This window comes from Dasypus novemcinctus, chromosome 10 (assembly GCF_030445035.2).
Source record: "Dasypus novemcinctus isolate mDasNov1 chromosome 10, mDasNov1.1.hap2, whole genome shotgun sequence".
In the NCBI taxonomy this organism is placed as follows: Eukaryota; Metazoa; Chordata; class Mammalia; order Cingulata; family Dasypodidae; genus Dasypus; species Dasypus novemcinctus.
In genome coordinates, this window is record NC_080682.1 from 76,645,236 (window position 1) to 77,221,951 (window position 576,716).

Genomic DNA, 576,716 nt, shown 5'->3' on the forward strand with positions numbered 1-576,716 from the left:
AGACATCCCCATCTTAGTAAATGGCAACTTGATTAGTCCTTGGGCCAAAGACCTGAGTTGTCTTTTACCTTTTTTCCTCTCTTTGTCAAATAGATCACCAAAAACTCTGGCTCTACCTCCACAACATATCCAATATTGAACCATTTACCACCTCTTTTACTCACACCCTAGTCCAAATCACTCTTTACTATAAAAACTTGTTTCCACCCCTACGTCCCTGCCTGCACCCAATTTCTTTATACTGCACATCCAGAGTGATCTAAATGTAAGTCAGATCATGTCCCATATGCTCAAAAGCCACCTGTGGCTTTCCATCTCTTTTTTTTTTTAAAGATTTTTATCTCTCTTCCCTTCCCCCCTTCCCCTCGTTGTCTGCTCTCTATCCATTTGCTGGGTGTTCTTTTTGGGTTTTTTTAGATTTATTTCTCTCCCCTCCCCCCCCCACCCCAGTTGTCTGTTCTCTGTGTCTATTTGCTGCATCTTTTTTGTCTGCTTCTGTTGTCGGCGTCACGGGAATCTGTGTTTCTTTATGTTGTGTCATCTTGTGTCAGCTCTCGGTGTGTGCAGCGCCATTCCTGGGCAGGCTACACTTTCGCGCTGGGCGGCTCTCCTTACAGGGTGCTCACCTTGCACGTGGGGCTCCTCGACACGGGGGCATCCCCGCGTGGCAAGGCACTCCTTGCGTGCATCAGCACTGAGTGTGGGCCAGCTCCACACAGGTCAAGGAGGCCCGGGGTTTGAACCGCGGACCTCCCATGTGGTAGACGGACACCCTAGCCACTGGGCCAAGTCCGCTGCCTGCTGTGTGTTCTGTGTCCACTTGCATTCTTGTCAGCCACACCGAGAATCTGTCTCTCTTTCTTGTGTCATCTTGCTATGTCAGCTCTGTGTGTGTGTGGCACTGCTCCCTGGCAGGCTGCACTTTTTTCGCGCTGGGCAGCTCTCCTTACAGGGTGCACTCCTTGGTGGGGCTCCCCTACGAGGGGGAGAGCCCTGCGTGTCATGGCACTCCTTGCGTGCATCAGCACTGCGTGTGGGCCAGCTCACCACACAGGTCAGAAGGCCTTGGGTTTGAACCCGACCTCCCATGTGATAGGTGGATGCTGTATCCATTGAGCCAAATCCACTTCCCTCCATCTCATTTAGAATGAAATCTAAAATCCTTACCTCACATTATAAGGGAGTGTTAGGATCCTGGCAGGAAAGAGATGACACATGCAAACTGCTTTCAGAGAGCTTATGAAAGGAACTCTTTAATATGTGGGCAGGGTTTAGGAAAGTCCCAAGAAATAATGTGCACAGTACGCTAGTGCTAGCGACCATGAGCAGGGTTTGAGTATTAGACATTAACCACCCCTAGGCCTAAAGGTGGCAGGGGGAACCCCGAGCTGCGAGCCACCCAGCAGGAGCTGTGGCTTTCAGTAAAGGGACACAGCCAACCTGCCAAGACTCCTCATTCTCTGATTTTTTGCTGGTGTACTCCATTGGCCAAATTTCAAAGGGAGTTTGCTAATTTGGTCCATAAAGTTCAGCGTTGCAGGCCGCAGAACAGGTTGGAGAGTGGATCCTTAGAGACAAATGGAAGGTATCCAATAAAGGGCTTCTGTGATCTGGCCTTCTCTAGCTCCCTCCCTGCTTCCATCTGCTGCCACTCTTTCCAGCCACCTTACCCTTACTGTTTCACAAACACTGTTTGTGCTAGTTCTTCTGCCTAGAAAGCTCTTCCCCAAGGTGTTCACATGGCTCACTTTCATTTAGGGTCACCTTCCCAGGAAGTGCTCCCTAACCACCTGTTTTAGTTTCCTAGGCTGCTTAAGCAAATACCAGGAAATGGGTTGGGTTAAACAGTGGGAATTTATGTGCTCACAATTTCGAGGCTAAAAAAAGAAAGTTCAAATCACAGTGATGCTTTCTTCCCAAAGACTGGTGTTCTGGGGCTAGCTGGTAGGGATCTTTGGTCCTTAGCTTGTCACATGGCAAGGCACATGGCAGCCTTTCCTGGCCTCTTTCTTCTCTTCTGGGTTCTCTTGAATTTCAGCTGCTTCTGTGACTTCCTCTGATTTTCACTTCCTTATAAAGGACTCCAGTAATAGGATTAAGAGTGAAATTCAGAGAAAGTCAGTGAGGTGGGCCACGCCTTAACTGAAGTAGCCTCATCAAAAGGTCCTACTTACGATGGGTTCATGTCCACAAGGGTGGATTAAATTTAAGAACATATCTTTCTGGGGTACGTACAGTTTCAAACTCCCACACCTCTCTGTTTAAAAAAAAACACCTTCCCACCCAGCACCATCCCTGTCTCCTCTGTTTTCCTGTAGAGTATTTATTGCCACTTGACACTTTTAATGGTTTATTGCCTTCCAATTTTCAGATAATAAGTAAATCCCATGAGGGCAGAGACCTTGCTTTGTTCACTGCTGTATGTACCTCTAGTACTTAAAAATAGTATCTGACACTAGTAGTTACTTGGTGAATATCTGCTAAATGTGCATAAGAGAAGAATTTTTTTTTAATGAGGCAAATGAAAGTTATTTGGATTTTTTTTTTTTTAATTTTTTTATTTTTTATTGACTTTGTAATAATATTACATTAAAAATATATATGTGAGGTCCCATTCAACCCCCCCCCCCCCACCCCCCCCTCTCCCCCCCCCCCCCAACAACACTCGTTCCCATCATCATGACACATCCATTGGATTTGGTAAGTACATCTTTGGGCACCTCTGCACCTCATATACATTGGTTCACATCATGGCCCATACTCTCCTCTATTCCATCATGTAGGCCCTGTGAGGATTTACAATGTCCGGTGATTACCTCTGAAGCACCATCCAGGGCAGCTCCATGTCCCTAAGACGCCTCCACCTCTCATCTCTTCCTGCCTTTCCCCATACCCTTTGTCCATTATGTCCACTTTTCCCAATCCAATGCCACCTCTTCTATGTGGACACTGGATTGGTTGTGTCCATTGCACCTTTATGTCAAGAGGAGGCTCAGATTCCACCTGGATGCTGGATGCAATCCTCCCATTTTCAGTTGTAATCACTCTAGGCTCCATGGTGTGATGGTTGTCCTTCTTCACCTCCATCTTAGCTGAGTGTGGTAAGTCCAATAAATCAGATTGTAGGTGCTGGAGTCTGTTGAGGCTCAGGATCTGGCTATCACATTGTCAGTCCAGAGATTCAAATCCCCTAAATATATCTTAAACCCCAACATTAACTGCACCTCCAGCACATTAGCATGAAAGTCTTATGAAGGGAGATCCCATCTGAGTCCAGATTCATCACACATAAACACCATTTCCAAAGAGGGGCCATCTGCCCTGGTAGTTAACCCCATCGGCCATGACCATAACTCCCATGGGTCTCTTTAGCCCTCAAAGGAACCAATATCTGGGGGTTGTATCTGCTTTATCTGTCTCTCTGACTCTGCTCAGTTGTGCATGAGGGCAAACCTTCTGCCAGCCTCCAGACTCTTTTTTAGAAACTCGTAGCCATATAAACTCATTTCTCCTTTCCATTTCCCCCTTACTTTAGGTCAAACAGCATTTTAAAGTCATGGTATTTTATGTAGACATGGATATTCTGCTGATCCGCATTGAACCTTCCATATAAGGTCATTTTCCAGTTGCATCATCAGTTGGTAGTTGATAGTGGTCCCTCGTTGCCAGGGAGGCTCATCCCCGGGTGTCATGTCCCACGCTGGGGGGAAGGCATTGCATTTACATGCTGAGTTTGGCTTCGAGACTGGCCACATTTGAGTAACATGAAGGCTGACAGAAGGGAATTCCCAGGCACAAATATTTGGATTTTTTTGTTACAACAGTTTTAAATTGCAATTAAGAGAAAACCTGAATATGGGAAGCAGATTTAGCTCAACGGATAGAATGTCCGCCTATCACATGGGAGGTCCAGGGTTCAAACCCAGGGCCTCCTTGACCCGTGTGGAGCTGGCCCATGTGTAGTGCTGATGCGCAAGGAGTGCCGCGCCATGCAGGGGTGTCCCCCGCGTAGGGGTGTCCCCTGCGTGGGGGAGCCCCATGCGCAAGGAGTGCGCCCCGTAAGGAGAGCTGCCCAGCGTGAAAGAAAGTGCAGCCTGCCCAGGAATGGCACTGCCCACACTTCCCCTGCCGCTGATAACAACAGAAGCAGACAAAGAAACAAGACGCAGCAAATAGACACAGAGAACAGACAACAGGGGGAGAGGGGGGAATTAAATAAATAAATAAATCTTAAAAAAAAAAATAGAGTTCTCTTAAGCTTGGGGACAAGAATTGGCTTTTTCAGGCATCCCAGGTTCATGGGCAGTCACACTGCTTCTTACTGTATTATCTGATACTGTGGCTACAAACACAATGAAGATGTGTAGCCATAGCTGGGGAATGATAAATTCCAAAATCAGGACAGTGGTACCTCTCCAGAGGGAGGGGGACTGGGCAGGCTTATACAGGGACTTTCAACTGTGTAACGTTTCATTTCATATGCTAGATGGAACCAAACTTTTGGTTTTAACTGCTGGGTAGTATTTCATCATCTGTCTATTGGGTCTAACAGGGAGCCCTATTGCACAAGATTGTGGTGAGGAAGAAAGAGATAGAAGAGGAGGAACTACTTAGAAAAGTAGAAAGCGTATCTCTGTGTGGGGATTGTCCTTTCTGGTTCTGGCAGTCAGGGGTGAGTCTGAAGGGAAGCCAGGCTGGGGGAGTCAAGAGTTGGGAGAAGCTTCTGTGAGAATGTGTACTTTTCCACTCAGGCCTTGACCAAACAGGCTGAAGTTGGGGGTTCCTGCATTGCCTTGGTGCTCATAGGGGATGCCTTGGTGCTAGGCCTGGAGTGTTGTAATTAACAGAGAAGAGAACTTGAGGCTGGAGACCATCTAGGGTGGAGGTATAGGGTGGTCTTTCTCATACTGGGAGTCCTTCTTTGCCAGCAGCTGCTCGTCCAGTCCTGGGCAGGGGCACCTCAGGCTTCTCTGGTATCCTCTCAACACAGTGAATCAGCGTTGGCCCTCACAACCCATCCACATTGCTCCTGAGGCAAGACTGGTCTTGATGAATACTGATTAGGTACCTTGGAGGGGCATTACCTACCCCTGCCCTATATTTCCCCATCTGACCTGTTGCAGTGTCCAAAACCCCACCACTGGAAAGCCACATACATTTCCTAGAGGACCTAGCATGGTATCTGGCACAGTATTTGAAAGTTTACACTTGAGAACTTTATTAAGAGATTCACAGAGCTTCAAAGGGCATGACTGTTTCTAGGAAACTGTAAAGTCCTGTACTAACCAGAGTGTCATTATGTAGATCACTAGCTCCTATGATTTATGATCAGGGAGTTATGGATTACAAACCATTTCATCTCCATAATCTCATTTGCGTCTTAGAGCAAGGTTGTGTTGCAGAAATTATTAAACTTTTCTTCAGTTTCCTCTTTTATAAAATGGATGTAAAGTCCTTGCCCAAGAGTGAAATAGCTAGACAGGCAGAAACAGCCTGGGGGAAAATGTTCTAGGGTTTAGAACACCAGGGGAAGGCGGGACACCGCCCAGCAGAGAGAGGGGCACAGGAAAAGACTCTTGATAGAAAGACTGTGAGTAGAAGCTGCAGCTGCAGCCACGAGTGCCCCTCGTGCACCTACAGCAGACAGTTGAATTCTCTGGCCTCAGGCCTAAGGCTACAGAGGAAGAGGGACACAGGGATCCACCTCCCCAGGAAAGGGGAGAAGAGGTACACAGCCTCAGGCTGGTTAAACTTTTGGCCCTCAGATGTGGTCTGTTGTGTCTCACAAGCACTGCAGGGCCGGTGGTGAGGCTGGGCCATTGTTTGTCTTGGGAGCCGGCAGGAGACTAAAGAGATCAGATGCTCTCAGTTACCCTCCCTGCTGACTGGGCTGGTTGTTGAGGACACAGAGGGGAGGAGAATCATTTCCTACCTAGGAAAAGGAAGGGGGTCGCCAGCAAAGTTGGAGAACATCGTCAGAGAAAGTTTGAATTGCAAGGCTTACAGCCTCCGGGCAGGATCCTCTCACACTGATCAGGTCTGGGTTGTAGCAGGCACCTTCTAACAGCATTACCTGAGAAGGTTGCCAAAGAGCACCATCTGCTGGCAGACTGAGGAAGTGCATGTGAGGAAATTAAGCGAAGCTTTTTACAGCCTTATTTTTTAAAGATTTATTTATTTATTCCCCTCTCCCTCCCCCCCCCCCCCCGCAGCTGTCTACTCTCTGTGTCCATTCACTGCACACTCTTCTGTGACCGCTTCTATCCTTACCAGCGGCACCAGGTGCGTCATCTTGTAGTGTCAGCTCTCCGTGTGTGCGGCACCATTCCTGGGCAGGCTGCACTTTCTTTCACACTGGGTGACTCTCCTTCCAGGGCATACTCCTTGTGCGTGGGGCTCCCCTCCATGGGGGACACCCCTGCGTGGCAGGGCACTCCTTGTGTGCATCAGCACTGCGTGTGGGCCACACGGGTCAAGGAGACCTGGGGTTTGAGCCGCGGACCTCCCATGTGGTAGGCAGACACCCTAACCACTGGGCCAAGTCCGCTTCCCTTTTTCACAGCCTTTTCAGCCTCTCTCCCCAAGGCCCTTGGAAGAAGGTCTGCAACCCATTACTGGGTCCATGGCCCAGATTTGAGCAAATAACAGGAACAATCCTAAAGACACAGCAGGTTGAACCAAGAATCAAAAACAGCAGTAACAGACACTTGTCACTAAATCCCTACAAAACAGAGAGAAATTGAGGATCAGAGTAAATGCAGGATAATCAGATGCCTAGACATCAGCAAAAAATTACAAGCCATACTAAGAAAATGGAAGTAATGGTACAAGCAAAGGAGTATGTCAAAGTCCCAGACGAGACACAGGATTTGAGACAACTAATCAATGAGATTCTTACAAATTCTCAAAATCAAATTAATAAGTTGAAAGACAATATGGCAAAAGAGATCAAGGACATCAAGATGATACTGAGTGAGCACAAAGAATTTGAAAACCTGAAGAGAAAGGTAAGAGAGCTTATGAGAATAGATGAGATAAAAAACATATTAGAGGCCCTGCGCCAGGTACACTGGTGGTGGGTGCCGTGGTGGAGAAGCTTCCGGGTCAGCTCATCTCAAACTTCTTTGCCAAGCACAAGAGAACCGGAGCCCGAGAAAAAGGTGGCGAGAGAGGTCCCTGCTGGGTGCCCTTTGCTGGCACTGCCCCCACTGCTGTCAGTGCGGTGGAGCAGATGCCATACGAACAGCAAGATGCGCTCTGCAGAAGGCCCGAGGGAGCCCGTCCAGGCCAGGGGGACCCCAGGAGCACGGGGCATCAGCCAGAACTGTCCATGTAGCACTAGTCAGCAGTGGCTGCTGTGGAGCAGCATTCAGTTTGTTTAAAGATTATGTTTAAAGATTTAAAATTGTGCAATGTATTAATAACTGCTTTTATACCTAAATGTATTCTGCATGGAGTATACTGGCCCCAAGGTGTAAAGCTTTAAGTCATTTATATTAAATGTTTAATCTCTGCTGAATTTCAGTGCAAAAACAACAACAACAACAACAACAAAAAAAAAAAAAAAGGAGAAAGAAGGAAAAGAGCATATGTATTTGTACAAAAAGTTTTTAAAGTTATACTAACTTATATTTTCTATTTCTGCCAGGCGTGGACTGCTCTGCCAGGCACTTGCATGGTTATTGGTTATGCCAAACGCACAGTCACCCACATCTAGTCACTGACAAAAGGACATGCATTTTCATAGCTGACCCTGGGGGAGAGGGTGGCTCACCAGCTGTAGCTACCATATCAACCTGTCTAACTTGCAGTCTCTCTGCTTTTGCTGTCTCTCTTATAATTTTTAAACTTGAAGACAAATCTGTTAAGACAAACAAACAAACAAAAACAAAAAAAGGTCCTGGGCCATCTGTGCACTACCGTGGCTCCTCTTACATTGGGTTATAAATAAAAAGGCCAATAAATGCTGAAAACAAAACAAAACATTAGAGGCATAAAACAGTAGACACAAAATGAAGAAAGAATAAATGATACAGAAGACAGAATAGCTGAAAGTGAATAGAGAAAAGAACAGAGAGAGAGAAGAATGGAAAAATTTGAGCAGGGGCACAGGGAGTTGGATGATAATACAAAGTGCAACAATATGTGTTTCATGGGAGTTCCAGAAGGAGAAGAGAAGGTTAAAGTGGTGGAATGAATATTTGAGGAAATAACTGAAAATTTCCCAGCTCTCAGGAAAGAAATGAATTTACATGTCCAAGAAGCAAAGCATACCCCAATCAGAATAAATTCAAATAGACCTATGCCAAGACACATACTACTCAAAATGTCAAACACCAAAGATAAAGAGAAAATTCTGAGAGTAGCAAGGGAAAGGCAAGCCATTACAAACAAGGTACATGCAGTAAGACTTAGTGTTTCTCAGAAATCATGGAAGCAAGAAGACTGGAAAGAGAAAAATTGCCAGCTGAGAATTTTTTATCCAGCAAAATTGTCCTTCAAGTATGAAGGTGAGTTTAAAATATTCACAAATAAACAGAAACTAAGAGAGTTCATTAAAAAAAAAAAAGCACCTTTGTAGAAGTATTAGAGGGAGGCTTAAAGCCTGAAAGAAAAAGACAGGAGATATAGAGGCTTGGAGAAGAGTGTTGAAAGCAAAAATAGCAGAAATGGTAACCAAAACAGTGAAAAGATGAAAATAAGATATGACATATTATATGACATATGAAAACCAAAGAATAAAATGGTGAAAGTAAATAATGCATTTTACAGTAATATTGAATGTGAATGGATTAAACTCCCCAATCATCCATAAGCAAGCAGATGTGGCTCAAGTAATTGGACTCCCGCCTACCACAGGAGGTCCCTGGTTTGGTTCCCAGTGCCTCCTGGAGAAGATAGGTAGGACAGCGAGCTGACATGATGAGCAGGTATGGTGAGCTGATGCAACAAGATGATGCAACAAAGGAGACACAAAGAGGACAGACAATGAGAGACACAACAAAAACAGGGAGCTGAGGTGGCTCAGGCGATTGAGTGCCTCTCTCCCACATGGGAGGTCCCAGGTTCAGTTACCAGTACCTCCTAAAGAGAAGATGAGCAGACACAGCACATAGCGAATAGACATGGAGAACAGACAGTGAGTACAGACAGGGCAGAGATAAATAAAATAAATCTTAAAAAAATATATAGGCTGACAAAATGGATTAAAAGAACAAGCCATCCATATATTGTCTGCAAGAGACTTAGCTTAGACCCAGGGATACAAACCAGCTGAAAGTGAAAGGTTGGAAAAAGATAACTCCACACAAACAGTAACTAAAAAAGAGCAGGGCTAGCTATTCTAATTTGGCCAAAACAGACTTCAAAATGCAAAATAGTTATAAGAGAAACAGATTGCCATTATATATTAATAAGAGGGACAGTCTACCAGGAAGAAATGTCATAAATGTCTATGCACTTAACCATGTCACCCCAAAATATGTGAGGCAAACTCTGGCAAAAATGAAGGGAGAAATAGACATCTCTTTAATAATAGTTGGAGACTCCAACAGACCAACTCACATCATTAGATAGAATAACTAAACAGAATATCAACAAGGAAACAGAGGACTTAACAATATGATAAACGAACTAGACCTAACAGACATATACAGAACGTTGCACCCCATATCAGTGGGTTCTACATTCTTCTCAAGTGCTCATGGATCTTTCTCCAGGATAGACCACATATTAGGTCACAAGGCAGGTCTCAATAAATATGAAAAGATTGAAATTATACAAAGCACCTTCTCAGATCATAATGAAATCAAACTGGAAATCAATTATAGACTAGAACTATAGATATTCTCAGTTGTGTGGAAGCTAAACAGCACACTCCTAAACAATCAGTGGGTCAGAGAAGAAATTGAAGTTAGTAAATCTATTGAGATGAATGAAAACAAGAACACAACATAACAAAACTTATGGGATACAGCAAAGGTAGTGCTGAGAGGGAAATTTATAGCCCTAAATGCCTATATTAAAAAAGAAAGACCTAAAATCAAAGATCTAACTGAACAACTGGAGAAACTAGAAAAAGAACAGCAAACCATTCCCAACGCAAGCAGAAGGAAAGAAATAATAAAGATAATAAAGATTAGAGCAGAAATAAGTGAAACTGAGAACATAAAAATAAAATAAATCCAAAAGCTGGTTCTTTGAGAAGATCAATAAAATTGACAAACTCTTAGCTAGACTAATAAAAAAGAAAAGACAGAAGTTGCAAATAAAAAAGAAACAAAAGGGGGAAAGTTATGACTGACCTCACAGAAATAAAAAGGATCATAAGAGGATGTTATGAAAAACTGTACATCAACAAACAAGACAACCCAGATGAAATGGACACATTCCTAGAAATGTACAAGTAATCTAAACTGACTCTATGAAAAATACAAGAACTTAACAAACCAATCACATTTAAAGAGATCAAATCGGTTATCAAAAATCTCCCAACAAAGAAAAGTCAAGGACCAGATGACTTCACAGGTGAGTTCTACCAAGCATTTGGAGAAGAATTAACACCAATCCAGTTTAAACTCTTCCAAAAAATTGAAGAGAAGGGAAAATTGCCCAACCTATTTTATGAATGGGGAGAAGGGGAATTACCCAACCCTAATATCAAAGCCAGATAAAGATACTACAAGAAAAGAAAATTACAAACCAATCTCTCTAATGAACATAGATGCAAAAATTCTCAACAGCATACTTGCAAATAGAAGCCAATAGCCTATCAAAAGAGTTATACACTACAACCAAGTGGGATTTATTCCTAGTATGCAAGGGTGGTTCAATATAAGAAAATCAACTAATGTAATTGTATTAGTCAGCCAGAGGGGTGCTGATGTAAAGTACCAGAATTCTGTTGGCTTTTATAAAGGGTATTTATTTGGGGTAGAGGCTTATAGTTACAAAGCCCTAAAGAGTTCAATTCAAGGTACCATAAGAGGTTCTTTCTCACCAAATGTCTGTTGCCACATGTCGAAGCAAGATGGCTGCCGATATCTATGAAGGACAGCCTTCCTCTTTCCTCTTAAGGCTCTAAGGGCCCAGCTTCTTCCATCCTCAGCTGTGGGCTGGAGGGCTCAGCTGCTCTGTTCTCTTCACAGGGTCAGCTATAAACTCTCAGATGAATGCCTCATCTCTCTTCCTGGAGCTGCAGGATCAAAGCTGACAAGTTCTCTCCTCTTCCATGTCTATGGAGCTCTCAACTGACTCTAATACCACCAAAAGGGATCATGCTCAAGAGGAAGAGACCAGTTTACAAACATAGTATCTCTTTTTCTGGAATTCACAAATAATATTAAACTGCCACAGTATACACCAAATTAACAAGTTGAAGGAAAAAAACCACAGGATCATCTTGATCGATGCAGAAAAGGTATTCAACAAAATCCAGCATCCTTTCTTGATAAAAACACCTGGAAAAGATAGGAATAGAAGGAAAGCACTTTAATATGATAAAGGGCATATATGAAAAATCCGTAGCAAACATTGTACTCAATGGAGAAAGTTTGAAAGCTTTCCCTCTAAGATCAAGAACAAGACAAGGATGCCCACTGTCACCACTGTTATTCATTATTGTGCTAGTTCTAGCTAGAGCAATTAGACAAGAAAAAAAAGTAATCTAAATAGGAAAAGAGGAAGTGAAACTCTCACTATTTACAGATGACATGATCCTATATTTAGAAAGTCCTAAAATGTCTATGACAAAGCTATCTGAGCTAATAAATGAGTTCAACAAAGTGGCAGGATACAAGATCAACATTCAAAAATCAGTAATGTTTCTGTACACTAGTATTGAACATTCTGGGGAGGAAATCTGAAAAAAATTCCATTTACAATAGCAACAAAAAAACCTCAAATACTGTTGCCGCCTTTCTCCGCCCCTCCTCCCCTTTCAGCCCCCGCTGTCCTTCCCGCCAGTCCCGCCCTTATTGCCAACCTACAATCTGCCCTCTTCCCCATTAACTGCTTATGGCAGACCACCACAGATCTGCCTGCCTGCCTCAGCCTATCTACAACCGCCCCGTAGCCTGCCCTCCCTTCATCACACTCCTCCCTCGACCCAACCCTATATAACTGAGTGTACTTCCGCAATAAAGCAGACCTGTTCTTGCGCTCAAGCGGTCTCCGTGGTTTTTCCTTAACCGCGCGTCCCCCACGCCTGGAGAACCGGTACTCCCTCTTGGGGCACCCCCCGCCGGTGGTTCGGCAGGAGCAAGCCCCCCCGACTCTTGGGCCTGAGCGAGGACGAAACCCTCTCGCTCAGCTACAAAATACCTAGGAGTCAATGTAACCAAAGAAATTTAGGACCTACATTCAGAAAACTACAAAACAATGCTAAAAGAAATCAAAGAAGACCTAAACAAATGGAAAGACATTCCTTGTTCATAGATTGGAAGACTAAATATTGTGAAGATGTCAATTCTGCCCACGCTTATGTATAGATTCAATGCAATAACAATCAAAAATTTTAACAGCCTACATTATAGAAATAGAAAAGATAATAACCAAATTTATTTGGAAGAGAAAGTGTACCCAAATAGCCAAAAGCATTCTAAAAAAGAAGAGCAATGTGGGAGGACTTTCACTGTCTGACCTTAAAACATACTACAAAGCTATAGTGGTCAAAACAGCATGGTATTGGCATAAAGACAGAAATATCAATCAGTGAAATAGAATTGAAAGTCCAGAAATAAACCCTCACTTTTATGACTACATGTTTGTTTTTTAAAAATTTATTTATTTTTCTTTTTATCCCTCCTCCCCCAGATGGTTCTCTGGTCTGTCTGCTCATTGTTTCCTTGCTTCTCCAGGAGGCATCAGGAACTGAACTCAGGACAAGAGGCAAGTGCCCAACAGCCTGAGCCCATCCACTGCAGGCTCTGGCATCTGCTGGCCCATGGCATTTGCTTGTTGTGGCAGGAGCAGTGTCTAGCTTATTGTGGTGGCGTCTAATTCATTGTGACAGTGTCTAGCTTGTTGCGGCAGGGGCGGTGTCTGCTCATGTTCTTTTAGGAGGCACTGGGACCCGAACCCAGGACCTCCCATGTGGTAGGCAGGTGCCCAACTGGTCAAGTCACATCCGCTTCCCACCAAATGTTTTTTGACAAACTTACCAAGTTCATATTTTATTTTGTTAAAGATTTATTTTATTTATTTCTCTACCCTCTGCCCCCTTGACTGCTCCTTGTCTATTCACTGTGTGTTCTACGTCTACTTGCATTATCTGGTGGTACTGGGAAACCGTGTCTCTTTTTCGTTGTGTCATCTTGCTGCGTCAGCTCTCCGTGTGTGTGATGCCACTCCTGGGCAGGCTCCACTTTTTTCATGTGGGGCAGCTCTCCTCATGGGGTACACTCCCTTTGCATGGGGCACCCCTGCATGGGATGGCACTCATTGTACACAACAGCAATGCACATGGGCCAGCTCACCAACACGGGTCAGGAGGCCCTGGGGACCAAACCCTGGACCCTGCATATGGTAGATGGACGCTCTATCAGTTGAGCCACATCCACTTCCCTACCAAGTCCATGTTAATGGGACAAAACAGTCTCTTCAACAAATGGTGCTGGGAGAACTGGATATCTAAAACCAAAAGAATGAAAGAGGACCTCTATCTCACTCCCTATACAAGAATCAACTCAAAATGGATCAAAGACCTAAATATAAAATTTTGCCAGGACCATAAAACTACTAGACGTAAAAGTAGGGAGACATCTGAAAGACCTTCTGGTAGATGGTGGTTTCTTGGAACTTACACCCAAAGCATGCACAACAAAAGGAAAAATAGATAAATGGGACCTCCTCAAAATTAAACACTTTTGCACCTCAAAGGATTTTGTCAAAAGGGTGAAAAGGTAGCTGACTCAATGGAAGAAAATATTTGGAAATCACATATCTGATATATCTATGATATATAAAGAGGTGTTACACTCAACAATAAAAAGCCAAATGATCTGATTAAAAAATGGGTAACAAATACCTTGCATGGTGCCTCCCCATGTGAGTTATTGGCTAGGTTGGTCACTGACCCCTGAAACAATAAAGGTACCTACTACATCTCTGGTTGTGCTCCTGAAGTCAATGGAGAGTACATTATAGTTTCAAACTCCTACAGCAGCCGGCAATGGCTCGATATGACCCAATGTGCAATGGACATTGCCTCTAGATTGGCTCTGTTTCATAGTGCTGAAGAGCACCACACACCAGGCCTGTAAAATACTGGAGCCTTACCTTCCTGGTTTCTCTCGAGGATCAACAGCACTGCAGCATGCTGGCTGTGTGAAGGGCATATATACCAAGTGGAGCAACAATTACTAGAGTGATGTAAGTAGAACTTAAACACAATTGGCATTATAACCTGCTCCCATGGAGAGAAAACATGTATGGTATTGCAAACCTGGAGCTTAGATCTATTAATTGCACTCAGAGGAACTTGTGCATTGATTACTATTAAGTACTGTACCTATATGCCTGGTGAATATAATCTTTTCTATTGTAGATCATATACAGAGAGATATTGAGCATGTTAAAAGTACTGGTAATTCATTTTCTAAGTATTTAATGAATGTGCCTATAATATAAAAGAATGGCTTAAGTACTGTCTTTGTTTTGTTTGCCATATGCTTGTCTTGTTGCCTATGCTGTCTTTGTAAGTTTATGTCTAGGGCAGTACCTCTCCCTACCTCTGCTAGCTGTCCGAAGCATAACCTACCGCTATGGGAACTGGGGTTGGCAGTTTATACCCAAACCCAGCAGGTCAACCACAATCTTTCCCTAGAGTTAACAAACAGCATAAAGGAACTCAAGGAAGAATACTGTTTCCCATCAACTTTGGGAGGATGCAGCCTCTGAAGGCACCTGGCTTTTCTTACTCTCATAGTCTAGTATGCAATGGCTGGTCCCGTTTTTGGGCCTGCTCGCCACCATCCTCTTTGCTCTTTCAGTGGGACCATGTATCTTTAAAATTCTAATTATTTCTTACAGAATCAACACTTTATTTTGTTATGCAGGAATTTCATCCAGTTCCAACATGGTGCCAGACCCGTCTTCCCTCAACCACAATAGAATAGCCAGAGAGGTTTATGCCCTGTCATGCAGGGACTAACTAGCAGGAAGTAACTACAAAAGAATGACCATCGCCCCTCAGCACCCTGTTAAGAATAAGGGTGTGAACTATATGAGGGGGGAATTGAGGCAGGTTAATATAATGAAAGGGGAAGGTGGCTGGCCCAGAAGACGGCATGGCCATGAGACCCTGCCAAGACCTTGACCTCGACCTTGAGGTCCCAGTTGGGACTCTCTCTGGGACTGAGGGCAGGCCCTGGATATTCCAAACAGGCCTTACCACTGGCCCCCACTATTAGTGGAGTAACTAATAACAGTTGGGGCCCCTTCCCTTAGCATTAGCAAGAGGAGGGATAACTAATAGTTTAAAAGGTGACCATTCAAGTCAAAACTCGCTCTCTGCCTAGAGGAGCATGCACCAAATCTCAGTGCGTATTTCTGAGTTTATCTCCCGTTTCTCAGCAAGTTCTGTTCTTTCCCATTTCCCAATAAATTCATTTTACTGGCCTAAAAAAAAAAAATGGGCAAAAGACTTGAATAGACATTTGTCCAAAGAAGAAATACAAATGGTGAAAAAAACACATGAAAAAATATTCAACATCACTAGCGATTAGGGAAATGGAAACCAAAGCTACAATGAGATAGCATTTCACACCTATCAGAATGGCCACTTTTGAAAAGACTGAAAACTACAAGTTTTGAGGAGGATATGGAGAGATAAGAATACTTATTCACTGTTGGTAAGAATGTAGAATGGAATAGCCACTGTGAAGGACTGTTCCTAAAGAAGTTGAATAAAGATTTCCCATGTGACCCTTCAATATGACTACTGGGTATATACCCAGAAGAACTGAGAGCAGTGACTTGAATAGACATCTGTACACAGATATTCCTAGCAGCATTATTCACAGTTGCAAAAAGATGGAAACAACCCAGGTGTCCATTGACTGATGAATGGATAAACTCTGCTGTATACACATGATGGAATATTATGCAGTTTTAAGAAGGAATGAAGTTGTGAAGGATATGACAGTATCAATGAAACTGGAGGACATTACGTTGAGTGAAGCAAGCAAGACACAAAAGGACAAATACAGAATGATTCTGCTATTATGAACTAAATATACTATATAAATTCATGGAGTTAATAACTAGAATATGGGCCACCAGAAAATAGAATGAGTTTAGAGAATGGAAACCTGAGGGTTAACTTGCTCAGAATTGGGAAAGAGGTTGTGTGTTAATCTTTGGAGATGAAGAGAAAGGTGAAAGCACAACATAATGTTTATAAGTAGCAGTGCTATTCTATGTGTATGACAGTGGTTAACAGGAAAGACTAAGGTCATGTATATTACTAAAAAGCTAAAAATGTAACATGCAACTGTATAGCATAGTAAAACCTCATGTGAAATATGAATATGGATATTTCATATATGACTTTTCATTTGAAACTGAACAAATGTTATGTTACTGTTATAAGATGTTAATATTAGCCAAAAAAATACCCACAAAAACATGCTAAGTGAAAGAAACCAGACACAAAGTACTGTATATTGTATGATTCAATTTTTTAAATCTTTATTTATCTTTTTTAACGTTACATTAAAAAAATATGAGGTCTCCATGTGCCCCCCACCCCCCTCATCCCACTCCTCCCATAACAACAACCTCCTCCATCATCATGGGACATTCAATGCACTTGGTGAATACATCTCTGAACACTGCTGCACCACATGTTCAATAGTCTACATTAAAGTTTACACTCTCCTCCAGTCCACCCAGTGGGCCATGGGAAGACATACAATGTCCAGTAACTGTCACTGCAGTACCACCCAGGACAACTCCAAGTCCTGAAAATGCCCCCACATCACATCTCTTCTTCCCATTCCCTACCCCCAGCAGCCACCATGGCCACTTTCTCTACACCAATGCCACATTTTCTTCGATTACTAATCACAATAGTTCCTGAATAGAATATCAGTAAGTCCACTCTAATCCATACTCTATTCCTCCATCCTGTGGACCCTGGAATGGTTGTGTCCACTCCACATCTATATCAAGAAGGGACTTAGATTCCACATGGATGATGGAGGCAATTCTCCTGCTTTCAGTTGTAGGCACTCTTGGCTCTCTGGTGTGGTGATTCAATTTATATAAAATGTAAATATAAATTAATTTATAAAGTGATTATGTGGGGGAAAAACGTCCTTGCCCAGGGTCACATGGCTCATATGAGGCATCACAGAGCTGGGCACTAGCCTTTAGAAACAGAAAAGCTCACTTCTTCCCACTTCCTCAAAGCAGCACGGAGTGTGACACCCTCAACCCTTTCAATGGACTGCATCCAGGGCAGAGTTCTCCAGCCTCTGAAAGCAAGATGAAGAATGGATGGGGATGGGAAAGGGAAGGAGTAACAGTCAGCCCGGGTGAGTATGAGTGTGTGCTTGAGCTGGTGGTGCACAGCAGCAGGATCACCGAGGAAGCTGAACTGAGATTATGGGGCGTGGTCAGGGAGATACACAGGTGTATGAAACATAGATTTCCTCCACCCCCAGGGAAAGGGCCCAGGTAGGAAGCCTGGGAATAACAGAGTCAGGAATGGAACCCAGGTCTGCCAGTGTCAAGCTGTTTTCTCGATCCTATCGTACTGATCCACACGCCTGCTCTGTGACCCTGGGCAAATCTCATTGCCAGGATGATCCTTATCTGGAAAATGAGCTTAGATCAGGTAGGCTCAAAGCCCCTGCTGGCTATGTCATGTTAAGTCCCAGAAGCAGGCCAAACAGTCAAGTCTCAAGCACCTCCACAAGAAAAGTCCTGGGGCAGGGAGGATGAGTTTTTCTAATTTTTTCTGGGACACTTGCCCAAAGCCTGGATTCTCTTACATCCTGAAAGATTATTTTCTAGCTTTGTATTTGAAAAATCAGGTATGTCCATGGTTGTCTTCTTGGGCTCTGTCCACCCTGTCCATTTATTCATTCATCAACATTCTCCAAACACAATGGCTCTGGCCCCTCTCCTCTCCTCTCTCATCTGACAATTCATCCAACCAACCAACAATCAATTGTTACTGAGCTCCAACCATGTATCAGGTGCCATTTTAGGCACTGGGTCACTGCAGTGAGCAAATGAGACATAGTCCCTACCTTCATAGTGCCTCCAGGGTTTTTCATTTTTGTTTGTTTGTTTTTGGTTATTGTTTGTTTTTTTCAGGAGGCACCAGGAACTGAACCCAGGATCTCCCATGTGGGAGGCAGGCACTCAACTGCTCAAGCTTCCCCTCCAGGGTTATGAGGAGATATTCACCAGATAATCACCAAACAAATATAGGATTCCACCTGTAACAAGGGCTGCAAAGGAGACATACCTGGTACTATGAGAGTCTAGGTGGGGGAAGTGGACTTGGCCCAATGGATAGGGCATCCGCCTACCACATGGGAGGTCCGTGGTTCAAACCCACTGCCTCCTTGACCCGTGTGGAGCTGGCCCATGTGCACTGCTGATGCGCACAAGGAGTGCCATGCCATGCAGGGGTGTCCCCCGCATAGGGGAGCCCCACGCGCAAAGGAGTGTGCCCCGTAAGGAGAGCCACCCAGCACGAAAGAAAGTGCAGCCTGCCCAGGAATGGCGCCGCACACACAGAGAGCTGACGCAGCAAGATGACGCAACAAAAAGAAATACAAATTCCAGGTGCCACTGATAAGGATAGAAGTGGTCACAGAAGAACACACAGTGAATGGACACAGCAGACAACTGGGGATGGGGTAAGGGGAGAGGAATTAAAAAAAAAAAGTGTAGGGTGGAAAGGAGGTAGGAGGTAGAGTTGGAGGGGTCTCACCTAAGGAGGCAGGGAAGGCTTCCTTGAAGAAGTGACTCTTGAACTGTGATCTGAAGAGTATGGAGGAGTGAGGTAGTGGCGGGAGAGGAGTGCATTACAGGCACAGGACACAGCCTTGTGGCAGAAGGGACCGTGGTGAGGACGGTGAAGGCCCAGGGAGGCTGAGGAGGAGCAGGGGAGGGAGGTTGGAGAGGCTGGCAGGAGCCAGACCCACAGCACTCTGTAGACCTTGTAAAGGAATCGTCTTTTCTTTAAAGCAATAGGGAACAGTTGAAGAGTTTTAATCGGGGGAGGTGACTTGATCAGCTTTACACTTTGAAAATATCTTAGCAGCTGTGTGAGCATGGGTAAGGGTGCAGTGGAAGGCGAACCGGACCCAGTGAACACAGGAGACCAGTGAGGAGGCTGTGACTGGGGTCCACAGGGCAGAGGACTTCCTTGGACTAGGGTGTCAGGATGGAGAAGGAGAAGAGTGGACAAATTAGAGAAATAATTAGAAAGAGCATTTGTCAAGACTTAGAGTTGGGTTGAATCGGGGGAGCGAGAAGCAGCAATGAAGGGTGATTCCCAGGGCTCTGCTGTGGACAAAAGGAAAGATGGTGGTTTAACCACCAAGGGAACACTGAGGGAGAGCAGGCTTGGGCAGTACATTATGAGCTCATTTTTGGAAATGCTCAGTTCAAAATGTCTTTAAGATATCCAAATAGAGATATCAAATAATAATAATAGCTAACATTTATTGAACACTTACATGTGCCAGGTCTTGTACTAGTGCTTTTTAAGTAGAAGCTCATTTAATCCTCACAGCTATTGCATTGGCATCTCCATTTTTCAGAGGAAGAAACTGATGCACAAAAAGGTAAAGTAGATAGGTAGTTGCACCTGCAAATCTAAAGTTCAGAAGATCCGAGCTGGAGATATAAAGACATCAGGGAGGACTAGAAACCGAAGCCATGGTTGAATGAAATTGCCTATGGATGGAAGAGTCCAGCATTTTTCTTTCTTTTCCCCCACCCCACCTCTCACTGGGCTTCACTTAGACCTGCCTTCCTAGACTGAGCAGTAAAAGGTAACCTGGAACTACTTGGATGCAGTAGATTGTAGTTTTCAAAGATGGCCCCAGCAAAATTTCCTGTCTCGCTTGTCTTCTTAGAGCCTTAGCACTGTAATCAAGAGGAGTTATCTAACTCTGCTCCCCTTCAATCTGGGCAGACTTGTGACTGGCTTGCGACTAGTAGAATTCAGCAGAAGAGACACTTCAGAACTTCCAAAGCTAGGTCTGGAAGGCCTTGTGAGCGGCAACACTCATGTGTGGTGTCCTAAGCTGCCAGGTGAGAAGATCAACCCTGCCACCTCGTGGAGAAGCCATGGGTAGGTGCTCTGGAAAGCAGCCACAGTTGAGGCCCCAGACAGCAGCCAGGACCACACAGCAGACCTGTGAGTGCAGATACCTCCACACGATTCCAACCCCCAACCACTGATTCACTCCCAGCCATTGCCTCTTTCCAGCTCAGGCTCCAGGTATTCTGGAGCGAGACAAACCATCCCTGCTTTGCCCTATTTGAATTCTTTACCTACAGAATCTGGGAACATAATAAAATGGTTGTTTTAAACCACTAAGTTTTGGGTAGTTTGTTTTGCAGCAATAGTAACCGGAGCATTTTACTGAGGAGGGGAGGCTGTGTTCCCACAGCTTCCTGGCTGCTGGACGAGTAGGGTGATGGCTTTCACCTGCCCTTCCCCACTTACCAACACTCCCAGGCCATACTCTTTCAGTTCTCATTTCATCTTATCCTATATTAGACTCACGAGTGTCTGTGTCTGTCTGCCCGACTGGACTGGACTGTGAGCTTCTGCAGGAGGAGGGTGGCAGAGACAGCCTTGGTTGCCTCGTATTCTGTGCCCAGCACAGAGCTTTTCCCAGAAGAGACTCAGTAAGTGCTTGCAGGATACATGTCTGCCAGCTGGCCTGACTCTTTTTTCTGGTTAGACTTGCCAGGAGTGGGGATCTCACACGTTGTATTAGGCAGTCAAAGGGGTGCTGATGCAAAATACCAGAAATCTGCTGGGGATTATAAAAGGTCTTTATTTGGGGTAGGAGCCTACAGATACCAGGCCATAAGCATAAGTCACTTCCCTCACCAAAGTCTATTTTCACGTGTTGTAGCAAGATGGCTGCCAATGTCTGTGAGTGTTTGGGCTTCCTGGGTTCCTCTGGGCTCAGCTCCTGTTTTCTCTTCAAGGTCAGCTGTAGACTATGAGGCTCTCTAGGCTTTGCCTCTCTCCACAAGGTCAGCTGTAGACTATCAGGCGAACGGCTCTGTCTCTTTCTTTCCCCAGGGCTCCAGCATCAAACTCCAACATTAAGAACCTGCAACTCTGTCCTTTGCCATGCCTTTTACCTGTGAGTCCCCATCCACCAAGGGGTGGGGACTCAACGCCATAATAGTGTGACCCAATCAAAGCCCTAATCATAACTCAATCATGCCCAGGTACAGATCAGATTACAGACACAACCCAATATATATTTTTGGAATTCATAACCATATCAAACTGCTATACACATCTTCCAAGGGAATTGGGGAGCCAGAAGAAGCTCTTGCTGACTGCCTCACACAGCACACAGAGATGTATGATTTGACTGAAAACAATTTTTCTGAAAGCATTCTTGTGAAAACATTTTGATTAAAACAATGATTTGATTGAAAATGAATATTCCATGGTCACTATTTTTTTCCTATAGCGTTGACCATTTTTATGATTCATGAGGCCATTTTGATGCAACCAAAGAGAGACAAGGGGAGAGTCAAGGTGAAGAGTGACAGAGACCAGGAAATGAGGTGGTGCAATTGATGGGGAACCTCTCTTCCCATCAGAGGTCTCCAGGATCGAATCCCGGTAAATCCTAGAGGAGAGAAAATGAGAAGACAACAGACAGCAAAAACAGCAGCGGGGGAGGGGGGAAAAGAAATAAATAAATCTGAAAAAAAATTCTATTGTAAATATTTGCCCTCAACCCCCTTTCCCCCACCCCAGCTCACAATTGTGTGAGCTCCCACGTAGCATTGCCTCAGTGGGGACAGGGATCTTCAAAGACACTTCGGGTCAGACTTAGGGTTATGGAGATCCCAGCGCTGAGCCACAGGGTCCAGGGGGAGCCAGTGTCCTCTGGGTGCCAAGATCCCCTGGGCCCAGCCCAGCCCAAGGGCGTGAAGACGCCTAGTGGGGAGAGGCAGGCCCTGGAGAGGAGGGGCCCAGGGCACCCGCCCTCGAGCCACCAGGGAGCCCCAGCAGAGGGCAGCAAGAACCTGGCTCCAGGCTTCCACCGAGAGCAATTTAAGTCCCTTCTCCAGTGAGAGGCACTGGGGGTGGGGGAAGGCTTTGCCAACTGTTTAAATCAGGTCTGGAGGAGGGGAGTGGGTAAGGGTACTCTAGGTTTGTATTGGGGTGGCCTGTACAAAGCTGAGGAGGCAGGAATTAGTAAATCAAACTGTTCCTGGAGTGGGGGTGGAATGCAAACTCTGGAGGCAGGGTCTGGGTCTGTTTTGTGTGTATATCTATATCATTTTAGAATAGTGCCTAGCTTACAGTATATATTAAATTAATATTTGTTGATCGAATGCACAACTGGGGATACCATTCATGGGGAGGGAGGGAAGGAGAGAGGAAGGGAAGAGGATGGAGGAAGTTTAAGTGGAAGACAAAAAAGGAAAGGATTTTTTTCTTATTGAGCACCTACTACATGTGGGCACTATACTAAGCTTTTTAAATTCATTTCTTTCTCTTTTGAAAAATTTATGTTTTAATTGGAAAGTAGTAGTACATGTTAAGATTAAAAAATTTAAAACTGCCTCTAAAAATAAGTCTCATTCTCATAGTAGAACCTCAAACCTTTCCAAAGGCTAACAATGTTTCTTGCATATTTTTTCAGAAATTGCATATTCATGTGCAAAAATATACATGCTTATATAACATACTGCTTTGCTTTTTGGGTGTTTTGATTTGTTTTATTTCATTTAGCAACATATCTGGAAGCCTACATCTTTTTGAATGCTTCATCCATTGTATGGATATACATATATTTTTGCATTAATTCTCCAAGTGAGTATTTATGGGTTATTTTTGGCTTTCTGTCACTTGAAATCTTTTGCTGCAGTTGAGGACCTCTTTACTTTATAAATTTCAATCAAAGCTGAAAATTCCAGATACTCTACAGAGGGTATGGGCATGTGTGGTGAGTTGAATTGTGCCTTCTCCTCTAAAAGACATGTCTAAGTCCTAAACGCTGGAATATGCGAAGGTGCCCTTATTTGGAAAAACAGGCTTTGCAGATGTAATTAAGTTAAGTATCTCAGGGTGAATACCCAAATTCCAATGACTGGTGTCCTTATAAGATAAAGGCGGGGAGTAGATGTGGCTCAAGCAGTTGCGCGCTTGCTTCCCACATGAGAGGTCCCAGGTTTGGTTCCCGGGGCTTCCTAAAAACAAAGCAAAACAAACAAACAAACAAAGAACCAAACAACAAGGAAACAAACAAACAAACAAACAAAAACCCAACTCAAGGGAGCCGATGTGGCTCAGTGGTTGAGCGCTGGCTTCCCACATAGGAGGTCCCAGGTTCCATCCCCGGCCCCAGTAACTTTAAAAAAAAGCAGCCTTATAAGATAAAGGAGAGGAAGGCTTGAGACATGAATGCCCAAAGGGAGACACCATGTGATTGGAGTGGTGCATCTACAAGCCAAAGAACGCCAAGGATTGCTGGAGCCCCAGAAGCTAGGTGAGGGGCAGGCAACGGCTACTTTCTCATAACCTCCAAAAGGAACCAGTCCTGGTGACACCTTGATTTTGGGACTTCTGGCCTCCAGTGCTATGAGAAAATAAATTTCTTTTGTTTTAAGCCACCAAGTTTGTGACAACTTACAGCGGCCTTAAGAAACTAAGATAGCATGTGACCTACTTGACCAATCAGGGGCTTCTGCCTGGACTGCGCACTGGGGTAGGAGCAGTGCGGGCAGCGAGCTGTGGCAGCACCATGCCGGGAGGGAGGCTCCCGAGAGGGGATTCTGGTGGTGGTGTGACCTTCCGTTGCTCCTCCCCGATTCACAAGCCTGGTTCTCCAGCTTTCCTGAGGATTTTATGAAGTATCCCCAAATTCCTTTGTTTAATCTAGCCAGAGTCCTGCTACCCTTGCAGACGTGGAGAGTTAGGCTTGCCTTCAGACACCCTGATCCAGCCACCTGACTGCCTTTCACTGTTCATGCGGAGACCTTCCGGCAATACCCAGGGCTCTGCCACTGTGCCTTGCTCAGGCTATCTGGAACCACATGCATGCTAGCTCAGGTGGGAAACCTTGCTAACATCCCTGCCAAGAGACCCCCTACCGCTGGAGGTAATGAAAGCTCACTGCCTCTGACGATGGCTCCTGCCTCGTGGACAGCACGGGTCCTCAGGTGCTGGTTAACAGCGAGTAGCGCTGCTTGCACCCGGCAGGGCCCACTCCCTAGTTCAGCCCTCTGCAGCCCCACAGAATGGGTCATTCTAGCAGCAGGCTCTTCTTGGTGCCCTAACTCCCGATGGGGGCACCCGTGGGCCCGGTGCCAGCTATGCCTAGCAGGCAACTAAACAAGCAGCTTGTGCCCTGCCCTGAGTTCACCTGGGGGTCATCTTCCTCTGTGGCTTTTCTCTGAACCTCCTCACTCTAAACATATTCTCTTTTAACCAGCACTTCTCAAAGGATGACTGGGGACCAGGTGATTAAACAGAATCACCTGGCGAGGAAGTAACTTATTAAAAATGCAAAATCTTATGCTGGGTAATTCTGATGCCCATTGAACTTTGAGAAGCACTGGCCCAATCCACACAATTGCTGTAAAGTGTGTCCATACATTCTGTGGATATGTTGGAAAACAATAATTAGAACTTGAAGACTGCATTCTGAGGAAGGTTTGCGGATGGCCTGGGAAATGGCACTAGGTGAATGTCTCTGAGTACTCTGGATAGGAGAATGTCCTGCACCAGCCCGGAGCTGGACAGCAATATTTTAGTGCTTCCTCAGTCTGAAATTCCTCTACAATGTGTCAGATGGGTGGGTTTTGTTTATAGGTATTTCTCTGGGAGTTTGGGATGCTGACTGAGGCTGGCTGGTGATACGGTAATTGCTGGGGGTGGGAAATGGAGGAGAAGCAACAATGGACTATAAGGTAGCCTGCTAAGAAGTGTAAGGGGGCTCTTTTAAACACTTCCATTCATACACCATACAACCTATCCCAAGTGTACAATCGGTGGTTCACATTATAATCACAGAGTTGTGCACTCATCACTATTTTTAGAAACCCCATACTCCTAACAGCCCCCCATTACTGACACTTAGCAATTTGGTATGGTACCTTTATTACAATTGATGAAAGAAAATTACAAAATTATTGTTAACTATAGCCCACAGTTTACATTAGTTGTATTTTCCCCATATACTATACCTTTTAATAGTCACATACATTTGTTCTAGTTCATGGAAGAATATTCTTATACTTGTACTATTAACCACACTCGTTATCAACAGGATTCACTATGCTCTACAGTCCCATGTTTTATCCTCTAGCTTTCCTTCTAGTGACATACATGGCCCTCAACTTCCCCATTCAATCATAATCATACCCATAATTCAGGACTGTTAATTACACTCACAATAATGTGCTACCATCACCTCTACCTCAAAAAAATCACTCCAAAAGCCATTAAAGGGTCCGAACAAGGCAGGCATCATGCTGGATATGGGGGCAAGGGAAAGGGGGCCTTGGTGGCCAAGACCAGAGTATCAGAGGTGAAGCAGGGTGAGGCGGATGTGCCAACAGGGGGTGGCTCAGTTGGGGTGTTGGAACCCAAGTGGGCTAAGGAGGGACCCAAACAAGAGCCCCACGTGGGGAAAGGAGGGCCTCCATGGGGTAGGTGCAGTGGCCCAGCACAGAGTGTTGGAGCAAGGATGGAATGAGGCTTCAGTGCTGGGAAGTTGTGTGTGTGCGGGGGAACAGTGGTGGTCTGCCCTAAGCTATCAGGCCGAGTAAGGTGAGGAGGGCATCTGTGCAGGGAGGGAACCCCAGTAGAAGACTGGCTACATAGAGGGGAGTGAATAAATGAGAACATATGTTAAGGATCATGGGAGCTCATTTTTTTACTATTGGAGAAGGAAGGTAGCTGTGATGTTGGATAAGAATTAGAGGTATTGGCTGAACTTGCAGTTTTCAATATTTACTTAAATATCGACATGTAGGTATATGTTGAAATAAGTACAGATGTAAATGTGTAGAGATGTGGGTATATACATTCATATATTTCACAACTCTGTCCACTGAGAGGGTCTGGGAGCAGCAAACCTAAGAGCAATGAGCATACTTAGAATGCAAATCTTGGTTTCTATATACCATTCTCCAATGAAAGGAACCCAGCCTTAGTGGAGAAATGGCAGGTAGGGTCAGAAAAGTATAAGATGAAGCTGGAGCATTTTAATGTGCCAGAATGTAAGAGAATACTCAAAGAATGATGGGGACATTTCAGGACTCACACTGGTCAAATCTGGGATAATCTGTGCATCAAAAGAAATAATGCTGGGAAGTGGATTTGGCTCAATGGATAGAGCATCCACCTACCACATGGGAGGTTCAAGTTCAAACCCAGGGCCTCCTGACCCATGTGGTGAAGCTGGCCCATGTGCAGTGCTGATACGCACAGAGTGCTGTGCCACACAGGGGTGTCCCCTGCATAGGGGAGCCCCACGTGCAAGGAGTGCGTTCCATAAGGAGAGCTGCCCAGCATGAAAAAAGTGCAGCCTGTCCAGGAGTGGGGCTGCACACACAGAGAGCTGACGCAGCAAGAAGATGCAACAAAAAAGAGACACAGATTTCTGGTGCCACTGACAATAATACAAGTGGACACAGAAGAACACATAGTGAATGGACACAGAGAGCAGACAAACGGGGGGGAGGGGGGAATAAATAAAAAATAAATCTTTAAAAATAAATAAATAAATAAATAATGCTGGTAACACATTATGACCTGTTGAATAAAATAGGAATCCATAAGTAGGTTAAAAATGAATAGATAAATTGAACATCTGATGAGGAATGGAATATTTACATAACTTCAAAGTATCTCCTCACATAATTCTTATTAATTACAAAGGGAAAATGAGTAGCTTCACAGAAACCACTTTAATTAAGTGATAAAAATGAACATCAGCAATAACAGGATAGATTGAAATCATGCAATGCCTGATAAGATATGAGAAGAATACATCATTTAAGTGATATTTTTGCCAAAGATGCATAACTTAAGTCTAATCACAAGGAAACATCAGACAAACCTAAAATGAGAGGCATTTCACAAAACAACTGGCCTATAATCTTTTTTTTAAAGATTTATTTTATTTATCTCCTCTCATTGTTTGCACTTGCTGTGTACTCTCGGTGTCTGCTCATCTTCTTGTTTCAGGAGGTATTAGGGGAAAGCGGACTTGGCCCAGTGGTTAGGGCGTCCGTCTACGACATGGGAGGTCCATGGTTCAAACCCCGGACCTCCTTGACCCGTGTGCAGCTGGCCCACGCGCAGTGCTGATGCGCGCAAGGAGTGCCGTGCCATGCAGGGGTGTCCCCCGCGTAGGGGAACCCCACACGCAAGGAGAGCCGCCCAGGAATGGTGCCGCCCACAACGAGAGCTGACACAACAAGATGACACAACAAAAAGAAACACAGATTCTGACAACAACAGAAGCGGACAAAGAAGAAGACACAGAAAATAGACACAGAGAACAGACAACCGGGGTGGGGGGCGGGGGGGGGGGGGAGGGGAGAGAAATAAATAAATAAATCTTTAAAAGACTGTGCTGGGTATTTTATGTGCAAGTCCCTGCTCCCCAGTGCCTATCCTAGAGCAGCTCTTTTCTTCTGAAACTTAAAGGGCTCACCTCTCCATATGTGAGAATTCTTGAGGGTACAGACTAAGGCATGCACGATTGAAGCTCTAGGATTTTTCAGTGTCTACTGCCAACAGATATTTTTAAAAATAGGGGAAGTTAAGTGGTATGCCCAAGGTCACAGTTGCTTTCACCATCCTATGCTGCCTCCTTGATAGTCAAGAAGACTCTTTTACAGGAAGAATAATGAACTAGTAGGTGCCTGGAAGCTGAAATTCTTGGGCACATGGTTGGTTGACGAATCATATCTTTGAATATGAACTATTTTGCATTCAAGTAGATGTTTTAGTGTCATGTACATTAGAAGAACTATCTAGTATAAAATAAAGTCCTTCAACAGGGTAGATCAAGCTCTGGCCACAAAGCACCTTTTAGCACAGGTGATAGTGATGTGTTTCAAGATAATTAGGTTTGAAATGGCCCTAAACAGGTGTTAAGACAGATGGGTTTGCACTAGGACTAGGTTGTTGGGCACTCCTGAGGCTCCATCCTGGGCCCAGGCAGGGGAGGTAGGGGCTGGTGCTTCATCATTCTACCTGGGGAACTGAGGTCAGTTTTTACTACTTGGCTTAGTTTGCTGCTCACACATTTGGCTCCATCCCTGCCCCAGGCAGGGGAGGAAGGGGTGTGAAGTTTCATCAGTCCTTCTGGGGAGTTACAGATGGTCTTGGTCTGCACAGCTTGGATTACTGCCCATAGCTGTGGTTTCATCCCTACTCCTGGCAGGGGAGAAAGATGGGAGAAGACTCATGAGTTGCTGGGGCAATGCAACCAGCTTGGCCTCAGTGACTTTCAGTACCAACTACATCCTCAGCTCCTCCTATGTAACCAGAAAGGGAGAAAGGGCAAGAAACAGATGAAAAAAAATCAGACTGGCTAAACACAAACCACTATAAAGTTCCAAATTAAGTTGAACCAAGTATCAAAGAAGGGCTGTAGCACAAAGCCAATCAAATAGAAAGCCCCAGACTAAAGAGTGAAACTGGACCCAGAATAAATACATCTAGTAAACCAGATGCCAAGACACTAATCAGAATGTCTAATGCCAAAGATAAAGAATCCTGAGAGCAGCAAGAAAAAAAGTGATGTGTCACATACAAGGGATGCCAATAAGGCTAAGTGCTAATTTCTCATCAGAAATCATGCAGGCAAGAAGGCAGTGGTATGATATATTTAAGATACTGCAAGAGAAAAACTGCCAGCCAATAATCTTATATCTGGCAAGATTGTCTTTTTAAAATGAGGGCAAATTTAGAATATTCTCAGATAAACAGAAACTGAGAGAGTTTGTAACCAAGAGACCAGCTTGGAAGACATACAAAAGGGAGTGCTACAGCCTGAAAAAATAAGACAGGATAGAGATGCTTGGAAGAGAGTCTAGAAATGAAGATTATAGCAATAAAATTAACTAAAAATGTAAAAAGAGTGATCAAAATAATATATGACAGATAAAACCCAGAGGTCAAAAGGGGTGAAGTAAGAACTGCCTTTGTATTTATTTCTGCATTTATTTCTCCATGGAATGTTAATGGTTTAAAGTCCCCAATCAAAAGACACAGATTGGCAGAATGGACATGAAAATATGAGTCATCTATATACTGTCTACAAGACTGAAAGTGAAAAGCTGGAAAAAGATATCCACACATGCAGTAACAAAAATAAAACAAAACAAAACAAACAAAACACAAACAAACAAAAAAACTGGAATAGCTTTACTTATATCAGCTGAAATGGACTTTATTTATTATTATTTTCTTTAGATGGTATTGGGGATTGAAACTGGGACCTCATGCATGCAAAGCAGGTGCCCAACCACTGAGCTACACGCACTCCACAAAATAGACTTTAAAAGAAAAGCTGTTATCAGAAACAAGATAGAATATTATATATTAATTAAAGGGTGATTCACCAGGAAGAAATAACAATCATAAATGCACATGCACCTAACCAGGATGTCCCAAATTACAGAAGGCAAACTCTGGCAAAACTGAAAGGAGAATTAGATATCTCTATAACAATAGTTGGAGACACTAATACATCACTCTCATCACTGAATATATCATCTGGGCAGAAGATCAATAAACAGAGAGCTTGAAAAATATGATAAATGGTTTTTTTTTTTTTTTTAAAGATTTATTTATTTATTTATTTCCCCCCCTCCCCTGGTTGTCTATTCTCTGTGTCTATTTGCTGCGTCTTGTTTCTTTGTCCGCCTCTGTTGTCGTCAGCGGCACGGGAAGTGTGGCGGCGCCATTCCCGGGCAGGCTGCACTTTCTTTTGCGCTGGGCGGCTCTCCTTACGGGGTGCACTCCTTGCGCGTGGGGCTGCCCTACGCGGGGACACCCCTGCGTGGCATGGCACTCCTTGCACGCATCAGCACTGCGCATGGGCCAGCTCCACACGGGTCAAGGAGGCCCGGGGTTTGAACCGCGGACCTCCCATGTGGTAGACGGATGCCCTAACCACTGGGCCAAGTCCATTTCCCTGATAAATGGTTTAAACCTAATAGACATATACAGAATATTGTACCCCAAAAGAGCAGGATATATATTCTTCTCAAGTACTCATGGATCTTTCTCCAGAATAAACATTTTTTGAATCACAAAGCAGATCTCAATAAATTAAAAGACTGAAATTATTCAAAGTACTTTTTCTGATCATAATGGAATAGAGCTGGAAATCAGCAAAAGGCAGAAAAGGGGGAAACTCATATATATGGAGATTAAACAACACATTCTTAAATAATCAGTGAGTCAAAGAAGAAATTGTGAGAGAAATCAATAAACATTTTGGGACAAATGAAAATGAGAATACAACATATCAAAACCTATGGGATGCAGCCAAGGCAGTGCTAAGAGGGAAATTTATAGCCTTCGATGATAACGTTATAAAGAAAGAACTAAAATAATGACCTAACTACACAGCTGAAGAAAATAGAAAAAACAAACAGCAAACTATTCCCAAAACAAGCAGAAGGAATGAAATAACAAAGATCAGAGCAAAAATAAATGAAATTTTAAAAAAAGATTTATTTATTTATTCCCTCCTCTTCATGTTGTCTCCTCTCTTTGTCCATTTGCTGTCTGTTCTTCTGTGTCTCCTTGTCTTCTCTTTAGGCAGCACTGGGAACTGATCCTGGGACCTTCCAGTGTGGAAGAGAGGTGCTCAATCTCTTGCACCACCTCAGCTCCCTAGTCTCCTGTGTCTCTTATTGTCTCCCCTGTGCTCTTTTTTGTTGCATCATCTTGCTGCACCAGCTATCCACTCAGGTCAGCTTGCTGCATGGGCCAGCACTACACTTGGGCCAGCTTGCCATGTGGACCAGCACTCCATGTGGGCTAGCTCTCCACTTGGGCCAACTTGCTGTGTGGGCCAGCTTGCCTTCACCAGGAGGTCCCAGGAATCAAACCCTGGACCTCACATATGGTAAATGGGAGCCTAATTGCTTGAGCCACATCCACTTCCCAGATGAAATTGAGAACAAAAAAAAAGAGAGAGAGAATTAACAAAACCATAAGTTGGTTCTTCAAGAAGATTAACAAAATTGACAAACCCTTAGCTGTCTTTTCTTGATAAAAATACTTCAGAAGATAGGAATTGAAGGAAACTTTCTCAGCATGATAAAGGGCATATATGAAAAACCCACAGCTAACATTGTACTCAAAGGTAAAAGACTGAATGCTTTACCACTGAGATCAGGAAAAAGACAAGGATACCCACAGTTACCACTGTTGTTCAATATAGTGTTAGAGGTTCTAGCTAGAGCAATAAGGCAAGAAAAAAAATAGAAGGCATCCAAGTTGGGAAGGAAGAAGTAAAACTTTTGCTATTTGCAAATAATAAGATCCTATACCTAGAAAGTCCTGAAAAATTTACAACAAAGTTAACAGAGCTAATAAACAAGTTCAGCAGAGTGGCAGGATTCAAATTAACACTCAATCAGTAGTGTTTCTGTATACTAGTGAGCCATTTGAGGAGCAAGTCAGGAAAAAATGCCATTTACAATAGCAACTAAAAGAATCAAATATTCAGGAATAAATTCAACCAAGGATGTTAAGCATTTGTATTCAGAAAACTACAATGCTTTCCTAAAAGAAATCAAAGGAGACCTAAATAAATGGAAGAGCATTTCGTGTTCATGGATTGGAAGGCTAAATATCATTAAGATATCAATTCTACCCAAATTGATATGCAATCCTGATAAAAATTCCAACAACCATTTTCAAAGAAATGGAAAAGCCAACTATCAAATTTATTTGGAGGTGAAGGGGCCCTGAATACCAGAAACACCTTAAAAAGGAAGAATGAAGTTGGAGGACCCTCACCTCCAGACTTTAAATGTTACCTAGCTACAGTGGTAAAAACAGCATGCTATGTGCAAAAAAACAGACCTCTAGACCAATGGAATCAAACTCATGGTTCAGAAATGACCCTCACATCTTTGACAAGGCTATTAAGCCCAACCTTCTGGGGCAGAACAGTTTCTTCAACAAATGGCGCTGGGAGAACTGGATAGCCATTACGGCAGATTGGTATTGTTTATGAATTCCAAAAGTAGATATTGGATTGTGTTTGTAAACTGGTCTGTTCCTCTGGGAATTCTATTTGATTACTTAATTAAATTTTGCTGTCTGTATCCATTCTCTGTGTCATTTTCTGTGTCTATTTCTCTTTTTGTCTTCTCTTCTCATTTTCTGCTTTAGGATTCACTGGGATTCAATTTGATCTTGGGAACCTCTGATGTGGAAAGAGGTTCCCTGTCACTTGTGCCACCTCAGTTCCTGGTTTCTTTTGCATCTTGCCTTGACTCTCCCCTTTGTCTCTCTTTTGTTGTGTCATCATCTTGCTGTGTGACTTGCTGCACAGGCACTGGCTTGCTGCGCAGGCACGCCTTTACCAGGAGGCCCCAGGGATCGAACCTGGGTCCTCCCACATGGTAGATGGAAGCCCAATCACTTGAGCCATATCCACTTCTATCATTTCACATTGTATTAGATTCAGAGGTTTTGCTTTTACTTTATTAAATCAAGATTAGGGTTTTTATTTGACCATGTCATTAGGGCAACTACAGTTCTCCCTGCCCCCCCCCCCCCCGTGGGCTATATAAATGGATGCTCAGTCAAAGACAGGGTAGTAAATACATGGAGAAGGAGAACACAGAGAGTTTAGTTTTGTATGCTTGAGCCTGGAGGAGAGAGCTGAGCTGTTCACCTGATAGTTTGTAGCTGAAGAGACCAGAACCCTGAACAGCTGAAAAAGCCTGGAAAGGAACAAGCTCTGGGGAGAAAGATGAGCCTTATGCTAGCCTACAACTGAAGTCAGAAGAAGCTGAGCCCATGGAGCCTTAAGAGAAAGGAGAAGGTTGACCCTCGTAGAGATATCCGCAGCTATCTTGCTCCAATACATAATAACAGATGTTGGTGAGTGAAGTAACTTGCTCTTTATGGCCTTGTGACTTTAAGCTTCTACTCAAATAAATATCCTTTATAAAGGCCAAGAGATTTCTGGTATTTTGCATCAGTACCATTTCGACTAATACAGCCATACCCAAAAGAAAGAAAGAGGACCTCTACCTCATACCTTATACAAAAATTAACTCAAAATGGATCAAAGACCTAAATATAAAAGCTAGAACCATAAACCTCCTAGAAGAAAATGTAGGGAAATATCTTTAAGACCTGGTGGCAGGTGCTGGATTCTTAAACCTTATACCAAAAGCATAAGCAATGAAAGAAAAAATGGATAAATAGGACTACCTCAAACTTAAACAATTTTATGATTCAAAGGACTTTGTCAACAAGGTAAAAAGGCAAACTATTCAATGGAGAAATGTATTGGGAACCACATATATGATAAGGGTTTGATTTTCATGCTATATATAGAGATCATACATCTCAACAATAAAAGAGCAAGCAATCCAATTTTAAAATGGGCAAAAGACTTAAATAGACATTTCTCCAAAGGTGAAATCAAGTGGTGAAAAAGCACATGAAAAAAATGTTCAATATCACTAGCTATTAGGGAAATGCCAATCAAAACTACAATGAAAATCATCTCACAACTAATAGAATGGCCATTATTTAAAAAAACAAAACAGAAAAGGACAAGTGCTAGAGAGGATATGGAGAAACAGGAACACTCCTTCACTGTTGGTGGGAATGTAGAATGAATGGTGCAGCCTGTGTGGAAGACAGTTTGGCAATTCCTCAGGAAGCTAAATATAGAACTGCTGTATGATCTGGCCATCCATCTTCTAGGGATATATCCAGAAGAACTGAAAAAAGTGACACAAACAAACATTTGCTCAGTGATCTTCATAGCAGCATTATTCACAATTGCCAAAAGTTGGAAAAACCCAAGTGTCCATAAACTGACGAATGGATAAACAAAATGTGTTATATACATATGATGGAATACTATGCTGCTGTTAGAAAAAACTGAAATTGGGACGCATATGATAACATGGATGAGCCTTGAAGACATTATGCTGAGTGAAATAAGACAGACATTTAAAAGGACAAATATTGTATAGGCTCACTAATATAAATTAAATATGAAGAATAAACACTTAGAGTTAAAATCTAGAGTATAGGTTACTAGGAGATAGGATGAGGGCTGAGAAGGGGTGCTGATGCTTAATGTGTGTAGAATTTTTAATTAGCTTGACTGTGAAAGTGTGGAAATGGATAGAGTTGGTGGTAGTACGTTATAGTAAGTATAACTAATGGCTGAAAGAGGTAGTCTAGGGATGTAAATGTCAATTGAAAGAAAGCTTGAGAATAACCTAGGGACTGAATAACATAGTGAACCCAGAGATGGATGAGGATTGTGATTAACAGTACAAATACAAGAATGGTCTATGAACTAGAGCAAATGTATGTCACTATAAAAGGTGTTAAGAATATGGAGATGCATGGAAAAAATACAATTAATGTAACTTACGGACAATAGTTATCAGCAATATTGTAATAGTCCTACATCAATGCCAAAAAAGGGACTGTATTAGTAATGGAGGGTTGGTATGGAAAAAATGTACCAAATATATGCTATAGACCACCATTAGTTGTAATAGTCTGAGGGTGTTCTTTCATAATCTGTAACAAATGTTCCACAGCAATGTAAGGTGTTGGTGGAGGGCTGCTCTATGGGAATTCTGCACATTATGCATGATTGTTTTGCAAGTTCACAACTTTTCATATATATATGAAAAGACGGTTTTGGGTCTAGGCTATAGCATGTAACTAGTCACATGATCTTAGGCAATTCACTTACTGTCTCTGGGCCTCAATTCCCTCCTCTCAAAATGAGGATGAGAACTCTTGCCTCATCCCCCTCCTAGGATGCTATGATTAGAAAAGAGGAAAAAGCACACAAACTTTCTTATGTTTTAAACCCATTATAAATCCCAACCCCTCAGAACTATCTATATATTACTAATTGTACTCAGGCAAGGGTCAGGTAAAACTTAAAAAAGGTGTGTGTGTGGGGGGACTCATTACATTGTTTTTATTAACCACAAAATTCCTTGATCAGGCAATGGGCTGACAAAAATTCACATTTTGTTTTGATGAGCTGCAGAAGATATGATTCAGAATGGAACTGATACCACATATTTGTACCTAAACTCAAATGCTACTTAAGATACACAATTGGCCAGTAAGCACATAAAAAGATGCTTAACATTAATAGTCATTAAGGATATACAAATAAAAAACACAGTGAGATACCACTTATATCCACTAGCATGGCTGTTATTTAAAAAATGGAAAATAATAAATATTGGGGAGGATGTGGAGACATTGGAACCCTTGTGCATTGCGGATGGGGATGTAAAATAGTGTAACCACTGTGGAAAGCAGTTTGGCAGTTTCTCAAAAAGTTAAACGTAGATTTCCATATGATCTGGCAATTCTACTCCTGGGTATATGCCCAAAAGAATTGAAAACGGCCTCAAACAGATACTTATACATCAGTGTTCATAACAGTATTATACACAATAGCCAAAGGATGGAAATGAACCAAATGTCCATCAACAGATGAATGGATAAACAAAATGTGGTGTATCTATACAGTGAAATAATTTTTGCCATAAAAAGAATGAAGCACTGATAATGCTACAAGACGGGTAGACCTTGAAAGCATTATGCTAAGTGAAAGAAGCCAGACACAAAAGGGCAGTTATTACATGATTCCACTTATATGAAATATCTAGAATAAGCAAACTCACAAAGACAGAAAATAGATTAGAGATTATCAGGGGCCAGAGGGAGGGGGAATGGGGAGTTAGTGCTTAATTTAGGGTACAGATTTTCTGTTTGGGGTGATAAAAAAGTTTTGTTAATGGATGGTGGCAATAGCACAATACTGTAAATGTCACTGAATTGTTCACTTAAAAATGGTTAATCTGGAAACATTTATGTTATATATATATTTTTTACAATTTAAATAAATGCTTTTTCTTAGCCAGTAGAGTCCCTTTCCTTTATTGTATGGAATGAGAAATGTGAAAAAGAATTTTCTAAGGTCTGACTCCTTAGAATTTATAGCAGTGGGTCTTCACCTTGGCTCTACATTAGAATCACCTGGGGAGATTTTAAATAATTCCAATGCCACCCAACACCAATTATATTGCTTAGGATAGGGGCCAGACATTTTTTTTAAAGCTCCCCAGGTAATTCTAATGGGCAGGAAGGTTATAGGTACATGACAGAGTGATATGAAGAAGCTAGAACACTATTACCCCCCCACCCCTGAGATGGCTCTCTTGTCTGCTCATTGTTTTTGCTTGTTGTCTGCTCATTATCCCTGCTTGCCATTTTTGCTTATTGGCTGCTTGTTGTCTGACTGCTTTTGCTTTAGGAGCCAGAGGGAACTGAACCCAGGACCTCTCTTGCTGCTTGTTGTTGGCCCACTGTCTTGCTCATTGTTCCCACTCAATGTCTGCCTGTCTTCTCTAGGAAGCACTGGGAACCAAACCTGGGACCTCATGTGGGAGGTGGGTACCCAATTGCTTGGGCCACATCTGCTCCCTAGAACAATTGGGACAATTTCTATTGTCCCAATAGAAATATGATTGAACCACAAAGATGAGCCACCATTAGTAACTTTAAATTTTCTAGTAGCCACAATTTTAACTATACATATATAGTTAAATATATATATATATATATTTTTACATTATGGTTTATATTTTGGACCATATTAAGAATATACTTTACTTAACCCAGTGTATTAGTCAGGGTTTGCTAGGGAAACAATCAACAAGAGACATCTACCAATAGTATGTGATTTTGTAAGAGTCTCTCACGTGACTGTGGGGATGCACAAGTCCAGGTTCCACAGGGAGGCTGCAACCAAGGGTTCTGATGAAAGTTCAGTGAAGGTTCTTGACAAGTTCTGGGAGATGCTGGCTGTCCAAAGATGAGCTGGGAAATTCTCACTCAATGCTGGAATCACTTCCCCTTTTAAAGCATTCAACTGATTGGTTAAGTGTCACTCATTGCTGATGGCAATCTGTCTGATTAACGCAATTATAACCAGCTATCTATGATTTACCATTGCAGTAAAGTCAATGGTGACTAAAGTCCATAAATGCCCTTGTACTACAATTAGCCCAGTGCTTGCTTGACCAAACAACTGGGCACAATTACCTGGCCAAGCTGACACATTAGCCTAACCATCATACCCAGTATATCCAAAATATTATTTCAGCACATGACCAATATGAAAGTTACAAATGAGATATTTGACATTTTTATACTACATCTTTAAAATCTAGTATGTTTTTATACTTAGAACACATTAATTTACACTAGCCATAATTCAAGTACTCAGTCGTCATATGTGACTAATGGCTGTTTTGGGTAGTGCATAGCTAGAATATACAATAAGAACATTTTAAAAAATAGACTTTTTTTTTTAGCAGTTTTAGGCTTACAGAAAAACTGCAGAAAGTACAGAGAGTTCCCATACCACCAGTTTCTCCAATTATATCATCTTGCATTAGTATGGTACATTTTTTACAGTTGATGAACCAATATTGATACATTATTATTAAGTAGAGTCCATAATTTTACATTAGGGTGTTCACTCTTTGAATTGCATAGTTCTATAGGTTTTGACAAATGCATTCTGTATCTATTCACCATTACAGTATCATATAGAATAGTTTCACTGCCCTAAAAATGCCCTGCATTCCACCTGTCATCCCTTCATCCCTCCTCCTGATCTCCTGACAATCACTGATCTTTTTACTATCTCTATAGTCTTACCTCTTCCAGAGTGTCATATAGTTGGAATCAGAATGTATAGCTTTTTCAGACTGACTTCTTTCACTTAGCATATGCATTTAAGGTTGCTCCATGTCTTTCTGTAGCTTGGGAGTTCATTTCTTTTTATGAACACTACTCTATCGTCTGGATGTAGCACAGATTGTTTATCCATTCACCTATAGGACATCTTGGTTGCTTCCAATTTTTGGCAATTATGAATAAAGCTGCGGACACATTCACAGGCAGGTTTTTGTGTGGACTTAAGTTTTCAACTCATTTGAGTAACTACCTAGGAGTGTGATTGCTGGATCACATGGCAAGCTTAAGTTTAGGTTTGTAAGAAACTGCCAGACTGTCTTCCACAGTAGTTGTATGATTTTGCATTCCCACCAGCAATGAATGCGAGATCCTATTGCTCCATATCCTTTCCAGCATTTGGTGTAGTCAGTGTTTTGGATTTCAGTCATTCCAATAGATGTGTAGTGGCACCTCATTTTAATTTGCAATTCTCTTATTACGTAAAATGCTGAGCAGCTTTTTATATGCTTGTTTGCCAGCGTATATCTTTTTTGGGGGGAAGTGTATGTTCAGATCTTTTGCCCATTTTGTAATCAGGTTCTTTGTTTTCTTACTGTTGAGGTTTAAGAGTTCTTTGTGGACTTTCTTCCTCCCTCCTCTCCCTCCCTTCGTTCACCTGGCCTCCTCTCTGCTCCTCTGCCCCACCAGCCCATGTGGCTGCCTTCCCTATAGGATGTCTGCCTGACCTCCCAGCTCTCCTTGCAGGCTGATGCGGTCTGTGCTGTGGTGACCGCAGTGCAGGAGCAGAACCTGGCCAAGAGATCAGTGTGTAGCCCTTGTCCTGCGGCTCGGCCCAGCTCAGGCTGCACAGCACCAGCCTCATGAACTACCTCTGCATGGTAGAATTGGAAGGTCTCACCAGTCACTCTGAACAAAACAGCAAAGACCAGAGGTCCAACTAGGCCCTGAAAATCTTACAGTTCACGAAGAATGGCTTTTGGCAGTCTAACCCTTCTCCAACCTCCGAAAAGGCTGAGGAAACAAGGCATAAGTTGCAGCAGAAAAGAGACACATTGAACAGCTTTATGACTATCAGGGTGGCTGAACAAGGGAACATATTACTGGGTCTGAAGAATTATCATCCTGATCTTATCATCAGCATCAGCATCACCATCATCATCATCACCATGGTCATAGCAGCTTTCATTATTAAGTATGTACCGCAGGCCATATACCATGGGTTAAGTTCATCACATGTATTTGCTCATTTAACTCTACAATGTAGGTACTTTTTATTAACCTCCATTTTACAAATGAGGAAACAAGCTCAAGGGAATTAACTGACTTATCCTTGAACAATTAATAATGGCAGAGTTGTATTTGGACCCAAATATGTCAAATTCTAAAGCACAAGTGCTTAGCCAATAAGACAACTTATGCCTCAGAATCACCTTGGTAATCTGTTGAAAATGAAGGTTTTTAGGTTCCACCCCAGAAGAGTCTGAGTGAGTCAGCCTAGGGTGAGGCCCAGGAACCGAGGCCTCCAGCAAACATCCAAGGAGATTGCGAAGGACCCTGCTGCATGACAGAGGCCCCATTGCACCTGGCGCCCGCGCCTGAGGCTCCGAGCCCGCCCTTCTTACAAGGGCCAGTGGAGTTCTTCCTAGGAGGACAGCGGTCATGCTGGGCTACAGGACAAGCCACTCTTATGGGAAGACAACAAGGTAAAAGAGTCCCAGACAGAGAGTGAGGAAGCCTGACCCTGGGCCGGGGCTGTCTGATCTTCAGGCAAAGCCAACGGTTACCATTTTTTATAACTCTCAAGTGGGGGCAGGGCTAGGCAGGCAGCCAGAGACTACAGGGTGGAGTCGGAAAAAAATCATTCTTCTATCATTTAACAGTTCACTTATTGAGCACATACTATGTGTATGTGCTGGGCACGGGGGAAACAAAGCTGAAAAAGGCCCTGCACTGAGAGCTCACAGCCTGGCAACAAGACTGATGCAGAAAAGCAAAAGTGCTCTCTGGGGTTATTAAACTCAAGCATGCCCTCAGACCCATAGTTCCCTGGGAAGGTGAAGCTACCAACCTTTAGAGCATTGCCAGGCAGGCTTTCCCCTGAGCTCCAATGTTGTTGGGGGATGTGAATTGAAGGACAGTCATTCATTCTTCCAAGAAACATTTGTTGAGTGGTGACTGTGCCAGGCTCTCTTCCAGGCAGCGGGATCTGCACGTTAAGAAAATAGTCAATGCCGGCTTTTGTGGGGCTCTATTCTGGTAGGGGGCAGGCAAGAGGCAAACAAATGCCTAGATAACATAATGTAAGTGGGGATAAGGACTATGAGGAAAAACAAAACAGGGTGAGTAAATAGAAATTGTGTGGAGAATAACAGTGGAGGAGCAATAATTAGGAGAACCTAAGGCTCATTCCCAGCCCCAGGGCCCCTCCAGAGGAAGCCCAATCCCAGGCTTTGAAAAACTCACCTGGCCCTCAGTTCTCCCTAGAAAGAGCCCACTTCCAGCACCCCTTCCATCAAGCAGCCCCTGGGGTGGCTGAGTTGGCTGTTTGGCCTGATCCTGCCCTTCACGTGCACAATGCTGATTAGGCCCAAAGGACCTCTTCACCTTACTCTGTCTTTCCAGCAGCTGCCGCTCAGGCTGACTTTGGAGTCCTTAGTCCATCGCCAATCAGCAGCACCCATCCTCCAGCCTCCATCCCCGTCTCCCCCAAGGGATTCTGCTCGGGGGCATCCTAAACAGCTGGGCTGCTGCTCCTCTATTGGCTGCAAAGGTTGTCGCCATAGGGCAGGGCTTCTCAAATGTCAGTGTACATAAAAATGGGCAATGTGCTTGTTTTAAAATGTGAATCCCCAGGCCCCTCCTCTACAAATTCCGATTCAGGAAATCTGCATATTTTTAACAAGCACCCAGATAGGTAACAACACAGGTGGTCCACACACTACCCTTTGAGAAAAACTGCCCTAGAAGAGTGTCAGTGAACTGCAGCCTCTACGTATAGAACTTCTTCTTGACCCACTACAGAAGTGATCAGAGGTGCTGGTGTTTTTGACCTTCAGTTTCCCTATGGGACACACACTCCATTTGGACTTATAAAGTAGATTGTAATAATCCTCTTTATTACTCATATTTCTCTAACAACAACAAAAAAGAGTTCTTTGTATATTTTGGATACACGTGTTTTTTCAAGTATGGTCTTAGAAATAATTTCTCCCAGTCTGTGCCTTACCTTTTCATTCTTTTAACAATATCTTTCACAGAGCAGACATTTTAAATTCCAAATCTGGGCATCATCAAGGCGATGGCTTCTTCCTGGAGACTGACTATCTGCAATCCTTGGCTACTCTGCCACATAGCAGATATTTAAAATGAAAGTTCAACTTAACATTTTTTTCTTAATGATCATGCTTTTGATGTTGTATCTAAAAATGTCATTGGCAAACCCAGGGTCACCTATATTTTCCCCTATGTTATCTTTGAGAAGTTTTACAGTTTTTCATTTTACACTGAAGTCTATGATCCATTTTGAGTTAATTTCTCTGAAAGCTGTAAGATCTGCATCTAGATTCTTTCTTCGTTTGTTTGTGGCTGTCCAATTCAGCACCGTTTGTTGAAAAGTTCATCTTTTCTCCATTGAATTGCCTGTGCTCCTTTGCCAAAGACAAGGTGACTGTATTTGCGTGGGTTTATTTCTAGGCTCTCTATTCTCTTCCATTGATCTATTTGTCTAGTCTTTCGCCAATACCACACTCTCTTGATCACTGTAGCTTTAAAGTAAGTCTTTTTTTTTTTTTCTCAAAGATTTTATTTATTTCTCTCCCCTTCCCTGCCCCCCACCCCGGTTGTCTGTTCTCTGTGTCTATTTGCTGCGTCTTCTTTGTCACTTCTGTTGTTGTCAGCGGCACGGGAATCTGTGTTTCTTTTTTTGTTCCGTCATCTTGTTGTGTCAGTTCTCCATGTATGCGGTGCCATTCCTGGGCAGGCTGCACTTTCTTTTGCGCTGGGAGGCTCTCCTTACGGGGTGCACTCATTGCGCATGGGGCTCCCCTACGTAGGGGATACCCCTGCATGGCACGGCACTCCTTGCGTGCATCAGCACTGTGTATGGGCCAGCTCCACACGGTTCAAGGAGGCCCGGGGTTTGAATTGCGGACCTCCCATGTGGTAGACATACGCCCTAACCACTGGGCCAAGTCCGCCGCCCTAAAGTAAGTCTTGAAGTTGGTGAGTGTCAGTCTTCTGACTTTATTCTTTTAGTTTTTCAATATAGACACTTTTGCTAATAATTTAAAGGATTACGTTACTAGCAATTGCAAAAATTTCTTAATCTTACAAAGAAACTAGAGTGTATACCTTGTTTTTATTCCTTCTTTTACCTTTACATGTTTAAATTTTTAAAAAGGTGTCATACCATTCAATATCTCTCAGTGGAGGCTCTGTGTTTTCATCACATAGGTTCTGCACATACATATTTTACATATTTTTCACTAGGATTATCTCTAAGTTGTTTATATTATAATATTTGCTACTATAATAATGGGAAAAGAGTCCAATAACTGAGCTACTGATTGTTCTATTATCTTGTTCTGGAATTCCCTTAAAGAGTTTGGGGTTGTTCTCTACTTTTTAAGGCACAATATCATATTATCTGTGAAAAAAGATAATTTAATTTCCTCCTGTTTTAGATTCCTAGGCTACTTAAAGCAGGTACCATGAAATGGATTGGGTTAGCCAATGGGAATTTACTGTCTTATTGTTTGAAGCCAGGAAAATGTCCAAAGCATTTTTGGACATTTTCTGTTCCTCTCAGTCCAGCCTGCCAGTGGTTCCATTCACTCATATCTTGAAAAAAACCTTTTTAGTTTTGTATGTAGTACACAGAGGTCCAAATGATCAGACAAAAGAACTTTCCACAAATCCTTCCTGGATAACTGCATTTCCACTCCTGACTTGCACTGACATGGCTGACTGAGTCCACGTTCAGTTAAACCCTCACATGGAGCACTGTTTTCAGGGGACTTACTATCCCTTAGCTTTGAATTTTCCAAACCATCAATTTCTGGTTTCTTTGTGCCCAGGAGTTCAGTTCTCAGCTTATCCCTTTCCTCTTACATTTTGCTATGAGCTACAAGGAGAAATCAGGCTGCACTTTCCACATTGAGCTTGGAAATCTCCTCAGCTAACTGTCCAAATTCATTGCTCTCAAATTCTGCTTTCCATCTGACATCGGAACTCTATTTTGCCAAGTTCTCTGTCACTTTAAAACAAGGATCACCTTTTTTCCAGTTTCCAGCAACACATTTATAACTTGTCTAAGACCGCATCAGAAGTACCTTTAGCATCCATATTTCTACCAGCAGTCTCTTCAAAACAATCTAGGTCTTTTCCATTAAGCACCTCACAACTCTTCCAGCCTTTACCCATTACCCAATTCCAAAGTTGTTTCCACATTGCAGCAGTCACTCTCCTGGTATCAAAATCTGTTTTAGTTTCCAAGGCTGCTCAAAGTAGATACCATGAAATGGGTTGGCTTAAACAATGCGAATTATTAGCGTACAGTTTAAGGCCAGGAAAATGTCCAAAGCAAGGTATCATCAATGCCATGCTTTCTTCCTTAAGGCTGACTGCTGGTGATCCTGGACTCCTCTGCCACATGGCAAGGCACGCAGGGGGCGTCTGCTGGTCTTTCCCTTCTCTTTCAGCTCCTTGCTTCCTGTGGCTTTTCCTGTTTTTTGTTTTCATTCCATCTATAAAAGATTCTAAATAGGATTGAAACCTACCCTGAATGAGGTGAGTCACAGCTTAACTGAAGTAGCCTCATCAAAAGGTCCTACCTATGAAGAGTTTACACCACAAAAATGGATTAGCCTTTTTTTAGGAGTTATCAGGGATTGAACGCAGGACCTCTGCATGGGAAGAAGGTTCTCAACCACTGCGCTATATCTACTGCCCTGGATAAGCTTTTGTTTGTTTGTTTTGCACTTTATTTTTTTCTTCTCTTCCCTCTCTCCCACCCTGCTGTTTTTGCTGCCTGTGTCCATTCACTGTGTGATCTTCTGTATCTATTTCTCTTTTTGTCTTCTCTTCTCATCTTTCTCCTCTAGGATTCATCGGGATTCGATCCTGGGGACCTCTGATGTGGAGACAGGTTCCATGTCAATTGCTCCACCTTAGTTCCTGGTCTCTGCTGTGCTTCACCTTGACTCTCCCCTTCATCTCTCTTTTGTTGCATTATCATCTTGCTTTGTGACTCACTTGCGCAGGCACTGGCTCACTGCGGGGGCACTTGGCTTGCTGCACAGGCACTCAGCTCACCATGTGGGCACTGGCTCACCACATGGGCACTCACACGGGCACTCAGCTCACTGCGCAGGCACTGGCTCACCACACGGGCCCTGGTTCACCATGTGGCACTCACATGGGCACTCGGCTCGGCTCACCACACAGGCACTTGGTTCGCCCTGCAGGCATTCACATGGGCACTTGGCTCACTACGTGGGCACTTGGCTCACCACATGGGCACTGGCTTGCCAGGCAGGCATGCTTTCTCTTCTTCTTTTTCACCAAGAGGCCCCAGGGATTGAACTGGAGTCTTCCCATATGATAGATGGAGGCCTTATCACTTGAGCCACATCCGCATCCCTGGATAAGCTTTAAGAACATGATTTTCTGGGGGTACCTACAGCTTCAAACCACCATACCTCCCCATAGTTAAATCTTTTATTCCTGTTTCATGTCTTACTATATTGGTTAGAACTTCTAAAACATTAAATAATAGGTGTGCTGATTACTAGTTTTTAAAAATGAGAATGTTTTAACATTGCATTGTTAAAGAATGTGTAAGTCTGAGACACTCTCAAAAGACATTGGTTTATTTGCAATTTTTTAACATATTTTTTTTAACTTTCTATTTTGAAATAATTACAGATTCTCAGGAAGTTGCAAAGGTAGAACAGAAAGGTCCTGGGTACCCTCATCCAGTTCCCCCAATGGTTACATCTTATGTAACTACAATATGAAAACCAGGACATTGATATTGGGATAATACGTGTGTATAGTGCTGTCATCTTATCACATGTATAGATTTGTGTGACCACCACTGCAATCAGGATACAGAACTGTTCCATCACCATGAAGAGCTCCCTCATACTATTCCTTTACAGCCACACCCAACCCTCCTCCCACCATTCCTAACTCCTAACAACCACTAATCTGTTCTCCATTGATATAATATTTTTATTTCAATAATGTTATGTAAATGGAATCACAATACATGACCTTTTGGTTCCACTCAGCATAATGTCTTGAGATCCATCCAAGTTGTTGCATGTATCAATAGTTGGTTCCTTTTTATTGTCAAGTAACATTCCATAGTATGGATGTCCCACAGTTTGTTGAACCATTTACCTATTGTAGGACATTTTGTTCATTCCAGTTTTGGGCTATTAAAATAAAGCTACTACAAATAATCATGTATAGGCTTTTGTGTGGATTTACATTTTCATTTCTCTGGGATAAATGGTCAGGAGTACAGTTGCTGGGTCATATGGTATGTGTATGTTTAGTTTTAAAAGAAACTTTCAAACTGTTTTCCAGAGTGGTTGTACCAGTTCATATTCCCACTAACAATGTATGAGGGATAGAGTTTCTCTGCACACTCATTAGTATTTTATATTGTTGTGATTTTTTATTTTAACTTCTAACAATTTTTTAAATGAGTGGTGGGCATTGGGTTTTACAAAATATATTTTTTGGCATTGAGATAAGGTCACTGTATCTCTTATCATAGTATTTATTGAAGAATTGTATTATATTATCTGATAATCGCCTGTTAGTTTTCATCCACAGTGACTGTCTGTAAGTCTTTAAAAGTGTTGATAGGTACAAAAGTAACAGATATATAGAATTTGTTTAGTGAAGCTTCATTCTTGTTGTGTCATCTTGTTACATTAGCTCACTGCACCTGCCAGTCGTGAGAGTTCACTGTTTTGCTTGTCTTCTTTAGGAGGCACAGGGAACTTCTTTTCCCTGCTTTTGCTGTGTCTCCCATTATGCTCTTTTCTTTTTGTGTCTCACTGTGTCAGCTTGCTGGGCCTGCCCGTTGCAGCAGCTCACTGTCCTCTTTAGGAGGCACCAGGATCCAAACCAGTGACCTCTCATGTGGTAGGTGGGAGCCCATTCACCAGAGCCACATCTGCTGCCCGTTTCTTGTGTTTTAATCTAGGAACTGTATCTTTTATTAACAATAGCACAGCATATTCACAGTTCTGCATCTTGCGTTTTCACTTAATATTTTAGAGACCATTCTATATCAGTAGAGGTCTATCTCATTTTCAAACAGCTGCATAGCATTCCATTGTAGGAATATGTCACAATTTAACTTATTTGTTTCTTTGGATAGACATTTAGGTTGTTTCCAGTCTTTTGTAATTGTTGACAACATTGCAGTGAATACTTTAGTACACCACCAGTCTTGTGCCTTGTGTGAGCACTAATATAGGCTAAAGTCCTGGTAATGGAATTACTAGGTCAAAAGTATATGCATTACATTCTGATCTCTCTTGCCAAATTGCCCATCAAAGGGGTTGAACCATTTTATGGTTCCACCGACAATGAACAAGAATGCCTTTCTCTATAATACATATCTTGGCCAATCTGATATTCAAAAAAAAAAAGTATCTTTCTTAATTTTAATGTGCATTTCTCCTATTTTATGAGATGGTTGAGTATTTTTTCATTGGTTTAAAGGACATTTGTATTCCTTCTCTGTGAACTATGTGTTCATGTCTTTTGCCCATTTATTGCATTATTTTAAATTAATGTTTAACAATACAAACATGACTTTCTTCATGTCGTTTGCTCAAGAACTTCCTCAGAGGCAAGAGGTTCCTTCAGACAGTGTTCAGGGTGCTACACAACCACACCTAGCTCTCTCTTCTAACTCATACCTGCCCCCTTCCCCAATACCACTGTCTGTGCCCAGGGAAGGGTACCTCCATGGTTTCCTCAACACTGGGCACCCTCCCACAAATATGTTTGCTTTCCTATTCCTCCCCTCTGGGGTGCTCTCTTTCAGGTTAAACCTGACCCATGCTTCAGAACCAAGCTTAATTCCACCTTGTCCAGGAGACTTTCTGAATAACTAGTTCCCACACTGTATACCATCTCATTTTCATGTCAGCCTGGGAGTCTGGGCCTGACACTTGTCCAGAGCCAGCTTCCTGTTCTGTCCATGCTCAGTGGGCTGGGGTGCCTGACTGTGGAGTGTGTTTCATTCACTCATTTGGCACTTATTGAATGCATATGTGAGCCAGACACTATTCTAGGCCCTGTGCCAGGAGCTGGGGATATGCCAGTGTATGAGACAGACAAGCCTCTCCTGTCATCCAGCTGACATTTTAGTGTGTGGGTGGGGGTGGGGACAACTAATGCACAACAAACAAACAAGACAATAAACAAACACACCCAAGTGAGAATGCCAATTAAGTGAAAATAAGTAATGAAACAGAAAACGAAAGGAGGGGAAGACTCCTTTGAACAGAATGGTCAGGCAAGGGCTCCCCGGGAGACCGAGGTGAGAGCAGAGACCTGAATAGAAGGTGCCAGCTGTGTAAAGAGCCTTGCAGAGCCCTACTGGAGGCCCCACCTGGCTGGCCCCTCTTCCAAAGATGGTCGAGGTACAGCTCAGCGCCCCCAGCAGCCCTTCTTTCTCTTACTTGGACAAGGTTAACGGTGGAAGCCTGCGATCCCTGACACTGCAGGTGTGTGGGGGAGAGGGGGTAAAGTCACCTTCCTGCTTCAGATCCCAGCTGCAAACTTAGGAAAACGCCCATAGCCCACCCGAGCGGATCACGTGGCCCCGGTGCGCGGGTGCAGCCAGCAGGAATAGAGCCACCCACCAGGTGCGAGGGCCGAAGTAAGCACTTTACACCACTGTTACCTGAGTCAGTCTACGCAACGGTTCCATGTAGTAGTAGTGAATAACTTTGTTTTACCGAGGAAGAAACTGAGGCCCGGAGTACGGTAGTGACCTCTTTACGGTTCTAGGGTTCAGAGATAAGTACAGTTCCCGGCGGAGGGAAATTCTGCGGTGGGGGCTCGGGAGGGGTTTACTGGGGCACGCGGGGCGCGCGCCGTTCCCAAAGTTTTTCCGGCCCTGCCGCGGGACCCCAGGATGCCCCGACGGCGCCACCCTCCCCCCCCCCACCCCGCCCGGGCCTCGGGGGCAAAGGGGCGCGCGGCGGGCGCGCCCGGGCCTGCGGGCTGGGGGCGGGGAAGGCGCGGGGACAAAGGCCGCGGCCGCCGCGCTCCGGCCGTCCCGTGCGGCCGCGCACTCTTGGGGCCCGGCGGGGACTCCGGGCGCCGGGAGCTCGCCGCGCGCTCGCGCCCGGGGGAGCCCGCGCGGCGATGGAGCGCCCCGGGGAGCGGCAGGGGCCCGCGCCCGCGCCGCCGCCGCCGCCCCCTCTTCCCCGCCCCCCGGCGGCCGCGGCGGCTCCGCGCTCGGCGAACATGGCGGCGGCGGCGGGACGGGACACTCTACCTGAGCCCTGGTCCTACGGCGTGTGCCGGGACGGCCGCGTCTTCTTCATCAAGTACGGCGCCGCGACGCGGGGCTGCGGGCGGGGCGGGGGCGGCGTGCGGGCGTCCCTCGGGCGAGCGCGACGCTAACAGGTGCACCTCTCTCCCCGCAGCGACCAGCTCCGCCGCACGACCTGGCTGCACCCGCGCACCGGGGAGCCCGTCAACTCGGGCCACATGATCCGCTCAGGTGGGCCCCGGGCCGGCCGGGGTGGGGGGCGCGTTGGGGGGCAGCGCGCCGCCGCGCCCAAGTTTGACCCGACTTTTCTCGCGTTCCCGCAGACCTGCCGCGCGGCTGGGAGGAGGGCTTCACGGAGGAGGGCGCCAGCTACTTCATCGAGTGAGTGAGCGGCGCCGCCGCGCCGGGGCCTGGGGGGCTCGCCGCGTCCGCACCTGTGCGGCGGCGGGTCGGGGCGGCTTCGCGCCGGGCGCCCCCTGCCGCTCCCTCTTCCCCGCGGGGACCCGGGCGAGTTGGCGCGCTGAGCGCCGCGGGCGCACTCGTGCGGTGTTTTTGTGTGCCGGGGTTGTGTGGCGGGAGAAGGCGGGGTGGAGCCCGCATCTCCGCGGCGGACGAGGGCGGGGGTCGCGGGCGCCGGACCGGAATCCGGCCGGCCCGCTGCTGGGGCAGGGGCTGCACGCTCCGAGCTCTGGACCTCGCTGGCCGGCGGGATCCGGGGGCTGAGGGGTAGGGGCCGCACACGCCTTCCCGCCCGGGTCTCGGGCTGCGCGGAGAGGCTCGAGTGCGTGTCGGGACCGGGATGGGGCAGGGGTGAGAGAGTAGAACAAGGAGTTCGGCTCAGGATCCCGGGCCTGAGGGGGGCGACGAAGGGAATCTTGCTTGGGGAGGCCTTCCCCTTTGGCCTTGTTCTCTCGGACTGCGGGGAAGAGTCGGAGCCGTTCCGCACCCTCCTCCCCCCCACCTCAGCGCAGGATGGGGCGGTGAGGCAGGGGTGGGGAGGGACGCCGATCAACCAGTAAAATCCCTCCAACACTCTCTAGCCGGTGCCGAACTGCACATTTACTCCTGCCTGAGCTAGTTTAGCGGAGTTTTTAGGCAAAAACCCTGGAGCATTGCCCCACTGGCTAGGTTAGCACGCCAGATCTGGGTGTGTAGAAATTAGATCGAGGGCATTAAGTTCAAGCGCCGTCCACACTCTAACACTACTAGTGTTTTTCACTTCTCACTCCAGGGCACGCACCTGTGTTACAGCTTGCGTTCTCAGCCAGCTGGCTTGTGAGCTCCACAAGGGCAGAAACTGCTTTTGATCCTTTGCCCCAGTGCCTGGCACAGAGCGGGCACTCGGTAAATGTTTGTTCACGGAATGAATGAACCAGTCAAAGGTCTGAAGGGTGGTCTGACTAGTACTGGGAGTACTTTAAGGGAGTGCAAGTCAGAATTCCTTTTTCACCAACTTGAAAACAAACACACATTGCTAGGAAGTAGTGGAGCAGCAGATTCGAAGCTGGGATCTTCACAGACAATCCTGGAAACCTTAGAGCCTCCCTTGCTGGTTTGAACTCTTGCAGGAGCCCCCCACTAGTTGGTTGATTGAAATACTGATGGATGAGGTGCCTGGGGCCCAGCTGTGTTGTGAAGGGCAGGTGGGGGAGTTGGCTGAGACAGACCCCTCTGTTAGTGGCCTCATAATTGGGTCAACTGATATTTATTAAACTCCCCCTATGTGCCAGCATCATTGCTCTAGAAGTTGGGACTACAGAAGTGAACAAGACAGACCACGGAGCTTGCAATCTAATTGTGTGTGGGGTGCAAATAATTAAGTAAATAAACAATGTTACCTACATGGAGCAAATTTAAATAAGGTGAATTGATATCAAGTGACTAGTAGCTTGGAATTGGGAGATCAGGGATGGTTTTTCTGTGTATGTGACATTTAAGCTAAAATTTGTAGGACACTATTGATGAGGAAGTAAAGCATCACCAGGATGAGGGAATAGCCAGTGCAAGTGCCTAAGGCGTGAAAAAGCCTCATGTTCAAGGGGTGGAAAGGCCAGTGTGGGTGGAATGCCGTGAACAAGGGAGCGGTGGTCTAAGAGAGGTAGAGGTAGGAAGAGATAATGATGTAAGGCTTTGGGAGCTAAGGAAAGGAGCTTTTAAACTTTGTTCTAGGCCCAGAAAGAAGTCACTGGAGGCTTTTAAGTAGAGGCATGGTATGATTTGATTTCTCTTTTAAAAAGATCACAATACCTTCTGCAAAGAGAATGGATTGTAGGCAGACACCTGTCAGGAGGTAGGAGAGCAGTTGGAGGCAAGTTTGGTGGAGGGTTGACTGAGGATGGTAGCACTAGAGATGGGGCAAAATGGTCAGATCCAGGTTGCATTTAGGAAGTAGAATCTGCAGACCTTCCTGATGGATTGGATATGGTCTGTGAGGGAGTCAAGGATGATTCCTAGGTTGGGGGGATGAGCAGGTTTGAGGTAGGGGAGAATCAAGAACTCTCATTTTGCCCTGTTACATTTGAGATGTACGTATATTTAATAGTGAGCATGGGGGAGAGAGGACTGAAGGGGGTATTATAGATTGGGTGAAATCGCCTTGGAAGGAAGTGTAGACAGAAAAGAGAAGATAGCCTAGGCCTTGGGATATAGCAGTGCTTAGAAGTTGGGAAAAGAGGCAGATCCAGCAAAGGAGACCAAGAAGATTGGAAGGTGGGAAAAAACTCAAGAGAATGAATGGACACAGAAGCTTAAAGGGCAGAGCTTGACTGGAGTAGGTGAAAGAGAAAATATGCAGAGAGCAAGTGGAGTCAGGATATATAGGCAGATCTTTCAAGTAGTTTTGCTGGAAAATGGAGTTGAAATGTTAGCGGGTAACTGGAGAGTGATGTGGCTTTAAGGGGTGTCTTTTGTTTATATGTTTTAGTGGGAGATTCTAGGGCCTGTTTTTGTTGTGATGAGAATGATCCATTAGAGAGGGAGAAATGGATGATGCAGGAAAGAGATGAGAGAGACAGTTGCTGGAGTTGAGATCCTGAGGAGGTGAGAGGGATGAGATCCAGAGCATAAGTCTCTGATGGTCTCAGACACGAGAAGGGCACTTTTGACAGGAAGGAAGGCTGTGAACCTGCTTCAGTGCAAGGAGGTCAGTAGATGTCGTGAGGGGGGGAGTGTTCCCAGAAAATGGTTTCTCTATTTTCCATCAAGTGTTATACTAGGTAAAGCCTTGATCTGGGCTGCTGTGGGAGTGTGTAGACTTCAAGCCACAGTCTCAGCCTTCCACCCTTTTTCTCTTGCTGATTCTTCTATGACAACTCTGTTTGTAAAGTCCCTGGTGATTAATAAGCCCTACCCCCTAGGGCCTCACTGAAACCTCCCAGGCCTGGGGGAAAGCAGTGTGTGACAGCATCCCCTGCCTCTGAGGCAGGCTATGTGGGGAGCGGGATCCCTTGTGGTAGCTGATTATATTTCCTACCTTCTTTTGTGACAGTTTCTTGAGAGACTAACATTCTCCCTCTCAATGTTTTGCTCCAGTTTGCTTTCTCAGATTTGCTATAAGCATTTTAAAAAAAATTTGCTGTGAACATTTTTGAATATTTGAGATTGACATTCCCTCCCCTCCCCTCCCCTCCCCTCCCCTCCCCTCCCCTCCCCTCCCCTCCCCTCCTCTGATATGGCTCCTTAAGTTTAGAGGGACAAAGGATTGTCATGGCTAATTTTTTCCCCTCGTTGATCTATGGGCAGGAAGGTTGTGTGAAGTTTGCAAGATGCATCAGTTTCTCCTGGTATTTAGACTATATTTACATAGGAAGCAGGTACTCAACCAGTGAGCTACATCTGCTCCCCAATGAGAGTTTGTTTTTTGTTTTGTTTTGCTTTGTTTTTAGGAGGTACCAGGGACTAAACATGGGATCTCATATATGCAAAGCAGGTGCTCAACCATGCGAGCACCCTAGAATATGTTTTTTTTCCTTTTTAAAAAGTATAATTCTAAAATTTTTTAAAGAGATACTGCTATTATAGAAATATTACATAAAAAATATAGAGGATTCCCATATGCCCTTCTCCCTACCCCTCCCACATTTTCTAACATTAGCAACATCCTTCATTAGTGTGGTACATTTGTTACAATTTATGAACACATTTTGGAGCTTTGTCACTAAGCATAGACTATAGTTTACATTGTAGTTTAGACTCTTTCCCGCACGATTTTGTAAGTTTTGACAAGATGTATAATGGTCTGTATCCATCATTACAATGTCATTCAAGACTATTCCCAAGTCCCAAAAATGCCCCATATTATACCTGCTTTTCCCTTTCCCTGCCCTCAGAACTTCTAGTAGCCACTGCCTCCACATCAATAATAAAATTTCTTCCATTGCTAGAATAATAATAAGTCTTTAGTAGAATAACAGTAAGTCTACTTTAGTCTGTAGTTCATTCCCAAATCCTGAGCATTCTGGGATGGTGATGTCCACTCCACCCCTAATCGAAAGGGGGCTTAGATCCCATGAGGCAGATGGATGGGACTGTTCTGCTTGCAGTTGCAGACTTTCCCTGTTCCTTGAAATGGTCATTGTCCATTATCATCTCCTTGTTAGTTGTCCTGGGCAATGAACTGAAGAGCAGGTACTGCAACTCTGCTGAGTAGAATATGTTTTAATACTCTCCAGAGTCCGTTTCTTGAAGCCTAAAATCTTGAGCTACAGCAAGTGGGTTTTATTTGATTTCTGTACTTTTGGTTCAATTTTGGATTAATGAGTGACAAAACCTATGGGTCGACACTTGGTTCTCCCAATTCTAGACTAGGTGATGCCAACATTTCCTTTTAGAGGGCTTTTTGTTTGCTAGGACTTCTCTAATTTCCCCTGAGTCCTTTAGCCACATAGCAGGAGATAATAGTAATTATAGTAATAGTGTCATTAGTAGTAGCAACAATTATATAATAGCCTAATTGTCTCAGAATGCAGGGGCTGTTATGACAAATACCACACCGTGGTATTGGCTCACAGTTTTGGGGACTAGAAGTCCAAAATCAAGGTCTTGGTAAGGCTATGCTTTCTCCAAAGTCTGTATTTTTCTGGTGATGGCGTGGTAGTCTCTCTGTCTGGCTTTTCCTACTTCAAATTTCTGATTTTTACTTGTGTCCAATTTCCTTTGCTTATAAGGACTTCAGTCATATGGATTGAGGCCCACCCTGATTCAGTCTGGCTGCATCTAAATAGGCAGGTGTATTAGCCAAAAGAGATGCTGATGCAAAGTACCAGAAATCTATTGGCTTTTTTTTTTTTTTTTAAGATTTATTATTTATTTATTTATCCCCCTCTCCCCCCAGTTGTCTGCTGTCTGTGTCCATTCACTGTGTGTTCTCCTTACCAGCGGCACCGGGAATCTGTGTTTCTTTTTGTTGTGTCATCTTGTTGTGTCAGCTCTCTGTGTGAGGCACCATTCTTGGGCAGGCTGCACTTTCTTTCACGCTGGGCAGCTCTCCTTACGGGGCGCACTCCTTGTGCATGGGGCTCCCCTATGCAGGGGACACCCCTGCATGGCACGGCACTCCTTGTGTGCATTAGCATTGTGCATGGGCCAGCTCCCCATGGGTCAAGGAGGCCCAGGGTTTGAACCGTGGACCTCCCATGTGGTAGATGGACACCCTATCCATTGGGCCAAGTCCACTTTTATAAAGGGTATTTATTTGGGGTAGAAGCTTGTAATCATAAGGCCATAAAGAGTAAGTTACTTCCCTCACCAAAGTCTGTTGCCCCATGTTGATACAAGATGGTGGACGATGTCTGTGAGGGTTCAGCCTTCCTTCTTCCTCTTAAGGCTCCGTGGTCCCAGCTTCTTCCAATCTCAGCTGTAGACTGGGATGAGTCTTATCTCTTTCTTCCTGGGGCTTTCTTCCCGGGGCTCGTTTCTTTCTGGGCTCAGTTGCTCTGGTCTTGTCACAAGGTCAGCTGTAGACAGTCAGGCTCATCTCGGTTCCCCGGGCCACAGGATTCTCTGTGTATCTTCTTTGTGTATTTACTTCTCTTCTGCTGAGTAAGTGTGTGTGTGTGTGTGTGTGTGTATATGTGTGTATATATATATATATAAATCCCACAAAAGGGAAGGGGGGCAGGAACTCAAACCAAGTCACCCTAATGACCCTAATCTTAACATAATTTAATCAAAGTCATCTCAGAGGAATCTAATACAATCAAAGGGTATCACTCCCAGAGGAACAGACCAGTTTACAAACATAATCTATATCTCCTTTTTGGAATTCATAAATAATATCAAACTGCCACAGCGGGGGAGTGAGCAGCTGAGAACCTGTCTGGGGAGGCAGGGAGTCAGGACTGGGCACGAGCTGAAGCTCCAAGTCCCCTTCAGAAGGGTCACTCTTCTGAAGGAAATGCTAGGCGTTTAGGGTGTGTGCTTTTGTGTTTAGCAAACCCATCTTTCATTCTGAAGTTCCAGGGAGAAAGGAGGAGTTGGAGAGTGAAGGCTGAACTGGTGTGTGAGAATGTCCAGGTAGGGATGCAAACTGGCCTTAGGAACCAAGCCTAGAAGGTCCTTCAGGAAAGCTATCGGATCCGGATCACCCAGGAAGCTGTCCTCTTGAGGTTCAATTACACTGTCACCCAAGGCCTCCCCAAGAGGTCCGTCTTATCTGCCATGTTTCCCTCCCCAGACAAATGTCAAGCTTGATGTTAGTGACATTGGTCTTGTTGAGTCTCAGCCTGTTGGTTCATTTATTTGTCCTCTTTCTTTACCAAGGTGTGGCTGGGAACAACAGTCTTACAAACTTTATTTCTAACCAGAAGGTAACCGTCCCACAAAGGATTTCTGGGAAACCAGCTTACATAGATATAAAACAAATTCTGAGAACTTTCGTTGTTGAAGATTAAGAAAAGGTTCTCTCTCCCAGCTTGGCAAGGTTTGGCATAACCCCACACTTTCCGTTTCATTTCCTGGTTGTTTTATCATGGGTGAAAGCTGGCAGGTTCATGGATTTAAATGTTAGTTTCCATACGAAAGGGTAGGAGTTGAGTTGTGTAGAAAGCTGAGGGAAGGATTAAGAGCTGTAATTTGTACTATGGTCTCAGAACCGTGATGGAAAAGGTTTGTGAAAACCACCTTAAGAAAAACAGTTGCAAGTTGCTCCACAAGCTTTTCACTCACAGCAGGAGTGTGTGTTAGAGAGTAGACGATGCTTGCTGGTGGGAAAGCACCCCTGGTTTGTGGTGCCGTGTGCCTGAAGAGGCTGCGTGTAAATCAACGATGTTCCTTTTTTTTTTTTTTTTTAAGCCAACAGATTATAGTCTTTGGTTTTTTGTTTTGTTTTTGTTTGTTTGCACATTTTTTTTTAGGTATCAGAGTCACGGCTTGAACCCGGGACCTCATGTGGGAAACCGGCGCTCAGCCACAAGCTACATTGGCTCCCCAATGGTGTTCTTTCCATTCTCTTTTGTTTTCTATGAGATTAAAATTTGGGCTGTCTAAATTGATGACTTTGGAAATGGAAGATTATTTAAGAGAGCACTTCATGATATGGAATATTTGGTGATTTTATGGGCTGCCTCTTCAGAGGAACGCATGGGTTTAAATCGTTTTTCTTAGTGTAAGATAGCCACATCTCAGTAAACTGGCATGGTGTCTTAAGTAAACACAGGCAGAGGGGAAAACCGGAGGAATGTGGTTTCATTTGCCTGCTGTTTTTAAGTGGCTGTCAAAACATTTACTCTTTATTTTTCTGAAATGAGGAGTTTTTTGTGTTAATATCGTGTTGTTTACAGAATGCTTCATAAACATCATCTGGCTTGAGCCTCACAGTTATAATTTTTAGTGGAGAAATTTGGGCTCAGAGGGGTACAAAAATTTCCCTAAAGTAAATGCTCTATTATTTCAGCCTTTTCAGTGTTCAAGCAAGAGGCATGGACATGTTGTTCCCTCAGACCAGAACTTTTCGGACTTTCCACCCGTGTTATATTATAGTAATAGAAGAAAGTAAAGGCCAACTCACCTGGGAGACGGGGTTGCAGAAAATGGCATCTAAAATATTGGTTCTAACCAAAAATTCATGAAGACTTTACTCTAAATTTAATTTATTATAAAATCTCTTCCCATTAAGATTAATACTTTTTTTAAAAAAGATGTATTTTATTTATTTACTTCTCCCCACGCACTCATTGTTTGCACTTGCTGTGTCTGTTCGTCTTCCTTGTTTCCTTAGGAGGAACCGGGACCGAACTCAGGACCGCTGATGTGGAAAGGAAGCACTTAATCGCTTGAGCCACCTCTACTCCTTGCTTTGTTGTGTCTCTCATTATGTTTTCCTCATGTCTCTTGTTGCGTCATCTTGTTGCATCAGCTCACTGAGACTGCCTGTCATGCCAGCTTGCTGTCTTCTTTAGGAGCCACCGGGAACTGAACCAAGGACCTCCCATGTGGTAGGCAGGAGCCCAATTGCTTGAGCCACATCCACTTCCCGAGATTAACACGTTAGAAAGATGCAGCATGTTTCTTGTTTGACTTTGTGTTTTTCTAACTAGGAACCTATATGCGAGGGATATGACTTCCCACATTCAGCATTAGGTGGCAGGAAAGCATGGAGAGACCGCTGAGTGGCCTTCCAGCCTCTCTGGGCCTGATGTGTCCAAAGTGGGATGTACAACAGGCCCTGAGGTTAACAATACCTGCAGCCTTTGTGACCTCGGATCATCTCTTGCTTGGGCTGAGTTGTGCCAGCCTACCTCGCTCTGGCTTCCAGCCTACTCACGTTTACCTGGATGCTGGCCAGGACAGCAAGATTGGTTTTTCTTGAAGCTCATAGCAAAGCCGGGCAGCTTCCTCATGCAGAAGGTGCGTAGAGGTTGTGTGTGGGGTGGTAGCACGTGTAAGGAGGCAGTGGCTAAGCACGTGGGCTTGGAGTCAGACTACCTAAGTTCCAGCACCACCACTTGCAACCCCCTGGCCCTGTGAGTTACCTGCTCTCTTTAAGCCTAGCTTCCTCACCAGTGAGATGAGGATCAGTGTGAGGGTTGCGTGAGTAAATTGATGGAAAGGGTGTAGCACAGTGCCTGGCTCACAGTTAATGCACCCATAGGTGAGCTCCTGTTGCGTCCACATAGCCATGAGGGGCAGGTGGAGACCTGAACTCAGAGTCCTAAACACATTTGGCTGCCCTTGAACTGGGGTTGCTTGGGTCGGGAGTGTACAGACTGCAGGCTCAACTCAGAAATTGCTTTGGACCAATAAAAACTGCTTGACCACTATGGTTATTAAAAAAAATCTTTATTCTCGGGAAATACACACTGAAGTATTTGGGAATAAAGGGAATCAACTTGCTCTTAAATGGTCATTCCCCCGCCCCCCAAATTGTGTGAGTTTGTGAGAGTGTGTTGGGGTAGGGCATGGATGATAGAGCAAGTGGGGCAAAATGTTAATGGGCCAATCTGAGTGAGGGATATATGGTTGTTCTTTGTAGTATTCGTATTCTTGTAGCTTTTCTGAAGTGTGAAGTTATTTCCAAATAAAAAGTTAATTAAAACAATAGCAACACTGTATAACCTTGTTCATCAGGAGGGCTATGCTGTCTCAAGGCCATAGATAACCTAGCCCAGGCTGCAGTGACTGGGGACGGAGAGCCCAGGGTAATGAGGTGAGAAAACTGCCCCTCGTTTGCCCGCAGCACCTCTTTCTGGGCATTTCGAGCGCTGCACAGATGTCTGCTCCTTAATCTGGGCAGCCACCTGGGTATCAGCTCTGACCACTGAAAAAACTTACTGCCTGGGGCATGCCAGGTCACAGGGGTCAGTAAGGCTAATCTTTGTGGTGCTTCATAGTTGAAAAATACATTCATTCTTTTTGAGGCAGATCTTTTTTTTTTTTTTTTTTTGAGGTACCGGGGCTGGGGATTGAACTCCAGGCCTCGTATGTGGGAAGCCAGTGCTCAACCACTGAGCCACATCAACTCCCCTTTGTTGTTTTTTTGTTTTAGGAGGCACTAGGGACTCAACCTGGGACCTCTCATGTGGGAAGCAGGTGCTCAACCACTTGAGCCACATCTGCTCCCCTGGAGGCAAATTTTTTTTATTGTCCCTGTTTTCCAGATAAGGCATTTGAGGCTGTGGAGGATGGTTAGAACGTTTGTCTAAGGCCTGAGCATGGGGGGGTGGGTAGCTGGGACTTAAACCTGACTCTTCTTAGCTCTAAATTCCTTGCTGTTTCTACTATGGTATCCTGATTTCCTTTACCACTCCCTCTGTCCTGCATGCTCCATGGAGGGCCCCAAACTGGTCACCTGTGCATTCCCTGATGACCCCAGAGGCAGCAACCCCCTTGGGCCACTCTCAGAGAGGGTGGAAGGGCAATAGGTGGGGAAGATGATCCCCAGGCAGCCGGAGCTCGTCCCCCTGCCCACACCCCAGCTGTCAGCTGACCTCAGCTTAGGGGCTCATGAGCCTCTTAAGCCTGCTTAGAGCCAGGATTTCTCTTTCAGGTTCTGCCAGAAGAGCATGTCCAATGAAATGGCAAATGTTCTCCGGGTTTTCCAGGGCGTTCTTGCCAAGACAGAACCCTCAGCCTTTAAGGTCTGACAGCTTGGAGTTAGCATACGTCTCTTCCCAGGGCTGCTGGCTCCTTGGAATGTACTCTGCAGTGTAGGTGGGTGGGCAGTGTGCTCGTGGGGATGAGGTGCCTCCCAGCCCTGTATGCGGGCCCCTGGCAGAGCAGCCTCCTGCGTTCCCTCCACCGGGTGAAGGCGGGTGGACTGTTCCCTTTCCAGGAGGAGTGGAGCCAGTGCAGTGGTTTAGGTTAATGCAGTAACCTCCCCACTTGCAAACTGAGCTGACCATACGTGTCCTCAGGTGGAACCAACTGGCCACTTGGTAAGTGGCGACCGCCTTGTTGGAGGAACAGCTTAAGTAGAGGCAGCATGGCTTTTGCACAGGGATTTATCCATTCAGTCACCAGATCCTAATTAAGCATCTACTATATGGAAGTCTCCACCCTGGGTGCTGTGGAGAGAAGTAGCACTCACTGTCTCTGCCTTCCAGCAGTTCCCAGTCCAGGGGAGGGAGGAGAGGGACACTGGGCAGTTTTAGTATGAGTGACTGGGGCGGGAGTCCTGAAGGGAGGGGCCCTAGGGTTAGGAGAGCTTCAGAGGTTGAGTGGGAGGAAGTCCAGGCAGCTGTGGAGCAGGATAGTGTGTAGCAGGAGAGGCCAGAGGGTACTGGAGGACCTGCAAGGAACCGGGGGACTGAGATGAGGGTCAGAGTTTGTATGTGTGTAGGTGTGCTGTGAGATGGTGTGGGGGAGCGGTCTGGGTCTGAAGAGGCTGGTGTTGAGTAGAGGAGCAGGGACGGGCTCTGAATCAAATCCTTCACTAGCCTTGGACTGAGCAGAGCGGTGTGATCAGAGTTACCACCCCAGGGGTGCCCCCAGGGTTTGTCTTGGGTGCCACGGCTTGGTGGTTACAAACGTGAATTCTAGAGACTGATGGCAGCTTAAGAGTGCTTGGGCAGTTCACTTAAACCTCTCTCTGTCTGAGTTTCTTCATCTGTAAAATGGGGCAATAACAACATCTCCCTATGTAGAACAGTGTCTGGCAAATTGTACCTGCTCCAGAGGAATGAACTGTTATCACTGCTACTATAAAGGAAGCCCCTTCCTAAGATGACATGTGTCACACTCAGCAGAGGAGCTGTGGTTTATTCTCTTTGGGGAAATCTCCTCAGATCAGGATAGCTAGAGGGAGAATTGTGCTTTCTTGTTGAGACTTGTCTTGAAAAGCAAGCTGGGCACTAAGTGGTTGGTACTAAATATCAAAGAAATGGTTTCTCATCTTCAGAACCCCATGGAGCTGTGTCCAACCAGAGCGAAAATGAAGAGCCTTCTTGTATGTATGATGGACACATTTTCCAAATGGGCGTGTTTGATTTTCCACTTACCGTCTATTCCCCACTCCCACTCCCAGTGGAGTGGGTTCCCAGATGTTAGCTTTAGAGTTTACACTGTCTGGCAAGGCATATGTATTGGAGGCAAAAGTTCTGGGACTCATATTAGGGAGCTCTACGAGGTACAAAGTGTCCACATTAGCCAGATGCTGACTCAGTGCCTCTAGGGGGTGGGACTGGGAATGAGCATTTCTTATAAGCTTCCAGAATCTTATGGATGCTCAAAGTGGGAATATCTCTGGGCTTCAGGGTCCCCATCTATAAAATGAAGATAATAGCACTTTCCTCCCTAGTGTTATTTGAGAGGGAAACAAAAGCCAGCGTGAAGCTCATAGCACATAGTATCTGGCACATAGTAGGTGCTCAGGCATTGTGAGTCCCTTTCATTTGATGGAGCATCATATGTCAAAATAGGTTGGATAGGGAAGCAGATGTGGCTTAAGTGATTGGGCTCCCCCCTACCGCACGGGAGGTCCCTGGTTTGGTTCCCAGTGCCTCCTGAAGAAGACAGTGAGCTGGTGCGATGGGCAGGTGCGGTGAGCTGACACATCAGGATGACACAACAAAGAGACATGAGGAAAACGTAATGAGAGACACAGCAAAGCAGGGAGCGGAGGTGACTCAATGGATTAAGTGCCTCCCTCCCATATCGGAGTTCCTGGGTTTGTTCCCAGTGCCTCCTAAGGAAACAAGTAAGATGAACAGACACAGCAAGTACAAACAACGAGTGGGTAGGGAGAAATAAATAAGTCTTAGAAAACAAATACCTTGGATTAAGCTGGGCAAAAGACATTGAGGAGGTATCAATAAGGTACAATGTCATTAATGCCCACTCCACTACCCAGGTACCACCTGGGGAGCGAGGGTCCCTGCTCAGCTCTGGTTTCCTCCGTGGAGGCTGGGAATGTGCCACCTTCATTTCTGCCTGAGTGATGCAGTCAGTCCCTGAGGGAGGGTAGAGGGGCTTTTCTTGTGGGTGACCCCTGTACTTAGACTGTGTCTTCCCCCTGGGGGATGGCTGGTAGCTCTACTCATCAGCACCCACACCTATTAGAGATTCTCCTGGGGGCAAGGGAGGGACTGGGGTGATGGACTGTTTTGAGCGAGTGATATCCTCGGAGAAGGCAAGCAGGCCTCAGTTAAACTGAGACATAGAAATGCTTGCTCTCTGTTGCAGAATAAATGTGTCTGTCCCAGCAGTCATTGGGGGAGATGGTGGGGTAGGGGCAAGATTGTGACTTGGTGCCATGAACAGCCCGTCAGCTTCCTGGGGACAGTGTCGGGCACAGAGCTGGTGCTTAGCAGATAGGTGTGGTTGGTTGATTGGACATTGGCATGACCCTCCCGAAACTGGCAGACCGATGAGGGACAGGCAACTGGAGTTTGGAGCGAAGTGATTTATAAGAAAGGAGCCGAGGAGTGACAGATTATTTCCTTCCCTGCCCAAAAAAGTGTTCTGAAAGATTTTTTTCTCAACACGTTTTGACCTGGGATTCAAAAAAAAATATATAGACAGATGAATGTCGTGAATCTAAATGTCTGTAATCACTGTACCCATTAAATGCAGTTCTAAGTGCAATTGTTGGCACCTGAAATTACTTCCATTTACTGAAGCTTTGAATACTTAACATTTTTTTAGCTTTGGTGTGTGGGAGGGAGCTGGAGAGAGCTCAGTGGGCCTCTGCTTTGAATTTTTCCCAGTCCTTCTCACCTGAGAATGTGTGGACAGGATTATGTGTTTGGCACCAGATGATTTCTAAAACTCAGGGGGATATTAGTTCTTTTGGGGAGAGGAAAGTAATTGACTTCCTATTCTATGAATAGATATTTAAATTAGAAACCAAAGTATACTCTTTTTATTTAAAACGCTTCACCACCTGAAGGGTCCAGGTGATTTAAAGTGTAATAATGGTGTCATGGGGTGATCTTGGCTGGGCCTTTCAAAACTGCTTTTTGGGAAGGGAAGGTGGTGCTCATTGCCTCCTTGAGTGAGCGGGAAGGTTTGAGCATTTCTTCTTTTTCTTTAAGAACTAAATTGGATTTTGCGTGGCTCTGGGGTGCTGGTAAGCTGAGTGCTAGGGCAGAAGGGCTGACCCCCTGAGAAGCTCGTTGCTTTTGTTGAGTCCTTATTTATTTTAGAAATGCTTATCTAGTGCTTCCTGTGTGCAGTCACTATTCTAAGGGCGTCACAGACCCACACTGTGAATTTCACAAGTGAGCACACAGGTGTTAGGTGGCAGAGGGAGCAGGACCCCAGCGGTCCTTGATCAGGGTCCTCAAGGTCTCTGCGACCTGCTTAGCGAAGTGGAAAGAATATTTTGAAAATAAACACCTCTTCCTAGTAGAAGGGTTTGGCATATTGGGGAGAGTTAGTGTCAAAACCTTACTCGGGTGCTTTTCTGTAGCCTCCAGGTTTCCTGCTCAAGGTCCTCATTCCTGGACATTCCAGGTGGGAGGGGGGGAAGGTAGGCTTTGGGTGACAGGGAGAGGGTGGCTGCTCTAGCCAACCACCCAGAAACTAGCCTTGCTGGTGTGATGTGGGAAAAGAGCCGACCTGGCCGGGGACCTGGCTGATGTCTCCAGGGCAGAGAGCTTCTCTGAGATTCAACTTTTAAGTAGCGTTGAGCATTCTGTGGCTCAGGAGACTTGGCCTTCTTGACTTCATTCCTGAAGGAATGTTGGTTGATAAGGTTTCCCTGGCTCTCCCATTCCTGTACGTTTGGGAGCTTTCTGGAGCTGGATGTGGCCTCAGCTCACTTCCCCCCAAGGCTGTAGGGAGCCGCACGGTGACCCCTCCGGTTGGGAGTCCTGCTTGCCTGGGGTGTTACCAGCTGTCCTGGGTGGAGGGGCCACTTCCCTGACAGGCTTCTCACTGGATTCATACAGTTCAGCTGCTCCACTCCAAACTTTAGACGAGGCAGCTGTAGAGTAGCTGGAGGCACACAAGCTTGGAGCCAGATCTGTGGCTTTAGAACTTGGACACGTTAGTCTGTAAAATGGAGCAGATGCTGGTATCTTCCCTGCTGGTCTTTTGCCAGCAATGAAATGAGATATACATGTAAAGTACATAGTTCCAAGAACATAGTATGGGCCCAGTACATTTTAGCAATTATTTCTAACACTAAATTTTTTGTCTTATCCCTGTACACCAGTACAAACATATTTAATCAATTCCTTGACTTATATCCTGCAGGGACTCTTGTCGTCTGGCATATGCCAAGGATATCTGTATATTTTGTCCAACTAGCTCAGATTCTCAGCTATGGGGATTTTCTAATAGAAGCATTGAACATCCTGATGGGTTCCAAAGGGTTACAAATGTCCAGCTTTACTTTCTCTCTTTCTTTTTTTTAAAGCAGACCTCCACTAATTTAGATTTATTTTATTTTATTTTTATTTTTATTTATTCCCCACCCCCCTTGCAGCTTGCTTGCTATCTGCTCTCTCTGTCCATTTGCTGTGCATTCTTCTGTGTCTCCTTGTCTCCCTTTGCTGTGTTATCTTGCTGTGCCAGCTCTCGGTGGGTGTGGGCCATCAGCTCTCCTTGGGCACAGGCCAGCTTGCCTTCACAAGGAGGCTCCGGGACGCAAACCCAGGGTCTCCCATATGGTAGACGGGAGCCCAATCGATTGAGCCACAGCCACTTCCCTACTTGCTCTTTTTAACCACAGATGTACCCTATTTATGACCTTGGCTGTTATGACTTTGGCTGTTAGAGCATATGGGTTTGGGCATTTTGAATACAGTTGCACCAAAAGTCATGTCTGATCCAAGCCCTGGTTTTCTTCCCCTGGGCAAGGGTGATAATGGAGGAATGGAGAAGGGAGGTTGGATTCAGCTCAGTGTCTCTTTATCCATTTTTTTCTTGTACCTAGCACCATATTTGTTATGCTTTGGGGGATATCAGGGAGCCTAGTATGCTGGCAGGCAAGATGTCCACACAGCTGTTCAGGTGATAGGATGGTCAGGTGGTGCATGATTAAGTGTCAGGATAAGTGATGCAGGTGCAGCAAGAGAGGAGCCTCTTGGAGGGAATAATTCAGGGCTATGAGTCAGGGAAAACTTGTGGGGTGTGTATTGTGAGCTGGGATTGGGCAGGGAAGAGAGTTCATCATTCAGGGGTTCCTTCATTTAGCTGACTTTTACTGAACACTTGGTGTGTGCCACGCTGGCTGGGTTGGGTTCTATGGATACAAAATGAGTAAAGCAGAGTAGAGAAGACTGTATTGAGAAGCAAAATGGTCAAGAGGTTAGCCCTGGCTCAGACTTGCCTGGGTTTGAATCCCAGCCCTGCTACTTTCTAGCTTGTGGCATTGTCCTGAGCAAGTTGTGTAATCTGAGGCCTCAGTTTCCTCATCTGTAAAATGGGGGTGATAATACTTATTGCCAAGACGATTAAATGAATTAATATAAAGTACTCAGAATCATCTTGAATAAGAAGTACTATATTTGTGTTGGCTATTAATATCACCAGACTGTTGGGTTCATGAGGGCAGCATTTTGCCAGTGGTGTTCACTGCTATGTTGCTGGCTCCCAGAAAATATCTGACACATAGTAGGCATTCAGTTAATAAATATTTAAAATGCGTCAAAGCACCATTGATATTCTCAAGTTGCCCAGGAGCCTGTGCTCTGGCGGGACACAGACATGTAGACCACTAGAAGATACTGAAACCTGGGGGCTGTGGGGCACACAGTAGGTGTGGCAGGGAAGGCTTCCAGGGGGTGGGTGTGGGGGCAAGAGCCCGAGCTGGGCTGCGAAGGACAAGCATGGGCTTGTTGGGTAACAAAGGGGGGTTTGGGTGTTCCAGGGAGAGGAAGCAGTCCAGGCAATGCTGTGTGAGAGCGTGCCATGTTCCAGGACAAGGGAGAGGAGGCTGTGGACTGGGCCCCTGGGGAGATGGGGCTTATCCTGAAAGCGGTGCAAGTCCAGGGAAGGGCTTAAGCAGAGGTGGGGCTAGAGCCCCACCAGATTGTAACAGGAAGGTAGGATATGCTGGGAATGGGGGGTGCGATGGCATGGTAGTCATTTCCCAAGACTTCGCAGGGGTGGGGCTGGAGGAAATAGGCTGGAGCCTTTGACCCTGCCTGGCAGGTGAGAGGGCGTGGCTTCCAAACCAGAAGGCAGGTGACCCACTCCATGGCCGGGCAACACTCCTGCCTTGAAATAGGAAGGGGTGGAGATAAAGAGTGGGTGGTGTGGGTGTCGAAGGGGGCCGAGTACACCCTGACCCCTGGATGTGCAGGAGCCGCCTCCTGGTCACGCCCTCTTTGACCTTCTGAGGGGCACCGCTGGGCGCTTCCGCGCTGTCCTCGCCTCGTCCTTCCTCACGGCTCTGTGGATCTACAGAAGTCCTTCCACCTGGTGCCTGGGCCCCCTGCAAAGACCTTGTGCTGCCTGCCCCAGTGCTTTTAGGGGAAGGGTGTGGGGCCTGTGAGAGCTGCTGACTTTTCTCAGAAGTAAGACAAAGAAGATGGATTCGAGTCAGTGAAACCTGTGTATGTGTTGGCTCCAACTGAAGAACACTTTGAGGAAAAATAATCTCTTTTTTAAAAAATAATCTTTATTTTTAGACTTTTGCTCTCCACAATTTACCATAATTCCTCATAGACTTAATTATCTGACTGAGGTTAACACCCTCACCCCCCCTTGTTTGCCATCCCCTACTCCCCAACTTCCTTAAATCCCACCTGGAGATAGGAGAAAAGAGGGAAAATGGGGAAGGCGTTCACTTTTCTCTTAGGCTTGCCGCCTCCTTTTCCTTGGGGCTGTCCTGATTTCTCTGAGCGAGGCTTTGGGACTCATTTCTATGGCTGATCATTTATATGCAGGATCTGCCTCAGGTCCTTGTGCAGGACTTTTAAACTTTAACTGAGGTTGTGGGTATGACGGAAACTGAAAACCACGCTTGCCAGCGTGTGACGCAGAACTAACACCGCCGCACCCGGCGTGTCCTTCTGGTCTGCAACTCGGTGTCCGGGGAGATCCCGGAAACAATAGCAGCAACAGAGGCTCGGGTTTGTTTCTCTGACCACGTAGCTCCCACTTTTCCTGTGCTCACTGTGTGCCAGGCTACACTGCTCACTGGCTCTTCCCAAGGGCCCTGTGAGGTGGGTGCCGCCAGCAGGGAGCGCCACCGGCACTGCAAGAGAGGCCTCTCCACAGCCGGTGCCCTGGAGCCCGAGCCCACCTTCCACACTGCCTGGGACTTCCCAGGGGTGGGGCGCTGGGCCTCACAGGGAGGGGGAGTGTGGGCGGGGTCTTCACGTGCCTCAGCAGCTCCCCAGCCCCACCTGGGTGCCCTCCCATGGCGGGCAGGTGGGAAAGGTGGATGGAGCTGGGGGGAGAGATGAGGTAATGGCACAAAGGAGGATTCTTAAGGATCAGATCAAACATCACGGAGAGGTCTCCAGGGGTTGTGGAGGCACTTTTCTGAGCCCACCTCTTTTCACACATTATTTGCTTTAATCTTCACAGTGGCCCTAGGAGGTGTTATTATCCCTTTTATAGATAAGGAAGCAGAGGCCCAGGGAGGCTGTTAAGTTCAAGGTCCCACAGCTAGGAAATGGTGAATGTATTCTGATCCCATGCCTGTGGTCAGCTTTTACAAAGCATCGCACGTGTATTAATTCACCTTCACCTCCCAAGAACCCAATGAGGGCTATATTTGGATCTCATTTACATATATGGAACTGAGCCCCAGACTCAAATGACTTTCCCAGAGCCACAGAGGAGACAGTAGAGCTGAAACTTGACCCCTGATCACCACACTGCCTCACCCGACTTCCTTGCCAAGGAGTTCCTTCTTGCACCTTAACAAGCTAGGATCACAGTTTGTCCCTGAGCCTCCCCGCCCTTCTGAGGCTGGGAAGGGGGTGAGCAGGAAGGGAGGAGGCCCCCCCCCTCACCTGAGGGCCTCTCCACCTCCCTTCACACAGTCACATGGCTTCCTGCCTGTCACTCTGCAGGGATGCGGCGTCCACACTTGCAGGCCCAGGCTGAGCTCAGGGGACTAGATGCAGCGGGTCCTTAGGTCTGTTCAGTAGGAGCAGCTGGTAGTACCCAGGACTGCCTGGTATCAGGCATATTTCCAGGGAACTGTAAGAATCCCCTTAGCTCTACTTTGTAACATATCCAGAATCAGACTGCTCTCAGGAACCCCACTGGTAGCACCCTAGTATCTGTCACCCGGACTACTGCAGTACTCCCCTAACCAGTCCCTGTGCTGCTCCCATATGGCAGCCAGAGGACTTGCTTTACAGTGAAAGTTGGGTCATGCCACACCCATCTCAAACCGTGGCCCACATGGCCTTGTGTTATCTGGCCCCACCCCACCCCATTGCCTATAGACCTCATTTCTTCCTGCTTTCCCATTTGCTCGGCTCCGGTCCCTTGGCTCCTTGCTGTTCCTCAAACATGTGAAACACAACCAGCTTTCGGGCCTTTGTACTTGCTGCTCTCTCTGTCCAGAATTCTTTTCTTCAGCTATTCCTATGGCTTGCTCCTCCCTCACTTTCTTCAGCATCACCTTTTTGGGGTGACCTTTTCATGACTCTTCTCCCCGTTGTATTCTATTCTCTTAATCTTACATTGTTTCTCTTTAGCGTGATCAACCTAACCACATATATTTGATTTGTTTATTAGTTTCCCTGTGAAGATGAACCAGATCTGTTTTTGTTCACGGCTGTACTTCTGTTACCTAGAACAGAGCTTGGAACAAGAAGGTTGAATGAATTTGGTAAATGGTTAGGTGAACACTGCGATGTTCCCTCACTGAGACTGCCTAAGCAGCAAGTCAGCCACTGAGAGATGCCTCCCTACATCTGGGGGAAGCTGCAGCCTGGGGGCCCCAGGGCAGAGGGAGGGGCCTGGGTTTTTCTGGCTCAGGTCCAGGGATCACACAGTGTCCTTTTTTCCCCCTTGCTGCTTCTAGTCTCCCCTTCTGGGGAATTATCTGAAAATATACATTTCTATCATGCCTTCTACTGTGACCATGGTGAATTAAAATGATTGGCCTACAGCTGACCGTCAGGGGTATCTGAGTGCCCGTTGAGTTCTCAGAGCCATAGAGATATTCACCATGGCCAGAGGAGATGCCATCCAAGCTCGAGGGTATTCCTGTAGACCTAGAGTTGAGCCATGCCCAGGACAACAATGCAATGCGGGCTCCTGGGTGTAATAGAACAGAAGGCAAGAAACTAATGTGAATGAACACGTGTTGTGTGTAGCACGAGGCCACAGTGTTTATGTAGTTATCTCACTTAACCATATTATCATCTGGAGGTTGATGATCATGTCCCCATTTGATGGGCTGGGGAAACTAAGGCTTGGAGAAACAAATTACCCATATTTAATTGATGGAACTTGGAGATTTTTTGACTCCAGAGCCTTAGGAACAACTGAAAAAGGCTCTAAAGAGGAAAACAGGAGAGCAGATGTAGTTCAAGTGGTTGAGTGCCTGCTTTCCATGTACGAGGTCCCAGGTTCAATCCCTGGTACCTCCTAAAAACAAACAGGGGAGTGCATGTGACTCAAGTGGCTGAGTGCCTGCCTCCCACACGTGAGGTCCTGCATTCGGTACCTCCTGAAAACAAACAAACAAAAAACAAAACAAAAAAAATCCCTAGCAAAACAGAAGAAAAAACCAACTCAAGGATGCCAGTGTGGCTCTGGTTGAACACCGGCTTCCCACATATGAGGTCCCGGGTTCAATCCGAGCCCTGGTACCTCAATACAAAACAAAACCAACAAACCAATGAAAACACCAACTCTCATTGGGAAGTAGATGTAGCCCAGTGGTTGAGCACCTATTTCCCATGTATAAGGTCCTGGGTTCAATTCCTGGTACCTCCTAAGGAATAAAAAAAAAAGGAAAACACAGCCAGCCTGGTGATATTTGGGTTGCTGGAACAGTGTGGCATCAGGCAGCGGTGCAGATGGGAAGACACGAGTGCTGTGTCAGGTGTGGTTTGGGTGGTGTGGATAGGGACTGCTGAGTAAGAATAGGTGTGTCTTTCTTTTCCTAATATTAATTACCTGGTAACAGAGAAGGTGTTTTAATGAATCCCTAGAGAGCTGGGGCTGGAGAAACCCTGGCCTCAACCTTCCCCCAGCAGGCCTTTGCTATCTTGGGGTCACCAGAGACCATTTCAGCCTACATTCACCTTACATGTACACACAGCCCAGCCTGGCACCAGGAACAGCGCAGAACAAATGTCACGAGTCTTGGAAGAAGGCAGGATATTGCTATGTCTTGGGTAGGGGAAGACCCCTAGGAAAGAATTGGGGACTGTGAGATAGGCCTCCCTGTTGGGAGGTAGTGGGGGGTGGGGTGAGTGAGGATAGTGCTGGTATGATTCAGTACTACAGGCTGTTGTGAAATAAATGCTTCTTGCTACCCAATCCCATGCTGGTAGGATTGGAGCTGCTGAGAGAGGACAAATACTGTCTTCTTAAAGTCTATTTAATAAACTTGTTCATATAATCATTCACTCATCAGCATTTTATAAGTTCCTACTCTATGCAGGTGGCACTGTGACAGGGTCTGCAACTGCAAAGACAAGATGTCTTCAAGGAATTTATAGTCTAGTGTGGGGAGACAGACGAGCCAAAGATGATAATACAGTGTGTTGAGGGCTAGGGGACAAGAAAACAGAGTGGGGCTCCAACATGGAATTAAGGACACACGGCTTTGGGTTGTCAGACTCGGGTTCGAATCTCATCCCAACCAAAACAATTAACCAGGCTTGGACCTTGGGCCAGTCTTGGTTTGAGGTAGGTGTTTGCATATTTTGTTTCACTTATTCCTCAACTTAGCCTGGGGAGGTAAACTTTTCACCCCTTTCGTAGCAGAGGAAATTGAAACTCCAGATGACTTATTTGCCCAGAGTCAATAAATAAGTGGCAGCATTAAGGAGTCCAACCCAGTCAGATTCCAAAGTTCCTACACTTCCTGTACTGCCCAGCTGAGGAAGAGGAGTTTCATCCATGCCCCTGCATAGCCAGAGCCCTCTGGGATACGTGGCTTTGGTACAAAGGGGTGTACTGACCAAGAGCTCCAGAGGAGTCAGCAGGCTGGCATGGCTCCTCAGGAGCATTCTTGTTTTAGGCTGACTAATCGAAGTACAGTGCTCATTACAAGGGACGTGAGGGTGCTGTTGGCATATGGAGGCCCATTCTGGGTTCAATCTTTAAAAAGGACCGTAACCAATCTGGAATCTTTTTTAGGGGGTGATAGTGATGGGGTATTAGAAACCTTGTCTCCTGAGGAACAGCTAAAGGAATTGGGGGTATCTTATGTTGGGGAGAGGAGACCCACAGATGAGGGCTGTCATATAGAAGATTCTTTTTCTCTGGGAAAGGTAGAGGGAAACAGGTTTTGGCTTTAGGTTTATAATGGAGTCTTCTGAAATATCTCTGTATGGAGTGAGTTTATTGTCACCAGAGGTAATCAAGCCTGGGATGGGAAGAGTGGAGAGTTTGGAGTAAATGCTTTCAGCCATTCCTCTGCCTGAATCCCTGTCTCTGGCTGTTCTGGGTTTGGCTTCGTGGGGGTTCCTGAGAAGAGGATTTAGATTTCTTTCCCTGTTTGAGTTCGCTAAAGGCTGCCGATGCAGTTCACCAGGAATGGGTTGGCTTTTACAATGGGAATTTTTTTAGGTTAAAAGCTTACAGTTCTGAGGGAGCTGATGTGGCTCAGTTGTTGAGCACTGGTTTCTTGTATATGAGGTCCGGGGATCACTCCCTGGCTCCAGTACCTGATAAAAAAATTGAAAGAAAAAAAAAAGCTTATAGTTCTGAGGCTGTGAAAACGTCCACATCAAGACATCACCAGAGATGCTGTGTCCCCTGGTTGACCGCAGGCGATCCTGAACTCCTGCCATGGTGGCAAGGCACGTTGGTGGCCCTGCCTGTCTACCTGAGCCCAGCCGTGGGCAATCGGGCACGTGGTGGTGTCCGTTAGTCTCTCCCCTCCCCTCTGGGCCTCATTTCTTCAGCTTCTTGCTCTCCGTGGGCCTTCTCTCTCAGCCTCGGGCAGGGGACAGGGCTCTGTGCTCTGCTGCTTCCAGCCTCTGGCCTCTGGAACCTCTCTTCTGTCTCTGCAGCTTTTTCCCTGTGTCTGAAGCTATTTAGTCCTCCATTTATAAAGGATGCCAGTGAGAGGATTAAGACCCATCCTGTGTTCCTCAATCTAATCAAAGGTCCTTAGCTGAAGCGAGCTAATAAAAATGATCTAATCAAAGATCCCTTAACTGACTAATCAAAAGGTCCCATCTGCAATGGGTTTATAGGCATAGGAATGGGTTCACTTTAAGAATAGGATTTTCTGGGGTCCACAAGAGACTCAAGCCAGTACACCCCTCAAGTGCAGATCTCCTCAGCAGACTCCACAGCCATTTGTGCCTGGGGTGTGTGGTAGGGGCGCCACAGGCTTGGAATCAGAATTAGAAGACCTGAGTTTGAACCCTGACTTAGCTCTTTAAGGCTGTGTGACCTTGGGCAAGGCTTTTGTCCTGTCCCTGAAATGGGCTCATAGCAGCGCCTCCTCTGCAGGACCCCGTGAGAACTGAATGGGAAGTGAGTAAGAAAGCACTCTGTCAAGAAGAGAGAGCATAAAACACTGATTATTAGCAGGCACTGTTGTGGCCACTAGATGCATAATCAACTTCAAAGAGGCTGGAACAACGTCTAGGAAACTTTACCCAGTGATGGTTGAGAACCAAACCTGTGAGGTGCTAGATGCTTTAGAGAATTAAATGGGTTCTGACTCCAAAATATTTTGTGGTAATGTGAGTTCCTGCCTTCAAGGCCATTTGGTTGGAGGAGGCCGAAGGGGAGACTGGGGCAAGTGTTGAGAAGGGAGGAATCCAATAAGCCTTCCTGGAGGAAGGGACATTTGAGTTGGATGAAACTTGTCAAAAATGTCAATAAGCAGGGAAGGTGGCAGAGGGTTCAGTAGAAGCAAGGCTGGAGGGGTGCACGGGCATGTGTGTGGTAGAAATGGCAAGGAAGGAGAAAATAAAATCCTGGGATGTGGAGGTAAGGCTGTTGCCCACCAGCCCTGAGAGTCCTCCTAACTGTAGAGCCTGCAGCTCTTTGGCGGCTGAAGGAGATCCAGGTTTACTGCAGCGTTTGCTGGTGAAACTGAGGTCATAAAAGGGGCTGGGCAGTTTTACATTCTCTTCATTTCTCCGATGAAGGTGAGGCCAGAGATGTGAAGGGGATTTCCTAAAGTCCTGCAGCCCATGTGGGATGAGCTGAGGTCAGAACCAAGGCCCCACACCTCTGGGGGCTGCTTTCACTGTGCCCTGCAGGTAAGCCCCTGTTCTTTCTGTCTAGAAGCCACCTTTCCTGGTTTTGCCTCCCAGCAGGCAATTAAGAAGGAAGAGGAGGAAGGAGCGTAAGTTCTATTTACCAAAGGGGCTGGCTGAGCAGGTCTCCTATCCAAGGCTGGAGTCTAGGCCAAAGTCAGCCTTGGCTGACTCCTGGTGGGTAGAAATGGGCAGTGTCAGGCCTGCGGGGTCTTTTGCTTAAAGGTGACCACTGGTGGGGACTGAGGTTTCCCAAGTCATCGCCCCTGAGAGCAAGTAGGCTGAAAAGATTATAGCCCACACATTCTTTCTCAGGAGATTAAGGCCATAGGAGGTTATGTGATACACAGGAGGCTGTAGGAGGCCTGTAAATTTCCCATTTGGGGCAATTAATTTGATGGATTGAAAAACAGCTCAGCACTTCCTCTCCCCTGTCCCTGGGGTGGGCTGGACTGGGCAGTCAGACTGGCTAGAGAAAATGCCTGAGAATGCCCTCATATCCCTCACTGCCTGCATGGGCCCCCTTGTTAAAAGCTTCCATGGGCAGTGGCTGGGCCTGCCTTCTTTCCTGGTACAAGGATGAACACGCAGTAGGTGCATTATAACGCTGTGCAGACCTGGTACTTACCTGATTGGACCCTTTCCAGGATGCTGTTGGGGTGGGCTGGGGGTGGAGGGGAACATGACGGCAGCTCTGGTTAGGTGGGAAGCTGAGCCCCGGGGGTGAGCAACCTGCCCAAGGTCACTTAGGCCGTGGGTGACAGGTGAGACTCCAGCCAGGTCTCTCTATTCCTGGACCAGGGCATCTTCTCCCCTTCTTGGTGTGTTCAAGGTGAAAGAGAAAAAAGTAGTGAGGGGTTTTTCTGGTTTCTCTCCCTTGACTTCCTCCTTGCCCTTGCTTTGTTGTTTGTGCAGGTGTGACATGGTTCTGCCAGCATCTCTCCTGGGCCATTTCCCAGGATTGCCATGAAGGCTTTTATGGGCTGCATTTCTCACTTGTGCTCATAAGTGTGTGTGTTTTCATCTTGGATGTTTCTCTTCTGCAGTGGCGCCCGGCACCTGTGATTGGTAAAGGGTTTTGGCACCTTGCCTCTCATGCCCACTGGAGGCCCTGCCCTCACCAGCTCACACCTGCACTGGTGCAGCTGGTACTGCCAGGTTGCCCCATCTCAGGTCCTGTCTTCCTCTGGGTCCTGGAGACCTCATTTTAACATGCCTTCCGAGGTGTTCCTGGAACACTGTGTGTGGCCTGCATCCTGGGCGATCACAGCACTCCCCTTGGCCTAAGGCCCTCCAGGAGCGTCATGGTGCTTGTAGCACCCCTACAAACCGCACTTTCTTACGTCTGTGTCTTTGCTTTTGCAGGATGCTCCCTTTCCATCCCGATAAATCCTGTGCACCCTTCAAGACACAGACTTATCTCAGGGAAGCCTTCCTTGACCACCACGGCTTGGTGACATCCCTTCATGGGTGCATTCATTCATGTATTCATTCATTCAACAAAGATGTAAAAGAGAAGCTTTTCTGAGTCTAACTCTAGTGTAAATGCTAGGGAGTGCAGCAGTGAACAGAACGGTGCCCATGCTCAGGAGCCTGCACCCTAGCATCCTTTCGCCACATGCCGCGTTGGCGCCCGCGGGCAGGTCACGATTTATTCCCTCAGCACAGTGTCTGGCACAGAAAGCCCTAAAAGTTAGTGTTGAATGACTGAACGAGCCAGCTTCCCACCCTCCTTTCCCCTTCGGCCCCCATCTCAGTGAGACTGCCTGGCCGCTGGTGTGCAGCCTCCCCGCCCCCAGAGCGCTCTCTTCCCCTTCGACTGCTGGCTCCGTCGGAGCTGCTCACATGTCAGTACTGCGTCATATTACACCTTTTTGTGTCTACATCTTCTGTCTCTCTCACCTATTGTGAATTCCTTCAAGGCAGGGTCCATTTCTAGTTCAGTTTTGTGTACCCGGAATTTCTGCCCAACATGTGAAGCAGTGTATAAAGAAATCAAAATATGAGAACCGACCAGCTGCCTAGAGGAGGGTTGATTTATTCACAAGTGTCTGGTGGGCATCTGCTCTGTGCTGGCCCCAGGCCAAGTGCTGGGCATTCTTCGATGAGTAGGAAGAGCATCTGCTTGGAGGAACTCAGAAGGAAGAACATGCAGAAAGAGGGTGAGGAGGAGCTCAGTCCACTGGTACCTTATAGTGTCAGGTGCCCAGATCTTTCCTTTGGGTCAAAGAAGATTCCGCAGAGCTGAGAGGGGTGTCAGGCTGTGATTTCAATCCCATTTCTGTCCCATGACAGCTGTGTGACCTTGGACAAGTGAATCAACTTTTCTGAGCTTTGGTTTTCTCATCTGAAATAAGGGATTAATAAGAACACTTGAATGTTTATTGAATTTCTACTCTGTACAAGGCATTGCTCTAGATGCTGGGGATGGGATAGGGAACAAAATTGACAGAAGTCTCTGCCCTCGTGGAGCTTACATTTTAGTGAGCGAGAAAGGCAACAGGCACCAGGATTAAAATATTTCATATAAGAAGATGATAAGGGCTACGGAGAAAAATAAGCAGGGAAAAGATATAGAAGAGCTAGAGAAGTGGGTGGAGTGGGTGACAGGATGATCAGAGAGGGCCTCTCTGTGGAGATGACCTTTGAGTAGAGTGATCAAACCATGTAGACATTTGGGGACAGAACACTTTATGAAGAGGAGCAGCACATGCGAAAGCCTGAGGCTGGAATGTACTTGGCTTGTTCAAGGAACGGCAAGGAAGCCGTGGAGGCCGCATGGAAGTAGGAGGTGAGATCCGAGGGATGAGTATAGGGGGAGCAATTTGCAGGCTTTTGAAAGGACTTTGGCTTTCACCCTAAGTGAGATGGGAATCCACTGGGGGGCTTTTAACAGAGGACTGATGTAATCAGCCTTTTGCTTTAGAAGGATAATTCTGGTTGTTGTGCAGAGAATCCATGGGTCCAAGCAATGTATGTAGCACATTTAGCACAGTGCCTGGCCTGCAATAAACCTTCGTTAAATGGTAGTTTTGTTCTTTAACAGTAGATTATTTTAGGTTGACCTGATGTCTGCCAGTCTTGGTCCAGGCCCTCATCCCATTCCCTCTGCCATCTCAAGAGTTACAGTGTCCAGGATGCTTTCTCCCTGAGGAAGAGAGTGATGGGACTTGGATGCGGGAACGAGGACGGGGACAATGCTCAGTTCCTAGGTGTCTACTCAGAAGCCATGGGAGGCATGGCAGTGGTGGTGGTGGTGACCGTGGTGATGCCTCCTGGGGTGGCTGTGGCACGGGAGGGGAGGCAGGCGAGTCTTAACATCTTCAGACCAAGAGGGGAGCTCCACCTGGAGGTCAGACCTGACCGCAGCCACATGGCCCACCCCAGGTAACGCCGGGCCAGCTGCTGGTGGAACGCCTCAGTTCTCCATCTCCGCTGCTGCCTTTCTGGTTGTCTGTGATTCCCAGGAGAGTCTGCTCTGCTCTGACTTCCCCACTGTCTTTAGTTCTGAAATAAAGGGAGTCAGCTGTAGTCCCCTCCTCCTCCCCTGCCCACCTCTATTAGGGAAAATTTACTAAATTCCCAAGAGGCACTTCAGGCCTTGCTCTGTTCCTCAGAGGGCTCTACTGGTTGGGAAGAGTACCTGGCGCTTGAGTGGGGTCTTGAAGGGTGATGAGTTAGCCAGGTCAAGAAGGGAAGAAAGGTCTCGAGGAAGACGGGAAGGCAGTGTCTGAAACAGAACTCTAGGTGGTTCAGTATTGCCAGAGCAATAGGGAGTATGTGCGAGTGTGTGATTGTGTGTGTGTGTGTGAGAGAGAGTGTGTAGGGGGACAGCAAGGGAGGTGAAGCCTGGCAGTTGCCCTGCCAAGGATCGTGGATGGTCTGTTTCCCAGGAGAATGTGTTTTAAAAACTGGTTGGTTTGGGAGCCCAGGTTTCCTAGGTTTCACGTTCCCCTCGAAGTGAGGAATGGGTGAACAGCACTAACACCCCTTCCCGCTCTGCTCTGAGGTAACTGATTAAAGCTGTCCTTGGGACTTCCACAGAGCCGAGCAGGGACAAGTCAGCACCGTGAATGCACCCGTCACCCTGGATGTTCTGTTTTGGGGCTCAGCACTAGGCGAGCTTGTGTCCAGGCCCTGCTGCTGGAGCCCCCCTTCCCTGGGCTGGGGTGGCGGCCGGGGTGCTGCAGGCAGGGCCAGCCAGCTGGCCGCAGCTTGCCTCCACCCCAGGGTTGGCTGGACACGCAGACCTGTCTCCACCCTGCAGGGTTTCTGATTTATGCGGGGAGTCCGCATTAATAGCGGCCTGGGCTCTGAGCCCTGGGCCAAAGCATTCCAAGCTCTGTGGGCATAAAGGTTTTCTAAAGGGGCCTGGGTCTCTTCCAGGGCTTTTCAGTTTGTCTTTATGCCCCACGTGGACAGCTACTTGTATCTGATTTTGTGTGTTCCCCAAAGTACTTTCCCAGCGTCCTGGAGGAGGCCTGGCTCTTGCAGCCTCACTGGATCATTGGGAATCCACCGGCAGACCCGCCCCACACTGCTCACATGTGGTGTGTCCTCCTACCACCGTCTGTCCTTCCCCAGAGTCTTGGATGCTGAAGGGCCAAGGGTGGAGTGGGCCTTTTTGTTTTGTTTTTAAATAGGGGCGACGTGGGTAAACAGAACGGCATTTCTGGTGCTGTCGGGGAGGGCCAAGACCCCACATTCCGGCTCCATGACGACAGCCCGTTGCGTTGCCGCTTGCTGGGCTGTGGGCAGCGCGGTTTAGAGGGAGACAATGGGGGCTCTGTGGAAAGGCTGCTGGGCTGCGGCAGAATGCATTTTAATTGAACATTTTCCACCCTGAAATCTGTAGGGATGTGGTGGCTCACTTCTCCTCATTCGTTTACTTTCTCTTTGCAGCTCAAGAGCCAAGTTGTTGGAGCTCTCTTTCCCCCTCTTCTCTCCAATATTAACAGCTTCTTGGGGGGGAAGTGCTGTCCTCAGCCTGGGGGTGATTTGCACTTGGCTGACTTAGTAATGGTGAGAGAGGGGCTGGGGGTGCTGAGGTGGCTGAAGACATACCTGCAGCCTGGTCTGGGCATGTGTAGGGCCAGGGGCAGCGTGTGCTTTAGGCAACTCTCCCCGTGGAGACCAGGACTGAGCCAGCACTGGCTCTGAGGCAGACCACCTGGGTTGAATCTCAGTGATGACAGGGCTTATATTCTCTGCGCCTCAGTTTCCTTATCTGCAAAATGGGGATAATAATGCGCCTAATTCATAGTGTTGTTGTGAGCATTAAATGAATTTAAAATATGTAAAGTGGTTAGGACAGTGCCTGGCACATGGTAAGCACACAGTAAGTGCATTTATTATTAAATCATGTCATTATATTATGTCCTAATTGTCAACAACATTTTATTTCCTTTTCATGGGTCCCAGCTGTGACTGCAAGAGGTACAGAGCAACATTCTTTCTAAAATATGAATCTGATTTTGTTACTCCCGGGCTCAGAAAGCCTCAATGGGTCTCCACTGACCTCTCCACAAAAGGAGAAAAGAATTTATGTTTATCGAGAGCCAGCTACATGCTAAGTGCCAGGTACTTGATGTACCTCTGCTCATTTAGATTAAGTCAAAGAGTCTAGCATGATGTGTAAGACCCTTCATCAACTGGCCCTAACTTCCTGTCTTTTCTCCTCCACCCCTAAAACCAAACCCAACCAAAACACAGAACTCCACCTTAAAGAACAGTTTTTCTTTGAACTTGCCATCAGCTTTCATCCTCCATGCCTTTGTGTGTGTTGTCCTTTGCCAGGAATGTCTGTGGGTGGGCGCTGTGGATCCCGGCAAACAGACCAGCCCAGGGGTGTGTTGGGGAGCCCTAGGCACTACCCCTGTGGATCTAGCCTGGGTGAGCTCCCACTTATCAGGCTCCATGTGGCCCAGAACCAGGAGGCTCCTCACAGAGGAAGGCTCCAGCCCTGAATCCTGTTTCCACCACTAACTCTACGACCCTAGGCACATACTAACAGCACCTGTCTCATAGGCTGGTTATAAGGAGTTAACCCACATAAAGCATTTAGAAAGAACAGGCTGACATACTGTGAGCATTTGACAGATGGTAGCTGTTCTTGCTATTGCTATTCTTACCAAAGGTCTGATGTAGGATTTTTCTGTTTGGTGTGTCTTCCTCCCTAGGCTTAACACTGGACTGATTTCCTTTGGGGAAAATAAGAATTTAAGAGGTGTGGTAGATCAGGGAGGTCTGAGCAGGTGTCCCTTTGTCCTGCCTGGCATTCTGTGGCTGTTGGCCTTTACTATGGGTCAGGGCCATTTTTTTCCTCCCTCCAGTCTGTTTGTGGCAGGGACCCCTTGCTTCCCAGGCACTCCCTGGTGTGGCCAGTCCCTGTGGTGCCAGTTAGATACAGGCACACGGTCATCTCACAAGATGCAGAGAACCAGCCTGTGTACATGAACCTACCCGCTTGTGGGTGGGCTTGTCTGGTAACGAATGGGCCACTTGCTGCCTAAACCAGAAGTATTCGTGGACCAAAGAGAGTTGCTCTGACTTGAGATTAGCCAGATAAACCAATTTCTGCACAAGAAGGAAATATGTTGTTTTTTCACCTTGCTGATTTTATAGGGCCAAGTTCACAAAAAATGAGTATCTTGTAAGTACTTCTCATTGAACACAATGAAAATGGTGGCCTTAGAAAGAATAAAGGGGAAAAGAGTGGAAAGTTTGAATATTAAGGAGCTACCGTGATATATGGTTCATACTCTTTCAGTTCTTTGATTATTGGGCTTAGTGGTCAGTAGAGTGGAGGCATTGTCCTGGTTCTGTAATAACTGAATAGATGACCTTGTGCAGGTCATGCCTTAGGTTTCATGTCTGTAAAATGAAAATAATGGCTTAGCTTTGCTTGGCTCCAAGAGTTGTTTTCAGGAGTTATAGATGATTCATTCTTGATATCTAAGGCTGGCTAGATTATGGGCCCTTCCCTCCTGGAACCCAGAGTTGAGGGTGGAGAGGAGGGAGTGACTGAATGGACATTATGAACATTTCATTCTGGCAATTGCTTTCTTAGGGGCACATAGAAGGTACTTTGAGACTGACCTCTGGGAGGTCAGGGGATGCTTCCCACAAGAGGTGATGATGTTGGAGTGAACATAGATCAGAAGTGTGGCTCAAGTTAGAGGGCAGCATCTGTGGAAATGTGTGTGAAAGTGGGTTGTGGGACAAGTGTGGGAAAGGCTGCCCTGTGGGTCAGGCTGGAGGCTGGCTAAGGATTGGGCTTTGCTTGAAGCAAAGTTGGGAGTGGGGGCAGAATGAATTGGGGTATGGGAATGCAGGATCTCATTCTGGTGGCTTCATGGAGGGAGACCTGGCTAGTGGCAAAGGACTTACTGGAAAACTCCATGAGTCTAAGTGAGTGATGATGCAGGCCTGAACTGAGGCAGAGGTAGGGGCACCAAGGAAAAGAAGAGGCACATTTGTATTTGTATGCATTTATATGTATGCTTTATGAAAGGATAGAACTCTATACATATGCACATTGCATAATTTCATTGTTTACTGAGATAATCAAAAGTACAGATGCACAGCAATTCCGCTGCTATGATTCCATCCTTTCAAGTTATACAAATTATACAAATTTTAAAGGTACATGTGCAAGGATGTTCATCACATCTTTGCTTATAGTGCTAAGAAATTGAGAAGAGACTGACTGTCCATTAGTTAGGAAATGGTCACCTAAGTTATGAAGTCTTGGAGCCATTAAAAATGATGCTGCACCTGATCAAGATAGTGTAGTGACATACTTCAGGGATCTGTTCCCCCAAAGAAGCTTTGAATAACCAGCAAGAACCATCTTTCTAAAAGCTTCAGAAAACAGTTAAAGAATTGCAGGAACAGGGTGAGTGCTGAATCAAGAAAAAGACCTCTTAAAAGTGGTAGGATCTCAAGTGCCTTGGCTAGTTCCTCCCCGACCCCTTACCAGCTCAAGGAGGAGCTGGCCCATGCTCCCAGTGAGGGTCCCCGGTCTAGGTTCAGAGAGAGGAGATGATTCTCATGTACTTGCTAGGAGCATGTATGTCTGGTCCAATCTGTCTGATGGTGGCCTGAGGAACTTACTATTCCAGAAGTTGCCTTGCATGCAGAAGGCAGCTCACAGAACTCTCCTAAAGAATGCTCTAGGAGAGCAGTCAAGTTGTGGTACCTGGGATAAGAGACGGCTGGCTGTAGGGCATAAATGTAGTGTCTGGGACCATGAAGAAACTATTTGCTAAGGATAAGGGGACTTCTGTAACCATGTAAATGGGGGAAATTCTTAGGACCACGTGGGCAAGGTGAGATGCATATGTCTCCAGAAGGTGCAGGGAGGACCCATGTTTGGCCTGGAGTTATTTTCATACAACTCATTGTGTGGATAAGCCCTGAAAGAGAGCAGTTGCACAGGTCAATCTGCAAAAACTGGAAAAGGTGTTTTCTTTTTATCCTTTTCTTTTTGCTGTTAACTCCAGACCTTCAAGGAAAACTCAGTCACTACACTAGTTGGTTACAGCTTAAGAAACAGTGCTGCGGAGTCTAAATTTCATTGGCAACTTTAACATATCCAGGCCTTCAACAAATGTTATAAACCATATAGAGAAACAGGAAGTGATATCCCAGGCAAAGAGGATTAAAGCATTAGAAACTGTCAATGACTGGGACTTATCAGACAAAGACTTAAAAATGGTCCTAAATATGCTCAAAGAACTAAAGAAAAACATGTTAAAAAAACTAAAGGAAATCAGAAAAACTGTAGATGATCACAAAGAGAATATCAACAGAAAGATGGAAATTATGAAAAGGAACCAAAGCTGAACACCACAGTAACAGAAATTAAAAATTCTTTAGAGGGGTTCAGCAACAGATTGGAGCTGGTGGAAGAAAGAATCAGTGAACTTGAAGATAAGACAATGGAAATGATTCCATCTGAGGAATAGAAAGGAGAAGAATGAAGAAATGTGAACAGATCCTGAGGAACATGTGGAACAATGTACACCATGCGTGTACCAATATACACCATGTGGGAGTCCCAGAAGGAAAGAAAGAAAGAAAGGGGCAGAGAGAATATTCAAGGAAGTAATGGCTGAAAATGCCCCAAATTTAATGAAAAAACAAGAATATGCACATCCAAGATGCTCAATAAACTCCAAACAGGATGAACCTAAATAGGTCCATGCCGTGGCACATTATATTCAAACTATTGAACACCAAAGATAAAGAAATTATTCTGAAATCCTTAAGAAAGAATCAACGTGTTACGTGCAAGAGAGCCTGAAGAAGTTTAAGTGCTGATTTCTTATCAGAAACTGTTGAGCAAGAAGGCAGTAGGACATAATTAAAGTGCTGAAAGCAAAAAAAATTGCCACTCAAGAATTCTATATATGGCAAAACCATCTTTCAAAAATGAGGGAGAAATGAAGACATTCCTGGATAAACAAAAGCTGAGGGAGTTTATCACCATTAGATCAACTGTAGAGGAGATGCTAAACAGAGTTCTGCAAGTTGAATGGAAAAGACAATAAATGATAGATTGAAGCTGCATGTAGAAATAAAGACCATGGTGAGAGTAATGACATGGGTAAATATAAATGCCAGTATGATTGTATTTTTGATTTATAAATCCATCTTTTACTTCCTACAGGATCTAAAGGCAAATATATAAAATATAAAGATAAATCAGTGGTGTGGACTCATAATGTATAGATGTGTAATTTGTGGCAACAACTATGTAAAGACGGGGTGTTGAGGGCTGTAGGAACATATAGTACATACTATTGATGTTAAGATGGTATCAAAGCAAACAAAATTACAATAGATTTGTTAAATTTAAGCCCTATGGTAACTACAAAGAAATATCAGAATATGCAAACTCACAGAGACAGAAAATAGAGTACAGGTTGCTAGGGGCAGGCAACAGGTGGAATGGAGAGTTAATGCATAACGGGTATAGGGTTTTTGTTTGGGGGGGTGGGAAAGTTTTAGTGATGGAAGGTGGCAAGGGCACTGCATTATTGTGAATGTGATTAATCCCATTGAATAGTACGCTTGGGAGTAGTTGAAATGGAACGGTTTATATCGTATATCTGTTACCACACTTAAAAAGAAAAAAAGAGTAAAGAGACAATTACAATTAAATGCAATACATGATCCTGGATGGGATCTAGCAAGGGAAGAGAAGGCTGAAAGGGACATTACTGGAACATATGGAAAAATTGGAATATAGACTGTAAGCTATAATCAGTGTCAAATTTCTTGAAATTGATAACTGCACTTAAGGTGGTTACTTAAGTGAGTATCCAAGTTCTTAGGAAATGTGCAAGGCAGTATTAAGTGTTCAAGGAACACAATGTATACAGACTACACTGAAGTGCTTAGAAAATGGATTGATAGAATGATATGGCAAATGTGCCATAGGGGTAAATTTGATGGGTCTGGATAACGGGGATAACAAGTATGTTGGAGTTCTCTGTATGGGGTTTGCATTATTTTTAAAAGCTGCCTTGTAACTTTGAACATATTTCAAAATAGATTTGAAAGAAATGATGCTGCCAGTCTGTTTTACTTTTTTTAAAAAATAGATTTATTTATTTCTCTCCCCTTTCCTCCCACTCCGGTTGTCTGTTCTCTGTGTCTATTTGCTGCATCTTCTTTGTCCACTTCTGTTGTTGTCAGTGGCACAGGAATCTGTGTTTCATTTTGTTGTGCCATCTTGTTGTGTCAGCTCTCTGTGTGAGCGGTGCCATTCCTGGGCAGGCTGCACTTTCTTTCGCGCTGGGCGGCTCTCCTTACGGGGTGCACTCCTTGCGCGTGGGGCTCCCCTACATGGGGGACACGTCCCCTGCGTGGCAGGGCACTCCTTGTGCACATCAGCACTGTGCATGGGCCAGCTCCACACGGGTCAAGGAGGCCCAGGGTTTGAACCACGGACCTCCCATGTGGTAGACGGACTCCCTAACCACTGGGCCAAGTCTGCCGCCAGTCTGTTTTTCTAAACACATAGACATACGTATATCAAATGAGACCTACATACATCAAAGGAGAGAAGAGAAGCACATATATGCAGCTTCCAGCCTGCTATCCCTTTGCCATTGTTCTCCCCCATTCCAAAACCTGCCAGAGTTGGGTATGTGCTCAGGCCCTGCTAGACCTCTGTGCAAGACTTTCTGTCTTATATTACTTCATAACTGTTTTGTGTCTGGGTCTCTGCGAACAAGGACCGTGCCTTGTTCTTGCCTCTCTTGCTTCCTTCAGGCAGTGGGAGTAGGTGGCTGCTAATGACTACAGAATTTAATTGAGGGATGTGAACAGAGGCCTTGTTTTCAGCTTGGAGTGATATTAAGCTGTAGGCTGACTCTCCCTCTTACAAACAGAAACAGTGTGTCTGCCTCTAAAGAGGCTTTTAAATGGAAGGTGTGTTAACAAAGACCTCTTCCAGAGACCTCCCTGCTTGGGGGTGCAGGTGTAAATTCAGGCTTTGTTTTCTCTGCCTTAGGGAGGATTCAGGCAGCCAGCTGGAGGTGAGGGGAGAGGAGGTGCACCTGTGGTCCAGCCGGTTTTCATGCACAGCCTCTGAGCCAGGGTGGTTTTGTTGGGGCTGCAGAGAGATGAGGGGAAAACTGCCTACATCACCTAGGTGCTGGGCACCTTACGTTATCCTCTTTTATTCTCACAACTTCCTGAAGATGTAGGAGGTTCTCTACCTCATTTTACAGATGTTATATTACTTGCCTTGGGTTGCCCAGCTAGGAATTGGTAGAGCCTGGCTTTGACTGTAGGTCTGTCTGCCCTCAGCCTGTGCACGTTGCTCTAGCTGCCAGGGACCCTGGAGCAAGGGCTGGACCGTGGTCTAGGGAAGTAGTTATTGTTGCCCCTGCCCAGAGGGGTTTGGCCTCGTGGTAATGGGTGAGGAGTGGGAGTTATTCAGCCAGGAATTTATTTCATACCAATTGTGTATGCAGCACGATGCTAGACACTGAGGATCCAGAGGAGAGACCAGGCTGACAAAGTCCCTGTCCATCCAGCCATCAGGTTGCAGTCCCACATCCCTATCTGGAGAGATCCAGCAGGGGGTGGTGAACGGTGAATGGAGGAGGAGAAGCTCTGAAGAGGAGCAGCCGGTGGAAGTGAGGTGGGCTGCAAAGGTTAGGTCAACGGGGCAGGAGAAGAGGAGGGAAGAGGGTTTGAGCATGGTGTAGAGATGGCGGGTCTGGGCAGACATGGGTGTTCTTAAAGGTGAGGAGTGGGAGCTGGCTTGGGGAGGGAAGAGGCTAGTTGGTTGGGAAACTTTGGACATTGGACTGAGGCATTTTGCTTGGTTCTTGGGGCGATATGGAACGGATTGGGGGTAGTTTTAGCGTGATTAATCTGTCCACGGTATAAATGAGGTTTTGAAGGGAGAGAGTGGGAGTTGCCCCACCTCTCCAGGTTTACCCACCTACAAGGAGAGTGGTGGGAGGAGTAGGGCTGCCCCTGATGGGGGAAGATCTCAGGTCTTCTTTTACTTTGATGAGGGGATGGTCATGACGGTAGGAAGAAGCAGATGACTCTGTTCTGTGTGTCCCGGAGTATAACCACATGCTGCCGGGTGCTCGCCCTAAAGAATGATTGGCACTCATGCATACACTCATCTAATAATAATAATAATTATTTTTAAAGATTTTACTTATTTACTTTCCCCCTCCCCCTATTGTCTGCTCTGTGTGTCCATTTGCTGTGTGTTCTTCTGTGTCTCCTTGTATTCTCATTAGGCAGCTCTGAGAACTGATCCTGGGACCTTCCAGAGTGGGAGAGAGGCGATCATTCTCTTGCACCACTTCAGCTCCCTGGCCTGCTGTGTCTCTTATTATCTCTCCTCTGTGTCTCTTTTTGTTGTGTCATCTTGCTGTGCCAGCTCTCTGCATGGGCCAGCACTCCTGCACAGGGCAGCACTCCACGTGGGCCAGCATTCTGCATGGGCCAGCTTGCCACACCGGCCAGCTTGCCTTCACCTGGAGGCCCTGGGTATCAAACCCTGGACCTCCTATATGATAGACGGGAGCCTAATTGCTTGAGCCACATCCGCTTCCCAATCCAGTAATTATTTATTGAGTGCTGCCACAGCACCCAAGTTAGGCAGAGAGTGGTGAGCAAGACAGACATGATCCCCACCTTGGCTTTGAAAGTAAATGTCATAAGAGGAAACAAGAGGAGAAGAAGAATGTCTTAGCTGCTCTAAGAGAATTTTTCCAATTTGCTTCATAGCCTGGTTGTTTCATCAGAGTGAAAGCCTCGCTTCTCACCACAGAGATGAGATTGTGTAGAGGAAGGTCCCAGGCAGAGCTTGCGTAAGAGGGGTGGGGATTTGGGACACGCTTTAGTTTACACGTAAGTGACATGGGGCTTCACGGAAGTGGGGAGATATTCCCTCAAGCCGTACAGTGCATCCATGCACATATCTTGGCTTCTTGCCACCAGCCTGGCCTTTGCCTCAGGTACTGAAGAAGGCCTGTGCACCAGCCCTCAGCGCTGAACCAGGACTGAGCCACCAGGGCTGGAGGGAGGCCGTCAGTGAGCACAGCTGGCTGCAACAGGCAGGCTGTGCCCCAGCAGTGTGCGTGCTGAGTGTTTGAATGGAACAGGTCCTAGAATAGAGGCATACAAAATGCTTTGCTAGGCTAGAGGAGGACATGATTTGGGCTGTAAGCTTTAAAGAAAAGGTGACAAAATCAGAACTGCATGCCCAGGATTTTTATTATTTATTTATTTATTTTTAAGGAGGTGTGGGGGATTCAACCCGGGACCTTGTGAGGCGGGCACTCAACCATCAAGCTATATCTATTCTGCCCAAGGATTTTTCTAAGTTACTCTTTGTATTATAAAGTTATCCATCTTCATTGTTGTAAGTTTAGACAATATAGACAAGCAAAAAGAAGAAAATAAAAATTCCTTGTAATCCCATCACCCAGAAGTAATCACTATTAACATATTGTTGTATATCTCTATATATCTATGTATATGTGTGTGTTTTAACAAAAATGGGATACCACAGTATATACCACCTTGCATTTTTTCACTTAATTTTATATTGGAAAACTTTTCTGTCATTAACATTTATATCATCAGTTTTCATGTCTGCATAATATTTCATTATATGGTATATCATTATTTACCTAACCAATAATGGATAATAATTTTTTTGTTTGCTTTCCAAAAAAGGAGTCTGTGTTGTGGTAGCTATTTAGAAAATAAATACATGCTTTTCCCAAGTGAGAAAACCCACCTTCACAAGGTTACATATTGTGTGGTCCCATTTATGTAGCATTCTTGAAATGACAAAATTATGGTGATGGAGGACAGATCAGTGGATGCAGGTGTAGGGATGGAGTGGGGAGGTGATATATTTCTTTCGAGGGATGAAACTGTTAGGTGCCCTGATTGTGGTTGTGGATCCATGAATGTGGACATGACAAAATTTCATACAGCTACAGAGACACAGTTGAGTGCATGTACAAACTGGTGAAATTTCAGTGAGGTTTGTAGTTTCGTTAGTAGCATGATAATGCCAGTTTTCTGGTTTTATTCATTGTACTATGGTTATTTAAGCTGGGTGATGGGTATACAAGAATTGTCTGACCTATTTTTCTAACTTTTTATGTGAGTCTAAAATTATTTTGAAATTAAAAATTTAAAAACAAATACATGGGGAAGCGGATGTGGCTCAACTGATAGAGCGTCCGCCTACCATATGGAAGGTCCAGGGTTCGATACCCAGGGCCTCCTGACCCGTATGATGAGCTAGCCCATGTGCAGAGCTGCCATGCAAGGAATGCTGTGCCATGCAGGGGCGCACCTGCCTGGGGGTGCCCTATATGCAAGGAGTGCGCCCTGCAAGGCGAGCTGCCCCGCATGAAAAAAAGCACAGCCTGCCCAGGAGTGGTGCCGCACGGACAGAGCTGATGTAGCAAGATGATGCAACAAAAAAAGAGATGCGGTTTCCTCGTACCTCCAAGGGTGCGAGTGGACACAGAGAACAGACAAGGGGCGGGGGAGCAGGGAAGGGGAGAGAAATAAATAAAATCATTAAAAAACAACAACAACAAATGCATGCTTGTTGAGTAGCATTCAAACAGGAAAAGTGTGTGATGGTAAAGAGGGAATATTTGGGTAGCCCTTTGAGTAGTGGAAAGCAGGAGAGGGGTCATTCCAGGCTAAAGACATGACGGGGTCTGACGTCCAGCAGGAGTATCTTGAGATGAGAGATGTTTGAGAGTGAGGAAGACTGTGCTGGCCCCAAGGGAAGCGGGAGATGAGGCAGGAGGAGGGAGTCACCTGGGCTGAGCACAGCCTTGCCTGCGTGATTCCCACGGTGAGTGGGGAGCAAAATTCAGGAGAAAGATATGGGCTTAATAAGGAGAGCACAGAATGCTGGCATGGAAGAGCATGGACTTTGGAAGCAGAAAGTGGGCTCTGGTGCAGACCCCACCATTTGGTTGCTGTGAGACCCTCGCTGAGCCTCAGATCCTGCACCCGTGAGAGGGACTGAGGAGCACCAAGGCCACGGGGTCATCGGGGGGGAGGGGGGGTACACAGGGCCTGGCGTGGGAGTTTGCATTCCCCTTTGTGCATGCACGGGATGGATGATTCCCGTTAGTCCAGTGGTTCTGCACCCTGCTTGGCATTAGGACCATCTGGTGTGCTGTCAACACAGTTGATGGCCAGACCTTACCCCATGCCAAACGAATTAGAATCTCAGAGGTTGGGCCTCAACTTCATTTTTTCAAAAACACTGCAGGGAAGGTGGATGTACCTCAAACCCTTGGGCACCTGCCTACCACATGGGAGGTCCTGGATTCTGGTCTGGTGCCTGCAGCAGATGCAGCCTCCACCGCACTGAGCTTAGAAACTGCCTCCGCCCCAAAAAGCTTAGACGCCACCTCCCAGCAGGTGCCGCAGCAAGCAGATATGGCACAGGCTCTTGGGCACTCCTCTCTCGTGTGGGAGGTCCTGGGTTTGGTTCCCAGTGCCTTCTGGAGAGGCGAGCAAACAAAGAGCAGATAGATAAGAGAACCATCTTGGGGAGAGGGTAGATAAAAAATAAATCTTGGGAAGTGGACTTGGCCCAGTCATTAGGGCGTCCGTCTACCACATGGGAGGTCCGCGGTTCAAACCCCGGGCCTCCTTGACCTGTGCGGAGCTGACCCATGCACAGTGCTGATGCGTGCAAGGAATGCCGTGCCACACAGGGGTATCCCCCACGTAGGGGAGCCCCATGCGCAAGGAGTGCGCCCCATAAGGAGAGCTGCCCTGCGCGAAAGAAAGTTCAGCCTGCCCAGGAATGGCGCCGCACACACAGAGAGCTGACACAACAAGATGATACAACAAAAGGAAACATGGATTCCCATGCCTCTGACAACAACAGAAGCGGACAAAGAAGAACACGCAGCAAATAGACACAGAAAACAGACAACTGGGGTGGGAAGGGGGAAGGGGAGACAAATTAAAAAAAAAAAAAACTTCTTAAAAAAAAATCTTAGGGAAATGGATGTGGCTCAAGTGATAGAGCTTCCGCCTGCCAAATGGGAGGACCCAGGTTCGATGCCTGGGACCTCCTGGTGAAAAAGAAGAAGAGAAAGTGTGCCTGTGTGGTGAGCCAGTGCCCCTGCAAGTGAGTCATGCAGCAAGATTATGAGACAAAGGGGAGAGTCAAGGTGAAGCCCAGCAGAAACCAGGAACTGAGGTGGTGAAATTGGCAGGGAACCTCTCTCCACATCAGAGCTCCCCAGGGTCAAATCCCTCCGAATCCTAGAAGAGAAAGATGAGAAGAAAAGATGAAAAAGAGAAATAGATACAGAAGATCACATAGTGAATAGACACAGACAGCAGAAACAGCAGGGCAGAGGTGGGGGAGGGGAAAATAAAGAAATCTAAAAAAAAAAAAATCTTAAAAAAAAAACACACCAGAAAACACCCCAGGCAATTTTAATGTGCAGCCAGGGTTCAGCACCATGTGGCTGGATCCTGAACTCCTTCATTTGGCTCTTACCCCATGACTCAGCATGGTGGATGGCATTTAAGAGGGGCACAGAGAGAAACATCTCTCCTCACCTCCCTGGCTGCCATCAGGGAAGAGTCTCAGTAGCAGCATGTTGGTGTGAAGGGGTGTGGAAGGTGGTTGGTCGGGGCTCTCTGCTATCTTCCCTGCTGATGTCTGTATGATGGTGGCTCTTTAATTGGGGTTCTGACCCCCACAGCTCTTCTTTATCTTTTGCCAGACATGATCCGTAATTTTGAAAATCACAGTTGATGGTTTACAGTAGCACAATCCTGGCCCATCCAGTGGGAGGAAGGGACTAGAAAGCTGTAAGAGCTGATTTGGGCATGGCAAGTATCTGGGGCATCAGAAGGAGACCATAATATTCCTTACATATCCATGGTGCTTTTTAGGTCGCTACGGTGCTTTTAGACATGGGCGGGCAGGCCAGACAGTCTTATTCCTATTTATAGTTTGGGAAACAGAGGCTTTAAGAGAATATGACTTGAATTTGATTTATAAAAGGAGTGAGGCTGAGTCAAACTTCTCTTTTGACTGCTAGTCCACTTTCTTTCCAAAAAGCCAGCCAGGTCCATGGATTCGCTAGAAGTGTTTATCCCTGATTGGGGGAACCCTTTGTTTTCTAGCAAGATGGACTGTTACAGCCCAGAACGTTTCTAGTTTGTTTTGTTATGTGTGTTTTTTTTTTCTTTCTTCCTAACTTGAAAAGCATTTCCCTCTTCTTTTAAAAATTAATTTTATTTAAAAAATTCCTAAATTTATACTCTATACCAATCAAGCAACAACTTATCCTTCCACCCTTCCCCTATACCCTGGTAACCTCTAATTTACTGTCTGTCTCTATGAATTTGTTTCATGTAAGTGGAATCATATACTGTTTGTCTTTATGTGCCTTGCTTATTGCACTCAGCATGTTTTCAAGATTCATCCACATTGTAGCATGACTCAACCTCATTCCTCTTTATGGCTGAGTATTACATTGTGATTATGTACCTCATTTCATTTGTCTGTCTATTGATGGACACTTAGGTTGTTTTCACCTTTTGGCTATTGTGAATGATACTGCTATGAACATTTGTATACAGGTATCTCAGGCCCTGTTTTCAGTGTTTTGGGGGGCTAGGGTGAGGCTATATACCTAGGAGTGGAACTGCCAGGTCATATGATACTTCTGTATTTAACTTTTTGAGTAACCACCATACTGCTTTCCACAATGATTGCACCATTTTATGTTCCCAAGGTTTGTAGCTTTTTAGGCATTTGTGAAATTCCAGCTACTGAGTGACAACACATGTGTAATTTTATTATGTTAATGCAGATTTTGATGGTGTTTCAAAAAAAAGGAGACATGATTTCAAAATATGTCTGTATGTGCATGTTTATACTGATGATGCTTCATATCTCTCTCTCCAGCTCTGGCATCTGCTGGGTTTCAAAGAAACATTTCAAATGCCTGGAATACTCTATTAAACTTGGCTATCTCACTGCAACCTGAAACTAATAGTAATAGTAATAGTGGTCATAATAATAGCTAGCATTTATTGAGTGTATCCTGCAATGTGGCACTTGGGACTCATAAGGAAGTTCAAAGGGTTGCTGAAGAGATTAAATATTTCTATCTCAGAAACCAAACCAAAGATGCCTTCTAATCATCAGTTAAAATAATCGCAGTATCCCCATCCAGTGGATTACTGTGCATCTATTTTAATGTTCTGTAAAATGTTAACTAATGACATGGAAAAAAATTGCCTGTACATTAGTAGATAAATGGGTTGGCATATAGGAGGTGTCCAATGGATGTTTAAATCCATACATTTTACGGGTGATATTCCTTCTCATTTTATTGATGAGGAAACTAACTTGCCCAAAGATTATGCAAAATTTTTGATCTGATTTTTTTTTTAACTTAAGAATCCAGTGTTTCCTTGCTAAACTTATCTCTTTCAGTCTATTAAAAAAAAAAACAGAGAAAGACATTCTGTAATCAAGGGCTGTTATGTTCAGAGCAGAAAAGAAAGGTGATAACCATATTACTTTGTTTACATAGCTCCTTACAATTGTTAAAGCACTTTAAAACATGTTTAACTTTTTTCCCCTGATTTTAGGAAGAGTAAATATTGATTGTATAATTAGAAAATTAGAAAAAAGCCCAAATAAAAAATATTTATAATCGCTCATGGATAATCACTATTATTAACATTTTTGTATGTTTCTTCCTGGTCTTTTTTTATTGCAAATATTTATTTTATAAATTTGGAATCATATTGTTCATGTGGGATTTAAAAATTTTATTGTGGTATATATATAACACAAAATTTGCCATTTTAACTGTTTTTAAGTATACAATTCAGTGGTATTAATTACATTTACAATGTTGTGCTACCTTCACTGCCATCAGTTACCAAACTCCTCTTCACTCAAAACAGAAACTCTGCCTAGTAAGCCATAATTCCCTCCCCCATCTCTCCAGACCCTGATAACCTCTAAACTACTTTCTGTCTCTATGAATATACGTATTCTAGATATTTCATATAAGTAGGATCATACAGTATTTGTCTTTTTTGTACTGACTTATTCACTTAGCATAATGCTTTCAAGGTTCATCCATGTTGTAGCATGCATCGGTACTACATTCCCTTTTATGGTCAAATAATAATTCCATTGCATGTATATACCACATTTTAAAAATTGTTTACATTTTAATTATATATATATCAATATTAAAAAATTTACTATAGGAATTGGTTTATGAAACCACAGGTATTGGCAAATCCAATTTCCATAGGGCAGGCTAGGCCAGGCCTCAAGTCGGAAACTCTTATGAGGGTGACGCTGCCCGGCTGAAGTAGAGGCAGGCGTTCTTCCTGGCTTCTGAAATCCTCAGTTCTCACTTTTAAGACTTCCTGCTGATTGGATGAGCTGAGGGCAGTCTACTATAGAGGAATCAGCCATTGATGCAATCAACTGACTAATTTAAATCTATCTCTGAAATACCCTCACAGTAATAATCAGGCCATTGCTCACTTGACCAAACAACTGGATAACATAACCTAGCCAGATTGGCACATGATATTAACCATCACAGTACATATTAATTTTGGGTATAATTAAATAATAGAAAAAAGCAGATTTTGTGTTCAGTTGGATGAGTTTTGACAATTGTGTAATCACCAAAAAAAAAAAAAAAAAATGTATAGAAGGTTTGTTACCTCAGAAAATTCTCATTTCCCCTTCTGGTAACTCCTTCCCCAAGACAATTACCTTCTGATTTCTATCATTATTGCCTTTTCTGCTTCCTATCATTAGAATCATACAGAATGTACTCTAACTTCTTTAGCTTAATATCATGTTTGTAGGAATAGTTATTTCTTTTATTTAAAAAGTTTTCATTGGAGAAGTAGGTTTACAGAAAAATCATGCAGAAAATAGATGGCTCATTCCCTTCCCCCTTATTAACATCTTGCATTTGTGTGATAGTTTTGTGACAAGTAATGAAGGAAGATAATTATAATTATACTATTAAATATAGTCCACAGTACATTAAGGTTCACTGTGTTGTATAATCCTATGATTTTTTAAAAATTTTATTCTAGTAACATATATACAACCTAAAATTTCCCTTTAAACCATATTCAAATATATAATTCAGAATCTTGTGTTACCATCACCACCCTCTATTGCCGGAACTTTTCCATCACTTCAGCCATCAGCTCTGAACCAATTAAGCATTAACTTCATATTCCCTACCCCCATCAGGGCCCCTGGTAACCTATATTTTAATATCTGACTCTATAAATTTGCTTATTATAATTATTTCATAACAGATTATACTATATTTGCCCTTTTGTGTCTGGCTTATTTCACTCAAAATGATGCCTTCAGGGTCCATCCATGTGGTTGCATGTATCAGAACTTCATTCCTTTTTATGACTGAGTAATTGTCCATTGTGAGTATACACCACATTTACTTATCCATTCATCGAGGACACTGAGTGGTGTCAACCTTTTGGCTACTATGAATAATGCTGCTTTGAACATTGTTACACAAGTATCTGTTTGAGTCCCTGCTTTCAATTCTTTTGAGTATATACTTAAGCAGCAGGATTACCAGGTTATATGGTATAATTCTGTTACTTTTCGAGGAACTACTGGATTGTTTTCCACAGTGGCTGTGCCATTTTACATTCCTACCAATAATGTATGAGGGTTCCAATTTCACTGCATTCTTGACAACATGTTATTTTCCATTAAAAAAAAAAATAGTCGTCCTACTGGGTCTGGAATAGTATTTTATTAGGGTTTAGATTTGCATTTCCTAAATGAACTAATGATGTTGAGCATCTTTTCATGTGCTTATTGTCAATGTGCATATCTTCTTTTGAATAATATCTATTCAAGTCCTTTGCCCATTTTTAAATTGGATTGTCTTTTTGTTGTTGAATTATAGGAGTTTTGGTTATCGTGTATATGATTCACAAATATTTTCTTCCATTCTGTAGGTTGTCTTTTCATTTTCTTGATAACAACCTTTGCACATAAATGTTTTGTTTTGATGAAGTGCTATTTATTTTTTCTTTTCTTTCTTTTTATTTGTTTTGGATACCTGGGCTGGTGATTGAACCTGCAACCTCATAAGTGGGAGGGCAGTGCTCAACCACTGAGCCACATTGGCCACCTTATGTTGGCTCGCTCATCTGTTTGTTCATTGTTTGCTCATTGGTTTGCTCACTGTCTTGCTCGTTTCTTTAGGAGGAATTGGGAGCCAATCCTGGTACCTCCCATGTGGGAGGCGGGTGCTTAATTGCTTGAGCCACATCCACTCCCCTATTTTTTCTTTTGTTGCTTGTGCTTTTTGTGTCATATCTAAGAATACATTGCCAAATCCATGGTCACAAAGATTTTTCCATTTTTTCCAACGAGTTTTATGGGTTTTAGTGCTTGTATTTAGGTCTTTGATTCATTTCGAGTTAATTTTTGTATAAGGTGTAAGGTAGAGATCCATTTCCTTTTTCTTTTCTTCTCATGTGGGTTATCTAGTTTTCCCAGTACCATTTGTTGAAGGTATTCTTTCCCCGTTGAATGCACTTGGCACCCTTTTTGAAAATCAATTGGCCATAGATGTGTGAATTTATTTCTGGACTCCCAATTCTATTCCATTGATCTATTTGCTTATCCTTAGTTCAGTACCACACTGTTTGGATTACTTTAGCTTTGTAGTAAGTTTGACCTTCAACTTTGTTCATTTTCAAGATTGTTTTGGCTACTTGGGGCCACTTGCAAATCTATGTGAAAAATTTTTTGTATTATGAAGTCTTTAACATTTTTTTGTTGTGGTAGCATATATATATATGTATTTATGTGAAAACATAAAACTTGCCATTTTAACCATTTTTAAGAGTACAATTCAGGGGCATTAATTACATTTATAATGTCATACAATCAACACCATCCATTACAAAAACTTTATCGCCCTAAACAGAAAGTCTGTACCCATTAAGCATTCCCATTCCCATTCCTCATTCCACCCCAGCCCAGTCCCTGGTAACCGCTAACCTACTTTCTCTCTCTATGAATATACCTATTCTACATACTTCATATAAGTGGAATTTTACAGTATTTTTCCTTTTGTGTCTAGTTTATTTCACTTAGCATAATGTTTTCTAGATTCATCCATGTTGTAGTCTGTCTCAGAACTTCTTCCTTTTTATGGCTAAGTAATATTCCATTGTATGTATGTACCACACTTTGTTTATCCATTCAATTATTGATGGACACTTGGGTTGTTTCCACCTTTTGGCTGTTGTGAATAATGCCACTATGTACATACAGTTCTGATTCTTGCTTTTTACACTAATGTGTTATAGATATTTTTCATATCATATTAATTTTTCTTCTACAACATGGTTTCCAGTGGCTGTATAGTATCTAGTTTTTATGGTTGGTTCTCAATTGTTGGACAATAGCTTGTTTTCAATTTTTCATTATTATGAATGATGCTATTATAAATATTGTCTTTACAAACATTTCTAGTTGTTTCTTCAGGATAAATTCTTAGGCAGTTTATTGGTGAGTCCCAGGATATCAGTATCTGATAGTGTACTCTCCATTTACATTTTATCTTTTGATCCTTAAAGTCATACTGTGAAGCTGGTAGGGGAGGGATTACTATCTCCATTGTACAGGCTGGAAGCTAAGGCTTATACAAGTTGCAGTTTGCTCAAAATGAGAACCTAATTTGGGATGAGACAGGGAATTGCTTTAATCCAGAGAGTCTGAGGGAATGGAGAAGGAGATTGGTTCAGGTTCATTGGCTTTGTTGTGTTATCATACCTCCCAGAAACTCCCTTCTCTGCTTGCCTCTGCCCTCTGTCCCCATATAGAACAAGTCTTCTCCCTTTGAGTATTTGAAGAGTCTCCCATGTGGCTTTAAGTGTTCCTTTTTCCTACTTAAATCATCCTTGTTCTCCCATGAAACATGGTTTTTAGTTTACTCACTGTCCTTGACACCACTCTGGGCACTTCTACTTTATCAGTGATTAAAGTGTATTAGTCAACAATTCAGACTGGAAGTGACAGAAATCCAATTCAAACTACCTTAAACTGACAAGGAAATATGTTCACTCAAGTAACTAGAAATTCCAAGACTAGATCTGACCTGGCTTTGGCACCATTGGGCCCTAGTAATCACAGGACATTTTGAGGGCTCTGCTGTTTCTTCAACTTTCAACTCTGCTGAACCCCTTGACAAGGAAGAGAGATGTTCCCTCTCCTAGAGCAATATGTCACCTTTCAGGAAAGATCCCGATTGGACCTGCTTGGATCATGGACTCACCCCTCAGGTGGGGTGTGGTGACTGACAGTGACAACAGACAACGTGGGGAAGGTATAGCCCTCTCAGATGAAGGGATGCATGTAAGCAATGCATGCTCACTATATTGTGTGATATGTAGACTCGAACACATTGTGCCAGGTGGTGTACGGCCAGCTCAGAAAAGAGTGGGGCCATCACCTCTTTTTCCCAACATTATACTTCTGTGAATGTAACCTAAACCTAAATGTCATATAATCTTATCACATTAGGTGCTTCTGTCTCTCCCTCCTGTACTGCTTTTGCTGGAGATTCTGGGCTCATATTTAGTTCTTTAAGCTTATCCCTGTTAGATTTTATATAACTGTATTGGGTGCAGAGAAACAGTCTGTTGACATATTGTAGCCCTAATTCTGTCATCTGGCTTCCTGATTCTCCCTCCCAACTCAGTGCACTCTGCAGTCAGGTAAGAGGATGTGACTGACAGTTAGTGATGGAAGGGATGGGAAGAAGAGACAAGAGAAGATGGTGAGACAGCTCCAAGCAGTCAGCTCATCAGAAGGTCAGAATCTTCTCCTGAACTTCCACTTCCACCTAGAAATTCCTACAGTTCCTTTTGATGGCCAACGAGGTCAGCATTCTGGATCATGGTATGTCAAAGGTCACAGGAAGGGCAGTAGGCAGTCTGCTTTTCTAATAAGGCCTCAAGTAGAATTAACTGGAAGAAGAAAGGATCCAGGATAGACATTAGGAACTTCTTGGCAGAGGTGGGTATGGGAGGCATAGTAGGGAAAGCTCTGGTGGGTCCATTTCTGGAGACTGTCAGGCACTAGCAAGTTCCTGAGTAGTCTGCAATGGTGTAGGATGGCAGGCAGGGGATTAGAAGTCCCTCTGAGCCTTGCTGAGGTTGTAGGTCAGTCGTGCCAGCCTCTGCATTTGGGTGTTCTTAAGTAGGGAGGGAGGCCATGAGTGTGCTGGGGTGGCTTTTGACCTCTGTTGCTCTATTAAAGACTCCAAACCATTGCTCACCTGTGAAAACAGTTTTCTTCCTTTGCAAGCAGGAAACACAAAGCAGCCCTCCAGAGGGGGTGGTGGGCACGCGGCCGTTTTGGCAGTATGTTGCATAAATTTGGTGCTGGCATGAGGTGAAACACTCCAGAGGGCCTGGTAGAAACAGAGTTGTATGGCAGCATCCAGAGGACCCTGGAGAACTGGGCAGTGGGGCAGCCTTGCCTTGGAAGGCTCTGGGTCTGCAGACAGTGGCCGGGAGGACGCCTGCTCCCAGGTCCTAGCTTGCTCATAAATTGAGCAGAAGCAAGACTGGAGAACAGGCTCTTGTGCGTGGCCCAGTGTTGCTGATGGAAGCCTCCTGTGTGCTGTGTGTGTTGTTGTATGCAGATCTGAGCAGGTTCCCTTGCAGGTGTTGGAGGAGAGGGAGCTAGATCTCTGCTGATGAACATTAGGGGTATGTGGAGGCCTCTTCCTTCAAGGTGGGTTTGTCAAACCCCTTGATGCCCATCATCCCTTTAACACCCCACAACTCCCTGTGGGTAGAGTTCAGTAGCTTTCTCTTCTCTCTGCACCAGATCCTGGTTAGACTTTTGGTTTTAGCTTGGGCTGACTGGGCACTCTCTTTTCCTTCTCTCTCTTTCTTCTTCCTTCTCTCCCCCAATCCTCCTTCCTTTCCTCCCTCTTCCTCTCCTCCTCTCCCCCTCTCTGCTTTTCATATTTTCTGTTTCCTATATGCCCAGAATCCCCATTCTACTCCAAGGGAGTTTACAGGAAGGATAGAGAGGAAATGACTTCCTCATATTCAGATGGGCCCTTTTTGCTTGGCAGTAGGTCCAAAGAACAACCTAGGTCCAAGGCTAAGGTTAGTCAATGGGGGGGGGTAAGGGTGAGACAGTAATCTAACAAGCCTGTGTGTCTAATGGGGGTGTCTAAATTGCTCTGGTACCTGGAGGGCATAAGACAAGTCCTTGTCTGGCACTCATTCTGGGCTCCTGGCCTGTCACACTGAAGGGGGCAGGTTTGAAGAGCACCTCTGTGTTGGAGAAGGGGACTAATGGGGGGAGGCGAGGCAGACGTGAAAGCTTTCCTGGATTTTCAGGGTAGCAGTGAGGTCCAGGACTGCCTGGCAGGAGGTGACTTGTGCCCAAGCTGTAGGGTCCTGAGGGCAGCTCACTGTCTGGGGGAGAGTGGAGCTCACTGCTTGGGGGAAGGGGGGTTTACTACTAGTTGAGGTTTGAGGTTTGCCCTAATGGAATGTTCCCTGGATTGTTCTGGGGAAATTACATTTTAATGGGAATGCTCTTTTCTAAACTTTAACTAGCAAAGCCACAGAAGTGTTTGCCGGTTAATAATGTACTTGGTGAGTTGTTGAGCTGAAGTTTAACAGCCAATTTAAAAAACAAGGTAGGAAAATTTTAAAATAGGACATCGAGAGCATGTGTGTCCCAGAATGATTTCAGCATTTTTGTTGGAATAAGCGATTTTGTGCTGACCAGGAAGGTTTGAATGCCCCTGTATCATTGGTGGCCTTTCTGGGAGGCCCTGATGCTTGGCACCCTATTCCTGAAAATAATTTAATGTGCAGCCCATTTGTGGTGAACCAGGAAGCCGTTCTACTACTTTGTGCAGCCACAAAACCGGGGCAGCTCTTCGTGGGAGGTACATCACAGTAAGGAGAAAAAGGGAGCCCAAATTCTGCGCGCAGGTAGCTGCTCAGGCTCACGCCAGCAATAAAACCCTCCTGACCAGAGCAAGGGTGGGGCCCACTGAAGGCAGAAAAGCAGGGAGTGGAGTTTCTGCCCCGTATCTGAGATGACAAAGTCCTTCTGCAGTTTGCTTTGGAAAAGAGACGAGGTTTTAAAAAAAACCCTCTGAATGGAAAATTTAGGGAAACTGAAACAAAGGCTCCTCTTGGATTCTGGGTGGTGTGTGTTACTGCAAGAGCTTGGTACCTTTTGTTAGAGGCCCTGGATCTCAGTCAGGCCCTCTCTAGCTTAAGCTCCCAATTTCACTGTCGCACGCAGGCTAGTGAATCCAGCTGCCCCTGCCCCTTGCTTGCTTGGCCCCCTGTGCCCTGGTGAGCTTGTGGCTCACAAGGTGCCACAGAAGTGCGCTCCCCAAAGGTGACCAACTCCTACTGGTGTCCTTCAGGGTGGCTGACACTTGTGGATGCTCAGTGGATGATTGTGGAATGCATGGGATGGTTACATAGCACTGTGTGCAGCGTGAACACACACGCGCGTGCGCCTCTGGTCCTGCGTCTGACCCTGCCTCATCTGGCTCCGTCCAGTGTTCCTTTCTCATGCCTCTTATACACGCTCTTGGCTGGTATATGCCAGCCAGGCACTGCACTAGGTGCTTTCACATAGACCATCTCATTTACCCCTCGCCCCATGGAGTAGGTGCTCATATTGTTATCAGTGCCATTTTATAGACATTTTATAGCTTAGAAAATTGAGGCCAAGAGAGATAAACTAACTTGCCAAGGTGACACCACTGCTCAGACATGGGTATCCCTGATTCCAGAAATGAACTCTTAACCTCCATGCTACAGACCTCCCTTTTCTGGGCTTTGAGCTGGCACGGGATGGGTGCCTCTGGGAAGAAGAACATGCCCACTCTCTCCTCCTTCCTGACTCTCTCTACAGGCAGCTGTCTCCCACTTGCCCCAGGAGTAGGAGCACCCTAAAGGTGCATTGGTAATACAGAAGTGTCAGGCACTGAGGGGATAGGATGGTGGATTTTATGAGCTTATTACTGTTGTTAGTAAATAAGGCAAAAACAGCAACAAATGAGGGATTTGTCTAAAATCAGGATCTTCAAACTTTTTTGATCATGCATATTCCATTTAAAAGAAGCATGCACCCCAATATATATACGCTCATTTATGAATTATATGCACAGACTGCTCTACTAATGTACAGATAAGGCACACATATTTAATAGAATGATACCAAAATAAATATGAGTAAGTCGTCTGATATTTTCTTGGTGAACTGCTGTGGGTCCTCTTGAGCCTTCCAGGGTGGAGCATGCCCCCCTGTAAAGGCCCCTGATCTCCCTCTCTTTATCTGATAAATGTTCTGCTATGGTAGCCCAGTGCCCTGGGAGAGAAGGCACCGCCTGACTGGGTCCTCCATTTTTAGGAGCCCCAATGTTCAGAAGCAGGCAGGCCCTGCCCTCCTAGCCCTCGTGTTTTTTTGCTGGGAGTGTTACCAACTTGGCTGAAACCAAGGGTGAAACTCTCCTAACAGCCCTTCATGGTTATCCTGTGTTCCTTGGTCAGCCCAGAAGCTTGTTGACACCCTAGGGTGCAGGGCTTGGGTGTAGCTCAAGAAGGAAGCAAGGGGAGGGGGAATAGGGCTTGAGGTGGAGGGACAGGCAGGTTAATTCTTCTGTCCCAATGTGGTGCAGCTGCCAGTCGGACGCCAGGCTGTCCTATCCCTATGGGCACCTGCTGCCAGGCACAAGGGCTGCTAGAATGAGACACCTGTGGCCACACCCTGGAATTGACCTGCTGTGCACATACCTCTTCAGGCGCCTCCCGGGGGAAACGGTCATCAAGATTTAGGCCACGAAGTAGGGCCACTTGTGCCCTTCCTTGTCCCTTCTCCCCCGTCAGCTGATAGCAGCTGTGGTACTGCAGCCCAGCACCCTGTGACCGAGGGCATGCCTCTCTGGACATTCTATTGTCAGGGCTCACTGACTTTCAGAAGCAGGTAATGATTTTTCTGCAGGTGTTGGAATCATGAAGTAGGGCAGTCAGGTTTCTTTGGAGTTAAATTTAGGGCTTAGAATCCAGAGGTAGCTGGCAGAAGCTGTATTTAACTCCTATCCCACCACCAAAAAAGAAAAAAAAAGTCCTAAATTAAGCCCGATACAAAGAACCTGAGGATACCTCAACCAAACTGGAACACATACCTCTAAAAATAAAAGATGCTGAAACCTGGAAAATACCAAGTATGGCCACTTGGTCCTGTGCGCGCGTCTCTGCCTTTCTATTTTTGCCACCCCCATCCCAGCACTGGGGCTCCACAGGGACGGCACAGCCCTCCTTTAGGAGGACGGTACTGTGCACAAGACACTGGCTGTCGTGATTCATGGCCCTGGAGCAGGGAGTGGGGAGGCTGCCTATGTTACAGATGGGGCGGCTGAAGCTGAGAGAGGCCGTGCTGACAGCCCCGGGGGTGGCTGCTCCCGCCGTGTGACCCCTCTCTCTGGGTGTGGGCTCAGTCCTGGCTTCTCTGGGGAGGGACAAGTACGCAGTTGCTTCTCTTGTGCCTTTAACTCAGAAACCCCCTCAGTGCCACCTGGTTCCCAAGGGCCAATGGCCAAGCCCCACATCCCGGCCTTGTGATATTTCTAGTTGCCCCTGAGCATGGGGCAGACTGTGGTGCATGAGAGAGTCTCAGAAACGGAGTGCCCGTGGCCACAGGCAGAACCTGAGTGTGCAGGGAGAGGGGACTGACGGTCGTTGGAGGGAGAAGGTCACCTCAGCTGACAGATTTGAGCGCCTACTGTTTTGGGCCTGTATCTCCAAGGGTCCTTTTGGGGATGGTCTTACAACAACCCCACAAGGTGGGTCCAGTTGTCATGTCCATTTACAGATTAGAAAATTGAAATTAAGTAGCATATCCGTTTAGAGATGAGAAAACTGAGATTAAGCCAGCAAGAGGTAAATATGGGAGTTTGAACGTGGGCAGTCTCCAGAGCCTGTGAACTTAGCTCCATGTATGTCGGTCATTTCTGCCAAAGCCAGAATGCCGGGGCAGGCAGCGTTCAGGTGCAGGGCCCTGCTGCTGCCCCTCACTGCCTCCAGTTTTGGGGAAAAGTCAGAATAGAAGTGGCCCTACTTTTTTTCCCATTTATTCCCCTTCTGGAGTGGGGGTGATGTCAGCCTGACTTTGTCATGCGGTCTTGTACTTTATAGCTGGTGCATCTTATTTTTTAAAATAGAGCAATTGTAGGTAAATAATGCAAAAAGTAAATAATAATTGTAGGAAAATAATGCAGAAAATATAGAGTTCTCATATTAACTCTTCCTCCCCATATTTTCCCTGTTCTTAACATTTTACATTAGTGGGTTACCTTTGTTACAACTGATGAACTAATATTATTATATTTATATTATTAACTATAATCCATAGTTTACATTAGGATTCACTCTTTGTGTTGTATAGATCTATGGTTTTTTAAAAATTTATTCTGGTAACATATATACAACATAAAATATCCCATTTTAACTACTCTCAAGTATATAATTCAGTGGTGTTAATTACATCCGCAATGCTGCGCCACCATGTGTACCCGGAGCATTGTGGTTGGGCCCACCAAGAACATATTTATCAAGCACCTATTATGTGCCAGATCCTTAGAGAGGTCCTTTACTCATATTATCGCCCAACAGCCCCTGAGGTAGGTATTAATTTCCCCAATTTATAGGTAAGAAAACTGAGACTCAGAGAGGTGAACAACCTGCCCAAGTTGAAAGCTAGTTAGTGGCAGAGCCCCAATTTGATCTCAGGAGCCTCTGCCCAAAAATCTGTGATCTTTTTCCTCTCTTCCAGGAGGGTGCAGTGGGGCTGCTGTGACTGCAATCCCCACCCCCACCCCCCACCCCCACACACACACTCCTGGCTCTGCCAAAATCCTATCTCCAGCTCAGAAGCTGGCAGGGTAGGTTGGAGGGACCACATTGAAATAATATAAGCCCTCTTCCAGGGAGTATGCAGGGACAGAGGTGGTGCGGGGCTCCTGTCTGCATCATCTGTGTCCTGCAGACCCTAAACCTGGGAAGAAGAGAAGAATAAGAGCTCAGGATGCCCCGCTGGGCGTGGCTGGGGGCAGGTGCAAACAGGAGAGCCTCTTTTCTGGGCCACTTCTCCGGTTGCCTGTAGCCCGTAACTGTAAACTCTCCGGAGCCCTCTGCTGCCTGGTAGGAAGCCGGGGGAGGCTCATTGCCTTTGAGGGGCCAGGGCAGGTGTGAGAAGCAGGTGGTTTCCCCCTCTGAAATGGTTCTCCGATGAGCCGAGTGGAGCCTGGAGTCAGGATCACCTCAAGGTGCTGGGGAGACCTTTTGCAGCCCTGCCTGGCTGAGTGGCCGAGGTTCTGCCATTTCTTCAGGAGCCTGGGTCATCCTTGTGAGTGGCGGAGAAACCATCTGGCGATGAGGGTAATTTGGGAACCTCACTGAGGATATTTGGCTGAACGACCTGACTTTTCTAAAACTTGAGGGCGTTTGGTTTTGGGCTTTGGAAAAAGCTGTAGCCAGAAAATGATGTTCAGGCTCTTCAGCCAGAAACCTCTGTCCCCCCCTTAACCCTTGGACACAAACTGCGGTGACTTTCCTGGGAGAGAGGAAGGGAGAGCTGCTGGGCTGGGTCTGTTCTAGGGGAGAACAGACAGGGGGTGGTGGGTGGGATGGGGGCTGAGGGGATGGCAGGAAGCCTGGAGCTTGAAGACAGGTTGGGTTCAAGGGGCTGGCGGGTTACCGGAGGGAGAGCTTCCTGCCCGCCCCGGGCCAGCCCCCTGGGTGCCTCGGTGTCCCTGCTGTAAGTTGGGAGTGAAGTCCCCTCGGTGTTTCCGCCCTGAGCTCTGGGAGGCCTCAGCGGGAGGTGTAGCTGTTACACGGTCGTTGTTGTTATTTATTATTTAAGGGCCTCTTCTGCGGCTGAGCAGGGCTGTGGGTGGAGTCTCACCTTGGGCTGCCTGCCCGTCCCCTTTGTCCTCTGGACCCTGCTGTTACCTGTCTGTACTCAGCACCTATGCTTGCGAGGACCCTGCCGTGCTGCGGGAAGGCTGTGTGCCGCCCTCCTCCCTCCCACCACGGCCTAGGCCTGCTCTCCCTCCCACAGCGCCGGGCACCCAGGACTCGGCAAACAGTTGAACACGTGTAGGGGGGCTTTGGAATCTAGATCTTCGGTGGCTTTCATCTCATTCCTGTTTCCTGGCCTGGCTCGGACTCGTGTGTCCCCCACGCCCCCTGCTCTGGGCTCCAGATACTTGGGGACAGTGGCCAGTGTCCTGGCCCTTGGGGCTCTGACCTGGCTGGCTGCGGGAGCAAGGGGCCTCCAATCTGTACATTCTGGGCTACGCATGGCCCAGAGTGGACAGATAAGCTGCTCACGGCGGGGGGCACGGCTGCGTGTGTGTGATCATGACAGAGGGGTCTGAGGGATGTGGTGTGCTGGAACACCTGCCTCAGTGGGAGGCAGGGCCCGGGCCTGCATTACCCTTCTTGTCCTGCAGAGGGCCCCGTGGGGGCAGCTCTGAACCCACCTGCATCACCTCTGGCCCCAGGTGCGGTCCTGCCTGGCCGCCTCCAGCCAGGAGCCAGGCTTAATGGTAGAGTTGGAGCCAGGAGCCAGGAACCGCACACCAATAAAGAAGTGTTTTCCTTCTCGGGGGCGTTAATTAACACAGATTAGATTTCATCTGAGTGGGCCTTTTGTTGCAGGAGCCTTTCTAATCAAAGTGGTTTCAATATACCGTGGTTTCACCGAGCCCATTCAGGTTCATTACCTGGCTGTTCAGACCTGATGTTATTTCTTATGACCCCACTGAGTCCGGTTTTTCAAACTTGATTTACTTCTGTCCTGGCATCTCCCTCAGATGTCACCTTCATCGATTTCCAAGCCTGGAAAAAGATAATCCAAGCGTGTAGACATGTTTTCTTGGCTCTGTGACTTTTATTAAACATTTACAAACATGTTTTCTTCAGTTTCCTGAGGTAACCTGGCTCAGACAAGATGGGCTTTGAATTATTTTTCCAGTTGATATGTTTATCAATATTCTCATTAATAAGTATGGAGGGAGACTGGAAATGAGTCAGTCAGTGGTGGCAGTGGGAAGCCGGCTGCAAGTGTGAAGGGGCCCTGTGCCTGGAGTCTGGTCACCGGGTAGAGGGACATGGCGTTTCCCGGCTTTGGCAGGGGTTTGGGTAGCCTCCCCTCCCCAGCCCGGGCACTCCCATTCTTGAAATGGGTGCTCCTTGTGCTTCTGGGTGAGAGCTTTCATAGTTTTTCCCTTTCCAATATTTTTCCTCTGCTGAGAGAAACAATGCATGTTTATGTGAGTAAGGAATTAGCAAGGAAGAAAATAAGTCACCCATAATCCTACTACCCCAATATCACCATAGGTAATATCTGAGCATATTTCTTCTAGAGATTTTGGGTTGTTTAAAAATATTTTTGAAGTTTTGCATTCTCCCTGTATAAAAGAGTGTATATCCTGCACTCACAAACTGGTTATTTTTTTCTTATTATACAAATAATGCACATTTGATTATAGAAAATGTAGAAAATACAGAGAAAATATACAAAGATGAAAAGTAAAAATTGCACTTAATAATTCCTCCATCCTGAGATAACCACTCTTTGAGACTGCGTGTGTGGTTGTACCACCAGCCCTACTTTTCTCATGCATGTATGCACATTTTCCCTCATCACAATCTGGCATTATGCCTATATAGACTACCACCCCATAAATGTGTCATGACATTAGGTTTTCCTCCAAGACATGATTTTTTTTTTAAAGGAGATCCTGGAGATTGAACCTGGGACCTCATACATGCAAAATAGGCACTCATACACTGAGCTACCCCCACTCCCTGCAAGACATGATTTTTAATGACTGCAGGGTATGCTTTTATGGATCCATCTGAACAGGTCCTGAGTCTTTAGCAAGAAGTCCCACCATCATGGAGCAGGGATTTTGTCATATGGATTTTCCATAAATTAACCTATCCCTTGTTTTAGACACTGAGATAGTTTCCAGTTTTTATAATGCCTGTAAAGCAGTAATGTATTTGAACATCTCTGTGCCTAAACCTCTTTCTATATTTCAAATTAGGAAGAACGTGTATGCTTGAATATCCCCATGTAATTTAGTTTGAAAGTGGTTGTGAAGTGGGCTCTTTTTTTGGGGTCCATTGGAATAAAAAACTCTTGCCCCTAACCTCTAACTAACCTTGCTGTTTTGAAGGTCTTATCTCTTCCATTAGAGCAATTCTTTAGTAAGAATGACTAATGCCTAAAATCATGGAAGGTGATTATACCTCACATTTCTTGTATGTAGCACTTAAACCTGCTGGGTCAGTTGGGATTGTCTGGCCTGTCTTTACCGAATCCTTCTGGTCAAGGGCATAACTTTTGTAGAGAGTGGTTAAACCACTTTAGATTGAGTTGATGGGGCTTATCTGCCAGAGACGTCTGGTAAGTGTGACTTGGTGTTTCCTGCCTCTTATCCAGGTACAGGAAACATCAAAGTGAGGCTGGCTGAGTTGCCCTTTGTAGACAAACGTGGATTTAGGACACAGCCAAGAGGATGCCTTCTGGAGAGGCTTCAGACCTGCAAAATCCATGACTGCCAGAATTTTCCTTTATTTCTGTCATTGACCTGGATTATGTGTTTTTATTAAATACAAGCTACCTTTGAGTCTTATTGTGGCATTGAGGGCATGGGGTCATTGACATGTTGTCAGCTGGTTCTGTGGCTAGAGAGAGCCTGCATCAGAGAACCAGGTGATGGGAGGAACGTTGAGCTGAGGTCTCATCTTTGCTGTGCCGTTAATTAGCTGCGTGACTTTGGGCAAGGCAGTTCTCTCTGGGCACCCAGTATCTATACTCTAAGTGGGTGTTAACTTGCCGTGGGGGTTACTGCCCTCTTCAGAATGGCAAATGCTAGGCCATCGTTGAGGACTCTTCCCTCCAAGCCTAGCACAATGCCTGCTGCAGAGTACGCATTCAGCATGCACATGTGTGCACACATACGCACACACATGTACACACTCCTCTGACCTGCTTCATTCTGACAATAGACTATGCCTGATTGCCTCATCCGTGTGAGAGGCACCAAAGGAACATATTTTTACAAACTAGATCACTGGGTGTGGTCCTCACCGCTTCCCACCCCTTCCCTCCACGTGGCTATGTGTGGTCTCTAGAATCTCCACTTTTCTAATGACTGGCTCTTTAGCCATGTTGAGCAAGGACATACTGAGCAAGTATGCTATCCTCAAACCTGCCTTCATTTAAGATAACTGAGAGCAGTCCTTAAGATCAAAATCCCATCTTCCCCCTACCCTCAATCCTGAGCCTTCTGAAGGTAGTCTTTACAGTTCTCCTCTTAGGTTCTACTGTTGCTGAATAGGTCTGTAGCCCTGAAGTTGTCAGTCCCAAATTTGGGGGAGTTTCTTCTTGGATTGGTTGCCATTTGCAGAGTGGTAATTTCCTCCCTGGTCCTCTCCCCACTAGCTCAAATCCAGGAACTACTCCCTGACGTATCATTATGCCTCCCCACCACATGGCCTCCCTTCTTTCGACTTTAATTTATCAGAAAGTGGATATCTATCTTCTTACTTGACATGAGAAAATAGGGGCTCATTGGAGCTGGTTGGAGGACTTTGACTCTTAGAAGAAATTTGAAGACCTTCCCTTCACATTCTAAAACTTCCTCTCCCCATATGTTATCTCTCAGAGGGGCTCAGAGGGGAGGTGACCTGCTCACAGACCCTGCTTTGCCCTTTGAGTCGGAGGCTTCACAGTTGGTTTAGTGCAGGGGTTCTTAACCAGGGGTCCCCAAGGGGTTCCATGGAAAAAAGATTTCAGGGGGTCCATGAGCTTGAATTGAAAAATATTATCTTTATTTTCTCAGACCTCTAATGCTGAATGTCATAAAACTATCTGCCACTATGTTCTGAGAAGGGGTCCTTGGTTTTCACCTGACTGGCAAAGGGATCTGTGGAACAAAAATCGTTAAGAACCCTTGGTTTAGTGGGTCAACTTCGCTTTCTTGGCCTTTGGCCTTTCTGATTGCTCTGGGTGCTAGGTGTTCTCCCAACGTAGGTGTTTTGTTTCAGCCCAGGTGGCTTGGTGAAGCTCTGGGTGAGACCATTTGAGTCCAAGTGTGTTCCTTGCTTTGTCTTCCCAAGTGGCTCCCTCTGGTGGGCACTCATGTTCAGCACCGGTTGGAAAAAACAACTTAGAACTCCATTTGGTTAATGATTTTCTTTATACTTCATTGATTCTGAGCTTGAATGTATACCTTATTTCCTCAATTAGTCTGTAAACAACTGACTTATTCAGTTAATGCAAACAGTGGCTGAACCTCTCCTGCATGCTAGGCTTTGTACTAGAGGCTGGGTAATCAAAGAGGAGTAAGTCATGGCCCATCAAGATGCCCCACCCGTTCTGTTCAGAGTTTTCATCTGGGATGATGAAAAAGAGTTGGTAATGGATGGCGGGAATGGTAGCACAACATTGTAAATATAACTAATGCCACTGAATTGTACATTTAAAAACAGTGAGCTTTATGTATATATAAATATACATATGTTATCACAATATGTATCATCTTATCACAATAAAATTATTGAAAAAAAGATACCCTGGACCAAAGGCAACAGTCAGTTAGATAAAAATCAAAATGTGACGAATGTCCTCACTGGGGCTTTGTACGGAATGCTACAGGAGCACAGATGAGGGGCAGTCCATTCCACGGGACAGAGAAGAAGGGACCTTGGTTTACTAAGAAGCGACATTTGAAATGAGTCTGCAGGACAGAAGGAAGTTGCCATATGGGGGGTGGGAGTAGGGCCTGCTGCCCGGCGTCCTCCCTTCCTCGGCAAGTCCCTCCTGGCAGTGTGCTGTAGCCTAGCCTCCGCGGTTTCTTGGTTTAGATTTTCTTCATATTCTCTGGAGTGCCTAGTGTACTGCTTTGTATACAACGGTTTGGGAAGTATTTGAGTAAATAAATCTGGTAAGTAAGAGAAGTAAAAATCATGCTGACATTTGAAGATACTGACTTTCCAATGAAACAGTGTATATGAAAGTAAAGTAAGGGTAACTATAGTTAAGATATTCATATTTATCTGGACTCAGATGGGATCTCCCTTCATAAGACTTTCATGCTAATGTGCTGGAGGTGCAGTTAATGTTGGGGTTTAAGATATATTTAGGGGATTTGAATCTCTGGACTGACAATGTGATAGCCAGATCCTGAGCCTCAACAGACTCCAGCACCTACAATCTGATTTATTGGACTTACCACACTCAGCTAAGATGGAGGTGAAGAAGGACAACCACCACACCATGGAGCCTAGAGTGATTACAACTGAAAATGGGAGGATTGCATCCAGCATCCAGGTGGAATCTGAGCCTCCTCTTGACATAAAGGTGCAATGGACACAACCAATCCAGTGTCCACATAGAAGAGGTGGCATTGGATTGGGAAAAGTGGACATAATGGACAAAGGGTATGGGGAAAGGCAGGAAGAGATGAGAGGTGGAGGCGTCTTCGGGACATGGAGCTGCCCTGGATGGTGCTTCAGAGGTAATCACCGGACATTGTAAATCCTCACAGGGCCTACATGATGGAATAGAGGAGAGTATGGGCCATGATGTGAACCAATGTATATGAGGTGCAGAGGTGCCCAAAGATGTACTTACCAAATCCAATGGATGTGTCATGATGATGGGAACGAGTGTTGTTGGGGGGGGGGAGAGGGGGGGTGGGGGGTGGGGTTGAATGGGACCTCACATATATATTTTTAATGTAATATTATTACAAAGTCAATAAAAAATAAAAAAATTAATAAAAAAAAAAAAAAAAAAAAAGATATTCATATTTAACTCTCTTGTTAGCTGTTTTGTTTCCTTCCAAAGAAATTTTTTGGAGGATTTCTGTGACCTTTCAAATACTATAGCAACTTACATTATTAATTTATTATTATTGCTATTATTATTATTCTGTGCTTCAATAGTGTTGAATAAGAGAACATTTATGGCAATGTTTTAATTTTATTTAATGATTTTTTAATAATTGCTTAACAGAATAGGGCCATAAATCCTACAAATCCCTCTTCACTTGAGTTTCCTCCAAATTTATGTTAAGTTTGCTTCCCACCCAGTAAAGCCCTAAATGCCCCCTCTGGCTCCCCAACTTAGTTTAACTTCCTGTTTGTCCACTGGTCAGTTTCTGAACTTTATATATGTTTCTGTTTGATGAGTGAACTTTCTAATTATGATAAAGGCCAAATTATTCTTTTATATACCTGGTGCAATTTGTCATATTCCCATCTTATCAGTTTGTTGAGTGGGAGGGTGAAGAAATATATAAAACACCTCTAAATCTGCTTTGCATTCTTTCACAGAGTAAAAAATAAACTTTCCATTCATTTGAACAACAAAAACACAAATTAGAAAAACATCTTCCTTTCCAATCAACCAGGTAAATTTATTACTGTTAGCAGTTAGCTTAAGTTTGTGACCTTAAATGTAGTACTACTTATTCAAAAGTTAATAGTTAATAAAAAAAAAAGAAAAAAAATCCGTCTATAAAGATCACTAATATAAACTTTTCATTATAAGTTCTGTATTTTTTCAGAGCAAAAATATATATAGGAAAAAAATGAAATATTTTAAAAATAATTATTTTGTCGGAGAAGTTTTTTTGTCAGAGAAAAATCATGCAGAAAATAGAGTTCCCATATGTCCCCTCTCCATGATTAACACTTTGCATTGGTGTGGTAACCTTTGTAATAATTGTGCTATTTACTAAAGTTCGTAGTTTACATTAGGGTTCACTGTGTTGTACAAATATATGGTTTTGTTTTCTTTTAAAAATTCTGTTCTAGTAGCATATATATAACCTAAAATTTTGCCTTTTAACCACATACATATACATAATTCAGGGGTATAAATTACATTCACAATGTTGTGCTGCCATCATCGCCATCCATTACCAAAATCTTTTCCATCACTGTAACCAGAAACTCTGTACCATTCGCTACTCACAACCTAGCCCTTGGTAACCTATATTCAAGACGCTGACTTCATGAGTTTGCTTATTCTAATTATTTAATTTCAGTGAGATCATACAATATTTGTCCTTTTGTGTCTAGCTTATTTCAGATTCAACCATGTCGTTGCATTTATCAGAACTTCATTACTTTTTTTTTAACAAATTAGTTTTATTGATACGTATTAGTAAAGTGTACAATTCATCCAAAATGTACGCACAGTGGTATTTGGTATAATCACATAGTTGTGCATTCATCACTTCAATCATTATTAGAGTATTTTCATTATTTCAATAATAAATATAATAAACATAAGACAGACAAACAAGGAAAATCTTCGCCTCTCAATCTTTCTCTCTCTGTTTCCCCTGCTGTAAATCGCTGCTATTTCTGACTATTCTTGCACATTTATTTATTTATTTATTAAGCAATTTTATTGATATATATTCACATACCACACGATCTATCTAAAGGGTATAATCAATGACTTATAGTGTAATCACAATTTGTGCATTCATCATTATAAAAAATTTTAGAATTATTTCATTACTCCAAGAAGAAAAACTCCACATCCCTTAGAATGCCTTCCCTATCCCTACATTATCACTAATCAGATTTCATCTTTATAAATTGATTTATATTTTATATAAATATATATTTATATAAATTTATATTTTATATAAATTATATAAAATTTATATAAATATATAAATATATTATATATAGTATAAATATTTATATTTTATATAAATGTATGTGTAACATATGATATGTTCCACAGTATATTTAGTTCGTAGTAGTGCAGTCATACAGTATTTGTCCCTTTGTGTCTGGCTTGTTTCACTCAACATAATGTCCTCCAGGTTCATCCATGTTGTCTTATACTTTACGACTTCATTTCTTCTTACAGCTGCAAAATATTCTATTGTGTGAATGCATCGCAGTTTGTCTATCCATTCATTGATTAATAGACACCTGGATTTTTTCTAAGTTTTGACAATCGTGAATAATCCCACTATGTGCAGCTGTCCATTCATGTCACTGCTCTCAGTTCTTCTGGGTATATACCCAGTAGTGGTATTGCAGGGTCATGTGACAAGTCTATATTCAGCTTCTTTAGGAACTGCCAAATAGTCCTCCACAGTGGCTGTACCATTCTGCATTCCCACCAACAGTGGATAAGTGTTCCTATCTCTCCACATCCTCTCCAACACTTGTAGTTCTCTGTCTTTTTAATAGTGGCCATTTGGAAGGTGTGATATCCCATTTTAATTTTGATTTGCATTTCCCTGCATTAGTGATGTTGAACATTTTTTATGTGTTTTTTAAAATTTTTTTGGCCATTTGTATTTCTTCTTTGGACAAATGTCTGTTCAAGTCTTTTGCCCATTTTTTAAATTGGGTTAATTGTCTTTTTATTGTTGAGTTGTAACATCTCTGTATATATCATGGATATAAAACCCTTATCAGACATGTGATGTCCAACAGTTTTCTCCCATTGAGTTGGCTGCCTTTTCACCCTTTTGACAAAGTCCTGTGAGGTGCAAAAGTGTTTAATTTTGAAGCAATCCCATTTATCTCATTTTTCTTTGGTTGTGTGTACTTTGGGTGTAAGATCCAAGAAACCACAACCTACCACGAGGTCTTTCAGATGTTTCTCTACATTTTCTTCTAGTAGTTTTATGGTCCTGGCTTTTATATTTAGGTCTTTGATCCATTTTAAGTTGATTCTTGTGTAGGGAATGAAATAGGGGTCCTCTTTCATTTTTTTGGCTATGTATATCCAGTACCCCCAGCACCATTTGTTGAAGACACTTTTGTCCCATTACCATGGACTTGGTAGTGTTTGTCAAAAACCAGTTGACTGTAGAGGTGAGGGTTTATTTCTGGACTTTCAATTCTATTCCATTGATCGATGTGTCTTTTTGCTAGTACCATGCTGTTTTGACCACTATAGCTTTATAATATATTTCAGAACTTCATTACTTTTTATACAACTGAATAATAGTTCATTGTATGTATATACAATACTAAGTTTGTACATTCATTTGTTGATGGACACTTGGATTGCTTCCATCTATCGACAATTGTGAATTATCTGCTATGAACGTTAGTGTGCAAATATCTGTTTGTGTTCTTGATTTCTTTTGGATATATACCTAGTAGTGGGATTGCTGGGTCAAATGATAATTCTATATTTAGCTTTACTTAGCTTTCTGAGGGACCACCAAATTGTTTTCCTCAGCACTTGCACCATTTTTCATTCCAAAGAACAAATGTTCCTATTTCTCCACACCCTCTTCAAAATTTGTTTCCTTTTTAAAATTAGTTTCATTTTTTTAATTGTAAACTTAATTTAAATTTTTAAAAAAGGATAGGTGGTTGTGAAATGATATCTCATTGTGGTTTTTATCTGCATTTCCCTAATGGTTAGAGATGTTGAGCATCTTTTCATGTGCTTTTTGGCCATTTGCATACCTACTTTGGAGACACTTCAAGACTTTTGTCCATTTTTAAATTGGGTTGCTTGTCCTGTTGAGTTGTAGGATTTCTTTCCATTCTGGATATTAAATCTTTATCAGATATGTGGTTTCCAATTATTTTCTCCCATTCTGTAGGTTGTCTTTTTACTTTTGTGATGAAATCCTTTGCACAAAAGGTACTTCTACTTTGGTGAAGTTTCATTGATCTACTTTTTCTTTTGTTTCTTCTGCTTTTGGTATAATGCCCAAGAAACCATTGCCTAACACAAAATCCTGAAGATGCTTTCCAATATTTTCTTCTAGGAGTTCGATAGTCCTGGATCTTATATTTAGGTCTTTGATCCATTTTAAGTTAATTTTTATATATTACATAAGGTAGGGGTCCACCTTCCTCCTTTTGCATATGGATAGTCAGTCAGTGTTGCTAGCACCATTTGTTGAAGAAACTATTCTATCTCCATTGAGTAAAAATGGTAGTTTTTCAAAAATCAGTTGGCATACATGTGAGAGTTTATTTCTGAACTTTCAGTTTGATTCCATTGGTCTTTAAATCTGTCCTTTTGCCATTATCATGCTGTTCTGGCCACTGTAGCTTTGTAGTAAGTTTTCAAATTGATAAGGTGAGTCAACTTTTTCTCTTTTAAAGATATTTTTGGCTATTTGGGCCCTTTACTCTTCCATATAAATTTGATAATTGGCTTTTCCATTTTTGCAAATAAAGCTGTTGGAATTTTGATTGAGATTGTGTTGAATTTGAAAATTGCTTTGGGTAAAATTTACATCTTAGCAATACTTAGTCTTCTAATTCATAAACATGGAATGTCCTCCCTTTTATTTAGGTGGTCTTTGATTTCTTTTAGCAATGTTTTGTAGATTTCCATTTACAAGTTCAATCTAACATCCTTGGTTAGATTTATTCCTAGATATTTGATTCTTTAGTTCCTGTTGTAAATGGAATTTTTTTTCTTGATTTCTTCTTCAGATTGATTGTTCATTACTAGTTGTGACAGTTCGAGATTATTTATGAAAAATTCCAAAAAGAGAAAGGTTATGTTTGTAAACTAATCTATTCCTCTGTGTATGCTATCTTTTGATTGCATTAAATCAACTGAGGTTTCTTCTGATTAGATTAAGCTTGTTTAGGGCTTTATTTATTAATTTAGCAGTTTTGTTGAGATATATTTATATACTATATGATCTATCCAAGGTATATAATCAATGAGTTTTAGTATAATCACAATGTTGTGCATTCATCACCATAAACTATTTTAGAATTTTTTTAATTGAAAAAATTAAAAAAATTTTAAACAATTTTATTGATACATATTAATTAACCACATAGTTGTGCATTCATCACTTCAATCATTATTAAAGCATTTTCATTATTTCAATAATAATAATAAATAAAAAACAAACAACCAAGCAAGAAAATAACTCACCTTTCTATCTCTCTGTTTCCTGTGCTGTACATAGCTCCTATTTCTGGGTATTCTTGTGCAGTTATTTATTGGTTGAGATATATTAACATACCATATGATCAATCTAAAGTATATAATCAGTGGCTTTTTTTTTTTAGCTTTTAAAAAGTCCTTTATTGTAAAATTGTAAAATAAGTAGAAAAATAGATTTAAAGGAAATCACAAATTTTAAATGATAGTGCATGACCAGGCTAGATTTAATATAATCAATTATTTTAAAAAAATAGCATAGCAACAGACATTTATAAATGTAAATAGTAATTCAAATATAATAAAAATTAATTCTAACATCCAAATTTTATATTACAGCTCTGTTGGACATAATAATCTCTAAGAAAGAAAGAAATTATTGGTTTAGTTATTTACTTTCCGTTTAGGCCATAATTATTTCTAGATAATCAAATTTCTATTTTGGAATTCTTCACATCTTATTGTCCTTTTGGCTTCTTTGTCACTCTGTCCTTCACCCTCCTGGGAGTTGTGTAGCACTGTCCTGGTCTGCTGACTCCCAAAGCAGGTCCTTCAGACAGCTTTTGGCTCTATCTCCATTGTTTTTGTGAGAGTATTCAGCTCTCCTATTAGGTTGTCGCCATTGTCCCACAATTCATAATTTTTTTGATTCAACCACATCAGTAAGGGGTGACTCGGGTTAAGTCCCTGCCCCTTTGCTGGGTCTGATATGAATGGACACTCACTCAAGAAGACACACATAGGAGAGAACTTTTCATTTTGATCCTGCCATGTGACAGAAAGCAGAAGGTTCAAACAGCTAAATCCCTGGGGAGAGATGGACCATTTGCCTGATAGCTTACAGCTGACCTTTGGAAGAGAGTTCAGACTGATAAAGGAAGGCTTGAGAGACAAGATGTATGCCAGCCTGCAGCTGAGATTGGGAAAAAGCTGGGCCCCCAGATCCTCTAGAGGAAGAGGAAGTCCAGAGGGAAGCCTGAAACCTGGCAGAGATCACATGCCATCTTGCTTCAACATGTGGCAGCTGACTTTAGTGAGAAAGTACCTTTTAGGGTACCTTAAGTTGGACTTTCCATGGCCTTGGAATTGTAAGCTTTTACCCCCCAATAAATACCGTTTATAAAAGCCAACAGGTTTATGGTACTCTGCATCAGTACACCTTTGGCAGACTGATACACTAGTGTATAAACACTACTGATTTTTGCATGTTGATCTTGTACCATACCACTTGACTGAATTAATTTTTTTTTTTTAATTTTTTAATTTTTTATTGACTTTGTAATAATATTACATTAAAAATATATATGTGAGGTCCCATTCAACCCCCCCCCCCACCCCCCCTCTCCCCCCCCCCAACAACACTCGTTCCCATCATCATGACACATCCATTGGATTTGGTAAGTACATCTTTGGGCACCTCTGCACCTCATATACATTGGTTCACATCATGGCCCATACTCTCCTCTATTCCATCATGTAGGCCCTGTGAGGATTTACAATGTCCGGTGATTACCTCTGAAGCACCATCCAGGGCAGCTCCATGTCCCGAAGACGCCTCCACCTCTCATCTCTTCCTGCCTTTCCCCATACCCTTTGTCCATTATGTCCACTTTTCCCAATCCAATGCCACCTCTTCTATGTGGACACTGGATTGGTTGTGTCCATTGCACCTTTATGTCAAGAGGAGGCTCAGATTCCACCTGGATGCTGGATGCAATCCTCCCATTTTCAGTTGTAATCACTCTAGGCTCCATGGTGTGGTGGTTGTCCTTCTTCACCTCCATCTTAGCTGAGTGTGGTAAGTCCAATAAATCAGATTGTAGGTGCTGGAGTCTGTTGAGGCTCAGGATCTGGCTATCACATTGTCAGTCCAGAGATTGACTGAATTAATTTATCAGCTGTAATAGCTTTGTGAGTTTTCCAGGATTTTTCTATCTTCACAATCATTTTTGCCTGCAAATAGAGAAAATATTACTTTCCTTCCAATTTGGATGCCTTTTATTTCTTTTTTCTTGTCTAATTGTTCTGGCTAGAACTTTCAGGACAATGTTGAATAACAGTATTGGCAGGGAGCATCTTTGTCTTTCTGTTCTTCGAGGGAAGCTTTGAGTCTTTCACTATTGAGTATGATGATAGCTATGGATTTCTCATACATGCTCTTTATCGTGTTGAGGAAATTTCCTTCTATTTCTAATTTTTTAAGTGTTTTTATCCAGAAAGGATGTACAGGATTTTGTCAAATGCCTTTTCTGCATCAAATTAGATAACCATATAGTTTTTTTCCTTCATTCTGTTAATGTGTTGAATTATATTAACTGAATTTCTTATGTTGACCCACTCTTGCATACCTGGGATAAAACCCACTGGATCGTGGTGTATGATTCTATTTTTTTTATCCCCCCCTGCCACTTGCGGCTTTTTTTTTTTCCTCACTGTCTGCTTTCTGTGTCCATTTGCTGTATGTTCTTCTGTGTGTGTATTTTATTTTTATTTATTTATCCCCCCCACCCCTTGCAGCTTGCTTGCTGTCTGCTCTCCGTGACCATTCACTGCTCATTCTTCTGCATTTTTGCTTGTCTCCCTTTTGTTGCATCACCTTGCTGAGTCTGCTCTCCACGGCACTTGGGGGCTGGCGGTTCTCTGCAGCATGTGGGCAAGCCTGCCTTCACAGGGATGCCCTGGGACGTGAACCCAGGGCCTCCCATATGGTAGATGGAAGCCCAACTGATTGAGCCACAGCCACTTCCCAGTGTATGATTCTTTTAATGTGCTGTTGAATTCAGTTTACTACTATTATGTTGAAGATTTTTGCATCTAAATTAATGGGGGTTATTGGTCTGTAATTTTTCTTCTTGTTTTATCTTTATCTGTGGCATTAGGTAATGTTAGCTCATAATGAGTTAGAAAGTGTTCCTTCCTCAAGTTTTTGGAAGAATTTGAGCAGGATTGGTATTAATTCTTCTTGGAATGTTTGGTAAACTTGACTAGTGATGCCATCTTGTCCTGGGATTCTCATTGTTGAGAGATTTTTTATTATGATTCAGTCTCTTGTTATGGTCTGTTGAAATTGTCTATTTCTTCTTGAGACAGTATAGGTCATTTGTGTGTTTCTAGGAACTTGTTCATGTCATTTAAGCTATCCAATTTTTTGTTGTAGAGTTATTCATACCAAGCGCTCATAATCCTTTTTGTTTTTATGGGATCAGTAGTAATGTCTACTGTTTTATATTTGATTTTAGTTATTTGTTCCTTCTCTCTCTCTCTTTTTTTTGTCAGTCCAGCGTAAGGTTTGTAGGTGTTATTGATCTTCATTGATTCTTTCTATTTTATTCTTTTTATTTTTTCTGTTGTTTTTTAAATTCTCTATTTCATTTCTCTCTCCTCTAATCTTTATTTCCTTCTTTTTGCTCACTTTGGATTTTGTTTGCTCTTATTTTCTAGATCCTGCAGTTGTGAGGTTTCTGATTTGAAATCTTTCTTTTTTTAACATAAGCATGTAGACCTCTAAATTTTCCTCTCCGCACTACCTTTGCTGCATCCCGTATGGTGGGTAGGTTCTATGTTAATTTTCACTCACTTCAAGGTAGTTCCTCATTTTCTTTGTGATTTCTTCTTTGACCCACTGATTGTTTAAGAGTGTGTTAAGTTCCACATATTTATGAATTTTCCAGTTCTTCCTCTTTTACTGAATTCTAGCTTTAATCCATTGTGGTCAGAGAAGACACAGTGTATGATTTTTTAGTGTACTGAGACTTTTTTTGTGACATTATATATAGTCTATCTGGAGAATGATCTGCTTGCACTAGAAAGGATTATATTCTGTTGTTGAGGACATTTTCTTTAGCATACCAAAGAAATACAATTGTATTGATATTTATAATTACCATTATGGTTACCTTTACTAGGGGTCTTTATTTCCTTATGCTGCTTCTATTTACTGCCTTGTGTCCTTTCAGTCTGAAGAACTCCCTATCATTGCTTATATGGCACATTTAGTGGTGACAAACTCCCTTGGCTTTTATTTATCTAGGAACATCTTAATCTTTCCCTCATTTTTGAAAGCAGTCTTACTGGATACAAAATTCTGGATTAGAAAACATTTTCTTTCAGCGTTTTAAGTATTTCTCTACCAATACCTTCTTGTCTTCATGGTTTCTGATGAAAAATCAGCACTTAATCTTATCAAGACTACCTTCTACATAACCCATTGCTTTTCTCTTGCAGCTGTCAGAACTCTCTCCTCATCTTTAGTATTTGACAATTTGATCACTATGTGTCTGGGCATGGTTCTTTTTGAGTTTATCCTCTTTGGGGTTTATTGGGATTCTTGAATGTGCTTGATGTCCTTTATTAAATATGGGAAGTTTTCTGCCATTCTGTCTTTGAATATTCCTTCTACCTTTTCTCTTTTCACCCCCTAGAACTCCCATTATGCATACATTGGTATGTTTGATGGTGTCACACCATTGTCTTAGGCTTTGTTTGCTTTTTAATTTTTTTCTTTCTCTTCTTCAGCCTGAATCATTTTAATTGTCTTGTCTTAGAGTTCACTGATCCTTTCTTCTGCCAGCTCCAGTCTGCTGTTGAAACCCTCTAGGGAATTCTTCATTTCAGTTTATGATTTTCAACACAAATATTTCTGTTCCTTTTTAAAATTTCTATCTCTTTTTTGAGATTCTTACATTGTTCATGCATTGTTTTCCTGATATCCTTTATTTCTTTCACTGTGTTTTCTTTTATCTCCCTGAGCATATTGAGGAGCATATTTGTAAAGTCTGGTATGGCCAATGTCTGCATTTGTCCATTGATAGTTTCTGGATTTTTGTCTAGTTCCTTTGAATGGGTCATCATTTCCTGTTTTTTGTTTGTTTGTTTGTTTGTCTTTGCATCTTTTGTTGCACACTGTATATTTTAAAGTGTTACCTCTGAGATTTAGTCTCTGAGTTGTGTGTTCCTTAAGTTTATATCTAGATAATGATATGACAGAGAATCCTTGAGTGCCAAGAACTAACAAAAACAAACCAAGGCAAAAACACATTTCACGGTCTTTGCAAATTAGTTTTGTGTTAACTGGCGCTCTCCTTTAGAATTTAGCTCTCTTACCAAGAAGATCAGTCCAAGGAAAATGTGAAGGGCAGGTTCTTCTCTGTTTTATCTGAGCCTGTCTCTTGTCCTGGGGTTGTGCTTGCTTGTGGTCTTAGGAATTCCCACGATTACAGGAATTTGAATTCTCTCTCTACTCCCTATGAGACAGACTTTCTTCCCTCCCCAGGTATTCTATTATAGCACTCAAAGGAGGTCATACTTTTCCCCCAGGCACTTTGACTTGTTTCTTATACTGCTTTAGTATGAAAGCTTCTTCTGCTTGCAGGGCAATCCAGTAGATTGGCATTGACATACAGACTCCCCTGTATTTTAATCGGGGTTACTGTGCTCCTTCTGGAACAAGACCATGAGCTCACAGGGGGAATGTAGCCTGACTTCACACCCCACTGGGGAGGTGATAGGGAATAAGGTCCAGCAACGGCGTCATGTTCCTCTCCGACTGTTTTTTTACCCCAGAGGAAAATTCCCTGTTTTTCAACTACTGTTCAGTGTATAATAACCACCCTTCACTTCTAGACTTAGTGCTTTATTTAATTTTGATATGGCCTGGGGCAACCAGGACACTATCGAACATTCACCCTTTGCTCCAGGGTTTATTTGTTTATGTTTTTGTTTTAACTTATATATCGTTACCTTTTTAATATACTTTTTTTTTTTAAAGATACTTAGATTACACAAATATTACCTAAAAAATATGGGGGATTCCTATATGCCCCGCTCCCTACCCCTCCCACATTTTCCCACATTAAATACATCCTTCATTAATGTGGTACATTTGTTACAACTGATGAACACATTTTGGAGCATTACTACTAAACATGGATTATAGTTTACATTGTAGTTGACACTCTCTTCCACACAATTTTGTAAGTTATGACAAGATATATAATGGCCTATTCTGTCATTGCAATGTCATTCAGGACAATTTCCAAGTCCCAAAAATGCCCCCATATTAAACCTGTTTTTCCTTCACCCTCCCCTCCGAACCTCCAATGGCCACTGCCTCCACATCAATGATAACAGTTCTTCCATTCCTAGAATCACAGTAAGTCTACAGTAGAATAACAGTAAGTCTACTCTAGTCCATCGTTCATTCCCTGATTCTGAGGATTCTGGAATGTGATGCCCATTCCTCCTCTAACTGAGAGGGGGCTTAGATCCCATGGGGCAAATGGATGGGCCTGTCTTGCTTGCAGTTGCCGACTCTCTCTGTTCCTTGAGATGGGTGTTTTCCATCATCATCTCCTTGTTAGTTGTCCTGGGTGAGTCTAATGAACTGGTGAGTAGATATTGCAACGCTGTTGAGCTTCAGGGCCCAATTGGCACATGGAAAACCCAGAGATTTGAGTCTCTTTGACATACACCTATCAACTCTAGTACTAACTATAGGTTCAAATAGAAGGGGCAGAAAAGCCATGTGTAGGGAAACCACAACTGAGTCCAACTTTGTCACACGGGGGAGCATAAATTCCAAAGTAGGACCTACTGGCAGGGCACCAAACTCCTGCCTATGGTGTCTAGATATCCCCAGAGCCCTCAGGAGTCTTGCTATTTGGGGCAATATTTACTTTGGCAGTCAGTGAGATCCTGCTGAGAAGTGCATAAGCTTAACCTCTAGAATGACCTCCTGACTCACTTTGTTTTTGTTTTTGGCTTGAAAAATAGGAATTTATTTTTCATTTTTTAAATATTTTAAATAAAAAAATTTTTTCCTTCTTTATATTTTTTTAAATGTTACATTAAAAAAATATGAGGTCCCATATACCCCTCACCCCCCTCACCCCACTCCTCCCACGTCAACAACCTCTTTCATCATAGTGGCACATTCATTGCATTTGGTGAATACATTTTGGAGCACTGCTGCACCACATGGATATGGTTTACATTGTAGTTTACACTCTCCCCCAGTCCACCCAGTGGGCCATGGCAGGACATGCAATGTCCAGCATCTGTCCCTGCAGTACCACCTAGGACAACTCCAAGTCCTGAAAATGCCCCCACATCATATCTCTTCTTCCATCTCTCTACCCTCAGCAGCTACCGTGGCTGCTTTCTCCACATCAGTGCTACAATTTCTTCCATTACTAATCACAGTAGTTCCGTAGTAGAATATCAGTAAGTCCACTCTAATCCATACTGTATTCCTCCAGCCTGTGTACTCTGGGATGGTTATTCCTGACTCACTTTGAAGTCTCTTAGCCATATAAACTCATTTGTCTTCACACTTTCCCCCTTTTGCTCAAGGTCTTTTTCCAGTTGCATTGCTAATTGGTGCTTGGTAGTAATCCCTTGTTGCCAGGGAGGTTTATCCCTGGGTGTTATGTCCATGCTGGGGTGGGGTAGGGTAGGGAGAGGGGAAAGTAATGCATTTATATGCTGAGTTTGACTTAGAGAGAGGCCACATTTGAGCAACAAGGTGACCCCCAGAAGGCAACTCTTCGGTACCCTTTAATACTAGGCTAAGTTTCAATTTTAAAACTAAAGGTTCAACTCAGATCAGCAGAATATCTCAGCCTACATATTGGATCAAGTGTAAAAAACTGCTTTTTGACCTTGAATAAAAGGGGGAAATGGCAAAGACAAGTGAGTTTACATGGCTAAGAGTCTTCCAAAAAGAGTCGGGAGGTCATCAGAAGGGTCGCGCTTATGCATACCTCAGCAGGACCCGAGAGAGAGCCAAAGTAGATAAAGCCCTAGGTGTTGGTTCTCCTGAAGGCTATGGAGGTCCACAGGGTATATGGTCGTGGCAGATGGATTTGGAGTTCTGTGCCATGTCAGAGGGCCCTATTTTGGAATTTGTGCTCCTGAGTGTGATGGAGCTGGACTCAGATGTGACCTTTTTACACGTGCCTCTTCTTCACTTTTACTGAACCTGTGGTTGGTGCTGGGGTTGGTGCATACTCAGGGGACTTGAATCTCTAGACTGCCCATGTACCAGCTGGGCCCTAAGCCTCAGCAGAGTTGTTACTCCTACTCTCTGGTTCATTGGACTTACCCAGGTCAGCTAACAGGGAGGTGAAAATGGTCAACCACCACACCAGGGAATCAAGAGTGCCTACAACAGCAAGCAGAGGAACTGCATCCATCATCCACGTGGAACCTAAGCCCCCTCTTGATCTAGAGGTGGAGTGGACATCACCATCCCAGGGTCCACAGAATGGTGGAATAAAATATGGATTAGAGTGGACTTACTGATATTCTACTATAATATTATTGTGACTAGTAATAGAAGAAATTGTAGCACTGAGGTGGAGAAAGTGACCACAGTGGTTGCTGAGGGCAGGGAGAGGGAAGAAGAGATATGATGTGGGGGCATTTTTGGGACTTTGAGTTGTCCTAAATGATATTGCAGGGTCAAATGCTGTACTTTATATATCCTGCCATAAACTACTGAATGTACTGGGGGAGATTGTGAACTACAGGGTGAACTATTATCTATGTGGTGTAGCAGTGCTTCAAAATGTGTTCGCCGAGGGTGATGAGTGTGCCACAATGATGGAGGAGGTTGTTGGTGTGGGAAGACTGGAGTGGGGGTATACAGGAACCTCTTATATTTTTTAATGTAACTTTTTTGTGTGTGATGTATGTATCTTCAAAAAACAATTTACAAAAATGATGGGGTGGGGGGTGGGGAGTGGGGTATATGGGAACTTCTTATGTTTTTTGTGTTTTTTAATGTAACATTCTTTGTGATCTATTAACTTTAATCTTAAAAGTGTAAAAAAACAAAAACAAAATTAAAAGTTCATAAGTACAGTCGTCACTATCAAGGGCCTTTTAATGATTCATCCTTTTTCACTGGTCACTGTCCTTGTACTTAGGGGATTCTTGCTTTCCCATTAGAGAATGTGGCAGAGCTCCCAGGATGGGAATTCAGCATTCTTTTGGTTATTGTGTGAGTCTCCACCCACTGTGAAAATACCCCGTGAACACTTGACCACATTCATATACCTTATAGTTATGCCTCAGGTGAACCTCCATCCATGCATCCCCCATCACTGACACCCTGCACCAATGGTCCTCCCCTGTTGCAGTTGTAACCCTTCTGTGATCCAAAACTTCTTCAGAAGTGAAGCCAACAAAATAACCAAATACAATGAATAAGAAAATGAAATAATGACTTTTTAAAATTACAGATAAAATAGAAAAAATTTTAAAAATTTGAAATGATAATAAAAATTTTTTTTAAAAAATTGACATTATGTATTTCATCACTGTAAGATCTGTTGTCTTATACGTACAGTGGCATTTTCTTCCATTTATTCCCCCAGTGTCTTATTTTTTTCATTTTGTCTTCAAAGGAGATTTAGATTACAGAAAAGACACTTACAAAATACAGGTAATTCTTATATACCCAACATCCTCCTCTTTTTCCCCTTTTCCCCTATTAATAACATTTTACATGTGGATGGTACGTTTGTTGCAATTGATATTCAAATATTGAAACATTGCTGCTAACCATGGTCAGTGATTTACTTTATGGTTTACATTTTGGATCATACACTTTTATAAATTTCGATGAAATTTAATATGGTCTGTATCCATCATTGCAAGATCATGTAGAACACTTCTATTGCCCCCAAAATGCCCCATGTTCCATCTATTCTATTCCTCCCTCCCCCTCCCCTTGGGACTCACAGTAACAATCAAGATTAAATCATTGAAAGACAAGATTCATAGTTACTTACAGCAACATTGAGGTCTTGACATACTAGCCTGTCCTCCCTTATTAGGCTCTGCTTATGCACTTAAATTTTTTTTTTTTTTAGAGCAAGAGGAAAAGGCCCCCCCCCCTTTTTTTTTAAAGATTTATTTATTTATTTAACTCCCCCCTCCCCCTGTTGCCTGTTCTCTGTGTCTATTTGCTGCTTCTTGTTTCTTTGTCCGCTTCTGTTGTCGTCAGCAGCATGGGAAGTGTGGGCGGCGCCATCCCTGGGCAGGCTGCACTTTCTTTCGCGGGGCGCACTCCTTGCGCGTGGGGCTCCCCTATGCGGGGGACACCCCTGCGTGGCATCAGCACTGCGCATGGGCCAGCTCCACACGGGTCAAGGAGGCCCGGGGTTTGAACCGCGGACCTCCCATGTGGTAGACGGACGCCCTAACCACTGGGCCAAGTCCATTTCCCTGCTTATGCACTTAAGAGACTCCTCCTCTTTCTGAGAACATAGCAGGACTGCCCAAGATGGAAGTTATCAATACCTTCCAGTTTATTGTGTGGGTCTCCACCTACTGATACTACACGCTGTGACAAGATGAACACTATACACTCCCTTGAAGCCTGCCCCAAGTGTACCCTGTTATGCATGCTTCCTACATCCAACATCCTAAACCAGTAACCCTCCCCTGCCATATTTGCCAAAAGAACATTCCCAACCTTGTAGTTTCAACCACATACCCACACATCACAAAGTTCACCTGCTCCTTTCCCCATTCCTACCCCAGTTCCACGGACAGTCCAACCCACCCTCCCCACCCTACCCCCCTGACAAACCAGCACTGCCCAACCCAATAGCGTCACTGCACCACTGTCATGCCCACCCATTGTACAGTTACACCTTTTTTACCTTATCATAGATTTTGCCCATTTGGTCATTGACTTACAGCTTTCTTCTCCCTTTATGTGTCCTGTAAACCTATCATCCAGACTGCTTTATTAGAGAAGTTGTGAGCTTATAAAACAATCATGCGTAATGTGCAGAATTCCCACACATCACTCCTCCACCAATACCTTACATTGTTGTGGAACATTTGTTATAGATTATGAAAGAACATCATCAGACTATTACCACTAACTATTGTCTGTAGCTTACATTTGATATATTTTTTCCATACACCTCCTTCTCCTACTGTTTTTAAAACTGCATTTTCTTGATTTGGCTGTTGGCCAGTTGCTGCAACACTGTTTTTGGAATTGAGGAAGATGGCTCTGCCAGTTTTTGTTTTAGCTATAGCAAATATCACGTTCTTTTTTTAAGAGAAGTTGTAGCTTTATGGGACAATCATGCAGAAAATACAGAGTTCCCATCTCTGCCAGTTTTTGTTGGTTGTTTAAAGGTTCTATGGCAGTATATCTTACACTGTCATCTTGGTCAACTGGAAGCCCATAAAATGAAATCTTTTTTTTTTTTTTTTGAGGTACTAGGACTGGGAATTGAACCAGGGACCTCGTGTGTGGGAAGCTGTCACTCAACCACTAACCAGATCGGCTCCTCTGAGTTGGTTTTTCATTTTTCTGCTTGTTGTTGTTTTTTGTTGTTGTTGTTACTATTTTTAACAGGCACCGGGAACCAAATCCAGGACCTCCCATGTGGGAAGCTGGGGCTCAACTTCTTGATCCACATCTGCTCCCAAAATGAAATCTGTGTATAAAACATCTGGTCCATGGTTGTAGCTTTCTTACTCTTCTGAAAAGCCCTGGTCCTCACCATTTGTCTAGCTTAAAATTAGGATGGTTTACATAATTGTTACTTGTTCAATTTTCTTTTTTGCACAAAATCGTCAGATCTTAAGGTTTCTTATGGAATACAGTCACCCTAGCACTTCCAAAAGAACTTTCCTATAATCTTTTTTTGTTTTCTTCATATTCATTTAATCTTATACTTATTTAATCATTCAACCAATACAAGGCATTTTGCTGGTTACTGTGAAGAAGACTAAGGTTTAAGAATGGTATGTGAGAATATAGAATCCAGTTTGCATATACTGTTCCCTCTGCCTGGAATGCCTTTTGTTTTTCCAGTCTTGTGCATCTGGCAACTTAATCCTTAGCCTTTAAGGCACAGCTCATACCTCACTACTCCCATGAAGCTTTCCCTGACCTTCCTGTGCTGTTCAAGACAGTGGTTCTCCAACCTCGGGCTGTAGATCTCTGGAAGGACCTCACAATTATTGCAGTGGATAAGTAAATTCATATGGCAACTAAAGGTTGTCTGCAGACTAAATAAATAATATATTATTTGTCAAAAATATTTTTCAAATGTATGTTGATGTCAACATGAAAAATACACTTAAAATCCATTTAGGGAGAGGATGTGGCTCAAGTGATTGACCACCTGCTTCTCACATGGGAGGTCCCAGGTTTCGTTCCTGGTGCTTCCTAAAAACAAAATCAAACAACAAGCAAACAAACAAAAAGGCCAATTCAGGGAAGCCGATGTGGCTCACTGGTTCTGTGCCAGCTTCCCACATAAAGGTCCTATGTTCAAACCCTGGTCCTAGTACCTAAAAAAAAATCCACTTAAATGTATGTAAATCATTAAAAAGCTTTATTTGTGAAACATAGTAGCTTTTTAAAAAATTTTTTAAAGATTTATTTATTTATTTAATTCCACCCCCCCACACCCGGTTGTCTGTTCTCTGTGTCTATTTGCTGTGTCTTGTTTCTTTGTCCGCTTCTGTTGTCGTCAGCGGCATGGGAAGTGTGTGTGGTGCCATTCCTGGGCAGCCTGCACTTTCTTTCGCACTGGGCGGCTCTCCTTACAGGCGCACTCCTTGTGCGTGGGGCTCCCCTACGCAGGGGACACCCCTGCATGGCAGGGCACTCCTTGCGCGCATCAGCACTGCACATGGGTCAGCTCCACACGGGTCGAGGAGACCCGGGGTTTGAACCACGGACCTCCCATGTGATAGACGGACGCCCTAACCACTGGGCCAAAGTCCATTTCCCCCATAGTAGCTTTTTGTCTTTTTAAAAATAAATACTAAGGAGCAGATGTAGCTCAGTGGTTTGAGCACCTACTTTTCATGTATGAGATCCTTTTTTTTTTTTTTTAAAGATTTATTTTTTATTTTTATTTAATTCCCCTCCCCTCCCCCGGTTGTCTGTTTTCTGTGTCTTTTTGCTGCGTCTTGTTTCTTGTTTCTTTGTCCGCTTCTGTTGTCGTCAGCGGCATGGGAAGTGTGGGCGGCGCCATTCCTGGGCAGGCTGCTCCCTCCTTCGCGCTGGGCGGCTCTCCTTATGGGTGCACTCCTTGCGTGTGGGGCTCCCCTACGCGGGGGACACCCTGCGTGGCGCGGCACTCCTTGCGCGCATCAGCACTGTGCATGGGCCAGCTCCACACGGGTCAAGGAGGCCTGGGGCTTGAACCGCGGGCCGTATGAGATCCTTAAGACTCTAACCATTATGAAGGGGGTCTGTGAATTTTTTAGAGTTAAAAATGGCTATTCCTACTTGTATCAGTTAGAGTTATGTTTAGCTGCACATGATAGAAAATCTGACATAATTATGACTAGAACAGATTTGTTTTTCCTTCAGAGTCCAGAGACAGTCATCCCAGGACTTTCAGGTTGGCCTCACAAATTCTTCTGGGCCTCAAGCACTCTATATTTTGCTGCTCTGACATTCTTGGCTCATGGCTTCCAACTCAAAGCTGGAGTTTGTGTTCCAGCCATTATGTCTGCATTCCAGGCAACAGGAGTGGGCTAATGCCACCCCCAACCCCTCCACTGCACACCAACACAAACATATGCCTTTAGGAGGACCTCTGAAAATCCCATATAGTACTTGTACTTATATTTCATTCATTAGAACTTATTCATATGGCCTCTCTTAGTTTCATGGAATATGTCTGTACTCTGGGTTACCATGTGCCCATCTAAAATTTGGTGGTTCTGTGGCTGAAAAGGAAGAGGAATACAGATTCTGGGGGAAATGCCTGTGTCTACTTTGGGTCAGGCTGGGCACCATGGATATCATGCATTAGCATTTAGTAGTGCACAGAGCTATTTAAGACCACAGCCCAGGTGCTGGACCGTAGTTTCCTCTGAATTTACTTGCTCTATCTCAAAGGGATAGAAATTGAAGATAAATGGAAACACAGACATGCTTGTATTTAGATAAGTATACATCTTTATCAGCATATTACAGCTTTGTCCTTTTTGAGCTCCAACTATATGTTTCCTCTCTTTAAAATCTGCATCTGTGGACCAGTTCTTCCAAGAAGCATTTCCTGATTAAAGCTGACGAGTTACTAACCCAGAAATGTCTCCAACCTTCTCCTTTCCCATATGCTTCTCCACCCCCCCGCCCCCCGCTTGTGGCTTTTTGCTTGTTGTCTGCTTTCTGTGTCCAATCGCTGCATGCTCTTCTGTGTTTTTGCTTGTCTCCCTTTTTGCTGTGTCACCTTGCTGAGTCGGCTCTCCATGGCACTTGAGGGCCAGGCGGCTCTCCACGGTGCTTGCAGGCAAGCCTGCCTTCACGAGGCGGTCCCGGGACGCGAACCCACGGCCTCCCATTTGGGAGATGGGAGCTCAATTGATTGAGCCGCAGCCACCTCCCCCACATGCTTTTTTAAAAAATTGCCTTTACCTATTTAAATTTTAATTTGCATAGCTTACCTAGATGATAGCAGGAACCAGTGGATAAAATCTTGGGTTAGGATCATGACTGCCTGGATTTGTTTCTGCATTCTGTTACTTATCATCTCTGAGCCTCTATTTTTGCCCTATAGAGGGACTAAGGAAAGTATCTATCCCATCAGGTAAGGATTGAGCATTCCAGGGAAACCAGAGCTTGATGCATGGTAAAAATTGAGTAAATGCCAGCAGCCATTATTATTGTCTTCATCATCCTCATCATCATACGTCCCCTCTGAGACTAGGCATGTCTGGTAGAGTGTACTCTGACACTCCTATTCAAGAAACACACATTCCCTGTACTAAGCAGGGGAGGTGAAGAGCCAAGTCAAACTGTACCAGTGCTTCCACTTTCTAGCTGTGTGATTTGGGATGGGATGCTTAATACTTCTGAGCTTCAGTTTTTTTCATCTTCGAATTTTTAATGATAATGACCAACTTTATAAAGTTGTGAGGATTAAATGAGATGATGCTGATAAATTCTCAGCATAGTGCCTGGCTCATAGCAAACATTCAGTAAAAGTTGTTAAAAGAAATAATAAAAGGATCCTGGGAATAGAAATAAGACCCATCCCCTGTCTCAGGGAGCTCAGTTTGGGGGGAGGGGGGCAGGCATGTGATAGATGATTTCTACACTGTGCGATGAGTGCTGAAACAGAAGGATTATCTGAGTGTTGTCGGAGCATGGAGGAGGGAGTGGTTGGAGAGGTGACAATGAGCTGGGACTTACAGGCCTGGGAACCTGAGTTAAGGAAAGAGGCCCCTTGCATCCCAGGTCTTGGGGGCCCAGGCCTTTGTGTCCTTTTCAAGATTCCAGGGAATTCTGATGGAGAGGCATTTTGGAACTATCAGCCCAATCACTTTACACTTGCACCCAGAGATTCGAGGCATGGGAATTCCTCAGCTGGGATGTTTGTTTATTTTTTAAAATAATTTCAAACTCCTGCAACAGTTGCAGAAATAGTACAAACTCCATACAGAACAACATACCCCCAAGCACCTCCCCAGCTACCCTTTGCCCACCCTTCTTTCCTTTCTTCCTCCCATCTGTCCATCTATTTTCTGAACATTTGAGAGCAAGTTGCCCACATCATACTCCTTGAGCACATAAGACTTCCATGTACATTTCCTACAACAAGGGTAGTCACTTGTTGTAGTCACCTTAAGTGCAGTTATTAAGTTCAAGAAATTTAGCATTGATATTAGAGCTTATATACTATATTTTAATTTTTTTCTGATATCTCCTTTGTGCCTTTCTCCTCCAGTCTTAGAGCCCACCCAGTATCATGTATTGTATTTAATTGTGATTATCTATTTCTGTTCTTTCTTTTTTGTTTAAAGTTGTAGAACATATATAAATCTCTCCATTCCAACCCCTCTCAGCATACCATTCAGTGGGATTAATCACATCCACAATAGTGTAGTGCCCTTGCCACCATCCATTACTTGAAAACTTTCCCTTCACCCCAAACAGAACCCCATGCTCATTCTGCATTATTTACTCATTGCTACTGCCACGCCCCCCGCATCCCTGCTAACTGTACTCTGCTTTCTGTCTCTAAGTTTGCATATTCTCTGATATTTTCTTTGTGGTGACCATGGGGCTTCAATTTAACATCCTAAATCTATAACAATCTTGTTTTATTTGATACCAAGTTAACTTCAATAGCATATATAAGCTATTTCTTTAACACTCTCCCCCACCTTTATGTAATTCTTGTCACAAATTGCATATTCATACATGATAAGTCCAAAACCATTGATTTATTATTACATTTGAGGCATTTGCCTTTTAGATCCTGTAGGAAATGAAAAGTGAAGTAACAAATCAAAGCTAGGTTAGTACTAGTATTTATATTTACCCATGCCATTATCTTTAGTTATTCATGCGGCTTCAGTCAATTGTCCAGTGTCCTTTCCTTTCAACCTGCAGAACTCCCTTTAGCATTTTGTACAGTGCTGGTCTAGTGTTAATGAAGTCCCTCAGCTTTTGTTTATCTAGGAATGTCCTAATGCCACCCTCATTTTTTTCTCATTTACAAATAACAATGAATACCCTATTACTATATGAAGATGTAGTAGGAGCCTAGTGCTTGGCTTTGTTTTAAGATGTAGAAGAAGCTGCTTAATATGCCAGGTGAATGTCTGGATTCCCACAGAGGGAGTACAGCATGTTGAGGACTTTTTCTTGAATGGTGTCAGCTTGCTCAGAAGGACAGTAATCATCTAGGCTTGACCTTGCAATTGTTACAAGAGTAGGTTTCGGTAACCTTTTCAGTAAATAATAGTCAGACTGAGTCAGATACTCAGTTTCTTGTTCTGTGCTGATATGGTGAGGAAGTGCTGAATAATCACAGGTAAGACCAGCCTGGTGAACCATTTCATAGTTTGGCACCTCTATTCATTTTTGCAAACTCTGTACAAGTAACTCCATTCCAGGGATCGAAGCCCATCTCCATACAGTATCTTCATCATCACCATCACACAGATCAGTACAGGTAGCTTCTAAATCTTCTAGTTGATAAATTCAAGTATCAATACAGTCTACCAAATCTTCCTCTGTTAGGTTGACATCAGGCTTTTAAAATTGTATAGCCCTTGCAAGAATTTGTATTCCTCCTGAATGAACATTACTTTTAAGGGATTCTTGACTGAAAAAAAATCTAAGTTAAATATCTAAAACAAATATATGTCCTTTTTTTCAAAATTTCCAGAATTTCCTCAGTACCAGCTCTAGTATGGCATTCCTGACTTTCAAAAGAATTTGAAAATGATGGTTCTAGACAAGTTTGACCACTACTCTGTGTCACCGTGTCCTTTTCCAGAACTTCTGAATAAGAATCACAGTTAGTAGAGACCATGTTTTCCACATCTTCCAGTGTTGCTTTGGCTTCTGAGCAGAAGACACTGCATTATTTTCTTGACTGATATAGAGTTTATAAGGCTTTACCATAATTATATCCAATTGTAAAAGTTTTTGGCTCTCTAGCTGGTCTTTAGAAAAATAAAGACCATCATTAGGAAGTAATGATCTGTACTTGTAACCCTGATTGTTGTGGTAGAAGTGTCTTGCCTTCTAAAAAGTGATGTTTGCCCTTCCTGATCTGCCGAGCTCACATGGGATGATATCATGACATGAGAAAAATGGCCAGCATAAACTGCAGGCATAATCCAATTCTCAATACTTAATTCTCCAAAGAGTGTTTCCTTGTCAAACATAGTGTCTGCTAGCACAGTCACAGGAATAAGGTGGTCATGATATGAATTAAAATGCACAAAACTTTTATTACTGGCAGGAAGATGCTTGCAGCCAGTGGCCCCGTATATAAAAGGCAGAGCTTCCTGATGACCCTCCACCACCCACACAGGAGCTCGGGGTAGCGTTGCAGGCAAGCGCGCACCCCCATAGAGTTGCTATGTTTTTGCTGCTGTCAGTGTTCCAGAGGTACCTGGCAAGGACCTCGAGAGCCCGAGCTGCGCCCACCACCAACCTCCCTGGCAGAAGCATGAACTCACCTGGTTCCACCCTTTTTTTTTTTTTTGGTCTTTATTTATTTTTTAATGTTACATTAAAAAAATATGAGGTCCCCATATACCCCCCACCCCCTAACCCCACTCCTCCCATAACAACAACCCCCTCCATCATCATGGGACATTCATTGCACTTGGTGAATACATTTCTGAGCACTGCTGCACCACACGGTCAATTTTTTTCTTAAGTGTTAGAAATTTATGGCATACGTAATAGCAGATCTCAAATATAAGGACTGTTTCATTCTGAACCACCAGCAACCAAATTAATTTTAATCTTGTGAGTTCATCTATCATTTTTCTGATTTCCTTTGTTCTTTGAACACGTTTTCCTTGAGCTCTTTGAGTATTTTTAGGACCATTTTTAAAGTCTTTGTTTTGTATGTCCCAGATCTGAGCCTCCTTGTTGATGATTTCTAACGCTTTTGTCTTCTCCTTTACCTGGGCCACTCCTTCCTGTTCCTTTGTATATTTTGTAAACTTCTCTTGAAACCTGAACATTTTGGTATTTGGTGTGTTACCACTGGGATTTAGAATCCAAGGTGTCTATTCCATAAGGTTTTATTCAGCTAGTTTTATGACAGAGCTTTCCTTGAATACCAAGAGCTAAATTAAAAAAAAAACAACACCTTTCCAAGTCTTGCAGATTGACTTGTGTAAGTATTCTCCTTCTGAGCTAATGGTACGAATGTTTGGAGAATAGCTTCAGGCCAAAGTGTAGGGGCCTCCTGATCCTTTCTGTACTTATGCCTTGTTTTGGGCATGCACATGTGGCCCTTGGAATTCTCTTGTTTATGTTATTCCAAATGCTCCCTCTTTAAAAAACAAAAATGCCCCCTCTTCCCTAGGAAACAGTTTCATCATAGTTCAAGCTCTGTACTGTAGGTCCTAGAGCCAGCAATCCCTTATCCCAGGTAGCACAACTTGACTGCTCTCCCAGTGTTCTGTAGGAGAGCTCTGTGTGTTACCTGGACACACGGGGCAAATTGTGGGACAGCAAATCTCTCAGGCCACTGCCAGACAGATTGGGCCAGGTTTACATGCTCCCAATGTATGTATGCATGAGGCTTACTCTGACCTCTTGAACTCAGATCAGGGATCTGCACTGGGAGTGCAGACTGGCTGTGCCCCAAGCCAGTGAGGGGGTGAGAGAGGGGCCAGCCAGGGCACCACAAGAGCCTACTGCTATTATGTAGCCTTTCTCTTAAATCAGTGGTCCTCCAGTTACTGCAATCCTTTAACTGTTTTCTGGAGCTTTTAGAAAGTTGTTTCTGCCAGTTCTTACTAGTTGTTCAGTGCTGCTGCGGGGGAACCGAGCCCTAAAGTGTCTCATTCTGCAATCTTGATTGGGGTGGGTGGGATGGGGTTTTTTAAACTTGAGAATGACTCTTCCCTCCTCCACTTTGATCAGTAGAAAGGGAAATACCTCACAGAGCAGAGAGCTGGCTGAGGGAATGTCCCCCCAGGTCTTCTGTGTATGGTGGGTGTGTGTTGCCAGGGCCAGAGTCTAACAGAGTACTCATTAAGACCCAGAGCAAGTTTGGGCCTGTCAGTTGTGAGTACTTTTATGCTGTTTTCTGCAGAGATTTCACTTCAAAACCCGGAGCCTCAAATGTCTTGATTAACTAGTCTAATTAGGCACTGATGTTGGGCTTTGTGGGCAGGTTTGTGCCATCCTCCGGGCATCCTGGTTCAGTGAACCTCTTGGGAGACCCTTAAAGTGAAATTCTTTGAATACATCAAAACAGTAAGCTCAAACAAAAATCCCAATGATTCCCAAACCTAAAAATACTCAGTGTTCAGTTTCAAAAATTTTCTACCCCCTCATTGTAAGTCTGTTAAAATCTTGCCTTTTGTATGAAGAAGGGTTTCACACGTTAATGGGGAGGTCTCAGGGTTGGGAGCTCTGGCACCTGGGGGTGTCCAGTCCCCCTTGGGGCTGGTTATCCAATGACTAGCTTGTGTGGGAGAAGGTCCTGGGGGAAAGCCTGGAGGCCTGAGCCTCAGGCTGATCGCACATGGACTCCTGGCACACCTCCCTGGCTCCCAGGCAGACCTCGCCCACCCTTCGGGCTCTAGCAGAATGAGGGTGGAACATGGGTGGCACTACAGAGGGCCCCTTCTGTCCCCATGAGGAGAACTTGGGAAAGTGAGGAATTTCCCTACATCTAGGCTTTGGCTCCCCGCTGAGGAGGTGGAGGAAACCAGGTGGAGGCAATCTAGCTGGTTCGTGTCTGTGGCTCTGTCATGAGCAGACTGGGATTGCAAGGCAAGGAGTGTTTTTTTTCCCTTAAAAACAAAACCAAAAGCACCAGTGACCTAAATGAAGAAGCGAAGCAAAGCTGTCCTTTAAGGGCAGAGAGTGGTTGCCTTTTGTCTCTGCGGCGTTTAATTGCTATGTCAGATCTGCTCTCTGTAGGGCCTCCTAACTGGCCCCCTGGCCACTTGTCGCAGCAGCCCCTCACCTCCAGAGATGTCCAGATACTAGTGATTCAAGTTTTTATCCTGTGCTCTGCTTAGAAAGCTTATGAAGCCTCCATTTACCCAACCAATAAAGGTCAGTTATCTAGACCTCTCTCCCCTCCTGTCAGGAATGAATCCATCAATCCATCCACCCATCCACCCACCCATCCACCCACCCATCCACCCACCCATCCACCCACCCACCCATCCATCCATCCATCCAGCCAGCCAGCCAGCCAGCCAGCCAGCCAGCCATCCATCTATCCATCCATCCAACACTTAGCAAGCACTACAGCTTTGTGAAGTTCCTGGGTTCAAAGGTAGTCAATTAGAGGGGCAAGCTTTGGGAGGCTGTGAGCTAACAGAGGAGGAACACCTGTGTAAAGAATAGGCAGGCTCTGTTAAAGGTCACCCGCACTGTTTTTGTTTGTTTGTTTGTTTTTATATGCTTTTTAATTTTTATTTTTAAAAAGATACTTAGATTACAAAAATGTTACCTAAAAATAGGGCAGGAAGCGGACTTGGCCCGGTGGTTAGGGTGTCCATCTACCACATGCGAGGTACGCGGTTCAAACCCCGGGCCTCCTTGACCCATGTGGAGCTGGCCCACGCGCAGTGCTGATGCGCGCAAGGAGTGCCCTGCCACGCAGGGGTGCACCCCGCTTAGGGGAGCCCCACGTGCAAGGAGTGCGCCCGGTAAGGAGGGCTGCCCAGTGCGAAAGAAAGTGCAGCCTGCCCAGGAATGGCGCCACTCACACGGAGAGCTGACACAACAAGATGACACAACAAAAAGAAAACACAGATTCTTGTGCCGCTGACACAACAGCGGCACAACAACAGAAGCGGACAAAGAAGATGCAGCAAATAGACACAGAGAACAGACAAACGGGGGATTGGGAAGGGGAGAGAAATAAATAAAATAAATAAATCTTTAAAAAAATATATAGGGGATTCCCATATGCCCTACTCCCTATCCTCCCAATTTTTCCACATTAACAACATCCTTCAACAGTGTAGTACATCCCCCACTGTTTTTAAGGTCGGAACACAGTTGGTGCTAGAAAGAAGCCTGGTAATTTTTAATATTAGGAAGGATAATAATAATTAAGCTTTTGAATTATACAGACCTACTTCACATCAAACTTTATTAAAAGTATTAATTCTACTGAGCCCCATCTTCCTCATCTGTAAATTAGTGTATGGGATAATAATAGCACCAATTTCCTAGGGTTATTGTTAAGGATCAAATAAGATCCTATATATATGCAGAACATAGAAAATGCTCAATAAATATTGACCATTGCAATTATTATAGAAATCAGAGAAGAGGTCTCTAAAAATGCAGTGAATAATATTTCTAACACTTGGCTCAGCATGACTTTAAAAAGTCTTGTAAAATCGTTGTAACATGCCTTAGTATAAGTGGAAGGAATAACACCAACTGTTCCATTCAGTAAAAGAATTGTTTTCTTAAGTGTGGGTTTTTGCACATTGGATTTTCTTGGGGGACAGGGGTGCATTCTAATACTTGAGAGTGGCTTGGTGCAGTCATTCCCAAAGAAAGACAACATCAGAATCACCTGGGAAATGTTTTAAAAATACAGATCCCAGGGTCCCCCCCTCCCCACAGGAGTCTGTTTTAAGTAAGTGCCCCCAGCCAATTCTGCCCTGCAGCTCAGTTTGGGAAGCCCAGCAGAACACAGGACTCGGAGGCCAAAGCTCTGGGCTTTTGGTGCTGACTCTGTCTCGCTGGGCTGTCTCAGGCTGGCCCCGGAGGCACTCAGAGTCTCAGAGTCCTTAGGCCTAAGTATGTGATGAGGTAATGAGGGTGAGAACCTCATGGTGGGCCCCATTAAGGTAAGGGATTATCATTTGTTTTATTCATGATAATAATGCCTTCTCCTGAGCGCCATCCTTTCCCCCAGTGAATTAATATGGCACACATTTATCTTTTAAGCCTGCGGTTGGTTCTGACAGGATTTAATGTTGCCAAATAAGGAGCAAGAACCTATGATTTTTGCCTAATAGCAAATTCTTGCTCTTATAAAAGCCTCTTTACTTGGAACCCGTGTGTGGTGGTTTGTAGCTGTGTACCCCAGAAAAACTTGTTCATAAACTTAATCCATTCCTGTGGATGAGGACCCTTTGAAAATTAGATCTCTTCAGGATGTTACTTTAGTAACGGTGGGGCCCAAATGAGCCAGGCTGGGCTTTAATCCAGATTACTGGAGTCCTTTACAAACAGGATGAAAGGCAAACACAAAGCCAGAGGGAGCAGCCAAAATGGAAAGACAGGGGAACCGGAAGAGAAGGGAGAGGCCAGGAGCAGCCACCATGTGCATTGCCGTGTGACGGAGGAGCCCAGGACCAAGGATCTCTGGCAGGCAGCCCCAGAATGCCAGTCTTTGGGAGGAAAGCATCTCCTTGATGACACCTTGGTTTGGACTTCTCCTCACCTCAAAACCGTGAGGCAATACATTTTCATTGTTTAAGCCAACTCATCACATGGATTTGCTTTAGCAACATGACAACTGAAACACCTAGATTCCAAGCTCTGATCTGCCTGCACGCTTTTCTGTATCAAGAGGAGGGAGAGGTTTTTGTTCCAGACGTTTGTGATTGGAACTTGAAAGCTTTAGGCCTGTGCTGTCTACGAGCCACATGTGGCTATTGAGCATTAGAAATTTGGATAGTCTGGGTTGAGATGTGCTGTGAATATGAAATACAGCTCAGATTTTGAAAACTTAATAGTGAAAATAGAATGTAAAATATCTCAATAATTTTTATATTGATTACATGTTGAACTGATAGTATTTTGAGTATGTTGAGTTAAACAAAATGTATTATTAAATTAATCTCACCTGTTTCTTTTCACTTTTTTTTGGTACTATAGCTACTAGAAAATTTAAAATTAGATATGTGAGTCTCATTTTTGATGTGACATCGCTGCTTTAGGTTTCAAGTCAGTCTTGGAGGTCAGGTTTAAAAGCTAACAGTATTTCCCATGTTTGTAAATTCAAAAGATGGCTTTGCATTTGAAATGGACATCCAGGACAGTTATTGAGAATCATTTAATTTGACTTTGAGTATTTATTTGCAGTATTGTTTATTATCGCTAGCACTTTTTTTGGGGGGAGGATTTTGTGAAATTTGGTCTAAAGGGCATTTTTGTGCTGTATATACTATTTTAGAGAGTCTTGTAACATCTTTGGGCAGGGCAAAAGAAAATTGCCTAAGTGGAGAAATCGCTTTGCTTAGATTAAATTTTTATTGCAGATCTGCAAAGCCTGATGACAGCAGTTTACAGTGGACACTGCAATTCATTTTTAAACTGTGGGCTTGGGATCAAATGACTCTGAAACCCCAAAGAAAGAACTGCTCACTCTTCTTCCTTATTAGTTTTGTTCTCTCCCTGGCCCTCTGCTCCTTCACTCCCCTCCGCTGATGTTGTTTCAAGATTGCAGTGTGTGAAACCCAGCAAGACACTGACATGGCAGAGTTGAGAAGAACAGTTTCAGCTCTTCAGCTATGGAGAAATGAGCACTGTCCTGAAATTTTCTCCTAAATAGCAGCACTCCTGGGAGTTCAGAGCAGTTTCCTCATCTCTAAAGAGACAATGCTGAATGCCCTCAAGTCTACCTCGCAGAGGGATTGTAAAGAGCAAAGGAGAAATAATTGATAGTAAAAGCCCAGCTGAGGATCACGTTCCCTGCCATTAACTGTTTGTTGGGCAGTCTCCTTTGTAGGCCTCAGGTCTTTTTCCTCCTCAGTATTTTTCCTATTATAAACAAAGGGAACAGATAGATCAGGTACAGTTGAAAGAAGCTGTATCATTTATTGTTTAAGAGCACAGAGTCTAACTCCCAGCTTGAATTCCTGCTCTGCTCTCTACTAGCTATGTGATCTTGGGAAAGCCACTTGAACTCTCTATGCCTTAGTTTCCTCCTCTGTAAAATGGGTATAATAATAGACCTGTTGTGAGGGTTAATTGGGATGATGTGTGTAGGTCCTTAGAACAGTGTTGGAACATAGTAACTGCTCTATAAGTGTTTGATTCATTCAGTCAGCAATATTTGTTGAGAACCTTCTTTGTGCCAGAAGCTGTTCTAAGCACTGAACAAGGGGTATGGTAGTGAACAAAGCAGCAAATCGCCCTTCAATAGAGGGACTTGGAGTGGGGGAGACAGACAAACAGGCCAATACTGGGTACAGTGTTATATGGTGGAAAGTGCTATGGGGAGGGAGGTAGAGACTGCAGGGGAGGGCTGTTCCTGTATATTCCTGGTTGGTGGAGCAGTCTGAGCAGAGGAAATGACAAGTGGCAGGGTGGCCTTAGGCAGGAATGGGCTCGGGGTGCTTGTGAACAGCAAGGAGGCCAAGGTGCTTGGAGCAGAGCGGGTGAGAGGCTGGTGGGAGGAGATGAATGTGTGTGTGAGTTGGGCTGTGGGGGGAGAACAGTATAAGGACCTTAGCTTTTACTTTGAATAGATGGGGAGCCCCTGCAGGCTTGGAAACAGAGCACTGAAGTGATCTGACCAAGTTTTAACAGAAGCTCTAGCTTCTGTCTTGAGACTAGCAGGTAGATGTGGGGACAAGATCAGAAGCAGGGAACCTGCAGGAGGCTGTGAAATAATCTAGTGAAATGATCGATTGGGTCAGGGTGAGCTGAAGGTGACAGAAAGAGATTGAATTCAAGTATGTTTGTTCATTATGTTTATTAGTGTTTTGTACTTCACACGAAGTGCTGCTTTATTTTTTATATGGGCTTTGACATAGATTCTATTTTTGTAAAAGGGTTCTACTACTGAAAAATATACAAATACAAAAATTTGGGTTTTCCTCCTAGCTCACGTATCTCTTCATTGTATGACCTTGGACAAATTATGTCAATTCTCTGAGGCTTCATTTCTTCATGTATTAAAAAATTATAGTAATGTATTGCTCAAAGAATAGTGTGAAAATTAAATGTGATAAGGATTAAATGCGATAATGCCTATGAAACTCTTCACATGTGCTTTACTCACAGTAAGAGCTCCATAAATGTTACCTAGTTCTAGAGATTCCATGAGCAATTAATTCTAAATTAGAAGTTCTCCAGGCCAGTGGAAAGGGAATTTGAATCATGGGCTCTGATGGTACCCATCTTCATAGCTGTAATGCCTTGAAAATCACCTTCTTTTTCAGAGAAAGACAATAGAAATCCAAACTGTCAGTGAAGCTGCCCAAAGATGCAGTAGGTTACCTTGAGAGGTAGTGAGAGCCTTGTCGTTGGGAGTGTCCAAGCTGCATGACCAGTTCACAGGAATATTGTCAAGAGATGGGTCTCAGGCTCATGGCTTTGAAGATAGCTTCCTGCCCTGAGCTTACAAAGCCTCTGTTTGGGCATCACCCTTTATCCTACTAGGTGAGGAAATCCTAGGGAGAGGCATCAGATCACCTGAGCACCCTGGGGCACCCATTTCTGAAAGGTACTTGGGAACCTCAGAGTCTTGCTGCCCCAGCCAGCTGGGTTTGGCTGCTTATTTTGACACTGCCTCTAACGCTTCTCTCTTGAAGCATCTGTTTGCGTAGTTATTTTGTGGAGGCAGTTTCTAGGGTTCAGCTGGAGAGAAATGTATTGGTTACTCCTTCACCTAAGGGTTTCTGCAGTGAGCATCTAGGTGGGTCTTGGGGCACACTTGGTCTTAAACTCCCCTCCCTGGGTGTGGATGAGGTTAAATGAGTTGGCCAAGCAGCTAGCAGAGAATGTCTCTGCTTGGACCACTCAGCCAGCCCTCAAAAAGCCACAGCCAGGCTTTAAATTTTTTTAAAAATTTATTTCATTATTATTTTTTTTCAGAGGAGTTGTAGGTTTATACAACCAGTTTTTAATTTTGTTCTTAACTGCCCCTGCAGCTTCGTTTGCTACTCCACACTGCCTTATGGAGAGTACAAAAGCAAAGGCTCACAGAGCAGTTGTAGCTCAGTCGCTGAGTGCCTGCTTTGCATGCAAGAGGTCCTGGGTTCGACCCCCAGAAGGTACCCTAAAAAAAACAAACAAAAAACAGCAAAGGCACTATGTTTGTTGGCTTCATTTGCTTTGTGAGCGAATCATTTCCTGAGCATCTAGTGGTACAAAGTACCTGCTAGCCACCAGAGGGAGAAAGAGGAGAAATGAAGCACTACTTTTCCCTCGCCCAGAAGAAACATGCTGTCCAGTTCTTCCATCCCTCAAAGTTCCTGCTGTGTGCCAGGCACTGTGCAGAGGCGGGAGAGACAGGGTGAGTGGTCCTTCTCCCCTGGATGTTAGCCCAGCAGGGAAGACTGACATTGAATGAGTCCTTTTAAGAGTCATTTAAGTGTATTATAAAGGGGAGACACTCACACAGTCACTGGGGCCTGGCCCCCAGTGTTCCTGGCTTTGACTTGGCAAACCTGGGACCATTCTCTGACATCCTGGTTTGGATCTCCTGGGTTTCTGACTCACTTCCTGGCGCAATGTCTGGGTCTCATCAGATCCTGGGCATTGGGACTGCAGCTGCCTTTGTCCCCTCACCCTGGTCAGTTACTGTGCCTGGGTACCATGGGGGGATATCCCCAGCCCCTTTGCCCTGTATGTATCTTGCATCTTTAATGATTTTCATAGCTAAGTAGGAGTCCTCTCATCATAGAAGGAAGGCCTGCTGGATTGAGGAGTATTGGGGGTATGTGTTACCAAACTAATTTATTTGAAGGAATACAAAGAGAAAGAAAAAGTAAAAAACAAACTGTGACTTTGAATGATCTGCTTTATGAGTGACTTTTAGACTGTGTGTGGGGTTTTAAACTTGGAATTTGTGAACGCCCTATATAGTGCTCCCTAAATGTCAGCCTTCCTGTATCACCACTGTATATGCTACATGGCCATGCAGTATTTTTCTTTAAATTCACTCACTTTTTAAAAGCTCTTCTTTATTCTTAGGTGTTTCTGGACTCTATTCTGATTACTATTCTACTGTAAATTGACTTACTTTTTTAAAAAATCAAATAAGGTAATTTTAAGAGATTAATAATTTCATATAATTTTTAAATTATTTTATCTTCATAGCTCTTATTTTTGTTACATACAACTATTTATGTATGTTTTTTCAAATGTTTGAGTCACTTTGCCATCTCAGGAACCCTCAGGTATTTGTTCCACTCTTAGGAAGACTCTGCTTAAATTCTTCCAGGAAGTCCTAAGACAATGTCCAATATTGTGTTTATGTATTTTTTCCTGGGAATGACAGTCTAAATCTGTATCAAGTAAAGATGGCCAGAACCAAAAAAGGGAAAAAGCCAAATTTTGTGTTTCTAGAATTATGTCTGATTATCATTTTCAAATATTTTACCTCCTCAGGAAAAGTTACATTTTTCTGCAAGAAATTGATTTTTCATTCTCAAAACAGTCTATTTTATTTTACTTTTTTGATGTACCAGAGCCAGAGATTGAACCTAGGACCTCATATGTGGGAAGCTGGCATTCAACCACTGAGTCACATTGGCTCCCCTGAATTGGTTTTTCCATTTGTTTGCTTATTTTTTGTTTGTTTGTTTTGTTTTGTTTTAAGGAGGCACCAGACACTGAACCCAGGACCTCCCATGTGGGAAGCAGGCCCTCAACTGCTTGAGTCCCATCCAGTTATGTATTTTTTCCTGGGAATGACAGTCTAAATCTTTATCAAGTAAAGATGGCCAGAACCGAAAAAGGGAAAAAGCCAAATTTTGTGTTTCTAGAATTATGTCTGATTATCATTTTCAAATATTTTACCTCCTCAGGAAAAGTTACATTTTTCTGCAAGAAATTGATTTTTCATTCTCAAAACAGTCTATTTTATTTTACTTTTTTGATGTACCAGAGCCAGAGATTGAACCTAGGACCTCATATGTGGGAAGCTGGCATTCAACCACTGAGCCACATTGGCTCCCCTGAATTGGTTTTTCCATTTGTTTGCTTATTTTTTGTTTGTTTGTTTTGTTTTGTTTTAAGGAGGCACCAGACACTGAACCCAGGACCTCCCATGTGGGAAGCAGGCCCTCAACTGCTTGAGTCCCATCCAGTCCCTATTTTTTAATGAGGTACAGATGGCCTGCAAATTGAAAACATGGGAACTGGCACTCCCACATATCCCCCTTGCCTCTATTTTGTTTCAACATTCAACATGTGAACATTAACTCACCGTAGGAGGGTAGCCATTTTCTGATGCAAAAATTGTGACATATGATCTGATGAAGGGTTTTTAGGTAGGTATATATGTGTATACATATATACATACATATGTATATAGCATATCTTCTGAAAGTGTAGAAGGAAAACCTCAGTTATATATGTAATGAATTGCCTTTATTAGAAGAGTAAACTTGCAAAGAAAGGGGAGGGGGACAACTATCCCAGAAAGTCCAGAACTTAAGTTCATTGTAAATATAGGTCAGCAAGTATTTCAGTGAAAATTGAGCTAAAGGAAAGCTGCTGGTTAGGGCAGAAATATAACGTGATCAAGTGGTTCTGGACAAAAAGCACTGTTGTGCTAGATCACATAAATCACAAGGAACATACTGCTTAAATAAGAGTCTAAAAGTAGATCAAGCCATATCTTTTTTCTGCCTCTAGGTTAACTCACCAGGCAGGGACACAAAGGGTACCCTGTTGACTCTTTCCAGCTCAGCACTTAGCCTTAGGAAGAGTATCACTAGGTCTCTATTTGAATCCTGCTCCTCCCACAGATCCATGAACACTAGATACAATGATAAATTAGAAATAGGAATTTGGAATCAGGACTAGAGAAAATATAAGTCAGAGGAAAAAGGCAAACCAAGGGGGCTGGAAGGATATAAATATGCAGGATTAAGGGTTTGCATTATTGCTGGGCTTTTGCACTTGACTTGGAGCTCCCTTGCAGCCCAAACAAAAAGGAAAGAGAAGGTTTTCTGGATCTTACTGAACAGTCTCAGTGAGGGTGTATTGACAAGGTCCTCATCACTTTTCTTTATTTTGTTAATTCCTCCTTGTCCTGCAGTTCTCAGTGCAGTCTCCTCAAACTGGGCCACTTTTCATCATTTTTTAGGTGGCTAAAGTACAGATGGCCATGTAACTCTCCTTTGTAGCGCTTATCACAGAAGCACATTTCCATCTACTTGTGTGATTAGTCTGAAAGCCTGTCTTCTCCATTAGACTATAAACTAATGAGGCCAGGGCCATATTGTCTTCCCACACCATATTGTCTTCCCGTGCCATGCACGACCACAACACACTGTTAATATTTATTTGAACAAACAAATGAAAGCAAAGCATCCACGAGTTTTGTGTCACTGAAAATTGAGGGCCTTTCAAGGGTACAAACTGTCTTTTATCTAGAGAGCTTGACTGCCAGTGTGCTCAAGACCTTCAAGTTCATTTTATATGCTGTATCCTTCAGAGATAACTAACAGTAAATATAACAACTCCAGTGTATTGTGCATCTGCTGTAAGTCCAATATCGCTTTGTAAATCTTGCCTCTAATCCGCACAGATGAGGAAAATTGGGACCTCAGTGGAGGGAAACAGCTTGCCCAAGGTCACATAGCTGGTAAGAGTCAGAATGTAGGTCTGTCTGACTTCAAAGTGTATGCTTTTTCCTTTTTGCCTGCTGTGCCTGAACCTGAGCCACAAGTACCCATGTAGTTACAGGTTTTTGGCAATTTGACCAGCACAGCAAGGGTATTTCTGGCACAAGCTGTTGCTCCTTTCTGACAGCTGCTGCATTCCAATCCCTCTCGAGTTTGGAAAAAGAAAGCACACACCTGGGGTTGGCAAAGGCAGTCTCAGAACTCATTTTCCCTGGTCTTTGCACACAGTCAATGTGTTTATTGCTCTTGTCACACTGCCTCCTGAAGTGCAAGCACATTAAAGTTGAATACTGTTTTCATAAAAGCCACTGGGGAGAAAGGTAGAGAAGAGGCACAATTTGGGTGTCTCAAGGAATAATTGGATTTGCCCATTGATTGGGAGAGTGGAGGTGGGAAATGACAACCTGCTATAAATGTGCATTTGATTCCAAACTAGTCAGGCAAGTATTTTTAATTACTTTGTGTCTGTCATCATTATTTTAATATAGACCTAATTTTTAGAATGGGGTTCATTATAGGAAAACTTTATCCAGCATGGTTGGCAAATGGGATGTTCTGATGGCTCAGTGTTGCCACCTACTGTATACACTTGGATTGTCAATCTTCAAAGAATTAGAAGGTAATAAAACACATTTCAAACTGCAACAATGTATAATTTGATCTGTCTGTTCTTTCACCAGGTTGCAAGATCTCAGGGTGAGCATTATAAGTATCTGTCATCACTGTATGCACAAAGAGTACCTAAATACTGGTTCTAGTGACTTCTAGTGATAAAAAAAAATAGTAGAGAAAAATACTATTTTTCCTTTGCTCCCTTGAGAATGAGCCTCCTCAAAACTGTTTGCTGTCTATACATGGATATCTGGATACTTGCTTCGTTTTGTGTTTATGTTAGAGAGAATCTGTGAGGAAGGCACTTAAGATGATGTTTATGAATGTGATGAGGCCCTTGATTCTGTCTTTGGCCCACTAGTCTCAGTAAGGATTTTGGCCCATGGCAGTGATTTAGAAAACTTAATAATTTTTAGGTCTTTAAAGTTGTGCTCCCAGGCTCCTGGCTACTTCACATTCTAAAAGCTTGTTTCTGCATTTGGACAGACACCTGAGAATAACGTGTGCACTGACATGCCTTTACCTCCCCATGTGAAAGAGGATTGACAGATTCCAGCTTTGTTTGTAGATGTAGTTAGGTTGAGTGTTATTCTGATTTCCCTGCAGTGGCTCTGACAAGTCTTATTTGGAAGATGAAGTGGTACAGTTATTGAACTGGCATCTTGTTGCTCCTGGTTTGAATGGCAAGAGCCACAAAATCACCATAGACATGGAATACATGAGATTTCACCTGCTTTTTGCATAATTTATTATTTAGGCAATAGGACAGAAAAATCTGAAAAAATGCATGTGCTAGTAATTACTAGACTATCTTTTTTTAAAAGAAACTTAAAGAGATTATATTTTCAAAGTGTTTTTGAAACACTAATGCCCACAATACACGACATTTATTGATTACATGGATCTTGAAAGTTTAATATCCAAAAATGTCAAGACTATTACTATTTGTCTGTTTGGTTATTTCTTTATCCTGTTCCATAGTAGATTTGAGGCAGCTTATGGGAGAAGGTATAAAATGTGAATAAAAAATAAAACAGTTAGGACCAGGGAGAGTATAAATTATATTAGATTAAGCCTAAGGAAACAAGGAGAATGAGAACAGCCTGGTACTATTTTTGTTAAGCTAAAAGGCCATTTCATTGGACAAGTTGATATAGCCATTTTTTTTTAAAGCTACTTGGAAGCCACACTTGGTTTTGGAAAGCTCTGTGTAAACATAGGCTGCTTCATGTTCCTGACATTTTAGCTGAACTTTAAAAGTTGTCTTATTTTTTTTTTCTCCCAACCTCTACCTGACCTCTAGTTTATACCCACTTCCTGTGGGCCACGGAGGCCTCAATATTGAAAGTATTTTATCGAGCGAGGTTGGGATTTTTCTGGAAGTGCTATAACCTGGACGCCAGCTGGGCGTTGGGGAAGCCTGAATAGGGGAGGCTTATTTTGGGAACCCTTTCATTATCATAGCTCTCAGGACCCCGTGAGTGGTTCCAGGCTTCACACTTGGATGATCCCCGCTGATAGGAGGACCAAAAAAGGTAGCGTTGACGTGGAAGAGGGGTGCAGAAGTCCTCTTCTTACAAGCCAGCAGGATGCCTGATAACCTTCCATCTACAGCTCCTATTTCCAACCTCTCCTCCTGGGCCAGGGCACTTTATGCTAGAGGTCATCTTGAAAGAATGCTGCTGAGATAGGCCCTCAGGAAGCTGGTGCAGAGTGCGGGGCTGGGCCCAAGGCCTTACGGGTCCACTGAGGGTGGGCTGGGCAAGGTGCTCTTAGCTTCCGAGCAGCGTTCCTCCAGTTGTAACTGTGCCGAGATGTGGCTCTGCCCTTGCTTGTCACAACCAAGCAGAGGTCCTTAGCGGGGACATCCATGCCCCCCACCTACCCAGTGGGGAGTGATAGTGGGCTCCCAGCCCCACCTTACCCCTGAGTGGAGACGCCCACAACTCACTGCCTGCATGGCTTGTCCACTTCAGTGTCTCATTGATGTCTCATATCTGTCATGTCCAAACCAGAGTGCTTGATTAATTTAACGCCCCTTTGATTTGTTTCTCCCTTAGGCTAAAACATCTGAAGAAATAACGCTGCCCTCCACCCATTTGCTCTGACCAAAAGCCTGGGAGATGTCTGCTTTTCTTTTCCTTTACCCTGTCTCAAATACCACCTGTAAGTCCTGTTGACCAAACTGCCAAGACATTTTGTAAAGCTGAACCCCTCTCAGCCTTTTCACTCTGCCACCTTGGCCAACCCCATCATCTCACCTACACTCCTGCAGTGGACTCTACCCCAGTCTCCCTACTTGTTCCCACTTATTTTCAAAAGCACTGTAGTCAAAACTGTCTGGGTTTGCATAGTGGATCCCCCACCTACGGAAAGTGATAGGCAATTACGTAATCTCCCTATGCCTGGGTTTTTTCATTTGTAAAATAGGGATAATAATAGTACTTATATCACAAAGTTTTCATGAAGATTAAAGAAAACATACATGTAGAAGTCTTAGGACAGGTCAGAGCACTTAGTTAAGCACTAAATAGATATTCGATTTTTAAAAAATTGCTCCCCAACCCCTCAGGCTATTCTCCATATAACAGCTAGAGGAGTCTTTTTTAAAGAGCAAATCAGATCATTTCTCTTTCTTCTTTAATCCCTTTTACAGCTTCCTATTGCATTTGGAAAAGAATCCACATTCCCACCAGTTATTGCAAGGCCCTACGTAACCTTGCTACCTGTCCCTAGTCTCATCTTTGACTATTTTCTTCCCTGGTCACCGAGTTCCAGTCTCCCTGCCTGTCTTCCTTCTCAGGAACACACTTAGTTTGATTTTGTGCCTAGAATGCTCTTTGCCTATATCTTAGCTTAAATGCCTTTGCCTAGAGAGGCCTTTCCTGACCCCCATTCACCCACCTCCAATATCACTGCATCATTTTTCTTTACAGGATACATCAAAACCTGAAATTATTTTTTTACTTGTTTATTATCTATAGTTCTCTCCCTCTGTCCCTTTTGTCACCACAGTATCTCCTGTGCCTATAATGCTGACATGTAGAAAGTCCTAATAAAATATTTATCAATTCAATGAATACACTATCCACTATTTAGCATCTACTCTGTGCCATCCCCTTACACACATTGTTATTCAATCCTCATAATAATACTGCAGGGATAGGTATTTTTATCCCATTTTAGAGTTGAAGGTATAATGGCTCAAAAAGAAAAATAATGTATCCAAGGCCGCCCAGCTAGTAAGTAAGTGAGTCTGGATTTGAACTCCCATCTGTCTGATGCCATGGAGCTTTTAGGTGATAACACTGATGAATTGAGAGAGTTCAGACCGGCTTTATGCGCACAAGACAAGACTATATTGGTGTCAATAGTATACCTCCTCTTACAACTTAACAGTTTTAGAGTACTTCCTGTGTGCTACGTGCTTCTTTTACTTGTATTTTCCTTTTTCTGGCATTCTTCATTGTGCCCTATTTTTATTGTAATTTTGGTGGGATTACCCAAGAGATACCAATTGCATCCCATTCAGTTTCAATTATGAATTGATTCAATCCTAAATGTGTGACACTTGCTAGAAGACAGAGATAGGCAGGTGTGTTAGGCCCTCTTGCCCTAACTTTTAGCTTGGAATTTCTCAAAGCGTGGACTTCTGACCACAAGCAGCCAGAACACCTATTCTGGGGTTACCCTAAACCTTTGGCATGAGATTCCTGGGGGTGGACCCCTGGAATTGGCATTTTAAACAATTACCTGAGGTAATTCTGATTAAAATGGAAGCATGAGGATCACTGGTCACCAACATGTGTCCTAGCCAATCAGGTGGTTTGTGGGTTTTTTTTAAATTAAAAAATGTATAAAGCTATATATTTATTTATTAGTTTCATCAAAACTCTAATTTGGGTGATATCTTCATTTCCCAGCTACTAAAACAAATACCATGCAATGGGTTGCTTAAACAACAGGGATTTATCGGCTCACAGTTTTGAGGCTAGGAGAATTCAAAAATCAAGGCATGAGGCTCTGCCTTCTCCCTGAAGACTTTGACGTTCGATGCCAGCTGCTGGTAAGCCTTCGTTTTCCTGGCACATGGTGATGTTCTTTCCTTTCTCTTCCAGGTTCTGTGACTTCTAGCTTCTTACTTCTTCATGTGACTTTCTCTCCTAAAGCCTCTAGTAATAGGATTATGGCCCAACCTCATTCAGCTGGGCCTCGTGTTAACTAAAAAAATAACATCTTCAAAAGGTCCTGTTTACAATGGGGTCACACCCACAGGAATGGTTTAAGATTGGAAACATGTTTTGGGGGGAACATCATTCAACCTACCACAAATGGCTTTGGTTTGTGCACATGGAGCAAATAGGCTCCCCCCCCCCCCCCCCGCCCCCAGCCAATTTTTGTGACCCTTATGTCTCAAGTGACAGGGCCAAATTGTCTTCCTTGGTCAATGTTTCCTGCTTAGGTAAGGCAGGTGCCTCATTTCCGCCCCTGAACTGTTGCCTGGCTGTGAAGGCCTTAACTGCTCTCAAGGGAGCTGAGGGAGTTAGTTGTACAAGGAAGGACCTTCCGATACATTTGGTCCAGTTAGGTTATTTTTTAAAACCAGGTTTGTTATTGTTACTTCCTTCCCAGAAACAATTCTGGAATAATAAAAATTCCCAGCCCTTAATGTCTGTGCTTTCCTTCCCTCTTCACACTACAAACAAAGGCCCTTGTTTTAATAGACAGAGTAACAGTAAAATTAGCTTTATTAGACTCTAGGTGGATTTAAAATGTAACCTAATGGCAGCTCTGTCTGACTTGGAAGTCATGCATTTTCTTTTGTGCAGAGAACGCAGGTAGTTGCAATGCCTGGTACCCAGTAGGGGAGTAAATGATTATTGAATTAAAGGGGTCAAGTAATACAAGCATCCCTCATCCTGCCCCGGTGGCTTTTGCCCATTGTGTTTTGAGAAACATGGTCCAAAACTTGGAGTTTTAATCCTCCTGCCTCCTGTCTTTGACTTAAGAGTACCTGATTTATGCCACAAGAGAAGGTCAGCACAGTTATCTTTCCTACCTCAGCTCCCCTATCTGGTCGGTGAGATATTGAAGTTATTAGAAATCTCAAAAAGTGAGGCATATGGCAATTTAACAGCCTTGTACCAAAGGACCCACAACTAGCCAGCTCCCTTCTCCCCCCGGAAGTCTCAGCATATACTTTCATTAAATAATAATAACTTATACTGGGGTCGTGCTGTTTGCTTTACATCTACTCCCCTAAAAAGGAAACTAGGGCCTTTATTAGGCCATTTAACAGATGGAGAAACTAGGTACAGATTCTCCAACCAGTTCCCAACTGAGCTGAGTCTAATTTATGACCTACTCTGGTCCTTGCCATTTTGATTGGTGGCACTGCCAGGTCTGGGAGAAGCAGGCTGAAAAGTTTTGGGTCCTTAAGACCAACGATGTATGCCTTACGTGTACCCAGTTCGTCAAGAACCCAGAATATGTATGCGGAGGCTCCAGTGGGTGGGGGCCAGATCCATTAGCAGATGGTCATGGCTGCTTCACTTCAGACCCTTTAGTCTAAGCTTCTAAGCATTATTATAAGCACAGCCCAGGAGGTAAATGTAAAAATAATTTTCTTGCCAGTTTTTCCTGCGTGGTATCCTAGCGACAATGTACTGCTTGTCCTCGGGTGTAGGGGCACTGACTGGGGCAATATCAGAGCTTGCAGAAGGGAAGGAAATGAAGGTCATGAATAGAGTCACCCTTTTGAAAGTCAAGACATAGGTTCTATTTTATTTTGTCTTTTGGAAAAATTTTAGCCCAGTTATTTTTAAAAGCTGCATTTTATTTTCTCATTGTCAAAGTAATGTATGCTTATTGTAGACAACTTTGAAAACACAAAATTCTTATGAAATAAATAAAAATCAGCCATAATTCTGCCATTGGTAACATTTTGATAAATATCCTTCTAGTAGCCTTTTTTTCTTAACTTCCATACAATGGTTAAGTTCTAAAGTCCAAGTGGAAGATTTTTAAAAAATTGCTCATAAAGTCAAAATCACCCTAAACTGCCCTGGACAGTAATTTTTATGCACACTAAAGTTTGAAAACTATTGAGTGAGACTCAAGGAAAGAACAATTGAAAAATCTATAGAAAATGAATAGTCTGGAGGTGTGGGAGATGCAAGGGAAATCTACTCAGCCTTTGAGATTACTGTCAAATTCCTAATGGTGACTAGATGGAATAGATGGTGATAGAGAATTGAACTGGCTTTCTGCCTGCCTAAAAGATTTATTCCATTCTGGGTTTTTTTTGTTTTTGTTTTTTTTAAGGGGGTACTGGAGATTGAACCCAGGACTTCATACATGAGAAGTAGGCACTCAAACCACTGAGCTATACCGGCTCCCCCCATTTTGTTTTAATATTAATCTTCTCTAACTTTAATATGGGTCAATAGATTTACTTGTTATTAGGATGACATACCATAGTGGCATCCTGTTTTGCTCCAGGGGAAGGTTCTGAGTTACTCAGGGTCTTAGTTTGCCAGAGCTTCTACCACAAATACTGCACATGGGTAGGCTCAAACAATGGGAATTTGTTGGTTTACAGTTAAGGTTTAAAATCAAGATATCAGTGAGGCTTGCTTTCCCCCCAAAGACTGTTGTGTTCTGGTGCTGGCTGCTGGCAATCCTTGGGGTTCCCTGGCTTATATCTGTTTCCCATCATATGGTGATGCCCTTCCTTTCTAGCTTCTGTGACTTCAGGGTTCTCCCTATAAGATAAGGCCTCCAGTAACTCAGATTAAGACCTACCCTCATTGAGTTGGGACACTCCTTAACTAAAACTAACATCTTCAGGAGGTCTTATTTTTAATGGGTGCACACCCACAGGAATGCACATTAAGAACATGTCTATGTTGGGCTATATAATTCAGTCTACCACACCTAGGAAGTAATATGAACATGGTGCAACTCCACCAGAGATGCTTACTCCCCACGCCTCTCATAGCACTCAATACATACTTAAATACTATTGGGACCTTTTGTTTTACCCAACAGTAAATATTCCATATATCATTTTAAAAATATACAGTTTTTTATTTAAAAAAATGCCTTCATATATCATTTTTTAACAAATCCATTTTGTTAAATCCATCCAAAGTGTTCAATCAGTGGTGTTTGGTATAATCACATAGTTGTGCGTTTATCACTTCAATCATTTTTAGAGTATTTTCATTATTCCAATAATAAAAACAAACAAAAAACTTATTGCCTCTCAGTCTTTCTGTGCTTTCCCTGCCAAACATAGCTGCTATTCTGTTTCTGTCTAACTAGTTTATTTGTATTTATATTTTGTACAGTCTTATACATGCAATATGACCCATATTCATATTTTACAAATGGGATTTTACTATTATACAGTCCCATGTTACATTTTTTAACTTTCCTTTTAGTAATATACATGTCCTTAGACTTTCTCTTTCAATCACTGTCATACCCATATAATAATAGTTCTGCTAGTTATAACCACTATGATATGATTTCACCATTTCTCTTCATTTCCAAAGATTTATAGTCTTTTCACCAATTCTGCACAGATTAACCCTCAGCTTTCCTTTCTCTACCCTCATTCTATTTTCTGGTGACCTGTATTCTAATTATTAACTCCATGAGTTTACACAGTATATCTAGTTCATAATAGCTCAATTATACAGCATTCGTCCTTTCGTGTCTGGTTTGCTTCACTCAACAGAATGTCCTCCAGGTTCATCCATGTTGTCATATGCTTCACTACTTCATTTCTTCTTACTGCTGTATAATATTCCATGTGTGTATACACCACAATTTATCCATTCTTCAGCTGATGGACACCTGGGTTGTTTGCAACTTTTGGCAAGCATGAATAACACTTCTATGAACATCGGTGCGCAGATCTGCCACACCCAGGAAGAAAAATGAACATGGTGCAACTCTACTGGAGATGCTCACTCTCCACTCCCCCAATACACACACTTATACAAATGGTAACTTTTGTTTTACTCATCAGTAATATTCCACATATCATTTTTTTAATATGCAAATTTTTATTTTTAAAAATGCCTTCATATATCATTTTTAAAGGTACATTTTTAAATGGTACATTTTAAAGATGTACCATGGGTTATTAGCCCACTTCATGTTGCACATTTAGATTAGTTTTTTCCAATTATTTGCTGTTATAAAAATGATGAGATGAACATCCTTGTGGATAAATCTTTGTGCCCATCCACAATTACGTTTTATGGATAAATTCTTAGATGTGGAATTGATGATGGAAAAGATATGAATATTTTTAAGGCTTTTAATTCATATTGCCAGATGTCCCCAGAAATATTGTATGCTCCCTACAAAGTGTTTATTTTCCAGCACTCCTGGAAATAATCATTCGAAAGAATCTTCCACAGCATGCCTGTTTGTTTGTTTGTTTTGATGCCCCAGGGCTCCTGTTCATTTGCCTGGCCAATTTATCTGGGAAAGAATAATAGAAAGGAGGCTAGAGATAGTGAGTGCTGGTGTGACAGGAAGGGGGACAGATAAAGGAGAAGGGTGAGTTTGAAGGTCATTTCTTTATTTCTGCCCTCAAGCCATTTTCTGCAGACATACAGAATATAGCTTAATATTTAAATGGCAGAGGTAATTTGAAAAAGCATATTCAATATTATAATTTTTGGTTGGGAAGGTGAGTTGATGTCTTATTATCATAGATGCTACAAAACAGGAGTGACGTGTTTATCCAAAAGGGAGCATGGGGAAAAAAATAAAGGATAAAGATTGTCATAATCCATGCCCTTATTTTAGATGGAGAAATTATAATCCAGAGAGGGGAGGTGATGTTTGTAGAATCACAAAGTAAAGTGATACTGGAGCTGGAGCCAGAAGAGGAGGCTCTCAACTCCCTGTCCAATACGCTTTTGTGGAGGTGGGACAGCCAGGAGCAGGGGAGATGAGAAAATAGACATGAGACTTTTTGGACAACCAGACTATCTTCCAGGGCCTGGAACCAGCCCATGCCCCTCCTGCTCAAGGCCCGGGTGTCCCCGGCCTGGTCCATCACCTCTTGATGATCTGCCCTGTGCAGAGGAGCACACTTATACTTGAACCACCAGGATCTGTGCCTGAACTCCCCCACTCCACCCCTTCACCCCTGCCCTGGGCAATGTCTCACCTTCATGCCTCAGAACCTCAAATGTCACTTCCTCAGGGAAGCCTTTCTTGACTGCCAAGATTGTTTAGGGCTCCCTGTGTGTATTCTGACGGTGCCTCTTACTTTTAATACCCTAGTAACAGTTGCATTACTTTGTTCCGTATTTGATTAATATCTCTCTCCCTGACTAGATTATAAGCCCTGTCAATATAGGAACTTTGTTCATCTTCTATTTCCTGCTCTTGGCACATTCTAAGCCTTAATTAATGTTTGCATATTTGGCTGGATGCTAATGAAGGAACTGGAAGTGTGTGTGGGCTGCTGGGCTGGGCTGTTTCTTATTGACTGCAGAGCCAGGCGATCAGTCCCATATTGCCAAGGGCGTTTAGAGAAAAGAGAAAGCAAGGAGCCACTGTCGAGGGTGACAGTGAGGAGACAAGCCAGAGGCGTGGTCTGCTTCCTTGGGTGCTTGATTTTGTCTTCAGCACCACATCCAACCAAACATTCATTCCTGGCTTGGCAGAATCAGTCCGTGCAATTTAGTAAGAGTCGTTAGAGAGGAGCCTCATCCAGTCATTCTGGAGAAGAGAATTCAAGGTCAGGGGTCCTTGGCAGAAAGGGGTAGCAGCCCGGGTAGCCTGCAGCCCGATCTTCGCAGTCAGTGGACACTTGCAGCAACAGCTATAAGGCCTGCGGGTGGCAGGGCGCGGGAGCAGCGCCGCTGTGAGGCGGCAGGTCCTGCCCCTCCGGGTTCTCTCCCCGCTCCTCCCTCTCCCTACCCCCTCTCGCACGCTGCATCCTCTGCATGGAGAGGACTGTGCCGCGCTCCGACGCACCGTCCTGGCGGATCAGAGGCACCTGGGGCGCGCTCTGGGCCGCCGGGGTCCGCCGTCTGGCGCTGAGCCACGTGCTTTGGTCCGCGCTGATGTCAAGTGGGTGTGGGCTCGTCGGGAAGGGCCAGGCGAGGACAAGGAGGGCGCGCGATGCGCCACGGGCGAGCTGAGGCCCCGGCGCGCTCCGCCGCTCAGCACCGCTGACCAGTGTCCGGCCGGGGCTCACCGAGCGAGCGCATGGATCCGCGGCGCTGCCAGCTCCGGGACGCCTGCCCTGCCGCCCCGGGGGTTTGGCGGCGGCCGCTGCAGGGAGCCTGCAGGTGTGTGCGCGCGCCGTAACTTTCGAGGGGCTGCAGGCTGGCGGGTCGGCAGGGTACAGGGTGCATGGGCTGCATTTGGGGGTGATTTTGTGTCTGGATACGGGCGTGACGGGAGCCGGTCCTTCCCCGGCTGGCCATCGGCGTGGGAGCCGCAGCTTGCCCCTGGAGTTTCGGCTAGAGAATTCATTGAGCCGGCGCGGGGCTCTGGGTTACTCATCGGAAAGGGCGCCGAGGGAACAGCCTTGTTTTAAGAATCGGGGCTCCAAGTACAGCCTGCGTTCATGGTAACAGGATTATCTCCTCAGCAGACAGCACGGCTTCCCGAAATCGGCAGTGGTTGGGGCCCCACGGCCCGGGAGGCGTGCGGGCCGCGGGGGCAGCGGTCGGTCGGGGGAGGGGCGCGGGGAGGTGGGCAGAGGCCACCTCGCTGCACGTAAGACCCGCGCGGGGGCTCCTGCCCTCCTCGCCCTCCGTGCGGGGGCTCCTGCCCTCCTCGCCCTCCGTGCGGGGGCTCCTGCCCTCCTCGTCCTCCCGGAGCCTCCCACCCACACTTGCCCGGAGCCGGCTCAGGGAGACGCAGGGGTCAGCTTTTCGCCTGTGACGGGTCTGGTTTCAGACACACCTTCCCGGAGGAATGCGGAGGCTTTGTTCCGGGCGCAGGTCCCTGCCCCGAGCCCTGAAGCCTGCAGGCTTGGGGCCGGTGGGGCTCCCGGGCCATTACTCTTCTTCTTTCGTGGCAACGTGGTTAGCTCCCTGGTGAGGAACTTAATTATTCATGTGTCTAGGCTAGAGAGAGGAAATCTGGAAATGAGCTTGGTGGGCTACAGGGTTTTTACCCCTTTCCTTTTTGGCTTTGGAAATCGAGGTTGAAGGTTTTCTGAGGTTGGGGGCATTCTCACTGTGCCTGGCACTTCGCGGAGGAGGTCCCTTTTCCCTTGGGACACCTTGTCTCTTCTGGGAGGGCAGAAAGGGAGCATCCCTCAGGTTTTATCTACTTTTGAACCAGCCTGTGCTTTTCTTCCATTGCCTTTGGAAAGCAACCTCACTCCCACTCTGCCTCCCGGCGACTAACTGGTGAAGCTTCGGGAACAGGTCTTTGAGACTTGAGTCCTTTCAGTGGACAGTCAGAAGCATATGGAGAAGAAAAAAAAAACATAAAACGCTGCCCTGTCTTAGCCCCAGTGCCTGAAAACTCAACACAAAAGCTCAACAAGTGCCGTCCGCTGTCTTTTTCAGTGACTAGTCTGTAGGCCAAGGGCTGGGAGGCACACGGAGGTCCAGGGGGGACCTGCTGAGGGCTGAGGGAGGCTCCTTCAGGCAGTTTCGGTTTCCCTTGCCCACGGTCAGAGCAGCAGGGGATTCTGACTGGGAGTCACAAGGCGCACTCTGTTTGTGCTGGGGTCTTTCTGGGCTGGGCACTAAAGATGGGAATGGAAGGGCCCAGGCCTCAGATGGAGGGCTGTGGGTGACGCTGGGCTTTGGGAGGGTGGGGTGGGTGGGGCTGGTTGGACGCAGCCTCCTGAGATTTTGTTCCCTCTGGGCCCTGAGGAGAACTCCTGTCCTACTACTTCACGATGCTTTAGAGACCTGGGAATGCCTTGTCTCTTTGCCAGATTAGGATAGAGGACTCAGTCTTATAAACCGAAGGGTTGAAGGATCCAGTAGAGTTGTGATGAGAGGGAAAATAAGTGTGTTTTGGAATTTGACCTGGGCTTCTGGAGGAAGAGGAGTGTGCAGGCTCTGCTGCCCTTACGGGGAAGAGGGAGGAGTGTGGGGCGGAGTATTTTCACTCAGCTGTGGGCTGCGCCGAGAGGTTCTCGGAGACCCGCTGTAGCGGTGCCCCACACTCCTCTGTCCGCTTCCTCAGTGACTTGGCGTGCTGGGTTCACCTGCCTCCTGCTCTGGTCTTCATGGGCTGGACTGCTCTGATGGCTGCCCAGACCACATAAACCCCATGTCACCCCAGCTTTCCAGGGAGAAAATGCATAAAGCAAGGCTTGGCTTCAGAGAGGCTGCTGGCCTTGACACCCTGGGCTATTGGGAAAAAGGGGCTCCTACCAGAGTTGGTGGTATGTACACTTAGTGGTAGCCCTTTCCTCAACACACTGCTTTTGAAGTGTTGCCTTTAACAGTGCCCCAGAGTAAAACAAGTGCTGGCATTCTGTAAGAGGGTTTGGAAATGGTCCTGATTGCAGACCAGTTTTTTTTCTATTATGGGAAGTCTGCCCAAGGCTGCTATCTAATGTCTACTCACCTCCCTGCCTGCTGGTCATGGTGAATGTTCATTGATGATGGTCTGGCTGCTGCCTGGGAAAGCTGCTCTTTTCTGTGAGAAGTAGGTGATGGTGTGAAGAGTAGGTGGGATCTCTGGGAAACTGGACTGAGTGGTGTCAGGGCAGTGGGGGACATGGGGCAGTTGTCAGAGAGGATGTGGGATTGTGAGGTGAGCTGGAGGAGGTCGGGTCACTCTGATTGTGGGGTTAAAGGCTTGTTTGGAGGTTTCCCCATGTCCTGTTCCTAATGCCTGTGCTGGGCAGGCTGTGGGGAGTCCAGCTCCAGCTGAGGCCTCTGGCCTGGGGCCCGAATCCCCCCGTAAACTGGGAAAGAGGCACCTGTCCCTTTGTACCAGCTCCTCGGCTTGTCTTCTCCCCTCTTAAAAGAGGCACAGGGGTTGGTAGTGCTTGTTACTGTGCTCCTCGGTAGCTGCTGTGGCAGGCAGGCTCTTTCTGCTTCAGGTGGTAGAAGAAAGTACCTAGGCTAAGAGAGGCGTGTTCTGAAGGTCTATTCTGAATCACATCAGGAGGAGAAATAGAGTAAGAAACCTGGCAGCCTTTGCAGTCTTGGTTTACAAAAGCAAAAAGTTCTTCCCAGGGATTTATACTGTCTTTGAAGGGAAGGGTGGCTAGTATTGTAAGCCTATACCGTCTGGGTACCCGGGAGTGAGAGGAGGGCGAGTGCGGGGTTTATTGAGACAGATGATAAATGGCACTTTTTCTGGGGACTTGGATTCAGACTCAGCCTGTGCCACTTGCTAGCTTTGAATCCTCTGGTTTCCATGAGTCTCCGTTTCCTTGCCTGATAGATAAGGATAAGGATACCTCCCCTCACCCGCACCCAAGACAATTGGGAGGATTATAGGAGATGTTTGTAAAGGATTTAAAAAGTGCTTGTTAATTGGCAGCTATTATTTTTTATTAATTAGGGTAGCTAGAGTATTTTTGAAGCAGCAAAGAAAATTGTCTTATGTAGAAAATACAAATGTCAGAATTTGCTCCTAGGGCCAGATGTGAGGACATCCTGAAAGGGTTCCCACTGACTTTCACATCAAACCTGTTTTCCAGCCTCAGAATATTCAGAGGCCTTGGAAACCTGTGGATCCCTGGCAGCAGGCATGGAGCACAGTGGAGCTGGAAAGGTGACGGGCTCAAACGCCTGCTAAGGCAGCCCTCTCAGGTCCAGCCAGGATGATGAAATATGTGCTAAGAGGAACTGGATGGTTGACACTTTTTAGCTGCGTGACTCTAGATAAGTCTTTATTCCTTTGAGCCAGTCCTGTGAGAATAATAAAACCTATCTAACAAAGTTGTTCTTATCAAATGGGATAATATATGCAAAACTCTCATGTAGAATACAAATAATTATTGATAGCTATGTACTAGACACTGTTCTAAATGCTTTCATGTATCATTTCATTTAATTCTCACAACTTATGATAGGGTAAATTATTGTCCACATTTTATAGGTGGGGAAGCTGAGTTGATAGGAATTGTAATTGTTACCATTGGATTCATGCATCTGAAGACCTCTGTCTCCCAGAATAGGAACAACCCAAAGTTTCTCCAAATACATTTGCGTGCTGTGTTGCCTTTCCTCCATTGACGTTTTCTCATGGTCTCAGGCTGAGTCTGGCTATATATAAGTTAGTAGAATGCACAAAGGAGCGCCTTATTTTTTTATTTTTTATTTTTAAAGATTTATTTATTTATTTAATTTGCCCCCCTCCCCTGGTTGTCTGTTCTTGGTGTCTATTTGCTGCGTCTTGTTTCTTTGTCCGCTTCTGTTGTCGTCAGCGGCACGGGAAGTGTGGGCGGCGCCATTCCTGGGCAGGCTGCTCTTTCTTTTCACGCTGGGCGGCTTTCCTCACGGGCGCACTCCTTGCGCGTGGGGCTCCCCCACGGGGGGACACCCTTGCGTGGCACGGCACTCCTTGCGCGCATCAGCACTGCGCATGGCCAGCTCCACACGGGTCAAGGAGGCCCGGGGTTTGAACCGCGGACCTCCCATATGGTAGACGGACGCCCTAACCACTGGGCCAAAGTCCGTTTCCCAAAGGGGCGCCTTATTGACTAGCTTGTTCTCTTGGTGCCCCTCTCTTGTCCTCTTTGCCACCTGATCCGTAGACCCTGTGGGGCAAATGAACACAGCACCTTTTTGGCTATGACCTTAAATGTCACTTGCATGGGACTGTAACCCTCTTGCACTCACCCTGCCTCGGGGTGTCTTTTAAGAATGATGCTGTTAGTTCGATTTGTGTAACTCGGTTTAGACAGGAAACGTTTGGTCTACAGCTGACCATTGGGCTCAGTTTTCAAGGTCTCATCTTTCTCTCTGATGGTTCTGGTTAGCTGTTTTACCTCCTTCCCTCTGCTCCAAATGATCTGTCAGTGAGCAACAAGGTCTGTAGTTTTAAATGTGTTACAAACAAACACAACAACAACAAAAAAGGAAGGAGAAAAGAAAACACCCTGAAAGTAAGAACTCACAGCTGGTGGTGTTTCAAATATGGGTGGTACTTGTTAACAGAAACTTATGGTCACAGCCCCAAATTTATTCTCATTACTTTTGTAGTATGTTTACAAGAAAAAGATTGCAGCATTTTGGGTTTTCCTTTTTATGACCAGAACAATATTTGTGAGGGTGTGACACAGATAAAGGAATAAAGGTCTGGTTTGGAATGAAAATTAAAAAGCTGCTAGTGAGGCTCAAGGCATACTCAGGAGATTCCAGGCTCTTGTTAGAGGAGCCATGGTTTCACTGCACCAGCCTGGGCACAGCAGCCTAGTAATATCAGAGTGGGTGTATTCCCATCATTTTATTTTATTTTATTTTTTTAAAGATTTATTTCTCCCTCCCCACCCCCTTGTTGTTTGCACTTACTGTGTCTGTTGTCTTCCTTGTTTCTTTAGGAGGCACAGGGAACTGAACCTGGGTCCTCCGATGTGGGAGGGAAGTGTCTAATTGCTTGAGCCACCTCCCTTCCCTGCTTTGTTGTGTCTCTCATTACGTTTTTTCTTCTTTTGTCTCTTGTTACACCATCTCATTGCATCAGCTTGCCACGGCTGCCCATTGTACCAACTCACTGTCTTATTTGTCTTCTTTAGGAGGCATCAGGGGCCTCTGCTCTCAGGTTGTTGTGTCTCTCATGGTTTTTCCTTCTATTGTCTCTTTTTTTTCTCTTCCCCTCCCCCACTCCTGCCCTGCTGTTTTTGCTGTCTGTGTTCATTCACTATGTGATCTCCTGTATCTATTTCTCTTTTTGTTTTTTCTTCTCATCTTTCTCCTCTAGGATTCACTGGGATTCGATCCTGGGGACCTGTGGAGAGAGGTTCCCTGTCAATTGCACCACCTGAGTTCCTGGTCTCTGCTGCGCTTCACCTTGACTCTCACCTTCGTCTCTCTTTTGTCGCATCATCATCTTGCTGTGTGACTCACTTGCGTGGGCACTGGCTCACTGCGTGGATACTTGGCTCACCACATGGGCACTTGGCTTGCCACGTGGGTACTGGCTTACCATGCAGGCACTTGGCTCACCATGCAGGCACTCGGCTCACAGCGTGGGCACTCTTTTGCCATACGAGCACTGGCTCACCGTGCAGGCACTCACCTGGGCACTTGGCTCACCATGCGGGCACTCGGCTTGCCATGTGGGCACTTGCATGGGCACTCAGCTCACCACGTGTGCACTTGGCTTACCTCACAGGCACCCATGTGGGCACTCAGTTCACCGTGTGGGCACTCCGCTTGCCACGTGGGCACTTGGCTCACTGTGTGGGCACTTGGCTTGCCATGTGGGCACTGGCTTGCCATGCAGGCATGCCTTCTCTTCTTCTTTTTCACCAGGAGGCCCCAGGGATCGAACCCAGGTCCTCCCATATGATAGGTGGAAGCCTTATCACTTGAGCGACATCTGTTTCCCATTCTTTTGTCTCTTGTTGCATCATCTTGTTGTGCCAGCTCATGCCTGCCCATCTGGCCAGCTCACTGTCTTCTTTAGGAGGCACCGGGAACTAAACCACGGATGTCCCATGTGGTAGATGGGAGTGCAGTTGCTTGAGCCACATCTGCTTCCCTCCCATCATTTTACTGGAAATTGAAGTGATTTGTCCATATCACATAGCCTCTTATGTAATGATGGAGACTAGACCTCCACATTCTGACTTTCTGACTTAGAGGCCAGCAGCCTTATTTATCTTTGTAATAATTTTAATATTCCTATTATGGAAAACTCAGAATATTAGAAAAGAAGAAAGAAGGGGGAAATCAGTGACCCAAACACTAAAGATAGTTACTGTTTCCATTTTAGTGGATTTCTAAGACTTTGTTAGAAAGAGGGAGCATTTGTTTTTATTTATAAATCTCTGGACATGTCCAGATCCCTGTCTTGAAGCAGGCATTCTTTCTGTAGGTTTTGATTTCCTACCAATTCAGGTTAAGCCCTTTAATATATGTGAAACACTAACAGGCACTGTGGGTGTTGGGGAGAGGAAGATGAGCACATTCCTGCCTTTAGAAAGTTTGTAATGAAGTGGGAGAGGCAGACGTGTAGTTGACCTGTTAGTGCAAGGCATAAGAGTAATAGCAAATGTCTCTTGTACCAGTACTGTTCCATGCACTTTGTACAAGCTATTCCCACCCACAGAGCCTTGGGAAGGTGGTATCACCCCTTTCATGATTGTGGAGCTAAGAGGTTAAATGGCTTGCCTAAGGTAATAAAACTAACCCCCACCCAAGCTGAGAGGCAAATCCAGGCTGTCCCATTACAATAACCCTGTGTCCTCTCTTAGGAAAAACTGCTGATATAATAAATGTCATAAAAGAGAAGCTCAAAGTCAGAGTCTTTTGAGATGAGGGAAGGTATGTGGCATGTACCTCTTTGTCATTCTCTCTCATACCCTTTTCTCTGTTTTCAGAGGAATGCTTAGGAATGCTTATATTGAGTAGTGTTAAGACCTCTTTTAAATTCCCTGCTTGGATTCTTTTTCTTATTTTGTCCATTTGATAATAGGTCTCATAATATCAGAAGTGGAAGTGATTTCAGGGAAGGGAAGTGATGTGGGCATGGAGAGCACTTTGTGGTCGAGCCAGGACCAGACAAGTTTTTACCCCAGGGTTTCCCCAAAGTGTGACATGATATGAGTTAGTACAGTGTATTAATGTTGGTGTAATTTTTTTCCTGTGTTTGAAGAAAATATAGTTAGAATATCAAACGCATTACTATGTAGCTATTATTGCTTAGGATGTGACTAAAGACAAAATGGGACTATTTGAAGGAAAAAAAGGAGTACAGGTTGTACGTGGCTGGGGCAGAAATCACAGAAGCAGTGTGTAGACAACATGTGGATAACAGGGAACAGTGCATTTATATCAATTTGTCTTCTCTGAGAGGATTAGCATGCCCTGCCTGCTATATTCTTTCAGGAGTTAGGAAGAAGGGTGCTAACCCCTGGTGAGAATGTACTTCCGGCTAGGCATTTTACCTGTGGATTCTGTGTAGTTGAGAAAGCTCAGAGAGGTTGATGAGCAAGCTCATGGTCACTCTAGGATAGATGGAAGAGACAGTTCAGATCCTAACTTGGGCTCCTTCCATTGCCCCTCATAGCCACCTGGCATTGCCCGAGGTGGGCAAGCCCTGGATCAACCTACCCCTCTCCTCTGGGGTTCTGATTCCTGTTGGGACCTGACACCTTCTTTTTCAGGTACTCAGGTGGGAATGAATATAGTTGGGTTGCTAGGTTGCTGCTGTAGCCTGCTAATTTAAGGCTCGATTTTGATAGAATTTCAAAGAATGTGCTGTCAGTACTTATCAAATCTGACGCATGCTGATAAGTGATAGAACCCTTATCCTGATGCCATTTGGCAACTGTTCATATTGTGATGATGCTGTGTGGATATGTGAATTATGAGCTCCAGGAAGTAGACTATGCCTGTCAGTCTTTCTAAAGGTCGATTACCAGATAAGTGTAGAGAGTGATTCATCTACCCATATTTTCAGAGTTCAGAGAATCAATTAGTGAGAATTTACCCAGGATGGAGGTAGAGAGGTGAAAGTGTGGGCTGCTTCCACGTTAGCTGAATAAACTGAGACTGGCTGGTTCCAAAAGTGCTCTTTGCAGGTTGTGTAGAGAGCAGTAGTGATTTTCAGGACTCCCTACCAGGTATAGTGTGGTTGGGAGATTTGGGCCCTTCCTAAGCCAGCCAAGAAGGTTCTCCATCCTTGGTTTAGGACTATATGGAGAATGGCATCTTGCACAAGGCAAACAACTACTGTGCATCTGCCATGCATTAGGTGAGTGATAGTGTGGTAAGCTGAACAATGGTTCCCCAAAGATGTCCATTTCCTAATCCCCAAAGCCTATAAGTATGTTACCTTCCACGGTAAGGAACTTTGCAGATGTGATTAAGTTAAGGATCTTGTAGCAGGGGAGATGATTCTGGATAATTTGGGCGGGTCCAGTGTAATCAGAAGAATCTTGATAAGAGGGAGGCTGAAGGGTCAGAGTGAAGAGAAGGGAATGTGATGATGTTAGCAGAGGTTGAGGAGCCATGAGGGAAGGAATGTGGGTAGCCCCTAGAAGGTGGAAGAGGCATGTGAATGGATTCTCCCCAGAGCCTCCAGAAGGAGCCCAGCCCTGCTGACACCTTGGTTTTAGTCCAGTGAAACTGATTTCAGACTTCTGACCTCCAGAAACGTACGATAATAAATTTACATTGTTTTAAGCCACTAAATTTGTAGAACTTGTTACAGCAGCAATAGGAAACTAATACAGATAGGTACTGAGGATAAAACAGTGATTATAGTACAGTCCCTGCTTTCAGGTGACTTGTAGTTTAGTGGGAAAGCAGGCAAGTAAGCAGCCAAATTTTGATAACAGTGGTGGGCACCCTGTTAGGGCTAAAAGTCGAGGTTCCTGTGGGATTTAAACTAAGCCTGGGGAGATAGAGAAGGCTTTCTGGACAAGCTAACACGTGAGGTGCAACTGGAGGATGAGTTGGAGTTGGGGGATGAAAAGGGAGCAGGGAAGAGCATATATGGCAAAGAGAAAAGCTTGTGCAAAGTCATTATCTGGACATGAGTTGGAATCTTCTGGCCAAGCCTTGCCAGCGAGAAAACTGGCTCCATCTTCGCTGATGTTTTCAGACTACAGCTTTGTGGGCCTTTGGACTAAGTGGGGAGGTAGATGGACGGGTCTTCCTGCTACCTCTTCAGCTCGTGTGACAATAGATCCAAGTGTCCCAGGCATTGTTTGAGGCTCTTTTTTTTTTTTTAAAACATACTTTTTAATTTTTTTAAAAGATACTTAGATTACATAAATGTTACATAAAAAATATAGAGGATACCCATATATCCTGCTCCCTACCCCTCCCACATTTTTCCACATTAACAACATCCTTCATTAGTGTGTACGTTTGTTAAAATTGGTGAACACATTGGAGCATTGCCACTAAGCATGGATTATAGTTTACATTGTAGTTTACACTCTCTCCTGCACAATTTTGTAAGTTATGGCAATATATATACTGGCCTGTATCTGGCATTGTAATGTCATTTGGGACAATTCCCAAGTCCCAAAAATGCCCTCTATTACATCTATTTTTCCTTCTCCCTCCCATCAGAACCTCTAGTGGCCACTGTATTCTAGGCTCTTTTATCCCATTTGTCCTTCAAACAACTGCCTAAGGTAGCTACTGTTGTCTTCATGCCCCAATTGAGGGAAATGAGATTTCAGTTAAGTAGTGGGGCAGAGAGCCCCAGAGCCCACGTTCTGAGTATGTTCTTCTGTGGCAGAAAGATCTCTAGGCCAGAAATCAGGAGATCTGAGCTCTTGTCCTAGCTCTGCTTCTTACTGATCTTAGAACAGGTCAACCAACTTTTCAACCTCAGTCTTCCTATCTATAAAATGGGATGAGAGACTAGTCTGCTTGAGATGTTTTAAGCAAAAAGGAGAATCTAAAGGAATGTGTTTTTGCTGTGAACTATAGGAGTCTCTCCAAAGTTTTGTACGCCTCCAGAGAAGGCCTCCTTAGTGAACATCATCTTGCTGTACTTAGCACATCCTTAATAGTCAGTGAGACAGGTAGAGGAATTTGACCACAGTGGATCATGGGTACTGTCATGGGTAATGGTGTACATAGAAAAGAAACAGTGACGTGTCCTATCTTAGGGTTATTGAGGGTTGAGGTTTAATTCTAGAAGGGAGAGGTGTGGTCTGCAGTGTTCTCTGCAAAGACACTGATGCTGGAGGAGACTATGGAGAAAACCTCTGCTGACTTGGAGTCAGGCAACCAGCATTTAGTCCCAGCCCTGCTACTTACTATCTATGTGATTTGAGGCAAGTTCACTTGACTCCTGGAGCCTCAATTTCTTATGTATAAAACAGGAATAATGAGTACTACCTTGCAAAGATATGTGAAAGTATCCTGCCAAGTTCCTGGCATACAGTAAACGTTCAGTAAATAGTGGTTGAGACTAAATCTGGCAGCTCAATACTCTTCAGGGTTAATCCAGTAAATTCTAATTCTTCGCAGAATTCCACATTTCTCCCTTGCCTTTCAGACTCATTTAGGCACATTGTAATTGAGTGTGAAGGGAGGGTCTAGCCTATACAATAAGAGCCCCATTAATCTTTGGGGGGAAGACCCTGCTTCCCAACAGGAAATGGTGATGCGTGGTATTCAGGTGGCTACAGTGGGTACCCTGGGCTATTTCGGAAGTGAGAACATGTTTGTCTTGCCAAGTACAAGATTTAGTGTCACCATTTTGCTTTTTGAGAATCATGGCCATGCAGATGAAGTAGATTTATGGTGCTAAGGTACATCAGGAAACAGACTTTTTTTTTTTAAGATTTATATTTTCTTTCCCCTTCCCCCCATTGTCTGCTCTCTGTGTCCATTCGCTGTGTGTTCTTCTGTGTCTGCTTGCATTCTTGTCATGTGGCACTGGGAAACTGTCGCTTTTATTTTGTTGTTGTTGCGTCGTTTTGTTTTGTCAGCTCTTCATGTGTGCAGCGCCACTCCTGGGCAGGCTGTGCTTTTTTTGTGCGGGGCAGCTCTCCATGAGGGGTGCACTCCTTGTGCGTGGGGCTTTCCTATGTGGGGGACACCCCTGTGTTGCACGGCATTCCTTGCGTGCAGCGGCACTGTGTGTGGGCCAGCTCACCACACTGGGAGGAGGCCCTGGGTTTGAACCCCGAACCTCCCAAGTGTTAGGTGGATGTTCTTATCAGTTGAGCCACAACCGCTTCCCCAGAATTTTTTTTTTTAAGATTTATTTATTTATTTATTTATCTCCCCTCCCCGCCTCCCCGCCGACCCCAGTTGTCTGTGCTCTGTGTCTATTTGCTGTGTGTTCTTCTTTGTTCACTTCTGTTGTTGTCAGCGGCACGGGAATCTGTGTTTCTTTTTGTTGTGTCATCTTGCTGTGTCAGCTCTCCATGTGTGGTGCCATTTCTGGGCAGGCTGCACTTTCTTTCGCACTGGGCGGCTCTCCTTACGGGGCGCACTCCTTGTGCGTGGGGCTCCCCTACGCGGGGAACACCCCTGCGTGGCATGGCACTCCTTGCGTGCATCAGCACTGCACATGGGCCAGCTGCACACGGGTCAAGGAGGCCCGGGGTTTGAACCGCGAACCTCCCATGTGGTAGACGGATGCCCTAACCACTGGGCCAAGTCCACTTCCCTAGAATTTTTTTAAAATGTCTATATTCTATTAAGATAATGCACTTATTAGAAAAACCACTTTTACTTCTACACTCACAGATGATTACTGCTAACATTTTTGTGTATTTCCCTCCATACTTTTTTTTTTGAGGTAGCAGGTTGGCGGGAGGGAATTGAACCTGGGACATCAACCATGGAGCCACATCACTTCCCTGTATTTTTCTCATTTGGTTTTTTGTTTGTTTGTTTGATTTCTTTTTCTTTTCTGGAGGGACAAGGGGCTGAACCCAGGACTTTCCATGTGGGAGGCAGGCACTCGACTGCTTGAGCCATATCCGTTCCCCCTCTCTACTTTTTTGAGATGCACATATAAATTCTTTTTTTCTTCAGAAACACAGTTGATGTGCTTTATTCACATAATGTTTTATCATGTGCATTCCTCAGATCAAGTATTCCTTAATAATCCATGCTGTGTGTGCCATGTGTGCCATACCTTTCTTAATCATTCCCCATTCAGGTGTTAGGCATTTAGATTGTTTCTGCTTTCCCCCCAAAGTACATAAAAATATTTAACCATATTTATGAATAATTTCTTATATTCCTGGAAATGAAATTCTTAGGTTGAATGTAAGGACATTTAAAAGTACGTATTGGGCATGATCTATAAATCCAAAACTTCTCTGATGAAAAAAGGGTGCATATTGGTAGGGATGAGCAGTCTGTTCGCTTTACCTTGTATTTTGAAAAGTGACAAAGCTCGTAGGCCGCTGGGGGCCAACCTGGGTGAGGTCCTGCCGCAGACCGTTGTGCACACAGAAGGCTGCCTGCCTGCAGCTCCCTTCCTGGCAGACAGTACAATCAGCCTCTTGTAGCTCCCCGGTGAAATTTAAGTAATGGGTCAGCCTTTCCAGTACTTCCCTCTCTGTCAGGAAGTTTGTCTGTGAATCTAACCTACATCTCATCTGCTGCGTTTTAAATCTCCACCTGCTGCCAGTTCCCCTCAGTGGACGGGAGCTGTGCACCATTCGCAGGCAGCCTGCTTCCCTCTCTCCCCATGCCCTGACCACTGCGGCTCGGGCCACCAGCCTTATGTTACCCTGGAGGAAACTAGAGGGTCTCTGGCTACTGCTGTCGCGCCTGGGAGGGCGGTCCCTGCATCGAGTTGCTGCTGATAACTCCAGGTAGGGTTTCCAGACCTGAGCAAGCCCGTGCCTCTCCCGTGCCCTCTGCGGAACTCGTAGGGGCCATTAGCATTCAGAGTGGTGCTCGCGTATTGACACTGCGGGTCTATCAGATTCGTTTTCTGGGGGGAAAATAGTCACTGGAGCAGGAATTAATTGTGTTTCAGTCCCAAGTGCAGTGGCCAAGTGTGTGATGAAGGAGGGTGGCCAGGCAGGGATGGGCATCTGAGTGCATTCTGGTAATGGGAAAACCGGCTGTCAGTGTGAGAGGGTGGGATTCCACCGTGGGCCTCCTTGGCATCAAACGGCAGCTGTGCCCTCTGCTTGAACAGCCTTGGCCACCTTTCTTAGCCTGTGTCCTTTCTTGGGAGCTGACGGCTTTATTATGGGGCAGGAGAATATTAATTTGGAAGGGAAATGAATATAGTTGCAACTTCACGGGCAGCGAGAGGCCTCTTGTGCCGCTCAGGCATTTTGAGCTGGCTGGCACGTGTCCAGCGGGGTGGAGCAAGTCACACAGGAGACAGGCTGGGAATTGAGTCCTTGCAGCACCTGTGGGAGTATCTGAGTACAGCTGGAAACCCAGAGCAGCCTGGAGCTGCTCTGGCCCAGCCCCAGCCCCACTGACCTCTTCCAGTGCCTTCTCTCCCCTCCATTTCAGCACCAGGAGATCCTGCCTTAGTATTACTGTTTCACACTCCCTGTTTTACCTCCTCAGAAACTCTACATGCTTAAGATGAAATGCCTGGTTTCCTACTTTGCTGCATACTTCTGTACCTGATTTGGTGCTGGTGCTTCAACTGAAATGAAACCAGCATTTTCTGAGGCAAAATGCAGCAGTTTTATGCTCTTAGTAAAGAAGTTCATTTTCTGCTCTTCAGCTCCCATTTAAAATGTCAGCTTGTTTTTCTTCCTTTTGAAGAGCGGAAGCTTTTACTTCTGCCTCCCTTCATTGTCATCCCAAATCCACTTTGGTGCTGAATGTCACTGGTACTTTCAGCTTACCAAGTTGGAGCTTCTCTGTAAGACCATAGCCCAGAGAGTGCCTGGCTGTGCCTTAGAATCACTTGTGCATCTTTTAAAAACTATAGATGCCTGGAATCCAACTCCAGAGATTCTGTTTTATTTGGTCTGTGTGGGGGCTCAGGCCTCATTATTTTAAAAACACTCCGCAGGTGATTCTAATGTTTAGCAATTCAGATTCAGTGAGATGTGCTTGCCATATCCAATCAGCAGTTTCCCTCTATGGGAAGGTATGTAATAGATTCCTGTGCTATCTGCAGTAGTACGTCACTCTCCATCCTTTTTGGAGGCAGAAAGGTAATATGATAAATGAGAGGATTGTATCAGGCATTTCACGTGTGGTACTGACTTGATGGGAAGCCCCTGTAGATATACCTAGCACCCATTTCTGTTACCACATGTGCTCTGGCTAGGTCACTCTGCCTTGTAATTAAGCAGGTGACTTGGACAGGATAAGGATGCTGTAGTTAAGGTTAAAAATAAAATAAAAGGACGAAACAGATTCTGAATCTGTTTATATGTAGTTTCATTTGCTAGAGCCTCACATTTCCTCACATTTTGGGAGCATGGTAAAATGAGGGGTAGGGAAGAGCTAGGAATGGATGGCAGAGGATTGGTTTTCAGTTTGAGCCTAGAGAGCAGACAGGTGAAGTAGCCTGCAGCGAATGTGCAGCCCTTTGTGGCTGGGTTGCTCCTTGTAGGCTAAGATCCCTAAAGCCTCACTTCTGCCAGTTTCCTCTTGAATGTTGCAGACACCTCTTCCCAGAGGAGTTAATGAGTGACTGAATTATTGCCATGCGTGAATGAGCCCCTTTGCTATGTGTGTTTGTCTCTGTCAATCCTGGTGGGTTCCTTTGTGCATTTGGGTTGGTCTCCGTCCATCCTGGTGTTTTCCTTTTCATGATTCAAGAATGGGCATGCTCCTCGTTGGCTAGCTCATTCAACATGGTGTCCTGAGTCCTGCCACCGTCTGCCATGCTCTTCATGTTTGATCCATGAGCAGCCTCTCAGACCCACTGGATGCCAGTAGCACTCTCTAGTTGTGACAATCAAAAATGTCTCTAGGCATTGCCAAGTGTCCCCTGGGGGACAGAATCACATGGTTCAGGACTACTTTTCTAGCAGGAGAAGCTGTTTTTCAGGGATGTTGCCTAATGACATCCTACAATGTTTACTTTTGTGTATGGGGACTTCACTTTTAATATTTGCATTCCTGGCTTCGACCCAGCTTGGCTAATGGGTTGGATTGCACACATAAATGAAGTGATGCTGAATATAAGCCTTCTCTTCATCTGTGTTTTGGCCTGCGGAGGGAAGGCATAAACAAGCTTGGAAAAACCACGGAATTTGGACTCCATTCTGTGGTTTGCCTGCCAGACCAGGACTTCCTAGCTGGGTGATTTTGGGCAAGTTGCTTAACCTTCTTGAGCCCCTTTCCTTATCTGATTATGAGCAAAAGGGATGTTTGTTGTGAATGAGAATTTGTTGTGAATGTGGAAATGTTTGTAAAACATTACTCATTAAGTGGCAATGAGAAGATTCAGGTCTAATTACCAGCACTTGAGGTTTTCTCAAATTCAAAAATGTGGAACTCAGCACAGTATTTCTAGACTTGTATTTGGCCAAGTATATTACCTTTGTCATCTTTCAGCCCATAAAGTTAATCTTCCCCTCTCTCGCTTTAAATTTAATCTCCCTCTTCTGGGTGGCCATTGGGATACTTCCTTTGGGCTGTTGTCCCCCCACTAGGTTATGACTTCTGACTGGCAAGAACCAGTTTTTGGTGAGGTGTCTCGAGAGCTGTCAAATATTTTATAAAAATTGAAACCGTTGACACCTGCTTTTCCCTCATTACCAGCACTTGGAGAGGTGTATGGTGATTTGTGCATAATCTGGGGTTAAAAAGTCTGTGAGCTCTTTGGCAGAGGGCCAGTGCTTCATTTTGCAGAAGAGGACACTGACGCTTGAGAGGAAACATGACAGGTCTCCCAGTGACCTAGTGGCAGAAGTGAGATTAGTCCTGGGCTTTCCAGGTGCGCAGGCTCTCGGTGTAGTCCTGAAGCGAGTTCAGGCTGCCATCTTGGATGGTGAGAGGGAAGAGGGCAGGCTCTGCTGGCACAGGGTGCTATTGCTGCTTTCTCTTATCTGCTGCTTTGGAGGTCTCATGAAATCTCCTTCTGCTCAATAATTTGTGGGTGGAAATTCACCAGAAGACACATAATACATGGTGTGATCTTCTCTGACTCTTATAGCAGGACATCTTGAAGAGAAAAGGTGTGGACATGAAGGATCTCCAGTTTCTATGTGAACCTACAGAAGAGAAGATGACTGAAACTGAGGCTCCCTTTATTTCTTCAATAGCCTCAGATACTCTCCCAATATTATATGTTCTTATATGATCATCAGAATTTCTTTTTAATATTCCTCTCCCCTCCCAGGTCTCTGTCTCTGCTCATTTTCTTTAGGAGGTACTGGGCACCAAACCCAGGACCTCTCAATGAGGAGGCAGGTGTCCAACTGCTTGAACCACATCCACACACTGCATGTTGCATCTGTTCGTTGTGTCTGCTCGTGTCTTTAGGAGCTACCGGCATCTGAACCCAGAACCTCCCATTGGGAGGCGGGCACCCAACTGTTTGAGCCACATCCACTACCTGATCATCACTATTGTTTTTTTTTTTAATTGACTTTGTAATAAAATTACATTAAAAATATATATATGAGGTCCCATTCAACCCCACCCCCCCACCCCACCTCTCCCCCCCCCCAGCAACACTCGTTCCCATCATCATGACACATCCATTGCATTTGGTAAGTACATCTTTGGGCACCTCTGCACCTCATGGTCAATGGTCCACATCATGGCCCATAACTATTGTTTTTTTTAATTAAAGATTTATTTTAGCAAAGCAGATACGAGTCAAGTGATTGGGTTCCCACCTACCACTCCTGGTGAAGGCAAGCTGGCCCGTGCAGCGAGTTGGCCCACATGGAGTGCTGGCACAGCAAGATGACACAACATAAAAGAGACACAGAGGAGAGACAATAATAGACGCAGCAGACCAAGGAGCTGAGGTGGCACAAGAGATTGAGTGCCTTTCTCCCACTCCAAAAGGTTCCTAGTGCCTCCTAAGAGAAGGCAAGCAGACAAAGAAGAATACATAGCAAATGGATGAAAACAGTGAGTGCAAAGCAATGAGGGGATAGGAGAGAAATAAATCTTTTTTTTTAAAAAAAAAGATTAACCCTCCCTTTTTTAAAATTTTTTAAATTTATTTTTACTTATTTATTTCTCTCCCCTTCCCTTCCCCTTCCCCCCCAGTTGTCTGCTCTCTGTGTCCATTCACTGTGTGTTCTTCTGTGACCACTTCTATCCTTATCAAGGGCACTGGAAATCTGTGTTTCTTTTTGTTGCATCATCTTGTTGTGTCAGCTCTCTGTGTGTGCGGCACCATTTGTGGACAGGCTGCACTTTCTTTCACACTGGGCGGCTCTCCTTACGGGGTGCACTCCTTGTGCGTGGGGCTCCCCTATGCGGGGGACACCCCTGTGTGGCATGGCACTCCTTGTGCGCATCAGCACTGCACATAGGCCAGCTCCATACAGGTCAAGGAGGCCCGCGGTTTGAACCGCGGACTTCCCATGTGGTAGGCGGATGCCCTATCCACTGGGCCAAGTCTGCTTCCCAACCCCTCCCTTGTTGTTTGCACTCGCTGTCTGTTCTCTGTGTGCTCTCTCTGTCTGCTCCTTGTCTTTTTAGGAGGCACAGGGAAGTGAACCTGGGACCTCCCATGTGATAGGTGGGCGCCCAACTGCTTGAGCCACATCTACCTCCCTGATCATCACTGTTGACATCAGTTCTTAGTGTTATTAATGATTACTGTTTATTGAGTGCTTCCTATGTTCCTATGCATGTGAAGTATTTAGTATAATGCACATCTCATTTAATTCACCCACAACTCTGCAAAGAAGGCCCTATAACTATATCTGTTTTGTAAATGAAGAAGCAAATTCAGTAACTTACTCGAGGTCACAGAGTAGGAGGAAGAGCTGAGATTCAAACCCTTCTCTCCGATCTTGAATCCTAAGGCGGCTTCTTCCAGGTCTGTAGATACTGGAGTGGTGTCTTCCCGGGAGTGGTTACTGTAGACCCCACCTTCCTGCTCCTCCTCTCCCACCTGATTGCCTTTCTGGCCCCCGGGCACTTCCTCTGAGGCTGACTCCAGGAGGCGGGAGAGTCCACCCTCAGATCCCACAACCCTTAGAGACTGAGGCCTGGGTTTTGGCTGCACAGTTCTTTGACCTTCTGGAGCCTCCTGGACCTTCTGGAGCCTTGTCTTCCTTAGCTTGGAAGCGGAGGTGACAGTTTTGATTTTATTTTATTAAGTGAAATACTTCTGTTGAGTGTTTTGTAAACTTTGAATTTAGATGGGGTAGGAGACTAATGATTACTCAGGGATTATTCCTTCACTCTCCTGATTACTGGAGAGGATGGGAGTAGGGAATGTTCAGGGGAGTAAAAATACAGAGACAATTTAAAACAGAAAAGGCAAACCAATCTCCCTTGCTAGTGATTTCACCATGCAGTACAGTGACAGCGGCACTGTTAGGTGAGTTTCTGCTCCCCCATCCTCTAAGGAAATGCTCACAGGCTCAGGGACCAGGGGTTCTGGCAGGGCCCACGGAAGGCCTCATACTGCTTTGCAGCAAAGAAGGCAGCTTGGGGGTAGGGCAGGTCTCTTAAAGGGAAATTGCCTAATAAATACTTTAGGTTATGGTGACCTTGAGGAAAGCATGGAATTTATAAAATAATTTTTTTCATCATAAAAGTACTATAACTACATTTGGATAATAAAGAAGAGGGGGGAAACACCCATATTAATTGCATCTTAATGTATTTTATTCTGGATTTTTGGGGGGAAGTGGGAGAATAAAATTTTTAATTTATTTTAAATATGTATGTATAATATGGTATAAAATGGCCTGGGTACAAAGCAGTGAGAAATAATTCTTTTTACAGAACTTACTTTTTTCTCCCAGAACTTTTAATCATATTGTACATATGATTTTGGCTTTCTCAGTTAAAATTACTTCATGTTCATATGTCTAAACAACATTTCTTATTCCCATTTTATTTATTTATTTTTTTAAAAAAAAGATTTATTTATTTATTTAATTTCCCCCCCTCCCCTGGTTGTCTGTTCTTGGTGTCTATTTGCTGCGTCTTGTTTCTTTGTCCGCTTCTGTTGTCGTCAGTGGCACGGGAAGTGTGGGCGGCGCCATTCCTGGGCAGGCTGCTCTTTCTTTTCACGCTGGGCGGCTTTCCTCACGGGCGCACTCCTTGCGCGTGGGGCTCCCCCACGCAGGGGACACCCTTGCGTGGCAGGGCACTCCTTGCACGCATCAGCGCTGCGCATGGGCCAGCTCCACACGGGTCAAGGAGGCCCGGGGTTTGAACCGCGGACCTCCCATATGGTAGACGGACGCCCTAACCACTGGGCCAAAGTCCGTTTCCTCTTATTCCCATTTTAAAAGTTTTAAAAAAATTTTTAAGCAGTATGTTCAAGATATTCGTGGATTTTAAAAATTGTTAATGGAGAGCAATATACTAAAATAGTAACAATGATGGCATAGTATGGGTGGATTTTTATTTTTATCTTTTATGCTTTATTTTCTGAATTTTCTTCAATGAACAGGAATATTCAGAGGAGCATGCAGAAGAATTATTAATCATGATCTTAGAATTAACATTTTGGCCTATTTTTTCTTCAGTATTCGTTCTTTGCATTTTATAAACATAGTTGAGATTATAGTTTATGTACAACTTGGGTTGTACTTGGTTTTCTTTTCACATAAGCATTTATTAAGCTAAGATTCTTTATAAACATTGTTTTTAATGACTATATAATACTCTATCAAATAGATATACCATATTTTACTTAGACATTCCCTTTTAGTTGGACAATTAGGTAATTTCCAATTTTTCACTGTTAGAATAATGTTATGATGAACAATTTAGGAAATATAGCATTTAGAAGTGTTAACCCTGGGAAAAACAGTCTGTGTTTCTGGGTACACAGCAGGCACTCAGCAATTGCTTGTGCTTAGTGAATGAGTGGACATGAGCGAAGGAGTATTTTTCTGTAAATGATTTCAATAAATCACAATATGAAAAAATAAAGACTGTTTTAAAGCAATGGATGCCTGGCAAGGAGGACCCCAAAATGGACTGCAGAATCTAAATCTGTCACACTCAGAGAGCTTCATGGTTTTAGAGTTCTGCAGTTTAGGCCATGATAGATTCCGGGAGAAGATAGCAAATTGCAGAATTGTACAGCAGGAATGTACAGCTTGCTCTACCTTTGTACCATGTTGAAGAATCAAGTGACAGCAATACTTTTCCAGTCTCTGAAGGAAGATAAGAAGGATAAAAACCTCAAGTACTGTTTGTTGTCTGACTGTGTGCTGCCCCTAAACAGCTGCTGAAAACAAATCAATTTTTCTTGGCCTGGTTCTCTCTTTCAGAATTCAATGGGAAAATAGAATTTCTCTGAAAAATGTCTTGTCTTTATTTCTGCCTGGCGCACTCTGTAATTTGGACTTTGTCAGAACAGCCTGTCTTTATTTTGAATTTGGAACCATTGGCTCCCCTTTTCTTTCTGCTGTGAGCTATTTATATGCTAAAAGAGGCATAAGTGGAGGCCTTTTCACCTTCTCACTCATGGCTTCAAGAAATAAAGGAAAGCAGCATTCTCTAGAATCTGTAATCCCTGAGTATCGGTAACAAAGAAATGAAAAATATTCTAACATAGACATGTATGTAGTGGTAGTAGATAATGGATAGGCAATGAGACCCTCGGCTATAGGGAGCTACGTTCTGTTCCTCAGCCTCTTCTAGGACCCTCTTGGGAAGGGGTTCTCCTCATTCACCTAGCTGAGCATACATCACAAACAAGCTCTGCCTGTCCATTTACATTCATTCATTAGTACATTCTACTTGGTTCTCATCAGTTACTGATCCCCTAATGTATCTCATGTAGTATGTAAGGCAATAGAGATACAGCAGTGATAAAGACCTAGTTCTTTACTGTTTCAGACAGGATTCAATGACAGTAATAAGAAACTTTTCTAGCTCTTCTAAACAGAAATAGATTTAATACAGGGAATTAGGTGCTTAAATCATTATTGAAGGGTGGAGGAGCAGGCTCCATACTCGTCCCAGACAGTGACCCCTAGAACAAGACAAAGCATGGTCCATTAGTGACAGTTTTCTTTTTCCTTCTTTTTCCCTTCTTTTTCTGACCTCCCTTTACTCCCTTCCCAGCTTCTCTGTCCCATATCTTGGTGACTTTGACACTTTCCTTACTGGAAGAACTATTTCAAAGAATTCATGGATTGTCAAGTGTTAATTGTCAAGTCTGTGTTGACAATAATAGCTATTACCTGGACCATTTAATGTGTACCCAGATGTGTACTAAATCCTTTACATGCCTTGTCTCAATTCTTTACATTTTTGATTAGGTAGGTAGTATTTTTAGTGCCACATTACAGATAAGGAACCTGAAGATAATAAAAATTAAGTGACCTGCCCAAGGCTGCTTAGTTCAGTTAATAAGAGGTAACTTTTGAATTCAGGTTTGTGTCCCTATCCAGAGGCACTTGCATTTTAAAAGAAAACTGAAAACTGGGCCACAGAAGATAAACAGATAGCCAATAAGCACATGAAAAGATGTTCAATATCATTAGCCATTAAGGAAATGCAGATTAAAATCATAATGAGATACCACTTTGCACACTAGGATGTCTACAATTAAAAAGACATAATAGGGAAGCAGATGTGGCTAAAGCAATTGAGCTCCCACCTACCACATGGGAGGTGCCTGGTTCGGTTCTCAGTGCCTCCTAAAGAAGTCAATGAGTTGGCGCGATGGGCAGGCATGGCAAGCTGATCAACAAGAGACACAAGAAGAAAGACATAATGATAGACACAACAAGGCAGGGAATGGAGGTCTCTCAAGTGATTAGGTGCCTCCCTCCCATGTTTGAACTCCTGGGTTCTGTTCCCAGTGCCTCATAAAGAAACAAGGAAGAGAGAAGCAGATGTGGCTCAACTGATAGAGCATCTGCCTGCCATATGGAGGGTCCAGGGTTTGATACCCAGGACCTCCTAACCCATGCGGTAAGCTGGCCCACGTGCAAGGAATGCCGTGCCATGCAGGGATGCCCCACACACAAGGAGTTTGCCCTGTGAGGAGACCCGCCCCTGCATGAAAAAAGTGCAGCCCACCCAGGAGTGGCACTGCACACATGGAGAGCTGATGCAGCAACATGATGTAACAAGAAAGAGATGTAGTTTCTTGGTGCCGCCTAACAATACAAGCAGATGCAGAAGAACGCACAGCAAATGGACACAGAGAGATAACAGGGGGAAGGGGAGATAAATAAATAGATAATAAATCTTAAAGAAAGCACACACAAGGAAGATGAACAGATACCACAAGTGCAAACAATGAGGGGGTGGGGAGAAATAAATAAATCTTTAAAAAAAACACAATAAATGCCTGTGATGGTATAGAGACATTGGAACCCTCATGCATTGTTGATGAGAATATAAAATGGTGCAAAACAGTCTGGCAGTTCCTCGAATAGTTAAACATAAGTCAACCACATGACTCATCTATTCCACTCCTAGGTATATACCCAAGAAAAACAAAAAGTATGTCCACCCAAAAACTTGTACAGGAATATTCATAGCAGCATTATTCATAGTAGCCCCAGGGTGGAAACAACATAAATGAACATCAGCTGATGAATGGTTAATAAAATGTGATGTTTCTATACAATGGAATATTATTCAGCCATAAGGCAGAATGAGGAAAACGGACTTTGGCCCAGTGGTTAGGGCGTCCGTCTACCATATGGGAGGTCCGCGGTTCAAACCCCGGGCCTCCTTGACCCGTGTGGAGCTGGCCATGTGCAGCGCTGATGCGCGCAAGGAGTGCCCTGCCACGCAAGGGTGTCCCCGCGTGGGGAAGCCCCACGTGCAAGGAGTGCGCCCGTGAGGAAAGCCGCCCAGCGTGAAAGGAGAGTGCAGCCTGCCCAGGAATGGCGCCGCCCACACTTCCCGTGCCGCTGACGACAACAGAAGCGGACAAAGAAACAAGACACAAAGAAACAAGACGCAGCAAATAGACACCAAGAACAGACAACCAGGGGAGGGGGGGAAATTAAATAAATAAATAAATCTTTAAAAAAAAAAAAAAGACAGAATGAAGTACTTGAAAATATTTAGGTAAAAGAAGCCAGTCACAAAGATGAAATATTGCATGAACTCTTTTATGTGAAATGTCCAAAATAGGCAAATCTAGAGAGAGAGAAAGTAAATGAGAGATTGCCTAAGGCTGGAGGGGTCTTAAACTCTTGGCTTATATTAGTTTGTCCTAACTATAATCAACTGAAAAAATAAATTTAATTTAGTGCAAAATTAAATATTTAGTTCCCAATTGATTGGTGGGACTAGATGTGATTTATTTTTTTCTCGATTGTCTACTTTTCTAGCTTTTTTCATTTTTCTCTAAGGGATATATATTACTTTTTATAAGTAGTGAAACAAAAATAAACTGTTTAATAAAATATTTGTTCCATTGGGTTATGCAAAAAGAGTGTCATGACTTCTACATGTTGTGCTACTTGAGCTAGTTTTTGAATTTCTGTCCTAGAAGAAAGGTTTTTTGGGGAAAAAAGTGAGTCATATCACCAGTGTTTGTCCATGAACTGAGCTGGTGTCAGAATGCAGCCCTTCCCTGAAGTCCAAAGTCCTTTTCTTTCCACCTCTCATTTCTTGTCTGTTGAGTCAATCTAAGGACCCCTAAGTTGTTAGTGACCACACTTTTTTTTTTTTTAAAGATTTATTTTTATTTATTTAATTCCCCTCCCCTCCCCCAGTTGTCTGTTTTCTGTGTCTTTTTGCTGCGTCTTGTTTCTTTGTCCGCTTCGGTTGTCGTCAGCAGCACGGGAAGTGTGGGCGGTGCCATTCCTCGGCAGGCTGCTCCCTCCTTCGCGCTGGGCGGCTCTCCTTATGGGTGCACTCCTTGCGTGTGGGGCTCCCCTACGCGGGGGACACCCCTGTGGGGCACGGCACTCCTTGCGCGCATCAGCACTGCGCATGGGCCAGCTCCACACGGGTCAAGGAGGCCCGGGGCTTGAACCGCGGGCCTCCCATGTGGTAGACGGACGCCCTAACCACTGGGCCAAAGTCCGTTTCCCAGTGACCACACTTTTATGCACAACTCTATTTGCAAGGAAAGATGATCTTGAGGGGTGATGGGTAATATTGTCAAATTGAATAAGAGTAAAAGGAAGCAATGTAGTGGGAGAGTCTAGACCTTTAGGTAATTTGCTCCATTTTATTGTCTGAGTATAATTGCTTATGTCAGCATTTGATAGCCTACAGGTAACCCAGTAAAACACTTCATGAAGTTACAAGGTCTTAACAGAATGAGAAGTCATTAAAGGTCCCCTCCATTCTGCCTGAGCTAAGTAAGGGCTGGCTGGACCATGCATATGTTTTGTTTTGTTTTTAAAGGACTTATGGAACAGTGAAATGAAATTTATTGAGCTCTAACTGTATGTTTGAGGGCAGACTTTGCTGTCGTGAAATCAGAATAAAGCTGAGGATTTATAGCTCCTGACAGGGTTAAATGTGGAGAATTCTTTTCCCATTACAGATTAAGTTGGCAACTTGGAGCGTGACCTGGATTTCTTGGGCTGGAAGGTGGCAAGCTCTGGGGCCTCCAGCCCTTCATGTTTATTGTGTGCATGTGCGTTTGTCTGGAAATAAGATCCAGGTGCCCATCCAGGGACTGTGTGGAGGAGGCAGGGGCGGGTGAGGGGAGGAGCAGCTCTACTAGGTGCTTGCTCTTCACGCCCAGAGCTTGCCAATAGCGTTCTGCACACACCTGGCCCCTGGGCTCTCTGTCTCCCCGATGACGGCTGGGCCTGGGAGCAGCTCACAAGTGTGGTAGGCGGAGGAAGCCTGAGAGCAAGTTACAGCTCTTCACTTCACCACTATGGGGTCTGTGACTTTGGGGAAATCACGCATCCTCTTTAAGGTTTTCTTAATCTTTAATAGACATAAGACTACCACTTTACGTGTTCATGGTGAATAGTAAATAAAAATCATATGGAAAGCGCAAGCACAGTGCCTGAGACATACTAGGCCTTTGATAAAGACCGTTACCTCTTTTCAATCTACTTTTCTTCTTCCCTAGCTTTATTCTTACATTGGGTTGGCAGCGAAAGCCTCCTGTTTTTCTTCCACCCTTAATCAGGGGTCCACCCCCCTATTTCTGTGCTAAATTTTAGTCTATGTTGAACATATTTCCCCAAGGTAAAATCCACTGAAACAAAAAAAATAGTTTGCTCTAAAATAGCACTGCTTGTCCAATAGAACTTTCTGTGATGATGGAAATGTTTTTGGCTATTTTCTTTTGCTCTTCCATTTAGGTTTTAAGATCAATTTGAGAAGTTCCACAGAAAATCCTGTAGGATCTTGACTGTATCACATTGAATTTATTGCTTAATTTGGGGAAGAATCAACATTTTTACAATATAGCTCTCCTTTCATTTAGGCCTTTAAAAATGATTTTCAATAAACCCATATATATATATTTTTCCCGTCAGAGTCCATTCAGAGCAAAGTGGCCAGCATAGGTATGGGTTTTAGAATATCTGTTGGGTGGCCACAAGGTGTGTGAACTAGAGATCAGAGTCTAGAAACAAGGAGGCCAGCGAGGAGACTTGGAATAAACTAGGTGAGAGGAGGAAAGCCTGGGCAGAGGACTGTGCAGAGGGAGAGGAGCCATGTCCTAGGCAGAGTGGACAGGGCAAAATCAGGCAAAGTAGTGCTAATCCTTGTTTTATTATTGGTAGTTCACTATAGGCCAGGCGAGGTGCTAGGCAGTTTACGGTCACCATTGCTTTTCTTCACAGCACCCCAAAGTAAGCATCATTACTTCTGTCCTCCAGATGAGGAAACAAAATCTCAGTGGTTAAGTCACTGCCCACAGTCACACAGGTGAGCAAAGCAGGTGTTCAATCTAGAGCTGTTCATGCCTAAGGGCCACTGAATACTCACATCTAATCTGGGGTTGCCTCTGAGTTTATTGAAAGTGCTTTACGGAAACATATCAGACCTTTTGAATTTTATGACGGAAATAAAAATGACTAGAATCCTGTCCTCAATCATAGCCAGAGAATTAAATTGGAATGTTTACCTGGTTTTATAATGTTTGATAAAGGATCCAGACGACACGTCTGAATTTATGAGATCTATAAAATTTGAGTTGTTGAGAAGGCGGGAGGGCGGGTTTTGGGGATGTAGGGATGGATCATGTGATAATGTGGAAAGCAGCAGAAATATTTTTGAATTCTGAAAGTGTTCCTGGTAATGTATTTCTGGATAACATTTTGTTGATGTTTTTCTTCCATGGGTCAGAAAAAAAAATGAATGGCCTTAATTAAAATTTCTATTGTCTTTGCCACAGAGGAAGGAAGCCTTTCGATGGTTGTCATGGTGATGTCTGAATGACACTGTGGAAGTGGGTAGTGACTGCCACTGAGAGCCCTGAAATGAGCGTTTATCACTTTCCTTTCCCCCTGAGAGGCTTGCAAAACCAAACTACGCCTTTCCTTAATCGCCTTTATAATTTGCACTTGAGCCAACTGTGTCTGTGCAAGGGAATGCGCTCCACTGTAGCCATGGTTAGAGTCGTTGAGTCTGAAATCCCAGTACTAATTGCTTGGTGTTCCTGAAGCAAAATGGTATATGTGAGGTGCTCCTGAAAACTCTCAGAAAGTAATTAGGAACTACCAGCCTTTCATGTGGCTCAGCGGGACAGCTGGCAAGGCCTCCTGCCCCTCCTTCCCAGGCACTCAGATGTCTCACCTAATACACCTTCTCTGCGGGGTGGCCCTTTCAGAGTGGCATGTACTTAATGCATGACTACCTTAGATGATGTCACTTACTACTAATCCTATCCGGTCAGCACACTGCAGCAATTATGCTGAATGCAGGTAGAGTGCAACTGTTTCTGACAGTAAAGCCAATCTCTTTTGCTGGCTCTGGAGTTTTTATTTGTTTGTTTGAGGTGTTTTTTTTTGAGGTACTGGAAATTGAATCCAGGACCTCATACTTCAGCAGCAGGTGCTCAACCCTGAGCTACATCCACTCCCCAATGAGAGTTGGTTTTTTTGTTTGTTTTGTTTTTAGGAGGTACCAGGGATTGAAGACAGGACCTCATACGTGGGAAGCAGGCACTCAACCACTTGATCTGCTCCCCTGACTTTGGAGTTTCTGTGCAGTATGGTTGGGGTGTTGGAAAGGGAATGGCAGAAGAATGGAACTGTGCAGTTTGGGTAATGTGTATGGTTTTTCTGAGCTTTGTCTGCCTGAGATTACCCCCAACTTTGAAGAACACAGGTCAATGACACTCCTTCCCTGTGGTACCGGGTATCTGGGTAATGTGGATGGGATTTTCAGAGCTCTGTCTGCATGCGAAGCTACCCTCAAGCTTGAAAAAGACAGGACAACTCCCCACCCCACCCACCCCCAAAAAAATCCCACATGAAACTGTGTTTCTATACCACAACCTGTCATGTAGAGTGATGTGCGATAAAGCACAAAGATTTAGCCATCGGGAGAACCTGGTTAAGTCTTGGCTCTACCCCCTCTCAGCCATGTGACCTGAGTGAGAGACTTTTCTTCTCTTAGCTTTGGCTTCCTCTGCTGAAAAACGGTAATGGTGACAGTAACTACCTCTCCAGGTCATTATGACAGCAGCTACCTCTCCAGCATCTTTGAGATGGTGCTTTGTAAGCTGTAAGTGTGCTTTGTAAACTATAAGGGCTTTATAGGCTATACATTTTCTCTCTCTTTCTTTTTTATTTTTATTTTTTTAGGTGGTAGTGGGGTTTGAACCCCACATGTATGGGAACTCATACATGCAAAGCAGGTGCTCAGCCACTGAACTATACCCACTTGCCTTTTAGCCATACATTTTAATTCACTGGATATTCATTAAGCTTATATTGTATGCTTGCCTCTGTGCTAGAGAATTGGAGTTGTCAGAGAGGCAGGGCAAGCACAACAACAGTCCGAATAAGATGATAAATGCTATAATCCCAGGGCATAAAGCAGGTATTTAACTCAGCCTGGGGTTGGGGAAGGCCTGTAGGAGGAGACCTTTGTGCTGAATCTTGAAGGACAGATGGAAATTAGCTGGAGAGAGACAGGGACACAGTCTTCAAGAGAGGAAAATAATGTGTACCAAGGCACTGAGGCACCCCTGGAACCTGGGATGCTCATGTGGAGAACGGTAAGCCATGAGGCAGGGACAGATAAAGGGTATTGTTATCTTTACCATGATCAGGAATTTAGCTTTTATTGAGAAGGTGAGGAGAGCCATTGGATGATTTTAAGACGGAGTGATATGATTTATAGGTTTAGAGATATTACAGGTAGCTGTGTGGAGAATTACTGAAATTGAATTGGGAATGGGTGGGGGGTGTGTGCAGAGATAGTATGACTACATTAGAGGCTATTGCAGTCATCCCAATAAGAGTGGTTTGGGGATGGAGAGAAAGGACTGGATTGGAGATGTAAGAAGTAGAGTTGACTAGTGTTGGTGAGTGATAGGGAAAGGGGAAATGGTGGGATAACTTCCAATGTCTTCTAAATGGTGGTACTTGCTGTTGGCATTTTGGGTGGGACAGATGTATTGGTCAGCCAAAGGGGTGCTCGTGCGAAGTGCCAAATTTCTGTTGACTTTTAAAAAGGGTATTTATTTGGGGTAAAAGCTTACAGTTACAAGGCCCTAATGAATCCTACTCAAGGTTGATTTCTCACCAAAGTCAGTTGTTACATGTTGAAGCAAGATGATTGCTGATCTCTGCCTGGTCTCTCCTTTTCCTCTAGGCTTCCAGTCCTCTCCCTCTCCTGCTTAGGGCTTTCTTTCAGGGCTTCCTGTATCAGTCTTGCTGTCTTCACGAGGTTACTTCCTTACCAAACTCTGTTGCCACGTGTTGAAGCAAGTTGGTGGGTGACATCTGCAAGGCTTCAGCCTCCCTCTTCCCTCATAAGGCTCCATGGGGCCATCTTCTTCCAATCTTAGCTGTAGGCTGGCATCGGGCTCATCTTTCTTTCCAGGGCTCATTTCTTTCTGGACTCAGTTGTTTTGGTCTCTTCACAAGGTCAGCTGTAGACTATCAGGCTCATCTCTCTTCCGGGGGGGCCTCTGTATCTATCTCTTCCTCTGTGTATCTACTTCTGTGTGTCTCCTTGCCTGAGGGTCTAGTTTATATAGCCTGCAAAGGGGGTGGGTATTCAAACTGAGTTGCCTTCATGACTCTTGAAACAAATCTCTAATCTTGATTCAATCAAGTTGGCTTAAAATCTTTGAATTTAACACAAGCAAAGGATATCACACCCAGAGGACTGACCAGTTTGCAAACACAATCTCTCTTTTTGGAATTCATAAGGAATCTCAACCTGCCATAACAGATTTTCATTGTGCAGGACAGTAGTGTTTAGCACTCTGCCTCTAGTCATTGTGACAACAGAGATGTCACCTCCGTATTTCTAAAAGTCCCTGGTTGAAAACCACTGAATAGCAATGACCTCACCAAAAATGGGAAATAAAAGAGGAGGACAGGGGTGGGAAGACGAGTTCCGTTTTGAACTTCTTGACTTAATGGTGCCTATGGGTCATCTTAGTAGAAGTGTCCTGTAGGCAGTTGGATATAGGAATCAAAGGAGTGTACAGAACTGAAATAATGTTTTAGGAGTCATAGCCATGGCAAGGAATGAGCTTCCCCAGGAAGGATATTTAGCATAAGAAGGGGTAGCAGGAGACAGAATGTTGGGTCCATCATGTGTCTTGTTTGACCTTATGAGCTGGGGACATCTAATGGCACAATAATGTCATTTCACAGGGAAGAGAAATGGAAGCTTGGTGAGGGCAAATGACTTTTCCAAGTTTCTCTTCTAATCAATTTTGGGCAAATTTTTTTCCTTGAGTCAGCCAGTGTCCAGATGAGACTGGGAGAGAAGTGGATTTTGCCCTTTTAGTTCAGGGCTTTTGTTTTTGTCTTGCTTTGTGATCAGTTGGACCAAGGGTCTCAACGATGGGGCAGTCATTAACACTGCCTCACCTTGGGTTCAAAGCCTTTGTGCATTAGAAAGGAGATCTCTCGTGGTGTGCTTTTTTTCCCCTGCGATGGCAGATTTTTCCTTGGCACTCTCTGTGTTCTTGGTTCACTGATTAATAGACACTTGAGGAATTGCAGGGAGGCATTTAGCATGCATCAGATACCATCACTAGCAGAGAAAGTAATTCACTGAGCTCTCTGCCGCCCGCATCCCTCCCCGCCGACACAGTTTGACGTTAGGGAATTGAGTCTGTATCTAGAAAAGTGCAGTTTAAATGTGTGATTCAGAGTCAGTGATGTGCAGCTGTCGCCAGAGTAAGGGGTACTGGTGAGACATGGATGGTACAAAGACAAGGATGTTTTGCACCCCCATTTTCTTTACATTACTCTCTTCCATGTTAAAGACCACCAGCAAGTTCTGGGCGCTGACCTGCAAGTTTCCCAGTCAGCACCCTGAGTGCTGGGGCCTCAGATGGGGATGTGGAGGGCCCATGATTTATCTTCAGAGGAAGGAACCCTAATGAGAATAGCTTCCCTTAAACCCTTTCTCTGTACCCAAGTTCTCTTCTTGTCTTGAAAATATGAAGAGCCATGTTGTCTTCTTGGAGAATAGGCCAACCTTTGGCTCCAGCTATGGAGAGAAAGAGCCTGGATCTGAATCCTGGCTCTGCCCTACCTAGCTGTATAATCATGGCCAAATCTTTTAATTCCTCTGAGTTTCAGCTTCTCATTTGTAAAATGGAGATAATAGTGTCTAGCTCTTATGATTGTAATAAGGTGTTAGATATATTGTAGGCCTGCAGGATGAATATGTTACAATACAATATAATACAACTGGATAAAACACAATACAATGCAGTGCAATACAATACAACCTAGTGCTCACTGAAGTCACTGTTATTGATAGCTCCCTTTTATCTTAAGTGGCTCTTAACATTAAAAAACTAAATAAAGACAAAAAAAAAAGTGGCTCTTGATCCGCTTTCCCTTCCCTGTATCTTGGGGTGTCTGCAGGAGAAGTCTAGCACATTGGTTTGGCAGACCCTCAGTTTAGGGATGTGGGCCGCTGGTAGGTTTTCTTTAGGCAGATGGGACCCCGATAAGAACAGCTGTCCTTATTGCCAGGGACTGTTCAGAAGGTAATTTACAAAGGGGGCACTGAGGCCCGGGCGGCCGTGCCAGTGCAGAGCTGTCACGGGGGCCCGTTAATAGTTCTGGCTTCAAACCCACATTCTTCCCACTTTACTTTGCTGCATCTCCCTTGCCCCCCACCGGTCCTGCCTTGTCCCACACAAAACAAAAATCAAAAGTTAAAGAAAGTAATACTAGAATAAAGCCAGGAAATTTGGCGGGACTCGCCTTGGACTCAGTGGTTTGCTCACTGGAAACTCCCGAGAACTCAGGGTCAGGCGCCTTCTTCCTGCTGTGATCCTCCAGCTCCCTTCCAGAATGGGCATCACCAGGAAATTGAAACGGAAACTGGGCTAGGGGCAGGGTGGGTTTGGTAATCTTGGCTTTCGCCAGTTCTCTACAAGCGAGGTAGGTGGAGAAACCTTCCCAGAAGGGACGTCTGCAGGCCTCTCCCCAGCCCTTCCCCACCAGTGCCTCAGGCCCTGGCAGCCCCCTCCCTGCAACCAGGCGGAGTTTTGGGCTCTGGAACCCCTTGGCTCTGTTAACCCCGGGGCGGGAAGAAGCTTAGAGAGGGCAGTTGGGAAACAGGAGGCCTGGCATTGCTGGAGGCCCCGGCCTGGAGGAGAAGGGCCGGGGGTAACCCGATTCTGTCAGGACCACAGCCACAGGGGAGCAGCCCCGGGCACCGCCCCCTGGAATGTGGCCCGGCTGCTTCACCTCTCTCACCCCACCTCAGCTTTTTCCTTTCCAAAACAAAGACCTTGTGCTTCCATTCCTCGTGCTTGTCCCCTGAGCTCTGAGCACTGCGAGGCTTCAGATTTGTGTGCTGATACCTTACAGCACCAGTTTAGGGACTAAATCACTAAAGGTCACACTTTATGTGGGTCATTCTAAGCTCGCCACCCGTGAGTGAGCTCATTCGGCTTGGCCTGTTCTTGGTTTCCCCTGGCCGTTCCTGCTCCAACCTTGCAGGGGCATGGGGCAAGTTACTAGCTGTGTCCTTGTGACGGGCACTGGAGAGTTACCTCTCCCCTGCCACCGCTTTCTCAGCCCAGCAGTGTGGAGGTGACACAGGGAGAGGAGGAATCCAGTAAGGTCCAATTGTAAAGCAGCACCAGCATGCCGGAGCTGCAAGAGCTCCCTGTGCTCATCTTCTCCAGCCTTTGCCCCTTTTACAGATGAGGAGACTGGGGTCCAGAGAGAGAGAGAGAGTGGCCTGTGTCCTTTACTTGCCTGATATTATTTCTTTGAACAAATTAAATACCCAAGGTACAGCATACAGAGGAGACTTCATGAGGAAGGGAGGAGACTGTGGCTTTGGCCTTGGATTCCAATGGGGATCCTAAATCCTTCTGAAATATATGGCTTTGGACCAATGACTTAACCTCTCTTAAGCCTTAGTTCCTTAAGATGATAATACCTCCTGGTGTTGAAGTGACCATTAAGATAATATATGCAAACAGTTCAAGCAGTTACTCACAATAGTAGGCATTCAGGAAATCAGGGCTGTTAACTTTTTTTTTTTTTAATAAGGTATGCTTTCTTTTTTTTTTTTTTTTAAGATTTTATTTATTTCTCTCCCCTCCCCACCCACCCCGGTTGTCTGTTCTCTGTGTCTTATTTGCTGCTTTTTTTCTTTTGTCCACTTCTGTTTTTGTCAGCGGCACAGGAATCTGTGTTTCTTTTTGTTGCGTCATCTTGTTGTGTCAGCTCTCCGTGTGTGCGGCACCATTCCTGGACAGGCTGCACTTTCTTTCATGCTGAGTGGCTCTTCTTATGGGGTGCACTCCTTGCGCATGGGGCTTCCCTACGCGGGGAACACCCCTGCGTGGCAGGGCACTCCTTGCGCGCATCAGCACTGCACGCGGGCCAGCTCCACACAGTCAAGGAGGCCTGGGGTTTGAACCTCAGACCTCCCATGTGGTAGACACGCCCTAACCACTGGGCCAAGTCCGTTTCCCAGGTCTGTTAACTTTTAATGCAATCCCAGTGGTTTGCAAATGGATCCTGGCTATATTGGTCTTTTAAGCTGTGTATCTGTAAGAAAAGCCTTGACATTGAGTATAAGTGGGTATTCTCAGTCTCAATGCAAGCTTCCTGTGAGCAGGGGCTTAAAGAACCTAGAAAAGCATCACCTGTGGGGCCATGACCACCTGTTCTTGCTTCTAGGTCCCTGGGTTCTCAGTTATAGCTCTATACAGGGCCTTGTTTCTCTGTTTTTCCACCATAGACATCTCTTAATGCTCTGGGTCTATGCATCCTACCCAAGTGTTGCAGAAATCTCTTGACTCACAGAATTGGTAAGTGGTGTGTTGCATGGATTATAGATTCACAGAGTTGGAGAGGAGTATAAAGTCATCTTGGCAGTCAGGACCTGGTGTTTGTATTCTTTCATTAGCACCATCTTTGCCAGATGTTTTTCTGTCTAGGACTGAAAACTTCCACCAACAGGTACAGCCAGCCAGTCTGATGTTCAGAGGCCACAGTGACACCGTTGATACGCAATTCCTTGAAAAATATGCCTCCCAGCAACTCCATCCATTGATCCTAGTTCAACCGTCATGGACCTCAGGGAACAAATTGAAATACTCTTTCCCACAATAGCCCTTTAGAGTTGAACACAGTGGTCATGTGTCCTAGTCTTCCCAAGTCATGCAGCAACAATTCCTTTGATGATGTCATTTTGTCCTTTTTAAGCCTTTCAGCCCTGGCCTACCCCAGATGTCCTCAGCTTTTTACTCTGGTTTGCAGGTGTGGTTCCCAGAAGTGGACACAATATTTGGGTGATCATTGCAAAATAGAAGGACTTTTTGCATCATTGTTTTGGGTGGTATCCTGCTATTAAGTGAGTTCCGAGGTCCCAGTGGCCTTGTCATGGCTGCTGGCTCATTAGGATTGTAGTAAATTAAAGCCTCTAAGATTGGACTATTATACACCACTCAAATGTAGACCAGTGATAATGGATTTTTATGCATGCTCTTTTTACTGAACGCAAGGTTCCCAGCTCTAAAATATACTTCTCATGTTTGCTGGTGGGAATTAGTTACTGGAAGATAGATTCTGTTTAAGGCAGGACATTAATTTTAAAACAATGTATGATCTATTTTTTCTTAATCAGGAAAAAAATTGTTTTCAGAAACCTATTGTTAATTTATGGTTCAGTAATTACTATGACCTCCAGCAATTCTCTTAACCTTCTCAGGCCTCAGTTTCCTCATCTGCAAAACAAAGAGATTGGATGAGTTGTGCTCTGAGTCATTTTCTGCTCTGATATTGATATTGTGATTTCTGGATGGGAAGGGTTACTCTTTGATAAAATAGGTTTCAAGTTGGTTAATAAACTTACTTTGAATTTACAATTCAAGACAGATTTCATATGGATATCTGAAAAATTCTGTCCTTTTGTACACCTTTAACAGAATATAGAGGCTAAGCTGTTACAAACCCCCTCCCTCTTCTTGATGACTCACCTATCAGGTATAAGACATTATGTGATTATTGTCTGGTTGGCTTTCACATATTTGCTAAATGAACAAATAGATTTATGTCACATCATGTTGGGGACAAGTTATGCAATATCATTCAGGTCTGATAATGTAGTAATTATGAACTTTTAAAAATTCCTCCTGAATGCCTAGCTTAAGTAATATTTAAAAAGACAGTGGCAACTTTTTGCAGGTGCTTTCAGGGACAGTTGCCTTATCTGTGCCATGGGGGGCTGTCCAGGTCTGGACTCCAGGCTTGTGTTCTAAACATCACAGTAGATCTCAGAAGGTCTGAGATCTTGTCCCAGTGGCACCTGATTGGATGCTTTTCTGTTTCAGGATCCCTGCCTCCTGTCAGTGGCCCTTTTTGGCTCTGTTGGGGGCTGCATCCCTTGGTATCTCATGTTTCCTGCTGGCTGGCTTGGGGCTTACCTGTTCAGTGGACCAGTCAGGAAAGGCTAAGGACTCTCCATTCTCTGTTAGCAGTTGTATAGATTCTTCTAAGATTCAATCTACAGCAGAGTTGCAACACCTAACTCTCCGGTGTGTTGGATTTACCCAGGTCAGCTAACAGGGAGGTGAAGATGGTCAAACACCACACCAGGGAACCAGGAGTGCCTACAACTGCAAGCAGGAGAATCGCACCGATCAGCCATGTGGGATCTAAGCCCCCTCTCGATTTAGAGGTCGAGTGGACATCACCATCCCAGGGTCCACAGGATGGAGGAATAAAATATGGATTAGAGTGGACTTACTGGTATTCTACTATCGACCTTATTGAGACTTAGTAATGGAAGAAACTGTAGCATTGATGTGGAGAATGTGGCCACAGTAGTTGCTGAGGGCAGGGAGAAAGAAGAAATGTGATTTGGGGGCATTTTCGGGACTTGGAGTTGTCCTGAATGATATTGCAGGGACAGATGCTGGACATTATATATCCTGCCATAACCACTGAATGGACTGGGGGAGAGTGTAAACTGTAATCCATGCAGTGCAGCAGTGCTCTGAAATGTATTCACCAAATGCAATGAATGTGCCACAATGATGAAAGAGGTTGTTAAAGTGGGAGGAGTGTGTGTGTGTGGGGGGTAGGGTATATGGGAACCTCTTATATATATATATATATATATTTTTTTTTTATCCCCCTCTTTGTGGCTTTTTGTGTGCTGTTTGCTCTCTGTGTCCATTCACTGTGCGTTCTTCTGTGTCTGTATTTTATTTTTATTTATTTCCCCTCCCCCACTTGCGGCTTACTTGCTCTCTGCTCTCTGTGTCTGTTGCTGCGCACTTCTGCGTTTTTTGCTTGTCTTCCTTTTTGTTGTGTCACCTTGCTGAATTGGCTCTCCGTGGCGCTTGTGGGCCGGGCAACTCTCTGCAGCAAGCAGGCGAGCTTGCCTTCACAAAGAGGCCCCAGGATGCAAACTGTGGGCCTCCCATATGGTAGACAGGAGCCCAATCGATTGAGCCACAGCTGCTTCCCCCTCTTATATTTTTTAATGTAACATTTTTTGTGATCTATGTATCTTTAAAAAAAAAAGACAAAAAATTTTTTAAAATTAAAAGATTCAGTCTATCCAAAGTGTACAATCAATGGCTTTTAGTATAATCACAGTGCTGTGTATTCATCACCACAAAAAATTTTAGAACAACTTTTCATTACTCCAGAACTTAGTGGTCACCTCTCAATGCCTCTGTCCTTCCCCGGCCCTACATAACCACTAATCTAATTTCATTTTATAAATTGATTTATATTTACATTGTATAAATGAAATCATACAATATGTAGTACTCTGTGTCTGTTTTTTTCATTAGCATGTTGATTTTTTTTGCCTATAATATCATCTTGTAACATTAACATATATTTCTTCAGTTCAAAGAAAAACAGTATTACTGTATGTGCAGTATTACCCATATTCATATTTCACATGAGGTTTTACTGTGCTATCCAGTCCCAGGTTACATTTTTCAGCTTTCCTTCTAGTAATACATATGACCATAGAACGTCCCTTCAACCACTTATATCCATATAATAGTACTGCTAGTTACAAGTACTATGTTGTGCTTTCACCTTTTCTATTCATTTCCAAAGATTAACAGACAACCTTTTTACCAATTCTGCATAGGTTAACCCTCAGTTTTCCATTTTCTAACCTCACTCTATTTTCGGTTACCCATATTCTAATTATTAACCCTATGAGTTTGTACGAGATATTTAGTTCATAATAGCACAGTCATACAGTATTCATCCTTTTGTGTCTGGCGTGCTTCACTCAACGTAATGTCCTCCAAGTTCATCCATGTTGTTATATGCTTTAAAAGTTCATTTCTTCTTATAGCTGCAAAATATTCCATCGTGTGAATATACACAATTTACCCATTCATTCATCAGTTGATGAACACCTGGTTGCTTCCAACTTTTGGCAGTTAATAATGCTGATGTAAACATCACTGTGCAGATGTCTGTTTGTGTCACTGCTCTCAGTTCTCCTGGGTATATACCCAGTAGTAGTATTGCCAGGTCACGTGGCAGATCTATATTCAACTTCCTTAGGAACTGCCAAATAGTCCCCCATAGTGGCTGTATCATTCTACATTCCCATCAGCAGTGAATAAGTGTTCCTATCTCTCCACATCCTGTCCAACTCTTGTAGTTTTCTATCTTTTTAATAGTGACCATTCTAATAGATGTGAAATGATTATCTCACTGTAGCTTTGATTTGCATTTCCCTAATCACTAGTAATGTTGAATATTTCACCATTCATATTTCTTCTTTGGACAAATGTCTATTTAAGTCTTTTGTCCATTTTTTAATTGAGTCATTTGTATTTTTTTTTTCCTAATCAATTATCTTGGTACATAAGCATAAATCCATCCAAAGTGCACAATCAAAGGTATCCAGTGTAATCACATAAGTGTGCATTCATCACTTCAGTCATTCTTAGAGCATTTTCATTTTTCCAATAATAATAATAAAGAAAACTCATCACCTCTTAGTCTCCCTATGCTTCCCCTGCTGTACATAGCTACTATTCTTTTTCCTTCTCTCTAGTATACTTGTATTTATATTTTGTAAAAATTCTATAAATGCAATATCACCCATATTTGTGTTTTACATGAGGTTTTACTGTCATATACCCTGTTAGTTTTTAGTTTTCCTTCTAGTAATATAAATTACCTTAGACTTTCCCTTTAAATCACTACAGTAGCACTGTTATTTACAAACTCCATGATATGCTTTAACCATTTCTATTCATTTGTAAAAATTCACAAATGTTTTCACCAATTCTGCAGAGATTAAGCCTCAGCTTTCCATTCTCTACTCTCTTTTTATTTTCTTGTGACTCATATTCTAATTAGTAAGTCTGTGAGTTTACACAATATATTTAGTTCATAATAGCTCAGTCATATAGTATTTGTTCTTTTGTGACCGGCTTACTTCATTCAACATTACTTCACTCAACATAATGTCTTGCAGGTTCATCCATGTTGTCATATGCTTCACGACTTCATTTCTTTTTTTTAAATTTATCTCCCCCTACCCCCTCATTATCTGCACTTGCTGTGTCTGTTCATCTTTGTTTCTTTAGGAGGCACTGGAAACCGAACCCAGGACCTATGATATGGGAGGGAGCTGCCTAATCGCTTAAGCCACCTCCATTCTCTCCTTTTTGGGTCTCTTATGTTTTCCTCTTATGTCTCTTGTTGTGTCATCTTGTGTCATCTTGCCATGCCTGCCTGTCATGCCAGCTCGCTGTCTTCATTAGGAGGTACTGGGAACCGAACCACAGACCTTCCATGTGGTAGGTGAAGCCCAGTCGCCTGAGCCACATCTGCTTCCGTCTTGATGTTCTTTACTTCTTTAGCCATATTGTCTTTCAACTCATTATTTTGAGTTTGGAAATTTGTGTTCATCTTGGTGATTAGTTGTCTCAAATCCTGTAACTCTTCTGGGGCTTTGATATGTTCCTTTTTGGGGCCATTTCTTCCATTTTCTTTGTATGGTTTTGTAATTTTTTGCTGCTGTCTAGGCATCTGATTAGTACGGTAAATTTACTCAAATGTTCAATTTCTTTCTCTTTTGTAGGGATTTAGTGGCAGGAGGCTGTGTGTTACTGCTGTTCTTTTATTCTTGGTTTAACCTGATCTGGTCTTTAGGATTGTCCTTGTTAGTTGCTCAAATCTGTGCCCTGGACCCAGTAATGGATTGTAGACCTGCTTCCAAGGACCTTGGGGAGGGAGGCTGTAAAGGCCGAGAAAAGCCTCTCTTATTCACTTTTAGTTTCCTCACATGCGCCTTCTTGGTCCGCAGGCAGAAGATGCTCGGCAGCCCTCTCTGTTCAAAGCCTTGTTGCTGTGTGTTCACTGCAGCACTGACAGTGCAGTTTTACAGAGCATCCTGCCTGAGGCTATTCAGAGCCTCACAATTCAGACTTTCTCAGAGGCTGTTCTCCAACATTTACTGACAGGCCCCTCCCTTATTCCTGGGTAGGAAATAATTCCACTCTGCTCTATATCCTTATCAAGCAGTTCCGGTCAATAGGGAGGGTGATTGAGAGGGTCAGATCTCTTTAGTCCTGTGCCAGCTCCCAAGGCAAACAATGGCATTGACCCACCGGGCCTGGAAGTGCTTGGGAGACACAGCAGACCAAATTTGGTGGCCAAAAGTTGAATCAGCCTTAGACTGTGTCCCTCTCTCTTCCATTTTCTGGGACGGTATCCCTGTGGCCTCCTTTGTCTGTAGCTGCCTGGCCTGAGGCCTGAGGATTCAAAATTGTCTGCTCATAGGTTGGGAGAGGGGCATGGGTGAGTGCAGTTACAACTTCTACTCACAGTCTTTCCATCGAGATCTTTACCCCTGTGCCTCTCTCTCTTTAGTGTGGTGTCCAGCCTTCCCCTGGTGACCTAAACACTAGAATTTTTTTTTTTTCAGGCTGTTTCTGCCTGCCCTCTAGTTATTAATATTTTTCTGGTAGAGAAGAGAGTCCCATGTCTTTCTTTTTTTTTTTTTTTTTAAGATTTACTTTTATTTATTTCTCTCCCCTTACCGCTTCCCCCCAGGTTGTCTGCTCTCTGTGTCCATTCACTGTGCATCCTTCTGTGACCACTTCTATCCTTATCAGCAGCACCAGGAATCTGTTTCTTTTCGTTGCGTCATCTTGCTGCATCAGTTCTCCGTGTGTGCAGCACCTTTCCGGGGCTGGCTGCACTTTTTTTCGTGCTGGGCGGCTCTCCTTGTGGGGCGCACTCCTTGTGGGGCGCACTCCTTGCGCGTGGGACTCCCCTACACGGGGGACACCCCTGCGTGGCACGGCACTCCTTGCGCACATCAGCACTGTGCATGGGCCAGCTCCACACGGGTCAAGGAGGCCCAGGGTTCGAACCGCGAACCTCCCATGTGGTAGGCAGACGCCCTATCCATTGGGCCAAGTCCGCTTCCCCCATGTCTTTCTAATCTACCATCTTCCAGAAGTCCCCTAAGGTTTTAAGAGGTGAAATTTCTGGCCTATTTTTTCCATTTTCCCCTCATTCTTACTCTTATCCAGGAAATCTTTATTCGTTTTTAAAAAAATTATTCTTTCTAAAAGGAAGATCTCTAGAATCAGTGGTATTTGTACAAGACAGGGGTTACAAACTCAAACGTCTACAGAGGATTAGCAGACAACAAAAAAGCAGCCTCTGTTTATGCCCTCCAATTTGGTTTTGAAATATTTGGCCCTATCCATTTATCTTTTTTTTCCCCAATTCTGGTCATGATATGGGTACAGAGAAATTTCACGACTCTAAGAAAAGTAGAAATGCAAGTGTGATGGTAAATGGCACCAGATGTTCATCTTCAATACTGGGAAGCAGTGGGGAGTGGTAGGAACTGTGAACTGGTAGGGTCATTCCACTTCTAATGGGGGCCCAGTGTTGCCAAAGTTTTGCTTTTCCAAGATGAAATTTTATGTGAAATTTTACCATTTTTAAACTTTGGCTTAATTTTTTTAAAAGCTGTGTAAGTCGAATAAAACTCATTTGTGGGACAAAGTGATTTCCAGCTCATCAACTTGAAACCTCTGATATATATTTGAGCCGTTGGTATAAGGAGTGGACTCCTGGGTCATCTCACACACTGAGGGCTGGTCTGGGCTCATATGGGGGTCCAAGGGAGCTGTGGTTGGAGGGGACTGCATATGTTTATCCTTGTGGGTGGACAAGGAGAATGGGTCCAAGAAATACAGAGTAAATGCAAGTTACAGAATAATATGTACAGTTTTATTCAATTTATGTAAATTATTCCTAAAAAGATATGTATGCATAAATTTTTCCATGCATAAAAATTTCATCATACAGAAAAAAATAACAGCCCACGGATGATACACAAGAAATTGATAAAGGTACTTGTCTCTGGGATTGTAACCAAATTGGGGGCAGGAAAGGGAGCTTCTGCTTTTTAGTTTATACCCTTCTGTAACATGTATTTAAATAACTTGACAAGTGAAATGGGAAGAGTTGTTGGGAAAGACAATTGCCATATGAGAAGTAAAAGCCTTCAGTGAGGAGTGTATTGAGGAAGATAGAAACAGGTGTGCTCAGGAAAGACTTCTTGGAAGAGAAGGAGGGTTTTAGTTTGCAACAGGGCTATCAGTGCAAAGTACCAGAAATGGGTTGTCTTTTATAAAGGAGATTTATTTGGGATAAAAGCTTATAATTCCAAGACTGCGAAATAGCCAACTTAAGGCACTGTCAGAGGTGCTATCTCACCAAAGTCAGCTGCCACGTGTTGAAGCAAGACGGCCTCAGCTCTCTGCCGAGCTTTGAGCTTAGCTGAGGACAACCAGGCACAGGGCTTGTCTCTCTCTGGGCCTCTTCTATCGGTCCTGGCTGTTCTGCGCTCTTCCTGAGTTGAGCTGTAAGCTACCAGGCAGAGAGCAGGGCTTGTTTCCTCTTGAGCTGCTCCGTGGGCCACGTTTGGGGTTTTGTGCTTAAGCAGCCCTGTAGTTCTCTCTCTTTCGTGGCAGGATCAAACACGGTGGCTTCCTTTTCCTGTATCTGTCTAGCTCTCTCTGTGTCTCCACTTTTATCAGACCCCGCAGGAGGGTGGAGACTCAACATGATCATGTCCCATGGACATAGTCCAGTCAGGAGGCCAAAAGCTATCGTATTAAATAATCTAATCAAAGGTTCTTCAACCGAATTTATTGTAATCAAAGGGTATCACACCTGCAGGAATACATTAGTTTAAAAATATAAACTTTCTCTTTTTGGGATTCATGAAATAACCTGAAACTTATTTCAGGTCGCAGGAGGCCTTCAAAGTTGGACAGAATTCTTTAGGGATGGTGATGGCACCTGCAAAGGCCCTGGGGTAGAAGAGATAGGCTGACTTGAAGGCTGGTAAGGGTATAGGGAAGTGGTGAGAGATAAGGAGGTTCTAGGCAGTGAGGAGCCAGGGAGGGTATGTGGACAGGTGATAGAATGAGAGCCATGCTGTATCATGATTAATCTGGCAACAAGGACAAGGGAGTTTGAAGGCAGGGCCACTCACATGGCCCCTTCTGGCTCCCAGGTATCTGTCACTGATCCATGCTAGGGTGTTGCCTGATGAACAAGGGTTATATCTATATTCTTTTCTTTTTTTATAAGATTTATTTTTTTATTCCCCCCCCCCCCAGTTGTCTGCTCTCTGTGTCCATTAGCTGTGTGTTCTTCTGTGACCACTTCTGTCCTTAGCAGCGGCACCGTATCTATACTCTTGGTGAATAAGCTCATGGAACGTTTCTTCCCTCCATTCATGAGAGTGTGGGCCTCTGGATGCTTGCCGACCTCTGCTGCCGCCCGATGTGGTTCCTGTGTCTCTGAAGCTGGCAAGTGTGTCTCCCCAGACACTTTGGTAAAGCACCTGGCCATCGACTGAAATGTAGCTACAAAGACAAACCCACACTTTGGAGTCAGGCAATCTGGTTTGAATTCTGACTGTGCCACTACTAGTTGTTTGGCACTTGATGTCTTCAGCCCTTGATTTCCTCATTTGCAAAATGAGGATACTACTACTTACCCTCTAGGGTTGTTGTGCCTAACCAGTTTGATACTTAGCAAGTAGGAATGCCCTGCTTTCCCTCTCTTATAGTGTTTACTCTGATTTGTAGTTATATGTATCTGTTTATGACAGTATCAGTCTATTTTATTGGATTGTAGGCATCTATTGGGTGGGAGTGATGGTAGTCTAATCTTGTTTTCCCCAAAGTATAGTGCAAACAAAGCACATAGTAGGGCTACGGGGATGTTGGCTGAATTCAATCTGATTGTAACACCTCATGTAGTCTTTGCAGTATTTTACTTGTGATGGATTAGGATGTATCCATATGCTAGGGTCTCTCCCCTCCCTCTTGTCAAGCCCAGTGCCCTTGCAAAGATAACCTGTCAGGATGCCTCATGAGCCATTCATGCTCTGTGGCAGATGCATATTTTATGGAGTTTAGTGCTAATATAATTTGGGGGCCCTTCTTTAAAAAATATATAAAATTACAGAAAGCATTTAAGCACATGGTAGGGCCCTTTCTGGGGCGCTGAAGAGGCTTGTGAAAGTGAGGGGTCCTCAATTTTGAGTTTTGGTAATGTTACAGTAAATCGTCTTTGCATTCAAAGATGTATAGAACATTAACTACAGGCAGTGTTAGGAGTTAGAAAAGATATGGAGATTTTTAATAGGGAAAAAAATGAGGGTGGGTGGGTAATAGATACAGGTTTAAGTAAAACTGTTATCCCAGGTGACCTTAACAGAATCCCTCGTATTGTTAATTTTTTTCATTCAACAAATATTGATCGAGCATCTACTATGTGACAGGCACTGTGTTGGGAACTTAGGTGTGAAACAAGAAATCCTTGACCCTGCAGAGCTTATATGCAAGTGGTAAACTGCACGTGTGGACCTTCTTGCCTGTCTGAGGATATGGCAGTAAAGAGGATGACTTTGGTGCCTTAGTTTCCCTTTCTAACCCCTTTTCCCTTCTTTCTTAGGCTTGCTCTGGGAAGAAAGCTACCTGGTTAACTGTATTCTGAGAGAGCCTTAATCATCACAATCAGTGATGAAAGAATCATAGGTTGTTAGCAGGGAGGGTATAGTGGTTACAGGTACAGTGGTTTGTAACTGCTGAACCCTTCCCTGCCCTAGCAGGTGTGAAATGTTGATTCTCCACCACAGGCTCTGCTCCAGGGCCAATTTCAGCCATGATGTGGCTGGAAAAAACAGAATGGACAATTCATTCTGACTCCAGAGCTAGTAGGTGTGGGTGTTTCTTATGTCCTGGTTCTGGGCTCCGCGGTGTCAAAGAAAAGCAGAACTGGGTCCTGGAAACACCAAGTGCCTGCCTAGTAAGTATTTGCTCTCAGCCTATGCTCCCCTTGGTTGCAGCAGGGCAGTGACTCAGAGCAGGAATTATGTTCATGCTAGATTTTGTGTGGGGAGTGGAGAGGGAGGAGGGAGGAGAATGAATGAGCAGGGGCAAGTGGCTGCTGGATTTGTAACACCTTGTGCGGCAGCTGTTCAAGAACTGAAACAGAGCAGGAAGGCAGGGAGCAGGGAGGCAGGCTTCACCTCTGCAGGTGGCTGGTTCTCTCCCTACCTGTCTGACCTGAACCAGCTTTCCTTAAGGCTACAGCTGGGAATACACAGTCTCAGACATGGAGCTCAAGGACAGAGTGAGTGTGTCTTCTGCCTTTTCCAGCAACAACAAGAGAGCAGGTTAGTCCTGTACTGGTTTCACGGGGATTTAATTTGCTGCAATGTATTCTGATTCATGAAAGTCAAGAAATGACTTAGGACTGAGAGAAAGGGAGTTTTTGATGGTTGGGAGCACCTGCAGTTACAAAAAAAAATAATCCAATTTAATTAGAAATAAATAGGACAAAAGTATCATTAACTACACTCCATCAAATGTTGTTACAAAGGATATCCTGTTGGCAAGTGAGATCAGGGAATACAACTGTTCTGCCTTTGCTCTTTGTGTTTTCAGTTATGAGTAGTGTTTTTAAGGTTCAGTTTGTAGCTCCACAGAAGACATTAATTTGCAATGAACTAGAAGATACCTAAATCATCACCTGGTCCAACCTTCTCATTTTACAGCTGAGGGACCTGAGCTATTTTAAGAGCATGAAACAGAAGCATAAAACTGGGTGTTCTCTGAGGTTGAAAATGTTTCCTGTGAAGTTTTTAAACTTCCAAAGAATGAAGGCCCTGGCTCCCTGCAGCCATGGGGAGGTGGTTTTTCATGGGCTGCTCTTTCTGAACCATGGGGCTCGTCCTTATGAGGGTACAAAACTGCCCCTGAAGGAAGGCATCTATTGATATTAAACCACTTTGCCTGGTAGGTGAATTCTTTAAATAGAAGTTTAAGCAGGATGCTGAGTGTTGTGCCTTAACTCAAAAGAAAAAAATGTGTTCTTGAGCTTCTACCCTGTGGCGGGCTATTAACACTGAAATTTGCTATGTGGAAGAGGCAAAACAGCTCCAGTCTATGACAGTGGCATTTTAGAGCTAGCAAAAGAAAAGTATGACAGCAGCTGAAGGTTGAGTGTCTACCATAGGCAGGCATGTTATCAGCATTCTTCCTAAGAACCTTGAAGGGTTGGTATTATCTTCTCTTTTTACAGATAGGAAAGCAAGACTCAGAAAGGTCACTAACTCATTCAAGGTCGCCCTGCCTGTGTGTGCACGGCAGAGCTGGTATTTGGACTCTCATCTGTTTGGGGTTCATGCTCTGTAGACCGCATGTTGCCTCTCCAGATGGAGAGTCCAGACCCCTCCTTTTACACATAAGGAAACTGAGGCCTTGAGAGGTTAAGTAGCTACTCAAGGGATGGAGCTCATTGGTAGTAACAAAACTCTACCTCAGCTCCTATTACATTGTTTTTCTGCCAACTTCCTTTTAAAAAAATTGGGGGGAGGGGGAGTGTGTATCTCCTTTTATGCCATCCAGATTTGATTCCTTCTTGGATCAGGAGTTTGCCTTTAATTTTTTCATGGTTTTTGAGATCCTGTGAAGTCAAAATTAAAACTTCCTATTAACCAGTAGCAATCCTAAATATTGGGGGTCCATGTGGGTACCCAGGAAGAAGACAGGTTTCAGTGCAGGTTTCAGGGTCAGAAGAGGTACTTTACTAAACAAATTGGCCACTGAGTGGATTTGAGAACGTCTGGGTAGCCTAATGAAATGTAGCGCTTTTCACATCATGGTGGATGACTTTTGTCTGTTGAATCCAGGGTTTGGAAAGGACAGATTTCTTCTTTGCAAGGTATGGACACTTTAAGCTCACTCAGTAAATTTTGTGTCTCCATCATGTCCAGCTCTGTCTCTGCCAGGCTCTGCCCCTTTTGGCATCTGTACATGGGTAGAGCAGTTACTGGCTGACCCTTCTGGCGGTGGGTTTGGTTGGATTTCAGTGTTGCTGCCTGGTTTGACGTGTGAATGTAAGTCAGATGTGGGCAGTTCAGGAGTGGGAATGCCCCTCGCTTTGGTCAGCCCCTTGGTCCCCAGGGCTGGTGAAGTCTCCCAGCCTGGGTGTAGGCTCCCTCAGGGTCTGCAGGCCCCAGCTTCCCCCACTCTCTGAGGGCTCTATGATGCATTGTACCTCCTAAAAAAAAAAAGGTAAGAAAGCAAGATGGGTTCTGCACGGTCTTTCCCCGAGAGCAATGAGATTCAGGTGTGTTCATGCTCAGGCTGTTGATTTAAAGGAGATCAAGGCAGCGGACTTGGCCCAGTGGTTAGGGCGTGCATCTACCACATGGGAGGTCTGCGGTTCAAACCCCGGGCCTCCCTGACCCATGTGGAGCTGACCCACGCGCAGCGCTGATGCACGCAAGGAGTGCCCTGCCACGCAGGGGTGTCCCTAGCGTAGGGGAGCCCCACGCGCAAGGAGTGCACCCCGTAAGAGAGCCATGCAGCACGAAAGAAAGTGCAACCTGCCCAGGAACGGCGCCGCACACATGGAGAGCTGACACAACAAGATGACACAACGAAAAGAGACACACAGATTCCTGTGCCGCTGACAACAACAGAAGCGGACAAAGAAGATGCAGCAAATAGACACAGAGAACAGACCCCCGGGGTGGAGGGTAGAGAAATAAATAAATAAATCTTTTAAAAAAATAAAATAAAGGAGTTCAAGTGCCTACTCCATGGATATTACTATTTCTGTGCTATAGGAGATAGATGAGAAATAAGTGAATGACTACTCTGAACCCTCCAGGAACTTGAGGATCTTATTGGGGTTGGGTAGAGTGGAGAACAAACACACATGAAATAAGTAGAGCAACACAAGAGAGTGTGTAATCAGTCTCCAAATTGTAGGTTTCCTACAAAATATTCTCGCAGTTCATATAAAGGAGATACATGAGAGGTTTGTATTTTCCTTTTGTGTGTTTTTAATCATTCGGTTATGTCCTCTTGGGTATTTGAGTCTCTCTGTTGAGTTTTATTAATATTAACCCTCCTTTGTAAGGATGGCGGGAAGTTGCCAGGAAGGGCAAATTTCTCCAAATTATATTGTAGGTAGTTGGGGTAGAGCCAAGGATGAAGTGTTCTCGCTTGTTGGTGTCTCATTCTTCCTTCTTCTGGCAGTAAGAGTAGAAGCCAACAGCCTTCTGACAGCTGATGGCCCTTAACTTCTTGTCTCTTTGTTATCTGAGTCCAGACTTCTAACTAGCTCATTTGGAGTCATGGTCTCAGTTTAAGGTAGGAGGCTTCTTAGTCTTTTCTCTTAATTTATTCTGCAAATATTTTTTGAGCACTTAATGTGTGCCATGCACTATTTTTGTCTGATAATGCAGTGAAAAGGGAGGCAAGGTCCTTGCTCTCATGAAATCTACATGCTAGTCAGAGACTGATAATAGACAAATACATAAATAAGAAAAATAACTTATAAGTAAAATAGAGTGATATGGCATGAAGTCACTGGGGACCTGCTTTGGTGAGTGGTTGGAAAGGGCTCTGAAATGGTGATAATTTAGTTGCTATCTGAATGTCAAGGAACCAACTTATGAGAATACAAGGGAAGGAGCGTCGAGGCTGAGAGCACAGAGGTAAAAAGCATGTTAAGTAGGAAGGAGCTTGGTTGAGCTTAAGGTGTGTGCCCTTGTAGGGAAGGGGATGGGTGGTACAAGATGAAGATGGAGCTAGGCAGGGGCCAAGACATCTAGGGTCTTATAAGCCAAGGTAAGGAGTTTGAATTCTACTCTGTTTAATGTGGAGATGTCGGAGGGTTTAAAGGAATGTGATGTGGTCTAAATTACGTTTTTTAAAAGATCCGTCAAGCCTCCAGTGAAGAGAATGGGTGGTAGGGAAGAAAGGGAAGAAGCAGTAAGAGCAATTAGGAGGTTGTTGCAGTTTTATCCAGTCACTGATGACTAAGATGTTGGCTGTAGACATGGAGAGAAGTAGATTAATGCAGGTTGGGTTTTGTAGGTAGAGGCAACAGGACTTAATAATATGTTTTATGCAGAGGTTAATGGAAAGAAAGGAATAGAAGATGACTCCAAGGATTTTGGATAATGATGCTGTTAATGGATATAGGGAAGCCAGGAGGACTACCACATTTTTTGGAAGCGGGTTCATTCTACTTTTATCCTGTTAAATTTTAGATGCTTGTTAGTCATTGCCATGGTCAAAGCATAGTCAGGTTCAGCAATAGTAATTGAGTACCTGCTGTATGCCAGTTACCACACAGATCTCTTTCATAAATGTTCTCTCATTTTATCCTTACAGCAACCTTTTGGAGGGATATTATTATTCCCTTTTGAGGTTCAGAGAGTTGAAGTGGCTTATTCTGGTTTGAACTCAGATCTTCTGGCTCCAGGGCTCTGGGCTGGCTTGTCACTCAGAGCGAATGTTGAACAAGGATTGATAGTGCTGTCTTGTTGGTTTTCACTTGGAGAGAGGATGGGAATGGTGTGTTGGCTCATTGAGACCCATTCCCCATACTCTGAAAGAAGGGCCTGTCAGAGTAATGCCCTGTATAGTGAGCTGTTATAAATCTTGACATTTTAAAGTAGTACAAGCTCAAAAGACCATTGAAGTAAGAGTCACGGCCCTCTTAGGAAACATTTTATTAACAACTTTGAGACTTTGCCCCAAACAAGCAGGATTGTAAAGTATTAACTAAGTAAAATAAAGCAGAAGATGCTTAAGAAAAGTTGAGGGAGTGTGGAGATGCCATACCAACTCTTGACTGCTACTTCTTTACTACCCAAATGAGAACTGAAGAAGTGGCAATTTCTTGTGTTCTTGGAGCATTCTTAGGTTACTCAGAATCCTTGGTTTTCTGGAGACACTGGGATTTAGAATAGATAGTCCAGTGCTTTATCAAGCCTGGAGGCAGTGCTGAATGTGGCTTCAGGGTCAATGTTCTGGGGTCGCTTCAAGGAGCCACAAGGTGCAGAATGGCAAATGCTGCTTCACATACCAATGAGAAGTGCCTGATGGAGGCCCTCAGCAGGCTTTTAAGCCACAATTTTTTATTACTTTTAAAGTCTTTTTACTCTTCCTTATGGCATAAGCCAGTTAAGAGCTCATGCTGAGGGAGCAGATTTGTCACATTCTCAGCACACTAATCCGACCACTTCAGAATCCCGGATTTATCAGGGTGCTCTGACCTCCTGCATTGAGTAATACTTGGACTTCTTGCCACACTAAAAAAAAAATTGCCTGCTAAGTAATTGGAACCTTACTGTCTAATCAACCAGAGTCACTGCTCACGTAGTCAAAATCTGTATGAATAGAAAGTTAATCTTGAGAAAAATGTGCAAGAAATGAATGGTAGGACTCATTTACGTTTCAGCTAGCCCTGTCCGTGGTTGCCAGTGGGATCTTTCTTGTATTGTGCCCAAATACATCTCCAGTTTCTCTGGTCCTCACTTTATTCTCTTATCCAAGTCTCTTGTGTGCTCTCAGGCTTCTTTAGGACTAACTAAGTCCTTCCCAGCCCTGGCTTGTGAGGACATGTCTGTTTACGTGGATGGTTTCCAGTGGCCCACCTTCGTGGGGTTCTTCCTACTCTGTCACCATCCATCCGTGTTCCTTGGTCCTTTCCCAGGTGAGACTGGCTGCCATTCAACTTCGAGGGGGGTGCTCCTGGGAGGAAGGCAGGAGGATGACAACAAAGAATAGGCTGTGTTTTACTTCATTTTCAAAATTACTTTCTTAGTCACCTGAAGAGAAACAGAAGCCCGTGTATGGAAGAGAGTTTCTGTGCTCTCTTGAAGCCAGCCACCTGGCTTCCAGCCAGGACATCTCTGCACCACCGAGGAGCAAGGTGGCAATTCAGGTTTAAGAACAGGTATTTCAGGGTATGTGTTTGTGCCTGCTAAAGGCTTCTTTAGATAGGGTGATAGGACATGAAATTCTTCATGGGTTTTATAATCAGGAAATAGAGAAGGTTGGAGCTTCTCCAAGGGATTTCTGAGCTGAGGGGTGGGGAATAGCAAGTAGAGCCTGAGGACTTTGCATTTTCCAGATAGTTTTGGGGTTCTAGAAGTAAAATAGATGGCCTTTGTTTAGTGAGTGTTTAGTGAGTCTGGAAAAGTGGGAAGAGCTTAGAAGGGTAGTCATTGGGAACTATTTGGAAAAGGCTTTGGAGCACAGGAATTGACTGTGGTTGTGGGAAAATCCTCTCCCCTCACTCTCCTCACTTGTAGTCTAGTGTGATGTTACATAAAACCTACCTTACTGAATATTTGGGAAGATCAAATGAAAAAGCACAGGGACCTAACTCATATTCTTTTGCTTAAAGAGTGTTGAGCCAAAAGCTCTGCTAATAGCAAGCCTGTGTGTTTGATCAGATAAATACAATTTTAAGACCTTGGTATTCAGGCAGTACTCGTCTGGTTCATCTTTTTTCTCAATGTATGGATCTTTTTTTTCTTTCTTTCTTTCTTTTTAAATAGCTACTCACAACCCAGAGCCTTGGTCTTCTTATCTGTAACATGAGGATAAAAATATCTGCTTAGCCTACTTCAGTGGACAATGGGTCAACTAAGATGATGAGCAGGACTCCACTTCCAGCTTCATGTAAATGCTGGAGGTAGTGATGATGCTGTGGCTGGTAACTCCCTTTTGGCAGACAGTGCAGTATCCGTATTAGGGAAGAGAGGTTGGGGACCTACCTCTAAGTCTGATCAAATAGCAGCTAATTTTTGTCCACATTTTAAAAGTATCTTTTTTTCTAATGTTAGAGGGCAAAATTCATTTTAGTGCCTACACCTTCCAGCTCTGAATTCATTTGCCCAGGACTCTGGACTGATTTAAGCTTGGGGGTGAGGGCCACAGGAGTTGCTATTAAGTTTGCAAGGTGTCAGTGAAGTGCCTGCTGGATATTGCTTTAGGCATAGAAGATTGGCTCTTGGCCCTCAACTACCAGAGATCCACCAAGATGACCTTGTGGCTGGACCAAAGACTGACTGGGGACTATTTGAGGGCCACACAAGCACTTTCATTCAGACCTTTGGCCTTGGGCAAATGGGGAAGAAGGAGGGAGGGAGGGTAGTGGCCAGATAGCACTGTTTCTCTGAAAGCTTTAGGGCTTTCTCATCATGACCAGGAAGTTACCAACTAAACAGACTCATAAGGGAAAAGGGAACAGTAGATTATCATACAAAGAATTTAGAAATAGAAGACCTGGCTTCATATCCCAGTCTTATCGCATCTTACCAAAGTTATCCTGAGCAAGTCACTTAACCTTTCTGAGCCACATTTCCTCACTCATAAAACGGAAGTTGATGATGGTAATAGCTGGGAAGTATAAGAAAATGCTTTGTAGACTGTAACATACTTTAGAGGTAATAGTGGTTAGTGTTGTTGTTGCTTTATTGTTATGTTCTTTATGAACAGTGCATTTTTTTTCCTTAAGTGGGAATGAAGCAAGTCCAGAAAGAGGGCTTAGATTATAGTTTGTGTTTTTTCAAATTCTCTGGTAAATAGAGATGATTCTAGAAGAACCTGGGTGTAACTACAGTCTAACCTTTAGATGTGGTGCAAGGTACTGAAACAGTTGTTATGGGGACCTGCTTCTCTTCCTTCTCTTGATACTTACGTCTTACCTATTTTTTTTTTGGGACGACCAGGCTCCTGCCTGCCAGATGAGGTCATAGGATTGCAAGGGCTCATCTGGGACCAGGAGCTGGGAATTCAGAGGCTGGCTATGGTTGGGAGGAATGAAGGTGTTGTGCAGGTGGTGCACAGCTGCAGGACCCAGAAAGCAGCCGAGCCATCATGCTCCTCCAGCTTCATGTTTGGCTTGTTAAGATTCAGGCTGCTCTAAATCTCAGTAACTAGCTTATCCCAGATCCCAGAGTACAGAGTGCTCTGACCAGGCCACAGGAGCAGAGTAAGAAAAAAAATGTTTGTAAGCCTAGAGATTTTTTCTTCTTTAACCTTTCTGTAATGCTGTTTTAGACCTAATAATCTCTAGAGAGACTCAATGCTCAATTTGAAGATGGGGCTAATATCTTAACACTACCAGACAGAGGTGATCTCTTGACTCTGAGAGTGAACACATCTTAAATGTCTGTATTAGCAGCCTTCAAAAATGTCTATACTTTTTGATTCAGTAATTTTATCTCTGGGGCTTTACCCAAAGAAATTATTTGAATTGCAGAAGAACCCTATACTCGATGATGTATCAATTACAATATTAGGAGGCGGGGCACCTAAAATACCCAAAGTTAGAGAAATGTAAACCTATCTAGAATGTAAGCACTGTAAAGGTAAGGACATTTTTGTTAACTACCATATCCCCAGCACTTTAAGCAAATCTGGGACACAGATGTCCAGTAAACATTTTTTTGAAAGGTTATGTGAAGAAAAAGTTTTATTTATATGATTATTGTCCAGCTATTTCAAATGAAGATGTCTTAAAGACATAGAAAATTTCCTGTTAGTAGGTAGTAAAATAAATAGGATATATGTTTTATATACAGTATAATCACTTTTTTAAAAAAAAAAAAGTAGGAAAAAAAAAGCTTAGAAGGAGAACATACCCAGATATAGCTCCAGATGGTGAGATCATGGGTGACTTTTTTTCTTTCTATAGTTTCTAAAATTTCTAAAATGATCATGTATTAATTTTGTTACCAGGAAAAATTTTAAATAAAGAGTATTCTTTTATTTGTGGAGCAAATCAGCAGCCTCTAGAGCCAGCTGCCCCAGAATCAATTCCTCCCTTTTTAAAAAGCGAGGCAGCCTTTGTCGATACACAAGACACCTACACATTTTGTTTGTGTCTGTCAGCTTAGCATGGAAGCTAGTCCTCCTAACTTCAGGGTGACAGAAACTCCACAGTGTTGAAATTGTACAGGACACGTTGCAGAGTCATGCCCGTACATTTATATCCCGTCAATGAAATGAAATGACAATTCGTAGTAGGGAGAGTAATTTTAAGAAGATAGAATTTTCTGGGTGGGTGGTTAATTCTTAGAATTCCTTCCTTGGTTCACATTGTTGAAAGCTGTTGAAAGTGCTGCCTGTTTTCTTTCATTCTTGTTTTAGCTTGTGCCATCTTAAACTAATTTTTGGTCCACCTCTCAGTTTGTTGAAGTAAGTACTTCATGGAATGTCTCTAAGATGGAGTGTCTTCTTGGAGCCAAAACTTCCATAGAATTAAAATCCCTGGACAATCCAGTGGTTTTAGCACAGTGAGCTCTACCAGCACTGACTATGACCTGTCAGCCTCTATATTCTCTCCTGATGGCAGAGTTTTTCAAGTTGAATATGCTGTGAAGTTTGTGGAAAATAGTAGTAAAGCTACTGGAATCAGATGTAAAGAGGGTGTTGTCTTCGGGGTAGGAAAAATGAGTCCTTTCTAAACTTTATGAAGAAGGTTCCAACAAATGACTTTTTGTGTTGAATGGCATGTTGGAATGGCAGTAGCAGGTTTGTTGGCAGATGCTCATTCTTTGGCAGACAAAGCAAGAGAAGATTTCAACTTTAGATCTAACTTTAGCTATAACATTCCACTGAAACATTTTGCAGATAGAGTGGCCATGTATGTTCATGCTTATTCACTCTGGTGCTGTTAGACCTTTTGGATGCAGCTTCATGTTAGGGTCTTAAAGTGTAAATGACGGTGCACAACTCTACATGATTGATCCATTGCATGTTTCATATGGTTATTGGGGCTGTGCTGTTGGTAAAGCCAGGCAAACTGCAAAGACAGAATTGAAAAGCTTCAGATGAAATAAATGACCTGCTGTGATGTTGTTAAAGAAGTTGCAAAAATAATTTACATAGTACATGATGAAGTTAAAGATACTGTTTGAACTAGAGCTCAGTTGGGTTGGTGAATTAACTAAAGGAAGACACGAAATTGTTCCAAAAAGATATAAGGGAAGAGCAGAGAAATATGCTAAGGAATCTTTGAAGGAAGATGATGAATCTGATGATGATAATATGTAACATTTACATCTGCTTCTGTTTTAAATTTCTACTACAATCCCATGTAAACTAGTTAACCCTATGGATTATTATATACCCAATAACAAATTTTCATTAAATTTTTGTCTTAGGGGAAAAAAATCCCTGCCTCTTTGGTGGGCTTTGTCACCTGAGCTGGAAGTTCTTGGTTTTTAAATGCATCTGAGTTCTGACAGACAAGTGTGTTTTAGAGAAAAAAGACCCCACTTTCTTATCCTGGTTGGAATCTTTGATGATTAGGGGTCCCCAAACATTACTGACCTGTCATTGTGTCTGTAATCCCTTCCATTATATGCCCTCTCATTCATCACTTCTCTTTCCCTCTCTCCCTTTAGCCATAATCAGCAGACCACAGCGTTTAGGCATCCTGTGACTGGGCAGTTTTCTCCAGAAAATAGTGAATTCATTCTTCAGGAAGAGTAAGTACTTATATTTGTTCTCCTCATTCAGGCAGAGTTATGGAACTTAAGGGCATTTGCTGAAAGAGAAACTTGCTGGACTATTTTCTTTCTCAGAGAGAGGGGCTAGAGTGGGTTTGATTAAAAATGAAATGCAAGATTGTTTTCAACCTTCAGACTTCTTTCAGTGGAAAGATATGTATGAATAGAGATGATATTGGGATTTGCTGTGACTAGTATTGTCAGAGCCTCTCAAAAACTCTAGGACCCAAATATACCTGGTTTACTGAAGTGTCATCTAACACACTAGCTGTGCTCTGAGAGGACCCACTCATCTGGTGTAAAAATCCCTTAAATATAGCCTCAGCCAGAGCTAAACGAGACTCTCCAGTAAGAGTCAAAAGCCAGGGTGTAGAAAGACCTGGGTTTGGGAGACCTGTCCCTGACCATTTTGAATTCTTTTTGTTTGCTTTCCCTAACACAGGAACCTTCCTACTCTTCAGCCCTATTTCACCAGGGCCTCTGTGGTTCACAGAGCCAGGTTCTACTACCCAGAGCTTGTCTACTTAAAACTGCATATATCACCCAAGCGTCCGTGTTCTTCTTCACACTCCCCAACCCCCCCAAAAGGCAGTGAAACGTATGTTCCCTTCCCTTCATCTGAGATATTTCTGTTTGGAGAACAGCATTTCCGTTTAAGAGGCTAATAAAGGGACATTGGCCTTGAGCTTTTTTGTTTTCTTGTTTTTCCAAATCATTTTCCTCTGTTCAGTCACCTAGACCAAATATAATCTTTAATTTTAGACATTTATGTTTTACAGCACTTCCCTCCCCTAATACTTATGCCCTTATACTTTTTATTATGGAAATTTTTGAACATATGCGAAAGTAAGGAGGGATGGTAATGAATCTAATGTGCTCATCATCCACCTTCAACAATTTTTAAGACTTACATAATTTTGTTTCCTCTATACTCTTTCCCCTCCCTGGATTATTATGAAGCAAATTCCAAACATATTTCATCTCTATTGTGTTTTCACCTTAGAATCATTATCCTACAGAGCTCTCAAAGCTAGAAGTCTAAAATTAAGATAATTTTAAATGTTCATTGCATGTTTACTTTATGCCAGGTAGTGTGCTGAGGGCTTTACTGCATATCACATTTAATACAATAATCCCAATCGGTAGACCATCGTCACCTTTTCTTATTTATTTATTTACTTATTTATATTTTTACTTTAAAAACAGTGTTTTGTGGTAACATAAATAGAACATAACATCTCCCATTTTAACCACTTTCAAGTATACAACTCAGTGTGTTAATTCACAATATGCTACCATAACCACCATCCACTACCAACACTTTTCCATCATCCCAAACAGAAACTCTGTACCCATTAAACACTAACTCCCAATTCCCCACTGCACCCCTGCCTCTGGTACCCTGTAATCATCATCACCTTTAGGAGATGAAGAAGTAAAGTCACTTGCCCAATGCCACACAGCTGGAAGGAGAAGAACCAAGATATCAGCCCAAGTTAACCAGACTAGAAGGTCTGTACTCCTCAGAGTGGTGTTTACTTAATTCAGCTCCAACCTCTACCTTAGTCTGAGGCTGCTTGCTAAATAATTTCGGTGTTCATGGTCCATGGACTATGATGGCCAGACTCTGGGATTTGGGGTTCTGACTTTGGAAGCATTAGTACTGTTAAAGAGAGAGTGTATGGAAGGTAAAGATCATCTTGTCTCCTCGACTGAGAAAGAACTGCTGTGTAAAGATGGAGCTGGAATGTGGATTCCCCAGATTCCAGTGGATTCCCCAGATTCCAGCTTGGAATGAGTTTGATGATAGAATCCTAAAGGTCAGAAGCTTGTGGGTTCCATCTCTTTCCATTAAGCGTTCTGGAGATAATGTGCTTTGTGCCCTTCTGCGCTATTTAAGATCTGGGTAGAGACCCCATTACAACACTTACCTGGGGACGTTACCATCTTCAGTAATAGCTGCTAGAATGTCTTCGTCCATTTCCACTCATTCTTTTTTTTAAAAAGGTTTTAATTTTATTTTATTTTTAATTCTTTTTTTTAAAGTTAATAGATCACACAAAACATTACATTAAAAAACATATGAGGTTCCCATATACCCCACTCCCCACCCCCCATCATTTTTTAATTGTATTTGTGTTTGAAGATACATAGATCCCAAAAAATGTTACATTAAAAAAATATAAGAGGTTCCCATATACCCCTCACCCCACTCCTCCCACATCAACAACCTCTTTCATCTTTGTGGCACATTCAGTGCATTTGGTGAATACATTTTGGAGCACTGCTGCACTGCATGGATTATAGTTTACATTGTAGTTTACACTCTCCCCCAGTCCATTCAGTGGGTTATGGCAGGATATATAATGTCCAGCATCTGTCCCTGCAATATCATTTAGGATAACTCCAAGTCCCGAAAATCCTCCCACTTCACATCTCTTCTTCTCTTTCCCTGCCCTCAGCAACTACTGTGGTCACTTTCTCCACACCAGTGCTACAATTTCTTCTATTACTAGTCACAGTAGTTCTATAGTAGAATACCAGTAAGTCCACTCTAATCCATATTTTATTCCTCCATCCTGGGGACCCTGGGATGGTGATGCCCACTCCACCTCTATATCGAGAGGGGGCTTAGATTCCACATGGATGATGGATGCAGTTCTCCTGCTTGCAGTTGGGCACTCTTGGTTCCATGGTGTGGTGGTTGACCATCTTCACCTCCCTGTTAGTTGACCTAGGTAAGTCCAACAAACCAGAGAGTAGGAGTTACAAATCTGCTGAGCCTCAGGTCCCAGCTGGCACATGGCCAGTCCAGAAATTCAAATCTTCTGAGTATGCACCAACCCTAGCACCAACCACAGGTTCAGTAAAAGTGACAGAAGAGGCATGTGTAGAGAGGCACATCTGAATCCAACTCCATCACAGGAACACAAATTCCAAAGTGGGGCCCACTGACATGGCACTGAACTCCAGAGCCATCAAAGTAGATACAACCCCATTTCCTCTCATTCTTAACAGAAGACTTCATCTCTTTCAGAAAGGATAGCCTCTTGTATCCTATCAAAAGCTCTCAATTCCTTCTAGTTCTAAGCAAAAGTTGTACCTTCTTTTCAAGAGTAACTTCTTCCCACTAGATTCCATTTCCCAGAGGTCAGAGAGGGTGCTTGAGACATTCCTTGACCCCCAAGATAGGCAGGAGGTGCATCAGGCATTGAGATTTAGGGAGGAGGCTTATGAGCTTATGTGACCGTTCCTGCTTTTATCCATTAAACAAGAATTAATCCCTTTGAACCGTTTAAGGTCTGTGCTGTACTCTGCAGTTACGGCAGCAAACAAGGCAAATGTGGTCCTGTCCTCACGGAACTTTTGTTGAGTAGGGAAGATAGATAAGTAAGCAAGAGAGCTCAAATGTGATATTTGTTTATGACAGAAGAAACATAGGGTTCAATGAGAGTTGATAAGAGGATGACTCTAACCTGGTTTAGGACCCACAGAAAGCCTCTCCATCCCTGAAAGGGATGCTGTTTAAATTGAGACCTGTCTATTCAGGGGTGCAGGCTGGGCAAAGAGCTAGAGGAGAGAGAGGGTAGAGCATAGGGGATATGCACCAATTCAGTTAGAGTGGCGATATTTGGAGATTAAATTGACAGGGCTTGATAATTGACTGTGAAGGGGGTGAAGAGGGAAGACTCTTTTTGAAGCATCTGGCCCTGAACTGGAGGAAGGGGAAGGATTTAGATAAGGGAAGATCAGTATGTGTGTACACGTGTGTGGGAGTCATTCACAGCTAGGGTAGGTGTGACCAGCTCTGGTGGGTCAGAGGGCAAGAAGCCTGACCAGTGGTAGAGGTTTGTGAAGGGGAATGTGGAGATAAAGTTGGAGAGGGAGGCTACAGCCAATTATCTAAATTGCTTCCTGTGCTTAACTCCTTGGGGGAGCATTGGAGTGTAAGTGAGGCATGATTTCCCCCCATAGAAAATATTTTATTTTTTAGTGTGGAAATGAATGAGGTTCCTGTTTTGTTCCTTTAGAGGAGCTTATTTTTGTCCTGTATCATTATGTGGTGAGAATAAAAGGCCGAGAAGACCATTTGTGTCTTTAGAGATCAGCTCTCAGGTAGAAAAAGGAAAACTGGCTTTTCTTTTCTTTTCCTTCTCCAAAGAAGATCTGTTAGAGTAAAACACTGGAGAGTTATAACTGACTTTTCTTGCCAGAGCCTCCAGCTCCAGCTTTTGGTAGCCAGTCCTCCGGGAGCTGCGGTTCTCACAGTGTGGTCTCTGAACCAGCATCACCTGGGAACTTGTTAAACATGCAAATTCCTGGGCCTCACCCCAGACCTTCTGTTAGAGATTATGCAGGGAGGGCCCAGCAATCTGTGTTTTGCAAAGCCCTCTGGGTGATTTGATGCTGGCAGAGTTTGAGAACCATTGATTTAGACAACTTGCTGTTCCCATCCCTCCTAAGATACTCTCAAATTCTGCTCACCCTACTGTCTCCTCCAGATACCCATCATTCTTTGGGCTGCAGTGACAACCTTAGGTATATTTTAGTCACATAACCTTGGGTTTCCTCTTCTGCCTTTGGGATTGCCATAAGAGCCCATCTCCATGTAGATAGACCCACACTATGCCATGTTATAATCAAACTGTCAAATGCCAACGATAAAGAGAGAGTTCTGAAAGCCACAAGAGAGAAGCAAGTGTCACATAGAAGGGGGCTTCAGTAAGCTTAAGCTTGAAACCAGACTCTGTGGATAAAAAGGCTGATTTCTCATTGGAAACTGTGGAGGCAAGAAGGCAGTGGGAAGACATTTAAAGTGCTGAAAGCAAAAAATTTCCCAGCCAAGAATTCTGTATCTGACAAAACTGTCATTCAGAAACGAGGGAGAGATTAAGACATTCCTGGATAAACAAAAGCTGAGTCACTGCTAGTCCTAGTCCAGCCCAACAAGAAGTGCTAAAGGAGTTCTGAAGGTTGAAAGGAAAGGACGCTAAACAATTCACTGAAGCTACAGGAAAAACTAAAGATCTCTGGTAAAGATAATGACATGGATAAATATAAATACGTTACTATTGTATTCTTGATGTTACTTCACTTTTTATTTCCTACATTATCTAAAAGACAAATACATCAAATGTAATGATAAATCAATGGTTTTCAGCTCATGAATAAAGGTGGGGAACAGAGGGGTGTAGGAACATAGTTTGTGCATACTATTGAATTTAAGTTGGTATCAAAACAAACAAGATAGCTGTAGATTTAGAATGTTAAACTGAAGCCTCATGGTCACCACAAAGAAAATATCTCTCTGGGCAAACACAGAGAGACAGAGATGGGGGCAGTGGCAACGATTAATTAATATGAGTGTAGGGTTTCTATTTGGCGTGAAGGGAAAGTTCTAGTAAAGGCTCAGAGGACATTATTAGGACAAAAGAAAAAATTAGAATATAGGATGTAAGCTTTATATCAATGTTAAGTGTTTTGAGCTTGATACTTGCACTTTAGGTAATTAAAAGGGAATATCGGGAAGTGGACTTGGCTCAACAGATAGAGCGTCCGCCTACCACATGGGAGGTCCAGGGTTCAAACCCAGGGCCTCCTTGACCTGTGTGAGGCTGGTCCACATGCAGTGCTGATGCGTGCAAGGAGTGCCATGCCACTTAGGGGTGTCCCCCGTGTAGGGGAGCCCCATGCGTAAGGAATGGGCACCGTAAGGAGAGCCACCCAGCGCGAAAGAAAGTGCAGCCTGCCCAGGAGTGGCGCTGCACACATGGAGAGCTGATGCAGCAAGTTGACCCAACAAAAATAAGAGACAGATTCCCGGGCCACTGACAAGAATAGAAGTAGACACAGAAGAACGCACAGTAAATGGACACAGAGAGCAGACAACTGGGGGTAGGGGGTGGGGCGGGAAGAGGGGAGAGAAGTAAATTTTAAAAATTAATCCTTAAAAAAATATATATATATATATGTATGTATATCAAAAATTTTTTTAAAAAGTGAATATCCTTGTTTGTAGGAAAGGTACATAGAAGTATTATGTATTCAAGGAGTATAATGTGTACAACCTGTGCTCAGATGTTCTGAAGATAGAAAAATAGAAATAACGATAGGGAAGGACATAGGAAGGGAGGAAGGGAGGAAGGGAGTGAGGAAGGAAAGGAGGGAGGGAGGAAGGAAGGTAGGAAAAAGGTGGCAAAATGTTAAAGTTGATGGATATGGATATGTAGGGGTAGGGGTGGGGATATGTTGGAATTCTGTATGGGATGTGTATTATTTTTCCAATTGTCCTGTAAGTTTGAAGTTATTTGAAAGTAAAAAGTTTTTTAAAAGTACAATGTATAGGAAAAGGGGAAGAAGTTTCTGGTATAGCATGGTCTTACTTTACTCATTTTATACAAATTTATGAAGCAATTAGGATGTATCTTAGTTTCCCAGCTTTGATCACAAATACCATGAAATGGGTTGGTTTAAACAATGGAAATTTATTGGCTCACAGTTTTGAGGCTAAGACAAGTCCAAGATCGAGGAGTGAGCAAACCAATGCTTTCTTCATGAAGACTGTGTCATATAATGTGGGGCTGGGTGCCAGCCATCTTTGGGTCCTTGGCTTTTCTGTCACTTGGCAGTGCACATGGCGGTGGCATCTTTCTCTTCCAGGTTCAGTTGACTTCCAGTTTCCTCTCCTCCCTGTGACTTTCTCCCTGTGGCCTTCTCTGAAGGCCTCTGGGAATAGGATTAAGACTCCTCCTGATTCTGTTGGCCACACCTTAACTAAAAATAACATCTTTGAAAGGTCTATTTACAATGGATTCACACCCACAGGAATGCGTTAAGATTAAGAACATGTTTTTTCTGGGGTAGTAATTCAGCATGCCTGGCACCAAACACTGTGATCTGGATACTAAATTCAAAGAGGGATGTTAAGGAATTGAGATTCTTCTGAGGAGGGTGACCCTGATGGTGAGAAGTCTGGCTGGAAACCCTGTCTTGTGACCCTTCATGCGTAGTCTGCAGGATATAAGATGAAGGTGGATGTGGTGAAAGTCTTCAACAAGGGCTGGCATGATTGCCATGTAGCTGAGAAAAGCAGGAGTCACATCAATGGCTAGAAGTTATAGGCAGGCAAATTTCAAATTAAGCAATCCATAATTTTCTGTAAAGGAGACTTTCCAGCATACCTTGTTTTGGAGAGCTAGAATTTCGTCTTTAGCATTAAAGGCAGTAGTCTATCTACTAGAATAAGAGTTGGCATTTTCCATTAATAATAATTTTTATTATTCTAAATAGCAGTTAGAACACTCACAATGTGCCAGGTACTTTTCTAAGGGTTTTATATTTATTACTTTAGTTTTACAATCATCCTATGAGGAAAGTAGCATTATCATGGATACCGAGGCACAGAATCTTGTCAAAGGTCACACAGCTAGTCAGTGTGGAAAGCCAGGATTCAAATCCAGCAAGTCTATGCCAGCTACTGTGCCTCTAATCACTACGCTATATTGCCTCTCACTTCACTGGTCATCAAAGGATAATGCCCTTCCTTGACTGTATTCAAATGTTAATGTGCTGACTGAGTGGTTTACAGGTATGTAGAGATTTTAATTGTAATTGTATTTGCAGTAATGAAATTCAGCCTGTAATAACCTGATACTTGCTTGAAAGATGCCAGGGTCTTTTCTCCAGAAATTATTCTCAAGTCTTTTATTACAGGGCCTAATTTCCATTTACTGGATCATTTGTGCTTTTCTTCCTAAGCTTCTTCCATGATTCTCAGTGACTTCTTGTATTATGATCTTTTGTGCATAAAGGGCCACATACCAGGATCCTCCTAGAGCAGGGGTTCTTCACCTTTTTTGTTCCACGAACCCCTTTGCCAGTCAGGTGAAAACCACGGACCCCTTACTAAGTCCACACTATACTGTGTTTTACTTAATAAACACATCACACCCGCACCAACACGTTCCCATAAGAATAATGTTTTTCTGAATCTCACTTCAAGCTCATGGACCCCTTGTTAAGAACCCCTGTCCTAGAGCACTAACCTTTGGGATCAGGAACCTCTAGGACTGTAGTTGTGGTGTTTGGCACACAGGAGCGTTTCTCTTCAGTGCTTCACTGCCTGGGAAGCTGCTGGCCCACCTCTGCAGCTCTTGGGGAAGAGGAACGAAGCGTTCTTGGGTTGGTAATTCTGGCAGCCGACTGACAGCAGACTGTGTGCCCCGATCCCCAGGCTCTGTCAAGCATTTGATGTTGAGGTGAAGCCCAAGGCTGAGAGAGTGTATGGTCTTTGGAAGTTCAGAAGCTTGCTGTTGCACCAAGAAGCCAGCTGCAAAGCTCCCAGGATTGCCTTGGAGTTTCTAACCTGTTCCTACCATTGGGGTCTGAGCAGCCCTCAGTTTTCTCACTGGATTGTTTGTAAAAGGAACACATTGCCTGGAATGTTTTGAGTGGTGGTAGGAGTATACCACTTAAAATTATTTTATCTTGCTTAGGTAAGAATTTCCTTACTGCCCTTTGACCTCTTTGCTAAAGGGGTTCACCTTGCAAGTTGCAGGGCAGAACTTTCCTAAGGCATGTGCTGATTGTGAGCCTGCAGGTAGTATGTCGTCTGTTGCTAGGAGACGGCTGTCTCCCATGCCTGCAGTCTGAAGTTGGTTAAAGCTCCCAGTAAGAGACTTAGAGCACAGGGAGGTACTAAAACTCTAAGCTCCATGAAGAAGTCTGTCCTGTTGCTCCTCTGCTGATCACTGGGCTGTAAAGCTGATGTTTTGCTGTTTGTGGCTGATAGAGCCAGCACCTTATTCTCTAGAGACTGGCAGACTTGGTCTAGCTCCGCCTGTTGCATTTGGTCTAGCTCCGCCTGTTGCATTTGGTTGCCATGGCAGCAGAAAAAATGGGGAAACATGGAAACACCTGGCAAGCAGATGCAGAAACTTGATGGTTCAGGTTTCCTCCCTGGACTAGGAGATGCCGCCTGTGACAGTCGCAGGTAGGGAAGCGATGGTGATGATGCCCTAAGTTCATTCAAACACCTGGGCGTTTACTTGGCTTTTGATTTGATGTTTCTGAAGGGGCACTGGCGTTGGGAAAACGCAGTCTTCGCCACACAGCAACTGCGTCTTTGGCTCTGTCTGTGCTGGGTGAAAACGCTGCAGTAGTGGCTTTGCTGCATGTGGAAGGGAAGTTCCTTTTTCCTGTGGCTTCCCTTCTTGTCCTTTTCGTTTACCTGCCCCTAGTCTGGGAAGTGCTCAGTTCTCTCTTAGAAAATTCCATTTAGAAGCAGAAAGAAGGCCTGCTTGGTAAGCTAGGAGGAACAGATAGAGAGGAAGAGGGTTTGTCACAGGCTCGGATTAGAATTGTGGCATTTCAGAAACAGCTCCTCAGAGAGGGAAGGAACCGTAGACGTCAAGGCCTGGTTCTCCTGCACAGACAGCAGAAGGCACTGGCCCAGGGTTGCACAGCTCTGACGTAGATGGGTTGAAAGCCTGAGACTGGCTCAGGTTGGTTGTTGTTATTGTTGTTTCATACCAGGTGAAGGCTGCCTTTTGGGCTGGCTTCCAGCTCCCTGGTGGAGCGAGGTGGGGTGGGGTGAGGAGCTGGAGCCTGTGTTTAAGAGAGGATAGAGGGGGGAGGTGAAGGAACACAGAAAGCCATAGTTGAATCAGTTACTGAATGAAAACCCGTGTCAGACAGCCTCCCCCAGGGTGCTGCGAGTTTACAGGGCGCGTTGGCGGCCTGTCTGTGTGTGTCTCTTTCTGGGAAGAGGGAGTGTGGAGGTGTCTGCTTGTTTGGGACAATAACTTCCTTTTTTTTCTTGCTTCTCGTTGTATGTTGCTTTTTCCAAGCCCTTTAGGTGGTGTGTGTAAGCCCCTTAAAAACGCACCAATATCTGTGGTTATGCCCTCGGTACCCCTTCTCTCTAGCTCAATACTATTAGCTCTGTGTAGAATCCTTGAGGATAAAGGATGAATTTGGGGGCTATTTTTCCAGAAATTAATGGAATGCAGGTGTCATTCAATGATGTCCTCTCAATGAAAGATCCCTACTGCCCTACCATAGCTCTGACTCTTGACATTATTGTTCTACTGGGGAAAGAGTAGGAACTAAATCCCCCAGTCACAGGGTTACTACACCTTAAAGAAGTTCTGTATAAGGGTTTTTGTGGGTTCGGTTATAGAAAAGATTGTTGCTTAGAAGTTAATTTTTGGTATCTTGAGGTTTTTGGAGGGAAGAGCCTTAGAAATAAAAATAAAATGTAGTTGGGGTTTACATTTTGGAGTCGCCATTGGTAGCAGTATCCAATAATGTTTTTCATTTAGTGCCATGCTTCAGGGTTTCCAAAGTGCTCATTCAATCCACTCAGCTACCTTGTAAGACTGGAAGGTGGTTTTAACTTCATTTTGCAAAAGAGGAAACTGAAGCCCAGGGAAGTGATGTGACTTGTGGATGAGTCACTAAGTTGCAGAGCTTTGCTTTAGACCCAGTTTTTCTGGGCTATCGCTCTTCCCACCACCCAGGACCCTCTTAATTTGGGGATTGGTCTTGGGGCTAAGAGCAGAAGCCTGCTTCAGTCAGACCTTGGGATTTGCCATGGGATGGCAAAGCCCAGGTTTTGGAGTTGAGCTCCTATTTTGGGCAAGTCATCATCTCTCAAGAGTCTCAGTTTCCTATATCCATAAAATGGAAGATGGTAAAACTAATTTTGCAGGGCTAAGTGAGAAAGTGTAGGCAAAGTGCCTGGCATGTAGGTGCTCGACAGGTATAGCCCAGTCCCTCAGCTTGCTTGACCTTGTCATCAGGGAGAGATACCAGGCCCTAAGGTTTGGTGGTGCTTGTCTTGGTGACCTATCTATTGTGACAGTGACAGGGTAGGGAAAAGTTTTGCTGTGATGCCACTTCTTCTGTTCCAGTTCACACTGTTGACTGAGAAGGCAGCCAAACCTCACCTAAATTCAAACCCAACATGAAAAAATGGCTGCCAAAATTATAACTTCTCTTTCTTACTACATCTGCTGGTGTACTCGTTTGATCTTGGATATGCAAGAAGCAGAAGCAGCTTCTTTTATCAGTGGGGGAATGAATGGATGGACAGAGTGACTTCTTGCCCAGGTTCATCTGACATCTTTGACAATGTTCAGAGTGGAATCAAGGTCTTGAGCTTTGAGTCCCTCTCCTACTGGGCTTTTCCAGACTGATTTCATCTAGTACTAAGCTCTTCTGGTCATTTCAGATGAGAAGGAGTTGAGTTAAAATTCTCGCTCACTGATTTGAAGTTCAGCCCACACCCCTCCAGCAAAATAATCAGCATTCATGTAGCACAAGTCAAGGAAAGAAGGGTCTTTGTTCAGATCATCCCACTGTACTTTGGGAATCCAGATGGCACAGAAACCTGGCAAGCAGGCATTTTAAGTGAATATATTTTATTTAACGGCACCAAGAGTCTGCTTTCCCGTAGAGTGTGCAGATTTTTGGTCTCTTCTCCCAGGATCCATGTGACTCATGTACCTCAGGGCATCCTGTGGCTTTGGAGAACTGAACCACCTTTCACAGTTGCTCAGCTTTGGGGCACAAGCTCTTCTGGGGGGGGGGGGAATGGTTGTTCCCTCAAACCTCTAATGAGAACACATTTCGACTGGAATTAAGAGCAAATCAGCATCTGCCCCACTAGCTTCTTCAATGGAAAACATACCTGTAAGATGTAATAGAAGGAAATGTTCCACAGTGGACGTGAGTGATGTCCTTCTCAGTATGTTGTGTTAGGAGGCTACACACACACTCCATCGATGTTCCCATTGCTCAAAATGTTATGGTAAATGGCCCCCAGGAATTTCCATTGGAGCCAGTTTTTCGGCTTTTTCATCCCAAGTGAGAAAATTATTTTTGAGACTCTTTTCATATGCCATCTTTGGATACCAAAAGGAGCCCCCAACCAAGCATCACCACGTTCCTTTTTTTTTTTTTTTTTTTGTTCTTTAACTAGTTGTAATTTCAGAAAATTTTAGTTATTTCCAAAACCCATACTCACCCTGGAGGAATAAGAGAACATTACCCACAGTGAGGAGATTCAGGGAGCCTCTCTGAAGGCAGATTTTGTTACATGGCCACGTGGGTAGCTGGATGTGCCTGTTTCTTTCAAACTTTGCCAGATAGTGGTCTTTTATTGCTTGAGCTGGAAGTCCAGTTCACCAGGTCTGATGGTGAAGACAGTTTTTTGTAGAGACAACAGGGTCCCCTCTCTGGGGTATGTTTAGTTTGGAAATTAGTCATCATTCCTAAAAAGCCAGCTTTCTGTGGGTGTGACTGAGCAGTGATGGAGTTGTCTTCATTTGTTTCCTCTTCCTCCTCCTCCTCCCCTATCCATCACTGTCTCTCCCTCAAGTCCAGTGCTAGGGCCACTTTGAGCTGGCTTCTTAGGTGGTGGTGGTCTCTTCCTCCCTCACCCACCCACGGCTGCAGGACAGTTATCTTTCTTCCCACGTTTTGGGCTGGGAGGAGCTCCCCAGCCAGTTAGCATCCCAGAAGCTGGTGTGGGGAGGTGATGTGGGGTTAGAATACAGTAGCGGTGATTAGCACCCAGGATCGTAATGTAAAGAAATGGCAAGGGTAGCCCTCTATTCTGGTCTTTTTTTCTTTTCGTTCCTATGTTTTTGCTTTTAATTTTTATTCTAGTAACATATATGACCTAAAATGTCCCCTTTTAATCACACACATATAACTCAGTACTCCTAATTACATTCAGTGTTGTACTACCATCACCACTACCCATTACCAAAACTTTACATTCAACCCAAATAGAAATTCTGTACAATTTAAGCATTAACTAGATAGTCTTTTGTTTATCCTACAGAGGGAGAATGGCATATAGTCGATAGAGTGCGATACCATTTAATTTTAAATGGTGATTAATGGGGGAAATATTTCTATTGCAATAATTTTTTTAAATCAAGATAAAAGTCATAAACACAGTATAATATCACAATTATGTGAAAACATAAAAGCAACTCCCCCCTCAGAAAACAAACAAAATGCCAGATATATAAAAAGAGTGGAAATAAATATACCAACTGTTAAAAATGCTTTTGCTTTGTGTAACAGGACTATGGGTGATATTTTTTCCTCTCCTCTTTTTCTCAAAATATTCTATAACCAGCCTCTATTAGTATCTTAAGTGGGAGAGAATCATGATAAAATCCCAAACAAGCCTTTTTTTTGCGTTGGACCTCGTGCCCAGTTTGGAGAGCGAGACACCATAACCAAGACAACTTCTCATACCTTGCCTTAACTTCTGGAAATCCGAAGTCAGGCAAGATCAGGTGCCAGGAAGATGTTTTGGACATAGTTTCGCCTGGAGGCAGGGGGTGGACAAGGCAGCCTTTAGATCCCTTCCCACCCCCGCCTGGTGATTAGCTCTCCTCTGCACACAGCCTCTGTCAGCAGCAAGCCGGCTGAGTGTGGTGACATTCTCCGAGAGGGGAACAGTAACAAAAGTCTGGCTGGGATGGAAACCGGGGGCGGGGAATCTGGAGTGAGTGCCTGCGCTGATAAGGAGCCAGTGATCTTTCTGCCTGCTGGAACTCACACCTCCAGCTGCCAAGCAGCCAGCAGTGCCCGGCCCCCTGGCAAGCTGGTGCCCATCACAGCGGTCCTGCTACTGGCATAGCTCGGAGAGCATGGTGGTCATGGCTACTTCTGCAAAGAGCGTCTCCAGGATTCCGGGTATCGGGCCTCTGTCTTAGTGCGTGGAAAGGATCACTTGTCCTCCGAGCAGCAGCGGTTTTTGAGGAAGCAGCGTAATTCCAGGGTGGAAACTAGGATTTCCCCGCATAGCATCTCCCTAAAGTCAGCTTGGTCAGAGGACGTCCAGAGTGCTTCTTCCTCAGCTGTGTCCTGCCTGGATCTCCATCTCCTCCTCCTGAGGATCCTGGCCCAGACCTTCAAATCAGATTTTCTCCACTTTTCCAGCAAAGACCCTCAGCTTGTTGCAGTTTGCTGTGCCTCCACCCACCTGGATCCTGTTACCCATCAGGGCAGTGGGCAACTTAGCACAGAACGCTGGGACTTCTGCTCTGCGGAAGGCTTAGTGATCCTGGAGTTGGCAGGGTCTGGAATCAGGTGTCAAGCTGTTCAAGGATAGGTATTGAATTTGTGTGGAGGCATTTGCTGCCATTTGTCTGAAGCCTCCGGTACAGGCTGGGGCTCTGTGGAGGCAGGTGAGGACTCCTCTATGATGTCTCTTGGGTGCTGTACCAAGATGTTCCCAGAGCGCTGGTCCTCCCAGGGTTGGCTGAGCTTCTCCGTGGGAAGCAACGCATCCCTGGGATGCTGATGGGGAAGCACTGAGGCGGTCCTTGTTGGGGCCCAAGGCATGCTTCATTTCTTCCCACTTTCCAGGCCTGGCACAAGGGGTTAATATCTGATGGCTCTATTTTGGGGCAAATGGAGTGTTCCCAGAATAGGACTCTTTGTTGAGTAGTCTATTTTGGGAGGCAAGCCCCACTGGCATTTATGTAAGCGATTCTCTGTGAGTATCTGGGGGTGTAGATGGGTGCGCAAGTGATTTCTTGATACTAATTATAAACTCCTTTTGGGAACTGGGGAACTGGGGTGTGTATGTGTAAGGGTATGGGTTGCTCTTGCTGTGGAGAGCATTGGGATTGTGCGTGTCCATCCCGTTTAGCAGTCACCAAGACACCGGGCAAGAGTGAGTATGGGGAGCTTAGGACAACAGAAAGGGATGGCTGCGTTGCCCCCTCATGGGGCATCTGGATGTGGAGATGTGTTCATCTGTCATCCTCTTGATTCCTTGTAGCACATGGGCAGGTTGGACTCTGTGGCCCTCTGGCTGCAGTGCAGAGTCAGGTCTCCAAAACATCAGGCCAGTGTTGTTCTGAGGCTCAGCAACCAGTTCTAACCCAGAACAAATTTCAGACTGCACCTCCCACCCTGCAGCTTGACACTTCCTCACTGCATTTCCCTTTGTCTACCCACAGGCCAAATCCACATATGTCGAAGCAAGAGAGAAACCAAAGGCCGTCCAGCATGGTCAGTGAAACGTCCACAGCTGGGACCACTTCCACTCTGGAGGCCAAACCTGGACCCAAAGTGAGCTCTTACTACTAGTTCTTTCCTTCCTTTCTATTGTATTTTGCTAAGTACCTTTGTAGCCAGAGCCAATGATCGTCACAGTAATTTTGTGAGGGAGACATGTAAGAAATGTTCTACCCAAACCACACATCTGGAAATTTGAGGCTAAGAGGGGATATTGGCACTTGTCCAGGAAAATAGGTGATTGCTAAGAGAACCAGGACTGATGTCTGGATCCTCTGACACATTTTCCATTTCCTTGCCTGGGTTGGGAGGACCATACCACCGTTCACATGTGAATGTGTGTTAGAGACAGCCTGGCAGAGTCAGTGGCAGATGGGCCCAAGGAAGGGTGACCTGAGTAGGGCTCAGAAGTTCATGTGCCCATGCTGTAGGAGCACTGCCTGAGGAGCAGGGGAAAGCCCAGCATTGTGGAGAAAGGCAGAGTGCAGATGGGTGAACCCCTTTGGAGGGATATCTGGAAACTGGCAAAATTTGTGACCAAAATATACAGGTTTCTCCAGAAAGCACTAGGACATATCAGGGCCAGTAGCTGCTCATGAAAGTTGACTGAAAGGCCCCTTTAATTTTTTTTCTCTGTGGCCCAGGCTGGAAGCTTGCCAGGTCCTGGCTCACCTCTTAATGAGAATGCTGTGGCCATGTGCATGTCTGCTCCCTGTTTCCCTGTACTTCTAATCAAGGGGTGCTGTCGCTTGGAGTGGGAGCAGAGAAAACCCTCAGCGCTCCTTACGTAGAAGTGCCTTTTTGTGCATCTGCTCGAATCCCTCCTGCTGCTAGAGCTCAAGTCTGCTTTCTCCTAGATTATAAAGTCTAGCAATAAAGTCCACAGCTTTGGAAAGAGGGACCACGCCATTCGGAGGAACCCCAGCGTTCCAGTGGTGGTGAGGGGCTGGCTGCACAAACAGGTGAGGAGGTGGAGGAGTGAAGGTGGGGGGAGATTGCTCTTCCTGATTTCTTTCCTTGCCCTGGCCCCACGGATCTGGGGATAGTCACATAAGCTTTCTGTTCCTGAGTTTGTCTGAAACAGGTAGATTCTGCCCACTGTGACGAACAATTTGCTGTTCATTTTTATGAGTGGGCTGTCTGCTCAATGGCTATAGCTTCCCTTCCAAAACCCGCATGATCAATTTATTGGTTGCCCTGGGACCCATGCCATAGTACAGGTGGGTCAGCATGAATCCCACCATACTGCCAATATTCTACCAGCACTTGTCTTTCTGATATTGAGTCTCTGTTATCATTTGGCTGTAAAATTCCATCTTTTCCTCTCTGCCAAGCCTAGCCCGTATATCTAGCCCCCTAGAACCTCAGATTTCAAATCATATCTCCTCACTCCTCATCTCTTTCCCTTAACTTGCTTTTTCTGGATCTTGGTTAATGGTACCAACTGCTCTCCCAGGTACTCAGTTTAAAAAACCTGAGCACCATCACCAGCTTCTCCTCCCACATGTGTTCTGTCAGTGTGCTCAGTTCACTCTCTCTCCTAAAACCGTTCTTCATCTCTGTCCCCAGTTGATTTGTCTCTGATCTTCTGGTCATGGTTAGGCTGGGAGCTCCTAGGACCAGAGACTATGTCTCCTTCATTTCCTTCCTTCACAGATCATCTGGTCACTTTGCAGAAGATAAAAATGATAAATGCAGGAACTTGCCAAGCTAAATTTCTTTTTAGCATTTCAGTAAGTGGAAGATGAACAAACTTCATGCATTTAGGTTTAAAAATTATCTTTTTTTTTTTTTTAATTCAATCCTGTCAAAAACATCTATAGAAGGAAAGCAAAAGACGAATTTGAACAGCTACCTCTAAAGCTAAAAGCTGCTCTGGCATTTTCCTAGGTTTGGGAGAAAACTGGCCTAAAACACTGCTGTTTTTCTATCCTTGCCATACTTTTTGACTTATCACAATTACCTAAAAAGTTTTTACTAAATATAGAGGTTTACATTTCAGATGAGTAAAGCCAGATTCTTGTCATGAGACAATTTGATAGCAAGAAATCCAAATCTTTTTATCCTAAGTAAAAGGAAAGCACAGCAGCAAAATTAGTCTCTTGTGGAAGATTAATTAACAGTTGATTAAATTATCTGACTTAAATTCTTTGTTCAGCACTATGTGAATTCAATTTTCTAATCAGCAAAAATGAAGGTATTTTATAGAAGAACACTTAAAAATACATTTTTGTTTAAAAAAAGATTCCTTTCTTAATGGAAGACATATTTTTGAATTCATATTTTCCTTTCTGTTTCTAATCTATTTCCAGGGAACAACAACAACAAAAAAACTGGGAGGTAGGGTGGGGATAAACTATCACTGAATCTATATTTTAATGATTTAACAGCTACTTAATAAAATATTCACTGATTTATTGAAAGAAAGAGTGAATATGGGCAAGTCTTAGTTCTAGAATAAGGTTGTGTATGAAGGGCGGGAAAGGGCAGTATGCTCAGCCATTTCCCTGACTGGTTTTCTTTGTTTTGCAGGACAGTTCTGGGATGAGGCTGTGGAAAAGGAGGTGGTTTGTGCTTGCTGATTACTGCTTATTTTACTACAAAGGTGAGCTGAGACTCAGGCCACCAAGGGCTCTTTGTGCTGGGGGTGGGGAGTGGCAATTCAGGTGATTGTCTTCTCAAATCCAGGGGTGGTACCAGTGGCCGGAGCTAGTTGGAAACCTATTTCCCACCAAAGTATTCAGTTTTATATATTACGTGAATGGTTGGTGACTTGAGTTTTACAAGTTCTGGCACAGGAAGTTCCATCTGTGGGGTCAAAATAAATAGAATTTTGTTTGCATGCCACTTAGGGCATCAAGATCTGGATTGTCCTAGCTTCTGCTGCTCTTGGAGCACAGGTATACCTTTGAGGCAGTGGGAGAGGTGGGATGTATGGTGTATTAGTCAGCCAAAGGGGTGCTGATGCAAAATACCAGAAATTGGTTGGTTTTTTAAAGGGTATTTATTTGGGGTAGGAGCTTACAGATACCAGGCCATGAAGCATAAGTTACTTCCCTCATGAACGTCTGTTTTCATGTGTTGGAGCAAGGTGGCTGCCAACGTCTGTAAGGGTTCAGGCTTCCTGGGTTCCTTTCTTCCCAGGGCTTGCTTCTTTCCAGGTGTAGTGTTCCTTTCTTCCCGGGGCTCCAGCTTAAGGCTTTAGCATCAAATTCCAATATCAAAACTCAACATCAAAAACACCTAACTCTGTCCTTTACCATGCCTTTTATCTGTGATTCCCCACCCACCAAAGGGTGGGAACTCAACACCCTAGTGGCACAAGAGGTTTACATAATTACTTATTCAAGTAAACCTCTGAATCCAATATAATCTAATATGCCCAGAGGAAAAGATCAGTTTACAAACATAATCCAATATTTCTTTTTGGAATTCATCAATAATATCAAACTGCTACATATGGGTATTTTATAATTTTGTATTTTATAACTTCTTATCTGGATTTATCCTCTGTGACAGTTGTTGGGCAACTGTTGAATTGATTCGGCCATATGAACATTGATGGAGCTGCAGTTCCTGAAGTCGGGATTGCACAGTATTGACAGAGAAGTGAGGCTCAAAACATGGAGGCTTACTTTTAAGACAAGACTAGACTGTGATGGGTCCTTTAAAAGATCTCCAAAGTGCTTTGGCAGTTCAAGGGAGCTAGAAGTTAATTCCATGTTGGAGAATCTGGGGAGACTTCTTAGAAGAGATAGGATTTGAATTGGGCTTTTTAGGGGGAAGACAAGCATCTCAGGCAGAGGAAAACACTTGAGTGAAGTTCTAGAAGCAGAAGAAGGAATGACAGGCCTGGGTGGCCCAAGCAAGTCTTGGATGCAGGATGTACTAGGAGATAAAGCTCAGGAGGTAGGTAAGGGCCAACCTGCCAGCAGAGGAAATTGGGCTTCATTCCATGTCCATTAGGGAAACAGCAAGTGCCTTGGAGTAGGAGAGTGACAGGACCAGCTTTTTAGTAGGAAGTTGCCCCTCTTAATGAGGAAGAAAGAGTGAATAGAAGTAGAAGGTAAGATTTTCACACATGCTGTCACTTTGCCTATGAGATTTGCTCTACCCAGAATGTTCTTCCCTATCCTTTAAAACACAACTTAAATTTCATCTTCTGAGGCCTTTGCAACTTCCCCAGAGTGTGCTCCTCCTGCCTCTGTATTCCTGCAGCACTTGGTACAATGCTCTATTTCAGGAGTCATCTGCTTGAGTTGTGTGTTTATATGCCTGTCAACTGGGGAGAGGACCATGTCCCATTCACCTTTGTAGCTCCAGCATTAGCACAAAGATCCCCAGAGAGCTTCCGAATGAGGGATCAGTTAAAAGGTGATTGCAGTAGTTCTGGGGAGAGATGAGGAGCCCTGAACCAGAGCAGTGGGATGGACCAGCCCAGGAGGTGTTACAGAATGTCGTTCTGATGTGCTTTTCCATTCAAAGACAGCCGAGAAGAAGTGGTCCTCGGGAGCATACCGCTGCCCAGCTATGTGATCTCACCTGTGGCCCCTGAGGATCGCATAAGTCGCAAGTATTCCTTTAAGGTACTGCTCCTTCTCCAGTGCAGCAAAGACTTTGCTCTTCAGAAACTTTGTGTTATCAAAACTGGTTTTATTAAAGCAGTTTTTGTGGGGAAGAGGAAGAAGTTAAGAAGCTAAAGAGTTTCAGACTCATGTTAACAAAGTTATAAATTATTTAAGCAAGAATCCTATCACAAGTATTTTCACTTGTATCTGAGCTTTTGAGTCCCCCAGGCTTGCTCACATATTTAGACCCTCTCTTTTCCTATCACCGCTAGTACTATGATCATGTGTCCAACATAGCTCTTCTTGTGTTTTTTTATCACTTAAAATCAGCCAGTCTAACTAGTATCCAGCCATGCAGTACAATTGATGTTCTCTAATAACTGAGTTACATCAATTATGTTATTCATATACACTTTGAAGGTTAGGGGGCTGCACAGGTTTGTCCACTTGTGGAGAAGCAATTAGAATCAAATTTGGTTATTTTCTGGACCACTTATGATTCCCTGGGAAATCCCTTCACCAGTGAAACCCTTTTCTTCTTCCTTTGTTATGGAGCCATTTGGAGTGAGTGGGGACGTGATAGTTGATGGCAACTTTCTGGCATCTGTGAGTTCCCTGAAGGTGACAGTTAGGCCCAAGCTTGGTGGTCCCCATAGATTCCTTCACTGCTGGTATTTCTTGGGACCCTCAGAAATGGCAAGGGTGGGATGGACTGAAGATCCACTTTATCCCATTTCACCTCTCTAAGAAGTCCCAGAGAGCACTGAAGCAAGTGGTCCTTGGTGCCAGTGGCCACAGGGCAACACCTCACAGCTGCTCAGGATATGAACCAGTGGCAGGGGTTTTAGGCTGGGTAAGGGGCTCCTCCTGCCCCTCTGCTCATGTTGCTTTGGTTATTTCTATGCTGGGAGTACAAGATGGGTATTAAAAAGTACGTACTAAAGCAGAGTTTGAATAGAAATCAGATGTTCCAGCCATTGATATTTGAAGGACCATGGAAATGCATAAAATAAGAAATGCACCTTTCTCTGGAAGAGTTAAAGGAAACTTTTCTTATATAATGCCCATGGTTTTAGTAGTTATGGACCTCACTTTGTGAAAGACTTTGGAAAGTGATAGTTTACATCAGCTTTTTTGTTTCGAGGCCATTGTGGGGGTGGTTGATGGAAAGTCAGTCTCATCTTCCTTCTACCTTTCCTTCCTAAGAAAGTGAGCTGATATTTCAGTTTTGTTCATTGTCTGAGCATCCTCTCTCTTTCCCTTGAGCATCACTATCCCTGGTGACTATAGAGTTGATTTGGGTTGGAAATTCTGGAATTCTCGCCCATATTATGTTACATGATATCGTATTGCCTTATATCTGTAAAACCTTTAATGATTTGTGAAGTACTTTAATATGTATTACCTCATTTAGTCCTCATGGGGATCCTATAAAATAACTTTATTTTATAGGTTAGGAACCCAATGGTCAGTGAACTTAAGGAACTTTCAAAGGTCACAAAACTGGAAATGGTAGAACCAGAACTTGATCCTGACATTCTATCCTTTTAAAGGGAGGGGGTACGATTTCTTTCTCTTCCACATCTTATTTTAGTACCTTTTGCACACACATTGCAGGAGGTGGGAGGTGGTTTGAATTAACATTGTTGTCATTTTAGGAATTCCTTTTTACTTAATGTGTTCAGGAACATCCCCTGCTTATTCTGGCTCTGTGAAGATTTTGTTCAGTGGGTATCAGGCTGGTCTTTTGTAGCCTGAAAGTCATCTATCAGAAAACCCTCCTTTCTAAAATTGAACATTGGGCAAATAAATGGGGTAATGTATGTGATTTGGGGGGACAGCATTTGGAATATCCTGAAAGTAATTTATTGTAACTATATATATTTCATCCTAACACTTCATCGGGAGGTGTGAAAATAGATTCTAGGAAAACATCTTTTATGTGTCATCGATATTTATTTATTTTTTTCTTTTCCTTAGAAGGAATTCACCAAGAGTATTTCCTAAATCTTTGGCCTGGGAGACAGAAGGCATGCATGTATTTGGGGGTCTTTGGGGCCCTCAGGGTCTGAGAGTAGAGAAAAGTGACTGCAAACAGATCTGGAGGAGTTCAGCTAGTTCCCTGGAAAGGACTGTACTTGCCTGAGTGTGGAAGATACCTTTCCCTTGGGTTCGTGGCATTCTTTTAGGGGCCTAAGGGTGGACCCTGGGGCAATTCAGGATCCATGTCCTTGGGCATACCCTAGAGTTAAATTACTTTCCTTTAACTCTTCTAGAGAAAGGTAGGTTTCTTATCTTATGCATTTCCATGGTCCTTTAACTATCAATGGCTAGAACACTTGATTTCTGTTTTGTGTCTGGGCCTTTTGCCAGACTCTGTATCAAGAGTGAAATTCTCTGACTGTTTTGGGCACCTTGCCAAAGATGTTCAGAGTAAGAGCTGTGGTGGCAGGTAGGCATAGCCTGAAAGGTCATATGGGTCTCTCCTCTCATTCTTTTTCAACTGTGTCCACCCATCTGGCAGTCCTTAGGCATTACCAGGGAGGCTGGGTGCTAGGTGGACACTGAGTTTCACCAGGTCTGCAGGGCGAGCTTCTAGGAGCCATTCTGGCCTGCCTTGACCAGCAGGCCTTTCATGCTCTGCTGCCTCACCAGGGGCCTCCCATTAGAGCCCCTCCTCGCCCCCAGCCTCCCCCAGCCTGTTGGTCACCTCGTAGCACCTGCTTGTTCGTGGGGATCCAGGATCCAGAGCAGAAAACAGTCAAGATTCTAAGGTCTTCAGTGGGGAAAAAGCCTTTGAGCTCCTTCCCTCTCTCTAGACCAAGGGTTCTTAAGCTGAGATCTGTAGCCCTTGCAAGAGTCCATGCATAAAACACATTCTTAAAATTTTTTAACATTTAACTGATAAGTAACATTTTCTTCAGTTAAGAAAACAGCCAAAAATAGGTGTCAGCCATACCTGTGACTTGGTGATCAATAGAAATCGGAGATATTTTCATATCACATTACAATTGTTGTAGATATCTTGAAAAATTTATGTTCATTGCCACTTTGAAATTACATTAATTATTACACCTGCCACTACATTTGTTTCAGGTTATTCCTATGTTGGGATACAACATGAGTATTAGAAATGCATGGTTAAGGAAACATCTATATTATACTATGTTAAATTTTTGTTTTTTAATATTTCAATAACTATATTTCAGTATAATCTATGTGTGCATTTAAAATCATTTTAAGAAGGAACCGTAGGCTTTACCAGACTGTCAGAGGGATCCATGCCACAGAAAAGGTCCAGACCCCTGCTCTAGAGTCTTCCTGAAGGCCAGCCAAGAGACTTGGCTTTTCACTTATTTATTTATATTCAACAAACATTTATTGAGCTCTGTCGTTCCAGTTGGCAGTATTGTAGATGCTGGGGATAAGCAGGGCAAAGGACAATCTCCTTGCCTCCCTGAGCTTTATATTCTGGAGTTTGCATCAGCTTTGGGTTTTTAAAGGATGAGAACAGGAAAGAACTACCTTTTCCACTTCCTTCCATCCCTCCCCCATAATTAGTCACCTCAAGACCTTTCAGTTGTGTTCTTTGTGTATCTCTCAAATCCACCTCCTGCTCTCTGCTACCTGCCTCACTGTTCTATGTCGGCCGCCATCGTCCCTGTCCTGGACAAGGTGCTAGAACACTGTCTAGCTCACACTACCCATTCTGTGTGTTGGATTTCTCTGCAACAGCCTCCTCACTGTTCTGCAGCCTCCATTTCACTCTCTACACAATTTTTAAATTGCAAATATGTTCAGATTATCCTACCTATTGCCTTCAGGGTAAAGCCCTTGGCTTAAGGCCACAGTGTCTCTCTCCAGCTACATTTTTAGCCACTCCCTCTTTCACCTGCCCTCCAGCCCTATGCTGTTGCCTGAAGGCTCCAGGATGTTTATTGCCTCTTGCTGATTGGCCTTTGCCCATGCCTCAGATGCAGCCTGGAGTGCCCTTCCTGAACTGTTTGCTCAGGGGTCACCTCTGGGAAGCCTTCTGTGAGCTCCCCAGGCAGTTAGATATCCTCCTTCTGTCCATCCACAGCACTTGTCTGACTGCACTAAGTGGCTGCCTTACCCATTGGGTGCTTTCACCAAGGAAACCAGCCCATCACCTAGTTCTGCCTAGGTAGACGGGGCTGGTCCTGTTTTAGAGAGACCATACAGAGTAGTATTTTGTAATAGGAGTTGTGGTCAGTGACACTGCCTGCACTTCCAAAATTACAGTGGGCTCAGGTTTACTTGCATTTTGTTTAGTCCTCTATAAATTAGTAATTAGGGGCATAGGAGGAGTCTTAAAGTTTCCAGAAAACTCATTTAGCTAACTTCATTGTTCAAGTAACTACTTTCGTAATAATATTAAACAACATCTTTTGAGCTTTACAAATGCCAGGCTGTGTTCTAAATACCATACGTGCAAGTACTTGGTTCATCCTCACACAGCCTTACAAGGTAAATACTACTGTTATCCACAGTTCCATCTTAAAGACGAGGAAGATGAGGCATAGGAGCTTGAGCAGCTTGTGCAGTGTTACATGGTGCATAAGAGGCAGAGGCCACTTTGGACCCCAGGCTGTCTCCCAGAGCCCAAGCAGTTCATCATGCTGCTTGTACCGGCAAAAAGGTGGGGGGGGGGGGGAGTAGGTTATTTTTCTCAAAAAATGGCCACCACTGTCATTACAAGCCATAAACCTGAGGTATTTGCCATTCTCTCACCTCCCATATCCAGTTCATCACCTGCTGACATGACCTGCTAGTTCTCTTCGGACTCCATCTACCCTCTCCTCGTCTCCACCTCCACCTCCACCTCTCACCTACGTTCCAATAGGGGCCTTCTGACCAATCTCCCCTCTCCTGCTCCTGCCTGGTTCCACCCTCTTCTTCATACAGCAGCCAGACTGATCCTTCTAAATAAGCTGGTCACGTCACTCCCTAACTTAAACCCCTTTAATAGCTTCTCATTGCTCTTTTAAGTGAAGGCAAACCCTAACATGACCAGCAAGGCCCTGGCAATCTGAACCTGTCAGCTTCAGTAGCCTCGCCTCATGCTGCTCCCCTCTCAGCTTCTCTGTCCCAGTCACCCTGGCCTCATGAAACATGCTGTGCTCTTGTCCATTTTGGGGGCCACAGCAGGTACCATCCCTGAACTCCTACTTAAATATCTGTAGATGTCTTGTTATTTCTTCAAGTGAGTCCTGCCCCAGGCCAAGCCCCTGTTATCTCCTCTCATAGCATCCAGAATGTCATCTTTTTATTTTTTTATTTTTTATTTATTTCTCTCCCCTTTCCTCCCACCCCCCCCCAGTTGTCTGCTCTCTCTGTCCATTCGCTGTGTGTTCTTCCGTGACTGCCTCTATCCTTATCAGTGGTATGGGAATCTGTGTCTCTTTTTGTTGCGTCATCTTGTGTCAGCTCTCCGTGTGTGTGGCACCATTCCTGGGCAGGCTGCACTTTCCTTCGCACTGGGCAGCTGTCCTTACGGGGCGCACTCCTTGCGCATGGGGCTTCCCTACACGGGGGACACCCCTGCATGGCAGGGCCCTCCTTGCGCACATTAGCGCTGCGCATGGGCCAGCTCCACACAGGTCAAGGAGGCCCGGGGTTTGAACCGTGGACCTCCCATGTGGTAGGCAGACGCCCTATCCATTGGGCCAAGTCCGCTTCTCAGAATGTCATCTTTATAACATTTTATACAGTAGTCATTGCTTGTCCATGACTTCTCTGCTTGCTTATAAATTGTCTTGGCTTTGTTTAAGGCTCTTTCCCCAACTATAGAGCAGCCACCTTTCACATAGTAAACACCAAATGAATGATAAATTATTGTCGAATAAGAGGAAGAGCCAATCAGTAAGTTGCTAGGGTTTGGCCTTTTGAGTACTCCTATTTTTTCCCCAAATACCTGGCTCTCTGTGTTCTAAAGACTGATGTTCAGGGCTTAAGTTGTGAAGATTCTGGGCTCCCTTTCCCAGTGCTCTATCAAGACCTGAGTTATAAGAGACAGAAGACCAGGCACATCCTATGGGCATTATGTTTTTGGAGGTAAATTCTTCCTTGCTGCACATCCTCATTTCCTTTAAGCATATCCTGGTTTCTATTCCATCGTGCAGAGTTGCCTAGTAGTATTATATTAATTGGAAGGGGAAAGGCAGAGGAGAAAAGGAACCTATTTGAGATGAAACTAGGCCAGGGGTGGTTCTGGCATCTTCCCACAGGCTCAGGGCACTGTGGACTTGGTTCACTCAGCCAGATGAAATGGGAACCCCCTTCTTGCCTTCACACTTAATCCATCTAATGTGCCCAAGCACAGATAGAGTGTGCTTAGTTGAGAACATCTTTTTCAGAGCCAAGAGTGGCTGGGCACAGCATATGCTGGCAGTTTGATTAGTGAATAAAATTATGTTTGCAATGGTGTGTAATTCCTTTGTAATGGCAGCTGTAACTCCCAAGGCCTATTTGCAGACATGTACACACATCCCTGTCTGTAGTGTGTTCCATGCTGATTACTTGGGGAAGGCTGGCTCTGTGAACTCTGATAGAGCAGAAACCTATTCTCTCTATCGAGGGCTCTCTGTGCTTGTGGGTGGCCTTGTGTCTTGTGGGGTGAGCCCCTGTCCCAGAACCCTGTGTGGCTGGGTAGAAAGTCTGGGAGAGGATATCAGATATCTAATGGAGTCATCATCCTAAAGACCTTTTAAGAACTTCTGCTGATTCACAGTAAGACATGCTCAAGTTTCTTCTCATTATGTTCTTTTTACCACATCCCCACCTTGCTAAAATAGGAAGAATCCTTCCTGGGACAGTGCATGATACCTTATGCATGCAAGGAGGGAAATCAGGTTTGCTTCAGCTGTAGGGACCCTTGACTACAGGTCTAGTTGCCTCAACTCCCTTAGCACTGGGCTGGATGGACTCAGATATCTGAATGTCAGAAGCAGGCTTATATTTAATAGGCATTTAGGACCTGGATGAATAGGAATGTGGGAGGACAAGCAAATGCTGACTTCATCTGAGCAGGTGTTTTCATCCATGACCATCGGTGATTCTAGAAGCATGACATTTTCCCCCTTTTAATTGGTTCTCTCATTTTATTTGCTCTGGATCCAGAGTATGGAACTAATGATCTGTTTAATCACACTCATTTCTGGATTCAGTGAGAAAGGCCTGGATGTGAATCACATCTCCAAGTCTTCATTCCTGCATTCAACAAGTATTTATTGAACATCTACTATGTGCCAGACACTGTTAACTGGGGACATAGTAATGAACAAAATAAGGCCTCATGTAGCTTATATTCTAGCAGAAGCAGACAGATGATGAACAGATGATAAACAAGAGTGTAAAATAATGTCAGGCAGTGACAAGTGAAGAATCTGTTACTGGTTGTGAAAATCTGGGAAAGCTACCTAACATCTCAGAGCATTATTGCTACATCTGTAAAACAGATTCTTTCTCCACCTCACAAAGTTGTTGGATTAAAGTGAGATTGTAGTCGTGGAACTAGCAAGGAGGCACATAGTAAGCATGCAATGAATGTTCCTTTTTTTACTCCATCTCCCTCTATAGGTTTGGTGAGGATTCTCCTTGCAAATTTTAATTTATCAGAACCCAAGGGGAAAGAATGGAGTCACCTCCTATTCATGGATCGTCCCATTCTCTTTCTAGTACCTTTTCATAGGGCCTTTACAAGGATATGTGTGAAAGCACCTTGAGGCCTCCTCACACAGTAGGTGCTCAAGGATTTTTAGTCAAATGTTAGACAGTGCTGTCAAACTGTGTTGCGCCTCTTTTGTTGAGACAGACAGCAGCTGCTTTGAGGGCACACACCACGTTTCATGCCCAACCAGTGAGCACTCACACCACACTGCCTCAGTGCCAGTCTGATCCTAGCCGAAGCAGGAGTCTCGTGCTCCAGAAAAGCCACAACAGGCACTCCCGAGAGTCTGATTCTACAGAAAGAGGATTTTAGGTTTTTTTGAAAGTCTTTTTCTCATTTAACTCTTATCTCTATGCCGCTCCCTAAATGGGAGAAAGATAAATAGAAAACAGGTTCAGCTGCAGGGCTTTAGCTGCGGGGAACAGTTACAGCTGTCCCTGACTGCACTACAAAAGGGGAATACAGTCCAGAGCCTTTTTCGGGTATGGAAACTCCAGGTGGGGAGGTACTTGGGCTGAGGAAGAACGTGGCCTGAATGTCTCCTTGTTTTTGCTCCTAGAAGTGAACTGTGCGTAACCTCTCTCTGACCTGGGTTTCCCTCTCCATGCTTCCAGGCTGTGCACGTGGGGATGCGAGCGCTCATCTACAACAGCTCCACGGTGGGCTCTCAGGCCGAGCACTCGGGCATGCGGACCTACTACTTCAGTGCCGACACGCAGGAGGACATGAACGCTTGGGTCAGGGCCATGAACCAGGCTGCACAGGTGCTGTCTCGGTCATCACTGAGGAGGTCAGTCCTCACAGAGCCTGCTGGAGCTCGGCTTACACTAGGGTGGGGCCTAGTAAGTCCTCCTGGGTGCTTGAAATTCTCCTGCTCATTCACTGGTCTTAAGTGTTGCCCTCTCTGACATCCTTTTTACAATGAGCACTTCCTGGAGGGGAATGTAAAAATGCTAACACTGAGCTGGAAGGTCCCCTAGAAGTAATCGAGGCCAGTCTCTTTTAAACAAGAAAAACACTAGGGCGGGGAAGGTTGAAATGACTGCCCGGAATCCACAGTCAAAGAAAGGGGCATGTGTGCATGTGCTTGTTCTCAGGTTTTCTTCTCTGATGAGTGCTGAAAGGGTCAACCTTGAGCACCAGACTGTGCAGTGGGTAGAGGGCATACAAGAAAGATCTTGCAAACTGAAAATATGCCACAGTCTGTCCACATGTTGCTGAGGGCTGACCCGGGCGCATCTTCTAGCTGCCTTTTCCCTCAAGGAGTCCAACCAAGGGCACAGACAGGGATCTTGAAATTCTTGAGTTCGTTGGCTGTTGGTAATTCCCTGAGAGAAGCAGAGGAGGAAGATGAGATCAGAATAGTCAGTGTGTGTCCTCATCTGATAGGGGCCACATCCTTCCCAATTTAGATGTCTCTGACAATGTTCTTTCAGTGAGGCCTCAAAACATGAAGGCATTCTCTAAGAAAGAAAAGGGCAAGATTTCCCAGTGACTGGAAATGGATTTCACTTGGTGTGTTTAAGTGTGTCAGCATTGCAGGACTCATCGCACATGATAAGTGGTTTTTGGTATTAGTGGTATATTTCCCAGCCTCTGTGTTCTCTCTGCCTCTCTGCCCCACCCCCCCATGAGAGGGCTCCTTGGTCTGCTTGCTGGTTGTTTTTGCTTGTTGTTTGCTTGTGGGTTTGTTGTTGTTGTTGTTGTTGTTGTTGTTGCTCATTGCTCATTGTTTGTTTTTTCTTTAGAAGATTCTGGGGACCAAACCCAGGACCTCCCATGTGGGAGGTGGGTGCTCAACTGCTTGAGCCACATTCACTCCCTGCTCTTGTTTTTTTTTTTTTAAGATTTATTTTATTTATTCCCCCCCCCCATTGTCTGCTCTCTTGTGTCCATTCGCTGTGTGTTCTTCTGTGTCTGCTTACATTCTCGATGGCACCGGGAATCTGTGTCTCTTTTTTGTTGCCTCAGCTTGCTGTGTCAGCTCTCTGTGTGTGCAGTGTCACTCCTGGGTGCACTGCACTTTTTGTGGGAGTGCCTCTCCTTTCAGGGCACACTCCTTGCTCGTGGGGCATTTCTGTGCGGGGGCCGTCCCTGCATGGCAGTCCTTGTGCAAGGCAGCACTGCACATGGGCCAGCTCACCACATGGGCCAGGAGGCCCTGGGTTTGAAACCTGGACCTCCTATATGGTAGGCGGACGCTCTATCAGTTGAGCCACATCTGCTTGTTTTTGTTTTTGCTCATTTTTTTTTTTTCTCCATGTCTGCTTGTTGTCTGTCTTCTTCAGGAGGCACCGTCTACTGTATCCAGGACTTCCTATAATCGGATTCTTCTAGGTTCTTGGCTATGTTACATAAAAGAATGTAAGAACATGCCAGTTTAGTTAGGCCAGTAGTTTATTAAGGAAATGAAAGAAGAGATGAAAAGAACAGATTACGGGTTCCCAGGTATACTTGCGGGCTGGTCCAGGCAGAAAAAGGGACGATTTTTGCCTGTGTGCTTGTTTTTAAACCATTAATTACTCTTCCCCCTGTTAATGCTTGGGTGAGGGGTCCCAGCTGTTTGCTGTTTTGATTGGTTACCTCACCCATCAATTTCCCCCCCAGGCAGGGCAATGGTAAGGCCCCTTGAAATATCCCGGGCTTTTCCTTGATCCCAGAAGAAATCCCATTCCAAATGGGGGATTCTTGCGAGGTTCTTCCAGCCACCTTATGGTGGGGGTCTTTCCCTCAGGGGGTGGGAAAGGTTCCATGGCACGTTTGGCTGTGGTTTTCTGCCAGGTCCCAGATTTGTCTTTTCAAACTAGCCTGCCTCACTCCCAGGTGGTCGGCGGGCACTCGACTGCTTGAACCACATCCGCTCCCCCTCCGTGTTCTCTTTGTTGAAGTGAACAGACCACCGGTGTCCGCAGTGAGCGAGCGCCTTCAAGAGGCCAGGCAGGGGCAGGTCCTTCCCTCCAGAGCCCAAAACACCTCAGTTGGAGCATTTGTTTCCTTTTTTTGGTCCTTTACCCTTCCTATTTCTCAGTATTCTAGGGTTTGAGCAGGGATCACCTTTTTATCTTCTGCACAACATCTGATGCATAGTAAGCTCTTAAATGTTTGTTGAGTGAATGAGTGGATGGGAGATTAAGAGAGCGAATGAATATGTTGAATAGAACAGGACCAAAGACTGTCCTGGCGCTCACCACGTGGACCCTGAATCGGTAACTCTTAGCTACAGGTATTCAGTCAGTATTTACTCCACCTCCTAACATTATCTTCCAGTTTTTCTGCCATGTCCACGACGATGATATGAAAGGCCGTGTCACTGTTCATGGCGTCACCATTATTTTCCTGGCCAACCAGCCCCATCTTCCTAGGGAAAGGAACTGGAGAAATTTGCCACAGCTTTCTGCGTGCACATGCTAGCTTCTAGTGTCACTGATTCCTTGTCTTTGTTTTCCATTTTATTATTATATATATATATTCATTTATTATACAATAAATGAAGACATTTTTATTGTAAAAAAAAAATGCAAAAGGGAAAGATAAAGATATCCCAAGTCACCTTCTCAGGGTAATCTCTGTTACCAGGTTAATGGGTATCCTTCTGAACTGTTAACTGTTAGCTATTATACATATATGCACTGATAGAAATATAAAGGTTTCTTTTGATAGTATTCTGTGGTGTAGATGTACTGTAATGTACTTAAGCATGCACCAAATCTTAGACATTTTCCCCCGTAATTTTTTACCATTATGAACAGTGCTGAAATGAAAATCCTTCTATGAGACTCTTCATATGTGAGTCTTTGAGATTGCTGGGTCAAAATATGATACATTTTAAACTTTAATCAATACCACCAAATTGTCCTTTAAAGAAAGCATTATTTTCCGCTAGTGAGAGTGCTGATTTCCTACATCTTTACTAATTGTCGATGTTATTAGTCTTCAAACTTTTTTGCCAACCTGCTGTGTAAATAAATAGTATTTGGTTGCTTTAATCTGTGTTGGCATATGGTGAGCATCTTCCATATGCACTGGCCACTTTCATTCCCCTTTCAGTGATATGCCTACCTATCCTCTGCCCATCTTTTACTGCGTTGTTTCCCTTTTCTCAATGCCTCCTTTCCTATGTGCCTGGTTAAGAGTGTTTTTTAGCTTCTTGCAGAGAGCCTGATGGCAGGCTCTCCATTCTTATGGTTCATGGAATCTGTTTGCCCCTTTTTTGAAGTCAGGGTGCACTTTCCCAGTCTCTATTCTGGCACCTTTTCCTGGTCTCTCTGATTCCTCTGAGATCACCCAAGAAATTCCTTGAGTCCATCTCCAAGTTCACTTTGGGCCTGCGGCACTGATTGTGTGGCCTGGAGCTCAGCTGCAGGAGCCTTGGAATTTTCCGTTCCTTCGCTCCATCTTGGACTTTCAGTCCCTCTTAACCAAGCTTGTTCTTTTCATAGTGAAGAACATTCTTCTTGAGGAAGATATGGAACTAAGCCAGAGGATAAAGAATTTAGTTTTCTGTATCAAGCAGAGATGCCTAGATGCCTGTCTCTTTATTAAAACAAACAAACAAAAAAAAACCCTGCTTTGCTTTATTTCTATTCTTGAGAAAGTAGAAAGTTTGTTCTTATTTTGTTTTACCTAAACAAAACTTACCTCCTTCTTAGCTGTCATTCACATGGGACCATTCTATTACTTTGTATTTGTGCTTGACTTTGTGTTCCACCTTCCATTTCTTGTACCTATCTGTATTAGTTTCTCAGCTGTTAAAACAAAGACCATACAATGGTTGGCTTAAACAATGGAACTTTATTGGCTCACAGTTTTGAGGCCAGGAGAAGTCCAAAATCGAGGCCTCAGCAAAGTGATGCTTTCTCCCAGAAGACTGACGTTCTAGGGCTGGCTGCCTGCAGTCCTTGGCCCTTGACTCCTCTGTCACATGGCAGTGCACATGGCAGCATCTTCTACTTTCTCTTTTGTGTTCTTTGAACTTCCAGCTTCCGGCTGCTCCCTGTGGTTCTCTTTCTGTGTCCACTTTCCTTGCTTATAAGGACTCAGCCATATTGAATTAAGGCCTACCCTCATTCAGTCTGGGCCTTAACTAAGACCGTTTTCAAAGGTCCTATTTACAAATGGGTTCATACCTACAGGACCAAGGTTTAGGACCCGAACATGCCTTTTGTGGAGAACATAATTCAGTTCCTACCACTATCCTGTTGGGATACTTTCTACTTTTTCCTACTTTTTCTTCTTTCCTGAAGAATTTGTGAATAACTCTCAGATTTTAGCTTTTGAAAGTTTCTTTTCTTTCTCCATTGGACTGACTTTCAATTTAGGGTCTCAGGCTATTGTATCATCCCTAGCTCTTCTCAGAATTTTTGAAATTTCTTGTTGTGCTCTTAAAAAACTCTTCACATCCTTGGATCATGTCCTCCCAAGCTTCCTCCTTTTTTTCCTTTTTTTATATCAACTAGTTCTACCTTCTGAGTCACAGTAAAGACAGCACAGCAATTCCCCTTAACCTTCTGAAAGATGAAATTGTCAGAAAGTAAATCTTTGGGAAACGGACTTGGCCCAGTGTTTAGGGCGTCTGTCTACCACATGGGAGGCCCGCGGTTCAAACCCCGGGCCCCCTTGATCCGTGTGGAGCTGGCCCATGCGTGGTGCTGATGTGCGCAAGGAGTACCCTGCCACGCAGGGGTGTCCCCCATGTAGGGGAGCCCCACGCACAAGGAGTGCGCCCATAAGGAGAGCCGCCCAGCATGAAAGAAAGTGCAGCCTGCTGAGGAATGGCGCCGCCCACACTTCCCGTGCTGCTGACGGCAACAGAAGCGGACAAAGAAACAAGACGCAGCAAATAGACACAGAGAACAGACAACCGGGGAAGGGGGGAATTAAATAAAATAAAATAAATCTTTAAAAAAAAAAAAAGTAAATCTAGATGTATTAAATGTTCTATTTTTCTGGAATAAGACGTTCAGACATTTGGTTAATTAGAATTATTCATTAAGCAGGACTAAATCTTGCCTTTCTTCCAGTTCGATGATCTGCATTGGAAAACTTCCATCTCTGTAAGTGCATGACCCCAACCGTAGCATTTTTTTTTTCTCTCTCTCCTCTTTGATTCTCACCAAATGCTTCTAGCCTCATCCATACAGGCAGATGTTTTCTTTATGAATTGTAGTATATTAGTTAGGACTTTTGATAGCAGGTGGACAGAAAACTCTACCATGTTTATTTAAGAAAAAAAGTGGGGGGGGAGTGGATATAGCTCAAGTGGTTGAGCACCTGCTTCCCATATATGAGATCCTGGGTTCAATCCCCAGTAACTCCTAAAGCAAGGGGGTGGGGGTGATTTACTGGTTCAAGTTTCAAATAATGTCATTATAAGTTATTTCTCTCAGGATCTTGGTTGTGCCCATCTCTGGGTTGGATTCATTCTTAAGCTCTAAATGGAGATCTCTGGTAGGATCTGGTGGCATAACTAGCTGTAGTAGCTGCAGGCTTATGTAATCTAGGTTAAAGTCCAGCAGGAAGGAGCCAGGGTCTTTTCCAGAAGCTCTGGGATTCATTCTGATTGGGCAGGGTTAGATCACATTTATATACTAAACCAGTTACAATGGTCAGGGAATGCAGCCCGCTGATTGCCACAGGCCTGGGACACATGCTTCCTTCCTGGGGGCCAGAGATTGGAGCCCTATCCAAACCGCAGGGACTGAGAAGGAAAGAGGGATGGATTCCCAGTTAGGGCTGTGGGCAGAGGAAATTGAAATGACTGCTTGAGGTGGGGTACAGGGTATATAAACAACCAATGTCCAGGTCAGATGATTTACCCTCACTTCTATTAGATTTATTTCCTTTCTCTTATTTATTTCCTCCCAGAGCTTAGTCTCTGAAGTCAGATAGATGGGTTCAAATCCCAGGTCTACTGCTTTCTAGCTGTGTGGTCTTGTACAAATTATATAATAGTCTTATAACCCCCAGTTTTTCTTAGTTCATAAAGTTGTTGCAAAGATTAACTTAAATCAAGTTATGTCTAAAGTGCTTACTTAGCATGATGCCTGAGATGTAGTAGGCTCTCCATATCTGATATGCTAGTTTTTAGAGGGCTTGGATTTTACAGTGTTATTGGCCTTCTAGTTTCATCATTAACCCTCTGGATCACCATGATGATAAGTCTCCTGTGAACAAGTTGCACGCTCTCCCTTGTAGGATCTGCCCATCCCCTAGCAGTGTAAATTTATCATTTTGCCCAGAAGCAGAGCTGAGAGCCCTCACTGAACCTCCTTCCTTTGTCCTCTGGTTTCCTATATTGGCTTCAAGGTCCCTTGATAGATATTCATTCAAATATTCCTGAGACCCCCACCCCACACCCAGGCATGGTTCAGGCTACCAGGTGCTGTGGGCAAAGTCTGCTCTCTAGCTTCTTCTGTTCATAATTTCTTCTCCCTCATCTCCATGTTTTTTTATTAGCCAGACTTTGGGCTCTGGATTTTGAGTCCCTATAGCCTCCTTGAAATATGTCTTCCCCACCTCCCCACCTTGGGCTGCTTTTTCCATCTTGTCTAAGGATGCTTTAACCTCTCTAACAAGTTAGGGCATGAAGCAAGGCCATCAGCTTTCATTTACAGCTCACAGAACTGAAAAGTGACTCAGGGAGGAGGACATACAGGAGGACAACTAATCTCTTTTCTCAATTTCCAAACCTCTCTGGTCTCTGGTGTAACAGTCTTGTCTTGGGCTGAAGGAACTTACAGTCTGGTTGCCTTCAGAATAAAATCCCATTTCCTTATCATGGTTTTTAAGCCTTGCGTGGACCTGGTCCTTACACACACATTTAGCTCATCTCTTGCTATTCCCCATTTTCTATACCCCAACCATACTGAACCTCTTTTAGTAACCTGATGTATTTGCTTTTGATTTATCCATTTATTTAGTCTTGTATTCCACAAATATTTATTGAAGGCATACCGTGGGTCAGGCTCTGTTAAAGATGCTGAGAATACAGCAGTGTTCAAGTTGAGGAGCAAGGTCCCATCCCATACCACTTACATTCTAGAGAGGGAGAGACAGACCATCAACAAGCAAGCAAATAAATCAGCAAGACCATTTTATGTCATGATCGTGGAATGAAGGCAGTAAAACTGGGTGATAGGGTAAGGGGGGATGAGGGGCAGGGAGGAGCCACTTTTGGGTGATCAGGGAAGGCCTCTATAAAAGGATGATGTGGAGCTGAGGACTGACTGATACAAGAAGGTCAGATAATAATGTTCTGGGCAGAAAGAATGGCATATACAAAATGCCCTGAGGCGAGAAAGAGCTTGTCTTGTTCAGATAGCAGGCTGAATGTGGGAATGTGGAGGAATCGGAGTAAGCAAAGGGGAGAACAGACTGTGAAGAAATCTGGGAGGTAGGTAGATTCCAGCTCATGAGGCATCAGCATCCCTCTGGGCCTTGCTCATCTGTCCCCCAGTCCCCTCACGCTTATTAGGACAACTTCCACACATCCTATAGCTTTTAGCTTAGATGTCATTTCCTCCTGCCCTGACTCTTCAGTAATTGGTACCCCCTACTTTAGCCCTGTCATTCCTTAATCATTTATCTTTCATATTAGAGTTATAGCTGCCTGATTTCTCACTGTTTACCCTTACTACACTGTAAGCTCTTTGAAAATGGGAACTATGTAGGTCTCATTTACCCTATTACCCCCACTTGGTTTAGTGTCTGACACATAGTAAGTATCCAGTTAATAGGGTGAATGAATGTTTGGCTGGCTTGGGGGCGGGGTGGGGGTGTGGTTGAATGTATGGACAGAATAACTGTGAAATCGCCATGCCTAAGGTGCTCAAATAAGGATTCGGGATGGCGGAGAGCTCTCTGAGCAATTCTGGGCCTGAAATGTGGGAATCAGCCTGCTCAGAAAGGGCCCACACATTTTGGGCTATCTGCTTTGTCTTTGGGTAACTAAATCTTTGGCCTTCTAAACCCTTCTCCACCTGGAGGAAGGTGTAGTAGGGCGATGTCTGGGCTGAACAAGCACCTTGGACCCTTGGCAGAAGTGATTTATAGACATGAGTTCAGCCTGGTGCAGAGCTCAGATGCGATGGGGTTTGAATCCTGCTTATGTCACTGGTTGCAGGAGCTGGAGTACGTTTGACCACCTCTCTGAGCTTCACTCTCATTATCTATAATGAAAGAATAATAAAACCTCTAACTTACGGGCTTGTGTGATGATAAAAAGATGTAATCTATCTAAAGTACCTGGCTCAGGGTTTTGCATTTGAAGGTACTGGGTGATAAGGCTGCAGCTACTGTAGCCACTGCCCTTTTGCCTATAGTTCAGCAGAGACAATGGTTAAAGTAATCACAAGTATGTGTGCATGAGTGTCCTCAGCCTATCTGGGCTTGACCGTACTGACCTTGCGAGATTGTTGTAGGGATTAGAGAGGGTGGATGTCAAGTTTCTGGCACACAGTAGGACCCAGCATATGGTAATAATAACCCAGCTGTGAGCATCGGCCACAAAAATATATGACCCAGACTGTGACCGCCATAGGGAAATGGAAAGTGAGGGATCTTGTCGTGCGCAGAGCTCTAGACTGGTCAGCTTGAGCTGGGACAGTTGGGTAAGTCCTGCCCAAGCAGACGGAAGAGGGAAAGAGTCTCTAGGTAGCAATGAACGAAGACCAGTAGACACGAAGTATCTTTTCTCCCTTTTACTTCCAGTTGTCAATCTGTAAAACTTCACCAGGAAAAAAACAAAACTGCACAAGGGACTTCGCCAGTAGCCCCTCGATTAAGGCAGGAGGCGGTCTCTGGTTGGCAGTCTGGCCACCTATACTTCACTTTTTTCGGGGGATAGGGGCTCCTGGGGAATTGTGGAGTGTGTCTTCAGAGCTGTCAGGCTCTTTATTGTTAATTCAAAGTGGAGCATGAAAAGCAGTCGGATAGCTTCCCCCATCCCAGGGGGACTGTCCTATTTAACTCTGGGGAAAAGAGGCAGTCTACTCCCGTCTCTGTTTCTCTCCACCCATCTCCTTTCTCAAATACTAGGGATTAATTCAAGCAAGCAAGCCTGCATTAGGGCTCCCTGGATACTTTGGGTCTCTTTATCTTCAGCCTTTTGCACACATCTGTTACCTCTGCCCAGGGTCAGTTCTGCTTTTGAGCCCAGTGTGGTCCTGAGCCTGGGCTCGGTACTCAGGACTCAGTGTCCATTAGCACAGGCTGAGCTATTTCTCGTGGCAGGACTTCTGCCCCTGGCCGGACTCAGATCAGACTCTCCAAGAATGTCGGTGGCACAGCTCTTGTTCTTCGGCTGCTAGTTTGGTCATTTTGGTAAGGTGACTGGGGAGAGATTCTTCCAGTGGGATTACTGCAGAAGGGCTGTGTCTGCCAATAGGACTAAGTTCCAACCGAGCCCCTAAGAGCGATTATTCTACTTCCAACCCAAGTATTTCAATAAGATTTAAGGTATTGGGTTTTTGGGGTTTTTTTTTAGCATTAAGGTAGAGGGAAAGTAGTGTTCCTTAATTTCTGGTGAGATAAAGGATTTAGAAGCTGAATCATTTAATAATCAGTACACAGATGACTCATAAGATCTGTTACTTTTGAAGTTCTTGTGAAAAAGTATCCCCTGTCTGAAATGTGTGCTCTTCCCACTTGCAGGAGGAAACAAGAATTTGCTCTAAGTAGTCATAAGCATTGCTGTGATGCATTGCAAATGGAGTGGCCCAACCCCAGCCCATAATAAGCCTATCCCTTTATATCTGTTAGGGATTGCTTTTGAATGCTAGTAATAGAACAGCCTAACTTAGGATAGCATAATCAAATTTGGTTCAGCTTTCTTACATAAAGGGAATCCAGATATAGGCAGTCTAGACTGGGATAGTGGTTCCATGATGCCATCAGGGATCTGGGCTCTTTCTCACTTTCTATGCTGTTTTTTGGCTTATAGCTTTCATCCCTATTTTTGTCCCCAAGGAATTACAAATGGGTGCTTTGCCAGAGCTAGCTAACCATCTGAGCCTGCCTTCTTTTAAGACCTAATCTATATCACATGGTCATCGTCTGCTATAAGGAAGGTTGGGAAATGTTTTTGCTGAGTACACTGCCACTTTAAAAAAAAAATTGGGGGCAAAGAAGGAGAGAATAGATAACTGGCTATGCAGTGCATTTGCATTTGAGGACATACTGTGTGCCAGACACTGTGTCATGTTCTTTATGTGTGTCATCTCCTTTGATCTTCAAACAACCCAAGAGGCCGGGACTGTTATCACTATTTTATAGATGAGAAACCTGAGTCTGGAGAGGTCAGGGACTTTCCCAAGGTCACCTGGCTTATCTGTGCTAGAGCCAGCTCTTGAATGCAGGTCTGACTGGCTCTAAACCCCGTGCCCTCTGAGTTTGTCATGTTCTAGCAGTGATACACATAGCCAAATTGGTTTCTGGGTGTGATGAATTTCTTTTATTTTTTCATAGTCTTTTGATTCCAAGTGCCCATGGTAATAGCAATGACCTGCACAGGACGAGTGGCTGGTTTGCAAAAGGCTTGTTGTCAGCTTAACTAAATATCTATGATTTGTATGGCCAAGTTCTCTGAATGACACAGTCATTGACAGCTGAGGGGTGCTTAATTCTTTCCTACCAGTGTGCTAAATCAAGCACTGCAGATCTATTTTGTGACAGTTCTCCTGATTTGAGAAGTCATGTGTTAAGTTGTTGGGAAGGCAAAGACACAGTGAGAAACCCAAAAAATCTTCTTTTTTTTTTTTTTTTTTTTGCCTTAAATCCCATAACTTATTAAATTAAATATATAAAGTTAGAGAAAGTGGGGGAGTAAGAAAGATAACCTTTACCTTCTTTATTTGCAGCCATAGCCTGCACTTTGGGGGCCCAAGCCTTATGTAAATCCTTGCAGCCATGGAAATAAGGAACTGTCTCTAATCCCAAAGTTTTAGAGGCTAGAAAAATGCCAAGTAGCAAGCAGACTACCATTCTTTTAGCCATCTCTAAAGATTTTATTTTCAGGAAGTACTGGTATATATGGGGCTATATATACTGGTGTGTATAAGGACTAAGATTTATAGTTGTAAAATAAACTCCAAGGTCAGAAAAGACTAGCAAACTCCATGATTAGGGAACAGTTGTTTGTGAGAACAGCAGTCAATTTGGTTACCATGATTAAATCAGGCTGCAGGGTCATTTGGCTTTGAAGGCAGAAACTGTTTTCTCTACTTCTTTCTTATACCCCTGTACTAGTTTGTTTGATACAGTTATGAATTCCAAAAATAGATACTGGATTATGTTTGTAATCAGGTCTGTACCTGGACATGATGAGTTATGATTGGGGCTTTGATTGGGCCACGTTAATAGGGCGTTGAGGCCCCACCCCTTGGTGGGTGGGGACTCACAGATAACAGGCAAGGCAAAGAACAGAGTTGGGGGTTTTGATATTGGAGTTTTGATGTTGGAATTTGATGCTGAAGACTTAAGCAGGAGCCCTGGGAAGTAAGCTCACAGAGGAAAGAGAAGCAAGCCCCAGGAAGAGAGGAACCTTGAACCCAGAGAGAAGCAAGACCCTGAAAGGGAGGAACCCAGGAAGCCTGAACCCTCACAGCCATTGGCAGCCATCTTGCTCCAACACGTGAAAATAGACTTTGGTGAGGGAAGTAACTTATGCTTTATGGCCTGGTATCTGTAAGCTCCTATCCCAAATAAATACCCTTTATAAAAACCAACCAATTTTTGGTATTTTGCATCAGCGCCCCCTTGGCTGACTAATACAACCCCCAAATGCCCATCTCAGTGTGTAATAAATAGGTGCTCAATAAATACATGGTGATTAATGAATAAAGGAAGAAAAATCCATGTTATTGTTGGTTGGGCTGAGGCAGTGTACTTAATCCTTGGAGTTGAGAAAATCCTCTTTCCCCTTCAGTTCTAAAGTCATACATATCGGTGGCATATTGGCTTCACTGTCTGACTTTATGATAAGGTGCTGTTTATCTTGGTGTGTGAATATCAGGGAGGGTTTCAAAATTGGAGTAACCACTTGGAAACATCAGAGCAAGTGAAACCCAAAGCCGTATGTCATATTCTAAAAGCTTCAGGGACTTGTGGGGGTGTGACACAGAGAGCAGTGAGAGCTTTGAATCTTTTATTTCCTGAATTTGAAAAATAGAAAAGAAGGTAAAGGTCAGCTTAGAGAACTTGAAGGCCACTTAGTGGAGTTACACTTAAGTGGTTATGGAAAATTAAAGGGAGAAAAGAAAGATAAAACATACGATGTGTACATTGTAGAACAGAGTTTTTAAGCTTACAGTAGGGATTGTTTTTTCTAAAAGTGTTGGCCCCTGAATATTTCCCACATATACCCACTACTGTAGCTAATAGACTCATGAATAGTGTTGGAACGGCCCTTAGAGGTCACCATCCAAATGTGCCATAAAATGATGTAAGGGGAGTGGGTGTAGCTCAGAGGTTGAATGCCTGGTTCCCGTATGCGAGATCCTGGGTTCAATCTCTGATACTGCCAGGTGGATGGATGGAAGGATGGATGGATGGATGGATGGATGGATGGATGGATGTAATAGTCAGGACTCCTTCCAGTATAAGTAAAAGAAATCCAACTCAAGCTGGCCTAAGTAAGAAAGGAAGTTTATTGGTTCACAACCAAAAACTCCAAGGCTGGTTTAAGCCTGGCTAGATCCAGGAGTTCAGGCCAAGTTTTAGGATTTAAGACAGTCTGCCCTCTACAGCAGACTGTCTGCACTACATCTGCTTTCCTTGGTGTTGGCGTCATTTTCTGACAGCTTCTTCCCACATAGTTGCAACTCTAGGGGTTCCAACCAAAGTCCCAAGGTAAACTGATTGGCCTGAATTGGGTCCTGTGTCAACCCTTGAACAATCACTGAGACTTTGGAGCCTCGACTGGATAGGGAGGAGTAAAATCAGTAGTACCCAAACCACACAGACTGAGAGTAGGGTAAACTTGGTCCCCAAATGAAAACCGAAGTACAGGTACCAGCAGAAAGGGAGTGAAATGATATAGGGGGCAGAAAGAGTTGTCCCCTAATGATGGATAAAAGGAGATCCAGAGAAACTTTTTTTTCCCCAAAAGCTCTAGGTTTTCATGGAAAAGGCATTAGTATATGAACAGTGAGGTGTGTAATTGCTTTTCTTAATTCTCCATGCCTTGTTTAAGGCCAACAGTTGGGCGTACACCCAATAAGAAGTAGACTCTCTGTTAGGGTTTGTATTTTCACTCTATATTGACATTCTAGCTAATCTCCAATGCTGGGTCGATGGGACCTGAATAAGTGCTGATTATTTGTAGCTAGGATAACCTAGGTTCTTGGGATGTTGCAAGGATGCCTGGGATCTGGCCACCAAGATGTAAATGTGGCAGCATTTACATCATATATTCTTACACTGAAGTAGAGACCACTTTGGCTTGGCCATTTCAGGGAATAATGGATCTCAGGGCCAGGACCTTTTTACAAGTACAAGGAGCCACGCTGTCCTCATCCAAGGGTTCCTGGTAATCTTTCTGGTTCTTTTGGGCTGGGCTGCCTTTCCAGTCTAAATTCAGCAAGGCTCCCTGGTACAGGTGATGGGAATGAAGACATAACTAGGACCCTGCCCCAAAAGGGCAAGAGAAAGGTACCTTACTGTGGGAGACAGGCCACGAAAGAGGAGCCATCCTATATGTCCCAGAAACTCCTCCTTAAGCCTCAGTCCACACCGTGATACATCATCACCACCCTCCATTCTCCTTTACAATTTCCAGGTTTGCATGTATGGAGGCCATGACATGCATATGCAGAGGCGGTAGAGGGCAGACTGTCTCTTTTTTAAAAATATATTTATTTATTTATTTCTCTCCCCTTCCCCCCACCCCAGTTGTCTGTTCTCTGTGTCTGTTTGCTGTGTGTTCTTTCTTTGTCTGCTTCTGTTGTCAGCGGCATGAGAATCTGTGTTTCTTTTGTTGCGTCATCTTGTTGCGTCAGCTCTCTTTGTGTGCGGCACCATTCCTGGGCAGGCTGCACTTTCTTTCGCGCTGGGCGGCTCTCCTTATGGGGCGCACTCCTTGCACGTGGGGCTCCCCTACGCAGGGGACACCCCTGCGTGGCAGGGCACTCCTTGCACGCATCAGCACTGCACGTGGGCCAGCTCCACACGGGTCAAGGAGGACCGGGGTTTGAACCATGGACCTCCCATGTGGTAGATGGACTCCCTAACCACCAGCCAAGTCCGCTTCCCAGACTGTCTCTTAAAGCAGATGAGCTGCGGAGTCTAACTGGGTTTAAGCCCTGGCTCCACTCTTTTCCAGCTGTGTGATCTTGGGCAAATCATATATCTGATGCATCTCAGTTTCCTTATCTATAAAATCTGACTAATAATACTTCACAAAATTGTGAAGATTCAACAAGATAATCGAAGGAGAGTGATCAGGATGGTTCCTGGACCCTTTAACTCTTGATAATAGTCACCAGCAGCCAGTGCTATTGTGGCTTCCTGCTTGCTGTTCCCTAAATGTCCATACAAAGAGCTTGCTGTGCCTACTCTCTACTCACCTTCTCTAAAGAATGGTAGTTATGCTGCGAACTGTAGTTTGGGCTGTGCTAAGCACTGGTGGGACAGGCTTTGTGCTCTTCTATCCAAGCTGGGCTACCCTAGGACAGACAGACAGACAGACAAATAGTAAAAGGGAAATTCTGGGTCAGCATAGAGTAGCATGGGAGCATGAGGATGGTCTTCATGAGAACATCACATGTCAATTATTTGTTTTTTAATTCAATAGTGTTTATGGAACACCTCTTCTATACCAGTCATTATGCAGAAATTCTGGGCATACAGTGTTGTGCCAGATGGGCCTCTGGTCTGAAGGAAGTCGCTTTCTAGTTGGGAGACAGATGAGTAAACACGCAACTATGGTCCAGTGCAATTGGTGTGGCATAAGCTCCCAGTCTAGACCGGGTTTGTGTGTTAAGGGTGGCTTCCTGGAGGAGGTGATGTTTGAGCCAGATCCCCAAAGGAGTAAAAATTAGATGGAGAGAGTGAGGGAATGGGCAAGAAATGTGTTTCAGGCGGAGGGAATAGCCCGTGCAAGGGCCTGGAAGTGATCAAATTCATGTTGTGTTCCTTGGGGAGCCTTGGCCGCCAACTGTGCTGTGTGGAGCGGGCTGAATGTGCTGTTGTCATTGCAGGGATGCGGAGAAGGTGGAGCGGCAGGCCGTCCCCCAGGCCAACCACATGGAGGCCTGCCAGGAGTGTGGTCGCGTGGGACCCCGACACGCACGGGATTGTCCTCATCGTGGCCCTGAAGACTCCTTCGGCTTCGAGAGGCGGGAGCAGGAGGAGGAACAGTACCATCCCCGGAGGGACCCGCTAGAGGGCAAGCGGGACAGGAGCAAGGCCAGGTCTCCCTACTTGCCGCCCGAGGACGATGCCTTGTTTGTGGATTTACCCGGCGGCCCGCGAGGCCAGCAGGCGCAGCCGCAGCAGGCGGAGAAGAATGGTGTGCTGCCTGCCTCCTATGGCCCAGGAGAGCAGAACGGGACTGGCGGGTACCAGCGAGCCCTTCCTCCCAAGACCAACTCTGAAAAGCACAGCCAGAGGAAGAGCAGTCTGGCCCAGGTGGAACACTGGGCAAAGGTCCAAAAGGGAGACGGCAGGAGGTCAGTAATGGACTCAGGATTGCTGCTAATAATGAGCATAGTAAGAGAATAGCAATAGCTGTCGTTTACCCAGCACTCGCTAAGTGCCAGACTTAAACTCTTTACCTCTATTTTCTCCCTAAATCCCTGTTAACAACCCCGTGTGGGAGAAGGGGGTATCCCCCAGTTTACGGACAAAGAAACTGGGGCTCTGAGAATTGAAGAAACCTGCCCAGGGCACACAGATAAGTGACAGAGTCAGGGTCCAAACCCAGGTCTGTCAGCTCCAAAGCCCACGCGAGATTACATCAGGAGGTTTCTCCATCCCTGGAGAGCTGGCCTTGTGCCATTCAGCATGTCGATAGTAACTGATCGTCTCCTCTTTCACTACTACTTCCTTGCTTCCTGGAAATAATAGAAAATAGAGTAAATACAATTCCATTTTTTAATTCAGGCACATAGAGATGAAAGTTCTTAGGCATTGTTGACACTAGGCTTTATCATACCCAGCCCTACAGAGTGTTTTTTAATTATTTAGAAAGCATCCCTTGCTATTTGCAAAGCACTATGTATTTTATTATAATTTTATTTTATTATAGTTTTAGATGAACTGGGACGCGTTTATGAAAAATGAAGAATTCAGGGTCACCCAGCGACCTGGTTGTCCCCAGAAGCCACTGTGCTTTGTTTTCATGATGAAGACAGGGCAGACCCTTTTCACCAACCTCAGGCTTCTAAAGCAAACCGCCACAGGAGAGAAGATAGCAGAATCTTGGGGGTTCAGGAAGTTCCCCAGGGGCCGGAGCAGCCGCAGAGGATGTGGCAGAGCTCTGACCAAGTCTGCCACAGTCCTGAGAAACATTTTCTAAAATGCCATATTCACCCTCCCTCTTGGCAAGGTCCAGACTGTCTCCCTGTGGGCTCTGGAGGTAGGAGTGCTCCTAGGGGGATAGCCTAGATGGGATTTGCTCTGTGTTTTGGGGGGGGGGGGGAGGTAGTGTATGCATGTGCGGGCTGCTCTTACCCCTTAAATTTGGTTCAGCTGAGCATTGGGAGGGTGAGTGGTAGGGAAATCACAATGGAAACCCTCCAGACAGGCCACTGATAGACATTGCTGCTGGGACAGACTTGGGGAAGGGAAAGCCTTGTATACTGTATCTAGGATACCTTCTCATTCCCACCCGAGGCTGACTTGGTTGTCCAAAATTTGTGTCTTATTGAAAATGGAAAGCTACTGCCCAAAGACACAGGGAAGGGAAGCTGCTGTTCTTGGTGTCAGGCTAGGTAGGCCCCAGGTAGGTGGTTATGAGATGCCCTTACTACTGTGTGAGGCTGGAAAGTTGGCAGGAATTGTGTCATGTAGGTCCTCATACTCCCAGGTAAGGAATTTGGATTTTATTTGAAAGAGCAATAGGGGGAGCCCTTGGAAACTTTTAAGCGGGCAAGTGATGTGCTCTGACTAATATTTCACAAAGAAGATGAGTTTAGCGAGGAGGCTGCTGCAGGGGCCTAGGGTGGTGGCAGTGGAACCAGAAAGAAACAGATTGAGTGACATTTTGGAGGTTGAGACAATGAAGCTTCTCAGTAAGCTGGAACTGCAGGATTAGGGAGAGGAACCAAGGATGGTCCCTAGAATTTTGGCTTGAGCAACTGCGTAGTTGCCGAGATGGGAAAGCTAAGGAGGAACAAGTTTGGGGGAAACCAGTATTTCCATTTTGGAATATATGTTTGAGAAATCTCTTAGCTGTCTAAGAGCAGATGTCAGGTGGACAGATGGATGTAGTGTGGTGTTGAGGCAAGAGGTCTGGATTGGAGATGTTCATTTGGGAGCAAACAGCATTCAGGTTGTACCCAACACTTAGAAATTAGCAGCAAAAAGGGGATCCAGCAGAGGAGACTGAGCATGTGTGGTTATTGACATCATAACTTAAGCCATTTCCTCTTAAATGTAATAACGATTAAAAACTGAATGACTTGGGAGGTAAAGGCAGGAGAAACCAGAAATACGAGCAGAAAGTGAGGGCAAGGGTTTGGCTTCTATGACCCTGTATTTCCTACTAAAGAGTTTGAATTTAATTTTGAAGGATTTTAGCCTATTGAAGGATTTTAAACAGGAAAATGGCATAATAATATCTAATCTTTAGAATAATAGTTTGAAAGTAGTGGCAGGGAGGAGGCATCAGAATCACAGGGATGAGGGTGGTGGTAGATTTTTCAGACTCAGAGCCTTACCACACCTCAATTCTAATGCAGCAGGTCCATATACATTTCCCCGGTGATTTTGATACACCGTACCCAAAATGTGAGTGACAGTTTTAGTTTACTTCTTGGCTCTTTAAATTTTTTATTAAAGTAATATATGTACATAATTTAAGAATAAAATAATATGATACCCTCTATCACTGCTGCTGATGCCTGTTCCTTTGAGGCAACCACTTTCAATTCTTGTAGCAGTTTTCCCCATTTGCCTCCATATTTCCAAATAAGACACTTATACTGCTGTTTCTTGATTTTTCCATTTATCTATTGACATTCTACTCTAGAAGATAAGGATTTAAGTCTCTTTTTCTCCCTCTTTCCTCTTCTCTTTCTAAGAGACATATGTTTACCCTTATCCCAGCTTCACAATATAGTTATAGCATAATTTTTGGTTGGATCCCTAGTTAGTATTTAAGTTATGACAATGTAAATATTCACAGCTGGGCCATGTAGTCTGCTAATTAAATTTCATTTGTCATACACTTTTTTGTTTTCCCTAGTGTTGAAAATTGTCATGTTTTTAGTTTGCTTAGTTTTTTCTAATTACAAATTCACCATCTAATTCATATCTAGATGTGTAAGTCTCTCTTTGGTCAATGTCTAATTACTGCTCAGCAAATAATATCAGTAATAAACTCACAAGGTAAAAAACCCAAACAATATCAAAGGGTAAATCCTGAAAAGTAAGTGTCCCCCGTCTTATCTCAGAATCCTAGTTCTACTTCTCAAAGACCAACCTCTGTATTAAAAGAAAACAAAAACAAAGAAAAAAAAAACCTGTTTTTCACCTTTTTTAAAACTTAATGTATCTTAATATAAATGTATGTGTGAGAGCATATGTACATGTGCACATACACGTGTATATGTCTCTTAATATATCTTGGCTATCTTTCTGTATCAGCATATATATAGACATATATCATTAATTTTAAATGCTACAGAGTACCCCATTATATGGCTCTACAGTGATCTTTATACAGTTCCTTTGTTGATAGACAATTAGAGTGGTCATATACATCTGCTATTACAAACTATACTGCAGTGAATATCTTTGCACAATTGTCTTTGCATACAAGTATAGTTGAAGGACAGATTACTTGAAGTGATTTGACTGGGTCAAAGGGCATATGCAATTTTAATTACGATAGATATTATAAAATTGTCCTCACAAGATACTGTTTCAATTCATACCCCACCAAAAGTGTGTAAGTGTCTCTGTTTTTCTACTCTCATTGTACTGAGAACTACTGTTTTAGGTTAAATACTTTGGTGATGTTTAGAAGATGGTTTAGATGGAGAAAAGACTGAAAAGAGAAAATGATCAAGTCTAAGGTGACCATAGTTTGGCTAGGAGGCAAGGAAAATCTAAACAAAAGCTGTGAGATTGTGGGGGGTGGATAGGATAAATAGACATTAAGCTTGGGTAGGTGACTTGGTAAACACAGGTGGGGTTGAGGTTAACATTCAGGTTTGGCTTGTTTAATAAGGTAGATGCGGTGCCACGCATCTTATGCAAGCACAGGAAATAGAAATGAGCTTGGAAAGGAATGTGGTGCCTTTGGAATTTCCCATGGAGTTGACAATGGGTTATAGGGAAAGTGGTTAGAGAGAGATGTGGGAGTCATTACCCTAGAGGTGGTAACCAGTGCCCTGGCAATAGTTGACAGTACCCAGATGGAATGCTTAGAGCAGTGGGATTTTCTGTTTTTGTTTTTTCCTGTTACTGTTATGGTACCTGGCACCATTTTTCATTTGCTTCTCAATCATCAACTGGAAAGAAAACCTTCTAGAATAATGTCATTAAAAGCAGGTCTGATATAGCATGGTCACTATGTAACATAAAGCAGGTGCAAGATCTTTTACATGCACAGAGGTATGATACAGTATTACCCTACATCTGTAATACTAGAGGATACAATAGAGCAGTCGTTCTTAATCCTGGCTGCACAGTTTCATCATTTGGAGGAAATGAAATGAAACAAACAAACAAAACGAAATACTCTAGTCCTTAATCCAGAGGTTTTTATTTAATTCATCTGGAGTGAGATCAGTACATCAATAGGTTTTAATGTTACCTCAGGTGAATCCTATGTATAGCCATAGTTGAGAAACTGATTGCTGGGCTGCCTACTGGAATCATCTATGGAAGTTTAATATTTACTGAGACCCAGGTTCCATGCCAGAAATTCTGATTCTGTTGGTCTGGGTTGTAGCCTGGACATGAGGATTTTTAGAACCATACAGCCCTTATCTCCCTGCTAGCCAGATGATTTTAATGTGCAGCCAGGGTTGAGAATCCCTAGTTTAGAGTGGACAGAAGCAGAGGGCCAATGACAGAACCCTGGGTTTCCCCAGCCCAAGGGTTAGACGAAAGCAAAGTCTCCATGAAGGAGACATAGGAGGAAAACTGGAGTGTTCTGAAGGGAGAGTTTCATTTAGGAGTTGGGTCAGCAGTGTGAGGTGCTGCCAGTAGGGACTTCCACATGGGTGGCTGGGTTCCAAGGAGGCTGGGTACCACTGAAGGAATCTGAAACCTAGGGTCTCTCCTGTTCTGTTCTACTGAGCTTTTTGACGGGCTTCGTTGGGCAGACCTGAATTGCACTACTTAATAGAACTGGAATTTAGATGTCAGGAGGCAGATAGGAGGGGAGGGCAGAAAGAAGCCAGTAAGAGGCATGCCCGTTGAGAAACCCTTTGTGGCAGGGGTGCAGAAAGGACTTTTAGAAACTGATATGCAGTTACAAGTTGTTGTTGTGAAATGTCTGTCCGTAACTGTTTTTGACAGCCCTCAAACCTGCGTTTAAAGGTCTGCTATAGTTGGGTGTGGAAAGATATATTAGGGAGTTAAAGGTTGAGAAGTCAACTTCAAGGAGATGAGCAGTGTATTGGCAAGGCCGTTGGACTTTCCTAGGATGTGAGATGGAAGGTAGAGCCACTCTTATCTAAGGGACAGGGTGACATCAGATCTGTCACTGAACACAGGTAGTTTGGCTTTGACCAGCTGGATGTCATTGAACATGGTGGAGGAATTTCAGCCGAGTGATGGAAGCAGATCTCAGTGGGCTGAGAAGTGAGTAAAAATGGGGACTTGAAGGCAGAATATTGAGTACCCTTCTGAGAATAAAGTGCTGTCTCTCTCTGAGCTAAGTGTCTGTTCATTCCCAGGTAATTCATTTATATCTTGAATGGTTGGCATCTTGCATTCCTGGATCTTCTTATACTTAAAGATACAAATTTTAATGTTTTACAGTCAAGTAATGAATAGATCTGGCTGTTTAATAAGGGAATCTCTCCATTTTCCATTTGAAAATATAGAAGATGCACATATTTACTTTGGGTAAAAACTGTTTTAATCTCATTAGACTGCACATAGTAGAGGTTGAAAGGAGGATTATTTGAACTGCAGTATGATCCTGTATTCTTGGTTCTAGACTGAAAAGGGAATTATTTCTAATTATTCTCTCAGTATTTGGAGATATATGTTATATTTCACATCATTAAACTCATTTAGAATGATGTTTCAGGGGGACAGACTGACATATTCTTATAATCGTGCCATGTTCTAAGAGATTGCTTTGAAATTCTAGCCTTTATTTTTTTCTGAAGCGAAGTAATGCATGCTTATAAAATGAAAAGGTAGGAAAGGTGGGGACTCAAACACGTTAATGAGGAATAAAGCTGAAAGTGCTGTACAATTGATTTGGGGGTTAGGAATAGAGTTAAGGGTCTCAGGAATATCTGCTGCACGAGTAATTACTATAAAATTGATTTTACATATCAACATGACCATTTTGTAGTGGTTTTGTAAAATAAAGCAGAATAGTGTCAGAATATCTTTGTTTAGTGCTTTTGAGATGGGGAGGCCCTGTGACCACAGAGCAGAAGAGAGGGCAGGAAACTCTGAGCCCTATTTTTGGGTAAGGCTGGGTGGAGTTAGGGGGGGCCAGCAAATGGATCTGCTGTCAGGGACACAGCTGCCCTGGGAAGCTCCTCTCTGTTCCCATGGGGGCTTTACCTCATCTTCGGACCCTACCTCCTGTGTCCTTCCCTCCACCATCTGTTATCACGGTTTGGCTTCTTGTCAGTTGGTGACCAGGCATCACCAGTCTTTGGGGTTGCCCCCAAGTGGCCAGCACCGGGGGCCTGGCAGATGGTGCATAAGCAAAAGGCATAGATGGGAGGATGAGCTCAGGGCCTTGGGGGACTCAGGCCATCCAGACACCCCAGAGTGGGCTGCAGAGCCCCAGGGAGGGATGGACGGGTGCCAGCAAAGGTAAGACATGCTTTGCACTGTTTGCATTTTGCTTCAGGCATAGTGAACAGTGGTAAGAAAAGTCATGAACGTTTCAAAGGAAAGTGCTGCCCCCTCCCCCCATTTGCCCCATTTGAGAATTCAGTATTCTTCAGTGAGCCAACTTGTCTAATTTTGGAAATCAATGGCAAACCCTGCCACCTGGTGGCAAACACACACACACACTTGACAGAACAAATGAGATCTTAAAATTGCAATTTTAAAAATTGTGATTGCAATGAGGACGATAACCAGAAAAAGGCTATCATAACCATCTATGAAGTGGTTCTTCTTATCTCCACTTTATAGAAAGGAAAGGCTCAGAGGACATAAAATGACTGTTGCCTGAGGTCGTATAGTTAGGAAATGATTAAATGGGTTTTAAAAACAATAGAACAGCACCCCTCAAACTTCATCAGCATCAGAACTACCTGGTGGGCTCGTTAAACCACACCTTGCAGAGCCCCACCTGATTCAGTAGGTCTGGGGCGGTCCTGACGATGTGCAACTTTAACAAGTTCCTGGGTGGTACTGATGGGCTGGTTTGGGCACACTTCAAGTAGCAGTGGCTGAGACCACAGTCCAGTACATGGTGGGTGTAAACATTCATTGGATAAAATTGATAGAGGCAGGATTCGAACCCAGGCCTATCTTACTCCAAAATTGGTACTCTTTTTACAAACTTTGTGCTGCCTCTCAGGTTAATTTTTTAAGTCTTAAAACTCTGTACTTTGCCACTTGCTGAGTTTTTCTTCCTTCTTACAAAATACTGCAACTAGTTGGTGGTTGTTTTCAAAATCATATCCAGCTTTTGTATACTGGAGTATTTGCTGAAGGGCCAGTTATGTGCCAGGACTTTCTCAGCCTATGAACAATACCACTGAGTGTGAGACATAGTTCTTACTCTCCAAGGATTGTACTCCTTGGCTGGAAAAGAGATGTCTTATAAATATGAAAAGGTTATATCAATACAGGACCTTGGAAAAGTTACAGACAGTATGGTAACTGGATCAAGCAGAGGAAGGGGTGCCCTGTCAAAAAGGCATGGACTACTGGAAACCCAGTGCAGGCTCCTGGAGAATGCATCAGATTGGGATAAACAGGGCAAGGGGCGCCTACAGGGGAGATGGGGCAATATTATAAAAATGAGGAGAAGGGAAGGGAGCACTCAGTGCTGAAGTACCTTCTGTGTATCAGGCATTAGAGGTCACACTTCTCTTAGGTGTCTCATCTACTCTGAGGAGCAGCCTTATGAAGCTGCTAGTGCTTTCCTCCTGTTACCAGTAAGGAAGCTGAGGCTCAGAGCAGCAAGTAAGCTACCTGGGGTCACATGGCGAGCAAATGGTAGAGCTACGATTCAAACCCAGGTCAGACCACCCCTGCTTTTCCTGCTTCCCAAAGTTGTGGAGGAGGCTGGGCTGGGACTAGGGTTAGGCTCTCACTCAGGTTCCAGCAAGCCCCGGAGAGGGCATGAGTGTGCCTCCTTACACTGTGGGCCCCAGGTCCCTGGCTTGCCTCACCCTAGTCCCGGTCCTGGTAGGAGGAGAAGAGAGCGTGACTGTAAGAGAAAGGCAGTACTGGGCAGATGGGAGAGTCATGTGGGTTGAGGTCAGATGATGGAGAGCTCCATGTGCCAGGCCAACAAGTTTAGATTTTATTTCCTAACCAGCGGGAGCCATTGAAGTTTATGGAGCAAGGGACCGGTTGGATCAGAGCGGTTGACTGTGACCAGAGTGGAAACTAGTTAGGAGGGCCTTGCAGTCGGGGGTGGTAATGGAAGGGGTGATTACCGATAATCAGTGTCTAGACTAGTGTGGTAGAAGAAGAGACTAACCCGATTCTTTCCTTTAAGAACTTCTAGAACTTGGTTCTAGAATACTAGGTGAGGAGAAATCTTGGTAGCACAGAGGATTGTGAGGCTTTCCTAGAAATCTACACATCCCTTGGAAGAGCTGATTGTTGGCAAAGAGGGAAAGAAGGCAGTTTAATCACGCTGCACTTAAAGTAATGGGGTGAGGAGGGCCGCCAAGTCGGCATGGCAGGGTGGTTGGCATGCCAAAGCTGCCATGGAAAAATGGTTTTAAAGTCTTCTGCAAAGAGAGAAAGCAGCTGAAGTACTGGATGTCTGCATGGAGCATTCTTTTGGGGCTCTCACAGGGCTTCCTCACATGCCCAGCTTTTTCACCAAAGCCTGGCAGACCAGCTGCTTGGCTCTTACCTGTCCTTCCCCTTTCTCCTCAGCCTTCCCTCGGACCAGACGCTTCCTCGCCAGGGTCCTAGCCAGTCGCTGTCCTTCCCAGAAAACTACCAGACTCTTCCCAAGAACACCCGACATCCCTCGGGGGGCTCCTCTCCCCCACCCCGCAACCTGCCGAGTGACTACAAGTACGCGCAGGACCGAGCCAGCCACCTGAAGATGTCGAGTGAGGAGCGCCGGGCACACCGGGATGGCACAGTGTGGCAGCTCTACGAGTGGCAGCAGCGCCAGCAGTTCCGGCATGGGAGCCCCACGGCGCCCATCTGCACCGGCTCCCCTGAGTTCACTGACCAGGGCCGGAGCAAGAGCATGCTGGAGGTGCCCCGCTCCATCTCGGTGCCTCCATCACCCTCAGATATCCCTCCCCCGGGGCCCCCAAGGGTCCTCCCACCCCGGCGCCCACACACTCCAGCAGAGAGGGTCACTGTGAAGCCACCAGACCAGAGGAGGAGTGTAGACATCTCACTGGGGGGCTCGCCCAGAAAGGCTGTCAAGGTGAGGCTCTGCCAGGCTGTTGGGGTCCAGCCTTAGGGTGCTGGGAGCCCCCCATGGTTTGAACACCATTTGAACAATGTGGGATGTTAATGATAGCCAACACCTATGCAGTACTTTTCTGTGCCAGGCACAGTGCTAAAGGCTTTGCTCAAGTCTCATTCTTCCCATCCTGTCAGGTAGGTACTATTATTACCCCATTTTGTATGAGGACTCTGAGACATTGAGTCCTGCCTTCTTGCAGAAGAGATGTCTGTGCTAGAACAGCTCAACCAATAATAACCCCCACTTTCAGCTCTTAAGTCTCCAGGGTGCTTTCACAGTTTATCGCTGTTACAGCCCAGCAAGGGAGGTGTGCACCAGCAGGCCAGGTCCAGAGAGGCCAAGGGCCGTGTGGACGGCTGCCCTGGCAGCGAGAAGCACAGGCTCTGGTTCAGCCCTGGCCTGCATGGGGCCCTCGGCCTGACTTCTTGTCTCCCCGCCTGCAGAACTCCTCTCACGTGGACCGACGCTCCATGCCCTCCCTGGGTTACATGACCCACACGGTCAGCGCCCCCAGCTTGCACGGGAAATCGGTAAGCAGCTGCTCTTCGCTCTCCAAGCGAGGGATGGGATACAGTCTACAAAGCACTGCCTCACTGGGCTTTCCCCTCCTGGGCCAGGAGGCAGGGCAGCCAGCCAGCCACCCCATGTTAGAGATGAGGAAACTGAGGCTCAGAGGAGTCAGATGACTTGCTCAGACTCATCCAGCCGGCAGTGGGTCCTCTCAGATCAGGCCTCGAGCTTGTGGGGGATGTGGAGGAGAATATTGGACATGTCTTCTCTTGGAGTAGATTTGTGCCTGAAGCATTTTCCAGCCACCTGCCTTTCTCCCTTTCGCTCCTCACCTTTCTCCCCTGATCCTAACTTTGTTTAGTTAACTCTGACTCCAAGGCTGCAGTCTGGGGGCAGTTACCTAGTTGGTTGCTGCTCTTCTGAAAAAAAACAAAAAACCTTCCTATAGCCTTTTTCCTGCTAGTGCCTCTTTTTGTCCTAATGACAGAATTAATGCAATAATTGCTTAACGGTGTCACATCCATGCTGACCTGTTCCCCGGGGTGAAGAGTGTAATTATAGCATCGTGCTCCTGCCGGAGCTAATTTCCTTGTGATATGTCTACACACTTGCAGCTGGAGGAGCTCTCACTGCTTCTCAACCGGTTACGGCGGCACCAGGCCAAGTTGGCCAGTGTGCGAAATTTCGCCGTCGGCCAGTTACTGCAGCACCAGCTGACCTTTCCCACCTCCCAGGTCAGCGCCAACGGGCTCCCCTAACAACGGGGCCACCTCGGGGGCAAGGGCGTGACATGCCGTCCCGTACCCCCTCACGCCCGTGCTCTAGCCTGTCTGTGCTGTTTGGCTCTCCCTCATTCCCTGCCTGTCGCTTCTGGATGCTACTGCCACACGCTATGGTGGTGGTGAAAGGGGTGCATGTGGCGCGAGGGACCTGAACCGTGGCTTCTGTGGCTGTAAGTACTGATTGCTAGGCTGGTGTGTGGTTATGCCCAAAGGACTGTGCTGGCTGCTGTCTTTGTGGTCACTTTGGGTACTCCTTGGGGATGCCGAAAGGTGTGAATCAGACTGGATGGGGAGTATATAGCCTCTCTTATCTGGATGGTACTGTGCTGATTCACAAAACATTTTCACACCTCTTGTCCTGTTGAACCCCCCCAGTATCCTGAGAGAGGTTAGGCAGGGCAGGGGTTATTACCACACCAAAGACAGAGGATCTGGGAGGGGAAATGACTTGTCCCCCAGCTGGTACCATGCCTACTGAAGCCAAAATCCAGGTCCAGTCTGGCACAGTGTTCTAATCTATTTCCAGGACACTCCTTGGGGAGTGGCCTGGGCGTTATTCTCCTGGGTATCTCGAGCAGCTTGAAGAACCGGACTCCTTTCTGGGGTTGTCCTCAGGCAGGAATGGATTACGCCTTTCCTGCTGGTCCTTCAGGGTCGGGCACAGCTAAAGAGGGTAATCGGGCCGTCCTCTTCTTACCCGTCCTGTTTTAGTGAGATCTGAAGGACACAGAAAATGCATTGGGACACTGAATGTAAGCAAGCACATGCAAAAATCATAAATTGTGAATTTGGGTGATTCTTAATAACATTCCTCTATTTTGTCCTTCTTACTCCTGTGTGTGATAGGGACTGAGCTGCAGGAGCAGTAGGGATGAGTAAGGGGACAGTTTATGGGCAAAGATAAGACGTAACAAGCCACCAGTGTCCCTGATAACCAGGGACAGTCCTTCCTTCTCCCTCATGCTTAAAAGCACTACCTGAACTTCTCACCAATTTAATTAGTGTGATTGTTTTATGTAGGGGGAGTAAACAAGGGCCCCCTACCCCAGTGCCGGCTGGTTTTGGCTTGCTGGAAGAGCCTCTAAGCCTCCTGAGAAAGAGCCTCCCACCTTCCACCCCCTACAGACTATTTTTCTTAAACTTTCACAGTCGCTCTGCCTCAGAGTTAGCTTCTGTGATCTGCTACATGAGAGAGCAGGAGTTCTAAGAAATCAAAGAGTCTTTTCCTTATTCTCACTGTTCCCAGTAATTACACTGAAGAACTCGACAGACTATCAGAGACGCCACAAGTACTCAGACCCAACACTGGAACTTCCACCACTAGTTTCTGACATGGCCACATTGGCCCCATGCTGAGCAAAAAGAGCCAAACTTATAGGAAGCTTCTGGTGGCTGCTGGTACTGGTTGTTCTAGAAACCAAGTTTATATCAGGACCGCCCTGGGTCACCCAGGTCGTCTCCCTGTCCCTTCCAAACATCCAGTCAGGGGATCTTTTTGTTTTATGCATGTGAAGTGACCCAGTCCAAAGGTTTGTGATAAGAAAGAGAACATTGGTGCTTGGTGGGACTCACTTGGGGGTAAGCATGACCTCTTCTAGGTGGTTCTAGGAGTTCACCATCCACCTCGGCTGCACTGCTGTCTGAACTCTCTAGTGGGATGTGTGCTGTCTCCCTCCTCCCCATCACACTCTTACCCCAGCCCGTGCGGGGGCAAGCTGGCCCTCTTTACAGTGGCCCAAAGATCTGCCATTCTGGTAGAGGTCTCTGAGGTACAGTGAGACATTTGTGCTTTCTCTGTGGCCCCAGATCTGCTGGTCTGCTGTGGTCTCCTGTCATCAAAGCTGTGTAATATGAATGATTCATACTTGAAGCCCTGAATTATGGAAACCCTTGGTGTTCATAACTGTTTTTTTTTCCTCTCTGTGTTTCTTTTGAAGGCCGATGATACCTACCTCCAGCTGAAGAAAGACCTGGAGTACCTAGACCTAAAGGTGAGTGACAGCCAGGGTCTTCCCTGCTTTGGACCCTCCTTTCTGAGAGTGCCAGCCCCATTGGAGCCAACCCAAAGCCAAGGCCATGTAGATCCTACCAAATCTGTATCTCAAGAGAAGGGCATTCCTGTTTAAGTCAGAAGAGTCCATTTCTTATAGCCTTAAACTCGGCTTTTCTTAGTTTCTTGAGAGTTCTGCTGTAAGGTTGCCAGCTAAAGAATGGGGGCACAAAATCTTGACCACTTCCTTTCCTTGTTCAGAACCAAAAGGTGCCTGCAATTGATAAGCAGCCACTTCTTCAGAGCCTCTGGTGGGGGGCATGTGTATTTGGTTTCTAGAGTGCTACTGATGTGTGTTTTCAGCCACAAGAAGTTTGGTGGATTGTTGTTGCTGATGGAGCAATTTCCACACGGAATTACGTGGCGTGGTAGCTCCCCAGTAGTCTCTCTTTAGGAGATGAACATTGGGCCTTGGTAGGTGATAACACTTCAGGCTCTAAATTAGCCTTTACTGCACAAAGAGCCCGAGAAAGTTTCTGTAGAAGCAAGAGGCATTCTGCTTGGAAAAAAGCTGCTATTGTTCCTTTCCCACAGCTCTCTGAAATCTCCTGCTATGAAAAGCACTTCTTATGCCTGAACCATGAAATAGACTCAAGGAATGTGACCTTTAATTAACCGTGGATATGAGAGTGTGGGTGAGGGGCTCGTGGAACACCCAGGCGACTGCCACGGGGGGATGCCTCCTCCCCCTCTCCAAGTGTACCTGGCTTAACATATTTTTAATAAGGGTAACTTCATCCAGCCTTGTAGAAGTGGGGTATGCACAGTGAACCCTAAGGCAGCAGATGAGGGGTATGGCTCATCACACTGAGGCAAGACCAGGGCCTTTGATTGGAAATTAAACAGTTAACTTATGGATCTGTTGACCACTTGCTGTGTACCTGGCTCTGCAGAAGCCTAAGGGAGTTGCAAGATAAAAATGTAGGCTTTTTGGCCTTAAGAAATTTCCAAACGTTCTAGGTTGGGGAAAGAAAACTTCCCCAAATAACACAGACTTATATATAATGAATGCACAAAGATCTCTTTGATCCCATTCTCAGAGGTGAGATAGTGAGGCTCACTGTGGGCTGGGAGGAGATGGCATGTGTGTGGAGCCCAGAAAAGCTAGAAGAATGGCACTGCCTGAGATAAAGGGGGAGGGACCATGAGAGCCAAGGAGCACCAGGGTGGTCAAGACGTGATGGTGGGGGCAGTGGTCCAGGTCCAGATTCTATTCTAGGCTTTAGGAAGGAGGATGCAGGAAACAAACACAAAACTCAGACCTCTCTTTAGAACATGAGGAGAAAGCAATGAGAGTTTTCTTGAAACCAGGACATTTCCCAGCTTTACTAGAAGTCAGATTCCAGGAGCTTAAATGAATATGTTAAGTATGGTAGTAATACCTCAGGAGTCAAGCTGCTGAGACAGCATAGCTTACGTAGTTTAAATGTAGCAGCTCAACCCATCTTCCCATATCCTGATGACACAAGGTCCTTTCCACTGCACCCATGGAAAGTGATCCACCAGCCCCCCAGCAACGCCTGCCCTGTGTGCACACCACATGCCTGTTCCTTGGCCTCCCTGACCACCGGATGCCATGCTGATTGTTTGTTCTTGCCCTGTCCTGGGACCAAGCGGTTGTCCCAAGAGTATCTGTAGAGCATCCACGATGACCTAGGAGCTGTTGGGGAAGCTTGGCTCACCTACAGCACATGCATACCCAAAAAAGGTCTTAGAGTGCTTGGTGCGAAGGGCAAGAGAGAACTTAAGGAAGTGGCTGAACAAGAGCAGTAGAAAACATCTCACATCTGATTCCTGTTTGTACGGGATAGTCATGGAGTAAAGATCTGCCTCAGGTTTGTTTTATTTTGAGATCACAGAATTGGAGTTAAAGATTTAAAGAGGGAGAAACTGAGGCATGTATAGCAAAGCAGAACCAGGATTCCCTGTTTCCTGACTCTCAACAAAGCGTAAATAACAATAGAGGCTTTAACATGTGACAGTGGGTTTTACCTATATTCAGTTCCCCCGTAAGGAGTTGGTATTTCCCTCTCTTTACTGAGTAAGGCTCAGGAAGATAAATAATGCTCTCGACACCACCCAAGTAGTTATTTGGGTATAGTGTAGCTCTTAATCGCCTTGCCACATGACCTCTCTGAAAACGCTGCTTCTGCTAAGGCATTACATTTTTTATGGAGCTAAGCTTGGGTCATTATGTCAGGAAATGTGTTGGATGTGATAGAGGTAAGTTGGGTCACGGGGCTGTTTTCTAGCTAGGAGACATGGGATCAGAACACTATTGATTGGACTTCCTGAAAGTTGTCACTGTTTGTCATGAAAAACAGCTGTATCAATATCAGAATTGTGCTGTTCTCATAACTGTTACTCCAATTGCTGAGCTCCTCTAAGAGAACTATTTCCCCAAATGAACTGTGCCAGCAGGATTTGAGAGGCTTGGCTCACCAGCAGCACACGTGGAAAAAGACTCTGGGGTTTGCCCTGTGTGTGAGTCATCAGGAGGGCTGGCACCCAGCTCAGCCTCCCACAGAAGGGCAGGGTGCATTGATCAGGGGGGCAGTGGGCCTGCTCAGGCCCAGCCGGGGTGTGGGTTTCCAAGGTGGGCATCCCACTTTAGTGAGCAAACTGAGGGAAGGGCTGAACTCAGAGGATGGGTATTGAGGAACCATGGCTGAAGAGTGTTCTCAGGTGGGATGCTTTTGTTTGCAAGTGATCGTAACCTGAATCAACCTACTAAGCCAAAAAGGAAATATACTCATTCATGTAGCCAGATGTTCCAGAGCTCAGGCCGTACAGCTGCTGCTCTGCTTGCCCTGGTGTGCCCACGTCCTTCCCCGCCAAACAAGAGCTGGCTCCATGTGGCCTGAGAAGGCGGCCACCTGCAAACCCAGGCTCACTCACTTCCTCCCAGTGGGACATCCCTGTGGAGTGAGGGTGGAGTTCCCTAATGGGCAAAAAAAAAGAGACACAGCAGCAGCTAGTGCAGCTGTAATGCAGAATGGTTGAAGGAGTTAGGGCTGTTTAGTTTAGCTCTATGTCAGGAGAGACATAGAGACCGTCTGTTAAGCTCTGAAGGGTTACAGTTTGTTTTCTGTGGCCTTAAGGGGAATGAAAACACATGGAAGCTGTAAGTAGGCAGACTTCAGTTTCAGAGAAGAAAGACTTTTCTCAAAGGGCTGGCTGCCTTAGGTGGCAGTGAACTCCCCCTTACTGAGGGTAATAGCACTTTAGAAGGATGAGTAGATGGATTAGAAAACCCTTAAGTCCCACTAGTCCTTGAGATCCTATGGCATGCTGACAAAAAATGCTGTTGCTGAGCCCAGCTGGGGTCTCTGAGATGAGCCTCCTGTGGGCGTGGTTGATTGGGCCCTGTAGACCACCCTGGACAAGGAATCAGAGACCAGCACAGCCTGTTCTGTGACCAACTTCTTTTGGGGCCTCCTACCGAGACGTCCCTCCTGGATCCTGGTGGGAAGAGGTAAGGAGGTAAGCCTCCTGGGAGAAGAGAGTCTCCCTGCCTGGCCTCTGGTCATCTGGCATGCCTCCTCGCACCCCCCACCAGGTCAGCCAAGGGTTCCCAGGTCCCTGTCACAAAGGCTAAGGACCGAAGTCCCCCCACCCAGCATACAGAGGCCTCACCCCTTCTGATTCCCCATGGCTTCCAGAATCAGCTGGTGGTGTTTGCTTCTTCCACACAGCAGAGATTTTTCTTCCTGAAGTAAGCATTCCTGCTGTGGTACCAAGTGTACCAAACAAAGGCATACTCCATTCTTGTAGAAAATACTCTATATTAATATTATCTTTGGAGATGTTGACTTCTTTACTTGTCAGTGGCATCAGGTAGGTACCTGGCCCCAGGCCAGGGTAAAACAGACTTCATAGGATGACACATCTCTTCCTGCCTGACAGTGTTTGGGGCACTTTATCTCCCTTAATACTCTCAGCAACTTGAGCAACAGGAATTACAGTCCCTTTTTTACTAATCAGGGACCCGGGTATCAGAGAAGTTAAGTTACGAGGCTGGGATTCAAATCCAGTGCATAACTTCACAGTTGCCTTCTTTTTTCCCTACCATGTTCTTTGACCTCCTTAAAGTTGTGTTCTGTGAATCGTATTTCTGGTGTTGATTTTAATCACTTAATTGGGGGATGGGGTGTGGGTTTACATTGCTGCTGACAGCTTGAATTGTTTTGAACAACTGGGAAGGTGAGGTAGAGAATATCCACTGGCCCCTCACATTGCAACCCTCAGGAGGCTCTTGTCCCTGCTGAGGAATGTTTCATCAGTGGCATCAGGTAGGTGCCTGGCCCCAGGGCTCTTACTGAGTGTTGGAGTCTGAGATGAGGGCTCCTTGGTTCAGGGTATATTTCCAAAGTCAGCCTCCAGAGAGCTTCTTAAGATGTAGTCTGGGAGGCCTATTTCAGGATCACCTGGGAGCTTGATAGAAATGCAGATTTGGGGGCCCCTAGAGCTGTTGGAATAGACTCTATGAAGATGGTGCCCAGAAATCTTCATTTTTAGGAAATCAAGCTCTGGGTAATTCTCAGGCACACTGACGTGTATGGTCTCTTGCTCTGGAGCAGAGGTTATTAACTCTGGCCATGCATTAGAATTACCAGGGGCGCTTTCCAAGTGAATATCGATTCTTGGGTCTCTACCTCGTAGAGATTTAATTGTTAATTGACAATACTCAGGTATTACTCTTTTTAAAAACAAGAACAAAAAATTCCCGAAGTGGTTCTAATCTGTAGCCGTGATTGAGACAATCTTTATTTCATAGCAGTGGCTCTCAAAGTAGGGTCCCCAGGCCAGCAGCAGCATCAGTGCCTGGGAATTTGTCAGAAATGCAAACTCCTGGGTCCCTCCCCAGACCTGCTCACTGAGAACCTCCAAGGGTGGGCCCAGCAAATCTACATATTGACAAGCCCTCGTATGATCCTGAGGCATGCTGAAGTTTGAGGACCACCATTACAGAGCAGTGCTTCAGTCCTGGCTGAGCATTAGAATCACCACAGGCTTTTAAGAATCAGTTCCTGGGCCCAACTTCAGTCAATCAAGTCAGAACTGACTGCAGTCCCTTGGAGTGGGGCTCAGGAAGCAGTGTTTATTAAAAAGTTCTCCCAGTGATTCCAGTGTTCAGTGAGGGTAAGATCTACTGTCCTTGAGGGTGGGGACTATGTCCTCTAAAAGGAACTGTAAGCATTGGGGGTAAATAGTGAGACATAATTATTTAAAGGCAACACAGGTGTGAAGGCAGGGGTCTGAGGGACTTAAGGTGGGAAGTGTCAGGAGGGGGTGAGACTAATGACTCTCCTAGGGTTGTGATGAGGGAGGACAAAGGAAGAAGCAAAGTTCACTTCTGTAACGTGCCCTCTGGACTTCTGCAGCAGAAACAGGAAGGAAATGGGATGGGCACTGAAATCAGCACTTTTGCGTTAACTAGCCTGCACAGAGACCCTTCAGGCAGAGCTTACTTTCCCCGTTTCATAAATGAAGAGAAGTCTAGAAAGGGCACCTAGATTCAGACCAGGTTATGTTAATTGCACAGCACACACGCTCCTTAAGGTTTGCCCTTTGCCAGTTCTCCAAATTCTGGCTTCAAGTGTCATTTGATGTCTCACCTGTTGCGTTTTGTTGTATTTGCCTTTTTTGTTTGGAACAGATAAAAAATAATGAACCTTTGATCAACGTGCTTTACAAAGTGCTGAAGAAGTCAGCACGGGGCTGTCGGCCCAGGAGAAGCGTAAGATGATCTGATCTGTGTCTCCAAGCGTGGCCATTCCATTGCTTCTGGCTCCGTGCCGGCTCCATCACTTGCTTAACCAGGGGCTTTCCTGACCACCCCCAGGCTTCCTGCAAGTCATTTTGGTTTATTTTCTTTCTATTGAAGCTCTTGTCAGCATTCTGGCTGGTGCACCAGGCCGAGCCTCTCATCTGTGGTGTTCTGTGAGTCCATCTTTTGTGCTGCCAAGGGGTGGGGGAGCTTGCCTGCCTTGTCACCAGCTTGTGTCGTGTTTCCATTCTCACTTGTCTGCCTCCAAGGCGAGGTCTGACCCAGACAGAAAGAGACCAGTGTGGTCTGTGGAGTCGAGCATGAGTGTCTTGGGAGGGAGCAGCAGTCACTGGTCACTCTGGGGAGGAGCTGGATTCCACTGCGGCCCTGGGATTTATGTGGCTCTGCTTCGGGGCAGGGTGTTGATGTTTGGAAAACAGAGTCTGGAGCTGGACTAGGACAAAGCTGCCCCCTCCCAACCCCTTTGACTAGTATAGAAGTAGTAACTGAAGCCTGGCCAGCTCTTGTAGCATTCCCAGGGAGGCTGCCCATGGGGAAGCAGGTGTTGTATCCAGCCATCCTAAGCCCCGACAAGCTGCCTTGGGATGTGGTAGAGAGGGAGGTAAGATGCTTGGGTGGACTTTAGTCGCTTTCTGATGCACGGATTCCCTCAAGTGGATACGTGCCTGCTTTCATGTTTTTGTGACAGAGATGATCTCGACCCATAGTTGAGGCTTTAAGTGGATTTAAAGATTGCTATCCCAAAGCTCAATTTTAAAAGGAAATTTAGATGTAAAACATGACTCTTGGACATAATATTTTTTAATAGCCTTGACTCCAGGGAACAGCGCTAAAATGAGAAGCCTAAAGGGCCTCTGGGGCTGCATAAACATGCTCTCAGGAAGCCTGTCCCTAACACCTGTGGCCTGTACACCACAGAAAGAGTTCCCGGCCCTTAGCTAGCCAGCTCACCATATTTGGATGCGTTCTCTGGCTCACTAGACAAACATTTCCCAAATATCCCAATACTGCTAGGCCTGGGCTGGGCATTGAGGCTGCAGAGAAAATAAGACACAGTTCCCACAGCTACCCTCGTTAGGTTCCTGTCTAGTGAGGAGAGACAGACGAACAAACCAAACCTTGTCATCTGGTCTGCCAAGTACCAGGGTAGTGGTAGGCTCCGGGTGTGTGCTGATGCGTCAGCTCTGTTGACTTTTTAATTCTAACACACTTAATTATTTGAATTCCTAACTCACAGCAACCTAAAAGTAGCACGTTAGAAGGGTGCAAGAGAAAGTTACTTTTTAGGAAAGGGGGAATAATAATATCCTTAGAGAGAAAAGAAATCATATATGTCAATCCAAAACAAAAATGAGAACACAGGAATGTGAGACCAATTTAATAAAGGAGCAAATAGATCTAAATGCTAACTTCTAAGACATTCTAGGAGATTCTTTCCTAATGACCCTGATTCATTAAAAATATATATATATTGAATTTATATTTAGCACTTGATATTGGCATGGAAGAACAGAGTTATAGAAAGTTTTCCATCAAAAAGTTTAGTTGAAAAGATTCAGCTTTCTCAAAATGCCATTTTTGTGTCAAATACCTCATTCGTTTACTGGTGGTGCCAGATAAATGAGGCATTGCTCAACTAGATTCTCTGCTATTTAAGTATCAAAAAGCTTCAGTGAAATAAGGGCAAGAGTTTTGCTGGGTGGGGGGTAGGAATCCTCAAAGCATATCTCACTTTGAAAATCATTTCTACCTAGGAAATAAACTGAGTCCTCCTGGAGAATAGACAGCTCATTGTCCTTGGCTTTGCTGAAAAGGCATGTGACACAGAGTGAGGACATCTCTACCCTCCCCTGCCCTCCCACCCTCCACCTCCACCTCCCCCTGACTTTGCAAGTCCAAGCGCTGCCTGGAAAGCCTGGAAAGTTCAGCTGTTTGCAGTTGGTAGATTAATTCCACGCCCTGTGCTCCTCTCATCACTCTCCCCTGCTCAGAAGACAGCACAGTCTGTGGATATTGCAGTAGTCCCTGTGTTCTGTGACTATGCTTGTACATGTGTGTACACGTAACCTCTCAGTCCGAAGAGCAGAATTTGGCTGGAGTTCTACTTTTTTCAGGAATTCTGTAGCACTGACCTTTATGTGTTTTCCGTTGAAATATACAACAATTCAAGAATTTGCTGAGTGCCTTCCAATGTAGATATGCCATATGTTGGGGGCTGACTTTACTAAGAAAAATAAACATTGGTCCCTGCCCTCTACTATGTGTCCAAAGGGAGAATGGGAATGCCTGGGGGTGGGTCTGCAGTCCAGAGTCAGTCCTCAGCCTGAGGCATCGTGCAGTCATTCACCTTGGCCTTGACCTTTGGATATGCTGCTGCTGATTCTTAGGGAAAGGAGCAGAGGGCAATTGGGAACTTGGTAGCCTGAACTCTGAGGGGAAGGTTTGCCAATGTAGTTCTGCTTCTGATTCACATTCACCAGCTTCCTAGACCTTCCCTATGGAGCGGGGAGAAAGTGAAGGCCATCGCTCCAGCAGCTCTGTCTGCACTGGGTCCCCCTGCATAGTCCCTGGTTCTGCTGTGGTTAGCTCCACCCCCCGTTTCCCTGTTCAGAGCTGTACAGTGGAGTTCAGCGACATAGCTTCCACTACCTGGAACAAGTGAGCCCTGGCTATTCCTGACCTTGTCTTGGCCGAGGAGATGCATCTGTGAAAAAGTGCCTCCATACCCCCACGTTTGATAGAAGCAGATTTTGAGGGAAACATAGGCTAAAGAGTTGGCTTTCGGTTTTTAGGGGTCAGTGAAAGTTAGGATGGGAAATGAGGCATTCCACTGGCCCATAAGTTTGGATGATTCGTCTATTGCTTTGTGGTTTCCTTCCTTGGGAGGACAGAGTAACCTGTACTTTATACAAAATTGGCATAGCCTCAGTTTTTCAGGGACTGGTTAAAAACCTCAGGCAGGAATTATCCAGGCTCCTTCTTCCTTTGGCTAGGTCCTCTTCACAAACAGGGCCAGGCGAACAGAGTCCCCCAGTCACCTGGCCTTGCTCTTGGGGCTGTTCAGACTTGCTTAACCAAAGGCTTTTCAATGCTCAGGGTATTTGCTTGCTCCTCCCGGCCCACCCACCCCACTACCCTGGACAAGGACTGATGGATTTCTCTATCTGTGTTTATCCCCATGTTCAGTAGCAAAATTGTCTATAAGTGGCCAATCTTCCAAGATTCATAAACTTGTTTATCACACTCATTTTGGGCAAATATAAGATTATACAGTTGATGGTTCCATAACTTAAAAGTGAACATTTTCTTCAATTTGAGAAGTTTACAGATGCTACTAGAATCCCAAAAAGGTTTTGATTTTTCCCTAGAATGAAATAGGCATAGAAAGTAGGGCATTTGTTGCCCAAACTTTGTCCCTTCCGTGCCATGACCCTACCTCCATTCCTGAGACTTCACACCCACCCATTGTGGGGCTCTTTGCTTCCTGAGTTCAAATGCCAAACACTGTATTAAATCTCCTTTTAAATTTTCACCTCCCAGATGACAAGCCGGGACCTTCTCTGTCGAAGTCAGAAGCCTGTGAAGATCGCAGAGAGTGACATTGATGTGAGTGAGCAGGGCCATAGGCTGACCCTCAGCTGTATCTTAACCCTAACCCAGACTGGGGAGCTTTGGGCAGGATTTGGACGGCTTTGTAACCAAAGGCGTTCTGATCACACACCCAAGGCTAGGCCCTTTCCTCATCATCCCAGGCCTTCTGCAACCTGTCTTTTGTTTACAGGTCAAACTAAGTGTCTTCTGTGAACAAGACAGGATCCTCCAGGATGTGGAAGACAAGATACGGGCCCTCAAGGAGAACAAAGTACACATCCGTTTTGCAAAATCTTGGGCTGGGTAGAGGGAAGCTTGTCATCTTGTCTCTCCTCAGACATAGAGTAGTCTCTCTTGTTAGTATCCGAAAACAGGTGTTAGCATGTCCACAGCAATGTTCTGGGGTTTAAAGGGAGCTTCTTGGAGTGTTTCTGTCTGACTGGGAGGAAACTATAGAAAGACCTCAGCTCTTGTAAGGTGAGCCCATGAGATAGGAGGGAAGAGGCCCTTAGCTTTATAACTCTTTCCTATTTCTGTGGAAGGGAGCAAGTAGGGATTGGAGGGCAGGAATGGGCCTGGGGCCATCAATATCTGTCTTCTAGGGAGAGAAGATTCTTAAAGTGGATTTTTTTTTTTTTTCAATTTAAAAGGCATTATATTTGTGATGCTGAAGGTTTGTGACGTATGCTTTTTCCCAAGAACTGAGAGCATTTTCCATCTTTTATTTATCCTCATAATCTAGCTCATAAGGAGTTAGACAGCTTTATGCCCACTCTATAGATGTGGAAACCAAGGCAGAAAGCTGTTCGGTGACTTTCCCCAGGCTACCCAATGGCTAGAGTCAGAGCTGGCATTAGAGGCCCTCACTCTCAGTCCCCATCTCAGCATCGGTCCCTCCTGCCTTGGTTAGACTCAGCAGGTTTGTTTGGTTCCTGGCATGGCATGGGCATGCCTCCAGAGACTGTCTTCTCCTGTTCGTTCATTGGCCTTTGCTGGTGCAGGACCAGCTAGAGTCTGTGCTGGAGGTCTTGCACAGACAGATGGAGCAGTACAGAGACCAGCCCCAGCACTTGGAGAAGATTGCCTACCAGCAGAGATTGCTGCAGGAGGACCTCGTCCACATCCGGGCAGAGCTATCCAGAGAGTCCACTGTGCGTAGAGGGTGTGGAGGGTGGCAAACACTCCCCCTCAGGATGGGCTGGGCACAGGACTCCTTTTCTCATCTCCCAAGCTGTAGTTGAGTTGGTAGCCAGGAACGAGAGTCTTGGAGTAGCAGAGCTTCTCCAGGCTGCTTCCTGACAGTAGCTTATCTTATTCAAGGGTGACATGTCTGAGCCTTAGCCTGCTTTCCATTAGTGACCCCTGGATAGCTACAGTGACACCCAAGGGACTAGATTTCTCAGGGCATCCTGTACAGCTATTCCTCTGGTTTGTGTGTAATTCTAAGACTTCATAATTTCTACTTTTTCATCAGTCCTTCTGATGTAGAGGGGGCCCTTTCTGTCAGGACTGGGAATCAAAGCATCCCCAAGGGTGGAAGGGGGGCAGTGCAGGGGCCAGTTAGAGCACAAATGAGAGGATACCATACTCCCCATCTCTACCTGACCAGGCCCACCCTTGGCCCATTGGGCTTGGCAGGGATCAGGAGCACAGGTGTTCCTGTCCCTACTGGGGGCAGGGGATAACTAAGAACCAATAGCACTTTTTCGGCCGGCAGGAGATGGAAAATGCCTGGAATGAATACCTGAAGTTGGAGAGTGACGTGGAGCAGCTGAAGCAGACCCTCCAGGAGCAGCACAGGAGAGCATTTTTTTTCCAGGTGACCCAAGGGCTGGCTCTTCTTTCCTTCTGAGTTCTGATTTCTCTGAGAGTCTTCACCTGGAGTGAACTCTGCATTCCCCAGGGGCCTTCTCTTCCTTGACCGGGACTCAGGCTGCTGTCCACCACTGTGAAGGGGCCATGCCAGGTTCTCCTTTGGTGATCCCTTGCCCCAGCCTTGCTGAGATGAGAAGCCTCACCCCAGCTCCCCTTGCCTCTCTGCCTTCAAAGACAAGGCCTTGGATGTTTTTTTGTAAGGGTTTTACCTACTTATCACTGAGGAGACAGGCAGAGGAGACAAATAACCTTGAGAGCCTTACAGAACCTTGAGAGTGATCTGTGTTGCCATGGTTTTTGATCCATCTTGGGTTTCTAGTTTGTCACTTAGCTGCAGGAAGTCTTCACCTCCTTCCGGCCTCTGGTTGCCGCAGGTAGATGTTATCGCGCCTGTCTACCTGAGGAGGTAGTGTGAATTCAGGTCCATTGTGGTGCCTCAGGCAGTCATTTGCATATCTGGAGACCAGTCTGGGTGATAGCCATCACTGTGGCCCCTGCCCCATTCAGGAAAAGTACCCTTAGAACGCTGCCTTCTCATCAACCTTTCCTCTACCCATAAAAACCAGGCCATCCCATTAATAGTTATCTCTGTCCCCCAAAGGTGAGATTTAGAATGAAAGGCCCTTTTTTATTTCTCTTCTTCCATGTTGGCTTCCCCAGCTGTCCAGTGCCTCCTACTGGGATGCCAACCAGGGTTCCAACCACCCTCAAAATTTTGCACATGAAAAATAACCGGCTTTCCAACCTGCCTTCACATCTGTATCTCCTTCCGGGGCCTGAAATTAATTTAACTTATTTGAATTCAGCAAGAATTAATTGAGGCTTCTTCTGTATCAGGACAGTACTTGGCCAATTTTGGTGCTGGTCTTGCCAATAGATGAACTAGTTCTAGCCAAGGCTCTTCATTCACGTGACTTAATGAATATGGTGAGTCATCCCAGAGGAGTGAAGGAAATTCTGGAGGAGGTTTAGGTTTGTGGACCTAGAGCGTTTCTAGGGCCCTGTTACCCTTCTACTCACTGCCCGGAGACGATTCTCCGAGAATCCATTCCAGGGTCACGCAGAGGAGATTCTTGCCTACAGCACAAGGAGATTCCTCAGAACTGGTTGTGTCTCCTGCTCTGTTTTTTGTTTGTTTCATAATTTCCCTTCATCTGAACGAACAGTGTTTTTTAGGAGGTACCAGGGATTGAACCCAGGACCTCATACATGGGAAGTAGGCACTCAACCACTTGAGCTACATCTGCCCCCCTGAACTAACATTTTCCTGTTCTTTTTTTTTTTAAAGATTTATTTATTTATTTCTCTCCCCTTCCCCTCCCCCCACCCCAATTGTCTGTTCTCTGTGTCTATTTGCTGCATCTTGTTTCTTTGTCCGCTTCTGTTGTTGTCAGCGGCATGGGAATCTGTGTTTCTTTTTGTTGCGTCATTTTGTTGTGTCAGTTCTCCCTGTGTGCAGCACCATTCCTGGGCAGCTGCACTTTCTTTTGGGCTGGGCGGCTCTCCTTACGGGGCGCGCTCCTTGTGCGTGGGGCTCCCCTACGTGGGGGACACCCCTGCGTGGCAGGGCACTCCTTGCGCACATCAGCACTGCACATGGGCCAGCTCCACAAGGGTCAAGGAGGCCCGGGGTTTGAACCGTGGACCTCCCATGTGGTAGACGGACGCCCTAACCACTGGGCCAAGTCCGCCGCCACATTTTCCTATTCTTTTTATATCCCCAGCATCTAGTACACTGGCTTGAAAATAGGTGGATATTATTGACAAAACCCTTCAACTGATTATTTCTAGTTGCAAGTTCCTTAAACTGTCCTGTTCTCTTGTAGTTCTCTTCTTCTACTTCAGTGCTCCACATTAATTTTTGCAGTAGTTATTCTAGTTTTTTATTCCTTAAATTTCTATGATTACTCAACTAACATGTGAACACATCTTTCTGAAAAGGCCAAACAATGAGAAGCAAAAACAAAGTCAAAGCTTCTCTTCCTCCTTTTCTGCCCCAATCCCATCACCTTCTTATATGTAATCAGGGTTATCAGTTCATGGTGTAGCCTTCCGTTTAACCTTCCAGGCCATTGCCTATCCATTGACAAGCATATGCACATACCGAGGTTCACGTACTTTATTGTGAAGAGGGGAAAGGTTTACTTAAAGAGAATCATACTTACATATAGTTTGGTAACTTTTTTTTGTCCTAACTTTGTGTTGTAGAAAATCTTTCCAGGAAAATACATATACCCACCCTCCAAGTTTATGCTGTCCAATATGGTAGCTGTTTACATTTAAATTAATTAAAATGAAATTTTAAAAACCGTATTTTTTGGTCACACTAGACTCATTTCAGATGCCCAGTAGTCACGTGTGGCTAGTGACTACTGTATATTTTTTGTTAAGATTTTTAAAAAATTCTCTCCCCTTCCTCTCCCCCACCTCTCCCCACCAGTTGTCTGCTCTCTGTGTCCATTCGCTGTGTGTTCTTCTGTGACTGCTTCTCCTTATTAGCGGCACTGGGAATCTGTTTCTTTTTGTTGCATCATCTTGCTGTGTCAGCTCTCCGTGTGTGCGGCGCCATTCTTAGGCAGGCTGCACTTTCTTTCGCGCTGGGCAGCTATCCTTACAGGGTGCAGTCCTTGCACGTGGGGTTCCCCTATGCGGGAAACTCCTTGCGCGCATCAGCACTGCGCATGGGCCAGCTCCACATGGGTCAAGGAGCCCGGGGTTTGAACTGCGGACCTCCCATGTGGTAGGCGGACGCCCTATCCCCTGGGCCACATCCGCTTCCCTAATTACCGTATTGAATAGCACAGATTATAGACAACTTTCACTGTCACAGAAAGTTGTTTTGGACAGCTCTTGTGAAAGTAGTTCTTAACTGCTACATAGTATTTCACAATCTGGATGTTCCATACTTTCTTTGGCAATCCTTCTTTATGGGCATTTAAGTTATTTCCAATGTTTTGCTTTTATAAACAATGCCACAGCGAACATCCATGTAATTGGTTTTTCAAGCGTGTTTACGGGCATTTATCTAAGATAGTCTCCTAAGAGTAGAATTGCTGGGTGAAGTGAGTGCACATCCTAAATGTTGACAGATACTGCCAAATTGCCCTCTAAAAGGCTGCACCAACTTACCCTCCTACAGTGAATGAAAATACTGAACCTGTTTGCCCACATCCTTGCCAATACTTGATGTTATCAGTCTTTTTAGTTTTTGCCAGTCGGCTGGGTTAAAAATGGCATCTTGGTTTTTTTAAGATTTATTTATTTTTTATTTATTCCCCCCGTTGTCTGCTCTCTCTGTCCATTCGCTGTGTGTTCTTCTTTGTCTGCTTGTATTCTCATTAGGGAGCTCTGGAAACCAATCCTGGAACTTTCCAGAGTGGGAGAGAGGTGATTACTCTCTTGTGCCACCTCAGCTCCCCTGTTCTGCTATGTCTTCTTATTTTCTCTCCTCTGTGTCTCTTGTTGCATCATCTTGCTGTGCCAGCTCTCCGTGTTGGCCAGCTCTCCTACGTGGGCCAGCTTGCTCTCATCAGGAGGCCCCAAGCATCAAACCCTGGACCTCCTATATGGTAGATGGGAGCCCAATTGGTTGAGCCATATCCGTTTCCCAGCATCTTGTTTTAATTTACATTTAAAGATTAATGTAAGGTTAAATATCTTTTCATATGATTATTGGCTATTCGTATTTCTCCCATTCCTGGTTTCATAGTGATTTTACATGTAGCAGGGCTAGAATCCTTTTTCTTCCTTCCAAAAAACTACAAATCAGTACAATGTAACGTGTCACAGTTTCCCTGGAGAACTTAACCCTCTTAGTTACCAATAGAAGGACCAGACCAGTTTGGAGCGTGGTCCTCTCGGCTTGATTTCTACCTAGCCCTGTGGCCTTGTGTATGTTCCCCCTGCATGCCACAGTGACCTGAGAAGCTCCCAAAGGCCTTCTTTGGGCAGTTCTGGGCTTGCTTTTTTGGTGTAATCCTAGACTGGGCAAGCTGTTAGAATCCTGGATAAATTGTTAACACTGGCAATGTGCTTGCGGTTCCATAGGCACATTCTCCGTAATCCGACTTGGAAACTCACCCCCATTTTAGCCAGGTTGGGCTGTGAGAAAATTCATAGCCTTTTCAGTAAGATAGCATGGCTTTTTTTTTTTTTTTTTTTTAATTTATGAAGACCCTCACAGCCACCTGGGCAGGGGAGTCAAGGGATTGAGCATCCAGGGAACTATGTGAGAGGCAAGGATAAGTGTGCTACCTGTAGGCTTCAGTCCCTTCCAGACAAGAAGTTCAAACCTTTGCTGAAAGCAGTACATAGGGGCCTTCCTACCCTGGGATGAGGATACAGGAAGGAAATCCCACCCCCCTAAAAGCTCCCCTCCCCTTGTCATTAAGGTCTGACATTCCATCACCCCAGGGGAAAGATTGGGATTCTCTGCCTTTGCCCCACTCTGCGCATCTTGCATGTGGGGGTGATAACAAAATGAGGGCAGGGGAGTAGACAGGAGGGAGAGGGTTGGCTTTAATTCCATGCTTCTTCACCGGCTCATATTCCTAAGCTCAGGGAACTCAGGCCTAGAGATAATTCCCTATTAATTTATACCCTCTGGGTTCAATAGCACATCTGTCTGCCTTAGGATACTCACACTTCTTGTCAGCCCAAAGAATGTTCTTTGGTGTTGTAAGGTAGGAGAGAGTCTGAGATTGTGACCTGCCTTGGGATGCGAGGGTATTTTATGTGATGGGGTCCTTTATTCATTCAACATACATGCACTGAGAACCTGCTCAGAGCCAGGCCCTGAGGAGGTATATCGAGGAGCATGTTACTTGCAGAATCAGGCAGGTCTGTGAGAAGTACGCAATATGAGAACTCTTCTAGTAGAGGGGTAACTGGTGCCTTGAGAGGAAAGGCAGGGGTGTGAGTCTTCCTTTCTTAGTCCATGAGGTGGGACCAGTACTATTCTTCCCCCCATTATAACTGAAAAGCCAAAGGAATACTGCATCTGATGTTTATGCCACCCCACTAGCAATGCCCACAATACCGAGACCACAACAGCCCCTGTGCAACCTCTCTCAAGGCCCTGTTCTGATCTTGGTTATAAACTCTCGAAGTGTGCATACCCTCATGTAGTCTAGCTCTTTTCCCATTGTACTTTTTTTAATAGCAGCTTTATTGGGGTATAATTCATATGCTATAAAATTTAACCTTTGAAACCATACAATTCAGTGATTTTTTTAGTATATTCACAAGGTTGTTAAACTATCACCATACTCTAATTCAAGAACATTTTTATCACCCCAAAAGGAAACCCTGTACCCATTAGCAGTCACTCTCCATCCCTCTTTTCCTGCAATCCTTGGCAGCCACTAACTTATTTTCTGTCTATAGCTTTGCCTCTTCTGGACCTCTCATATAAATGGATGGCCTTTTGTGACTGCTTCTTTCACTTAGCATAATGTTATTGCCAAATAACATGCTGTTGCCCCTTGTGCTTTTATTTTTTTATTCTTTTTTAAAGATTTATCTATTTTATTTATTTCTCTCCCCTCCCCCGCCCCAGTTATCTGTTCTCTGTCTATTTGCTGCGTGTTCTTTGTCCACTTCAGCGGCACTGGAATCTGTGTTTCTTTTTGTTGCGTCATCTTGCTGCGTCAGCTCTCCGTGTGTGGTGCACCATTCCTGGGCAGGCTGCACTTTCTTTCGCGCTTGGTGGCTCTCCTTACGGGGCACACTCCTTGCGCGTGGGGTTCCCCCATGCGGGGACACCCCCACGTGGCAGGGCACTCCTTGCGCACATCAGCACTGCACATGGGCCAGCTGTACACGGGTCAAGGAGGCCCGGGGTTTGAACCACGGACCTCCCATGTGGTAGGCGGACACCCTAACCACTGGGCCAAGTCTGCTTCCCAGCCCCTTGTGCTTTTACCTAAACCTCAGATCCCAAGATTCAGCCCTGTCCTTGTAGAAATGCTCTTGGTATTCTGGGGAAGGCCTAGGCATGAGTGCTCACTTTTCCTTCCCTCTGCTGTAGTTGTAGGAGACAATCTATTTTAAAAACCAGCTGGACTGGTAAAAGTGCTCTGAAATTTCTCCCCCGGACCTCAGGCTGTTTCGTGTTTTAACTTCCCCCAGGAAGCTGTGAAGCAGGCTTGGCGCAGGCCCTGGCATCCAAAGGGTGCCAGGGTGAGGCGCTCTGTCTGAAGTGATGAGACAAGTCCTAGGAAATGAGCACTACCTTGCTTTCTTCAGGAGAAATCACAGATACAGAAGGATCTGTGGAGGATTGAAGATGTCATTGCAGGCCTGAGTGCAAATAAGGAGAACTTCAGGATCCTGGTGGAATCGGTCAAAAATCCGGGTGAGTGGGCCATCTTTCTGGGTGTTGCCGCTCTGCTCCTGCTGCCTTGGCTGGCACGGAGTTGGGGACACAGGTGTTGCGGGGCATGACTCAGCTGGGTACGCCTTGGGGGGTCAGCTGTGCGAAGACAGGTTTGTTTTGTCTTTATTTTTTTAATGTTACATTCAAAAAATATGAGGTCCCCGTATACCCCCACCCCCCCTCACTCCACTCCTCCCCCCATAACAACAACCTCCTCCATCATCATGGGACATTCATTGCACTTGGTGACTACATCTCTGAGCACCGCTGCACCTCATGGTCAGTGATCCACACCATAGTCCACACTCTCCCACAGTCCTCCCAGTGGGCCATGGGAGGACATACAATGTCCGGTAATTGTCCCTGCAGCACCACCCAGGACACGAAGACAGTTTTTTGTGATGCTACATCACTCCACTTGTTCCATCTCATACTCTTTATCCCCTCCATGTTCCTTAGAGAGAAAAACAGTGCCTTTGTTTCCTTACCCACCTCTGCCTTCGCTCTCGACATCGGAGAGCAAGCCACCTCTGCACCCCAGCCCTCCGAGCAGCCCCGTGCGGACCCCTCTGGAGGTTCGACTCTTCCCCCAGCTGCAAACCTACGTGCCGTACCGACCTCATCCGCCCCAGCTGAGGAAAGTGATATCCCCCCTTCAGTCACCAACCAAGATGAAGTCCAAAGTTGTAAGTTTCGATGACCCTGAGCACAACTGCATCCTTTCCTTTCTGGCTAAGAGCAGCTTCTCTTGGGAGGGAAGCTCTTGGGAAAACTTGGAGAAATAAAACCAGCCAGAGTCCTAAGAGGGGGCTCTGAGCAGTTCAGTATGATTTACCCTGGCACTGGGTCTCAGACTCTTAGAACTGGAAGGGCCTTAAGAGGCTTTTCCTGCAGCGACACAGCCTGTGTGTAGTAAGCGCATCCCAGCAGAAGAGCAGCGGTCCAGGATGTGAAGATGTGTGTGGTCTTCACAATAACCTCCGTGAGGCGTTGATAGAAGGAGCAGCACCCCATCCCACAGATTAGAAAACTAAGGCCCAAAGCTGTTGAAATTGCCTTAGTTAGTAGATCCAACCGATGTCTCCTGACCATTCTCTTTTATTCTGTGTCGTCTGCCATCTAACTGGACATTCAGCTCAGGTCCTCGGGTCAGGTCTGTGGTCCATGTAGCTCACTGGTCCAGCACCTTGACTCGTCAGGAATAGAAGGGACCACGCTTCGGGCAGAGTCTGGGAATACAGGTGACTTAAAGGAAATAGAAGATGTGGTCAGATAAACTGATAGCTTGTGCCTGTTGGGCCAGGCCAGTTTTGGCTGAAAAAAACTGAATGACAGTGATCTACAGCAGTGAGGACCTTGGAACGGGAGCCTCCAACAAACCTTGCCTGGGCGGTCAGACCATGTGTGCCCAGGTCCTCTGGTGAGGTCAGTGCACAGCGCTGGGTGAAGCACATGTTCCCATAGCCCTGACCCTCGCCATCCTCCTCCTCCCAACCACAGCTCAGAGCCCAGGGCTGGCAGGCAGGGGCCAGGACCCAGAGTGTGGCCCTCTTCCCAGCCAGAGAACCACTAAGAATTTCTTCAACTCAAGAGTTCCTTCTCAACCCCAGATGAAGAGGCAGACTGAAGCATTACCCATAAAACAGGAGGCAGAAAATAAGAAAACAACCAGCAGAAATGCTAGGATCTGATGGCCAAGGATGTAAGGCAGGATGCCTCTGGGCTGGGATGAAGACCAAAGGGAAAAAGGGTTAGCCTGGGAGGTAGAATGCCGGGTTTCCAGTCCTTACTCCCTCACTGTCCTCAAGCACGTCCCATCCCCTCTCTGAGCCTCCCCAGTTTCCCCTGGACCCAGCAAGCAGCTTGGAATAGATGAGGGCCAGCGCTCCTCCTCACAGCGTGGTTCTCTGCGGTGCTAGGGCAGAGCTTTTTCTTTTTTTTTTTTTTAAAGATTTTATTTATTATTTCCCTCCCCTTCCCCCCCACCCCGGTTGTCTGTTCTCTGTGTCTATTTGCTGCGTCTTCTTTGTCCGCTTCTGTTCTTGCCAGCGGCACGGGAATCTGTGTTTCTTTTTGTTGCGTCATCTTGTTGTGTCCACTCTCTGTGTGTGCTGTGCCATTCCTGGGCAGGCTGCACTTTCTTTCCCGCTAGGCAGCTCTCCTTACAGGGTGCACTCCTTGCACGTGGGGCTCCCCTACACGGGGGACACCCCTGCGTGGCAGGGCACTTCTTGCGCACATCAGCACTGCTCATGGACGAACTGCACACGGGTCAAGGAGGCCCGGGGTTTGAACCTCGAACCTCCCATGTGGTAGACGGACGCCCTAACCACTGGGCCAAGTCTGCTGCCAAGGGCAGAGCTTTTTCAACTCAGGGTCCCCAGGGGGTTTTCTCTCCCCTCCTTCTAGTGACAATGAGTCTTTATCAGTTTTACCAGTTTTTATTGTTTGCTTATTGTTTACATTTATATGTGTGAAGCAATAATATCTATCTTGAAAATGACATAAAGCATGAATATATAATTTAACAAATAATAATAAAGGGACCATCCGTGTTATGTCACCTTCCGACCAAGAAATAGAACTATGCCAGCATCCAGAAGCCCTCGCAGTCCAGGCTGCTCCTTTTCAGCCAGAGATAATCACTATCTTGACCTTTTGGGTAGTAATTTCCCCGCTTTTTTAAAAAATAAATTTTATTAATACATTCTATCCCAGGTATAAAATCAAAGGTATTTGGTGTAATCACATAGTTGTGCATTCATCACTTCAGTCATTATGAGCATTTTCATTACTTGGATAATAATAAAAAACAGATAAAAAAGCTAAGGGGTAGAGCTTTTTTTTAAAATTCCCTTGCTTTTACATATATAATTGTACTGTCTATGTTTGTATCCCTGAACAGTTTGATTGGCATTTGCCTGTTTATAGTCTATTATTTATTCTTTCGTATCTTGCGTCTTTTATTAACATTGTCTTTGCGAGATTCATCTACCTTGTTGCATGTAGTCGTGGTTCTTTCATTTTTATTTGGCTTCTTTTCCTGCATCTGTCATTTTCTTAAAATAGATATTCCTCTCAAAGGGTATGAAAACAAAGGGTACATGTTTTTTAAAGTATGTAATAAATTGTCTCCCTCACACCCTCATTCTCCAGATACACTATTTCCTAATCAAAGACAGTTGATATTTTGTGCTTATTTTTCTGGGGAGCTCTTCAGAAATTCCTGATTCTGAGGACTTGCCAAGGGTGGAAACCACTGGTGCTGGTGGGGCCGGTGGCTATCTTAGGCAGGTGGCTTAACTTTCTCAACTAATGACTAATGAAATGCATTGCTTTGAAAGGAGACTGATAAACCTTTGCAAAGCAAGCTTGGAGTACCCTTTCCTGAACTCAGCAAAATTCTGAAAAACAAAGCAAACTTAGACTAAGAAAGGGTGCGTTTAGGAGGAGGGAAGGGTGTGTTGGTCACTGGTCTGCAGGAGTGGGTGGTGGAGCAGGCAGGGGCTAGTCTGTGGATTTGTGGAGAAACAACAGCCCCCAGAAGCCTTTGTAGACATGGGATTTAAGGAAAATAGTTACATTCACCACAGCGATGGAGTGGGCCGAGGGGTAGACAGTGAGTCACTCATTCTCACAGCTGGTTCAATCCCTGAGTCATGAAGGAGTAAATATTTTGTAACCATGCACTCTTCTGATAGAAAGGGCAGGAGGACGCAGATTCTGTCCTTGCTCAGATCCCCAAGCCACTGAAGGATCCAGAGTTTGGGCAAAGCTGTGAGCCTGCCCACTCAGCACTGTGGAATGGAATAGGCGTTTGTCCTCCAGGAAGGAGGTGCTGTCATACTCTTAGAAAGAAGCACGGTTGCCAACCTGCTCGTCCTAGGGTGTACACAGGCTAGGAGAGGGACCAGTCTGGCACAGCGTCAAGAGCACTGGCCCCAGAAAACCTGAGTTCTGGATTTGGGTATAGAGTATGTGCAGGTAACACTTTGAAAAATAGGAACCGTGTAAACCAAAAAGAAGAATGGGAGGCACCCCTCCCCGTCGCAGCTCCACCAGGAGAAACGGTAGCTCGCCACGGTAAGCTGGCCCCACTCTGTGGCTCTGAGGGGCCACCGCTGTGGCTGTGCCACTCGGCACTCCTTCCCGCAGCTCCCTCTCACTGGGCACTGGTTCTGGCTCTCTCTCCGAGCAGGAAGACGAGGCGCCTCCCAGGCCCCCGCTCCCTGAACTCTACAGCCTAGAGGAGCAGCCCCCGGCCGTGCCACCTCTGCCAAGGGAGGCCACCGTCATCCGGCACACTTCAGTGCGGGGTCTCAAGCGGCAGTCGGACGAGAGGAAGCGAGACCGGGAGCTGGGGCAGTGTGTGAACGGGGACACCCGGGTGAGCGGGGAGGCCCTGGCGCTGCCCCTCTGCACGTGGGGAGAGGGAAGTTGGCCTGGGGGGCTGCGTCCTCCCCTGGGCGGGCATGATGGCCTCGGCCCCTGCCCACAGGTGGAGCTCCGGTCGTACGTTAGTGAGCCTGAGCTGGCGACCCTCAGCGGAGACGCAGCCCAGCCCTCCCTGGGACTAGCAGGCCCTGAGAGCAGGTGCCAGACGCTGCCGGGCAGAGGTAAGGCTCGACCCTCCATAGTGTTTGCACAGGATCCCCTAACGCCCAGGCTTTGGGCCTGGACACGGGCTGCAGCTTGTCAGGAGGCGCTGAGCCTGCCGGGAAGGGCCTGGGCTTTCTTCTGCTGACTCCGTCCTCTTGTTACATGGGACCCTGGGAACCATCATAATAGCAGTTACTGTGAAGCCAGGCACTGTATGTTCATAATAGTCATAGCACCCCTGTGAGGAAAGTACTACTATTGTCCCCATTTTAGAGATAAGTAAACTAAGGCTCAGAAAAGTTAAGTCACTCGCCGAGCAGGTGAGTGATGGAGCCAGAACCCAGCGTTCCAGCTCCAGAGGCTGTGCTTCTAGCCGTTGCCGCCTGCAGGCCGGGGTGTTGGGTGATATCAGCTTGGCCAGCGCTGGCCTCTCAGCATTTTTCCTCTTCGGCATCATGCTCAGACTCGATCCTTTCTTGAAGCACACTTGCTCCTCAATGGGGGTGTCTTCTGTCCTCCCTGTTCCTTCAAGGTGGGTGTGGGAGCAGACTTAGACCCTTAGGCTGTGTCCAAACCCCATTTTCCCTTGAGTGAGACTCTCCTCCTCAGAAATCCCCTGAAAGGGAGGACCCCCAGTCTTTCTGCCTGTGGGCCTCCTGGCAGGCCAGCAGCTCTCCATCCTGTGTCCGTCACCTGCTCCTCCTGTCTGCCCTCCAAGGTAGGGGGTCAGGTACTTTCTTCCCTTTGGCTGAGTGTGGAAGCAGAAGGACACAAACTTGTGGCCCAGCACCTGTAGGCTATGTGGCCTTGGCCCACCATACTATCTTAGTGGCCTGTGGCCTGAGCTGGTCCCAGGGTCCAGGTTTTACTAAGTTGGGGTCACAGTAACTCTAGGCGTTGTGCCCTGTTCCCTTCATTCATTATTGTTTACCAATGGCATATGTTAGTATTTTGGGCATAGAAGTTTCTGGTGGCCTGGAATTCTCTGGACATTACAGGGCATTTATCATTTTTCTTTCTCCACTTACTAAATGCTAGTGGTGTTCCCAGTAAGTGAGGTACCCATTTCCAGGTATCCATTTTCCACCAACCATAAGAACCGCTGCAAGCAGAGAAGGCACAGGCAGTGGTGCCCAGCCAGCCAGGAGATTACACCTGCAAACCATAGGACCGAGAACATGGTAAACAGTGATCAATGATGTTCTTAGCCATGGGGCCTTGGACAAGTTCCTTAACCTCTCTGAGCCTTACATTGCATACCTCCTTAATGATTGGGGAATGCTTACTTTTCAAGGCTATTGTGACAAATTATATAAAATACCTACCATAGTGCCTGCCTGTTACATAGTAAGTGCTCAATAAATGCTTGATACTCTCCTCTTTCCCTCCGGTCAGTTGCTGAATTTGCTCTCTAGTTAGGAAGGGAGGTATGTTGACACTGTGGTCAGTGTAGTAACCAACAGCTATACTGTGGGGTATAGGTGATAACTGATTCTGCCTGGGGCATCTGAGGTTTTATCAAGGTCGGGCATTTGAGTTGGGTTGTGTGGGATCCATAGGAGTTCATCAGGAAGAAGAGGGATTGAGGGCATTCCTACTTCCTTTCTACCTGCCAAGCAGCCCAGGACTTCTGCCTGTGAGGGAAGCCTAGGACAGCCCACAAATCTGCAGGGACACTGTCCTCCATCGGGGACAGAGGGCACCCCTGGGCTGATCCCCCCTCCTGTACCCTAGGGGCATGTTCTCCCAGGCCTTGAGGGGGAAGAAGAGAAAGAAGAGTGTGTGGTTGGCTGGACCCTCTCGGTTGCCTCATGGAGTGGGGGTTTTGAGGGAGCAGCCAGGGGCTGTCACCACCACAAGTATCCTAAGTATGCCTGTACTTCTCTTTCCTCACCGAGGGCTCTCGGGATCCACGTCGAGGCTCCAGCAGTCATCCACCATTGCTCCCTATGCCACCCTCCGGAGGGGCCTAAGTGCCGAAAGCAGCAAGGTGACCCTCCCTGTGAGTGGCCTTGAGAACTTCTTGAGGAGCTCATTGCTTTCCCAATCGTCAGTCCCGGGGATGGAGCGGGAGGTGACCTCAGCCCCTCCCGAGCTCAAGCTGCCCTGCCCCCATGTGCTCAGTGCTGCCTTCCCCACTGCCCACCAAGAAAGGCAGGGCCCGTTTGGGGCCGTGACAGACTGTCCTCTGTTTTTCCCAGGATCCCCGCCTTCCTCTCCACCTTATCCAAGTTGTAGGAGGGAGCCCAGGGAGTCGGCACCCGGGTTCTAGCCCATTACATGCAGCATTTGTGCTTGATTGGACAGACCCAGGCCTCAGTGCCTGTAGCTGTGGAACTGGGTGCTGCTCAGCTTGTGGAGGGCAGGGGTGTCCTGTCCAAGGGTGTGCTTAGAGAAAGTGGTTCTCTGTGGCCTGGAGGAGCCCAGCGACAGTGAGCGCATGTGTGTGGGGAGGCGGGGAGAGCAAAGGGGTGCGAGCCAGCAGGACCTTGCCGTCTGTCCCAGCCCAGCTGCTCTGCCTGTCTCTGGCCTTCTCCTCCGCAGAGACCCAAGAGTGCCTTGGAGCGTCTGTACTCAGGGGACCACCAGCGGGGCAAGATGAGCGCAGAGGAGCAGCTCGAGCGCATGAAGCGGCACCAGAAGGCCCTCGTCCGGGAGCGCAAGAGGACGCTGAGTCAAGGAGAGAGGGCAGGCCTCCCCTCGACCCGCTACCTCAGCCACGCACTCCCTGGAGATCTCGGCTCAGTATGTTAGGGGGTTCAGGCAGGTGGGGCTGGGATAAGGAGCAGAGCTTCCCCACTTCCCCCAAACACAAGCACGTCCCATCCCCCAAGAGAGTGGACCGTTGACCCAGATGGTTTAGAGAACGGCTGTTTGTCCACAACCCAGGATGCATGTGTGACCTGGTCAGAGGGTGGCCCAGAACCAGAGCAGGCGTGAGGATGCCACGGCGGGAGCCTGAGAGAATGTCCGTTCAGCCTTCTGAGCGGAGCTTGAGAGAGGCCTTTGCCAGCATTCCAAATCGCTCAGCTAAATCCAGGACCAGGGAATGCAGGGCTTGAGGAGTGGAGGAGGAGGATGGTGATAGGGCTTGATGAAGAGGACCACACACCAACCAACCAGGCTTCTGAACCTTGAAGCAGATGCCCTCTGGGGGCAACTACTTGACCCTGGGCACGGATGGTGTCCCACATGTTGAGGACTAGTCCCCACAGCCGTGGTGCTGCGAGGCAGCTCGGTGCTCAGGAGAGCTTGAGAGCCCGTGCTGCCCTGGAGCACTGCCCCGCGCTGTGCAGCGCCCACAGTCGCCTTCGGTCCCTTTTGGAAACCTTCCATTTGACTTTTCCCTCTCATTTGGAAACACGTGTTTCCTTAGACCCTCTAGCCTGACTGTTCTTTCCCTAATTCATTGCACAAGCTCTCTTGCTTTTAGTGTTACCGCTCGTTGCCCCTTTAATCCTGCCTGATTGTGTTTACTGAAGCTTCTAATTTGCATTGGGCATCCTCTAACTGGCCAGTGCCCTTTATTTCCAGGCTTGTAACAGCAGCTCTTGTCTCCATAGCCTAGTGAGCTCCCCAGATGTGACTCACCTTTCTCCTGCCCCTCTCCATGCAGCCCTACTGACTCCTCCCAAATGCCACCCCACAAGGCTGAGCTGACCTGCCACCTGAGGACAGGGTCATTGGCAGAGGTCTGGCCACTACAGATTTATCAAAGTCCATGCCTTACACCTGGACAGTAGACGTGGACTTCACAGATTGCACATTTGGATAATTTCTACCAAGACTGAGATTATTTGGTTTTAATTCCTCCATTTCCATCGCACAATTTCTTATGGAAAACCTTTTGTATTTCTGAGATTTAATAACTCAATTGGATAACAAAGTATACTCTGTTCTGTATTCAGAAGGCCTCTCTGCAGCTGTTAGCTCATACACCAAAGGGGTAAAACCCAGGGCACTTATACCCTTAAAAGCTGCAAACTTGGTAACTTTTAAGCTTTATAAGCCAATGTCATATGGAGTAACACCTTTTACAAACTGATGTCTCAAATGTAGAAAGATTATCTAAAAATCGTACCTTGAATACCTTGTAATTTTTCTTTAAAAAAAAAAAAGGCTTGTGTAAGTCTGCGTCAACGCCAATAAACGTGTTGCTTGATGATAATGGATTGGCGTGGTTCTTCCCCAGGATACACCATAGAGTCTACCGATTCTATTTGTGGAAACAATCAGGACAGGTTTAACTGAGGACTTGCCTCTATTTGGGGCCCTGGTGAGCATGTAAGAAAATGTGTGTTTTCTTTGTGAATCATTAAATTAATTTTTCATCCCTGGAACTTTAAGTGCCTGATCCTTTCCAACTGTAGTTGGAAGATATCACCTACGAGCTATTACACTGGTTCAGAGTTGGTATTGAGAGCTTGTGCATGAATGGGTGAAATGTGCTGCTATGGCTATGGGTTTGGATTTGAAGTGGCATGAAGGACAGTCATGCCTGGGGACCTGTGCAGAGGATGGGTGGGGTGGGGTGGCCACCTGGGATGGATAAGCATTATCCAGATGCTTTGCTTCTCTCCAGCAGAGGCTTTGAGCCTGTTCTCTGTCCTCACCAACCTGTTCAGTATTAATGGCCTCTGAAGGTACAGACCACAAGTGAACAGGGGCAGTTGCACTTGGACTAGACGATGAGAGAGTAATCCAGTTAGACTTTTCCCCTTGTGAAGAGATATTTGTTAGAAAACCATTGCTGTGAAACAGCCTTGGAAACATCTCAATTTTAAATGATCTAGGTTTTATTTTTCAATTTAAAGAGAGCCCCTACCCACATAGATGCCATCTTTTTTTTTTTTAGGGAGGTACTGGGGATTGAACCCAGGAACCAAACATGCAAAACAGACGCTGAACCACTGAGCTAATCGCTCCCAATGGGTGCCGTTTTACACAGCAGTTTATCTACCTCCCTGGCGCTGAGCTGCTCCAGCTTGGATCGCTGCAGCCCAGCTGTGGGTGTGATATCCCCCAACCCTAATTGTATCCTGTTGGGGTACTCATTAGAGAGGCTCTTAAGCTCCCTTTGTTTCATTTGCCAAAATAGGGCCCCAGAAGGCTTGTTTTTCCATTATTGCCAAGTCCGGGATGTGTGGCTTCTGAATCAGAAAGCTGTCCACGAGCTGTGGGACAACACAAAGGGCAATTCTCTCCTCTGTAGCTCTGGCCCAGATTCTATTTTGGGGTCACCTACCTGGACTCAGGAGCCTTCTATACCCTAGGGACCACTGAGAGCACAAAATCCTAAACTTTTGGCATGGACCCTGGGGGTACGTGTTTAAACCCTCTCTTGGCCCAGATCAGAGAAGTCAGCAGTCTGGAAATGGGCCATATGAAGGGTGCAGAGGCCTTGTCCTTCATCACAGAGTTACAGCACACGGAAGGGACCATTCAGTGTCACCAGACTACTGCCTTGGTTGGAGATGAGGAGGTTGAGGTCCAAAGCCATACAGCTTTTCCCCAGGGGATCACAAGCCCTTCTTCCCAAGGACCTGAATGCCTGCAAGGACGAGCCAAAAGGCGACTGGCATGACTGAGCAGTCAGGAAGTGACTGCTTTTAACCCTCTTGTTCTGTTGCCAGTGGAAGCGCGAGCAGGACTTTGACCTGCAGTTGCTGGAACGGGCCATGCGAGGGGAAAGAAAGGACCAGGAGAATGGCTGGTTAAAAGTGCAGGCCATGCCTGTCACCGAGTTGGACCTGGAGCCTCAAGACTATGATTTGGACATCAGCAGAGAGGTGAGGGCAGGGGCTTCCTTCATGCCCCCCCCCACTCCCACCCCCACCATGAGGCGTGGCCCTCAGCATCTGGGAGTGTAGTTCTGAATGGAAACTAGGCTCAGATTCAACCTGACCAGGAAAATAAGTCCATCCATGTTGCTCGAGGCAATAAAAGGAGCCCAGGCTTTTTTTTTTTCTTAAGGACGTACTGGGGTTGAACCCAGGACCTTGTACATGGGAAGCAGTCACTCAACCATTTGAGTGACATCTGCTCTCCAGGCTTTTTGATGTAGGTCCAAATTAAATCAGTCTCTCTCCTCTCTCTCATTTGGGGTAAGTCATTTAACTTCTCTGCCTGTTTCTTCAACAGTAAAGTAGGTTGTAGTGAGGTTTAAGTGACTTATTTATCATGTTGCCAGGATTATTAGCAGTGATTGGAAAGCCATGGGCACACATAACAGGCATGTCATGTAACAATTGGACTATCAGACTTGGGATGATGGGGCAGGTTTGAAAACCACAAGTAACATTTCTAGCCACGATGCACAGTTCTGGTCTGAATTCTTCTGTTGCCCTCTGGTGGCTCACGTGCATCATGACATAACCTTTCTAGAAAAGCAAGCAACGGGGTCTTTCCCAACCAGTCAGTAATGGCTCATCCAAGGGTGAGAGGGGACTTAGAGGGTGACAGACTCAGGGTCTTCAAGACATAGAGTGGCCTTCTGTGGCCTCTATTGTGCTATTTGTAGGCTCTGGAGCACAGAAACTCTGGCCGTTTGGTTCACCTTTGTACCACAGGGTGCAAGAGTACAGGGCTTGGAGCACAGTAGATGCTCCATAAATACTTGCTGAATGAAGACTGTTAAATGTGGCCCACAGATGTGCCATGATTTGGTCTTCCCTGAAACTTCATGTAAGGAAGTGCACTCACCACAGAAGGGTAGATTGGAGTAATTCCTGAGCAAAACGCCTGACCTGGGAATGAGTGCCAAGGAGGAGCTGTGGCCTTTTGGAACTTTCTCCTGTCTTTAAGAGGCAGGGCAGGCCTACCCATGGGCGGATTCTGTCCATGTTGTCTACATGACAGGGGGCTCACGTGACATTTGGGACCAAAGGAGCAGTAGTTGTCCTGTGGTGTTGCTGAGTTCTGGGGTCAGTTGCAGCTCCAGGGATTGATGAGGCCCCTGCCTTCAGACCTTGACCCTTCAGCGCATGCAATAGCCAAAGGTCTGTGCTTTCACTGATTGTCAAAAGAAGCTTCTCTTAAAAAAAAGAAGCTTCTACACCTCCTGGCAGTGGAAGCGTGGTCTATAGTATCCTGATTGGCCTGCCAGCCAGAGAAAAAGTCCTTCCTCGTCTCTAACCTAAGTCCCTTCTGCTACGATGGTCTTTCCTCTGGATCTGCCCTCATTGGAAATATCAGAGAAGAGCTTATTCCCATCTTCCTCCAGAGTGGATCTAAATCCAAGTATAAATTTGCCCGGGGGTTAGATTTAGCTTGTTTTTAGAAGCCTCAATAAACCTCCCTAAAATCCCTTAAAAAAATGATTTTATAAATCAAAGAAGAAAAAAAATTCTCTGCAACTTTTAGTCCAAGCAGTGTTTTGTCAAGTTGTATTGACCTCGTGCTTGTGCGAGATGATGGTAGAGAGAAGTTGGAGCCATTTTCCTCTGGAAAGCAGTAGACACAGCTTGGCTGTGTCTAGATCAGAAGAGGGACAGAAAGCACTATAGCTTCCTTTCATCCACCCACCCAGTCATTCCAGCAGTATTTGCTGCAGGGCTACTAGGTGCCAGGTCCCTGCGATGGACGTGAGAAGACAATGGTGAACAGAAAATGGGAGAGTAACGGGGAGGGCATGGCTTAGTCAGGGACGAGGGCAGGCTTCTCCTGCTGAGGTTGAAGGAATGCGAAGCAGTGGAGCAAAAGGAAGGAAATCCCAGGCTGAGAAAACAGCAGGGGCAAGGGCCCACAGGAAGAGGGAACCTTGAGCAACTGGTGGGTCCATGAGGCTGGAGTCAAATCACATGAGATTTTGTGGGTAGCCTGGAGGGTTAACGTCTTTGTCCTGAGAACTTTTAGTTTCGGCCTTTTGCCTTTTCCCTTTCCTTACTTCGCTCTGTAGGAGGTTATCTGTTAGAGTGGAAAAAACTTGGGCTTTGGAGGCAGAACTGGATCTGAATCCCAGCTCTACAATTGACCCTCTTTGTGATCTTGGCAAGTGATTTTCCTCTGTGGACTCAGTGCTCTTCACTTCCTCCCACTGGGGTTGGGATGGGAGAAAGCAGGTCCCAAGCATCCGGGCCGCTCCTCAACTGCCTCCTGGTCTCCTCCTCAGCTGTCCAAACCAGAGAAGGTCTCCATTCCCGAGCGTTATGTGGAGGTGGACCCTGAAGAGCCGCCCAGCCTTGAGGAGCTGCAGGAGCGGTACCGCAAAGCCGAGAAGATCCGCAACATCCTCACCCGGTCAAGGTCAGCCCTCTCTCTGCCCAAGTCCTGAGAGCCCACGAGGCCCAACCCCAGTGGTGTCTCAACCACGTGGGCCCTGGGCTAGGCTGACTGGGGCACCTTCATCTCAGGCAAGCCCTGCTCACTGCAAGAGGCAGACTGGCACTCACTGTGCCACTGAGACCACTGGGGAAGCTTGCCTAGTCCACCAGCAAGTCCTGAGATAGTCTAAAGGTACCCCACCCTGGGACCTCCCCCACAAAACGGTGTCCTGAGTCACCTGGCAGGCAAGCCGGGGGCGGGGTGAAGCCGAGCATGTCAGGGAAGTCTACAGAGCTGGAGAGGCTAGGCCTCCCACGAGTTAGGACCAATGTTCCTTCACACAGCCCTGTAAATCAGGGCCAGGGGCCTTGGCCTTGAACTGAGGGTGCCAGAAGCTTTGCCCACTTGTCCACCTCTACAGCAGGCCCATAGCCTCCCTGAAGGCTGGGATGGAGCCCTGGGAAATGTCTCTCCTGTCCCCTAACCCTCCACAACCTCAAAAACTGAAACCAGTTGTCTGCAAACCTTCCCCTTTAGAGCTAGCCTGACCATTTCAGGTCTGGATTTAATAGGAGCTTTAGCTTGAGATCTGTGACCCTCCCAAGAGAGGAACAAAGTTGTGAGAGGTTGGGTTTTGGGGAGAAGCATGCATACCTTTGTCTAGGCAGAATGTTCCCCGCTTTCATCTGACGCCCCTCAAAGGTTGAGGACCTCCAGGCCAGGGAGTCGCCGGTCGGGCCTCTGACCCTACAGTCCTGAGGCTGATGCCCAGCGTGGCGCGGGCCCACAGCCTACTTTCTGGCCATCCTGCAGCATGCGTAACCTGCAGCCAACAGTAGGCCAGGACCGGAACAGCGTGGCTGACCTGGACTCGCAGCTGCAGGAGCAGGAGCGCATCATCGACATCTCCTACGCCCTGGCCTCCGAGGCCTCCCAGCGCAGCAAGCAGGTAGCAGGTAAGATCACGGGCCCCGGCCTCCAGGGCCCCTCCTTGGGATTCAGTGCCAGGGCTGGTAGTTGGGGGCCACGGGTGTGTCTCCCCACCAGAGCCTGCCCTATCCCACAAGCGCAGTAGGGCTTGGAAGGTGAAGTGGGGCAGGTCGGGAAGGGGGCGGGCTGGGGGAGCTCAGGAGCACAAGGGGAAAGAAGTCCCAGGAGAGGGCATTTCGAGCTCATTCTTAAATCCAGGAGTGGTGCTGATATCTGAGATTGCAGTTTAAGAACAGGTTTTTCAGGCCCCTGAGCCATGAGGCTGTGAGGCGAAGGTTTCTGACCTCCTGAAGAAGGGGGCGGGAAAGGCATTGGTACCTCGGTTTCTTGCTGGGGCCAGGCAAAAAGGGGTCTCTCTGGCAAAGGGACCTGGCACCCCTGCTCAGACCATCGTTCTCTTTGTCAGACTGTCCTGTATCAGAAAGCAGGACTTGGGAAGGGCAGACTACTCTGGCTAGTGAGGGAAAATAACCCCACAGGGTGGGGGTGTGCATGGGAGTGTGTACGTGTGTGTGTGTGTGTGTGTGTGTGTGTGTAGAAGGCCGCTTTCTCTTTGACCAGCCAGGAAAGAAACTTCGGCTCTCCCTCCTGTCCTGTCTCCCCCTTGTGTGCCCTCATTGGTCCCCAGTGCTGTCTCTCTCCAAATGAAGAGACCTCTGTGTGTTCTGACCCTTTGGGGAGGGGGCAGCCGTGAGCCTGAAGTGGTGTCATCCAGTCCCCACCAGCCCTCCAACCCTGGCTAGAGGCTCTGGAGGTGACCGAGGCGGGGCCCACAGGAGCTGGTCTGGGGGGCAGAGCTTTGCCTCCCCCTCAGGAAGCCATGAGAGGGAGCAGGGGCAAGGAGAGCCACCAGCGTCTAACAGAGACCCCTTCCCAGTTCCCCACGTCTCCGTCCTACATGCTCAGCCCCAGCTGCCCTCAGTCTCAGTGGATTGAGAGGTGATCGGTGTGGCATTCTGTGGCTATGGAAACAGAAGCTGGTCCCCCAGGCCTCTCCTCCTAACCGTCTGGGGGTGCTCCCTGTGGCCCATCCCAGCAACTTTTGAGCTTCTCCTCACGTCAAGGTTTCCATCAGGGGCTGCTCCCCCACCATGTGGGGCTTCCTCACTGGCCTGTGCTTGCTCTACCCCGGGATCACTCATGCTCTGCTTCCTTACCACCAGCAGATGAGTCCACCGTGGTCAGTAGCAGGACCTCCCTCACTGCCTCGCTGGGTGACCCTCTTTGCTGCAGCCTTTCCTCACCCTTGCTCCCTCCTTCCATCTAAGAGATATATCTGGGAACTGCAGGCCAAGCTCAGGATACGCCCAAGCTCAGGCCAGGTGTGGTGAGCGACGGGGCCCATGCCACACCAGCTCCACCCAGCAGGCCACCCGGTGCCGCCAGAGCAGATGAGGTGTCTAACACGCTGCTTAATTCCTGTGTGCCCCGTCTAGCGCAGCAGCTGGCCCTCCTCCTGCCTAACGCCCCCCTGTCCTCCAGGCCGGTGCCACCTTACCCCCCCTTAAGCAACGGACTCCACTACACCTTTGTCTAACACCTTCCAAGTAAGAGCCCCTGTGTGGCATGCCCCCTGCGCTGCTCCCCGCCCTCTGCCCCCTCCCGCTGCCGCAGAGATCATGGCAGTGCCACCTGCTGACGCTTCCTCCCTTTGGCCGAGCGGCTGCTGGGGAGACCTTGGACCCGCAGGCTGGTGGGAGACGAATGTCTGTTAGGAGCTCTCTCCTTGATGGATGTTGTGTGATCCAGGCCCCCTGCCTCCCTGAAGCCTGCAGAGCCATGGCCCTGCCCACGCCTCCTTCCTGCAGGCAGCCCAATGCCCTGAAGGACCAGGGCAGGCCAGACTCTCGGGCTCGATGGGTTGGAAAGGAGAGGTAGATCTTGACCTCTCAGGTATTTTGTCAAAGAAATCAAAGAACTAGAAGACTGGAAAAAACTCCAGTTTTACAAATAAGGAAAAACTAAGGTGCAATGAGGCGCTAGGATTGGCCTCAGGTCACACAGTGAATTGCTGGGACTGCCCTTTTAGTCACTTGCATTGCACAACTTAGAAAGGAGAGAAAGAGGGACTTCTCTGGCCCTCAGGCCGAGAGAATGTTCTGGTGCCACCCCTGATAAGTCCTCCCCACATGGGCATTACATGATTGAGAGGCAGCATGGGATTAGGGGAGGAGTGCTGGACCAGGAATCAGGAGACCTGCTGTGTGTCCAGCCTTGTGGCATGTTCTTGGCCTGGACCCTCCTTATGAGCTCAGTTGCTCTCTCTTGACAGGGGAGGGTCAGATTAGACCCTTGGCAGTTCTTCCCCTGATGTCCTGTCTTACTACCATTTTGTAGGCTTTACCCACCCCCCTTCCTTTATATACTTAACAGTTAACACTGTTAAGTGCTTACTAAGTGCCAGGCACTGTGGTAAGCAGCTTCTTTGATGTACACAGCAGCCCCATGAAGTTAGTTGCACCCATTTTACAGATGACGAAATGAAACTCAGAGACCCTGAGTGACTTGCCCAAGGAGTCATAGCTCAAAAATGTCAGAATCCAAATTTGAACCCCTTTGGTACAAGTCCAGAGCCCGTGCTCTTAATCCCTACTCGTCGGTGGGTCTGGGCTTTACCTGGGAGCTTAGGTGTTTGGAGAAGAGTGAAATGAGGGGCAGAGTGTGGGGAGGAAGAGGTCAGCCTGCTCAGGCCAGGCTCTCAGGAGAATGGAGTAGAGACCCCATACCTGAAGAATCCCAGAAAGTGCCCCAGCTGGGTCCTTTGTAAAGGTCGCAGGGAACCTGCTGTAGAGTGTGTGGTTTTCTCCTAGAGATCTGAGCCTGGCAACACCTGGGTGGGACCACTCTGGTCACAGAAAGGCCCAGAAGAGGCTCTGGTACTCCCAGCTTTGGATGTCCCTGTGGCCTTTGCTGCTCTTTTTAGAGCAGATTCACAGTTCCTTTTACTCTCACAGCATCCTCATTAGGAGATGTGTATAATCAGCTTGTTTTTAGACTAGAGAAACTAAGGCCAATGGAGGCTGGGAGAGTTACCCAAAGTCATTCAATGAATGAAAGTCAGGAGCAGAACTGGTCACCAGAGTCCTCTTTGCTCGGGCTCTTCTTCCTACAGAGCAGGGGCCCATTCTAGGGGCTTGCATGCCTCTGATGCACTCCCTTGATTGGGGAGTGGGGGTGGAGGGAGAGTGGGGCCAAGCACCCGTGAGTCCTATAGGCTGAGGGTCCCCCAGCAGCAGCCGCACTGCCCAAGCCCCCTGCTCAGCTACTCTCTGTCTGTCAGCCTGTCTGCCATTCCGTGTCATTTGTAAACATAGACATACCCACTGCCCACTCTCTAGACGTGGGCAGCAGTTCTGCCAGCCCCTCATTGTCTCCTGTGCTTCTTACCAGCCCAGGCAGTGACTGACCCATGACCCAGCACGTGGAAGAGAAGCCTGGAGCCAGAGGCCCAAAGGAACCACCTTCCTCCAAGAAGATCACTCTTTCTGCACCCAAGTAAACCCTTACTACTTAAACAGGACTCCTAGCTGGAGGAAGGAAGAGCCTACAGATGACGGGCCATTCTCCATAGTGCTACGTCTTAACACACATTCTCTTGTTTTAGTTCAGACTCCTTTTTACATATGGCAAAGGCACTTTTGATACACAGTATAAAATACTGACATTGTATTTTAGAATATATTTTATAATGTTCACCTCAAGGGCTGAGTGGCTGGAAAGATAAGGATGCAGGATTTTATAACTGCATATACAGATTCAGGTACTGTTTGGGTGATGGGTGTGGATTGAGGGAGAAGGGCAGGGCAAGCAGAGGCCAGGTCAACTTCAGGTGAACTTGGGTGAAAGTTGGATTTGGGAATGTGCTTCCAGTGGACCCCAGCTTTAGGCCCACTGCTATGCTGTCCAGAGGAAGAGGTCCTTCGGCTGCAGAGGTCAATTGTCCTGACCTGGCCTGATGCCCAGCTGAGTGGGAAACTCAACCAGGCCTGCAAGTCTGTGCCTTGGCGCATGGGTTTGGTGTTAGGGCCGTGGTGTGTTAGAGAGTTTTGGGCTCCCCAACCTGCCCATAAGTTTCTCTCAGTAAAGGGCTCTTCTCAAAAAGAAAAAAAGCATTCATTTTAATAGTAACAATTTTAAAAGTACACTTTGAAATGCAGAACAATTTAGAGAAAGCAACTTTTATTGTATCAAAAGCAATAAACTCCACACTGGGTGGCAGCTACCTAAAACTCCCTGACTGAATGCCTTCCCTCCCCACCAGGCTGTGCTGGAAATCCTGGGAGCTCTGCCGCCTGCCCTGGAGAACCCCAAGTCAGGTTCCCCCAGTAGGTGGCTGGTCGTTCAGGACTTGGGTCTGGAGGCAGTGCACCCTCTGCCATCCCTGACAGCCTGCAGCCAGCAGGACCATGATGGCAGGAATTTGACTTGACTGAGGAGGGGCTCCTAAACCAGTCGCAGTGTTTGTGACCCTTTATTTAAGTTGTGTTCCTAAATGATATTCTGCATACAGAAAATGATGTTTAAAAAGAAAAAAAAAAAAACCTCCATGGGGTGGAGACATACTTAAAATGAAGATTTGTCTTTGACTATGCTCAGAAAAAAAAAATTCTTGAATATATTTAGAAGTTGCTGTCTATTTTTAACTAACTCCATATGCTGCCAGTATCAACTTCATGACATTTGCCAAAATAAAATTTTATTTTTGCCTTTATAAGATTTTGTTGGAAACATGAAATGAATATTTTGCAAGAAAAAGTTAATTTAAATAAAAGTGTAATGGTTTGCAAAAAAACACCAATGTGATGTATAGATTAAAATATTAACCTGATACATTATCTGCTTCTTGCTGGCTATATTCTCTGGTGAGCAGCCCGTGCTAAGTTTTTTTCCATTTCTTTGGAAAATCCCCACTGTCAGCTCTTCATCACGCTTGCATTCTCCTATGAAATGTTTCTCCTGATGACAGTTCCTTGGTACTTGACTGACTTTGGAGGCCTGGGGGAAGAAGGCTTGTGCTCCCGGGCCTTGGCTGGGCCTCCGCAGCTGCTCCGGGTGGCCCCTCCACCCCGCCCCGCCCCTGAAGGAGCCGCTGCACTGTGGACTCTAATGTGGGGCTGGTTTGGCAGGCGGACTGCAATCCAAGAGCACGGGGGACGCCATGGGCTCCCGTCCAACCCACACGCCGCCGGTTTGTTCCAATGAGGCGGGTTAGTGACGGACCATTGCAAACTGGATTTGTAGTTAATTCATTTTGACTTGTGATTTATGCTTAAACCAGAAGGCAGGAGGCCAGTTCAGTTTAGGGATGTGTATATTTCCAAGTTTGTTGTTATGGCAGTTTTTTTCTATTGCCAAGATGAGCACCCGAGGTTTCGTTTGCTTTCCAACTATTTAAACTGGGAAGAGTAGATTCCAAGGCGTTCTAACAGAGCTTTTTTGGTTCCTGATCTCTTTTTGAATTTTAAAGTGAAAAACATTCTCCAGTTTTAAGCATTACTTGGAGAGGAGTCTTCATAACAGAGGAGAGGGGATAAAAGGATTCCGTAACTGAATGCAAAGATAAAAAAATAAATAAAACTTTAAAAAGCATGAGAGGCAATGCCCCACACAGAGGATGACCATCTACAGACATTTTCTCAGCAAAAACATCAGTCAGTGGTTTCCTGACCGGTGGTCTCACTTTCTGTTTTGCACACACAATCCTTGTATAAGAGGTAACATGGCAACCCTGAAACTGCCTTCTCCAGAGTGATTGATTGAGGAAGAGGAATAGCCTTTTCTGAAAGGATCATAGCCCAAATTTCAATCTGCAGAGAGCACGGCAGGCCCTCAACTCAGGCTGCGTGAAGAGCACGCCTGGTTCAATAAAGGTGTGCTCCAGCTACATCTTGTGTAAACTGGCCGCTTTAAGAGGATCCGTGTTCTTTTAGGTAAGATGGGGCCATCCGTGACAGAACTGACTGACCAGGGACCCTCTAGGATGGGAAACTGCATGGCCCAGCGAGTCCAGATTCTGTTCCTATAGGAGACCACAGGAGCAGAGCTTAAACTGTGGGATTGCAGTTGACAGAGGGGTCGGGATTGTGCTGCTTCTGCATCCATTTGGTGACATCTACTCCCCAGTACTAACTTTAACCCCAGCCCATGCTGTAACCAGGATGTCTATCTAATTTTAGCAAGAATCAACAAGAACATTTTAAGACTATAAAAAGGAGGTTGGGAATCTTTTCCTAATCTCTCCTTGAACCTCCTGAAGTGCCAAGATCCTCAACACGTCCAGAAGGTCGTTTATGGATCAAATGATGAATGCTGAAATGTAGGTACATTTCATGAGTACGAATGGAGATGCGCCCAGACTAATGCAGAAACTGAAAACAAGTATTTTGTTTTCTTCGTGTCCTTTACTCCTCCGCCTACCTTGGTGTCTGACTACAGGAGCTGTCCCTTTCCCCTCCCTCTAACCCTTTCCTGCCTTCTTCGAACCTTGGCTGTCTTCAGGGAAACTGGGTTTTCCTGGCTCTTCTAGGTTGCAGCCCAAGGCCAGGGAAGCCGCTGTCTCTGCCCAAAAGGAGCTCTCCAGGGGCCCGGAAGACTTTCTTTGTCTGCTTGGGGGTGGCAGTTGGAGAGAAGACAAATCCTGGCTCAACCAGCCAAAAGTCCGTTTTGGGCTTTGGAAGCTTCCCCAAACCACAGTACGAACTCCATGGCAAGTCCTTTTGTATTCTCACCAGGGGTGGGAAAGAAGCAGCAAATTATTGTCTAATCCACAAATCACATTTCGGAGACGTGGCAGGCAAATGCTGAGGGCCCGCAGCTTCCGATTCAGCCTCAGACGCGGGTGTGTGAGGGACTCGGCCTGTGCGAGCTGCATGCCGTAACAAAAAGAACAAAGAGAAGAGGCTGAGGCAGACATGAAAACTGGCAGCCCCTCCTCGCCTGGTAAACATGCCATTGCTTTGCCGTCTCCACTCAAAAGGCTACCACTTTCATTGCTCTCCTTGCAAAGAAACCTTTCTTCAGAGCGAGTGGCAGGGTACAAAGGCAGAGTACAAAATGTGTGCACATCACAGTCCCCGCAATTCTGTTTGAACAAGCGTATTGATTGGGTCTGACCCTGTTACATTTTTTCCCTATTATTTGAAAAGGTGCATCTAAGTGTAGTGAATTGAACCAGCAGAGCTGAACTTTCCATGAAAACTTCTCAAGGTATTTCTTTAGTTCAAAGCTTTTGAATTTTAAAGGGCATTTTTAATATGTCTGTTGAGTATTCTCTGCCACAGCCCAACAAGAGATGCTAAATGCAGATGAGCCTGGAGAGAGGCACCTGATGGGGGTGGGCAGCCGTGCCTGGGGAGGCCGCAGGCCGTGACCGGACAATGCAGACCAGCCTGGGGAGATGGTGGTTTGGGAGAAAAGCTGAGTCCTATGCTTTGGAGCAGCAGATACAGGCCCCAAAAAGGACCTCTCCGAGCACACTACGGGCAGCATAGGGGGCAGAGAAGTGGCTTCACGACTGAGCTTCACCAAGGCTTTTGCATGAAGAACCAGGGAGCCCTCGCTGGGGGCTTCTTGGAATGGACAAGGGTTTTGTCCTCATGAAGTGCGAGGCTCCTTACTGCCCACCTGCTCACTTTTCCTCACCCTGAGTTAGAGCTGAGGGGGAACAAGAGAGACAGTCCCTTGGCTGAGGTCCCAGAATCAGACAGGAAGCTGCTGTAACTGTCTGCAGGCACTCACACACCCCACCACTGCCTCAGCCCCTAGGTGGACTTCATGAGTCAGCAGCAGGTGTTTTCCCGCTGGGCCCTGACCTGCATCCCAATCCTTAACTGACTTGACGTTTTGGGGCCTTTTCTAGTTGAGTAGGCCGTGGTTCTAGCAGGAGTCCCTCCAATCTGGCGCGGGGCCCTGGAAGCATCCATAAAGTCTCACTCTCCCCACACATCAGGGGTCGCCCTGGCCTACTGAAAGCACGCAGCTCCTTCCGAGTTCCTGGCTCGTCGTTGGTCCAAGTCTCTGTTGGCCCCCAAAGGGCTCTTGGATCTAGAAAGCCCTTCCTTCCTAGACCCAGAATTCAGTTTCACAGGCAGAATCATTCCTGGGAGGAATTGGAAGATCAGGTCCTGGGCGAAAGAACCCAGGACTTGGCCTCTCAGCATAATCTTTTCAGTGTCATTGCCAAATCTCCAGCCTAGTAGACAGTGGCCTGAGGAACGTCTAAATAGAGTCAGAATCACAGTAAGAAAGCACTAGTTCTCTGGGTCTATCTCTGCCCACAGTTATGGCCACACCAGTCCCCTTCAGGGGACTTAGTTTTCTTGGCCATCACCTTCAGGCCTGCCTGCTGTGTGCTGTATTTCCTGGCCCTAGTGGGCTACACGAGGACACAAATGAGGTCCCAATAACACTAGCAACTCACATTCGGTGACCTTTTCCTCCTCCGACTCACAATGATCCTCCAGCCTCCCTCAGGGTGTCGCCTGGCCATTTCTGGGAGTTCCCAGGCATATTTCATGTAAACTCACAACAGCCCTTTCATGTTTCATGGAGATGTGCACTGGCCATGAAGCCACTCAGGGGTGGCCTCTTACCACTGCCCCCAGAAGCCTGCCCTGCCTAGCTCCTGGCCACAAACCCTTCAAATGCCAGATGAGTGGTTTCTTCCCTCGAGACCTTCCTGGCCAATCCCAGGCTTTGGTCCGCTCACAGATGGGTGAACTTTTGCTCCCTAATTTCAGATCTGTTGTGCCCCAAGCTGGGCAGCTTATGCTCTCTTATCCCATCCCTGGGGAGAATGACTTCTTCAGCTTCTGCTGCAGCAACTCTCTCTGTCAGACTCAGGCACATCCTCCATATCCCCTCCTCTCCACTCCCCCAGGGACACACGGACCCTGTTTCAGTTATCTCTTTCTATGTGGCGAACTGTCCCAAAACTTAGTGGCTTCAACAATTTATCATTGCTCATGATTCTGCAATCTGTACTGGGCTCAGCTGGGCAGATCTTCTCCATGTGATGTCCCTGGGGCTTGAATTTCCAAGGTGGCTTCTTTGCTCAAGTGTTTCGCACCTCAGCAGGGATGGATGGCTGGAGGAGCTGGGAGCTGGCTGAGCACCTCCATCTCTGAACACAACCTCTCTATGTCGCTAGACTTAGTTTTCACTATAGCATGATGGTCGCAGGATAGTTGGACTTTTTTTCCATGAGCTGGCTCCCAGGGAAAGCAAAGCTGCCAGGCCTTTTAAAGATCTGGAAGTGGCATAGCATCACTTCCTCCATATTCTGTTTTAAAGTTTATTTTATTATTTATTTATTTGAGAAGTTGTGAACCTATAAAACAATTATGCATAACATGCTGAATTCCCATAGAGCATCCCTCCACCAACACCTTGCATTGTTATGGAACTTTTGTTACGGATTATGAAAGATCATTAAAATACTACTACTAGCTATGGTCCATAGCTTACATTTGCTGTATTTTTTTCCATACATCTTCCTATTGTTAACACCACATACTATTGTTTACATTTGTTATAGTCATGAGAAAACGCTTTCATATTTGTTCTGTTAACCACAGTCTATCATCCACCACATGGTTCACTGTGTTACAGAGTCCCATGCCTTATATAATCCATCCAAGGTGTATACTCAGGGGCTCTCACTTTCATCACAGCCATAGCTTCAGTAAATTTTCCTTAGTCCGAAAGAAAACATTCTATACCCCCCATTATTGGCCCTTAGCATTGATATGGTACCCTCTTTGACATTCATGCAAGTATATTACAATATTGCTGTTAACTCTAATCGTAAGTTACATTAATCATATTTTTCCCTTGCATCACCATATTCTTACCACCTTGTAATAGTGGCATATATTTGTTCTAGCTCATAGAAGGCCATTCTTGTATTTGTTCTATTTTTTTTTCATTTGTCCCAAATTTAGCAACTTAAGAAAAAAAATGAGTTTTATGAGTATGTTTGTACTATTAACCAAAGTCCTCATCCACCTCCAGGTTCACTATGTCATTCAGTCCCTGATTATTCTCTAGCTTTCTTTCAATTGATGTTTACATCCCTAGACTACCCCCCTTTCAGCCACAATCCCATTTATAAACCAGCCGTGGTAGTTATACTCACTATAAATGTGTTACCATCAACTCTATCCCCATACTTATACAGCCAAGCTAATTAAAACATCTACATACATTAAGCATCTGTACTCCTTCTAAGCCTTCATTGTATCTCCTGGTAAACTATACTCTAGGCTTTATCTCCATGTATTTATTCTTCCTATTTAGGTCATATTAGCGAGGCCCTACAATATTTGTCCTTTTGTGTCTGGCTCATTTCACTCAGTATAATGTCCTCAGGGTTCATCCATGTTGTCATTTATGTCCTGATATCCTTTCTTCTTATAGCAGCATAGTATTCCATTGTATGAATATATCACATTTTGTTCATCTATTCATTGTTCGATGGACACTTGGGTTATTTCCATCTTTTGGCAATTGTGAATAATGTTGCTATGAACATCAGTGTGCAAGTGTCTGTTCCAGACCCTGTTTTCAGTCTTTTGGATATATTCCTAGAAGAGGGATGGCCAGATCATAAGGCAGTTCTATATTTAGCTTCCTGAGGAATGGCCAAACTGTCTTCCACAGAAGTTGCATCTGTCTACACTCCCACCAACAGTGAAGGAGTGTTCCTATTTCTCCACATCCTCTCCAGCACTTGTAGTTTTCTGTTTTGTAATGAGATATCATCTCACACCTTAAAGAATGTAACGGCCATTCTATAAGGTGTGAGATGATACCTCATTGTAGTTTCGATTTGTATTTCCCTAATAGCTAGTGATATTGAACATTTTTTTCATGGTTTTTTTTTTTTTTTTGCCATTTGTATTTACTCTTTGGAGAAATATCTATTTAAATCTATTGCCCGTTTTTCAGTTGTATTGCTTGACCTTTTATTGTTGAGTTGTATGATCTCTTTACATAGCATGGAAAGCAAGCCCTTATCAGATATGTGGTTTCCAAATATTTTCTCCCATTGAATAGGCTGCCTTTTCACCTTCTTCACAAAGTCCTTTAAAGCATAAAACTGTTTAAATTTGAGGAGGTCCCATTTATCCTTTTTGTTGTTGTCATTGCTCATGCTTTCAGTGCAAAGTTTAAAACTCCACCACTTACCACCAGGTCTTGAAGATGTTTTCCTACATTTTCTTCTAGGAGTTTTATGGTTCTAGCTTTTATGTTTAGGTATTTGATCCATATTGAGTTAACTTTTGTATAAGGTGTGAGATAAGGGTCCTCTTTCTTTCTTTTAGCTATGGATATCCAGTTTGTTGACTAGACTGTTCTGAACCAGCTGTGTGTGCTTAACAACTGTTAGATTAGTAAAAAAATCACTTGACTAATGCTGAATGTATGTAGAAGTTTTAAATAACTTTACTGTAAAGTCTAGAAATGGATAGAGTTGATTGTAACATTATAGTGAGTAGAACTATAATGCAGCTGGTTTATAAGCAGGATTGTGGCTGAAAGGGTATAAATGTCATTTGAAAAAAAGCTAGGAATAATCTAGGGAAATAACATAGTGAATCCAGAGGTGGGTGAGAATTGTGCTTAATAGTACCAATACAGGAATGTTCTATGAACTTGAACAAATATACATCACTATTGCAAGGTGGTAAGAATGAGGAGAAGCATGGGAAAAATACAATTAATGTAACCATTGGACTACAGCTAACAGTAATACTGTATATTCTTACATCAATGCCAAAGATATACTGTGTTAGTTATAGGGGAAATGAAAAAATATACCAAATGTACACTAATAGACCATAGTTAGTGGTAATAGTGATATCATCGCATAATCTGTAATGTATGTTCCACAACAATGTAGTATGTTGTTGGAGTATGGAAATTCCACAGAAGCCCATGATTGTTTTGTAAGTTCACAACTTCTCTAATAAAAGTTTTTTTTTTTTTAAATCACTTGATCATAGATGTAAGAGTCTGTTTCTGAACAATCAGTTTGGCTCCATTGGTCTGTGTGTCTATCTTTATGCCAGTGCCATGCTGTTTTTACACCTGCTGCTAGGTAATATGATTTAAAGTCCAGATATGAGAGTCCTCCAACTTTGTTCTTCCTTTTTAAGATGTTTTGGCTATTTGGGGCCACTTACCTTACCAAATAAATTTGATAATTAGATTCTTCATTCTTTAAAAAAAGGTTGCTGGGCTTTTTATGGGGATCGCATTGAATCCGTTTGTCTACCTGGGTAGAATTAACATCTTAATAGTATTTAGTCTTCCAATCCATGAACAGAGAGTGTTCTTCCATTTATTAAGGTCTTCTTTGATTTCTTTTAGCAATGCATTGTAGTTTTCTAAATACAGGTCTTTTACATCCTTGGTTAAGGTTATTCCTAATTATTTGACTCATTTAGTCACTATTGTAAGTGGAATTTTTTCCCCTGACTTCCTCCTCCGATTCCTCATTATTAGTGTATAGAAACACCACTGATTTTTGCATATTAATCTTGTATCCTGCCACTCTGATGAACTTGTTTATTATCTCTATTAGCTTTGTTTAAGATTTTTCAGGACTTTCTAGATATAGGATCATACCATCTGTGAATAGCAAAAGTTTTACTTTTTCCTTTCCAATTTGGATGCCTTTTATTTCTTTTTCTTGCGTAATTGCTCTAGCTAGAACTTTTTTTTTTTTAAAGATTTATTTATTTATTTAAATTCCCCCCCTCCCCTGGTTGTCTGTTCTTGGTGTCTATTTGCTGCGTCTTGTTTCTTTGTCCGCTTCTGTCATCAGCGGCACGGGAAGTGTGGGCGGCGCCATTCCTGGGCAGGCTGCACTTTCTTTTCACGCTGGGCGGTTTTCCTCACGGGCGCACTCCTTGCGTGTGGGGCTCCCCCACGCGGGGGACACCCTTGCGTGGCACGGCACTCCTTGCGCACATCAGCACTGCGCATGGCCAGCTCCACACGGGTCAAGGAGGCCCAGGGTTTGAACCGCGGACCTCCCATATGGTAGACGGACGCCCTAACCACTGGGCCAAAGTCCGTTTCCCCCACTGGGCCAAAGTCCGTTTCCCTCTAGCTAGAACTTCTAGCACTATATTAAACAACAGTGGTGACAGGGGATAGATAGATAGATATATCTGTATCCTTGGGTCTAAGGTGAGTCTCTTGCAGACAACATATAGTTGGCTCATATTTTCTTATCCACTCTTCCAGTTTGTGTCTTTTGATTGAGGAGTTTAATCCATTAACATTCATATAAAAGTAGTTCATCAGCCATTTTGGCCTTTGGGTTTTATCTGTTATATCTTATTTTCACCACTCTTTTTATACTTTTAGTTGCTTTTACTGATAGAATCTTCATTTCTAGACTCTCTTCCAAGTCTCTCTTTCCTGTCTTTTCTTTTCAGGCTGTGGCACTCCCTTTAGTGTTTCCTGCAGAGCTGGTGTCTTGGTTATAAACTCTCGCAGTTTCTGTTTATCTGTGAATATTCTAAACTTGCCCTCAATTTTTAAACATAGCCTTACTAGAGATATGATTTTTGGCTGGCAGTTTTTCTTTTGCAGTATCTTAAATATACCACTGCCTTAATGCCTTTGTGGTTTCTGATGAGAAATCAGCACTTAATACTATTGGGCATCCCTTGTATGTGATGGCTCACTTTTTTCTTGCTGCTCTCCAAATTCTCTATTTTTGGCATTTGACAGTCTCATTGATATGTATCTTAGAATAGGTCTATTTAGATCTATTCAGGTGGGAGTACATTGTTCTTTTTAGACATGGATATCTATGTCCTTAATAGGGTTGGGAAATTTCCTGCCATCCTTCAAATATTCCTTCTGCCCCTTTTCCCTTCTCTTCTCCTTCTGGGACACCCATGACACATATGTTTGCACATCTCTTGCTGTCATTTTGTTCCTTGAGACCCTGTTCACATTTTTCCATTTATTTTCTTTATCTCTTTCTGTATGTTTGCTTTTGGAGGCCCTGTCTTCAAGCTCACTGACCCCTTCTTCTCCCTTTTCAAATCTGTTATTTTTGCCTGCAGTGTATATTTTTAAAAAGATTTATTTTTTATTTATTGCTCTATCCTCCCCCCCTTTCCTCCCCCAGTTGTCTGCTTTCTGTGTCCATTCGCTGTGTGTTCTTCTGTGTCCGCTTGTATTCTTGTCAGTGGTACCGGGAATCTGTGTCTCTTTTTTTACGTCATCTTGCTGCGTCAGCTCTCTGTGTGTACTGCACCACTCCTGGGCAGGCTGCACTTTTTTTCATGTGGGGTGGCTCTTCTTACAGGGCGCACTCCTTGCGCATGGGGCTTTTCTATGAGGGGGACACCCCTGCATGGTATGGCACTCCTTGCGCACATCAGCACTGAGTGTGGGCCAGCTCACCACATGGGTCAGGAGGCCCTGAGTTTGAACCCTGGACCTCCCATTTGATAGGTGGATGCCCTATCAGTTGAACCTAATTGGCTTCCCCTGCAGTATATTTTTAATTTCATTTACTGTGCCTGTCATTACTGTAAAATCTTCTGTTTTTCTATGTGTTTTCAAAATCTTTGTGCTCACCTAGTTTCTTCTTAGTATCCTAAATCTCTTTAGCCATCTCACTGAATTTATTAAGATTTATTTAAACATCTATGATTAGCTGTCTCAACTCCCTTATGTCCGCCAGAGGTTTAGTTTGTTCCTTTGACTGGGCCATATCTTCCTGTTTCTTAGTATGAATTGTTATTTTTTGTTGGTGTCTCAGCATCTGATTTACTTGATATATTTATTCTGGACTCAGTTTCTCTTTGGTCCAGGGCTTTCTATTTGATTGGCTTTGTGTTTTACAGCCCTCTTTTTCCTTGTGTCAACTTATTTTGAAACTTTATAGTGGTTCATGTTTAGCCAATCTGATTTTTTTTTTTCCCAGCTCTTTTTCATCTGTTTCTTGCTCTTTCTCTCTTGCTGGGGAGCCCAGGGTGCATTTTATACTGTAAGCTACCCACATTACCCCAGGAACTGATGAAGCTTCTCCTGCTTTTCTCCCTTGCCAGAGGTATGGATGGAGCTGCAGCCATGTGCAGTAATCCAAGCTGTGTAGGCCAAGACCATCTGTAGTTGCCTAGAGAGACTGATGAAGCTCCACACTCCTTCCTTCCCTGCCTGGAGTGGGGATGGAGCTGCAGGTGTGGCTAGTTAATGGAGTCATGCAGGCCAAAACTGACTGCAGTTGCCCAGATAGATTGACAAAGCACCAGCCCCTCTACTCCCCTACAGGGGTAGAGTTGGAGCCACAGATTTGTGTAATAGTCTTGTCTGTGTGGGCCCAAAGCAACTGCAGTTACCTGGAGAGGCTGATGGAGCACTGTCCCTCCTCCTGCCCTGTCATGGGTGGCAGGGATGGAGCCACTGGTGTGCCTAACAATCTAGTCCACACAGGCTGAAAGGGCCTGCAGTTCCCTGGAGAGGCTGAGGAAATACCACCCCTCTTTCTGTCCTATTGGGACTGGAGGTGTAGCCACCAGTTTGCCAGTTCTCTAGGCTGTGTGGACTGAAAGTGATTGCAGTTGCCTGGAAAGTTGAAGGTGGAGGGGATACCTGTATAGAAGGGAAGAAATTGGTGATGGATGTCTTTGGAGACTAACACACACCCCTTCCTTGTTCCCCAACAGTCACACTCCTCTCTTCCTAGAAAGAAACGGCCAGTCCTCAGATGATCAGATACTCATGAAACCTAGAAAAGACTGGCTCAGCTAGCATCAGATGTGGATATGTTAACATCAGCTGTACTGGTTTATTACTTTTGGGCATCAGTAGGTACCAGTGGCCACATAAGCTCGTAAGGGTTCAGACATTTACTAATTTAGGGGAACTTGTAAACCAAAGGGAGAAATTCTTCTTGCAAACCGGCAATTGCTTGGGGTGCAAACCCCACAAAATGGGATTGTTTCCACGACCCCTGATAATGAGAGAACTTCCGCGTGCAGTGTCTTCCCCTCACCCTTGCCTCACCATATTAGCTCCTTATGTGCAGGGGCCCTGTACTGTCTTTTGCTCAGTGCTCAGCTTATCACAGATACTTGCTGAATGCTCAGTGGAGTGAGATTGGTATGAGGGGGGAGGCTGTGGGGTCTACCTCTGCTTCCCCCACCCCCATTTCCCACTACGTCCAGGAGAGCTGGCCCTGGGGCTACACATATAAGAGGCCTAGAGAAGACTGGAATAGAGTGAGCCCATGGTGAGCAGTTCAGTGAACAGATGTGGGCTTGGCATTTGGGTGGGGGGATGATGGAGAGGGTAGGAATGCCCAGTTATGTTTACACTGTAAAGGAACTTGCCCAGATAAATACAGTCATACTTGAAACCCTGCTAACATCAGATCAGAGTAATTTCCCAGGTTATTATTATGGTTAATAATATTGGTTACTGTTTATCAAGGGTTAGTTATATATCAGTCAGTCACTCTGTGGCAGATGCAATTACTACTTACTGAATAACAATGCATCCCTCCACCTTTTCCAGCCCGTTTACAGTTAAGCAAGGCCACAGCGTGGGCAAGTTACTTAACCTCTCCATGTCTCAATTTCTTCATCTATAAAATAAGGTTTATATTAGCTGTGACTCAGTAGAGTTGTGAGGATTAAATAAGTTAGTACATAGAAAAGGCTAAGAGCAGTTCCTGGCCTTTTAGGAAGCACTAGAAAATAATATGCCTATTACTTATATACCTGCATTTAAGTTATAGTTATTTAACATGTCACACTTGTACTCTTGGTTTCCTTGTTCATTGCCTGTTTGGCAACATCTGCCAAATGGAAGATGCTAGGAAACAATTTGTTGAGTGTATGAATGAAAGAAGTGAAGACCTGCTGGCCAGAGCTGCCTTTCTCCTTTAGATGACTTTGCCTATCTCTGCTCTGATCTGTTATGTGCTTTATACTGTAGCCTCCAGAAAACATCCCTAGTTCCCTACTTTTTAAGCTCTTTGAGTAGTGGGCAAGAATAGTTCTTTGAGGAGGAGGATTGTGGAATTCAAATCCACTTTTATTACCTGTGACCTTGGACAAGTCACTTCCCTAAGCTTCAATTTCCTCTTCTGAAAAATGGGAATGATAATAGTCTTTGTATGGGTGATTGTGAGGATTAAGGTGCTTGCTCTTAAACCCAGTTGCTGGCATCCAAGCACTTAAGGTTCATTGTGCTGGTTTTTACCTGCCTGTGTGATTCTCATCTGAGTAGTAGAGCTGGATGTGGTTCTTCCACATTTAGGTCCTGTCTCCCTTCCCTGGCTGGGCAGGATAAACAGGGCGGGGGCATCCGCTATCCCCCTTTTCCTCACCCCCTTTCCTCACCCCTCCATGCTCTGCCTGCCATTTCAGACTTTTGAAGTTGAGGCTGGCAGAGCTGGGCCACCGGGATGCCACCTCCCTGAGCTCTCCAGGTGCCCAGGACAGGCGAATCCTCTGAGGCCGCCTCCTGCAGCCCGGCAGCTTTCCACTCCGACTTCAGATCAACCTGTGTTCCTCCCTTTGATGTCAACTCCTGACTCCTGGAGCCTTGTGCCCTGCTCTGAGGTCCTGGACTTTGAAGTTGGCCTATAAACTGAGCTTTCAGCAATAAAGTTGTCTGCTGTGCCTCCGTGCGTGACTGGGCCCTGTAAAGGCATGCGGACTGCCATGAACACCTGATAAATAATTCTTTCTGGACCCAAGAAGATTCCTTCCATTTAAAGGGGAGAAAAATTCCCTTGACCTTTTCATTGACGTTCTGAGGTGGGGGTGGGGGAATAGAGAGGGTTTTCTTGTCTTCTCACAGAAGCCACATGAGGCAGGCAAGTTGCCTCTGAGAGCTGAGCACCAGAGATGAATGCAAAAGGGCTCCCCACCCCGACTCGTGACTCAGGTCCCCTCAGCCAGCGCCACTACCCCCACACACACTCCTGTCTCCTTCAGTGAATGAGGAAGAAGATTGGACCCTCTTACAGGAAAAAAGGCCCCCTGCAGGCCAAACCCTCATAGAAGTGACTGGGCTTCCAGGAGGCAAAGCTCATTTGCTTTCTTTTCCTTCCAGTGCCTGCCACAGTTGAGAAGGGAGGCAGACAGGAATATACCTTGGGTTCCCCACCTGAAGGAGTCCCCAAAATGGATCCTCACTGACATGCTGGGAGTACTTACCACATGCCAGACTCTCTGTTTGGCTCCCTTTTGTGTGTGGCAGGATAGGTATTAGGGTGTGGATTTGTGTGTAGTTTTTTTTAGGTACCAGGTCTGGGGATTGAACTCTGGACCTCAAATGCAGGAAGTCAGCACTCAACCACTGAATCACATCGGCTCCCGTGGGTTGGTTTTTCTGTTTCTTTGCTGTTTGTTTTTTTTGTTTTTGGAGGCCCTGGAAACTGAATCCAGGACCTCCCATGTGGGAAGCAGGCACTCAACCGCTTGAACCACATCTACTCCCTTATTTTTAGTTTAAGGTGTGACCCACCTGTGTAAGGGTGTGTCTTAATCCATATCACCAGAGGCCTTATAAAAAGAAGAAACCAGAAGCCAGAAGTTATACGAGGCCACACAGGAAGAAGCCAGAAGTCAGTGGAAACTAGAAGGGCAGACATGAAGAGAGAGAGATGACCATGTGACAGGGGCCAGAGATATGAGCCAAGGAACCCCAAGGATTGCTGGCAGCCAGCGCTAGAATGCTAGACTCCAGGAGACAGCAAGCCTTGCTGATACTTTGACTTTGGACTTCTAGCCACAAAACCATTCTACTGTTGAAGGGCATTTGAGTTTTTCCAACTTGGAGCTATCACAAATAGTGTTGATATAAACATTTTTATATATGTCTTTTGGTGCATATGAACACATATTTCTTTTGGTTATATTTCTATCTGCAGAATGACTAAGTTGTAGTATAAATGTATCTCCAACTTAGGGAGAAAATGCCAAACTTTTTCCCACTTATTAGTACTAATTTATATTCCCACCATCTATATATATTGCTTCATATCCCCACTGTGATAAGCAGCCTCTGAGATGTCCCCAATGATTTGTGTCTCCTGTTAGTCCTGGCCACGTATATTCACTTCCCCTTAGGTGTGGGCTGGACCAAGCCATGTGTTTCAAATGAATAGGCTATAATGGAAGATAGGGGATGTCACTAACAATATGAGGTTATGAAAAGACTGGCTTCTGTCTTGGGCACCAATTCTTGCTTTCTCACATGTTTGCTATGAGAGAAGTCGTGTTATGAACAAACCAATGGAGAGGTCTGCATGGTGAGAAACTGACAATTCTGACCAATAACAAGGGAGGACCTAAGGCCGGTAACAGCCACGTGAGTGAGCTTGGAAGTGGCTCTTCCCCCAAGCAAATCTTGAGATGACTGCAGCCCTGGCTGACACCTTGAGGAGCTGGAGGCACTCAGCTAAGCTCGGGTTCCTGACCCATGGAAACTGAGATAGCGTTTGTTGTTTTTCAGTTCTTTAGTTTTGGGGTAATATGTTACTCAGCAACAGCTAATACACTTACCAAAACTTTTTTTTGTTCATTTTAAAAATTTGAACCCTTTTTATGAGTATGCAATAGGTTTGATTAGCAGTCCCCTGATTATTAATTAATGAAGTTGAGCACCTTTTCAAATGTTTATCGACCATTTGGATTTCCTTTTGCGTGAAGCACCTGTTAAGTCTCTTGCCATTTTTCTATTGGGTTATCTTTCTTTTTCTTACTGACTTCTAGGGATTCTTTCTACATTCCAGATTAAAGTCTAATTTAGCCTGTGTTCTCCCAGAAAGCAGAGAACAGAACAAGGAACAGAAGTGGAGGGATAGCTACTAGAAGGGTGCTTTCTCAAGCTTGTCACTGCCGTGGGAAACTTGGGCTTAATCCCACTGGGACCTGCTGAGCAGTAATGTAAAATGCACCTCAAAATAATCCACCTGACAGTTACTGGACATTGTATGTCCTCCCATGGCCCACTGGCTGAACTGGGGGAGAGTGTAAACTATAATGTGGACCATTGACCATGTGGTGCAGCAGTGCTCAGAGATGTATTCACCAAGTGAAATGAATGTCCTTGATGATGGAGGAGTTGTTTGGGGAGGAATGGGGTGAGGCGGGTGGGGGATATATGGGGACCTTATTTTTTTTAATGTAACATTTAAAAAAACAAAGACAAAAAAAAAAACTATCAACCTGAGGTATGGAAAAGAGGAGTATTTATTGTCCAACTCAGGGCCCCGTAGAAAGAAAGTTCCTCTGTGGGGTGTTAATTCCTTCGCTCTTCCAGATCATACATGCATGATTTCCACAAGTCCCACACTGGGGCAGTTGAGAAGCCATGAGGCAGAAAGAGAGAGGTATAGCTAAAATGAGATTCTGCAATAGTAATAATTGGGGTAAAAATGTGGACTGAAAGATTGTGAGGTAGTGCACAAGAAGTATCTAACAGAGAGCTTCTTGCCAATTATATGCATTACAAATATCTACTCCCATTCTGGCTTTCTTTTTTCACTTTCTTCATAGTGTCTTCTGATGAATAGATAATGCTAATATTAATCATGTTTGTAAATTGTTTTCCTTGCATCCTGATTAAAAACTCTTCCAGTACTTGTCATAAGAATGTTCTCCTACAATATATATACATTTTAAAGATTTTATTTATTTATTTCTCTCCCCCTACTCCCCCCCCCCCCAATTGTCTTTTCTCTGTGTCCATTCACTGTTCACATTAGGTGGCTCCAGGAACCGATCCTGGGATCTTCCGGAGTGGGAGAGAGGCGATCATTCTCTTGCACCACCTCAGCTCCCTGTTCTGCTTATTGTCTCTCCTCTGTGTCTTTTGTTGCATCATCTTGCTGCACCAGCTCTCCACGTGGGCCAGCACTCTGTGAGCCAGCTCACTGCACGGGCCAGTTTGCCTTCACCAGGAGCATCAAACCCTGGGCATTGAACCCTGGACCTCCTGTATGGTAAACGGGAGCCCAACTGCTTGAGCCACATCATTTCCTCCTATGATATTTTCTAGGAGCTTTATTGTTTTGCTTTTCACAGATCTATGATCCACCTGGAATTTATTTTTAGGTAAGGTGTGAAATAGGCATCGGGTTTCATTTTTTTCCCAAAAAGGTATCAACTTATATCAACCCAAGACTGAAGAATCATTTCCTACTGCTAAACTATACCACCTTTGTCATAAATTGAATCTATGTATACGTTTGAGTCTATTTCTTCGCTTTCTCTCATTGTTGATTTGTCTATTGTTGTGCCAAAATCACACTATTTTAATTACAGTAGCTTTACACTAAGTTTTGACATCTAGAAAATCAAGGCTTCTTTGAAAAAAAAAGTGTATTTTGTTTATTCCTCCACCCCCATTGTTTGCACTTGCTGTCTGCTCTGTGTCTACTTGCTTTGTGCTGTGTGTGCTCATTTTCTCTTCAAGAGGCATTGGGAACAGAACCTGGGATCATGTGGGAGAGAGATGCTCAATCGCTGGAACCACCTCAGCTTCCTGCTTTGTTGTGTCTCTCATTGTCTTTCCTATTTGTGTCTCCTTGTTGCATCATCTTGTTGCATCAGCTCGCCATGCCTGCCCGTCATGCCAGCTTGCTGTTTTGCTCATCTTCTGCAGGAAGCCCTGGAAACTGAACCCAGTACCTGCCATGTTGTAGGCAGGGGCTCAATTGCTTGTCACATCTGCTTCCCCTATCTTGCTTTTTTTTTTTGAGGTTTGGGGACCAGGGATTGAACCCAGGATCTCGTATGTGGGAGGCCAGCACTTAGTTATTGACCCACATTGGCTCCCCCCCATCTTGTTCTTATTCTTCACAAGTGTCTTGGCTATTTTTGGTCTTTTGCATTTTCTTATAAATTTTAGGACCAACTTGGCAAGTTTCACCCCTCCCCCAGCATTTATTTTACTTTTTTTAGGGGGACTGCATTACTTACAGATTATTTTGGTGGCAGGGAATTGAATTTCGACAATATTGAATTTTTAATCCATGAACATGAGATAGTCATCCAATTAGTTTGGAAACATTTTTTTCTTTCAAAAATGTTTTAAAGAAAAAAGTAATCCTACTTCTAGCAATGGTAGACAAGGTTGCTTTGAACTATTTCCCCACTAACAAGGAGGCACTGGAGAGCTATCAGAGCAGTGAAAAATTATGGAGCCAAGATCCACAAAGGAAAAAAGGAAAGGTAGATAGGGTGAGCTTAGCATTTGGTACTACTATTCTCTACAAGGTGGATTGCCCATCCCAAAAGCTGTTTAAGAGGCTAAGAAGCTATTTCGCTATTAGTCTCCAAGCAGCTATTCTATGAGTCTCCCAGTTTCCCCATTTTTGTGTCACAAGTCAGCTAAGGACCCAATGGGTTTTTGAGGCTCAGCTCCCTCCTCTCCAACACTCTCCTCCAAATCCCAGTCATTTTGACAGCCCTGAGTGCTGATGTTTCTTCCATCCAGTGAGATTGCCACTCTGTGGGCTTGTTTCTCATAAGGTGACCTCAGTGAGAAATCTGGGTTGAATGTGGCACTCACTTTTTGTGCTAACCTTCTTTCAATGGTAATAATCCCTGTGTAGTTTGGCCAACACCAATTTCTTTACCTTCATTCTTTTTCTTCTTCAGAGCCAATTCCTCCTTGGCAGTTAAGGCAAGACATGCCAACCCAAAACTGGGTCAGCAAGAAAATAGCTCACAAGCAAGGTGTGACTTACCTCTAAAATGTTTCTTACAGCTTGACACAAATATCACCTACATCAATCAATCACTCATCAGTTAAGCCAGCCTAGTAGGTGAGAGGTGGTATCTCATTGTTTACTTTCATTCTTGAAGGATATTTTTCCTGAATATAGACTTAAGTTGGCAAGGTTTTTCCCCCTACTATTTTGAAGGTATCATTACATTGTCTTCTGGCTTCCATTGTTTGTTTAGAAATTAACTCTTATTTTTGCTACCTTGAAGATAATATATATATATATTTTCCTATCTGCTGTTTTCTCCTTGCCTTTGGTTCACAGTACTTATTCTATGATATGGCTAGGTGTGATTTTATCATACCTGGGATTCTCAAATCTGTGGGTGGATTTGTCAGTTCAGGAAGATTCTCATTCATTTTCTCTAAACATTTATTTTTTAAAAATTCTCTCCTCTCTTTTAGGGACTCCAATGATATACTAGCACTTTGTACTCTGTCCTCTATTTCTCACTCCTTGGCAACAATACCTCATTATGCAAGAATACACTGCATCCATGTAAGAAGGATTTGACAAGTCAGTCTTTTTTCTTACTTGAGCACTTCTACTCAAAGCCTCCTGTACTCGAAGCAGTGTCTCTGACATCAGCAGGAGCAAAAAAAACACAATCTTCATGGAATTGGACAAGTCATCCTTTGTTTTAAGGACATCGGACAAAAGATATGGAGAATTTTCCTGGTTACAAGGTTAAATGTTTAAGGTTACAGGCTGCAGAGCAGCGAGAGCTGGATTCTGAGTGACAGAGGCAACCATGTGCTTTGATAAATACATATGTATGTGTGATATGCACAGCCTTCACCAAAGCCTGGAGTGCTTCTTAACCTGTATATAAAGATAGGATTTCTCAATTCCAACACTGTCGACATTTTGGGCTGGATAATTCTTTGTTGTGGAGGGATCTGTACTGAGTATTGTAGGATGTTTAGCAGCATGTCCGGCCTCTACCCACTAGATGCCTGTTGCACCTCCCAGTTTTAACAAACAAAAGTATCTCCAGATTTTGCTAAATGTGACTGAGGGGGAGCAACAAAATCACTCTTGGTTGAGAACTACAGGTCTAAGGACGAGAAAGACCCACATCATAAGTTCCACGCGGAATACCCAAGAAACAGTCTGCCTGATAAAAGCACACCAGCTTAACTAGACAGAAGGATATAGAGTTGTAGGTTTTCCTTTGACTTTGGCTGTTTGGAATCTCAAAAATAAGTTTCCCGTTTGCTACATTAACTATGTGAGCTTCAGTTTTTAGGACTGATCTTTTTTATCTAATAGAACAATCCTTTTGGAAATTGCCTGATTTGAAGAGAATGGCAGGCAAAATGCCTCCATTTGAAACTCAGCCTTAGAATGCAACATCCTGGAACTGTTAACCACACAAAAGGCACAATTTTAAGTGATGTGAGTTAGGCCCCTTGAAGCAGCTTTGAGGTCAGCAAACAGCAATTGCGGAAGTTGATGAGAAAAGGAAGAACAGGGAAGGCATTGTTTAGTAACTGTGGTGGGCATACCTTGTGGGGAGCACATAGGAGGTATTCCTTTGATTTCTTCCATGCCAAAAATAATTGTAGAATGCTTTCAGAAAGTGGGATGAGGAAATGAAGTTCAGAAACCAAGCCAGTGGGGGTTCAAGCCATAGTAATTTGGGCTTTAAATATGTATTTCTAGTTTGAAGATGGAAGAGTAGTTATTGCGCTCTTCTCTTGGAAATCACCCCAAAGCAACAAGGAAAATGAGAAACAGAAGTGCCAAGTCCAACTTCAACAAATTAGGGGGCATCTGAAGCACTTAACTCTAAGACGGGTGAAAACTGAAAAAGTGAATATCAAATGAGAGCAGGAGAATGCCGCTACAGCATACAGTATCTCAAAGAACGGTAGCTCAAATGTCTTTAGTGTGACGCTATTTTCAGGAAGCAGTCTGTCAGAGTAGCAGGGACAAGAAGACACTCTACATTTTGAACAGCCATATAGCATCTGATCTCCATTGGCAGGGTTACAATGACTCATACAACCCTGGATTGTGAGAAAAACTCCATCTAGTCTATTCCTCCCTGTCTCAAAAAATCCTGCAAATACCTTGTAAGAATCTCATTTAAAGATGAGTCATCAGTTTTCCATATCTAAATGGCAAATCCATTCTCCCCAGAGCTCATTCTTGACTGCTTGCATGCTACATCCAATCTTTCTGCAAATACTGTTGGTTCCTACCCTCAAAATACATCTAGCATCTATTTCTCACTACTTCAACCACTTCTATTCTAGTCCTAGCCTGTGCTCACTCAAAATATTGCAGCAATCTCTTAACTCTGCACTCCATTTTCAAAACTGGATTCCTACAATCTTACTTTTTTAAAACACAGTAGCATAAGCTTCATTAGCTGTCACATCTCTAATCAAAAACTCTCCAATGTCTTCCCGAGCCTCAGAATAAGATCCAAAATTCATGTTATGGCTATAAATGATCTGATTCCTACTTTCTTAATTCAACTCTCAAACTACTGCTGCCTCTACCTTATTCTATCACTTCAATCTCTTTATCCTGCTTTTTCTTAATATTTTCACCACCTGATATTTATTTGTCTCGTCACCACCAGAAGGTAGACCTCACTAGCAGTGACTTCATTTTGTTCATTGCTATATACCCAGTTCTTAGAACAGTGCCTGGCCCATAGTGGGGGCTCAAAATTTTGCACTTGATTGGATTATAAAAGGAAACAGCATAGACTCTGTATGAGGACACTACAATAGAGAAGGATCAAGAAAAATAAATGGCAGATGAAGTGCATTCACCAGGAAAATACTGCCTCAAAATAGTTGACAATTATGATCAAACATTTCATGGTAACCTAAAAATCTTAATGAAAGAGTCACCTCTGTAAAATAAGAACACACATCAGTAATATTAACACAAAAAGATATGCTAAAACAACAAAGATGTGAGTTGATGGGAATGCAAAATGATAAAGCCACTTTGGAATAGAGTTTGTTTCTTACAAACATATACTTATCATATGATCCAGCAATCTCACTCCTAAGAGAAATTTAGAATTTATACAAAAACCTGTACGTTAACAGCTATATTTATAATCATCCAAAACAAAAAACAATCTAAATGTCTTTCAGTGGGTGAATGGATAAACTGGTAGATCCATAAAATAGATCAAACAATTAAAAGGAGGGAGTAATGTACCCAACTGCTTGGATGAATATCAAAGGTTTTTTTCTGAGTGAAAGAAACCAATCTCAAAAGGTTACATACTACATGCTTCCATTTAGGACATTCTCAAAAGGACAAAACTCTGCGTCAAAGCAAGTATTAGTGGTTACCAGGAATTTGGATGAGGGACTAACATGAGGGAGTTCTTGAGAAATGTATACAAAAAACGGGGGCAATTTTACTCTAAAAATAACTTTTTAAAGTGGAAGGGTTTACTGTCAGTTCTTCTATTTTCCCTTTTCATAGATGAAAGCACTGAGACTTGTTCACATAAAGAGTCAGTAACACGTTTCAGAAACTTCACTCAATCCTCTGACCTCTTTTGGAAGTGAAAGCCAACATTTACAGTAATCTTTCATCAGAAACTATTTTAAAAAAAAATCTATCAGCCAACAATTTTCAGTTCTTTACTAATTTTATTGAGGAAATATAACCAAAAACCACCTGACTTGCAAAAAGGTCTCAACATGAACATTTCAAATTGTCCCTTTGTTTGAAGCACTGAAAGCTTTAGACCCCAAGTGATGATATCTGGGATGACTGAGTTACTGCCTTTTCTTTACCCAGTGGGAGAAGTTACTGAGAGAGGTAGGAAAAGAGTTTATAGGAGATCAATTTAGGAACAAGTATCTATGATATTCAGGATCTGGAAACTGATTACTGAATCCCTTCGTGTACTCCACAGATGTAGATACTCCGATTTGAAGACAACTGGTTAACAATGGCAAATGCTAATGGATCAAGGAAAGATCTGGGGAGGCAAAAAACTATAAGCAACACGAAAATCACTGATTTGATGAAAGTAGTTTTCAGTGTAACTGGAATGGATTGAGGGATGAATGAAATGAAGTAGAAAGGAATAAAAAGTTATTAAAAATTGGACTTAGAAAGTGGAAAGACAAAGATTGCATCTGGCTGAAATGTCTAGGCATTTTTTTAAAAAGATGTGGAATACGTGAGGGGCAAATGGTAACAGAGCCGATTGAGAGTTTGAAGAGTCGAGAGAAGATAATCAAAAGCACTAGGTTCACAACTGCAAGGGATTAACAGTGGTTAGCATTTATACTTTGTACCTGTAGTCCCCATACTGTTTACTATATGAAGGGGTTATTTACCCAGAGAGCAAGATCAAGGTTACTCAGCTAACCATTCAATGAGGTAACAGAATTGGCATAGAACCTAGAACACCGTAGAATACTTCATGGTTATGGATTTAATAGGTGGAAGTTAAGGGACTTTATGTCTGAAGGCCTCTATTTTCTCTCTGTATATATGATAAAAGGCGAGAACATGTTAAGAGTGAAGGATATGAGGAATGGGCCACAAGTTTTAGAATAGAGGGAGAATGGGAACAGAGAGTTGATGAGGCTTATGAACGCAGTAAGGATAATTAATGAATGGGCAGTGTTGAGGTTTGTTAACATATAATTTTTAGTAATACTGATTCATGCATTTAGTGGTCTTTCCCCAGAAATGCACTGTGGGGAATCAGATAGGTCCAGGGTTGAGATTTTCCAGGATGATATGTCATTAGGGAAAACAGACCCACAACGACCTTATTTGAACAGATGTAAAAGGAATAGTTATTATGGTCAGAAGTGAGATTTCTAAATTAGTGATTTCAGAGGTAAAGTTGTTTTTTGGATATTGAAAATATCCAGGATGTGGTCGTGGTGGAGACAAAGTAAAGGAACTAAAAGCCCCATGTATAGGAAGTCATCACCGAAATCAACCAGTTGAATTTTTTTATTTCCCCAAAATTTATTCAAATGTGTCCTTTCTACTCTCAAACTATGGTTTAATCAGAATCACAATCATTCCAGATTTTTTGGTACCTTCAATTTGTTCAGATTCTATAAATTTATAATTAAAAAATTATAATTGGGAGAAAAGAACTTTTACCTATTAATTCACACAAAACTGCTGTGTTCCTGAAAACATTTTCAATAAAAACTTAAATCATTGGTATAAACATTTTTGTACAGGGAAATACCTGGGAGAAGTACATTAATTGCACATGGAATAGTTGTCATTATATTTTTCACTGAACAGTTTCAGTGCATGAAAAATAATTTGCATTTTCCCACCTAGTATATTTTTAGTAGGGATATTGAGATGGCATTATCATCAGTCTTCTTTTTCATCAGGCCAAAGTTCATGCTTAAAAGCTATGACAGTGGTGCCAGGACATTAGGCCAAATAACCAAGTGACCTAATTTATTCCAACCCTAAATTAAGTATTAATATATGAATTAATTGAAATCAGAATTTCCCTATTTGAAGATGAAGAAAATAGGTATTCTAGTGTAGTTCTTTTAGAAGACTTTTCTATTTACATACCAAGACTTTTAAACAATCTAACAGACTTAAACAATGAACTGATGAAAATACTTTTTAAAACATAACACTGGTCTCTCCCTCAATTCTTGAACACAATTGGTTTTTGCTTTTTACTTAAATTTATTACAATAAGCAACCCCAAAGACTAGATATTTGAAAACCAGTGGCCAAACTAAAATTTGCTGGCTTAAGCTACACCTGTTCAAACCAATTATTTGGTAAATGTCATATGTATTGCCTGCTACCACTGACTCAATATTTTACAATATAGAAGAGCACCTATTTTAAAACAATGTGAGAAATAAGAAAAAACAAAACAAAACAAAATCAAATTTGGGGGTCTGCTGTATGAAAAATATTTCAGGATGGATTGCATAAACCAGAAATCTCACCTGTCCTAAATGCTATAATCCTCTAACACATTCTAAATTTCAACGTGACCTAGGAATAAAAAAAAAAAAAAAACAACTAAACCCAACACATCAAATGAATATTTAAGTATCTAAAATGTATCATAGTTCAGCTCACAAATATCTAGATGGGTAAACTCAAGTCTTGGAACATGTCACTTAGAAAAACATTAAAATTTTGGACCCAATTATGCAGACCATTGATGATCCCATAATATAGTTTGTTAATCAGCTGTACAAATCAACCATGAAACAGCAGTAAGATAAATCTAACCTCACTCCAACAAAAGCAGCAATAAAATTAGCAAGTAGTATTATTTTAGAGTAATTAATCAAGACAACAGCACTGGGATAAAATAAAGAGAATTTCTTGTTTCAGCTTGTTCAATGTGCCTGTTCCTCATTATTACATAATGAGGATAACGGTATCACAATCAAATATGGGAAACTGCTTTCTTTTTATTTAGGTGTTATGGAGAAAATGAACCTTGGTCACATATTACCTTTTTTTTAAAAAAAAAATCAGTTTTACATAATCTTATATAGTAGGATCAAACGACCACAGAAATAATTTATGTAAAAACTGGCCAAATTTTATCAAAACTCTAACATATAATTCAAATTATATAAAGACAGCTTGGGTTCATAACATTCCAAATGTATGACAGTTTTAACTGCCCTAACAGGTGAGAAAGTACTTGCTCTCATGTTGCTTTGGTCCAAAAGAGTAGAGCTGAATCAGTAAGACTAAACTAAGTACCTAATCTTCTGCCAAAATTAATTTAGATTGTTACTGTCAGGAGAAATATCCATGATGCACAGTTCTACTATAGTAAAGTCTAATGAAATAATAATATTTTTCATGAACATATCACAGTATCAAACATTTTATAAGAGTAAAATATGAAGGAACAAAAAAGAACAGCTATCACAAACAAAATCACAAAACATTACCTGTTTCAAAAGGTCTCTCCCATAACTGCTTAGAAGGGGTAAAAAGGTAAGGTTAGAGGGTTGATGATGCTAATATGAAAGGAAGCTGAGTATTGTATTTATTTCTTATTTTATACAACTCTTACTCTTTACAAAAATGGTTAGAGTCATGCCCATAAAAGTGTAACCCATGGCATCTGAAAGCAAACACTCTTTGTAATTATTTAAAAGGGCCTTTTTAAAAATTATAATACAAAGGTCTGTGCTCTATAAGCAGTCCTCCACTGTGCATTATAACAATAAGGCTTACTTTTAATACAAAGATTAAGTGTTTGGGAGTTATGAACCACTAGATTTAACAAACATCATTTTATAATTGCTCTTTGCATCTTTTTTGTTTTTGGGATCCTCCACTTCATCAGGGTGTTCAGGAGCTTGGAGCTCTTCAGCAGATTCTTCTTTCTCTGACTCTGAATCACTTTCAGAGTCATCTGGACTTTCAGGATCAGGAGAATCATCATCATCATCATCATCATCTCCAGCCACATCTCCTTCTCCATCATGATCTTCTACCTAAAAATATCAATCAAAAGGCTCTTGTTAAAAAATTTGAAAAAAAAAAAAACAATCACCCAGTACAAAAACTGGGAAAGACCCTAATTTTTAAGTTTTAAAAACTGCCCACTTCCTAGCCATTAAACCAATGGTTTTAAAACTGGATCTGGGAAACAGCTCAAGTGGCTGAACTCCCACCTCCCACATGGGAGAGGTCCTGGGTTCAGTTCCCAGTGCCTCCTGGAAAACAACAACAAATAACAAGCAAAGCCAATGTGGCTCAATGGTTGAGGGCCCAGTTTCAATCCCCTGTACCTTTGGGGAAAAAAAAAAAAGGATCTGATCAGAGTCTGCCATGGGAAGAACTGAGAGTTGGGGAACTCTCCACATTTATAGATTTATACATTGGGCCTGGAGTAGAATTTTAAGAAAGGGCTCTGTGACTCATCTGTCACCTCTCTCCCCGTGCAATTTGAAAAACACTGTATTACATTACTTTGGAATAATTAATGAGTAGTTTCCCATTGATTCATAATATAAAAAGAGATCACTAAGGAAACAAATCTCCCAAGCCACTATTTTAAGCTTAAACAAAATATTTACTCTAACTTGCATATAGTTCACACCTAGTAAGAATGAACGCTAAGAATTATGTAAGAAAAATTTACATTAAGCTGGTATAAGAAAACATATTTATAAAACCCTCAGAAATATCTCTTCAGATTACCTGTGGAAACCTAGTTGGGCATAGAAAATATTTTAAGTAACTACATATAGAGTTTTCTACATGGGATTCATGATTGCCAGGGTAATCTGACAGTCAAATGTATATATATGATTTCAAAATAAAAATTTATTATCTTTCCAATCAGTGGAAATAAATTACTACCTCACTGAAGCCAAGTCCACAATGTCGTCGATATCTTCCTGATAATTTACTGTCCATACTCTGCTGATATTGAGATTCCAATTCTTCATTAATTTTCTTGTCTTCTTCCCCTGCATGTCCAGTGTACTTTGGTTATGATTCAGTCAAATTAATAAAAACATTCGATTACACAAAAAAAAACCCACAATACAGATGCTATTATATTTAGGGCTGATTTCTCTAGTTACACAATGGAATTTTGTGGATAGATTTCTATACCATAGGCAGTTACCCAATAGACAATTCACTGGAGAATGCATTTCTTATTACTTCTTTGGTAACCAACCTTCTGAACTAAAGAGTTCATAGAAGATGAACTTATATTTTTCCATTTGAAAACCCAAATCATACTCAAGAGTCTCAGAAAGAGCTGCCTGAAGGGTATTTAATGTTTTAGCTTGTTTTAGCCTAATAAATGAATGTTTTCCTGAAAAGAGTTTCTCCTAGGTACCCCCCTCCCCTCCAAAAAAACTCCAACAAACAAAAGCTTCTGTGTCTGAAGAGAAATAGTGAAAAGGCAGGCAATTCTGTTCAGAGAATGGATAAATAAAATGACCTTGTAATGGCTCTTCTTTATGCCATTCTTTGCATATCAGTTTACTGAAGCAAAATAAATTTACTTTTAAAATTTCAATTGTTAGAGGTTCTGGGAGGAGGGAGAGAGGAAAAACAGATGTATGATGGGGTCATTTTTGGGACTTGTGAATCATCTTGAATGCCACTGCAAAGACAAATACAGGCCACTGTATATCTTGTCATAATTTACAAAATCATGCAGGAGAGAGTGTAAACTACAATCCACACTTAGTGACAATGCTCCAAAATGTGTTCATCAATTGTAACAAATGTACACACTAATGAAGGATGTTGTTAATGTGGGAAAGTGTGGGAGGGGTAAGGAGTGGGGCTTATGGGAATCCCCTATATTTTTTACCTAACCTTTATGTAATCAAAGTATCTTAAAAAAAATTAACAAGTATGTATATATAAAAACTTCATTTGTTTTATATCTGATATATTTTACATATATTCTGTTGTAAGTTATGAAGCAGAAGCTAAAGAAGAGAAATACCTATGAACCCACCACTTAGCAACTAGAACATTGCCAATAACACTGAAGCATCCTATGTATATTTCAATCTGTAAATATAAATATAGAAGAACTTCACTTTTAAAATCACAAATGGCACATTGCATTATTTTTATTAATAAAGCTCCCAATTTTAAAAGAATATATGCAACAGTTAAATCTTTTTCTACTTTGCAAAGCTCAGGAATACTTTCTGCCTTAAGAATCAATGTAAATCAATTTGATATAAATGTTTTAATACCAGAAATATAAAATGACCTATTAATTTCTAAAACGTGTTACATATTATAGGTCAGTATAAAGTCTTTAAATAATTTAACTAAAAATTTTATTGAATATAATCTAGGTTATTATGCCCTCTAACTAATAATGTCCAAGATTAGGATAAATCTTATATGAGAAAATTTTAGTTTTCAGCTACCTAAACTCAAATTCAAATTTATTTTCAATTTTTATTAAAAGCGTTCCCTTTAAAAAATAATAATAACTTTCTTCAGGCTCTGCAACTAGTTTACATTCTTCAAAGATTTCAGAACAAAACTAGATTTCTGAATAACACTTAGTAGATAAACTCAAAACCTGTGTAATATGCAAAATATAGCAGGGAATGCTCATTTATTTAAAAAAGTAAGAATATACATTATATATATACCAGATTTGGCAAGATGAGGTACAAAACCTCACTACAATTAAATATGTTCTGAATCAGTAAAAATGAGGACAGAAAAGATCAATTTTTTGATTAGAATATCACACTGATATACATTCAAATGTTTTTAATCAAAGTGCATACTAACCTTTACATATAGATGTAATATAACATGTTTTAATACTATACACTTACAATTCTAATATTTTAATCATGAACACAATTATATAAGACTACTGCAAAATAAGGACAAATATTTCATATTCCAAATTTAGCACCTTCACTTTAATTATATTTTTACTTTCTCACCTGTTCGGAAGTGAGATGTTGATTTGTGATCTCCTATAACAAGACGACCAGTATGTTCCTTCTAGAAGATGGTAGAAAATATATTAGAATTTGAGACCACTAATTTAATTATTGAATGTCTACTATGTGTACAACACTATTCCAAGGCCTTCTGGGATAACAAGGGAAAAAGACTAAATTAAGATCCCTGCCTTTTTATTGGAGCCTACATTCTAGCAAGGGTGAAGGAGACAATAAATGTAATTAAGGTAAGTACACCATAGTATGTCAGAAGTAGTAAGCACCATAAAAGAAAGAAAAAGAAAAGAATAAAGTAGAGCTGGGAAAGGACGGTAGAGTGCTTATGGTAGGGTTAAGGATCAAGCTGGAAATTTAAATGAGATGGATAGTAGGGGATAGGCTGGGACCATGTTAAAGAACATAGGGCTTAGTCATAGATATTGACTGGGAAGAAGAGCATTCCAGATAGATGGAACAGTACTGCTCCAAGGTAGTCGTTCTCATAGTGTGGTCCCTGAGCCAGCAGGATCATCAATTACCTGGCGACCTGTTAAATATGCAAATTATCTGTCCCTAACACTTCCTACCCCAACCTATCAAATCAGCAGCTTGGAGACAAGGCTCTGTAGTTAAACAAGTCCTCCAGGTTATACTGATGCACACTGAAGTTTGAAAACCAATACCCACATGCAAGAGTTTATCTAGTAGTAATTGAGAAGCCCCAAGGAAGCTAATGTGTTAGAAGCAGGGACAGTACTAGCAGATGGGGGGGTGACTGTGTGTCAACATCATGTAGATAAACATATTCATATATAATTTATTCAATGTGGATAAAATCTTCTCTTTAAGTCTATATTTTAAGGTCTCAAGTATTATAAAATCTTGGTTAAGCAGAATTCTGAAACACCAGGCATGATTACAGAGGCTACAAAAAGTTGCCTGGGAAATTCAAAGGCTTACCTGGACCAAAAATTTATTAGATCAAATATTAATTGACTTTTCCTTTACCTGGGAAATAAGTAGACAAGTATTTGTTTTATTGCTATTCTCTACATATTACACATCAAATTTCTTTACTAGTCAATGTTCAGTAACAACTTAAAAAAAAAAAGGTAGGAAATCTACAATGAACAGGCGAATCTGTCTCACAAAATATAGTTTTATTATTAAAGGAAGCTCTGTGTAGGACTGAAGGAAAAACAAATCTCTAGTCCAATTTTACTTTAACTAAAGAGATGCAGAAACAAATCTAGATTTATGCTTTTGTTCTTTCAAACCTACTTTATAAAGTGATTCCAGAGGCATTTAAAATATTTCATTTATATTTATTTTAAAAATCTCATATTAGGGAAGTGGACTTGGCCCAGGGGTTAGGGCATCCTTGTACCACATGGGAGGTCCGCGGTTCAAACCCTGGGCCTCCATGACCCATGTGGAGCTGACCCATGCGCAGTGCTGATGCGCGCAAGGAGTGCCGTGCCACACAGGGGTGTCCCCACGTAGGGGAGCCCCACGTGCAAGGAGTGTGCCCCGTAAGGAAACCCGCTCAGTGCGAAAGAAAGTGCAGCCTGCCTAAGAATGGTGCTGCCCACACGGAGAGCTGACACAACAAGATGACGCAACAAAAAGAAACACAGATTCCCAAGCCACTGACAACAGAAGCAGACAAAGAAGACGACACAGCAAAATAGACACAGAGAACAGACAACCGGGGGGGGGGGGCGGTAAATAAAAATCTCTTATTATAGAGTTCACAAAAAACATTTTATAACACCTTAGGGAAGACATTATGCCTCCGGTGAAGAACTTAAATTTTCTATTTTCTTCTGAGGCTTCTTTCAAAAGTGTGTTTACCACATATGGTATATAGTTTGATATCTACACTGCAGACTGATGTGTAAAGTACGGTATTTTTAAAAATGTATAAACTAAGGAGTAAGCTATCATTCAACAAATATAGACAGCCTATCATGTGCCAAGTACGGTGCTAGTATATTATTAGTATACATTTGAAAGAGGGGTACATCTTATGCCGTAAGTGTTCTTATCATGAACAATTTAATGCACAAAATAGTTCTCAAATAACTAGAAAATTGAGTCAAGCTAAACATTTTCTTTCATAAAAAAGTCAGTTACATAAGTTAACTTTCCCACATGCCCTCTCTGATGCCTCATGGAGATAAAGCAAATGAGATTATTTAGCTAGATATAAATAATATTTATAATGTATAAAGTAATTAATCTTTACAATAAAAAAATAGAAATTACTTAAAACAATCTAAACATAAAACTATACTCTAAAACATAGATAAATCTGATTCAAAGTTATCAACTAATGAGACTACAGAATTACTTTCAATTTTTCAGTTCTAAAATATCCACGCTTTCATCTCATTAACAAGATTTGAAGACATATAATGATATCAAGTTATTTTAGGGAAATGATGGTATTATTGCACTGAACTATCCATAATCTCTCAGTTGGTTGTCCCTGTGAATATTAAAATATTCACCATAGCAAAGTAGGGTTAAGAATATACTTCGTGGCCACAAAACAAAATAAAGATAAAATTTTGGGTTCACCAGCTAAAAATTTAGCTAATGTATGCTAAGCGGCCTATTTACTAGTAGCCAAATTTCATAATTTTGTTAAGATGTTCTTCCTAAATACCTGAAGAAGTTTCATTTCACTAGGTTGAGCAGCAAGCCCCCTAACCTGCTTTTACTTTAGCAAATCTTTTATTTCCATAGAACCACGAGAAATTTCAGACTTTCTATAACAAATTTCTGGGAAATGTGAACTAATGAGATATTATATCAATGTTTCCTTTGTACAGGTCTTAATGTTTTACAAGACCCCTCCCTAGCCCAGTTGTTTCAGTCTGGCTAATTCCTCATCCTTTCAAATTCAGAACAATTTTATTCCTGAGAGGTTTTCTTGCACTGCTACGCCAGAGTTAGTTTTCCCTACTTTATGATTCCATAGCATTGTGTGCATAGTATTTGACAACTATAATTCTGTATTGTTATTAACTGGCTTCCTCCATTACATGATGGCTGCAAACATGTATTATTATTGTTGCTGTTGTTTTGCTGTCCCCCCAAACACGTATTATGGATATATGTGACCCCAGAGCCTGGTCTGTCATGTAGTAAGTGGTTGATAATCATTGGTGAAATGCATGAATGCATTCCTATGTGTATAACAAAAGGCAGGAAAAAAAAAAACCTTTCCTATTTCATTCAAATTTGGTTTGTAGGAAGACTACTGGGAGGGAAACTGGATTTACTTGCTTACAAAAAATGTCAAGAGAGGACTGTATTTGCAAGTAAAAATTTGCTAGGAACAAGAAATGTTTTACCAATAGGTGATACCTACTTTATGCTTTCTACTATATACTTACATTCATCAAACTGACAGGCATTTCAAAATATACTGAAACATTTTAAAATTAGTTTTTTGATGAATATTCCCTTGGCTACTATTTCAAAGGCTGGAGGGAGCTATAAAATGACAGACCTACCAATTGGCTTTGGACAGAGCTCTCTATTCCTACAGAATAAGGTGTTCAGAAATACCTTCTATCAAATCATCAGGCTAAGAGAGGGCAAATCATAAACTTTCACCTTTCCTTTCAATTCCAAGAAGTCTCCTCAAACCAAATTTTTCTTACAAGTCTTATTGCCAGAGGCATTGAGAATCCTAAAAATGGTTCAGAAATGGTATAAATTTTAAGTGTTTAATTAAGTCTGTAAAACTTCCTAAAGCTTAACCTATTCACACAGAACAGGAAAATGGGATCCAATTATATTTAGTCATTCTCACTTAATGTAAATAAAAACATCATTTTCTCTGAAAGATAAAATATATTTCCATCTGCTTACCTTTCCTGCACCCATGAGTCTCAAGAATTTTTGTTTTCTTTCTTCATTACCTAAGTCTGCTGCCTCCCAATTGCTAGATCCGAGCTAGAAAAGAAATCAGCCCATTAATTTTTTTGCATAAAAGTAAGTATTACAAATTTAAAATCTACTTGAAACTCCCATGTTTTTTTCTATCAGTTTTTAAAATAAATAGGATTCATTGTTCTTGCTTAGGCAGCTAAGCAATTATATCACATTTGAGTTCAAATATACTCCTTTTTCTATTACCTTAAGTCAGAATTCTTTAGTTCTTTAGCAGCCAGAGCTATGGTTCTCAAACATTTGAATGTCTAAGATTCTCCTGCAGGGCTTATTAAAACATAGACTGCTGGGCCCCAGTCTTCAGAGTATGGGGTTTAAGAAAATAAATTCCTATGTCATACAGATGCTACAGATATGGAGTCCACACTTTGAGAACCACTGTTCTAGAGCCTTGCAGGGCCCTAGAGTACCTACTACTTTGAACCCAGGCTGTTAGCTGTTAGTTAAAGTTAAAAATTACTTTAGCTGAAGTTAAAAATTCTGACTTTGATATTAGCTGAAGTTAAAAATTCTGACTTTGATATTCGAAGGGACACTATAATTACCAACGTCCACTGGACCCAATTTTAGTTGTTGAGTTTCTTTTTGAGCAGATTGATGAGTTATGAGTTTTATTCTTAGAGGTCTTTCAAAGGACAGAGAGAAAATTTACTTTTTAAATATTACTAATTCTAGCTTGCAATTATCAAATGGGTCCCTTAAATTCTTTTACAAATTTAAGAAATATTATGGACTCCTAATGATCACATTTCCCCCTGCAACTTGAAATAAACTTGAGAATCATTTCATTATAATTTACCATTTATTCTCAACTATGATAAAAATGGCTGACAGTATTCTCATTATGTTGCCCAAACTACTGCAACATCGTCTTTCAAGAAGATAATGCATCTGTTGTCTGTTCTTCACTTTCATTGAACACAGTTCACAGTTGAGATTTCAGAATTTTTCATTTTACGCAAAGAAAAATGTCAAAATAAATAACAATTTTAGAAGAATCAGATGGTGGGTGCAAAATGACAGGTTCTAGACTAATTATTAGAAGTTTCAGAAGATGAATACAAAATGACAGGCTCTAGACTAAAGATTAGGAAATTAATTACATATGGAAAATTCAGACAGAGTCTTTGGATGATAAAATACTAGATGCTAGATGACTTTTTTCCATCTCATAAATGGACGAGAGTCCCCACCTCCCCCCCAAAAACTGGGGGTAGGCGGAACAACAAAAATAAACATGGTACTCTCATCCAACAAGTCACTCAACAAAAAAAACTTCACCTTGCAATATTATGCAATAAGAGCCTGGAGAATTCATTTTTCTAAAAGGATATATGATTTTTATTTCACCTTTTATGATTTTGTATACCAAAATTTATTTGATAGTTTGTAAGTGGTCAAATGCTGAATGAAAGCAGGTGAATATATACAAAGGCAACTGGAAAGATGACAATGATGTAGAAATGAAAGCATTCATTTATTGGATTGATAATTCTAATTGAGTTTATAATCTAAAAATGAAAATATTTTGCAATTAGAAGAGATGACAATCCTTCTAAACAAAATTATGAGCAGAGGTTTAAAAAAGTTCTGTATTTTGTTTTAATGATACAAATGCAAGAAAACCTAGAAGTAATGATAAAAGCTAAAACTTCTTAGAAATGGATTTGAAATCTGAAATTATATGTTGCAGATTCACACATGACAGCTGATAAGCAGTTAGCTGTATTTGGAGTATGCTGCTCATTTTGCATACATATACTATCGTAATTAGGAAAATATGGAATAGAAATTTGGATACGCTATAGTTTATTTGAAAGTAAAATTTCCAATAGTTGCTTTTCATTATCCCTTAAATCTTATTTCTGAAAATTATTCCCAAGACTAAAAATATATATTTAAAATGGTGACTATTTTTCCTAGTTATATGAGCTAAAGTTTTTGTACCATACTGGACCCACTTTTGGTTTTTCTAAATTCTTCCAGGTGGTAGTGGTGTTTATATACTTTGATGATGTGGGATATGTAAGTTCCAACTTTCTATGTCTTTTTCTATTTAACCTAACCTCCATATATTCTTATAGATCATTTAGTTCTTAACTTTTCCTGGCTTAATCTAGTATAAAAAAAAAAAAGTACTAGTGAAGCTTCAGTTCTGGTTTTTACTAAATCACCTGCTCTGTGTGTCCAGACCTGCATTTAAATTCTTAGTTTTAATTCCTTATCTACATAGAAAGACTTCTTTAAAAGACTGTCTTAATAACACCAAACGTTGCACAGTGTTTTGCACCTTACAAATCGCTTTTCACTTATATTCTCTCAAGAACTCCTTACAACAGTCTATTCAACAAATAAGGACACCGAGGTAGAGAGAGGCTAAGGAACTTTCCTAGATCCTCTGGTCTTAAGTCCACTGCTCTTTCCACATAATACTGTACATGATCAAATGAGATGAGAAGTCTTAAGAACTACAGTTTTAAAACTGTAGATTTAAGTAAAACAGAAAACTATCTAAAAAAACAAAACTTTCCCCATTCAATTTCTATTTAAAAAGCAAACATCCTCAATATCTTTACATAAACAACCCTACCATCTACAACTTTTAATCTTATTGTTTTCTTTAATCTTCCTGATTATTCTACTTAGTTCCTCTGGCTCTGCCTTTCAAAGACCCTAGATTGTAAGAGCAAGTATCTTGCCCAAGTGCTGCATTCTGAAAAGCGCATGAATGCCCAGTACATTCTTAGAGATTCTCTACCAGTTGCTAAAATTAACCTCCCCACAAGACACTTTTGATTTCTCCTTTACAATGAAACACTGAAACAAATGAAACAATTTTTAAGTCTTCTTCATCCTCAATACCCTTTACTTTAATACCTTCACTACAGAACTGCAATCAATCTACCTCCTTGAAACATCCCCTAGTAACTCTTAGAATTTACTTCTACATTGTGAGCATTTTCTATACAAGTTCTAGCAATTAGTTTATTATCTACTTTATCTACTTTTAATATCTTTTAAAGTATTTTGTAACTTCCAATGAACAAACTCAATGGGCAAAGAAAATTCATATCTTTACATGCAGTGTATGCTCAACTGTTGACCAACTACATATTATAATTAAGTTGATTTTCTACAATTTAGATTTATATCTTTAATATTACTTTAAAAATATAAAAAACAAGTACTTAAAGATAACTCCAATACCATTAAAGATAATAAAAATTCACATGAAAGAAACTGACTTTAAAAAAACATGATCAAGGGAAAAGTTACTGTATCACACTGTAATATTAGTGATAGTCACTTTTAGTATGTGAAGGTCCTAGGCCCTAATCTTGAACTATAACCATCTCTTTCAAAGAGAGTATGATTTTGGAATTGTAAAGGTTCTAACGATCTAACTTAAACTGACCCCATCAGAAGTTGCAGAGACTTAATTCCTTTAACTTTCTGTTAAATTACATAATATCATACGGAGTTTTCTATTAGGCTAACTGTTTATTTCTCTGACTCTAGAGAAACAGGTGTCTGACATCCTAGCAATCAAGTCATGGTTAACAAATACCGGGAGGAAAACAATATAATAGCTTTTAAAATGGCAGCTAGATTACTCAAAAGCCTTGATAAATTCCTGACAAACACTGAAAAGCCTAAAAGCTAGCAGCAGGGGGAAAGGACATGAATAAAACTTCCCGGATAACCTTTTGCCCCCAAATCTGAGGCGCTAAAACTAATTTCCTTAAAAACCCATATACTGTTCCAGTCCTCACCCCACCTTTCATCTACAAAGGGGTGGGTCTTAACATCATTTCATTTGCTACAACTGATGCACTAGTTAGTATTCCGCGATCCATTTTACGGTTCACAAAATAAGACTGAGAAGCACTTCGCCGCATTATATAAAGGTCTACACATTGAAAAATCGGTAACAATAACGGAAAGAAACTAGATGTCATCCCTTCATCATCCTTAAATTTGATCCTTAAAGTGTCCTGGTAAGACTTTTTTTAGCTCCATTCCCCCTCCCCGCCCACTCTCATCCCCATTAATTTCCCCATCAAGGCTGCTATGACGTTACCTATTGTATGAAGACCTGGTTTTACGTATATTGGTTACCTGCAGTCTCCATGACACTGCGCTAGGACGTATCTACAAAAAGGCCTAAAATAAAAATCATACTTATTCATCTCTGATTCCCCAACACCTGGCAGAGCAGTAAATATTTTGAGTTATTTTAACAAATGACTGTTATTTAAACCGACAAGCTGAGCTGGGGGAACGGCGGCCCCAAAGGGAGAATGAGGTATCTGACATCAAAATGCACTTCTCGGTCTCACCGCCTTAGACCTCACCACTATGCGCTAGTACCAATTTAACTGCCCTGGCACAATTTTCGGTTTACTCTTAAGAGTACAGTGCAAAAATAATCCTGACTGAAAAATCTGTTTCAGTTTGCACGAAAAGCTGGACGTTACCATAGGAGCGTTTAAAGGGTATAACTGGGAGGGTCTTGCTGTTTCTACGCTGAGTAGAAAAGCCTGAGAAGGAAGCTTTATCACACTACCCACCCCCTTTTCTCCAAATACGCAAATATAAGGATCCTCTGACTAAGCTCTTTCACGTCTCGATCCTCTCAGGATGTCCTTCCTCAAACCCCCTTCCTACGCAGGTCTCTCTGATTCTTGGCATATGGACCTCTTCAAACCTTCCGACCTTAATTAAGGAAGAGAGACGTTTGCAGTCATTATTCTGGTTCCTCCCCCCTCAGCCTATCCCCCTCGGTCCACCTTTGGCGCGTTCTTCTTCATCCACCCTTCCCGGCCTACCCAGCCTTTAGTAGGCCTCAACCCTCAACCATTCCTCCATTGTTATTTACATCGTCGTCTGGGGAGGCTGAACGCTTCACCCCATGCGGGTGGGACTCCCTGGCAGCACTCATTGTTGCGGTGATCCGGACAGGAAATGCCGAAAACCCACTCGCCGTTCTCCTCAGCCGTCGAGCTACGAGCCTGCAACCTGCCACCCGCCCAAGCAGCGCCACTCCAGAACGCAGAGACCCTCCGGGCCTTCTCGGCCGCAGTCGTCACTGCCGCGGCCGCTCGCCACCCCGGAGCACTCGGGCATTGTAGTTTTATAGCTCACTTCTTACCCGCCTACACAAAGGAAATGGCTGGTAACTAAAACTACAACTCCCAGGAAGCTGAGCGGGACAGCGCGCCCTGTGTGGCGGGAGTGCCCTCGGAGACCCCGCCCTCTCCGGCTGGTGGAGGAGCGTTTCTGCTGATGGGTATGGCGGTGATGGCGGTGAGCTCTGGAGCAAAGTTTCGTCGCCTGAGGAACAGACTTAGATTGGGTTGTCCCATTTCACTGTGAGACGCTGCCCCTTTGGCAGATATATTCGTTGTAATTAAGCACCTAGATTTAAATGTAATATCGTTTGAAGCTTCGTGAATCTACTGAGTACCCTCCCTTCTGTACAAAAAAACAAAAAACAAAACTACAAAAAAAAAAAAAAAAAATGGCTTCTACCGTTCCCATCTTGGTATGTGTTGCTTTTCGCTCACAAGAGTATTTCTAGGTGACTGGTAGAGGCCGTTTTCTGGGAGACTTTGAGGAATGTCCTACTGCCTTCTCATTATTCTCACCAAAATGAGTTCAGCGTGGTGTTAAGTGCGGGTTAATTGGCTATTATTGATGCTAGGGTCTGCCGGAGAGAATTCTTTAAGCTTTCCACAGAGCCTTGTTTGAGATGGGCGTGACACTATTCCGATTTTGCTGCTCATGGATAGGCATTGTAATGTCTGGGCCTTCTCCAAGGAAGGTCCATTTCCGCTGGAGAGCCCTATGTCTTTATTTTTTTAAAAATTTCTTTATTTTTAAGTATTTCTAAAAAATCGAGGTGAAATCCATAGAACAAAAAATTGACCATTTCAAAGGATACCGTTCAGTGACATTTGGTACACTATTAGTATTGTGCAAGACGTTTTTACCCCAAAAGGAAACCCTTTACCTATTCAGCAGGCCCTCTCCATTCCACCCATCTCCCATCTGATAACCATTCCTGCAGTATTTAAGGGTGTTTGAATTTTTAATCAGGTCTGAACTTGGCGGCCTTCAACACTAACATTCCGTTAGGATTTTTGTCCTTACGTATTGTGAAGTTTTCTGACCTTGATAAAAAATACGATTTTTCAAGCAAAATTCAGTAAGTGGTATAACAGCACAGATTTAATGTGCTTTAATGTGTGCTGAGAGCAGTCTGTGAAACAATGCTTAACTGCTAGCTTTTGAACTCAAAAGTTACTCCAGTTGGACTGCCTGTATAGAAATTATTACTTCCAGAGGTGTAAGATCTTTAATTTATGCAGCCATATATCTACATTCTCCTGTATTTTGGAAGTGTAGGAATAACAATAATATAACTGATTACCTAATTAGGGTAATATTAAAAAAGTGATCTCTGATAGGGTCAAATTTTATAAATATGATCAAGCAAAGGGCACCTCAATCTAAATCTGTGGTAAAAATAAACCAGAAAGCACGTCAGAGGAGTAAACCCACCATGAGAGGAAGCACTTTTTGTAAGTGGTTGCTTGCTCTTTGCTACAAATTAAAATTTTTTGTCTACTTGCTTAGTAACTTTTGTCTACTTAGTAACTTGAGTTACTAAGGTTCTATAAATATAATTACAATGAAATTATATTTAAGTTACAGTTTTCTAGGATGGGTTATAGATCAACCCCAATGTTTTTGACAAACTTTAACATATATTATTTAGAACTCTTTGCTCTGTTACCAGTAAATAAATGGGATGGCTGAGTAGGTAATTTAGAGTGAAATTTTAAAAAGTAGTTCTAACTTTACAAATTAGTGAAAGTTTGGAAAAATTTAATAAGCTAGCAACATGTCTTTTATTTCTTCACCAGAATTGTTGGTGCCTGGATGGCTAAGTCTTCAGGTTTTCAAAGAAACAAGATCAAAAGCCAAAAAGTAATATAGGACATAATAAAGACTGGATCATTATATCAGATTCCACTCAGATCATTTTATCAGATTTTACTTCATATACAGAAGCCCATAGGTAAGGATGAAATCATACAATGTAATAGCATGGCAATGCAGGAATAGTATAGAAACCCAGTAATGCTTTTCTTCATTGTGTTGTAAAAACAAGATACTCTATTACAATGGAACCTTTAAATACTTTTTTCAGGATTGGAACTATTTTCATTTTAGACACAGAGTAATCAATAAGTATTTTATGTTGATAAAAGAGAGATGAAATTATATAGTGTAACAGTGGCATCGCATATGAGGCCTAGGAACACAGCAAGGTCCTTCATCCTTGGGGAGTAAAGATAAGGAAAGGAAACCTTGTCATTAATTAATTATTTAACTTTTTTTTAAGCGTTTTTTTGAGATATAGTCACATACCTTACAATCTATCCAAAGTGTACAATCAGTGGCTTTTACTATAATCACAGTGTTGTGCATTCATTACCACAAAAAAATTTAGAAGTTTCATTACTCTAAAAAGAAAAACTCCACATCCTTAATAGGTGCCTCTCAATCTCTCTATCCTTCCCCAACCCTATATAACTACTAATCTAATTCCATCTTTATAAATTGATTTATATTTACATTTTATATAAATGGAATCATACAATATGTAGTACTTTGTGTCTGGTTTCTTTCACTTACCATACTGTTATTGTTTTTTTCCTGATATTAACATCTTGTAACATTAACATATAATGTTCAGTTTCAAAGAAAATCTTTTATATGTAAGGTTACCCATATTCTCATTTCACATGAGGTTTCACTATGCTATATGATCCCATGTTAAATTTTTAGCTTTTTTTTTTTTTTTTTAGGCACCAGTGATTGAACCTGGGGCCTTGTACCTGGGAAGGAGATGTTCAACATCTTGAGCTACGTCCCATAGCTTTCCCTTAAGTAATATAATAAGTAAACCTTAGACTTTTCCTTTCAACCACTGTCATACTCATATAATAGCACTGCTAATTAGAAACATTCTGTTGCGCTTTCACCGTTTCTTTTTTTTTCCTTTTTTTTTCACCTTTTCTTTTATTAACAAAGATTAACAAACTTTTTACCAATTCTGCACAGGTTACCCTCAGCTTTCCATTCTCTAACATCATTGTATTTTCTGGTGATCTGTATTAACTTCATGAATATACACAATATGTTTAGTTTATAGTAGCACAATCATACAGTATTTGTTTTCTAGGTTCATACATGTTGTCATATGCTTCATGACTTTCTTACAGCTGCATAATATGAAGTTATTAACTTCATGAATATACACAATATGTTTAGTTTATAGTAGCACAATCATACAGTATTTGTTCTCTAGGTTCATACATGTTGTCATATGCTTCGTGACTTTCTTACAGCTGCATAATATTCCATCATGTGTATACATCACAATTTGTTTATCCATTCATCAGTTGGACATGTTGGCAATTGTGAATACTGCCGCTAGGAATATTGGTGTGCAGATGTCTGTTCATGTTACTGCTCTCAGTTCTTGTGGGTATATACCTAGTAGCAGTATTGGATATATACATAGTAGCAGTATTACTGGATCACATGGCAAATCTATATTCAACTTCTTTAGGAACCGCCAAACAGACCTCCACAGTGGCTTTGCCAGTCTACATTTCCATCAACAGTAAATAAGCATTTCTGTCTATCCACATCTTCTCCAACACTTGTAGTTCTGTCTTCAAGTGGCCATTCTAATAGGTATGAAATGATATCTTATTGTAGCTTCAATTTGCATTTCCTTAATCGCTAGTGATACTGAATATTTTTTCATGTGCTTTTTTTTGCCATTTGTATTTCTTCTTTGGACAATTTTGTCCATTTATTATTTGGACTGCTTGTTTTCTTATTGTTGAGTTGTAACATCTCTTTATATATCATGGGTATTAACCCCTTATCGGATATATGATTTCCAAATATTTTCTCCTATTGAGTTGGCGACATTTTCATCCTTTTTTTTTTTTTAACAAATCAATTTTATTAACACATATAAATAAAGCATACAATTCATCCAAAGTATATAATCAGTGGTATTTGGTATAATCACATAGTTGTGCATTCATCACTTCAATGATTATTAGAGCATTTTCATTATTATTTCCACCCTTTTGACAATGTCTTTTGAGGTGCAAAAGCATGTAATTTTGAGGAGGTCCGTTATCTGTTTTTACTTTTGTTGCTTGTGCTTTGGGTGTAATATTTAAGAGACCCCTCCCCCACCCCCCAACTACAAGGTCTTATGGATGTTTCCTTATGCTATTTGTTATTTTCTAGGAGTTATGATCCTACTTTTTATGTGTAGGTCTCTGATCCATTTTGAGTTCATTCTTGTGTAAGGAGTGAGATAGGGGTCCTTTTTCATTCTTTTGGTTATGGATATCCAGTTCTCCCAGCACCATTTGTTGAAGAGACTGTTTTGTCCCAGTAACATGGACTTGGTAAGTTTGTCAGAAACCAGTTGGCCATTGAAGTGAGAGTTTATTTCTGGACTCTCAATTCTGTTCCACTGATATATCTTCGTGCCAATACCATGCTGTTTTAACCACTGTAGTTTTGTAGTGTTTCAAAGTCAGGTAGTGAAACTCCTCCCACATTGCTCTTCTTTTTTAGAATGCTCTTGTCTATTCGGGTGCACTTTCCCTCCAAATAAATTTGGTAATTGCCTTTTCTATTTCTGTAAAGCAGGCTGTTGGAATTTTGATTGGTATTGCATTGAATCTATAAATTAGTTTGGGTAGGATTGACATGATATTTAGTCTTCCAATCTGTGAACACGGTGAATGTCTTTCCATTTGTTTAGGTATTCTTTGATTTCTTATAGTTTTATAATTTTCTGAATATAGGTCGTATACTTCTTTGGTTAAATTGATTCCCAGGTATTTGAGTCTTTTTGTCGTTATTGTAAATGGATATTTTTTTCTTGATTTCCTCCTCAAACTGTTCAATACTAGTGTACAGGAACATTACTGATTTTTGTGTGCTAGTTATATATCCTGCCACTTTACTGAATTGTTATTAGCTCAAGTAGCTTTTTTTTAGACATTTTGGGATTTTCTAAATATAGGATTGTGTCATCTGTGAATAGTGAGTGTTTTACTTCCTCTTTTCCTATTTGGATGACTTTTATCTTTTTTTTTTTCCTTGCCTAATAGCTCTAGCTAGATCTTCTATCTCATCTAGCCCACTGTGGTGACAGTGGGCATCCTTGTCATGTTCTTAGAGGTAAAGCTCTAAACCTTTTCCCATTGAGTATAATGTTGGTTTGGGGTTTTTATATATGCCCTTTATCATATTGAGGAATTTTCCTTCTATTCCTATGTTTTGAAGTGTTTTTTTCTCCCCCCCCCCCAAAAAAAAAAAGGTTATCCTGGAGAAAGATCTATGGGCACTTGAAAAGAATGTATTACCTGCTGATTTGGGGTGCAATGATCTGTATATGCCTGTCAGGTCCAGCTCATTTATCATATAGCTCAAGTTCTCTCTTTCCTTGTTGATTTTCTATCTAGTTCTATCTATTTCCTTGAGTGGTGTGTTGAAGTAAATTTTATTGCACAGAAGTCTATTTCTCCTTTCAGTTTTTTCCAGAGTTTGCCTCATGTATTTTGGGACACCTAAGTACATAGGTATTTGTGACTATTACTCCTTCCTGGTGGATTGTCCTTTTAATAATATATAATGACTTCTACATCTCATCACTTTTTTTTGCATTTAAAGTCTGTTTTGTCTGATAACAGTATAGCTACTCCTGTTCTCTTTTGGTTACTATTTGTGTGAAATATCTTTTTCCAACCTTTCACTTTTAGTCTATTTGCATCCTTGGTTTTAGGGTGAATTTCCTGCAGACAGCATATGTATGGCTCTAGTTTTTTTATCTGTTCTGTCAGCCTATGTCTGTTGATTGGGGAGTTTAATACATTAATAGTCAATGTTATTTTTGTTAAGGCATTACTTACTTCAGCCATTTTATCCTTTGGTTTTCTTAGGTCATATCTTATTTTGTCCATCTTTTTACCTTTTTGGTTTACCTTTTTGGTTACCCTTTCTGGTAGTCTTCACTCCTACACTCTCCTCCAAGCCCCTTTCTGATCTTGTCTTTTCTGGCTGCAGAACTCCCTTTAGTGTTTCATGCAGAGCTGGATTCTTGTTCACAAACTCTCTTAGTTTCTATTTATCTGTGACTATTTTAATTTCACTGTCATATTTGAAGGACAGTTTTACTGGATAAAGAATTCTTGACTGGCAGTTTTTCTTTTTTTCAGTACCATAATTATACCATACTACTGACTTCTTCCCTCCATGGTTTCTGAAGAGAAATCTGTGCTATGTTATTGGACATCCCTTGCTGCTGTCAGCATTTTCTCTTTATTATTGGCATTTGACATTCTTCATATTATGTATCTTGGGGTGGCTTTATTTGGATTCTAATTAGAGTATACTGTGCTTCCTGGACACCTATATTCATGTCTTTCATGAGAGTTGGGAAATTTTTGGCCATTATTTCCTCAAGTATTCTTTCTGCCTCTTTTCCCTTCTCATCTCCTTCTGGAACTCCCATAACATGTATGTTGGTGTGCTTCAAGTTATAATTCAACTACCTGAGACCCTACTCAATTTTTTTTCCATTCTTTTTTCTCTCTGTTCTTTCTTTTCAATTCCATTGTTCTTTCCTCTTTGTTGCTGATTCTTTCTTCTTTGACTTAAAATCTGCTGTATGTGTCCCTATCGTATTTTTAATCTCACTTATTCTTTCATTCCCATAAGTTCTGTTCTTTTTCTATCCAAGATTTCAAATTTTTCTTTGTGCTCACTCAGTGTCTTCTTTTTTTTTCAAAGATTTATTTATCCCCCCCCTCCCCCCCGTTGTTTGCACTCATTATCTGCTCTCTATGTCTTGTGTGCTCTCTGTGTCTGCTCATCTTCTTTTTAGAAGGCACCAGAAACTGAACCCTGGACCTCCCATTTGGGAGTGGGCACCCAATTACTTGAGCAACCTCTGCTTCTTACTGTTGTCTCTCATTGTGTTTCCTTATTGTGTGTCCTTGTTCCATCATCTCATTGTATGATCTCACTGTGTCATTTTGCTGTGGCAGTGCATCATATCAGCTTGCTGTCTTGCTCATCTTAGGAGGCACCGGGAACTGAACTGGGGACTTCCATGCAGTAAGCAGGCACCCAACTGCTTTAGTCACATCTGCTTCCCACTCAGTGTCTTCTTAATATCTTTTATTTCTTTAACCATGTTGTCCTTCAACTCCATGATTTGATTTAGGAGATTTGTATGAACCTCGTTAGCTGTTTCAAGTCCTATGTTTCATTTGGAGCTTTAATTTGTTCCTTTGCCTGAGTCATATCTTCCTTTTTTCTTTGTGTGGCTTATAATTTTTTGCTAATGTCTAGGCATCTGATTCTGATGCAGAGTTTACTCTAATGTTCAATTTCTCTCTTTTGCCTAGGGATTTACTGTTAAGTAGCTGTGTGCTACCACTGTTCTTTGACTCTTGGTTCAACTTGTTCTAGATATTTAGAATTACCCCATTTAACTGCTCAAACCGGGGCTAAGGATCCAGTAATTGGGTACAGGCCAGCTTCCAAAGATTTTGGAAAGGGTAGCAGGAAAGGAAGGCCCTTCTTGCTTCTTTATTTATGATGATGATGATGATGATGATGATGATGATTCCTTTTCCATGTATTTTATGGTCTAGCCAATATTTGGTGCTCTTCAGCAGAACTCTCAGCACAGAACTCTCAGTGCTAAGGGGAAATCCACTCAGTGTAACTCTTGAGGTGATTGAGCAGTACAGAAACAATCTCCTCAGGTCTGGCCAAGCCTCACAAACAAACTTTCTCAGAGGCTGTTCTCCACCCTTGGCCAGACACATGCTCCCTCCTTCTGCCTTTTCAGCAACCAGCATGGGGCAGTAGGGAGGGTGTTTGAGAAGGCAAATTATCTTTAGCTCCCTGCCTGCTCTCAGGGCAAACAATGCTATGGCTCCATCTGGTCTTGAAGTGTGGGACCCCTCCAATGCAGCAGACCAATTTTACTGGTGAAAATCTGAATCTGCTGTAGGCTATGTCCCTCCCTCTCCCTTTTCTTGGGAAAGAGGACCCCCGCAACCTTCTTAGTCCACAGCCACCACAGCCAACAGCTGCTATAGTCTGCAGACTGCTCTTTGCTCCATAGATGGGGAAAGGGCACCCTGTGCTGCTTTTGCAGCTCTACTTATGGGACTTTTTTCAGGCAGCTGAGACTCCTTTCCTTTGCTCCTCTCTCTTCTGGTGGTATCTTTTCTTGATGTCCTCAGCCCCAGAACAGCCTTTCACCTTCATATTTGATGGATAGTTTTGCTGGATAAAGAATTCTCAGCTGACAATTTTTCTCTTTCATCCTCCTAATTATACCACTGTCTTCTCACCTCTGTGGTATTGGATGAGAAATTTGCACTTAGTCTTACTGGGCATCATTTGTATGTGATGGTTTTCTTTCCCCTTGCAGATCTCAGAATTTTCTCTTTATCTTTTACATTTGACATTCTGAGTAGTATGTGTCTTGGAGTAGGTGTACTCTGATTTACTCTGATTGGGATATGCTGTACTTCTTGGACATGTGAATTCATTTCTTTCATGAAAGTTGGGAAATTTTCAGCCATTATTTCCTCAAATACTCTTTCTGCCCCCATTCCCATCTTTTCTCCTTCTGGAACTCCCATAATATGTATGTTGTTGCGCTTTGTGTTATCATTCAACTCCCTGAGCCCCTGCTCAACTTTTTAAATTGTTTTCTTTCTCTGTTCTTCTCTCTCTTCAATTTCAGCTGTTCTGTCTTCTTTATCACTTATTCTTCTATCATTTTGTGTCTGCTGTTGTATGCCTCCAAGGTGTTTTTTATCTCACCTATTGTGTCTTTCATTCTCATGAGCTCTGTTAATTTTCTCTTCAGGTTTTCAAATTCTTCTTTTTGCTCACTCAGTGTCTTCTTGATGTCCATTTTTCTTCAGCCATATTACATTTCAATTCATTAATTTGATTTAGGAGATTTGTATGAACCTCGTTGATTAGTTGTCTCAAATCTTGTGTCTCCTTTGGGGCTTTGATATATTCCTTTGCTTGGATCATTTCTTCCATTTTCTTAGTATAGTTTATAATTTTTTGCTGCTGTCTAGGCATCTGATTATGATGATGAGTTTACTCAGATGCTCAATTCCTGTCTCTTTTGTAGGGATTTAGTGGCAGGAGGCTTGTGTTACTGCTGTTCTTTGATTCTTGGCTAGATCTGTTCTAGGTCTTTAGGATTGTCCTTGTTAGTTGCTCAGATCTGGGCCATGAGCCCAGTAATGGGTTGCAGACCTGCTTCTAAGGTCTTGTGGAGGGAGGGTGTAAAGTCCAGAAAAAACCTCTTTCTTATTCACAATTTTTAAAAAATATTTGTTTTTTATTTATTCCCCCCAGTCTTTTCACTGTGTCCATTCACTGTGTGTTCTTCTGTGTCTGCTTTTATTCTCATTAGGCATCTCTGGGAACTGATCCTGGGACCTTCCAGAGTAGGGGAGAGGCAATTACTCTCTTGTACCACCTCAATGCCCAGTTCTGCTATGTCTTATTTTCTCTCCTCTGTGTCTCTTGTTGCATCATCTTGCTGCACCAGCTCTCAGCGTCGGCCGACACTCCTGTGTGGAGTGGCTTTCCCACACAGGGCGTCACTCCTGTGTGGGGCCACATTCCCGCATTGGCCAGCACTCCATGTGGGCTAGCTTGCCACATGGGCCAGCTCGCTGAGTGGGTCAGCTTGCCCTCACCAGCAGGCCCTGGACATCAAACCCTGGACCTCCTATGTGGTAGACAGGAGCCCAATTGGTTGAGCCACATCCGTTTCCCCTTATTTACTTTTAATTTCCTCACTTGCACTTCTGTGTTCTGCAGATCTGCTCTTCAGCAGCCCTCTCAGTTCAAAGCCTGGTCAGCATGTGTTCGCTGTAACACTGATAGCAACAGTGTGAGAGAGAATCCTGCTTGGAAGCTATTCAGGGCCTCACAATTCAAACTTTCTCAGAGGCTGTTCTCAACCTTTGCTGGCAGCCTCCTCCTTTTTCCTGGGTAGAAAATAATTCCACTCCCCTCTGCATCCTCAACAACCAGTCCCCATCAGTAGGTAAGATCATTGAGAGGGTGAGATCTCTTTGGTCACAGGCTGGCTGCTAGAGCAAACAATGGCGCAACCCCTCCTGGCCTGGAAGAGGTTGTGGGACACAGAAGACCAAATCTGTGGGCCAAAAGCTGAATCAGCCTAAGGTTGTGTCCCTCTCTCTCCTGTTTCCTGGGGAGGTGAATCTCTGCAGCCCCATCTATATGTAGCTGCTGGCCCAAGGTCAGAGAATTCAAAATTGTCTGCTCATGGCGGGGGGTGGGGGTGGGGGGCCAGCAGCTACAGCTGCAGTTTCTACTTATGGTCTTTCTGTTGAGATTTTTATTCTGTGCCTCTCTCATCTGGATGATGTCCAGTCTTCCCTGGTGTCCTATTGCCTATAACATTTTTTTCACAGGACATTCCTGCTTTTCCTCTGGCTATTTTTTCTGGAAGAAAAAAGAGTCCTATGATTTCCTCATCTGTCACCTTCCTGGATGTCCCAATAATAGAACACTGAAACACTTTCCTGAGGGTTTGGATCATGCCTTCTCATTTTTTCCTATATCAGTGCTTATCATATAGTAGACAATCATAAATGTTAAGAGTATACATTAATATTCTACTCTACCAAGGATAGTAAAAATTGAGCATAATTTTACAAACATAAAGAGGAAATAAAAGCTCCAAAGACATTTCTCTGTACAGAAAACCTGCTGTTGTTTTACCTGTGATATCATTCTGAGGTAACCACTATTAATAGTTAAGTGCAGTTCCTTCAAGTCTCTTATTTCTAGTGATTTGGAGGCTATACAACTTTGTTCTTAATAGAATTCATGGTTATAGATTAACTTTTACTCTAAAGTAAATCACTATCTCAGTGTCTCATGACTCCCTATATGTATAAAAAATTTAGCACCTTTACTTTTTTTAAGAGATGTTGTGGGTTTACAGAACAATCATGCATAAAATTTAGGATTCCCATATACTACCCTATTATTAGCCCTTGAATTGGTTTCGTACATTTGTTACAACTGATGAAAGCACATTTTTTTTTTTAAAGATTTATTTATTTATTTAATTCCACCCCCACCCCCGGTTGTCTGTTCTCTGTGTCTATTTGCTGCGTCTTGTTTCTTTGTCCGCTTCTGTTGTCATCAGCAGCACGGGAAGTGTGAGCAGCGCTATTCCTGGGCAGGCTGCACTTTCTTTCGCGCTGGGCGGCTCTCCTTACGGGTGCACTCCTTGCGCGTGGGGTTCCCCTACGCTGGGGACACCCCTGCGTGGGGGAGGCGCTCCTTGTGCGCATCAGCACTGCGCATGGGCCAGCTCCACACGGGTCAAGGAGGCCCGGGGTTTGAACCGCAGACCTCCCATGTGGTAGACAGATGCCCTAACCACTGGGCCAAGTCCATTTCCCGAAAGCACATTTTAATAATTGTACTATTAACTATAGTCCATGGTTTAACTTAGGGTTCAATGTTTGTTTTGTGCCGTTCCACAGATTTTTTTAAAAATTTATTCTCATACTGTGTTAGTCAGCTAAAGTGGTGCTGATGCAAAATACCAGAAATTGGTTGGTTTTTATAAAGGGTATTTATTTGGGGTAGGATCTTACAGATACCAGGCCATAAAGCATAAGTTACTTCCCTCACCAAAGTCTATTTTCACGTGTTGGCGCAAGATGGCTGCTGACATCTGTGAGGGTTCAGACTTCCTGGATTCCTCTCTTTCCGGGGCTCCAGCTTAAGGCTTCAGCATCAAACTCCAACATCAAAATTCGAACATCAAAAATGCTCCAACTCTGTCCTTTGCCATGTCTTTTATCTCCACACTAAGGGGTGGGGACTCAACGCTCTACTGGCACAAGAGGTTTACCTAATTACTTAATCAAGTAAATCTCTAAATCTAATATAATCTAATATACCCAGAGAAAAAGATCAGTTTATAAACATAATCAAATATTTCTTTTTGAATTCATCAATAATATCAAACTGCTATACATACCATATAGACAACCTAATATTTCTCCTTTTAACCACATTCAGTTATATAGTTTGGTGCCATTAACTACATTCACAATGTTGTGCTACCATCACCACCATTCATTACCAAAACATATCCATCCTTCCAAATAGGAACTGTGTACATTTTATGCCTCAACTCCCTGTTCTCTATCCCTACCCCTTCCCCTTGTAACCTATATTCTAGATTCTGACTCTATGAATTTGCTTATTCTAATTATTTCATATCAGTGAGATCATCAATATTTGTCCTTTTGTATCTGGCTTATTTCACTCAACATGATGTCTTCAAGGTTCAGTCATGTTGTTGCATGTATCAAAACTTTATTCCTTTTTATGGTTGAATAATATTCCATGGTGTAGCACCTTTACTTTTGCTCTGTTCCCTCCCACTTCTAGGATAATATATTATGGTTTTAAATACAGGTTATTACTATTGCATCAATTTTCATATTTTAAGTATTTTCTATTAATAGTATTTTGGCATTTGTCTTTATTTTTTAATAATAGCTTTATTGAGATATATAATTCACATGCCTACAGTTCATCTATTTAAAGTGTACAAGTCAATGTTTTTAAACATATTCCCAGTATTGTGCATCTATAATCACTACAGTCAATTTTATAACATTTTACTACAATCAATTTTATAACATTTTCATAACCCCAAAAAGAAATTTCATACCCATTACTGCCATCCTGTCTACTCTATCCCCAGGCAATCAATGATAGATCTGCTTTCTGTCACTATAGATTGCTTTGTATTTTCTGCAATGTTTTACAAGTGAAATCATATAGTATGTTTTCCTTTTTGTTTCTTTCACTTACTCAGCATAATTATTTTGAGATTCATTGATGTAGATATGTCTGTAAAGCAAGCTAGATAGGGAATCAATAGATGGATCTGGAACCTGGCAGAAAAACCATCTCCATTAACACATGTCCTTCAGTAACCTTAAAATGGCTGCTGAAACACCCTCACAAGAAATCCCATTTGGAACGAGATTTCCTCTGGAAGCCAGGAGAAGCCCAGATAGTCTCCATGGGCCTTATCATTGGGCTCTCTTTGGAGACTGATGGGTGGGATAATCAATCAAAACAGCAAACAGCTGGAACTCCTCCCTTGTCATAGCAAAGAGGCAGAATTATTAATAGTTTAAAAGGCAAGCAGGAAAGCAAACTGGCCCTGTGCCTGTTCCTTCTCTACTCTGGCATTCTTTGCCCCCCGCCCCGGATCAATATGCAAGTAATCCTGGGGATTTATAATCTATAGTGAGGAATTGTATTCTGTAAATCAGCCCTCTTTATCACTCTTCAGCCCCTTCCTCTCTACCTGGGACCCATGATCTGTTATTTTCTGCCGTTTCTCTTCCCTCCCTACCTTAATAAATTACTGGCCTAATCAACGGGCTTGTTCTTGGAATAAATTTCTTGCAGCTTTGTCAAGAATGTAGACAAAATCCAGTAACATCAGTACTTTATATTTTTGATCTCTCAGTAGTGTTGCATTGCATGGATATCCGTTGTATGGATATAGCACACTTTGATTATCCATTTGGGTTGTTTTTACTGTTTGACTATTATGAAAAATGCTGCTATGAATATTTGTTTTCAAATTTTTGTTTGCACATATGTTTTCATTTTTCTTGGCTATATATCTAGAAGTTCAATTGCTGAATCATATAGCAATTCAATGTTTAACCTTTTTTTTGTCTTTATTTTTTAATATTACATTCAAAAAATATGAGGTCCCCATATACCCCCCACCCCTCCACCCCATTCCTCCCCCCACAACAACAATCTCCTCCGTCATCATAAGACATTCATTGCATTTGGTGAATACATCTCTGAGCACCGCCGCACCTCATGGTCAGTGGTCCACATCATAGCCCACACTCTCCCACATTCCACCCAGTGGGCCAGGGGAGGACATACAATGTCCAGTAACTGTGCCTGCAGCACCACCCAGGACAACTCCAAGTCCCGAAAACGCCCCCACATCTCATCTCTTTCTCCCACTCCCTACCCCCAGCCACCACCATGGCCACTTTCGCCACACCAATGAATGTTTAACCTTTTGAAGGAATTGTCACACTGTTCTCCAAACTGGCTGCACCACTTTAAATTCACACTCATAGGGTAAAAGGATTCCAATTTCTCCACGTCCTAACACTTGTCATTATCTGTCTTTTTAAAATTATAATCACCTGAGTGGGTGTGATGTTGCCTTCTGTTTTTTTTTTTTTCTTTTTAGAAATTGAGATTAAATTCATGTAACATAAAATTTATCATTTTAACTATTTTAAAGTATAAAATTATCTTCTCAATGTTGTACAACTATCACTATTATCTAATTCAAGAACATTTCTATCATTCTAAAAAGAAATCCCATACCCATTAAGCACTTATGTGAAAGTTGTGATTTTACTATTTTCAAAATTATACTTAAACATTTTAATCTACTTATATGATACAGACATAAGTAGTTATGTTAATTTATGTTATGTTAATTTCCTGATCTTCTTGAGGGTATTTTGGTAATGCAGGAGGACGTCATGCTTTGTTGTACATATACACTGAGCATGATAGTACATCATGTTGGCAACTTACTCTCAAATTGTTCAGAAAGAAACACAGTGTTTAGTTGTGTCTTTTCTATTTATTTGTTATATTATATAATTTATTATATATTATATGTTATTTCTATTTATTTGCTATTATATAACAAATTTTTTTTAGGTACTGGAGTTTTAACCCAGGACTTTGTACATGGAAAGCAGGCGCTCAACCACTCTAGCTACATCTGCCCCCCATATGGATTTTTTTTAAGTACCTGTATGATGTGCTGAAAATGAAAAAAAAAAAAGCACTTATTTTCCAAAATGAATATTTTTCCTTATGACAAGCAATCCAAGTGCTTTGAGGATAAGTTAAAATAGATCCAGAGGCAAGAAAATATTAAAAAATAAAAAAATATATAATTTCACCAACCAGAAATAATAACCACTAAGATCTTGAAATACAGGTTTTCAGAATTCTTTTTATTAAATAATAAACTTTATTTCTAGAGTTGTTTTAGACTTACAGAAAAATTACACCAAAAGTGTAGGGATGGGAATTCCTTGTACAGACTTACTTCTTTGTAATATTTGATGTAATATTTTTTCTAAAACAGAATAATTCTGTATAATTATTGTAACCCTACTTATAAGCCTCACTTTCTTTTTTAAGTATATAATGAGCATCTTTTTGATGGTGATCCTTCGAAGATTGTATTTCAGCATTTTTAAGGAGATAATGCCAATAAAGCTTCTTGTTAGTTATTTGGCTCTAATAACTTTGCAGGTGACCTGTTATTATTTTAGAAATGAAAAGCATGTTCAGTAGGCACATGAAATCACTATAGAAGAGACTAAAGCAAAATATTTTAATTTCTGAATTACAAGAGGTAGTCACTCTATACTGGATCTTAGAAGTCTGTCTGTATACACATTATGATGAATGAAATTTTTTATATTTTAAATTATTTTTGTTTTGTTTTGAAAAAGTAGCTGTGCTCCACAGAGGTTATTGGAGCATTGAGGGTGGGACTGAACCCAAGACTACAAAGGAAATGAACCCTGGAGCATTACTATAGGAAAGCAGTCCTAGCTGTTAACATTTAAAAAGCCCTTTCAAGGACTAAAGAAATAAAGGCTACAAATGTCTGAAGCTTGAAATGGCTTTTATACTTTTGAACCTGTTATAAAAGCCTTTCTTAGAGCTCCTCTTCTCTTCTTGGCCCCAAAACAGAATAGTTTAAAAAAAAGGTAAATTAAAAGGAAGAGCCAGACATAAAGGATGTTACCATAGCTTATTTTAAATTTTAGAGTCAGAAAAACCACGTTTAATTTTATTTTTCAAAATTTTAAATATAGAACATAGAGAAAAAGTTGCCATATATTAAAGTCTGAAAGAAATAAAGAGAATAAGTAGTTATATACTTGAATCTTGTGAATTGCTAGTAGCTAAAATGTAGGTGGATTTTCCACAGGAATCAATACCTTAATAATGCTGTTCCTCAACTTGTTTACAAATAAGTTGTAAAAGGTAAACCAGAAAGAAAGCAATGTGAATTAAGGCTATTCTGATTTTTAAAAAATATTTTATTGCGATATTATTCACATACCATACAATCTATCCAAAGTGTACAATCAATGACTTTTAGTATAATCACAATGTATATTTATCACAAAAAAATTTTAGATTGATTTCATTACTCCAAAAAGAAAAACTCCACACCCCTTAGCAGTCACCTCTCAATCCCATTATCCTTCCCCAGCCTTATATAACCACTAATATAATTCCATCTTTATAAATTGATTTATATTTACATTTTATGTAAATAGAATCATACAATATGTAGTACTTTGTGTCTGGTTTCTTTCACTTAGCATACTGATTTTTTTCATCCTTGATATTAACATCTTGTAATATTAACATTTGTTCAGTTTCAAAGAAAAATAGTCAAATATGTAATATTACCTATATTCTTATTTCACATAAGGTTTTACTATGCTATATAGTCCCATATTACATTTTTTAGCTTTCCTTTTTAGTAATATACATGAACTTAGACTTTCCCTTTCAACCACTGTCTTACCCATATAATAGCCCTGCTAGTTACAAACACTGTGTTGTGTTTTCACCTTTTCTATTTATTTCCAAGATAAACATACATCCTTTTTAGCAATTCTGCACAAGTTAACACTCAGCTTTTCATTTTCTAACCTCATTCTATTTTCTGGTGTCCTATATTCAAGTTATTAACTCCATGAGATTACACAATATATTTAGTTCATAAATAGCACAATCATACTGTATTTGTCCTTTCGTATCTGGGTTGCTTCACTTAACATGATGTCCTCTAGGTTCATCCATGTTGTCATATGCTTCATGACTTCATTTCTTCTTACAGCTGCATAATATTCCATTGTGTGTATACACCACAGCTTGTTTATCTGTTCATTGATTGATGGACACCTGGGTTTTTCCCATTATTGGCCAAACGGTTATTTTATTGGAATAACACCACTATGAACATCGGCTTGCAGATGTCTGTTCAAGTCGCTGCTTTCAGTTCTTCTGGGTATATGCCCAGTAGTGGCCTTGCCAGGTCATGTGGCAAATATATATTCAACTTCTTTAGGAACTGTCAAAAAGTCCTCCACAGTGACTGTACCATTCTACATTTCCACTAACAGTGAATAAGTTTCCCATCTCTCTGCATTTTCTCCAACCTTGTAGTTTTTTGTCTTTTTTAATAGTGGCCATTCTTTTTTTTTCTTTTTTATGTAGGAAAGGTATTTATTATAAGAGGAATAGCAAATCTTATCATTTCTCTAGCATGAGTAAACTGAAAATCTGGTAGACTGCATATTTAGGGAAAGGGAAAAAAAAAAGTGGTCCAGTAAGGTCTACAGAATAAAAAGAGATTGTCAAGTTTTGAGAAATATAAAGAAAAACATGGATGGAGAACACAATCATCACACTCTCTGAACAAATGTCCAACTAGTGTCAATTAGTCAGAGCTGCCACACTTAGAATGGGTTAAGTCCTCTTCTACCAGTTAAAGCAGAGCATGTGATCTAAGACAAGTAATGGCATCAAGGAGAGGGGAGGCAAACTCAGCAGAAATAATGGACATTCTAACAGATGTGAAATGATATCTCATTGTAGCTTCGATTTGCATTTCCTTATTTGCTAGAGATACTGAACATTTTTTCATGTGTTTTTTTGCCATTTATATTTCTTCTTTGGACAAGTGTCTATTTGAGTCTTTTTTCTATTTTTTAATCGGGTCATTTGTCTTCTTATTGTTGAATTGTAGCATCTCTTTATATATCATGGATATTAAACCCTTATCAGATATGTGATTTCCAAATATTTTCTTTTATTGAGTTGGCTGCTGTAGCAGTTTGATATTATTGATGAATTCCAAAAAGAAATATTGAGTTATGTTTGTAAACTGATCATCTTTTCCTCTGGGCATATTAGATTATATTGGATTAAGTAATCCAGTAAACCTCTTGTGCCACCAAGGGGTGGGGATTCACAGATAAAAGACATGGCAAGACATGGAAAAGGACAGAGCTGGAAGGTTTTTTGATGTTGGAGTTTCGTTTTCTTTTTTTTTTTTAAGATTTATTTTTATTTATTTCTCTTCCCTTCCCTCCTCCCCCCAATTGTCTGCTCTCTGTGTCCATTCACTGTGTGTTCTTCTCTGTCCATTTGTATTCTTGTCAGTGGCACCTGGAATCTGTGTCTCTTTTTGTTGCATCATCTTGCTGCGTCAGCTCTCCGTATGTGTAGTGCCACTCCTGGGCAGGCTGGACTTCCTTTTGTGTGGGGCGGCTCTCCTTGAGGGGCACACATCTTGTGCGTGGGGCTCCCCTACATGAGGGACACCCCTGCATGGCACGGCACTCCTTGAGTGCATCAGCACTGCGAATGGGACAGCTCACCACACAGGTCAGGAGGCCCTTGGTTTGAACCCTGGATCTCCCATGTGGTAGGAGGACACTCTATCCGTTGAGCCAAGTCTGCTTCCTGCTGTTGGAGTTTGATGCTGAAGTCTTAAGCTGGAGCCTCAGGAAGTAAGCACACAGAGGAGAGGGAGAAGCAAGACCCTGGAAGGGAGGAACCCAGGAAGCCTGAACCCTCACAGACATTGGCAGCCATCTTGCTCCAACACATGAAAATAGACTTTGGTGAGAAAAGTAACTTATGCTTTATGGCCTGGTATCTGTAAGCTCCTACCCCAAATAAATACCCTTTATAAAAACCAACCAATTTCTGGTATTTTGCATCAGCACCTCTTTGGCTGACTAATACAGCTGCCTTTTCACTCTTTTGACAAAGTCCTTTGAGATGCAAAAGTGTTTACTTTTGAGGAGGTTCCATTTATTTCTTTTATCTTTTGTTGCCTGTGCTTTGGGTGTAAGATCCCAGAAAACATCACTAACCACAAGATCTTTTTTTTTTAGGAGGTACTGGGGATTAAACCCAGGACATCTTATGTGGTAAACAAATATTTAACTGCTGAGCTACATCTGCTCCCCATGAAAGTTGGCTTTTTAGTTTGTTTGTTTGTTTGTTTTTGGAAGGTATCAGGTAATGAACGTAGCATCTGGTACATGGGAAGCAGGCACTCAACCCCTTGAGCTACATCTGCTCCCCCACAAGATCTTTAAGATGTTCCCTACATTTTCTTCTAGTAGTTTTATGGTTCCTGGCTTTTATGTTTAGGTCTTTGATCAATTTTGATTTGATTCTGTATAGGGAGTGAGATAGGGGTCCTCTTTCATTCTTTTGGTTATGGATATCCAGTTTTCCCAGCACCATTTGTTGAAGAGACTCTTCTGTCCAGTCAACCTAGACTTGGTAGGTTTATTGAAAACCAGTTGGCTGTGAAGGTGAGGGTTCATTTCTGGACTCTCAATTATATTCCACTAGTAAATGTGTCAATCTTTATGCCAATACCACACTGTTTTGACTACTTTTGTTTTGTAATAAGTTTCAAGGTCAGGCAGTGAAATTCCTCCCTCTTCACTGTTCTTTTTTAGAATGCTTTTGTCTATTCAGGTGCACTTTCCCTTCCAAATAAATTTGGTATTTGCCTTTTCTATTTCAGTAAAGCAGGCTGTTGGAATTTTGATTGGTATTTCATTGAATCTATAAATTAGTTTGGGTAGGATTGACATCATCATGATATTTAGTCTTCCAATCCATGAATACAGTGAATGTCTTTCCATTTGTTTAGGTTTTCCTTGATTTCTTTTACCATTGCCTTGTAGTTTTCTGTAGGTAGGTCCTGTACTTCTTTGGTTAAATTGATTCTTAGGTATTTGAGTCTTTTTGTTGCTATTGTATATGGAACCTTTCCCCTGACTTCCACCTCAGATTGTTTAATACTAGTGTACAGAAACATTGATTTTTGCATGTTGATCGTATATCCTGTCACTTTCCTGTACTTGTTTATTAGTTCAAGTAGCTTTGTTGTAGACATTTCAGAATTTTCTAAATATAGAATCATGTCATCTGTGAATAGTGAGAGTTTTACTTGTATACTTTTTTTCTTGTCTAATTGCTCTAGCTGGAACTTCTAGCTAATATGGAATAACAGTGGAGAGAGTGGGCATCCTTGTCTTGTTCCCGATCTTAGAAGGAAAGCTTTCAATCTTTCCCCATTGAGTACAATGTTGGTTGTGGGTTTTTATATATGCCCTTTATCATAATTGAGGAATTATCCTTCTACTCCTATCTTTTGAAGCATTTTATCAAGAAACGATGCTGGATTTTGTTGAATGCCTTTTCTGCCTTGATTGAGATAATCATGTGGGTTTTTTTCCCTTCAATTTGAAGATGTGGTGTATTGCATTAGTTGATTTTCTTATGTTAAATCACCATTGTTTACCAGGAATAAATCCCACTTGGTCTTGGTTTAAAATTCTTTCATGGGCAGCGGATGTGGCTCAAATAATTGAGCTCCCACCTACCACATAGGAGGTCCCAGTTTTGGTTCCCAGTGACTTTTTTTTTTTAAGATTTTATTTATTTCTCTCCCTTCCCCCCACCCCCAAGTTGTCTGCTCTCTGTGTCCATTCACTATGTGTTCTTCTGTGTCTGCTTGCATTCTTGTCAACAGCACTGGGAGTCTGTGTCTCTTTTTGTTGCATCATCTTGCTGCATCAGCTCTCCATGTATGCAGCGCCACTCCTCGGCAGGCTGCACTTTTCTCACTCTGGGCGGCTCTTCTTATGGGTGCACTCCTTGCGCGTGGGGCTCCCCTACGCGGGGGACACCGCTGCATGGCAGGGCACTCCTTGTGCGCATTAGCCTTGCACATGGGCCAGCTCACCACGTGAGTCAGGAGGCCCTGGATTTGAACCCTGGACCTCCCATGTGGTAGGCGGACACTCTATCAGATGAGCCACATCTACTTCCCTCCCATTGACTTCTAAAGAAGACAAACAAGACAGTGAGCTGACACTATGGGTTGGTGCAGCAAGATGATGTAACAAGATGATGCAACAAGAGACATGAGGAAAACATAATGAGAGACGACAAAGCAGGGAACGGAGGTCGCTCAAACAATTAGGCACCTCCCTCCCACATGGGATGTCCCTAGTTCAGGTACTGGTGCCTCCTAAAAGGAAGACGAGCACACAACAAAGAGACACAGCAAATGCAAATAATGCAGGGGGGGGGGGGAGAAATAAATAAAAATAAATCTTTAAAAAATTATTTTGATATGTTGTTGGATTCTATTAACAGGTATTTTGGTATGTATCTTCACATCTATGTTCTTTAGAGAGATTGGTCAATACTCTTAGTGTTTTTATTTGGCTTTGGTATTCGGGTGATGTTGGCTTCATAAAATGCGTTAGGTAAATTTCCCTCCTCTTCAATTTTTTGCAAGAGTTTAAACAGGATTGGTGTTCATTCTTCTCAAATTATTTGGCAGAATTCACCTGTGAAGCCATCTAGTCCTGGACTTTTCTTTTTGGGAGATTTTTGATGACTGATTCAATCTCTTTAAATGTAATTTGTTTATTAAGTTCTTGTATTTTTTTAGAGTCATTATAGATTGTGTGTTTCTAGGAATTTGTTCATTTCATTTAGGTTGCCTAGTTTGTTGACAAACAGTTTCTCATAATATCCCCTTATGATCCTTTTTATTTCTGTGGGGTCAGTAATAATTTCCCCCCTTTCATTTCTGAATTTGCTTATTTGTATCTTCTCTCTTTTTTTCTTTGTTAGTCTAGCTAAGGGTTTGTCAATTTTATTAATCTTCTCAAAGAACCAACTTTTGGTTTTGTTGATTTTTTTCTATTTTTTTGTTCTCAATTTCATTTATTTCTGCTCTAATCTTTATTATTTCTTTCCTTCTGCTTGCTTTGTGAATGGTTTGCTGTACTTTTTCTAGTTGCTCCAGTTGTTCAGTTAGATATTTGATTTAGGTCTTTCTTCTCTTTTAATACAGGTGTTTAGGGCTATAAATTTCCCTCTCAGCACTGCCTTCACTGTATCCCATAAATTTTGATAGGTTGTGTTCTCGTTTTCATTCTTCTCAATATATTTACTAACTTCACTTTCAATTATTTGTTTGACCCACTGATTTGTTTGGAATGTGTTGTTTAGCCTTCACAGTTTGCATGTTTTCTTCTTTCTCGTCTATTATTGATTTTCCATTTCACTCCATTATGAACTGAAAAGGTGCTTTGTATAATTTCAATCTTATATTTATTGAGACCTGCCTTGTGACCTAACATATGGTCTATCCTGGAGAAAGATCCATGAGCAATTGAGAAGATTGTATAACCCAGTGATTTGGGATGCAATATTCTGTATATGTTTGTTAGGTCCAACTTATCATATTGTTCAAGTTCTCTGTTTCCTTGTTGATCTTCTGTCTAGTTGTATTTAATAATATAAGTGGCTGGTGTGTGGAAGTCTCTGACTATTATTGTAGAGATGTCTATTTTTCCCTTCAGATTTGCCAGAGTGTGCCTCATGTATTTTGAGACTGTACTGTTTTTAATATAGTATTTGGTTGAATATAAATGTTCAGTATCTGTCTTTACAATGAATAGGCTTTGTTTTGTTTTTAAGATTTATTTATTTTTATTTCTCTCCTCTTCCCCCCCATTGTCTGCTCTCTGTGTCCATTCACTGTGTGTTCTTCTGCGTCCATCTGCATTATCCAGTGGCACTGGGAAACTGCATCTCTTTTTTATTGCGTCATCTTGTTGCATCAGCTGTCTGTGTGTGCGATGCCACTCCTGGGTGGGCTGCGCTTTTTTCACATGGGGTGGCTCTCCTTGTGGGCACACGCCTTGCACATGGGGTACCCTTAAGTGGGGGCATCTCTGCAATGCATGGCACTCCTTGCATGCAGCAGCACTGTGAGTGGATTAGCTTACCACATGGGTCAGGAGGCCCTGGGGATTGAACCCTGGGCCCTCCATATGGTGGATGGATATTCTATCAGTTGAGCTACATCCTCTTCCCAAGAATAGATTTTTAAAGTATGTTCAAAGAACATGGGTTGCCAGTTCTTATAAATTTCCTCACCAAAAGGCCAACTATGACATCCCACTCCTTTCTTGTTTTATGACTTATTCATTATTTTATTATAACTGAAATGGAGGAATGGACAGCTGACATTCAGTGACTTGTAAATCTGCCTAATGGAGTGCACATTCCTTTTCCCCCAAGTCTTACTCTACTTAATTTAAAAACTTTAAAAATCCTGCTATGTAAGACAAATGTTCTGAACTTTATTCCCATCAATGCTAATAATTTGATCTTGGCCTCACTGCCTGACTTCTCTGAGAGCCAAACTAGTTTATTCGAAGTCTCTTCCATTTTTAAAGCTCTGTAATTCTATAAGTTTAATAAATGTGAAAGTAATGTTAAGGATAAAATCTTCTTTAATAAAGAAATCTCAACTTAAGAAAAATATTCCTATGTTCTGAATGATGTCTTAATTTATTGTTGCATGAAACAAAATTTTGTATGACTATAAAATTTTATTTTTTATATAAATGTTTTATTAAAGTATAATAAATATATAGGAAAGTGCATAAATCATAAGTGTATAGCTCAACCACCACAAAATGAACTTGTCTATGTAACCACTGCCCTGGTCAAGAAATAAAACATTTTCAGTGTCCCAGAAGCCTTCCTCCAATTAATACCTTCTCCTTCTTGAAGAGAACTATCCTGACTTCTAAGACCATAAATTAATTTTCCCTGTTTCTGAGCTTTATTCAAATTGAATCATATAGTATGTATATTTTTATATGTCGTTCCTTTACAAAATGTTGTATTTGTGAGATATCATCAACAGTGGGTAGTAGTGGTTAGTACATTATATTTTTTTATAATCATATTTATTTATATATTCACCTGTTGATGGGTATATGAGTTGTTTCCAGTTTTTATAAATAATGTTCTATGAACATCCTTGTACATATTTTTTTGTTGCAAATTTCCATACATTACTGTTGGATATGCTTAGAAGTAGAAAATAATGCCAAAAGGTTTTTCAAAATGCTTGTACCAATTTATACTCCTACTTGCTCAGACTATAGTCTGATTTTTTGAATGAAATGATCTCTAAATTGGAAACATTTCAATTTTCCCAGAAGGAAAATGGTATATGGACACTAATCAAGCTTATTAATGTCTATTTTTCAAAATATCACAATATTACTCTTTGATGACTAGAACTCTGAAAGTTTTCACTATGAACTGAAGAATGGTTGAAACAAAGCAAAACTTCAAAATCATTGAACTATTATTTTCATCTTCTTTTTTTACTCCCTTGGATAAGCAGTGTTCTTATAATAAATTCCTTCAGTTGTTATAATGTTCGTGAGTATATAGTTCTTTCTGCTTTGAGCATAGAGGAGATAAATATTATCTAATCCTGCCATATTTCTGTCCCTCCCTCCTTTCCTCCTCTTTGCTTTTGCTAATTCTCATTGGAAATGTAAGTTTTCACTTAAGGACATTGCTTCCTATGGACTATCTACCACAGTCAGTACATTAATCAAGAAGTATTTCTTTGGGGAAAAATATATACCAAAAACTAAATTAAGTAGAGAAATCTGTCCTCAAAGACTTCATCTAGCAGTGTCTTGATATTTTTGTTCTGTTTTATTTTTATTCTGGGAAATATATTTTCCCTACAAAGCATTATAAAACATCTAGGATCCTAGAAAATGATAGTTTGAGATAGCATGGAAGGAGGTATTAAATGAAAGTGGAAGATCAAGACAATCAAATGAGGTCATATATTTGAAAGTACTTGGTAAAATTTAAGGTGTTTTCTTTACCAAAACATCATCATCATCATCATGAGGAAAATTGTTTTAGTCTTTTTTATGAGCAGGGAGTAATAATATTGTAGGTACAATAGTACCCTATTTATAACAGTAAGGGTAGTGATATCCTATAGAAATACAGTACAAGTCACATAGGTAATTTAAAGTTTCCTAGTAGCTACATTAAAAAAGGTAAAAAGCAGGTGCAATTAATTTTAATAATGTATTTTATGTAGTCCAGTGCATCTAAAGTATTGTCACTTCAATGTGTAATCAGTATAAAGATTATTAATGACTTACTTTACATTCCTTTCTTTGTACTAAGTCATCAAAAATCTATTATGTATTTTATACTTTAGCACATCTCAGTTAGGGCTAGTCATAGTTCATGTACCCAATAGCGGCATGTGATTAGTGGCTATGACACTGCATAGCACAGGTATGTGTGGGAACTTCCATGATAGACTAGAGAGTGCTGCATGCTGTACAGGGTAGACTTGATTTAGTCATGCTTTTCACAGCATTCCATTGTAATGTATACTAATAATGGTATTTAGTCTATGTTTGAGATAGTGGATTTGGGTTTCTAAAGTAAGAGAAGAATCTGAACTCTACCACTGGAATTCATTTCTCAAAACTTTTCCAACAGGACTGTTTTGTCAGATTCTAAATGACAACGTTTAAATAAGAGCCTTGAAAGCTGTAAAAGTACAGTATATTCTGAAGTTAATTCCATATTCTAGTGAGCAGCAGGAAGAGACACATCTGGTAATATTAAAACGACCCAATGAAAAATCAAAGACAACATTCAGAACAACTGGTAGGTGAATAACAAAGTATATATAATAATTGTGAATTTTTTATCAGGTGAAAACAATGAAACATAACAGATTGTATGAAAAGACTTTGAAAGTTTAGAAATTTTAGAGATGTAAGAAGTCAGGCAAATTCCCTAAAAGTAAAATATTTTTTCTCTAGAAAAATGCTATAGGGGAAGCGAATTTGGCCCAACAGATAGGGCATCCCCCTACCACATTGAAGGTCCAAGGTTCAAACACAGGGCCTCCTTGACCCGTGTGATGAGCTGGCCCACACGCAGTGCTGATGTGCGCAAGGAGTGCCGTGCCATGCAGGGGTGTCCTCCGTGTATGGGAGCCCCAGGCGCAAGGAGTGCGCCCTGTAAGGAGAGCCGCCCAGCGTGAAAAAAATGCAGCCTGCCCAGGAGTGGTGCCACACACAAGGAGAGCTGACACAGCAAGATGATGCAACAAAAAGAGACACGGATTCTGGGTGCCGCTGACAAGAACAGAGGTGGACACAGAGGAACACTCAGTGAATGGACACAGAGAGCAGCCAACTGGGGGTGGGGGGGCAGGAAAGGAGAGAGAAATATTTTAAAAATCTTTTTAAAAATGCTATAAATGATGTCTTTTTCATGAGAATAGCTTACATAAACCTACTTGAACTTTAATATATCTGAAATATTTGTCATTTGCAATAATAAATACTGTTACAATGATAAAAGTAAAAAAAATATATTTTACTATATTTTAACACTTTAGGAAAATTATGTAAAAACAAAGTACGATTTCTCCAGGAAAGCTAATTCTAAATGTATTAGCCATATGAAATTAAAATTTTGTGGTTTATATTATGAAGTAAATGATTTATAATATAAAATAGAGAACCATTTTGTCTATTTAAAAAATATTTCTCTTAAAAACAAATTATGCAAAAGAAATTTGCAACCAAATATAATAGGTACTGCTGCTACAATTGCATTTTCCTTCTATTTTTGTGTGTTCTTGGAGGTTGTAAACAGTTACTACAGTTTTTACTAGTATTTGGTCAACTCATATTTGGGGAAAACTTCTTAGGCATATGTATTAGTGTGCCAAAGGAGTGCTGATGCAAAGTACCAGGAATCTGTTGGATTTTATCAAGGGTGTTTCTTTGGAGTAAGAGCTTACAGTCCCCAGGTCATAGAAAGTCCTACGCAGCCTACCATAAGAGGTACTTTGCTGCCCCGTGCTGAAGCAAGATGGTGGGCAATCTCTGCCAGCTTTCAGTCTTCTCCTCTGGGCTGCTTCTTCCTCTTGAGGTTCCATGGGCCAGCTTCTTCCAGATCTCAGCTGCAGACTGGCATAGGGATTGTCTCTCAGGGCAGCTGTAAGCTCTCAGGCAAATGGTTCACTTTGCCCTAGGCCTTTAGTTGTTTGAGCCTTCTCCTTTTTGTCACATGGCAAGAGCAAATATGACAGTTCTGTTCTTTGGTGTTTTCTTGAGTGTCTGATTTATATCAGACCCAGCAAAGGGGTGGGGACTCAAACTGAGTCATGCCCTCTGACATAGTAATCAAAGACATCTCAGCTGAATTTAATGCAATCAAAGAGTATCACACCCAGAACAGATGAGTTGACAAACATAATCTTTCTCTTTTGGGGATTCACAAATAATTAAAACTACCACAGCATATTTTTGGGTGGTGCTCTCAGCATAAGGCAATGTGGTGCATAAGAAAAAGCTGAAGAAGGACAACCACCACACCATGGAGCCTAGAGTGATTACAACTGAAAATGGGAGGATTGCATCCAGCATCCAGGTGGAATCTGAGCCTCCTCTTGACATAAAGGTGCAATGGACACAACCAATCCAGTGTCCACATAGAAGAGGTGGCATTGGATTGGGAAAAGTGGACATAATGGACAAAGGGTATGGGGAAAGGCAGGAAGAGATGAGAGGTGGAGGCGTCTTTGGGACATGGAGCTGCCCTGGATGGTGCTTCAGAGGTAATCACCGGACATTGTAAATCCTCACAGGGCCTACATGATGGAATAGAGGAGAGTATGGGCCATGATGTGAACCAATGTATATGAGGTGCAGAGGTGCCCAAAGATGTACTTACCAAATCCAATGGATGTGTCATGATGATGGGAACGAGTGTTGTGGGGGGGGGGGGGAGAGGGGGGGTGGGGGGGTGGGGTTGAATGGGACCTCACATATATATTTTTAATGTAATATTATTACAAAGTCAATAAAAAATAAAAAAATTAAAAAAAAAAAAAAAAAAAAAAAAAAAAAGAAAAAGCATGAATCAGAAGCTGGAATCTCTGGGGCCCTCATTGTGGCTCTGTCACTTATTCCTGTGTGGACTTGGGCAAATTACTTGTCTTTTTGGATCTGTTTTCCCATTTGTAAAATGAAAGGTTTGAAGTAGAGGATTTTTAATATCCTTTAAGGAGGCAGTATGATGTAGTGGAAAGTATACTGCCTTTGTAATTAGACACACCTTTCATTCATTTAGCAAGTAATTATTTAAATTATTTTTATTAGAGCAGTTGTAAGTTTACAAAAAGATAATGCAGAAACTGCAGATTTTCCATATATCCACCCTTCATTTTTAAACATTTTGCATCAGTGTGGTATCTTTGTTACAACTGAAAAGAGAATTTTGTACTATTAACTATAGTCCATAATTTCCATTAGGATTCACTGTATTGTGCAGACTTATGGTTGTTGTTTTTAAAATTTTTATTCTAGTGACATATATACCATTCAATTTTCCCTTTAACCACATTCAGATATATAATTCAGTGATATTAATTTATTCTCCAAGTTGTGTTACCATCACCACTGTACATTACCAAAACTTTTCCATTACCCCAAGCAGAAATTCTGTACCAATTAAGAATTAACTTCCCATTCTCTACCCCCACTCCGGCCCCTGGTAACCTGTATTCTAGTTTCTTATTCTAATTATTTCCAATCAGTGCAATCATATAATGTTTGTCCTTTCTGTCTGGCTTATTTCGCCCAACACGTGTCTTCAGGGTTCATCCATGTTGTTGCATGTATAGGGACTTTATTCCTTTTTATGGCCAAATAATATCCCATTGTATGTATATACCACATTTTCTTTATCCATTCATCTGTTTTGGATGCTTGAGTTGCTTCCTTCTTTTGAAAATTGTAAATAATGCTACTGTGACATCAGTGTGCAAATATCTGTTTGAGTCCATGTTTTCAATTCTTTTGGAAATATACATAGAAGTATGATTACTGATTACTGGGTCATATGGTAATTCTATACTTACTTTTCTGAGGAACCTTGAAGCTGATTTCAACAGCAGCTGTACCATTTCATATTCCCATTAACAATGAATGAGTGTTCCTATTTCTCTACATCCTATGCAATATATATATTTTTAATTAGAGAAGTTGTGAATTTACAGAACAATCATACATACCACACAGGATTCCCATACATCACCCCTCCCATTCAACATGTTGCATTTTTGTGGAACATTTGTTACAAATGATGAAAGAACACCATCAAAATATTACTACTAATTATATTCCATATATATTCCACATATTTCATAGCTATGGTGTATTTTCCCCATAAACCACCCTATTATTAACACCTTGTATTAGTATTGTACATTTGTTATAGCTTATAAGAGAACATTCTCGTATTTGTACTGTTAACTAGAGTCCATCATCCACCACAGGGTTCACTGTGTTGCAACAGTCCCATACCTTGACCAATCCATCCAAAGTGTACATTCAGTGGCTTTCAGTTTCATCAGAATTTTACTGTCATTACCTCAGTCATTTTTAGAATGTTTTCATTACTCCAAAAAGAGAAATCCCACAACACTTTCTACCCCCTTATTGCTGACCCTTAGCATTGCTATAATATTTTTGCCATTGCATTGGTTCACCAAAGGGGTGCTGATTCAAAGTACCAGAAATCTGATGGCTTTTTAAACAGGGATTTATTTGGTGTAAAAGCTTACAGTTCTAAAGCCATGAAACATCCAGATTAAGGCATCAGCAGAGATGCTTTCTTACCACAGTCAGCTGCTGTTGATCCCCAGTGTGTTGCATGTAGTGAAGCAAGATGGCCACCAATCTCTGCTGAGGTTTCAACCTTCCCCTCTGGGCTTGCCGTCTCCTCCTTAGCTGCTTCATGGGCCCAGCCTCTTGCTTGCTTAAGTGATCCTATAGTTCTCCCTCTCCTGGCTTCTCTGTTAGGGCTTCTGTCCTTGTGGCTCAGCTGTGGGAAAAAGTGGAGTCTTTTTTCTCACATGGAAGTTCCCTTTTTTCCTCTCTCTCTCACTCTGTGTGAGTCTATATCAGACCCAGCAAGGGGGTAGGGACTCAATCTGACTCATACCTTATGACATAGCCCAATAAAAAACCCTACAGCAATCTTAACAGGTCATCTAATCAAAGGCCCCTCAGCTGAATTTAATGCAATCAAAGGTATCACATCCAGAGGAATAGATTAGTTTACAAACATAATCTTTCTCTTTTGGGGATTCATAAAATAATCTCAAACTGCCACATACATGCAAAATATTATCTTACTGTTAACTATATTCCATGAGATAAATTAGTTGTATTTTTCCCCATGAATCACCATATTCTTCATATAATAGAGATGTATATTTGTTCCAGTTCTATAGCAATTTGATATTATTTATGAATTCCAAAAAAAATATTATATTTATAAACTGATCTATTCCTCTGGGCATGATGCCCTAGATTGTATTAAATTCAAAGGTTTTGTGTTTACTTGATTAAATCAAGATTAGGGCTTTGATTCGACCACGTCAGCAGGGTATAACTCAGGGTTCAGTCCCTGTCCCCTTGGTGGGCTGATATAAAGAGAGGCTCAGTCAAGAAGGCACACAGAAGACACATGAGAATAAGAGGGAGAGCTCCATAGGCACAAAAAAGGAGAGAACTTTGATCCTCTCGCCCCCAGGAGAGATGAGCTATTTGCCTGATAGTTAGCGGCCAAAGAGAACAGAGCAGTTGAGCAGCTAAGGCATGAGACACCAGGCAGACACTGCCCACCATCTTGCTTCAACATGTGGCAACAGACTTTGATCTTATGGTACCATGAATTGGACTCCTTAGGGCCTTGTAACTGTAAATAAATATGCTTTATAAAAACCAACAAATTTCTGGTACTTTGCATCAGCATCTCTTGGCTAATACAAGTTCACAGAAGAATATTCTTGTATTTGTACTATTAACCACAATCCTTTTTCACCACAAAGTTCACTATATTATACAGTCCCTAGATTATCCTTTAGTTTCCTTTCTATTGACATTTATGTCCCTAGACTACCTCAAACACATTTATAAATAAGCAGTGTTAGTTATACTCACTAAAAGGTATTACCATCCTTTCCACACATTTACAATCAACCTTATTAAAAATTCTACCTACATTAAACATCAGCTTCCCCTTCTTAACTCTCATTCCATCTGCTAGAAATATATACTCTAGATTTTAACTCCATGAGTTTACTCATTGTATTTAGGCATATTAGTGAGACCATACAGTATTTGTCCTTTTGTGTCTGGTTTATTTCACTCAGCATAATGTCCTCAAGGTTCATCTATGTTTTCGTATGCATTTGGAACTCATTTCTTCTTACAGCTGAATAGTATTCCATAATATGTATATATTGCATTTTGTTTATCTATTCACTGGTTGATGGACACTAGGGTTGCTTCCATCTTTTAGCAATTGTGAATAATGCAATTATGAATATTATTGTGCAAATGTCTGTTCATGCCCCTGCTTTCAGTTCTTCTGATTATATCCCTAGTAGCAGGATTGCCAGATCATATAGCAGATCTGTATTTAGCTTCCAGAGGAATCATCAAACTGTTCCACAGTGGCTACACTGTTCTACATTCCCAGCAACAGTGAAGAAGTGTTCCTCTTTCTCCACAACTTCTCCAGCACTTTAGTTTTCTGTTTTTTTTAAGTGATGGCCATTCTATAAATTGTGAAATGGTAACTCATTGTAGTTTTGATCTGCATTTCCCTAATAGCTAGTGATGTTGAATATTTTTTCATGTGCCTTTTGGCCATTTGTATTTCCTCTTTGGAGAAATGTCTATTCAAGTCTTTTGCCCCTATCTAATTATGTTGCTTGTCTTTTTGTCATTGAGTTGTATGATCTCTTTATATTACATGGATATCAAACCTTTGTAGGCTATGTGGTTGACAAATATTTTCTCCCAACTAATAGACTGCCTTTTTACTTTCATGACAAGTCTTTTGAAAAACAAAAGTGTTTAATTTTGAGGAGTTCCCATTTCTCTATTTTTTTCTTTTGTTGCTCATGCTTTGGGTGTAAGGTTTAAGAAACCTCCACCTACCTAAGATCTTGAGAATGTTTCCCTACGTTTTCTTCTAGGAGTTTTATGATTCTAGCATTTATATTTAAGTCTTTGAATCATTTTGCATTAATTTTTGTAAAAGATATGAGATAGGGGTCCTCTTTCTTTATTTGGATATGAATATCTAGTTCTCCCAGAACCATTTGTTGCATAGACTCTTCTGACCCAGTAAGGTGTGTTTCACAGTCTTGTCAAAAATCATTCGAACATAGATGTGAGGGTCTATTTCTGAACACTCAATTAAATTCTATTGGCCAATATGTCTATCTTTATGCTAGTACCATGCTGTTTTTACCACTGTAGCTAGGTGTATTAGTCAGCCAAAGGGGTACTGATGCAAAATACCAGAAATTAGTTGGTTTTTATAAAGGGTATTTATTTGGGGTAGGAGCTTACAGATACCAGGCCATAAGCATAAGTTACTTCCCTAACCAAAGTCTATTTTCACGTGTTGGTGCAAGATGGCTGCTGACATTGTGAGGGTTCAGGCTTTCTGGGTTCCTCTTGGCTCAGCGCCTCTGTTTTCTTCAAAAGGTCAGCTGTAGACTATGAGGCTTTCTAGGCTTTGCCTCTCTCCATAAGGCCAGCTGCAGACTATCAGGTGAACTGCTCTGTCTCTTTCCTCGGGGCTCCAGCTTAAGACTTCAGCATCAGGGAAGCAGATTTTGCTCAACTGATAGAGTGTGTCTGCCTACCACATGCATGGTCCAGGGTTCAAACTGAGGGCCTCCTGACTTGTGTGGTGAGCTGGCCCATGCACAGTGCTGAAGCGCGCAAGGAGTGCCATGCTGTGCCATGCAGGGGTGTCCCCTGTGTAGGGGAGCCCCATGGGCAAGGAGTGCACCCCGTAAGGAGAGCCCCTCCATGTGAAAAAAACGCAACCTGCCGAGGAGTGGAGCCTCACACACGGAGAGCTGACGCAGCAAGATGACTCAACAAAAAGAGACACAGATTCCCAGCGCCGCTGACAAGAATACAAGTGGATACAGAAGAACACACAGCAAATGGACACAGAGAGCAGACAACTGGAGGGTGGGGGAAGGAGAGAGAAATTTAAAAAAAACTTAACAACAACAAAAAAAGACTTCGGCATCAAACTCCAACATTAAAAGCCCCCAGCTCTGTCCTTTGCCATGCCTTTTATCTGTGATAAACATCCTAATGATGTGGCCCAATCAAAGCCCTAGCCATAACTTAATCACGCCCAGGTACAGACCAGATTACAAACACAATCCAATATCTATTTGTGGAATTCATAAACATATCAAGCTGCTACACTAGGTAATATGATTTAAAGTCAGGAAATGAGAGTGAGTCCTCCAACTTGTTCTTTTTAAACATATTTCAGGCTATTCTGGGCCACTTATCTTTCCAAATAAATTTGATTTCTGCTAAAAAGGCTGTTGGGATTTTTATTGGAATTGCATTGAATTTGTAAATCCATTTGAGTAGAGTTGACATCTTAGTGATATTTAATCTTCCAATCCATGAAAAAATCCTTCCATTTATTAAGGTTTCTTTTAGCAATATTTTGTAGTTTTCTGAATACAGGTTCTTTGTGCCCTTGGTTAAGTTTATTCTTAAATATTTGATTCTTTTAGTTGCCATTCTATATGGAATTTTTTCCTGACTGCCTCCTCAGATTTCTCATTAGTAGTGTATAGAGATCCTACTGATTTTTTGTGTATTAATCTTGTATCCTGTCAATTTGTTGAATTTATGTACTAGCTCTGCTAGCCTTGTTGTGGTTTTTTGGGGGGGATTTGCTAGCCACAGGATCCTATAATCAGCAAATAGCAAGTTTTACTACTTCCTTTCATACCTTGGTGCCTTTTATTTCTTTTTCTGGCCTAATTGCTCTAAGTAGAACTTCTAGTACAATATTGAATAACATGGTGACAGTGGGAATCCTTGTCTTGTTCCTGATCTCAGCAGAAAAGCTTTCAGTCTTTCACCATTGAGTACAGTGTTGTCTGTGGGTTTTTATATATTCTCTTTATCATGTTCAGTAAGTTTCCTCTATTCATATCTTTTGGAATGTTTTTTATCAAGAACAGTGCTGTATTTTGTCAAATGCCTTTTCCGCATCAATTGAAATGGTCATGCAATTTTTCTTCTTTGATTTATTGATGTGGTGTATTACACTGATTGATTCTGTTGAATCGCCCTTGTAGATGAGGGATAAAATCTACTTGGTCATGATGTATAGTTCTTTTAATGTGCTTTTGACTCAATAAGCAAGTATTTTGTTGAAGATTTTTTCATCTATATTCATTAAATAAATTGATCTGTAATTTTATTTTAAGCAGTATTTTTATCTGACTTTGGTATTAAGGTTCTATGGCTTCATAAAATGAGTTTGGTAGCATTCCTTCCTGTTCAATATTTTTGGAAGAGTTTGAGCAAGATTTGTATTGAATCTTCTTTGAATGATTGGTAAAATTCAACTGTGAAGCAACCTGGTCCTTGGCTTTTCATCTTTGGGACTGTTTCAATCTCTTTACTTGTGATTGTTTTGTTGACATCTTCTATTTCTTCTAAGGTCAGTGTAGGTTGTTCTTGTGTTTATAGGAATTTGTCCATCTTCTCTATGTTGTCTAGTTTTTTGGTGTACAGTTGTTCATAGTATCCTCTTATAATCTTTTATTTCTTTGGGGTCAGAAGTAATGTCCTCCCTCTCATTTCTGATTTCATTTATTTGCATCTTCTCTCTCTTATTCTTTGTCAGTCTTGCTAAAGGTTTGTTGATTTTATTGATCTTCTCAAAGAACCAGCTTTTGGTTTTGTTGATTTTTTTCTCTTTTCTTTTTTTCTCAAATTCATTTATTTATGCTTTAACTTTTGTTATTCCTTTTTTTCTGCTTGCTTTAGGATTAATTTTCTGTTATTTTTCTAGTTTCTCCAGGAGTGCTGTTAGGTCTTTGATTTTAGTTCTTTCTTCTTTTTTGAAGGCTAAAAATTTCCCTCTCAGCACTGCCTTTGAGGTTTCCCATAGTTTTTTTTTTTGTTGTTGTTGTTGTGGTTGTTGTTTGTTTTTTAGGCAAGGGAGTAAAGAGTTTATTAAGAAATGAGAAAAAGAAAAAGTACATACCCAAGGTGACATGGGTGTCAGCCATGCTACAGCCCTTTTTAAGGGCTTCCCTCCTCCCCTTTCCCCATATTGAGGAAGGATCCTAGCTTCTTGCTGTCCTGATTGGTTACCTTTCTATCTTCATGTGTCAGCTTTCAGAGAGCCAGTGGAGAGACCTGTCTGTTTGGAGTTATTTGGGGCTTCTTTTGAGCCCAGGAGTTTCAAAAGGGACCTCAAGACCAGGGTCTTTGATGAGCTTTTCAGCTGGAACGGTTGTGGCTTTGTTCTCAAGTAGCTGCCTTCCCTCAAGGAGTTTCTGTGTGGTCTTGTGGCTATGTTCAGACCAGCAGCCTTCCCTGTTTCCTGTACTAACCTGCCTCATTTCCCTCCTCAGAGAGTTTATACTCTTATTCATAAGGGGGAGCTGAAGGGCAATGGTCATTCTTCTGGAGCTGTTTCCTGCTGGTTAGGGGCAGTAGTCCATGCCTGATGGGGTGTGAAGCTCTCTGGCTATTCTATCAAGGTTGAGGGAAGGCAGGTCCAGTATTATGGTTGGAAATGGATGAAATCCCTGCATGACTAATATCTTGTTCTGGAAGGTATTGATTCTGGAAGAAATAAACTTAGTTAGAACATTGAAGATACATGGTTTTACTAAATGGATAAGAAGATGGAGGTAAGTAGCCTTAAAAAGGGGCCAGCCATGGCATTCTTGACCGTGGGAGCCAGAAAGAGCCAGTGCCTCCCAAGGCTACATCCTCCCAAAGTTGATGTGTTTCATCTTGTAGGTTTCAAATGCTGTCTAGGACTGTTTCAGAGTGATTTACAAAGAAACAGCATTCCTCCTTTAGGAACAGGCAGGTTGTTCCATGTGCTGCTATTAGCATGTTTAGAGTTCTGTGATTTTGTGGCACCATGGCATCAAGGGAGTCTCTGTTGTTTAACGGCTTCTAAGGTGTGACTAGTTTCTTCTATGGTATGCTATTTAACACTAAGGAAAGATTGTGGTAGGCCTGCTGGGTTTGGCAGTATAAATTGCCAACCACAGTTCCCACCGTGGTGGTTATGCCTAGGACAGTTAGGAGAGGTATAGAGGCACTGCCTTAGACATAAACTTACAAAGACAATATAGTTAACAACAAGACAGGCATATGGCAAGCAAAATAAAGGCAGTGCTTAAGAGAGCCAATCTTTTATCTTACACGCACATTCATTAACTACTTAGAAATGAATTAAGTGTGCCAATACTTATAACATGCTCAATATCCCTCTGCATATGATCTAGAATAGAAGGGATATTATCATATTCATCAGGTATGTATGTACAATGCTTAATACTAATCAATGCACTAATAAATGCACAAGTTCCTCTTTGAGCTTCAATTAATAGATCTAAGCTCCGGGTTCACAGTAACATACATGATTTCTCTCCATGGGAGCAGGTCGTAATGCCAGTTGTGTCTATTTAGGTTCTACTTACATTACCCTGGTAATTATTGATCCACTTGGTATGTCCTTCACACAGCCAGCATACTGCAGCACCATTGATCCTAGAGAGAGGCTCCAGTGTTTCACTGACGTGGTGCATAGTGTCCTTCAGCGCTATGAAACAGAACCAGTCTGGAGGCAATGTTCATTGTAAATCTAGCAATAGCAAGCCATCTCTGTCTGCCACAGTAGTACAAAACAGGAATATACTTTCCATACACTTCAGGAGCATGTCCAGAGATGTGGTAGATATTTTTATTGTTTTAAGGGTTGTGGTGACCAATCTAGCCAATAACTCAAATGGAGAGGCGCCATGCATGGTACTGGGGGCCTGGTTTGACTGCACAAGAGAGTTTGACTACACTGACGTCTATCTTTTAAAACTTGTATACACTTTCTAAACACCTCCAATGTAGTTTATAACATAGCAAATGAACTTAACTATTTTTAGTACTTTACTTTTACACCTTTATCATGATTGTGTTAATTAACAGGTATTTTACTTTAGCAGTATAGGAAAAAACCTACTTATTCCATTATTTTATGAAAACCTAAGGTTCCCAATGGACTCAAGATTACCTTCCTTCTGCTACCATCTTAATATGTGGATTGATGTGGCCTCTGACATGTTTCTCTGTTATGAAGTTACTCTTTGTTGTCAATAAATATCACTTTAGGTTTCTTTTTAATAATGGGTTCCTGGAATTAACCATTTAAATACTTCAGTTTAGACAATGCTTTTGCAAACTTTCTAAAACCAACCATAACCACATAAACTAGCTACTAGGATTCTACCAGGCAGCAATTTCCTCAAAGTTCATGGGGTCCTACCTGGGTAGTCATGAGAGAAAGCAGTGGAATGACAGTAGACAGGGGTGTCTCAAATTTGCCTTGCCCCAAGGCATAGTGAGCAGAAGTTGCCAGGGATTCAAAAAGGGGAGACTAGAGTAGCTACCATCACAATGGTGAAGCCAGTCCTGAAACAACCATAAGCAAGGACAAACTCAGTTTAGAATTACCATCACAATAGTAGGTCTAAGGATGAAGCTAGTAAGCTAGACATACAATGACCATAAGGAAAATTAAGTTCCATTTAGAATTACCATTATAATAGCAAGCATACATAAGGGTGAGGCTAGACATGAAGTAACCATAAACAAAGGTGAGTTAGTCTAAGATACCATCATAATAGTTGGTCTAGGCTAAATTCACCCAGTTACAGCAATTTCAGATATTACCCTTTTGATGTTTTGTAAAATAAAGGCATGTATATAATGATTTTGTCTTTACTCTTAGCTACAGTTTCTAGTAAATTTTCACTTCAAAATAAATTGGGCACTTTTGTTTACTAACTTGAACAACTAAAACTGTTTTATTAGTAACATTAATATTGCTAGGTTTTTCTGCTTTTTCAGCAGTTGAACTAATCCCATTTGTGATTTCTTCTGTCAAATCCAATTGCAATATAGTATTGAAATTTAAAGACTCATCTTTAGGTTACCTTCCACCTTTGTCCAATTTGTAACAGGGAAACCCTATATCTAATTTACGAGTTTCTAGATATGAGCAGACTGAAAAGTAAAAGTAAGCAGAGATTAGAACAGAAGAAAGAATTTTACACACTTAACTTAAAATAGGGAAAGACCCAACTTTAGAATTACCTCATGCAACACTCCCAGTTTCCTCCCATGACAGAAACCTTGACCTCGACCAGAAACCTTAAGTTTTGTTCCTCTAGGGAAATCCCTGGGAAGCTGCTAAGCACAAAGCTGAGGGATCCAAGGAAGCCCTGAGGCCAATGAAGCACACATTAGGGCTGTCCTGTGGCTGAATATCCATTAGCTACCTTTCACAAGGGATAAAGTCCTGTGGACTTTTTCACTGGAAGGATTGGAGTGTTATAAGGGGATTGGCAAGGAACTAGGAGGCCATTCTCCAGGAACTTTTTAATCATAGGTTGGAGGCCTTTAACAACTTCCTTCTTGAGGGGATACTGTTTAGTTAATGGCTTACGAGGAAGTTTCTTATTCTACAAGGGAGAGGTTTAGTAAATGGCCTAGATCTTGATTCCCCATTCACTCCCTTTATTAAGCATGACCAAGACGAGAGAGGTCTGGAGTGGCAGGTCAGGTCAGAGTAAATGGCTCCCATATTAAGAAATTAATAATCTTACCTGACATCTCAAGGGTCACCCAAGGCTCCTCTTGGTTGATGTTTCACACCTAGCTTCAGGTCCCTTCTGCCCTCCTCTGGGGCAAGACATCAGTGGGTCTAGGTGGCAAGGTGGGGCCAGGGACTTGCCTATCCATACTTGAAGCAGGTTCCTGCTGATATGGAAGCCTGAATTCAGGTGACCCTGAGATGTCTTTAAGGGAAGCAGCTAAATGGTGAGCCTATCCCTGGGCCTGCCCCTCCTTAACTGTTTCTTCGCAGTGGTGTGGCCTTGACTGTTGAAAACTATGATGGCTGTTTCTAAAAGAAAGTTCATGGAAGTTCAGGAACCCAGGGAAAGTTTTTGCAGTTTCCTATGGATACAGAGGCAGATTCACTAATAAAGTGAGTTCCTATCAAGATCTGTTCTTCCCTAGAGTCAGGATCTACCAGAGGGTATTTTTTATTGCCTCTACCAGCTTTCCTTGAAATAATGCTGGGTTTTTGTCCTGCCTCTGAATAATTTCCTTGAGCTTATTATAGTTGACCTATTTGAATAGACATATGACCAGGTGATTTCTGGACCTCAGATCTGACTGTCCCCTCCTTCCTTCTTACATAGGTGGTTTAATGGGAATTCAGGGTCCCATACAAAGACTATTCTTGGGAAGCAGACTTGGCCCAATGGATAGGGCATCTGTCTACCACATGGAAGGTTCATGGTTCAAACCCCAGGCCTCCTTGACCCATGTGGAACTGGCCCATGCACACTGCTGATGCGCACAAGGAGTGCCTTGCCATGCAGGGGTGCCCCCCTGTGTAGGGGAGCCCCATGTGCAAGGAGTTCGCCCCCTAAGGAGAGCCGCCCAGCACGAAAGAAAGTTCAGCCTGCCCAGGAATGGCACTGCACATATGGAGAGCTGACACAGCAAGATGACGCAACAAAAAGAAACATAGATTCCTGTGCCACTGACAACAACAGAATTGGAAAAAGAAGAACGCACAGCAAATGGATACAGAGAACAGAGAACAATTGGGGGAGGGGGGAAGGGGAGAGAAATAAATAAAAATAAATCTTTAAAAACAAAAAAAAACACAAAAAAACAAAGGCTATTCTTGGCCACCTTCTAATATGTACTACAGCCACATGGTGTGGCAGGAAATGATTAGCCTCTTCCTTTTTAGACCATCAGTATGTTGTCCCAATTCTACCCCAGTGGGTAGAATGCTGGAGAAGCTGCCCATTATCCCAGGGGAGTATAAATGTGTTCATCAGTCTTAGTGGCATTACACTCCTAGACCTGACTGAACAGGAATTGCTCACCTCTGTAGTATCTCAGGGTTCAGGATCCTTGCTCACCATCACAATGTTCTGGGGGCCAGAAGCCATGCTTGCTGGGTGTCGCAAGGGTCTTAGAGGTCTTGGAGACATCTGAGTCATGTTCTCAGACTGAAGCTACCAAGTCAGACTTCCTCCTTAGGAAAAGGACTGGCTAGAGACCCTTCTTTCGGCCAACTTTTGCAGTAGGAAGTGGCTGTGAGAGAGGTTATTTTAGGGTCACTGCCTGGGACTGAATTTTGCAATTAAACTAGAATGAGAAAAAGAAAAATTACACATCTGAGAGATGGGCGTGGGTCATGTGAGAGGGTGAAGCATGCCTGTCACATAGGTTTTGATATGTTGTGTTCTCATTTTCATTAGTTTCAAGATATTTACTGATTTCTCTTGCAATTTCTTCTTTCACTCACTATTTAAGAGTGTGCTGTTTAATCTCCATATGTCTGTAAATTTTTCCCTTTTTCTGTCCATTATTAATTTCCAGCTTCATTGCCTTATGATCAAAGAAAGTGTTTTGTATAATTTCAATCTTTTTGCATTTATTGAGTCCTGTGTTGTGAGCCAACATATGGTTTATCCTGGAGAAGGATCCATGAGCACTTGAAAAAAAATGTATATCCTGTTATTTTGGGGTGTAATGCTCTATAAAGTCTGTTAGGTCTAGTTCATTTATCATATTATTCAAGCTCTCTGTTTCCTTATTTATCCTCTGTCCAGATGTTCTATCCTATGCTGAGAATGGCATATTGAAGTCTCCAACTATTATTGTAGAGATGTCTATTTCTCCCTTCAGTTTTACTAGGGTATGACCCATATATCTTGGGGCACCCAGGTTAGGTGCATATGTATTTATTATAGTTATTTATTCTTGGTGAATTGTCCCTTTTATTATTATATAATGATCTTCCTCATCCCTTATAACAGTTTTGCATTTAAAATTGGTTTCATCTGATATTAGTATCACTCCTCCAGATCTTTTTTTGGGTTACTTTTGCATGGAATATCTTTTTCCAGCCTTTCAGTTTCAATCTGGTTATATCCTTACATCTGATGTAAGTTATTTGTAGACAGCATTGAGATGACATATATTTTTTACTCATTCTGTCAGTCTGTGTCTTTTTATTTTAAAGATTTATTTATTTCTCTCCCCCCCCCCACCGTTGTCTGCTGCTCACTATGTCACTTGCTGTGTGTTCTTCTGTGTCTGCTTGCACCCTCAGCTGCACTGGGAAACCACATCTCTTTTCTTTTGCATCATCTTGCTGTGTCAGCTCTCTGTGTGTGCGGCACTACAACTGGGCAGGCTGCACTTTTTTCATGTGGGGCAGTTCTTCGTGAGAGGCGCAGTCTTTGCACGTGGGGCACCTCTACACTGGGGCGTCCCTGCATGGCATGGCACTTCTTGCGTGCGGCAGCTCTGCACGTGGGCCAGCTCACCACATGGGTCAAGAGGTCCTGGGTATTGAACCCTGGGCCTTCCCATATGGTAGGTAGATGCTCCATCAGTTGAACCATGTCCATGTCCCAGTCTGTGTCTTTTGTTTGGGGAATTCAATCCATTAACATTCAATATTATTACTATAAAGGCATTACTTTTTTTTTTTTTTTTTTACCATACTAATGTGAGATATTTATAATAGGGGAATTAGGTAGGGGTACATGGGAACTCTCTGTATCATCTTTACAATTGTTTTGAAAACCTAAAACTATCCCAAAATAAATGTATTTTTAAAGTGCCCTAGAAATCCAAGCTTTCATCATAGGTGAAGATTACACACATGAATAAATTTTAAAATGGTGATAGAAGCCAAAAAAAAAAAAAGTTTGATTAAACCACAAGACAGCTCATCCAAAATTCAGACGAGAAAAAGCATGTAAATCTATCACTAGTTCTTAGGGAAGTTAGAAGGTGTTCGATCCCCCCAAAAAGATTTTTGTCATCAAGGAAATTTGGAGAACACTGGATTTTTAAAAATCAAGTCTTTTCACATGACTTTTCTACATGAGGTGCTAATTTCCAAGAGGGTAAGGCATTACTTTCTTCATCCATTTTATCCTTTGGTTTTCTATTGTTATGTCTTACTATTGTCTTTTTTTTTTTTTTAAAGATTTATTTATTTCTCCCCCCTGCCTCATCTGCCCTCTGTGTCCATTCACTGTCTGTTCTTCTGTTTGTTGTATTCTTATTAGGTGGCTCCGGGAACTGATCCTGGGACCTTCCAGAGTGGGAGTTAGGCAATTACTCTCTTGTGTCACCTCAATTCCCTGTTCTGCTATGTCTTTTTATTTTCTCTCCTCTGTGTCTCTTGTTGCATCATCTTGCTGCACCAGCTCTCCACATTGGCTGGCACTCCTGTGCAGGGCAGCTTTCCCATGTTGAGCGATATTCCCATGCAGGGTGGCACTCATGTGCAGGGTGGCATTCCCGTATGGGCCGGCACTCTGTGTGGGCCAGCTTGCCCTCACCAGCAGACCCTGGGCATCGAACCCTGGACCTCCTATATGGTAGACAGGAGCCCAATTGGTTGAGCCACATTGGTTTCCCTTATTATTGTCTTTTTATCCTTCTAAATCTTAAAAATTGCTGTATTTAAGTTATCAAAGCAGGGCCAGGGATCCACTAATAAGGTGCAGACCAGATCCAAGCAATCTAGGGAGAGAGACAAGAGAGACTCCAAAAAGCCCCCTTTTTTTTCGTTTACTTTCCCAGCTTGCCAGCAGATGGTGCTCTTCAGTAAACCTTTCCATGGAGGTGACTCTTCCAAACTCCATGGCTGGTGTTTCCAGATTGGTTAGAGCCAGGATTCAAAGCTGGGCCCTGCTGGTTAACCTCATTGAAGAGAAATCACACTCAGCCCACTGCCATAACCTCCTTTTTCACAGGGAGGAAAAGGTCTCTCCCCTTCTAGTTGGCTGCTGTCAGCCATGAGTTAAGCTAAGCAGTGACTGCTTGCTTAGAGTATGGGGGATGGGTGCTGATCCAACCCTAGGGGTGAGTAACTCATAGTTTTCATTTCGGCCTCTTCATTTCTCTATCCCTACTTCCTCCTGGATGATGAGCATGGCACTCTACTGCTCTGCAGATCCCCACAGCAGCTCCTTCAGACAGCTTTGCCCTTCCTCTGCTGTTTTTTTAAGAAAGGTGAGCCCAGCTGACCTATTCTGATGCCATCTTCCCAGAACTCCACTTTTTTTTCTTATTTTTTTTAGTGGAAGCCATTCCAGTGTGTATGAAATGGTATCCTATTTTAGTTTTGATTTGCATTTCCCTAATGCCTAAAGACGTTGAGCATCTTTTCATGTGATATTTGGCCATCTGTATATCTTCTTGGGAGAAAAGTCTAGTCAATTCTTTTGCCCATTTTTAAATTGGGTTGTTTTTTTGTTGTTGTTGAGTTGTAGGATTTCTTTATAAATTCTGGATATTAAACCCTTTTCACATACATAGTTCCCAAATATTTTCTCTCATACTGTAGGTTGGCTTTTCTCCTTCATGATATAGTTCATTGTGCAAATTTTTAAAAAATTTATGAAGCTCCATTTGCCTACTTTTTTTTTGCTAGAATAACAATAAGACTATAGTAGAATAACCATAAATCTACTCTAATCCATCATTCATTCCCCAATCCTGAGGATTCTGGGATTGTGATGTGAACACCTCTAATTGAGAGGGGGCTTAGATCCCATGGAGTAGATGGAGGGGACTATCTTGCTTGCAGTTACAGATGCTCTCTGTTCCTTGGGATGGGTGTTGTCCATCATATCTCCTTGATAGTTTTCCTGGGTGAGTCCAATGAACTGGAGAGTAGGTGTTGCAATTCTGCTGAGATTCAGGGTCCAACTGGCACATGGACAGTCCAAAGATTTAAGTCTCTTGGACATACACCTATCAACTCTAGTCCTAACTATAGGTTCAAATATAAGGGGCAGAAGAACCATGTATAAGGAAACCATGAATGAGCCCAACTCTTTCACACTGGGAAGCATAAATACCAAAGTAGGGCCTGCTGGCAGGGTGCCAAACTCCTGAGCCCTCTGCCCTGCCTATAGTGTCTAGAAGTCTCTAGAGCCCTCAAGGAACCCTGCTATTTGAGGCAATATTTACTCGGCAGTCAATAAGATCCTGCTGAGATGTGCTTAAATATAACCTCTGGAGTGACCTCCTGGTTCACTTTGAAATCTCTTAACTATAAAAAGTCATTTGGGGAAGTGGATTTGGCCCAATGGATAGGGCATCTGCCTACCACATGGGAGGTCCAAGGTTCAAACCCACGGCCTCCTGACCCATGTGATGAGCTGGCCCACGTGCAGTGCTGCTGTGCTCAAGGAGTGCCATGCCATGCAGGGGTGTCCCTCATGTAGGGTAGCCCCATGTGCAAGGAGTGCATCCTGTAAGGAGAGCCACCCAGCGCAAAAAAAGTGCAGCCTTCCCAGGAATGGTGCTGCATACACGGAGAGCTGACACAGCAAGATGATGCAACAAAATGAGACACAAATTCCAGGTGCTGCTGACAAGAATACAAGAAGACAGAGGAGAACACACAGCAAAAGGACACAGACAACAAACAACCTGGGGCAGGGAAGGGGAGGGAAATCTTTAAAGAAAAACAAAACAAAAAAACAGAACTTATTTGTATTTACATTTTCCCCCTTTTGGTCAAGGTCTTTTCCCAGGTGCATTGCTAGTTGGTGATTGGTAATTATCCCTTGGTGTCAGGGAGGCTTATCCCCAGGAGTCATGTCCCACACTGGGGGGAAGGTAATGCATTTATATGATGAGTTTAGCTTAGAGAGAGGCCACATTTGAGCAACAAGGAGGCTTTCAGGGGGTAACTCTTAGGCAAAGTATGATAGTAGGCTAAGTTTCAATTTCAGAAGAAAAGATTCATAAATACAGTCATCACTACCAAGGGCCTGATGCAATGGTCCCTCCTCCTTCACAAGGAACTGCCCCTGTACTCAGGGAATTCTTGTTGTCCCATTAGAGAATGTGGCAGAGTTCCCCAGAGGGGAATTTGATATTCTTTCAGTTATTGTGTGGATCTCCACCCATCGTGACAATGCCCTAAGAACACCTGAACACATTACTATGCCTTAGCAGTATTCTCCTGTGGATCCCATCACTGAAACCCCACACCAGTGGTCCTTTCCTGCCACAGTTGTGATCCTTCTGGGATCCAAAACTTCTTAAAAAGATGAAACCAAAAAAATAATGGAATAAAATTAATGAGAAGATGAAATAATAATGATAGTTTAAAAAATAAAAAGTAAAACACAAAAAATTGAAAAATTTGAAATAAAAAATTTTTTTTGACATTGTGTCTTTCATTACTGTAAGATCTATATGTATGGTGACATTTTCTTTCATATAGTCCCCCAGTGTCTTATTTTTTTCATGTATCTTCAAAGAAGCTTTAGGTTACAGAAAAGTCACATACAAAATATAGGGGATTCCTATATACCCAACATCCTCCCCCTTTTCCATTCTCCCCTATTAATAACATTTTACGTATGGATGGTACAACTGTTACAATTGATGTACAAATTATGAAGCATTGCTTCTAAACATGGTCAATAATTTACATTATGGTTTATATTTTGGACCATACACTGTTATAAATTTTGATGAAATTTAAAATGGCCTTCATCCATTATTACAAGATTGTGCAGAACAATTCTAATGCCCTGAAATACCCTATGTTCCATCTATTCTATTCTATTCTTCCCTCCCCCTCCCCTCGGGATCTATGGTAACCACTAAGTTTCACTTTTTGAAGAATAAGATTCATAGTTACTAGCAATAATATCGAGGGCTTGACATACTGGTCTGTTTTCTTTTATTAGGCACTGCCTATGTTCTCAAGAGACTCTTGTCCCTCTATTTGAGAACATAGCAGGACTCCCCAGGATGGGAGTTTAATATTTTCTTGTTTATTGTGTGGGTCTCCACCCACTGATATAGCACACTATGACAAGGTAAACACTTATGTATTCCACAGAAGTCTTCCGCAGGTGTGCCCCCCACATCCAATACCCAATACTGGTAACTATCCCCTGCCGTATTTGTCAAAAGAACATTCCCAATGTTGTAGTTTTAACCACAGACCTGCAAATCCCCAGAGTTCACCTGCTCTTTCCCCGGACACTCCCCCCAGTTCCATGGATAGTCCAACCCAACTCCCCCCACCCTACCCTCTTCACAGACCAGCACCACTCAACTGAATAGCATCACTGAACACTGTCATGATCATCCACTGCACAACTACACCCTTCCACTTTATCATAGATTTTGCCCTTATCACAACTCTCTATTCCCTTTCTGTCTCTCTTTCTGTGATTTTGCCGAATCACAACCCTCTACTCCCTTTCTATCTCCTGTAAACCTATTGTCCAGACTCTAGCTCTGTCTGCTCAATTTGCTTAATTCGCATCATTGAGGTCATGTTATATTTGTCCTTCACCCCTGCCTTGCTTCACTAAACTTCAAGATTCATCTGTGTTATCCCATGTGTTACTACTGCATTCTTTATTACAGTTGAGTAATATTCCATTGTATGTATATACCACAGTTTGCTTATTCATGCATCTGTTGATGGACATTTGGGTTGTTTCCAACTATTGGCAATAGTGAATAATGCCACTATGGACGTTGGTATGCAAGTATCTGCTCGTGTTCCTGCTTTCAATTCAGCAGTCAGATTGCTGGATCATATGGCAGTTCTGTAGTTAGCTTCCTGAGGATCTGCCAAACTGCCCTCCACAATGGCTGCACCATTCTACATTTCACCAACTTTGGATAAGGGTTCCCTTTCCCCCACATCCTCTCCAACATTTGTAATCTACTGTTTTTTTAATAGCTATCAGTCTAAGATGATATCTCATTGTAGTTTTGCTTTGCATTCCCTAATAGCTAGAGATGTTGAGCATCTTTTCATGTGCTTTTTAGCCATTCATATTTCTTCTTTGGAGAAGTGTGTATTCAAATCACTTGCCCATTTTTCAAATGGGTTGTTTGTCTTTTATTTTTGAGATGTAGCATTTCTTTATAATGCTGGATATTAGGCCCCTATTGGATAGATGGTTACCAAATATTTTCTCCCATTGAGTTGGTTGCCTTTTCACTTTGAGGTGCAAAAGTTTTAAATTTTGATGGGGGTCTTATTTATCTATTTTTCTTCCTTTGATCATGCTTTGGGTGTAAAATTTATGAAATGATTTCTTACTACAAGATCTTGTAGATGCCTCCCTACATTATCTTCCAAGATTTTCAGGTTCTTGACTCTTATATTTAGATCTTTGATCCATCTTGAGTTAATTTTTGTATAAGGTATGAGATGGTGTTCCTCTCTCATTCTTCTGGATGTGGATATCCAGTTTGTCAAGCACCCTTTGTTGAAGAGGCCATTCTCTCCCAGTTGTGTGGGGTTGGTGGCCTTGTTGAATATTTGTTGACCATATATGCGAGGATCTATATCAGAACTCTTAGTTCTGTTCCATATGTCAGTATGTCTGTCCTTGTGCCTATACCACACAGTTTTTTTTTTATTTTTTATTTTTTTATTTTTTTATTTTTTTATTTTTATTATTATTATTTTTATTGACTTTGTAATAATATTACATTAAAAATATATATGTGAGGTCCCATTCAACCCCACCCCCCCACCCCACCTCTCCCCCCCCCCCCCCCCAGCAACACTCGTTCCCATCATCATGACACATCCATTGGATTTGGTAAGTACATCTTTGGGCACCTCTGCACCTCATAGTCAATGGTCCACATCATGGCCCATACTCTCCTCCATTCCATCCAGTGGGCCCTGTGAGGATTTACAATGTCTGGTGATTGCCTCTGAAGCACCATCCAGGGCAGCTCCATGTCCCAAAGACGCCTTCACCTCTCATCTCTTCCTGCCTTTCCCCATACCCATCAGCCACCATGTCCACTTTTCCCAATCCAATGCCACCTCTTCTATGTGGACATTGGATTGGTTGTATACCACACAGTTTTGACCACTGTAGCGTTGTAGCATGTTTTAAAATCAGGCAGTGTGGTTCCTCTAATTTCATTTTTCTTTTTCAATATGTCTTTGGCTATTTGGGCCCCTTGCCCTTCAAATAAATGTCATAGTTAGCTTTTCCATTTCAGTGAAAAATGCTGTGGTAATTTTTGTTGGGATTGCATTAAATCTGTAAATCAGTTTGCGTAGGATAGATATCTTAATGATGCCTATCCGTGAACAGAGAATATTGTTCCATTTATTTAGGTCTTCTTTGATTTCTTTTAACAGTGTTGTGTAGTTCACTACATATGTGTCCTTTACATCTTTAGTTAAATTTATTCCTAGGTATTTGATTCTCTTACTATTGTATTATTAAGGGGATTTTTTTTCTTGATTTCCTCCTGAGATTGCTCATTATTGGTGTACACAAATGCTACCCATTTTTACACAATGATTTTATAACCTGCCACTTTACTGAACTCATTTATAAGTTCTAGAAGCTTTGTTGTAGATTTCTTAGGGCTTTCTACATATAGGATCATGTCATCTGCAAATAGTGAAATTTTTACTTCTTCCTTTCCAATTTGGATGCCTTTTATATCTTTTTCTTGCTTAAGTGCTCAAGCAAGTACTTCTACCACAATGTTAAATAAGAGTATGACAGTGTACATCCTTGCCTTGTTCCAGATCTTAGAGGGAAAACCTTTAGCATTTCAACATTGAATATGATGTTAGCTGTGGATTTTTCATATATGGCCTTTATCACATTGAGGAAATTTCCTTCTATTCCTATCTTTTGAAGTGTTTTTATCTGGAAAGGGCACTGTATTTTGTCGAGTGCTTTTTCATTATCTGTAGAGATGATCATGTGATTTTTTTCTTTTGATCTGTTAATGTGGTGTATTACATTGATTGATTTTCTTATGTTGAACCATTCTTGCATACCGGGGATGAAACCCACTTAGTCATGGTGTATAATTTGTTTGATGTGTTGTTGAGTATGTTTAGCAATTACTTTGTTGAGGATTTTCACATTTAGATTCACTAGAGAGATTGATCTATAGTTTTCCTTTCCTTTGGAATCTGTGTGGCTTTGGCTTTAGGGTGAGGTTAGCATTATAGAATAAATTAGGCAGTGTTCCCTCAACTTCGGTTTTTTGGGAGAGTTTAAGCAGGATTGGTGTTAATTCTTTCCAGAATATTTGGTAGAATTCACCTGTTTAGGCATCTGGCCTTGGGCTCTTGGTAAGTTTTTGATGACTAATTCAATCTTGTTACTTGTGATTGGTCTGTTTAGTTCATCAATTTCTTCTTTCATCAATGTAGGCTGTTTGTGTGTTTCTAGGAATTTGTCCATTTCCTCTAAATTATCTATCTTGTTGCCATACAATTTTTCAAAGTATCCTCTTATGATACTCTTTATTTCTGTGGGGTCAGTGGTGATAGCTTCTTCCTAATTTCCTATTTTATGTATTTGCATCTTCTCCCTCTTTTTCTTTGTTAGTCTAGGTAAGGGTTGGCAATTTTATTAATCTTCTCAAAGAACCAGTTTTGTGGTTGTATTTTTTCTAGTGCTTTCTTTTTCAATTTCATTTAGCTCGGCTCTTGTCTGTTATTTCCTTCTTTCTATTTGCTTTGGGATTAGTTTGTTGTTTTCTTTCTAATTCCTTCAGGTGTGCAGTTAGGTCTTTGATTTTAGCTCTTTCTCCTTTTTAGATATAGGCATTTATGGCTATGAATTGCCCTCTCAGCACTGATTTTGCTTTATCCCAGAGGTTTTGATATGTTGTGTTGTTATTTTCATTCATTTCAAGGTAGTTACTGATTTATTTTGTAGCTTCCTCCTTAACCCACTGATTGTGTGAGAGTGTGTTGTTTAACTTCCATATCTTTGTGCTTAATCTGGTTCTCTGTTCCTTGATGATTTCCAACTTCACCTTTGTGGTCAGAGAAAACACTTCGTATAATTTCTATCTTTCTGAATTTGTTGAGAGTTGTTCTGTAGCCTAGCTTGTGATCTACCTTGGAAAATGATCCATGTACACTTAAGAAGTCTGTATATCCTGCTGTATTTGAATGTAATGTTCTGTATATGTCTATCAGGTACAGATCTTCTAATGTATTATTCAAGATCTCTATCTCTTTGTTGATCCTCTGTAGAGATGTTCCATCTAATGCTGATAATAGCATGTATTTTGAGTTGCCCTGGTTAGGTGCACAAATGTTTATGATTAGATTACCCCTTTTGTTAATATATGGTGTCTTTCTTTGTCTCTTACAGTTGTTTTGCATTTAAAGCCTATTTTGTCTGGTATTAGTATAGCTACTCTTCTCCCTTTTTCAATTATTGTTTGCATGCAAAGTTGTTTTCTAACCATTCACTTTCAGCCTTCTTGCATCCTTGGGTCTAAGGTGAGTTCCTTGTAGATGGCATATAGATGGGTCATATTTTCTTATACATTCTTCTAGTCTGTGCCTCTTTATTGGAGAGTTTAATCCATTAACATTCAATGTTATTACTGCCAAGGAATTACTTACATTAGTCATATTTTCCTTAGGTTTATGTATGCCATATGTTGTTTTTATTTTTTAAAATCATTTTAGTTATTCTTACATTCTCCTTCAACTCTCTCTCTGTGGCTTTTTCCTTTCAACCTGCACTCCTTTTAGTATTTTTTTTTTTAAGATTTATTAATTTATTTATTTTTCTCCCCTCCCCACTCCCCACCTGATTGTCTGTTCTCTGTGTCTATTTGCTGCATCTTCTTCTTTGTCCGCTTCTGTTGTTGTCAGCAGCATGGGAATCTGTGTTTCTTTTTGTTGCGTCATCTTGTTGTGTCAGCTCTCTGTGTGTGCAGCACCATTCCTGGGCAGGCTGCACTTTCTTTCGTGCTGGGTAGCTGTCCTTATGGGGTGCACTCCTTGTGCGTGGGGCTCCCCTATGTGGGGGACACCCCTGCATGGCAGGACACTCCTTGCGCACATCAGCACTGCGCATGGGCCAGCTCCACACTGGTCAATCTGTCTACCACATGGGAGGTCCATGGTTCAAACCTTTAGTATTTCTTGAAAGGCAGCATTTCTTATTGACAAACTCTCTTGATTTCTGTTTATCTGTGAGTATTTTGAACTCACCCTCAGTTTTGAGTGCCAGCTTTGCTGGATAGAGAATTCCTGGCTGGACATTTTAGCACCTTAACTATGTCATACCACTGCCTTCTTGCCTCCATAGTTTCAGATGAGAAATCAGCACTTAATCTTATCAAACTTCTCTTGTATGTGATGGATCTCTTTTCTCTTGCTGCTTTCAGTAGTCTCTCTTTGTCTCGAGTATTGGATACTTTGACAAGTATATGTCTTGGAGTAAACCTATTAAGGTTTATAGTATTTGGGGTGTGCTGTGCTTCCTGGACATGTCCATACCCCTCAAAATAGTTGGGAAGATTTCAGCCATTATTTCCTCCAACACTCCTTCTGCCCCTGTCCCTTCTCTTCTCCCTCTGGGATGCCTATAATGTGTATGTTTGTGTGTTTCATGTTGTCATTCAAACCCCCAAGTCCCTGCTGGATTTTTTCTATCTTTTTATTTATCTGTCTGATTTCAGATGTACTGTCTTCCACACTGCTGATTCTTTCCTCTGCCTGTTCAAATCTATTGTTATGTGCTTCCTGTGTATTTGTGATTTCTTGCATTGTTACATTCATCACCATCATATTCATTATCTTTTTATGTATGTTTACAATTTCTTCAGTGTGTTCTCCCAGTGTCTTCTTAATATCCTTAATCTCTTCCTTCACTTCATTAAGTTGTTTCATGATATTTGTTTGGACATCTCTGATTATTTGTTTTAAGTTCTGCATCTCCTCCTGGCTTTCAGTTTGTTCATTAGACTGGGCCATGTCTTCCTCTTTCTTAGTATGGCTTGTAATTTTTTGTTGCTATCAAAGCATCTGTTTCTTTTGATGAACTTATTTGGTCATTTAGCTTCTCTTTCTACTCTAGAGTTTTATTTTGTTGTTATTTTTGCTTGTGTGGTAAGGTTTCACTTTGATATTTCATTCCTCTTATTCTGTTTCCTTGCAGTTGTCTGTGGTAAGGTTTCACTTTGATATTTCATTCCTCTTATTCTATTTCCTTGCAGTTGTCTGTGGTAAGGTTTCACTTTGATATTTCATTCCTCTTATTCTATTTCCTTGCTGTTGTCTGTGTTTCCTTGGGAAAAAAAATTAGGTCCAGAGAAAAGGAAAGAGAAGAGAAAAAGAATAATATTGATAATAATAAAAAATGTAGAAGGGAAACTGTACAAGACCTAGGAAAATAAATAAAATGAGTAAAAAAGTGTAAGAAGTACGAAGGAATAAGAATAAAAAGTGGAATAGAAAAAATGAAACAAGAAACAAAATAGAGATGAATTTTTAGAATGAATTAAGTGGGCAGAATGTTGAGAAGAGAGGAAAATGAAAAAATAAAAAGTAAAAGAAAAAAACATAAAAAAAGAGATAGAGAAATGAAAAACCAACAAATTGAAGACCAAACAAAAAGAGGTGGAATGAACAACAGAAAAGAGAAAATAGTGAAATGAGGGAAAGAAGAGAAATAATGTAGGTAGAAAAAATAGGTAAAAGAAAAAAAAATAAATGAAGAAAGGGGAAACACAAGAAACAAGAAACAAAACAGTAGGAACTAAAAAAAAAAAAATAATAAGAAAGGAAAAACAGCCTTCCCTCTTAGGCCCCTAAGGAGCTTCTCAGGCTGCTGGTGTTCAACAATCAATCACCCTGCACCCTACCCTCTGCAGGTGAAGTACCTGGTTTTAGCAAGTAAAATTAGGAAGAAAATAAAAGGGAAGGTTTAAAAAGTAACAACAGATCCAAGAAAACCTAAAACATACGTTCCCCGTCATAAGGTATTGCAGGAATAGAACCTGGAACCTCACATATGCAAGGTGGGAATTCCTCCACTGAGCTAAACTGGCTTCTCAATTTAATTAGGCTTCAGAAAGCTCATCTGGCTCTATCCATCTCCCTTTTTCTCAGGCATGTTAGACTTTTATGATTTGCCACAAGCCCTGCTGATTAGGTGCCTGTCTCTGCCCCCTCTCTAGTCTAGTTCCTCTCTACCAGAGAGGCTGAATGTGAAATCCTCCCTGAGCAGATATCCCCTCCCCATTGGTTCTGGGTCTCTTCTGAGATTCAAAGGGGCCTCAGCTGGCCAAATTAACAGCAAAGAAACCACTCTCCACCCTCTGTCAGACTTCTCTTCCTCCCAGGGAATGCTCCCTCCCACTCCATTGGCAGCAGTGAGCCAGGGGCTCCACAGAGGCTACTTGCCCTTAAGGAGCAATATATGTGTAATTTCCAGCCATGGAGGCAAGCAACTCACTGTTTTCCTTTGGCTTCTTTATTTTTCCAGTTTGCATTCTATGTATATCCAAAGCATTTCCTTCGGAGAGGACCTTGCCTTTTCTCTACTCTTTTTTATTTTTTATTTTTTTTGTGTGAGAGAGTCAGACTTTGCCTACCTAATTCAATGCCATTTTTCCTAGAAGTCCTCCTATTTTAATAACAGAGGTCACAGCGGGCATCTTTGTCTTGTTCCTGATCTTACAGGGGAACATTTTAGTCTTTCATCATTCAGTAAGATGTCAGCTGTGGGTTTTTCATGTATGATCTTAATCATGTTGAGAAAGTTTCCTTCTATTCCTGGTTGTCTAGGTATTTTTATCAAGAAGGGGTACTATATCTTGTCAAATGACTTTCTGCATCAATTGAGGTCATCATGTGGGTTTTTTTCCTTTGTTTTAATGATGTGGTATTTTACATTAATTGATTTTCTTATTTTGAACCATCCTTGCATGCCTAGGATAAATTCTACTTCATCATAGAATGAGTTAAGAATTATTCCCTGTTTCCTCCTCTTGAATTTTTGGAGTATTTTGAGCAGTATTGGCATTAAATCTTGTTGGAATGTTTGGAAAAATTCACCAGTGAAACATCTGGTCCAGGGTGTGTCATTAGTCATAAAGCACTAATTCAATGTCTTTACTTGTTATTGGTCTCTTGGGATCTTCTGTTTCTTCTTGAGTCAGTGTAGATAGTTTGTGTGTTTCTAGGAATTTGTACATTTTATCTTGGTTATCTAATTTTTTGACATGCAGGTATTCATGGTATCCTTTTATAATCCTTTTTATTTCTGTGAAATGGCCACCCTTTCATTTCTGATTTTAGTTATTTGCATCCTCTCTCTCTTTTGTCAGTCCAGCTAAAGGTTTGTCAATTTTATTGGTCTTTTCAAAGAACCAATGTTTGGTTTTGTTAATTCTCATTATTGTTTTTTATTCTCTACTTCAATAATCTCCACTCTCATATTTGTTATTTCTTCCCTTCTGCTTGCTTTGGGTTACATTTGTTCTTCTTTTTCTAGATCCTCCAGTTACGAGTTTAGGTCTCTAAATAGAGATCTTTCTTCTTTTATTTTGTAGGTAATTAGAGCTATGAATTTCCCTTTTGGCCTTGCCTTTGCTGCATCCCATAAATTTTCTTTTTTCTTTTTGTCTTTATTCATTTTAAAAAATATTACATTCAAAAAATATGAGGTACCCATATACCCCTCATTCCCCTCACCCCAATACTCCCCCCATAGCAACATTCTCCTCCATCATCATGACACATTCATTGCATTTGGTGAATACATCTCTGAGCATCGCTGCACCTCATGGTCAATGGTCCATATCATAGCCCACACTCTCCCACGTTCCATCCAGTGGGCCATGGGAGGATCTACAATGTCCAGTAATTGTCCCTGCACCACCACCCAGGACAACTCCAAGTCCCAAAAACGCCTCCACATCTCATCTCTTCCTCCCATTCCCCACACCCAGCAGCCACCATGGCCACTTTCTCCACACCAATGCCACATTTTCTTCGATTACTAATCACAATAGTTCATGAACAGAATACCAGTAAGTCTACTCTAATCCATATTCTATTCCTCCATCCTGTGGACCTTGGATTGGTTGTGTCCATTCCACATCTATGTCAAGAGGGGGCTTAGATTCCACATGGATGCTGGGTGCAATCCTCCTGCTTTCAGTTGTAGGCACTCTTGGCTCCATGGTGTGGTGGTTGACCTTCTTCAACTCCCTGTTAGCTGAGTGGGGTAAGTCCAATAAACCGGATTGTAGGAGCTGAAGTCTGTTGAGGCTCAGGACCTGGCTATCATATGGTCAGTCCAGAGATTCAGATCCCCTGGGTATATCTTAAACCCCAGCACCAACTACAATTCTGGTAAAGTAACAGGAAAGGCTTCTGAAAAGAGATCACATCTGAGTCCAGCTCCATCACCCCATAAGTTTTCATATGTTGTGTTTTCGTTTTCATTCACCTCAATATTTTTTTTAATATCCCTTGTGCTTTCTTCTTTGACCCATTGGTTGTTTAAGAGTGTGTTGTTGGGAAGCGGACTTGGCCCAGTGGTTAGGGCGTCCATCTACCACATGGGAAGTCCACGGTTCAAACCCCGGGCCTCCTTGACCTGTGTGGAGCAGGCCCATGCACAGTGCTGATACACGCAAGGAGTGCCATGCCACGCAGGGGTGTCCCCCGTGTAGGGAGCTCCACACGCAAGGAGTGTGTCCCATAAGGAGAGTCGCCCAGCGTGAAAGAAAGTGCAGTCTGCCTAAGAATGGCACCGCCCACATGGAGAGCTGACACACATGATGATGCAACAAAAAGAAACACATATTCCCATGCCACTGACAACAACAGAAGCAGACAAAGAAGACACAGCAAATAGACACAGAGAACAGACAACCAGGGTGGGGGGGGAAGGGCAGAGAAAAAAAGTAAAAAAAAAAAGAGTGTGTTGTTTATGGAAGTGGATATAGCTCATGCAGTTGGACACCTGCCTACCACATGGGAGGTCCCAGGTCGGTTCTCAGTGCCTCCTAAAGAGAACTAGCAAGATGGTGGGCTGGTGCAGCAAGATGATACAAGAAGGAAACATAATGAGAGACTCAAGTGGGAGCACAGGCAACTCAAGCCATTGGGTGCCTCCATCCCGCATGGGAGGTCCTGGCTTTGGTTCCCAGTGCTCCTAAAGGGAAAATGAGCACACAGTGAAGAGAGAGCATAGAGCAAGCACAAAAAAACGGGGGGTGGGGAGAAGGAAATAAATAGGATAACTCTTTAAAAACAAAATTATGTTGTTTGATTTCCACTTATTTGTGAGTTTTTCAGTTCTCCCTCTTTTATTGATTTCTAGCTTTATTCCATTGTGGTCAGAAAAGATATATTGCATGATTTTAATATTTTTAAATTTATTGAGACTTATTCTGTGATCATTTTTGGAGAATTATCCATATGCACTAGAGATGAATGTGTATTCTGTTGTTGTTGGGTAAAGTGTTCTTTATTTTATTTTATTTTAAGATTTATTTTTTGTTTATTTCTCTCCCCCTCCACCCGCCAGTTGTCTGCTCTCTGTGTCCACTCGCTGTGTGTTCTTCTGTGACTGCTTCTATCCTTATTAGCAGCACGGGGAATCTGTATTTCTTTTTGTTGTGTCATCTTGTTGTGTCAGCTCTCCGTGTGTGCGGTGCCATTCTTGGGCAGGCTTCCCTTTCTTTTGTGCTGGGCGACTCTCCTTACGGGGCGCACTCCTTCAGCATGGGGCTCCCCTACAAGGGGAACACCCCTGCCTGGCACGGCACTCCTTGCGCGCATCAGCACTGCACATGGACCAGCTCCACATGGGTGAAGGAGGCCCGGGGTTTGAACTGCGGACCTCCCATGTGGTAGGCAGGTGCCCTATCCATTGGACCAAGTCCGCTTCCCTAAAGTGTTCTTTATATGTCTCTTAGGTCTAGTTGGTTTATAGTGTTTTTCAAGTCTTCTGTTTCCTTTTTGGTCATCTGTCTAGATGTTCTGCCCATATTAAAAGTACTGAAATAGTCTCCTACTATTAATGTAGAACCATCTATTTCTCTCTTCAAATATGCAAATATTTACTTCATATATTTTGGTACCCTGCCATTAAGTGCATATATATTTATAATTGTTATGTCTTTGTGTTGATTTGACTCCTTTAGCAGTATATACTGACCTTCTTTGTCCCTTATAACTGTTTTTGACTTAAATTCTGTTTTATCTGATATTAGTCCAGCTACCCCAGCTCTCTTTTGATTTATATATATAGAGAGAGGGAGGGAGGGAGAGGGAGATGGGGAGGGAGAGGGGGAGGGAGAGGGTGAGAGAGAGAGAGCATCCTTTCACTTTCACTTTTAGCTTATCTATGTCATTTAATTTAAGGCAAGTCTCTTATAAGCAGCACAAGTTAGGTGGTACTTAAAGTAACTACTGGTAATGCAGGACTTTCTTCTGCCATTTTGCTGCATACTCTTTGTAAGTTTAATACTGTTTTTGGTCTCCTAATTCTTCTGTTAATGCCTACTTTCATATTTATTTGCTTTTTGTATTTTACCATTTTGAGTCATTTCTTTCTCCCTATGTATTTCATATGTTTTCTTTATGGTTTCCATGAGGCTAAAATTTAATATCCTAAAAGTATAATAATCATGTTTGATTTGATGCCAACCAAACTTCAACAGCATGCACCTACCCCTGTGACTGCTAACTTTTTTGCTTTACTTATTATATTTGTATCTTTATACATTGCTGTATTAGTCAGCCAAAGAGGTGCTAATGCAAATTACCAGGCTTTTATAAAGGATATTTATTTGGGGTAGAAGCTTACAGTCACAAGGCCCTAAAGAGTCCAAATTAAGGCACAATAAGAGGTACTTTCTCACCCAAAATCTGTTGCCACATGTTGATATAAGATGGCTGTCAATATCTGTGAGGGTTCAGCCTTCCTCTTTCCTCTTAAGGCTCTGTGGGACCATCTTTGATCTCAGCTATAGGCTGGTATAAGGCTCATCATTTTCCCTGGGCCTTGTTTCTTTCCATGTTCAGTTGCTCTGGTCTCTCCACAAGATCAATTGTAGATTATCAGGTGAGACACCCCTGCCTGGCACGGCACTCCTTGCGCACATCAGCACTGCGCATGGGCCAGCTCCACACAGGTCAAGGAGGCCCGGGGTTTGAACTGCGGTCCTCCCATGTGGCAGACGGACGCTCTAACCACTGGTCAAAGTCCGCCGCCTGATATTTAACCTAATTTAAAAAAATAATTCTTTAGTTCTCCCAAGCTGCCTTTGCCTGGAGGAAAAATTCTGGAGGCCAGAGTAGGGAGGGGAGGGTATGAGCATGAGCATGAGAGGTGTTTCCTAGGTCAGTCTATCCCAGCTAGAACAAGGCCCAGGACCCACAATGGGAGTGCAGGTTGGCCCCACTGTCCACTGGGAAGGGGGAAAAGGCGGACCAGCAGGGGCACCAGGTGCTTCTCCTATGGCTTTCTGAAGCTGGATTTCCTTGATTTGGCACTTGCCCAGCTAATGTAGTCCTTTTACTCTTTTCCATAGTTTTGAGGAAACTTTAAGATTCCTCTGGCACTTTTGGCAGTTTGGAACCATATTTGCCCTCAGTGATCTAAAGTAGGTGATTAATAGTAGTGGGTAACAATTTGCCTGCACATCCCCAGAACTTTGGAAACTATGTCTTCATATCCCACCATGGCACTAGCAAGTTGACCCAGGAGCTGGACTGACTTCACTGCTGCCTACTGAGAGGTTGGGGATGTGGGGTGGTGGCCAATGTGCAGAGAGTGAAATTGACCAGTATTTATTGCAATTTACCAACATCTTCATCTCACTCTCCCATGGATGTTGCAGTGTTCTAATAGACTCTGGAGTTTCAAAATAGTTGATTCAAACAGTTCCTGACAGTATAATAATTGTTCTAGAGAAAGGACTGTTTTCTGGAGCTTCCTATTACACTATCCTACCACAGTACTCTCTCTCAGAGCCATTATGTGCCAGGTACTGGAAACATAATTATTAACAATCTAACAAAATTAACAATATAAGTAATTTAGCTAATTAGTCTCTACCTTTATGAAGCTTGTGTTCTATTTTGGTTCATAAAACAATTACAAAACATGTAAATACCATAAGAAAACAAACTAGGGACTATGATAGCATGATTTGGGACTGTCTCTTTAGAGTAATGACTAAGGATGAGAAGGAGATAGCTAGGTAATTAACGGGAAGGTGTTTTAGATATAAGGGCCAGCATATGAAAGACCTTGAAACTGAGAAGAGCTTAATGCATTCTGGGTAGTGAAGGACCAGTGTGAATTAAAGTATAGTGAGAAGAGGAGGCAGTGGCATTAAGATGAGGACCTAGGGGAGAGGCAAAATTGTGGCAGAATATGGTCTCCAAGAGTCAGCTTGTCCAGTCAGAGCTATCTAAATCACCTGTTTGGGGTGCCCAGGACACCAGAAAAGCATCCTGCAACATCTGTGGAAGAACAAAAGGAGGAGACTGTTGCAGTTAAGATTTATGAGGAGATCACTCCATGTCACAGAGCCCAGTGCCCATTGGTTGCTTTTGGCGCAAGCCACCTCGGAGCTATTCCAAATGGAGAGCTCCATTTCCCAAGTATGGGGGAGGAAGAGATAATTGGGCACTGACTTCAACTACTGGTTAGTAAATTCAGCCATTGAAATTTAATCCTGAAAACAGTTGTCCAAGTTGGAAAGAGGTCAGTAGCCTTTTTTCTTTAGTTAGGCAGTAAAAACAATTTATTGGGAAATGGGAGAAAGGAACAGAGCTTGCTGAGAAATGAGAGAGAAGGATGGAAATACACACCAAGATTTGCGTTGGGCTCCTCTAGGCAGAGAGAGTGGGTTTTGGCTTGAGTGGTCTCCTTTTAAGCTATTAATTATTCCCCCCTTTGTTAATGCTAAGGGAAGGGGCCCCAGCTGTTATTGGTTACCCCACCAATGGTGGAGGCCAATGATGAGGCCTGGTTGAAATATCTGGGGCCACCCCTTGGCCCCAGAAAGAGTCCCAACTGGGACCTCAAGGTAAAGGTCAAGGTCTCAGCAGGGTCTCATGGCCATGTTGTGTGTTGACCATGTTGTGGCTTATCTTCTCCTTGTTTCCCTGCACTAACCTGCTTCAACTCCCCCTCATAGAGTTCACACCCTTATTCCTAAGGGGGAGTTGAAGGGTGATGGTCATTCTTCTGTAGTTACTTCCCATTAGTTAGGTCAGTAGTCCCTGCCTGACAGGGCTTAAATCTCTCTGGCTATTCTGTTGAGATTGAGGGGAGAAGGGTCTGGCATCCTGGTTGGAACTTGATGAAATCCCTGCATAACTAATAAGGTGTTGATTCTGTAAAAACTAAACTTAATTAGAATTTTGAAGATACATGTTGCCATTTTGAAGATACATGTTGCCATTAAAAGGATAGAGAAGATGGTGGTAGGTGGACCCAAAAAGGGTCCACCATGACATACTGGATTGTAAGAGTGAGAAAAGCCAGGTACCTTCAGGGGAGAAGTCTCCATTTTAACTCCACCCTTGGCATGAGAAGTATGGCTGAAAATCACAGTGACAGTAGGGACCGGCTTCTTTGCACCCAGGTTGATTAGCTGCCTTAGTCTGGGTTCCAGCCCCACCTCCTTCAGAGAGGAAGCTGAAGGGACCTGCATTACTTTTGGCCTGCATAGACTAGATTGCTGGATATCCATGTGGCTATATCCCTGCCCTAATATGACAGGAATGAGGGTGATGTTTCCTCAGCATCTCCAGACAACTGCAGGCACTTTTGTCCTGCATGGACTAGCTTTTTGGACAACTGTGGCCCCATCCCCATCCCAAAAGGACAAGAAAGGGGGTGGTATTTCCTCAGTTTCTCTGGGCAACTGTACCCACTTTCAGCCTGCATAGTCTAGGCTGTTGGACACATCTGTGGCTCCATCCCTGTCTCCAGCTGGGAGGAGGAAGGATAGTATGCTCTCAGCCTCTCTGGGCAACTGCTGTTGCTTTGGACCTGCATGGATTAGATTTTTGGGCAGACCTGTGGCTACATCTCCACCCCAAATGGGATGGGAGGGCAATGTTTCCTCAGCCTCTCTGGGCAACTGAAGCCACTTTCAGCCCACATGGACTAGATTTTTGGGCAGTCCTGTGGCTCCATCCCCACCCCTGACAGAGCAGGAGGAACAACAGTGCTGCCTTAGCCTCTCTGGACAACTGTGCCATTTTCCATCTGCATGGACTATACTGTTGGACACATCTGTGGCTCCATCCTTCCCTGAACAGGGAGGAGGAGGAATAGTGCTCCTTCAATTTCTCTGGACAATTGCAGTCAATTTTGGCCCACATGGTCTAGATTGTTGGGCATATCTGTGGCTTTCTTCATGCCCCTCACAGTTCAGGAGGAGAGACAGTGCTATCTTTGCCTTTCCAGGCATTTGCAGTCACTTTAGGCCCACATGGACAAGATTCTTGCACAAACCTATGGCTTCAACCCCATCCCTGGCAGGGGAGGAAGGGGGCCAGTGCTTTGTCAGTCTATCTGGGCAACTGTCGTCAGTTCTGACCTGCACAACTTTGTTTACTGCCCATACCTGTGATTCCATCCCTGCCCCAGGCAGGGGAGGAAGGGGCTTGGAGCTTCATCAGTCTCTCCAGGCAACTAAAGACAGTCCTGACCTGCACAGCTTGGATTACTGCACATGGCAGTGGCTCTGCCCCTACCCCTGGCAGGGGAGAGTAGTGGAGAAGTTTCATCAGTTTGTTGGGGTAATGTGGGCAGCTTCAGTCTCCATGCTTACAGTAACAACCACACCTTTGGCCTGTACTCTGCCACCAGCAAGGGAGAAAGGGCAAGAGATAGATGTAAAAGAGCTGAAAAAATTCAGATTGACTAAACACAATCCACTATAAAGTTCCAAATTAAGTTCAACCAATAAGATGGCTAATGAGATTAAGGATATGAAGAAGACACTGGGGAGCAGATGTAGCTCAAGTGGTTGAGCACCTGATTCCCATGTATGTAGTCCTGGGTTCAATCTCCAGTACCTCCTAAAAACAAACAAATGAAAAAAAAAACCCAACTCTCATTGGGAAGCGGATGTAGATCAGTGGTTGGTTGCCTGCTTCCCAGGTATGAACAAGGTCCTGGGTTCAACACCCAGTACCTCCTAAAAAATGAATAAAAAAGACACTGGGTGAGCCCAAAGAAGAAATTGATAGCATACAAAGAAAAGTAGCATCTGATGGGAATGAAAGGCACAATAAGTGAAATAAAAAAAAAATACACTGGATGGAGAGGATGTGGCTCAAGCTGTTGAGTGCCTGTTTCCCACATGGGAGGTCCTGGGTTTGTTCCCCAGTGCCTCCTAAAAGCAAAAACAAACAAACCAAAAAGAAACAGAAACAACAAGCAAACAAATAAAAAACCAAGTCAGGAGAGCTGACGTGGCTGGTGGTTGAGCACCAGCTTCCTATATATGAGGTCCAGGGTTCAATCTCCAGCCCCGGTACCTAAAAAATACACTGGAGACATGTAACAGTAGATTTGAAGAAGCAGAAAAAAGGATCAGTGAGCTTGAAGATAGGGCCTCCAAAAGTGAACCCACAAAGGAACAGATAAAGAATGGGAAAATGTGAACAGGGTTGCAAGGTGTGAAATAATGACAAGAGATGTGCAAACATATGTGTCATGGGTGTCCCAGAAGAAGAAGAGAAGGGAAAAGGGGCAGAAAGACTATCTGAGTAAATAATGGTAGAAAATTTCCCAACCCTATTGAAGGATGTAGATATCTGTGTCCAAGAAGCACAATGTACTTCCATCTGAATAAATATGAATAGATGTACTCTGAGACACATACTAATCAGAATGTCAAATGCCAAATGCAGAGAGATTCCTGAGAGCTGCAAGAGTAAAGCTTTTCATCACATATAAGGGATGCCCAATAATAAGTGCTGATTTCGCAACAGAAACTATAGAGACAAGAAAGCAGTGGTATGATATATTTAAGATAATAAAAGAGAAAAACTGTCAGCCAAGAATCTTATGTCTGACAAGATTGTATTTCAAAAATAAGGGTGAGTTTAGAATGTTCACAGATAAACAGAAAGGGAGGCAGTTTGTAACCAAGAGACCAGCTATGTAGGAAATACTAAAGGGAATACCACAGCCTGAAGAGAAAAGACAGGATAGAGAAGCTTGGAAGAGAGCCTAGAAATGAAGATTATATCAGTAAAAGTAACTAAATATATAAGAAGAGTGGTGAAAATAAGATATGAGATAAAACCCAAAGGTCAAAATGGGTGAAGTAAGAACTATCTTTACAGCAATAACATTGAATGTTAGTGGATTAAACTCCCCAATCAATAATAGACTGTCAAAATGGATATGAAAATATGAGCCATCTATTTGCTGTCTACAAAAGACTCACCTTAGACCCAAGTATACCAATAGATTAAAAGCAAAGGCTGGAAAAAGATATTGCATGCATTCAGTAACAACAACAACAGAACACTGGAGCAAATATACCCATGTTGGGTGAAACAGACTTAGAAAAAGCAAAGCTCTTATTAGAGATAAGGACAGACATTATGTATTTATACAAGGGGCAATTCACTAGGAATAAATAACAATCTTAAATGTATATGCATCTAACCAGGATGTTCCAAATTACATGAGGCAAACATAGCAAAACTGAAGGGAGAAATAGATATCTCTACAATAATAGTTGGAGTCTTCAATACACCACTCTCATCACTGGATAGAACATTCAGACAGAGGGTGAATAAAGAAACACAGAGCTTGAATAATATGATAAATGAACTAAACCTAATAGGCATATACAGAACATTGTACCCCAAAACAGCAGGATATACATTCTACTCAAGCGCTCTTAGATCTTTCTCCAGGATAGACCATATGTTGGGTCAGAATACATTTATCAATAAATTTTAAAAGATCAAAATTATGCAAAGCACTTTCTCAGATCCTAATGATATGAAGTTGGAAGTCAATAGCAGGGAGAAAAAGAAAAAAATTCACAAATATATGGAGATTAAACAATACACTCTTTTATAATCAGTGGGTCAAAGAAGAAATTGCAATAAAAATCAGTAAATATCTCAAGGTAAATGAAAATGAGAACACAACATATCAGAATCTATGGGATTCAGTGAAGGCCATGTTGAGAGAGAAATTTATCACCCTCAATGCTTACATTAGAAAAGAACAGGGAAGCGGATTTGGCTCAACTGATAGAGTGTCCACCTACCATATGGAGGGTCCAGGGTTCAAACCCAGGGCCTCCTGACCCATGTGGTGAGCTGGCCCATGCGCAGTGCTGCCACATGCAAGGAGGGCCATGCCATGCAGGGGTGTCCCCCGCATAGGCGAGCCTCACACTCAAGGAGCACCCTGTAAGGAGAGCTGCCCAGTGCGAAAAAAGTGCAGCCTGCCCAGGAATGGCGCTGCACACATGGAGAGCTGACCCAGCAAGATGACACAACAAAAAGAGACACAGATTCCTGGTGTCACTGACAAGAATACAAGTGGACACAGAAGAACACACAGCAAATGGACACAGAAAGCAGACAACTGGGGTGGGGGGAGTGCAGGTGGGCAGGGAAGGGGAGAGAAATAAATAAATCTTAAAAAAAAATAAAAATTAAAAAAAAATAAAAAAGAACAAAGAACATTGTACTCAATGGTAAAAGCCTGCACACTTTCCCGTTGAGATCATGGACAATATAGTGCTAAAGGTTTAGCTAGAGTGATCAGGCAAGAAAAGGAAAAGAAAGGCATCCAAAAAAGAAAGAGAGGAGCAAAACTTTGCTGTTCACAGATGACATGCTCCTATACCTAGAAAATCTCCCAAAAATCTACAAAAAAGCTGCTAGAGCTAATAGACTATTTCAGTAGAGTGTCAGGACACAAGATCAATACACAAAAATCAGTGGTATTTCCATATATTAGTAATGCACAATCTGTGAAGGAAATCGGGGAAAAATTCCAATTACAATAGTGACTAAAAGAATCAAATATGTAGGAATAAACTTAACAAATGATGTAAAGCAGTTGGTGAGGGCTGAGAAGGGGTACTGATACTTAATGTATGTAGAATTTTCAACTATCTTGACTCTAAATGTGTGGAAATGGATAGAGTTGATGGTAACACATGGTGTAACTAACATGGCTAGTTTATAAATGTGATTGTGGCTGAAACAGAGTTTAGGGATATGAATGTCAATTGAAAGAAAGCTAGAGAATAATCTAGGGACTGAATAACAGTGAACCTGGTAGTGGATGAGGATTCTGGTTAATAATACAAATACAAGAATATGCTTCTATGAGCTAGAACAAATGTGCATCACTATTACAAGATGGTAAGAATATAGTGATGCATGGGCAAAGTACAATTAATGTAACTTATAGGCAATATTAACAGCAATATTGTAATATTCTTGCATCAATGTCAAAAGAAGGTATTATACCAATGCTAACGAAAAATAATAGTGGAGTATGGGATTTTTTCTTTTGAACTAAGGAAACGTTCAAAAATTTACTGAAGGGGAGAGTCAGTGTAGCTCAGTGGTTGAGCACCGGCTTCCCAAGTATGAGATACTGGGTTCAATCCCCAACCCCAGTAGCTCCAAAAAAATTTACTGAGATGATGACTGCACAATTCTGTGATTAAAGTGAGAGCCATTGAGTGTACACTTAGGATAGATAGTACAAGGCATGGAACTGTATAACACAGTGAGCCATGTAGTGGTTAACAGTATAAATATGAGAGTTTTCTCATATTTGAACTATAACAAATGTACAGTACTAATACATGGTATTAATAATAGGGGGGATATGGAAAAATATACCAAAATTAAGTAATGGATCATACTTACTGGTGATAGTCTGATGATATTCTTCCATAATCTGTAACAAAAGTACCACAACAATGTAATGTGTCATTGGGAATGTGACTATATGGGAATGCTGTACATTATGCATGATTGTTGTATAAGCACACAACTCTCTAATAAAAATATATATTTTTAAAAAGATGAAGCTGGCAAGACAGGCAGGGCTTTGTAGACCATGATGTCATGATGTGGAGTTAAGATTTTTCTAAGTGCAAGGGTAAACCATTGAAGTTTTTGTTTGTTTGTTTGTTTTGTAAGGGAGTAATTGATTTGGTGCTTTAAGAAACTCATTCTTATTACAGGATGGAGAATGGATTGGAGAAGGTCAAGAGTAGAAGTAGGAGGTGAACTAGTAGAGTATAAGAGCTGTTCCATAGTCCAGGTGAGAAATAATGAAGACCTGGATTAAGGTGGTAGTGGTGGAGAGGAAGAGATGTGGAACAATTCAAGATCTATGTTAGAAGTGGAAACAACCAGACTAGTTGATTGGATTGGATGTTGGAGATGATGGAAAGGAAAGAATGAAAGATGACAAATATGACTGTTAGGTTTCTGGACAGAATTTCTATTTACTCAGATGGGAGAAGAGGGATGGGTTTGATGGGTGGATATCATGATTCCTTTTTGACATCTTCTTTGGACACAATATCTTAGAGATACCTGGAGGAGCCATTAAGAAATAGAGTAGACAATTAGATATTTATTTATTTGTTTGCTTGTTTATTTATTATTTTTACATTTCTTGATTTTGCTTGACAGAAAAAGTTGCCCTTGCTGTACAGATTTTAAAAAACCAAAATTCCTTTAAGAAACATCAAGAAAAGTTGGGGGGAGGGGCCATAACCTCATTGGGAGGCAGTAGGGGCCAACTAACTTTAGTTCTTGCTCCTTCCAAGAACCCCTTACACAAAAGCCCCCCAAGTCCTAATTCATCACCTCCCAAGGGACTTGGGGATGACAATTAGATATTTAAACTTGAAGCTCAGAGACATCTGGACTACAGATGTATATCTGGGGTGGTATTTAAATCCATGGGAGTGGATGAGATTATCCCGGAAAAGAGACACATTTCAGAGGGCTCTGGCCTGAGTTTGAGAAACGCTAGAACTGATAGGTCAGAGAGGTAGGTTCAACAAAGGAGTCTAAAAGGTAGTAGCTAATGAAGATGAAATAAATCAGGAGGGTATACTATTTGAAGGTCAAGAGACGACCTTCTTTCAAGAAGGAGGGAATTGTTGATTTTACTGAATATGGTTAAGGGAAGTTAAGATGAGCACAGAGAAGTGGCCATTGGATTAGGCCACATTTGATTTGAATTCTGACTCTGCTCCTTACTAGCTGTGTGACCTTGAACCCTTCAGTTCACATCTCTAAGTTTTAGTTTTCTCATTTTCAGAAAAGAGACGATGCTTCTTTCTCACATGGTTATTGTGAGGATTAAATGAACTAACATTTACCTATCCAGAATATTGCCCAGCAAATATTGGATGCTCAGTTGATGTTAATTCTTTTTTCTCCAGGTCTGTGATGCCCTTCAAAACTTTGCTCATTGGATTATAAGTTTTTTAGTTATCCTCACAGAGTCTAATGTCCATGCATGGGGTAGATGATCAATAAATTCTGATTGAAATCATATATATATATATATATATATAGTTTAAAGATGTTAATTTGTTTCTGAAAATTATGCTGTTGAGTGAAAAGATATAAAATTAAAAATATTTCCATTAACTTTAGTGGGAAAAATAGTGATGCATTTCATCCTACCCCAAGATATCCAAACTCTTTTTTACAGGTAGAAAAATATATCATTTCAACAATTAAAACAATTTTACATAAAACCCTTTGAAAATAAATAAATGCATGTACATTATACATAAAGTATAATGTATTAAAGGTTTATTGTACTTACCAAAGGAGGAAAAGAAGACTTGATAATGGATGGTGGTTGGTGGAGGAGAAGTGTGAGGCATTCTTTCTTTGGAAAGTATATTCTTCGTTCTCCACCATTTCCTTTACCAGTTTTTAAGCCTTTTAGAGGCTTATGGTTATCTTGCCTTCACATGAACTTAATATAAAGTTATAGCACAGAAAACCACCTTGATAGTTGTACAAGATGCTACCTTTTCATTCTATGTCCACACAAAACATTTTGGGTCATCTAAACATGGAGCACAATGCAAAATTTTGCAGATGATATCCTCTGTCTAGAAATTTTCATGTTGAGTACCTTTGCCTGGAAGTGTAATGTCAACCACTGCATCTTATAACATATTTATTTAGGGTGGTTTGGGTGAAAAAGTTATTGTTTTGGAAAAAAAGATGTCAAAGGAAAGTGATAAAACTTTCTCTAGAGCCATTTTTAAAGAGTACATTGCTATATGATTTTAATCAGAATTTATTGATCATCAATCTCATGCATGGACAATAGGCTCTGTGAGGATAACTAAAAAGTTTATAATCTGATGAGCAATTCTTAGCAGACAGAGTTTCTGGTAATTCCTAATTATTTTTTTTGGAGGTACTGGGGATTGAACCCAGAACCTGATACATGGGAAGCTGGTGCTCAACCACTGAGCTACACCTTGCTCCCCAATAATTCTTAAGTTTAAAAAGAAAACAGTGAAAAAACAAAAGCCATTTATTAGTGCATCTCTTGTTAATACATGAAATACTCTCTCAGTTGAACAAAATTTGAAAGCTAATTTACATAACCTGCCAATGAGAGAATCCCATTACCAAAATTGTAGGTACGTTTTCAAGCCATGTGTTTTATATTCTTTTAAACTTATTTTTAGTTGGCAACTGTATCCAAAAATTAGCAAACCATCTTGTGGGAAGTCATAAAGCCACTCTGGCAGATGGGTGGGAGTATGGATATACCAGGGAACTACTGTGTAGGCAGGTTAATTTCCATTTCATGCTGAGGTTATACATCTAAGGCACATGCATTTCATGGCAGAACTCTGAATTTTCCACTGAAAAGGCTTAGTATAAACAAGCATAAGATGAATGAGTTCCATGGTTTTCTTAGGTCTCTGTGCCTTAACTATCTATGTGTAACTTCTAAAGCCATGATGCTTTCAACAGAAATATATTTGGCAAATTACTTGTTTCCTTTTCCAAACTGTAAAGTTGCTATATGGTAGTTTTAATCAACTATTATGAAATTGCCAACTATTATGAAACTGGTTGTTGCTGGGTGTACCTTGATCTTTGAACAAGAGCATGAATGTATTAGCCAGGGTTCTCTAGGGAACAGAATCAACAGGAGATATCTATAAATATTAAAGAATGAGATTTTATAAGAGTCTCTCACATGACCATGGGGATGCACAAGTCCAGATTCTGCAGGCAGGCTGCAAACCAGGGGCTCCAGTGAAAGTCCAATGAAGGTCCATGATTAGTTGCCGGGAAATGTTGACTGTCCAAAGACAAGCTGGGAAATTCTCTCTGAATGCTGAAATCACTTCCCCTTTTAAGGCATTCAACTGATTGGATAAAATATCACTCATTGCTGATGGCAATCTCCCTGGTTGATTATAGATGTAAGTAGCCATCTATGTAGTAAATTCACTGATGAATAAAGCCCATAAATACCCTTGTATTACAATTACAGTGCTTGCTTGACCAAACAACTGGGCACAATTACCTGGCCGAGTTGATACATTAGCCTAACCATCACACTTTTTACATGAATATTACAAGCTGAGACTAAATTGTATTTCTGATCATATTCTTTTTGTATTGATATTAGATTCACTTCCCAGTTTAGTAGTCCACCTAATGATAGGGTTTATAGGCATCCCTAAACCTGGAAAAGTAGATTAAGGTGAACTCAGGGGCATTCTTTACTTTGCTGAAAATAATTCTGCATGGCTTACTTCAATTTATTTACTTTTTTCCTCCAGAATTACTGTAAAGGTTTTCTATTTCACTCATTATAGCACAGTGTGTTCACATTTGAATAGACTGCATCAACATGAATTCTTTATAAGGACCTTAAAAACAAACTTTGCCAAGTCCCAGAATACAGAAGTGAATTCACATCCCAATTCTCAGCTGCTTCATGAATAAAGGACAGCCTGTGCCTGACACTTTGAAGCTGTAGCTGTTAAACCATACAGAATATTTACCTCAATAAATCATTATAAGAAACTAAGGTACAATTATACCCACAGAGAAAAAGAATTCAAAACACTGATTTATGTGTTTCAGTGCTTATTCCCTTTGCCACCATGTTTTGATTTTATGCATGTTTGTCATCTTTGGCTGTCCCTATGTATCTTTAAACTAATGGGTTCTGCTTTTTTTTTTTTTTAACATTTTTCATTAGGTTTATTATTTTTCTTTGACAAGAGACATGATTTGCATAATGTACAAAGTTTTGCATTTAAAATTGACTATCTTATTTCTTAGGACTAAAACAAAGATGGAAAAAATGACTTTATTTTTAATAAAACACTAACTTCTTTGCTTAATTTGTGAGCATTTAAACTGAAATTTCATACTAAGGATTTTATTTGGCACTTATTTTGGAGTACTGTTGGAAAAGACTAAAGAACTGAGTTATAAACAGGAAGTAGACCACTGCCTTTAAGAGCCACCCTTTGTTAATATATTTTGCTCATTTAAAGTGATAATAGTATTGTGGAAAATATACTATTCATCAAGGTCTATTTTGTCCTTCTGAAAGTAAAACGAAACCCAAAATCAAAATTAAACCAGCAATATAAAGGAATGACAGTCAACTTGACAGTCAATGTGCAGATAAGAAAATTTTTGCTTAAAATAATGCATCATGGTTATTCAGACATAGTAGAAGAAAAATGGTTTTCTAATGGTATGCTATAAATTGAGAAAAAAATAAAAGGGTTTAAAAACAGCTAAACATTTTCAATAAGAATAAAAATATTTTTCTTTACTGATTTAAATTTAGAACAACCTAATTTTTATAATTTTTAGAAAAACCATAGTTCATACTATTCCTAAGCTTATCAACAGAAATCAGGGGAAGAGGATTTGGCTCAACTGATAGAGTCGTCTGCCTACCACATAGGAGGTCCAGGGTTCAAACCCATGGCCTCCTGGCCTGTGTGGTGTGCTAGACTATGCTCAGTCTGATGCGCACAAGGACTGCCCTGCTATGCAGGGGTGTCCCCCATGTAGAGGAGCCCCATGCTCAAGGATTGCACCCGTCAAGAAGAGTCACCATGCATGACAAAAGCATAGCCTGCCCAGGAGTGGCACTGCACACACGGAGAGCTGATGCAGCAAGATGATGAAACAAAAAAGAGATTCAGTATCCCAGTGCCACTGACAAGAATGCAGGTGGACACAGAACATGCAGCAACACAGAAGAACATGCACCAAATAGACACAGAGAGCAGACAATGGGGGGGGGGGAAGGGAGGAGAGAGAAATGAAAAAAAATAAAAACAAAACAAAACAGAAATCGGACTGAATTTAAATTGATTGACATTATGCGATCAGTTTGGATGACAGAGTTGTACTTTTACACAATATACTATTATCTAAACATCGCCCTGTTTATCAATCCATCTGAAATTGTGGAATTTGGTTGTATGAGATTCAGATTTTTAAAGCTTTCTATTGTAGTGACATATATAACTTAAAATTTCCTGTTTAACCACTCTGAAGTATACAATTCAGTAGTAATTATTACATTCATAATATTGTGCTACCATAACCAATATTCCTTACCCCAACTTTTTCATCACCTCAAATAGAAACTCTGCACCCCTTAAGTGGTAACTCCCTCACTACCATCCCCATCCCTTTTCCTCATTCCTGACCTGTCCCTACTGACCTATAATTTACTATCTAGAATTAGACTTTTAATAAATTCTTTGTTGTCCAAGCATTGCTGCCTGTAAGACTTGCCTTGTTTCATTTTTTCCAATGTGATAAATATAAGGATATATATTTCATTAGTTTCTCAGCTGCTAGAACAAATGCCATAAAATGGGTTGGCTTAAACAATGGAAATTGTTCACAGTTTTGAGGCTAGGAGAAACCCCAAAGACATGACATTCTGGGGTTCTTTCCCAGCAATTGGTCCTTGACTTTTCAGCTGCATGGCATTGGACATGGTGGCATCTTCTTTTTCTTCCAGGAACATTAATTTCCAGCTTTTGGCAGCCCCCTGAGGCTGCTGCTTCTGAGTCAAATTCCCTTTGCCTATGAGGACTTCAGTCATATTGGATTAAGACCCACCCTCATCCAATTTAGGTACACTTTAGCTAATAATATCTTCAAAGGTCCTGTTTACAAATGGATTCATATGCACAGAACCAGGGACTGGGATTTGAACATGCTTTTTGTGGATTCAGTCCCCAACACATTTAGATTACAGGTTCTAAGGGATCCTGGGATCTTCCCTCCCTCCAATTCTTTAATGTTGCAGCCTGTTTATTTGTTTCCAAGTACTAAACACAGTCTGTAATTATTTTATTTATTATTAATATAATATAAATATATTATTTATTTATAATAAATTTATTTTATTTATTGTTTACTTTATTTATTATGTGTCTTCCCAACCAGAGCTCCACAGGCCAAGGACTACATTAATATTATTTAATATTTTATTCTCACTGCCCAGACAGAACATACCCAGTATATAGTTCATGCTTAATAAATATTTATAGAATGAAGGAATGAAGGGAGTTAGTGTAACAGACTCCCTTGTTTGTCTCAGGATTTATTCACTATGAGTAGAGAGTGTGATTAAGATAAGTAGAGTTAGATCTTAAGGAAATGAGTAAGGCAAGGAACAAACAAACATAAGACAAATAGAGACGGGAAGCAGATTTGGCTCAACGGATTGAGCATCCTCCTACCACATGGGAGGTCCAGGGTTCAAACCCAGGGTCTCCTGACCCATGTGATAAGCTGGTCCCTGTGCAGTGCCGATGCGTGCAAGGAGTGCTGTGCCATGCAGGGGTGTCCCCTGTGTAAGGGAGCCCCGTGCATAAGGAGTGTGCCCTGTAAGGAGAGCCGCCCAACGTGATAAAAGTGCAGCCTGCCCAGGGTGGTGCTGCACACATGAAGAGCTGATGCAGCAAGATGACACAACGAAAAGAGACACAGATTCCCTGTGCTGCTGACAAGAATACAAGTGGAAACAGAAGAACACACAGCGAATGGACACAGAGAACAGACACCGGGGGGTGGGGGTGGGGGGTGGGGCATTGGCAGGGAAGGGGAGAGAAATAAAAAAAAAAAAAGAGACAAATGGAGAAAAGAAAAGAAAACCCAGTTATTGAAGAGCAAAGGAAACATTCCAATTTTGTTGATTTTCCATGTAGAAAGATGATGATTGACCACAAAAGGTCATATAGGAATAGTAAGAGCAATGTGTTAAAAAGGAAAAATATAGAATAAAAAAGAACTTACAGTAAAAGAATGAAATAATCCATCCAGTCATTCTTACAATGTTTTTTAAAAAATCAAGCACCTATTATGTATAAGGGACTTAGTTAGGCACTGAGGATGTTCCCAACATGCTTCTGCCTCCAAGGACCTAGCAGAAAGATAAAATGTGTTCCTTACTAACAATGTAGAGAAAATAAGAAACATAAAAAAAGTGCAAGGAAAATTCTATGAGAATCCAATTCAGTTACAGAAGACTACATATTGTATGATATCATTTATGTAAAATGTCCAGAATAGGCAAATCTATATATGGAGGAAGTAGTTTAGTGGTTGCCTAGAGCTGTGGGAGGAGGTAGTGGGAAATGGAAGTGACTGATAATGTGTATAGGTAGGTTTGTGTTTTTTTTGTTTTTAAAGGTAATGATACTGTTCTAAAATTGATTTTGGTAATGTTTGACAACTACATTGAATTTTACACTTTAAAAGGGTGGATTGAATGATATGTAACTTTTATTTCAATAAAACTTTATGTAAAAAAATCAATGAAAGTTCAAAGACAGGAAAGGTGTGGGTGGAGAGGTGAGGAAAGGGGAAATAGATATTATGAGGATATGGAAGACAGAATGAAGAAACCATGGGTTGTCAGGAGGCAGATGACTGGGACAATCTGTGTATGTTTTAAGCAGGATCTTCCTTACTTGCTTGCTTTAGAATAGAAAATTTCTGAGGATGTGGGAGAGAAGCTGTTACAACTGACAAGAGGACACCATGTGCTTAAAGGAAAAATGGAAAACCTTTACATAAGTTTCCTTTTTTTTTTTTTAAGATTGATCCTTTTTTTAATCATATTTTTTGAAGATATATACATCACAAAAAAAGTTACATTAAAAATATGAGGTTTCTGTATACCCCCATCCCCCACCCCACTTCTCCCATACCAACAACCTCCCCCCTCATTGTGGCACACTCATTGCACTTGGTGAACACATTTTGGGTCATTGCTGCACTACATAGATAGTAGTTTACCCTGTAGTTTGCACTCTCCCCCAGTACATTCAGCAAGATGGCAGAGGAGTAAGGAGCTCCTAGAGTCAGCTCCTGCTACAGGGCAGTTAGCGAACACCCAGAGCTCTCTGGAGCTAGCTGAGGCACCTGTTTGGGGGCTCCAGGAGGCCAGAAGAGCATCTTGCAGCATCCTTGAAGGAATGGAAGGAGGAAACTGCCCATCTCTAGAGAAGACTTGTAAGATGAGGCTCCATGCCATGGAGGCCAGTGCCCATCCTCCACTGGAGGCACAATCCACCTAAGGAACTGTTCCACAGCTGGAATTGAAAGCTCCACTTCCCCAAACTGGGGTAGGAAGAGACGGTTGGGCACCAATTTCAACTATGATGAGGAAATTCAGTGGGCTACAGTATGATCCTGAGAACAGCTAAGGTTTGAGCCTGTCCAGGTCAGAAAGAGGCTGGGAGCTGCCATCTTAACTCCACACCTGGCACAAGGGAAGCAGGGGCAGACTGAGAATCCTAGTGCTGGTGGGGACCAGCTTCTTCACACCCAGATCATATTTCAGGTCCAGCCTAGGCCCCAGTGCTACCTCCAACAGGAAGGATGCTGCGGGGATCTGCGCTAGTCTCTCCTGGAAATTACAGGCCAAGCCGTGGAGGCTGGTGATTATCCTACTCCAGTAGCACGAGCAGCCCCAGGAGCTGCTCTGTGAAGGGAATTGGAAGCTCCATTTCCCAGAAACAGGGGAGGAGGAGATGGTTGGCTACCAATTTCAGCTACTGATTGGGAGACTTGGCTGGCTAAGAAATCACCCTGGAAACAGCCAGGGTGAGAATCAGCCCAAGTCAGAAAGAGGCCAGTAGCCGCCATTCTGACTCCACCCCCAGCCTGAGGGGAAGCCGAGCTGACAGTTTCTTTCACGCAGATCAGCCTACAGCTGCCTTAGCTTCAGCCCCACCTCTTGCGGGGAGGAGGCTGAGGAGCCCCACACCAGCCTATACAGGTAACTGCAGGGAACTTTGGCTAGCAAAGACTGAAAATCAGAAATCTACCAGGGCAAGTGCGATCATCTTGGACCTGCACTGCAGAGACTGCTGCCCACACCTGCAGCTCCATCCCTGCCCTAGGCAGGGGAGAAAGGGATATGAAGCTTCATCAGTCTCTCTGGGCAACTACAGTCTAGGCCTGCACATGGATTACTCCACATAGTTGTGACTCTGTCCCTACCCCTGGCAAAGAAGAAAGTTGGAAGAAGCTTCATTGGTCCCTGGTGCAACGAGAGCAGCTTGAGCCTCCACAGCTTATAGCACTAACTACATGCTTGACTCCTACTGCATAACCAGCAAGGGAGAAATGATAGGAAGCCCTAAACTAGAGAGAAAAACTGAACCCATAAAAAATACCAAAAATGCCAAGACACCAACCAAAAATTACAATCCACACCAAGAAACAGGAAGCTACGACCCAGTTAAAGGAAGAAGATAGGCCTCCAGATGACATAAGGGAGTTGAGACAACTAATTAAAGATGTTCAAACAAATCTTAATAAATTCAACTTGATGGCTAAAGAGATTAAGGATATTAAGAAGACAGTGGATGATCACAAAGAAGAATTTGAAAACATACATAGAAAAATAGATCTTATGGGAATGAAAGGTGCAATCAATGAAATTTTAAAAACATTGGAATCATATAATAGTGGATTTGAGGAGGCAGAAGAAAGGATTGGTGAGCTTGAAGAAACAGCCTCTGAAAGTGAACATACAAAAGAAGAGATGAAGAAAAGAATGGAAAAAATTGAACAAGGTCTAAGGGAACAAAATGACAGCAAAAGGCATGCAAACATATGTCTCATGGTGTCCCAGAAGGAGAAGAGAAAAGGAAAGGGACAGAAGGAGTATTCAAGGAAATAATGGTAGAAAATTTTCCCAACCCTATTGAAGGACATAGATATCCCTGTCCTAGAAACACAATGTACTCCATCCGAAAAAATCCAAATAGACCAACTCTAAGACACATACTCATCAGAATGTCAAAGGCCAAAGACAAAGAGAGAATTCTGAGAGCAGCAAGAGAAAAGTAATGCATAAAATATAAGGGATATCCAATAAGATTAAGTGCTGATTTCTCACCAGAAACCATGAAGGCAAGAAGACAGTGGTCTGATACCTTTAAGATACTACAAGAGAAAAACTTCCAGCCAAGAAGCTTATATCCAGCAAGACTGTCTTTCAAAAATGAGGGTGAAATTAGAATATTCACAGAAAACAGAAACTGAGAGAATTTCTAAGCAAGAGACCAGAATTTAAGGAAATACTAAAGGGTGTGCTAGAGCCTGAAAAGAAAAGACAGGAGAGAGAGCCCTGGAAGAGAGTCTAGAAATGAAGATTATATCAATAAAAGTAACTAAAATTGTCAAAAGAGTGGTGAACAACTGAAAATGGGAGGATTGCATCCAGCATCCATGTGGAATTTGAGCCTCCTCTTGACATAGAGGTGCAATGGACACAACCAATCCAATGTCCACATAGAAGAGGTGGTATTGGATTGAGAAAAGTGGACATGGTGGACGATGGGTATGGGGAAAGGCAGGAAGAGATGAGAGGTGGAGGTGTCTTTGGGACATGGAGCTGCCCTGGATGGTGCTTCAGAGGCAATCACCGGACATTGTAAATCCTCACAGGGCCCACTGGATGGAATGGAGGAGAGTATGGGCCATGATGTGGACCATTGGCTATGAGGTGCAGAGGTGCCCAAAGATGTACTTACCAAATCCAATGGATGTGTCATGATGATGGGAACGAGTGTTGTTGGGGGGGAAGAGGGGGGGGTGGGGGAGCGGGGTTGAATGGGACCTCACATATATATTTTTGATGTAATATTATTACAAAGTCAAAAAAAAAAAAAAAAGGGAAAAAAAAAAAGAGTGGTGAAAATAAAATATGACAGATAAAACTCAAATAGGAATAAACTTAACCAATAATGTAAAGCACTTGTATTCAGAAAATTGCAACTCAATGGTAAAACAAATTAAAAAAGCCCTAAATAACTGGAAGAACATTCCATGCTCATGGATTGGAAGACTAAATATCATTAAAATGTCAATTCTGGGAAACAGACTTTGGCCCAGTGGTTAGGGCGTCCGTCTACCACATGGGAGGCCCGCGGTTCAAGCCCCGGGCCTCCTTGACCCGTGTGGAGCTGGCCCATGCGCAGTGCTGATGCGTGCAAGGAGTGCCCTGCCACAGAGGGGTGTCCCCCGCATAGGGGAGCCCCACGCGCAAGGAGTGCACCCATAAGGAGAGCCGCCCAGCGCAAAGGAGGGAGCAGCCTGCCGAGGAATGGCGCCGCCCACACTTCCCGTGCCACTGAGGACAACAGAAGTGGACAAAGAAACAAGACGCAGCAAAAAGACACAGAAAACAGACAACCGGGGGAGGGGAGGGGAATTAAATAAATAAAAAATAAATCTTTAAAAAAAAAAAGTCAATTCTACTCAAATTGATATACAGATTTAATGCAATCCCAGTAAAAATTCCACCAGCATTAAAGAAAAAGTTGAAAACATGATCATTAAATTTATTTGGAAGGGTAAGGAGTCCTGAAGAGCCAGAAATATCATAAAAAGGAAAAGTGAACCCAACCCTCATTTCCAGACTTTAAATCATAATCCTACCTATAGTGATAAAAACAGCAATGGTACTGGCCTAAAGACAGACACAACAGACCGATGGAACCAAATTTATGGTTCAGAAACAGACCCTCACAGGTATGGTCAAGTGATTTTTGACTAGCCTGTCATACTCACACAACTCAGGCAGAACAATCCATTCAACAAATGGTGCTGAAAGAATTGGACATCCATAGCTGAAAGAAGGAAAGAGGACTCCTCTCTCACACCTTATCCAAAAATTAACTCAAAATGGATCAAAAAACTAAAAATAAAAGCAAGAACCATAAAACTTCTAAAAGAAATTATTGGAAAATATCTTGAAGACCTGGTGGTAGGTGGTGGATTCTTAAAGGAGATAAGAGAAGGATTGAGTGGACTATTGATGTTTAATGTATGTAGAAGTTTTAATTAGCTTTACTGTAAAATTGTGGAAATATATAGAATGGATGGTAACACACAGTGAGTAAGAGCTAGTTTATAAATGGGGATGTGACTGAAAATGGTAGTCTAGTTATGTAAATGCCAAATGACAGAATTCTTGAGAACAATCTAGGAACTGGATAGCACAATAAATCAAGAGGTGGGTTGATGGTACAGATGTAAGAATGTCCTTTGTTAGCTAGAACAAATACATATCACTACTGCAGGGTGTTGGGAATGTGGAGAAGCATGGGAAAAGTACAGGTGGAGTGACCTATGTACTGTGGTTAGTAGTAATAATATAACATTCTTGCATCTATGCAAAAGATATGCTGTGTTGATAATGAGGCAGTATGGAAAATGTGAGCCAAATGTACACTATGGACATAGCATAATCAGATGATATTATTTTATCTGTAGCAAATGACACACCACATTGTGGTGTGTAGATGGAAGGGTGTTGTTTGGGAATTCTGCACATGTGTATGATTGTTTTATAAGTTTACAACTTCTGTCATAAAAAAATATATTAAAAAAAATAATAGGGTGAGTTGGGGAAAAAACACACCGAATGTAAGAAAAGAACTATGATTAGTAGTAAGATTTTGACCATGTTCTTTCATAGTTTGTAAAAAATGTCTCATGACAATGCAAGGTGTTGGTGGAGGGTTGATGTATGGGACCCCTGTATGATGTTATGCCTGTTTGCTTTGTAAGTTCACAACTTTTACTATACGCTTGTTAGGTATGTTCATATATAAATGATATAAAGATAATAATCGGATTGGTTAGGGGAAAAATACTTTGTTTAGTAGTAATATTTTGACAATGCTCTTTATTCATTAGTTAAAAAGGTTTAAAAACAATGCAAGTTATTGGTGGTAGGGTAAGATGTTATATATGTTTGTTTGATGTTATATATGTTTGTTTTGTAAGTTCACAACTATTATACATTTATTGTTTATGTATGTTCATGTATGAGTGATACAGTTCAATACATTTTTTTAAAAAGGCAAAAAAATATATATGAGGTTCCTGTATAACACCCACCCCCCGCCCCACTCTTCCCACACCAACAACCTCCCCCCTCATTGTGGCACACTCATCACACTCGGTGAACACATTTTGGGGCATTGCTGTACTACAAAGATAATAGTTTACCCTGTAGTTCCCACTCTCCCCCAGTACATTCAGGGGTTCTGCGTGGGTGGTTGAAAGTAAGTGGGTTGAGGGTTAAAAACCAGAGAGTAACTAGAAGAAAAAATGTGGATGTATCAGAGTACAGGTGGTTGAGGGAAAAATAAAAAATAAATATAATAGGGTTAACTAGATGAGAAGAACTAGAACTGAAATGGAAGGTGAAGAAATATGAGAAAATGATGTTGAGGAACATTTTTTTGCCTTCAGTTGTTCAGGCACTCAGTATCCTTTTTCTGGTCTCTTTTCTTCCTTTAGCAATACCACCCTATCAGACACCCAGTGCTTTTCTTTGATATTAGTCACTTTGAGATCTGATCAACTCATTTACCTTAAGACAAGGGTTCTTAACAAGGGGTTCATGAGTTTGAACTGAAAATTAAAAAAAAACCATTCTTGTGGGGATGTATTGGTGCAGGTGTGATATATTTATTAAATAATACACAGTATAGTGTGGACTTAATAGGGGGTCCTGGTTTTCACCTGATGGCAAAGGGCCCATGGAACAAAAAAGGTTAAGAACCCCTGCCTTAAGAGGTTAGGGATGTCAGGATAGTCTTCCTTTCAATGTCTTTTATATTTAAAGAGACTGTAAGGAGAAGGCAGTGTTTATCACAAAGGCATATGATGGAATTTAGGCATCCAACTGAAAAGTTTGACTTTTTTTCCTCTAAGAGTTAGAAGGCAACATTTTTAAAATTAATTAATTAATTTTATTTTATTATTTATTTATTCCCCCCACCCCACCCCAGTTGTCTGTTCTCCGTGTCTATTTGCTGCAAATGTTCTTCTTTGTCCACTTCTGTTGTTGTCAGCGGCATGGGAATCTGTGTCTCTCTTTGTTGCGTCATCTTGCTGTGTCAGCTCTCCCTGTGGGCGACACCATTCCTGGGTAGGCTGCATTTTCTCTTGTGCTGGGTGGCTCTCCTTACAGGGTGCACTCCTTGCGTGTGGGGCTCCCCCCGCATGGCAGGGCACTCCTTGTGCGCATCAGCACTGCACATGGACCAGCTCCACACGGGTCAAGGAGGCTCGGGGTTTGAACCGCGGACCTCCCATGTGGTAGATGGACGCCCTAACCACTGGGCCAAGTCCGCTTCCCTAGAAGGCAACATTTTGATCATACCGTATAGACAACTTCCCACTTCTTCATAAGCATGAGCAGAGGGAATGGAAGGCTGGATGATCAAACAAATCTGTTTCATGTCAAGTAGATTTTTGGCTATTAAATATTTGTTTTTTAGATTGTCAAGAGAGTAGTTAAATATCCTTGCTGAAAAATTCTTTAAATTTTCTTTACCTTCCAAAAAATTTCCTATACTTTTTAACCCTGGTTTAATTACCCAGAAGATTTGATACTGCTATGTTTATAAAGTCCATCTTTAAGTGTGGGAAGATCCAGTCTCACTCAGCTTATTAACTTTATGAAGCTGAATTTGGGCATTCTGTAGGAAACTCTTAAGTAGAGTCCTCTACCACTTTTAAATTTCTTATCTATGTAATATAGGGTACTTCACTGAGCTATATTCATGCAACAAGTATTTATTTAATACCCCTTGTGTGCCAAGTCCTGTGTAAGAGCTTCAGTTTCCTCACTGAATTTGCAGGATTGTTGTGGTGGTCTATGTAAAATGTCTACCAAAGTGCCTGATACAGAGATGATCAATAAACACTTGCTGGGGGAAAAAAGGTGCTATTGCTTGTTTAGCTCGTTGTCATTCCACCACCCATTTCACCTTTCATATTTCTGCCTTGTAATTAACACCAGAAAGTAAGTGGGAGAGTAGGGGTTGTCTTAGTCAATAAAGCACTCTGCATACTTGAGGTGCCCATGTACTTTCAGAAAGGAAAGTCACTGTAATTCTTGAAACAAAAGTAAGTAAATGACTTTCAAGAAATGAAGTGGAAATGATTTTATTAGAAGTGGGTGCAGCATTTGGTTCTAGGTTTCCTGGCAATCCAGGATTTATTGTATTGATCTTTATGTAACTGATTTTGAATATAACTGACAGTGCCTTTGGTTGCAGATTTGACTTGTTGATTTGACATAGAAACTGTTATAAGGTGAGATGCTAAGGTAGAAGGTGTATTAGTGGTAAGAAAAATTAAGACACTTTATTTATTTATTCAGCAATTATTTATTGAATACCTGTTGGGAGAAACATAGGAGAAATTATAGATATATGAAAGCTATTTGCAAGGTGAATTTTAGAGTGATATTATTGAAAGAAATACATATTTCTCTGTGTTGAAACTCACAATTGATGCACAATTGGCAAAATTTTAAAACATAAGCTATCAGGTTTGAGCATGTTGTAAAAAGGGGAAATAACAAACAAAAAAAGCTGCAAATAAGTTTTTTAAAATTAGTTTTCTTTTTTATTTTATTTTATTTATTTTTTATTTATTTCTCTTCCCCCACCACATTGTCTGCTCACTGTGTCTATTCATTGTGTGTTCTGTGTCTGCTTGGATTCTTGTCAGTGGCACCAGAAATCTGTGTCTCTTTTTGTTGTGTCATCTTGCTGCGTCAGGTCTCCGTGTGTGCGGCGCCACACCTGGACAGGCTACGCTTTCTTTGCACAGGGCGGCTCTCCTTACAGGGCCCACTCCTTGCACGTGGGGCACCCCTTACGCGGGGGCCACCCCTGCGTGGTAGGGCACTCCTTGCGTGCAGAGTGGGCCAGCTCCACATGGGTCAGGAGGCCCTGGGTTTGAACCCTGGACCTACCATGTGGTAGTTGGACACTCTATCCGTTGAGCCAAATCCTCTTCCCAAGTTAGTTTTCTTTTTACAGGGGAGGGTATAAAAGCCTAGGATATCATTTGTTTTATATCATTCAAAACAGAGTCTTTTCCCCTCACCTTTCCAGCTTATATTTCCAGTTTATATTATGATGACATATTTTGAGAAACTCAAATGTGAAAAAGGCCTTTGTAATTTAAATAAGTCTTTGTAATTAAAAATTCCTTCTGGGCTGGAACTTGGCACAGGGTCTATTTTTATCTTGAATAGTCTTTTTCATAAAAAAATATTCTCCAGCCATTTTTCAATCAGACATAAATTTAAAAGAATGTTTCTGGCAATGGTGACATTATGCATTCATAAAAATAAAGTGTTTTCATTACCAGGTGTTCTAAGAATCTTACATTACCAGTTTTCAAGTGTAATTTAATCATTTAACATTAGCATATGAAATATTTGGGGATACTTTCATGGTCATTAATCCATATTTATGAACAATGCATTTTCCATATAGTGTGTCACATTTTTTAGATTTGGTCATGTAGTAAAACATACACTATGCATACATTATGTAATTTATTTAAGTGCAAGCATATAAAATACATTTTGAATGCTTCAGGGAAGTAAAATCAAATTTTGTGCCATTTGTGACTTTATAATAATGTTTTTATTTAATTATTTACTGACTAAATGTTGAAGGGAAACGTATTTCATGAAGAGATGTATGGGGATGAATTTTATATATATTAGGTAGTTTCTTTGACATAGACTATTTCAGTTGAGATGGAAAATACAATATTCAGGATTTTTCTTTCCTTGTTCATAAAATATTACAGTACAACACAGATTTTCTGAAGGTCTCTGACACATCAAACACCTTCAGAAGACTGGGGATTCAGGAAAACAAGAAGGCTGGTCAGTAGGCTTGGATTTGGGGGCCTTCTAAATCTTCCAGGCCCAGAGAGAATGAGAAGGATAATAATGGAACAAAAAGTGACTGAACTTCAGAGCTAGACAATGTCTTTGGACTGGTAAAAGGTCTAGAAAAGGAGAGTTCTGATATTTGTAGAAGTGCTTTTCAATGGTCTGATTTAGTTAATTATATAGAGCAAATGAAATTTTTAAAAACAATTTAGTTACCATATTTCCCCCAACTAGCATCTTCATTACTTGCTGTTACATAAACTCATGCTTTATTTCACAAAAGGATTAAAGCAATTCATTAGAGAAATTACCTCCTCTAATAGACACCTGTATGGCATTTTTTTTCAAAACAGGGAAACCTTTCTTTAGAATATATAAAGTTGCATATGACAAGGATTTAGAGCTTTGTTTGAATATATGTAGTGGATAGCAAAATTGCATGGACATTAGGTGTACACAATAGATATTTTTATGGGAAAAATTCAATTAGATAATCCATCAATTTTTTACTTTTTAAATAACTTGAAAATTTTCTCAAATTTTAATAAAATATTTCCAATTTTGAAAAACACTTTAAAATAAATAAAATTAATTTTTTAAATTTATACAAACTTCAGAATAAAATAATTGTTTATTATTTTAGAAAACTTTGAATTAGTATCTTTTTTCCAAACATGAGCTTTTGATCTTAAATCAAGTTAGAAATTCATGTTCATGCTAATGAATGTTAGCACATCACTTTTTTTGCTATACCAGATTTCTGAGGCTTTCATAAACCATAAGATCCTTGTTAAAATCATGATAAAAGTAAATAAAAGGAAAAAAGTGTGTTGTTTTTGAAAGTGTATTTTGTTTAGCATTTATAACATAGGGGTGATAAGGCAGCATATTGTAGTTTAAAGTGCACTGGACAGGAACTCTCAAACATTGTTTGTGGTATGTAAAATGGTGTAGTAGCTGTGGCAAATGAATTGGTGGTTCCTCAGAAAGTTAAACATAGTATTACCCTATGACCCAGCAATCCTATTTCTAGGTATATACTCAAAAAAATTAAGAAGAAGGACTTGAATATATATTTTTACACCAATGTTCATAACAAGGTTGTTCACAATAGCCACAAGGTGGAGGCAAACCAAGTGTCCATCGACAGATAAACAAAATGTGGTATAGCCATAAAATGGAATATTAGTCAGTTATAATAAAACATATTGATACATGCTATAATATGGATGAAACTTGAAGACTTCAAGTTAAGTGAGGTAAGCCAGCCAAAAAAGACCAATGTTGTATGATTTCACTTATATGGAATACCTAGAATAAAAAACTCATACACACAGAACGTATATTAAATGTTATCAGAGGATGAGGAATGGGAAAGATGGATGGGAGTTATTGCTTGATGGGTACAGAGTTTTACTTTGACATAATGAAAAAGGTTTGATAGTGGATTGTAGTGATGGTGGCACAATATTGTGAATACAATTGATATCACTGAATTGTACAAACATAAATGGGTAAAATGGTAAATTTTCAGTTGTATATATGGTACCACGATAATTTTTTTTTCTAAAAAAAAGCATTAGATTTATAAGAAGAGACCTAGATTTTAGAATTGCTCTACATTAGGAAAGTAACTGAACTCTCTGAGTCTCAGTTTTAGTTAGTTAAGTTCCCCTGCAGCATTTTGTTTTCACATTCTCTTTTAAAAAACTATTAGAGTCATAGTATGTTTACAGAAAAATCATGTAAAAAGTAGAGTCCCTATATACAGTCCCCTTCAACACAGTTTTCCCCAATATTAACACTTTGCATTAGTATGGTACCTTTGTTACAACTGATGAAGAAAAATTGTTATAATTATACTATAAACTATAACTCATAGGATACATTAGGGTGCACTGTGTTGCACAATTCTTTGTTTTTTTTTTTAGATTATGGTTATATATATATATATATATATATATATATATATATATATATAAAACACCTAAAATTTCCCATTCTATCTATCTTCAATTATATAATTCCCTGGAGATAATTACTTCACAATCTGTGCCATCATCACCATCCATTATCAAAATCTTTACATCACCCCAAACAGAAACTCCATACCAATTATACATTAACTCCCCATTCCCCATCCCCCACCCAATCCTTGGTAACTTGTATTCTAGTTTCTAATTTTATGAATTTACGTATTCTTATTATATCAAATAAATGAGATCATAGAATATTTGTCCTTTTTTATCTGACTTCAATCAACATGACATCTTCAAGATTCATCCACATTATAGTATGCATCAGAATTTAATTCCTTTTAACAGACTAATAATATTCCATTGTATGTATATAACAAATTTTGCTTATCCATTCATTTGTTGATGGCCCTTGGTTGCTTCCACCTTTTTTGGCAATTATGAATAATACTGTTATTAACATCGGTGTGCAAATATCTGTTCAAGTCCCTGCTTTTAATTCTTGTGGGCATATACCTAGACATGGAATTGCTGGTTTATAAGGTAATTCTATACTTAACTTTTTGAGGAACTGTCACACTGTTTTGCACATCAGCTGAGCCATTTTACACTCCAACCGACAATGAACAAGTGTTCCTATTTCTCCACACCCTCTCCAAAACTTCTTTTCTGAGTGCGTGTTTTTAAATAGTAGCCATTCTATTGGGTATGAAATGGTACTTATTATGGTTTTAATTGTATTCCCATAATGGCTAATGATGTTGGGCATTTTTTCATGTGCTTTTTGACATTTGTTTATCTTTGGAGAAATGTTTAAGCCTTTTGTCCATTTTTAAATTCTTTTTTTTTTAAGGTTTTATTTTTTATTTTTTTAATATTACATTAAAAAAATATGAGGTCCCCATGTACCCACCACCCCCCTAACCCCACTACTCCCCCCATAGCAACATTCTCCTCCATCATCATGACACATCCATTGCATTTGGTGAATACATCTCTGAGCATCGCTGCACCTCATGGTCAATGGTCCACATCATAGCCCACACTCTCCCACGTTCCATCCAGCGGGCCATGGGAGGACCTACAATGTCTGGTAATTGTCCCTGCAGCACCGCCCAGGACAACTCCAAGTCCTGAAAACGCCTCCACATCTCATCTCTTCCTCCCATTCCCCACACCCAGCAGCCACCATGGCCACTTTCTCCACACCAATGCCACATTTTCTTCTATTACTAACCACAATAGTTCATGAATAGAATATCAGTAAGTCTGCTCTAATCCATATTCTATTCCTCCATCCTGTGGACCTTGGATTGGTTGTGTCCATAAATTCTTTTTTATTCTAGTTGTTAAACTCTAATTGAATAGTTGGTTTCCAAATATTCTCTCCCATTCTGTGAGTTGTCTTTTTCCTTTCTTGATAAAGTGCTTCCATGTAGAAAAGTTTTAAATTTTAATAAGTCCCATTTATCTGTTTTTCCTTTTATTATTTGTGCTTTGGGTATAAAGTCTAAGAAACCATTGCCTACGACAATGTCCTGGAGATGCTTCCCTATATTTTCTCTGGAAGTTTTGTTGTCCTGGTTCTTCTGTTTGGGTCTTTGATCTATTTTGAATTAATTTTTATATACGGGGGTGGACAGGAGTCACCTTCATTCTTTTAAATATGGCCATCTAACTTTCCCAGAATTGTTTCTTGAAGAGATTATTCTATTCCCATCAAGTCAACTTGACACTCCTGTCAAAAATCAATTGGCCATAGTTGTGAGGGCTTATTTCTGAACTCTCAACTCAATTACATTTGTCTATATGTCTGTCCTTGTGCCTGTACCATGCTGTTTTGATTGCTACAGCTTTGTAGTAAGTTTTAAAATTGAGGAAGTGTGAGTTTTCCAACTTTGTTTTTCTTTTTTAAGATTGTTTTGGTTATTTAGGGTCTCTTACCTTTTCATATGAATTTAACGATTGACTTTCCCATTTCTGCAAAGACGACAGTGGGAATTTTGATTGAGATCGCATTGAGTCTACAAATCACCTTTGATATAATTTACATATTAACAATATTTATATTCCAATCCATGAATATAGAATGTCCTTCCATTTATTTAGGTCTTTAATTTCTTTGAGCAATGTTTTATAGTTTCCATGTACAAGTCTTTTACAACCTTTGTTAAATTCATTCCTAGATATTTGATCCTTTTAGTTGCTATTGTAAATGGAATATTTTTCTTGATTTCCTTTTCATACTGTACATTACAAGTGTTTAGAAATACTGTTGATTTTTGTTTTTTGATCATGTACCCTACCACTTTATTGAACTCTTTTATTAGCTGTAGTAACTCTGTGTGGACTTTTCAGAATATTCTATAAACAAGATCATGTTACCTTCAAAGAGGGAAAGTTTCACTTCTTCCTTTCCAATTTTGATGCTTCTTGCTTCTTTTTCTAACATTTCAGTTCAATATTGAATAACAGTGGTGACACTAGGCATCCTTATTTTGTTCCTGATATTAATAGAAATTTTTCAGTTCTTTCCCATTAAGTGTGTTAGCTATAGTTTTTAATATATGTATGCCCTTTATTTTGTCAAGGATGTTTCTTTCTTTTCCTCTTTTCCGAGTATTTTTATCAAGAAGGGGTTCTAGATTTTGTCGAATGCCTTTTTTGCATCAATTGAGATGATTTTTTCTTCCTTTTTAATGTGGAGTGTTATATTAATTTATTTTCTTATGTTGACCCTGCCGTGCATTCCTGGAATAAAACCTTTGTTTTTTAATGTGCCATTGGATTTGGTTTACTATATTTTGTTTTGTACTAGGACATTAATCTATAATTTTCTTTTCTTATGATATCTTTATCTGGGTTTAGTGTTAGGGTGATGCTGGCTTCACAGAATGAGTTAGGATGTGATTTTTCTTCAGTATTTTGGAGGAGTTTGAACAGAATTGTGTTAATTTTTCTTTGAATGTTTGGTGAAATCCAGCAGTGAAGCCATCTGGTCTTGGAGTTTTATCTGTTGGGAGGTTTTTGATTACTGCTTCAATCTCTTAACTTGTTATTGCTCTGTTGAGATCTTCCATTTTCTCTTTTAAAGATTTATTATTTTTTACTTTATTTATTTTTAAAAATTTATCTCCCCTTCCCTAAGATGGTTCTCTTTGTCTGTCTGCTCATTGTTTGCTCACCTTCTCCAGGAGGCACTAGGAGGCAAATGTCCAATGCCCTGAGCCACACCACTCCCTGTGAGCTGTAGCACCTCCTGATCTGTGGCATCTCCTCATTGTGGCAGGGTGCAGTGTGTGGGCATCTAACTCTCCTTGTGGCAGGGTGTGTCCTCTGCCTCTCATTGCAGTGGGTGTGGGTGTCTGCTTGTCTTCTTTAGGAGGCACTGGGACCCAAACCCAAGGCCTCCCATGTGGTAGGTGGATGCCCAACTAGTTTAGCCACATCCGCTTCCCCCATTTTTTCTTTAGTCAGTGTAGGTAGTTTGCATGTGTATTAGTCAGCCAAAGGGGTACTGATGCAAAGTACCTGAAATCTGTTGGCTTTTATAAAGGGTATTTTTTGGGGGTAAAAGCTTACAGTTACAACACCATAAAGAGTCCAACTCAAGGTATCATAAGTGCTACTTCCTCACCAAAGTCTGTTGCCACGTGTTGGAGCAAGATGGCTACCCATCTCTGCGAGGGTTCAGCCTTTCTCTTCCTCTTAAGGCTTCTTGGGTCCAGCTTTTTCTGATCTCAGCTGTAGACTGGAGAGCTCATTTCTTTCTGGGCCTTTTCAGCTGCTCAAGGCTCTGGTCTCTTCAGCTGCAAACTATCAGCGAACAGCTCAACTTTCTCTGGGGCCCCATAATAAAAATTCTCTCCTTTGCTGTGACTATGGAGCTTTCTCTGTTCCCATGTCTCTCCTTCTGTATGAGTGTCCATTTATAGAGTCCATCAAGGGGGCAAGGACTGAACCCTGAATTGCCCTAATGACAAAGTTGAATCAAAGGCCTAATCTTGATTTAATGAAGTAAACATAAAATCTTTGAATTTAATACCATCAAAGGGTATCATGCCCAGAGGAACAGACCAGTCTACAAACATCATCTCTCTTTTTGGAATTCATAAGTAATCTCAAACTGCCACAGTGTTTTTCTAGGAATTCGTCCATTTCGTTTAGGTTATCTAATTGTTGGCATTAAATAGTATCCTTTTATAAGCCTTTTTATTTCTGTGGGGTTGGTAGTTATATCTGCCCTTTCATTTCTGATTTTAATTATTTGTATCCTCTCTCTTGTCCAGTTAGGGGATTGTCAATTTTATTGATCTTTACAAAGAATCAACTTTTGTTTTGTTGATTCTTTTTATTGTTTTTTTAAAAATTCTGCATTTCATTTATCTCTGCTTTAATTTTTATTTCCTTCCTTGTGTTTACTTTGAGTTATATTTGCTCTTCTTTTACTAGATGTTCCAGTTGTGAGTTTAGGTCTCTGATTTGAGATCTTTCTTCTTCTTTTTTTTTCTGTCTGCTGATTTTTATTTTCTACTCTTTTTTTTTTTTAAGATTTATTTTATTTATTTAATTTCCCCCCCTCCCCTGGTTGTCTGTTCTTGGTGTCTATTTGCTGCGTCTTGTTTCTTTGTTCGCTTCTGTTGTCGTCAGCGGCACGGGAAGTGTGGGCGGCGCCATTCCTGGGCAGGCTGCTCTTTCTTTTCACGCTGGGCGGCTTTCCTCACGGGTGCACTCCTTGCGCGTGGGGCTCCCCCGCGCGGGGGACACCCTTGCGTGGCACGGCACTCCTTGCGCGCATCAGCGCTGCACATGGCCAGCTCCACACGGGTCAAGGAGGCCCGGGGTTTGAACTGCGGACCTCCCATATGGTAGACGGACGCCCTAACCACTGGGCCAAAGTCCGTTTCCCTTTTTTTTTTTTTTTTTTTTTTTTTTTTAGAGAAGTTGTCAGTTTACAGAACAATCCTGCATAAAATACAGAATTCCCATACACTACCTCACCACCAACACCTTGCTTTGGTGTGGAACATTTGATACAATTGATGACAGCACTTTTTTATAATTGTACTATTTGTTTAACAGTAGTTACTTTTGTTACACTTGATGTAAGATTATTAAAATAGTACTATTAACTATCACCCATCATTTACATTAGGTATATTTTCTCCCGTATACCAGCCTATTATTGAACCCTTGTATTTGTGTTATACATTTGTTGTAATTCATGAAAGAATATTCTTATACCATTAACTATAGTCCATCATCTATAATAGGGTTCACTATGTTATACATTCCTGTTTTATCTTTTAATTTTTTTCTAGTAATATATATGATCTAAAGTTTCCACTTTTAACCACATTCACCTATATAATTCACTGCTGTTATTTACATTCACAATAATGTGCTACCATCACCACCATCCATTTCCAAACCTTTACCACAACCTAAATAGAAATTCTTTACAAACTAAGCATCAGCTCTCCGTTTTCTACCCCTAATCTATTTCCTGACAACCTATATTCTAGATTCTAACTCTATGTGTTTGCTTATGATAATTACTTCATATAATTAGTTTGTTTCATGAAATCATAAAATATTTGTCCTTTTGTGTCTGGCTTATTTCAATCAGCATAATGTCCTCAAGGTTCATTCACGTTGTAACATGCATCAGGACATTATTCATCTTTATAGCTGAATAATATTCTATCAGTTGTGTATACCACATTATATTTATCCTTTCATTGATTGATGGGCACCTGGGTTGCTTCCATCTTTTGGCAATTTTGAATAATGCCTCTATGAACATTGGTGTGCAAATGTCTGTTCAAGTCCCTGCTTTCAAGTCTTCTGGGTATATACCTAGCAGTAGAATTTCCAGGTCATATGGCAATTCTATATTTAGCTTCTTTAGTAACTGCCAAATGTATTCCACAGCAGCTACACCATTTTACATTCCCACTAGCAATGAATGAGTGTTCCTATTTCTCCACATCCTCTCTAACACTTGTAATTTTCTGTTTTTTCAAAAATAGTAGCCATTTTAGTGGGTGTGAAATGATACCTCACTGTGGTTTTGATTTGCATTTTCCTAATAGCTAGTGATGATGAGCAACTCTTCATGTGCTTTTTAGTCATTTATATATCCTCTTTGGAGAAATGTCTACTCAAGTGTTTTGTCTATTTTTTAATTGAGTTGTTTAGTTTTTTAAAAATTTTTTATTATTTTTTAGGAGATAACAGGGATTGAACCTGGGACCTTGTACATGGGAAGAAGGCACTCAACCACTGAGCTACACCTGCTCCCCTGTCTTTATTTTTGATTTGTAGGATTTCTTTTTATATTCTGGATATTTTCTCCCATTGAGTAGATTGTCTTTTCTCTTTCATGACAGAGGCCTTTGAGGCATAAGTTTTTAATTTTTTAATTTTGAGGAGGTCTTGTTTATCTATATTTTATTTCATTGCTGGTTCTTTTGGTTGTAAAGTCTAGGAAACCATTGCCTAGCACAAGATCCTGAAGATGCTTGCCTGTATTTTCTTTTAGGAGTTTTAGTCATGGTTCTTATATTAATGCCTTTGATCCATTTTGAGTTAAATTTTGCATATGGTTTGAGATTGGGGGTCCTCTTTCATTCTTTGCATATGGATTTCCAGTTCTACCAGCAACATTTGTTGAAGAGACTATTCTTTCCCAATTGAGTGGACTTGGCGGTCTTGCAAAAAAATCAACTGGCCATAGAAGTGAGGGTCTATTTCTGCTCTCTCAATTTATTTCCATTGGTCAATATATCTATCCTTGTGCCAGTATCATGCTGGTTTGATCACTGAAGCTTTGTAATACATTTTAAAGTCAGGAAGTGTGAGTTCTCCAATTTTTTTCTTTTACAAGATATAGTTTTGGGCTTCTCTTTGTTGGGAGATTTTTGATGACAGATTCAGGCTCCTTACTTGTAACTGGTCTGTTGAGGTCTTCTGTTTCTTCTAGAATCAGTATAGGTTGTTTGTGTTTCTAGGGATTTTTTTTCCTAGAAAAATCTTATTTGTTGTCTTATTTGTTGGCATACAGCTGTTCATAGTATTCTCTTATGATTCTTTGTATTTCTGTTGGGTCAATAGTAATGTCCCTCCTCTCATTTCTGATTTATTTATTTGCATCTTTTCTCTTTTTTTCTTTTTCAGACTAGCTAAGGGTTTGTCAATTTTATTGATCTTTTCAAAGAGCCAATTTCTTGTTTTGTTTATTTTCTCTACTTTTAAAAAATTCTCAATATCATTTATTTCTGCTCTCATCTTCGTTCTTTTTATTTGCTTTGGTGTTAGTTTGCTGCTCTTTTTCTAGTTCCTCTAGGTATGCAGTTAGGGCTTTGATTTTAGCTTTCTTTTTTAATGTTAAGGGTTTAGGGCTATATATTTCCCCCACAGGACTATCTTCCCTGAATCCCATAAGTTTTTTTTAATGACCCAGTTTACTTTTATTTGCATTTAACATGATTATGCACATTCACGTGTCTTGTAACATCTGCACTGTTACATTAAAAATACGGTACATTGGGAAGTGGCTGTGGCTCAATCAGTTGGGCTCCCGTCTCCCATATGGGAAGCCCTGGGTTCGTGTCATGGGGCCTCCTTGTGGGGGCAGGCTCTCCCGCAAGCGTTGCGGAGAGCCAACTAGCAAGGTGACACACACACAAAAAAAGGGAGACAAGCAACAATGCAGAAAAGCGGACAGCCAACGGACACAGAGAGCAGACAGCAAACAAGCCACAATGGGGGGGGGGGGGAGTAAATAAAAACTACAGACACAGAAGAATGCACAGTGAATGGACACAGAGAGCAGACAGCATGCAAAAAGCTGCAGGAGGGGGATAAAAAAATACAGTACATTAACATTGAACATGTGGTACATCATATTTATATATTTTTCCTTCATAAATAATGTTGTAAATTAAACTAAAAGATAAAAAGGATAGTGTTGTAAGCTACTAAATTCAAGTACCTTAAAGCACAGTAACTACAGGGCCCTTAAAAAAGACAGTTCTGTGTAATAATTACATAAAAATTAGACCATTTATTTAAATACTATATTAAAGTATGCTTAAAGAATACTATATTAGAACTGCTAGCCTACTTACCATTTATCTCCAGTATTAACAAAGATAAAGACTTCCAGATACACAGAAAGAAGTGTGTACAGCATATTCTGTTTAACAACATTCTGTTTATATGCTAGAGTTATCTGCTTTGTCATCACAATGGTTTCTACTTTTAAAAACTACAAAATTGGAGATTACCAAAGAAAATAAAGCAAGTACATCAGCCTTCATTCCATTTTGTCAAAATGGGGACAGGAGAATAGGGTTTAAAATATAAAACCTTTTCTAAATACAATTTTAAATGTAAAATTCTAAATATAATTTTTAAATTTAACTCACAGCTCTTGGTACCAGCCAATCAGATGATGGAGCTGTCCCCTCACTTTTAAAAAGTGATAGCAATTAACATAGTGTTAAGTTCTTCTAGGTCCAGCATATAAGATGTCATCCAGCTTTCACCAAGCAGCTTCCTAGTTGCATGGAGAGCAGCAAGCTAATGGAGCATTGACAGGGAGTGTTTCTGAGGGAACAATCCCATGTAAGGGTAGTACACCCATTCTCAAGATGCTGATACACTGAAATTAAAGCTAAATAATGTTTCTTCTCCTCTGGCTTAAAAATGAGTGCCTTCTAATTAGGTATACAGCCTGCCATTTTGCATTGTAGCTATGAATTACTGAAAAGTGTAAACATGCTTTAAAAACAATTTTTTGGTGTATTTTTAATTGAAAAGTTACCTTTATTTCATCAATGTTAACACAAAACTACTATCTATAATCTCTTTTTTTAAATAAAGATTTATTTATTTCCTCCTCCTACTGCCCATTGTCTGTCCATTTGCTGTGTGTTCTTCTGTGTCTGCTTGTATTCTTAGCAGGCCGCACCGGGGAACTATGTCTCTTTTTGTTGCATCATCTTACTGTGTCAGCTCTCCATGTGTGTGGCACCACTCCTGGGCAGGCTGTGGTTTTGTGCGGGGCAACTCTCCTTGTGGAGGGGCCACTCCTTGCACAGTGGGCACCCTTACGTGGGGGCATTCCCATGTGGGCCAGCACTACTTGCACGCAGCAGCACTGCATGTGGGCCAGCTCACCATAAGCCAGGAGCCCTGGGTATCGAACCCTTGGACCTCTTATATGGTAGGCACTCTATCTGTTGAGCCACATCTGCTTCCCTCTATAATCTCTTTAATATGAAGTCATTGCTAGTTCATTTTGGAAAGTTGTCCTGGAAGTACCCCTCTATCATCCCTAGTAACAGTTTTGATCATCTATGGTAACAGTCCCAAGTAATGGCAAAAGTGATTGCAAAAATGTCCCATGATCCAGTGTTCTTCACATCAGGTCAAAAGCAACAAACTCACACCTACAGGGTTAGAAGTAGCCCAGAAGCACAGAGGTAAGGCAGGCACACACTGGGGCCTAGCTGTGGCCACAGGAGGACCATTTTTGCCCACCCCTTTCATCAGCTAGGCAGGGAGGAGACAATTCCTGGGTCAGCAAATGTACTTGCATACACATGGGCACACACACAGATATCCAGGACTAACTCTTCTTTAGATAAATCAACTTTGGACTTGCAGAGCAGGAGGAGGCAGCTAGGAATCACACTCTGGGTGGCAGGGGAAGTGACCTCAGGATCACTCTGAGCAGAAAAGCAGCCCAGAAAACACATGTCGACTGGAAGTGAATATCTAAACACTGCCAGGGTTCACAAACTATCACTGAAGGATAGTTTTTTTGATGAGCATTTCCCTCCTTTGTTACATCATTCATGGGCAAATAAGAGAGTTGCTGGATATGATGCTGATGCAGGGAATAATCAATTGTGTCACTCAGAACCATTTGTAAAATACCCTGCAGGCATATATTGGCACTTTAAGATGTCTAGAGGATAGATTTTAGCAGTCTAGGAACAGGCCAAAATTATAATTAACTGTTTTGGTATGTTGTGTTTTAATTTTCATTCACTTCAAGATATTCCCATCTTTATCTTGTGATTTCTTCTTTGATTCATTGGTTGTTTAAGAGTGTCTTGTTGTAAGTTCCACACAATTGTGACTTTTCCAGTTTTATCTCTGTTATTGATTTCTAACTTCATTCCATTGTAGTCAGAGAAGATACCTTGTATTACTTCAAATTTTTAAAACTTATTAAGACTTATTTTTGTGAATTAACATATGGTTTGTCCTGGAGAATGAAACATGAAGCTAGGGAAGAATAAATATTCTGCTGTTGTTGAATGAAGTGTTATATATATATATATAAAATATATATATATTAGATTAAGGTGGTTTATAGTATGGTTCATATCTTCTATTTCTTTATTGATCATCTATCTAGATGTTCTATCAATTACTGAAATTGATTGTGGTGGTTTGAAGCTGTATGTACCACCAGAAAAACATGTTTTTAAATAAAATCTATCCTTCTGGGCCCGTTGTAAATTGGACTTTTGATGAGGTAACTTAAGTTAAGGTATGTCCCATCCCAATCAGGAAGGATCTTAATCTTATTACTGGAGTCCTTTATAAGAAAATGAAATTCAGACACACAGAGAGAAAGGCACAGGAAGCAAGAAGCTGAAACAGAACCTGGAAGAGAAGGAAGAGACCAGGAGACACAACTGTGTTCTTTGCCATCTGACAGAGGAATCAAGGATCACTGGCCTAGAACAGCACAGCCTTCAGGGAGAAAACATCACCTTGATGATGCCTTGATTTGTACATTTTTTTTTCTGGCCTCAAAACTGTGAGAAAATAATTTCCCATTATTTAACCTGACCCATTAAATGGTATATCTTTGAGCAATCTAGGAAACTAAAACAGTAGTGTTTTGAGTTCTCCTACAATTATTGTAGATCTTCATGCTTTTTCCCTTCAAATCTCAGTTTGTCTCATATATTTACAGGCTTTGTTGTTTGGAGCATTTATATTTATAATTGTTATCTTTCTTATAATGACCCCTTTTTTCAGTATATAGTATCCTTCTTTGGCCCTTTAATAGTTATTGACTTAAAGTCTAATTTATATGATACTGGTAAACCACACTAGTTCCCTTTTGGTAACTATTGGCATTGAATTTTTTTTTCATCCTTTCCCTTTCAACCTTCTTGTGTCTTTGAATTTAAGGTGACTCTCTTATAGACAGCATTTAGCTAGGTCATGCTTTTTTAAAAATGCATTCTGCCAATCTCTGCCTTTTGACTGGAGAGTTTAATCCATTTACATTTTTTAAAGTTTTTTAAAATTGTGTGGGTTAACAAAATAATCATGCATACTATACCAGATTCCCATATATCACTCCACCACCAACACCTTACTTTGCTGTAACCATATTTGTTACAAATGATGAAAGAACATCTCCTTACTATTACTGTTATCTATATCCCATAGCTTATATCTGGTGTATTTTTTCCTACATACCATCCTATAATCCATTTCCAAGTAAAGTAAGTCCTGCTAATACAGGACTTTCTTATGCCATTTTGATATTTGTTCTGTGTATGTCATACCTTTTTGTCCTTCAATATTTGAATTGTTGTGTATTTTCATATTTATGTGATATTATATAGTGGACCATTTTGAGTTACTTCTTCTTTCTTTTTGTCTATATTTTTTCTGATACTTTCTTTGGGGCTTAAATTTAGCACTATAAATCTATGACAATCATATTTGATTCAAAATCAACTTAGCTTCAATAGCTGCTTCTACATCCAGAACTAGTTCACCCCAGTTTGCTCATAATGTTTATTCTGCTCCCACCAGAACTGGGATCAGAATTTCATGCTGGTTGCATGGACCATCTCTACTGAGCTGGGGAGACAATGGGGGAAGAGCAAGAAAGGTACTTCAGGGTTTTCCTACTGTTTTTTTTAGTTGCCTTTTCCTTGATCCCTCACTTGCTCAGTTGCTGCAATCCTTTAACTTTTTTGGAGCTCTGAGAAAGATAGTTCTGCAAGTCTTTGCTTGTTGTTTAAAATTTCTTTGGGAGACAGAACCCTGAAGTATCTCACTCTTCCATCTTGGTCACATTACTCCAATTGCCTGCTCTGCCAGTTCAATTCAACATTGTATTGCAAGTTCTAGCCAGGGCATGTAGGCAATAATAAGAAATAAAAGGCTGCCAGTTTCCAGAGAAAATTATCTCTATTCACATTTTACATGATCTTATACATAGAAAACCTAAAGAATACACAAAAACTATGAGAGCTAATGAATTAGTTTAGCAAAATTGCAGGTGAATTCCAGAACAACATTAAAAACTCTATTGTATCTCTATAACTAGCAATGAACAATCCAAAATGAAATTACAGAAAAAATTTCATTTACAATAACATGCTCTTTGTAACTCCCTTTATTCTCCCTTTTCAAGGTTCTTTTATCAATTTGGGGTCTATTGCAATTCCATATTAATTTTCTAATTAGCTTTTTCATTGCTGCAAAATAGTTACTGAGAGTTTGATTTGAATCTGGAGACAAATTTGGATATTTATGTCATCTTCACAACATTAAGTCTTCCAATGTGAGAACACAGGATGTCTTTTCATTCATTTAGGTCTTATACTTTAATTCAACATGTTTGTAGTTGTTAGAGTAAAAATATTTCACTTACTAGTTAAAATAGTTCCTAAATATTTTATTCTTTTTGATGCTATTGCAAATGGAATTTCTTTCTTTCTTTTTTTTTCCCTAGTCGTTACCTTTATTTTTTCTTCTTCTTTATTTTCTTTGGAATTTCTTTCTTAATTTCATTTTCAGTTTGTTCATTGCTACTGTATTCAAAGTCAATAGAGTTGTGTATATTGACCTTGTATTGTGCCACTTTGTTGAATTGTTTATTACATCTAATAGGTTTTTAATTTTTTCATTTGTTTCCTTAAGATTTTCTATATGCAAGGCCATGTCAGGCCATGTCATCTGTGAATAGAGATAGTTTTACTTTTTCCTTTCCAATATGTATGGCTTTCTTGCCTAATTTTCCTAGTTAAAACCTATAGTGCAATGTTAAATAGAAGTGGTGAGAGCTCTTTAACATTAAGTGTTGTATTAATTATGGAATTGTTGTACATGCCCTTCACTGGGTTAAGAAACTTCTATTTCTGGTTATCCAGTGGTTTTATCATGAAGGTGTGTTGAATTTTGTCAAATGTTTTTTTGTGTGACCATTGAAATGATCAGTGATTTTTGTCCTTTACTTCTTTGATATAGTGTATTACACGAATTGATTTGAGGATATTAAACTAATCTTACATTCTTGGGGTAAATTGCTTGTGGTGTATAGCCATTTTTATATTTTGCTGGATTCAGTTCACTACTATTAATATTTTATTGAGGATTTTTGCTTCTATATCCATAAGAGGTATTAGTCATTAGATTTCTCTCATTATTTCTTTGTCTGGTTTTGGTATTAGAATAATACTTGCCTTCTATAATAAGTTTGGTAGTTTTCCTTTCTCTTCTATTTTTGGGATGCATTTGTGAAAAATTGGTATTAATTCTTTAAATGTTTGGTAGAACTAAAGCAATGAAGCCAACTGGATCTTTTCTTTCTTTTTTTAAAAAAATTTCTCTCCCCTTCTCCACCGCCGCCCCCCCCCCCCAGTTGTCTGCTCTCTGTGTCCATTCTCTGTTTGTTCTTCTGTGTCCACTTGTATTCTTGTCAGTGGCACCCGGAATCTGTGTCTCGTTTTTTTGTTGTTGTTGTGTCATCTTGCTGCGTCAGCTCTCTGTGTGTGCAGTGCCATTCCTGGGCAGGCTGCACTCTTTTCAAGGTGGGTGGCTCTCCTTATGGGGCACATTCCTTGTGCGTGGGGCTCCCCTATGCAGGGGACATCACTCTGTGGCACTGGCACTCTTTGTGCGCATCAGCACTACACGTGGGCCAGCTTATCACATAAGTCAGGAGGCCCTGGGTTTGAACCTTGGACCTCCCATGTGGTATGCGGACACCCTATGTTGGGCCATATTTGCTTCCCTGAATCTTTTCTTAATGGGACATTTATGATGATGATGATGATGATGATGATGAAGAAATAAATTTCTTTACCCAAATAGGTTTATTCAGGTTATCTATGTCTTCTTGAGTGAATTTTAGTACTCTGAGGGTCTTTCCAGGAATGTGTCCATTTTCATCTATGTTTTCTAATATGTTGGCATATAGTTATTCATAGTATTTCCTTATAATCTTTTCATTTTTGTAACATGCTTTTATTTTGACCTACCTATAACATTATATTTTAAGTGCAATCTTGTAGACTTATAATTAGGTGTTTTTTTAAGGATTTATTTTTATTGTATTTATTTATCCCCCCCAATTCCCCCGTTGTCTGCTCTCTGTGTCCATTGGCTGTGTGTTCTTCTGTGTCTGCTTGTATTCTCATTAGGTGGCTCCAGGAACCCATCCTGGGACCTTCCAGAGTGGGAGAGAGGTGATTATTCTCTTGCACCTCCTCTACTCCCTGTTCTGCTATGTCTTCATATTTTCTCCCTTCTGTGTCTCTTGTTGCATCATCTTGTTGTGCTAGCTCTCAGCATTGACTGGCACTCCTGCAGGGGGCAGCATTCCAGTGTGGGCCAGCTTGCCACGTGGGCCAGCTTGCCCTTAGCAGGAGGTACTGGTCATCGAACCCTGGACCTCCTATATGGTAGATAGGAGCCCAATTGGTTGAGCCACATCTGTTTCCCTATAATTAGGTGTTGATGTTTTAAAAATCCAATCTGATAGTCTCTATCTTTTATTTTGTGTATTTCAGCCAGTTACATTTAATGTAATTATTATTAATTGGGATGGATTTAGATCTACCATTTTTATTATTTATTTATTGTTAATTCATACCATTTTTATTTCCTCTTTATGCCTTCTTTTGGATTATTTTAATAATTTAAGCACTCCATTTAAATTTATCCATTAAGTTTTAAAAAATTATATCTCTTTGTTTAGTTTTTTAGTAATTCCCCTAGGGTCAATTTTCTCAACCTTAGCACTATTGAAATTTTAGGTCAGATAATTATTTGTTGTGTGAAGCTGTATACTGTGTACAGCATTCTTGGTGTCTTCTTGCTAGATGTCAGCAGCAGCACCCTACTCTTCAGTTTTGACATCTAAGATGTCTCCAAATATTGCCAAACATCTTCTGGTGGGGGGCGGTGTGTGCAAAATTGCCTCCATTTGAGAACAAGTACTTTAAGGATTACACCACACATACACACATATTTTACAATCTACTTAGTACTGATATTTTATACTAAATGTGTGTGGGGATCTAGAGTTATATGTACTCTAGAAAAACACATTCTTAAAGTTGATCCATTCCTGTGGGTATGAACCCATTATAAGTAGGACTTTTTGATGAGGTTACTTCAGTTAAAGTGTGGTCCATATTAATCAGGATGGGTCTTAATCCTATTACTGGAGTCCTTTATAGGCAGAATGGAATTCAGAAAGAGAAAAAGCCGTGGGAAGCAAGAACTGAAGGTCAACAGAACCCAGAAGAGAAAGGAGAGGCTGGGAGAGGCTGCTATGTACATTGCCATGTGATAGGAACCCAGGACAAAAGATTGCCAGCAGCCAGTTCCAGAATGCTGGTATTGAGGAAGAAGGCATTGCCCTGATTTGGACATTTTCTAGCCTCAAAACCATGAACTAATAAATTCCCATTGTTTAAACTAACCCATCGCATGATATTTGCTTGAGTAACCAAGGAAACTAAAACAAAAGGCACTATAGAAGTGTTAGCATATAGGCGAATTTACTATACCTCTTTAAGGTGCAGTTGTCATGTATATTATATCTACATCCATTGAAATCCCACCAGACATGATCATTTTTGCTTTCAACCATTATATATATTTTACGGAAACTAAGAGAAGAAAAATAGTCAATTATGTTTACAAAAATGTTAACACTTTTGGTCGTTCTTCCTTTATTCCTGGAGTGGCCTCATTATTTCTCTTCCACGTGAACAGCTTCTTTAGCATTTTGTTTATCTGGTTATCAATTCTTTTAGTTTTCCATCCTAGGAAATTGTTTTTATTTTTCCATCATTCCTCAGGAATATTTTTACTGGATATAGAATTTGATATTTGTAGTTATTTTCTTTCAGCAGCTTAAAAATTTTGTTCTTCTGTGTTCTGGTTTCTGATGAGAAATCTGCAATAGTTCAAATTATTTTTTTCCCTATATGCAATGTGTTGTTTTTCTCTGGCTGCTTTCATGATTTTTTTAATCTTGGGTTTTCAGTGGTTTGATTATGATATGTATGGGCATGCATTTCTTTCAGTTTATCTTCTATGGGTGTTCTTGGCCTCTTGATTCTGTAAATATATGTATTTTGCCAAATTTGGAAAGTTTTTAGCCATTTTTTCTTCAAATACATTTTCTGCCTCACACTCTTTCTCCGGGACTCTAACAACAGGAATTTTAGGCCGTTTGATATTGTTCCAAGGATCTGGGTCTTAAGGCTCTATTCCCTTTTTTTTTTTCAGGTACCAGGGCCAGAGATTGAACCCTGGACTGCATATGAGGGAAGATGACGCTTGACTACTGAGCCACATCAACTCCCCTGAGTTGGTGTTTACATTTGTCTGCTTGTTGTTGTTGTTGTTTTTGTTGTTGTTTGTTTGTTTAGAAGGCACCAGGTACTGAACCCAAGTCCTCCCATGTGGGAAGCAGGTGCTCAACCACTTGAGCCACATCTACTCCCTCTGTTAATTTTTTTTTTTTTTTTAAGATTTATTTTTATTTATTTAATTCCCCTCCCCTCCCTCAGTTGTCTGTTTTCTGTGTCTTTTTGCTGCGTCTTGTTTCTTTGTCCGCCTCTGTTGTCGTCAGCGGCACGGGAAGTGTGGGCGGCGCCATTCCTCGGCAGGCTGCTCCCTCCTTCGCGCTGGGCGGCTCTCCTTATGGGCGTACTCCTTGCGCGTGGGGCTCCCCCACGCGGGGGACACCCCTGTGTAGCACGGCACTCCTCGCGCGCATCAGCACTGCGCATGGGCCAGCTCCACACGGGTCAAGGAGGCCCGGGGCTTGAACCGCAGACCTCCCATGTGGTAGACGGACGCCCTAACCACTGGGCCAAAGTCCGTTTCCCTGTTAATTTTTTAAATAGCAGTTTTATTGAGATATAATTAATACATCATAAAGCTTGCCATTTTAAAGAGTATAATTCTTGGTTTTTATACTCACAGAGATGTGCATCCATCATCACTCTCAAATCCCATATCTTTCTCCTCACTCTAAAAAAACAACCTTATACCCAGTAAGAGTTACTTCCCATTTACCCTTTTCCCAGCCTGGAGAATCTACTTTGTCTCTCTATGGATTTGTCTATACAGGACTTTTCATAGAAATTGAATTCTACAACATCTGTTCTTTTGTGTCTGGCTAATTTCACTTAGCATAGTGTTTTCAAGGTTCTTCCATTTTGTAGCATGTATCAGCACTTCATTTCTTTTTATGGCTGAATAATATTCTATTGATGTGCTGGGTATGGAATTATGTCCCCCACAAAAGGCATGGCCAGTCCCAACACCTAGTCCTGCTGGTGGAAATAGGACTTTTGAAGATATTATTAGTTAAGGTATGCCCAAACTGAATGAGGGTGGGCCTTAATCCAATATGGCTGAAGTCCTTATAAGCAAAGAAAATTGGACACACAAGAAGAAGCCATGAGAAACTAGATGCTGATTTTCTCTTGAGACGTTCTATTCATTATTGAAATTGGTATGTTTTATAATGGGGATTTTGTTTAGGGTTAAAGCTTATCATTCCAAGGCTGTAAAATGGCCAAATATTTCTCACCAAAGTCAGCTACTTTTGATCCCAGCATCCTGCCAAGTGTTGAAGATGGCCGCTACCAGTCTTGGCTGCTCTGCTTTCTTCCTGAGTTCAGCTGTGAGCTATAAGGCATATGGCTCATCTCTCCCTGGACCTCAGCTCCTTGAGCCTCATGGGGCTTCTGTTTTCCTGCAGTCCTCTCTCTCACATGGCAGGATCAATGTAATATGTTGGCTCCTTTTTTCTGTGTGTCTGTCTCTGTGTCCATTTATATCAGACTGAACAAGAGGGCAGAGACTCAACCTGAGTCATGCTTCACTGACATAGTTCAATTGAAAGGGTCTCACACCTTCAGGAATGGATTCATTCAAAAACATATTTTTTTCTTTTTATGTTTCATAAAAGATATTCAGACTGTCACACACTATGCTTAACTTTTTTTTTTTAAGATTTATTTTATTTATTTATCTACCCCACTCATTGTTTGTGGTTGCTATCTGCTGTGTCCATTTGCTGTGTGCTGTCTAATGGACACACACATATATATAATATGCCATCCAACAACATCTGAATATAGTCAGAATACAATAGCAGAAAACAATTTAGTGATTCCTCAAAAAGCTAAACATGGGAAGTGGATGTGGCTCAAGTATTTGGGCTTCTGTCTACCACATGGGAGGTCCCAAGTTTGGTTCCTGGTGCCTCCTGGAGAAGATGACTTGGCACAGTGGGCAGGTTGATGCAACAAGATAATGCAACAAAAGAGACACAAAGAGGAAAGACAATGAGAGACACAACAAACCAGCATGTGGGTGAGCCTGCCTTCATAAGTAGGCCCTAGGATGTGAACCGAGGACCTCACATATGGTAGATGGGAGCTCATCTGATTGAGCCACAGCTGCTTCCCTTTCCTGCCATTTTTAAGTTGCCTTTTTCTTGATTCATGTTTGCTTGGTTGCTGTAAATTCTTAGTTATTTTCCAGAGTTCTGACATAGCTGATTCTGACAGTTTCTCTTTGTTTACCAATGTTTCTGTGGAGGGATGGGTATTTTGAGCTTTCTACTCCACCATTTTGCTGATGCCACTCTCTTTGGACCATTTGAAAAAACCAACTACTTTGAAGTCTTTGATAATTAAAACATCTGGGTCATCTTGAGTTTGATATCTATTGATTTTTTCTCCTGGGAATTTTTCAGAAATTGGAACCATAATTTTCAAGTAATTTTGGGATGTATGCTGTATTCTTATAATATTATCTTATAAGACTTCAGGTCTTTTAAAATTCCATGGCTTTTTGCTTAGGAACAAATTGACTATATTAGGTTCAGGACATACTTTCCAACTTTCCTTTCCTGTGTTGTTTTTCTAATGTCAGTTAAATTTGCAAAACTTTCTTACTATTTTGCCTGAGTTCAATCTGAAATTTTGGATGTGGTCTATCTTGTAGTTCAATTCTTATAGTTTTTTGTATGATGTTTTATACTACATCCAGGCACTCACACATTTGTGTAACCTTAAATCTAAATGAAGGTATAGAACATTACCAGCGCCCCAGAAATTTCAAAACTCTAGTTGGATCATGCTTAGGGCTTAAAAGATAGGAGACAATATCTACTGTCTGTTTAAGTTGGGTAGTCTTATGGGAGACCTCTATTTAAAGCAAGGACCTGGAAAGGGTTCTACTATTAGGGCTAAGGTGAATTAGAAATGAATAGACGAGGCATACTGTGTAGTAGGAAAACTCATGTGTTTCTATTTTTCCTCTTTATGGAGAGAAAAAATTTCTTTTGGAGATTTTAAAACTGGAATCTGGTACTTATCCTTTTTTTTTTTTTTTTTTTAAAGATTTATTTATTTAATTTCCCCCCCTCCCCTGGTTGTCTGTTCTTGGTGTCTATTTGCTGCGTCTTGTTTCTTTGTCCGCTTCTGTTGTCGTCAGCGGCACGGGAAGTGTTGGCAGCGCCATTCCTGGGCAGGCTGCTCTTTCTTTTCACACTGGGCGGCTTTCCTCACGGGCGCACTCCTTGCGCGTGGGGCTCCCCCGCGCGGGGGACACCCTTGCGTGGCACGGCACTCCTTGCGCGCATCAGCACTGCGCATGGGCCAGTCCACACGGGTCAAGGAGGCCCGGGGTCCCAGGTATTGGTTCTTTTGAGGGATAAAGAGACCCACGGGTTCTATGGTCATGGCAGAAGGGGTTCACTGCCATGACAGATAGCCCATCTTTGGACCTGGTGTTTCTGCGTGATGGAATTGGACTCAGAGGGGATCTCTTTTCACAAGACTTGCATGCTACTTTATTGGAATTGTAGTCGGTGCTGGGTTTAAGATATATGTAGGGGATTTGAATCTCTGGACTGATAATATGACACCCAGGCCCAGAGCCTCAACAGACTTCAGCTCCTACACTTTGATTTATTGGACTTACTCCACTCAGCTAACATGGAGTTGAAGAAGGTCAACCGCCACAACATGAAGCCTAGAGTGTCTACAACTGGAAGCGGGAGGAGTGCATCCAGTACCCATATGGAATCTAAGCCCTCACTTGACATAGATGTGCAATGGACACAACCAATCCAATGTCCACAGAGAAAATGTGGAATGGGTGTGGGAACGGTAGCCATGGTGGCTGCTGGGTGTGGGGAACGGGAGGAAGAGATGAGATGTGGAGGCGTTTTCGGGACGTGGAGTTGTCCTGGATAGTGCTTCACGGACAATTATGGGACATTATAGATCCCCCCAGGGCCCACTGGATGGAACGTGAGAGAGTCTGGGCTATGATATGGACCATTGACTATGGGGTACAGTGATGCTCAGAGATGAACTTACCAGGTGCAATGGATGTGTCATGATGATGGGAGAAAGTGTTGCTGTGGGGGGAGTGGGGGGCGGGGGCGGTGGGGTTGAATGGGACCTCATATTTTTCATAATGTAATTAAAAAGAATAAATAAATAATTAAAAAAAAATAAAAAGCTTTAAAAAAATCTGAAAAAAAAAAAAAAAAAAAGGAGGCCCGGGGTTTGAACCACGGACCTCCCATACGGTAGACGGAGGCCCTAACCACTGGGCCAAAGTCCGTTCCCCAAATATTTGTTCCCCCAATTTTCATTACCAATAGCATCTGAAAAAAATCAAGCCAAGAAATAATGCAATAAATAACTCAATAAACAAACACACATCTACACACCCACAAAGAAATAGGGCCTCATGAATAACAGCCAGAAGAAACAATAGAAAGCCATTAGACCTGATAGTATTTGAAATTATTAGACACAGAATATAAAATAAGTAAATTTTATAAGTTTAGGAAAATAAAGTATGGTATTAAAAGTGTGAATAAAGAACAAGAGACCATAAAAGATTACCTAAATGATATGAAAACAATCAAAGAGAAATTATGGAAATGAAAATTATAATGCTTAAAATTAAAAACTCAATTGCATAAACCTGAACCTGAAAAGATAGAGCTGAAGAAGCTTTCTACATCATAGCCTAAAGAGTCAAAAAAAAAAAAAAAATGCAACAAGATGCTAGGAAATACAGAAAATAGAATAAAAATATCTAACATAAATTCAAGCATAGATTAAAATGAGATGAGAGAAGAAATATTTGAAGAGAATATTCCAGAATCAATGAAAGTCACCAACAGATAGACTGGGAATATGCATCTTATCCTTAGGTAAGTGAATAAAAATATACCCATAATTGGACACACTGTAATGAAACTACAAAACACCAAGACAAAGATTTTAAGGGAAACATTGGAGAAAGAGAGTTTACCGTTGAAAAACAACAGGCCAGCAGTTGTTCATCATCTGGAACAAGAGAAAACAGAAAATGATAGAATATTTTTTGACAGTGCTTATAAAATTACACATCCAATGAAATTATCTTTAAAGAAGAAGAATGAAATGAAGATATATTTCAGGTAAAAAAGGAGCACATCTGTAACTAAGAGTCTTGATAAATGAAATTTAAAGGATTCTTCTCAAGCAGAAGGAAGGTGATGAAAATTGAAAGGTCTGTGATGCAATAAAAAATAGTGAGCAATAAACTGATTAAAATGTAGATCAATCTAAATAATTACTAACTGTGAACAATGATAATAATGCTAATACAGAATCTTTAGAGATAAAAATATACAAGAATATTGTATAAAATTGCTTAAAAGTTTGGAAGTGTTGATCAGAGTTAATGTGTTTTAAGGTCCTTGTGTTGTTTAGACATTGTATTAGTCAGCCAAAGGGATGCTGATGCAAAATACCAGAAATCTGCTGTATGTTATAAAGGGTATTTATTTGGGATAGAACCTTACAGTTACCAGGCCATAAAGCATAAATTACTTCCATCACCAAAGTCTATTTTTACTTGTTGGAGCAAGATGGCTGCTGATGACTGCGAGGGTTCAGGTTTTCTGGGTTCCTCTAGGCTCAGCTCCTCTGTTTACTCCACAAGGTCAGCTGTAGAATATGAAGCTCTCTAGGCTTTGCCTCTCTCCACAAGATCAGGTAGACTATCAGGCTCTGTCTCTTTCCTTGGGACTCCAGCTTTAGCATCAAACTCCAACATCAGAAACCCTTAACTCTGTTCTTTGCCATGCCTTTTGTTTGTGAGTCCTCATCCACCAAGGGGTGGTGACTCAACGCCCTAATCATAACTCAGTCATGCCCAGGTACAGACCAGATTACAAGCATAATCCAATATTTCTTTTTGGAATTCATCAATAATATTAAACTGTTACAGACATAATACATCAATAACAAAATGGATAGAATAGAATGTATAACTTTTGGGAGAGGCAAATGTTTGATACATTAACAGAAGTGTAATGTGAAACTAGCAGGAAGGTTCTTAAAAGGGAATTTTCTTAGCTGGGACATCTACTCTATGTCCTTCACCTTTTCTCTTTTCTTCTGCCTGGAATGTTGATGTGGTGGCTGAGTTTTCAGCAGCCATTTTTAAATTTAATTACTTTTTATGTCACTATTATAAATTATGCAGGTAACACAATATCAGAAACTAAAATAACAAGAAATCTGCTTTTGTCAGTGATTATCCTTCTCTATTATTTTTTCCATTCCTCATTCTTTAGAGATTTGGGACATTGTCCACTCTGCTTCAGGCTGGGAGGAGACATACATATTACAGGGCAGAGAAATGGTATTGTTTTGCTTGTAGTTGAAGATACTTTTTGCTTTCACAATGGGGCTGGTCCATTCTCATCATTTTGATAGCTGTCCAGGGTCAGCCCGAAGAAATGGAAAGTGGGAGTTGACTGCAGGCTTGCTGGATTTCAGGGTTCAACTGGTTTAGGAGCAACCTGGAGTCAGCAGCCATTTTTTATGATCTTGGACCAAGGGACTGGATTTATGGAGATAGTTGTTGAAAAAGAGAAGAAATGTGGGTTCTTGATGATATTGGAGTTTTCTATATTGACTTTGCACTATCTCTGGCCGTCCTTTAAATAAATTAGAAATAAATTTCTTTCTTATTTTAGCTACTGCCATTTTTTATTTTCTATTATAGCAGCTCATACCAATATTAGTGCTTCAAGCTTCCAAACTGGTAGAGGAGATAGAATGGAATGAAAAAATATAGACAGGAATTCAGTGAATCTCATAAGGGAAGAAAAGAGAGAAAAAAGAAGAAATAGAAGAATTAAGACAAATAGTAAACACAAAATAAGACTGTAGAAATAAATCCAAATATAGTAGTGATCATATTAAATACAAATGTATTTAATTTATCAGTTAAAAGGCAAATATTCTACTCAGCTATATATGTTGATTTACAACAGATACTTATAAGACATAAGGACACAGGTTGAAACAAAAAGAGAATGGACATAAATATAATATTTGAGGTAAGTGCTATCTGAAAGAAAGGTAATGTATATTAATAAGTGAAATAAATTAAAGCAATAATAGTATTGGAGAAAGAGTTATTGCATAATAATTAAACAGAACAAAAAACTCATGTTTAAAGTCTCCAACTTTTATCCATTTAATAACACAACTTAATTGATAAAAATATACAACACTAAAAGAAATTAACATGATTTTTAACAGTTCTCCCTGTAACTTATTAAACAGATGAAATATAGATATAATAATTATACAAGAGATACTATCAGCACAATTAATAGGTCCAATCCAATAGACATATTCTACCCAGAAATTTTATTATTTTATTTTTCATTCCCCTCCCAGCCACTTGCAGCTTGCTTGCTGTCTGCTCTCTGTCCATTTGCTGTGTCTTCTTCTGTGTGTCTGTATTTATTCTTATTTATTCTCCCCGCCTTGTAGCTTGCTTGTTTTCTTTTTTCTTTTTTTGCTCTCTGTGTCCATTCGCTGTGCGCTCTTCTTTGTTTTTACTTGTCTCCCCTTTTTTGTTGTATCATCTTGTTGAGTCAGCTCTCCATGGTGCTTGCAGGTCGGGTGGCACTTTGTGGCACTTGCAGGCTGGCGGCTCAGGCCCCGGGATGCAAACCCAGGGCCTCCCATATGGAGACGGGAGCCCAACTGATTGAGCCACAGCTGCTTCCCTAGAAACTTTATTCTTTTTAAGAATACATGGAGTGTATTTGAAAATTGAGCATGTACCAAGTCATACCTTAACAAATTTCATATAGCCTACATTTTCTGAACACAATGCAATAAAATTGGAAATCAATAAGAAAACTCTAACTAGAAGAAAACAATATATTTGGAAATTTAAAAATATCTAAATAATGCATGGGTCAATACTGTTGAAAATATGAAAGATATAATACTGAGAATTGAAAGATTTAACATGTGGGCTATAACCAAATAGTACTTGGAGGGAAATTCATAGTTTTAATGTTTACATCAGGAAAAAGAGGGATAGCTGCAAATAACTAAACTAACATTTAACCCAAGTAGTTAAAAAAAATAAAACTAAGAAGCCCAACAAAATTAGAAGAAAAGGAATAATGGGCCTACCTTTTAGTCAGGATTAATTAAGTTTTGTTGTAATTACAATTACTCCACAATATTGGTAAATTGCAACAAAGGTTTATTTTTCACTCATGTTATATGTCCATTCTGGGTCAGTATTTCTATGCTTCTTGTCTTTTTCATGTCTGGATCCAGACTGATGGGACAGCCTCTTTCTAGAACATTGTGAGTTGTCTGTCATGGCAGAAAAGAAAAGAATGAATAAAACTCACATATTGGCTGTTAAAACTTCTGTCTGAAAGTCACACATACCACTTTTTCCCATGCTCATTGGTCAAAACAAGTCACATGGCCCCCCATGAATTCATTAATGTGGGATGCATAATCTTCTGATAGGGAGGGGCACCTAAAGGAGGGGAACTAAAATATTTGGTGTCTTGCAATGCAATCTCTTACAGGAGAGTCAAGAATTATGATCTGCTAATTCCCTCTGTTTGCAAGTTAGCTTACCAGTTTTATGGATGCATGCAGACTCATGAAACTCTTGCGTCCGATAAAAGGAGCTTATTACTCTTAGAGTAATCAGTAGTCAATACCATCCTTTTTTTCCCATCTGCCTTCAAGAGCTTGTATTCTAGGTCAGGGATTTTTCCAAGTTTAGTGTGCATCAGAATAACCACGAAGGCTTATGAAAATACAGAATATTATAATGATACCCATCCAAAGTTTTTTATTTAATAGGTTTGGTGGGTAGGTGGAGAGGTGAGATTTTTCATTTCTAACAAACTGTTTGCAATATCATCATTTTCTTGTATTGATGTACCAAATCCCATGTTTTTGTTTGCTAAAGGCGGCCAATGCAAAATACCAGAAATGGGCTGGCTTTTACAATAGGAATTTATTAGGTAAAGTTTACAGTTCTAAGACTTTGAAAATATCCAAATCCAGGGATCATCAAGAAGTGATGTGATCCTATAGGTCAGCCCCTAACAGTCCTGGACTCCTGGCATATGGCAAGGCAAAATGGAGACCAGTCTCTACCATCTCCTCTGGGCCACTTTCTCCCCAAACTCATCTATGGATGGTCATGTATATGGCTTGTCTCTCCCAGAGCCTCGTCTCTTAAGCTGTGGCCTTCTCTGCTGATTCCAGCCTCCACCTTTCAGCCTTTCAGAACTGCTCTGTCTTTCATGGCTGTAGGTGATCCTGGTGTCCTTTCTCACATGGCAGGTAAAAATGGTAGCTCTTCCTTGCCTCTCTCCTCCATTTATAGAAGACTCCAGTAAAAAATTAAGCACACCCTGGGCCCCACAGTCTAATCAAAGGCCCTTAGCTGAATTGATCTAATCAAAGATGATCTTATAAAAAATGTCCCTTAATAGAATCTAATCAAAAGATTCTATCAACCATAGGTTTATAGGCATAGGAGTGGGTTCTCTTTAAGAACAGAATTTTCTGGGGTCCACAAAAGACTCAAACCAGGACACTCCACTTTCCACCGGGTGACATGATGAGGACTAGTTGATACTTGTACATACACTGCTTTTATTGCAATAAAGGATAGGAATGCTCAGCTTGGAGTACATGAATTAAAATTTTTTTATTAGAGAAATTGTATGTTTACAGGAAATCATAAGAAAAATATAAAAGTATACACACATAGTTTTCCCTATTATTAACATTTTGTATTAGTGTGGTTCTTTTGTTACAATAATTATATTCTCAACTATTGTCCATAGATTACATTAGGATTCACTCAATATGATGTATAATTCTATGAATTTTTAAAAATTTTATTCTGATAACATATACATAACCTAAAACTTCCCATTTTAACTACTTCCAAACATAAAATTCAATGGTGTTAATTACATTCAAAATGTGTGCTACCCTTACCATCATACACTACCAAAAATTTTCTATCACCCCAAACAGAAAATCCCTACCAATTGAGCATCAACTTGCCAATCCCCACCTATACCCCTGCTCCTGGAACATGTATTCTAACATCTGACTCTGAATTTTTTATAATTATTTCATATAAGTGAGATCATACATTATTTATTCTTTTATGTCTGGCTTGTTTCACTCAACACCACATCTTCAAAGTTCTTCCATGTTGTAGCATGGTTTAGAACTTTACACCTTTTTTTCCGGATGATGTACCTCATACCATATACAAAATGATAACTAAAAATGGACAAAAATTTAAATATAAGAACTAAAACTATAGAACTCCTAGAAGGAAGTATATGGAAACATAGTCAGGACCTTGTATTAGCCTTTACACTAAAAGCTTGTGCAACAAAAGAGAAAATAGATAAATGGGGCTTCATCAAAATTAAAAACATTTTTGCATCAATAGGCATTATCAAGAAAATGAAAAGAAGTGGGAGAAAATATTTGGAAACCATTTATCTGATAAGAGTTTAATATTCAGAATACATAAAGAATTGCTACAATTCAATAACAAAAAGACAAACAACCCAATTAAAAAAACTGGGTAAAGGACTTGACTAGACCTTTCTCCAAAGAAGCACATGAAAAGATGCCCAACACCATTAATCATTAGGGGAATGCAAATCAAAATCACAGTGAGACACCATTTCATACCCATTAGAATGGCTACTATTTAAAAAAAACCACACAAACAAAAATGAAGTATAACCAGTACTGGTGAGAATGTGGAGAAATTGTCACATTGTTGGTGGTAAGCAAAATGGTGCAGCTGGTGTGGAAAACAATTTGGCAGTTCTTCAGAAAGTTGAGTATAGCATTACCATCTGACCCAGCAATCCAACTTCTAGGTATATACACAAAATAATTAAAAGCAGGGACTCAAACAGATATTTGCATACTGATATTCAGAGTGGCATTATTCACAGTTACCCAAAACATGGAAACAACCCAAATGTCCATCAAGGGGAGAATGTATAAACAAAATGTAGTATTTACATACAAGAGAACACAGAATTTTTTTTAAATTAAGCAAACTGGCTCACCTTTTTGGGTTAGTTGAGCAATGAGGTGTTCTATTAAACCGAAGGTGATTCTGTTACCTAAAGGAAAGAGGGAACAATGGATACAGGGGATAATTTGCAGTCTCTGACCCCATAGTTCAAAAGAATAAAATACTAAAGAAGAAAAATTTCATGAACACCTCAATAAATGGAGAAAAATCTATGTTAAAAATCAAAATCTATTTATAATTTTTAAAATTTCTTAACAAATCTGGAATAGAAGGGAGTTTTCTTAATATGATAAAGGATACTACAAAAATCCTACTTCAAAGATCATATTTACTCTGCAGCAGTAAAAGCAACCCCTTTATAATCAGGAATAGGACATGCATGCCATCTATTACTCTTCTATACTATATTTTCATTCAGAGTATAGCTTGTGCAATAATACAGGAAAAGAAATAAGATGTAAAATGATAATCATGGATGATATAGTTACTTTGAAAACCAAAATAATCTAAAAAATTAATAAGAGATTTTAGCTGTGTTACAGGGTACAAACGCAGTATATAAAAACAATTGTACATCTATAAACCAGCAGCAGAATTAGAAATTGCAATATAAAGAACAATTACAATAGCAAAAAAAAAAAGATATATCTAAGAATATATCTAACAGAAGATATGCAAGAATTCTTGAGGAGAAAACTGCAAAACTTAATTGAATAATTTATTAGTTAGGGTCATGCAGTATGCCACATACCAGTGATTTAGCACAGTAGATGTTTATTTCTTGCTTAGGGTGGTACAAAGCAGGTGTTCTGGTTCAGTCAGTTTCTTTACACCAAGTAGAGATTTAAGTGCCCAGGCTCCCTCCATGTTTTGGTTCTGCCATACTTAATGTGTGGCTTCCAAGGTGCTATAATAAACAAACATGAAGGGTCATGAAAGAGAAAGTGCTAGGGCTAGGAGTTAGTTGCTCCTATGAGCCAGAGGTGTGCATCAATTTGCTCCTATTCCATCTAGTAGGACTATGTCAAACTGGTCAGTTTGATGTGCAAGGAACACTGATAAATGTAATAAAGTTCTGTGCTCTAGAGCAAAAGAATATTTTTCATAATTGGCTATTTTTTTTTTACAATAAATGACATTAAAGAAGACTGAAATAGAGATAAATATCATATTTAGGAGTAGGAATAGTTCTCTTGCAATTAGACAAGTAAAAGGAAAGGGAAGCAGATTGGAGAGCAAGAAATAAAACTGTCTCCATTTTCAGATGATATGATTGTCATCCTAGAACATTTCCAGGTATCTACAAAAAGTTGCCAGACCTAATAAATAAATTTAGCAAGGTTACAGGAAAGAATATACAAAAATTACCTAGCAATAAGTAATTGGAAGTTGAACTAAAAGCTACCACTTACAATAGTACAAAAGATATGATATTCATTGGTAAATATAACAAAATATTCACAAGATTTGTATGCTGAAAAATACAAAACACTGATGAAAGAAATAAAGACCTAACAAATAGAGACATATACCATGTTCATGAATTTAAAGTCTCATTATTGTTAAGATATCAGTTGTATGCAGATTGATCTATAGATACAAGGCAACCCCAATAAAAATTCAGCAGTATTTTTGTAGAAATTGAGAAGCTGATTCTAAAATTACATGGAAATATGAAGGAATTAAAGGCTTTCTGAGAGAAAGACAATGATATAGGTCCAAAATTTAGATCTACATTATGAAAGGAAGAGTTAGAGAAGTAATAAATGAAGGCAAAATAAACCTTTTTAAATTCTTCATAGATTTAATAGATAATTGTTTCTTCCAAATAATAATAGTGATAACTTATCACTATGTTGATTATAGCTTATGGATAACTGCAATGAATTACAGCAATGCAATAAAGGATGGGAGGGAGGAATCAGGAACATTCTCTTTTTTTTTGTCTTTATTGATTTTTAAAATATTACATTAAAAAAATATGAGGTCCCCATATACCCCCACCCCCCTCACCCCACTACTCCCCCCAGAGCAACATTCTCCTCCATCATCATGAGACATTCATTGCATTTGGTGAATACATCTCTGAGCATCACTGCACCTCATAGTCAAAGGTCCACATCATAGCCCACACTTTCCCACGTTCCATCCAGTGGGCCATGGGAGAACCCACAATGTCCAGTAATTGTCCCTGCAGCACCACCCAGGACAACTCTAAGTCCCAAAAACGCCTCCACATCTCATCTCTTCCTCCCATTCCCCACACCCAGCAGCCACCATGGCCACTTTCTCCACACCAATGCCACATTTTCTTTGATTACTAATCACAATAGTTCATGAATAGAATATCAGTAAGTCCATTCTAATCCATATTCTATTCCTCCACCCTGTGGACCTTGGATTGGTTGTGTCCATTCCACATCTATGTCAAGAGGGGGCTTAGATTCCACATGGATGCTGGATGCAATCCTCCTGCTTTCAATTGTAGGCACTCTTGGCTCCATGGTGTGGTGGTTGACCTTCTTCAACTCCATGTTAGCTGAGTGGGGTAAGTCCAATAAACCAGAGTGTAGAAGCTGAAGTCTGTTGAGGCTCAGGACCTGGTGATCATATGGTCAGTCCAGAGATTCAAATCCCCTTGGTATATCTTAAACCCCAGCACCAACTACAATTCTGGTAAAGTAACAGGAAAGGCTTGTAAAAAGAGATCACATCTGAGTCCAGCTCCATCACACAGAAACACCAACTCCAAAGAAGGGCCAACTGACATGGCACTGAACTCCATCTGCCATGACCATAAAACCTGTGGGTCTCTGTAGTCTCAGAAGAACCAATACCTGGGGTTGGATCTACTCTATCTGTCTCTGAGATTCTGCTCAGGTGTGCATAAGGGCAACCCCTCTGATAACCTCCCAGCTCTTCCTTAGAGACTCATAGCCATATAAACTCATTTGTCCTTTCCATTTCCCCCTTGATTTAGGTCAAAAAGCATTTTTAATTGCTGCTATTATATGTAGATAGAGATATTCTGCTGGTCCGAGTTGAACCTTTTATTCAAGGTCATTTTCTAGTTACATTATCAGATGCTACTTGGTAGTAATCCCTCGGCACCAGGGAGGCTCATCCCCAGGAGTCATGTCCCACGCTGGGGGGAAGGCAATGCATTTACATGCTAAGTTTGGCTTCCAGACTGGCCACATTTGAGCAAAACCGAGGCTCTCAGGAGATAACTCTTAGGCACACTGCTGCTCCAGGCCTTGTTCTTATTCCAGGTGCACAGGCTTACAAGCATAGTCATTAGTACCATGGGTTCATTGTTGGACCTTCACTCCTTCCTGGTCTTTGCCGTTGCACTTGGGGGATTGTTGCTATCCCTTTAGGGACTGTGATAGAGCTCCCCTGGCTGGGAACTCAGCAATCCCTCAGTTGTTGTTTTTAATTGTTTCCACTATGAAAATATCCAAACATTTTTATGTACCCTGGATATATGCCCTGTAGAACTCCCCACCAACCATTCATCCCCTGTCAACAACATCCCACACCAGCATTCCTCCACTGCCATTGTTGAATCTCTCCATGATCCAAAACTTCCTGAAAAGTGAAGCCCAATACATTGCCAGGTTCCCCCAACAGTAAAATGGAGTACAGAGACAAGTTTAAAGGTTAGATATAGAATACATATTAATTTGGAAAAAATTCTACATCCTATCTTTTTCTTTTCTTTTTTCTAATTATTAAGCTTATCTTCACAAGAGTTTTAGATCACAATAATTCATATATACAATATACAGTACTCCCACACATCCAACATAAAACCTTTTCCCTTCCACAGCAATAATCTTTTAACATATTCATACCATATTTACTGAAACTTACGTACAGACATTGAGACAATAGCCCTCAAACAAGGCAATATTTGTGTCCATACTGTGGTTTATATTTTAGACCACACAATTCTCTAAATTTTTAGTTATCTTATGTTTTACATCACGACTTACATTTTAGCCTATCAGCCCCCATATATTTTTGGTGTAATTTTACATGTCCTATATCCATCCTTGCGTACTTTTGTGAAACACCTCCACTGCCCACACAGTTACACTAGTTCCATCCATTCAACACCCACTTCCCCCTCCCCCCAGGGCCCACAGTGACAGTCAATCTTCATTTCTTGAAGAGCCGTGTTCAGAGACACTTGCAACAGTGTTGAGGGCTCGACATGCTCAACTGCCCTAATGCCCTGGGAGCCACCATTTCTCTTGAGAGATATGGTTCCCTCTATTCAATGGCATCAGTCCTCCCCAGGATGTAGGCACACCTTCACTCTCATTATATGGGTCTCTACCCAATGATATAACCCACTCTGGCAAAATGAGCATTCACATATTCCCTAGGAGCCTGTCCTGCATCAGACCATCCCCTTTAAGTATCTTAAACAGGTAACTTTCCTTATTATATTTTTGAAAAGGTTTTCTCAGCATTATACTCTCAACCAAATACCTGACAATCTCCTATGTTCGCATGTTGCCCCACCCTCCCCTCAATTTCTTGGGCAATATTACCCATCCTCCCATCCCTAGCCCCCCCCCAAAACCTGCAAAGCCCCACCCAAAGGTAACCCCATGCCCCCATTTTATCCATTCCTTGTACACATACCTCCAGCTTATCATAGATTTCACCCATGTAGACGCCAGTCCACATCCTTCCCCTACCCCCCAAACCCCTGCAAGCCTATCATCCAGTCTCCAGCTCTCTGTGGCAGCCTGGTTTACTTATTTCATATCATTGAGGTCATGTAGTATTTGTCCTTCAATGCCTGGCTTGCTTCACTCAAAGTTCTCAAGATTCATCCATGTTATCATGTGTGTTTGTAGTGTATTTGTTCTTAAAGCCGAGTAGTACCCCATTGTATGTATATACCACATTTTATTTATGAATTCATCTGTTGATGGGCATTTGGGTTGATTCCAACTTTTGGTGATAGTGAACAATGCTGCTATGAACATTGGTGTGCATATACCAGTTTGTGTCCTTGTTTTCAGTTCTGCTGGGTATATACCAGTTCTGCTGGGTTATATGGCAAATTTATGGTTAGTTTTTTGAGAAAATGCCAAACTGTCCTCCAGAATGGTTGGATCCTTCTGCATTCCCACCAGCAGTGGATGAGTGTTCCCATTCCTCCACATCCTCTCCAGCATTTGTAGTCTTCTGGTTTTTTCATAGCTGCCAATCTTATGGGAGTAAGATGGTATCTCATTGTAGTTTTGATTTGCATTTCCCCGATAGCTAGAGATTTGGAGAATTTTTTAATGTGCTTTTTAGCCATTTGTATTTCTTCTTTGGAGAAGTGTCTGTTTAAATCTTTTTCCCATTTTTTAAATGGGTTGTTTATCTTTTTATTTTCAAGATATAGGAGTTCTTTATATATGCAAGTTATAAGTCTCCTATCAGATATATGGTTACCAAATATTTTCTCCCATTGTGTAGGCTCTCTTTTCACTTCCTTGACAGACTCCTTTGAGGTGCAGAAGGCTTTAATTTTGAGGAGGTCCCATTTGTCTATTTGTTCTTTTGCTTCTCGTGCTTTTGGTGTGAAGTTCATGAAGCGATTTCCTATTACAAGTTCTTGTATATGCTTCCCTACACTGCTTTCCAAAGTCTTTATGGACTTGGCTCTTATATTTAGGTCTTTGATCCATCTTGAGTTGATTTTTTTATAAGATGTGAGATGGTAATCCTCTTTCATTCTTTTACATATGGATATCCAGTTCTCCAGGCACCATTTGTTGAATAGGCCATTCTCTCCCAGTTGAGAGGGTTTGGTGGCTTTATCAAATATTATATGGCTATATATATGAGGATCTATATCAGAACTCTCAATTCGGTTCCATTGGTCTGTGTGTCTCTCTGTATGCCAATACCATGCTCTTTTCACTACTGTAGCTTTGTAGTATGTTTTGAAGTCAGGTAGTGTGATTCCTCCAATTTCATTTTTCTTTTTCAATATGTCTTTGGCTTCGGGGCCTCTTTCCTTTCCAAATAAATTTCATAGTTAGTTTTTCTAGTTCCTTAAAGAAGGCTGTGTTGATTTTTATTGGGATGGCATTGAATGTGTAGATCAGTTTTGGTAGGATAGACATCTTAATAATATTTAGTCTTCCTATCCATGAACAGGGAATATTCTTCCATTTATTTAAGTCTTCTTTGATTTCCTTGAACAGTCTTGTGTAGTTCTCTGTGTATAAGTTTTTTACATCTTTAGTTAAATTTATTCCCAGGTATTTGATTTTTTAATTTACTATTGTAAATGGTATTTGTTTCTTGATTTCCTCCTGAGCTTGCTCATTATTGGTGTACAGAAATGCTACTGATTTTTGCGCATTGCTCTTATAACCTGTGACTTTACTAAACTCATTTATGAGTTCTAGAAACTTTGTTGTAGACCTCTCAGGGTTTTCTATGTATAGGATCATGTCATCTGTATATAATGAAATTTTGACTTCTTCCTTTCCAATTTGAATGCCTTTTATATCTGGTTCTTGCCTCAGAGTTTGAGCAAGTACTTCTAGGACAATGTTAAATAGAAGGGGAGAGAGTGGGCATCCTTGTCTTTTTCCTGATCTTAGAGGGAAGGATTTTAGGATTTCACCATTGTAAACAATGTTGGCTGTGGGTTTTTCATATATACTCTTTATCATGTTAAAAAAACTTCCAGGGGGAGGAGACAAGATGGTCGCTGAGTGAACTTGCCTTTGTGGTCTGTCCCGGGAAGAGACGGCTGGGCGCGGCGGCAGGTTCTCCAAGGCGAGGCTTTTTCAGGATTTTTGCAGGGCAGAAGTGCCGGGACATCGATTGGGTGGAAAGTGAACTTAACCAACAACAAGAAACTAGAATAAGAAGAAAAAAGTGACAAAGAGAAGATATAACACCTATGCAAAAATAACAGCTAATTAACCTCCAAGAGCAGACAAAGAAGCTAAGGAACTGATTAAATCTGTCAAGATAAAGAGATGACCAGAAAGCAACAAAAATCTACAAACCAAACCAGTAATCAGGAAAACATGGCTGAATCCAATCAAAAAAACCAATAATCACGAAGGGGAGCAAAACTTGGCACAAGCAATGAAAGATCTCAGAACATTTATCACTGACAAATTTGACGAAGTAATGAAAGAGGTTAACAACATGAAGACATCACTTGGAGGGGAAATTGCAGACATACGCAAAAACATAACAGATATGATGGGAATGAACACCACAGTTCAAGAAATCAAAAATACACTTGCAGCAAATATCAGCAGACTAGAAGAGACAAAGCAGAGAATTAGTGATGTGGAAGACAGTACATCAGAAATCAAACAGATAGTAGAAGGGGTCAATAAGAAGATAGAAAAAATCCAATTAGGATTTAGGGACCTGAATGACAATGCAGAACGCTCAAACATACGTATTATAGGCATTCCAGAAGGTGAAGAGAAGGGAAAGGGGTCAGAAGGAGTGTTGCAGGAAATAATGGCTGAAAACTTCCCAAATCTACTGAAAGAGACAGATGTACATATCCAAGAAGCACAGCGCACTCCACTAGTCATAAACCCCAACAGGCCCACCCCAAGACATATACTTGTCAAATTATCCAATGCTCAAGACAAAGAGAAAATCCTAAAAGCAGCAAGAGAAAAGAAAACCATCACATACAAGGGAAGCTCAATTAGATTAAGTGCTGATTTCTCTTCTGAAACCATGGAGGCAAGAAGGCAGTGGTATGATATAGTCAAGGCACTAAAGGAAAAAAATTTCCAACCAAGAATACTCTATCCAGCTAAACTAGCATTCAAACATGATGGAGAGTTCAAAATATTCGCAGACAAACAGAAACTGAAAGAGTATACCAACAAGAAACCTCCCCTTCAAGAAATTCTAAAGGGAGTTCTGCAGGAAGAAAGGAAAAAACAGGAAAGGCAGAGTTGGAGGAGAGTATAAGACCAACAACAACAACAAAAAAGACAAAAAAAATATACAAACAAAATATGACAAACACAAATCCAATCAAAATATGGCTAACACAAATAATTCCTTGATAGTAATAACACTGAATGTCAATGGATTAAACTCACCTATCAAAAGATTCAGACTGGGACATTGGATAAGGAAATATGACCCATCCGTATGCTGTCTACAAGAGACACATCTTATACTTGCCAGATCCGGTGGATGTGTCATGATGATGGGAATGAGTGTTGTTGGGGGGGGGAGAGGGGGGGTGGGGGGGTGGGGTTGAATGGGACCTCACATATATATTTTTAATGTAATATTATTACAAAGTCAATAAAAAAATTAAAAAAAAAAAAAAAAAAAAAAAAGAGACACATCTTAGACCCAGAGACGCATGGAGATTGAAAGTGAATGGCTGGAAAACAATCATACAAGATAACAATAACCAAAAAAAGGCAGGAGTAGCTATATTAATATCAGACAAAATAGACTTTAAATGTGAAACAATTGTGAGAGACAAAGAAGGATACTGCATTTTAGTGAAAGGGAAAATCTGTCAAGAAGATCGAACAATCATAAATATTTATGCCCCTAACAAGGGTGCCTCTAAATACGTCAGGCAAATGCTGGAAAAACTAAGTGAAAGAATAGATACATCTACAATTATAGTGGGGGATTTTAATACACCGCTATCAACTCTGGACAGAACATCTCAAAAGAGAATCACCAAAGAAACAAAACATCTGAATAGTATATTAGAGGAGCTGGATCTAATAGACATATATAGATCGCTACACCCAAACACAGCAGGATATACATTTTTCTCAAGCGCACATGGATCATTCTCCAAGATAGATCATATGCTAGGCCACAAAGAAAGGCTGAACGAATTCAGAAAGATTGAAATCATACAAAACATTATCTCTGACCACAGTGGAGTCAAGCTGGAGATTTGCAAGGGACAGAAGCCCAGATTTCACACCACGATTTGGAAATTAAACAGCACACTCTTAGAAAAACAGTGGGTCAAAGAGGAAATCTCAAAAGAAATCAATGACTACCTTGAAACAAATGATAATGATAACACAACATACCAAAATTTATGGGATGCAGCAAAAGCAGTACTGAGAGGGAAGTTTATAGCCATAAATTCATATATCAAAAAAGAAGAAAGAGCAAAAATTGAAGAACTAACTGCACATTTGAAGGAATTAGAAAAACAACAACAAAGTAACCCAACAGGAAGAAGAAGGAAGGAAATAACAAAGATAAGAGCAGAACTAAATGAAATAGAAAATAAGAAAGCACTTGAACAGATAAACAGGACCAAGAGCTGGTTTTTTGAGAAGATAAAATTGACAAACCTTTAGCGACACTAACAAAGAAAAAAAGAGAGAAGATGCAAATACACAAAATAAGAAATGAGAAAGGCAATATCACCACTGACCCCACAGAAGTAAAGACTATCATAAGAGGATATTTTGAAAAACTATATTCCAACAAAAATGACAATCTAGAGGAAATGGACAAATTCCTAGAAACACATAAGCAGCCCATATTGACAAAAGAAGAAACTGATGATCTTAACAAACCAATCACAAGCAGAGAGATAGAATCAGTTATTAAAAATCTCCCAACTAAGAAGAGCCCAGGGCCAGATGGCTTCACAGGTGAATTCTACAAAACATTCCGGAAAGAACTGACACCAATCCTGCTGAAACTATTCAAAAAAATCGAAACAGAAAGAACATTACCCAACTCCTTCTATGATGCCAACATTACCCTAGTACCAAAGCCAAACAAAGACATCACAAGAAAGTAAAATTACAGACCAATTTCTCTAATGAACCTAGATGCAAAAATACTTAATAAAATACTTGCTAATCGTATTCAACAACACATTAAATGTATTATACACCACGACCAAGTGGGATTCATCCTAGGTATGCAAGGATGGTTCAACATAAGAAAATCAATCAACGTAATACACCATATAAACAGATTGAAGGAAAAAAATCACATGATTATATCTATTGATGCAGAAAAAGCATTTGACAAAATACAGCACCCTTTCTTGATAAAAACACTCCAAAAGATTGGAATACAAGGAAATTTTTTAACATGATAAAGAGTATATATGAAAAACCTAAAGCCAATATTGTTTACAATGGAGAAATCCTAGACTCCTTCCCTCTAAACTCAGGAACAAGACAAGGATGCCCACTGTCGCCGCTCCTATTTAACATTGTCTTAGAAGTACTTGCTCGAGCACTGAGGCAAGAACCAGAAATAAAAGGCATTCAAATTGGAAAGGAAGAAGTCAAAATTTCATTATTTGCAGATGACATGATCCTATACATAGAAAACCCTGAGAGATCTACAACGAAGATTCTAGAACTCATGAGTTTAGTAAAGTCGCAGGTTATAAGATCAATGCGCAAAAATCAGAAGCATTTCTGTACCAATAATGAGCAAGATCAGGAAGAAATCAAGAAACAAATACCATTCACAATAGTAAATAAAAAAATCAAATACTTAGGAATAAATTTAACTAAAGAGGTAAAGAACTTATACACCGAGAACTATACAAGATTGTTCAAGGAAATCAAAGAAGACCTGAATAAATGGAAGACTATTCCTTGTTCATGGATAGGAAGACTGAACATTATTAAGATGTCTATCCTACCAAAACTGATCTACACATTCAATGCAATCCCAATAAAAATCAAAGCAGCCTTCTTTAAGGAACTAGAAAAACTAACTATGAAATTTATTTGGAAAGGAAAGAGAACCCGAATAGCCAAAGACATACTGAAAAAGAAAAACGAAATTGGAGGAATCACACTACCTGACTTCAAAACATACTACAAAGCTACGGTGGTGAAAACAGCATGGTATTGGCATAAGGAGAGACACATAGACCAATGGAATCGAATTGAAAGCTCTGATATAGAACCTCACATATACAGCCACATAATATTCGAAAAAGCCACCAAACCCTCTCAACTGGGAGACAGTGGCCTATTCAACAAATGGTGTCTGGAGAACTGGATAGCCATATGTAGAAGAATGAAAGAGGATTACCATCTCACACCTTATACAAAGATCAACTCAAGATGGATCAAAGACCTAAATATAAGAGCCAAGACCATAAAAATCTTAGAAAGCAGTGTAGGGAAACATCTACAGGACCTTGTAATAGGAAATGGATTTATGAATATCTCACCAAAAGCATGAGCAGCAAAAGAACTAATATATAAACGGGACTTCCTCAAAATTAAAGCCTTCTGCACCTCAAAGGAGTTTGTCAAGAAAGTAAAAAGGGAGCCCACACAGTGGGAGAAAATATTTGGCAATCATATATCTGATAAGAAACTTATAACTTGCATATATAAAGAACTCCTATATCTTGAAAATAAAAAGATAAACAACCCATTTAAAAAATGGGAAAAAGACTTAAACAGACACTTCTCCGAAGAAGAAATACAAATGGCAAAAAAGCACATGAAAAAATGTTCCAAATCTCTAGCTATCAGGGAAATGCAAATCAAAACTACAATGAGATACCATCTTACACCCATAAGATTGGCAGCTATGAAAAAAACAGAAGAATACAAGTGCTGGAGAGGATGTGAAGGAAGGGGAACACTCATCCACTGCTGGTGGGAATGCAGAAGGATCCAACCATTCTGGAGGACAGTATGGCGGTTTCTCAAAAAACTAGCCATAGATTTGCCATATGACCCAGCAATACCACTGCTGGGTATATACCCAGCAGAACTGAAAACAAGGACACAAACCGATATATGTACACCAATGTTCATAGCAGCATTGTTCACTATTGCCAAAATTTGGAATCAACCCAAATGCCCATCAACAGATGAGTGGATCAATAAAATGTGGTATATACACACAATGCAATACTACTCGGCTGTAAGAACAAACACACTACAAACACATGTGATAACATGGATGAATCTTGAGAACTTTATGTTGAGTGAAGCAACCCAGACATTGAAGGACAAATACTACATGACCTCAATGATATGAAATAACCAAGCTGCCCTAGATAGCAAGAGACTGAACGATAGGCTTACAGGAAATCGGAGGGTGGAGGAAGGATGTGAGCCGATGTCTGCAGGGGTGGAATTTAAGACGAGATGGTGGTAAGTATGAACACAAAGAAGAGATAAAAGGGGGGCAAGGGGTTGCCTTTGGTTGGGGCTTTGCGGGTTTGAGGGTGGCTGGGGAGGGACGGATGGGTAACACTGCCCAAAAGTGGGGGGAGGGAGGGGTAGCATACGAACACAGGAGAGGGTCAGGTGTTGGTGGAGAGTAAAATGCCGAGAAAATCATATCAAAATATAATAAAGAGGGTTACCTGTTTAGAATGATCGGAGGGGAGGGTCTGATGCAGGACGGGCTCCTGGGGAATGTCTAAATGCTCATTCTGCCAGAGTGGGTGACACCATGGGGTAGAAACCCAAGTAGTGAGAGTGGGGGTGGACCCACATCCTGGGGAGGACTAATGCCATCAAATAGAGGGAACTGTATCCCTTGAGAGAAAGGGTGGCTCCCAGGGCATTGGGGCAGTTGAGCAAGTTAGGCCCTGAACACTATTCCATCTATCTCTGAAAGTGGCTCCTCAGGAAACAGAGGTTGGCTGTCACTGTGGGCACCAAGCTGGAAGGGAAAATGGACATTAAATGTGTGGAACCAAGGTAAATGGGGGGTAAGAGAGGAGTTTCTTGAGAGTACACAAGGATGGATATAAAACATGTAATATTACACCATAACATATAGGAGATGACAGACTGATAATGTAAACCATAATGTAAAACATAGGATAACTAAGAATGTAAAAAACTGTGTATCCTAAAGTATGCACCATAATGTAAGCACAGATGTCACCTTATTAGAAAGCTAGTGTCTCAGACTCTGTACATCACGTTAAGTAAATATGATGTGAATAGGGTGTAAGAGTATCGCTGTGGAAGGGAAAAGGTTTTGTGGTGGATGTATGGGAGTGCTGTATATTATATATATGCATTGCTGTGGTCTAGGGCTCCTGTGAAGAGAAGCTGAATAATTAGGCGGAAAAAAAAAAAAAGAAAAAGATAGGATGTAGAATTTTTTCCAAGTCAACACGTGTTCTTTATCTAACCTTTAAACCCATCGCTATATGCCATTCCCTAGTAAGGGACCCTGACATTATATTGGGCTTCAAATTTCGGGGAGTTCTGGATCACAGAGTGTTTCAACAATGGCAATGGAGGGATACTGGTATGGGATGCCATTGACAGGTGATATATGGTTGACAGGGAGCTGTACGGAACATATGTCCAGGGTGCATGGTAATGTTTGGATATACTCATAGTGGCAACAATTAAAAACCACAGCAGGGGGGGTACTGGGTTCCTGGCCAGTGGTGCTCTGTCGTGGTCCCTAGGGGAGCAGCGACAGTGTCCCAGGTGCAGCGGCGGGGACCGGGAGGGAGTGAGGGTTCAACAGTGAGCCCCTGATGCTAATGACTATGCTTGTGAGCTGATAAGCCTAAAATAACAACAAGGCCTAGAGCAACATTGTGCCTGGGAATTTCCTCCTGTCAGCCTTCATGTTACTCAAATGTGGCCAGTCTCGAAGCCAAACTCAGCATGTAAATGCAATGCCTTCCCCCCAGCGTGGGACATGACACCCGGGGATGAGCCTCCCTGGCACCGAGGGACCACTATCAACTACCAACTGATGATGCAACTGGAAAATGACCTTATATGGAAGGTTCAATGCGGATCAGCAGAATATCCCTGTCTACATAAAATAACATGACTTTAAAATGCTGTTTGACCTAAAGTAAGGGGGAAATGGAAAGGAGAAATGAGTTTATATGGCTACAAGTTTCTAAAAAAGAGTCTGGAGGCTGGCAGAAGGATTGCCCTTATGCACAACTGAGCAGAGTCAGAGAGACAGATAAAGCAGATACAACCCCCAGATATTGGTTCCTTTGAGGGCTAAAGAGACCCATGGGAGTTATGGTCATGGCCGATGGGGTTAACTACCAGGTCAGATGGCCCCTCTTTGGAAATGGTGTTTATGTGTGATGAATCTGGACTCAGATGGGATCTCCCTTCATAAGACTTTCACGCTAATGTGCTGAAGGTGCAGTTAATGTTGGGGTTTAAGATATATTTAGGGGATTTGAATCTCTGGACTGACAATGTGATAGCCAGGTCCTGAGCCTCAACAGACTCCAGCACCTACAATCTGATTTATTGGACTTACCACACTCAGCTAAGATGGAGTTGAAGAAGGACAACCACCACACCATGGAGCCTAGAGTGATTACAACTGAAAGTGGGAGGATTGCATCCAGCATCCAGGTGGAATCTGAGCCTCCTCTTGACATAGAGGTGCAATGGACACAACCAATCCAATGTCCACATAGAAGAGGTGGCATTGGATTGGGAAAAGTGGACATGGTGGTTGATGGGTATGGGGAAAGGCAGGAAGAGATGAGAGGTGGAGGCATCTTTGGGACATGGAGCTGCCCTGGATGGTGCTTCAGAGGCAATCACCGGACATTGTAAATCCTCACAGGGCCCACTGGATGGAATGGGGGAGAGTATGGGCCATGATGTGGACCATTGACTATGAGGTGCAGAGGTGCCCAAAGATGTACTTACCAAATCCAATGGATGTGTCATGATGATGGGAACGAGTGTTGTTGGGGGGGGAGAGGTGGGGTGGGGGGTGAGGTTGAATGAATTACATATATGAATTACATATATATTTTTAATGTAATATTATTACAAAGTCAATAAAAAAAAAGAAAAAAAAATTTCCTTGTATTCCAATTTTTGGAGTGTGTTTATCAAGATACACACAAAGCATTTTGTCAAATGCTTTTTCTGCATCTATAGATATAATCATGTAATTTTTTTCCCTTTGATCTGTTTATATGGTGTATTACATTAATTGATTTTCTTATGTTGAACCATCCTTGCATACCTGGAATGAATCCCACTTGGTCATGGTGTATAATTCGTTTAATGTGTTGTTGAATACAGTTAGCAAGTATTTTGTTGGGTATTTTTGCATCTAGGTTCATTAGAGAAATTGGTCTGTAATTTTACTTTCCTGTGTGTCTTTGTTGGCTGTGGTACTAGGGTAATGTTGGCATCATAGAATGAATTCGGTAATGTTCCTTCTGTTTCAATTTTTTGGAACAGTTTTAGCAGGATCGGTGTTAGTTCTTTCCAGAATGTTTTGTAGAATTCACCTGGGAAGCCATCTGGCCCTGGGCTCTTCTTAGTTGGGCGGTTTTTAATGACTGATTCTATCTCTTTACTTGTGATTGATTTGTTGAGATCATAAATTTCTTCTTTCATCAATATAGGCTGCCTATGTGTTTCTAGGAATTTGTCCATTTCCTCTGAATTGTCATTTTTGTTGGAATGTAGTTTTTCAAAGTATCCTCTTATGATAGTCTTTATTACTGTGGGGTCAGTGGTGATATCTCCTTTCTCATTTCTTATTTTGTGTATTTGCATCTTCTCTCTTTTTTTCCTTGTTAGTTTTGCTAAGGGTTTGTCAACTTTATTGCTCTTCTCAAAGAACCAGCTCTTTTCAAGCGCTTTCTTATTTTCTATTTCATTTAGTTCTGCTCTTTGTTATTTCTTTCTTTCTTCTTCCTGTGGGGTTATTTTGTTGTTTATTTACTAATTCCTCCAAATGTGCAGTTAGTTCTTCAATTTTTGCTCTTTCTTCTTCTTTTTTTTAATTATGGTTCTTTATTGTTTACATATTTCAAAAATAGCAATGGTTTTGATTTTCAAGTATATACACAAATACATAACATGCTGAAGCATCTTTTTTAGTCATTGTACTTTTTGGTTATAAATATCTACAATTTCATAAACATTAGACACAGATTAAGTTGTTGACATTTCAAATAATGGCATTTTCTTTTTTTTTAATTCATTTTTTAAAAAATATTACATTCAAAAAATATGAAGTCCCATTCAACCCCACTGCCCCCACCCCCCACTCCCCCCACAGCATCATCTCCCATCATCATGACACATCCATTGCATTTGGTAAGTACATCTCTGGGCATCGCTGCACCTCATGGTCAATGGTCCACATCATAGCCCATACTCTCCCACGTTCCATCCAGTGTGCCCTGGGGGGATGGTCATGGCAGATGGGGTTCACTGCCATGTCAGTTGGCCCTTCTTTGGAGCTGGTGTTTCTGCGTGATGGAACTGGACTCAGATGGGATCTCTTTTCACAAGACTTTCTTTCTTCTTTTTTGATGTATTAATTTATGGCTATAAATTTCCCTCTCAGTACTGCTTTTGCTGCATCCCATAAGTTTTGGTATGTTGTGTTATCATTATCATTAGTTTCAAGGTAGTTATTAATTTCTTTTGAGATTTCCTCTTTGACCCACTGTTTTTCTAAGAGTGTGCTGTTTAATTTCCATATCTTGGTGTGAAATCTGGGCCTCTGTCCCTTGCAGATTTCCAGCTTCACTCCACTGTGGTCAGAGATATTATTTTGTATGATTTCGATCTTTCTGAATTCATTGAGCCTTTCTTTGTGGCCTAGCATATGGTCTATCTTGGACAATGATCCACGTGTACATGAGAAAAATGTATATCCTGCTGTATTCGGGTGTAATGATCTGTATATGTCTATTAGATCCAGCTCCTCTAATATACTGTTCAAATATTTTGTTTCTTTAGTGCTTCTTTTTTGAGATGTTCTGTCCAAAGTTGATAGTGCTGTATTAAAATTTCCCACTGTAATTGTAGAGGCATCTATTCTTTCACTTAGTTTTTCCAGTGTTTGCCTCACGTATTTGGAGGCGCCCTTGTTAGGAGCATAAATATTTATGATTGTTCATTCTTCTTGAGAGATTGTCCCTTTCACTAATATGTAGTATCCTTCTTTGTCTCCACAATTGTTTTGTGTTAGAAGTATCCTTCTTTGTCTCCTGCCTTTTTTTTTTGTTTTGTTTGCTTGTAAGATTGTTTTCCAACCATTCACTTTCAGCCTCCATGAATCCCTGGGTCTAAGATGTGTTTCTTGTAGACAGCATATAGATTGTTCATATTTCCTTATTCAATGTCCCAGTATGAATCTTTTGATAGGTGAGTTTAATCCATTGACATTCAGTGTTATTACTTTCAAGGAATTAATTATGTTAGCCATATTTTGATTGGACTTGTTTTTGTCACATTTTGTTTGTTTGTTTCCTTCTCTTTTTGTCTTTTTTGTTGCTCTTACACTCTCCTCCAATTCTGCCTTTCCTGTTTTTTCCTTTCTCCCTGCAGAACTCCCTTTAGTATTTCTTGAAGGGGAGGTTTCTTATTGGCATACTCTTTCAATTTCTGTTTATCTGTGAGTATTTTGAACTCTCCATCATTTTTGAATGCTAGTTTAGCTGGGTAGAGTATTCTTGGTTGGAAATTTTTTTTCTTTTAGTACCTTGACTATATCATACCACTGCCTTCTTGCCTCCATGATTTCAGATGAGAAATCAGTACTTAATCTTATGGAACCTCCCTTGTATGTGATGGTTTTCTTTTCTCTTGCAGCTTTTAGAATTTTCTCTTTGTCTTGAGCATTGGATAATTTGACAAGTATTTATCTTGGGGTGGGCCTGTTGGGGTTTATGATGTTTGGGGTATGTTGTGCTTCCTGGACATGTACATCTATCTCTCTCAGTAGATTTGGGAAGTTTTCAGCCATTATTTCCTGCAACACCCCTTCTGCCACCTTTCCCTTCTCTTCTCCTTCTGGGATGCCTATAATATGTATGTTTGTGCATTTTGCATTGTCATTCAGGTCCCTAAGTCCTAGCTGGATTTTTTCTATTTTTTAATCAATCAATGCTACTATCTGTTTGATTTCAGATGTACTGTCTTTCACGTCGCTAATTCTCTTCTCTGCCTCTTCTAATCTGCTTCTATTTGCTAAGAGTGTATTTTTGATTTCTTGAACTGTGGTGTTCATTCCCATCATATCTGTTATCTTTTTGTGTATGTCTGCAATTTCCTCTCTAAGTGTTTTCTTCATATTGTTAAACTCTTCCTTTCTTTCTTTCTTCATTAAGTTGGTCTCTAATATATGTTTTGAGATCTTTAATTACTTGTCCGATGTTTTGCTCCCCTTCCTGGTTTTTAGTTTGTTCATTGGATTCAACCATGTTTTCCTGATTATTGGTTTGGTTTGTAGTTTTTTGTTGCTGTCTGGTCATCATTTTGTCTTGACGGGTTTAATCAGTTCCTTAGCTTCTTTGTCTAGTCTTGGGGATTAATTAGTTGTTGTTCTTGCATAAGTGTTATGTCTTCTCTTTGTCACTTTGTTCTTCTTACTCTAATTTCTTGTTGCTGGCTAAGTTCACTTTGAAGTAAAATATTAAGGCCAGGGAAAGGAAATTGTGTAAGAAAAGAAAATGTGTAAAGTAGTATTGGTAATAAATGTTAACAGAGCAACAATGGGAGATCTGGGAGAATGGATATTAGACTCATGTAAATTGTGTAGAGTTATAGCAGTAAGTAGAGTACCTATAATGAGATAGTCAACTGAATAAGGGGAGGAATATAGTATGAATTAAAAAGCCAGTGTTTTCATGAGAGAGGGAAAGAGAAAGACAATAATATCAAGCGTGGATAAAAGACAGATAACAGAACAAAGGTATTAGAAATTAAAAGTTAGACAATTTGGGGACCAAAGGAAAGGAGGTGGAATGTAAGAGAGACAGTAGATGATGTAGGATAGCAAGATGTGGGGGAAAGAGAATAGTGTAGGTGGCCAAAATCAATTCACACAGAAATGAGGAAATGGAGGATGAGGGAACACAGCAAATGTGAGGCGCTCCATGCAGCACCTATTGTATAAATAAAATAAAATAAAATAAAATAAGAAGAATAAGAGAGAAAAGAGAAAGAGAAAAAAGGGGGTGTGGGCAAAGAAAAGGGAGGGAAACAAGCAAGAAAAAGGAAAGAAGAAGAAGAAGAAGAAAAAAAACTTAAATAAACAAAAAAGAACCTTGGGGGGTACAATGGGAGAAAAGACCAGGAGATAATGCAATATTAGCAATCAAGACAATAAAAAAACAAAAAAGAGAAAAAGAAAAAAAACCAACACAAACACCGAAGGCTAGGACAATCAAGGACCTCAGATGGACCTCAGGGCATGGTGGATTCAGGGATGGGAAGTCTGTGATATTGCAGACTCAAGAGGTGTGAGTCTCTGGAGTGTGGGCCACCAGGGTTTAGGGGACACAGACCTGGGAACTACGCATCCGGTTAATAGGGAGCCTGGGAGCACCGCAGTGCAACACAGCCTTCAGGGATCCTCGCAGCTGGGCGCCAGCCCTAGGAGGAGGGGTCATGCCTGCAAACTCTGACTTCTGTGTCAGAAACCCAAAATTCCACCTCTCACAAGAGTCTCTTCTGTCACTGTCTCACCAAATCAACTTCAGGACACCTCCCACCCTGCAAGCCCCCAAAACAGCCTGCTGGGGGCACTGCTGCCCTACAAACAATTCAGGGACCACCGCAGATGGGCTTCCAGCCCTAGGGGGAGGGGCTCCAGCCAGGAGCTCTGACCTCTGTGTCAGAAATCCAAAATTCTACGTCTTGCAAGAATCTCCTCCGTCACTGTCTCACCAAATCGACTTCCAGACACCTCCCGCCCTGCAAGCCCCTGAAACAGCCTGCTGGGGGCACCGCTGTACTACAAACAATTCAGGGACCACTGCAGATGGGCTTCCAGCCCTAGGGGGAGGGGCTCCAGCCAGGAGCTCTGATCTCCGTGTCAGAAACCCAAAATTCCACGTCTCACAAGAATCTCCTCCGTCACTGTCTCACCAAATTGACTTCCAGACACCTCCCACCCTGCAAGCCCCTGAATAGCCCGCTCAGGGCTTGGGAACTCCCCAGCGCAGCAAAGCCTCCAGGAATCGCCGCTGCCGGGCTGCCAGCCCCAGGGGGAAGCGTCCCGCGGCAGCCCTGATCTCCTTGAAAGAGACCCAAAATTCTACCTTTTACAAGAATCTTCTCTGTCACCGTCTCACTAAATTGATGTCCAGATACCTCCTGCCCTGCAAACACCCAAAACAGCCTGGTCCAGCAGGATTCTAACCCTACTCAGCCACTTCTTTGCAGGAAAGATTATAAGGTGCACTCACTCAGATGCCATCTTGCCCTGCCTTACCAGGAACATTCTGTAATAAGGCACTTGAACTACCTGTGTAGTGGGGTAGTGTTATTTGAAAATGGATTTAGATTATTTGGAAATGTATACTGCAAATGCTAGGGCAACCACAAAAATTTGTGACCACTGAAGGCAGACAAAGAAAGGAAGGTTAAAACAGAAACGAAGGGCAAGTGCAACAAATAGAAAATGGTTACAAATATAGTAGATATTAATACAAATATATCATTAATCACTTTAAATGTGAATGGCCCTAAATACACCAATTAAAAGACAGACGGACAGTGAATAAAAAATCCAAATATATGTTGTCTATAGGAATCCCACTTTAAAAATAAAGACAAAAATATATTAAATGTGAAAGGGATTGAGAAAGATACATTTTATTGACACATTCAAAAGAAAGCTGCCATAACTATATTAATTTCAGTCAATGCAAAATTCAGAACACAGAAAATTATCAGGGTTAAAGATGGGCATTTGTTATATAAATGAGCTGAAGATGGCAATTGTGTAGTGGCCCTGTGGGTTGTTTGCTTCTTCACAGCAGCCTGAATGTGTTAGGGAAACCTGACATGACCAAACTTCAATTCTTACACATCCAATTTTTTAAGCAAATTTTGGGCATTTAAAGTTAATTTGCTTGGTACATCCCAACAGCTGCTCTCCACTGATCAGTTAAAACACTGCTGTTGGGATTGTGTGAACATGGCCACAGGGTTAGGCAGATAAGGCTCAGCTCTCACCAAAACAATGGAGAGAGAACTAAAGGCTTCCTTGGAACCTGCTTTGGGGTACAGCAGACCAGGACACTTCTTTACAACTCCTAGGAAAGTGAGAGAGAGAAAAGAAGAAGCCAAAACAGCAAATAGTGAGCTATTAAACCTTACTGCCACCAGGAAGGGCTCCCCTCCCCGACCCCGGAGATATTAAATGAGGGTAAAACTGGAGAATTGCATCTAAGAGGAAAGCAGATGTCTTCCTCCCTGCCGGCTGCTTTGGTTATATATAGATCGGGAAGGTGCTCTGAGTTATCTAAGAGGGTACTGGAAAGCTAAAGAAGCCAAAGGAAAACCACACGTTGCTTGCCCTGGTGGCTGGAAGTGGCACATAGACCCTGCCTTCAGGGCAAATAGCCTGGGTAGAGTTGCTGACTCGCTGCTCTGAAGGGTGTGAGGGTTGTTTCCCTGGGAGAAAGAGGGGCTTGGAGGGTAGAGAGTGGTTTCTTTTTGGTTAGTTTGGCCAGCTGAGCCCCCTTTGATTATCAGAAGGGTCCCTGACTAGACAAGGAGGGCAGCAGATATCCTTAGGTAGGCTGTCATGTCCAGCCACCCAGATAAAGAAAGGAATTTGATTAGAGAGGAGGCAGGGACAGGCACCTAATCAGCAAGACTCTGGCAAACTGCAAGGACGCTAACTTGCCCGAGGGAAAGGGGCTGGATAGTATTCTGAAAGTATAACTAACCTAAGTAGATAGGTTAGCTCAGTGGGAGAATTCCTGCCTTACATATATGAGGGTTCTGGTTCGGCTCCTAGCTTTTCTTAGAGAAGTGATCCACTGAGTTATTAGACATCCAGCTAAAACTTTATGACAGGGAACATATAGACATTCCTTTATATTACCCTTTCTTAGATCTCTTATGTTTTTAAAATAAAAAAAATAAAATGTTACTTTTTTTTTTTACATTTTCCTTATTTTACTCACTAAAATTTGTTCAAAACCTGCAGAGGACAGGTTGCAGGGTGATTGATGAACATCAGCAGCTTGAGAAGATCCTTAGGCGTCTAAGAGGAAGACTGTTTTCCTGTGTTTATTTGTGTTTTTCTTTTTTTCTCCTTTCTTAAAATGAGTTGCTGCTATATTCTTCCTTGTTTGTTGTGTTTCCCCTTCCTTTGTTTCCCTGTTTCTTTATTGCTGATAAATTACTGATTTTTTTCTATCTATTTCGTCTCTCCCTGTCCTTTTTCTATCTTCTGTTTTGTGTTGCTGTACTTTCATTTCAACTTTTTTTGTTTGGTTTTCAATTTTCTTGTTTTTACTTCCTCTCTCCTTTTTTCTGTTTTCTTTCTTTTTTCACTTTTTCCTTTCTCTCTTTTCTTTATTCTTTTCCTCTCTTCCCATCAGTCAGGCCTTTTAATTCATTGTATAGATTTATCTCTACTCTGCTTCTTTTTTCATTTTTTCTATCCCAATTATTTAATCTTATTCCTCTGTACTTTTTACTCATATTAATTATTCATTTTCTTAGGCCTTGTACAGTTCCTGTCCTACCTTTTACTATTATTATTACTATTATACTTTTGCACTTTCTATCTCTGTCCTTTTCTCTGGTCTTATTTTTTTTCAAGGGAACATAGACAACAGCAAGGAAATAGAATAAAAAGAATGAAGTGCCAAAGTGAAACCTTAACACACACACACAAACAACAACAAAATAAAATCCTAGAGTAGAGAGAGAAGCTGATGAGCTGAATAAACACATTAAGAAAAACAGATGCCTAGACACTAACAAAAAATTACAAGCCGTACTAAGAAACAAGAAGACATGACCCAGTCCAATGAACAAACAAAAGCCAGGAGGAGATGAAGAACATGGAACAACTAATCAGAGATGTCCAGACAAAGATCAAGAATCAACTTAAGGAAGTGAAGAAAGAGATTAAGGATATTAAGAAGACACTTAGAGGACATACTGAAGAAATTGTAAACATACATAAAAAGGTAACAGATAAAGTAGTGACAATGGCACCATACAAGAAATAAAAAATACACTGGAAGCACAAAACAGCAGATTTGAAGAGGCAGGTGAAAGAATCAGTGATTTGAAAGACAGTACATCTGAAATCAAACAGATGGTAGAACAGATAGATAAAAAGATAGCAAAATCCAGCAGGGACTTAGAGATTTGAATGAAAACATGAAATGCCTAAACATATCCATTATAGGCATCCCAGAGGAGGAAGAGAAGGGAGAGGGGACAGAGGTGTACTGGAGGAAATAATGACTGAAAACTTCCCAACCCTATTGAGGGAGATGGATGTACATGTCCAGGAAGAACAGCACACCCCAAACAGTATAAATCGTAACAGGCCTACTTCAAGGCATACACTGGTCAAATTTCCCCATGCTCAAGAAAATGAGAGAATACTGAAGGGAGCAAGAGAAAAAAGATCCATCACATACAAGAGAAACTTGATGAGATTAAGTGCTGATTTCTTATATGAAACCATGGAGGCAAGAAGGTAGTGGTATGACATAGATAAGGTGCTAAAAGAAAAAAACTTCCAGCCAAGAATTCTCTATCCAGCAAAGCTGACACTCAAAAATGAGGAGAGTTCCAAAATATTCACAGATAAACAGAAATTAAGAGAGTATGCCAATAAGAAACATCCCCTTCAAGAAATACTAAAGGGAGTTCTGCAGATTGAAAGGAAAAAACAGGAAAGAAAGAGTTGGAGGAGAGTGTAAGAACAACTAAAAAGATAAAAAGAGAAATAAAAACAACATATGGCATAGATAAACCTAAAGAAAATATGGGTAATGTAAGTAATTCCTGGACAGTAATGACATTGATTTTTAATGGGTTAAACTCTCCAATCAAGAGGCACAGACTGGCAGAATGGATAAGGAAATGTGACCCATCTATATGCTGTCTACAAAAAACCCACCTTAGACCCAGGGTGTAACAGGTTGAATGTGAATTGGTGGAAAACAATTTTACCGTTAAATAATAACCAAAAAAGGGCAGGATATACATATCTACTAGGTACTAATACACCTATGCAGACAAAATACTCTAAATGCAAAACTATTGTAAGAAACAAAGGACACTATATATTAACAAAAGGGATAATCTATCAAGAAGAAATAACAATCATAAACATTTATGCACCTAGCAGGGTGCCTCAAAATACTTGATGCAAATTGGAAAAAAATAGGTGGAGAAAAAGATGCCTCTACAATTATAGTGGGAGACTTTCATACATGATTATCACCATTAAACAGAACATCTCAACAGAGAATCAATAAATAAACAAAGACTTTGAATAATACATTACAGAATTGGGACCTAATAGACATATACAGAGTATTATACCCAAATACAGCAACATATACATTTTTCTAACATGTACATGGATCGTTCTCAAGGATAGACCACATGCTAGGCCACAGAACAACTCAATGAATTCAGAAAGATTGAAATTATACAAAGTAATTTCTTTGACTGCAATGGAATGAAGCTGGAAATCAGTAAGGGGCAGAGAACGAGATTAAGCACAAAGATATGAAAGTTAAACAACATACTCTTAGACAAACAATGGGTCAAGGAGGAAATCACAGAAGAAATAGTAACTACCTTGAAACATGAAAATGACAACACAACATATCAAAACCTATGGGATGCAGCAAAAGTTGTACTAGAGGGAAATTCATAGCATAAATGTCTATATTAAAAATGAAGAAAGAGCTAAAATCAAAGACCTAACTGCAAACCTGGAGGAATTAGAAAAAGAACAACAAGCAAACCCAAAATGAAGTAGAAAGAAGGAAATAACAAAGATTACAGCAGAACTAAATGAAATTGAAAATAACAAAGTACTAGGGGAAAAAAAAGCAAAACCAAAAGCTGGTTCTTCAAGAAGATTAATAAAATTGATGAACCCTTAGCTAGACTAGCAAAGAAAAAAAGAGAAAAGGTGCAAATATATAAAATAAGTAATGAGGAAGGTGATGTCACCACTGACCCCACAGAAATAAAGAGTAGCATAAGAGGATACTTTGAAAAAATGTATGCCAAAAGATAGAAAACCTAGAGGAAATGGACAAATTCCTAGAAACACACAAGACAGCCTACAGTGATGAAGGAAGAAATTATGAATATAGAAGACCGATCACAAGAAATGAGATTGAATTATTCATCAAAAACTTCCCAGCTAAGAAGAACCCAGGACTAGATGGCTTCACAGGTGATTCTATCTAACACTCTGGAAAGAGCTAACATCTATCCTGCTTAAACTCTCCAGAAAAATAGAAATGGAAAGAACATTGCCTAACTCATTCTATGATATCAACATCACCCTAATACCAAAACCAAACAAAGGTGTCACAAGAAAGGAAAACTATTAGACAAATATCTCTAATGAACCTAGATGCTAAAATCCTTAACAAAATACTTGCTAATCATACTAACAATATATCAAATGAATTATACATCATGACCAAGTAGGTTTCATCCCTGGTATGCAAGGAGGGCTCAACATAAGAAAACCAATCAACATAATACACCACATTAACAGATTGAAAGAAAAAAATCACATGATCATTTCTATAGATGAAGAAAAAGCATTCAACTAAGTATAGCACCCTTAATGATAAAAACACTGCAAAAGATAGGAATAGAAAGAAATTTCCTCAACACGTTAAAGAGTATATGAAAAATCCACAGCTAACATCATATTCAATTTTGAAATGCTATAAGTTTTCCCTCTAGGCTCTGGAACAATACAAGGATGTCCACTGTCACTACTCTTATTTAATATTGTGTTAGAACTACTTGCTCAAGCACTTCAGTAAGAAAAAGATATTAAATGCATCCAAATTGGAAAGGAAGAAATAAAAATTTCACTATTTGCAGATGATATGATCCTATACATAGAAAGTCCTAAGAAATCTACAACAAAGCTTCTAGAGCTTATAATGAGTTCAGTAAAGTGACAGGTTATAAAATGAATGTGTAAAAATTGGTGGCCTTTCTGTACACCAATAATGAGCAATCTGAGGAGAAAATCAAGATAAAAAATCCCCTTTATAATATAATAGTAAAAGAATGAAATATCTAGGAATAAATTTAAAGGACTTATAAACAGAAAACTTCATAACACTGTTAAAGGAAATCAAAGAAGATGTAAATAAATGGAAAAATTCCATTTAAATAAATAGAATAATATTCCCTGTTCATGAATAGGAAGACTAAACATCATTAAGATGTCTATCCTACCCAAACTAATTTACAGATTTAACACAATTGCAATAAAAATTACTACAGCATTTTTCACTGAATTGGAAAAACTATCTATGACATTTATTTGGAAGGGCAAGGGGCCCTGAATAGCCAAAGATATATTGAAAAAGAAAAACGAAATCAGAGGAATCACATTACTTGATTTTAAAACATAATACATGGCTACAGTGGTCAAAGCTGCATGGTATTGGCACAAGTATAGACATACTAATCAGTGGAACAGTGCTGAGAGTTCTGATATAGATTCCCACATATACAGTCACCTGATATTTGACATGGCCAACAAGCCCACTCAAATGGGAGAGAATGGTCTCTTCAACATGGTGCTTGGAGAACTGGATATCATATCCAAAAGAATGAGAGAGAAATACCACCTCACACCTTATACAAACTTAAGATGGATCAAAGATATAAATATAAGCGCCAATACCATAAGTTCCTAGGAGATAATGTGGGGAAACATACACAGGGTCTTGCATTAGGAAATGGTTTCATAAACTTCACATCCAGAGCATGAGCAATGAAAAAAAAAATAGATAAATGGGACCTCCTCAAAATTAAGAACTTTCATACCTTAAAAGAGTTTGTCAAGAAAGTAAAAAGGCAGCCTATACAATGGGAGAAAATATTTGGTAACCGTATATCTAAATAGAGGCCTATTATCTAGTATATATAAAGAAATCCTACACCTTGAAAATAAAAAGACAAGCAACCCATTTAAAAATTGGCAAGAGATTTGAATAGACACATCTTCAAAGAAGAAATACAAATGGCTAAATAGCACATGAAAAGATGCTCAACATCACTAGCTATTAGAGAAATGCAAATGAAAACTACAATGAGATATCATTTTATACCCATTAGACTGGTGGCTTTTTAGAAAAACAAAGGATAAGAGGTGTTGGAGAGGATGTGGAGGAATAGGAACTCTTATCTACTGCTGGTGGGACTGTAGAATGGTGCAGTCATTGTGGAGGACAGTTTGGCGGTTCCACAGAAAACTATAGAACTGCCATATGATCTGGCAATCCCACTGCAGGGTGTATACCCAGAAGATCTGAAAGAAGGGACATGAACAGATATATGCACACCAACATTCATAGCAGCATTATTCACTACTGCCAAACAGGTCCATCAACAGATGAATGGATATATAAATTGTGGTACGTACATATGATGGAATATCACTCAACTGTAAGAAGGAATGCAGTATTAACACAAGGGATAACATGGATGAATCGTGAAGACTTTAGGTTGAGTGAAGCAAGCCAGGCACTGAAGGACAAATATTAACTGACCTCGCTGATATAAATTAAGCAAATCGAGAAAGCTCATAGAGCAAGAGTTTGGAAAATGGGTTTACAGGAGACAGACAGGGAGAAGAAGATTGTGAGTCAATGCCCATTTGGGCAAAATCTATGATTAAGTGGAAGGGTGTAGTTGTGTAGTGGATAGGCATAACAGTAGTGTAGTGACGCTATTGGGCTTGGCTGTGCTAGTCTGTAAGGGAGGTAGGGTCAGGAAGGTGGGTTAGACTGTCCATGGATTGGGGGGACAGTTGGAGAAGGGAGCATGTGAACCCTGGAGATTTGTGGATATGTGATTGAAAGTACAATATTGGGAATGTTCCTTTGGCAAATATGGCAGGGGAGGGTTAATGGCTTAAGGTATTGGGTGTGGGGGATATGCAGGACAGCTCATACCTGGGGCAGGCTTCTAGGGAGTGTGTAGTGTTCATCTTGTCATAGTGTGTTGTATCTGGGGGTGGAGATTCACATGAGTGGGAAGGTGTTGGACTCCCATCCTGGGGAGTCCTGCTATGATCTCAAATAGAGGGGCAGGAGTCTCTTGAGAACATAGTCAGTGCCTAATTGGGGGGGGGGGGGAAGGGCAGTATGTCAAGCCCTCAATGTTGTTGCAAATAACTATGAATCTGGTCCTTCAATGAATTAATCTTGGTGGTTACAATGGGTCCCGAGGGGAGAGGGAGGGAATAATAGAATAGATGAACACAGGACATTTTTGAGGTGATGGACTTGTTCTACATGATCTTGTAAGGATGGATACAGACTATGTCAAACTTCATCAAAATCTATAAAAATGTGTGGTTCAAAATGTAAAACACAATGTAAATAATTGATCATGGATAGTGACAATGTTTGAATATTTGTACATTAATTGTAAAAAATGTACAATCCACATGTAAAATGTTATTACTAGGGGAAATAGGAAAAGGTAGAGGACGTTGGGTATATGAAAATCATCTATACTCTATATGTGACTTTTCTGTAACCTAAAGCTTCTTTGAACAAAATGAGAAAAATTAATTTCTTGGTGAATTAATGGAAACAATGTCACTTGTACATGCAAGACAACAGATCTTACCTTGATGAAATACATAATGTTGGGAAACGGACTTTGGCCCAGTGGTTAGGGCGTCCGTCTACCATATGGGAGGTCCGCGGTTCAAACCCCGGGCCTCCTTGACCCGTGTGGAGCTGGCCATGCGCAGTGCTGATGCGCGCAAGGAGTGCCGTGCCACGCAAGGGTGTCCCCCGCGTGGGGGAGCCCCACGCGCAAGGAGTGCGCCCGTGAGGAAAGCCGCCCAGCGTGAAAAGAAAGTGCAGCTTGCCCAGGAATGGCGCCGCCCACACTTCCCGTGCCGCTGGACGACAACAGAAGCGGACAAAGAAACAAGACGCAGCAAATAGACACCAAGAACAGACAACCAGGGGAGGGGGGAAATTAAATAAATAAATAAATCTTAAAAAAAAAAAAAAAAAGAAATACATAATGTTAAAAAAATTTTACATTTTTAATTTTCTGATTATTTCAAACTTTAAAGAAATTTTATTTTATTCCTTATTTTTAAATCCAACATTATTGTATCATTTTCCTATTAATTGTACTCAGTTATTTTATTGGCTTCAGTTTTGAAGAAGTTTTTGATCACAGAAAGATTACAACTGTGGCAGGGGAAGATCATTGGTGAGTGGCTCAGAAAGGGGGAATGCGCAGGAGGAGGTTCACCTGGAGCATACCTAGAAGCCATATGAATGTACTCAAGTGTTCATGGGCATTGTCACATTGAGTGGAGATCCACACAATAACCAAAGAAATATTGAATTCCCATCCTGGGGAGCACTGCCACATTCTCTAATGGGACAACAAGATTCTCCTGAGTACAGGGGCAGAGACTAGTGAAGGGGGATGGACCATTGATAGGTCCTTGATTGTGATGACTGTGTTTATGAACCTTTACTTCTGAAATTGAAACTTAGCACAGTATTATAGGGTGCCTAAGCATTCCTCCTGAGAGCCTCCTTGTTGCTCAAATGTGGCCTTTCTCTAAGCCAAGACTCAGCATATAAATGCATTACCTTCCCCCAGCGTGGAACATGCCTCCTGGGGTTGAGCCTCCCTGGCACTGAGGGACTACTACCAAGCACCAACTAGCAATGCAACTAAAAGGGGGAACCAAAAGGGGGAACAGGTAAAGACAAATGAGTTTATATGGCTAAGAAACTTCAAAGTGAGTTAGGAGGTCATTTCAGCAGTTATGCTTATGCACATCTCAGCAGGAACTCATAGACTATCAAAGTGAATATTACCCCATATAGGGAAGCTCCTGAGGTCTCTGGAGATATCCAGACACTATAGGCAGGGCAGACAGTTTAGAAGTTTGGCACCCTGCCAGTGGGCCCTACTTTGGAATTTAAGCTCCCCAGTGTGATAGAGTTGGACTCAGTTGTGTTTTCCCATGTTTACACATGGCTCTGCTGCCCTTCTATATGAACCCATAGTTAGTACTAGAGTTGATAGTTGTATGTCCAAGAGACTTAAATCCTTGGGCTGTCCATGTGCCAGTTGGGCCTTGAATCTCAATAGACTTGCAATACCTACTCTCCATTTCATTGGACTCACCCAGAACAACTAACAAGGAGAAGATGACTGACAATGACCATCTCAAGGAACAGAGAGAGTCTGCAACTGCAAGCAAAAAAGTCCCATCCATCTGCCCAATGGGACCTAAGCCCCCTCTCAATTAGAGGTAGAGTGGGCATCACCATCACAGAATCCTCAGGATTGGGAAATGGATGATGGGCTAGAGTAGACTTAGAGTTGTTCTACTGTAGACTTGTTGTGCTCCTAGAAATGGGAGAACATTTATCATGGATGTGGAGGCTGTGGCCACTGGAATTTCTGAGGGGAGGGAAAGGGAAAAGTGTAATATGGGGCATTTTTGGGACTTGGGAATTATCCTGAATGACATCTCAAGGATAGATAAAGGTCACTGTATATCATGTAATAACCTGTAAAAATGTGTGGAAGAGAGTGTAAACTACAATATAAACTATAATCATCATTTAGTGGCAATGCCCCAAGATGTGTTCACCAATTGTGACAAATGTACCACACTAATGAAGGATGTTGCTGATGTGGGAAAATGTGGGAGGGGTAGGGAGTGGGGCATATGGGAACCCCCAAAATGTTTGTAACATTTGTAATCTAAGTTTCTTTTTAAAAAAATAAAAAAGTAAATGAAAAAAAAAATTCACAACAAGAAAAAAAACCACTCTGCAATTATAAGGTTCAAGCTGTTTCAGGCCCCTTGGAGCTCTCTGGCCCAGAGGCTTCCCATTGAGCTGACTTGGCAACATTGCTTAGATATGTAATCCTACCCCCCGTTCTTCTTCTCTAGGAGTTTGGGATTTATCCCCTTGCTCTACTTCCTCTCTGGTGGCTTCTTTTTGCCACTTCCTCTGAAAGGTTTCCAGCTGTAAGGTAAGGGCCTGCCCCTCCCACTGCAAACTTTTCAAAGCATGGCTGTCAATAAATAGATTGTAAGTTATTACCATCTAAAGGTCAGATCTTTTTCTTAGTCAACTACAAAATCCTCAAATACAGACTCACTACAGCACTACTTATTAATGAATAAATTATCTCTCCAAGAAAACATAAAAATCCTTAATATGTATGTGTCTGACAACAGAGTGCCAAAATACCAGAGACAAAAATGAATAGAACTACAAGGAAGAATAAAAAAATTCACTATTATAGTTGAAGAGTCCAACACCCTTCTTTCAGCAATTGATAAACCCTGGAGGCAAAAAGCAGTAAGTATATAATTGATCTGAGCAATGTCATCAATCAACTGGATCTAACTGATATTTTTAGAATGTTTCATCCAACAACAGCAGAATACACATTCTTCTGAAATTCACAGCAAATATTCACCAAGATAAACAACATTCTGGGCAATAGAACACTCCTTAACAAGATTAAAAGAATAGAAAGCAGGGAAGCGGATTTGGCCCAATGGATAGGGCATCTGCCTACCTCATGGGAGGGCCAAGGTTCAAACCCAGGGCCACCTGACCCGTGTGATGAGATGGCCCACGCACAGTGCTGATGTGTACAAGGAGTGCCGTGCCACGCAGAGGTGTCCCCCGTGTAGGGGAGCCCCATGCGCACGGAGTGCACCCTGTTACGAGAGCTGCTCAGCGCAAAAAAAGTGCAGCCTGTCCAGGAATGACGCAGCATCCACGGAGAGCTGACGCAGCAAGATGATGCCACAAAAAGAGACACAGATTCCTTGTGCTGCTGACGAGAATACAAGCGGACACAGAAGAATACACAGTGAATGGACACAGAGAGCAGACAACTGGGGGGGGGGGCAGGGAAGGGAAGAGAAATAAATAAAAAATAAAAAATCTTAAAAAAAAGGAATAGAAAGCATATACAGTATGTTCTCAGATGATAATGGAATTAAAGTAGAAATCCATAACAGAAATATAGCTGGAAAATCTCAAAATATTTGAGGATTAAGCAACACATGGGTCAGATAATGTCTCAGGAGAAATTAAAAGACATTTTGACCTAAATGAAAATGAAAATAAAACTTATCAAAATTAGTAGGATGCTGTAAAATTGGTGTTTAGGAGGAAATTTATAGCATCAAACACATATATTCAAAAAGTAGAAAGATTCAAAATCAATAATCAAAAATCTGAAATCAACCTAGGAAGCTAGAGAAAGAAGAAACTATAAATCTAAAGCAAGCAGAAAAAAAGGAAATAATAAAAATTGCAGAAATTAATGAAGTTGAAAACAAGAAATCAATCAAGAAATAAATGAAACCAAAATCTGGTTCTTTAAAAAGATCAACAAAACTGACAAATCTATAGCCTGGCTAATCAAGAAAAAAGAGACAAGACACAAATTAATATCAGAAATGACAGAAGGGCCATCGCTATTGATGCTAAGTACATTACAAAGATAATAAAGGACTATTATGAATAGCGCTATGCCCACAAATTTGATATCTTAGATGAAATTGGCCAGTCCCATGAAAGACACAACCTATCAAGACTCGCACAAGGAGAAATAGATAATTTGAATAGGTATATATCTCTTAAAGCCACTTAAAAATTAACAACTTTTCAAAATGAAAAGCACTAGTACCAGATGGTTTCACTGGTAAATTCTTCTAAACATTTAAGGAAGAAATAATACCAGTTCTCTACAATCTCCTCCAGAAAATAGAAGCAGGGGCAATACTCTCTAGCTCATTTGATGAGGCCAGCATTACCTTAATACCAAAACCAGATAAAAACATTACAAGAAATGAAAACTACAGACCGATATTTCTCATGAACATAGATGCAAAAATCCTCAGCAAAATAGTAGCAAATTAAATTTTAACAATGTATAAAAAGCATCCTGTACTACCACCAAGTGTGATTTATTCAGAAATGGAAGGCTGGTTCAAAATCATTTAATCAATTAATTTAATTCATCACCAACATGCTAAAGAGGAAAAAAATCATATGAATACATATGCAGAAAAAACATCTGAGAAATGCATAATCAATTCAGGATAAAAACTGTCAGAAAACTAGGAACATAGGGGAACTTCCTCAATTTGCTAAAGAATATGTACAAAACCCCTGCAGCTAGCAGCATACTTAATGGTGAGAAACTAGATATTTTCCCCATAAGACTGAAACAAGGCAAAGATGTCCCTTTTTAGCACTCTTATTCAACATTATACTGGAAATCCTGGATAATGCAGTAAGACAAAAAGATGAAATAAAAGGTATATAGATTGGGAAGGAAGAAATAAAACTTTGTTGCAAATAACATGATTATGTAGAAAGTCTCTCTCTCTATTTATATCTATACCTATCTATATCTATCTATCTATATATATATATAAACTCCTGGAACTAATAAGTGATTATAGCAAGTTTGCGGAAAACAAGGCTAATATACAAAAGAACAATTGGAATTTAAAATTAAAAACACATACCGTTTACCTTAAAATCAATGTACTCAGGAAAAAAATCAAGTACCTAGAAATCTAACAAAATACATATAAGATCTATATGAGAAAACTACAAAACTATGATGAAAGAAATCAAAGATCTAAATACATGGAAAAATATTCTATATTCATCAATAGGGTTACTCAATATTGTTAAGATATCAGTTCTTCCCAACTTGATCTTTTTCCCAACAGACTCAACACAGTCCCAATCAAAATCCTAAAAAGTTATCTTGTATCAACAAATTGATTTGAAAGTATATTTAGAAAGGCAAAAGACCCAGAATAGCCTGCAAAATACTGAATAAGAACAAAGTCAGAAGACTGACACCACCCGATTTCAAGACTTATTATAAAGCCACAATAATCAAGATATTGTGACATTGATGAAACATTACGTATATAGATCAATGGAACATAAGAGAGCATTTGGAACATTTGGTCTTTGGCAAAGGAGCAAAGGAAATTCATTTTTCAACAAATGATTCTGGAACAACTGCGCATGTACATGGAAAAAAATGAATTTAGACACTGGTCTTACACTTTTTACATACATTAACCAAAAATGGATCATAGGCTTAAATGTAAAGCACAAAATTGTGAAATTTTTAAAAGATAACATAAGAGAAAATCTAAGTGGCCTAGGTAGGGTTTGGCAATAAGTTTTACATAGTCAACATGACTGATAACTTGGACTTCATCAAAATTAAAAACGTCTGTTCTGTGAAAGATATTTCACAGAGTAAAGAGAATGAAAGGACAAGCAAGAAAATGGGAGAAATACTTGCAAAATAAATATCTGATAAAGGACATATATAAAATATGTAAAGAATTTTAAGACACAATAATAAGAAAATAAATGATCCAATTAAAAATGGGCAAAAGCAATCTTAATACTTATTACAGACCTCAAGTCCCTGGACAGCCTGCTGCTAGCTGTAGGGCACTCCTTGCCTCCCCAACCTGGGAGTTTGAGCCAAGAGGAGGCGGCAGAGCCAAGCAGGACTCGGCCACCCCACTACTCAGCCCAGTGGATACGAGGTGCCTTCATAAGCTTCAGTTGTCGTTCATGGAAACCAAAAAACAAGTGGGCGAACATGAAGTTCAATCATACTATCCAAGCTGCTATCGACCTCACAGCGAGGGTTGCTGGGGACACTGCATGTGTATTGTCTGGGCAGCCATTTAACACGATGAAAGTTAAGATGCAGACATTTCCTGACCCGTGTGTGGGGGGGTTTACCAACTGCTGCCTTAAGACTTACAGCTAACTGGGCTTCCAGGGCTTTTAGAAGGGGACCAGCCTGGGGCTAATCACCAACATTATAAAGAACTCTGCTATGGCTTCTGCCAACAGGTCGTGAGGATTGAACTAGATAAGCTGTCAAAGCTGAGTGACCTACAGAATGCCACAGGCTGGTCCCTTCGCCTCTGCTTTTGCTGCACTGGTGCTCTGTTCCACTGAGTTCGAGAAATGCCACCTGCAGACCATGTACGGAATGGAGACATCAGGAAATATTGCCAAATGCCATAATACTGTTTGGTCCATTGTGAAGACCATCCTTAGAAAGGACGGCCCCTTGGGCTTCTACCAGGGTCTTTCCAGTACTTTACTTCAAGAAGTATCAGAGTATTTCTTCTTTGGTGGCTATGAGTTGAGCCAATCATTTTTCTTTATGCATCAGGGAGATAGAAAGATGAGCTAAGGTTCTGTCCCTTTGATGTTAAGTGGTGGAGTTTGTGAAGTTTTTTTCTGGTTGGCTATATATCCAGTGGAATGTATTAAATCCACAAGTCAGGTTCTTTCGATGGCTGGAAAACAGGCTTGATTTCAGAACTTCTAAGTGTTGTGAAAAATGAAGGCATAACAGCCTTATGTTCTGGATTGAAGCCTACTATGATTTGTCCATTCCCTGTCAATGGGGCACTATTTTTGCCCTATGAATTCAGCAGGAAGTTGATGATGAGCCAATTCAAAGAATGCATTTGAAATGTCTTGGCAAATCTGGATCCAAGTACAGATGTTTAGAGACTACAGGTCATCTCAGGGTTTTGCAGTTCAAGACCAGGGTGGAATTATTTTGGCTTCATGGGAATTTTGTTTTTGTCTTTCTTTCTTCTAAACCTTAAATTTTATGGAAGGACTTCTATTCTAAATCACGTAATTTCTGCCCATAATTGTAGTGAAATAGGAAAGTTGTTGCTGTTGTCATTGGCGGAATATACAGGCTGAGCCAGTGGCCCTAAGTACCTTCTCTGAAAGGTCAAATATTGGTATATCAGGGCTTTTGCATAAACTTGTAGATGTACATGCAGTTTGAATGATCGTGTGTTGAATGAAATACACAATTTAGTTGCATGTTTAATCTCAGATATCACAGAAAAACCCAGCATTTACCATGTTCTATAAATGATTGCCTAACCCATTTAAGATGCAACTTCTCTCCCTTTTTAAATTTTTTTAGGAAGTATCAGAGATTGAACCCAAGACCTTATACATGTGAAGAAGACACTCAACCCAAGATACACCTGCTCCACACAGAATCTCTTTTAAAGTCTGCTTAACATATGCGCTAAGCAGTTAACTTTTTGAAAAAGTCCTTAAGTGAAGCTTGAGAACCAAAATATCTATCTAGATTTTTAAGAGAGGAATATACCTGCATTCTGGTGTGGCTTCCAGATTCTTTTTTTTTTTTCCTTAAAGATTTTATTTATTTCTTCACACCCCCTTGTTGTTTGTGCATGCTGTGTCTGTTCTTCTTTATTTCTTTAGGAGGCAGTAGGAACTGAACCTAGGCCTTCTGATGTAGAATGGAGGTGCCTAATCACTTCAGTCACCTCTGTTCCCTGCTTTGTTGTGTCTCTTATTATGTTTTTCTTCTTGAGTCTCTTGTTATATCATCTTGTTTCATCAACTTGCCACACCTGCTCATTGCCTCAGCTTGTTGTCTTGCTCATCTTCTTTAGGAGGCACCAGGAACCTCCATTCTCTGCTTTGTTGTGTCTCTCATTATGTTTTTCTTCTTTTGTCTTTTGTTGCGTCATCTTGTTGCATCAGCTTTGCTGTGCCTGCCCGTTTTGCCAGCTCACTGCCTTCTTTGGGAGGCCCTGGGAACCAAACCAGTGACCTCCAATGTGGCAGGTGGGAGTCCTATTGCTTGAGCCACATCTGCTTCTCCATATTCTTGAGTTAAAGTTCAGAGTAGACATCTTGGATTTTCCCAAATAGAGCCAATTCATTTCACAAGTGGGACCATATTCCTCATTCTTACTAGTGTGGCCTAGAGCATCAGGCCTTTGGCAAGCAGCATGGCCTTCACCTCTGTCAACTTGCCCTCTTCCCTCTCTAAAAGAACTTCTACTCTGCTGGGCGTTAGATTGACAAAGGGGCTTAGGGGACAGGGCTGTGCTGCCATGCTTTGATGGAGACCCAGTGGATGACAGTAGCTCTTAGCTTCTGGATACTGGGTCCTTGCCTGGACAGGATTCCTGTTAGCCCATCTAGAAACTGTTGCTCCACCTTGGACCACTTGCTGTCCACTTTGCCTCTACCAATCAGAAAATACCAAAACCTTCAAGGAAGCCTTTTTTCCCTATTGAGTTATCAAATGACATTAGTGTAGAGGATGGCCTCTCCTCTCAGACAGGACTCAATAGAACTTAGTGCTTATACTAGGCAGTGAGTAATGTCAGGGATAACCCATCCTGAAGTTTATCTTGCAGTCTGTAACTCCTTGCCATGCTTTAAATGTGCTGGAGCCTTCTAAAATGGGTACTAGAAATCCCGTATTTTTATTATCTTTTTAAAAAGACACATAAATCACACAAAGTGTTACAATAAAAATATAAGAGTTTCCCATATACTCCACTCCCCGCACCCCCCACTCCTCCCACATCGACAACTTCTTTTATTAGTGTGGTACATTTGTTGCATTTGTTGAGTGTATTTTGGAACATTGCTACACAGTGTGGATTATAGCTTATGTTGTAGTTTATACTCTCCTAGTCCATTCAGTGGGTTAAAGTGGGATATATAGTGTCCTGCATCTGTCCCTGCAATATGGAGGACAATGCCAAGTCCCAAAAATGTCGTATCATACCTCTTTTTCCTTCTCCCTACCTTCACCAACTCGCATGGCCACTGTCTCCACATCAATGGTACAATTTCTTCCATTGCTAGAGTCACAATATTTCTATAGTAGAATACCAGTAAGTCCACTCTAATCCATATTTTATTCCTCCATCCTGAAGACACTGGGATGGTGATGTCCACTCCCCCTCTAAATTGAGAGGGGGCTTAGACCCTACATGACTGATGGATGGAATTTCTCCTGCTTACAGCTGTAGACTCTCTCGGTTCCCTAGTGTGGTGGTTGACCATCCTCACCTCCCTGTTAGCCGACCTGGGTAAGTCCAATGAACTGGAGAGTAGGTGTTGCAGCTCTGCTGAGGCTCAGGGCCCAGTTGGCACATGGACAGTCCATAGATTCAAGTCTCCTTGAAACCTGTGCCAACCGCAGGCTCAGTAAAAGTGACAGAAGAGGCATGTGTAGAGAGGTCACATCTGAGTCCCACTCCATCACACTCAGAAGCACCAATTCCAAAGTAGGTCCCACTGGCAAGGCACTGCACTGCAGAGCCATCTGTCATGACTGTAGGGCCTAGGTGTCTCTGTAGCCCTCAGCACCACTACCTGGGGTTGTATCTACTTTGACTGTCTCTGAGACCCTGCTGAGAAGTGTGTAAGCACAACTCCTCTGATGAGAAGTCAGCCAATTTTAATGGTGATTATACATAGGGTGTGTGTAACTTTATAAAGTAATAAAACATAAGAAAAGAAGTTTTGTTAAGCTTTCTCATATGTTTATATATGTACACAGACAAAAAAAATCCACATTTCACCTGGTCCTCACAGACATGGGAAATGGCAGCTGTTCTTAGGTCATATGGTATAAGAGGCCATTATTGTCACATGCAAGTAAGCCTCATTATCCCATGCTGCTCCCAAACCAGCAGGGTCTTTCTCAGTAAAAAGTGTTCTTACCAGCCGGTACTGCTGAAAGCAAGCAGGCCAGTGATGTCAATAATGACCAAACTGCATGTGTCTAACTTGTCTCAGACATCCAGTTTCCCTAAACTTCTTGCTCTCCATGAAGCCCCTTTGGTAGTTAAAGCCACAGTGACACAGGTAAGAGGTTCAGGGAAGCTCGCTGCTGTGAACATGTGGACACGCCACATGGACATCCAGGATGGCCTGCTCAGCCTGGCACCCAAGGTGCTCCATAACTGGGCTGGCCTTCCATTTGCTTTCTCTCTAAAAAAAAAATAGTTTTCTACTTTTTTTCTCTCCACACTTAAATGGTCAGTAGCTTCTTCTGAGCCAAATGGATTAAAACAGAATAGAAAATGGACTGGCTCCCAGCAGAAAGCAGGTGGATCTGAGGGCACAGTGCCCCACGCAGGCCCATGGCCAGTGCCAGCCTGTTGTCAGCAGACTTTTTCCTCACATGTTGACTATTAAGATATCTTAAATGAAAATAATTTCAGGCAAGTGAGAGTGAGCAGGAGAGGGGAATGAGTAGAAGCAAGTTAAATCAGGAGAATTTTTTTCTTTCATTTTGCTTAATTCATGTTTAATATTGGGGTACAACTTGTACCATTTCAGATCTGTAGTTAAGACAAAAATATGGCCACTTGAAATATTGTGTTTAAAGGAATTTGGGCATTCTATCATTAAATTATTTATCAAATTAAAAAAAAACTTATTACAAAACCATAGTAATCAAAATAGAATGGTACTGGCACAAGGACATACATATAGACAAATGGGGCCTATCCCCCTGAGAGCTTAGAAATCAAACCTCACATTTATGACTAACTGATTTTTGATAAGGTGGCAAAGAACACTCAATTGGGAAAGAATAGTGTCTTTAACAAATGGTGCTAGGAAAACTGGATCTCTATTTGCAAAAAAAAAAAAGGAGGACTCTATCTCATACGATATGTAAAACGCAACTCAAAATGGATCTTAATTTAAGAGCTACAATTAACAAAATCCCAGAAGAAAACACAGGAAAGCATTTCTGGGAGCTTGTGTTAGGTAATGGCTTTTTAGACTTTACACCCAAAGCAAAAGCAATAAAAGAAAAAAATAGGTAAATGCACCATTTGTTGAAAAAACTGTTTAGTCCTGTAACATGGACTTGGTAGGCTTGTCAAAACCAGTTGGTGTGGAGAAAGTGGCCATGGTGACTGCTGGGGGTAGGGAATGGGAGGAAGAGATGAGATGTGGAGGCGTTTTCGGGACTTGGAATTGTCCTGGGTGATGCTGTAGGGACAGTTACCAGAAATTGTATGTCCTCCCGTGGCCCACTGGGTAGACTGTGGGAGAGTGTGGCCTGTGATGTGGACCATTGACCATGAGGTGCAGTGGTGCTCAGAGATGTAGTCATCAAATGCAATGAATGTCTCATGATGATGAAGGAGATTGTTGTTACGGAGGGAGGAGTGGGGTGAGGGGGGTGGGGGGTATATGGGAATCTCATATTTTTTGAATGTAATATTAAAAAAATAAATAAAGACCAAAAAAAAACCAGTTGGTTGTAGACAGAAGGGTTTATTTCTGGACTCCCAATTCTGTTCCACTTGTCAATGTGTTTATCTTTAATGGCAATACCATGCTGGGTGTTTTTTTTTTAATATAAAGATAATTTAAAGATATATAGATTACATAAAAAGTATCGGGGATTCCCATATGCCCCACTCTCTACACCTCCCACATTTTCCCACATTAACAACATCCTTTATTAGTGTGGTACATTCATTATAATTGATTAACACATTTTGGAGCATTGCCACTAAGTGTAGATTATAGTTTATATTGTAGTTTACACTCTCTTCTGCACAATTTTGTAAGTTATGACAAGATATATAACGGCCTGTATCTGTCATTGCAATGTCATTCAGGACAATTTCCAAGCCCCGAAAATGTCTCCATATTACACCTATTTTTCCCTCCTCCTTGCCTCAGAACCTCCAGTGGCCACTGCTTCCACTTCCATGATAAATGTTCTTGCATTGCTAGGAGCACAAGTCTACAGTAGAACAACTACAAGTCTACTCTAGTCCACCGTTCATTCCCCAATCCTGAGGATTCTGTGATTGTGATGCCCACTCCACCTCTAATTGAGAGGGGGCTTAGATCCCATGGAGCAGATGGATGGGACTATCTTGCTTGCATTTGCAGACTCTCTCTGTTCCTTGGGATGGGCATTATCCATCATCATCTCCTTGTTAGTTGTCCTGGGTGAGACCAATGAACTGGAGAGATGTGTTGCAAAATTGTTGAGATTCAAGGCCCAACTGGCACATGGACAGCCCAAACATTTAAGTCCCTTGGACATACAACTATCAACTCTAGTACTAGCTATAGGTTCAAATAGAAGGGGCAGAAGAGCCATGTGTAGGGAAACCATAACTGAACCCAACTCTGTCACACTGGGGAGCATAAATGCTTAGGTTGGGCCCACTGGCAGGCACCAAATTCCTGAGCTGTCTGCCCTGCCTACAGTGTCTGGATGTCTCCAGAGCCCTCAGGAGCCCCACTCTTTGAGGCAATATTTACTGTAACAGTCAGTGAGATCCCACTGAGATGTGAATAAGCGTAACTGCTGGAGAGAACTCCTAACTCACTTTGAAGTCTCTTAGCCATATAAACTCATTTGTCTTTACCCTTTCCCCCTTTGGGTCAAGGTCTTTTTCTAGTTGCATTACTAGTTGGTGCTTGGTAGTAATCCCTTGGTACCAGGGAGTGTCATCCCCATGAGTCATATCATGTTTGTTTTTTTAAAAATTTTTATTAAATTGTCTCTTTTTAAAAAGATACATTGATCACAAAAAATGCCACATTAAATAATATAAGAGGTTCCCATGTACCCCACACCCCACCCCACCACTCCTCCCACATCAAGAACCTTTTTCATCATTATGGCACATTCACTGCATTCATTGTATTTGGTGAATACATTTTGGAGTACTGCTGCACCACATGGATTATAGTTTATATTGTAGTTTACACTCTTCCCCCAGTTCATTCAGTGGTTTATGGCAGGGTATATAATGTCCAGCATCTGTCCCTGCAATATCATTTATGACAACTCCAAGTCCCGAAAATGCCCCACATCTCATCTCTTCTTCCGTCTCCCTGCCCTCAGCAACACCTTGGCTACTTTCTCCAGATCAGTGCTACAGTTTCTTCCAGTACTAGTCACAATAGTTCAATAGTAGAATATCAGTAAGTTCACTCTAATCCGTATTTTACTCCCCCACTCTGTGGACCCTGGGTTGGTGATGTCCTCTTCACCTCTAAACGATGCTGTTTTAACCACTGTAGCTTTGCAGTGTGTTTCAAAGATAGGCAGTGAAAGTCCTTCCACATCACTCTTCCTTTTTAGGATACTTTTGGCTATTCAGGTGCACTTTCCCTTCCAAATAAATTTGGTAATTGCCCTTTCTATTTCTGTAAAGGAGGTTGTTGGAATTTTGATTGGTATTGCATTGAATCTATAAATTAGTTTGGGTAGGATTGACATCATCACAATATTTAGTTTAGTCTTCCAATCCATGAGCACAGTGAATGTCTTTCCATTTGTTTAGGTCTTCTTTGATTTCTTTTAGTTTTGTAGTTTTCTGAATATAGGTCCTGTACCTCTTTGGTTAAACTGGTTCCTAGGTATTTGAGTCTTTGTTGCTATCGTACATAGACTCCCCGCCCCCAATCCCCATCCCCACCCCCGATTTCCTCCTCAAACTGTTCAATACTAGTGTACAGATACATTATTTATTTTTGTGTGTTGATCATCTATCCTGCCACTTTGCTGACTCATTTATTAGCTCAAGTATTTTTGTCATAGACATTTTGGGATTTCCTAAATATAGGATCATGTCATCTGTGAATAATGAGAGTTTTACTTCCTCTTTTCCTATTTGGATCCCCCTTTTTTTTCTTGCCCTTTAGCTCTAGCTAGAACTTCTGGCACAATACTGAATAACAGTTGTGACAGTGGGCATTTTTGTCTTGTTCTCAATCTTAGAGGGAAAGCTTTCAACTGCTTCCCATTGAGTATGATGTTGACTGTGGGTTTTTTATATCTGCCCTTTTTTGTATTGAGGAATTTTCCTTCTATTCCTATATTTCAAAGGGTTTTTATCAAGAAAGTCTATCCTGAAGAAAAATCCATGAGCTCTTGAGAAGAATGTATAACCTGCTGATTTGGGGTACAACATTCTGTATATGTCTATCAGGTCCAGCACATTTACCATATTGTTCAAGTTCTATCTTTCCTCATTGATCTTCTGTCTAGTTGTTCTATTACTGTTGTGAGTGGTGTGTTGAAGTCTCTAATTATTATTGCAGAGAGGTCTATTTCTCCTTTCTGTTTTTGCCAGAGTTTGCCTCATGTATTTTGGGGCACCATGATTAGGTCCATAAATATTTATGACTGTTACTCCTTCCTGGTGGATTGTTTCTTTTATTAAAAATAATGGCCTACTGCATCTCTTACCACTTTTTTGCATTTAAAGTCTGTTTTGTTTGACACCAGTATAGCTACTCTGGTCTCTTTTGGTTAATATTTATGAGAAATATCTTTTTCCAACTTTTTGCTTTTAGTCTCTTTGCATCCTTGGGTCTAAGAATATCCTGCAGACAGGATATGGATAGCTCGTGTTTTCTTATCCATTCTGTCAGCCTATGTCTTTTGATTGGGGAGTTTAATCCATTAATATTCAATGTTATTTTTGTAAAGGCATTACTTCAGCCATTTTATCCTTTGGCTTTCATAGACTATATCTTATTTTTGTCCATCTTTTTGGTTACCCCTCCTGGTAATCTTCACTCCTCCAAACCTCTCTCTCATCTTGTCTTTTCTGGTTGCAGAACTTCCTTTATTGTTTACTGCAGAGCTAGATTCTTGTTCACAAACTTTCTTAGTTTCTATTTTTCTGTGAATATTTTAATCTCACCATCAATATTTAAAGGAAAGTTTTGCTGGATAAAAAATTCTTGACTGGCAGTTTTCCTCTTTCAGGATCATAATTATATCATACCACTAACTTCTTCCCTCCATGATTTCTGAAGAAAAATGCTGGCTGTCTTATTGCACATCCCTTGTATGTAATGTTTCACTTTTCCCTTGATGCTTTCCGATTTTTCTCTTTATCAATGGCATTTGGTATTTTTCATATTATGTATCTTGGGGTAGCTTTATTTATATTTATTCTCATTGGAGTACATTGTCCTTCCTGGATATGTATATTTATGTCTTCCATGAGAGTTGGGAAATTTTTGGCCATTATTTCCTCAAATACTACTTCTGCCCCTTTTTCCTTCTTGTCTCCTTCTGGAACTTACAACTTACATAACATGTATGTTGGTACACTTCTTGTTATCATTCAACTAACTGAGACAATGTTCAATTTTTTCCATTTCTTCTCTCTATATTCTTCTTCTTTTCATTTCCATTGTTCTTTCCTCTATGTCACTGCTTCTTTCTTACATGATTCTAAACCTGCTGTTGTGTGCCGTATTGCATTTGTAATTTCATTTATTCTATCTTTTATTCCCATAAGCTCTGTTCTTTTTCTATCCAAGATTTAAAATTTTTCTTTGTGTTCACTAGTATGTTTTCTCTCTCTGTTCTTTCTCTTCAATTTCAATGGTTGTGTCTTCTGCATCACTTACTCTTTCTTCTACCATTTTGAGCTTGCTGTTGTATGCCTCTGACATTTTTTTTTTTAGGTTTACATTCCTTTTTTTGTTTGTTTTATTTTTATTTAAAAAAATTTTTCAACCTATAATTTTGTAATGGATATTACAAAATTTGAGAAATCACAGAAAAGTAAAAAAAGAAGCAGGAAAAATCACATATAACCTCTCAAAGCCAAATAGCCATTGTTGATTTTTGGCATATTTCTCTTTAGTTTTTAAAATATATTTTTATTTGAGAAGTTGTAAACTTAAAAAACCATCATGCACAGATATAATTCCAGTACAATCCCCCTCCACCAGCACACTACATTGTTGTGGAACATTTGTTACAAATTATGAGATAATATCAGACTATTACCACTAACTATGGTCTATATTATACATTTAGTGTATTTTATTCCCATAACCCCCTATTATTAACACAGTACATCTTTGGCATTAATGCAAGAATATTATGATACTGATGTTGACTATAGTCCATAGGTTACATTAATTGTATTTTTCCCATGCTTCTCCACATTCTTACCACCTTGCAATAGTGATGTACATTTGTTCTAGTTCATAAAAGGACATTCTTGTGTTTGTACTCTTAACCACAATTCTCATTCACCTTTGAGTTCACTGTGTTGTTCAGACCCTATATTATTCTTTAAGTTTCTTTCAACTGACATTTACATCCCTAGGTTATCCTTTTCAGCCACAATTCCATTTACAAACTTGCTACATTAGTTCTATTCACCATAATGTGTAACCATCAAATCCATCCATTTCCACACTTTTAAAGTCACGTTTATTAAAACTTCTAGAAACACTATGTGTCAGTATCCCTTCTCAACCCTCCTCTTATCTCCTAATATTTTATACCCTAGGTTTTAACTCCATGCATTTATTCTTTGTATGTAGTTCTTATTAGTGAGAACATACAATATTTGTCTTTTTGTGTCTGGTTTATTTCACTTAGCAAAATGTCTTCAAGGTTCATCCATGTTATCATATGTGTTCCAATTTCATTTCTTCTTACAGCATCATAGTATTCCATTACATATATATACCACATTTTCTTTATCCATTCATCAGTTGAGGTACACATGGGTTTTTCCCATCTTTTGACTATTGTGAATAATGCCACTATGAACATTGGTGTGCAAATGTCTATTCGCACAGTTTTCAGTTCTTCTGAATATATTCCTAATAGAGCAATTGCTGGATCATATGTTTTATATTTCCTTTCTGAGGGACTACCAAATTGTCTTCCACCAAGTCTGCACCATCGTCTTTCGAATGTGATTTTTTATCTCATTTATTGCATCTTTCATTCCTATGAGTGCTGTTATTTTTTTACTCAGGTTTTCAAATTCTTCTTTGTGCTCACCCAGTGTCTTCTTGATGTCCTTTATCTCTTGGCCATATTGTATTTCAACTCATTGATTTGATTTAGGAGATTTGTATGGGCTTTGATATATTTTTTTGCTTGGGCCATTTCTTCCATTTTCTTAGTATGACTTGTAATTTTTTGCTGCTGCTGGGCATCTGATTATGATGGTAAGTTTACCCAGATGCTCAAGTTCTCTCTCTTGTGTAGGGATTTAGAGGTGGGAGACCATGTGTTCCTGCCATTCTTTAATTCTTGGTTCAATCTGTTCTAGGTCTTTAGGATTTTCCCTGTTAGTTGCTCAGATCTGGGCAATGGACCCAGTAATGGGTTGCAGACCCACTTCCAAGGGCCTCGTGGAGGGAGGGTATAAAGTCTGGGTCTTACTTACTTACTTTTTTTCATATTTTTAAATTTATTGAAGTATATGGTAGTGTATAGTAATAGTTGTGAAGTTACAAAACAAACATACAAAACATCATATAGGGCTCTAATACCACACCCTACCACCAATACCTGCATTGTTGTGAAACATTTTTGACTAATGATGAAAGAGCATCCTCAAAATATTACTACTAACCAAAGTATCTTACATTTGGTGTATTTCCTTCCAACCCACCTTATTATTTTTTAAAATATATTTTTATCACAGAAGTTGTGAACTTATAAAACAATCATGTACATGTGCAGAATTCCCATGCAACACCCCTTTATCAACACACCACCCTGTGGTGGAACTTTTGTTATAGATTGTGAGATAATATCATCAGGCTATTACCACTAATCATTGTCCATAGCATACACTTGCACATTATGTCCATACTCCTCCATTATCAACACAGTACTTTTTTGGTATAGATGCATGAATATTATAGTATTGCTGTTAACCACAGTCCATGGTCACTCCAGTTGTATTTTTCTAATGCTTCTCCACATTCCCACCACCCTGCAATAGTGACACACATTTGCTCTAGCTCACAAGGGACTCTTTTGCATTTGTACCATCAACCACAATTCTCATCCATCTCTGGTTTTACTTTGTTATTTAGTTCCTAGATTATTCTCCAGCTTTCCTTCAGTTGACATTTACATACCTAGACCACCCTTTCCAGCCACATTCCCATGTATAAATCAGCTGTTACTCACTATAATATGCTACCATCAACTCTATACATTTCCACACTTTTACAGTAAAGTTAATTAAAACTTCTACATACATTAAGCATCAGTAGTCCATTTCAGCACTCCTCCTACCTCCTTTAAGAATCCACCACCTACCACCAGGTTATGAAGATGTTTTCCTACATTTTCTTCTAGAAGCTTTACGGTTCTTGCTTTTATATTTAGTTTTAAAAAAAAATCCATTTTGAGATAATTTTTGTATAAGGTGTGAGATAGAGATTCTCTTTCTTTCTTTTAGTATGGATAGTCAGTTCTGCCAGCCCCATTTGTTGAATGGACTGTTCTGCCCAAGATGGGTGGGTTTGACAGGCTTGTCAAAAATCACTTAACCATATATATAAGGGTCTCTTTCTGAATCATCAGTTCATTTCCACTGGTGTGTATTTCTATATTTATGCTAGTACTATGCTGTTTTTACCACTGTAGCTAGGTAATATGATTTAAAATCTGAAAGTAAGAGTCCTCCAACTTTGCTTTTCCTTTTTAAGATGTTTCTGGCTATTCAGGATCCCTTACCCTTTCAAGTTAAGTTGCTTTAAAAAATTCTGGTGGAATTTTTATTGGGACTGCTTTGAATCTGTATATCAATTTGAATAGAATTGACATCTAAATGATTTTTTCTTTTTTCATCCCATGATTATAGGATGTTCTTCCAATTATTTATGTCTTTTAAAATTTCTTTTAACAATGCATTGTAATTTTCTGACTACAAGTGTTTTACATTGTTGGTTAAGTTTACTCCTAAATATTTGATTCTTTGTCACTATTGTAAATGTAATTTTTTCCCTTGACTTCCTCCTCAGTTTGCTTGTTGCTAGTGTCTTTTTAAAGTTTATTTCATCTGATATAGGTATAGCTACTCTGGCTTTTTGTTGTTGTTGTTACTGCATGCATGGAATATCTTTTCCCAGACTTCCACTTTCAATCTGTTGGTATCTGTATTAGTTGGCCAAAGGGATGCTGATGCAAAATACCAGAAATTGGTTGGTTTTTATAAAGGCTATTTATTTGGGGTAGGAGCTTACAGATACCAGGCCATAAAGCATAAGTTACTTCCCTCACCAAAGTCTATTTTCATGTGTTGGAGCAAGATGACTGTGAGGGTTCAGGCTTCCTGGGTTCCTCCCTTCCGGGGTCTGGCTTCTCTCTGGGTTCAGGTCCTCTGTTTTTTCCAAAAGGTCAGCTGTAAACTATGAGGTTCTATAGGCTTTGCTTCTCTTCACAAGGTCAGCTGTAGAGAATCAGGCAAATGGCTCTGTTTCTCTCCCTGGGGTTTCTGCCGTGTCTAAGGAGTTTTCTCTATTCCTCTGTGTTCTTCTGGCTCAGGTTCTCTCTTCCCAGGGCTTAATTCTCTTTCCTCTGCTGCTTACTTTCTGGGGCTCCAAATCAAAACTCCAACATCAAAATTTTCCAGTATCAAAAAGCTCCAACTTTGTCCTTTGTCATGACTTTGATCTGTGAGTCCCCATCCACCAAGGGGCAGAGACTCAACACTTTATTGATGTGGCCCAATCAAAGCCCTAATCATAATTTAATCAGACCAGTTTACAAACATAATCCAATATCTATTTTTGGAATTCACAACTATATCAAACTACTACAGTATCCTTGGGTCTAAGGTGAATCTCTTGCAGACAGCACACAGATGGCTTATATTTTCTTATCCATTCTGCCAGTCTGTCTTTTTATTGAGGCATTTAATACATTAATATTTAATGTTATTAATGTAAAGGCAGTTCTTATTTCATCTATTTTGATCTTTGGGTTTTATCTTCCATATTTTCACCACTCTTTTGACACTTTTAGTTACTTTTACTGATATAATCTTCATTTCTAGACTCTCTTCCAAGCTTCTTTCTCCTGTCTTTCCTTTTCAGACTGTAGTACACCTTTTAGTATTTCCTGCAATGGTAAGCTCTTGGTTACAAACTCTCTCAGTTTCTGTTTATCTGTAAGTATTCTAAACACTTTTATTTTTGAAAGACAATCTTGCTGGATATAAGATTCTTGACTGGATGTATTTCTCTTGCAGTATCTTAAATATATCATACCACTGTCTTCTTGTCTCCATGGTTTCTGCTGAGAAATTGGCACTTACTCTTATTGGGTATCCCTTATATATTATACATTGCTTTTCTCTTGTCACTCTCAGAATTCTTTTACTTTGGCATTTGACATTCTGATTAGTATGTGTCTTAGAGCTGGTCTATTCAGATTTATTCAGATGGGAGTATGTTGTGCTCCTTGGGCCCATATATCTATGTCATTCAGCAGGGTTGGGAAATTTTCTACCATCATTTTTTCAAATATTCTTTCTTCCCCTTTTCCCTTCTATTCTCTTTGTGGGACACTTTAGACATGTGTGTTTGCATGTCTCAAGCTGTTTTTTAGTTCCCTGAGAACTTGTTCAACATTTTTCCATTCTTTACTTCATCTGTTCTTTTTTATATTCACTTCCAGAGGCCATTTCTTGAAGCTTGCCAATCTTTTCTTCTACTTTCTCAAATTTGCTGTTATATAATTCCAGTGTATTTTAAATTTCATTTATTGCGCCTTTCATTCCTGTAAGATCTGCTATTTTCCTATGTATGCTTCCAAATTCTTTATGCTCATCAATGTCTTCTTAATATCCTTAAGTTCTTTAGCCATCTCATTGACTATATTAAAGAGATTTGTTTGAACAAATATGATTAGTTGTCTCAAGTCCTTTAAGTCATCTGAGGCTTATCTTTTTCCTTTAACTGGGCCATATCTTCCTGTTTATTTATTTATTTATTTTAAAGATTTATTATTTTTTATTTAATTCCCCTCCCCTCCCCCGGTTGTCTGTTTTCTGTGTCTTTTTGCTGCGTCTTGTTTCTTTGTCCACTTCTGTTGTAAGCGGCACAGAAAGTGTGGGCGGCGCCATTCCTCAGCAGGCTGCACTTTCTTTCACGCTAGGCGGCTCTCCTTACGGGGCGCACTCCTTGCGCATGGGGCTCCCCTACGCGGGGGACACACCTGTGTGGCATGGCACTCCTTGCGCACATCAACACTGCGCATGGGCCAGCTCCACACGGGTCAAGGAGGCCCGGGGTTTGAACCGCGGACCTCCCATGTGGTAGACAGACGCCCTAACCACTGGGCCAAAGTTCATTCCCCCTTCCTGTTTATTTTTGAAAGACAATCTTGCTGGATATAAGATTCTTGGCTGGATGTTTTTCTCTTGCAGTATCTTAAATATATCATACCACTGTCTTCTTGTCTCCATGGTTTCTGATGAGAAATTGACACTTAATCTTATTGGGTATCCCTTATATGTTATACATTGCTTTTCTCTTGTCATTCTCAGAATTCTTTTACTTTGTCTTTAATTTTTTTTGTCTTGGCATCTGGCTTACTAGATGTATTTATACTGGGTGCAGTTGCTCTCTTTAGTTTAGGGCTTTCTTGCCCTTTCTCCCTTGCTAGTTGTGTAGTAGAAGCCAAGGATGTAGTTGGTCCTATAAACTCTGGAGGCTCAAGCTGCCTGCATTGCCCCAGGGACTAAAGAAGATTCTTCCACCTTTCTCCTTTGCAGGGGTAGGAACAGAGTCACAGCCATGTGTAATAATCCAAGTTGTCCAGGACTATACAGTAGTTGCCCAGAGATACTGATTAAGCTTCACACCCCTTCCTTCCCTGCCTGGGGCAGGTATGGAGCTGCAGGTGTGGGCAGAGATTTATGCCATGTAGGTCTAAAATGACTGAGGTTGCCCTGGTAGACTTCTGAATATTTAGTCTGTGCCCGCCAAATGTATCTGCAGTTACCTGTAGAGGCTAGTGCAGGTCCTTCCTCCTTGCCAGAGATGGGGTTGAAGCTTAGGCTAGGGCTGCAGTATGATATGGATGGAAAGAAGCCAGTCCCTTCTGTCACTATGATTTTCAATCAGCCCAGATTTCCCTCATGCTTGGGGGTGGGGAGTCAAAATTGCAGCTACTGGCCTCTTTCTGATTTGGGCAGGTTCAAACTTTAGCTGTTCTTAGGGTTTTACTTTAGGCAGTCAAATTTACTAATCAGTAGTTGAAGTCAGTGACTAACCATCTCTTTCTCTCCTGTTTTTGGGAAAGGAGAGCCAGAGAATAGCTCCTGAGGTGGCTTGTGCTGCTAGAGTAGAATGATCACCATCCTCTGTGGCAATGGCCTGTATTTTCCCAGAGAGGCTGGTGGAGGTCCTGCCAGCTTCCTTGTTGCCAGAGGTGGGGCTGGGGCTTAGGCTACATTTGCAATCTGATCTGGATGAAAAGAAGCCAGTCCCTACCTGCACTGTGATTTTCAGTCTGCCCTGCTTCCCCTCATGTTGGGGGTGGAGTTAAAATGGTGGCTACCAGCCTCTTTCTGACTTGGACAGTTTCAAACTTTAACTATTCTTGGGATTATACTTTAGCCCACTGAATTTACTAATCAGTAGCTGAGGTTGGTATCCAATCATCTCTTCCTCCCCTGGTTTTGGGGAATGGAGCTTCCAATTCCAGTCATGGAATAGCTCCTGAGGAGGTTTGTGCTGCCTGAGGAGGATGGGCACCAGCCTCCATGGTGTGAGTGTTCTATTTATGAATCTCCTCTGTAGATTCTTCCATTCTTTCAAGGATGTTGCAGGATGATCATCTCATCTCCTGGAGCCCCAAACAGGTGCTTTAGATAGCTCTGGGTGATTATTAACTGCCCTGTTGCATGAGCTGAGTCTAGGTCCTCCTTATTCTGCTGCCATCTTGCTGATTCTTACTTATTTACTTTTAATTTCCTCACATGCACTTCCTTGATCTACCAGAAGTTGGTGTTCTTTGACAGCCCTCTCAGTTGAAACCCTGGTTGGAATGTGTTCACTTGAACACCACCAGCAACAGTGTAACAGAAGATCCTGCCTCAAAGTTATTCAGAGCTTCACAATTCAGACATTGTAAATCATAATTTTATGGCTAACTATTGGACATAATAATCTCTAAGAATGAAATAAATTTTTGGTTTAGTTATTTAATTTCCATTTAGGGCATAATTCTTTCTAAATAATCAAATTCCCATTTGAGAATTCTTCACTTCTTATTGGAATGAATTATAGCAGATATCAATTTGCCAACTCATAATTTTATGAGACGGAAAAACTCAAATCTTGTTCAACAGTAGTCATGCTAAATCATTATTGATCCAGATAGAATATTTTAATTAAAGAGTATGAATAAAAAAGGGTTAAAGAAAAATGAAGTATCCAAAAATATATCTCTTTTCCGCTCTCCTCAATTAAAAACAAGTGTTTATTTTGTAAGAAAATTTACAAATACTGATCACAAGAACAATTTGCCAGTTGCACTGAGTAATTATTGTTCATATACTATAATGTTGTTATTTTACATATATCTGTTCTACTCCAGTTCTTTTTTGGTTACTATTTGCATGGAATATCTTTTTCCAACCTTTCACTTTTAATCTGGTTGTGTCTTTATGCTGAGGTGAGTCTCTTTTGGACAATATATAGATGGCTCATATTTTAAAAATTCATTCTGTCAGTCTATGTGTTTTGATTGGGGAGTCCAATCCAATAACATTCATTGTTATTACTGTAAAGATACTACTTACTTCATCCATTTTGTCCTTCACCTCTCTGTTGTCATATCATTCTATTGTCTGTTTTCTTATTCTTTAGTTTACACTTTCTAATAATCTTCATTTCTAAACTCTTCCTCAAATCTCTCACCCTTGCTTTTTCCTTTCAGGCTGCAGCACCCCCTGTATCCCTTGCAAATCTGGTCTTTTGGTAATATAGTCTATCAGTTTTTGTTTGTCTGTGAAGACTTTGAACTCACAGTCATTTTTGAAGGACAGCTTTGCCAGATACAGAATTCTTGGCTGGCAGTTTTTCTCTTTCAGTACCTTAAATGTATCATACCACTTTCTTCTCTCCTCTGTGGTTTCTGATGAGAGGGTGGCACTTAATCTTATTGAGTTTCCTGTGTTTGTGCTTTGCTTTCCTCTTGCTGCTTTCAGAATCCTTTCTTTATCTCTGATATTTATCATTCTGACTAGTAGGTATCTTGAGGTAGGTCTATTTGGATTTATTCTGTGTTGGGTGCATTGTCCTTCTTGGATAATGATATTTATGCTCTTCATAAGGATTGGGAAGTTTTTGGTTATTTCCTCAAATATTCTTTCTGCCCCTTTTCCATTCTCTTATCCTTCTGAGACACCAATAACCTGAATATTTGTACATTTTGCATTGTCATTAAGTGCCCTGAGACGGTTCCATTTTTTCCATTCTCTTCTCTTTCTGTTCTGTCTTTTCCAGTTCAGATGTTCAGTCTTTGAAATCACTAACTCTGCCTTCAAACAATTCAAAACTGTTCTAATGTGCCTCTAATGCATTTTTAATCTCACCCATCATGCTTTTCATTCTCATAAGGTCTGTTACTTTTCTTTTCAGGTTTTCAAATTGTTCTTTTTTTTTTTTTAAATTTTTTTATTTTTTATTGACTTTGTAATAATATTACATTAAAAATATATATGTGAGGTCCCATTCAACCCCACCCCCCCACCCCCCCTCTCCCCCCCCCCCCCCAACAACACTCGTTCCCATCATCATGACACATCCATTGGATTTGGTAAGTACATCTTTGGGCACCTCTGCACCTCATATACATTGGTTCACATCATGGCCCATACTCTCCTCTATTCCATCAAGTGGGCCCTGTGAGGATTTACAATGTCCAGTGATTACCTCTGAAGCACCATCCAGGGCAGCTCCATGTCCCAAAGACGCCTCCACCTCTCATCTCTTCCTGCCTTTCCCCATACCCTTTGTCCATTATGTCCACTTTTCCCAATCCAATGCCACCTCTTCTATGTGGACATTGGATTGGTTGTGTCCATTGCACCTCTATGTCAAGAGGAGGGTCAGATTCCACCTGGATGCTGGATGCAATCCTCCCATTTTCAGTTGTAATCACTCTAGGCTCCATGGTGTGGTGGTTGTCCTTCTTCAACTCCATCTTAGCTGAGTGTGGTAAGTCCAATAAATCAGATTGTAGGTGCTGGAGTCTGTTGAGGCTCAGGATCTGGCTATCACATTGTCAGTCCAGAGATTCAAATCCCCTAAATATATCTTAAACCCCAACATTAACTGCACCTCCAGCACATTAGCATGAAAGTCTTATGAAGGGAGATCCCATCTGAGTCCAGATTCATCACACATAAACACCATTTCCAAAGAGGGGCCATCTGCCCTGGTAGTTAACCCCATCGGCCATGACCATAACTCCCATGGGTCTCTTTAGCCCTCAAAGGAACCAATATCTGGGGGTTGTATCTGCTTTATCTGTCTCTCTGACTCTGCTCAGTTGTGCATGAGGGCAATCCTTCTGCCAGCCTCCAGACTCTTTTTTAGAAACTCGTAGCCATATAAACTCATTTCTCCTTTCCATTTCCCCCTTACTTTAGGTCAAACAGCATTTTAAAGTCATGGTATTTTATGTAGACATGGATATTCTGCTGATCCGCATTGAACCTTCCGTATAAGGTCATTTTCCAGTTGCATCATCAGTTGGTAGTTGATAGTGGTCCCTCGTTGCCAGGGAGGCTCATCCCCGGGTGTCATGTCCCGCGCTGGGGGGAAGGCATTGCATTTACATGCTGAGTTTGGCTTCGAGACTGGCCACATTTGAGTAACATGAAGGCTGACAGAAGGAAATTCCCAGGCACAAAGTTGCTCTAGGCCTTGTTCTTATTTTGGGTTTATCAGCTCACAAGCATAGTCATTAGCATCTGGGGCTCACTGTTGAACCCTCACTCCCTCCCGGTCCCCACCACTGTACCTGGGAGACTGTCGCTGCTCCCCTAGGGACCACGACAGAGCACCACTGGCCAGGAACCCAGTACCCCCCCTACTGTGGTTTTTAATTGTTGCCACTATGAGTATATCCAAACATTACCATGCACCCTGGACATATGTTCTGTACAGCTCCCTGTCAGTCATATATCACCTGTCATTGGTATCCCATACCAGTATCCCTCCATTGCCATTGTTGAAACACTCTGTGATCCAGAACTCCCCGAAATTTGAAGCCCAATATAATGTCATGGTCCCTTACTAGGGAATGGCATATAGCGATGAGTTTAAAGGATAGATAAAGAACTTGGATAAAGTTAGATAAAGAACTTAGATAAAGAATGTTGACTTGAAAAAATTCCACATCCTATTTTTTTCTTTCCCCCCCCCCCCCCCCCCCAATTATTCAGCTTTTCTTCACAGGAGTCCTAGACCACAGCAATGTATATATATAATATACAGCACTCCCACACATCCACCAGAAAACCTTTTCCCTTCCACAGTGATACTCTTACGCCCTATTCATATCATATTTACTTAAAGTGATGTACAGAGTCTGAGACATTAGCTTTCTAACAAGGTGACATCTGTGCTTACATTATGGTGCATACTTTAGGATACACAGTTCTTTACATTTTTAGTTATCCTATGTTTTACATTATGGTTTACATTATCAGTCTGTCTTCTCCTATATGTTATGGTGTAATATTACATGTTTTATATCCATCTTTGTGTACTCTCAAGAAACTCCTCTCTTACCCCCCATTTACTTTGGTTCCACACATTTAACGTCCATTTTCCCTTCCACCTTGGTGCCCTCAGTGATAGCCAACCTCCGTTTCCTGAGGAGCCACTTCCAGAGATAGATGGAATAGTGTTCAGGGCCTAACTTGCTCAACTGCCCCAATGCCCTGGGAGCCACCCTTTCTCTCGAGGGATACAGTTCCCTCTATTGGATGGCATTAGTCCTCCCCAGGATGTGGGTCCACCCCCACTCTCACTACTTGGGTTTCTACCCCATGGTGTCACCCACTCTGGCAGAATGAGCATTTAGACATTCCCCAGGAGCCCGTCCTGCATCAGACCCTCCCCTCCGAGCATTCTAAACAGGTAACCCTCTTTATTATATTTTGATATGATTTTCTCGGCATTTTACTCTCCACCAACACCTGATCCTCTCCTGGTTCGTATGCTACCCCTCCCTCCCCCCACTTTTGGGCAACGTTACCCATCCGTCCCTCCCCAGCCACCCTCAAACCCGCAAAGCCCCAAGCAAAGGCAACCCCTTACCCCCCTTTTATCTCTTCTTTGTGTTCATACTTACCACCATCTCGTCTTAATTTCCACCCCTGCAGACATCGGCTCATATCCTTCCTCCACCCTCCGATTTCCTGCAAGCCTATCGTTCAGTCTCTTGCTATCTAGGGCAGCTTGTTTATTTCATATCATTGAGGTCATGTAGTATTTGTCCTTCAATGTCTGGGTTGCTTCACTCAACATAAGGTTCTCAAGATTCATCCATGTTATCACATGTGTTTGTAGTGTGTTTGTTCTTACAGCCGAGTAGTATTCCATTGTGTGTATATACCACATTTTATTGATCCACTCGTCTGTTGATGGGCATTTGGGTTGATTCCAACTTTTGGCAATAGTGAACAATGCTGCTATGAACATTGGTGTACATATATTGGTTTGTGTTCTTGTTTTCAGTTCTGCTGGGTATATTCCCAGCAGTGGTATTGCTGGGTCATATGGCAAATCTATGGCTAGTTTTTTGAGAAACCGCCATACTGTTCTCCAGAATGGTTGGATCCTTCTGCATTCCCACCAGCAGTGGATGAGTGTTCCCCTTCCTTCACATCCTCTCCAGCACTTGTATTCTTCTGTTTTTTTCATAGCTGCCAATCTTATGGGTGTAAGATGGTATCTCATTGTGGTTTTGATTTGCATTTCCCTGATAGCTAGAGATTTGGAACATTTTTTCATGTGCTTTCTTGCCATTTGTATTTCTTCTTCGGAGAAGTGTCTGTTTAAGTCTTTTTCCCATTTTTAAAATGGGTTGTTTATCTTTTTATTTTCAAGATATAGGAGTTCTTTATATATGCAAGTTATAAGTTTCTTATCAGTTATATGATTGCCAAATATTTTCTCCCACTGTGTGGGCTCCCTTTTTACTTTCTTGACAAACTCCTTTGAGGTGCAGAAGGCTTTAATTTTGAGGAAGTCCCATTTATCTATTAGTTCTTTTGCTGCTCGTGCTTTTGGTGAGATATTCATAAATCCATTACCTATTACAAGGTCCTGTAGATGTTTCCCTACACTGCTTTCTAAGGTTTTTATGGTCTTGGCTCTTATATTTAGGTCTTTGATCCATCTTGAGTTAATCTTTGTATAAGGTGTGAGATGGTAATCCTCTTTCATTCTTCTACATATGGCTATCCAGTTCTCCAGACACCATTTGTTGAATAGGCCACTCTCTCCCAGTTGAGAGGGTTTGGTGGCTTTATCGAATATTATGTGGTTGTATATGTGAGGTTCTATATCAGAGCTTTCAATTCGATTCCATTGGTCTATATGTCTCTCCTTATGCCAATACCATGCTGTTTTCACCACCGTAGCTTTATAGTATGTTTTGAAGTCAGGTAGTGTGATTCCTCTAATTTCGTTTTTCTTTTTCAGTATGTCCTTGGCTATTCGGGGTCTCTTTCCTTTCCAAATAAATTTCATAGTTAGTTTTTCTAGTTCCTTAAAGAAGGCTGCATTGATTTTTATTGGGATTGCATTGAATGTGTAGATCAATTTTGGTAGGATAGACATCTTAATAATGTTCAGTCTTCCTATCCATGAACAAGGAATAGTCTTCCATTTATTTAGGTCTTCTTTGATTTCCTTGAACAATCTTGTATAGTTCTCAGTGTATAAGTTCTTTACCTCTTTAGTTAAATTTATTCCTAAGTATTTGATTTTTTTATTTACTATTGTGAATGGTATTTGTTTCTTGATTTCCTCCTGATCTTGCTCATTATTGGTGTACAGAAATGCTACTGATTTTTGCGCATTGATCTTATAACCTGCGACTTTACTAAACTCATTTATGAGTTCTAGAATCTTCGTTGTAGATCTCTCAGGGTTTTCTATGTATAGGATCATGTCATCTGCAAATAATGAAATTTTGACTTCTTCCTTTCCAATTTGAATGCCTTTTATTTCTGGTTCTTGCCTCAGTGCTCGAGCAAGTACTTCTAAGACAATGTTAAATAGGAGCGGCGACAGTGGGCATCCTTGTCTTGTTCCTGAGTTTAGAGGGAAGGAGTCTAGGATTTCTCCATTGTAAACAATATTGGCTTTAGGTTTTTCATATATACTCTTTATCATGTTCAAAAAATTTCCTTGTATTCCAATCATTTGGAGTGTTTTTATCAAGAAAGGGTGCTGTATTTTGTCAAATGCTTTTTCTGCATCAATAGATATAATCATGTGATTTTTTTCCTTCAATCTGTTTATATGGTGTATTACGTTGATTGATTTTCTTATGTTGAACCATCCTTGCATACCTGGGATGAATCCCACTTGGTCGTGGTGTATAATTCGTTTAATGTGTTGTTGAATACGATTAGCAAGTATTTTGTTAAGTATTTTTGCGTCTAGGTTCATTAGAGAAATTGGTCTGTAATTTTCCTTTCTTGTGATGTCTTTGTTTGGCTTTGGTAGTAGGGTAATGTTGGCATCATAGAAGGAGTTGGGTAATGTTCTTTCTGTTTCGATGGTTTGGAATAGTTTCAGCAGGATTGGTGTCAGTTCTTTCCGGAATATTTTGTAGAATTCACCTGTGAAGCCATCTGGCCCTGGGCTCTTCTTAGTTGGGAGATTTTTAATAACTGATTCTATCTCTCTGCTTGTGATTGGTTTGTTAAGATCATCAATTTCTTCTTTTGTCAATATGGGCTGTTTATGTGTTTCTAGGAATTTGTCCATTTCCTCTAGATTGTCATTTTTGTTGGAATATAGTTTTTCAAAATATCCTCTTATGATAGTCTTTATTTCTGTGGGGTCAGTGGTGATATCGCCTTTCTCATTTCTTATTTTGTGTATTTGCATCTTCTCTCTTTTTTTCTTTGTTAGTGTTGCTAAAGGTTTGTCAATTTTGTTAATCTTCTCAAAAAACCAGCTCTTCGTCTTGTTTATCTGTTCAAGTGCTTTCTTATTTTCTATTTCGTTTAGTTCTGCTCTTATCTTTGTTATTTCCTTCCTTCTTCTTCCTGTTGGGTTACTTTGTTGTTGTTTTTCTAATTCCTTCAAATGTGCAGTTAGTTCTTCATCAAATTGTTCTTTATGCTCTCCCAGTGTCTTCTTAATATCCTTTATTTCTTTAGTCATATTTTCTTTAAATTATGAAGCAATTTAGGAGACTTGTGTGATTACCACTGATTGTCTTAAATCTTGTATCTCTTCAGGATATTTGGTTTGTTCTTTTGGCTGGGCCATTTCTTCTTGTTTCCTAGCATGGCTTGTAATTTTTTGCTGATGTCTAGGCATCTGAACCTGTTGGTGAATTTACTCTGATGGCTAATTTCTCTCTCTTGCCTATTGTTATTTTTTTCCACAGCTCTTCTTTGATATTTGTCTCAACTTATGCTCAGCCTTTAAAATTGCCCAGCTTAAGTTTTCAAAATTGGACCAGGGACTGAGTAGTGGGGTGCAGATTTTTTTCCCAGGGTTAGATACAATTTCCAGACTGTCCAGTACATTGTGCTAGGTACACGCCTTCCCACAGAGGTGTTTCAATCTTGGCTTTCCTGTGCTCCTGTATTGAATCTCCAGAGCAGAGATTCAAAGCAGGCTCTGCTGGATGAATCCACTGAAGAAAAGCACCCCGACCTCCCCTTACTTTTCCCTTGAAACAGCTGACAGGGAGGAAGATGTCTGCTCCCCTCTCAGTTGACTGCAGTGAACTAGGTGTTTTACCCTAGTTTAGTATCTTTGAGGTAGGGGAGGGGAGCCCTTCCCAGCTGCCATGGAGCTTGGTAACTCACGTTTGTCATTTGGGATTCTTCATCTATCTGTCCCTCACCCTCCTTGGAATTGTGTAGAACTGTCTTGGTCTGCTGACCCCCAAAGCAGGTCCCTTGGACAGCTTTTGCCTCTTTCTCCATTGTTTTGTGAGAGCATTCAGCCTGTTAGTCTGTCACCATCTTTATACAATCCCTAATTCACAATTTCATATCATTCAAATTACATACCAAAGTTCCAATCTTCCACAGCACTTTAACAAAGTTATTAGGAAAATTGGACTTCCAAGTTCCAATCTTCCACAGCACTTTAACAAAGTTATTAGGAAAATTGGACTTCCAAAGCCAAAGAAGCTATAAAGTACACACAAGTTCTGACAAGGAGAGGCAAGATAAGGGACCAGTTTTAAGAAATAATTCTATATATTTTTTAATGGCAATAGAAGTAATCTACAATGTTCAAAACATGTTAAATGTACAACTGTGACTCCAAATCACCATTTAGTATGTGATGTATTTTAGGATATAAAAATTCCCCCTCACTCTATGGAATGTTAAATTGACATCCAACATAGTCAAAATCTCCCATAATTCAATATCCCACTATTTTCTGGTTGTACCAAAAAACAGTTAGTAAATGACTTCCCCTCTTTTTTTTTTAAGATTTATTTTATTTATATCTCTCCCCTTCCCACCGCCCCCACTGTCTGTTCTCTTGTGTCCATTTGCTGTGTGTTCTCCTGTGTCTGCTTGCATTCTCAGCGGCATGAGGAATCTGTCTCTTGTTGCGTCATCTTGCGCGTCAGCTCTCCATGTGTGCAGTGCAACTCCTTGGCAGGCTATGCTTTTGTGTGGGATGGCTCTCCTTGCAGGGCACATTCCTTGTGCATGGGGCTCCCCTACACGGGGGACACTCCTGTATGGCATGGCACTCCTTGCGTGCATCAGCACTGCACGTGGGCCAGCTCACCACTTGGGCCAGGAGGCCCTGGGTTTGAACTCTGGACCTCCTGTGTGGTAGGCAGATGCTCTATCAGTTGAGCCACATCTGCATCCCAATTTCCCCTCCTTAAAAAAAAAACCATTTACCCTTAAAAAAGGAATGAGGTGGGATTCCATTCCTCTTTAAAATGTTTCTTCTAGAGCTACTAAAAAGTTGCATTTACAAAATAGTTGATGGAAATTTTCCTCTGGATTTTACATGAAGGGAGATACAGCGATAACTCGTAAGACATGATACATGATATTAATCAGATTTGGCTTCTTTTTCTTCTTTTTCATTAGAGACTGGACTCTCCTCATTATTAGTTTCTCTGTTTTCTGCAGGTAAAACTATAGTGCCCTAGTTAGACAACTTCACTTTTTTCCCCTCTACTCCCCCTTTCCCTTTTGGTTGCACTTTTTTGTCTGAAGATTTATCCTTTCCTATTTCCTTTTTTGGCTTTGTTTCCTTCTGCAGGAAAAAGTTTAGGTGGCAACCTCACTGACCTCCTTTTGGGCTCTACCTTCATTGCTACTTCTGCTGAGCTAACTTTTCTCTTGGGCATTTTGGTGGCAGAGAGGGTATATTCCGGGTGCTGCGAGTGGACAGCAGTGCATGTAGATACTTTGCAAAGCTAGTCTGCTGGTCACTGCTGCTCCTCCCGCCCACAAAATTGCTGGGACCTACCCACTGATATGTTCTTTTTTTTTTTCTTTCTGAAAAGCAGTTTAATTGAGATGTATTTACCATATAAAAGTGTATAATCAGTGACTTTTAGTATATTCACAGAATTATGCATTCATCACCACAATCAGTTTTAGAACATTTTCATTATTCCAAAAAGAAAAACTTCAGGGAAACGGACTTTGGCCCAGTGGTTAGGGCATCTGTCTACCACATGGGAGGTCCGCGGTTCAAGCCCTGGGTCTCCTTGACCCGTGTGGAGCTGGCCCATGCGCAGTGCTGATGCGCGCAAGGAGTGCCGTGCTACACAGGGGTGTCCCCCGCGTAGGGGAGCCCCACGCGCAAGGAGTGCACCCATAAGGAGAGCCGCCCAGAGCGAAGGAGGGAGCAGCCTGCCGAGGAATGGCGCCGCCCACACTTCCTGTGCCTCTGACGACGACAGAAGCGGACAAAGAAACAAGACGCAGCAAAAAGACACAGAAAACAGACAACCGGGGGAGGGGAGGGGAATTAAATAAATAAAAATAAATCTTTAAAAAACAAACAAACAAACAAAAAAACTTCATATCATATCCCTTAGCTGTCACCTCTCAATCCCCTTATCTTCCCCAGCCCTACATAATCACTTATCTATTTCTGTCTCTATAGATTTATTTGTATTTACATTTTATATAAATGGAGTCATACAATATGTAGTACTTTGTGTCTGGTGTCTTTCACTTAGATTTTATTTTAAAATCAATATTATTGTTTTAATTAGAGAAGTTGTAGGTTTACAGAGAAGTCATATAAAAAATATAGCGTTCCCATATAACCCCCTATTGTTGACACTTTGCATTAGTGTGGTACCTTTGTTAATTGATGAATGAATATTTGTTATAATTAATGAGAGAACATTACTGTTGTACTATTTACCCAAGTCCATCATCTACAGCAAGGTTCACGGTGTTGTACAGTCCCGTGTTTTATCTTCTAACATTCATTCTAGTAACATACATCAGTAGTTACTACACTTAGAACATGTGCTACTATCCATTTCCAAACCTTTACCATTAACCTAAATAGAAATTCTGTACAAATTAAACCTCAGCTCTGCATTCTCTACCCTCAATTTATCACTTGGTAACCAATATCTAGATTCTAACTGTATGAGTGTGCCTATTATAATTAGTTCATATCCGTGAGATCATGTAATATTTGTCCTTTTGTAGTCAGTATATTTCACTCAGTATAATATCCTCAAGGTTTGTGTTGTTGTATGTATCAGGACTTCATTTCTTTTAATAGCTGAATAAATATTCCACCATATGAATATAACACATTTTATTTGTTCATTCATCAGTTAGTGGACACTTGGGTTGCTTCCATCTTTTGGCAATTTTGAATAATGCCTCTATTAACAATAGTGTGCAAATATCTTTTCAAATCCCTGCTTTTAATTCTGGATATATACCTAGTATTGCCAGATTTTATGGTAAGTTCTATATTTAGCTTCCTGAAGAACTGTCAAACTGTCTTCCACAGTAGCTGCACAATTTGTATATTCTGCCCAGCAAAACATGAGTGTTCCTATTTCTCCACATGCTCTCCAACACTTGCAATTTTCTGTTCTTTTTTTTTTTTTTTTAATACTAGCCATTCTAGTGGATGTGAAATGAAATCTCATTGTGGTTTTGATTTGCATTTCCCTACTGCCTAATGATATTGAGCATATTTTCATGTGCTTATTGGCTATTTGTATATCTTTTTTGGAGAAATGTCTATTTCAGTCCTTAGTCCATTTTTTGAGTTGTTTATATTTTTGTTGTTGAATTGTAGCAATGCTTTATATATCTGGACATTAAACTCATCAATTTCTTATCAGATATAGCATATCCAAATATTTTATCCTGTTGTCTAGGCTGTCTTTCACTTTATTGATAATGTCCTTTGATGCATAGATGTTTTTAATTTTAATGAAGTACCATTTATCTATTTTTTCTTTTGTTGCTTGTGCTTTTGATGTAAAGGCTAAGAAACCATTCCCCAATAAAGTGTTCTGAAGATGTTTCCCTATGTTTTCTCCTAGGAGTTTTATATTTTGGTTCTTATATTTAGGTCTTTGGTTCATTTGGAGTTAATTTTTTAAATACAGTGTGAGGTCCACCTTCAGTCTTTTACATATGAATGTCCAGTTTTCCCAGCACAATTTGTTAGAGACTTCTTTCACAATTGAGTGGACTTGACTTCCATGTCAAAAATCAGTTAGCCATATGTGTGGGTTTATTTTGAAATTTCATTTTCATTTTCATTGGCCTATAAGCCTGTCATTGTGCCAATAGCATGCTATTTTAACCACTGTACCTTTGTAGTAAATTTTAAAATTGGGAAGCGTGAGTCCTCCAACTTTATTCACCTTTTAGAGATAGTTTTGGCTATTCTGGGCCCCGTATCTTTTTTTTTTTTTAAATTCCATGTGTTTATTATTTGTATTTAGCTCATATTAAAGAAACCATGCAATATTTGTCCTTTCGTATTTGGCTTACTTCACTTAGTATATTGTCTTCAAGACTCGTCCATGTTATCACATATGTCCCAATTTCATTTCTTCTTTCTGAAGCATAGTATTCCATTGTATGTATATACCACATTTTGTTTATCTATTCGTTGGTGGCTGGACACCTGGGTTGTTTCCATCTTTTGGCAATTGTGAACAATGCTGCTATGAACGTTGGTGCACAGATGTCTGTTCATGTCATAGTTTTTAGACCTTATCTTTTTATATAAATTTTATGATTGGATTTTCCATTTTTGCAAAGAAGATTGTCAGAATTTTTACTGAGATACATTGAATTTGTAAATTGTTTAGGGTAGAATTGACATCTTAACAGAATTTATAGTCTTCCCATCAATGAACATGTATTATCCTTCCATTTATTTAGGTTTGCTTTGATTTTTCAAGCAATGTTTTATAGTTTTCCATCTATTGGTCCTTTACATTCTTGGTTAAATTTATTTCTATTTGGTTCTTTAGTTTCTATTGTAAATGGAATTTTCTGCTTGAGTTTCTCTTCAGATTTTTCATTATTAGTGTATAGAAGCACTACTGATTTTTGCATGTTGATCTTGTACATTGCCACTTTGCTGAATTCATCTATTAACTATTGTGGCTTTGTTATGGAGTTTTCAGGATTTTTCTCTATATAGGATCATGTCATCTGAAAATAGGGAAAGTTTTACTTCTCCCTTTCCAAATTGGATACCTTTTATTTCTTCTTCTCGCCTAATTACTCTGGCAGGAATTATCATAAAATGTTGAATAACATGGATGACAAAGGCATCTTTGTCTTTTTCCTGATCTTAGAGGAAAAAGTTTTCATTCTTTTACCACTGAATATAGAGCTACTTATGTGCATTTCATTTATGCCCTTTATCATGTGAAGAAGTTTCCTTCTATTCCCAGGTTTCTGGGTGTTATCAAGAAAGAATGGTGGATTTTGTCAAATGCCTTTTCTGAACCCATTGAGATGATCACGTATTTTGTCCCCTTGATTCTATTAAAGTGGTGTATTACATTAATTAATTTTCTTGTGTTGAACCACCCTTGCATATCTGGGATAAATCTCACTTGTTTATGGTATATAATTCTTTTAATGTGCTACTGGATTTGGTTTGCTAATATTTTGTTGAGGATTTTTGCATCCATGTTCATAAAGAATATTGGTGTGTAATTTTCTTTTCTTGTGGTATCTTTATCAGGCTTTGTATTAAGGTGATGCTAGTCTCATAGAATGTGTTAGGAAATGATTTTTTTCTCTTAAAAATTTTGGAAAACTTTGAGCAGGATTGATATTAATTTTTCTTGGAATGTTTGGTAAAATTCACCGGTGAGGACAGCTAATCCTGGGCTTTTCTCTGTTAGCAGGTTTTTGATTACTGACTCAATCTCATCACATGTTATTGGTATGTTGAGATCTTCTGTTTCTTCTTGAGTCAGTGTAGGTAGTTGATGTGTGTCTAGGAATTTGTTCATTTCATCATGATTATCTTCTTTATTGACATACAATTTTTCATTTTTCATAGTGTCCTCTTAAAATACTTTTTAATCTATGGGCAAGTAGTTCCTATATCCTTCTGCCCCCAAATGTTTTTGTTACAAATTATATCTTTATACATTTGTGGCAGTTTGAGATTATTTTATAAATCCTCAAAAGAGAAAGATTATGTTTGTAAACTAATCTATTCCTCTAGTTGTAATATCCTTTGATTGTATTAAATTCATTTGAAGGGTCTTTGATTAGATTACCTGATAATATTGCTGCTGTGCTTTTTATTGGACTATGCCCTAAGAGGCATAAATCGGGTTGAGTCCCCACTCCCTTGCTGAGTCTGATATAAATAGACATTCACTTAGATAGACACAGGAAGAGAAGAGCTCTCCCATTTTTGATCCTGCCATGTGACAGAAAGGTTCAAACAATTGAGGCTCCAGGGAGAGATGAGTCATTTGTCTGATAGCTTACAGCTAACAGCCAAGACTGATGTAAGAGGCTTGGAAAGAAACAAGCCCTAGGCCAGGAAAGAGAGGAGTAGAGGATCACTTAAGCACAAAGCCCTAAGAGGCTGGGCCCATGGAGCAGCTCAAGAGGGAAGGTTGAGCCTGTAGGCAGGGGTTCTTAACATTTTTTGTTCCATGGATCCTTTGCCAGTCAAGTAAAAATGATGGACCCCTTACTAAGTCCATACCACACTGTGTATTATTCAATAAATATATCAAACCTGTACCAACACGTCCCCACAAGAGTAATGTTTTTTTGAATTTCAGTTCAAGCTCATGGACCCCTTGTTAAGAACACCTGTTTTAGGGGAAGGCTGAAACCTAGGCAGAGATGCACACCACATGGCAACATGCCAAAATCAACAGTAATTAACTTTGGTGAGAAAGCATCTCTGATGATGGTGCCTTGGTTTGGACTTTCCATGGCCTTGGAACTATAAGTTTTTATCCCAAATAAATGCCCTATATAAAAGCCAACAGATTTCTAAAACTTTGCAATAGCAGTCTTTTGGCAAATTAAAACAACATTGTATGTCCCAAACCATAGATTTATCATTACTTTTTAAGCATTTGCATTTTAGAATCTGTAAGAAGTAAAAAGTGGAGTTACATGCAAAAAATAAAGTGTAGTAATACTGATGTTTATAATTACACAATGGTTACTATTACCAGAGGATTTTATTTACTTATACCACTTTGATCTACCGTCTAGTGTCCTTTCCTTTTAGTCTGAAGAAATCCCTTTAGCACTACCCATAGGGCAGGTCTAGTGGTGATAAACTGGCTCAGCTTTGGTTCATCTGGGAAAGTCTTAATCTCTCCCACACTTTTGAAAGGCATTCTTGCTGGATATAAAATTCTTGGTTGGAAATTGTTTTCTTTCAGCACTTTTGTATTTCATCCCATTGCCTTCTTGCCTTTGTGGTTTCTGATGAGAAATTTGCACTTAATCTTATTGTGACTCCCTTGTACATAGCACATTGCTTTTCTCTTGGAGCTGTCAGAAGTCTCTCCGTATCTTTTGCATTTGACAATTTGATTACTAGGTGTCTGAGTATATTTCTCTTCATGTTTATCCTGTTTGGGTTCATTGGGCTTCTTATATGTGCATATTCATATCTTTTGCTAAGTTTGGGAAGTTTTCTATCATTAATTGTTCGAATATTCCTACTAAATATTCTCTTTTTTTCCTCTTCTGGGACTCCCACAATACTCATATTACTATGTTTGATGATGTCTCGTAAGTCTCTTAGACTATTTTCACTTTTCTAATTCTTTCTTTCTGCTCTTCAGCCTGACTCATTTCAATTGTCTTGTCTTTGAGTTCACTGATTCTTTCTTCTTCTAGCTCCAATCTTCTGTTGAAACTCTTTAGAGAATATCTCATTTTAGTTATTGTGGTCTTCAACTCCAGTACTTCTATTTGGCTCCTTTTAAAAATTCCTATCTCTTTATTGAGATTTTCATTTTGTTCAATCATTGTTTTCCTGATATTCTTTAGCTCTTTCTTCCAGTTTTCCTTCATCTCCTTGAGCATATGGAAGATAATTTTTAAAAAAGTCTTTGTCTGGTATATCCATAGTCTGGTCTTTTTCATTGATGTTTCCTGGATTTTTATCCTCTTCTTTTGGATGGGCCATCACTTCCTGTTCTTTGTTTGTCTTGTAATATTTTGTTGCACACTGAATCTTTTACTATTTTAACATGTTAACTCTGGGATTTAGTCCCTGAGCTGTCTGCTCTTTTCTGAGTTTTCATGCAACTGCTGTTATGACAGAAATTTCCTTGAGTGCTAGGCAGTAACAAAACTAAACAAACCAATGCTAAAACACCTTTCACATTCTTTGCAAATTGGCATTGGCTTTGGCTTGGTCTGTGTTTTCTTTCAGAGTTCAGCTCCTATCAAGAAAATCAGCCTGAGGCAAATACAAAGTGCAGAGTCCTGCCTGTGTTTGTTTAATTAAAAAAATTTTAATTGAAGTATATCATTCATACATGAACATACATAAGCAATAAACATGCATAACATCATACATGGCTCCTATACATCAAGATCCCCACCACTAATACCTTGCATTTTTGTGGAATATTTGTCACAAATTATGAAAAAGCATCATCCAAGTATTATTACTAACTATAATCCATATCTTACATTTGGTGTATTTTTCCCAATTATTATTTTTTGTTTATAAACCATGCAATTTATCTAAAATGTGCAATCAGTGGCATTTGGTATAATCACAGTTGTGCATTTATCACTTCAATCAATTTTATTTTATTTTATTTTTAAAGATGTATTTATTTATTTCTCCATACCCCCCCTCCCCTGCCGTTGTCTGCTCTCTGTGTTCATTTGCTGTGTGTTCTTCTGTGTTTACTTATATTCTCATTGGGCAGCTCAGGAACTCTTCCTGGGACCTTCCATAGTGGGAGAGAGGTGATCATTCTCTTGTGCCTCCTTAGCTGCCAGATCTACTGCATCTCTTATTATTTCTCCTCTGTGTCTCTTTTTGTTGCATTGTCTTGCTGTGCCAGTTGTCTGCATGGGCCAGCACTCTGTGTGGGGCAGGCCTCCTGCATGGGGCACTACTCTGTGCAGGCCAGCACTCTGCACAGGCCAGCACTCCGTGTGGGCCAGCTCGCCACATAGGCCAGCTTGCCTTCACCAGAAGGCCCTGGGCATTGAACTCTGGACCTCCTATATGGTAAATGGGAACCCAATTGCTTGAGCCACATCTGCTTCCCACTTTAATCAATTTTAGATCATTTTCATTACTTCAAAAGAAAAAAGAAAAGAAAACAACAACAACAACAAAATGACTCTCATACTCATATGTTAGTGCTGCTAATTACAAATCCTATGATGTGCTTTCACCATTACTATTCATTTCCAAACATTTCCAAACAACTTTTTACCAATTCTGCAGATTAAATCTCAGCTTTCCATTCTCTAACTACATTCTATTATCTGGTGACTTATATTCTAGCTACTATCTCCAGTGCCTGTGGTTTTGAGTCTATGTCTTGTCCAGGGTTTGTGGTTGGTTGTGGCTTTCGGAGTTCCTCTGTTTTTTAATATCCCTCTATTCTCTATGAAATAGACTTTCTTCATCCTGAGTGCTCTCTTGTAGTACTTACGGCAGGTAAAACTTTGCCCCATGCTGTTTGACCTAATAGTTTCTTATTCTGTTTTAGCATTTCCAAACTGCTTTTGTCTGGTGGGCAAATTCAGGTGGTGGGGTGGGGAGGGGAGGTTCCTGGGTTGTTCTTTCCCAGCTGGAAGAAGAAGGGGGGCCCACAATAGGAGTGCAAGTTGACTCCACACTATGCTGGGTATGGGGTGTAGGAAGGACAGCAAGGATGTCAGGAGCTTCCCCTATGGCTTTTGAAGTTGAGTTTTCTTGATTTGGCATTTGCCCATGTGATACATTCCTTTTACTGTTTTCCATATTTCTGATAAATATTTAAGACTCTTCTGCTGTTTTTGCCCAAGGGGGTTTGGAACAGTGAAGGCTGTTAGAACTGGTCCCCCAGGGGTCAAAAGTAGCTGATCAGTGATCTGACTACTCACCCCTGGATCTTGGGGAATTAGGTCTTTTTTCCCCATCCTGGCATCAGCAAGTACCAGGATCCAGTGCTGTGGACCCTATGGCTGTCTGCTAGGGGACTGGGCGCTAGGGGATGATGATACATGGAGGGTGAAATTCACTGGTAGTTATTTTCTCCAGTTTACCAGTGTCTTCCTCCTGCTCTTCCCTGGATGCTGCACAGTGTTCTATTAAACCCTGGAGTTTCAAAATTCAGACAGTTCCTGCCAGTCCAATATTTGTTCTGGCAGAAAGACTGATTACCAGAGTTTCCTACTCTTCTACCTCTCCACAATCCATAAAAAAGCATTTTTATGACAATAACAACTTGGAAATAACTTGTATGTATATCAGTAGGGTTAGGGTTCTAAATAATTTTAGTGTTACCAACTATAATATAATGCAGTTAAAAGAAGAATGCATTTGATCTGAAAGGTTATGCAATGTTAAGTGAACAAAACAAACTGCAAAGTAATGTGAGTAGTGTCATCTCATTTTTCTAATGAATGACATGAAATATATGTAGATATACTTAATATACCTATATGCATATATGTTTGAGTAAATATGAAGAAAAATATGGAAAATACATGGAGGCTATTAATTTGGCTTATCTCAGAGAGTTGGGTGGGAATAGGTGGGGGATTGATTTTGTTAACTTTTTCATAATAATCTTGATGTTATTCTATTAGTTGTAATGAATATGTTATGCTTGTTTTAAAAATTAATGAATTAAATTTGAAAAAGAAAATATTCCATGTACCATAATGTAATAACCTAAGCAGGACCATTAGCATGGCTTGGATGTTAGAAAATAAAAGCAAGTGATGAAGAATAAATAATATTTCATGAAAAAGAATCAGTGACCAAATCCTCCCATTGTTAAATTTTGTGAAAGCACAAATCGGTCCTTTTCTAGAAATATTAGTACCCAAATCCAGGATCTATAATTTTAGAGGTATGTTGGGAACTCAGAGAAGAGAGATGCAAATTTTTATTATTGGACACATTGGGTGAGACTAATAGTAGACATATAGAATATAACATCTAGGATAAGGCTAATATTTATCACTAACTGCATGCTTATTATAGGTCCATAATATAAGGAATGTTTTTGGCTGCACTATCTTAAGAAATGAAAATAGTTAACTTATTTCACATAATAAGAAGTCGAGTTTAGGATGTTCAGGGCTGATACAGATAGCAGTGCAGTGAGATTAAAATCTTAGACTCTATCCTTTTCTCAACCACTCTCATTATTCATCGAACATTCATTCATCTTATAAGCATTTACAGAGTACTTACTATGTGCAAAGCACAGTTCTAGTTATTTTTAAATTTGCATACTACCTTTTTATCCTTGTTCTTTTCTGCCTCATGGTTGTAAGATGGTATTTGCCACTCTAGGTAATATATTCCCTTTCAAAAGTTGGAAACTGGGAGATGTAGTGGCAAAAGGAATCTTTTCTTCAGGAAGCTCTTTCCTTTTATTAGAGAAAGAAACTTTCTCAGAAGTATCTGGAAAGAAAATTAAAGATTTGGGAAATAAAGAAAAGGTAAATGGTTTAGAAAGTTATTTTAGGTGTTCCAACATATGACTAACAGCCATTTCAGAAAAGGAAAATAGAAAATGGAATGGGGAAGAAAAATAATACAAGGGAAGTGTGCAGTACTGAAAGTCATGGATTTTCAGATTGAACTAGCATACAGATGCTCAGGACAGTGAATGAAAAAAAACCTACAACAGGGTACATTATTATGAAATTTATTATGAAATTTATTATGAAGTGGCTTACTGGAAATCGGGGGGTGGAGGAAGGATGTGAGTTAATGTCTGTAGGGGTGGAATCTGTGATGAGCTGGGGGTAGTATGAGCACAAAGAAGGGACAAAATGGGGGCAAGGGGTTACCTTCGGGTGGGGTTTTCTGGGTTTGAGGGGGGCTGGGGATGGGAAGAGGGGTAATATGGTCCAAGAAATAGGTGGGAGGGAGGAGCAACATACAAACATGGGAGAGTGCCAGAAGTATTTTGCCAAGGTGGGTTCTACCATTGGGTGGGGTGGACCCATACCCTGGGGAAGACTAATGCCGTCGAAGAGAGAGAACTGTATCTCTCGTGAGAAAGGACGGCTCCCAGGGCATTAGATTGGCAGGCATTGTGGGCCCTAAGGGGAGGGGAAAATGGACGTGCAATGGATGGAACAAAGGTAAATAAGGGGGCAAAAGAGGAGTTATGTGAGAGTACACGAGGATGAATATAAAACAGCTAATATTACACCAAAAACATATAGGGGACGACAGACTAATAATGAAAACCATAAGACAAAACATAGGATAACTAAAAAATTTAGAAAACTGTACAACCTAAAGTATGGACCACATAGTAAGCACAAATGTTACCTTGTTTGAAAACTATAGTTTCGGAATCTGTACATCAGTTTCAGGAAATATGATATGAATAAGTTAAAAGATTATTGCTGTGGAAGGGAAAAGGTTTTATGGTGGATCTGGGGAAATACTGTATATTGTATATATGAATTTTGGTGATCTAAGACTCTTCTGAAGCTGACATTATGTTGGGATTCACTTTACGGGAAGTTTTGGATCACAGAGTGGTTCAACAATGGCAGCGGAGGAATACTGATATGGGATGTTATTGACAGGATATATATGGTTGACAGGGAGTTATACAGGGCATATGCCCAGGGTATATGGTAATGTCTATATATACTCATAGTGGAAACAATTAAAAACAACAGCTGGGGGGGTACTGGGCTCCTGGCCGGGGGGTCACTGTTGTGGGCCCTGGGAGAGCAGTGGCAATCCTCCAGGTGCAACGGCAAGAACCAGGAAGGAAGGAGGGCCCAACAGTGGGCTCTTGATACTAATGGCTACACTTTTGAGCCTATGCACCTGCAATAAGAACAAGGCCTAGAGTAGCATTGTGCCTGGGGGTTTCCTCCTGACAGCCTTCATGTTACTCAAATGTGGCCACTCTCACAGCCAAACTCAGCGTGTAGATGTGATGCATTCCCCCCAGCGTGGGACATGACACCCGGGGATGAGCCTCCCTGGCACCAAGGGATCACTACCACATACCAGCTGAAGAAGCAACTAGAAAATGACCTTGAATTAAAGATTCAATGCGGAACAGCAGAATATACCTGTCTACATATAATAACATGACTTTGGGAAGCGGTTTGACCTAATGTAAGGGGGAAATGGAAAGGAGAAATGAGATTATAAGGCTGTGAGTCTCTAAAAAAGAGTCTGGAGGTTGTCAGAAGGAATAGCCCTATGTACAACTGAACAGAGTCTAAGAGACAGATAAGGTAGATACAACCCCAGGTATTGGTTCTTTTGAGGGATAAAGAGACCCACGGGTTCTATGGTCATGGCAGAAGGGGTTCACTGCCATGACAGATGGCCCTTCTTTGGAGCTGGTGTTTCTGCGTGATGGAAATGGACTCAGAGGGGATCTCTTTTCACAAGACTTGCATGCTACTTTATTGGAATTGTAGTTGGTGCTGGGTTTAAGATATATGTAGGGGATTTGAATCTCTGGACTGATAAATATGACACCCAGGCCCAGAGCCTCAACAGACTTCAGCTCCTACACTTTGACTTATTGGACTTACTCCACTCAGCTAACATGGAGTTGAAGAAGGTCAACCACCACAACATGGAGCCTAGAGTGTCTACAACTAGAAGCGGGAAGAGTGCATCCAGTACCCATGTGGAATCTAAGCCCTCACTTGACATAGGTGTGCAATGGACACAACCAATCCAATGTCCACAGAGAAAATGTGGAATGGGTGTGGGAACGGTAGCCATGGGGGCTGCTGGGTGTGGGGAACGGGAGGAAGAGATGAGATGTGGAGGCGTTTTCGGGACGTGGAGTTTCCTGGATAGTGCTTCACGGACAATTACGGGACACCCAGGGCCCACTGGATGGAACGTGAGAGAGTCTGGGCTATGATGTGGACCATTGACTATGGGGTGCAGTGATGCTCAGAGATGAACTTACCAGGTGCAATGGATGTATCACGATGATGGGAGAGAGTGTTGCTGTGGGGGGAGTCGGGGGCGGGGGCGGTGGGGTTGAATGGGACCTCATATTTTTTTTTAATGTAATTAAAAATAATAATAATAAATAAATATTAAAAAAATAAAATAAAATAAAATAATAAGCTAGAGATAAGATCCCAAAAGCTTCTAAAGAGAAAAAGAAAATAGGTCATATAGGATCAGTAGTCAGACATCTCAAAATCAACACTGAAGTCTACAGTGCAATAGGGTAGTGCTCACAAAATTCTGAGGGAAAATGATTTTAACCTATAACATGAGGACAGAAAAGAGAAAAGTTCAAATCTGCAACAACTCAAAAAATTTACTTCTCATGCATTCTTTCTGTTGAAGAAGTCACTAGAGAATGTTCTCTAAAAAAAATGAGTTAAGTAAACCAAGGAAAAGGTAGACATGAGAGACCCAACACAGGAAAGCATGAAAGTAAATACCATGATGACCATTATGCAGTGACACTGTGACATTATGCAATAGTCTGAATTTGAGCTGAAAGATGGTGTGATGGTGAAGCTAATGTGTTAACTAGGCCAGGTAACGGTGCCCAGTTGTTTGATCAAGCAAGGCACTGGGCTAATTATAATACAAAGATATTCCGTGGACTTTAATCATCAGTGAGTTGATTGCATAGATGACTGGTTAGGTCTACAATCATCAAAGGAGACTGCAGTCATCTATGAGTGATGTCTTATCCAATCAGTTGAAGACCTTAAAAGAGGAAGTGATTTCTAGCTCTACTTCAGACAACAAACATCTCCTGGGAACTCATCAAGGACTTTCATCAGAGCCCCTGGTTTGTAGCCTACCTGAGGAATTTAGACTTGTGCATCCCAATGGTTGTGTGAGAGAATTTTATAAAATCTCACACTATTTACAGTTATCTCCTGCCCATTCTGTTTCCCTAGAGAACACTGACTAATGCAGACGGGGTTCCAAGAAAAAAAAATTTTTTTTTTTGGTACCAGGGACAGGGAATGAACCTGGGGACCTCTTAAGTGGGAAGCTGGCACTCAACCATTGAGCCACAGTGACTACCCTGAGTTCATTTCCTTGTCTGTTTGCCTGTTGTTTGCTTTTGTTTTTAGGAGGCACTGGGGATTGACACTGGGACTTCCCATGTGGGAAGCAGGCACTCAATCGCTTAAGCCATATCCGCTCCCCCCAAGAAAATCTTTAATTGATAGATGATCTGATATGTTTGAAAATTAGAAAATAATAAGTATAAGCATAAAACATTTCTGATGGAGCATGTGGGAAATGTGGAAAGTGAATGATATGTCCACAAAAATTATGTAAATTATTATAAACAAGGCTTTTAATAAGGGAAAGAAATTATAAAAGAAATTATATGCATTTATAGTGTATTATTTGGCTTAGCTATGAACAAAATTTATCTTGAAAGATAATGTAAACATTGACTTGATTTTTTGCTGTTTTTTGGAAGGCCCAGGGCCAATAATTGAACCTGGAACCTCGTATGTGGGGAGCCAGCACTCACCACTTAGCTACACCAGCTCCCCACTGTCTTGATTTAGTCAAAAGTTATTACATAATTATATTAGGAATTATATGTGTAAGAGAGAGGTCATGTGTAAGAATTAAATACTTACCTGCCAAAATAATCAGAAAATATATCAGGACTAAAATTGTCAGAAAAAAAAATCAGCATATGTACAAAAGTTTAGAATACACTTATAAGAACATTCTTTAAAAATGTGGAATTAAATACCAAAAGAAACACTTAGAAGGCTTGAAAGTGATTGAGTTTAGGTTTTGGGAATGGGGGTGGGGGAGGTTATAGCAGAGGTCCACTATTTTATAATAGATGTTTTTTAGTAAAATTTTGTTTTTTACCCTTTGTATGCATTATTTTTTTAAAAATTAATTAAAAATTCCACGCAAAGTATGTATAAGATGATTTGGTAATACCACTTTCAGTGATTTTCATAAGTAAGTGAAAACATTCATTTGCCTAGGACTCAAAAGAATTCAGGCTCTGAGCAAAATAAGTGTCACATCAGATAATTTCACTTTAGATCTAACAGAACTATCAAGATATCTGCCTTTCTTTTTGATTGAATTTTATGGGAATCTCTGTGAGTATAGGCATTCGTAGCATGTTTGCTGAAAGGAGATGCTTTTATTTTTTTCAGCAGTAAATGTAGAAGCAGAAGAATGAATCAGAAAGCAAGGGTTGTTAATAGAAATGTTACAGGGCACTACAAACTTGGCAACCTGAAAAAATTCTGTAGCTGAATGATTTTTATAAATTATTTTAAAAGCTGATTTATTAAATTACTCTGTACTTGTTTGGGCAGTGTCTTCATATACATAGTCAATGAGAACACAACTGAAATATTAAGGCAGTCTAATACTGTAGCTCATTTCTATGAATAGCTCTATATTCTCTGGAAAATTGAAATAATACTCCAACTACTTCTAGGTTGTATTTGCCACTTGTGGCATTTATATGACTATGCCTTTCAATGCATCTGTTGAAATGACATGCCATGATTATCACCTGTACACTCATGGAATCCAGGTTCCATGACTATTTTCCTGATTCTTCCTTGATCTTTGCACATTTAGGTGTAGCTTGGATAAATTCCTCTTAGTTCTCTCTTTCAGGTTTTTTAGTTTGCCTAAAGCTACCACAAAATAACTATTAATATGAGTGGTACATAAGCATTGTTGTGTAACTGTAGGGCAGTAGAATATTAGCTGTTGTGTTCATAACTTTGTTTAAGAAATATTAATTACAAACAGACCAAAAAATAAGTTTGTTAATTGCAAAACATCCCTTGCTTAAGTTTCCAGATATTGTTGGACTTGATAGACAAAAAAATTTATATTTTATGCTCTTCCAAATATAGGCACAGAGATGAAAGGAGGATGAGAAAATTCACATTCCAGATTTGTCAAATGATAAAAGGGGAATACAATTTCTAACTGTACAGAAAAAAATCAGTAAGAAATATATTAAAAATAACAAGGCCACAAAATTGTGATAGTTGATAACTGAAGTGGCTGAAATAAAATTAAAGTAAAAAAATGTTAATGAATTTTTAAAAACATATTGGGCTGTCCTTGTACATGTACTCCCAGATCTGACCCATATGGCTCTATTCTGGGAAAGGTGGGTTGGTGCTTTATTTTCCTAATCCTATGTTTGGAAAAATCATAAAATTGCTGAGATTCTCTGTCAAAAGATTAAAAAGCAAAAGTAAAACAATTATACCTGAACATCTCTCACACATAAACACATATAATTTGATTTATTGTAAGCGTAATTACTTGATTTTGGTGAAATCCTTGAGTGTATTTTGCACTTAATTTCTCACTGTTGATGATTATAGTGTATTTCACTACCTGCCACCCAGGAAGTCCTTGCAATTTTCTCTACCATCATATGAAAACATCAGTGATAAAATTCAATCCCTTACTGACTTTGCAAAATTGTTTTTTAAACATTAATGGGTAAAACGCTATTCTCAAACTATTTTAAATAGAGAGCAAGAGCAAAACCATTGGAATCCTAGTCATAATTGATTTTGAAAACCTAAGTAGTTTTACAGATGTCTCCCTGTTTTATATTATATTGAAAGTGATCTGTAAGGGAAGGATAATAGAAATCTGATAAATAGCAATCTTTTAGCTAAAATGATAATATCAAGGATCCAAAATGTTGCTGGTTCAAAGTAGTATCTTTGTTTCTCATGTTTATTTTGAGTCATACCCTTAAAATAAATTGTATTGCTCATGTAAATAATCAGGTTATATTATAAAAAACTTATTTTTAATTGAATGAAATCAAATACATGAATATCTTGCATGCTTTATTAAAATCTGGGAGATAATTGAAGCTTCACAGTGAAAATGCATTAAATTTCAATAATAATATTCACATAAATAAATGCCTAGGAGTTAGTGAATATTTAATAAAACTATAAGGACAAGTAATTATCTTCTGTTGCATTTTTCATATTAAACAAAATTTTACTTTAAAAATGTAAATATTTTCATATATTCAGGATTTTTTCCTAATTAGATATATTTTCACAGTTTGGGCTAATCCAGGTGCTGTTACATATTGTACCTGTTGTGTAATTGTTCTCTCTTTGTATAAAGAAAATCTATTTTATTTTGACTAATATAGAAAGTATCAGGAGTAAATTGAGAAAAGCAACTCATATGGGGAATAGAAACACCATATTTATGCTATTTATCACTGCTGAATAAGGAAAAGAGACACCATGGATAATAAACAAAATTAGAATGCATTTAGTGTATGTGGTAGATACCAAACACAAAGTTACTGGGATTTAGACAAGAAATAAATGCTTCATAAAGAAGATTCATTACTAAGATTTATTTTCATAAAGTAAAAATAACCCAAACTAATACTCTTTAAGTTAAACATTTTAAAAAATTGCCTGGTATAGTGCCTGGTTCAATAAATGCTAATACCAAAAATTTAAACGTCAGTGATTTTTGAATGTTTGTTCTTGTAATATTGGCTCTTGATTATCAAATACAACTTTAAAAATATTCGCTTAACAATTTTCAGTATGATACCAAATAGCTACTACCACTATTATTGAATTGCAGGGTTACATGATTTTCAGTTTTATCATTTTTTTCTAACAATGATGGTGTAGAAGTTAGTGTGGTCTTCAGTTGTGCAGACAGCTAACACCTGGCTTACTGATACTAACGTTTTCATACCAATAAGTAAAACTTAGTAGTATAGATTGTCCAATGCACAGATATTATGCTGTAGTTATAGTGTTAAGAAGTCCTTGTTATTATGAATGTGCATCATGAGTATATTGTACACAGTCCTGATATGCAAATGTGTAGCACTTCAGAGAAGTGAAATAATTCAGTGTTATTATTATCTTTGTAAATTACATCTTAAGAGTTTTTGAGGACTCTCTGATGGCAGTTTTCTATAGTCACAGTCATACAGTATGTGCAGCACAGAGTTTTTTCTTTCACTATTAACAATAAGTGAGCCAATGAAAACGCTTCTTAAATATACACCCAGCAAGTAGTTATCTGGTTCTTCCCTCTTACTATCCACAAATCATTTTTTATCCTTTTTTAAAGATAGCATATGAAACCATTTTGTAAACATCTGTTTTTCATTGTTAATTGTCAGGAAAACTAGGGATTTAAATGCTTCTCTGGAATCCTTGTAATCCTATCAAGAAGACTAAGTTGTATGTTTCTTTTCTTCAGATTGTTCCCTTAGATTAAAAAATGAATACATACATATCATTCATTTTCTAAAATTACTTTTAGGATTATAATATTTTAAAATATATTTTGAGAACATTGCTTTGCAGTAATTAATTTAATTTATTAGTAACACAGGCTATATTATACCTTAAAAAGATGCATGATAAAAATAAACAAATATGCATTTTCAAATCATTTTCAGGATTTTCTTAGGCATATTCCATATTGAAATGTGCAATAATAGAAAATATAAGAAAAAGGTATTTGGTAGCCAAAGAACAGATTAATTTAGAGCTCCAAATCTTCCTACCATAATTATTCTTCAGAGAATATAGGCTTTTTCTGTTCCAATAATTGAGCCATTAATGTCAAAGGAAAATCTCGAGAAGTGATATACTAAGAAGGCTTTTGCAATAATACATTGTGTCTCCCTTGTAAATGAAAAGTATCTGTTGCAATAATTACTTTAAAAATATTAAAATTCTGCTCTAGTTCTGAATTTATAATGTAAAAGCAAATGCATCTTTCTCTTGAGAACAGAAAGAGCATCCATAATTTAATAATTAAGTAATATGTGATAACCAATAATTTTTGTTACATACAAATAAACCTCAGTAACAAGAGTATGAAATGCTGAGAAATAGTTGATTGTCAATGAAAACTTTTTTCTAGAATATATTCACTTTTCAATCTTGATTAAATTTCTATCCTTCCATGCAATTAGATAGCATTGTGCCTTTTCCTGTTTAAGCCTTGTACTTTATTAGTTCTAAATTGGTAGAAATTGGAAATTCACTATTGACTACTTATATCTGCTTTTCAGTTTTGCTTTTCAAACTTGTATTGAAGTGATGTAGAGCTAGGCCTTATCACTGCATATAAAATTAATTGAAATGACATATTGTTGCAGTTTCTATGACAACCATATCATGATGCTGATGCTCTTAAAAATTTATAAACTATAATCTGAAGTATGCTAATTCTAGTGAACATAGTTAACATGTATTTGCTTAATATTCAGTTTAGTATGAAACTTCATCAACTTTCAAAGTAGGTTGATAACATATTGTATACAATTAAAAGAGGTTTTTGTATTAATCTCTTGGGTTTAAATATTTTCCCCAAAGCCTACTATTCTAGAATTTTGTGTGAATAAGTGAAGCTTTTCATTATTGTCCAAAACAGACATGAATGAACATGAGGATGATCATTGTTATACATTCTCAATGTTGTTGTGCCCCCCCCATTTTACAGATAAAATATTCAAACCTCATACTAATAATGCTGATGAAACCTTAAAAATTCAATAAAATCCAATAAAAATCCAAAGGTTATTTAAATAATGGCAAATGTACAAATACATGGAAACTGATATGTTTTTTAGCTCTAATTTATTTGTTCGACTTTCGGTAGATAAATCACGATCTTGTATGTGCTATTATGATACATATTAAAGACATAAAAGTTAGCAAGTTATAGGATAATTATACATTGTCATTATATTAAATGTTTTGATTTGAAGGTATGGTTTGAGATTTCTTTAGAACTGATTTATAAGTAAAATATGTAAAGTAAGTTATTTGGAATTTTTATCACTATAGATTCTGTTTTTAAATAAGGCTTTTTTTAGGTATATCATTTGGTAAGTCAGAAAACTACTTAGAAATTTATATTATTTAGTGGTTAATAACAGCAGTTGAGGTAGTTTAAATAGAATATGCCAAATAAAATGAAGTAGCTATACATAATTATCAAATATACTTATATTGACAGAATACATCTACTGGCATATTTAATAAAAACTGATTTTCAGCTTTGGTAAAATAGACTTTTGATTAATAATTATTAAATCATAAATATGTGAAAGATAAATCCTTAGTTATCAGACATTTAATTATTTGCTTTGCTCATATTAGGCAATCAACAAATTTTTAAGTGAAAATAAAAATGTGGAAAACAACCAAAAAGGCTTCAATGTGACTGTGATACTTAAAACATGAAAATAAAAAGAAATCCTTTATTTAGAAATTTAAAGAATAGCAATCTGGAAGAAAGACTTTTAAGTAAATTTTAAGATGAGAGAATTTAGTGAAATTCCGTTTTTTTTTTAAAAAACAATGCTAATACATAATACATAAAGCACATAAAACTTCACAGGTAAATTATCAAACTTTTAAAGAAAAGTAATATTAGTAAATTATTGTATTATTGTTTGATATTTATACAAGAAGTTATATAAAATTGTCTTTGTGTTCCTTACTTGTCTTCTTTTAGGCACTGGAATGGATGGTATATGGACTTATGAAATGTTTGTCATGTGCCTTAAATGTATAATGAATAGAATGGTAGTCATTTTAGTGATTTGTGAACCTTAGATTTGGGAAGAGGTAAGTGTTTCTTTCATTACGTGACAGAGAGAGGCACATATGAAGGAATGTGAATGCTTTAACCATATTATTGGATAGTGAAAAGGTAACACAATATCTCAGAGGATGCTGTCATAGGAGAAACTTTGAATTTTAGTGAATAAGTTTCATTTCTGTGGTTAAATTATCCTCTAACCCATCATCATTTTTTTCCTTTCTGTGTGTGTGGGGTTTTTTTGTTTTGCTTTTTTTTTTTTTAAATGATACTCATGCTTATCTGTGTAATTATCTGGACCACTTTTAGTTAGGACAACAACTCCAAAATTCTATGTATCACTGTAAGACACACATTTGGATGACTGATGAGTATTTCACTTTTCACTGGGTGTTTCAGTAGCATTAGTTTTGGCAGCGTTAAGCTATAAAACAACCTTTAATTCTTTTCAGATAGCATTTAAAAAATACTAGGCCTGATTTGTTAAAAAAAAATAGAGCTGATTTTTGGGGGTATTAGGACAGAGATTGGTAGAAGTTTACAATCTTCTTGTTTCTACCACATTCCTTCTTGTGGATTTATTTCATTATATTTTGCCACTGATATTCTATTTTTAGTAAAGTGAAGCAAATATACTGAATAGTGACAACTTCTCCCGTACATTTAGGATATTTGTTTGAAGACTAAGGAATTGGTCCTTAACTGCCCGTGTATTTACGTGTTGCAGTTTTATAGTCATTTGCCTTTGCTTTCTCTTTAAATGAGATTTCTACCAAGACTTAGTTTCTGCCAGTTATGCTAGGCTTTCATGGGTATCTCCCTTCCATTTAAGATAAGATGAATTACCAGGATTACATATGGTTAAACCAAGGCCTCTCTGAGACAAGGCTCTGGGAACATTGTGAGTCTAATGTTGTTCCATGAGGCTGGCCCAATGCAACTAAGAAATGAGATGATCTCAGGGTTCTTAATGGTTTTCATAGTGGCCTAGAATAGCATACTTAGCACAGGTGTTTCTATAATTGGGATTCCCTGGGAAAATTCAGTACTGTATTCAGTAACACTGAGCTTTTCACATGAGTGGAGAAGTGATCCAACGTTAATTCCTAGGCTGTGGTGTGAAATGGGAATAAGGTCTGGCTTGAAGTTCTGTTACTTCTCTTCTTTAAAAAGGCATTTCTTATTGTACAATTAGCACAGGGTTGCTATGGGTCTATTTAAAATTTTTATTTTATTTCATTATTATTATTGGTATGTTTTTGCTGACCAAAAACACTGAAAGATCCTCTTTAGAGTCAACCACAGCTAATTTATATCCTCAGATGACACAAGATAGCTCCTGACTGTCATTTTTCTTGAGATAAATAGGATTTTTTTCTTCTGCTTTTAAAAAGCATCATATTTAAACAACATCTATACACTACTAAGTGGCAGGCACCCTTGGGGCACAGCTCACAGATGTATGCATGATATGTCTCAAGAACCAGGAGAGGCACGGAGAAGGGTGGACTAGGAGTGGCTTTGCAGAAGTCTTTGAGGCAAAGTCCAGGAATAGCAAAGAACAATCATGATGTTATTTCAGGTTTAAGCTAAAGGGGTTCTTAGGCCTGATATCCTAATAGTACAAGAAGTGAAAATAGGAAGGATGGTGTGGGGGGGGGGAAGGGCTTCAACAGAGGAAGGGATGGGGAAGTTGAAAATAGGAGATATAATTAATTTTACCGAATCCACATCTAGAAGGCCTGATTTCCAGAGAAATGGGCGACTGTAGAGCTGAGAAGTGTCTGGCCTTCGCGGCGGGCGGCGGGGCTGCCTGAGGGTCTTTCTCCTGCGCGCATTTCTCTTCCCGGCGCTCCCTACTTTTGACCTCAGGTCCCAGAGTCCCTTTGTCTATCTCCTAGGAGCCCCAAGGGTGGAGAGCAAGCGGGAGAGGAGCCCGGAGAATTCTGAGTCCTCGCTGACCCCAGGCCGCTGCAGGACGAAGTTTCGTCCTCAGTCAAGGCCGGAGGGGATGCTACGCCCCCCCGAAGGTGCCTGTAAGCCCCGCCACTGCCCTGGGAGTTAGTGCTTGAAGTTTCGGGGCGGCGGCGTCTGCCTTCGAGCTGCAGACTCTTTGGCCTAGATCTTTGTACCCTGCTGGGCGAGTGACCCTTCGCTGGATTCGCGGCTATAGGTTTCTACTAGCTTGCAGTTCTAGCCCTCGCCCCTCTCAGCCCGGGTCTCATTGGGCGGGCTGTGCCTCGCGCAGCTCGCCGGCGTGTGGGGCGCCCTCCCTTCGCTCCCCTTTCCCGCGGTCCACGGCTGCCCCGCGGCTGTCGGCGGGATTCGGCTCCACAGCCGCGAGCCGGGCGCAGTTCTCCTCTCGACCTCAAGGTGGCGTCTTAGGCCAGCAAACAAAGCTCCGCCGAGCCGAGCGGCGGGCACCCTCGCGGTTCACCCAGATATCATCCAGTTTTCCCTCTGCTCTCGAGCGGGCTGAATTGACTGTTAAAGTGACTTGAGTTTACAGGAGGAGTTCGGCCAGATGTGTGTGCGTGCGTGTGTGTGCGCGTGTGTGCGCGTGTGCGCACGCGCGCGTTCTCACGAAGGCGGCGGGGCTGATAATGGGGTAGAAACCCTCCGCCGAGTCCGTTTGGGACGCCGCGGGTCTCCCCCACAGCAGCTGGACCCCCAGGCGGAGCGACGCGGAGACCTGGGACTTCAGGGCTCTTCTGCACCCTGAGCTGCCTCAGCCAGTGTGCAGACCTCAGAGGGACATAGGGTCTGGTTGAGGCCGCCAGCTGTAGGTTTGCTAATGTCGTTTCACTGACACCCGCAATTTATGAGTGAGAAGACCAGGAAAATAAAGCCCTTCGCGGGGCCGAGCCCTTCTCCGAGGTGCATGCCGGCCGACCCGAGGGGGAGGAGTGGTTGGGGGGTGGGGAAGAGAGAGACACAGACAGAGCGAAAGAATAAACGTGCGACAGTCACACAATCTTACCTCCCGGACGAAAGGACTCGGTTCCTAGAACTGAGGTTTCCACAGCCAGTCTGCATCCCAGCTGCTTCTCCCGTAGGCGCTTTCCTGCCTATCACCACCTTCCGACTAACTTTGGACAAGGCTTGAGCTGCCTCCCTCCTTTCTTCTCTCCCCCACCCCCCTCTTTTTCCAGACATTCCCTAAACTCAACCCAGGGCAAATCCAGAAGTCGGTACAGTACAGAGCTTCCATTCAATCGTGGTGGTGGTGGTGGAATCCCGTTTACAGTTTCTCTTAGCCAGATGGAAGAAGTAGGTGGTTACTAGACTTTGGAGGGGAGCGTGCACGGGGCGTTGGTAGCAGGAAAGCGCGATTTCTCTTAGGTCTTGGTGCTGCTGGTGAGGTTCCCAGATTCCAGCTGCCCTCATGCCCAATTGCAGTGGCGGGTGAGGGTGGAGGGAGATCCGCGTCTGATGGAGGGGAGTCGAGGAGAGTGGAGTGGGGGAGAAAAGGACCCTGGACAGGCTCCACGGACACACATTGTCTTGGTTCATGTCTGTGACCAATCTGTGCTGCTGCCTTTGGGAGCTATTTGAGCAGGGCAGTACCTGTAGGGTTTTTCCTCCTTCTAAAATGTATTTTAAAAGAAGTGACTATCCTTCTAAAATAAGTTTAAAATCTTTCTGACTTTCCATTTGAGATGTCAATAGGATTAAATAAATGAAACTTTATTTGAACGGGGAGTTTACCCACAGACTCAGCTACATCTCGCGTCTTTGGCCTTATTCTAATTCTATGGTGGTAATTACCCTTCGTTTCTTTAAGTGCAATAGATTTATTGCCTTAGAGACTATGCACAGTTTGATTGAATTATTCATTTTTTTCTTTGGTGTAGACCGCATCTGGGGACTCTGATGTGACGTGTAGATTTTTTTTTTCAGGAACAAAGGGAATGTGGAAATGAAAGAGAGAGGGAGAGAGAGGCTGGCAGATGTAATGAGACGTGGTGAAGGTGTACGCAGACTGGCACTCCCACTCCTCCCTTCTGCTCTCACTGCAGCCCTGGGTAACTCGCAGGCTAACACAAACAGCTTTTTCTCCCGCAGCCTGCCCTCTGTCACTGTAAGTACATCAGCCTTCTCTTATCAGCATGCAGATTCCAGCCACGCACTCCCCATAGCCTCGGCTTTGCACCTTAGACAGCAGAAGCACATTTAAAAATTAACTTTCCTAAGCCAGGGAAGGCATGTCTGTGAAACTTATTTTTGATTTATCATTATTTTTCTTTGAAAAAAGTTCATGCATTTTTACCACTTTCCCCACCTCCTTTGTGGCGGTGCTGCTCCTGCTACTGTCGCTACCGCTGTGGTCTTCTCAACCGGATGACGCTCAGATTCAAATGAAATTTAACGTTATTCTCCCATCTATTTAAAATCGAGGGTCAGTGCTTTGTCCTTTTGCAAAATGACGTCTTAAAGAACGAAGAGCATTTATTCATAGTTTGCTTTTTGCTTTGTTGTTGAAACATGAATTCCGATCTCTTTGAGGCAGAGTCCCAAGGGCACTGTTATTTGTGAGTTCAGGGTTTTTGGTTACTACAAACTTAAATGAAATGCGATGGGTTGTTGACGTGTTGGCATGTTTGTTATCCCTGTTTAAGGAAACCTATTGCTGAAACTTTTCTCCGTGCTGTAATTAAAGTTTTCAACTTCTTCTCTTTAGGCTTTTACGCTCTTTCACTTATTCTTCGTTTCAGTACAAGTTCTCTTTCCCCGTGTTTTGGAGTAAAGTCAGCTACGTTTGTCCTATTTACACAGTATCTATAAAGCCCTTCCTGAAAGAAGTTAGCGAAGGAGTATAAATACCCTTAAGATGAAGTCATATAGATTTGAATTGTCTGTCTGGCTAGTGTAAGGAGATTTTCAAAGCGGGAATTCGAGCTTTTAACAGCCGTTATGACTTTTGCGTGGGTACTTTAAATGTTCACTTCTCAAGTTCAGGGGGATCTCCGCAGGAACCATGTGTGTCTTTCCTTCGAGGGTTCGCATCTCTTCCTTGGAGGTGCGAGGCCAAACTTAGCAAAACCGAGTTGCCTTTGCTGTTTGCTGTGCGCGGGGACACCCGGACAGCGCCGAGGTAGCCAAGGCTGCGGGCAGGTAAGTCAGTCCCCCACCGGTTCGTCTTCCCTTTCCCTTCCTCGGTCCCTGGCGACCGGGTTCCTGCGCTGCTCGGGACTCCAACCCCCAGGGGAATTGAGCCCGTGTGCGCCCGGATCGGGCCGCGGTGACTGGGTGCCCTCCGCGCCTCCTGGGACTTCTTGGCGCCCCGGGCAGGTATGGACCAGGTGGAGCGCCGGACACTTGAGCATGCGTTCTTTGCCTCGCCCGCAACACCGTACAGCCTCGCGGGAGGCATCAGAAGAAACCTTGAGCGCGCACCCCCGCCTCCAGGGCCACGTGTCAACTCATGTACAGCCTGAAGTGCGTTACCGGGACCCCAAACTTTAGTTTCCTTCCCCTAGAAATTAATGTCATGACCTGTTCCAGGTTGCGCATTATCAATTTACTCAGGTGTCGATTTATTAGCTAAAATCTAAAGAGGAAGTCCCCGCCGCTCTTTTTCAGAAGGTCCATTGCGGCCCGCTATTAGAGGCTTAGACGCCAGGGATCTTGATGATGTCTTTTTTTCCTCCTTACCTCCCGCCAGAGGCCTGCATCTGGTCGGCGGGGTCAGTCTTGCCCCCAGAGCCATGACATTTAGAGACGGGCGCGCTAGTATTTGAAAAGCCAAACTTGTCGCAGCAACTTGGAGGAACCCAGTCGCGCCCTGGTGTTCGGCCCGGATGCTGCTCCTTGCTCGGTGGCTCTTCCCTGAGGACCGGGTTTGGGACCTAAGCTACCCCTGTTCTCTCTGCCCTACCTCTGTAGGCATTTCAAACAGGTCGTTAGCTTTTGGCGTCTTTAGACTCTGGAGAGGTTTTCTGGCCCTTGCGGTGGAGTTCCAGGGCAGGCGGCCGAAGAGCGCCAAGCTCACAAACCAAGCGCTAGACTCTGCAGGGCCACACATATTCACACACACACACAAACACACACCCGAAGAGATTTTCCTCCTGTCTAGGCTAGAAACACCCGGTCAGGGCTTGCCTCCTGACTTGAGGTCAAGGGGCGCGGCTGACCGTTCTGGGAGCCGGTGCCCCTAAGGAACCGGCTTGCAGGTGCCGGGGAGAGGGAGTGTTCTTCTCGCCGGCCTCTAGGTTCTAGCACCTCCAGGGTGACTTCCTAGTCCTGAAAGTCGCTGGTGCGGGTGGACACAAGATACTTTGTTGGGCACTCACTTTCTCCTCCCAGCCAACAGTCCTCAAGCTCCCATTTCGCAAGCATCTCTATTCCTTCTGTTCCACTGATCCCAGGTGATCATTCCCACCCTTACTCCTCCACTCGCTTTTCCTTTTCTACTCTGGCATTCACATGACAGCAAGCCAATAATACTACCTTAAGAAACCAATATAGGGCTTACATATCTGCAGAGCGTTGGTGGTATAGAGGGTAGCATAGCTGCTTTCCATTTCATCTCAGTCTGTTCTGTTTTCTGTGCTTGCTTATTCTCTCCATTTCCTTCATAGTTAATGTTCCCTTTATCTTTTATCACTTAATCTGTGGGAGATCTTCCTCATGTTGGCTATTTTAGATCAGCACACATACTGTTTTTTTTTTCCTAGTCACCTTTGCTGACTCCTTTCTCTTGTCCCCCATCTCCTTTCACAAAGTCCACGTTTATGAGGCATCTCAAAGAGGCAATCTCATGTAAGTTCCTACACAGTAAGGACCTCTCCTTTGCAATTCTAGGCAGGTTCTGTGGGTATGTCAGAACTTCTCTTCCAGCTTTTAACCTTGATGTAATTTTTATTCTTCACTGATCACAGTTTCTTGAATCTAGTCTTTTTCTTTCGACCTGGGTTAAGACAGGCCAACCTCACCTCATACACTCTGCCGCCTAGTTTTTCTGTATCTGCTGTTGTGAATGCTAGTTTTTCCCCCACTATCTCTTTTACTCCCCATCTCTACTGCCTGACACCAAGAGTATGCCCTCTCCTTCAGCACCCAGCTTTTTTGCTCTGATAGAAAATTGCAGTTCTCTGTCCTTTAAACTACACTATTCCCTTCAAATCTTCATCTACCCTAGATATGCATCAAAAGGAACCTTTAATTTGTGTAGATTTTTGTCTTTCATTAGCATAGTTCTATGCATCTAATATGCATTTTTACATGCTGTCATGGGTGACTGAAACTCTCTTTTTCATCTTCTACAACTTCCAGATCATCCTTCTTGAAATTGTTTCTCCAAATCTCTTCCTCTATAAAGTTGAGGTGATTCACATATATCACCCACCCAGTTCTATGTAATACATATTTCTCCATATAATAAATGTAGAACTACCTATTTATTGTTATAAAGGTATAATGATTTTTCTTTGGTAGTTTGCACATGCCATTATTTTAATAATTAAAACCTTTAAGCTCCATAATCCTTATGGCCTCCAGAATACTGCCACCTATATATCAGGAATCACCTGTGTCAATTGTCTTTTCTTTTTTCCTTCTCAGTTCCTCCTCTTCCATCTTTTAAAACTGAGATCCTACTAACTAATGTGTTCTCATTTTCTCTGCTTCCTTCATCTCTGTCTCTTCTCTCTTGTGACCACTTCTCTTTTTTTTTCATTTTCCTTCATTCTACTTGTTATTTATCCCAACTGTCACCCTTCTTTCCTTCTTTCTGGTCTGTTTAAGCCCCTTTCTTTCCCCTTCTGTTTTCCCCCTGATTCCCCCACTTTTTGGGTCCAGTTCTGTGTCTCAGTACTTCTTACATCCGCCCCATTTCTCCTTCTGCCACTTAACTTTTGCAATAAAGAAGCGACCATCTTTACAGTTTCCTCTCCCACTTTACTCCCTTTTCTCCAGCTTCTTTTCCCCCAGTTGCCTACCTTTTCCCCACTTCCTTTTGCCTTTCTCTTGACTCCTCACAGCTGCGTAGATTCCTAGCCCTCTCACACCCCTTACCCGGACCCAAATAGCCTTTGGTCCTTTTTCTCCACGTTGTGTCTCCCCACACTTGTTCCTACCCTCTGACCTCGACTCTCCCCTTTCTTTGTCCCAGTGCAATTCTCTGCTGGTACTTGCTCCATTCTCTCTTCCTAAGCGCTTTCTCCAATTCCAGCCTCCGGTCTCGCCGGTCTCTGCCCTCTTCTCTCTCTTCAGCTCTCTCTTGCCTTTGCCTACCGCTCTCCCCTCCTTCTTCCCCCGTCCCTCCCCCTCCTCCTCCCTCCCAGCTTCCCTGCCTGGCTCGCTGCCTCTCTCGCCTCTTGTCTCATCTTGCCTGTGTTGTCTGGGAGGGGAGCCCTGCCTCCTCTCCTTCGCTCAGATCAATGCCCTGGCCACTCACTTTCTGATGTTGCACGACGGGAAATGCTTTGAATACTTACGACATGGCCGCTCACACTGATTGCCAAGATTGACAGCACTAACCATCGCCTTCACTTGTTTCAGGGGGGAAGCCCCTAGTCACCCCTCTCGGAGCGCACCTCCCGGCACCCCGGCTGCAAACTTCGGCGGGTCTGCGCTCCCCCCGCCCGGGCCGGGACACCCCCGCAGACTTGAGTTAACGGGCTGCGCTGGCCGCGGCGCTGGGGGGTTTTGCTCCCCTGCTCCGGGTCTGTGCTAATTGACCTAGCATCGACTCCCATTCCTTTATTATTTTCTTTTTATTTGTATCTTTCCCTTTTTCTTTAATGCCATTTATTCCCGCGGCGCAGCGCACAAGAAGCCCTCTCGTGCGGTACCATCCTGGAGCCCGCCCAGGTAACCGGGACGGAGCGAGCGAGCTCGAGAGCGAGGGAGGCAGAGCGAGGGCGCGGCCCGAGTGTGAGCTACCTGTTGGGAAGCCGGAGCGGGCAGGGGGCAGAAACCCCAGGCCGGGCTGCCGGCCCCCCGCGTCTTCCGCTCCTGCCCTTCCGGGCAGCTCCAGGGTTAGTTTCCCTGCGCTGGGACCTAGGGACTTGAGCAGGACAGGCGAAGAGACTAGCCCCAAGCGAGCGCAGCCCTGCGAGGGCACGGGCTCCCGGGAGCCGTTTTGCCCAGGCGGGCAGGGTTTCCGTACTTGGCTGGGGCGGGAAGAAGGGGAGGAGGAGCGGGAGGAGGGCGCTCCGCGGGGTCGACGCAGAGGGTGGGAGTGAGCAGAGAGAGGGGCCCGAGCGTCTGCCGCTCGCCGGTGGACGTACGGATCCCCGGGAATTCGTCCCCCTCTCGAAGAGTTGTGCCTTGTTCCGGAGGCGGTGACAGATCTGCGTGGCGGCTTCTGGTTTTCTAGCCATCCCCTCCACCCCCAACTAAAAATCCACTCCGAGAAAACACATGTTGTAGTTGTAGATAACTGCGTAGGGCATTAAGGCAAAAGGGCAGGGGAGAGAGACAGACAGCGCAACCTTTGACAACAGAAAGCTGTTATCGCCATCCTAAGTATTCGTCCGGAAATTTGTCCGCCCTCACTATCCACCTTATTCCTCTTCTTCCGCCTCCCCGTATAGAATTCTAATCTATGTAACTGGAAATGATATGAAAAAGAAGCCAGGTGGCTTAGAGAATGAATTTTTAAGTCTTCGTGAAGTTTGAGGTAGGTATTTCATTGAAGTTCGCGCAAGTGTGTGATGGAGAAAGCTTGTGTGCCTGAATATGTAGTTTTCGCTCTCGCTCGCTCTCGCTCTCTCATTCTGTGCGGGGAGAAGCGCGTGTGCTCCATGAGGGTTCAGATGGGACCTCTGGGTGGTAATTCCCTGTCTGCACACAAGAGGGCAGCATCCCGAGGGCTTTGTGCGCCCTCATCGCGGCAGGCTTGGGTTTCGAGAAAGTTATACCGAAACTTTCAAACCGATATCACATCTTATTTCGTGATATTAGAAAAAAAGAATGATATGAAGAAAGCAAGCAAGCAGGAAAAAGGCGAGAGGTGAAGAAAGAAGAGAGAAAGGAAAAGAAGAGCAGGCAGCCATCCTACTCCGGGAGAGTCCTAGTCACGCCGAGAATAGGGGGAGGGCTGTTTTAATTGTGGGTTTGGCCGACTGACGACTGGAGTGCCCTCCTCGGCTACAACTTAGTTGTAGCCGGAGGTCATGTAAATCGACCTTAAAAGAATGCATAAGCCATAAATTAAAATAAACCCTCACCCAAGGACTGATCCATAAGTAGACAATATCCAACCTGGACAAAACGGGCGTCCCTTACGAGCCGACCTAAACCGCATCCCCCCCCCCAAGAATAGAGACTAAATGCAAAGTAAGTTTCCTAGCAAATATTTTGTTTTCTTGAAAAGTGTTGGGTTGATTCGTCGTGTGACTGACTGCGACGCTGCAGTTTTCCGCAGCGCTTCAGTGTTAACCCGGCTCCGGGTGCGCGAGGACGGGAGGACCCGCTGGGCTTCTGGGCTTCTTAACGCTACCCCCACCCCCATTTTGGCTTTGAAACTTCGGCGATTTGCGGGGTTGGCTGGCCGAGGGCGGGCAGGAGGAGAGGATCTCCGCGGTTCTCTCCGCCGGCGTGAAGTTTACCCCGGGGAGTTCAAAGGAAAACCCGGGTCGCTAGAAAACCGCTGCGCTCCCTCCACCCACCCTCGCCCCACCGCCACTCGGCCGCGACTTTCCTAGGACCCTCCGCGAGTTGCCTCCAGTTTTCTCCGCTTCTCTTCCTTCCTCCTCGCTCCCCCGTTTTTGGACGTTACTTTTTAATGATCTTTTCAGGAATAAACAAACCGAACTCAAAGTGCTCATCTTCGGTCCCCTTCCCTCGGCGGCGGGGGTGCGCTGCGGGCCGGAGGGGGCGGGGGCGAGGGGCCGCCCAGCGCTGCCCGGAGCTGGCTGGGTCTCGCAGCCCGCCGGCCCGGCGCAGCGTCGCCGCGCGTTTCTTCTCCGCTCCGCGCTCTTCCAACTCGCGTTCTTGAGCCGGGCCGGCGCCCTCCGTCCTTCTCGGCGTCCTGCCCAGACCCCGCTGCTTGCTGCTCTCCCGGCAGCTCCGGTCCACGTCCCCCGCTGCGGTGCTCAGCCCAGGCCCGGGGGCAGCGCTGCCGTCTGCCCCAGGGCCCAGCCCGAGCCTGGCTTTCTTCTTTCTCCCTTAAAGGGCCGAGCGGAGAGTGGAAAGGGCTTGTGCAAAGGCAGCTGGGGTTGTGCTCTGGCGCCAGGAGTAGCCGCCCGCACTGCGTAGGGCAGATTAGCTCTGTGCGGGGGTTGTTTCCCGGCGCTCCGCGGAGTTTTACGATAAAAAGAAAATTGGTGTGTTCGGAGTAGATAAAAAAGTGGTTGTTGCCAGCGTGTTTTGAGTTTTACTTAAGCTCTCTCAGGTTGAACAAGTTTTTTTGTATGATTTGCCAGATATCGAATGCCGTCCCTATTTGGAAACTAAAAGTAAGTCTTCGACCAGGAGAGATGGGCTCTCCCGGGGGCTGCTTCTCTGTGTGTGTGATCTCCTTTGAGGGCAGCACTTGAAGTTTCGGTCTCGAGATGGCCCGAAGCCGCCCCTGCGGCGAAACTGGGCTGGGCTCCGGGCCTCCCGCCGCACTGTCAATGGGGCGCCCAGATGACGTTCACGTCCCGGTCTCCTGTCCCCGGCACGCACTCGTGTGGCCCGGCTTTTGGCCCTGGCCGAGCGGCTCAGCCAACAACCCAGTGGAGTCCGGATGTGAAAGTGCCTCATCCCCTCGAGAGGGTCTTTTCTGCCCTTTATAGTCACATGCCCAGTCCCCCCCCCCCCCTTTCCCCTCCCCCGGTCCCAAGGAGAACAGACACAGCTCCGCCCAGTCTATTTCTAGGAGGTTGGTTTGGGAGAATAAAAAGGTCAAGTGGCCGGGTCCGCAAGCAGGTTCCCGGCGAGGGGGACAGGACCCACACCTGGCAAGGATCGCCCCGCCCGTTCCCCCCTCCTCCCGTGCCCACCCCTTCCCCACCCCTTCCCCAGGTCGTCCCGCCCACGGCAGGCCTCCCTAGGCCACATTCTTGCGCTAAGTGCGACAGGCTGTGGGAAAAGCAATCCCGAACCGGCCAATAGCTGGCGAAGCTGATCCCGCGATGGCATTTTGTTTTGAACAGTTGCTGGGGTTGACGTTTCCTCATAAGGTAAGGTGTCACTGGACAGTCGGCTGCCCAAATGCCACATGTATAATTAGCTTGCGCACTCAGCACCTCGCTCCCGAGGCCCGCAGGCACGGTCTTGGCTGACCCGGTCCACTCAGCTCCGTTCTGGGCCAAGGATTCCCGAGGAAGGGCCGAACCCGCCAGGACAGCCTCAGGAGGCCCTGGCACCGGGAAAACTGTGACAGTGTAGCCTTGTCTTTGATTTTTTTTTCTTCTCTTCTTCTCTTTCTGTTTTCTCTTCTCTTCTTTTTTTAGCGGCTGGGAACTACTGGGTAGAGAGGCAAACTGTTTGCCAGCAGCAGGGTGCAGACTGGATGAGGGAAGTGGGGAAAGGAGATGCAAAGTGACCCTGGCAATATACCTGCCTTCCCCACCAGGCCCTTGTGGGAGAGCTTCTAGTGACCCTCCATCTGCACTAACCCAGTAGGACCAGCACTCCCTTGGCATTGCATATCCTGTCTGGGGTAGGAGCTTCAGGCTTCTAGTTTGAACGATTCACCTGTATTTTATGCTTCCCAATCCCCTTCTCCCCCCACACCATCCCCCACGCAGAGGCCTCTCCAAGTTAGTATATATGCCTGGTTGCAGCTTCCGATTTCTCCCTCCAGGCCTAGCCGCTTGGGGCTGCTAGTGATTGCTGTGGGGTGATCCTGGAAATATCTCTTCTGTCTTTCCCTGTCTTTCTTGTTCAGCCTGGGATTCTTAGGAGCAGCGCCTGGTCTGCAAGGAAACAAACTTATCCTTTCTATCTGTGCCCAGATTGTGCATGAGCTTCCTCCCTAGATTCCCAGATCCCTGCTTTAGGTCAGCTTTAGCATGCACTCTCTGGCAGAGGCCAGATTTCTGCAGCGATGATCTTGACCTTCCCTCTGTCACTGTGCAGTCCCGGCAGAATTCAACACTCAGCATTAGATACTTGCATCAGTCTCCCTCTTCCCTTGTTTCTAGGCCACTAAGACATGCCTGATACTCACTAGAAGTTTCACTTTATTTTAAAACAAACAAATAGAGCAAATATCCTAAATTATCTACAAGTTCTATGGCAACAAGAATGCACCTTTCTGGTGGGATGTTGGGACATGATTTATTTAGTTGCATTTGCTTTTTATTGGACCAAAGAAATACTTTTTTCTTAAAGTAGGGGGAAAGTTGTGATTGGATTTTTTTTTTACTTTATCAGCCCATAAATGTATTATCCGTGCATTTTAAAGGATATCTTCCTGATTACACATATGTGAACACATAGGCAGTAAGCCAAATGACATATTTTTCTCCTACACTTTGGAAAACCTCATAAATCAAGAGAGATTGTCCCTATTCTTAAAATAGGAAAAAGCAAACAACGAAAAAGAAAACTTTTCAGAGCTAGCAAGTATTATTAGATCTAGTTTAAGACCGAAGAGTAAGAAACCAGGATCCAGATATCAAGTACTAAATCATTAATTCCTTAGGCAAAATGACATCTTCTTTTGTTTTTCTCATGTGCTACCAACACCTTACTGCTTTTCTCCTCTGTTCTCCCGTCATATTTCTTTAGTTATTAGTGGCAAAATTAGATTTTTGTTTATTGTTTATCCTGTTTATTGTTGTGTTTTGTCTTTGTTATGGAAGTGGTGAGAAAGCCCTTTCTTTTGGTGTATATATATATTTTTAAATGTAAAAAATATAAATTATTATGGCGCATGAAACAAATGCCTATAATGGTATGTTGTGTAACTACTGCATTCAATATTATATTGTAAAGAAGATAAATGTAAAACTATTATTAATAAAGCAGTACTAAGTACTTATATCTTATGTTAATTCTATAATGGATTCAGTAGCTGAATACCTAGGAAAAATGAGATTCAGTACGCGTGTTATATTGTCTTTTGAACATTTTTTTATTTGTAGCAGGAAATAACAGCTATTTTCCTTAGTGAGGGAAAAGCATGTATTTAAACTATATTACAATAACTTGCAAATATTTCTTTTTATAAGGCTTTAAAATGTATTACTTTATATAAATGGTAAATGTGGGTGGCATTATTTGGATTTTATGTCTGTTTCTATTTGATCATTTTAGGAATGATTGTGTTGTTGATCATTGATGAAATTGCTATACATATCCATCTTATATTCAAGTAATTGCTGAAGTTTAAATAATTCTCTTTTGAATAAGACTTAATATGCATTGGTTTTAACCCATATTTTCTATATTTTTCAGTTTTAATAGGTTAGAAATCTCTCTCCAAGTTTGGAATAATTCCTTGGTAGTGAGAGAATCACATAATAATGACCCTCATATATACACACACACACGTACACATATTTCACTAGTACAAATGGCATTTTATAAAATAGTAGTGCAGCACAGTTAAAATTTTAGTTGATCAAAGAACTATTTGTGTAAATATAGTTTAGGGTTGCACATATATCAATTGATATTTTTGAAGTCAAGTGAAACATTCCATCAAGTTAATGTGTCTGATAGTACCATATCAGGCACAGACAGGTACTAGAAATGATAAAACACAGACAACTTACAGCAAGATGATTTGCAGATGGGATGTATTATCTGCTGTCATGAGGTTAGATGGGTCATATTACATTAAAAAAAATTAATCTAGGTTATTTCAGAATTATCAATTTATGTGGGTATATGAGATTTAATGAGAACATATTTTATTATGGAATCTTGATGAAGAATGAATTTTTTATGAACAAATATTCCTTGCCTTTTAGAGGAAGAATTGGACTATCTTTGGGTCTGGAATGCTTCTTGTTTTAAGAAATATGACTCTCTCCTATTTTTTTCTAACAAGGAAAATAAGGTATTGGAACATTTAATGTTGTCATCCTGAATCCACATTTTCCACTGATTATACCTTGAATATCAAAATACTCAAGTAAAAAAAAAAAGCTGGTTCTCCAGTACAGTCTTTGAAAAGCAGTTCTTATTAAATGTAAGCACATTTTAAATGTGTAGCATATACTTTTCACTTGAGGTTCTTTAACTGTGATCTGAAAACGAACTATTTTGGTGGGAATTATATCAGAAACTTTCATCATCCTCTCGTTACATATTCATTATTCATTCACAGGAAGAGTATTTTATTTTCCTTGTTCTGTGGAAGAGGGTAAAAACTTCAGCTGATTAGTTTGTTTAGACATTTGGTTAAACTGGAAACAGTTCGAAATTTACATTATTATTTTCGATAGAGCTTTTCAAGTGTTAAGTGTCCATTGTTTTAGTTCGGATAAAAATATCAATTGAAGAATGTGGGTGGAGGTTGTAAGATGAAAGATCATTTAAATCTATTGTAGTGCTCTTCTCTTTCTCAAATCTGTGGAAGTCTCAAAAAAAGGAACATGAAGCCCTAAAACCTCAGAGAAGCAGTATTGATTATGTTCTGAACTGCAAATCCTTCATAACATTGCTCAAAATACCTAAGTTTACACCTATATTAGCCATTCTTTTTATAGTGACACCATGCTTAGTAAAAAACTTCTAAGCACTGAGGTCAGGTGTTGAGATTGGATTCTAGTTTATTTTTTATGAATCAGATAAAGATTTCTGTGCATGAGACCATATGTGAAGATGAGAGAACAAGAACATTTCCATATCAAAGGCAATATATCTGAGGCTGCATGGTAATTAAAATGCAGTGGTTTGGACCCTGCACTAGCACTTAAGCAGAGCATTGCCGGGACCTTGTGCATCACGCAGGCGGTTGCCTCTTGCATACTTCTTGAAATACAGTTATAATTTTGTACAAACATTTATGCCAGTCCACACTTTTCTGTGGATAATTTGTATTTCATCCAAACCATTCAAAGTAGAAGTTATTTTTTGAGCTACCCTCTCATTATGGCTTTTGTGCATCAACTATTTTTATTCTGGTTGTTTGTATTTCCTTTTACCAGAATGATGGCTTGTTTATATTCAGAATCTCTTCTTTCTTCTCTGAGACCCCTCATATCACTCATATTTTACTATTCGCTCAAAAAAACTTCCATCTTTTGGAATTATTTTCTGAGGTTAATTGTAGAAGTTATAACCTATTATAAACTAATAAACCATATTAAAAATCAAGTGCCTAGTTATTTCTACTTTATAGTGCTAATATATATTTAGTAATTTGCACAGTACATAATGTTGGAGAGAAATTCCTTTTCAAAATGTTTTTAAAGAAGAATTATGAAACGTTCTTTTTTACCTTTTAATGGCATGAAAATGTACAGTGGCATACTACCTGAAGTGAAAAACAAATAGTTGAAACTTTAGAAATCTTTATTATTTATCTAAAGAGTTATCTCTGCATTTATAAGGAGATGTATTTGGTTTTATTTATAAAGAATTGTGTTAGCTTCTTAATCTTTATTTATGGATATTATAGTGAAAATATGTGTAACAATTGATAGCCCAATGTTATATATGTTGTAGAGTTTTTTTCATCTTTAGTAACCAGCTTGTATTTGCTGCTTAAAAATTTTCTGGGTTTTTATTGCCGTATTTGCTCTCTCTGAAGATTCTGCTTTGGCTTGTGGCAAGGAATCCACTGCTGTATTTTGTTTACCGAGCCCCCATTGCTCTACAAAGCTTTTAAAGATTTGTCTGGGTTGAAGCACCAGGTACTGAAAAAGCCTAAGGTGATATTATGAAATCTTTTAAGCATTCTGCATGTTTTAAGCTAGTTTGGATGAAATTACTTGAGTATATTCATTTGGTGCTTTTCAATGGTGACATACATGAATAAGATAATAAATATAAAATAAATACAAAGCTCATTATATGATGTGCAGACACTCTATGCTCTCATTCAAGTTCTCATTTGACCTCTCTTTTCTGAAAATCTCAGAAGATAACCATTTAAACGATTGGTTATCCCTGATAACTTAAAAAATGTGTTGCTTCTAGTTATCTTAGAGACGAATTGAACTAGTCATGACTTTGAAGAGACGAATTGAACTAGTCATGACTTTGACTCCACTGAGCACCATCTCTTTGCTTCTTTGAAAAGTAATTCTTTAAAATTAGACAAAAAATTAAAGACGCTTTGCTTTCTAGGATTATACAAGCCCAATATGTGGAAAGAGAAAATGCAACACATATATTATATTTAATGAAGAACATGGATTTCACGTGCAACTCATTCTGAGACATGGTTGTGAATATTTTCTCTCATACTTTACCAACAGGTTATTGGGTAAAGTGATTGAGTTCTCAACAAATTCTAGATGCTGTGAAAGGCATTTTGAAGCTACAAGTCTGTGCTTTTAAAGAATTTTCTCTTCTATTGAAGATTTTGATATTTGGTGGGTGGGGGAACAGGCGCAGTTTTCCTGGTGCTGACCAGGTCTTCAGTAGAAGGGGAAAAATGCCCGAAGAGAATAGTCCTTTGCTCTTTCTCAGGAAGGAATTTCAAATGGTAGGAATGTCGTTATTTTCTTATAAATAATCTCCAGCTATTTTCATGGGCATGAGCCTACTATGTCGAAAAGTCAGCTGTAATAATACATCCATGGTGTAATCCCCCAAGCCTTAGTTTCTTCATCTGTGAAATGGGAGTAATGATAATATCAATATCATAGGGTTATTGCGAGGAATAAATGAGATAAGAGAATGTAAAGCACTAACTCAAAGCTTTGTTTAAAATAAACATTAATGCATGTGATCTGTTACTGTTGAAATGGTACTGAGAATAATACAATCTGGCTTTCCATTCCAGCTTCACCACATATTGGCTGTGTAATCTTTAGCAAGTTATATAGACTTTCCCCCACGCCTCTTATATAAAAGATAGCAATACTGCTTCCTTCCTTTCCTTCCTAGAAAGGAGAATTTGTTTGTAGTCTGGAAGACTTGGGAAAGGGTCGTGACTAGAGTTTGGATGCCTAGCCTCTAGAATTTGAGAAATTCCAATTCCAAGGATGAGAGGAAATTTGGAATGATCATTTGTCACTCTCCGTGTAATATTGATCATCATTTCTCCATTCTAATCAGTAAAGAAGCTCTCTTTATTTTGAAGCCTGCAAAGAAGGAAATTCTATAATCTTCTTTGATTATGTTTCAAAGATTAACACCAAGAAGTTCTTTATGTCAGATATACACACAGTAATGTTTTCTCTTGCTTTCATTAAAAAAAAAAAAAATGGAAAGACATTCTTCTTCATTTAAATGATAGACCTTCATGTGTGAAGACCAAAATTAAGCTTTAAGTTTCTGTTTCTTGAATCTTATTTCCTAAACTAGTTGTGTGGATTTTAAAAAGTTATGCAACCTCTCTAACTCAGTTTCCTCATTTTTAAAATGGGGATTGTGGTAGTATTTATCCCATAGAGTTGTTAGGAAGGTTAAGTTCGAAGATACTGTATCAAAGTATGTAGAACAGTGCTGGACAACTCTATTAGGAGAAATTGACTATAGTTGAATCATCAATAGTAGAATCTGTTAAATCTTTACATTTTTTGGAACTCCTCAGTTTTCAAGATACTTTAATGTTCATTACCCCATGTAGTAAGAGGTATGCTGAGCAGATAACCTATCTGATTATATTAACTTTCTACTTGATATGAACAAATGTTTCAGTTGTGTTTTAGTTTCGGATATCATTCACTCCAAAAAGCTTGTGTGCCATAAATTAGGGGTGGCTGTTTTAGCCCTCTTATTTTTAAATCTCTTCTTGATCATGGCCATGCTTATTTATTTTTTATCTTCATACCATACTTAGTTCCAGAGACAAACTGTAAATGAATAATACCATGCTCATCAGAAGTGCTAAATGCCAGTCAAACATTCTTTGATTAATAAGAATTAGGAATGAGATTATTGTATAATAACTATAGCTAGTTTGATAGGAAAAAATCTTTTAAAATATGGGGCTCATGAGGGAGGATTAATAAAAGGATCCTTGATGACAAGGTTGAGAACCACTTGATGGTACAACTTCAAAGATAAAACTGCATGATCTTAGTAAGGAAGTATAAATGTAGGTAATTCTATGCTGTATTAATTGCTAGAATAGAGATATGTACAGGAGCAGAATTACCTATGTCAGAGTAAGTTTCTAGGAGAAGGTAGCCTTTAAGCTGTGGTTTAAATGATGAGGAATAGGTTATTTGAGGTAACACCCTAATGTCCTAAGAGCATTGGACATGTGGGAACATTTGGTAGCGTTACTGATTGGTCTATTTAGTCTATATGCCTGACACTGAAATGTCTTATATTTGTCTTTTTGTGATTCCTAGATAGGCCGTGTCTGTTAGTGAGTGTGATGTGGCCATAAGCCAACAACTAAATCATGACACTTCTCTTTCTTAGCTCAGGTTTGTGGTCAGGAACATTGTGAGTACCTTTTAAGGGTTCAGAGAAATCTTTGAAATTTTTGCTTTCCTGTCATATTTGAAAGTATGAAGATTAAAATAGCAGCTTATTATTGTATGAACTGATGACCAGGACTATTAGTTGCTACTTCCTTGTGTTTTGTACTATTAAAACCTTTTTTTTTTTTGAATTGGCAATCACAGTCTTAAAAGAACTGTATTTGGCAACTTTTAGATCTGTTTCCGAGATTTCCTGATTTGTTGCAAGTCTTTAGGTGCCTCACATTTGTAAATAAGTTTGTCTAACTATAAAGTTGGGATATTTCATAGACTCTTTTTTTTTGAGGGATAACATGAAAATAAAAATCTCCAGAATGATTCAAACTTTTTGGAAGGAATACAAATTTTTATTATAAAATAACAAATGACAATGAAAAGCACTGGTAACAGAAGCAGTAGTAGCAGCAACAACCCTTCTCTATCCTTGATAGCTTTCAAATAGGGATGTTAAATTCACTCTTTAATTCTGTTATCTGGAAATCATGTTTTCTAATAACTTTCTGAATGCTTTTTCTCGGAGCCCATAGGTCTTCTTTTCTATTTTTGGTTTGGAAGCTCTCTAGTGTTTAATAACTTGTTTCTCTAAATCAAGCACACCTACTGAGATTTTGCAGCTTATATGGTTTTGTGACATAATAATTTTTTAAAAAGGGCTTGTGGCCACATAGGTTAGAGAAGTTATGAACCTAGTTTTCAGGAATCTTAACCCGTTGTTTTCATTATCACCACTTTGACTTGAAGGAGACCTGCAATGTTGATAATGCAACAAAAATGATGAAATATCCATATTTAAAAAAAGGCTTGAAGCTGATAAATAGGGGGAAAAAGATGTGAAAGTTCTATAAAACAGTTTACAAACATCACCTCAGTCATCTTAAATTAGTTAATGCTGCTTTTAAATAACTTCTTTTCTTTTAGGATTTTCATTTGAGTTCTTTAATAAGGAGCAAAACTCCAAGCAACAAGAAAATAAAAATGTAAATAATATAGCAGCTGATCAAAGTTTAAATAACTTGGACATAGCATATTAGTTAATTGAATCTCAGGAACACTTTTTAGTCTTGAGATTGAAGACCCAAATGAATACTGGAGAAAATTTTGACTGTTTAAAGTTATTAGGTGTAGTCTTTTCCCACTATAAAACTGCATATTGAAAATAGATATATTAGAGTCAAATAAAAGAATTTTAATCCTGGAGCTCCTAAAATTATATGTGATATTTAATTTTCTAGGTTTCTAATCCTCAGAATGTTCTTAGATATTATTAAAAGAAATTTCCAGCTTTTCTGAGGCCAGACTCTTCAAACTTTTATAGGCCACATGGCTAAAGAATGCCTCCCTTTATGAAAACATGTACTTTACTATAGGTTTGTGTGTTTTACAGGTATGATGTGGGAGTTTTGTGTATACTGAATACTTTTTCTGTTTTAAATTGTGTGGCATTTTGTAAGGTTCTTTTTCTCCGAGACAAGACATGTATTTAGCCTAACTTGGGTGGTACTAGTGAACATGGGGTTTCTTAATTCTTACTAATAGCATGGTAGGAAAGAATAAAAAATAACTTGGATTATAATTATGATACCAGGGCCTTTTTCCAAAGCACTCATCATAATTAGCCATGTCTTAGTTGTATTCTTGTGTTTAATTTCTTCATTATGCACACATGAAATGTTCATTAATGTTTTCAGGGACTGGTGAGAGGAGTATATGGAAAAGTATATTCTTTCACAGTGCGTGCTAGTTTTTTTCTTCTGGATTTTCTCAACATTACTTTCATATCTTTGGGTTATGACTTCCTTTTTAAAATCTGTGCACATGTGAGTTTCTATAATTAAAAATCTAATCAAATAGGATATCTGTGTTAATGTCCTTGAAAAAATAACTTTTTTTTTTAGGAGGTACCGGAAATCAAAACTGGGACCTCATGTATGGGAAGCAGGCACTCAACCACTGGAGCTACATCCATTTCCCTGTTCTTTAAATTTTATAAGTCTGTAACATATAGCCTTTAGTTCTGCTTTTTAAAACAAGTTTATATCTGAGATAATTAAAAAAAATATGATTTTATTAAATTTAGTAAGAGGGACATTAAATTATTTGGTTATATTAAATTGTCTCAAATGAGGCCTCCATTTAGTTAAAAGAAGTATTTTGCTAATGTATTTTAAAAATAAATGTTTGATTATTAGAAAATGTTTGAGTCTCGTTACATAGTAGGGCTATAGTTGGGACCTTCTCTGCTTGGTTGGGATGAATGTAGGGAACATTTTCACTACCTGAGGTAAAAAAAATAGAAGTTAGGATCTTTAGGGGGAGAAAGAAATAATGATCTTAAAAGATTGGATAGCAACTGCAGGGTATTGTTGGTGAGGGTAAGACTGGAAGAATTCCTCTGGCAAGACAATATTTAGGCTTTTGTGGGAGGGCTTCTGATTGTAATAGAATAGTGGTCTCCAAACTTTTTGGATAGAGCATACCTTCAGCAAAACATTTGTGAGCGTGCACTCCAATACATATGCATTTTTGTTTATAAAATTTAGACATGTACTGTTGTGCTAATATGTTATAAAACAATAAGTATGTATTTAAAAAGGTAAAGTTGAAACAAATAATATTTTAAAACTAACTGTGGCCCCCAAACTCTATAATGAATGTGCTTTTTCCTTTTTTTAAAATCTTGGCTTAACACTTTGTGATGAGGTGATTTAAATGTCTGGTTATAAGTTCAGTTTGCTTTGATAGGTGATTTTTAATTCTGCCACAGCTGAAAATGATACTTTAGAAAGAAAAATAGATCCAAATGGAAGAAGTACATTTTTGATTGCCCTTGTTAAATTGTGATAGTAATTTTTCAATCCTATATCCAAAATATGCAAAGAATTTTCTTAAATTTTGGCTAGTAAATCTCTGTTTTCCTTGATGGCAATCATTTTTACCAATAAACTAGAGAGTATAGAATTTTTGTATTTGTAATGAATGAACTCAAAACCTATCAAAACTCTTTGGAACGTCATTCAAGAGGTTAGAATATTTTATTTCCAAATTTTAAATAGGAAAACATGAGAGTTTTTGGAGGTGATAGACATAGACTTTTTGGTAACAAAACATCACTGTGATGGAATTATTTCCAAACATGTTTTCAAAATACTTTTTCATAGCATGAGTCTGTTTTAAAAAGCATTTACTTTCTCATTTGATAAAATATCAACTTCAACCTTGAAGAAACAGATTGAGTATATATATGTATACACATATGTATGTATATTGTATGTATCTAATATTATCTTTCTGAATCTGTCTACCCATCTCATCTATCATCTGTTATTACTCAATCATCTCTCTCTCTCTTCTCGCTTTCTCCTTGATAACATATACTCATAGCTACTTGTCATCACACAAAAGGTTAGCTCATTTGACACACTGGTTTTTTTGTACTTATTCTTAAGTTTGGAGACTGCTGTGAGAGAAACTGTGAACCGCTGTTTGGTGCACAAAATTCTCATGGTTACAGCCAATCTCATTTCAAAGTGATGTGAAGATTTTACTGTATTTTACAAGTCTACTTTTAAAAGTAAAACTGCATCACTGTGTAGCACCAGGCATCAACATTTTCCTGCAGTTGCTTGGCTATGAATGATGTGGTTGGTGAAGTCCATGGTTCTATCTCTGTAATCATATCCTAATTTTTTTCCTTCAGTCAACCAGGAAAGCTATTTCACCAGTGGTTATACTTACTCAGCTTTTTCCTAAAAACTTACTTTTATTTTAAAAAGTAATTTACTGTTGAGATCATATCTTATCTGTTACATATTTTAGTGGCTTACTGAAAAAGTAGCAGTTTGCCTATCAAACATCATAAGATGAGGCATGTTCAAAAATATGTGCCTTAATTCATCTGAAAAGGAAGCATAATAAATAGTTTCTTTTTTGCAAATCTTTAGCCATGTGTTCTACATGGCTTCCAACATTTCTTACACCAGTACCCACTACACAACTCCAGAGGACGTCATTCATGTTACATTCTATGTAAATGGTTAGCGCAGAGGTGTGCATTGTGGCAGCTCTGGTTTTTAGCAAGGGGATTTATTTAAATTTCTTGCGCTGTATTATATGGGCCATTTTTATAGCAGCTGGAAGAACAAGAGCTTTTCCAATTGCATGTGGCTTTTTGGTTTTTATAATTAAGGAACTTCAGAAGAGGTTTCTAAACATTTAACGTTAAGTTTAATGAAATTTTGTGAAATACTGGACTGAGTATTGTATGATTTTAAACACTGTTGAAAAAATTGCAGCAATTTAAATTTATATCTCTATGCTTAGTTTTAAAATGTCTTACTGATTATAATGGCTTTGTATTATTAATATTTAACATCTCAAAGTACAACAGGGTAAGGTACCCTGTAATGATACTAGATAAAAATCTATACTTTAGATTTTCTTCTTGATAATTAAAAAAATCATGGCTTATTTCTTATCAGATCTGCTTAGATCACCATTGTTTCTGTGTGGTCAACTAAGAGCTACTAGTAGTAGTACAAGTGTATAGTTGGCCATAGTCTTGTTGTCACTCAGGTTTAGATTATTAATATTGAAAGGATCTTTAGAAATCATATAGTATTTGTTGGAGGTTAATTTAGTTAAAAACTGGATAATATTACCCATAATCAGTCTTCCCTCTTCTTTTAGGATACCTCTCTACAGGATGTGACACATTAATATATTTGACATATAGACTAAGAGGATCAATCTGTATATTAAACTTAAGTAGGAATTAGTATTTCTTATTTTTAAAATAAAAATAAATAAATATACCTCTGTATATTTATCTAGTATACTATTAAGATATTTGCACCTAGTTTGTAGATCACTGAAAGGAAGGTAAGTTGGAAAGAGAAGGTGAAGTCATGATGAGTCAGGGGGAAAAGCATAGTATCTACAGAACATTCTCCTAAGATAGAATGCCTCTGAAGAAAGTAGCCCATTACTGAAAACCTGGGACAGATTTACCACTGTTGGAATTCAGTCAAATAATATTGGATAAAGAAAACAGTAGTGTGGCAGTTTTATAAGGGCTCTGATATGGGAGAAGAAGCAGATTTAACCCTTATTTTACTCTAAGTTTTAAGAAAAATTTTTAGAGAAGCTTTAGATTACATAAATGTTACATCAGAAATATAGGGGATTCCCATATACCCCACTCCTTAACCCTCCCACACTTTCCCTCATTAACAACATCTTTCATTACTGTGGTACATTTGTTACAATTGATGAACACATATTGAAGCATTGCTACTAACCATGGACTACAGTTTACATCATGGTTTACACTTTGCACTGCACAGTTTTATAGGTTTTGACAAAATGTATAATGTCCTGTGTCTGTCATTGCAATGTCATGCAGACCAATTCCACTGTCCCCAAAATGGCCCATGTTGCACCTGTTCTCTCTTCCTACCCTGAGAATATCTGGTGACTACTGCCTTTATATCAATGCTACAAGTTCTTCCATCACTCGACTAATAATAAGTCTACTTTGGTTCATAGTTGCTTTACCCCCTTATGAGTGTTCTTTCCTCAATCTTGAAGATTTTGGGATGGTGATGCCCCCTCTGCTTCTGATAGACAGAAGATTTCAATCCCATGGGGCAGATGGATGGAACTGTCTTGCTTGCCGTTATAGATACTCTCTATTTTTTAGGATGGGCATTGTCTATCATCATCCTTTTGTTATTTGTCCTGGATGGGTCTGATGAATTGGAGAGTAGGTGTTGGCTGCAACTCTGCTGAGATTCAGGGTTCAACTGACATAAGAACAGCTGGAAGACTTAAGTCTCTAGATCACATATTTAACAGATATAATGCTAATTATAGATTCCAATAAAAGGGGCATAAGAACCATGAGTAGGAAAATTATAAATCAGTTAAACTCTGATACATTGGGGAGATAGGTTATCATATATTCCAAGGTAAGGCCTATGGAAGATACTGAATACTTGGGGTTGGCTGACCTGCCTATGGTGTCCAGCTGTCTCTAGAGCCTTAGGAGACTCCCTACTTGAAGCAAGCTTACTGTGGCAGTCAGTGAGATCCTCCTGATATGTGCATAAGCATAATCTCTGGAATGATCTCCCAACTCACTTTGAAATCTCTTAACCATAAAAGCTCATTTGTATTTAATATTTCCCCCTTTTGGTCAAGGTCTTTTTCCAAATGCATCACTAGTTGGTGATTGCCCTTGGTGCCAGGGAGGCTCATCCCAGGAATCATGTCTCTTCTTGTACTCTTTTTTTAAAATATATTTTTTAAAAAGATACTTAGGTTACATAAATGTTACATAAAAAATAGAGGGGATTCCCACATGCCCTGCTCCCTACACCTCCCACATTTTCTTACTATAACAACATCCTACATTAGTGTGGTACATTTGCTAAAATTGATGAACACATTTGGGTGCATTGCTGCTAAGAATGGATTATAGTTTACATTGTAGTTTACACCCTCTCCCGCACATTTTTGTAGGTTATGGCAAGATATATAATGGCCTGTACCTGTCATTGCAGTATCATTTAGGACAATTCCCAAGTACTGAAAATGCCCATGTATTACTCCTGTTTTTTCCTCTCCCTGTCTTCAGTGGCCACTGCCTCTACATCAATGATATAAGTCCTTCCATTGCTAGAGACACAGTAAGTGTATAGTAGAATACCAATAAGTCTACTTTGGTCGATATTTCAATCTCCAATCCTGAGGATTTTGGGATGCTGATCCCCACTCCTCCTGTAATTGAGAGGGGGCTTTGGTCCTATAGGGCAGATGGATAGGACTACCTTCCTTGCAGTTGTAGACTCTCTTGGTTCATTGGGATGGTCGTTGTCCATCATCATCTCCTTGTTAGTTGTCCTGGGTGAGTTCAATGAACTAGAGAGTAGGTGCTGCAACTCTGTTGAGATTCAGGGCCCAGCTGGTACAAGGGCAGCTCAAAGATTTAAATCTCTTGGATGTATATCTATCAACTCTAGTACTAATTATAGGTTCAAATACAAGGGTCAGAAATGGCATGTGTAGGGAAACCACAACTGAGTCTGACTTTGTCACATTGGGGAGCGTAAATTCCCAAGTAGAACCTACTGGCAAGGCACCAAACACCTCAGCTATCTGCCCTGACTATACTGTCTGGATGTCTCCAGAGCCCTCAGGGGCCTCACTATTTACAGTAGTATTTACTTTGGCAGTCAATGAGATCCTGCTGAGATGTTCATAAGTGTAACCTGTGGAATGACCTCCTGACTCACTTTGAAGTCTCTTAGCCATATAAACTCATTTGTCTTTACTTTTTCCCCCTTTTGGTCAAGGTCTTTGTCCAGTTGCATTGCTAGTTTGTGCTTGGTAGTATTCCCTCAGTGCCAGGGAGTCTCATCCCCGGGAGTCATTTTCCATACTGGGGGGAAGGGAATGCATTTATATGCTGAATTTGGTTTAGAGAGAGGCCATAGTTGAGCAACAAGGAGGCTCCCAGAGGGCAACTCTTAGGCACCCTATAATACTAGGCTAAGTTTCCATTTCAAGAGTAGAGGTTCATACACACAGTCATCAATATCAAGGGCCCATCAGTGGACCAACCATCCTCCCTTGCTAGTCGTTGCCCCTGTACTTGGGAGATTCTTGCTGTTCCATTAGAGCATGTAGCAGAGGTCCCTAGGATGGGAATTCGATATTCTTTCAGTCATTGTGTGAATCTCCACCCACCATGAAAATGTCCCATGAACACTTGAACACATTTATGTGCCTTATATGTATGCTGCAGGTGATGGGGGATACAAGGGAGGAGGGGATACTCTTTAAGGCACAGCAATTTGAGTCATTTTCTTGCCATGGAGGGTCTATGAGTTTCCTTAGTTAAGTGTGCTTATCATATTTCAGGAGACAGGACTAATTGGAGGATCATTACTCCCCTGAATGTCCTGTGGGGCTGTTTGTTTCTTCTACACTCAGCTTTTTGCTTGGATTTAGATAAAATCAGAGCAGAAATTAAGGAAGGTAAGGCAGCAATCAGGAATGGTATAGAGGAAGTGTATCTTCAGCACTCTTCCTTTCCCCCTCTTTTCTCTAACTTGTGACCATGCGCCATACTACCTCTTTACATACAGAACTTTCAGTGAAACTTCCCTGTGCTATATATCAACGTCAAAGCATCGTGTTCACTATGTCTTCTAAAGTGAAAAGTGGCTAATAAGCTAATTTAACAACGAATTTATGCTGGTGGGCTTGTGAACAAAAACTATAAAATATTTATAACCTATTCCCTTTATTATTTCAGACAGTTTTGCTAGAGTACATTTCCAGAGTGTGTTCTTTGATATGGAGTAGTAGACTTCTCCAAAGTGTCTAATGAGAACTTTTGGAAGGGAAGAAGGAAGTCTGAGCTTCTGAAGAGTTGTGTCTGTGGAGGAGGTTGGGCTGGATGCAAAAGGCAGGACATTGGGGCAGAGCCATTAATTTGTTGCGTGTGTTTGGCCAGGCCGGCAGCAGTGACCAATGCCAGACTTTTTGAGTATAGTTTCTGTCACCAACAGAATTGGCTGTCTTAGAAGTTTCCTAGTTAACCTCTTCCAGAATCTTAGAATGCAACTAGCACTCAGGAGGAACATAAAGGAATTTCTAGGAAAAAAACAAAACAAAACAAAACCCTGTAATTTCAGTAAGAAAACTCTCCTTTCCCACAAGAGTTTTTCAATGCATCTAATAAATGATTTCAGGTTTTTTTTCATTTTCTTTTTAGCACTCATTTGCTGCCATGATGACTGGAGGCATACTGAGTAATGAAATGGATGCATTTCAGCATTCATATATTGAGCAGATATCACATAGCAGGCATATTTCCAGGTACCGTCATACAGTGGAGGTAATAGTACCTGTTTCATAGATGTTGAGAGATATGAATAAGCTAATAAACTTGGAAGAGTGCCTAGTACATTGTAAGCTCACACTAAATATTAGCAATTATTTTATTATTTAATTTTATAGCAGAGGAAGTTAAGGTTTGGAGAGGGAAAATGACTTGCCCAAGGTCACACAGCCCTAAGGTGGCAGAACTATAATCTAAATCCAGATGTCCTCACTTTCTGATGTTCCGTGGTATTTCTGCTATATAACACAGCTACTTTTAACAGGCAGGTGAATCATGAGATTTCTCCCAGATAAACTACAAATTAGATAATCAGGAACTTGAATATAATGCTGAATATATTATAGCATTTGAAAGGACAACTGTTAAATTAAAGGGTAAAGGAGTTGCCTGCAGGCAGCCATGTCATGCTGGTGGTACAGGAGGGGGTGGCAATGGTCTGGTACTTGTTACAAGCTTTAATGGATAGGTTAGAACTGGGGAAAGCATTTCTGTGTATTCCTATAGTATTTGTACATTGAATCAAGGACTCCTAGAGCCTTTGGGTTGTGGAATCTCAGAGTTGAAAGAGTGCTTAAAGATAATCGTTCCCAAAGCTTTTTTTTACTGTGTAGGTCAATCTCAGTGATTGTCCAGTCTTTGCTGGGGGAACAGTGATAACGAAGTTATACCTTCCTTTGTACTAGAATGTGAGCTCCATGAAGACAGGAATTTTGTCTGTTCATTGTTTATCTTTTTCCCTATATATATAATTAGAGAAGTTGTGAGCTTACAAAACAATCATGCATAATGTGCTGTCTGTTCATTGTGTGCTCATTTTCCTTTTAGGAGGCAACAGAACCAAACCTCCCATGTGGGAAGAGGCGCCCAATTGCTTGAGCCATCTTCGCTCCCTGCTTTTGTTGTCTCTCATTATTTTTTCCTCCATGTGTCTTTTGTTACATCATCTTGTTGAGTCAGCTCGCCATGCCAGCCCTTTGTGTCAGCTTGCTGTCTTGCTTGTCTTCTTTAGGAGGCACTGGGACCTGAACCTGGGACCTCCCATGTGGTAGGTGGGAGCTCAGTTGCTTGAGCCACATCCACTTCGATGTTACAGGATTTTAATAGTAGGGTTCCTGTCAGCTTTATAAAATTAAAAGATAAGTTTTATATCTTTGTCTATGCTCTGGAATAATTTGGAGAGCATAAAAATGCTCAGATCTTTGAATGTTAAAAAAACTTACCTGTATAACCATCTGGCCTTCACACTTTCAAAAGGGATACCCATTTTTTCCTCCCAAATTTAGATCTAAAATTTATTTTCATTATAATGTAAATTATAAAGTACATTATACATTATCAAAAAGAAGAAAAATTGCCCATTATCTCATTATTCTCAACATAATCTGTGAAAGCAACTTGGCGTATTTTACTATAGATTAATTTGCTTTTTACTTGACCTTGATTTATGTTTTTTTTTTTTAAGGGGACTATATATAATTCCAAAAATTCTAATTTAATAAATGAAGTAGCTTTCAAACCCTTTGTGGCTCTCTTTGCAAGCATCAGGATTCTATAGTACCTTTTTTTTAAAAATTTTTTTTTTAAATTAGAAAATTGTCGGTTTACAGAAAAATGCAGAAAATGTAGAGTTCCTATATACCACCCCTTGATTGGTAATACTTTGCTTAGTAACTTGGTACAATTGATGAAAGAATATTATTATAATTGTACTATTAACAATGGTCTGTAGTTTACCTTAGAATTTTCTGTTTGTGTTGTATAATCCTCTTGTTTTTAATAAGTTTCGATTCTAGTAGCATATATACAACCTAAAATTTCCCCTTTAAATCACCACTACAATTTAGTGGTGTCAATCTCATTCAAGTGTTGTGCTCCCATTCATTACCAAAACCTTTTCATCATCTCAAATAGAAATTCTACACCAATTAAGCATTAAGTCCCTATTCTCTACCCTCACCCCAGCCTGGTCACCTGTATTCTAGTTTTTGACTCTATGAATTTGCTTATTCTAATTATTTCATATCAGTGAGATCATACAATATTTGTTCTTTTGTGTCTGGCTTATTTCACTCAACATGATGTCTTCAGCATTCATCTTTGTCGTTGCATGTGTCAGAACTTCTTTCCTTTTCATAGCTGCATAATATTCCCTTGTACGCATATATTGCATTTTACTTATCCATTCATCTGTTAATTAACTCTTGTGCTGCTTCCACCTTTTGGCAATTGTGAATAATGCTGCTATGAACATCAGTGTGCAAATACATATTTGAGTCTCTACTTTCCATTGCTTTGGTATATATCTAGAGGTGGGATTGTAGGGTCATATGGTAACGCAATATTTAAATTTCTGTGGAACTTCCAAATTGTTTTCCACAGCAGATGCACCATTTTACATTACCACCAACACAAATGTATTCCTGTTTATCTGTGTGGCATTTTGGTATTGTTTATAAATTTGAAAAATAGATGTTGGATTGTGTATTTAAACTGGTCTGTTCCTCTGGGCATACTAGATTGTATTAAACTCAGAGGTTTCACTTTTACTTGATTAAATTATGATTAAGGCTTTGATTCAGCCAAGTCAATAGGATGTCCTTGCTGGGCATGGACTCACAGAGAAAACAACATGGCAGAGGAGAGAGTTTTGGTTTTTGATGTGGAGTCCAGGTGAGTAAATACATAGGAAAACACAGAGGAATAGAAGCAGATCTGTAGACACAGCAGAGGCCGTGGGAAGAGAATGAGCCTGATAGCCTACAGCTGCAGCTGTGCTCAGAGAGAAATGAGACTTATCCTAGCCTACAGCTGAGATTAGAAAAAACTGGGACCACAGAGCCTCAGGAGGAAGAGGAAGGTTGAACTCTTAGAGACATCACCCACCATCTTGCTCAACATGTGGCAAATGACTTTGGATAAGAAAGTACCACTTATGGTACTTTGAGTTGGATTCTTTAGGGCCTGGTAGCTGTAAGGTTTTACTCCAAATAAATGCCCTTTATAAAACCCAACAGATTTCTGGTACTTTGCTTCAGCACCCCATTGGCTGACTACTGCAGTCCAAATCCTTTCCAACACTTATAATTTCCTGTTTTTTAAATAGCAGTCATTCTAGTGGGTTTGAAATGGTATCTCCTTGTCGTTTTGATTTGCATTTCCCTAATAGGTAATGATATTGAGCACCTTTTCATGTGCCTTTTGGCCATTTGTATATCTTCTTTGGAGAAATGTCTATTCAAATCTTTTGCCCATTTTTAAATTGGGTTGTCTTTTTGTTGAGTTGTAGGAGTACTTTATATATTCTGGGTATTAAATCCTTATCAGATATGTAGTTTCCAGATATTTTCTCCCATTCTGTATGTTGTCTTTTTATTTTCATGGCAAACTCCTTTGATGCACAAAAGTTTTAAATTTTGATGAATTCCCATTTATCTATTTTTTTCCCTATTGCTTATTCTTTTGATATAAAGTCTAAGAATCCATTGTCTAACACAAGGTCCTAAAACTGCTTCTTTGTTTACTTCTAGGACGCTATAATTTTGGTTCTTAAGGTCTTTGATTAATTTTATGTTTATTTTTATATATGGTGTGAAGTAGGGTCCACCTTCATTCTTTTGCATATGTGCATGGTTTTTCTAGTATTGTTTGTTAAAAAGACAACTCTTTCTCCATTGAGTGGACTTGGCATCCTTGTCAAAAATCACTTGGCCATAGGTGTGGGGATTTATTTTTGAACTTTCAATTCAATTTCATTGGTCTACATATCTGTTTTTGTGTCAGTGCCATACTGTTTTGATTACTTTGGCTTTTTAATAAGTTTTAAAGTTGGGAAGAATGAGTACTCCACCTTTGTTCATCTTTTTCAAGATGGTTTTAACTATTTAGGACCCCTTACCCTTCCATATAAATTTGATGATTGACTTTCCATTTCTGCAAAGAAGACTATTGGAATTTTATATATATATATATATATATATATATATTTAGAGAGGTTGTGAACTTACAAGAAATAAGCATACTATTCAGAATTACCATGCAACACCCCTCTACGAACACCTTACATTGTTGTGGAACATTTGTTATAGATAATGAGAGAACATCTTCAGATGATTACCACTAATTGTGGTCTGCAATGTACTTTTGGTATATTTTTTCCATGCCCCCCTATTGTTAACAGTACCTTCTTTGACATTCATGCAAGAATATTACAATTTTGCTGTTACCTATAGTCCGTAAGTTATATTAATTAAATTTTTGCCATGTATCTCCCTCCGTATTCTTACCACCTTGTAATAGTGATGTACATTTGTTCTAGTTCATAGCAGACTATCCTTTTATTTATTCTATTAACCAGAATTCTCATCCAACTCCAGATTGACTATGTTATTCAGGCCCTAGATGATTCTCTAGCTTTCTTTCAATTGACATTTACACCCTTAGACAACCCCTTTCAGCCACAATTCCATTTATAAACCATCTGTGCTTGTTGTACTCACTATAATGTGTTACTATCAACTCTAGCCATTTCCCACTTTTACAATCAAGCTAATTAAAAATTCTGCACACATTAAGCATCAGTACTCCTTCTCAGCCCACATCCTCTCTCTAGTAACTTATACTCTAGGTTTTAAATCTGTGGACTATTGAAATTTTGATTGGGATTACATTGAATCTGTATATTACTTTGGTAGAAAGAGGTAGCTGTTTTAACACTGACTTATTGGTCTGTTAATATTTTCTACTCTTTCTTCAGTCAGCTTTGGTAATTTACATTTTTCTTGAGAAGTCATCCATTATCTCTAAATTTAAAAAATATATCAGCCTAAAATAGACATGATATTCTTTTATTTGTTTTGATCTCTTCCTTATCTATGGTTATATTTTCCTTCTTTTTTTTAATGTTGCTTATTTTTGTTAAGATCTTTTTAGCAGGGGAATTGATTTCCAAAGGAGCTGTTATGTGCTCACATTCATATTCATTTATTGCATGAAAATATTGAAAAGTACATTTAAAGGTAACAAATTAAAAAATTTAGCTGATTCCTTAAATAGCTGTCATTGGATTTTAGGATAATCGATTCATAGCTCAAACTTCAGTTAAATTAGAACATTTCCATTTTTATTTTGAAGAGAGAGGTAAAAGCCTCAAGAAAACATGTTCACATTGACCTTTTGGAAAATCAAAACAAATAAAAGTTAAATGGAAATGGGCTTTGTCTTCTTACTCTTTGACTCTTCCCTTTCAGTTCGTAATTTCTTGCTCTGCATTCAGATGCCTTAATACTTAAGCCATAATTCCTCACTGCCTAGCAGACCTCATTGTCTTATTCAAGAATGATCTCAAATTTATCTTTATCGTTATCTTTCTCTCTATAGTATTTCTCCTTACCCCCTTGACTTCTTAGGGAGCATCAAAGATCTGTAGCTTTTAGACTTTTTGGTGAGAGTAGAATTCTTTAAACAAACTCTTATTTATGAAAATCTAGCAAACATATAAGCTTTGCATGAGATTTGGACTGCTAAGTCCCTTTTGACTCTTTCCTCACTTCTTCCCCCTCAGCTCACTCCTTCTTTGTCCCACAACAACTTGAGGAGGGGTACACTTTTGGAGAAAAACAAACAAAGCTCACCCCAGTTTTCTTATTTTACAGAAGAAGAAACTGAAGTTCAGGGATCTTCGCAGCTATGAATGGTCAACTACTACTTCAGCCTATTATAAAATTAGTCACACTTCTAAGTAGTAAAATCAAAATGTGGAAGAAATAAGATTTCTGTGTACTCTCCATGTAATTTGAGCAATTAATATAGCAGTTCCAAAAATCTGCTTTTCAAAATAGACAGCTAGCCACAATGCAAAATTCCCAGTTATGAGCAAAGTATAATCATATCTTAAAATCTGTAATCACATCTTAAAAGCAATTGTCTTGTTACCCTTTTTATATTTGACGTGGATGTCAAGACGATTCAATGGAAAGAGAATAGTCTGGCAACATATAGAGCTGGGAAAATTGGATATTCATATACAAAAGAATGAACTTGTACCCTTAACTTACACTATATACAAAAATTAACTCAAAATGGATCAAAGCCTTAGGTTTAAGGACTAAAACCATAGAACTCTTAGGAGAAAACATAGGAGGAAATCTTGGTGGCCTTGGATTAGGAATGATTTCTTAGGTATGATACCAGAAGCACAAATGAAGAAAAAATAAATTGGAATCCATCAAAACTATAAATCTCTCAGAATAAAACATACATCTTCATGACATTGGATTCAGGAATAATTTTTGAGATAAGGCATCAAAAGTACAAATAACCACTAAAAAAAGATAAATTGGACTTTCTAAAATTATAGATGTCTGTGCTTCAAAGGCCATCATCGAGAAAGTGAAAAGACAACCCATAGGATAGAAGAAAATTTTTGCAAATCATGTATCTGATAAGGGTCTATTATCCAGAATATATAAAGAGCTCTTACAATACAGTAAAAGGACAAATAACCCAATTTTAAAAAGTGCAATGTATTTGAATAGATATTTCTCTAAATAAGATTTATAAATGGCCAGTTAGCACATAAAAAGATGCTTAACATCAATATGGAAACGCAAATCAAAATCACGAGATACCATTCATACCTACTAAGATAGCTGTAATAAAAATGACAGATAATAACAGGTATTGATGAGGATGTGAAGAAATTGGAACACTCATATGTTCCTGGTGGGAATTTAAAAACAGTGCAGCTATTTTAGAAAATAGTAACAGTTCCTCAAAAAGTTAAACCATAATTACCATATGACCTAGCAGTTCTATTTGTACTAGCTGATACGTGGCTCCTTTTGAAGTAGGACAGTGACAAAAGAAGATTTTGATAGCAAGGAGGGAAATTATGAAATATATTACAGTAAAAAATTAATTCTAGCATACCTTGTTTTAATGCACATCGCAGGTTTTGCATTTTTTTGTAAATTGAAGAAGGTTTGAGGCAATCCTAATCAAGCAAGTCATTTTTCCAACAACATGTGTTCACTTCATGTCTCTGTGTCACATTTTGGTAATTCTTTCACTATTTCAAACTTTTTCATTATTATTATATATGTGATGGTAATTGTAATTGTAGTTGTTTTGGGGCACCACAAACTGCACCCATATACAGTGGTGAACTTAATGGATAATCCTGCTCCACTGACCAGCATTTCCCATCTCTTTCACTCTCTTTGGGCCTCCCTATTCCCTGAGATACAACGATATTGAAATTAGACCAGTTAATAACACTACAGTGACCTCTTATTACCGTGAAAACAAGAGTTACACATCTAACACTTTAAATCAAAAGCTAGAAATTATTAACTTTAGTGAGGAAGGCATATCAAAAGCTGAGCTAGGCCAAAAGCTAGGCCTCTTGTGGCAAACAGTTAGCTAAGTTTTGAGTGCAAAGAAAAACCCTTGGGCAATTAAAAGAGCTGTTCCAGGGAATTCAGGGATAAGAAAGTGAGACAGCCTTATTGCTTATAGGGAGAATGTTTTAGTGGTCTGGATACAACATCCACAACATTCCCTTAAGCCAAAGTCTAATCCAGAGCAAGGCCTAACTCTTCAATTCTATGAAGGCTGAGAGAGGTGAGGAAACTGCAGAAGAAAAGTTTGAAACTAGCAGAGATTTAAGGAAAGTAGTAGTTTTCACAATATGGACGTGCACGGTGAAACAGCAAATGCTGGAACAGAAACTGCAGCAAGTTATCCAGAAAAATCTAGCTGAGATCATGGATGAAGGTGGCTACACTAAACAGATTTTCAATGTAGACATTACAGCCTTCTTCTATTGGAAGAAGATGTCTCCTAGAACTTTCATAGCCAGAAATAACTCAATGCCTGGCTTCAACGCTTTAAAGGACAGGCTGACTCTCTTATTAGGATCTAATGCAGTGATGACTTGAAGTTGAAGCCAGTGCTCATTTACCATTCTGAAAATCCTAAGACCCTTAAGAATTATGCTAAATCTACTCTGCCTGCATTCTAGAAATGGAACAACAAAACCTGAATGATAGCACATCTTTTTACAATGTATTTTATTTTAAATCTACTGTTGAGACCTACTGCTCAGAAAAAAAATATCTCTCAAAATCTTTTTAAAAAATTTTTATGCATTTAATTAAATATTTTTAAGAGGTACTGGGCACAAACCTGGGACAGGTAAATGCTTTTTTAAAAAAAGATTTATTTTTTATTAATTTTTCTCTCCTTCCCCACCCCCCAGTTGTCTGCTGTGTCCATTTGCTGTGTGTTCTTCTGTGACTGCTTCTATCCTTATCAGCGGCACCCAGAATCTGTTTCTTTTTGTTGCGTCATCTTGTGTCAGCTCTCCATGTGTGCGGTGCCATTCCTGGGCAGGCTGCACTTAATCTTTTGCGCTGGGCGGCTGTCCTTATGGGGCCCTCCTTGCATGTGGGGCTCCCCTACGCGGGGGACACCCGGACATGGCATGGCACTCCTTGCGGGCATCAGCACTGCTCATGGGCCAGCTCCACATGGGTCAAGGAGGCCTGGAGTTTAAACCACGGACCTCCCATGTGGTAGGTGGACACCGTATCCATTGGGCCAAGTCCGCTTCCCTCTTTCAAAATCTTACTGCTCATTGACAATGCACGTGGTCACCCAAGAACTGTGGTGGAGGTGTACAGCGAGATTGATGCTTTATGCCTGCTAACCCAACTTCCATTCTTCTTCTATTGGATTATCTTATTCTTAATTATTTATAGTTTTCTAAATATTTGTATATGAGTCTTGGCTATTTAGATTTGTTTCAACTATCTTCTTCTACTCCTTGTCTTTTCACTCTCTTTATGACATCTTTTAATGAACAGATATTCTTAATTTTAATCTAATTGAATACTTATTGATCTTTTTCTTTCTGGGTAATGCTTTTCCTGTGCTATTTGATGTCATATAGATTATCTTCACTTTGGCTTTTAATTCACCTGCAGCAGTTTTAATGTATATATTTTTGAGGTAGTGGTATGGTTGTATTTTTTCCCCTCTTAGTGGGTGTCCACCCAGTTTCTTAAAACTTCACCTTTACCTGACTGCTTTGAAGGGTCACCTTTATTATATATCAAGTGCCTTTATATTCAAGGGCCTATTTCTGGTTCTTGATTATATTTTCTTTATCTATTTGCTTATCATTGCACCCATACAACCCTGACCTAATTATATTAGCTTTTTAATGTCATATTTTCTTGTTTGCCCACTTGTTCTTATTTTTCAAGACTGTTTTGGCACTTCTTAGCCCTTCGTATTTCCATATAGATTTAGAATTATCTTGTTAAAGTACACAAACAAAACCTGTTGGGATTTTTGATTCAGTTTGCATTTAATCAATAAACAAATTTTCAGGGAAACGATATCTTTATAATATTGTTTATTCTAATACATGAGCACAATATCTTTTTTAGTCTTCTTTAAAGTCTTGATAAAACTTATAATATTTCCTGTATACATCTTATATAGCATAATATTAAGAGAATTAAATAACAATTCAAGACAATAGTAACAGAGAAGTTAGAGAGTTAATTGTTAAATGAACATTACAAACAATAAATTGCGTTAAGGATTCAGAAGAAGAACACTCTGTCTTAATGTTTCATAATAGTTGAATAATTAACATTTTTTTTGTCAAATGTTAAACAGCATTATCTTCTTTTACTTATAGGTGTTAAATACATGTCTAAAATTGTCATGTTCACAATTATTTAATAGGCTAAAAAAGAAATCAATATTCTGCCTGTTTTACTGGCTACTTGTACAGCCAGTATTTTAGTGATTCTTTTTTTTGTCTATTGACGGATGTTTTGGCTGAAATGGCTAGCCTTAAGCGAATATTTTGGTATTACATGAAAGTATCCTAAGGAAAAAGTGTGTATAGTCATTTTCAACACAAGTATATTATAAATGTCTTTGAAACATAAATGTTTGATGTGACTTCTGAAATAATGAAATAGTGCATGTGTTCTTTCTTAGTAATAACTTTAACCATTTCCATTTGGTTAATTCTTTGAAAACACCAGAGGCCTTCTTTGTGTGTAACTTCTAAGCTCCAGGGAAAATTGAGCCACATACATTGTTTGACATTAAAGTGTAATCTATTCTTTATTTTCAAAATTGAGATTGGTATATTTAAAAAAAATGAAGCTGGCCTTCTTAGTTCCTAATAAAAATTAATTTCTTTTGTAGTGAAGAAATAGGTCCCAACCTTGTCACTTCTGGGAAATGGCAGTGAAATTGTTTGTTCTTGACAGCAGACAGCCTTTCTGCAGAGCCCTAGTTTCATGTTACATTAAGTATTAGTACTGTTCTTTTCAGGAGCTATTATGCTGTGACATCAAAGATTTTTTGACAGGGCAGTAGTAGGTTAGCACTGAAGTTGTCTACTGAAATTTTAAAGAATGGAATTAAATATATATGATCAGACTTTAAGAGATAGAGACAGAATGGTTTAAAGAAAGTTGCAGAAATGATGGGCTGGCCTCTTTGTCTCTTCTCGTTTATGCTAACTTTTATTTCCCTTAATTTCTACAATTACAAATGGTTATTTTGTTAACGTTAGTGTAATTGATCATTTTCGGAAAGATGTTATGAATAAGGGAAAAAACAGCCTTTTGTGTATTAAATATGGTTGACCTGTAGAGTATTGATATAAATGAACATGTGGACAATTATTGCGGTGGCCTGACATCCTTTTTGCTGATCTGTGAATTAGTTAAAAGGATCAAACTACATACTTTATTAAAGTAATAGGAAAACAACTTAGTTGGCAAGTAAAGAGATGAAAATTCTTGCAACTGAGAAGGCTTAATTTTGCCTAGCAATCGTATAAATATGGATGACTTAAAAATTAATCAGATTACAATGTTGCCTTCTTAAAAGCTGGAGGCTAACTTTGGCTAAATGTTGAGAAATATTATTAGTCATTTTTGCTTGGGTAGCAAAATTCTAAAGCATTGTAGTTTCAAGTATTAAATTTTTTTTGTATTGCAATAGGAGTTACTGTAAATTATAAATTTAGTATGATATCTTCATGAAACAAGCTTGGTAATATGAAATATCAATTAATTTCAGAAATAGAAGCCACGATTGAATGTCTGGACATTTTAGACAATATAACAGTTTTGTTTGAGATTAAGCAAATAAATCATCTGTTAAAATGAATGTTTTCTCAGTATTGTAATTTTATTTTTCTTAAAGTAATAGCAAACAAAAACATTTTAAAAAGCTGTAAATAAGATATACCATAATACATTTGTTTTAAATAATATAATACTGTCATAATATAATATAATATGAGAATCTCAGTTGAGAATTGGGACAAAAATTTTCTTTATAGGCACTGTGTGTTTCATTATGTTTTAAGATTATTTTATCCAGTTAAAAGTAATCCATAATAAAGTTATTAATAGTCATTTGAAAAACTGAACCGAATGTAAAGGTCTTTGCTTTGGCATGTATCTCACAATTTTATTCATACAGATTAAATTGCCTAGGAAATATACCTATGTTCTTTAAAACTCATTAAAATTGATTAAAATAAAAATACCTAAGGAGTGCTAATCTATTCCTTATGCCACTTGTTGAAAATGAGATACTGAATCCTGTGGATATGAAATGGATTGGATGATGTAAAAATTTTGTTTATTTTTATTTTTGGTGTAATAAAGCACAATGGCAACAAACCAAGAGAAGTAGCAGGTAAAGTATGAAAAAATGTTTCAGTACCTTCTCTAAGGACTCTAAGGTTTTATATTCCAGAAATGTTCAAGTAGATTAAAGATTGAAAAAAAAGTTATAAATTTAAATTACAGTATTTGGGAGGAAAAGAAGGGAGAATATTGGGTTAGATTTTTACTCATTTTAAAGCAATAATCCTATACAAATGTTCATTTTGTCAATATTCTTTCAGTCCTTTTACTTTTGCCAAGTATAGGCATCCTGATTAAAAATGTTTTGAATTGTCATTTTACAAACAGGTTACATATAGTTTAGCAATGT

The 576,716-nt window shown here is 41.9% G+C and overlaps 3 protein-coding genes, 1 long non-coding RNA gene and 2 pseudogenes across 49 annotated transcripts in view; 3 read left to right on the forward strand and 3 right to left on the reverse strand.

Annotated features, from left to right (window-relative positions):
• Window positions 1–30,025: 30,025 nt before the first annotated feature.
• LOC131280058 (uncharacterized) lies at window positions 30,026–49,201 on the reverse strand. Its single transcript, XR_009187631.2, has 3 exons — window positions 48,762–49,201; window positions 40,293–40,430; window positions 30,026–34,188 (listed from the first exon to the last, which is right to left on the reverse strand). It is a non-coding gene; the product is annotated as an uncharacterized lncRNA (long non-coding RNA).
• On the forward strand, window positions 48,144–304,419 carry PLEKHA7 (pleckstrin homology domain containing A7). 20 transcript variants are annotated; one of them, XR_011649935.1, is made up of 29 exons: window positions 48,692–48,813; window positions 48,913–48,989; window positions 49,082–49,139; window positions 211,358–211,441; window positions 226,456–226,567; window positions 227,371–227,475; window positions 229,046–229,118; window positions 230,999–231,099; window positions 239,386–239,561; window positions 254,965–255,435; window positions 264,206–264,716; window positions 265,202–265,288; window positions 267,988–268,041; window positions 277,432–277,497; window positions 277,673–277,753; window positions 278,484–278,633; window positions 279,200–279,301; window positions 285,604–285,712; window positions 286,193–286,419; window positions 289,932–290,120; window positions 290,232–290,349; window positions 291,405–291,513; window positions 292,231–292,322; window positions 292,877–293,077; window positions 295,966–296,121; window positions 298,443–298,576; window positions 299,408–299,550; window positions 301,021–301,131; window positions 302,975–304,419. XR_011649935.1 is itself a non-coding variant. In XM_071218169.1 (28 exons), the coding sequence occupies exons 2-27, from the start codon at window positions 48,977–48,979 to the stop codon at window positions 301,119–301,121; spliced, it is 3,726 nt and encodes a 1,241-aa protein (XP_071074270.1). In that variant the 5' UTR covers window positions 48,144–48,244; window positions 48,913–48,976; the 3' UTR covers window positions 301,122–301,131; window positions 302,975–304,419. The 20 variants fall into 20 exon arrangements, 15 of the variants coding, with proteins under 15 accessions (XP_071074270.1, XP_058161664.1, XP_071074264.1 ...); XR_011649937.1 differs by having other exon boundaries at window positions 301,026–301,131; window positions 302,975–303,693; XM_071218169.1 differs by lacking the exons at window positions 48,692–48,813; window positions 291,405–291,513 and adding an exon at window positions 48,144–48,244 and having other exon boundaries at window positions 292,231–292,334.
• Window positions 132,205–155,490, reverse strand: LOC139439751 (UPF0489 protein C5orf22 pseudogene; annotated as a pseudogene).
• A 21,557-nt stretch (window positions 304,420–325,976) lies between the features above and the next one.
• On the reverse strand, window positions 325,977–341,930 carry C10H11orf58 (chromosome 10 C11orf58 homolog). The gene is made up of 5 exons (XM_004472507.4): window positions 341,640–341,930; window positions 336,680–336,763; window positions 332,795–332,855; window positions 330,708–330,817; window positions 325,977–329,836 (listed from the first exon to the last, which is right to left on the reverse strand). Exons 1-5 carry the CDS (start codon window positions 341,700–341,702, stop codon window positions 329,603–329,605), a joined length of 552 nt encoding a protein of 183 aa, XP_004472564.2. The 5' UTR covers window positions 341,703–341,930; the 3' UTR covers window positions 325,977–329,602.
• Window positions 341,931–489,726: 147,796 nt separating this feature from the next.
• On the forward strand, window positions 489,727–490,619 carry LOC131280210 (mitochondrial ornithine transporter 1 pseudogene; annotated as a pseudogene).
• Window positions 490,620–539,443: 48,824 nt separating this feature from the next.
• SOX6 (SRY-box transcription factor 6) overlaps window positions 539,444–576,716 on the forward strand; it is a 701,188-nt gene continuing 663,915 nt past the window's right edge. For 4 of the 27 annotated variants that reach the window (XM_071218198.1, XM_071218195.1, XM_071218178.1 and 1 more), the window contains exon 1: window positions 548,128–548,383. The gene's annotated coding sequence lies outside the window, so the exon portion shown is untranslated. Of the gene's footprint in view, window positions 539,541–540,170; window positions 540,352–544,590; window positions 545,252–546,102; window positions 546,555–548,071; window positions 548,384–576,716 lie in introns of those variants that run through there. The other 23 variants (XM_071218194.1, XM_071218189.1, XM_071218174.1 and 20 more) reach the window with 18 other exon arrangements.

Coding starts and splice junctions, on each gene's coding strand:
- PLEKHA7 (XM_058305681.2), top strand. CDS start 48,731: ATGGCGGCGGCGGCGGGACGGGACACTCTACCTGAGCCCTGGTCCTAC. Junction 239,562..254,964: donor TCTCGGTCATCACTGAGGAG/GTCAGTCCTCAC, acceptor TTGTCATTGCAG/GGATGCGGAGAAGGTGGAGC. Junction 264,717..265,201: donor CGCCCAGAAAGGCTGTCAAG/GTGAGGCTCTGC, acceptor CCCCGCCTGCAG/AACTCCTCTCACGTGGACCG.
- C10H11orf58 (XM_004472507.4), bottom strand. CDS start 341,702: ATGAGTGCTGCCAGGGAGTCCCACCCGCATGGGGTGAAGCGTTCAGCC. Junction 336,764..341,639: donor CAGCCTCCCCAGACGACGAT/GTAAATAACAAT, acceptor TTTCTTTTCTAG/CTCGGATCTAGCAATTGGGA. Junction 330,818..332,794: donor AACATCTCACTTCCGAACAG/GTGAGAAAGTAA, acceptor CTGGACATGCAG/GGGAAGAAGACAAGAAAATT.